Source organism: Heterocephalus glaber, unplaced genomic scaffold (assembly GCF_053883595.1).
Source record: "Heterocephalus glaber isolate CG9 unplaced genomic scaffold, H.glaber_assembly_v1.0 deba00000678, whole genome shotgun sequence".
NCBI lineage: Eukaryota > Metazoa > Chordata > Mammalia > Rodentia > Bathyergidae > Heterocephalus > Heterocephalus glaber.
Genome location: NW_028258157.1, coordinates 1520001 through 2017201, shown reverse-complemented (window position 1 = coordinate 2017201; position 497201 = coordinate 1520001). Strand labels below are relative to the sequence as shown.

General features: G+C 41.4%; 2 protein-coding genes, 1 long non-coding RNA gene and 2 pseudogenes across 7 annotated transcripts; 3 read left to right on the top strand and 2 right to left on the bottom strand.

Moving 5' to 3' along the window:
- The first annotated feature begins 90012 nt into the window (after positions 1-90012).
- Positions 90013-100802, top strand: LOC101716554 (uncharacterized). 3 transcript variants are annotated; one of them, XR_002393060.2, is made up of 4 exons: positions 90013-90365; positions 91775-91988; positions 96972-97071; positions 100589-100802. It is a non-coding gene; the product is annotated as an uncharacterized LOC101716554 (long non-coding RNA). The 3 variants fall into 3 exon arrangements; XR_002393059.2 differs by having other exon boundaries at positions 90013-90393; positions 100589-100801; XR_015449441.1 differs by having other exon boundaries at positions 90014-90205; positions 100589-100798.
- A 42317-nt stretch (positions 100803-143119) lies between these two features.
- On the bottom strand, positions 143120-144148 carry LOC147829182 (dnaJ homolog subfamily B member 4-like). Its single transcript, XM_087206747.1, is given in 3 exon segments — positions 143120-143345; positions 143910-143979; positions 143982-144148. Coding segments are annotated over 3 exon segments (231 nt in total). The 5' UTR covers positions 144118-144148; the 3' UTR covers positions 143120-143320.
- Positions 144149-220278: 76130 nt separating this feature from the next.
- On the bottom strand, positions 220279-221205 carry LOC110348069 (ribosomal protein eL22-like; annotated as a pseudogene).
- Positions 221206-231330: 10125 nt separating this feature from the next.
- Positions 231331-475128, top strand: Sema3e (semaphorin 3E). 3 transcript variants are annotated; one of them, XM_087206757.1, is made up of 17 exons: positions 231331-231462; positions 364454-364614; positions 380841-380900; positions 383248-383367; positions 417167-417260; positions 427158-427277; positions 428307-428455; positions 429325-429439; positions 429812-429881; positions 434398-434542; positions 436578-436800; positions 439243-439334; positions 441636-441677; positions 442647-442810; positions 447114-447181; positions 448586-448725; positions 471284-475128. In XM_087206757.1, exons 1-17 carry the CDS (start codon positions 231360-231362, stop codon positions 471734-471736), a joined length of 2319 nt encoding a protein of 772 aa, XP_087062883.1. In that variant the 5' UTR covers positions 231331-231359; the 3' UTR covers positions 471737-475128. The 3 variants fall into 3 exon arrangements, with proteins under 3 accessions (XP_087062883.1, XP_004839827.2, XP_087062884.1); XM_004839770.4 differs by having other exon boundaries at positions 231332-231462; positions 442644-442810; XM_087206758.1 differs by lacking the exon at positions 231331-231462 and adding an exon at positions 231581-231750 and having other exon boundaries at positions 442644-442810.
- Positions 318992-331042, top strand: LOC147829181 (serine/threonine-protein kinase D3 pseudogene; annotated as a pseudogene).
- Positions 475129-497201: the final 22073 nt, after the last annotated feature.

Below are 497201 nucleotides of genomic sequence, written 5' to 3'. Positions count from 1 at the left end.
CTCTGAGGTCGGGCTAAATGAGACAATGTTTTGAAGTCTACTCCGTCTAAATAGGTGGCGGCTTGTCCAGCCGAGGATGTGCACAGAAATAGTCAGATATGTCACATTATCAAACTAAGGCAGAGGCCGGGGTCCTCACACATGCTTGCTGTGTGGCAGTGGGACTGGATTGGGTGGTGAAGCTGCTGGCCAACACACCTTGTAGTCTGAAGCAAACTCTGTATTTGGTTTATGCATCTCCTCCCCGAGAGGAGTTTCCAATGCCATTTGAGCACTCAGGATGTTGGCTTGTACACTGCATATATTGGCCACCCATGGAGGTAGCATTTCTTGCATGCATTTGAATTCAAGCTCAAATCCGGACACACTATGCCTACAAATTTTCCTCACACCTTTTCCATAGCTTGGCGTGCATTGACATGCTCTGAGCCATATTCCCCTCACATTTCTCTCTGCTACTCCATCTTATTCTTTCTTCAGTGAAGGCCAAGATCTACTTTTATTAATAAAACCCCTCTGCTCCCAAATATCCCACCATCTGCCCCATTTCTCAGCCCTCACTTCTCTGTAGTCTGACCATTCTAGCTTCAGTGACCTCTCATGAAATAATCTCCAACTCTTTCTCTCCCTAAGAATGAGTTCTCACTCCACAATGCTTTCACAGAAGAGCAGTGCCTTTTCCACATACATTTGGGTTTGCCCGCCCTTGCCAGTCCAAGGAGAGCATCTCAAGGGAAGTATCTTCTCTGCCGTGTGCCTGCTGCACCAACTAGAGCACCACCTGGCTTGGGAGTCAGATACATGGGCTTGGACCTGCCACAAACTTCAAAGCGTAAGCTCACAGTCAACCAGACAGTGCTTCTCAAACAGCACAGATGCAAATCATCTCTGGAGCCTGGCAGATGCAGACGCTAATGCAGTAAGTCTGTGTGGGTCTGAGATTCTGTTTTTCTAACAAATTCCCAATTGATGCCAGCATTGCTGTTCCAGAGACCATGCAGCAATGAAAAGAAAGACGACGCCCACACAGAGACCCTTAAATCAGAAACAACAGCAGCAGAAACTCACAGAGAAGCAGGGCACAGTTTTGAGGAGTCTGAGGACTGGAGTTGGGGTGCACACTCCTGCCTTGGAATGCTTGTGACATGGAAGTCACAAGCCTGTATTTCCACATCAACGTACTCTGGGTGTCCAGCCAGTGTCTGACCCTGAATCCAAGATCCAGAACTCTGAATCGACAAATGCATGACTGATGAATCATGAAAATCTATGGGGCTGGTTTTCTTATTACATAAAGAGAATCTGATTTTCTTGATTTGGGCCATGCATTTTGTCTAATATCATGCACTGTATCTGTACATATCTCTAGATATATTGAATGCTGCTCTCTTCCCATCTGCTCCAAGTGAGAGCATCATTCTGATCAGTTGTCTAAATGATTCACTAAGGGCGTCAGACAACTCCTAACTCTCTGGTTTAGACAAGAGTTAATGAAATTGTGCAATCTAATGTACGGTGTCCATTTTTGTAGATCAAGATAAAAGAACCCATGGCGCATGGAGCCCAAAAACCCAGTAACAAGAGTGAAAAAAATTGAAACGATGCATATGTGGATATTAAATTACTCTCACTCATTTCCATCCCTCAGGGTTGAGATATTCAGGAACTGAATACGCTTAACAGAGCTCTGAGGACATTGCCAAGGGCAGAGAGCAGTGTCGGTAATGCTGCAGGCGACAGGGCTGAGCACACACCCACTGAAAGAGCTGCTGCTTCTGGGGCCCGATACCCTTCCTTCGGTTTTGCAGAGAAAGCAGAAATGGTTCTAAGTTTCAGAAAAAAATATTAATAATTTATTGTACATGGAAACTAAGTGGTAGTGTAAGCCAGCTGCTAATGGGAAACCCCGCTTCCAATGGCGATGAGCTTCTGTGCGGAGCACTTGACTTTAAATGGTAGTAGGAAAGCCTAAGATCAGCACCTTCAAGTTTTCAGTAAAAAAAAAAAAAAAAAAAAAAAGAATAAGCTGTTGAAGACCAAAAAACCCAGTGCATTTTTTTACACAACTGCTTGCTCTTAGCTCGTTCTGTTTCCATTAACACGCATGCCTGGGTTTATTACTGTCCTCTGCTTGACCGGTGTTGCCTTAGAACATAGCTGGCTGGGGAGTTCCTTAGGAACCAGCCTCGTCTACACTTGCTCCCGGTGGGTCACCACGGTGCACAGAATCCCATTCTCAAGGTGTTTGCTCGAGTTCGGGGCAGCGGTGCAGCAGGTCAGCAGCCCCTCAGCATAACGCGCTGTGTCCTCTGCCTTCTCGCCCTAAGTCCTCCCGCGTGTAGCTTCGTCAGAGGCGCACTGAGCTGTGCGACACCACTAGAGAAGCCGACAGGAGAACCCGGCTTCTTTCCAGACGCTACAGAAATTTGCTGCAAGGGACACCGCGGCCCAGAGACTGAGTACATTTGGGAGTGGATTCGTTACCAGAGTTCCACGCAGTGACAGTGCTGCGGACTCCTTGGTGAGGCCCTGGTGCAACTCCAAGCGGAGAAGCAGCGGAGCCGCCTGGCAGGGACTTCTGACCCAGGGACTGAGGCGACGGTTGGATGTTGTTTCAAGCCACAAACCTCCAGTAATCTGCTGGAGCAACATAGGAATGTAATAGGTAGGCAACTAATCATAGGCTTTAGATCTATACAAATATGACTCCACACATATTTGCAGAAAGAATGGCAATGGGCCGTTACTAGCAAGTCGATTCTAGCACTCAGAGAGCTCTTCACCGCGGCACGCACACGGACGGAGATCGAGGTTTGCCAACCCGTGAGGCGGCGCTGGCGGTGTGAGAGCGATGCTCAGGGCCTGTGCAGGACCGAGGCCTGGCCCTGCTCCCGGGAAAGGAGCTCGAGAGTGCCCGGGTAACGGACGCTTGGAGCAGTGCGTGCAGCGCTGGGCGGACTGGAGAGGCTGTCTCAGCGTCCTTGGCTAAAAGCTCCTCTGCTGGCCTCACCCCACAGACCTGAGGAAGGGCACAGAAGAACTCCGACCTAGAGGTGCACATTCGCATCAGAGAGACGCTCCCTCAGGAGCAAAAGTGAATTCAACCTGAGAGGAGCTAAGTGCTGAATTTAGAGGCGAAACTTAAAAGCCACATAAACATCTTTCTGGATTTTAATAGAAAGAAAACGACTTAGAATTCATCTTATGATGGAACTAAATAAAAAATAATTATCCTATGAACCCTTACTTACTCACAATATAGTTCTCTGACGCAGGCTTTGGATGACACCACTGGTACAGACCAGGTTCTGTGGGGCCTGAAGCTTACACAACACCATAGGACACCCTCTTACAGAACCAAAATTAGGAACGTAAATTTAAATAAGTGATCATTTATTTAGAAAAAGAAACGAAACCACAACAAATAAACCATTTCTAAAGGTACAAATGGCACAAGTATCATCAAATCCTGCAAACAAATATGATTTCTTTATTGACTCTCTGGCACACTTCTATCATCTGTTTTTGTTACATATTCAGCCACATACTTCTGACTGTCACCCCACTTTAGCAATGATTTTAATAGCCTTTACTCTAGAGAATAGAAAAATACCACCACATTATTAATAGTTTAGAAAATATTGTACCTTCACAACTATCAATTCATCTAATGTAAGCTTTTAGGATTTTTGTCAAATTGAGGGAAGTACACAACAAAATTCTTTTCTACAAAAGCCACAACTTTCCAGGGACTGTAGAAATATTAAATATTTCCTGTCCTCAGTGCAGCAGGGTCTTATGAGTTTTACAGTATTTTCCTGCACATTTTCAAATATGTTAATGTAATTCATTTCTCTTCAATAACTTGAAAGTCATAACCAAAGAATGCAGTCATTACTTTCACTCAAAATGTATCTCCTCCTCTTCAATCATTGCTTTTAATAGATTTTTCTGTTATAATTTCTTGCTGGCCTCAAAATGATTCCTACTAATGCTATTGCACATCGCTTTTTAATATTCATTCTTTATCTGAATTTTCTCTCAGTTTTTCTAACAAATAAATTTTAAGATGACAAAAGAAAGCATCTCTTACCCACGCCCAAGTCATGTTTTCTCACTTGTTACATTAAAATTCCTTACCATCTCCCCTACGTGAAGTTAAAACCACTTTATCAGCTGTAGCATGCAATTTTTGCATTTGGCTTAAGTTCCTCATTCACTTTCAAATCTTTAAAATATTTTACAGCTTTATAATAGGAAGCAGACTTTTTCTTCAGAGAAAAACCCAAGTTGTCAAGTGTGTTTAAGATAAACCAAGGAGAAAACATATAATTGTGGCAAAATACCACAGAAGTATTTTTGGTACCATAGCCGTAGCTTTTTATTCAATGACATTAAGGTTGAGTTGCTCGGGCATGTGTTCTTTGTGCTTAGTGTTGTTTTTTTGTAATGCTTCCAGTTTTAAGTGTAAGATTGTCATATAATGGACTGTGAAGATGAACCCAAGGCAGGTTGCAATTGTACTGTGTCACGTGAAGCTTCATAAAACGGACTTTCTGTTGATGAGCAGTTTAAAACACCTCTCAGAGGGGTTTCCATTATAACAGTAGGACAAGGTAATTGCCTTTGACTGACATTTATTAGATAATACAAAATCTACAGCTAGCAATGATCATTGATTTATAGTTGGTCTATTTACTTATTTGATTTATCATTGCTCTTTGCATTTTTCATACCAATTAATTTAAAAAAATTTTTAATTTACAGTTTTTTATTTTGGTGTTTTCTCAGTGCTTGTAAAAAAGATTAATCATATTAAATAATTAATTCTGTAATGGATATGAAATATCTGTTATATGAAGAATATCTCTTTCAACTTGTCCAGTGGAGGCAAGTATATTTTGCCTAAAGTATATAACTGAAATGTTTCTGAAATGTTCATTATTTCAAACTGGAATTGATTTTTTTTTTTATGTAGTATTTCTTACAAAGTTGGTCCAGTGTGTTTCTGGGTGAATTACTTTCTCCTGAAGGACATGTTGTCTCCTTGAGGTCAGTGGAGGAATAGTCATGTTTGCAAGCACACACCCCACTCACACAAACACACATAGACAGTGTGCTCGGGTTCTGGCCTGCTGTATGGGAAAACAGTGACCTGAAAATTATGTTTCAAAGGGAGAATAGAAGATGCCAAGACACTGCTCCAAAACCCTAAGATTGGTGGAGTGACTCCCCCACAACGAACTGTTCAAGTTTCCCACACCTCAGCCACCACTGGATCTGCCGCTTGATGGCCAAGTAGGAGAACAGGTTGCACAGCCTGGGCTTGTTGCAGAGCCTTCTCTTATTCTAGCTCTAACCCAAACTGCCAGCTTTACCATAATTCATAAATGGGCCAGAGCAGGTCATCTGGGCCAGGAACACATTGCTTCTCAAATCCAAAGAGCCCACTAGACTGTGTGCCTCTGTTCTCCAGGTAAGAGGGGCCAGACGGGGACTGCATCCTTCACCTAGAAGGAGTGAGTATCTGGACTCGCATGCCCCGCATGCACTACTGGATCTCTGGAAATTTCACTGAGGTAGGAAATCTCTACATTTTTGTTGGATTTACTTCCAACGCTCTGACATATAAATTTCCTATGAATAATCCCAGAGTGGTTGCTGCTTCTCATCCACTAGGTCCATTCAGCATGGTGCCATCTTGAGTGTGATGTCCGGGGTGAGTGAGGTGGGGACTGAGACCCCTGTGAGGTCAGAACGACTGAGGGCTGGAGGGCTGGTGGACCCTCAGTGTAAGACGGGACAGCTGCGCTGCTGGCCTCACTGGCTGGATGCAAGCTGCTCTGGTACTTCTCACTAGCAGGTATTTAACCACGGCATTTGCCTGATCAATAGCTGCAGACCAGACACTGCGGGATGTATTCATTTGCTCAGGCAATGCAATCACATCTGGTACAGAAGCTGGAACTGGAATCACTACTTCATTAAACGTCAGATAATCCACTGCCGTTCAGTGAAGAGCTCTGTACACTGTTCACAGCTCCTCTGTCTGCATCAGGGTCAGACAGGGGGCTGAGTGGGGAAGGACGAGCACCCTCATCCCACACCCTGGAGCTCCCCGAGGTGGCTTGCATCCCCCAGGGATGCAGCATGGCCTTTGGCTCCTTCCTCCTGCACTCAGGCAGCTCTACAGATCCGAGAGCCAGAGCAACTTCTTGCCTGGTGTTCCAGGACGCATCCGAGAGCCAGGGAAATGTCCAGGAGCAGAGCTCATAGACTGCTCTGTGAGCTGGAGCCGTGCTGAGGCTGCACTGACCGCTGGACCTTCAGCAGCCTGCCCTTACTGGTGCACCAGAGCCATGCTCTGGGCCTTCTGGAATTAGTATCGATTCACAGCAGGGTCGAGTAAGCCCTCAAAACTCTGAATACTTCCTTTTCCCTGAAGCACAGACACCCTGAGAAAAATCCAGAGGAGCCTCTGGGGAAAGCGGGGAAAGATTCATGGTATAAATGTGGGCTTACACTTTATTTGTGTGGTGCTGGCAGGCCCTCCGTCAAGGGGAGCGGACGTTGCATTCACTCCGGAAGCTCTGAGTCTCTACCTAAGTTGAGGTCTGGGAATTGACTACAGAGCTGTGACCCTCTTTGTGACTGAAATCAGACATCTGTCTACTTGGCCTAAAATTCCTCCTCTCACACAGACCAAGCAAGAGTCTGAGCACCGCTTCTCCATGTCACTTTCGGGGACAGGCTGCCCCGACGCTGGCTTTGGCTCTGCAGCGCCTTACAGAATCCACAAGCACGTCCTCTCCGGCCATTCGGTGACACCACAGGACCCCAGGTCAGTGGCTCCTTCCGCTTGGAAGCCCGGTTCAGGGGCAGTACAGCCACTGTGACCCCACTGCTCTCCACAGTCAGCGGGCACTGAGCTTCGGGGTCCCTGCCCCCCCTCCCAGTTCACTCTGGAAGGCTCTACTGAAGGTCACAGCCCTGCCACCCCTCTCGCCAGGGTGAGTAGCCCAGGCCCTAGTCCCAGCCGCCTCCTTTCACCTACAGACAACTCTCACTTGTGCAGCTGCAAGGGACTCAGAAAAACCAAACGAAGAATGAGAGAGGGCACCGGCGTCAGACTCACGTCCTAACTTCAAAGCTCATTGCAGAGCTGTGGGAATCCGTGCTCTGTGTCCACGGCTGGACACAGAGACCTGTGCAGAGTCATTCAGAATCCAGGAGTAAACCCTCACCTCCAGGTCAGCTGACTTCTAACAAGTGTGCCGGACACCTCACGAGGAGAGAGCACTCCTTTAAATAATGTACTTTTCACACTGGGCTCTCATGTTTGAAAGAACCTGTTAATGTCTTCTTCATGCCATATGTACAAATTAACTTCACATAGTACATGGGCCTACATTTAAGAGCTCTTTTTTTGTCGGTGCCAGGGATGGAACTCAGGACCTTGCACTTGCAAGGCAGGCACAGCACCACTGAGCTAAATCCACAGCCAAAATTCAAGAGTTCTGAAGTGAAAATGTCGGAATAATTTTATTAACTTCGGATTAGGCCAGACTTTATTACACAATTCAATAAAAACCCAAGAGGGAGAGACAATAAATTTTACTTCTATACACCAAAGAACATTATGGAGCAAGTGAAGAGACAACCCAGGAAATGCCAAGAGAAGCATATAAATCATATCTTTCTTTTTGTTTTTTGGTACCAAGGGTTGAACTCGGGACCTCATGCTTGCGAGGCAGGTGGCAGTACCAGTGAGCTAAATCCCTGACCCAATCATATATTTCTTAAGGGACTTATATCCTCTTATAAAAAATGCCTCTAACTGAATAACTAAAAAGTTAAAAACCAGACAAAAGATAGTTTAGATACTTCTTCAAACAAGATATATTAATGGTCATTAAGTATACAATGTGCTCAAAATTATTGGTCATTCCTTATTAGGAAGATGCAGAACACACAGTGAGATGCCACTGGACACACACTAGGACAGCTGTACACAAAAGACAGAAGACAGCTGTGGGAAAATTCTGACACCGCTACTGAGAAGTGAAGCAGAGCAGAGCTTTGGAAAATAGTCCAGCAATTACTCGAAATGGGAAACATGGAGTTTCCATAAGAGCAATGAAACTGGGGTCCAGACAAATCTTCCACATGAATTCTCATAACAGCATTATTCCTTATAGTCACGAAGTAGAACCAGCTCAGTGTCCACCAACCACTGACTGGTCTACTGGAATCTCTTAACCCTACACAGTGAAATGTTATTCACGAGGAAAACGGGAAAGTACTCACACATTCCACAACATGGCTGAACCCCTGAAACATTATACACAGTGAAAGAATCAGCCACAAAAACCCACATATTGTGGGGTTACATTTATGAGAGATGTCTAGAGTTGGCTAATTGATAGAAACAGAGAAATGAGCCTAGGGCTGGGATGGCTGAGAGGATGTGGGGAATCTGCTCATGCATATGAAATTTGGGAGTGATGGAATTTCTAAGATGGAGTGTGCTGACGGTTGCATAAGCTTGAATATACTGTGATCCCCTAGAATTAAACAGTCTAAACGAGTGAACTGGTTTGTTTAAATTGGTGAATTATATCTAACTAAAGCACTTGAAAGAAAGAAGGAAAAAAAACAACAAGTAAATCGAATCATGAAGGCAGTTGCCACTGTAGTTGGTGAGCCCGACCACTCTGGAGAAAAGTGAAATTGGTAGAGAATAAACATATAGCCCTTAAGTGGCTCATTAAAATGTAGCTAGAATTTGCATGAGAAGACCTCATCCCAGGACATAAATATTCTTGCGCACATGTACACGCACATATAAGCACATATTTGAGACAGTAAAATGCCAAAATAATTATGACCAGGAAAGGTAATAAATAACATATGCATAACTAAAAGGAAAAAGTTCCAAATAGATAAGAAGCCATGGAAATTTAAAGACTGAAAAGCATTAGCTTGGTTATTTTAAGAAAAGCATACCCTTTTATAAGGTGATGGATTTTTATAATATAAATAATATAAAAATTAATTATAGTAAGAACATTGTATCTGTAGGTGTTACATGCATGGGTCAATCAAGCTCAGGTTGAAACTATTCTATTCAGAATGTAATTAAAAACTTACCAACTAAGAAAAGCCCAGGTCCTGATGGTTTCACTGCTGAATTCTACAAGACATTTAGAGAGGAACTATTGCCACTACTGTTTAAACTCTTCAATAAAATTGAAAGGGAAGCAATACTCCAGAATTCATTCCAGGAAGCAAGCATCACATTGATCCCCAAAGCAGAGAAAGACCCAACTGAAAAAGAGAACTATAGGCCAATCTCACTAATGAACGTAGATGCAAAAATCCTTAATAAGATACTGGAAAACAGAGTGCAGAAGATCATCAAGAAGATCATACAGCCTGACTAAGTGGGATTCATCCCAGGGATGCAGGGATGGTTCAACATATGCAAATCAATCAATGTAATACACTATACCAATAGAGCCAAGGACAAAAACCATATGATCATCTCAATAGAGGTAGCAAAAGCATTTGACAAAATCCAACATGCATTTATGATAAAAACCCTACAAAAAATTGGAATAGATGGTCTCTACCTCAATCTGATAAAAACCATCTATGAAAAACCAATAGCCAATATCATAGTAAATGGTCAAAAACTGAAATCCTTCACACTAAAATCAGGAACAAGACAAGGATGTCCACTATCACCATTCCTGTTCAATATAGTTTTGGAAACATTAGCCACGGCAATTAGACAAGAGAAAGAAATAAAAGGAATAAAGATAGGTAATGAAGAAGTCAAATTGTCATTACTTGCAGATGATATGATACTCTATATAGAAGATCCCTAGGGCCGGGGATTTAGCTTAGTGGTTTTGTTGCCTGCTGTGCAAGTGCAAGGACCTGAGTTCAATCCCCGGTACCAAAAAAAAAAAAAAAAAGAAAGAAAAAAGAAGACCCCAAGAACTCCACCAAAAGTCTTCTAGACTTAATAACCAAATTGAGTAGAGTAGCTGGATACAAGGTCAACACACAAAAATCAATAGTTTTCCACTACACGAACAACAGACTGATTGAGACAGAAATAGGACAAACAATTCCTTTCACAATAGCATCCAAAAAACTGAAATATCTAGGAATCAACCTATCAAAAGAAATCAAACACCTCTTCTCTGAAAACTACAGAACTCTGAAAAGAGAGACTGAAGACGATATCAGAAAATGAAAAGACATCCCCTGCTCCTGGGTAGGAAGGATCAACATAGTGAAAATGGCCATACTTCCAAAACTGCTATATAGATTCAATGCAATCCCAATTGAAATCCCGGCAGCATACTTCATAGATGTTGAGAAAACAATCCAAAAATTCATTCAGAACAAGAAGAGACCCAGAATAGCAAAAGCAATTCTAGGCAACAGACATGGCAAGGGGTATCACAATCCCCAACTTGAAACTATACTACAAACCTACTGTGATAAAAACAGCATGGTACTGGCAAAGAAACAGACCTGAGGACCAGTGGAACAGATTACAAGATGCAGTAACAACTTCAGACACACTCAGCCATCTCATCTTCAACAAAGGAGCCAAATACCCTCACTGGAGGAAAGATAGCCTCTTTAATAAATGGTGCTGGAAAAATTGGGCTTCAACTTGCCAAAGATCAAAACTAGAGCTATATCTCTCACCATGCACTAAACTAAAATCAAAATGGATTAAAGATCTAAATATTAAAATAGAAATGCTAAATTGGCTGGAACAGAGGTTAGGTAGAACTCTTGAAGATATTGGTGTAGGAAAAGATTTTATGAACAAAACCTCAGTTGCCTGTGAACTAGCACAAACAATCAACAAGTGGGATCTCTTCTTATTAAAAAGCTTCTGCACAGCAAGAGAAACCACCAGCAGTGTGAAGAGACAACCCACAATGTGGGAAAAAATCTTCACCTGCTCTTCCTCAGACAAAGGTCTACTATCTCAAATCCATAAAGAACTTTAAAAAATCAGACCTCCCAAATTTAAAGACACAATACAAAAATTGGCATCTGAAATGAACAGACATTTCTCAGACAAAGAAGTAGAAATAGCAAATAAACATATGAAAAAAAGTTCAACATCACTGGTCATTTGAGAGATGCAAATGAAAACAACGTTGAGATTCCACCTCACCCCAGAAAGAATGGCTGCTATCAAGAAATCAACCAATAACAAATGCTGGTGGGGGTGTGGGGAGAAAGGAACCCTTCTCCATTGTTGGTAGGAGTGTAGACTGGTGCAGCCACTGTGGAAGTCAGTTATGGAGATACCTCTAAGAACTAGGACTGGAAGTCCCATTTGACCCAGCTATTCACCTGCTGGGTATCTTCCCCAAAGAATTAAAACAATCATACCACAGTGATATATGTGCACCCATGTTCATAGCAGCACAGTTTGTGATCGCTAAAACTTGGAAACAGACAAAATGTCCATCAACTGGAGACTGGAAAAAGAAAATGTGTTTTTTTAATAAAATGGAGTACTACTCAGCCATAAAAAATGAGAAATTAGAGACATTTATAGCTAAATGGATGCAAATGAGGCGATATTCTTAAGTGAAATAAATAGGACACACATGTGTAAATAATGAACAGTTTCTCTAATGTGAGAAACTGAAAGTGTAAATAAGGACTAAAAGGTATAATAGATAATGTGAAATAGGAAGAAAAGGGGCAAAGGGGAAGGGAAGTGGGAGGGGTAGGGGAAAGGAAAGAAGGGAATGGAATTAATATGAGAAAGTGAAAAAAAGGAAACAAAGTCTTTGTAAATAGGGAGGAATGGAGGGGTTGAAGGGAGGGCAGGGGAAGGGGGGAAAATAAGAACCAAGAGAGATTATGTAAAGGTGCAAATTTCCAATGATGCATGCTATTATATTGTGTACCTAAAATTTACCAATAAAATAAAATTTTTAAAAAAAATTTCAAGTCAGTGTATTGTTGAGATTTTCTTTTTCTTTTCTTTTTTATTTTTTTTGGTACCAGGGATTGAACTTGGGTCCTTGCGCTTGCAAGGCAAGCGACGGAACCACTGAGCTAAATCCCCGGCCCTTGTTGAGATTTTCTCATGGATGACTCCTTAGTCTAATTTTCCTTCTGGAATATATACTACTCAACAAGCATTTTATTGATTTCAGTTCCGTATGGCACAGAAATCTTCAATGTGCACTTTTATTAATTTTTTGAAAATGATTGCCTTTTTAATATTTTAGTAGTAATAGTACATGGCTTAAACACATTATAGCAGGATTTTCTGGAAATTTTTATGTTCTAGAACTGAAATATAAAACTTTAATATTAGATATATAACTCTAAATAATAATGATAAAATTTTGGTTTGTTTTATCTAAAAATCAGAATGTCTTCTTAATTAATAGAAACTTATTCTATTGTTAGTTGAGGGGGAAAAGTGCCTTTTTTCCATTCCCACCTTCAGCCACATTTGATTGTAAGCAAGTTTACCATTTGGTGTTGGGCAAACTGTAGTAGGCCCCCTTTCACAGTATCTTTCAATTAACATAAGAGCCAAATAATCCAGAATATGTTCCTTTTGGCAAGTGATTACAATTTAAATAGAAAATCCATGAACTAGAGTGTAATACTTTCCATTTTAGAATTGGGTCAAATCTTTTATTAGTGGAATTATGATAGATTTTTGAACCACTAAAAAACCTGACCTTGTAGAAGGTAAGTGTGACAATAAAAAGCATAGATATTAAAGGAGTTCATATGAAGGAATCACAATGTGTATGTGAGAAGATATTATAAGAAAAATTCACTGGAGCTTGGCTTCAGCAAAGAGAGTTTAAAGAGTCATATGGAAGAACTTCTTCATAGATCTGAAAGCCTTCACTTGGGAACATGCCAGAGTCTCCTTTTTGAAGACATAAATGAAAAATAGACTGAATTTTATATTTCAGCCTTAAAATGCACAGTTTAAAATGCACATGGGAAGGAGCAGGGACCTTTCTGCTCTGCAGCCCCTTTAACTGAAAGGTGCGTGGAGTGGCAGCTCCTCCGCAGCCTGCTGCAGCCTCCTGACACCCCGGGGAACATTCTCCTCCCAGGCAAAGCCCACTGAAAGCAAAGAGGCTTGGGAGTTGCCAGCCCATCAAAAGCAGGGCCTGGGCCAGCATTAAGCTAATTATGTGCTGCCACCACTTTCTTACGCATCTTGGGGCTTTGAGCCAGCGCCTCTGGGATTTGATTTTGGAGTGACACAACCAGTTTCTTCAGAGTGTTTACCCCCTAAATGCTGGAGAGGGAAGGCCATCTTCGCAGAGGGGAGTGCACAGTGGATCAAAGGCCTGGGCTCGTGCCAGACAGTTGTGGCATTGCCAGTGTCAGGCCCCGGAGCACCGGCTTTCCTGGACTCCCATTTTCTCACCAACGATGCTGTATCTGGTTGGTTATGACTCACTCTGAGATGATGAAGTCAGTATGCACCTCGGTTTTTCTTTCACAGAACATCAGTAAACATATTTTAAGGAAATTTTTATACAAATCTTTGAAACTTTTGGCAAGGAATTTAGATAGACATCTGGAAAAGAAGCAGTATTGCTCATGCCCATCTAACACAGATTTTTGCTTCATGTCTACTTTTTTAAAAGACCATAGCCAAGTTCTTCTTTGCCAGGACCCTTTCTTGAGCAACAGTGTCTGCATTTCGGGCTACCTTCTCTACCTCAGACAAAGAAGTCAAAGTTTCTCTGTCCCTGCACTGTGTGGTATTGGGCTGTCACATGCAGTAAATCAGCAGCATTTACTGTTGGCAGGAAAATCTAATCTGCACCCAGGAAGTAGAAACATAAACAGAGGCTCATAAGGAAGTTAGTAAGTGCATTTATTCTCCATCTGTTGCTGCTGAGTTTGGCTATAGTTGTCCTTCAGGTTGTTTGTATTCTCTGTCTTCTGCTATGTTCTCTTTGGTAGGGGCTCTGTGGGGCGGGTTTCCTGAGCGGACTCTTTTCCACACTCATTGAGGGCTGCTTGATTAATTGTAGCAGCACTTTAGAAAATTCTGGTGAAAATCTTTCCTGAGTTGAATTTTCAGAAATTGGCTATATAACAAAATAAGGAGTTCTATATTTCAAAGTACTGTGTTTGGAAGGGTTCCCAGAGTAAAGAAAACATTAATAGGCATAAAAGCTACCATATGGATGCTATAAGAAGTATAATGGAAAATGTCCAAATAAAGTAGTGGAAACTTCCAATCAAAAAGTACGAGGCGCAGTAAGGAAATATGCTCTTTCTCGTGTTTCTGCCAAAATGTAAGGACAATACAGCCTATGGTGTGAAGTCAGCAGATGCGGAAACTGCAGAAAAGAAGACTAGTTGCACCCAGTTTAATTTAAAATAATAAAATGTTGTGCTCGCTTTGGCAGCACATATACTAAAATAATAAAATGCTGTCCATATCTTAATTTCATTGCAGTTGTAGTCTATAGTATCTGATCTGGGGGTCTGTCGAGCCCACCCCCGGTTACTCTCATTAGATGGTATTAAACTCCTCATGAATGAATGAAGTACTCAGAGAGGCTTAATCTGAAAAGGAAGATCCTACTGTGTCCTGAAGTCAGTTAATGGGGAATTGTTTTCAAGTCTGTATTATGTAAGTAGATATGTGCAACGCATACATCTGGGAGATAAACCCTAATTACTTCTTTACAGAGTTTTAAAGCTAGTTAAAATGGTAACTGGCTACATGCTCTTTGTCCTCTCTACAGCAATCTTTTCAAGATTTTCAATAATGCTGATCTCTTGTTTGAGATTCTAAAAAATATTTCCCACCTGGATATAAAACTAATTATTTTATGTGATGTTCATAGGCTTCAGGTTAAGAGTATGATGCGTTTTCTGAGGTGTCAAGATTCTTCTGGGGTAGAACATCACACAGTAAACTCCAGCAGATGAAAGACAGAGCATTTCTGGGTCACACTGGCAAGGCTGCTGAGCAGGCTTTCGTGGGTGGGTCTGGCCCTGGTGGAGCTGCTCGGGTAGGAGGAGGCCCATTGGGCTGGTCATGTTGGGTATTTCTGTGAGGCCCCAGCGTGCAGGGTCTCCCCAACTGTCCACTACCCGGCTCCATGGTGACTACGGCTGGTGCAGAGCGGCCCAGAGCATGAACACTTAACAGGAGCAGTGCTTGGGGCGGCACACTTGCTCCTGTGTGTAAGAAAACTGACTGCATCTAGACAGTCTCTCATCTGGGTCCGGACGCACAATTTGCGAAGGAACACGCTTCCTACCGTGAGCACGCAGGCGTAAACTGCGCCATCACTGAGTACGGAGCACACAGGGCATACTGAGCTCCTGACAGAGACTGAGGGACCTGAGAAGAACCAGAAGCTCCAGTGCAGTGGGGAAACGCGGGTGTGAGAGGGACGCGGCCCGAGGTGGACACGAACACCAGCGTCGCTGGCCGTCCACGGCCTCGGGAGCACCCAGGAGGCAGCCTCGTAGATGAGCACAGGCCCAGGAGCTGGGGGTCGGGTCCCCGCCTGGAGCTGCTCCCCCGGGGTGGCCGCCGGTGACTCGGTCTGCAGACACAGCGAGCCCTCGGGGACACAGGTGCGTGCGAGAGCTTCAATTTACACAATGCGGCCTTGCCATTACTCTGGCTCTGTATTAAAGAAATATCTCGGGATAGGCAGGTTTATGGAACAGTAAGCCGTATCATAATTTTTAATTTTAAAATTAAAAGAAATGATTAGATTACATTGATTCCACGAGGCCACATAGAATTAAGCACTGATTATTTAAAAGGGTTATTTATCATCAGAGTCTGAGAGCAGGAGCCGCAGCTCCGGAGCTGCCTCTTCCAGTTTGGGAAAAACACGCAGCCTGCTGATTACCCAGCTGAGACGAGACAGCGGCCGCCGGGCCCTGTGCACGCGGACTCACACTCAGCGTCTCGGGGCGCTGCGCCCCGTCTGTCACTGCAGAGCCACTTGCTCTGCGTGGCGCGTCCAACGCTGCACCCCGAAACCCATGGCACCCCATTCGGGAACTTCAGCAACCCAGGCCCCGCAACCAGCTTCTCCAGCGAAGCCCGCTCGTGTCACTGCTTTCCTCTCACGTTTTCCTCTTGGGCGCTTCTCTGCCCAGCACCTCCCTCCCCCCGGCCCTGTGCGCAGTTGTCCTGAGATTGCCGTGCCCTCCAGGCGGCTGCTACCTCAGGAGGGTCCCCACGGTCTGCCTGAAGAAGTCTCCTGTCCCCCTCTGTGTGCGAGCTCGGACACACCGTGACCCATCTACACAGCCTGTATTCTGCATTCTTCATTCTGTTATAGCTCTGTCTGTAGTTTACCTTTTGGCATGACTATTTTTTCTCTTTCCTCTTTTCCCTTTGAAAAGAAATACTTTGAAATTTTATCACATATATATTGAACTGACATTATTGAAATTAATGCCAAAATTTTTTAAATTACTTTTAATCTTATCTAAATTTTTTACAAACTTGCTTCTTTCTTAAATCTACAAGCTAGAGTATACGGGCAGGGGATTTAGCTCAGTGGTTTCACCTCCTGCTGCCCAAGCTCAAGGACCTGAGTTCAATCTCCGGTACTAAAAAAAAAAAAAAAAAATAGAGCATGTATTGTTATCTTATACAGACAATAAATACTACAATTTGCTTGCACATTGGCTTGTTTCTTTGTCATCATTTTCTTCGTAGATCTCAAGTTTTCTCTTTCAGGTCTTGGTGTCACTTCCTTCCCAGTCTTGATAGAAATTCCTCACTGCTGACGTGGCCGAGCTAAGTCCTTATTTGAGAGTGTCTTTACTTGCTGTGGTTCCAGCTCACTGTTTTATCGTTGCTTGCTTTGTGACTGTCACTGGTCTCGCTGTTGTTTCTGAGGACCCCCTGACATCCGGGCCGCATGTGGCAGGGGACAGGTACTGCAGAGGATTTCCCCTCAGTAGCTGGTACAGGAAATCCGGGATAGATCTAATGTGCTATCTGAGAAAGAGGGACTGAGGGCAAGGCATGGAATTAGCTTTCTTAAAATACAGGAGAGTAGAAGTTGGGGGAAGTTTTCTAACTGCTTTTAAAAATATAAGAAGGACTTTGATTGAAGGTCACTGATGCAGCACGTCATGACTTAGTGCTACCACCACTCGATGAACACTCAGACCTGTATATCACAGTGTTTTTAAACACAAAGCAAGTCGTGTAATTCTTTTCAATAGAAACCTAAAACTAATAGCTCTCTTGATCTTAATACCGTTAATCTTTAAAGTTAACACAAGTTCAAGATTTACTCAAGAGAAAACAGAATTCTAGCTTTGTTTCTATGTCCGTTTGAAATGCTCTCTCCAACTGGTGTAAACTTTTCCAGATCTCTTGCATCTGATCACCTCTGGCCCTGAGATGTGACTCAAAGCTCACCCCAGCCTGGCATTCTGTGCACCCCTGGCCCCAAGATGAGATTTCAGAAGGACTCACACTCCAACGTCATGGGTCTCTCTGCACGTTCACGTCCGTCTCAGCTGGCTTCTCAAATGGTTCTCACACCTGCCTCTGTGTCCTTCCGAGCATCTGCTTTACATAGATGAGTATAAATTCCTGCCCCAAAATTATTTATCTGGTGATCCAGAGACAACAGACAATTAACAAATTAATCTCTAAGTCTCACAATTACAAGAAAAGCATCATTTTTATTGCAAAAATGTAAAAAACAAGAACACACTCCATTTGGGTTTTTGTGCTAGTTTTTCATTTTTGTTTTCATGTTTTTTGGTCAAAACACTTGATTCAGCGAGCTCCACAAAGCATCCTGTATGCTTGTTACTCCTGGTCAACATGAGGTAGGATAGAAGGAACAAAGACAGGTAGGAGAAAAGGAAAATCATAACTTATAAACAAAAACTGCAACTTCAGGACCTAAAACCAATTTAATATTTTTAATCCTTCTCAGGACATGATAAGCCTGGGCCATCCCTTTTACTTTCAAATGGACTCCAGGAGTTATTTTTTTTACACTGGCAAAATGGGGCTTTCCTCTGCAGAAAAGGGCTTTCTTCTGCAGAGCCCTCTGCAGAAAAGGACCACAGCCTTCCATCCCCTCTTTCCACAGACTTAGGTTCTGCAGATTTCCACCCCACAGCCCCCACAAACACACCCAAACCAGCCCACGATGCACACGTCTCCCTTGAGAGCCTGCATGCTATTTCTTGGAGTGTACTTTTAAAATTCTGCCAAATAAATCCCTATATGCCTCTTGCTGACATGTTCTGAAAATTCATCTTTCAGAACTGGAGTCAGTGAACTTATCCTAAGGGTTGGGTGCATTTAGGTGTCCATCTCTACTTTGGGAATCTTCCAGTATTATAGGCAGCTAAATGAGACAGAAATTAATTTTTAATGGGCAGTCAGACAAAGGTGGGCCCTCCAGGAAGTCAGGGCAGAAGATGAGAACACATCCCAACTGTGGCTGGAGGTCCATCTGAAGAAGCCCGGGCCTCAAGTGGAGACACAATGGCCAGGCCTGCAGGCCCCCCTCAGAGATAAACGGGAACTCGAGGTTATACTGTAATTAGTAATACCCAGTCCAGTAAGTCCAGACAGGCATCAGATGCCTAGATGGCTGCTCAGAACATCTGGACCTATCCTTCCATCCCTTCCTGACCCCTTACAAAAAATGCCTTTGTTCTTTCTATATTAAATGTTAGAGATAAGCTAAAGGCAATGATGATCGCTATATATCCTTGCTACGTGCCTTGCTACCCTATTGGAGCAATATCAGCTAAGCAGCTATACTTGTAATCCTTTAAGTTGATGGTAGTTTGACCCATGTTGTGCCCACATTGTGACTTTGCTGTGTAAATTACCCCTGACAAAGGGACTTGGGGGGCCACCCATGCAGAACCCCTCCTGGAAATGCAGGAGCTATTCTTTCTTACTTGTTTCCAATAAAATTCTCCTAACTTCATCTTTTCATTTGGAACTTCATTCCTCAATGTTGTGGGATCACAAACCCGTCACACTGACATCTAAAATGTTTGGAGTTATATTGCTACTGTATCACTAAGACCCGGTCCTGTGACAAGACCATAAGGCTAGACAAAATAAATTTCAAAAAGAAATTTTAAAAATGGATGATCATTTAGCTAGAGTTAAGAATGCCTCCCTTCAGTTTCAAATATTTATAACACATGTAACTTTATTTTAATTTCTGGAGCACAAGATTTATCTGAGTTAAATATCACTAGGTTTTTGTAAAGCAAAAGAGAAATCTATTCTCTACCATCTCCAGGTGAATTATGGCCCTTGACTGTAAATATAAGGTTTCCCATATGTCTGTTTAATAATCCTGCTCCTGCCAATGATGACCAGCCAAAGAATGTCAATGTCTCGCCAGCTTCCAGCCAGCTGCCCTTCCGCAGAAGCCCTCTCTGGAAAACATTCAGCTAGCAGCATGAAGACTGCCATTCTCAGAAACGAGGTTGGAGGCCCCAGAAAGGCTCTTTTTCCAGACACCAAGCTGCCATGTATTCTCAAATTTAACCCTAATCTGAAAAAGGCCTCCCTCTTGATTTGCACATATGATATAAATATTTACATAGCACCAAGACTTGCAGCAAGCCAAGGGTTGCCACAACATGAGTTATCTCCACAGAAAAGGGTGTTCTGCCTTTATAATTTATGTGCATATTTGAGTCATATTTTACTCATGGAAACTGTTCTTCTGAGCTAGACAACTAGGAGTCTGTAAGCGGAGATGCTGGCCTTGGAAACATCATCCGGTATCCTCTGTCATGTCTACTTTCCTCAGTAATGTGGCAGGTACCTTCAGAAATGTAGACACTGTGACAGCAAAATTCATCTTGGGAACTTTCATTTCCTCAACAACAGTAAAACATTTAACTAGGAAAAGCATAGAGTTTTCATTCAAATGGTATGCAAAATATTATTTGATTATATTTTCATTTTTTCATATATAAGATAATTGAAAAAATTTACATTTTAAAAAGCCATTAAAATTAATAGCTAAATAATTTAACTCCCTACCTTAAAATAACCTAATGGTGTTGTAAACTACCATTAGGGAGATTAGAATGGAGCATGAGAAAGGAAGGTCCTAGAGGGTGAACACAGTAAATTTAGTGAAAGTATGTGGGACAGAGCTAAGCTCTCTAGATGAGTCTCAGTTGAAGAGAATTACCCCAATGTTCAATAAACTTGACAGAATGTTCTTTATGAGGTTCAAGATAAATATTTAAATATTATCCTCAGAAAATCCCCAAGAATATTTCTGAATAAGTTTAGTGGGTTACCAAACTCAAGGGAACTAATAAGCTTCAAAGACTCTTGATTAGGAGCAACAGTAGGAATAGTGGTAATGGTAGTGATACTATAGAGGTATTAATAGTACTAATATTTCACACTTATTAAGCAGCTGCTCCTCCAGACGATGAGCACTACACGGGATATGTGGAGCATTTCATCAAAAATCATTAGTCCAGTACGCACAGTGAGGAGGAAAGGCCACGGTCTCCCTGCAGAGCCAGCCTTGGGACATTGAGCAACAGGGCTCAGTGTGCAGTGTCATTGTCCACACCAGGCTGAAGGGAGCATAGATAAGCTGTGGACTAAACTCAAACAGATCACACCCAAAATGTGTTTTTACACTCTTACATTGTTGTGTCAATATTATGCGGGTTGCAGGTAATTAAAAATGGAGAAGTATGAGCAAAAAAGAAGCAGTCTACTCAGACACTAGAAACAAAAATAGTAATTTCAAAGTCATATAAGTCTGTTAAATTTGCTTATCTTGGAAAGCTACTGAACAGAGAGCAATGAAAGAAAAACAGACAAAGCAGGGAACAGGCTCACTGCAGCAAGCAGTGAACAAGGGCAGCACTCTGTGTGAATCACTGCAGCCATAGCCCAACGGGGTTTGCAGGCTCAGCCCAGCCAGTTCTGGCCTCACCCCACCTGGTGTGGGCACTCACTGTCCTGGAGTCTGGGTCTGGGGTTCCAATCCCTGGACATTGCTGTTCACTCCAATAGACATAGCCTACAGCAGGAGCAGAGATCCACTATCTGAACAGCACTAGGGAGATTTCTGGCAACAATTTGAAGAACACAGGAAGTAGCCCACGATAATGGGTGCCAGGCCATGGTGTCAAAACCTGGAGCTATCAAAGGGTGACAAAGAAGCAGAGAGAGCCACTCTGCTGACAGAAACAGGAAGAGAGGGAGGGGCAGAAATGAGAGATGTGTACACTGGGAGAGATGAAATGCAATCCTGGCAGCTCTCCAGTCTGTGAGACCATTTTCCACTCATTCTGTTTCTCAGTCTCTAAAACTGGATTTCTTAAACTGAAAACTCTAGTTAGTATTTGCTTACATGAGTCATGGTTGCTTGCAATTAAAATTTCCTTGATTAGAACAAATAATGGTGTATCAATCTCTATTTTCTATAGGTGATGATTGAAGCTGGCTTATTTTTAAGGAAGAAAGGTTGAGAAATAAAGTCTTGCTCCACGTAAAATTATGTTCTTGTGAATGGACAAACTGAGGGAGAAATGGCTCCCTCTTCTGCCACCTGGGGGAGATGTTCCCTGAACCAGAGCTCACAGCACAGGACCTAAAGACTGAACGAAGTCACAACCTGGCCTGGGCTTCTGGTCAAAAGAATAACCAGACAGGAAGAGATGAGCTAGTTGAGAGGTTTTCAGTGTTCCAATAAGGAAAGGTCATACAAGTTATATATAAAGCATGCAGGCGATTTTGTTAATTCAAAATAGGTCCTGGCCCCCCACGAGCACAGAGGAGGTGAGCCATGTGGGCACCAGAAGCATCGCCCCACCCTGTTGAAATGAGAAGACATGTAAACAAGTTTCAAAACCAGACTTCCACATCACCTGAAGCAACCCCACAGGGAAACAAGATGGAACAATCTGCTACTCAACCACCTAGACTCTCTGAACTGGCAACAAAAGAGGATCTGGGAAAAATGAAATCAGAAATAATTTCTCAGATAACAACAGAGATTGTGCCCATAGTTCAAGACATGATTAATAAATCTAGAGAGGACACAGATAAAAAAATAGAGGAGCTGAGGAACATGATGGAATCCCAACATACAAAACAAATGGAATCTATAAAACACATGCAAACAGATTTCCAGGAGATTAAAATCTCCACTGAAGGCCTATGCAGAGCCAATTCTGAGGACATAATTTCAAATATAGAAGATAAGATTGCAATTAGTGACCAGGAAAAGAAAAATTGCTTTAAAATTGTAAGGGACCACGAGAAATTAATCTAGCAGATGCTAGGTGATGAAAAGAAGAATAACATAAGACTAATTAGAGTCAATGAAGAAACAGGAGAGAGTGCAGATGACATAAAAAAAACTGTTCACAGAAGTGATGACAGAAAATTTCTCAAGCAGGGGAAAAGAACTTGACATACATAAAAGTGAGGCATATAGGACTCCAAATAGCTGTGATCAAAAAAATCTACACACAGGCATATAATAGTTAATATTCCAGAAACCCAACAGAAGAATAAAATTCTATAAGCAGTTAGAGAAAAGAAACAAATCACATACAAAGGAAAGCCCATCAGAATCACAGTAGACTTCTCAGTGCAAACCCTTAAGACAAGAAGAGTTTGGAGTGATGTATTTCAAGCCCTAAAAGAAAACAGCCTCCAACCCAGATTGATGTACCCTGCAAAATTATCTTTCAAAATTGATGGAGAAATAAGATACTTTCATGACAAAGAGCACCTTAGGAACTTCACGAGTACCAAACCAGCACTCCAAAAAATTGTAGACAATATCCTAGGAAAAAACAATGAGGGTCACAACCCCAGGAAGCCCAGCAGAATGAATCCATTTGGGACGACAAAAAATTAAATGCAAAGGGGGAAAATACAAAAAAAGAAAAGGTCATGACAATGATAAGTCAATATGTATCAGTAATAACCATCAATGTTAATGGTCTCAATTCACCAATCAAAAGAAATAGACTGCCAGAAGGGGTCAAGAAGCAAGATCCAACAGTATGCTGCATACAAGAAACATTTAATTCAAAAAGAAATTCATAGTCTGAAAGTTAAAATCTTTGGAAAACAATACTCCATGTGATAGGACCCTCCCCCACCCCCCCAAAAAAGCAGGAGTAGTTATTCTCTTTGCAGATCAAGTGGATTTCAAATGAAAATCTGAAACAATCTGGTCCCAAGAATTTCAGATAAGGGATAGTCACCTTGTATGTACAAAACTATTGTGAGCATGTGTCTTCATTCCTCTCAAGTAAAAACTTAAGAACAGGACTGTTGGTTCTTAACAGTAATACAAAAAATTTCTATATTGTTTTCCAAAATGGTTGTGTCATTCTACATTCACATTAGCAGTATTAGAAAGTTCTAACTGGTTCACACCTAAGCTGACATTTGTTCTTTTAAAACTTTTAACTTCATCTCCCTAATGAGTATATAATTCCATCTTGTTATTGTACTGATTAGTATTTTCCTGATTCTAGTGTTGCACACCTTTCCTTGTGCTGTACTGGCTATTTATCATCTTCTTGTGTCTACTTTTTAATTGGGTTGTTTATTAATGAGCTGTAAGAGTTCTTCATATATTCTGGTCATAGGTTATATGCATTATAAATATGGTCTGTTTAAGGACTACTTTTCGTTTTCTTAACGATGTCATTTAAAGTTCTAAATTTTGATGGCATCTCATTTACCAGGTTTTTTTTTTTATACATCATGTTTTTTATATCCTAGGAAATTCTTGCCTATCCTAAATTCATAAACATTTTCCCTTAAAATTTCTTCTTAAACTTTTATAGTTTTAGTCTTTCATATTTAGGTTCATAGATCCTTTCAAGTTATTTTTATGTTCAGAAATAAAGGGTTGAGGTTAATTTTTTATATATGGATACCAGGTGTTCTAGTGCCATTTGCTGAAAACACTCTCTCTTCCTTGGCTCTTGAATTGAGTTTATGTTCTGTAAAATGTTAGTGTTAAATAATCTTTTAAAACTTGGTGGACCATATATGTGTGGTTCTATTTCTAGATTCTCTGTTTTATTCTAATGATCTGTATGTCTTTCCTTACATCAACACTGTCTTGATTACTGTAGCTTTAGAAGAAGTCTTAAAATTAGGTACTAAACGTCTTCCAACACTGTTTTTTTTTTACTTTTCTAGGTGCTTTGTAATCCTACATAACTTTTAAATTTCAATATCCAGTTCCTCATTCATAGCAAGTATACATAGACCTAAATTTTTATATAAACCTTGGGTTTTCTAATCCTACTAAATTCAGATGCAAGTTCTAGGGGCTCCTAGAGATTTCTTAGTATTTTCTCTGTAGATGATCATTTCATCTACATATAAAGATTTTACTTCTACCTTGCCAATCCTATCTTAATTGTGTCATTTTATTGCCAGACTATTTTGGTTTGGGCCTATGTTTCAAAGTTTAATGGACAGATGAAGAGTAGGCATATCTGCCCTTGTTCCCCCACCTTAAGGAGAAAGCATTGTATCTTCTCCATTCATATAAGGTGTTCTTGCTGGAAGTATGGAGTACATGTCTTTAATCTATTGAGAAGTTTCTCTTCTACTTCTAGGCTCCTGATAGCTTTTACCATGAACAGCTGTGGAATTTAGTCCAGTACTTTTTCTCCAACTACTGACAGGATCATATGGCTTTTTTCTTTCCTCTGTTAAAATGATGACTTATAGGGATGGATCTTCCAATGCTGCCATCCCTATGAGAAAACCACTTTCTACATCCTGCCAGATCTAACTTCTAATAGTTTATCTTGTTAAACAAATTTCTATCTAGTTTCATACTTTTTTCTTCTATTGTCTTTATCCAGTTTTTGGATTAGCCCAATGTTGAGTTCCTAAAATGAGGGGAGAAGTGTTCCTTCTTTTTTCTGCTTTAAATGTTTGATATAATTTATCAGTTAAAATGTATATGAGCCTGCTGTTGCCATATAGGTAGGTTTTCAAGGTAGGAATATACTTTCTTTAATAGGTGCTATTCAAATTTTATATTTCCTCCAGAGTTAGTTTCATTAATTTGTCTTCCAAGGTACTTCATAGAAGTTGTCAAATTTATTTCAAAAAAATATTTTTGTAATATGCTTTCTATATCTTTTTAAATTCTGTAAAATCAGGCTGGGGATTTAGCTCAGTGTTTCCACTGCCTGCCTTACAAGCACAAGGTCCCGTGTTCGATCCCCGGTACCAAAAAAAAAAAAAAAAAAAATCCTATACATTTAAAAAAAAAAAAAGCCTTAAATTCTGTAAAATCTATGGTAATGTCTTCTAGATCTTGATATTGTAATTTTAAAAATGTGTAATTGATATTGTGTAATAGGAAGAAAAGGTCTAAAGGAGAAGGGGTAATGGAAAGGGCAGGGGAAAGGAAAGAAGGGAAATAAAATATGAGAAAAGAAAAAAATGGAAACAAAGTCTTTGCAAATAGGGAAGGGTGGAGGGGGTGAAGGGAGGGCAGGGGAAGGGAAAAAAAATAAGAACCAAGATACTCATATAATGGTACAAGATCCCAATGATGAATTTTATACCATTATTTGTAACTGTATTTTATACCTAAAATGTACCAATAAACTTAATGGAAAAAAAATTGGTCCTGCTTTGTGTCTTTGTTTTCAAAATTGAATAGATTTTTAGATTGATGGCTTTAACTTATTATACTCTCTGTTACAAATAATGATGTTTCCTTCTACGGAAAATTGAATCCAAGACATCCCACCTGAGCTGCACTCCTAGCTTTAGTATTAGTATTAATAATAGCATTAGTATTAGTATTATTGTTTGTATTATTGTGACCGAACCTTGCTAAGTTGCCTTGGCTGGGTTCAAACCTTCAATCCTCTTGCTCAAGCCACTCTGAAAGCTGTGATTACAGGCATGTGGCTCTATACCAGGCTATTTTGATGCTTTTTCTTTTACTTTTCATTATTTTTTACTTATTCAATTAACATTTATATGCCAAATACAGAAGTAGCTTATACTTTGGTGGAAGAATATTGGCCCTGAAGTATAAAAACATATTAAACATTGAAGTAAAGTTTTAAAAGCTTGATAATAACTTGATAACATTTGCTAACTATTATGTTATAGTCAAAATTAGGTTAAGAGTGTTCATAAAAATGTAAAATGTTATTTACTAAATTGAGATGAACAATCTCTATTAATACATTGTGAAATATATTATCCAGTGAACACTGCTAAATAAAATATATATATAATCATTTCATCAAGTACTTAATGAAGCAATTAGGCTCAATTTTGTTAAAAATCCTATCAAACAAAAATATTTAACAAATTATCCTCCTAACAAATTTTTAATATGTTAATCTGAGAAGTATGTAACTTAACATTCTTCATAGAATTATAAATAATATTGTGTAAGTTAAGCACCTAGTATTCCTTTAGCATGAGAGAAATTAAGACATTTTCCAACTCTTCATAAACAACTTGATTCAGTACCATATATATATAGTAAGTACTTAATGAAACTTTCTTTAATAAATAACAAGAACAATCTGAAACTTGTTTTCTATATCTGGCAATATGCAAAGCATCAAAATTAGTTTCCTTTGAAGTTTATAATCATTTTTATCAAGTCTAATTAAATGTAATTTATTCATAAGGACTAATGGATATATATTAGTGATACCAAGGGAGATAATTACTCCAGCTTCTGTCTTTTACTTTCTTTCTTTGTTTTAGGAAAATGATAGTTAATAAAATACCACCATCTACAAGAAGCCAAGTAATTTAATATGAACATAACATTTTGTGCAGTGATGTATGGAAATATTTCATGCATAACGCTGGTAAAATTCTGAACTGAAATAATAAAGAATAAATCTACTTTTCTTTCTCTCTCATGCCAGTTTAAATTAGAAAGGCATGATTATTTTCAGGGAAGAATTAAGCAAACTTATGGTAGGTATCTATTTTACCAAACAAATTATTGAAATCAGTTCAAAAGGGAAATCCTTAATCTTCAGATAGATGAGCCAATCTGGAGAAATAATTAAGATCAAATGCAAACGTTTCACTCTTGTCTGTGAAACATATAGGCTGGGTGTGTGTATCAGGGTAGTTTAAGGGGAGGGCATATAGACAAGTATTAGTTTTAGCACAAGGGGATTTAGATAATTATATTTAGATATAAAAATAATCAGACACAATTAACCAGCAATGTTCTAATACTTCTAAAATACATTGAAATTTCCTAACATTTGCTGTTTCTTAGCAAAAAATATTTTAAACTGTAAGTAAAATCCATGTTTATTATAAATGGGACATTTGTGTTGCACATCCCCCTTCCGTGTTTCCTGTCGTCAGCAACTTGATCTGTAGGAAGTGGATCCCTCCACCTTTCCTGGTGAGTGTCCCAAACCCTGTGTGTCACTCATCAGCATTCTCTCTGTTCTCTGGCACCAAACTCTAGTTAGGCTTGAGGGTAGAATGTGAAAGTTAGGATCTGTGAAATAACTTAAAAGGCATTAAAATCATTAATTGTTTAGTACCGGGGATTGAACTTGGGACCTTGCACTTGTGCAGCAGGTGCCAGAACCACTGAGCTAAATCCCCAGCCAAAATCATTATTTTTAACTTCCTGCAAAGGAAGACTGTTACTGATAAACTTTCCTAAATACACAATGAATGAGTGATAAAATTTTTATGCAAACTATGCTAAAAATAGAAAGGGAGGAAATAGTTTTCTATTCATTGTTGCCAGGAGCATAATAATCATCATAACAGGCTGTGGTCGGAGCTTTGCAAAAATTGAAAATCATTACATGTTATATATGTGTGTGTATACATGTGTGTATATATACTTCATATAGACACATTCATATATGTCACAGTATCCTAGTTATTTCATAAATTTGAAATTAAGTGTCAATCTAAAGGCGATTAGTATAATTTATCACATTAACAATAGGGATGAAAAATATATGATCATCTCCAGAAGCAAAAAAAGCACTGAGTAAAATTCAACTACTATATATACTAAACATTATTAAAAAGTAGGCTTAGAGGAGACCTTCTTTAATCTCCTAAAGGGTATCTACCAGAAAATCTCTAGCTAACTTGATAACCAATAGTAAAATATTCAGTGCTTTCTCTTTAAGTTAAAAAAGACAAGGATATCTGTTCTCATCACCTGTTTTCAATTTTTTAATGATGGTCTGGCCAATGCAATAAAAGAAAAACTAACAAAGCCTGTAAAGAATGAAAGGAAAGAAGTAAAATCATTTTTATAGATGACATAAATATATGTAGAAAATTCAAAATGACCTACAAAAATAGTAGTAAGTGGTTTTTAGAAGGAATACTGAGTGGTTGGCAAACAACTAGACATTTTCTAAAAATATTGTTTACAAAACCATCAAAAATGTGTTCAATGTTATCTAGAGAAATACATGAGATTGTTTCAGAGATATTTTTAAAGAGACACAGATTAATTTTGTCCTCATGAATTCAAAAAATCATTATCATTCCCCCAAATTAATCTATAGCTTTAATTACGAATTCCAGTAAGTAGTCTTCTGGTGATAATCAAACAACTTTCTATAAAACCACATGGGATACAAATAACCTAGATCAAGAAATGCAAACTTACAAAGAAAAGTATGTTCATAGGACTTAGCCAGATTTCAATACATATTATTAAAGCGGCAGTAACTAAGACAGCTGAATACTTATTTGTTCAAGGTTGAGTACTTGTTTTAAGACCAAACACCGCTCCAGTAATGAGGAAGAGTTTTTTTTTCAGTAAATGCTGCTATAATAATTGAATATTCATTAACAATAGAAAAGGAATGTAATCTCTACCTCATAGAATATTTAAAATGAACATGTTAAAAGAAAATACTATTATAGGAAACAGAGGAGGATAGTTACAGGGCTTTGTGGTCTACCAGTAATCACTTACATAAGATATCAAACATACACCTTTGAAAACCATTGACACAAACAACAGCATGAAAAAGAACAACAAAAACTTTGTTGTCCCTATTAATTAAATCACTTTTCAACCTACTCAAAAACATGTGAATTTGGATTATTCTTCAGAAAATAAGTGGGATTTTTTTTTCTCAATTTGGATGATTTTAAACAAACTTCTTGAGGACAAATCTCAACTTTCATTGAGACTGTAGAAACTGTCACGGTATTCTTAAAAGATCTTTATTTTAACACTACAATCTGAAAAACATGGGAAACTTAGATTGTGTAAATGGTAGCCTTTAAATATCCTATTAGATTGTGGTAAACATTCCTTACAGTCATGTACATGTTCTTGGTCTTTGCACACACACATGCACTCTATTTCTACACAGTAGTAAAATTTGAATCTTGGTGTATTTGTAATTTATATAGAAGAGTGGATTAGAAATTAAAGAGAAAATGCAAATTTTTAAATTAATATGTATAGATTTCTCCCAAAAATCTCAAATGATTTTAGCCCAGGGTAACAGAAGCTGATTCAAATGTTATTTTGATAAGGGAATAAATCAGATATTTTAAACATTTCCTTTCACTGACACATCTCAGAATTCGACAGCTAGGCCAGTACTCACCAGAGACCTCAGGTGTTCTCAGTGGGACTCTTAATGGTGCAGCACAGATATTAGGAGGGTGGTGGGGCTGCTTTCCCACATGCACCCCGGCTCCCACAGGTTCCGAGGAGAAAGAGCAGCACGTAGTGGAGAGGAGCGAGGATTCGGGAGGCTCGCAGGACCCACAGACAGCTAAGAAGAGTGACTAATGACTGAGATTCATCACACGTGGGTCGTGGAGAGGTGCTAGAAAACAGGACCAAACTCCCAGGAGCACGAGCTACTACCTACCTAATACGAAGGACTACGCCACCCGTATCGTGATGAGCTCCATGAATTACTGAGCTTGACAACTTCTGAGAATTGCTTTGAAAATTATCATATTGAGCTCTATGTGAAACCAAACTTTTATTGTTTGAAAGTTAATTTTATTCACAAAAATTGACTCCATGCTTTTAGAAATATGATTTTAACATAGATCATATACTTTCAATATCTTTTTAAGAGACTTTCATACTTCATGTGTGACTATAAATCATACGAACTAAAACTTCTGAAATCTCTAGGCATACTCTTTTTAAATAAATACCAAATTTAAATGAAGAATACATTACATCAAAGAAGTGACTGGAGAAAATGTTTTTGCCATTTTTATTGAATAAATTTAGGGGATTTTTTAGAATTCATGATTACTAACTTTCAAACAACTTTCAACAGTTGCCATACTAAGTTTTTAAATTGTTGGCTCTGTTTTGAGAATATCTTCAGAATAAGCAAATGATTTTCCCCCTGTGTTCCACTTCTGTCTGTAAACACACATCAAACTCTGACACAGAACCCGGGCTGGATCCGAATCCCAAGGAAAACAAATATTCCAATAAGGAAAGCAATACATACACACCACATGGCAAATAAGATTGGAGAATGCTTTTCTTGCCTAAAACCAAATTCTGTTTCATTTTTCTCAGAAGTTGGTTTCACTTATATTTATGTGTATACAGCCAACACGCATCACCTCTATGGTACACATTTTATAATTTCGTGATGGTTATTTTTCAAGATAACTTAAATCAAATCACAGTGCTGTCATTGTGGCTATTGAGGTTTAAAACATGAAAATTTCTTGAATTTTCAATGTTTGTATTTAACTGTACAATTAAGCAGTATTAGCTTATGAAAAAATGAGTAGAACAAAAAATTGCCTATTGTTTTCATATCAATTTTATGTTTTGATATGTGGCTTAACCCATCACCTTTATATATACATTTCATATAACATAAAATTGTGGAATGCAAAACAATTCTGCTAGTTTTATAAGACAAATAAACTGCCTTTTAACCTAATCATACCCAACCTCTCTCAAGTGGACCTGAAAATGCAGTATTCCTGATTTACATCTACAATTCACTTAAACAAGCACGTAATGTTCAATCATTTAGTTTTTTCAAGGTTTCTTGATTTTCACTGAAATCCTGGATTACAATAAATTCTCAGAAAAATAATAAATTCAATAAAATGATAAACTTCTTAGTTATAAATACTAAAAGCATATTAGATATTAATAATTGGGTTTTTTTATTCTTTGTGTTTTATATTTCTTGGATTTTTTGATGTTATTAAAGTAATGCTAACTTTGAGTATGAAAATGACTCCAAGCATCATTAGCTGAGATTACTAATCAAAATTAAATGTTCCTTCTAAAACTTTACAAGGAATGTAATACTTCCAAAAGCCTTTAGAAAAATATCTATTTGTATAAGACAGAAAGCTGTTTGTGAAATGGAATTATATATAGTTCAAAACTCGAAGAGTAAGTGATTTATGAGTATAACTAAATTGTCTGTTTGCCGGCATTTATAATCACTAATTTGAGATTTCACCCTAACCTGGTAATAAAAACCCACACATATTTTCTGGAAAAATGAAAAACAACTGTTTCTCTTCTTTTTTACAACAGAAAGTAAATACAATCTGCTTAGAGTACAAATGGGCTCTGTGTAGTTTGATTCTCTTTCCTGTTTGCAGAAAGACCTTCAGATGTCAATGGCTTCTCCTCCAGCTCCAAGGCCTCCTCTCCTGCTCCATCCGCCCCTGCTCACCTGGGCTTTCCTCTCCTTGCTATAAGATGGGAAAGAGGACAATTTTCTAAGCCTCTTCAGCACGACACTCAACTCGCAGGCCTTCAGCTGTCACTCTCAGGCCACAGTGTTACAAGCCCCATGCTCCTGGCCGCGCCCGTCACGAGAGGGCAGCTCTGCAGCAGACACTGGAGACAGAGTCACCTGAACCCTCGGGAATCCCCTGTGCACAAATGTCTCCACTTTACTTTGCTTTACAAAGCGTAGAAAACTTGCTGCTGACTCGTGATGCATGACATTTCACATACTTCAAAGAAGAAACTCATGAGAGGCAGCTGCGTCTGAAGGCATGCTATGCTGGGGCACTGGAGAGGACTGCCTAATAAAGTGTTTAAAGGCCTCGGTATGCTTCACATAAACGTCCAGATTTCCAGCTGCTCTTGTAAAAATCAGAATCTCAGGAGGGCTGAGCCTCTGAATGCATGTAGGCGGCCATATGTGGCTGGCCTGAGTGACAGTTGTCTCTGCTCATGGGCTAAATGCTTATTCCCCAGCCCGGTCGGATTTTAAAGCCCTAACCCCATGCAATGGTATTTATAGGGGAAGCGCTGAGGTGGTAATGGGGGTCAGGAGAGGTTATGAGGCTGGGGCCATCATGATGGAATTAGTGCCCTACAGGAAGAGGAAGACAGGCTCCCTGCGTCCCTTCCTCTCTATCTGACTCTGTCTCTCTCTGTCTCTCTCTCTGACTCTGTGTCTCTCTGTGTCTCTCTCTGCCTGCCTCCCTCCCTCCCTCCCTTCCATGTGCATGCACTGACAAAGAACCATGTGGCAACACAGAGGAGGTGGCTTCTGTGATCTAGGCAGTGGGCCCTCGCCAGGACTGAATTTTATCAGCTCTTTGACCTTGGACTTCCCAGCTTTCAGAACTATAAGAAATGTACTTCTGTGCTTTAAGCCACTGTGACAGTTCAGCTTGACTGGCTTGGCAGCCCCCCCTCCATTGGTGGAGCACAGTAGTGGATGTGGAGATGGGCCATGGAGGTGTAATCTTGGATACCATATCTGGTCCTTCATCCCTTCTTCTCACCCCTTCCTTCCTGGCACTTTTCCCCTCCTCTGCTTCCTGGCCACCATGAACTAAGCACCTTTGCTCCACTGTGTCCTTCCTCCATAATAGTCCTGCCTTAGAGCCTGCTCACCATGGACTGAACCTTCGGAAACCATGAAGCTCTCCTCCTCTAAGTTGTAGGTGAACAGTACTGTGTCCCAACAACACTAAGGCTGACAAATACAGCCACCCAGTCTATGCATTTTTCTGTAGCATCCTGAGGAAACTAAGACACTTTCTAAAACCAAGAAAATCAATAGTGTGACTTTCCATTTTTCTATCACTTACACTGAATATCTGGACATCCTTATACATAGAAGGTTTATTCGTTGTTGCTGCCTGCTTCACCTGGGAGACAGATAGGTTGGCAGTGGTCGGGTGAGGGAGAAGTTAAACTCTTGGTGAGCAGTGTTCTGATAAGCACCGTTCCACATGCTTTCCTTTCCCAACTTCTAGAACTGTGCTCTTCACCTATTTGTTCTTGAAGCCTCTTGCCCATAGGGATTGGCCTTAGACCATCTCCTTGTACTTCTTTTTCCATGAGAAGTGTATCTCTGCAATTCTGAGACACTCTTTTGAAAGTAGCAGTAGGGTTGGGGACATAGATCAGTGGTAGAGAGCTTGCCTAGCTTGTATGAGGTCCTGAGTTCAGTCCCCAGCGTTACACAAAAATAAGTCCATCAAACAATAAATCAATCTAACACCATCACCTGGGGAACATGTATAAAGTGATGTCAAAGTCTAGGGTATATGGGTGCCCTTGGGCCGCCAAAGCAGTTTTTATTGAACAATCTCCCCTTCGGTGGGAAGTGTGGGCACATTTGTGTATTATTGCAATCATCTGGAGGGTAGATTTTTAAATTGCACATATACATATGAGATGAAATGCTGATTATTAGGCAATGTGATTTTAAAATTACACATGATAGAAAGAAAGGAAATAGATTTCCTAACCTTTTCATAATTTACCAGCTGCATCTTTCCCAATAAATTAGCCTTTTATTTTTCAGAGTTCGGATTAGTGTGCTTTTTTCAAGCCTACAACAAGAGAGTAGACAGTTTCAGAGAGAGGATTCTCTTACTGATGTCTTCCAGGCTATAGAAAGCAAGTCTCTGAAAAAACGAACTTAATTATGAGTATGTTGTACTCTTTGTGTATTTATGTACTGGGGATTGAACGCAGGGCCTTTGCACTGAGCTACATTGAGAGCCCTGTCCCTTTTTTTTTTTTTCCAATTAAGATCTCCTTAATTCTCTCAGTTGACTGGGCTGGGCTCAAATTTGTGATCCTCCTGACTCTGTCTCTTAGAGTGCTGGGATTTAAATTGTACTCAGCAGAGTCTTCATTGTCTTGATTTCTATCCTAGAAAAGTCCAAGGGACAATTTTATTTTCCCAGTTACATAAATATATTAGCATCAGTAAGATTATTTTTAACATGTTTCTAATTGACAAACAACTGTATATTTATGGGGTACAATGTGATGTTTTGCTCTGTACACCAGTGATGCAAAAAATAATTATGTCCCTTTTAGTGATTTTTCAAGTTTTACGTAGTAAACTATAATCACTATTTTTTATCTGTAGTATTTCTGTATCAGCATTTGAAGTTTACATTTCTTTAGAATAATTTTTCTTTGCTACATGTACTTTTATTTATAAAATAATTATTGAACAAGCACGGTGTTAGGCAATTATTGATTCAAATATAAATAGATCACAATATTTTACCTAACATTTCACACAATAAGAGTGAAGGGACCCTGTGGTATTTGCCTTTAAAATACTGTACAGTGACAAGCACTGCTGACTGCTACAGGCTGGCGCTCACATGACTCATCAAAGGTCTTGGGAATGTCAAAATGATTACTTCATCCACATGATTTGCATCAGCAAGGGGTTTGCCAGCTGCTGCAGCCACGCTTTGTTGTCATTTGTTTATCTGTTTCTTTCTAGAGACAGCGAGTCCAGGTTGACCTCAGACTACCTATGTAGCCCAAACTGGCCTCAGACTCGCAGGATCCTTGTGCCTCAGCATGCTAGTGTGGGGATGACGAATCATGAGCCACCTCTCCGGGTTTGCAATCACACTTTGAGTAGCATGGACACATGGATATGCTTTAGAAGGATATTTGTGTGTGTGTGTGTGTGTGTGTGTGTGTGTGTGTGTGTGTTACTGGGAAGTAAACCCAGGACGTTCACACTGAGCTACATTATCAGCCCTTTCTAATTTTCATTTTTACACAAATTCTCCCTAGATCGCTAAGTTAACCATTTGCCAGCCCCTGCCCCAGCCTCCCAGAGTGCTGGGATTATAGGCATAGACCATGCCCAGCTCCAGCTGGTAATTTTTATTAAAATACTTTGTGTGTTTTACTTTTTTTCAGTACTGGAGGTTGAACCCAGCCTGTGAGGGCTTCTTTAAGTGTGTGTCCCTGAGGGCCAGATCCTTCTCAAAGGCCTGAGCAAGGGAAGCAAACTCCTTCATGTGCAGGTTGTCCTCTTCCCTCTCCTCATTCTTCCCTGTCCCATACCGGACTCTTACTCTGTGCCCCATCTCAGTCACTGTCTTCCTAACTGAAAGCTTCAGAGTTTTACTAGGCTTTAAAAGTTTTGGGCCAGGGATTTAGCTCAGTGGTTCGCTGCCTGCTGCGCAAGCACAAGGACCCGAGTTTGATCCCCGGTACCAAAACATAAATAAATAAATAAATGAAAGTTTAATAATATCAATGAGAGTGGAAAGGGGGAAAGAGAATGAGAAGAGGAGGGAGGGGAGGGAAGGGGATTTTTAAAAAGCAGAAAGAAGCTGCATCACGTACACATACCCACTCCCCAAGGAGGTTGCAAGATGCATGCACTGCAAACATTTTTTAAAAATCTATGTGAAATAAAAGTTTCCCTAGCCAGAAGTATGACACCCTTGGTGCAACCAAAGAAGGCAATTTGTATACAAAGAGGTAGGATAAGTTTATGGGGTGTGGAGGGAAATTTACCGAACTTCTGTGTGTGGGAAGTGATATTCTATCTATCTATCTATCTATCTATCGTTCTGTTAATCCTTACTTTATTTCCTGGGAAAAATATAGCCCTCAGTTTTCTTAAGAGGACATGGAAAATTACCAATGTGTTGAGGTGAGAGCTAAAGTATAGGTAAATCACCAAGTACCAATTTGCTCGATCATTATTTAAGTGATGACCCAGAGTGAAAAGAAAAAGCTTAAGGAGTGTTATGATGTTGCACTTGATCATTTTTTATCAAGCATCCCAATGGAGCTGAATGTTCTGTACATCACCATTAATGAGCAATGGGTGCATTCAAATTCAGACTTAAACAGCAGCACTTTCAGCAAAGATTGATAGCTGCTATGTAGCCAAGCTGCAGTGTGCACTTCATTGGCTGTAGCACTGGTGCAGGGTGGGTCAGGGAAACCTGACCTTGGAGTCTACACCTGGCCTCATTCCTCTCTGGCACTGTCCCAGCTCTGCTTCCATGAACTAAGCAGCTTCCCGCTGCCACACCCTCCGCCATGATGTTCCTGCCTTGGAGCCAGCTGGCTATGGACCGAACCCCCTGAAACTGTGAGCCAAGTTAACCCTTCCTTCTTTATATTGTGCATGTCAGGTGTTTGACTCAGTGATGAAAAAGCAGACTGACAGAACTGCCTGTTTCCATACACATTCTTTCTCTTTCTGTAACCACACCTCGTCTGCACTTCGCAGCCTCCCCTGAACCTTGTTGTGGTTATGAGACTACAGTGCTGGGCAATAAATTAGACCCCGCCGATGGGGAGTTGATCAGAGAGAATGGAATGGGGTCACTCCGGCAGTGTCACTGTGCTCTTTCCCTGTGTTCAGCTGGTCCCTGCTGTTTCCTGGAAGCCCAGACACAGCCCACAGCGGCTCTCGGAGACAAGACCTCCAGTGACCTCCGGCCATCAGGAAGGCCAGCAAGCACAGGTGTGGAGCCAGCAGAGGGTGAAAATACAGCGATGTTTATTACGGTTTTTCATGTCTCAACTATTTTATCTGCTATGGACATTAAGGAAATTGTCATCGGATACTTACATTTCTGCTTTCTCCGCCTGCTTATAAGCAGGGGTCTGCTTCCCTCCATGCTTACTTGCTTCTATGCTTTTCCTCATAATGAGATCAAGTGTGCTCTTTGTTTAATTTATTCTTTCTGTTTCCTGCAATTTATTGGATATGATTTTGGATCGTCACTGGGACAAATAACTAGGGAAACTTCTTGGTGGACAGAGCTTTGAGATGATATTTACAGCGCCTTCTTTATTTGTAATTGCTTTTTGCCATCAGGGTGGAGCCCGAGACCTCCTGTGTTCTTGGTGAATTCTGTATAAATGCCTTTGTGCGCGGTGAGATGCGGTAGGGAAGAAAGAATCAGGATTAACGCCTCGTGCTCATTTCCCCATGGCTGTGTTCTTAAAGGCAGCTGTCACCGTCCCTTCCTGGTCTGATCTAAAACTCACTCCTCGCTCACACCTTTAAATCTCATCATACAAGGGTAAGGCATCTTGTTTCCTGGCTTCTGAGGCTGCACGTCTCTCGCTCCCTCAGTTTATCTCCCCACTCTGGGGAGCAGCACCGGCTCTGTACACCAGGTGGCATGATGTCCTCCAGCAAGGAAGAGGAGTCCCCGGGACTGGAGTTCAGAGGAAGAAACTGAAGCCCTTCTCAGGGCCGAATTAGTCTTTACATGGGAAGTCATCATGTATACAACACTTTCCTTTGTTATAAATGCACGTTTATCAGGGTACATGTGTGTATGTGTGTGCTAAATTCCAATTGGTATTCATAAATATATTTTGGTTTGGTATATTTCATAAGACATTTAGCATTGGAATTAACTACGTCATTAAATAATTTTTGTACTCATAAAAGTTAGCACTGCTGAGAAGGGACAGAGGTTATAGGCGGTTTCTCTTGGGTGCACGGTTTGAGGAGAGAGTGTCCTGTCTGAAACTCACGACCAGCTTGGTGACAGCCTGGACGTGGTCGTCCTGACCCTCTGCCCCGAATTCCCCAGGGTGCTTGGTATTTCAGTCTCTCTTTGGATGAAGCATCAGCTATTTGCTAAGAGCATGGATGATTTCCTCCCCATCTTTGCTTTAACATTTAGAAACAGAGACTTAAGTGGAATGAAGTACTACCATAATTATGACCGAGATTTTGAAGGCAACATGAAAATTTTACAATAAATTTCAGTTTATGTGAAATTATGATAAAATACTATCTTCTGTGTAACAAAGAAATACATTTTCATCTTTGGAAAGAGTTGCATGTGAAGCAGAATTTCCTCCAAAACAAGAGAAAGACTTTGTCTTTAGCATAAGTATTGAACTGCTAGCTGGTCAGCACTGAAGTGGCCACTGCAAAAATTGCATGATGGAACAGAGAAATAATCAAGAACATGTTTCCTTATTTGGTTTTGTGTCATTTTTTCAGACAGCAGCTTCCACAGGAAGTTTGAATAAGTCAGATATAGGGAAGGACTTCACCTGCATGTAGCATGGAAGTAGCAGAAATAAGGTTACTTCACCCCTAATACTGATAACAACCTCAGATTCTGCTAAAAAGTGATAGCTAAATCAAAATCTCACTCCACCTCATAAAAGGGAAAAAGAAATTTTTAAAAATATTTAATGACAATAGATAGTGAAGTTGAAATGTCTAATATACAAATTATATCTGGAAAATGACAAAATCTTGGGCTTTACCTGCAAAATGAGTTCTAGAAGTTATTCGAAATCCACAATCTAGGCTTCATTCACAGACGCAAACTGCATCATCTAGTTTTTTCATATATTGACTAACATATGGGAATTTTATCTTCCATGAAATCATGCTTTTTATATATTATTGATTATTATAAAAAATATATATGCTTCTCTCTATAATTTATTGATTAGTGGATTATATATTTATTATAATTTATTATAAACAATTTATAAGTCTGTGTAAATATTATAGATAAATTGAATGAAGAGAGGATTATGTAAGTGAATCTAACTGTGATTTTTAGTAAGAAATTAAAATCCAAGGGCGGGGGATTTAGCTCAGTGGTTCCACCAGCTGCTTTGCAAGCGCAAGGTCCTGAGTTTGATCCCCAGTACAAAGAAAAAAGAAAGAAAAAAAGAAAGAAAGAAAGAAAGAAAGAAAGAAAGAAAGAAAGAAAGAAAGAAAGAAAGAAAGTGAAATCCAAGTCATTCAGCTTCAAATCTCACTGGATAAATGGTCAGCATCATGGTGATGGACATGGATTTAGGGAACCACAGCCCAACTGTAGTGTTGATATACAACCTCCAAGCTGTAGCTCGAGGGAAATCAAATAGTGCGCACTACTTAGCCTTGTGGTTCACACACCTCCAAAGGGAGCTTCTGATGAACAGCATACTGAGTAAGTATTAATAGATCAATGAGTATCTACAGAAGTGCTCCTTCTGGAGAGAGGAGACTTTGACTATCATAGCCCTGTTATACATGCCCAGTACCATTCTTACATACACTTGAGAAAATTCTTCTCAACTTGCATTTCTTTCCTTTTCTTCTTCCAGTTCACCAGTAATAGATAAAACTGGAAAAGCTGCTTTATGAGATATATTAAAGAATTTCTCTTGAGTGAAGTATTTAGAAACAACTGAAATTCAGTGGTTTTTAGAAACCTACTACCTTAGGTATCACCACAAATGTAGTATCTCCACATTTTGGTGGAATTATTGTGTACATTATTGGTGTATTTGAACTCACTGTAATGAAATAAAATGTGTGCATTAGTCATTCATTGTTACTAAGCAAATTAACCCAACATTTAGTAGTTTAGAACTGCACCCTCCCTGATCTCGTGATTTCTGTGGCTCAGTAACCCAATGGTGGCTTACCTGGGTCCTTCATAGGTTGTCACAAGACTGTCACAAAGGGCCTGGTTGTCCATTGCAGCAGGCTGAGGCAGCAGACGGTGAGCACCATGAGAGCCTCCTGGGGGCTGCCGTGCAGCAGGACTCCGAGAGGCATCTGCAAGTCCCCAGGAATCATTCTGTGCTCAGGACAGGGATTCTGAGACTTTTAATTAGTAACTCCTTATCTAGTGATTTTAAATTTCACATCGCTGCTCATATTGGTGTAATTTCAGGTGCTTCACAATATAAAGTTTGGGAGAAATAGACACATTTATAGGAGGGAAGTGTGTGAAATCAGCGGCAGGAAAATCTGCCATTGCTTATGCTCAAATCTAGGAAATTAAAGTCAGGAATGACCCTTCTTTGTTACAGATTTTGCTAACCATGTTCCCTGGAAATTGAGTAGACACATTAAATGAACTTATGTCAAAACATGTAAGACAGGGCCGGGGATTTAGCTCAGTGATTCCGGCACCTGGCTTGGAAGCCCAAAGTCCCGAGTTCAATCCCTGGTACAAAAAAAAAAAAAAAAACCCCATGTAAGACTGTAGATATTTGTTCCTCTTCACCATTATTTCTTTAAGGCCTTCCAATTTTGCCTTTTTGGTGTTTGTAGAATTTCTTTTCTTTTTTCCTTTGTAAGTAGGCTTTATAGTAACCAGTTAATTCACAGCCTCTTTTGCTCAATATTTTTAAATCCTAATTTTGGTGACATGCTGGGCTCATTTCTCAGGTCTTAATAATGAAGTTAAAATTAATCATAGAAAGCTTTTAAACCTTATTTTCCCCAAAACAGCTAAGAATAATTTGAGAATGCTTCAGATCTCTAGCCAAGGAAAATAATGTATTTCTATCCTTGGAAATTAAAAACGATGGTTGTAATAAAGTTCTTAAAGATTTCCTAAAGGAAATACCCTAAAGAATTATAAATGTATGGTGAATCTCGTATAAATCATCTCTCATGCCCAAAACTAACAATTTTTTTCTTTTTCTGGACAGCTCTCCCTCTTCACTCATTCCAGTCCCTTCCTTGCCTTCATTTGTTGTATTTTGGTACGGGGATCCAACTCGGGTCCTTATGCCTGAGAAGCAGGTGGCGGCACCACTGAGCTAAATCTCCTGTCCCCTTTCTTCCTTTCCCTTCTTGTTTTGCTTGTTTGTTTTACAAAGTAATAAACATAGTAAGTATTTTCTTCCTGTTTATTGTATCTATTCATGCACATTACTTTTATCATTGTTTTTAATAAAAATGAATTGACTTCCAAATCTTTCTTTGTTTGAAAGTAGCAAAGGGAATTAACTGTTTTTAAGTTAAAGTTTTTTGGGGGTTTTTTGGGGGTTTTTTTTTTGTACCAGGGATCAAACTCGGGTCCTTGCTCTTGTGCAGCAGGCGAGGAAACCACTGAGCTAAATCCCCGGCCCAAGTTAAAGTTATTGAAGTGTTTTATATTTTTTAATAGCTATGCAGAAACAATTATGAAAGTCTTTGCTTTGGAAGAACTCCCAAAGTTCCCGTTAAAAGAAACCATTGGAGGGCTGGGGATTTAGCTCACTGGTGCCACCGCCTGCATTGCAAGTGCAAGGTCCAGAGTTCGATCCCCAGTACTGAAAAGAAAGAAAGAAAGAGAGAGAGAGAGAGAAAGAGAGAGAGAGAGAAAGAAAGAAAGAAAGAAAGAAAGAAAGAAAGAAAGAAAGAAAGACAGACAAAAGAAACCACTGGAAGTTCTGTCGGAGCTGGCAGACTTCCTTGCGTGAGGGTGCAGGCTGAGCTGCTGTGACAGTGCTACGGTGCTCCCTTTGCTGTCCTCTCGTCGCACTGCGCAGCTCTCCTCGCTCTGGCTCGCTCTACCTCATAATTTGATTCACATTCTGTGCGTACTGAGAGCACTGAAGATTTAAATGCAGTTATTAATCTTTTCTGTTTCTTCATTTAATCATCTCATCTCTTGCTTAGTAACATTTACTATTTTTGTTTTGAGTTTATTTGTAGTTTCCTGATTTATTGAGCATTCTATTATCTGTGTATTATCTGTGATTTTTCAGGATAATATATTCTTCACTAGCCCTAGAGCCATTAACCAGTCACCTACTTGTATTATTTTTCCTTTTGCACTGTAATTTTTAGCGTGCCTGTTCAGCACATAAACACACCTGCAGTGTGCAAGCACACACGCGTATGCTGAGTGCATGGCTCGATCGTGCTCCGGTGGACGCAGATGTTAGTGCATGTGGGAGTGTGCACTGCTCACTCTGAGAGTTCACCATGATGGGATCTGTATAACGATCCAGCCCGCCCGGCTCCAGCACACTGTGACTTCACTGTTACATGGCAGCCTCACTGGAGGGAGAGAAGGCCCTGGCCGGGTGGTAGCGCCCAGCCCTGGGTGCCTGTGGCCCACAGACGGACATGTAGGGAGCACTCTGAGGGGGAAGGCCCACCCTGGCCGGCCGTGCATGGCACCAACTCACAGGCTTGTGGCTTGGGTGGAAGAGAAGGGGAAGAAGAAAGAACTTGGTCCACTTTTGAAGGGCCGGTTCAGCCTTTGCTGCTGCCCTCACACATGAGGTGTCCAGGTTCTTTCCCCTTCCCATGCACTCACACCAGTGAGCCTCCAGGAGCTCCAGGCCTTTGACCTCGCACTGGTGCTGCGTCCTTGGCCCCTCGCTCCGTGGCTTCCATCTCCTTGGACAGAGCAGCTGCTGAATCCTCAGCTCTGCAGCGCGCAGAAGGGCAGCGTGGACTCCCCTCCTGCGGGCCTGTGAGCTCCCTAAAACCGCTGCCTGCGGCATCATGCACACATCCTCCAGGGAGCCTGCTCCTCAAGAGTGTACCACTAATACACATCAATGCAAACGTGCACACACAAATGTACATGCACACACACAAGAATTAACTAGAAAGAAGTAACAGAGCTGCACATGTGTCATCCTTTTCAGCGTAGTATCTTCTGGTTTGTCTTACCAATTCTTTTACCAAAGTTCCACATATCACTGTTTCACTAATTGTGCTTTTGCTATACGTTCATTTCCAGGAGAGTAAGTCATGGTGCATGGCTCCTTTTTCAGGCTATTATTTCACTGCATTTGTGCAGGCTCTGTCAGTTCTGAAGGGGGTGAGTCAGTTCCACCTAGGTGATGCAGAACAGAAGAGAATGATTGGTGGGTTTCCGGATGATCCAGGCCCCCGTCCCTCTCCCCAGTGGACTTCTCCCTACATGTCGGTCTTGCTCTTCCTTCTGGTGACAGACTCACTTCAGGTCCTGAGCCTATGCGGCTTCTGAGAGAGCCAGGCTTGGTTCAGCCCTGACAGTCATCCTGCAATAGGAATGTTTTCTCTTCCTTTCATGTAAATGCTCAGGGTCTTATGTTTTCATATAGAAGTTCAATAATTGTCCCAATAACTGTGGCTCGAAGGACATGGCACCTTTTCATTGGCCCAGTTAAGTTTCTGTAACTAAGATTGCTGACACAGTTTAAAGATTGAGACCCACAGTAGAACACACAGGCTAGGGTGGCCTAGCAATGCCAGTCGAGCACTGGTTCCAGAAGAAATGGAGAAGGGATCCGGCAGAACAGCAGGGGATGTCACGCCTCCTACGGCCTAGCTTGCTACTTCATATACGGAAAATCATTCATTAAGTAGCGAATGCTGCCCCCAAAATTGGAATAAGTTGAAAATTCCCACTATACTCACTTCCACAGCTGCACCACGGTAGTCCCTGTTGGGGATTTTCAAGCCCCACCTAAATTTTCTGTTCTGTTGTTTTAGGCAACATTCACTATTTTAATGGAATAATTTTGCATATATGAAATAAGAAGCTGGAAGATAGGAAGCATTTTGCTTCCCCTGACCACCTCTCTATTTGGTGCTCCGAGCAGATTTGTAAAATTTACATATGACCACAGTGCCTCTAGGGTATCAGCAAATCTTTCACTTCTATTGTATATTTGAATACATCCTGAGTTACCTGGAGTGAAGTACCTTAGAGCAATAACATAAACTGAGTTTAAAATTCCACCAAGAAATAATATACAATAAAATCGAGAGCGTTGTGGAGTGCACACCCTTGCCCAAAATATCATATCATGCCTTTGAGTGTGAAGACTTGCAAACTATGTGTCTAATGCCACCACAACCTCCCTGTGATGGAAACGAAGCATGCTCCGCTTCCCGAATGTTGATTTTGAATACTCAAGTAGTAAAGGGGTGTTAAAAGAACCTAGCCAGCAGTGAATCTTGGAGTTTAGATGTCACATAATCCAGCGAAGGTTTAATTTCTGTGGAAGTTAGATGTGATTTTTATTTAAAGTAAGTAATAAATGCAGATTAAACAGAATTAAATTCTAGTTCTAGTTCTACCTTCCACTTGGACTTGTAAAATCTCATTTATCATTATGTTAGTTTTACAAAATGCATTCTAATTTTTCTGTAATAGAGACTAGGATGCATCCAAGCAAAAGTATGAACTAATTTTCACAATAGCTGCAAATTGAGTACTTTTTTGTTTTTTAATTTCTCACTTTTTGCTAGACTTCTCGTTTGTTCACCACACAGCTGTTCTCATTGTCTCACCTGGGAGTGCAGTGACAGTGACAGAGAGGCGACAGTAAGAAAGTGACCGATTAAAGCTACTTCTCACACTTTTAACCTCAATGCTTGTTCTTGTCTGCCCTCTGCACTGTGATTTCCCCACGGATTCGGATCATTCTGAGGGGTTCACAGAAACTCCTTCCCTTCGCTTCTCATCCAGCATCTCAGTTTGTACAGCAGTCAAGGAAATAAAAACTCTTTCCCGCTTGTACAAATGTGCTTCCTGTGGGCAAGGTTTTTAATCACATCCAGGCTGCACAAAAGCCAAGCAGCAAAACACTGAATTTTCCAAAACAGCCATGTTCATATACTTTGAGCTAAATTTACACGGCTGTGGAGAGGCTTGGAAATAGTCTTTAACACAAAAGTGCCACGACACGGACGCAGAAGGATGCAATAACTTTGAGTTGCTGCACAAATGATAAATAAACCAGCAGGTGAAGTGGGCAGGCCCTAGGCAGGGAGGACTTCCTCTGACCTGACCGTCACAGTTCTCCCTGACCCAGACGGTCGCTGATTGTTTATTTTCTAGAGGTGCGCACAGAAAATCAACTGAATTACAGGATCCCTAAGTTCACATCAGGTCTCAACCCTGGTAAATGAGCCTTTAGTGAAGCAAAGATTCTTGATTTTTTTCTTTGGTAAATGATAGTGTGTAGCAAAACTCCCAGTATTTTCCTGATACAATTTTATGATCTAGATTGTTCAGCCAAAGCTCATGTATAAAAAATTATATAAATCCTCTTGTAAAATTGACTATCTTCATATGGCTAATGTCAGTTTCATTTTATATTCTTGACTTGTTCTATTCTGTTTTTTTCTGAAAACAATACGGAAAGAGACATCACTGGGTATGTATACCAAGAAGCTTCATAGAGGAGGTAGGATATTTTCTATTTTGGACAAAAATTTATAAACATGACCCAGGAAAACACACCAAAAATATAGCTTAATTAATGAGTTAATAACATGTTAGTTATTCAAGAACTAAAAGAAATTAGAGGAAAAGACAAAAATGTGGACAAAACCCTTAACTTTATAACCCCTTGGAGAGATCTGTTACCACAAGAACAACTGAATGCATGGCAACCTCTTTAATTTTATCTCTTGAATTTGCTTTATTTAAAGTTCAACATACATTGCATTCATTTTTCTTGAGTATTTAAGAAGAAAATACTATAAAGTATTTTAAGTTCCAGAAGCAGAACGTGTAGAATGCACACAACTTAATGAAATGTAAAAGAGTGCTTTTTAAGACTTTCTCCTTCTTTACCAATAAAAAAAAATCTCCAGATAGCTGAAGATAACCACACCCAAAGAAGCGCGAACTTTCCTTTGATGCTCTCTGGCTCCAAGGAGCTGGACAATCCTGCCTCCTCTCTCGCTGCTCGGTAAGCCAGGAAGTGGAATTCTAACCATGGATTCATTTGTTCATCTGCAAATCAATGGTAGTTTGTACAGGAAAATAAAAATATATGAAACAGCCTCCTAATGGGTACAGGCATTCTATATCAAGTATGCCAATGATATGCTGTAAGTGAAACTTACAATGTGAATTATATCTCAGGAAGGGTGTTTTTAAATGTAGTACAAGGATCAAAGCTCTGCAGACTTAGTCTAAGGACTGTGTTAGTGGAGAGTGACCACACCAAGCCGTGAGAGACTTCATGAGACACCCATCAGTCCAGGCCAGTGATCCCTGTGGTTCATTATTGCTCCGAGAGGTCATTTCTGACCCTAACCCGTGGATTAAACGGATTTGAAATCAATCAACTTATTAATAAGCCACTTCATTCTTAGCTTTGCCCACATGATCCTCTCTGATTGGAAATTTCAATAACAATTTCAAAATTCACAGAGAGAACAAAGAAAGATTGAATTAGGATGCAACTCCAAAATTGTGATTTCTGTCTATCTATTTGATGGTTAGGGGGGTAGGGGTAAGAGATACAAAGTTTCTTCGATTGTATAAGTGAATTCTGAAAATGCACGGAAGTGTGGTAGGAATAATTCCGAGTGGAGGACAAAGACGCTTTTAGTCTTAGTTGCATGACAATTAACGATGTGATGTCACTTGGCTGTTACACTGCAAATCTGCAAAGTCATGAATTTCCTACATGGATCATTTTCAAGCTCGCTTTTTCTATGAAATCCTGTCACAACCATGAAAGTGCTCCTGTCAGACCTGTCTTCAAGAGTGATCTTTCTCCAAGGAGTTTAGCTGGCTGTCAGCCTCCAACTCCTGCACCTTTAGAATTGGCTGTGTGTTTATTTCAGGGCCACTTTCTTCCCCAGGTTGGCCTCACTGTAAGAACTGCGCCATTTGTGCCTGGTGTGGGGTGGTCTCCCTGCGGGTCAGTCTTCCCCCTGAGGCTCAAGATAACCTGGTGGTACTTCCGAGGTAGCACAGGGAGTACTTACACAGTAGAGTTTGAGACTCTTCCACTGAATACTTTTTCTTCCCTCTCTGAACTAATAGCTACCAAATTATTTTTGCACCATGGAGCTTGCAGGCCTCCACTTGCAGGGAGAAGAACCAATCAGTAACTGACAGCTGCAGTCCAGTTGGCAGGGAAACTCTGCCTGCCAGGCTGAGTCTCACAGGGAAGGTGATGCAGCCCTGCTCCTGGCAGCATAGTGCAGACCTTGCCACCCCCCTTGAGGTCTCTGAGCCTCTGTGAGCCTGAACAGCTGGGTGAGATTCTCCCACCCGCCCTTCCCTGGCCTTGCTTTGAGGCAGGACTTGCGTCGTGGTTTCACGGGCTACTTCCTTTCACAAGACTTTCCCGACAGAAAAGCCTGGTATTTTCATCTCATTTTGGTATCTGTCTCTCAGAGGACTCAGGCTTTCACGTTCCACCTATTCCTTCTTCTATTCACCCGTGTCTTTCCCAGATATTTCCCACACCCAAGAGCTTACACTATCTTGGTACCTGCTTTTCAGAGACGTGGAAGTGATATGCCTGGAACTCACCAGGAAGTGAGGTTCTGGGAGTCTGACAGGTCTGGGTTTGAAGCCAGTTCCCAATCCTCCTCCTGGCCGTACCCCTCCCGCACCACCTTCACTGGGCTCTCGGGAGCGTGGTGGGGGACAGGGGAGGGGCTGCGGAACATGCTATCAAAGTGCTTGAACACAACGGTCTTAAGCTATCAAATGCTATTATTTTACAACATCTACATATCTAAAGTAAAGTCCATATAATGTATTTTATGGTACTCCCCCAAATCAGAAATTTTACATTAAACTATTCTGTTTCATGCTGGAAAAAAACAATCCTTTCTGAACTATCACAGTGGTTTTTATTTGAAGAAAATTGATTTTCCTTCTCCAAAACTTCAAATTTCTACAGAGGTTATAGAAGTAGTCTTCTGTCATCATACATCTCTCGACAGTGTCTCCTTGAGAGACGGAAAATAGAATATCGTTTGCTCTATGATGGGCAAAGATGCACCAGAACAACTCGATGTCTTTCTACAGTGCAAACCTAACTGCCTGTGCACCAACTAGAAAGAATGACCATGTGAAACCCACCAATGATAAGATCCCCTCTGCGAGAAAGCAGGGGCCTCCTGTCATAGGACGTAGGTAGGAGTCTTCGTGGTGTGGCTAGAAGCTGTTCCTCTATCAGAGTATCAGTTTTTAGTTTTAAATTAAGTATCAAAAGCACCCAAAGTTTTCACACTATTATGTAAAGATTAATTATAATGAGAAGATAATTAGAAGAAATATAATTTTAAATATTTATTTAACAGTTATTTTTAAAATTATCTTTAAGGAAGAACTTTTTGTATCTTCAAGATTTTGTTTCATAATCTGTTACAAAATTTCTAACAAGATCATAAGCTATACATAAGGGCTAAGAACAAGATTCAGAAAACATGGGGAGTCTTATTGGTGGAATAAAAAGTTATATGAAATAATTGTTTATTTTGTCTACAGGAGAGAATGAAATATTCAATTAAATTTAGTTTCCAATATCAATGACATTTGCTATGTCACGTGACACATGAATTACACACTTCTCTTCCTCTTTTAATTGACAGTTTTCTATTTTATTTAATCTCAGTTCTTTGTTGCATTTTATACCCTCTGAACTATACTTATTGTTTCTGATTTTCCATGGTTGGAATATTAGGCAGATTTGTAAAATTGCACGATATATAACAGGAGGAAGACCAGAGAAGATAAGTTGTCTAGTAAGTGTGAACATCGCTCTTTGGAGATGGCTTTGGATAGCCCCTGCCCCTGTCAGTTGTCTCTGCTGTCCACATTTCAGGGAAGAGCTTGACCATCCTTCTATTCTTACGGGCCAGCCCAGGCCTTCCCTCAACAGCCACTCTGACAAGGAAAGTGAAGGCACTGTCGTTTGCACACCCTTGGTGTGTTGTGTCAGTGTGTGAACACGAGGGTGGTGGGGACTCATGGGGAGCAGGGAGGAGGAGGAAAGAGGAAAGTAAAGAAAGAGCAATGTGCATAGAAATGGTAGAGCAATACCACTGGGACAGCTATGTAAAGAAACAGCCCCCAGTGAGGGCTGCGTTCTAATGTAATCGTTAGAGATCTGAGCAAAATAGGCAGCGTGATTGAGCGCGACACTAACCAGCTCTCAGGATCTGAGCAGCAAGGAGCAGCAAGGAGCAGCGTGAAGTCACAGCAGCATCGCTGTGCGCGAAGCGCCTGCTAGTTTCCGCTGCAGAACCATCCGACAGGCAGACTGCTCCGCCCATTCGCACTGTGAGCATGAGCAGCCCTGTTCACCTGGCTCTGATGCGTCACCTTCCTCCGCCGTTGGAAAGACAGACATGCTTACACCTGTGAGCCACTGCCAGCTCAGAGGGCATTCCAAACACTCGCGGACTGGTTCTTCCCCCAAATACAAGCTGTGCAGGCAGTAACTTTCGTGTGTATCCCCAATCACTATGTCTTTTGTGGAAGTCAATTAGCTACCGAGTGTTTTACATTGGGTTCTGGCTGGGTTAGCAAATTTTGTTCTTATTGTTCATTCTTTCTCTCAATATTTCACCTAGGTCGCCCGGGTGTTTCCCTTTCCCTGCCGACCCCAGCACGGCCACGCCTCTACCATGGTAGTTTTCTGACTGCAGGAGTTGCTTTCTGATCAGAATTGAATCTGCTTCCCCTGCCATCAGTTCGTCACAAACGCACTCTAATTTCTTCTGCCTCTTCGTCTATTACCTCTCCAAATAGACTTTAAATATTTAAAAAGCAGTCATTTATCTGAAATCTTTGTACTTCCCAATTCTTTGAGTCTTTCTTTTGTTGACTCTTGAAAAAGTTTCACAATATAAATTTTCTCAAGTTCTACCATATTTTTTCTGGGCAAACACCGTGTTCTTTGCTTGTGAGCATACGTGTGGTATGTACCGATAAAATAATATTATCATCTTTGATAATGCTTCAAGTCAACACAAACCTTAGGCATGATGGTGAATTATTTGTATGTCAAAATTTTCCAAAGATAAGCATTATATGTACATGAAAATGATTGATCATCTAGATAAAAGCCCAACTGGAAGCATAAAATTGAATGAAGGTATTCAGTCTGCCAGCTGCACACTCTTCATTAATCTTACCCTGAAGTTTTTCAATTTACAGTTGGATTAAGAATGTCAAGAAACATGAGTAACAAAAGACACTAAGTGCTTGTCTTAAAAAATCATCTCTAGTGATTTTTTATTTCCATATTGCTTATTAATCAACCGATATTTATGGAGTACATGACAAAAATTATAAGTGCATGGCTATCACAATGGGAGATATCTTTAAATTGGGATTTACATTACATTCCCCTGTGTATGTTTGTGTGTTTGGCATTAGTCAGTAAATGAATATGTGAGACCTCAAATATTTGAAAAGTGTAGAATAAAAATAAAGTCAGGGATTAAGCATGATGAAGACAGGGTGATTCTGAGAAACGGCTGGGAAAGGACTTTACAATGAGTATGTTCTTGAAGGGAAATTGCATGAGGCAGCCGGGCAACTGTTTAAGAGATGAAGCCGCAGGGAGAGAAGGCCCTGCTTGGAGTGACTGAGGAGGAGCAGTCACCTGGTATTATTCCCGGGTACAGAGGATCAGGGAAAATACACCAGAAGACACAGTTGGAAATGTAGCAAAGGGATTAATTTCAGGGTTTTGCATGACAGATAAAGAATTTCAGGTTACATCTGAGTATGATCAGCTTTTGAAAAGTTGGAGAGAGCCTAGACATTATCTAATTCATGCAGTACGTATAATGGCTATAGAATGTCATAAATACCGCACTGATAAAACAGAGTTTCTACTGTTACAGCCAACTCTGCAGTTATTTAAAGTATTAAATATATGTGCTCAGCTTCAAAACAATCACATGTGTAAGGGAGTCACATCTCAGACTTTGAATCTTAGGAATTGACCCCCAAATCCAAAGAGAGTTAATCGATTAGTGCACATGGCTATTACATCTATTCCATGATGGCGACGCTGAGACTCAGGATTAAGGGAACCAAGAGAGCTCAGAGCAGGCGCACAGGCAGTGGGGTAATCACCTCGGGCCCAGCCAGCCCCAGGTCCGAGTGCACAGGGATGCTAGCCATGCTTTACTAGCATTCTTCTTTTGTTTGCAGCCAAAAAACTCCAAACCGGGTGAAAAACCAATAAAACTCTGGGAGAGAGAATTGGGGACTCCTGGTGTGATTGTTGAAAGAGAAGAAATCTAAGCACTATCATTACCACATTAGCTTCAGAACTGTTCATTTTTTACCTGACAATTGAGTCACCTGGGACTATTTTTAAAAACCCCAGCACCTGGGCTGGCCCACACTGGTGACATCAGGAGCTCTTGGTCGAATGGGGCCCAGGATTGGTACATTTAAGCCTCCCTGAGCTCCCCGGTGGAACCCGGAGCATGTCCAAGATTAAAACCATGCCAGTAGCTTAGTGTCGTCTAGTTTTCTGTCGGGCATTTTCCCTGGCCAGGTATCCACCTGACCACATGTGTTACATGTGTATGTTTATACAGAGCATGCATGTGTGCATGTGTATATGTACATGACGGAGCTCTTATTTGAAGACAGTCGCACCATGGCCTGGAAACATTTTGGGGGATTTTGTTTTAATATGTGCATCTAAGCCTCTCTGTGGCCTGTGACAGTCAAGCATTATCAAGTACTTCTGTTCCAAGTTACTGCAGAGAAGAATCCACTTACAGTTGTTTAAATTCTATAATAGATTTTAAAATCCATCAGCGGCAACTGACTGGAAGTTATTATTAAATAACTGCATTAAAATCAAGATTGTGTATGTTGACTTCATTTATTTTTTATTTAAAAAACCAGCGTAACTTCTCAAAAGTTAGATCTCAGTAACATGAAGCTCTTGCTGGTGTAGTTTCATTCTCGCTCACCTTAGACACTGGGGTTGCCCTCTTCTTGTTTTTAAAGCCTTTGTCGCTGCTCACAGTGAACAGACACGCAAGGCTACGCAGTGTGTCAGGAACACCCACTCTGAGCTTAATTAACCATGCTTTTTCCTCTATCTGTCACTTTTTCCTCTATCTGTAGCTTCTTCTAGGATCTTCAGCAAATTCTAGAAAAAACTTTCCACCTGTCTTTCCTCCTCTTCTATCATTTTTCCTGGCAAAATAATTCCTTTATTCTCTCCGAGCTATTGCACTAATGGTTGTGAATGCAGCCAGAATGAACAGAGTAGTTTCCTTGGGTGTCATAGGACCATAAGGAAGGGGCCACACAACTCAGTTATTTTATTTTCCCCTAGGCAAATGCATGTTCTTTAGTGTGAGGTAGGAAAACAAATCGGCCTTCAATTATCTCTGTGAAAATAAATGACATGGCAGCAGTAATTAGGAACCTTGAATACAGGAATATGGCCTGGTGCATAAGAAGACCTCTGATTGTTTGGTTCCAGACTCAACTGGCTTTAATCTTTAAGCCCTTTCAGAATGCAAGCACAACTTTTAAGCAGTTTCATTCCTTGCCTCTCTCCTCATCCTTCCAGCAAGATTCCAGTGGTGATTTTATGACGCTGTTATCAGATCTGAACTGATTGTGGTAATTATTCTCCTGAGAGATGCCTGGCTTTGATCTTGCAATGACAAAACCTGATCCCATAGAAATGATTTTGAAGCTGATTTGACAACACTCTATTCCTTATCTGCTTGTCTTCAATAGCAGATAGGGCTTATTGTGTGGGTAGGACTTGTGGACATATGATCAATGTTCCTTTTAACAATGTACAAACATCAATAGACCTTATCAGACTTTATTCCCTAAACTTCAAATTCTGTTTCTCTTGGCTTCCTGGTCTTTTTACATTAGTAAGCTATGAAGAGTCTCCAACTGGCTTGATTTTACGGTTGCTATTTCTGACAAATACAGCAAAGCTAAGACCCATTGCCCGAGTTATGTCTTAGTCGTTCTTGTTGGTGTAACTTAGCGTCTCCTCTTCTGTTCACTCCAGTAGCTCCGTGAATATTTTGATGTTTCTATGTTATATGTAGTCCTGAATATCTTAAAGAAATCAACTGTGTACAACTGTTTATGGTTTCCTGGTTATGACAGATTTATTCTAGAGCTCAGGGATTTTATTACTGATTGTTATTGTGGATTAATTATGTGTGGGCTATCCTGATATAATAGTTCAGGGATTATGTATTTTGAGGCAAGAACAATCCACTTGTGAAAACCACGAATTCTCTCACCAGGCCTTCTGTGATCTTCCTCCCTGTCAGGTCGCGTGCCTGGGCACTGTCAAACACCTTAGACCTGGGTTGTTTGATTGAATGCACACAAGTCTACCTGGGGTTCTTAGCCAAATGCAGATTCTGACGGGCTTGGTTGAAGCCTGCAGTTGTCATGTTTCTCTGTCTCCCTAGTGGTACCAAGCTGGTTTTCAAAAGCCTGAGCGTTGAAATGGAAAAGAACCGGAGAAGTGGCTCAGAATCTGGATTCTGGTGCTCCATGCCTCGTTTTCAGTCAGAATCCCCACAGAAATCGAACTCTTTTTTTCATTCCTCTACAAAATCTGATGAGCAGCAAAGTTAGGAACGATGAAACGAATATGGGGCCTTGGCCAGGTCGGTGGCAGTGCCCAGTTGCTAAGGAATTGCTCTGTGGTCTCTTTTCCTCCTGGACCTGGGAAGGAGGGCATCAAATCTCAAGCTCTCCAGAATGAGACTCTGCTTGGAAGCCAGCGCTCAACCTGGAAACAGCTCCGTCAGACACTTTCCTCCCCGAGCGGGGCCGGCCCCTCACTGCGGAGGAGACAGGCTGAGCATGATCAGCCCCGAATCACCGATGTGACCCGGGCCTTGGGAGCAGGCGTGGGCTGGTAGAGCTGCACACAGTGAGGCCCCGCACAATCTCCTACCGCAAGCAAAGACCTCTCATAGTGCAGCACGTAGGCAGCTCCAGAAGGTTCCAAACATCCCTAGTGCTGAGAATTTACTTGATATTTTCCAAATAGCCCCTATCTGTACTGGGATGGATACCTTTATACACATATATTTCCTTTACTTTCTCCTTTAAAATATATTCTGAGGAGGTACTTGATAGAATTATTTAAGCTTCTTATTACACATTCAAATAGAATGACAAAGATTGCACCTATTTATAATTCTAGCAGAAATATATAGAAATGTCTTTTATTTCACCCTTGCTAAATTAAGTCATCGATCTTTTTTAAGCCATCGATTTAAATCATGCCATCAATTTTTAAACATTCCTAATGCAGCAGGAAAAACTGAGTTTTAAAGTGAGTTTCCTTCTGTGGAGGTGGGGACAGCAGGATTAGGATGAGACAGCACAGCACTTACCAGAGACCTGAGTTAGCTCACACTGTGCCTTGACAGTGGACAGCAGTGGGGGTTGTGGCCAGGCTGCACACTCCCAGCCCAGTACTGGAATTAGTACATGAGGGCACTTCTTTTGAGTGATGAAGTTCTCGGGTTCTAGCAGATGGAAGGAAGAGTCCTCTGTGCTGTTTAGACAGGGCACTGATGATCTGCTTCCACCTGTACAAGTCATTTCCTTCTGACTCAATACATCAGGGAGCAACTTTTTCAGGGTTCTTGTTTGTCTTGTTTCAAAAAAAAACACCCTTGAACATTGACGTTTAGAGGAGCAGATTACAAGCTCTACTGAGGCAGCTCATCCGAAAGCTCAGCAACTGCCTCCTCAGAGTCCCCATGCTGTGGGGAGAGCATACATCCCATGTAGCCCAGCTGCTGACGGGTGAGGCGACCCAGCCCTGAGTCCGCAGGAGTCTGTGCCAGCTTCGATGCTCCAAGTGCACTGAGAGCTGCTCAGGAGGGCACACCCAGCATGCATGGTGAACGTCAGATAAACCTCCCTGCCCCATGGAATGACAGCCATCCACCTCTTCCTGAAGATCAGGGCCAGTTACATCAGCAGGAATGTGGAGTCCCTTGACTGCATGCTTCACTTCGGGTCCGGGGTCCTGCAGTGACTGAGTGACAATCTCTGCTTCACTTTTAGCTGCACTCTTACTCTGTACCCTGGTTGGAGCATTTTTCTCCTTTGCGACCCAGGACTTACAGATCAGCATTTCTCAACGTTGGCACTATTCACATCTGGGGCCAGCCTTTTTTGTTTTGTTTTGTTTTGTTTTTGTGTTTTTGGTTTTCTTGACAGAGGCTGCTTGGTTTTTCCAAGATGCATCCCTGGCTTCTCACTGCCAGTTGCTGGTAGCACACTCCAGTTGTGAAAACCAGAAATGTATAGAGACCTTGCTGGACGAGTGGTGGTCATCTCCAAGTGCTATGGGCCCACAGAGCCTGCAGAAGAAAAAAAGGAAGCAAAAATGCTCTAAGTAGGGCCCCGGGAGAGAGGGTGCTTCCCCCCTGGCTTCCAATGCCCGCCCATTTTACCTTTTAGACACAGCGAGCAATGCTATTCACTCATTTCAAACATCTGCTACTTCTTCATGAAGAGTGGTGCCCAGTCTTGGAGATCTGTAACCAGTCCTGCAGTTGTCCTTCAGAAGACTTCCTTCAGCCCTAGTCTATTTGTCTAAAATTTCTGGGAGATTCAAGGGCCAGGAATACTAAGACAGTGCTGGTGGATTCTGGACCTAGTGGGAATGCTGTCAGCTAGACTCTGGCCAGGACTTCATTTACTGCTAAGGCCCGAGTCCCCCCACTTCCCAGTGATTCCACGGTGCTATGGGGACTTAGGTTATCTGAATCAGTGCAGGACTCGTGCCTTCTGTCCCAAATCCCTATTTTCCTCTTCCCGATAGCTAACAAGGGGAGAGGCACAAGTCCCTGTAGAAGGCCAGGGGGAGCAGCGTTGCTGCACACATTTCCAGTTAGAACTGCAAGGTCTCACTTCTCTTTCAGCCAATGGATTCCAGCCCTGGAGCTGTGTTGGGCCTGGAATCCAGGCAAGAGTATGTGTTTACCTGAGAGGCTGCCTTCAGCTTCCTTATCACCCATGCCCACCCCTTTGACTGTGTAGATTAAGCAATATTTGTGTTGGCTCCTGTGCTCTCCTGGGCTTCGACACACTGTTCTATTTTTTCAATATTTGCCCGTGGGTTAGAATCACCCGCTGCCAGCCAGGGCATGCTGCTCATGGCGCTAACTTCTCCCACCTGAATTCTGGCCGGTAAGTGCTGCCGGCAGGTTACCATTAATTACCTCGGCACCCTTACTGCTTTTCAGGAGTTCTGTTTTGAATCAGGATTTTCTATGGTGAGCCTGGCCTAAGAGGGCAGCCACCTCCAAGCTTCGAGATGTATGTTTCACAAACGCCGTGTCCTTTGGGCCCTCATGTGGAACATGGTTGGCTGTAGATTTTTCAGCCATACTCAGTGTGGTTGTTCCATCAAGCTCACCTCCTTGAGCTTTCTCACCTTTCTATACACGCATCTCAAGCCATCACTTCATCTGTACTTCCAAAGGCATCCTAGTAGGATGTGAGCTTTGTCTAATAATACTCCTTCTGGGACGATGAATCACATATTATGGGAGAATTCTTCCTTACCCAACACTGGAGTTTCTACTACAGCCAAACAAGCCTTCTGACTTTTATACGACACCTTAAATTGAAGATCATTTCCCTCCAGCCTTTCAGTTCTTCTTTCTCTAAAACATCAATTCCTCCTAGAAATAACCATCTAATTTAACAATCCTTAAAATCATTGTTTTCTTCCTATGTCTCAAGAGCTTGAGAAATTCTGTGTGGCCATGATTTCCACACAGATCTTGTCCCATTTGCTTCCAGTCAGTTTTCTCAGCTGCATGGCTATAGAGTTTCGAGACTGAGTATTCACTGTCAGGTAACTGGCAAGTGATCCAACCCCCTGCTCTCATTTGAGACTCTGTTTCCTAGAACTACTCATAGTACCTTGACTCTTAGTCCAGTGTCCTGAAAATAAAATTTGAAATGGGATTTGTATATAGGACGGTTATTTGGGGACACATTCCATTGGCACACATATAAAGCCAAGAATTGGACAGAGATAAAAAAGAATGGATAGAGAAATAAATTGCAATACTAATGCAGTTGTAGTACAGCAGGTAACTCCATGGGAGCTCTAGGGCTACAGGAGTGGACACCTCCAAATCATGTGAACAGGGCTGTACTCTGATCACCCTTGCCTCCTCCCCCAACCTGTCCACTCCGCTGGCTGTGCCATGCGGTGAACTGTCCCGTGAAAAGGAACATCAGGTTGGCTGAGGGATAGACACACAACCAAGGGTGATTTCCACACAGGGGTACAGCACAGCCATCCTGGAGGTGGTAAAGATGACAGCCTTGGCCTCAAAGGAAAACCGCCGGCGATACACAGAAGGTCCCCCAGGGTTCCCTTTAGTTTCCTTTGGTCCAACATCATTCCCTCTGATCTGTACTTTTTTTTTTTATTAAATTCTTTTATTGGTACATTGTAGGTATACAACACAATTACATTTCTCATTGGGAACTGTACCTTGACATAATGCATTTTGGTTCTTATTTTTTCCCCATTCCCTGCCCTCCCTTCACCCCCTCCACCCTTCCCTATTTACAAAGACTTTATTTCCAATTTTTCCATTTCTCATCATTTTTCCTTCCCTTCTTTCCTTTCCCCTGCCCCTCCCACTACCCCTACCCCTTTGGACCTTTTCTTCCTATTTTACATTATCGATTATTCATTCTAATCATTGGTACATTTTAGGTATACAATATAATGACATTCATCATTGGAAATTTGCACCTTTACATAATCTCTCTTGGTTATTTTTCACCATTGCCCAGCCCTCCCTTCAATCCCTCCAGTCCTCCCTATTTACAAAGATTTTGTTCCTATTTTTCCATTTTCTCATATTAATCCCATTCCCTTCTATCCTTTCCCCTAGCCCTCCCACTTCCTTCCCCTTTGCCCCTTTTCTTCCTATTTCACATTATCTATTATACATTTAGTCCTTATTTACACTTTCAGTTTCTCACACCAGAGAAACTATTCAGTATTTACACATGTGTGTCCTGTTTATTTCACTTAAGAGTTCTGATCTGTACATTTAAATTAATAAATATTACTTTCATGGATAACACCTTACTAAACAGTGAGGAGGAAGTATTTACATTCCTGTGGCTGGTGAGTAAATTTTTTTAAATTGCAAAGTTAAAATTAAATGAAGATTTTTCTGAAAGTTTCATATGAAGAGAATTTTAGAGCACTAATAAAATGCAGCATCCCCACCCTGTTTAAAACACTGTTTTCCCGACATCTCACCTCTCGTGCAGTTGCCCCTTCTCCTCTGTATCTTTCTTGTCTGCAGCCCTAACCCTTCGTGGAATTTTCCGAAGCTGTTGTGGGCGGAGTTCTCGCCTTGGTCCTCACCTGTTTCCTTGACCATTTTTGGGTACAGCTGGGCTCTCTCCCAGATCCTGCAGCTCGCAGCCCCATTCACTGGTCTACCTCACCGGTCAGCAGACAGCAAACCTCCGCTCCCTGCCCCTGTTCTCCTAGGTGCAAATCCACACCGCCCGCCACACACGCAGACACACTCGGGCTGTGTTTAGTGAAGGCTGTACACACACAGAGAAGCCTTATTCTTTTCTCATCCATACTTTTGTTTAACAGAATTGCCTGCTCTCACCAACATAGGAGCATAAGTGCTGCATTGATACCAACTCACGCACTCACCTAGTACAAGCTGAGGTGGGCGCCACTGCGAGTCCTCCTCATCACTCAGGGAAGAGGGGACAGAGTCGTGGGACACCTGCAGCTCATGGAGCTCACAACCGCCAAAGCCAGGGCTCAGCCCAGAATTTTCTTCACAGAGTCCACACGCTTTACCAGTATGTCAGTGCGAGGGTGAATTACACACCCAAAAATTGTTATATAGTTTTGTTTTTCAAATTCATAACCAAAACAAAAAACATATGCAGGGACTTCAGCTCTGGCGTACCATTCCTCTCTGCATCCTGCACAGCCATCCTCAGCGGCCTAGCTTGTCTCTGCACACCGTGGGCTGCAGCCTGCTGCACAGGGAATCAGCTCGCTGCACACGCCTCAGACAGCAGGACGGGGCAAGCACACCTCTGGGGCTCTGGGCTTCGCCTTGGCGTACACAGCACGACAATGTGTGCAAGTTCCTTTCCTCTCTGGGCCTCCATGTGGGGTACTGGGTTGGGGGGCTAAGAGAGGCCGAACTCAGGGCGAGCATTTGGACAACCAGCTCGTGAATGTCGTCCTTCCTACTTCTAGACGCTCTCCCAGGCAGAAACGCTCACTCCATAGAGCAGTGTTCTTGTAACTCCGGCATCCGACGGCATTGTGGTCATTGGCAGCACCTCAGAAGCTCAGAAAGCAAAGTGAGTGTGTTCTTCCCAGTGGGCGGGCTGTTTCCCTTCCTAAGACTATCGTCATCCAACTGGACTCCTTCTTTTCCAGATTGCAACCAATTCTGCAAATTAGCTATATTCCAAAATCTAGGTTTGAATTGCACTGTATCACAAACATGGTAAAGTTTAAATAAAATCATTTTGTGTCCTATGAACTTTGATTCAAGCCTCCTTTTTATCTCATGTCCCTACTTTTCTTCATTTATGTACACGGTGCTCCTGCTGTATCAAAGGAGTCCTTATCCAGGCACACTTGATACCTCTGGGAAAGGTGGCCTTCGTGCTGCTCTGCTGAGTGACAACTCTTACCCTGGGCTCCACTGAAAGTTTCTTAGCAAGCCTATTCAGTTCTCACATGACAATTGATCATGCTTTCATCTGGCTGGGTATCAGTCAGTGTTTACTAGACAGATAGACATAACACAAGATATACAAATACACGAGAATTTACAAGATTGGCTCACAGTGGCCGCCCACAGAGTCGGATGAGAAAGAGTGCAGAGGGTCTGTCTGAACATTGGAGATGGAAGGATCCAGTCGAAGGTCTAGAGCTCACTACACCGCCCCACGTGAGTCTGTATCAGGAGGCTGATGGGTCTGCTATGGAGGCTGAAGAGTCTATGCTGGAAGTTGAAGAGTCTACGCCGGAAGTTGAAGAGTCTGTGCTGGGAGCACTGGAGATGACGTCCAAGGTGAAGATGAAGAGGGGAGCTCTTCCGAAGACACAGAAGCCAATCTGTCTCTTTTCACTTCCCCTTGACACCATCCAGGCGAGCAGCCCTAGGGTGTGGAATTGCTGAGCCAACATAGCTGAGCTTCTCTTACTCAAGCTGACACCATCAAGCATCACAGGCTGCAAAGGCGCTCGCTTGCAACCTCCCAAGAGTTCCAGTCACCTCCCTTCATATTTTGAAATTGGTTTCGCACATATTTGTGGCACTGTTTAGGGAGGGCTTGCCAAGTGTACCCCTCTACCCTAAGAATACTTTCTGTGATATAAAAAGTTCCTAATAAATATTAATCACAACCTCAAAATATGTACTGAACACTTAATGATTCCTCAAGGACAGCTTGAAAAAGGTAGCAATGGTAGAAATACAGAAGGAAAACAAAAACTTAATATATATGTTGGAAAACTAGTTGGCATTCAACTTCTCCAAACAAATTTGGAAAAAATATATAATATAAAGCAGATACTCAGTTGATGGAAGTAAGCTGGAAAATGTTTTTGCCAAACCATATTTAAGAGTAATCAACTTCTCTAAATTTGAGCATAAGTCTGAAGCATGATCAGGTTAACAAAAAAGAAAAGACCAGTATTATTTTGAGTGAATTGAAAACAGAGTGTGGGGAAATTTGTATTTTTTCTCCTGAAAACAGAAGGACTTTCTTTCTTCTATTAAGTCAATTTTGTGCCAAATCCTTAGCCAATACTTCAGACCTTTACGATTCCTTCTGTCCCCACTGAGCTTAGTATACCTTGTTTGATTCCTGCCTTGCTCCATGCTCTGCTACATGGTTCCTTGGTCACCTGAAATGTTGTGGTAAGGGGCATCAGGCTCATAGTCTCCCTTACATTCATTGCATGTTTCACAAAGCTCGCTGGATTTAAAGACTTGACTGAAGAAATAACTAAGGATAGAATTTCAGTTCTGTGAGCAATACAATCAGTCAGTTTGTGAATTCATTAAGCACTTGTAGAGCAACAAGGGCAGGGTGCAGCAGTGTCATAAAGAAAGAAAACCTCATTGCTGTCCAAATGAGCTCACAAGGAAGCTGGGAAAGCAAACAAATATACACAGGGCTCCAGGAGAAAATTGCAGTATTGTGCAAAATGTTGTGCATTCCTGTAGGTAGAGCTCATCGCCTAATCTATGTTTCAGAAAGTGTGCCTCAGAAAGTGATATTTAAGCCCAGTCTCAAGATACATGCCAGAATTAGCTGCATAAGTAGAGCAATGGACACAGAGGAGAGGTAGATCTGGAAGGAGAGAGGTCTGGGTATTGAGAACAGTGTGTGTGTAAACTCATAAGACAGAAGAATAAAGCACCATAAACAGAACCAAAAATCTATGACAACTGCAACCTGCACCCTAACCCTAACCCTCACCTTAGCTGCAACAGAGACAAAGAAACAATCGGACTCCTCAGGCCAGAAACACTGACATCATTTGATCCAAGTATCTCCACCTCCTGTCTTCTTCCCAAGAATGAATCTGTTGGTGGTCAGTAAAGGCCAGGCTCTCTGCCTGTGCACTGGGTCTCCCTGCATATGAACACTTGACTCCTATAACCGCAAACTTTCTCCTGGCTGAATCATTATTTTATTCCAACTGAATCATTCCCATAAAAATATGAACATATTATGAGATCAAATTTTTTAAAAAGAAAAATCCATTCCCTACTGGTCCATTTCTTTGCCTTATTTCTTGGTATAACTCCAAACAAATCTCACCCAGAAATTTGTTTAGACCCACCTCTGCACTCTCTTCCCAGTTCGCCTCCCTTCAGTGGAATTATACCAGGATTTAAGGGCAGCCAGCACCCTTTCTATGCACCCTCCAGGGGACACCAGAGCAGGCAAAAGCTTACTGCTCACTCCTGCAGTGTCTTGGGCAGATAACAGGGCCGAGTCCCCCATGTCTGACCTTCGTGCATACTGGTCTTTCAGGGACAAAGAGAGGACAGTGGTGAGGATCACAGCAGGAAAACAGCTTTCTTTGAAAATTCTTTCTGATGTTCCTCTTTTAATCTTCAACTTCTAAATCCTTAAAACCCTAGAAATACCTCAAGGCATTTAGTAGTTGTCTAATAGGTTTTTAAACACCTATCCTTAAAGGGAATGGTTGTCTCTCTTTGGAATGTATAATCTGTGGTCTTAGTGTATTAGATAAGCAGAGTTGAGAAAAATCCAATTTGAACAGAAAGTTTCTTGTCCATCTTGTAATGGATCAGACTTTTTCATTTGTAGGATGGAATCAGGCTTCTTGGGAATTATCAGTGCAAAATGTCTCACGAACTCTTCTGCTGTCATTAAATCCCTAGGTTGTTTGTAGCTGAGAAAGGACCACTATACACTAATGTTCAAGTGGGGTAATTTTTTTCTCCTTGCTTAACAAAGTTCCAAATACAGATTTATAGAGAGCAGCTTGCTTGGCCTAATCCAAGGTCTACCCACGTAGACTAGAAACATGCAGATGAGAATATATATAAGACAAAAAAAACTTGTCCTACTAAATCACACAATGGCTTATTTCCAAAAATGTGGCTTAATGCATTTCATATGTATTTTTATTAATAGCAAATCCTGATGTGTGCTGCACTATAATTTACCATTCCTCTGATAATAGAAACATACACAATGAATTATGTAGTAAGATATATAATTTATAGGTGAAAACATATTTACCTTGCATTTTAGAAATCAGCCTTATTTTTAAAACATACTGGTTTGCCACTTTAATAATACAAAATAACTAGAAAAAAATGATTTTATTGGTAACATTCCCCCACAAAAATTACAGAATTTCAGTGTTTGTATAACTTATAAGATGTATTTTCTCAAAATCATTAAATATATATATATATATTACAACATACCACATTAGAAATGTGCTGTATCTGCCCGCTATATTTTTTCAGTAATAGTTTCTGTTAAAGTTTGTCAGATCTTATTATAAGCCTCAGGTATCTTATATCAATAAGAATTAATATTACTGATAGAATTATAGATATGATAGCAGGAGTATCATTGATAGTTTCATTGATTACATAGTTACATTTCTATTATATAATGTAAACCCACTGTTAATTAAAAAGTAACAGAAATTACTATTTACACTTTCCATTGTTAATCAAAGATAAAATGAGCTATTTATAGCTTGACTGCTTATGGTGAATGGGTCATTTTATTTCTATACCAACTTTACAGTCAAAGAGCTACATGTTGTCCTGCCATTACCTTCCAGACACACCCAGAGTGTAATATATCCTACCTGTTCAGGAGTCCAACCATATGATGGACTGCTAGAAGGGAAGTGCCACACACACCTGAGCTGCCATTGCCTTTTCTGGACTAATTCAGAGGAGAATAAGAAGCAACTTAGCGGAGCGTATAGAGGGGGGTGTTAGCGACAGAATAAGCAGGAGCAAATGAGAGGTGAATATGTATGCTGCATCTTATAACACATCTCAACTGCACACTTTGCAATTGACGAGTCAAATATCTATGACCTACATGAGCATCAGGCTCTGTCTCACAGGGCTTTTGACTCGGTTAGATCTTTTTCATTTCAGTTTGAGTCTAGTGAACCTTTCTCTTTATTCTTGGATCATAGTACTGTGAAAATGAAAACATTTACTTTGTATAAAAATCAGTTTAATTAGGTACCATAAGCAGTGTAATAAGACAAGCAAACAAGATCATACCAGATAGTTCCTCCAACCAGGTCAGTACCTAAAAGAAAATGTTGTTAATGCCTAGTAATTCATAAAAAAAGCAATTATCTCCTATATAGATATTAATGTAAGCAAATCAGATCTTTAGGAACGCAAAGTCAATGAACAGAGTTGCGGAGAAAAAGCACTTACTCCCTCCCAGTTACTCATTTTCTAGTTGGTCCTGCAGGAGAGAAACTTTGTTTTGAATTTTTTTAGTTTAGAACACGTGGAGAAAACATGAGATTTTGCAATTTCTAGCTGAACCCTAACCTTTAGGTGTTTGTCTTTGTTTATTCTTGGCAAAATGGAATCCTAGTTTAAAGATATAAAGGCTTAAATGGGCTATTAAAAAAATCCTTGAACTTCAAAGAGCTCTTAAAGCAAACATTTTCACAATTTGAGTAGAAATGAATGAAACCATGTGGGTTAAATTTCCTTAGAGTTACACATGCAGATAGAAATTAAGGAAACATATAAGAGAAGAAGAATTCTAGTTTGCAATCTAATTCTACGTTAATAGTCAGTAATGTCATGTCTTTACTCAATTTGAAACTTAAATATATTGAAAGAGAAACAGTCCATGGCCAATAGATTGGGGGACTCTTACTTTATTGTATCTCAGTGTCACCTAAAATTATGTATAGACTTTATGACTGCACATGACAATATACCATAAAATGCTACTCAGCCAGCTCCAGCCTCTTCTAAGAGCTTACAATAATTTAAAGATATGATGATACCAATTCACTCACTCACCTTAAAATAGAAATTAACAGGCAATAAAATCTTTACAAAAGGCACAGTGCACTAAAGGACTTGTTGTTTATTTCACGGCTGTGCACATAGCTGAAGAAGACCGTCCCAGAACTTGTGATGAGGAATCAGGGTATTGGTGGGAGAACCAGGAGCTCTTTTCTGTCACATCTGGAAGTGAAATCAAAACTTATGTGAGGTTTAGTTTTCAAATGATGAGGACAGTAGTTGGCAAGTTCAAGTCTGCCGGCCATTCCGAGTACCTGGTATCACTAATCAAATTAACCCACTGCTCATTCACTGAGTCTCAGTTATTGCATTGTACAGCTAGCAGAGATTCCCGAAAATGGTAAAGATGGAGAACTGTTTTTAGGAGGCCTCTTATAAAGCATGGAATCTTGGAAAGAAACCAAAACTTAATTGTACTTTTGACTCAGTTCATTTCAGCTCTCCACATGGAGACACAGCAAAGACAATATCAAAAAGAATCAACCATAGCAGAAAACATTTTCAGAAAACTCAGGAAAGTGAGGTAAAAGATGAGTGTGCCCCTTCATGTTACCTTTATTCATGTGTCACGTGTCATGTGTGTACATGTATGTATTACATATGTGTGCACCTAATGTTCTTATTTCTCCTATGGACCCTGTGTTGCACTCATGATGAATCACACAGTTGGCTGTTTTCTAAGTGGTAACCAGGAGTACATTCCAGACTTCTGTCACTTCTGTGACTTCATAGCAATTAAAACTCAGCAAGATGTACTTGTGCCCTTTTAGAAATATAAAACTATTATATAAATTTAAAACCTTCTGCCTCAAATAAAATTGTATATTCATCTTAGTCATCTCAGGCTGCTATGGCCAGTACCATAGGCTAGGTGACTGAAACAGGAAATTCTTCTTTCCCACACTTCTGGAAGCTGGAAATGTCAGGCTGGGTTTTGCTTTCCAGTTTGAGGACTCCCTGCTGTATCCTCAAGTGCCTGTGAGGATGTCATCTCTCTCTGTCTCTTGTAATAAGTACACTAATCCCATTTCTAGGGCATTCATTCTCTCCAGAGGGCCCCCCTCCAAATACTATCATCTAGTGATTGGGCTTCCATAGATGAATCTTAGAGAAACTTAAGCATTCACCCCATACCAGTAAGAGAAGAAGAAAAAAGCTGCTATCGTTCTCCATTACTTTTGTATATACATTTGTATTTAGTCATTTTATACAATATTCATCTTTCCAATGTGAACTTTATGTGACTGTATACTGTATATCATAATTTCACATTGTAAAATTAAACAATTAGGTGTAAGTATAGTTGGGGAGGGGGGACCACAGTCTGACAAAGAACAGTGAGACCACTTTAGCTTAGCAGTTACAAAACTATCTTATCATGCCTAAATTATAAGAACTGTGCCAACAGACATGTAAACAGAGAGAGCAAAGGAAATACTCGAAAGCCCGGAACACAGACTAAGGTGCTTAATGTTGTGCAATATGATGAGTGAGCAATAAACTGGCATCCGTGCTGCTCTTTGTGACTGATGCACATCACAAACAGGTACAGGGCACACGTGGACCTCTTCTGAGCCACTGCTGAGCATTCAGTGGTCTTTCCTGGGCTGGCATGGGTTGAGAGGCCGTGCTGTTGTTGCTTGTCTACCGTTATGCTTAACTTTTTTTTTTTTTGGTACAGGGGATTGAATCTGGGACCTTGCACTTGCGACGCAGGTGGGAACCACTGAGCTACATCCCTGGCCCTGCGTAATGGATTTTTAAAGAGCCTTTCTCTACCTCAAGGAAATGGATATGACTCGGAGAGAATGTTCCAGGAGTACTAACAAGTTTTCACTTCCTCAACGCTGAAACCAAGTTATTTGGGACTGAAAGCTCACTCCAGCGCGAGTGCCATAAAATGATTCCCATTTGAGCTGCTTTCGGTAGTAACACGCACGAACCACTTAGGCGCATTAGTGCCAGTGAAGGGAAAGAGCTAAAAATAACTCAAATCATTGGTGGTGTTGCCAATTCCTACAATGCAAGCACCATAATCACGTGTGTCTCTGCACAAATCTACTTTAAAATTCTTTATAAAGTATTTCCCCTGAGGTGTAAAAAGGCTTCCTTTCTGCTTATCCCATGAGCTAGAGGAAGCTTAACGACTTACTTAGAAGTCTAGAGCTCAAAGAGAGTGCGTATCATATTTTCCTAATGTTTCTAATTGGAGGAGATGAATGATATATGCAGGAAAAGAAAACACCTGTTGATACTGAGGAAGCCTATTGTTCCTGTCGGGTAAATGAACAAAGCTTGCTGTGTGAACAGGCTTGGTGTACCTGGAACACACTGCTGCTTTGTGCATGAGGTGGATAAATCACCCCCTGAAGACACTCTGCAGAGCCATCCGATGGGAGGCGTGGATTCCGGAGTGAACAGATTTGGTTAAAGGCCCATGCCTACTGGCAGTGGTTTAAAAGCAGATAAGTTTGGGAACTTTCTGTATTCTCTTTTAAAATATAGGCAAAATTGAAAGGAAAAGCTAGACCTCACATTGCAATAATCCACTGAGGTATTATCAGTTCCATCTCAGCTGTGACAAACTTTAGAAAGGGCTGGGACAGTTTGGGATAAAATCGCAGGAGACAGAAAATGGATATCTGATGACTTTAGCTGAGGAGATTTGAATGGAATATGACCATTTCTCTTTATGCCTCCTAAGAATAGGATAGCAAGGAATGTTTTCTGGCTCCCGCAGGGAGGGTCACCCAGAAGTAGAAATGAATGTTCTTACAATTGTCGCCGTGCTATCGCACAGCAGATTTCTTGAACACAGTCCTACTATCTAATGGAAAATTGATATCTTTGTCCAACGCCTCCCTCGGGCCCTGGTCACCACCATTCCGCCTCTGAGTTCAACTGTTTTCTACACCCACAGAAGAGTGGTCCTTTGAGCTTGTCTTTTTCTGCCTGATTTTTCACTCACCAGATGCTGTAGAGGTTCATCTTATGATATTGCAAATGGAAGGATTTCCTTCCTGTATAAAAAAGCATACTGATTACCTCAATTTACACTTTCCACAAACATACACATATTTCAGTATATCATGTTGTACATGATAAATGCATGCATTTTTCTTTGCTACTTCAAAAATTAAAAAGAATGGGAAGAGTTGGGAAGAAGCAAGTCTGACCATTTCCTCCACTGCCATTGTAAAACCAAAGAACACTTAACAGGAAAAGAAAGTTAAATGGGGTGGACAAGGAGATGCGACGTTGCTGCAGGTGGGGAGTCACAGCAGGATCAAAGTGACAGTGTTGCTCATCAGGCGGCAGGGGCAGGGAGCTTAATAAAATGCAAGTCACAGGTGTCCCTGGGGGGATATTTACACTCATCCCATCTAGGGTCCTCTACCTTCACATAGGACTCTTTGGGAGGCTCACCTCCACATGACCCCAATGAGGGCCTGAGGCAGCAACAAGAGGAACCAGAGAAAGTAAAAGCGTTGGTGAGTCTGAAGGTGGTAGTCAGGGATACCAAGAAACTCTTTAAAAATATTATCAGAGCAGTGTGAAAAGGGGAAATGTGGTCACACAGGCAGCATGTACTTTGTGCCTCCCTAAATTAGTCCTCTCTAAATGAAATGGGGAGGTGATGACATATTTGTGTGCGTGTATATCAGATGTGTGAGTATCTGAATCTGCGAATCACTACTGGCAACTACAGTGCTACCTAGCATGACTGGAATGATGTATAAAGATATATCAAGCATGTACAAGATACTATAAAACATATACATCTTGTAATACAGACATGTATAAGATGTTGTATAAGCAGAAAGAATTGAGACTTCCTTCTTGTTAGAACCTTATTAGAACAAAAAACCTTGGGCCGGGGATTTAGCTAAGTGGTTTCAGCACCTGCCTTGCAAGCGCAAGGTCCCAAGTTCGATCCCCGGTACCAAAAAAAAAAAAAGAACCAAAAACCTTGTTAGAGGAAAAATATTGTCTAAACTGGGCTCCTGGCTAAGCCAGGTTTTGAGGCATAAGATGGGAAATCATAAATAGGGCCAGAATGGAGGAGGAAAGGGGTTTGGCTAGAGGAAGCTCTAAGAAAAAACATTTGGACAAAAGGAGAGAATTAGAACAATGCAGGTGTCACCTGCTTGAGGGGAAAGACCCTTGCTGAATGAGAGCTGCTCGGGAAGGCTTTCAGGAAGACCTGCTTTGTGCTGTGTGAAGTAAGAGGAGACCCGGCACCCCGATATTCCCAGGAATCTCACAGAGAGATCTACCTTGTCCTTTCGTGGCGTTTTTCATTCCCCATCAGATATGGCCCTGGCTGGATCGCAGGTGTTCCTGTCACCCCACCACCCTGCCACCCACCTTTCATCCTCAGAGGCCTCAGGAGAAAAGGCTCAACTTCAGCATCCTTCGGACAGAGCACCAATGAAATTCGCTCCACGCTTAGTAAAAGGTCTGAATACAGAGGAAAGAAGCTCACTTCACACAATAAAGTGTTCGAATGGGTAACTTAGCATAAATTCGATTAAATAATCATGTAATGCTGAGAAATGAAATCTTTAAAGACTTGTGAAATTTCCCAGTTTCTCAGATTTCTGTTGCAAATAGAATAGTCACGACTCAATCTAGATTTTACAAGGCTTTGGAAAAATTAATCTCAAGCTCCATAATAAAACATCAAACATGAAAACGAATTTAGAAGAGCAAAAGAAAGAAATCAATAATCCTGCAACATTCCTAAGCCAAAACTATTATGTTTAGGTTTTGGATATTAGCTTAGGCAAAATTTCTCAGTTTCAGGAGAATACTAAAGTTTTTGTTGCAAATGAGCATTTGTAGTGTATAAAATGAGTTAGAGAAGTCTAGTAAATTAATAATTTCAATTGGCTCTCTGATTATAATTGGTTCAGTCATTACTAATGGAAATCTTGACTTGAATTCCTTTTGTAAAATCTACTCATTTGTTACATAAAAGTACCTTAACATTTCATCAATTGTTTGTGTGACTTTATTTGGAGAAAATAAATAATTTTGCTTGGAAGGTAAACTTATTAGGTTTTTAAGGGAATAGTAATTTTGCAGAGGTTGCATAGAATCAGATGGATGAAATTTTTGTAAGCCAATCACTGGTTACTGCATAGCTTTGGAGAGAACAGTAACACAAAACTGTTCCGCTTGATCACTACTTTTAAGGGTCCAAATAAAGTTCTGACATCTGAAATAGATAAAATCAGCGAAGACAGAAGAGACTACCATTAGCATTATCACTGTTCACTGAGGAACAATTTTCTTGAGTTCCATGTTTATTCACTAAATTATATTACCATTTGTTATGCCCACAAATTGCATTTGATCATGAGATTAAAACCCTATGCACTTAAGCCACACAAGTAAGGAACACCCTTGCTAAAGCAAAGCAAAACACCCACAGTACATAGCAATGTTGGCTCTCCAGCCCTCTCTGGTCCTTCTGGCTTCCACATTTCTACTCGAAACCTGTGAACAACAGTTAAAACCATGGCTTAAAGTTGGTCTATGTCTTACACTTGGTCTATTTTCTGGTAAAACGTATGTCTCAGAATGATCACAACTGCAAAAATGGACCACACAAGTAAAAGTGGCTGAAAGAGCAGGCTGGGCATCTTCACATAATTCAAAATCAGAATTCAGCACGACTGCAGCTTGTCCCTGGTATTCTGAGATGGACACCAGAGTCAAAGGCACCGTGTGGAGGGAAGAGTTTTCTCCTTCTGCACATTCCTTTCTATTAGAAATAAGCCAACAAACAAATGAGAGAATAAATTCCAGATACCCTTCTAGGCTCTGTCTGTACCAGCTTCCATGTACGTGTGGGAGCTGGACTGAGAGAAAGAAAGTAGCTTATACTTTTCATCAGTCTACTGAGAGGTGGTGTCTGTAAGAAAAAGAAACAAAGTCAGTCAGGATAAAGCTACCTTGATGGCAGACCAGCTATGTCCAGGAGGGAATATTTACCCAAAGCCTCCTCAGCACAATAAATTATCAAATCTTAGACTTTTCCTATCTGCTAGATGAAAAATAGTATCACTACGTGATTTTAATTTGCAGTTCTTTTATAATAAAAAGTTAGCCATTATTACGCTGCTCCTAAGTGGAGACTACTTTTAAATGAGCTTCTGTCAGTTTTATGTGCATGCTATTGAGATGGGGGACTAGAGAAAGGCAAATGGGCAGAGCCATTGGCCGTGACCTGACCACGGAGACCAGTCCCTGCCAGGAACAATAAGAACGTGCTGGCTTCAAGCGGCTGCTGGCATCTAGCTGGCCTGCAGGGGACAGTTTAGATCTGACCTCAGGCCAAGTGAGCTCCTGGTGGGACAGCTGTCTCCAGTGCCTGGCTGGCGTGGGAGAGAAGCAACCTAGAAACAACAGATACAAAACACCCCACTGTCACCCTCACGGTTCCTCCGCGCTTTCTCGGGGGCCCTGGCCACTCTGCAGGGCACATTTCGTTTCTCCCTTTATAAGACAGGGCCCGTAGGTAGGGAGCAGACAGAGAGAAGGCCTCCTTGAGCTCTGTTACAAGTTAATGGAGAGAGACTTACTAAGGGCATCTTCTGCCTCTCTCTGCAGACTGGGCACAAGCAAGCAGAAAGACAAGGTGAAGAAATGAAGCTGGGAGGTGCTGGTACTGTGGTCAGCATAAGCCCCTTAATACTTAAGCTAAACTGCTTGTCCCTAAGCCCCACCCATAATCCCAGCCTCCACCAGACATCAGGAAGGTCAACTGATGGGAAAACATCCAAAGGGAGGGCCAAAGACAGCCAGGGAGCAGTCAGAGTCCAGGATCTAGTGGGGCAAGGAGCTCAATAAAAAGGAGCCAGGGCCGGGGATTTAGCTCAGTGGTTTCACTGCCAGCTGCGCAAGCTCAAGGATCTGAGTTCAATCCTCAGTATCAAAAAAAATTAAAAAATAAAAATAAAAAGGAGCCACAGGGAAGAACCTACAGACATTTCCCTTTGGAATACTCCCTTTTTGTGCAGAGTAGCTCTCTCTCTGTCTCTGTCTCTGTCCCTGTCTCTCCCTTCCCATCCCCACTCCCTCTCTCCCTCTGTTCTCCCTTTCTTCATTTTCAAACAAATCATCTGCTTTTATTTTAAACTCTGCTTCTTCAGTTCTTCTACTGATGTTAGGTTTAGGATTGCTGGGAGCAGTGGCACAGCATGGCACGGCACGGCATGGTGTGCACATCCCCCTAGATGTTACATTACTGTTATCCACAGTAACTGCTTTGTAAAGAGTAACACACGCATTTCACATAGATGCAAGGGCATCTCACCAGAGGAAATCCTGGGTGAAACTATGAAGCATCTGCAATTTGACAGATATTGCCTGATTGTCTATAGCATTTGTAAAAATGTACTCGACTTCTACAAGCACTACCTTAAGGCACTTTTTCACAATAGATTCGTCAGCAAAGTGTTTTGCCAAATATTGGAATTACAGCATAATGTACATAATGAGGCTGGACAGATTTTTGTCTTATTTTCCATGACTAGATTTTGATCTTTTTAATATTTATTTACTAATAGATTTTTAGGAGCTTTTCATGTATGAAATCAGCCCTTTTCAGTAATAGTTATTGCAAATAATTTTTCTCAGTATTTTGTTTGTACATTTGAATTTATTAATGTTATATTTATAAAAATTTCAATTTTCATGTAATAAAATTATATTTTTTATTTTGGTGTATTTATGATGGTTTGGCTATGAAGAAGTCTTTTTGTTATAAAATAAAACAATTTAACTGAATAGTTTCTCTAGTGTGAGAAACTGAAAGTGTAAATAAGGACTAACAGGTATAATAGATAATGTGAAATAGGAAGACAAGGGGAAAAGGGGAAGGGGAAGTGGGAGGGGAAAGGGAAAGGGAAGAAGGGAATGGAATTAATATGAGAAAAGAAAAAAAATGGAAACAAAATCTTTGTAAATAGGGAGGGGTGGAGGGGTTGAAGGGAGGGCAGAGGAAGGGGGAAAAATAAGAACCAGGAGAGATTATGTGAAGGTGCAAATTTCCAATTATACAAAATTTATGAAGTTACAGAATGCTGATAGTAAAAGAAGCTGCAAATCTGTGGGAAGAGATGTAGAGAAATCTGTGCATTCTTCTCAATTTTGCTGTGAACATACAGGTGCTCTAATACATAAGATCTATGTTTTGCAAACTGAGCAAGCATTTCTCTGCAGAAGCAGGAAAATTGCTGCTCCTTGGTAATTACCAGAAATATACAAATCCAGACCATGATTACTCACTATGTCCATTCATACCTAATACCAGGCAGGCACACATGAAGACACTTGACCATTCCATCTGCTGCAGCACTGTGGATCAATGGAGCTCTTCACCACAGTTGGTGGAAGGTTTCTCGGACAACTACATTGAAAGACAACTTGCCACTGCCTTGTAGAGATGAGCATATGCATTTTGCACAACTGAAAAATTTTACTCTTGGGCCAGGGATTTAGCTCAGTGACACCACTCCTGCCTCTCAAGCACAAGGTCCTAAGTTTGATCCCCAGTACCAAACAAACAAACAAAAAGATTCTACTGTTAACCAGATGTGCCAGGATATAGGTACATATATGTTGAAAGAGCTGAAGTAAACTATGTTAGATAAATTGTTGTATATACACAGTGGAGTCTTGTACAGGCTTTATTAAAATTATTGAATAAAAATAATTCAACTACAGCTATCTGTGCCAAAAAAGAAAGTATTAGAGACATAAATTGGAGTAAAGTTGTACTATAAGTAATAAAATAATATTTTAATGAATGCAGAAGCAAACAAAATCTAATAATGTATAAATTGTCTATACATGAACACAGTGACAAAAGCATTTAAACCAAAAAGAAGAGGAAAGGAGGTAGGAGGGAAATGATCAGCCCCAAATTCAGTATAGTGTTGGTGTCTGCGGTAAGATACTGCAGTGGATGGGGTAGGGGAGCCCATACAGGTGGGATGTGAGGTATTAATGGTTTACAGTGGTTCCTAACCAAATCTGGGTGATTCACATTTTATTACTGTTTATTAACTTCTAGGAATGTTACCTATTTTAAAGTAATGTATTTAAAGCTGAGTGGAATTAGTTTTCACCAAAGTATTTGGAGAATTAGTATCTAGAATGTATAAAGATTCATAAGAAATAGACCTCCCAAAATAAGAGACCCAATTAAAAAACGGACAACTGGAATGACTAGACACTTCTCAGAAGAACAAATGGCCTGTAAATACATGAAGAAATGCTCCACATGTCTGGCCATTAGAGAAATGCAAATTAAAACAGCAGTGAGAGTCTGTCTTACACCAGCAAGAATGACCATCTTTAAATAATAACATAAAGGAGCCCTTCTACATTGTTGGTGGGCATGGAAAGCAATACAATCACTGTGGAAACCAGTATGTAGATTCCTCAAAAACTAAAAATAGAAATTTTATTGGACCCAGCTATTTCCCTTGTAGGTATCTTCCCAAAAGAGTTAAAGATATAGTACTACCTTGATAATTGCATACCAGCGTTTATAGCAGCACAGCTTAGAATGCTAAAACTTGGAAGCAGCCCATATGTCCATGAACAGATGAATGCATAAAGCAAATGTGACATTTACACATAATGGAGTACTACTGTGGTATGAAGAATAATAAACTTGAGTCATTTGTAGGAAAAAGGATGCTCCTTGAGATCATAATGTTAAGTGAAATATTTTAGACACACTCTTAAAGATGGCATGGCTTCTCTTACTTGAGAAACCCAAAGTAAATAAATTAAAGAGGGCAATAAAAGATAGACAACAGAAACAGGGAAATAGGTCTTTTGCAAACAGGCAGATGAACAGGAGACGGAGAGGGAGGGGAGGGAGAAGAGAGGAAAGCGGCAAAAAGAATTAAGACGTCTTGTGGACGTGCACTAACTCCCCTCAATGTAGGTGAGCATTCTGCACCGCAAGCACACACCAACACAAGTAAAAATGTTTGAAAAACAGAAAAGAAAGCGTAATGTTAATAATGACTGAAACTACTTGAAGCCTTATAGACATACGTTGTATTGCCGTTTTAATGTTTGTGTATTTTTTAAATTGCCATAATAAAAATTTGAAAAATAACAAATAAAAAAATCAAATATTTGCATTATTATTTTTCTAGAGCCAACAGAGACAGAAATTAAATTCCTTCTGAGAAGCGGCCAGAGCAGTGAGTGCACAGTTCCTCTGAACTGCAGGGAAAGCACTTCTCACTCAAGGAGGGAGAGACGCCTCCCCGTGCCGCGGCCCTTTGGTTCAATTTTTCTCTCAGGGGACACGCCCTGCCTGGTTGGTCCGGGAACTGGGAGTTAGAGCCAGACTGCTTTCTCCAAAAGCTGCCTGACTAGGGTGTGGATTTCAAGCTGAGTGGAATTAGTTTTCACCAAAGAATTCGGAGAATTAATATCGAGAATATATGAAGAATTAAAACAACTTGGAGGAGGTGTTTGCCAAGGCCATACCAGCCTCCTGCCTCCTGTGCGGACACCAGGTGGTAATCGGGAGGGAGGCAGCTGTGGAGCTACAGTCTCTACAGACGTTCCTCATTCTTCCTTCTCAAAGAAACGGTGCTGGTTATAGGAGGAAGTGTTGGACAGCAAGCGCAGCAAACTTCCTTTGACTGAATGACTAGGGTAAGTACTATAGGCTTGCTTAAGCAAAGTAAAAAGTCATGAGGACCCTGTTCATTTGAATTTGTGACACTGCAGACAGCGTACATAAGGCTGCATAAACCCACTCACCCTGGTGTACTTACAAACATACATATATGAAAAATCAGTTAAGTATTAGTAAAGAACAAAATAAAACAACATAAGATAGCAATAGGTTTGGCCACACTTCATATTCAAAATAAAAACCAGGCCTCACTATTAAATATTTTATAATTCCCCAATATTTTTACCATGAGGGATGATAATTGTTTTCCATAAGTATCTTCATTTTTCTCCCAGCTATGAGATTCATGGAAATGTGAATTTGGTCACTCGTCTCTATGTAATTAGGGATAAATGGTCATTTCCATGAGGTTTCAATAGCACTACTATGCAGACAATTACTCTTTAATTAGTACATGTTCCTTATAATAATGCATTCATCTTGGGGAGCTGGTAACATATGCATCATATCTTTATCACTTTAATTCCCTTTCCCCTCCATCCGTCTCTTCCGGGCCCCTTCCCCATCTCCAAAAGGTCAACCTCCTGGTTTCTTACCATCTCTCTTTTTTTGCTCTTTAAATCACTTATCTTTGGGGTTTTTCATATAAGATAAGCCATGTGATATTTAACTTTCTGTGCCTGATTTATTTTATTTAACATTATTGCCTCCAATCTTTCTATTTTCTGATAAATGACTGGAATTTACCTTTCTTTATGCCTGAATATATGGTGCATTATCTGTACACGGGGTCATTATCCATTCATCCTTTAACTCAGGGACTCGAACTCCCACAGCTCCACAGGCTCTGGCCACTTCTGCTGGAACGTACCTCACAGGGTCTTGAACTTAGGGACTCTAGACAATAGCTCCGACTAAATGTGCTGGTCACTTTAAACAGCAGAATCACCAAGGAAAAGCACCAACATGTAACACACGTGACTACTTAGACAGGAGGAAGTCATGGGTGTGCAGAACCCGAGCTGAGCCCCACGCTGCAGTGGGTTGCTTTCCCCGCAGGGTGATTCTCTGTCGGCTGCCATGGAAACATGCAGCAATAACCAGGAAAGCACCTAAACTGATTGACTATAGGCTCACATGAATTGTAACACATATAATTTAAAAATACTAAATCAAGAATGAGGTCAACTACTTATCTGTGTCGGGTCAAACAGACCAAATCTATGTCCTCCAATGGGAATAAGCCTTTACTTATTTGAGAAGTAACAGCTGAGGTTTGTTTGCCTATGACAGGTGCCAGGCCCCTTCCTTTGTGACTTTATGGGTACTGACCCCTCCAGTCCTCAGGGCAGCACAGAATGGCTCCGTATCTGCTCGAGCTTCACATCAGAGGCAGAGGAAATGACGTCCAGGTAACCTCCTCCCTGTCTACCCCACTGAGCACTTCGAGGTGCCGCTCACTTCACTGCCCTTGGGTCCCCATCACCAAGTTCCTGGGCTTCCCCAGGGACTTAATCCAAGGTCATCCTTGTTTTGATATTGTTTTGTCTTTGAATCCTGCTAGAAATGCCAGAATGCTGCCTCTACAAACACAGGGTGGGCTGGATTCTTTCCGTAGAGCACTTTGTCCTGAGCTTGTCCCTGGGAACACATGAGTGGCATCTGGAGTTAATTTATTTATCAGAGATGCTGTTCAGGACATTGTTCTCTACATTACTCAGTGTTTCCAACATAAACAGCTGTGAGTCACTTCTCTCAGGCTGGTTGCCAGGAAGAGCCTGAGTGCTTTGCATAGTTCATTTTTATTTTACAATAATCTGAGTCAGATTAATAACTACACCTTCCAAATGCTTGCCTGGAGGCCCTAGAACTCTCAAGAACCTGTATCCAAAGACCTTAATGTTGTGTCAGGACGTGATCTGATCCATCATTACACGCCTCAGTGTTCTCTTGCTGTTGACTCTGCATTGCACTTGAATTTCTACCTCCTCCCCGTGTATGCGCCATGACCTCAAGACAGCTGTGGGTACCTGAGGGAGGCATGGGGCTGAGAGAACACACCTGTTCTTCCTGGCTGCTATTGTCTGGTGCCTTCTAATGTGTACACTCAGTATCAGAAGGGGCACCCAAATCTGTATGTGGACTTCCACATACACCTCAACCAATACACCTGGACCTGTTCTCGTTTGCTTCTATCCACTTTCAATTAAAATACAGCATATATTTTGCTTCTAAATTTTCTTAATTCTCTGTGTTGTGCTATGGTAATAATTTATAAGGACATTTTTGTAAATTTCTGTTAAGTCTTATAAGCCTATGTGCTTCAGTGACTCTATTTCAATGAACATGCATTCATTCCTACAAACAGTAAATTTAAACTCATGCTTTAAATTTTACTCTTAAGGTTTATGCAGATAACAGGGCCAAAGGAACTTCACTTCCTAAGAGAGAGTAGATGAACAAGTGTGTGTGTTTGTGGAATTCCATGTACAAGATTATGCTCCTGACCAAGGACAGACCTTGCAATGGTCATCTGCCTAGGAAAGAAATCAACACATCAAAATTCTAGGAATTCAAACTCCTCACCATGGAGGAATCTGTCATGCTTGTTAACAGCTGCTAGAAAAGCAATAAAGTTAATTAGTATGGATTATTTAAAAACACCAAGAATTTTTTAAAAACATTAAACAAAAATCAAATGTTTTGTTTAAAAAGGTGATAATACTCTATGAAATTATACATATTAAAACTTTAAAATAATTCTAACGATGTCATTAATAAGCAAGAAAAGAGAATAAACTGCTGTTATGATTCAGATGTAAAAATATCCCCTAACAGTCTCATGTTGGGAGGTGGGGTTCCTGGAAGGTGACTGGGTCACTGCAGCACTCAGTCATCTGCCTGTTAACCCACTGGTAAGTTCATAGCTGCATGTGCTATTCGGTCAAACAGATCAAGTCCACACCCTCTTTCATGAGTAAGCCCTGGGTCTGATCGTAAGGGGAAGTCACTGGGGCATGATGGGAAGGGTGTATTTTCTTTACCCACTCTGCTTGCTCTCTCTATACATGCTGGCTGCCAGGGAATGAGCAGCTCTGACAAGCCCTTCTGCCATCATGTTCCTGCCGTCATGTTCCTGCCTTGTATCCAGCTGATCACAGACTGAACCTACCAAAACCATGAGCCACAATAAACCTCTCCTCCATTAAATTAGGGGTGGCAATGAATATTTTGCCCCTATGACCAGAAAGTGACTAAGTAATTGTTATTTGTCTCACAGGAGGAATGAGTTAAGCAAGTTGTAAAGTGAAACCTAGTTTGGTTTCAGTATAAGTTAACTTTATTTTATTGAGGACGATTGACACGGAGAAGATATGGTCCATGTTGTGGAGGCTTTAAAGGGCAATATATTTATTTATGATAAAAGTCATTTCTGTTTATTCCCTAGCAGAGACCAACATACATTTTGTTCACGTAATTATGGCAGTGAAGTTGAATACAGTTATTGAGTGGATCATGATTTTTTTAACTTTAGAAAGTACATTATTCAGAAAAAAATATATAGTATATATTTATATATGCATATACTAAGATCATATATTTCTAAGTAAAAAATACTTAAGATAAGAGTAAGATCCCTTATTTTTCCCCAAGACCACAAGTCTTACTAAAAGTAAAATACGAATGTAACTCCATTTTTTCCTAGAATGATTAAAATTTTAAGCACATTACTTTTAAGGGCTTTTCCCCAAAACAATGTTCAATATTTAGCTTACATATTTAAACCAAGAACAGTAAGGGAAAATTAAACTTGATTCAGTGTCAGAAGGAAGAAAGTCTAAATTATAATAAACAAGATTGTGCCTCTTAACAGTTCTAACATCTGTAAATGTTGAGCATCCATACACATCAGCTCTTAATGCAACAAGAGAAATAAAATGCTTCTCTGAATTAATTATATTAATGAATTAAACTACATATTTTTCTTTAGGTTTTTATTATGTTTTCTTTTATGTAGCCAACAAACTTTGTTTTGAAGTCAGTGAGGATATTTTTGATGTATGGTTTTCACCTTGGAATGAACTCCTGTAAGATAATATAAAATTCATGATGTTCAAGGCACAGAAAATATCAGGGAAAACCTTGTTCTAGATAACAAAATGAGTTTAGGAAAAAGAACAGGAAACATAAATTCTATGAATGATACTTTAGTTGGGGAAAATAAGTTCGTAACTATCCAGAATCAAAACTCATCTACATAATATATTTAAAAATTTAGTCTTCCTCTAATTATTGAGAGGGCATTCTCTGTCTGATTGTTCCAAAAGGCAGTAGCAAAGCACTTTTTAATGTAGATAACATCTTAACATCTGTGCTAAAAAAACAGTAAGATGGGAATTCTAGCCATGCAGAACTTACATTTTGTAAACAATGGGTAAAAATAACTGTATTTTTCTAAGCTGTGACATAAAATATTAATTTTGTAGATGTGGAAGCATTGGGAACAAAGTAGAATTCACACAAAAAGCATGTACCATCTTAGTCTATCCTTTGGCTTACTGATTGTACAGAAACTTCAAAATCATTAACAGTGATATTTACTTAGTATATGTTGGGCACCTTGAATGCATGGAATTGAGACTAAAGAGTGTTTACAGTTGTTAATGTAAGGTTTACCTCAGTGTTCTCCAATAGAATTTTCTGTGATAAAAAATGCCATCTACTGCAGTCACTTTCCCATAGCTGGAACAAAATGCCTGACAACTACAACTTAAAGAAAAAAGGTTTATTTTGGCTCACAAGCTCATAGGTTTTAGAATGTAGTCTTCTGATTCCAAGGCAGAAACAGCAGGGCCCAGTGGGGGATGCTCTTCCACCAGAAGCCAGAAAGCAGATGAGGAGGTGAAAAGCCAGGGGACAAGGACACACCCTTAAGCTGCACCCTCAGTGACATCTCCTCCACCCGGGCCCTACCTCGTAACAGCACATTCAGCTACGAACTCATCGATGTGTTAATCCTCTGAGGACTGCAGCACCCCATGATTCAGTCCCCTTCCAAAAGCCTCATCTCTGAACACAGGAGACTTTGGCGGACCTCGCAGATCTCAACATAATTCTCTTGTCTGTGCTAACGGTCCCTATCCACACGTGGCTGTGGAGAACTTGAAATGTGGTTGGTGGAACTGAAGAACAAAATTCTATTTCATTTTTTGTTTATAAATTAAAATATAAATAGGCATATGTGTCTGCTATATTGGACACTGCAGTGACACTATGGTTGAAATTAGAGGACAAGATTATTTGAGAAAATAACTCATCACACTCACTGGATCACTTCAGCTTGCATTTTGTAGTTTGTGATAATTAAGAATATATTAGTCGTAAATATGATTATATTCGGTAAGCCCTTACTGTGCACCAGACTAACCCTCTCAAGTGTTTCTAGGGATCCTCAGAGCAGTCCTGTGAGTCAGGTACTGAGATCACCTGCACCTGACAGCCAGGAAGCAGGCACGTGTCTTTCCCTCAAGGTGCTGTGCAAGGTGGCCCAGCTTTGTGGCTGGTGTAATTCCTGTTATGCTGTGTTCAGAGCCCACTCATTCAATGTGTTTTTTCTTTTCTTTTTGGTTTTTTGAGACAAGGTCTTGCTATGTAGTTTGGACTGCATTCAAACTATGTAGCCCAGGCTGGCCCCAAACTCACAGCAATCCTCCTGCCTCAGCCTCCTAGGTGCTGGGATCACAGGCATGTGCCACCACACCCGGCCCCAGACAGTATGTTCTTATCTGAGGCTATTCATCTTTTAAAGTTGCTCTCCAAATATTGCACGTAACTGAACTGACACCCAGTATGTTTTACACTAACCCATGAGATGGGAATGCTGGCAAAAGTGTTTGTGATATAAATCATGTGACACTTTATCCGAGGATGTAGCCCAGCAGCCTTCCTGGCAAGTGCAAGGCCCTGAGGCTGATTCCTGGTACCAAAAAAAAAAAAAGTACAAATAAAACTTTATCAAGTCGATTATATCACAAAAATAGTTTATAGGCATGCCCTGGAAAATGATGTATGTATTTTTGAACATCATCCTTTCCAAGTGTACTGCTGGCTAAAACTCAATTCCTGGATTTATATCATCAAATCCAGCTCATTAGGCCTCTGGGCTATTTCAACAGTGCTGATGATTATAAACAAGGAACAAGCCACTGGCAACTGGTGGACGTGGAAACACTAAATGGACTTCTCAGCGGGCTACAGTGAGGCTGGTTCACAGCAGCCCAAGGTCCCTTCATCAGGCCAGGTGACGGTGCCACACTAGCTTCCCACGTGCTTGTCACCACTGATGACAACAGGCTTACAAACAGGGTTTGCTCATGAACTCATTTCAATCCATCACAAAATGAGACAATTGTCTCATATCCCTGGTAACTTCAATACTTTCTATGAAACTGTTCCACTAAGAAAAATGTAGACATCCGTATCATTTTAAGGGAACACTTCTTGGACATTCCTGTTTTGTGTTAAGCATCGTTAACAGGGAGAGCTAGTTATAGAATAAGAGTGGAGCAGGGCTGGAAGCAAGGGACCAGCACAAAGTCAGGGCAGCCCCAAAGGTATGAGCGCCTGAGCACTTTAGAAACCATGTAGACAGAAGTCGTTAGTAAGGAAGAGCATGAATATTATGAAGCAGTACTCTTCAGAGCTAAAGTCGAGGCTGAAGTTAAGTACATGAATCCAAAGTGCCTGTAGTGAACCAGACTCCGTGTAGACCCAGAGGCTATGGATATGGACGCTGTCACTGCATGTTAGAAAATTAAAGGAACCTGAAATGTCCAAACTTCCATGAAGACTGAAATAATTTTGAGTAAAGAATCGTTAGTATCACTTCTTGGCCTTTTGGCTAAGATCAAGTGAAGAATCGTTAGTAAATAAAAGGTTCATAAATGTCACTACATTGTTATAAATAGAGTAATTTCCAGAACACTGTCAAGGATACTACGGGTTAGTATTTAAACAGTCTGTAAAGCCTTAATTTTAATCCCTGTATTTGCAATATTTCTAGTGACAGGGGTCATTGTAGCTCTCTGACCCTTTTATTTTTCTATCCATCAAATCATCAAAGTGACTCATGTCAGTGAATACTTCTCCAGGGTGTGAAGAGCTATGCTTATTCTTCAAAAAGCTGTGAAAAAAATGTTATTAATATACAGTTTGATGGTGCTAAAGCTTTAAAAATTTTAATTGCTATAATGCATTTAATATTAATATAAACATTAATAGAACAGATACTGTGCTCTATTACTCAAATAGGTATTTCCAGCTATGTTCATTTTATAAACAGTCTGCTAACCTGTTGCTGCATAGATATCTGCAGTTGTCTGGTTAGTTTACAAGAAACCGTCCTAGTTATTCACACATGATGCAAATTATTTGCTTATCAGGACAATAACTTTTTCCAATAGCTTCGATAATATACAGCTTAATGAACACATATAAATATAGATATTTCTCACAGTCAATTGACACTCGATGCTGGCATGTACAACTGAAATGAACTCACATGAAGAATACAAAGGAGTGTAAGACTGAGTCCTATGATCTAGCAGCTAATGCTTAACTGAAGCAGCAAGAAGAATGAACAGAGTGTAACATAATCACATTGTACAGTATAGTCAATATAATACAATAAATGTCTCAATCTACAGAAAATAAATCTATTTCATTACTGATTTTCACAAGCGGAGAAGTGTCTGGCTTCTACACTAGTATTTTTAAATCTTATTATGTTTTACTTATGTGCATTTTGTTGTGGCTATTTCCTGAAATATATTTAACCTGTATTTGGCTTAAATTTTGTATTAAAATTTCATTATGAAAATGATATTATTTGGGGTCTCTTTCAATCATTTAAGCATAGAGGGTGGTGGCAGGGTGAATTCTCTCTCGGCTCTTGGTTCTGGACCCGAACCCTGGGCTGGAGCCCCATGCACCAAGGGCTGGCTCGCCTCTGAGTCCCTTCCCAGACCATTCCTGTCCCAAATCTCCTCCAGTGCAGACACTCATATCCTATTTGTTCTGCTTCTCTGCAGAATCTTAAAAACACAGTACGATAGCCTATGTTTTATAAATTTGAAAAGGTCCCACATGGAACATATACTGAATCTCTCAATTTTTGCACAGCTTGAATGCTTTTAGTTTACTTTCCTTGTGTTTGTATTGGACACTTTATTATTATAGACATTGTATACATACATCTATCATTGCTAACAAGTGTATATATTCGTATATACATCTTATGCTTTTCACACTCCCAAACACTCAAAGCACACATGCTTAGAGAATCAACCTCGCAGTGCCCTTTAGCATAGTACAGATGACCTTCAACCTACAATGATTTCAGCTGCGATTCTTCAATTCTGCAAAGGTCTATAAAGTGCAGTACAGATTCTGTGGTCCTTTCCCTGGGCAGTGACTTTAATATCACTCTCTTCCATGGCCTTCCAGGCAGTGCAGCAGCTGTGCCAGTCAGCCAAGCGGACGAGGGAGAGGAACAGACACTCCCCAGTGTGCCCCGCTGTTAAGCTGAGGAGTTGGTAAAGCAGATGTGCTGCATCTATTTTCAACCTGCGATGGGTTTATGGGGAATATAACCGCGTCATAAGTTGAACAGCACTTCTTTGAAGCATTTTGTTCTTTGCTAAGCAACAGGGCTAAGGAGTTTGAGGCCAGGGGGGAGCAAACCTCTACCAAATGCGAAGATTACGAATACTAGAGTCAGCTGAGTAACACAACATTTTTCTTAGTGAGTGACAGACATCCGGTACTGTGTAGTGCAATCCTCGGCACCCACGATGCTTGCTTTGCTACCGCCCTGTGTTTTCGCTGCCTGCTGTGCGGCTCTTGATGCTGAGCCTCTTCCCTCGGATTCTCGCTCAGCAGTGACTACACACCGCCCCCAATCACTCCGCACTTCCACACTGAAACCCAAGGGCCGTTCCCCGCTGGTCACAGGCTGGCCCCCCTGCGCCTGCGGGTTGGCGACGCGGCGTCCTGAGCGCAGCGAGCCTCACACCGGCGGGAGGCGGGCGGCGGAAGCATGGCCGCCGGACGCAGGCCAGCGTGGGCCTCCGCTCCAGGGCTGCGCCACTGCTACATCCGGGCTCCGAGGAGGTTACTTTCAGAGCAAACTACGGACAAGGCAGAGGCACGTCCGCTCGCTTTTCTTCCGGGGGTAACGTGAACAGCTTTCTGCACCACAGTGCTCGCACAACGGCGCTCGAGACGTCTCCGCCGCGGCCGGGAGCTCCCCTCCCGGGTCCAGAGAAGGCAGAAAACCTGTACAGTCAGCACCGCACAGGACTTCGAAGCACGGTGCAGAGGAACAACCTAGGGAGCAGGGCCGCACAGGGAGACTGCCGCGCTCCCAGGACTGAAACCGCCGCGGCGAGCCCCCAACTGCGCACGCGCTGCCGCCGTCGCGCACCACGCCACGCCTCGCAAGGGCGACCCTCACGGGGCGGAAGTGACGTCAGCTGGGAGGCCGCCCCGGGCCGTACCTTCTTCCGCCCTCTGTGCTTTGGATACACTGTTCCCACTGCAGGTCTGCCGGTTTTAAGTTAATTCAGCAGAATTCATTTCTTACCCACAGGGCTGATCTGGTACTTACTGTGTAACATGATACAGAATATATTGAACCATTTAAATAGAATAAATTATTGTATTTTCCATCTTTCCCTCATTTATTTAATCTCACAAATAATCAGACATATATTATTTCATTTTAATAATTGAATTTTTACATCATATACAATATATTCCATTCGAATTTATAGTATATCTATAGTATATAATAATATATTATATATTATTGTACTATAATGTACACGTTATAAATACATTTAAATGATTGTAAGCATACTTGTTATAATACAAAATATTAAATAATGTAATGCACATATCATATAATGTTATACAATTGCACCAATTGTAATTCATCATGAATGCACTGTTTGTAATATATTTAACATCATCACATCATTACTGCATTAAATGCCCATACTAAGTACTTGCTACATGCTAACCACTGGGTTAAGCTTTATTTTAATGTAATACTCACAAAGACTCTTCTTTAATATTTTCAATTTACAGAGAAAGAAATTGAGGTATATTAATTTTTGCCTATTAAGTGGGGCAAATATAACTCAAACCAAGGTAGCCCTAAGTATACAATGATTTCAGTGGACAAATTAGGATTGTACAGCACTTTATAGCCTTCTGAGAAATACCAAATATTGCACAAATCTGCCCTTTTCAGCACTCTCATAGACTCCCCCAAGAAAACACCTAGAGTGTCTCTAACTCACAGAAGCTCCTGTCTCAGGACACCATCGAGGTGATCATACATTCCGTGCATTTCAAGTTCTGTCCTGTTTCTAATGCCCTCTGGCATCACAGAACAATATCACCTTGGCCACGCCCACGTTGCCGTGGGCACCATCAGTTTATGGAGCTGAAAGACTTCTGTTGTCTATTGAGATCACCGAGGTGTCACATCGCTTAGGTTTGTGGTGACGAAGCTATAAACACATCTAGGTGCTACCAGAGATAGGAAAGACAACGCTATACAATTATGTACCACAGATAATATTTGATAATGATAATAAATGACTTTGTTTTTGAATTTTATGAAACTGCACTCTTTTCACCATTTTAGAGTGTACTCCTTTAGCTGGTAATAAAAACAACTGGTTCCCTGTGCCACAGTATGGCAGTTAAGCCACAGTGGCTCACAGGGCCCCACTAACTGCATCTCTCCCTGTGCCTTTCGCTCTTATGATTTCTTTAGTCTCCAACTCATCATCCTGGCCTGTGAGCAGCCGGCTGCACCGTGCGCGACACAGCTCACCATGCCAGGATGTGCACTGCCTGTCTGTGTGCTGTCCACACGAGAAATCACCAGCTCACGCTGCCCTGCTTCCAGCAGCTCAGGTCATGGGGGAGAACACCAGACAGACGCTAGTGAGACTCAGCGTCATCTTTTCCCATCATATTCCCATGTTCAGTTGATACTAGAGCAGGAAAAGCAAGCTAATTAAAACCAACAAATCAGTTTATTACTCTCATGCCCAAATGACAGCACTGCCTGTCACCAAACGCCACTGCCACATTTAGAGTTAACGGAACTGTCGCATTTGAGGGGATGGTGTGTGGGGCGCAGAACAGGCTGTGGGCTGTGCTCTCGCACACAGGTGCCAGGACAGAAAGTAACCAAGGGGACAAAGGTTGGGACCCATCCTTCCCCTGAGACAAGCTGCGGGCAAAGCCCGGTGGGGTAGGGACCCCAAGGGGTGTCAGCCCTAAGCACCTTGCAACTCTGTGTCTGCCAGTCAGCATGTGTCCAGCAGGGCCAGCTGGCCACAGCTGATGAATGTGTCCAGGACTATTGCAATTCCTTTCTTAGGGGCAGGAATTTTGGCACAAAATTCTCAACTTATTGCAGATTTTCTCATCTTTAATCTTGGCTGCTTCTGCAATTAGATAAGAAAATCTCACATTTTGATAAAAGTAGGGGAGCCCTTCCAAACTCTGCACTTTATCACCCTTCCTAGGTGATGTGCGAAGTGCTTAACTGCTTTTGTTCATTTGCAAAAATAAGGGCCTGGCGTCTTGTGCCTGACCTAAATGGAGCCATTATATTTGAAGCTTATTTCCTATGTTTCCTTTTTTCTAAAACCTCAAAACAGTTCTGGGCAAATGTCCCCCGATGCCAAGAAATCACGAACACAAGTGTCTAACTCATGTAATTAGCTCACAGGCAATATCACTTGAAGAAATGACATGCAAGTTCTATGTGAAAGAATTAAGTAATTTAAATTTAAAAATTCCTAATGAAGACAGTCAGGGCTTCCTAACTTTTAAATGTGTTATGTGTTTAAATCCAACATGAACTGAGATATAAAGATTAAAATTCTCATTGTGCTACTTAAAGACACCAGTAAGACTACATCCTCCATGACAGTAAAGGAAGACTCTTTCCTCCTACTGCTGAAAGGTACCTGTTCATTTACTCGCAAAAATGAAACATCTGTTTTCAACCAGTACTGATAACCTAATAACATTCCAGGAAATAAGGAGAAAAAAAGAAGAAAATATGAAAATCCAGATATAATGTTTTTCTATACTAGGATAATTATTGATGATCATCTCTCTATTACAGTTTATCCAAGAAAATGAAAAATTTCTAAAAGTAAACAGATCTGTCACATACATTAATACAAGTTTAGAAAACTTAAAAGATATAGCATTTGCTACTCATCTGAAACTTTAAAGCTGCTGAAACAAGAATATGTTTCTGTCGCCTGCCTCATTTCATAAGGATTTCAGTCACAGGTAGAGTCAAAGCCCCTGGGTAAAGATATTTCAGATGATCAATATGATAACTACTCCATACATACCAGTAGCAATTGGTAGAACAAAATACAAGAAAAATTTCAGTTTTTTTTTTTTTTAAGTAGAATCTAAATTTTTGTAATTAATCCTATCCTATGTTCCACTCTAAGAAACCTTAGTGATGTCCTGACAGAGCCAATCACACTGTTCCCGGGGGAGAGAGTCCTGGAGCCTTCCTCAGGTCCCCAACTCGACAGCTGTATTGTTCTTCAGAATCTGCAGGGACAATGGCTAGGAAACAATGACCACAGACAACACTCTTCGGTTATGATTTATATGGCTAGAACTGAATAAAATAATAGCTTTTATTTTATTAACTTGCATTAATAAAGCTTTTACTACAATATTTACTTTATTTAAATTTAAACAAATTAATCTCATCAATAAATAAGAAACTATGCATCTGTATAAACATGACATATTGTTAATACAACATTTTTATAGATGGGCTAAAATAGCTTCTTCACAATTGTAAAAATTAGCAAATCTGGAATGAAATTTGACCAAATGCATGGTATTTCTAGCTCCTGTATTTCTGAGTAAATAAGCCCTGAGAGTTATAAAAAGCAAACGTATATAATCACAGAAAATCTAATAAAGCAAAAGATAAATAATAAATAGGATCATGGAGAACTTAGGCAAACTCAGAAACAGCAATAGACAGAACTTCAAAGTGAAAATAACTCAAATATTTGTTAGGATTGATGTTTTGATACACCTCTGATTGTTTGATGTTATAAAATATATTATAGTTCACAGCATACTTTACACTAAGGTAACTGATTTTTATTTAAGAATTCTGATGATGGGAACATCCTTACACTCCACTGTGATTCTCTTTTACTGCTCTCTGTTGCTGAAATATCATGGCCCGCAGGGTCTCCTTTTATCCTATAACAATACCAGGGCAAGAAAGGCAAATATTCTAACAAGAGAAAGAACTGAAACTTTTGTCTACCACCAAGAGAAATGTCTATATGCTGTGAAAATAAATCAAAGTGGTGTTTCAAGTTTTACCCATGTCAATTGAATATGCAGGATTAACAACACATGAAAAAGAGATTTGATAAGAGATTCCACTGCAGTCATGTCTGAGTGATTATGTGTAAAAATTTAAAAGCACCACATAACTTGGGTACTAAATATTCCATAGTGTTAAGATAACATGATAATGTCTACTTTGCCATTAATTTACTTCATGGCCAGCATAGATATGTACAGCTGCATATATGTTCATCTTTTCTTGCCTCTCATATAACTTTTCAAGCTACCTAAGTAAATTTATATGAACACGTAGCAAATATGTCTATGGTATAGAGACATTGCCACCCTGGAGTTTGGCTCGGTGTGTCTTCATCTCAGTGAGAATGTATAGACTGGACGGGCTGTCAGCCTCTCATTGCCAGTGAGAAACTTGCAAAGCTGATACCTTCCCCAGCTACCCAAGCTGAAAACAAGACGTCCAATCAAGGAGCCTAATTCTTAATCCCAACTGTGATCTTAATTTCTAACTTAATTTCCCCTATATCACATGTCTCTTTCTGTAATTCAGCTTCATCAGCTTTTAAAAGGTCATATTAATTTTTCCAATTGCCACTTACAAAGATAATTTTGTCACTTCAAGTCAATAGTGTTTCAATATAAACCTTGAGTGCTGAGCAAAATTTAACGAATGGCATCATTACCTGCAGGAGTTTCTTCTTTGGTATAAAAGGTTTAATCCAAACATATCTATTTAATAATAATAATAATCCTTTATACTCTGTGGCCAGATTTGGTTTTGTTTTTTTTTTCGGTACTGGGGATCAAACTCGGGTCCTTCTGCTTGTGAGGCAGGTCGTGGAACCACTGAGCTAAATCCCCAGCCCTCAGATTTGGTTTTTGATTCAGAATTTTTGAGAGTAGAAAAAGCTAGAGTTCACATGCCATATCTTATGCCACATTTCCTTTGGAGTCATGGGCTGTACTTCACACTTAAACTTACCAGGATCCCTGAATTGACAAATATATTATTTGCTCTACTCAATCACACCTTAAGCGTCTGTTATTTTTAACGCAGTTTGAATTTGAGAATTGCGGGTTTGAAATGTTTACCATCTTTGCACACCACTGGTTTTCTGCTTGTCAAACCCCGTTTAATCTTCAAAATGACATGGACTGCTGGGGTGGCTGCGGGATGAGGAAGGTGAGCCTCGGGGAGGACAGCGGGTTGTGCACTCAGAGCTCCACCCCCCGACTCCGGCCCGGGGGGGTCTCCCTAGCCGGATGCGCTGCTTCGGAAAAGGCCAGCGGCCGGAGCAGCGGCTGCCAGAGACGCTTGGGTGCATGGTCAGCCGAGGGGAGGCGAATCCCGACCTCTCCCCACAGCTACAGAATGCAAGAGACAGCGACCAGGCTCGTGTGAAGGGCTGTCGCTATGACATCACAAGGTGTCTCTCTGCCTCGGTCAGCACAGGTCCGGCCCTGGGGCCCCTGGGCCACGTGCTGCAGTGCGGACTCGCCGTCCTCTGGAAGGGAGGAAGTGCCGTGTTCTATCCTTGCAACACGTCACACTTGTTTCATTACTCAGAAGTTCCACGTGAAACACTTGGCACGTCGGTAATAAGGTGCCTAAGGAGAAGGCCACGTGTGCTAAGAGAAATGTGGAACGAGACTCGGGTGAGCTTGGATCCCACTTACTGGCCGCACACAGTGCGCAGTCGCTCAACCCAGGAGCCCTCTCCTGAACGAGGAAGCAGAACGTTTCCCTTCCCAAGGTCGCGCATCCCAAATTATCCGGCTTCCAGTCCTACTGAGCAACAAAAGGAGACAGATCAACGTAAAGCTCTTCCTCCAGAACATGAAACGTACCTTTTTCTTTCTTAAAAAGTCAAAGCAAGAGACTAGTACTGCAGGCCCAGGGGTCTCTCTCGGGGGGCGGGGGGTGGGGTGGGGTGGTGGCAGGGATGCTCCTGGGCCCTGAGCCGGGGCACGGCTCCTCTGTGGAGTGCTGGGCCGCCTCAGTCCCACCTGGCCGGTCAGATAGGTCTCACGTTCTCCACCTACGGCCGGAGGTGCCCTCAGGACCTGCTCACCAGCCCATATCCGGCGCAGACCAAGGGCACCCAAGGCAGAAAGCACAGCCTTCCACACCTAAACCGGGACTCGACACAGGACGACACCACACTGCCAGGATCAGCTGTCCTTAGGAACCAAGGCCTGTGCAGTGCGGACTGATGAATGAATCCTAGGGGGCTGGAATTATTAGGGGGTAATTCAGCAGCCACGTACCTGAAAACATAACAAGAACACCTAAATGGAAAAAAAAAAAAAAGAAAGAAAGAAAGAAACGAACACCTAAATGGAAAAGACTCCCTTCATCTTTGGGAATGAAATGTGCATGCTGAGATAACATATAGAATGCTTTCCACAGGACTGTACCTGTTTTGGTACTCAGTCAATAATCTTTCATTTCTTCAGGATAGAATTTAAATAAGAAATTCAGTTATTTAAGTATTTTTAGTTTTATGAGAACTCTTTATTTTGCTATTATTTTAAATTAAAATGATAAAATACTGAGTTGTTGGAGTTATTTCCATCACAGCCTTTGAACAAGTCAAAATTAGACCTGTTCTGATTCTAATTCTTTCATCATTGTCACCCCACATTTTGTAACATGCAATTTCTGGAATTATTTGTTATAAGCCATGTTCGTCTTTGAGAACACAGTGGTAGATGTCAGATCCTCACCTGTCTCATCAGACCCAAAAGCTGCCAGACATTGAGTGTTCCTCCTCTTACCAAGCTTATAAGGCACGAGATCAAATAAATGAAGAATGGAGTGAGAACACTAACATTAATCCTGATGTTGGGTATTATGAAAGCTTCATTTTATTCTATTGAAACATTAGTATAAGTAGAATTTCTAATATTTTACAGGTTTATAGGTCACCCTCTAGACTCCCTTACACGTTAATTTGAAAATTGCTGATGAAATGATTCCAAATATTTCTTCATATCTCCTTCTTGTCAATTAATTTTTTTTGCTTAAATTCTTTTATTGATACATTCTAGGTATACAATACACTTATGTTCATCATTGGGATCTTATACCTGTACACGATGTATCTTGGTTCTTATTTTTTCCCCATTCCCTGTGTGCCCTTCACCCCCTCCACCCTTCCTTATTTACATAGACTTTGTTTCCATTTTTCTCTTTTCTCATAACTTTTTTCATCTCCCACTTAGAAGCAGCAGTGAACATTTTATCCGATTCCCCCTTCCAGTCATCTCACAACAACCTTTCAATGATAAATAACCAACTAGAACTCAGACAAGATCTACCCGAGCAAGAGCATCACCCCAGGACTCTGCTTTGTCACTACTTGAATGAAGCTTGCTGTGAAACCAAGTGTGACCTCCAGGACAGACAGCAAAGGCAAGCAGGACAGGAAAAGGGCAGGTGAGGCAAGCACGGGGAAGGCTGTAGTCTGTGGTCCTGTCTGTACTGCTCATGAGAATTATCCCAGGGCCGTGCAAGAATTCTGGTGTCCATGCTCCAGTGCAGACCAAGAAGTCAGAATGTCTGAGTGTGGGGCCAGGTGAGAGTAGGTTGTAGCTCTTCCTGGTGAGTCCGCTGTGCAGCCAAATGAGAGAAGCGCCTTCCCTAGTCATGCAGAAGCCGGCTTGACCCTCATGGGTGTCTTTTCTGTTAGATAGAGTTTGGCAGGGAACTCAGAGCTGAGCTAATGGCAGGACAGTGCATCCATTTCCTTAAAGGATCCCAGGTGGAAGGTAAAAGAAATGATGACAGAGACTTCGGATGAACAGGACTGTGAGGGAATTGGATGGGTGTTGGAGGATCAAAGCAGACCTACTACTGGCTTCTCTGAGGAAACGAAACTGCAAACCAGGACAGAAAGACAGACTGCTCAGCCATCCAAATGACCCGAGCACAGTGAGGAAGTGGCAGTTTAGACATCACACCCAGTTTGTTATTCAGAACCATGGGCTTGTTCGAAACCCACTCACTGCAGAAGCATGAGAGTCAGCATAGCTTGTGGTTCAACTTCACGGCAGAGCAATTAGAGATCCTATAATTGGAATTAAGAAAAGGCACTTTTAAGTTTCAACAGGCATTGTTAAAACTGCTCAACAATACAAACTTCAGAACAGTAAAGACTAATGATTCTATATGAAATAGAATTCCAATACTTCAATAGTGTTTTTAATCCCCCAAGCACAAAGGATATAGATGCTAATTGTTAATAGTAAACCAGAGCTCCCACACACACATTTTACATGATGAATAACTCTAGAAATCAGAGAGAACAGGCCAACAGAAGTACTTCACAATTAAGCAGGAGCACCAGTAAGGGTCTGAAAATGCTGATTTCTACAAAGGGAGAACTGCAGACACAAACTGCAGAATGAGCTAGACCAGCCATGCCCTGGAGGTCGGAGCCCAGCTTCAAAATAATTAATCTAAGCACTTACTTGAATTGCTTTTGGACAAGTGATGTTATTTAAAGTGATTTCTATTTGCTCGTTCCAGGAATGGAACATAATTACAATTTGGGAATATAGGAGGAAAAGCCCTGTTCTGACTGTTACTAAATGATAAAATAATCTAAAATTGCTCATACTTCTGTATGTGTTTGCCTATTGCTTTTCAAATTTTTATTTTTTCCTTTTGCTTTTTAGTCAAAGGGTAGGGAGAGGAAAGCCAAGTTTACTAAGTGACAGTCTACCAGCCATTGAACTGGTGCTTTCTTTAATTCAGAAAACCTTCTGAGATAGCATGCCTTCTATGACACCTGTACAAGTGAGGAAAAGTAAACTCTCATACAGAAAAAGAATTGCCTAAGGTCACAAATAATTGAAGAAAACTAGGCCATCTCTAAATTCCATGTTTTTAATCTGTTTTTACACTTGTGCCTTCGTGGCTCTTTGAAAACTTGTTAGTGACTATCAGAATGTATTTAGCAGAAGTCAATTCAGTGATTATTCATCATGAAAAAAACGAGTTTAACATATATCATTTTAAATATACTCCACAAAATGTTGAAACAGAATTAACAACTTTACATATGATTATACTTCTTGTAATGTAATCCCTACAGCAAAATATAGACTCTAACTAGCTTAATGATTGTCTTAAAAAGATCACAGATTTCCACAGCATAGAAATTCATAATCCATAAGCTTGGCAAAATTCCACACTAAAGATTTATATAAAAAGATGCAACAATCATATTCTTCAAAGAAATAAAAATGATTAAGCAACCAAATAATCCTTCATCTAGTAAAACATCTGGTTTAGAATAAATAGAATAAATATTACAAGTTTCTTGGCAGCTGTAAGCTTTGACAAATCACTCTGAGATCCAAAGAACTCTATGCTAAATATGAGTTCACAAAAAACCCTCTTACTGTAGTCTTCTGGGTTAACATTATTATACGTACTGTTCAAGAATATTGTTCCCAAGTGGAATATCCTTTTTATCAAATTGTAGGCTGTATTCTCCTATGGAGCATATAATTAACTTGTTGAAATTTAAATACTGTAGAGAACATGGAAGCATTACTGATGAAAGATCTCAATGACAGGCAAGTAACAGGACAAAGCTTCCTGTAATTTTATAGTTGAAAAATCTTTCACAAAGTCAGAATTGTAACTGGATGGAGTAAACTGGGAACACTCAGAGGTAGCATTTAAAAGAACATTTATTAACAACTCTGATTTGGACTCCTATTTAAACTATATTATTTTAACTTATAAATAATTAGACATGGGACAAAGTTTGCTCATGAATTAAACTTCAATCATTTTAAGTACTGATTTGAAAAATTATATACTTTAACATTTTATATCATTTATATGTCATTGATATTAACAAACTTTTAAAAACTAAATTTAATCTAAAATATGAACCCTAATAAATTAATTTTTAGCTACAGAATAACATCATTTTCTACTTTATGAAATTATTTAGATTTTTTTTACCCATTGTCAAATTTTAAAACTTGCTGACATCAAATAATAAAATTCAAAATTTAAATGCATTTTATACGTTAAGTAAAAATGTTCCAGACTTAATTGCACAGATGTGGTCCCTACTTTTTAACATCACTCTTTCTAAATCAAAAACACTTGATGTCAGTTTGAATTGTGATGCTCCTGATTGAATAAAACCAAAGAAGATATTGCCATAATTTATTTCAAAATTGTTCTTTACAGCAATTTTATAAGCATGTTATTTTATATATGTTGTGCACCTGTATGAACTTCAATGAGAAAAGACCCACAGTCTCTTTATATAAATTCCAAGGCTGTCTTTAAACAACTACCTAAATGTCGATACCCAACAGGTAAAACTGTTGAGTCTTATGTCTAAAGTTATATTTTCTGATTACCAAGTTGTCAAGATGAAAGAAAATTATCTAATATTTTGTTGAATAATTCAACCAGAAATATGGTAGAGTTCTTTTTATATTTTTGCTTCTTAGGTCTGTTATTACTAGTAAGAATTTTAGAAGTGAATTAAACTCATTTTAAAAACAATTTCTGGGTATAAATATTTGAGAGATCTGTCTAAAGATGATACAAAGAAAAGTGAATATCCATAATTAAAGTTAGCTTTTTTTATATAATGGCATTTTTTAATTGGCCAAATAAGAATTTTTAAAGTTGAATTGGCTGTAAGATTAAAACCCTATCTTCTCAGTTAAACATTGTATTTAATAATGGCTGCCACTTATCGTTCCTGGTGTCAGGAGTGGGATAAAAGGGCAAGTACAATTTTTTAGCTCAAAGCCACAGCCTGGAGTGGGCTCTGATGTCTGTGTTTTGAGACAGGAAGCTGAGATTTAATGAGGTTCTGGCCCGAAATGGGTCTCCCTTGGGCCACCAGTGATGCGCCAGCGAGCTTTGAAATGCTCTCCTTGTTCCTAGTCACATATCTTTAATTTAAGGAGGCTGTCACTTAGAACACAATTGGCAAAATTATCTTCTAATGCCTTTGAAAATTGAGTTCTAAAAATGCCAACTTCTTCAGATACAGAAATAGAATACTGCTGATACCGGGAACATAGCAAAGATCTGAATAATGAGAGAGAAAGAACAGGACTCTGGGAGACTAGACTTGAGCCCAGGATGCAGACAGGGGAGAGAACGACTACTAACATGATCCAGCTGAGGGTTCCCGAAGCTGGGCCCAGCTGTGTCCCTGGGGGAAAGGGCGGTACAGGAAGAATACATATCCAAAAGGCATTTAGGAAGCAAATGTGGTAGAACTTGCTGACTGAATCAATTCAGACAGTGGAAGAGAAGGGACTTGACAATAACTCCCAGGTTGCTTTGAGTTACTGAATGGATGTTTTGTATCACTGATTGCATAACGTGTTTTGTTTAAATATAGCACTCAATATCCATATACTTAAATAGAAACAGGGCATTCATGTAAATCTCACTGGAAAGTTAACAGGCATACAAAAATGTCCAATTTTTCTCAGTTTGGACAATCTATGTTCTCTACACTGCTGCAAGACCAGAGTCACATGTGAAAAGCAACCCTTTTAAACATCACTCGTGGGAAGAGAACACAGCCAGCTCAGGGCTGTCATCAAAGATTATTCTATGTTGCTTCTTGCACTGTGGATGTGAGGCTTTGTGTTTCAGTTTTGGTCTTTAGGGCTTTTGTCTTAGAGTAAATATTTCTGTTAGAACAGAAAGAAGATAAGGATATACATGAAAGAGAGAAAGAGTCAGAGACTGAGACAGACTTTGGACTGATTTACAGGATGGGTGCTCACGATGCTGGGCTGGCAAGTCTCAAATTCTGGCAGAGCTGCTCTTCCCTGAGTGGCTGGGGCTGCACACATGTGGTGCGTCACCCGCTTCACTCAGAATCTGTTGATTTAAGCGCTAATCACATAGAAACAGTCACCTTCTAACCATGTCCGGACCGCCCTGGCCCACACCGGCCACCTGGCCACCGCCACCGTAACCTCCTATCTGACACATTGATGTGCCCTCCCACCAGCCCACTGCGTAGAGCCCTCTGGTTCACTGACATGGATTTGCTCCCACTACAAAGATGAAGCATTAGTTACAGGATAGTTATGCTCCCCTGGGCTTTTGAACAAGCTGAACAAAACCAATAACTTAGTGGGGAGCATTCTTTCTGATCAGAGACTAGAGAGCCAGGTCAGACTTGGGGGAACAAACCCCATGTTCTGTCCTCTGCTGACACAAGGGGCTTTCCAGTGTTCACTGAAGACACAGGAGAATTCTCCTCCCAGCCAGCTACTCACACAAGAATCGTGGGTTATGTACCACACTCAGACCAAGACACAGCTTTGGGAATGTACACAATAACCCTAGTTTTGGGGAGAAAGAAGCAAAAACTAGAAGATTAATTTGGAAATCAATTTTTTTTTTCAGAATTCCAGCCAAGAAAAAATTCTAATTCTTGTTTATGCTATTTCAAAAAGCTAAATCAATGTTCTTAACAAATGGAGATTTAAGAACCTCAATATAAAATGTAAGTAACACTGAAATTTTATCATCAGAATCTATTCTTATATAAAATTTTACCTAACCATTAATAACATTTTAACATGTGTACTATAACTAAAAATTCCAATATTTGTAGTTCTTATTTGGGAAAACTGACATACAGGTAAGGGTGCACATGTTACAAGTTTTAACCAGTGTGTATGATTAGGTAATACAAATAGCTTTAACCCTAGCCCTTCATAGGAAGACATACCACCGCCTCTCCCCCTCGGACTCTGCCTCCACCTTTCTTTGGACAGCCACTGATTTTCCTCCCCATCACAAGTGACTTTACCTTCCCAAAACTACACACAGAATCACAGGACTTGTGTTCCTTTGTGTACAGCTTCCGTCATCCATTCTATTTTGGGGATTTTCGCTATACCTGTTTATTTGTGTGTATGTGTGTTTTGTGTTAAGTTTTTTGGATAAAACAATATATTTACTTTTAATTGTTCAATGACAACAAAATATTTAGGAGTTTACAGCTTAATTGGGGAAACAACAGAAAGCCTAAGCTATCAACTAAATTTGATAAAGTTAAACACAACCTATTATCAGAGCCAAAGAATTGTAAATAATCTACTCAGGCATGGTGGCACATGCCTGTAATCCCAGCACTTGGCAGGCTGAGACAGGAAAGATCATCATAGTTTAAGGCCAGCCTGAGCTACATTGTGAGTTTAAGACCAGCCCAAATTACATAGTGAGACCCTGTCTCAAAAAAAAATTGTAAATAATCAAAGCTAGTAGCTGTATATGTAATATATACTGTAAATAACTAAGGATAATATAAAAAGATACATTGTTTATTATTTTTAGTGACTTCTTTAGGGATCTCTTAAAATCACATTGCACCAAAAATAAATTTTACGGATTCTATCAACTTTTTTAAATTTTTTAAAAGATTACAAAGCAAGCAACTACGAAGCCCACATTATTTGCCTATTTATGAATGAATAATTAGTTTCCCTTCCTCGGATAGTTGATCCCAGGTGAGTTTAATCAGATCCAAGCAGTGTGCTGGGGAGGGTTGCACATCTGAAATGGAGGCTGAGCTGTGTCCCCTGTACCAGTCAGCCTGCTGGGCGCAGAGTGCTCCAGGGCCCACAGGTGGGCAGACCCAGGTAACGGCTGCTCACACGCACACCCGGGTTGGTGCCCAGGTGCATACAGCTCCGACGTCCTCCTCGTCGCTGAGCTTCCACTCCCAGGGAGAAGCCTGGGACAGCCGCAGACAGCAAAGAGCACCCAAAGGAAAACCCAAATGCTGCTTTGAACATAAAAATCACCTGGACACATCAAAACATCAACCACATGGGGAAAATCAGCAATATTGGCTCAGAAATCAAAGCACCCTCATGTGACAGCATCACTAATGTAACGCATCATTATGCTTAGACTTTTCCATGCAGTTCCTGTGGCTGTGTGTACAATCCATGAAATATCATTACTCACTTATTCGTTATCTAGAAATAAATATTTAATATCAACTCCTTGAGAGGCAGCATAGGAGACAAGTGAAATATATTGGAAAAATATCGACAGCTTGCATTTATCAGTGAGCAATTGAGTAAAGCTAATAAATGAATGTTACAGATCATGTAGCATGTGGGGTTGGGTCCTGCCCTAGGCCCCGACAGACCAGGCCAAATCCAAATGGAGTCACTGCTGCTAAATGCCACAGAATTGAGTGGAAGCTGTGAGGGAGAGGTAGATGAGATTTTCCTGTAAACAAAAGATTATCGTCTACCCACATTTGCTCAATAAGAACGCTCCCCCGCCTACCAGGAGTAGCGCGACACTCCTGTAATCCCACCTACCTGGGAGGCTGAGGCAGGAGGATTACAAGTTTGATTGTAACTTGGGCAGTTAGGGTGACCCTGCCTCAAAAATAAAACACAATGAAATAAAAGGGCTGGGACTATAGCTCTGTGACAGAGAACTCCAGGATTCCATCTCCAATGCTAGAGAAAGAAAGAATGAATGAAAAAGAGGGGGAGACAGAGAGAGAGAAGGAGAGCGGGGAGGGAGAGAGGGAAAAGGGAGAGAAGGGAATCAGACCCTGCTTCAACTCTGGAAAAAAGAAACCGAAAGTAACCTTACGTTAACCAAGCCAGCTTTTCTGTATTACTGGCGGCCTTTCTCTATTGCATGTAACCCACTGTTCTATTGTGCAGAGTAAAGTCTGTGTTTGTTCCTGTGGTTGGCTTTTACCTGAGCACTGATAGATGAATTTCTATGATCCTCCAGCCCAACTTCCTCCTTCCCAGTCTGTGCTTGGAATCTAATACCCCACACTGCATACACTGTTTACCTCGAGAGCAGCCAGCTTGAATGGCAGACTGTGTTTCTGTATTTGCTATGTGAGCACTGAAATCCAGGACACTGCTGAGCAAGAGAACTTTAAGGAAAGGATCAGTAGTTTGGTTTCAGAAATGTTTTTATCATGATTTGCCTATGTGAAACACTTCTGGGAGATTAATATCGCTTCTCCCCTGGAATCTCATGTTGGACTCAGCACAGAGATGGTGTTTAAAGCTGTCAGAAACACTCATGAAAGACTTAAAATATGCACGAAGGAAAGAGGTCAAGGACTGAGCCCTTGACCATTAGAGTGAGTAATTCAGCAAAGGAAAGTCAAGAGGGAGACAAGAAATAAGGTACCAATAAGGTGGGAGAAAAATCAAGGCACTGCTGCCCTCCTGGATGTGAAGAAATGAGGAGGCAGTGTGTCCAGGGATGTGCCACCCTGAGCCCAACTTCCAGCAGGACCCACATGGATGAATGGCTTGCCCCTCAGTACTGATTGAGGTGCTAGGCAGAGGTCAGCTGACAGAGGGACAATCTGGAGGGTCCAGTACAGTTTCCCCCATGTCTGCTTTCTCAGCAGCAATGTTCAGATGGCTGAACACAATGGGGACTGTCCACCAGACACGTGCCTCTCCAACGTGCCCTCTAGTGTGCTCAGACTTGCCACTCACAGGCTCAGACTTCCAGGCAGAATGTGTAAAGATAAGAAGTGGAAATTGTGAAGCCAGGAAGTGGAAGTTGCCTGTGCTTATCGTTTGGAGCCAGAAACTGTCAATGTGACCTCTGCCATATACATAATGGGACACAGACACCCCCAACTCTCACGAAGCAGAGTGTAAAAGAACCCATGGCTGCTTTCAATGGGTAGAATATCAAATGTGTCTGATAATTAATGTGAGTATTATTTGAATCTCATACCATGAAAATCATTGGGTTCCTTCTATAAGACGTGTTTCAGTGGAGTAGTGTTGATGAAAACTTGATTAGAGTAGGTTTAAAACAGGATAGGAGAATAAGACAAAAAAATGGGTTCTCCATCAACCTAAGGAGAAAGAACACTTCTGAAAAGAATCTTAAAATGAAGAATTCACTTCTAAAGGGGTTAAATCAGCTCTTTCGGAGAAGTGAACACTAGTCTTGATATCTAAATACAGAACCTTTAAATATTCATTGTTTTCATTCCTTTGCAGCTGTATCGTTGAAGGAGCACACAGAACTGCCTTGCATTTATGAAATATTGGGGCTGCGCTGCCGTTTGGTGTCAGAGTTCATTTCTAGCATGTGCAAGGCCCCGTATTCAATCTCCAGCCCCAGAAAGAGAAAGAAAAGGGAAATATCAACTTTTTAATAAATTAAACATACTTTTTATGTATTCTTCTACATCCCCAATAGAATCTACCTCAAACTGCAAATTAGAGAGTAACAGTGAAAAAACACAAACCATCCTTTTCCTAGACCCACTAGAACAGAAGTAATTTAGGTTTTGTTTTATTATAAAGTGTGTTGATTTTTAAAACATAGCTTTAGAACCTTAATTTGCAGTTTCAAAATAAGTTCAGTTTCTTCAAAAATAAAGACAAAAACAGCCCTCTGGAAAGTAGGTAAAAAGCATCAGTAATAAGTAAGCCATTTGGGAGTAAAAACTACATGACTTCAAAACCACGATGTTTGGACCTAAAATGCCCATTTGTGTATTTCACTTCGTTTAAATATTGAAGTTTGATCAGATACTCGAATTAGAAAAAAACTGCAGCACATCATTATTTTAGTATTGTTTCCAATTTTGTACCACAAATGGTTAGTACTAAATATAAATATCAGTTAAATTCCCAATGGTAACCCTTTAAGGCTAATCAATTTTAATTGAAAAAAAATGTTTCGGGGCCAGGGATTTAGCTCAGTGGTTCCACCACCTGCCTCACAAACACAAGGTTCTGAGTTCAATCCCTGGTACAAAAAAAAAAAAAGTTTTAATTATTTATTTATCATATGTATTTAAATCTCTAAAGAGATTTTATATAACAATATGTTATAGCCGAATAAGGTATAGCTAAGAAATACATTGTGTGGATTTCAGGCACTGTAATTAATTTAGGTGGTAGGAAATTTAAAAATCACCTTTAATTGTAGGCACCCATTTTTTAACTAACTAGTGTTTTTTCTAGCTTTTTTTTTTGTTACTTTCACTTAAATAATTTATGTCTTCAAATCATCAAAGCATCTATTGATTTAATTATTTTATCAATCAGGTTTAAGTGAATTTGAACATTTCATTTATTTTAATATCATAGGGACGCAGTACCAGAGGGATGTGTAAAAAGTCACATAGTCGATTGGAAAGAATTTTGCAAATATTTGTTTCACATTGAAAAATTTTTAGGAAAAGAAATATGTATATTGTGAGTAAAAGCCATTCAGAGAGCAATATAATTTCATAAACAATCACAAATAACTTTTAGTATGTGTCACTTTCACTCACCTAAGCAAGAGAAGTAAAGATTATAATATTTAGAATTCCTGAATGAAAAATGCATGAGTTAACATTAATATTTACTGACAATACTGATATTGGCAAACTATTTTGACATGAGCTAATTATTCACGTCTTCTTTCAGTGTTCCTTTCATCACTTTCTCTCTCACATCTGTCAGCCTTTTTTCCACCTTCAACTTTAATACCACCACAAAGCCTTTCTACCCTCAGCTCTTCTTTTAGTTCATCTGCTCTGAATAGTCCTCCACATAGATTGTATCTTTTTGTATATAAAATGGCCAAGATTCTCTTCAGTTTTTAATTAACATGATCCCCAACTTAGTTAACAATGAAACTGGAAACACAAGTTGGTAATCATATTTACACCAAAGCACTAGTAGTTTGGCTACTAGCATCAGTATTAGCCACCATAGCAGTTAGACAATCCTGTCACCTTTGGATGATGATTTGTCGAGGTCAACATGTGTATTAGTCAGCTTTCCTGTTGCTGGACATGATACACAATACCCACAAGTTAAAAGAGAAAAAGTTTCTGTTGGTTCACATTTTAAGGGGATTCAGTCCTTGGTCTGATGGCTCACATGCGGAAACATCATGGTGGAAGGACATGGTAGATGGAAGCTGCTGAGTTCACGGCACCCAGGAAGCTGAGTAGGAGAATAAGGACAGAAAGGAAGGGGCAAGGGAGCCGGTGTATCACCCAAGGAAGGCACCCGGCCACCATGATCGACCCAGACAAGGCCTGAAGTGCACACTACCATTCCTCTGGTTGTCTCCCTGCCACAGCTGATGCCAATCAGTTATCAGGGAGACAGCCTAACCAATCACCAGGGATGCCCGGTCACCTGAGGGGACAGCAGGGGATGAAGGAATAATATACAAAGAACAAGAAATAGAGAATAATGAACAATAGTTTATTACTTGGGGGGCTGGGAATTGATCCTTGCCTCTCTCCTGGCTGAAGACCTTGGCTCTAAAGACCAGACCTTAGCTCTGTCCTTGCTAAGACCATGAGCTCTGGATCAGTCAGTCTTTATCACTACACAGCATAGCAGGGGGTGTGAAGACAGATGTAGGGAAGAGCAGAACTAATGCACTAATGAGCGAGGCTGTAAAAGGGGAGTAACTGTATACTTTGAAGGACAGGTCACTGTTAACAAGCCACCTGCGCTATGTTGCAGGTCATAGCTAATGAGCCACCTGCATTATCTTAGCTAACGTTTGATCATGGAGAATGGTTGCACAGAGGCATAAGTCCTCAGCTGCAAGGTTCCTTGCTATAGAGACGTCACAGACTCATCAATCATTTAGAACTCGGTTGTGACCTTTAACATAGGGAAGTCTATCTCCAAACACCAGCCGAAAGGTCAATTAGCAATTCACGCTTAGGCCTTGGAGTGACTCATAATCTTAATCAATAGCCAAATTATAAGCCTATCAATAGTATGCAAAGCCTACTCAGTGCAGTTTCAAGGAAGACTCCTGCACCTCTCAAGCCAATCAAGTAGACAATTCAGGCTTATTTGTTTTTCAGTTTGAATATTTGAATGTTAATGTCTGGGAAACAGAGATATCCAGGGAAGACATACTGATTTCAGGGAATGCGACTTCTGTACAGAATAAGTATTCAATATTGCCAAAACTATCATCACTTACAATTCCCCTTCATGAGTTTTGCCTTACCAACATGCCACCTGTACTGTTATTTGGTTAATTTTTAAGCATTAAGTCAGTTTACTAATTGACCTTTATACATTCACTTAGAAATAAAATGTATATCACAATGGTAAATGAAAGCCCGTCATTTGATAGATATAAATATTCACAAAAATAAAATCTGGAATATTAAAATTGAAAATATCCATCCACTGCCTAAAATAGCAAATACACTGAAAAAGGGGATATGGAATTATTTTCTATATTATATGTTGACATGAAGACAACTGGAAAATTTTGGGAAAATTTTCATAAGCTGATTATGGAGGAAAATTCCTTGTCAGAGCGAATCTTCCATTTGAATAAAATTTCCCTCTTTTAGAAACAGATGCCTGAGAGGACTTTCAATCATAAAGAGCCCAAAGCAATGCCAGCATTCAAGGCTTTTAGGAACCATGTCAGCTTCTTGACTGGGGGCTTCGCTGCAGGCTGCAAACTGAAACCCATTGTGACCTGGCCCTGAGAGAGCCCAAGGCCTCCTCCAGTGTCAGGTGCACATCACCAGTGTGCTTCCAGAGCAGGCAGAGGTTGTAGGAACCAGCTCCACTTCCAGGTGTTCCCTCAATGCTGGTGAAATCGCAAAGCATTGCTTGATAATAACGTAGCTTTCAAGATTTTGCTTACTGCTCATAATGCCCTTCCACATCTTCCCTTTTTTGATGGTCTTCGTATAAATTTGGAAGTGGCTCTCTCTTCAAACATCACCCCTTTCAGCCAGTGAATGGGACAGGAAGTTACAGCTGCTTTTAAGGCCTGCTACTGAGAAAAACTCTGAATATTGCTCTGAATATTCCTGGAATTCAGCGAGGAAGACGCTGAGAAGACACTGATGCAGCTGGGGAAGGATGGCTGCGTGGAGGACTTTGCTTGGGTTTGGGACCATTTTCCTCAGAGTGACTGCATGATTTCTGGAAAAAGACATCCAAGGGGTCTCACGACTTCAAAATCCCAAGGAAATTGCAAAGATCAACAAATCTGCAGTAGAGATGACAAAGGACATTAAGCTGGGTGTGCAGGAGGGAGTTGCTTAGCAGCGGACTGGGGAGAAGCAGTTGGAAAGAAATGCACGGTTGAGCAGGGTGCAAGAGACAAGGAGACTGCAGGAGAAGGAGGCAAAGGGCCTGTCGCATGTTCTGCACAGTAACGAGTGGACCAGAAGCTTTTGCAAACCTCAACAAGCATCTTAAGGTTTGAAAACATGGAGCCCATCCTTAATGGTTCTCGATGTTACACAAGAATGTTCATGGCACGTTGACTCCTATCAAGGGCATCTACAATGATCAAAGAAACAAGCCAAGCAAACCTCTGTGGACGGTCTCTGAAATCATGTCCTCACACAGCACCTCAGGGAGAGCTTAGGGATTCCAGAAGAAGGGCGCTGTCACGGGAAAGGACAGCTCCATGTATGGGGCTCCCTCTGAAGAGCATGCAGTGGACAAGACTGGGTGGAAAGCAGTGATATTGGTGGCCTGACCAGTGTTGGCTGAGGCTGTGCTTGTGCCTCAGTTTGACAAAATGAAACGTCATAGCAACCTCCCCCAACAAGACAGGGCCAAGTCTATCTCACCGAACAGAGAGTCATTCCAGAAAATCTAGGACCTTCTTCCCCAGTCAGTGTCAGATCACTGGACAACAATTCAAATAAGAAGAATTCCATAAAGAGGAAAAAAGTAAACACAGTATTGATTCAGCCCAATACTTCTTTCTAAATAGGTGAAAAACATTCTTAGTTTTCACATTACACAGAAGTGGAACTTTGTCTTCATTTCGTGCGTGTGATTTACTTAGACTTTCTCCAGTGAACACTTAGGGTTGTCAAAGGCGAGGGAGTGCAACATATTCTAACTTAGATACAAGGATGCCTCCATATTCTTGCTGTTTCTGTGTGCCTCTTTGTTCTTAGCTTTAAAAATACTGTAACATATTCCTAAGCAATATAATTATAGTAACGTTTGCTTCAACATTCACACCTGCATGGAGCTCCTTGCCACATGTGGTGTGACATCTTCCATGTGTCTGAAGTGCTTGAGTTGCAAGAGGATGAACTCCAGTGTCCAGCGTTCAAGTGGGTGTGGCAGATCTACAAAGCACTCAGTGACCTGCAGGGAAGGCCCAATTGCTCTGGCATGTTAATGATGTACACTGTTTAACTGTGCAGTTATATCAGAATTTGATCTGGTTGATTTTATCCACATTTTGCTAGCCTGTTCATCTCTTTATCTTCACCTCTGGGAAATTAAAGCAAAGGGTTAAACCCAAATCTTGATGTCTGAACATAGTTAGGCGAATCCAAGTCCTCAAGATACTGCTTTTTTTTAAAAAGACTTTCAAATATTTGGGGATGCAATTATTAAATTTTATTACTGTTTCAAAAGATCTCAATCAAATTTGGTTATTTTTTCAGAAGACCTCAACTAACTTCCTTCCTTCCTCTCTTCTTTCCACCTCTTTCTCCTTTTCTCCCTTCCTCCCTTCCTTCCTTCCTGTTTTCCTTTCTTTCCTGTAGGGTAAAAGAACCCCATCTTCTAGCACTTACTATAGAAATAACATTGGCTCCTTCCACACACACTTTGCCTCTTCCCTCTGCATTGGGACAACACAGGTGGAGAGCCATAACTAAATACCAAACTGCTGTCTTGGCCTTCTTGGTCTGTAGAACTGTAAGGGAAATCGAGTTCTGTTCATCATGAATCACCGTGCTCAGCTATTCTGTGATGGTGATATAAATAGACTAGGAGAAAGTGCTGTAACTAAGACCACAGATACTCACTGAGTTGCTTAAACATCAGAAGTGAATCAGCTCAGAGTTCTGGGAGCTGGAAGTCCCACCCACAGGTGTTCCCAGTTTGATTCCATCACAGAGCTGTGGTGAATGTAAAAATTTAAAAATAATGTATTACAATAAAAGACACATCGCCATTAATCTCCCTCAAAATCCTCCCCCTCTCTTTGAAGACACCTGTCTCATCATTCTTGCCATTTTCTGAAGCAGCTCTGAAGGTCTCTTTCATGCGTATCTTCAATGGTTCCATTGTGGCTGCCTCAGTATCCCGAATTGATTCAAAGTTTCCTTTTTGTGGTCATTTTGACGTTGAGCAAAAGTCAAAAGTCTCGCAGTGCCAGATCCAGTGACTGAGGTAGATGAGGATGCACTGGCGTGTTTTTGCAACCCTACCTTTTTGTTGATGTCACTCTATGGGCAGCAGCATTCAATATTTTGTATCACATCTTGTAAAGATACTCAAGAAAGAGGACTTTCAGAATTATTTCAGAAAGTGGCCAGAAAGATGCTACAAGCAAAGGAGAATTCTGAGGGAGTATTAATGGCAATGAGTTTTTTACTATGATAACTTTTCAAATTTAAACACACAGTCTCCGTTGTATACCAGGCCTCTCCCGAGCTCTGCAGGCTGCTGGCAACCTGGCTTTCCTCGGCTTGAGAGGCATGACCCTGACCTTTGCCTTCCTCTCCACAAGCTGGTTGTTTGCCCACGTCTGTGCCGTCAGGTGGGTTCTGTCGTTAGGACAGCAGTCATGCTGAATCCGAGCTTCGTCTCAGACTGAGCACATCCGCACTGACCCTACTTCCACAGGAGGTCACATTTAGAGGTCCTGGTGGTTAGGACTTCAGCATGCGAACTCTGGCAAAGCACAATTCAGCCCAGAATAGGAAACTGGTAAAATGAAACTCTGATAAAACAGAGCTTCAATTACAGTTAGAAAAATAGGCAGCAGCTACAGCAATATTCGGGTAGAAGAATTTATAGAGAAGTTAATTGGATATATAAATATACCCTAAAATTGCCAGTACTTGTCTAATACCTTTATTGTGAATCCCATAAATGAGAAAAGATTTTTATTGCTGGTATACAAGAATTAAAACCATAACCCTATCATGATCTAATGGAATTTTACATGGCTAAAATAATTTTCTTAAAGAAAAGGTTTTTGTAAAAGTTTCTTAAAATCTAACCTCCGCACTGACAGAAATGATAGTAAGTCTCCCTTCTGACCTGAACTTCGTTACGCTGCTTCATTTACCATTATGCTCAGGAGTTATAAGCTTGAATAGAAATGTTCAATTCATAAGCAATGCTTTCAAAATGCCACATTCCTAACCTGAAGTATCCGTTGTTCCTAATCTACACTCTTTTCCTATGTAGATTTGCATAAATCATAGGATGACATATATTGCGGATATTATAAACGCTCTCTTCATTCTTCACTGGTGTTCATCCAAAGCTGACATTATTCTGTGGAAAGCACCTTAACTACAGTACATTAATGGCCACTTTTCTTGTTCTCTTTACCATCTGAGGACTTTCTACATCCCTTCACCCATGCCTGCTCTTGCCTTTCTACCACCTGCCGCTTTCTCTGTTTGCAGCTGAAGCTGTGCTTTGCTACAGCTTCATCTCACCAGTTGCCCAAGTTTTAATGCAATCGTCCTGCTACTTGTCTTGGAATGCATGTGATTTCTTTCTTATAATTATGTTTTCCCAAATTTTAGGATGCACTGTGTTGTATATATTTTTAGACCTTCTGTATGAATTTTTAAAGCGAATATGCAATATGAGAAGTAATATGGGAATGACAGCCATAAAATAATCTAATATCCACTTCTATAAAAATCAGTTATATTTTTCTATACCTACACAAATATAAATCATGTTATAAGCTTATCTTCCTTGCAGGTCTCCCTGTAGTATTAGCACAATCATAGCTGACAACACGGAGTCCCCGGAACACTGATTTGCATCCGTGCCCCCACCCCGGATGAGCTCCTGCTGTTATCAGTGAATCAGAAATCAAGTTAAGCATCTTGACATAATTGGAAGTTTCCAGGTGATCTGAAGAGCCCAATTTCCTGTTACATATGTCAAAGCTGGATGAGGAAAATGCCATGGGAACTGAAAGGTCAAGGGCTAATCCACTCCAACATCATTAAAGATCATATTTAAATTGCTCCAGGAACTTCAAGGTCTTGAAAGCCATCATCAAATTCCTCACCACAACGAGGTGCCTGGAAAGGGACAGCTGTGCTCCACAGCAATGGGGGGCATTCCCTCTTCTGTCCTGCTAAAATGGATATTGGGTTTTTCAAAGTCTGTTTCATCATGCACACACTTATTTTAGACAAATCTAGTTAAATTTGGGGGCAGAAAGTTTTTCTGTGTTATGGAGGGTTTTTTAGCTTAAATGAGTCTAATTGCACTGCATTATAACACTGTATTTGTAAAGCAAACTGTAGTAGCGTGTACAACGTCATCGTGGTAAACAGTGGAGGCTAAGACTTCTCTGTTGATCCTGAGGAAATCACCACCACTGAACACACAGAGCGTCAGGGAAATTATCTTGAAAACTGAGACAACAATGGGAGCATACTTTAAATAAAGCATCCAAATAAGATAACTGCTTTTGCTACTTAATTTTGGTGGTGGAAAGCTATCTATCACAAGGCACTGAATAATAATCTTTAAGACAGGCTACAGGTATGCTATAATCCAAACAGTACCCCACAACCCAGACCTACATCCACAGCACCACAATTAGTCGGTAGGGTAGAGTGCATAAACCATTCTGAGTACTCGTGAGTTTATGGGTTCACTGTGTAGAAATCTGCAGTAAGAAAAGTGGTTTTATAATAGATGCTTTCAGAGAAGCTACCAATGCATCTCAAATCTACAGAGCAACATCCGACCCAGAAGAGAACGGGCCATCCTCCTGAGACGGCTTCATCCTCAGAGGAAGGGCACTCTACAGCCTAGCACCAAGTGTGGCGTGGTGGGAGAGGCTGCTCATCTGAGAAGCCGCTGGCACACTCGTGTGTAAAGTCAGCAAAAATATTTTTGCAAAGATATTTGTTGACTCTCATAAACTGAGAAATACAAACACACTTTCCTAAATATGGGAGGACATGGTGGGAGATTGCAGTCCTACTTCTCGCTCTTTGCCCTAGAAACCCACGAAGGCAACAGTAAATAACATGATGTTGCAATAGTATTCATCATGGTATTTTGAGGGACAAATATTAGAAACAGCAACGATCATTATTGGAGAAACTGAATAAGTTATGCAATATCCATGTTGTGCGGCTATTACATTAATAAGTGAGTTGGACCCATGGCAACTAACCTGCCAAGCAGGGAGTCACTGTGTGTGGAGTGGATGAGAAAGAAGCTAATTACTCCATTCTGTAAAACACACTTGGGGAAAATACTCATCTGTGTCTATATGTGCAATGCAAGTCCAGAGTTATACTTACATTTTAGTTTAAGTGAAATCAAATATAAAAAGACCAAAACATCTGGATTGGCTTAACAGTTTACATTGCTGCCTTGCTGACAGTTTGTTAAGTATTTTAAAGAAGAGAAAGGCAGGAGTAAGTCATTCCCTGTGAGTATGCTGATTTTTAAAAGGGGAAATAAACCCAAGTGCTGAACTAGTAGCAGGTGATTACAAGTGCCTCCCCAAATTCAGTTCTGTGGCTCCCACCTTGAGCAGTGTTTCCTTCTCCTCACTAACGTTCTCCGACCAGAAGCCGAGCAGGGTGTAAGGAGGATGTGCAGAACGGGTCAGCTGCACCCCAGTTCCCACCCCCCTTTAACTCCTGAGACCTCTGACCACCTTAGGAAAATGTCCTTGGGGTCAGAGAATTAGATAATTGCATGGCAACTAGTCAGCACACTTAACTGCAGCACGTCCTTGTGAGCCTATTAACACACGTCATTTCACTGTGTACAACTCCAGACAGAAACTGATCTAGGGTTCTGACATAGGGAGTTATTATCCTGTCATTTTTAGGCTCCGTAAGATAAACTAATATCTAACTCATAGCAACTATGTATTCTATGGCTTTCAATAAAGAAGTAAATAAGCTGGGTGTGGTGGCACACACCTGTAATCTCAGTCTCAGGAGGCTGAGGCAGGAGGATTGCCTCGAGTCTGAGGTCAACCTGGGCTATAGAGTGAGTTCAAGGCCTGCCATAACTACAACGCAAGACCTTGTCTCAAAAAAAACCCCCAAAAAACCAAAAAGAAAAGTAAATGGATGCACATTGAGGCAATACTCTTAAGTGAAATACACAGGACACACATGTGTAAATCCGAATAGATTCTCTAGTGTGAGAAACTAAAAGTGTAAATAAGGACTAAAAGGTATAACAGATAATGTGACATAGGATGAAAAGGGGCAAAGGGGAAGGGGAAGGGGAAGTGGGAGGGGAAGGGGAAAGGAAAGAAGGGAATGGAGTTAATGTGAGAAAAAGAAAAAATGGAAACAAAGTCTTTGTAAATAGGGAGGGATGGAGGGGTTGAAGGGAGGGCAGGGCAAGGGGGAAAAATAAGAACCAAGAGAGACTATGTAAAGGAGCAAATTTCCAATGATGAATGTCATTATATTGTATACCTAAAATATACCAATAATAGGATATACAAAAAAAAAGTAAATAAAAGTCTATGGACTGTATTACATTATTCCCCAAATTCTTGTTGAAGCACTAACCCCATGGGACTGCATTTAGAGAACGGTCCTGTATGGGGTACTTAAGGGTAACTGAGGAAATAAGTGCGGCTCCCTAACAGGGTATTTCTGGTGTCCACATAAACAGAGAGACTCGGGGTCCACACACACTGAGAAAGCCAAGGTGAGGACACACTGAGAAGATGACTGTCCTCACACCACAGCAAGGGCCCCGGAGAAACTGAGCCCTGCCAGACCCCCACCCTAGACTCAGCCTCCAGATCACAAGAAAATAAAGTGCTGCTGACTGAGCCACCCAGTCAGTCGTAATTTGTTATAGCAGCCCTAGCAGGCAAATAGGACACACGGCACACATGTGTGTACACGTGTTTACTAATGTATGGTGAGTAATGTATACTAACACCGTATGCATTTATGTATATACAGCTCTATGTTGCTGTGCAGTTGGTAAACACTCTAGATGCCAACACACACTCGGGAAAGTGTGCGCTTGTAGAACACAGTATCTGACCATTCAGCAGAACGAAGGTCACCCCGTGATGTGAAGGTTGGAGTCCGCCTTGGACTCGGGACACAAAGCTGGTCAGATGAACTGTGCCTAGAATTGGTCATCAGGTTGTAAAAGAGGCCAGCAATGCACAGGTTTTTCTTGCCTTTCTTCCTCTCAGCCCCTCCTGCTTCCCACCCACATCTGGGGTGAGTACAGAGAATGTTTGCTACCAATGACTGCAGATTTATGGCCCTCGAAAAATTGAAGCCAGTACCAGGAGGCCAAGCTGTTTAAGCAGCTGTTCCTACATCATGTTTTATTACCACAGATTAGACTGTGATGATACAAAACCATTTAACACATCCCGGGCCCCCCAAGGAAAGTGGAAACCTGGTTAAGTGTGCATGAATCAGCAACACTAATAAGTGATGAAACTGCTTTGGAAAATCCACCAGGAAGTCCGCATCGGATGGAGTCACAAGAAAAACTCGCACTGAAGGACAGGCTTTGTGACAGATTGTTCTCCTTAAAGAAATGTTTCTAGAAAGTAGTGAGTTTATCTTGAGCAAGAGAACATAGTAATTGGGAAAAGCACCAGAAAGGGAGAATTTAGCCCATGGAAATGCATTTCTCCAGATCTTGCGTGCTCAGAGGGACCTGTATCACTCTCAAGGGACAAAAGTTGGTTTTTGGATGGATCAAAAAATCATAGATTATGAGGCTTTGTGGCCTTTCTGCTGTCCACAGCACACAGAGAGCAGTCAGCACTCGTGCAGTTAAAATTCCATGAGGGGCCACGAAGGAATATGTGCACTAGGAGTTTGTTGACATTGTTGTTTTGAGGGATGAGGGAATGAACCCCAAGTGCTCTACTGTTGAGGTCCATCCTCAGACCTTTTTTATTTATTTGTTTGTTTTCATTTTGAGGCAGGGTCTCACCAAGTTGCCCAGGTTAGCCTGGAACTTGCAATCTTCCTGACTCACCTTGAGTAGCTGAAATTACAGATATCCACCACCATCTCCTGCTGCATACAAGGTTGACAAGTAAATGAAAAAGTGGAGACCTAACATTGCCATACTTAAGCTATAGCAAGGATCTACAGACATTTAGGCCTAAAGGTAAGTAGACAAACCTGCTCTCGGCCCAGCCATACAGAAGGGACTTGGCCCAACCCTCCAGACACCCGTCCACCAGTTTTCCAACCTGGAGATCTCCAAACCTCTTCCTTAATTTTCTTTGACTATCTGGGGCTCACATTCTCTCGTCTCCCATGCCGCCTGAATTTTCCCTTCTTTCTGTTAGTCTCTAGGCACCCCTAAGAGAGCCAAACTGTGGAAGAGTCACTTCGTAAGATTCCACACAGAAGTAATCACATCTCCACATGCACATTAACGCATGTATCAGTAGGTCGGCTTCCCTCCTAATCTGGCCATAGCACACGGGGTCACACAGTTCAGTGGACAGCAAGCCCCAAAGCAGTGCACCTCAAACATCTATACTCTTCCAATCTCCTGTGGCCAGCAGCTGGGGAGCTCTCAACCCTCTGTCACACAGCACTAGGCCCGTGGCTTTTTCCTTTCATCATTCATACTGGCCTCGTGCCCCAGCCTATTCTCAATCATGTACAAAACTCCTTTTGCACAAGAGCACTCAGAACCTTTCTCTGGAACCTTAAAACAAGTGACCTCCTGGTTGACATCACGCGTTACAGTCCCCAAAGCAAAATGACTCGCTACAGCTCTGAGCAATTTTAATACCGCTATAGCTTATGCTTTCAGTTAGTTATCAGCCACACCCCTTCCTTTTCCCAGCCAAGAATCTCATCCTTTGTTCCATCTCAGCAGCTTATTTCCAGTCATAACCCAGGATGCTCCATTGCCACAGGTCTGCCTTTCAATGCTTTTAAGCATCATTCCTCCCAGTGTCTGGCCATCACTAATATCGTCAGCTCGCTGATCCTACTGCACCCTACTTTCCCTCGCCCCAGAAGTGATGCCTCCTCTAGCTTCTTTTACGTTTTTTGTTTGTTTGCTTGTTTGGTTGGTTGGTTGGTTTGGTTGTTTTGAGACATTGCCTTGCTGTGTAATTCAGGCTGAACTTGAACGCACTATGTAGCTCAGGCTGGCCTCAAACTTGTCATGGTCCTCCTGCCCCAGCCTCCCCAGTGCTGGGATTACAGGCGTGCGCCACCAAGCCCAGCCTCTAGCTTCTTAATCTATGGTATATCCCACAGCGATTATTATAATCCTTCCCTTACATAAACCCCTAGTTCACCCCCTTGTGTTCTATCATCTTATCTATCTGGCAAATTCACAAGCCTGGTTAGGCCAGTCTCGTTCTCCGTGGTCTGCACACACAGCAGAGCTTGGCTGCAGGTGAAGACACAATCTGCACTCAGTCACCACACTCTGGACTTGTGATCAACAACCAACCGGAAGAGCGTGCTTTTCCTGCCTGCTAGCTCTGTTTCAAGGTTGTTGTTTGTTCAATTCGTTAATAATTTACTTACATTACACTTCCTTGTGCTACTGCCCCCTCCCATCGCATGTGACAGCCCTGCTTCCTCACTGAGCAATCTGGACCATCATCGGGGGAAGTCCACAGACTCTGTCCTCCTGCACCGTCCACAGCAGGGGTGGCGAACCTTTCAGAGACGAGCGCCCAACTCTGCCCAAACCCACTTATTGTCACAAAGTCCCGACGCTGCAATTAAACCTGAATACTGGGGCCGGGGGTTTAGCTCAGTGGTTCCACCACCTGCCTCAGAAGCGCAAGGTCCCGAGTTCGATCCCCGGTACCAAAAAAAGAAACCTCTGAATACTGAAGTTTTAGTTTAGGAAAAAACAACTCTTACATTAACATCTTTTATCTTAAAAGAAGAACTGCACGCGTCCACGGGTGCCCGCAGTCCCCTGCAGGGTCCGCCCGGACCCCTTAGTCTCTGTGGTGGCAGTGGGTCCTTCCTCTCACGAGGACACGGCGCTGGACTTCTCAGCCGCTTGTTTTTAACATTTCCCTTTCGCCCGGAGCTACTGGATCGTAATTACAGACTCCTCACCATGCAACCGTCATACTGCACTTCCTCCGTCAGGACAAACACGCAAAGCTGTCTGATGTCATCCTACCCAGCAGCTGCAGAGTCCTTTTGTTTCTCCCCTTTAGAAAACGTCCAGATCCACTCTCTCTAATGCATCTCTTAATCCTCGTCCTTCAGTTTATAACCACCACAGGCTTCCGAAACCCCTTCTGTCAGTCACGCTCTCTCCGCCCTACACCCAGCCAAACTCCACTGACTTAGGGTCAGAAGCGCTCCTCACTGCCCATGGCTCCCTTTGTCTGGAGCAATTTCTCCAACTCCCTTTGGACACTCGGTCCTCGGGGCTTCCATTAGCCACTCTTGATCTTTGCTAGCTCTGGCTTCTCTTTAAGGTGAGAATTCTCTGAGTCAGGGGGTCATGGACCTGTAGTTTCCCTTAATTCACTCAAAACGTCTCAAGGCTTTTAAATTACAGAAGGAAGATACATAGATTGATAGACACATAGGTAGATTCTGAACTTTATCATCGTAGATCTTCCATTGATCTTCAAACTTTTCCATTCACCTGTGTATTCAGGTCCCCACTTGAATGTCCAATTGGCATCTTTTAAAGTTGTCTAGAGAGGAACTGAAATTTTTCTTCAGAAATCTGTTTCTCCTCCACTCTTCCTTATCTTCTCAGTAGTCCAAGACAAGCAGAAATTCTCTCTGATTCCTCATTTTCGGTCATACTCTCCTTTTAATTATTTCAAATCTTTTTGTTCTTACTTTGGAAGAAATCCAAAAAGTGCAGATTTCTCAGTAGCCACTGCTACCCTCAGGACTACGATGAACTCGTCTGTCTCCTAGTTTGGCACCATCATCGATGCCCCTCTCTGGTCTTGCTCCCACATCCCCTCCCCACTCCCCGCCCTCGTCACTTTGAAAGGCGTCAGCACCTTAGCAGGCTGAGCTGAGGGCTGAGCACATCGCCCTCCACAAAGACCTGCCGGGCTCAGATTGTTATCCTAGACCTCTGTGCTGCCCCAGGCCTGCCTGTCCCCTGCTGTGCCTCTGGGTCCAGTCTTCATGACTCTCCATCCCTTCTGCTGCTTCCTCACTCGTCCCAGCCCCACTCAGCAACGTCTTTTCCTTCTCTTCCTTTCCCTACGCCTAGAATACAACTCCTCCATCTACTGCTACCCCCAATCCCACTTCCTTCTCCTCTCGGTCCTCCCTCCCTTCTTCCCCTTCCCCTCCAGAATCCACCTACCCCTCCAGGCTCCCCCATGCAGTGTAGAAAGTCCTAGACCTCAAGCACCTTCCTTTCTCCCCTGAATCGCTCATGTTCCTCTCATCTTCTCTATTTTTTTTCTTAGAACTTTTATCCACCTGACACTATGGCAACGAGAATATGTACACGGTGATATACATTCTTCCCCCCATTATGGTCACCCACAATTTTAGAATGAATTCTGCTACTCGAATCGTTAAAGAGTTAAGTTTGTGAACTGAGGTAGCACTATGTTTTTTTTTTTAATTTTTTACTTGCTATCTTCATTACCAGGTACCATTTGTTAGAAGAGATATTTTTGTCTGATTTGTTCTGTATTTATATTCCTTTTGTAAAGCCATGCAATTGGGTGTGTGTGTGTAGGTGTTATATATGTGCATGTACATTTAATTAATTGATTAATGAATACTGATTGAGTGAATGAATGAGTAAAATACTATGAATATGGACCTGCTCCTCCTCCCCAGTTTCCAGAACATATTTTAACAATGATTAGCAAGTAATTATTTAGAACCATCACACATGATTCTTTTATGTAAAGTACTTTTGAACTTACATACTTGTCCCTAGAACTTCCTGGATAACATCTCCTTATGGCCCTTGATTACATCCATGGGCCTTACAGACAAGGAGTTCAGACAGGGCTGGGAGGGAAGGTTTGGCTGTACTCACCCATGTCCAAGCCCTCAAGTGCAAGTCCTGGAGGATGCAGAAATATCTGTAAGCCCTTCCATGCTGGCTGTCCACTGAGCTCAGCTCCTCTCTCTTGCCAGTGCCTCCCTGGAATTTTTTCAACCTGGATTTCTTTGAGCTTCCTCACAGCGTGGTGCTGGCTTCAGCCCAATGAGCAAACCTGGTAGAAGCAGAGTCCTTTCCCAAGCTGACTGCAGAATCACCTGACATGGCTCCCACGGACCGCTGTGGGCATGGTGACAAATGCCCCCGGGCTCCCCTTGTACAGGGAGGGACAGAGACCACACTCCCCCCATGGAAGGACTGTCATGGTTACATTGTAGCAGGAGGATGAGAAATAGTGCAGTCATTTAGGAAAATACAGTTGTCCACACCTACCTGTGTAGACATGGAAAGAAATGTCCTTGTTCTTTGCCTAGCCAATGATGAATTTAACTAAACATTCTTATTTTTCATATTCAAGGTGAGGCTCCAACACATTTGTAACATTAGCCCTGTTCTGACATCAGGAGCAGCATGCGAGTGTGTATGTATGTGTGCCATAATGAAAAGTTTGCCTTTGGTCTTTGTGCTTGGTTCCTGAGACTGAGCTCCTAAATCCCTAGGAATTTCCTGGGTGGGAGGTGAGTTTTGTTCTAAGGAGATGAGCCTGGCAGGCTTCCAGATAGCTTGAGGATGGGACTGATCTGAAAAACCACCTTTATGAGAGGCGCATGATTTTCAGCTTCAAGCCTCACCCGTCCCATGCATCCAGGGAGATAAGAGGGGTTAGAGATTGAGTTGATCATTTATCATTCATAGAAATTCCTCCTTGGGTGATACCTGTGGACTCACTTTCCAACATTCCATGTCTGCAACATCAGCAATAGGTAGACATCCAGTCCCGTGTCTGCAGCTCGAACTTGGAGGCTGCCAATTATTACGAAGGTCTTTCTCAGAATTAAAGCACCCTGACCAGGAAGAGGTTTTCTACGTTAGCCTGCATGATTGAAAGCCACTGAATGGCAGCCCTCACATTTACTTCAAGCAAATTACTTTAACCAGATTAGCATTTTCAGTTCTCTCATCCAAATTTCCTCTGTTCTGGTTTTCCTCCTCCTCTGTCCTCTCTGGCTTTGTCAGTTGGACCCATATTGGACCCAATAATTGGTCACGATTGCTTACATAATAGTCCAACTAGAGGCAGCCATGGGATAGCCTGTGTTATCTGACTTAATCCTTGCAGCAACTTTTATAGGTATACATTACTATAGTAATGTTTAGATGAGAAAGAGGGTATATTTAATCTTCCTACGCTTCTCATAGCAAATGGAAACTAAATTAATCCAGGGCCCTCTTAACATTCTACAAAACCAAGAGCCTCTCTCAGGAGCTAATTCTGCACCTGTCCCCTTCTTTGATAAATAAGGAGTTCCTGCTCCCTGATCTCTTGGGAGACATCAGGATTCGGCTGCTCTCTTGAGCCTATGGTATATGCCTTGCTTTGTTTTAGGACACAGCCATAGTTATTACAAAACTGTTGTGAAGAATATTAGAACAACCTTAATATAGTAATAGAACAGTATGTACTCATTTCCACATCTAGGACCAGAATATCACACAGGATATGATTCTTGGGTGAACTCTGAGCAGGCTCTTTTTACAAATGTTAGGCTCCAAAATAGGGAGTCGTGAAATCATTGCAAGGGCAGGAAGAAATTATCTAGTTAGAACAGCAACAAAAACAACAAAACTCTCAAAATTGCACACACCTACCAAGGCAAGCATTACATGAAAGTCACAAGCATTGATTCAAGTTCTGGGATGGATGTGCAAAAAGTTACAGAGGTGAATGAAATATACTCTTTTCCCTCTATGATCTCGACACTTAATGGTTCAGTAAAATAAGTAAAAATAGAACTATACTGCAAGGCAAAGCGACGCGAGCACTGTGAGAGAGGCCTCAGGAAGTGCTGAGGGAGCTGAGAGAAAGGTCAATGCCAAGCCAGTCCCAGCACACCAACCACACTGCAAAATAACACAGGAAGAAATCTGTTGAGCCCAGGACAGACGTTTCTCCTGGCTGGGGGAGCTGCTCATTGTTCGGGCAGCCTTGGGGAGCAGGACAGCGCTGAGCACAGTGTCTGCCCTGGGCCAACCGTCTTGGTGTCTTCTGCTCCCGCAGGAGTCCGAGGCGACGGGGCGGATGGTAGTTCGGATGGTAGTTGGCTGGGCGGCAGCAACTCCGGTCAGGCAAATTCCGAAGCTTAGCGTTCACATCTCCTCCTGGGATCCAGATTCCACCCCTCAGCGGTGCTTTATGACTGGAATGTATTCAGCTCGCTCACGTGCAGCAGTGCAGGTGTGTCTTGAGCTATCAAAGTAGAAAACAACCCCTGCTCGTAAAATAGGCGGAGGAGTGGTTTTCTTTCTGTTGCATAATGGAAATTCACCTCTGGTCTGGAGCTCCTTAGGACGCTAAGAATTGGGTAACAGCATCAACAAACTGAACTATGCCATTTTGATTTCTAAGTGGAGCTTGTTCTACTCTAGGAGTCTGAATTTTGTGAATATATTTTGTTTTCTGCTCTGATTTTGCATTTTAATCTGGCAACTAATCTGACTTCTGAGAAATATTTCATAAATCTTAGGTATTTACATATTTATTAGATTGAATGAGATTGATATTTAACCAATTTGTGGGACAAAGAATTTTTGCTATAAAATTATAATAAAGGCAGGCTGTATTTGTTTTCCAAGTTATGAAATGAAAGAGTACTTTTAAACTACTAATCATATTACGAGTGATCTTTATTTTGTTTTTCTAAGGAAAGATGAGAGCTTGGGCACTGCAGGCATGCGACTCTGTTGACAGCCTTTTCAGCACGACTCCTAATTCACGGCTCTCAGGGACGGAGAGGACTCAGATGGCAGCTGTGAGGTTTATCCCCCGAAGCCGGTCCCCTTGCAGGGTGAGTCAGTGCTCATGTCTCCGCTCCTCAGATTGGTGCTGAAAGAGTTTGTCTCCCAGCAGAAGGACCGAACTCCGCTGAATCCTGTCACATTTAGCCAGATAGCTAGTAGAAAAGGGAGAGATGAACCCTAAGTACTACAAGGAAAAATACCTACAAAATGACTAAAAATAAGAATTTTTAACTTTAGAAATTACAATATCCTATAGTATACTCTTTTTCTGAGCATGACCATGAAGTTCCGATGTTTATTTCTGAGAGAGGTGATTGTAGGGAATTGACTGTGCTGTCTTTCTTTTTATTACCAAGGAAAGTAAAAAGTACATGTCAGTAAACACATTTGCGGGCCAAACTCAGTGAGCTAATTACAATGGGAAAAATTAGGAAAAAACCGGATTTAATCTGCTTTCCAAGCTCACAAGGATTAAAAGTAATAAAGCCACACGTTATAAACCGCTATAGCCATTGACCTATCCTAAAAGCAATTAGCTCCCACTGTAGTTATGATCCAATATAAGTTAATGGAATGAGGAAGAGGAACGTGACAGGGGTCGGTTCCCAGCTCTCTGTGTAGCTGCTGTCTCTCAGGGCGATGGGCTCAGAGGTGGGTGTGTTGAATGTGCTGTGAGTTTTCCAAAGAAGCTCGATGAAACCAACAGTGGGTTGAGAGGTGTTGTAGGAGACAGTGGATTCTCTGAGTGTCGCTGACTTCACAGCAAAGCGTTTGGCAGAGAATTAAACTTCTTAAGTACGGAAGACACGAAGAGTTCGTCTATAAATCTTCCCTTTGAGTTGCTGTGTCCTTGCCACCAACATATGCTCGTGCTGAGAGAACAGCCTCTATTTTCATAGGGTGCCGACCTTACCCTGGGATGTAACCATTTCCTTTTCCCCAAAGAAATCCCGAATAGCAGGGAGGTCCGGCTCCCAGCTCCAGCGCCTGATCTGCTGTCTCCCTGCAGTGCCCGGTGAGTGACACGGGGCAGATTGTTTCACCTTCGCCCTGCGTCCTCATGTGTATCCTGGGAATAATTGATGGCATACAGAGTACTCTATTGGAGTAGCAACTAGAGGCCAAATGATTAAACACGCAGGAAGTTTTGGACAGGTGCTGGGGCATAATTAGCGGTGGGTGAGCACTCTCTGCTAAATGGGAACACCACGCACATGCGCACGCACATACATACACGCACGCACGTACGTGCACGCACACCCCTCGACATCCCCAAGTGTTCCCTTTGCATCCCTCACTGAGTCTTCTCTGGCGTCTGTCCTTGAGTGGCCCCCGCCCCTCTCCTCTGTCCACAGTGAGATGACACCCGAGACTCCGGCCCTGTGATCACATCATGGCAATCGCCTGTCCCCTGCTCATCTCCTACAGGGGCACAGGCTTCGTCTCCGCTCCGCCGAGCCTGGGTCCCCTGTCTTCGCCTAATATCATCTTCGCAGCCCACACCCATATCTCGCAAACACTGCAACTGTTTCCTCTCACGGAACCAAAGATCTTCTTTCTATAAACCAGTGTCCAGGGAAGTGACTGCGGAATTATAAATAACATTTGTGGTACTAGGCAACATTTACTATCATTAACGTGATGCATTATTTATTTTCATAAACAGCCATCAACGTAAAGTAACTTGATAGCATTAACCAAAAAAACTGAATCTGTGAATAAATGCAAGGGTGTGCTCATTTAGGGCAGTAATTCAGTGTAAGACCCTGGAAATGGTTTTATTTACCTGTTCGCAAAATTTAGTGCAGACAAATCATGATTAGAGTTTTCAGTTAGGTTCCATGTCAAGCGAGGGGCCTGTAGGTAGTGAAGATATGAACAAGTGCTCTTTAGTCGGGACTTTACAAAAGCCAGGAGATCACATAGATACACATGTTTGTACAGGTTTATTCACAGGTACTGTTTGGTGGTGTTTTAATATAAACAGACAGACATCACAGACTCAGGAAGGTATAGTCAGTCACTTTCCATAACAGCTCACTGCGCAAGAATTCAGACATAATGAAAAGTCAGACTACTGGGCCAAATAAATACAAAGAAAGTAATTGGGTTCCTTTCGATGTGGAGATTAACTTTCTTCCTTGTTCCCTTGACTACACACTCTTTGTCTCTCTGTCTGTCTGTCTGTGAGAATAAAACTCGTTACAGAAAACTCAAAATCACCCTCCGTGGCTTCCACAGCCATCCTCAATTCGTGTTAATTTGCGCCTTCTCATAGCTTGAATTTCTACTGGCCTAATAGTCTCTGCATTCACGAGCCGGGCTCTGGGATTTCCTACTCCAGACAACCTGGAAAGCTGCCTGGGCCAGCTTGGGTACTAGCTGGACAGGCAGAGCTGACCGTCACTGGTGTCGGTGGGTACACAGGCTCCCCAAAAGTCTCACAGAGTCTGCAGGGACTGAGTCCCAAGGAGGAATAGGCTCCCTCTTCTCCCACAGGAAGACTGCTCCAAACGCCGGGTGGTGGAGAATTTCTCCCCCTTCGGGCTCCCTCCCATCCGTGTTTTCTTGATCGGAGGCTAAACGCAGGGAGATCAAAGCAAGACACCTAGGGGAGCAGTGGGGCCTGAAGGGCACAGGGGAGGTGCAGAGAGTTGGTGCTTTCTCTCAGGCCTGGCACACCCACACCGGAGCCAGCGGTTCTGAGACCTCGGCCTTGTCTAAGCCTGGGCAGGCTGCAGCCCTGATGGGGTCACCACGGGGAGCCAGGCAGACAGAAAGGCACAGCCCCCGGCCCTGCGCAGGGAAGGGGCGGGGAGAGAAAGGGCGCCCTTCACAGAGCAAGAAGGAAGGGCCAAGCTGTGACTTTTAGGAAGGAGGGAAGAGGTACCGCTGATTTTGGAAGGATTTCGCTGTGCCTCTTTCCATCTGCTTTAGTTAAATCTGGGGGTCACCCTATAAGGAAAAAAATGTAAATACGAAAACCTTTGGGGGAGATTCAAAATGTTTCAGCCTCAGTGACATTTTTTTTTCTTCTTAAATTAGTTTGTTCTCCAACATCACTCGCTATTTCAAAGCTACTTTTTAAAAAGAGGGAGAAAAGCAAGAAATAAATGGGAAAAAACACAGCCTTATTTTTGTCTTCATTGTTTCTCTTCCCAGAAGTAAATTGCTATTTTCAGAAATATTTTCTTATAAGATTTGTGAATCCTTCTGACTTGCATTGAGGGAAGCTTTCATGGCATTCTTTATACTAACAATGATATCGTGTTGTAACTAGATATGGGATTAATTTAGTATTCTAAAATCGTTCAGTTTTGTTCATCCATATTTTGTTGTAGTTCATTGCCTTATCTGAATATATCTATTGTATTTGTTGAAAATCAGAAATTAAGGAAAGAAGAAATACCAAGAATAAATATACTTTTGGAAACTACGACAGATATTAAAGACTAATGGTATAGATTTCTTCCTAATGACAATGTGAGCTTCAAAATTTTAAAAATTTAATTTTATGACATATTTAAAATATTTATAAAACAAGTTAGAAATATTTATGCAATTGATCAGTAAAGCACTTAGCTGAAAATAAAATCTCTTAAAATACAAACATGAAGCCTACTACAACTATTTTCTACTGATATCAAAATAGCATATAAAATAAAGAAATCTAAATAACTTGTCAATTCAATTTAAAAGATGACATGATATTTTAATATAAATCACTCAAAAAGAGTAGTGCCTTACTGGACATAGCATTTGGAAGTTACAACCTTCTACGTAAGTGCCTCTGTAAAACAACACAAAATTCCCCAAAATATTTGTTTCCACTTTATTCTGTTTCCAATCATACTGCGCCAAGCATCTGCTCTTCCTCAGTGACAGAAGGTGATTAGTCCATGGATCGTCATGATTGCTGTGTGGCTGTTGTTCTTTTCCTCTCACTGTATGAGGAACAGAAATCTGGGAATAGCACAGCTTCAAACTTGTAACATCAGTATAACAAATGCAATACAAATGTTTATTGAGAAGCTAGCTTGTGCCAAGAAGAATATTGCATGAATGGGGTCATAAATAGTAGCAATATGTTCTCTGCTTACAAGGGATTAGGCACTAAAATACTATCATATAGGAAATAAGCAGCCAAGGTATGTAGCCTGAAGCAGCTTCTAGATGCAAATGGCTCACCATACAATGACTTTATAGTCGACACATTAGTACAGGTGCCTGTCTGCCTTAACACACACACACACACACACACACACACAGCAGCAGCAGCAGCAGCAGCAAATACAGTGATTCAGCATGGAGTGCACTTAGATACTCTGTGGGTTTTTCCAAATTGCTCCTTGTGTTCAGAATGCACATATATATAATATAATGTATAATTATTAATATATAATTATTGATATATTAATTATATATTTATATGCTGTATATCAATAATATATGATATATATTAATATATTATGTTATTATTTATATATGGGTGGTTTGAAGTAACTTGTGCATCTGAAAGAATAAACTTCTTTTATCTGCACAAATAAGGAAGCCTTGTATGGTTATGGTACAGGAAACCTGTTACCGCTTATGTCCAGTTGTCTCCCCAAAGCCTCATGGGGTGATGGGAGGGGACTTTTCAGCAGTGGCTGGATCTAGAGCTTGTGGTGCTGGAACTGATTAGTGGTGCAGGGCTGGGCTCAAGGGCAGTAGGAGTAAGGGTGTGAGTGCTGCCTGCCCTAAGTAGCCTGGGTAGGGTAAAAGGGGCAGAAAGTTGCTGTTTAAGTCCCTTGTTCCTTTTGCTACCTTGTGGCCTCCATGGACTGTTTCTCCTCTGCAGTGCTCCTCTGCCAAGCCACCCTGCCTTGGAGCCAGCTGACTACGGATCTCTTCAAACTGTGAGCCAAATAGACCTTTTCCCCTTTAACTTTGGGTGTTGAGCATTTTTGTCTCAGCAACACAAAAAGTAACTAAGACAATACCTAACAATTTGTTTTAGTTTATGCAAAAAAAAAGCTAACTTAGACAATTCTCCATGAAAAATAGGTAACACTACTGAAGCTTATAAACATATGTGAAAATATAATTTTCACTCTAACTTTCCATTAAAGGCAAAATTGTTTAATGGGATGTAGCTAAGTAGCTTGAGCTCAGTGTGAGAACTTGGTAAGTGCCAAGGGCTGACACATGTGCCTTATAAGCAAGGGAACCTTGTGAGGGCTGCTTGTATATATGCAAATTTGGGCTGTTGCTAAAAGGACTTTCACCTTCTACTTAAAGTAGAAAAGGCAAGCATTCCTTTTGATTCCTTGGGTTGTCTGGAAAATTACACAGCCTGGACTATGAAAACATTCCTATAGTCATGAAGCCCTTGCCTTACTTTTCCTATTTGATTTCTATAAAGATCTGATTTTTTTTTTTTTTTTTGGTACCAGGGATCAAACTTGGGTCCTCGCACTTGCAAGGCAGGCACCACTAAGCTAAATCCCCAGCAAGATCTGATTTTTTAAAAGTACATGGAAGCACAACTACACATTTATATACATTACAATGCTCAAAATTCTGAAGAAATAACAATTATACTCTATTATTAAGTATGGTTACATAGTAACACATCTCTACAGTTGATTTAAAATACATTAAAATGCTAGCAACAGGGGATCTAAATTAGTTTAACTGCTTTTCAATGTGAACACATATTTGATCCACTTACATTTAAAATGGGTAAGGAAGAGTAATTTACAGAAAATGACCTAGAATTGGCATCCCGGGAAATAAGTTCACAAGAAACATTATCAACTAAATAGGTAACCGAGACCATTCACAGTGTCATTACCTGGGTTTACCTGGCTGAAGGGGGAAGAGATGAGCAGAAGGTGCAAACTTCAGGGGAAAAAAGAAACAGGAGAGAGACAATGTAATGGGGATGTTTTGCTTCCTTTCTTCTTGCAAGATTTCCAAGGATAATATCAGAAAGAGAAATTGAGAAGGCGAAGAAGAAAAGAGGGGCCTTTGGTGCTGAGCTGGGGGAGGCGGACCCAAGTCTGGCCTGGTCCTTGCACCTCCCTCCATGGCGTCTGGGACCTTGCCCTTAGCCATGCACTTCCCTCTCTCCCGGTGCAACTCCCAAATCTGCAACATGCAGCATTTCATTTCTTTTCTATTTAGAATGTGACATATGTTCGTTTAATTATTAATTTAGTAAGTAGTCAATAACAAATTTAGTGAATGAGGCATCGTGGCCACAGTGGTGCAAAAGCATCCTCCCTGCTCTCGTGACTTGAGATCACACAATTGGATGTAGAGCAGAAAGACATCCAAAGTCGTCAGCACCTCCCAAAGGTGACGCTGAAGCTCCGTGAGGTCTGACCCAGCAGCCCAGACCAGTCTCAGCTGCTCAGTGACTTTCCCAAGCACGAAAGGTCACACTGAGCCCTGACGGAGAAGTCCTCATGATGAAGGCAAAAAAGTGACTCTCTCAGAATACTTTGAAGGAGAGAAAGTTAGTTCAGCAAGTTAAAAGAAACTCAATGGCTGGAACAAAAAGAGGAAGAAAGTGGGCATTGTGAAATAACTGCAGAGAAAAACAGCAGGAGAAATCAGGGTTACAGGTGGAAGCATCCTCCAGCAATCATCCAGGGTGCCACATGGGGGTAAGGTGACCCGACAACAATTCTGGGCCCATGTGGGAACTGCATGGGCCAGAGCGGATATAGGTGGACCACAGAGGCAAGCTAGGATCTCATGTGTAGTTTGGGAGGACTTTTGTGACTTGAGTAATGGAGAGACAAGGAAGAGAGTAAATATGTGATACATTTTAGAGCTAAGTTGATGGAATTATGACAAGGGGGCCCAAGAATATTCAGACATAGCAATGTTGAGTTTGATGTACCACAAAAACATCCAAGTAAATACGTTCTGTGGGCATTGGAATGTATGGTGGGAATCCCAGGAAAGGGATTTGGCCCTGAGAGATATTAATTTGTGATAATGTTTCCAGTAGGGTAATTGAAGCCACTAGAGTGAATTAGAACTTTGAGAACAAGAAGAAAAATGAGTGTAAGGGAGAGTCATGATGTTCTTTGTCATTTAAGGGAAAGAAAGAAAGAAGAAAAAAAGAAAGAAAGAAAGAAAGAAAGAAAGAAAGAAAGAAAGAAAGAAAGAAAAGAAAGGAAGAAACCAAGCCTGTGGTTTCATGGAAGATCAAGAAAGAGGCAGCTTAGAGAAGAAAATAATAAAAACAAGATTATAATATTTTTTCCCATTAAGTTTATGGGTACATTTTTCAGTATAAAATACAGTTACATTCATCATTGGGATCTTGTACCTTTACATGAGTATCTTGGTTCTTATTTTTTTCCCCTTCCCTTGCCCTCCCTTCACCCCCTCCACTCTTCCCTATTTGCAAGGACCTTGTTTCCATTTTTTTCCTCTTTTCATATTTTTTACTTTCCCTTTTTTCCCTTCCCCTACCCCTCCTAATTCCCCTGGTCTTTTAGATCTTTTCTTCCTGTTACACAATATCAGTTATACATTTTTTAAATTACAATATTAAGATCTAGGAGACATTACCACAAATTTTACAGAATTTAAAAGGATATAGAAAGCATATTACAAAAAATCTTTCTTGAAATAAATTTGACAACTTCTAAGAAGTACCTTGGAAGACAAATTAATGAAACTAACTCTGGAGGAAATACAAAATTTGAATAGCACCTAATAAAGAAAGTATATTCCTAGCTTGAAAACCTACCTATATGACAACAGCAGGCTCATAAACATTTTAACTGATAAATTATATCAAACAATTAAAGGAGAAAAAAAAGGAATACTTCTCCCCTCATTTTAGGAACTCAATACTGTACTAATCCTAAAACTGGATGAAGATAATAGAAGAAAAATGTATGAACATAGATAGAAATTTGTTTAACAAAACAAACTATTGGAAGTCAGATCTGGCAGGATGTAGAAAGTGGTTTTGTTATAGGGATGACAGCGTTGGGTCAGCATTGGAAGATTCACCCCCAAAAGTCATCATTTTAACAGAGGAAAGGAAAAAGCCATATGATTCTGTCACTAGTTGGAGAAAAAGTATTGGACCAAATTCTACAGCTGTTCATGGTAAAAGCTATCAGGAGACTAGAAGTAGAACAGAAACTTCTCAACAGATCAAAGACATGTACTCCGTACTTCCAGCGAGAATGCCTTATATAAATGGAGAAGATACAATGCTTTGTCCTTAAGGTGGGGAACAAGGGCAAATATGCTTACTCTTTATCTATCCATTAAACTTTGAAAGCTAGGCCTCACCAAAATAGTCTGGCAATAAAATGACACAATTAGGATAGGATTGGCAAGGTAGAAGCAAAATCTTTATATGCAGATGAAATTATCATCTACAGACAAAATACTAAGAAATCTCCAGGAGCCCCTAGAACCTGTACTTGAATTTAGCAGGATTAGAAAACACAAGGTATATATAAAAATTCAGGTCTGTGTATACTTGCTATAAATGAAGAATTGGATATTGAAATTTAAAAGCTATGTAGGAGTACAAAGGACCTAGAAAAGTTAAAAACAAAAACAAAAACAGTGTTGGAAGACATTTAGTACCTAATTTTAAGACTTCTTCTAAAGCTACAGTAATCAAGGCAGTGTTGGTGTAAGGAAAGACATATAGATCATTTGAATAAAACAGAGAATCTAGAACTAGAACCACACATATATGGTCCACTGAGTTTTGAAAGATTATTTAACATTAGCATTTTATAGAATATAAACTCAATTCAAGAGCCAAGGAAGAGATAGTGTTTGCAGCAAACGGCACTAGAACACCTGGTATCCATATATAAAAAATTAACCTCAACCCTTTATTTCCATACATGAAAATAACTTGAAGGGATCTATGAATCTAAATAAGAAAGCCTAAAAGTATAAAACTTTAAGAAGAAATTATAAGGGAAAATAATATTTATGAATTCAGGGTAGGCAAGAACTACCTAGGATACAAAAGACACATGATGTATAAAAGAAAAAAATTGATAAATGGGATTCCACCAAAGTTAGAACTTTAAATGACATCATTAAAATGAAAAGTAGTCCTTAAACAGACCATATTTACAATACATATAACCTATGACCAGAATATATAAAGAATTCTTAGAGCTCATTAATAGACAACCCAATTAAAATGTAGACATAAGAAGATGATAAATAGCCAGTATAGCACAAGGAATGGTGTGCAACTCTAGAATCAGAAAAATACTAATCAGCACAATAATAAGATTGAATTATACAGTCATTAGGGAGATGAAGTTAAAAGTTTTAAAAGCCTTGTCATGACTTTTTCTTTTTGTTGGATTCTCCCCCTTTGTGTTTAATTTGTCATGCCCAGTGGATTCATTCTCCTGGCTTTCCTGGGGTTGTGATCCTCATTGTCTTTTCCTAGGGTATTGTCTAAAATTTTTTGGAGTGCTGGTTTGGTATTCATGAAGTTTCTGAGGTGCTCTTTATCATGAAAGTATCTTATTTCTCCATCAATTTTGAAAGATAGTTTTGCAGGGTACATCCATCTGGGTTGGAGGCTGTTTTCCTTTAGGGCTTGAAATACATCACTCCAAACTCTTCTTGCCTTGAGGGTCTGCACTGAGAAATCGGCTGTGATTCTGATGGGCTTTCCTTTGTATGTGATTTGTTTCTTTTCTCTCACTGCTTGTAGAAATTTGTTCTTCTGTTGGATTTCTGGAATCCTAACTATTATATGCCTATGTGTAGATTTTTTTTGATTAAGGCTAGCTGGACTCCTATATGCCTCACTTATCTGTATGTCAAGTTCTTTTCCCCTCCTTGGGAAGTTTTCTGCCATCACTTCTGTGAACAGTTTTTTTATGTCATCTGCACTCTCTCCTCTTTCTTCACTGACTCCAGTCAGTCTTATATTATTCTTCTTTGCATCGTCTAGCAGCTGCTAGATTGATTTCTCATGTTCCCTTACAGTTTTAAAGCAATTTTTCTTTTCCTGGTCACTAATTGCAATCTTTTCTTCTATATCTGAAATTCTATCCTCAGCTTGGTTCATTCTGCTGCGTCGACTTTTGATGGAGTCTTTAGTCTCTTGGAAATCTGTTTGTATCTGTTTTATGGATTTCATTTGTTTCCTATGTTGGGATTCCATCATGTTCCTCAGATCCTCTATTTTTTTAATCTGTGTCCTCTCTAGATTTATTAATCATGTCTTGCACCATGAGCACAATCTTTGCTGTTATCTGAGTAATTATTTCTGATTTCATTTTTCCCAGATCTTCTTTTGTTGCCAGTTCAGAGAGTCCAGGTGGTTGAGTATCAGATTGTTCCATCTTGTTTCCCTTTGGGGTTGCTGTAGGTGATCTGGAAGTCTGTTTTTGAGACTTGTTTATGTGTCTTCTCATTTCCATGGGAGAGGGTGCTTTTGGCGCCCACAGGGCTCACCTTCTCTGCCCTAGGAGCTTTGGATGGTGGGGGGGGAGCTTCCTTCCAGGTGCTGGGACCAGCTGAGCTTCTCTGCCCTAGGAGCCTGGGGTCACGGGGTTATAATATTGACAAATAGTAACTCAAATTTTTAAATTCTCCACACTGATCAGTGTTGTCCACTTTCCAAATGATAATGCTTTGGTCAGGAACCCAGGCTGGGGACAAAGAACTCTGCCCCCTGCATCATGCAGGAATTCCTGTCTCACTGCCTCTGCCACCAAGCTTACTCTGATGTGCTTGGGTCCTCTTCTTGTGGGGTGTCTTTCCAACCCTAAATGAAAAGTATTGGGATCTGCTTTCCCAAGGGACTGCCACACAAATCCAGCAGAGTACCCTCTTTCACTTGCCTCCTTCTCCTTTGGTCCTCCTATTGGTGACAGGGAGATTCCCTTCCTAGGCATTCAGGATGACTGCACACACACCACCCCTGCACAGAGAGGGCTGGCAGCAGGCTTCTAGTCCTGTGTACCCATCCATGCACAAAGCAGATATGACACACCACACAGGGCCTCCCTCAGCTGGCCAGGGTGTGGGAAGGCAGGCTTGCAGTACCAAAAGGATGAGGCCACCTGATTCCCACAGGAGAATATTGACAGGTTTGAATAATTCAGGCGACTGACAAGGAGGCCCAAGTCCACCACTCAGAGAGAAGCAGGCTCTGAGCTGGTCCCTTGTGTGCAGTGTGTACTTGTGGATCAGCAGGGTTCATCCACAAGAGCACAGTGTGGAAGAGAACTTGTAGTTAAGCCATTCACATCTGTCTTGACTTTCCCTAGATGCCAAGGACGAGGCAATATTTTGCCTTCTCTTTGGCCTTTTCCTTTTTCCATGAAAGCCCAGAGAAGAAATATTTAACTAGAAGGATGTGTTGCTGAATAGCTCCCTGATCTATCACTCCTGTTTTCTTCACTACTTCCCATGACCAGAAAGGGTCCCAACAAGCACCTCATAGCCAGTTTCCAACACAAAAACAAAAGCCTTAGACTCAACTGCATCTTTTCTATGACATGGAAGAACATTCTGAGCCAACCCTCCAGGCTTGGCTGTACACATACCAAAAGAAAGGAGGTTGGTGTAACTCTTCATCCTGGTTTGCCTGTTTGATTGGATTAAGAAACTTGAGCAGATTAGTAAAGGCCACTTTTGAGGGGTCATGGAGTGTGACCTTGAATACTATACACAGTTCCTGGCCCCGTCCTCTCTGGCACTGTCCCCAGCTCAGCTTCCCAGCTCTGCCAGCCCATTCTGCCATGATGCTCCTGTCCTGGTGCCTGCCCACCATGGACTGCAACCTCTGTAACCAGAAGCCGAATCAAACCTCTCCTTCTTGAGTGGTGTGAACTGGGTATTGTGATCATGGGAAAGCTGACCAGTACTGATGGACTCAGAAAATGCAAAGCAGCTTAAAGGCTTTCTGTCTAGCTAAAGAGGTCTAGGTTCCATCAGCCCGGAATTTGTATTGGAGGGAAGACTTGGAAGAGCAGATTTCTGGTAGGAATTAGAGTGTGCCATTTAATATTTACCAACATATTACCCCAGTATGATATTTTATGATCTTGGTTCTGTCAGTAAGTTTTGAATGCCTTGCATATATCTGCAATATATCCTTACTATGAACTGAAAGAACTACTTTCTTGAATCTCGGTAATCTTGGTCTTTCTTTCCCCTGATTTGTTTCCATGATTTGCACATACATGACTGAGTAGGTGCCTTCAGAACAAGATAGTAGAGGAAAAACAGAAACCTCAATGCTGGGAGTGGTAGGAAGTTTGTCAAGGTGCAGATATGGAGAAGAGGAATTCAGCTTTGTGTAGAGTCACATTATGTAGAGAGGAGGTCAGAGAAGGCCAGAGGTTTGAAAATTGTCCCCTGTGGGTGGTAGTAAAAAACACAGGGTCCCAGGAGAGTTTCAGCAGTGCACTCCTAAGACAGCCCGGTGCTCTGGACCAGGAGTGGCTCCCTGAGCCCGGTGTGCTGAGCTGGAGCACAGCTGTGCCTTTATGGATCACTCACACCATCGGGAGCGAGCACCCAGCCTCAGGACCCTCATGGTTTCGGGGTCTCCTTGCTCCTCGATGCCTCATCTCCGTCCCCGTCTGTCTGTGGTTTACCGAAGTAAACTTTTTAATTTGTCAAATGTGTCACCAAACTAGTGCCAGTGTATGTTCTGAGCTTTCCCATGGCATTCCTCTTCTCTGGCTCCACAGTCCAAAGCTCTCCAGCCTCTCCTCCAATTACCATCTCTGCTTGGAAATCAAATCTCCAGTACTAATGCAGATATACTTCCAGAATATTCACTTAAAATAATTCAGATTTGGTACTGATCCCTGAAGCCCAAGAAGGTGTTTTCTTTCTGACACATGTGAAGAATCCTGGTGTTGGTTTAGTTCCCAAATTGAGTTTTTTGTGCTTCCTTGGTCTAAAAGGGAAAGTGTAGCATTTAATTACAAATTTAAAATCAGGAGAGAAACATGCTCCTACTCAGTCTCGAAAATGTGCTCTGCCCATTGGAATATTAAAATAACACTTTCCAAATTTGTTTTCTACTTTGCATTTGTGATATTCGCACAGAACTTCAAACATAATGCATCGCTGAGACCCAGCTTACCAAGGTGCTGCAGCAATTCGCTGACGGTCCCTACAACTCACAAAGGAAAGGAAACAAGTGGGAGTGTCGCTCTGAGCGTTGCTCTGAACGAGTTAACTAAACATCGAGAGTGGGTTAGAAAAGCGATCGCTTTATTTAGTTGAGTAATTGCCCTCTCGAATCCCCTAAGATCGTTACTGTAACATGAACTAGGAGATTTCCACTGAGAGTCATAAATGAGTCAATAAAAGGTCATGTTTTTATACACTAAAAACTCTTGAAAGAACAATATTAATGTTGACTCCTAGGCCATGCCCACTCTGGCCCAGTGAAAGGCATTTCCCTCGAGAGTATGCTGCCTTCTGCGTCTGTATTCTTCGCAGCCTGGAGCATGGGTGACCTTGAAAGTCACTGTCAGTATATTGCGATATAATGGTATTGAAGAGAAGCTGCTGTCAAGTTCATGCTGTGGAAGGAGGCCTTGTTCAGTGCCTGCCTGTTGGTATTGGCCGGTTTAATCATGGAAGGAGAATGTCCCCAAAGTCTGCTGCTGCTGTGATACTGGATTTTGGGTTGTTTTCTTTTAACCTGGCAAAGTGGATATTAACAAGGGAGGGAATTTCTCACTATTCTTAGCAGATAAATTGTTGCATTCAGTTGCATTTGCAAAATTGCTATGCAGTTTACTATTACCAAAGAATAGGAAATTTTATTTCTTAAGAAATATTCTAGAACACTGAATACATTATGACCTCTAATAAAACTAGGTCTGATGGTTTTTATAGTTCCAGAATTCATGTCTCAATTACCTGAACTATAAAATGATGTAAGGGGAAAAAAAAAGAATTGGGACTTGTTATATATATATGCACCAACTTCCCACAATGAATGTAATCATTATGTACTGCAAATATGTACTAATAAAAATATTTTAAAAATAAAAAAATTTGTAAAACATATCACATAAGTTAGGCATTATAAAAATCAGAAGTGAAAATGGATGAAAAATAAAACCTTTCACTTAAAAATATGAAAATAAAAACCCTATTACTTTTCAGTTTTGATATGCATATAATTATATATCCAAAAACTTAATCTGTAGATAGCGATTCTCCTAGAACTGGATTGATGTGATTCTTCTTATTATTTTTCTTAAAAGCTAATAAGTAATTTTACTTATACCAAGTTTTTATTTGCTAGAGTTTTTCTTAGCATATTAGAAAAGCTGAATCACAGAAATGTTTGGTTTATAGCTACTACATTTTAACACTAATCTTTTAGGATTTAGGGCCTAAAGCTAAGTGATTATTTTAGATTTAAGAGGAGGGTACATTTATTGATTTTCGATGTTAGGAAAAAATGTTTACGTGCATGTGTGTGTGCATGTGTGTGAGTGTAGTTAAAAATAATGTCATTGTGACTCTAGGCTCAACATTGGAAAGCCAATGAGAATTTTTATTGATTGACCCTAAAGTAAAAGTGACTGAACTGTTTAAAAAATGCAATACTTAAAACTAGATTATGCCAACCAAGAAAGAACAAAAGCTATTCAACATGAAGAGTCCATAAATTGAAGACATCTTTTCAAAATCCCCTTATAAGACCAAAGGGCCAATTTTTTGCACCAATCTTCAGTAAGTTAGTTCTACAATCAGAATCCTTTGGGAGAAGGAAAATCTCAGTGCCACCGGGATCATTCAGATCCTCTCCATGAGTCACCATTGACAAGGGTTCACAGCTCCTATTCATAATCACAACTAATCAGCAACCCCTCCCCTGTCACTTCGCAGACCCCAGAGTTAAGCTCAGGGTTAAGCAGAAGTAAGGTACAACTAGCAGCCATCCCAGAAGGGTACTCCCATGTTCCCCAAGACCTTGAAGCCTGAGTGTTGTCCGGCATCTGTTTTCATTTTGCCCAATCAGTTACAGTTTAAATGAAAATGTCTTGGAAAGGCCTCATGTGCAGATTGGCAGGGCTTTGGGAGGTGACTGGGTGATTGGAACATGGCAGCCATGCAGCTGACTTGCTACCAGGAAGTGGTACCAGGAAGTGGTACCTGGTCACTGGGCACATAACCCAGAAGGGTTTATCTCCTGCTCTCTTCTCTCTCTGCTTTCTACCAGCCATGACGTGAGCAGGGTTCCTCTGCCTGCCATCCTGCTTCTGCCTTTAAGCCTGGTGAGTGTAAACTGAAAATTACCAGACTGTGACCCTCTTCTCCTTTAACTTGTAGGTTTTGGGTGTCCCAACCATGAGAAGGCGACCAAGTACAGTCAGTTCTTATGGCTACCATTACTTATTCCTAGCAATAAAGTAATAGTACCAAGAAGTCAAAGAATCTACTTATATACAGGTGTTTTCTCCCTAGGAATATTCCCACTGGCAAAATCTAAAGTTACAAAAGAAAAAGCAGTGAAATATTCTTTCCTCCAATGCAAGGAGATTAAGCTACAAGGCAAAGAAAATATTCAGGCAGAATGCTGACAGACTGAGTGAAAAGAAATGAAAATTTATGTCACTAGGAAAAATGGAGAAGTTTCTGCTTTAGGAAATTGGGGGAAATGATGTTATTTCAATGACAATGTGTGAGGAATAGAAAAGGTAGGTCTTTAAAATTAATCTTGCTCAGCAGAGCTCCACTAAGTTATTATATATCGAACATTATTGACTACATTTAACAAAGTATTACCATCAAAGAGAGCAACTCCAGAATAAATAAGCCATATTGCAAGAAGTAAAACGGAATTAAAAGTACTGAAATTCTATGGGCCTTCTGGAATGGGAAAAAAGGAGCTGCTTACCAACTCCGGGGAACTGATGATAGAATTTTAAAGGATTTCACAGCAAACACCCAGTAAAATGTCTCAGATGAACCCAATAAATCAAGGCTAAAGTCAGAAGGGTATGTACAGCCTTCCCATAAACCTTTAAATTAAGAGAGAAGCAAGTTGGTGAACAGCAGAGAAATGAAGAAATTTGGGTATGTGATTACCAGTACACGCAAAATTAGAAAGAAACAAGTCAGCAGTCTGACGACTAGAGAAATTTTATTTCCAGAAAGTCAGAAATTTGAACTACAGGAGCCTTTGACTATTTCAGATTTAAAGCAAATAAACAAATGGTTAATAATAATGAAATTTGAGAACTCAGGACTTCACATCAGCCCTGGACAAACCCTGAGGCTCTGTAGCCCTGGGGAAGGGGTTACTCCAATAAGCTCTTGAGTTAGGGCCAGAGGGAATGAAGGGCGAGCAGGAGTCTATAAATGGAGGCCCCGTGGAGCCGCAGGAAATAAATGAGGACTTGGCAGGGGTACAGCCCACCTCCCTCCCGGGCACGAGGCCGGAAACCTTTGCACTCTGTGTCCTCACTTTTCCCCTTTTTGCATGGGTGTTATTTTTAATATATTTCTATTGGTACGTGTTCATAGTACATAATGAATGTATTCATTGTAAGGACTTGGTACATGTATGTGATATTTCTTAATTCTTTTTCTAAGTTTTAGGAATAATTTTTAAAAGTAGAGCATTTTAATTCCTCTTTGAAAAGTAAACTGCTATGGATCTAGAGATTTTTCTAAGCTGCTTGGTAATCCATCCCTTTTTTTCGTATAAAATGAATGAAAAGACCCTAGGTCAATGAGAAGCATCAAGGACAAATGAACACATGGAGAAATAAAAGGAGTGCAAAACTTCGTTTAACCCCTCCCCTCGCCTCCCTACCCATCCCCAGGCCCATGCATATATTTTATATGTATAATATTCATATATATTTTGTATATATATGAATATATATGTTTGTAGTACATGACCATCACATTCTGCATAGAAGCTTGGTGAACAAACACAAAAAATGAAGGTGGGGAGTGTGAATTGAATACAAATATTTATACTTTCTATGTTCCACCACTGGACATAGTGTGTGTGTGTGTGTGTGTGTGTGCGCGCGCGCATGCGTGCATGTACACTCATACTAAAGAATAAATAGTGAGGGCCTGGGGTTTGGCTCAGTGGTTCCACCGCCTGCCTTGCAAGTTCAGGGTCCTGAGTTCAACCCCCAGTACCAAAAACAACAACAACAAAAGAATAAATAATGCGTATACCCTCTTTCGCCTCTGACTTAACTAGAACATATTTTGGTCATGGACTGATTATTAGCAGATAGGCACACTGTTAATCTAAACTACATTCAGAGTCAAATCGCATCATTAGTGTCATAGGGCTAGGAATTATGAACCCGTATTTATTTTTGTCTTATTTTTACTGAAAATTGAAACAACTTCTGATTAGAATTTTAAATGTTTTGAATTGAACTATAAAAATTAACTTCCACACCCTTCTTAATGCAATATGATGAGATCAAATCATCTATAAACTCTTGCTTTGCCAGCTAGCAAACATCTCTTAGGTCCTGTCAGGATAGAACTGTAAAATAAGCTTATTTGCTAACCTAGAAATGGATTTTACAATAAGGTGTCATTCTTGAGAAACCACAAATGAGGTTGTGCTAACTCTGTTTATTTCCCTGGCAATGGCAGAGAAAATTTCCTTGAGCATTTTATAGGATGACTCAGTGTTCACAACAGCAACACTGGAAGTCAACGTTTTCCTTCACATTTTCCCTCATTTATTTAAGCCCCAAGATACTCTGCCTCCAAAGCCAGTCAGTTTCCTGGGGTGAATCAACAGCCACAAGCTGTGAACCACAGTGGAAGGTGGCTTGCTAAGTCGGGCAGGAGGAGTGATCGAGCCCTAATTCAGTGCCACCCACAAACCAAGGATCACTGCCCGATCTCAGGAATAAGAACGGAAACTGGTCTTGTGTCATACTTGAAGTCTCTTTGCTTTCGCGAATATGTAATATTTGATCTTCATTAAAACAAGGGAGAGGGAAGCCTCCCCCCACCGTCCCCTCAGGGCCATCCCACTGGGGTTCCAGACAGGAGTATTCCATTGGCAGGGAGAGCTGGCTTAGCAGAGCTTGGAGCCAGGCTTTTCTTTCTACACTCGGCGGTCCAAGGTTCACTTTGGCATTGTCTGAGGATTAGGACCGTCCTGCAGCACTCTGAGGACTTGTTACAGGAAGGCAAATCCAGTGAAGACCGGGCTCAGTAAGAAGATGTGACTCATGCTGAGGATGAATCCCTGCACAGACAAGTCTCTGAAGAAGGTGCTCCTGCAGGTGGAAGGTGGTGCCCTTCCAACAGGTGGGAAGAGCAGCAGTGGTGGGCTCCAGTCTGAGGGACGCTGTGGTCCACAGCTGGTTGTCACAGCCTTCGCACAATCCCCTGGTGCCTATTCTGTCCCCATGCGCGGCTAGTCCTTTGTGGTGTCCCAGAACTCATGAGCCCTCTCCCTGAGATTCACACCCTGTCCGTGCACTTCTAGCTAAAGTTTGCAGCTCTCATTACCAATGGGATTCTGGGTGAGAGTCACCGTCTCAAGTCCATACCACCAGTTCAGACTCCTCTGCTTGGCTCCTCTGCTCCACACATGCTCACTCTACAAGGCCACACTGCCACACTCCCTGAAACAAAAATCTGATACCATTCCAGGAGATGCCAGGCTTCTTCACATAGAGTTCTACCTGCCTGGAAATCTCCTGCTCAGCCCCATCCATTAGCACAAATATTATCCGAATAATCTCTCCACATAAATGCTTCTTAAATGTCTTATGACTTCATTTCCCTCTGGATTAGACTGGCCTTTTCCCTGTTTTCTGTAAGGAAATAATCAAATATCCACAAAATCTCATTGTACTCTAATGGAAGAGTTCTTGCCTTTTCCTTTGGTAATCCTGTTTGTATTCTGAACACACTGATTCTAGCATTATCAAATGACATTATCATTTTATTTATGAATATATCATCCCTAAATGAATGAGATGCTATGGTTCTTAAAAACAGAGCAAGCAAAAACCATGAGCTACAACAGCCCACTACAAATAGTTTACCTTTCCACTATCAGTGATGGTGCTTGATCAAACATACACGCATCTTTCAGACTGATACATATTTATCTGAAATTACCCTAGCTTGTATCCTATATGCTACAGTTCTAATTATCCTGGGATGCTATTCACATTGCATTGCTATTATGAAACAGTTGGTGCATAGTGAATGATACAAATAAATTTTTGATGTAAAATATATTCTGCATTATTCCAGACAAGAAAAGAATTCAGTTTCCTCACTGTTCTTCCAGAGCACTATAAATATGAACAAGAGCACAGAATATTGTTTTTCATCAAACAAGGGAAATATAATGATTGTTTTTTGTTTTATGTATTAAAATGTTCAATGTCTGTGCAGAAATAAAAGTCCTAGGGAATACTGTGTTCAGGAATGTTGTAATTATTGGATGACTTTTGCTACTTCCCAGTGAGAACAGAGGGGAAAGCAGATTTGACTTTTCCAGGTCTTTAACAACCCTGGCATTTGGTCTGCATGGGTGGCAGTATTGGAAATCTCTCATGGCAATGCCAAAGTCATTAACCAGGTCAACTAGACTAAAGCTGAGCATGGAAACAATGTCTAGAGAAGCAGCTCAAGCTTTTCACTCACCACTCCTCAGGAAAGAACAGCATTTTCCATGATCAAAACCCAACCCAAAGACCACCACGGTGATAATCCTGCAGAGGAGGAAAAACTTGCAAAACTACATTTGTTAACAGTAATCATCTAATGTTAGGAAAATTGATTACTTTAAAAATAATTTGAGTTATTTTACTTTAAAATGTATATAAAAATGCCCCAGCCTTCTAGAAACAAAAGGAAATATTTTTCTATATTTCAGGAAAAATATCATGGCATAGGATTCTCAGACTTACTGTTTCTTACTGTAAAATTAATGGAAGACAATGTTACTTGATAGAAAGTAATTCATATGTTGTTTTCATTTACAAAATATTCATCTCAAATTTATAATTTTTCAACTTTAAATGTTAGCTAAATATATGCTTGCTGTGCATCTGTAAAGTTTTTAGTTTTTATTTTGCTCTGTTTATCGGTCATGCTGAAGTTTACCTGGCAAGTTGTTTTATGCAAAGTGAGCTCTTAGGATGTTATCTATATAATTTTATGATTTTATGAGTTAAATGTTCATAATGGCTATTAACGTAATTTCTATTTCCTTTAAATATACTGGAAAAAAAACCCTGATGATTTTGTGTCTTGCACTGTGAAGTACCAAGTAATATACAGGAACAACATTACATAATATATGTGTTTCATTAAAATATGTGATTCCAGTATTTTGTGGGCCAGAACATGAATTATATTTCCAACATCACCTCATAAATTTATAAACTGGGACATGTAATACTACCCTAATGCTTTCTTTTCAAAATTAAGAAATCTAACAATATCCTTTTTTTAATGTACATCCTTAGAACTGTGACAATGTAGCCCATCTCAAAATATATTGGGTGTGATTGATTTAAGACATTTAAAAAAATCTAGGTCCTTTTAAAGTAATATTTTGAAAAATCTAAGTAAAATTAGAGAATACCACTCATTCTCCAAAGTGAATTCTAAGTATGAGCAGTCAAAATTTAAAATACTCAGATTCAAAACTCATAGTATGATCTCTTCCACAGAAATACAGATCAATCAAGTGTTTAATATATCACTATTCTACTTTCCCATCAATTACTACATTATTGATAATACATTTTATATTTCAATCATATATGTATTCATATATTTCTATAAATAGAAATGCTCTATATTAAAATGATATTTTAGTGAAATAAATATTAATACTTTAAGGAAAAACTACTTCTAAAAGTGTGATAAATTCATGCCAGATTATCCTATAGAAATATCAACAGTTTAAAATATCTTCACCAGTATCTAAGAGAGGCTATTCTAGCTCCTCAAACAGAATACATAAATTTTTAAATCACTGCAATCTAGGTGAAAAGTCTTTCAGTGTCTCATTAATTTTCCATTGCTTATTTTCTTGTGCATATTTTTCATTTATAGCTGGTTACTTCTTTTTTTGTTGTTATTTCTATCATTTGAAACCTATTAAATGATATGTTTTATATTTGCCCTCCACCCCAACTAATGGAAGGCCAAGGCACAATAAGAAAGAGCACAGAACATGCAGCTGTGGGGCACCAAAACCTCCTTTATACACCACAGCAGCAGGGAGAATGCAAGGTGCTGTCACCCTTCCTTTTCCAGGCCAGTGGAAGACTTTTGTCAGGACGGGAAACTGACCGTCCCTCCAACTGGCAGATTGCCTTGCATGAACCATTGTCTACAGAACCTGAAGAATGTCTCTGCAGGGAATTCCCTTCATTCTTTGAGATTACTTTACCCTGGGTTTTACCATAAATTGAGATGAAGAACACTCCAACTAAGCTATCATTCTTGCTCATGTTCATACTTGGGCAAGCCCTTTGTAGTCTGGCCTAGGCCTCACCTTTTTGAGAAAAGAACTCTTCTTTGAGAAGCCAGCCTTCCTGTCTTAGTTGGTGCACTGGCTTGGGTGCGCTGTGAGAGGGCTCCTGTGACCAAGGCCCGATCACTCAGAGAACTCTTCTCCCGCTCTGTGATTGAGGATGAGCACATGGCACAGTCAAAACTAGCTGGAGCTTACATAAGTCTTTCTCCTGTGGGAGAGTGGATAGCTGGGAAAGTAGTATTGTTCTCTGAAGTTACCAGCAGCTCCCTTGCCACTGTGAGGAAATAGTGTCTGCAAACATCCAAGTGTCTGAAGCCAACTTATGGGAACACTGAACAGAGCAATAAAGAAAGTTCAGATGTTCTCTTATTTACTTTCTTGTCACTGCAACAAAATACCCCACATCCACAACTTGGGGTTTTGGGGGACATTCTGTACTGAAATCTTAACATTCCATCCATGACCCCCAAAAGACTCATGTTCGTTTCATGATGCAAAGTTCATTTTTCCATCTCTAAGCATCACAAACTCTTTAACATTCCAACATTGCTGAAAAGTCCAAAGTTTCCCGAGACTCAAGGCAAACTCAGCTTTGGGTTCCTGTAAAAATAAAAAAACAAAAAAAATAAACACTTTCAGCATACCACTGTGGGGTAAGCACTGCACTGATGAGCACACAACACTGTGAGCCAGTCTTCTTCCAAACTCTCCACCTCCCATCTCATGAGATTTTGGAGGAGATTCTTAATTGAAAGTATAACAGACATCATAGTTTAAACACATGAATCTAGCTATAACTAAGTTTTCCAATTAAATGAACAAGTACATCTTCCTTTTATATAAGTTCATTTATGTTATTTTTATATTAATATGAAGATCGTTCACACTGCAATTATTTATGTCTCTCTGGGGTTTTTTTTGTTTTTTTGTTTTGGTACCAGGGATCGAACTTGGGTCCTTGCTTATTCATGTCTCTTTTTCTCTTGGGTTATGATTTTTTCATCTGTTTTGTTTACAAGTATTCTCTTTACTTTTAAAATAGAAACACTTTTACATACTATTTTTCTTTTTTTTTCTTTAAATGTAAATATATTTAAAAAATTAAAACACCCAAGAAATGCAATCTATACATATGAAAAAGTAAAATATTTATATGCATAACAAGTAGTAGCAACGTTATCCATAAGGAGCAGTTAGTGTTTATTTTCCCCGTATTTCAGTTTAACACCATAGTGGTAGTTTATTCTTTTTAGGGAAATTATATAAGGTTACATATAGCATATTATGAGCAAGTTGTAGAAGAATGTATAATTGGAAAATTAATTTCAAATAACAGTATTTTCTCTAAAGACACATTTATTATTAAACAAACTAGTTTAAACTAGTGGACAACAAAATGAGCCTATAATTTATTAAGTTCAAGATATATAGTCAACTTGCATAAAATTACATATGGTATTTTAAAAACAGCCTATTTCTAAAATATCAGTAATTCAGGCAATCGGGATTTCTACAGGAGATAAACAGCTATTCACTTTTTACAAAGAAAAAGTCTGCATTAAGAACGTTACAACTATATTTTTAAAGTATGCTATCACATTTCTTAATAAGTCCAATGGTGAAACATGTTCTTAGTTTATTCTTCTATTGGTACTGGCCCTGAACTAGCACTTCAGTAGGTGATCAAATCTAATAACCGCATTTCCAAATGGCTTTGGCTTTTATTCTCTTCTAGAAGTTCATATGACATGTATAGTTTAGTTCAGAATTGTTAATTTCCATTACAAATGGGAACTTATACTGACAAGATATAAGAAATAAAGTACTTGGATTGTCTACTACTTTATTCAGAACTTATCTATAGACACCACAAAATCAACTTTTACACATAAGAAAAATACTAAGAATTTCTGATTTGGGAGAAATGAAATAAAATACAGTGAGTGGTTTTTCTCTTCATCTCTATCTGTAAAAATCCCTTTGCCTATTTATTTGACCCATCTCTATTCATGCAATTTAATGAACCCTCAAAAGAATTTACACATCTTTATACAGAATTCACATCTACACGAGTAAACTGTCAGTCCTTTTATATTTTCAGTGCCTTATCAAAATATGGGGCAGGAAGATGTTTCCTAAGAACTTCTTTGGATGATGAAGATATAGTATCTGGGAAGCACACATCAAATTCTATTAGAAGGTCACCATGCTGGTCAGGATTTTTTGGAAATGGCAGCCCATATCCAATGATTCTTCTCCTCATTCCAGGTTTCACAATATCATTTATCGACATAGGTATATTTCTTCTATCCATTGTTGGCACATTAATTGAGCAGCCACACAATGCCTCTTGTAAACTAATTTTAGCAGTATAAATTATATTTGATCCATCTCTTTTGAACTTTGGGTGATCTTTGTCTTTAATAATGAAAACAATATCTGCTGGAATACTATTTGGTGTTTCATCTCCTTCCCTTGGAAAAGTAAATTTGGTGCCTTCTTTCCACACTTTTTTGATCTCAATGGTGAGAATTTTGTCCTCAGATCTGTAACTCCTTCCATCAGGGTTTAATCTTTTTCGAGAAATTTTCATTCATTTGGTGCAACCGCTGTATATTTCCTCCAGTGAGACTCGAAGTTTGTGAATAACAGGGGGGCCTTGTTTAAAATGGGACGGCCCCACAGAATTCCAGTCTCTCAGATACCCTTTCATGCTGAATCCAAAGGCACTGAAGGGATCTCCATCTATTTCCATCTCTTCAGAATCTCTGCCACCACCCATCCGTCCTCCAAAGAAAATTTCAAAGGGTTGGAACCTCCAAAAAATGCTGCAAATGTAGCATGAGGATCACTGTGAAAGCGTACCAGAAGGTACCTCCTTGTCCATCAGTACCTCCTGCTCCTCCTTTCAACCCTTCTTCCCCAAACTGATCATATATTTCTCTCTTTTTGGGATCACTCAATACTGCTTAAGCTTCTGCGACTCTTTAAATTTTTCCTCTGTCTGAGATTTGTTCTTGACCGGATGAAATCTGAGGGCTTGTTTTCGGTAAGCCTTTTTAATATCTTCATCAGAGACTCCTTTCTCAATTCCCAAAATGCTGTAATAGTCTTTCCCCATTTCGAATGCCTTGAAAGGAACTTAAGTTGCTCTCCCTGAGATCAAATGCAGGTCCTTGTGCTTGCACAGCAGGTGGCGAAACCAGGCAAATAGTTTTTTAATGAACCCTAACAGTGGTCAGCTACTAGTGTGGCTGGAAACTGCCAGAAGGGGTCAGTGATTGGAGCCCCTTTTTATATTTAACTTTATTATTATAGTCATGACTTAATATTTTCGTTATACTTTTCTACTGGGTGTGTAAGGCCAAGTTAAAGTGAGACCTGAGTCAATCAAAATTAACCTCTTGCTAGCTGTCAAGGTCAGTTAAGTGTCTTCAGACATTGCTTTGGAGCCCTACAGTCTCAGCTCTTTGTCACCGTCAGCCTTCAGGATGGTCACAGCCTTGCTTGACCATGTTGCTTTTGCACACCCAGCCTTTCTTAACAAGTTTAAATCACAACATTTATATTTATATACCTATTGATGCCGGCTTTTTCTTTCTTTCTTTCTTTCTTTTTTTCTTTTTTTTTTTTTTTTGGTACCAGGGATCAAACTGGGGACCTTGTGCTTTCGAGGCAGGTGGTGGAACCACTGAACTAAATCCTTGGCATGCAGGCTTTTTCTAATGCAACATATTTTTAATATTTCTGAGACACATCTTTGATATCTGTAACTCATCTTTCATCTCCTCTGTGGCTTTCTCATCTTTTCAAAACTGGTCCCATTCCTGGGTTTCTTGCTTTTGTTTTTGTGGGCCTGAGCATAAAATCCGGGGCCTCATTCTTGCATGACAGGTATGAGCTACCACTGAGCTACACTCCAGCTCCCAATCCTAACACAATATTGAAAAGATGGATTAATAAAACGAGTCCGAAGAATTGTACTCAGTCTACTCTGTACTTAAATACCTTAAGTTTCTATAAACTTGAAAAGAGTTTTTATGAGAAGTGGACTTGTATGCTTAAAATATAAAGAAAAGGTGATGATCATGTTAACCTTTCAAAAAACAGGGCCAGGGCTGGAGATTTAGCTCAATGGTTCCAGCACCTGCCTCTAAAGCACAAGGTCCTGAGTTCATTCCATGGTACAAAAAAAAACAGGGCCACCTACTCCACAGACCTTGGTGATGATGATTCAGCATCTCCTCCTAAGTGGCTCTTCTTGGCATATTCTAACAGCTATGGTTTTCTAGTTCTCAAAACTCTACTTTTTTGCTTGTTTGTTTTTGTTTCGAGACAGTGCTTCAACTAGGTAGTTCAGACTGACCTTGAATTCACTATGTAGCCCAGGCTGACTTTGAACTCCCAGCAATCCTCCTGCCTCAGCCTCCAAAGTGCTGGGATTACAGGCATGTGACATACTATTTTTCTTTTAATTATACTTTTAATACTTTTGTCCTAAAGCTTAGATATTTTATGTTTCTATGTAGTTGAATCTAATCTTTATGGCTTCTTTCCTGGAAACTATGGTTTGCAGTCTTTACTTACACACTTCATCCATTATTTTAAAAAATCCTACCTGGAAAATTCTGGCTAAATGGTCCTGTTTTTCTGGATCTCTCTTCTTTTTTTATTGCTTTCTATGTCTTTCAGATGGTACAAACTCATTTTGTTTAATTTTTTACATATTTTGATTTCTTTATTTTTATCTCTTCATAGTTTTCCTTTTTCTTCATTTTTATAGTTTCAGTAGTACGTCAGTAGAATTTTAGCATCATTTTATCATGTTCCTTAAAATAATCTTTGAATTCTTATTATAGCTTTACTAAATATGTAAATTAATTGATATTTCTATTTTCATATTATTGAATTTTGCTATTTGAGAGTATCAGATACCTTATCTGTTCTTTCAATATCTCCAATGATAATTGAGTACTTCACAAAGAAGATATAATATTTCCTTTTCCCAAAGGAACTTGACATAGTATTTTCTTTCTTAAATTATTTTCATCTTTAATTGACACACAATCGTACATATTTATATGACACTGTGGTATTTCAATACACATACATACAATGTACAATGATCTAGTAGGACAATTAGCATTCTGTATCACCTTGACATTTGTTATTTCTTTGTGCTGGAAACATTCAAAATCCTTTCTACCAAAGCTGTTGTGAAATTTCCAAGTAAGATTTGTCAGCTGCAGTTACCTCCTGTGCTACAGACACTGGAAGTTAGTCCCCCTGCCCAGCTGAACCTCTGTACCCATTGCCACCCTCTCTCACTGCCCTTCTGCCCAGCATCATACTATTCTTTGGAAAATTATTTTTCTATCATATTACAATATAGTATATTGTGAATATATTAGAATTTGGCATATTTCATATTATAAAAAAGTTATCTCATACAACTTTTAATAATTATTCTAGTAGATCTTTTGCAATTTATTGGTACAGTTGTTTTTTGTACATTTTAAGAATTTTGTGGGGCCGGGGATTTAGCTCAGTGGTTCTGCCGCCTGCCTCACAAGTGTAAGGACCCGAGTTAGATCCCCGGTATCAAAAAAAAAGAATTTTGTGTATTCCTTTGTAGTACTCACATCAGTTATATGTGTCTTTGAACTGCTTTACATTTCTAGCAAATGGATACACAGTAACTGAGGAGAGTACTTATTGTATTTCTAAAATTAATGGAAAAGCTTCAAGAGTTTCAAGTAGTACCCCGATGCCTGTAAGTGTACACATTTGTGTGCAGCTGTGTATACTCACGCACTGAATCCACCTGGTAGCACCATGTTTGGATTGACAGGGGAAGCCTTGGAGCAGAGCTGTGAGCGTGATTTTCTACAGGGCAGGCACTGAGCAGGAAGCTGTGTGGGTACCTTGACAACTGGAGCAAGCACTGACTGATACTGTCAGACATTCTGACTGGGTAGAGATTATAGTTTTATGTTATAAATGTGGCAAGTCTGTAAGAATAAATGAGCTTATGCTATAGTAACAATATGCTGTGCTAGCAGTATGAAGATACCGATTATTTTAAGCACACTGTCTTTTCCGGTTCACTCTAGATGAACACCCCAAGTTGGTCGTGGTCCTGGTTTTCATCTGCTCCATGATACTGTGATTCCAGCCTGAGTTAGCTGCTGCTGAGAGGGGAAAAACCTGGCAAAGCATTCGGTGGTTCTTACGCCAAAACAAGTCCATAACAGTTCAGATGCTGAACAATCACCTGACCTAGATTAATGCCTATGGGGTTGAGAAACATGATTCCTCCCCAGGAAGGGGTAGAAAATAGCTTCCAATTGAACTTACAGCAACTAATTCATAGTGCATAGGAACAGAAGTGGGACAAACAAAACTTATTGGCAGGTTTGTCTTGCAGACTACCTTTCTGCATTATTTCATGCTCTTCAATTCTAAATTCTAGTTCTAAAATCATGTGGTTAATGGTCTCCATCTCACTGAACCAAGTAATATAGCTGATGATAGCTCTAAACTTTCCAATGTCCTTTGGGAAGCAGAACTGCACAATAGCTTTGGTGGTCTTCCAGAAGACTCACGGAACCATAAATCTTGAGTGATCATTAGATAAAAACTAGAATTAAAATTCTTTCCTGAAAGTCAAGACAAACACACAATCTCATGTTTTTAACCTACAACTATTCTAAATTTGCCTAGGCATCCCTACTACTCGGCTTGGCTTACATGTTATATTCATTTCTAGGTATTATATAGAAGAGATAAATTAATTCTAAAATCAGTTCCCCACATCAAATAATAGTCTTCAAAAATGCCAAGCAATTTCAATAGAATAAATTTCATTGATTTGTCACCTGTCAGCATTCCTTGCTAAATGCTTGCTTTGCCTTGTTGATGTCTTTCTCATCACCTGAAAGCACTCAATGAAGCAGCATAGTTCCCTTAAAGACTACATAAGCCACCGCAATGGACAACAAGTAACACTGCTGTCTCTTTATTTTTTAACAAGTGTAATTGATAAAATTGTATGTAATATTGGACAACTGTGTTATATTTTGGCACATGTACACGTGTGCTATATTTAAATCAGGCTATGCATTTATCATTTCTTTATGTTGAAAACTTCAGAAACACTCTGTCTCTCATCTGTTTGAAATACCTTTGCCATTGTTGTCCATGGCTGTCCTGCCACACTTCCCGGGCCTCCAGCCCTGATTCACCGCTCCATGAGCGTTGCCCCTCACCTGCCCCTGCAGCCTGGTACCCACTATCCTGTTCCCAACTTCTACGAGGTCAGACCCCGTGTGTGAGTGAAGTCATTTGGCACTGCCTTTCTGTGCCGCCTCATTTCGGTCAACACAATATTTCCAGCCCCCTTTATGTTGCCAGACATAACAGGGTTTTATGATTTTTCTGGCCGTACAGTGCTCAGCTGTGTGTGTGTCGCACTTCCATTCTTCAGCTGATTCCGTTCCCACCCAGGTCGCTTCCATCAGCACCCGGCTGCTTTGAGCAATTCTTGAAACCGCGAGGGCTAGCGTCTCTGAGACCAGTCTTGGCTCCGGATTTCCCGAGCCCTGCAGCAGTCCTGTTATTACTCCTCCATGTGTCTGCTAATTTACACTCCCACCACCAGAAGCGTGCAACGTCCCGTCCCTCCGCGTCCTCGCCTGCTGGCGTCGCCGCTAGCCTGTGTGGTCCCGCGGTTGGGGCTCTGGCGGCGCTGTCTCGGACCGTCTGCGTTTCCCTGGTGAGAGGCGGGCTGCCCACTCCTCCGCCTGGCACACGACTTCCTGAGCTGCGGCCTGCTGTGGGCCGGCTGCTCTCAGCCACCCCTCCAGACTGCTTCTTGCACAGCTGCCAGCTGCCTGCTGGCGACAGGAAGCCAAGCACACCTGCAGCAGGTACCGTACCGGGGAGATGCTCCGCCCCCGCGTCTCTCCCTGCTTCCTTCTCAGAGTGTTTGATCCGAGGAAACTCCCTACCAAGGATGCTGCAAAGTAAACTGGCTCAGCCTCGCCTTCAAGAGAACCCAGGCTAAGAGAGCCTGCGAAAATCCCTTCATCACTCTGTTGTCGTAAGTAAGAACAAAATAACAAAAATTGTAAGTATCTGTAAACTAATATTCTCATTTAAAATAAAATTTCCAATCAAATTTTTAAATTATAACATGATTTTCATAGGGAAATGGAAATTATCTTTCTTGCTATGAACTTTCTTCCCTACTGTGATAATTATTAAATATTTTAACTTTGTGTTTTGATTATAGTGATTATATTTTTGACAAATGTAATTTAAATACTGTTTAACTTCATATGTGGACTGTGGTGTTAAATTTGCCCTAATTGGTGATTCCTGCACTGTGGCGTGGAATCCTATTCCTTTGTAATGTTGGCCTATCTGCCCGCGAATGTGCGGTCCATCACCAAGGTGAACCGTGGAGGAACCCAGTCTGAGAAGCACAGTGAGTGTGGGAAGAGCAGAGAGCCCGGTTTTATTCCCTTGGAGGTGTCACTACAAATCTTTTAACACAATTGCTTTGTTAAAGCCCTTAAGTGACAAAGAAGAATTTAATTGTAATTGTATCCAGGTCTTCTCGGTGACAACACTACAGTATATGTAGTAATTTCCCCTAAAGCCTTTGAATATCTCTGTAATTTCTACAAATAATAAAATATTGTGTGTACTTTATTTCATGTGAATCTTAAACCAAAGAGATTACAAAGTGTACTTTTGTCTAGAACGTGTCTCAAATTTTCAGCATTTTATAAATGTCTAAATTGAAGTGAGAACTATAAATACACTATCCTATTTAATTCTCATTCAATTTCCAAAAAATGCCTTATATTCATATATTCTCTTTGTAGTGATTGGCATGTTTGGTTAGGAATTTTCAAAGTAAAATTAATGGGTATTTTTTTCACATTTGTACTGCTTCTGTTAGTATACCACATTCCAAAAAGTGTACAAAAGTGTTTTAAGGCTAAGAATGCAAAAATAGGATATTACACTGTGTGGTGGTGAGGCCAACTGCAAACAAATTAGAGAGAAGGATGAAATCCTGTTACTGGGATTTGAAAGCACTTTTCTATTTATAGAGTATGAAGGACTAACTATTAAAAGTTAAATATTGCTGAATATTTTCTATTTGTCAATGTTCCTTAATAAGGTGCTCATGACAAAAAAAATCAAATGTTTCACCTTTCGGGACTTCCATTTGGTTTCTGAAATATTCAGACTGGAAATAGCTCTGAGCACTTATTTTCAATTGTATTTTCTTGAGGGTGAAGCTAGAAATTGGCCCCATGGCATATGCACTTGCTGCACTGCTGTGAAGTTAAATCATTACTTTGAAGTTTTATGATTGGAGCACACACATCTCCATACCTTAGGAATATGTGTATGTGCATAACAATATCCAAATTTTACACATTTTTCCTAAATCTATTAATTTTATATTTCTCCACAATCTATAAAATATTCATGGTTGTTTTCTGCTTATTATGAGAGTTGACATTTCATCACAATATTTTCTATAACATTCAATGGTCAGATGTATGTTGAAAATATGATTAAATCATTTATAAATTGAGATGACAGGAAGTCGATTCTTTTAATAATTCCGCAGCAAATTACTTTTAGGAAGTGGGAAGTTAATTCATCTAGAAGTGCACAATATACTCCCTGATTCTGCAAATGTTGGATCCCATTCTCTCTCAAACAAGGGAGGAAACATGTGCAGCAGGGTGAAGACTCACTAGCTGAGGGCACTCGGGATTTCCATATCTTGGTTGCACTTTTTCATGAGGAAAATAGGGAGCAATGACGAAAGCTACTTTAGTGATCTACTGTTTCATGTTGCACACGCACCTGGCAAACATCTTTAATCCTGCTCTGGTCTGTTTCCCCCTCTGTAGACTGGAGATAATAATATCAGCATTACTTCATAGAGTTTCCTAATATTAAATGCCTGAGTACATTAATAAGATGCCTGATTCCTATATGAGTTCTAAATTATTAATACCCAGGGACAGAGGGAGGTGTTTCCCTATAACATTCACCAGTGACAAACTGTTTCCATCTATTGTAAATGGGACAGTGAATCCACTCCCCAAATTTAGGTCCAGCAGGGACCTGAAAACGTGACTTATTTGAAAATAGAAGTTTTGCTCAGGGAATGAAAGACACAGATGAGTTAATGCTGCATTACACTCTATTAAATCCACTGGGACTGTTCTTATTAAAGACAGAAGAGGGCTGCAGGAACACAGAGAAGAAAGTATGCAGACCTGGAGGCCGCAATTAGAGCCCAGGAATGCTGTCTTCAACGCTGGCCTGGCCGAGGAAGCCAGGAGAGATACGGAACCGGAACTGTTTCTCTCTTAGAGCCTTCCGCAGGAACCCGCCTCACCAGCCCCTGACTATGGGTTTGTGGCCTCCTGAACTGTGAGATGAAATATTTCCACTTTTCCAAGCCACCCAGTATGTGGAGATTTGGTATAGTGGCTCTAGGAAACTGCTATAATACCTTCCCTCATTTGCTAGATGGGACAAACCTCTGAACTGAGGATCATTACCAGGGGATCTGTGTTAATTCGGTGGTGGTTGAATTGGACGTGTACAGGTATGAGAAGATCAAGTCCTTGACACCTCTAAGGCCTGTAAAGATGGAAGCTCGGTGTTAAGAGTCACCTTCAAAGCAGTAATCCTCTCCCTTGAAGCCCTGAGCTTCTCAGCCACGAGGGTTATAACCGCCGCTGCTCAGGGCTCTGGGCCCCGATACCTGTCGCATTCGGGGAAGTTGTTCCCCCTGATCTCCGTCCACTTAGAGAAAGTTCCAATGAAGCTAAACAGAAACCCACTGATTTTTTTTTATGCTATTAATTTAAAAAGTGGAAGCTCTTAACAAGATATTTTCTTGAATCACATGTGATAAGCCTCAATTAAGAAATAGTCAGGGCTGAGGATTTAGCTCAGTGGTTCCACCACCTGCCTCGAAAGCGCAAGGTCCAAAATTTGATCCCCGATACCAAAAAATAAAAAAAGAAAGAAATAATCAGTTAACACATTGATTATTTACAATATTTTTTGTACTTGCTATTGAAGCACCAAAGCTACTTCTATATGTTCAGAAAGTAGAAAGATTTTCATCTAAATCAATACCCAGAAGAGTCTAGGTATAGCATTTCCCCCAATAGAGATATAAAAATTAACTGATTCTGGATCACAAATGTGAATCCAAAGCTAAACGTGCAATCTATTATTTCTTCCAGCATTTTGTATCTTTTCATAAATGTGAAGGTTGAACAATTCAGATCTTTTTACAATTACAGTTTTAACACCCATAATATTCTAAGTACTACATAAGACTTTTCAATTAAGAAAAGTCTAAAACTCCATCCTACAATGGATTTAATTAGCAAGATTTCTGAGTGGTTATTGCATTTAGTGGGAAATTAGTGCTGTAGAATTGGAGCACATTAGAGCTATGTCAATTAAGTTTTCATCTCAATTATAGCGTGGTAAAAAAGGGAATTCAAACTCATTTGGAGAGCTGTATCTTAATAAGAGGGACTTGAATTTATTTTAGAGATCACTTGATGTCTTTTCATGTGTTACAACTGCTCAAAGATTGCATTTGGTCTCTTATTCAATAAATAATCCAGTCGCTTGCATGACTGTAATATTCTTTGATAACTATATAAGGAAAATTCTTGAATAACAGTTTTAGTGCCAAATTATGATATTGAATCATTTGAATAAATAACTAGAACAAATAACTGGTGTGAGACTCTTAATCATCAATGCTCTCTTTCAGAAAATTTTCTGGTATACAAATCAATCCTAAATAGAGGAAAATAACAGTGAGATGAACTATGGGAGCTGATGCCTGCTAACCAAAACAAAATGTGCCCTAAAGAAGCCTTACATTATAAAATACACCCTATCAGAACCTAAATAGAAAAGAAAATAAACATTTTCAATAAAATGTGATCTTTTTATCTCATAATTTTAGGTTGCATTGTGCACACACGGGGGCCATCTCCATGTGGAAATCTTCCCTAAAGCAGGTAGAAATCCAGGCTCACTGACCACAGGAGCAGAGCCAGTGTGAGGTTAGCCACACACCCGGCCCAGTAAACCTGAGTGTCTCGGGGATGCAGATGCGCACAAACTTCACAAAACAAGCACAGTCTCCATGGAAGCACCATGATGTTGCTTCCACAACAGTGAAACATGGGGAAAAAAAGGCCTAATATCAATAATAGGATATTAAAAGATTGGGGATTTAGACTAATAAATTCTTCACAGGTTAGAGACTGCTTGATCTGCCTAGCATTGCCTTCTTTTCTTACTCACAGAAGCTCTTTGACTAAGAAGATCCTCAAATTGGGAGCAGATCTGTGAACTTAACTCCAGTAGCTGGTTGAAGTGGAGGTGGAATTTTGCCTGTGACAGCTCCAGATAATGAACTTGACCACAGTTCAAGATGAATGAATTATGAGACTGAACATGTATATTACTATCTATTTCTGAGACGTTGGTGTCTGATGAGTTCAATTTAAACACATGCATTCAGGTTCTCCAGTCTAATACTTAAGGTATTTTAGTAAAACAGAGCAAAAGGCACAAGCTTCAGCCAGAGTCCTGCCATTCTATTGGTAAGTGTGTGCAAATCCCAGGGAGAAGCTGTGAGGCCCAGACCGGCCCAGCTGCAGGTGGATCCCATCCAGGGGTCCCCCCAACCCCAGAGGCTCCTGTACACCCACCCAAGCCAAAGATCAGCCCAGAAAAGAGCTGCGCAGGAGCACAAGATGCAGCCAGAGGCCCATCATACCATCGCCCACAGCCAAGGACCCACCTGGAAAAGAGCTACACAGGCCCAAAAGCAATACCCAGGGGCTCGCCCCCATACCATTGATAAGTGCGTGGATCCTAGCCAAAGCCTGTGCAGACAATAGAAACTGGGGTGCACAGCCCTCAGCCAAAGGCCCTCCCAAACATAGGGGCCCAAGTGAGAGGCACACCTAGATACCATCCCAAGTGTGCACAGGCCCCAGCCAGAAGCCCACCTAGACAACAGGTCAGCTCAGGGATCCAGGAGGCCACCTTTCTGAACCCAGGAATTGGTGTACTGGTGAGCAGCAGAGTAAAGGCTGCTCAGTGGCTTGATGGGAATTCAAGACAACTGGATGAGCAAAAAGTCGCCTCAACAAATGCACAGCAGGCTGTATCTGCTGAAATGAGAAGACACATAAACAAGTCTCAAAACAACACTTCCAGATCACCCAAGGAAACCCCAAAGGGCAACAAGATGGAACAATCTTATACTCAACCACCTGGACTCCCTGAACTGGCAACAAAAGAGGACCTGGAAAAAATGAAATCAGAAATAATTTCTCAGATAAGAGCAGAGATTGTGTCCATAATACAAGACATGATTAATAAATCCAGAGCAGACACAGATAAAAAAATAGAGGAGCTGAGGAACATGATGGAATCCTAACATAGGAAACAAATGGAAGACATAAAACACATAGAAACAGATTTCCAGGAGATTAAAACTCCATTGAAAGTTTATGCAACAGAATGAGCCAATGTGAAGACAGAATGTCAGGTATAGAAGATAGGATTGCAATTAGTGAACAGGAAAAGAAAAATTTCTTAAAAATAGAAATTGACCACAAGAAATCAATCCAGCAGCTGCTAGATGATGCAAAGAAGAATAACATAAGACTGCTTGGAGTCAATGAAGAAACAGGAGAGAGTGCAGATGACATAAAAAAAAAACTGTTCATAGAAGTGATGGCAGAAAACTTCCCAAACAGGGCAAAAGAACTTGACATACAGATAAGTGAGGCATATAGGACTCCAACTAGCCTTGATCAAAAAAAAATCTACACATAGGCATATAATAGTTAAGATTCCAGAAACCTATCTGAAGAACAAAGTTCTACAAGCAGTTAGAGAAAAGGAACAAATCATAGGAAAGCTCATCAGAATCACAGCAGACTTCTCAATGTAAACCCAGAGGGAAAGAAGAGCTTGGAGTGATGTATTTTAAGCCCTAAAGGAAAACAGCCTCCAACCCAGATTATGTACCCTGCAAAACTATCTTTCAAAACTGATGGAGAAATAAGATACTGTCATGATAAAGAGCACCTTAGGAACTTCATGAATACCAAACCAGCACGCCAAAAAATTTTAGACGATATCCTAGGAAAGGACAACAAGGATCACAACCCCAGGAAAACCTGCAGAATAAATCCATTGGGCATGACAACATATGAAATGCAAGGGAGGAGAATCCAACAAAAATAAAAACTCATAACAAGGATAAGTCAGTACGTATTATAACCATCTATGTTAATGGTCTCAATTCACCAGTCAAAAGAAATAGACTGGCAGAATGGGTCAAGAAGCAAAATCCAACAATGGGCTGCATACAAGAAACACACTTAATACAAAATAAAACTCATAGACTGAAAGTTCAAGGGTGGAAAACAATACTCCATCCAACAGGAACCCAGAAATAAGCAGGAGTAGCTGGCTATCCTCTTTGCAGATCAAGTAGATTTGAAACCAAAACTGATTAAGAGACAAAGAAGGACACTGTATCCTTATAAAGGGAACAATCTAAGAGGAAGAAATGACAATCATTAATATATATGCACCAAACACTAGTGCACCCAACTATATAAAACAAATACTAATGGACATGAAAAATCATATAAGCACTAATACAGTAGTAGTGGGGGAGCTCAATACCCCACTGTCACAAATAGATAGATCAACTAGACAAAACATAAGCATCAAAATGCTAGAACTCAATCAAACTCTTGAACAAATGAACTTAACAGATGTTTACAGAGTTTTCCACCCCACAAAATCAGAATACACATTCTTTTCAGCTGCACATGGGTCATTCTTTAAAATAGACCAATACTTGCTCATAGAATGTGTTTAAGTAAGTGCAAAGGAATTGAAGTTATCCCCTGTATATTATCAAACCATGGTGTGGTGAAATTGGAGATCAATAGCAAAAGAAACTGCAAAAACTTCATAAACACATGGAAATTAAACAACACACTTCTGAATAACCAATGGGCCACAGAGGAAATTAAAGAAGAAATTAGACAGTTCCTCAAATTAAATGATAATGCCTATACAACATATCAGAACCTATGGGACACAATGAAAGCAGACTTATGAGGGAAATTCATAGCGGTGAATATTCACATTAGGAAAACAGAGCAAGCTCAATTATTCAACCTGATGCTGAACCTCAAGCTTCTAGAAAAAGAAGAGCAGGACAAACCCAAAGCTCATACAAGGGAGGAAATTATAAAGATGAGGGCAGAAATCAATGCAATGGAGACTAAGAAAACAATACAAAAATCAATGAAGCCAAGAATTGGTTCTTTGAAAGAATAAACAAAATTGACAAACTCTTAGCCAACCTTACCAGAAAAAGGAAAGAAAAGGCCCAAATTCATGCAATTAGGAATGAAAAGGATGAAATTACAACAGACCCAGCAGAAATCCAGAGGCTCATCAATACCAACTTTGAGAACCTCTATGCCAATAAAATGGTAAATAGAGAAGAAATGGACAGATTCCTAGATACGTGTGAATTACCAAAGTTGAACAAAGATGACCTAAAAATTCTAAAGGAGCCAATATCAACCAATGAAATTGAAAATGTAATTAAAAACTTACCAACTAATGGGCCAGGGATTTTGCTCAGTGGTTTCACTACCTGCTGCGCAAGCACAAGGAGCCAAGTTCGATCCCTGGTACAAAAAAAAAAGAAAAGCTTACCAACTAAGAAAAGCCCAGGTCCTGATGCCTTCTCTGCTGAATTCTACAAGACATTTAGAGAGGAACTACAGCCACTACTTTTCACATTCTTCAGTGAAATTGTAAGAGAAACAATACTACCAAATTCAATCCAGGAAAAAAGCATCACCTTGATCCCCAAAGCAGAGAAAGACCCAACTGAAAAAGAGAACTATAGGCCAATCTCACTAATGATCATAGATGCAAAAATCCTTAATAAGATACTGGCAAATAGAATTCAGAAGATCATCAAGAAGATCATACACCCTGACCAAGTGGGATTCATCCCAGGGATACAGGGATGGTTCAACATATGTGAATCAATCAATGTAAAACACTATATTAATAGAGCCAAAGACAACAACCACATGATCATCTCAATAGATGAAGAAAAAGCATTTGACAAAATCCAGTGTGCATTGATAATAAAAACTCTCCAAAAAATTGGAATAGATGGTCTCTATCTCAATCTGATAAAAGCCGTCTATGAAAAACCAATGGCCAATATCATACTAAACTGTCAAAAACTGAAGTCCTTCACACTAAAATCAGTAACAAGAGGCCAGGGATTTAGCTCAGTGGTTCTGTCGCCTGTCTCACAAGCACAAGGACCTGGGTTCGATCCCTGATTCCACACACACACACACAAAAAAACAAAAATCAGAAACGAGACAAGGATGTCCAAAATCACCACTCTTGTACAATATATTTTTGGAAACATTGGCCACAACAATTAGACAAGCAAGAGAAATAAAAGGAATAAAGATAGGAAACGAAGAAGTCAAACTGTCATTATTTGCAGATGACATGATACTCTATATAGAAGGGAGAAAAGGGGCAATCAATTTCTTTCACAATAGTATCCAAAAAATTGAAATACCTAGGAATCAACCTAACAAAAGAAATCAAAGACCTCTACTCTGAAAACTATAGCACTCTGAAAAAAGAGATTGAAGAGGATATCAGAAAATGGAAAGACATCCCTTGCTTCTGGGTAGGAAGAATCAATAGTGAAAATGGTTAGAGAATAGTGAAAATGGCCATACTTCCAAAACTGCTATATACATTCAATGCAATCCCAATTGAAAGCCCAGCAGCATTCTTCATGGACCTGGAGAAAACAATCCAAAAATTCATTTGGAACAAGAAGAGGCCCAGAATAGCAAAAGCAATACTAGGCAATAAAGACAAGGTAGGGGGTATCACAATCCCCAACTTGAAACTATACTACAAACCTACTGTGATAAAAACAGCATGGTCCTGGCAAAGAAACAGATCTGAGGACCAGTGGAACAGATTAGAAGATGCAGAAACAACGCCAGACACACTCAGCCACCTCATCTTTGACAAAGGAGCCAAACACCCTCACTGGAGGAAAGATAGCCTCTTAATAAATAGTGCTGGAAAAATTGGGTTTCAGCTTGCCAAAGATTAAAACTAGACCTATATCTCTCAGCATGCACTAAACTAAAACTGAAATGGATTAAAGATCTAAATATTAAAACAGAAATGCTGAACCAGCTGGAACAAAGGTTAGGTAAAACTCTTGAAGACATTGGTGTAGGAAAAGATTTTATGAACAAAACTTCAGTTGCCCATAAACTAGCACAAACAATCAACAAGTGGGATCTCTTCTTACTAAAAAGCTTCTGCACAGCAAGAGAAACCACCAACAGTGTGAAGAGACAACTCACAATGTGGGAAAAAATTTTCACCAGCTGTTTCTCAGACAGAGGTCTACTATCTCGAATCTATAAAGAACTTTAAAAATCAGGCTTCCCAAAATTAAAGACCCAATCCAAAAGTGGGCATCTGAAATGAACAGACATTTCTCAGACAAAGAAGTAGAAATAGCAAATAAACATATGAAAAAATGTTCAACATCACTGGTCATTCGAGAGATGCAAATGAAAACAACCCTGAGATTCCACCTCACTCCAGAAAGAATGGCTGCTATCAAGAAATCAACCAATAACAAATGCTGGCCAGGCTGTGGGGAAAGAGGAACCCTGCTCCACTGCTGGTGGGAGTATAGACTGGTGCAACCACTGTGGAAATCAGTATGGAGATTCCTCAAAGAACGAGGACTGGTAGTCCCATTTGACCCCACTATTCCACTGCTGGGTATCTTCTCCAAAGAATTAAAAGCATACCACAGTGATATATGCTCACCCAAGTTTATAGCAGCACAATTCGTGATAGCTAAAACTTGGAATTAACCCAATTACCCATTATATGGAAACTGGATAAAGAAAGTGTGGTTTTGTAATAAAATAGAGTATTACTCAGCCACAAAGAATGAGAAATTACAGACATTTATAGCTAAATGGATGCACATTGAGGTGATACTCTTAAGTGAAATAAATAGGACACACATGTGTAAATACTGAATAGTTTCTCTAGTGTGAGAAACTGAAAGTGTAAATAAGGACTAAAAGGTATAATAGATAATGTGAAATAGGAAGAAAAGGGGCAAAGGGGAAGGGGAAGTGGGAGGGGTAGAGGGAAGGAAAGAGGGGAATGGAAATAATATCAGAAAAATTTAAAAATGGAAACAAAGTCTTTGTAAATAGGTAGGGATGGAGGGGTTGAAGGGAGGGCAGAGGAATGGGGAAAAAATAAGAACCAAGGGAGATTATGTAAAGGAGCAAATTTCCAATGATGAATGTCATTATATTGTATACACATAATGTACCAATAAAATTAATTTAAAAAAATAAATAGAGCAAGGAAAACAGACCATGCATACACATTTTAGGAGGCATACATTCCTTTCTATTACATACAACCACCTATTTTTAACAGTTCCCAGAGGAGTTAGCTCTTTTAATATTTTCACATATTTTAATAAAGTATTGCAAAAATTACACCAAAGTCTAAAAGTAACATGGTGTTTATATGAACTTTCAATCTGTATATGATACGGGAGAGAATCTCATGGAATCTGCTGCCCTTCTAGGGCCTTAACATCCCGGAGCACTTGAGGTAGAACTGTAACGGGAATTCGGTCTGGCACGGGATGGCTCACAGTGAAGCTACGATTCTACAACTGCTGGGCACTTAGCACACAGGAAGGTCCACCCTGTCCTTCACCCTCAGGACAGCACCTGGTGTAGAGATCTGGCAGCAGACTTCCAGGCAGTGATCCATTCCGGCCCCTGGCTGGGCTCCACTCCCTCCACCTGCCTTGGGGCAGTGGGTCACCAAGGGGCCCAGCAGTACTTCAGGTTCCCTGGGGCCTGTGTCCTCCCCCGTCCTGTGCCCTCACCCATCCTGTGCCCTGACCCACTCTTAGACAAAGAGCTCCTCCTTTCTCCCTCATTCTGCTGTATGCACCAAACAGTTTGTCCTAGCTCCACCTACACTGATGGGATTCAGTGGTCCATTAGAAAAACTCTTCCTACCCTAAAGACAAAACCCCATCCTTAGCAACAACAAAATGGGTCACCTTCTGTTGAAGATCAAGAAGAGCAGCCAGTAAGAAAATGGCAGAGCTCTGCTCCCTGAAAGCCACAACTGGCTGGCTCCAAGGCAGTTGGCAGGGGGGCAGCAGTTCATGGTGGCAGAAGACAGCAAGAGCAACAAGAGCCCTTAACAGCCTCTTTCTGCTCCTTTTATTTTATCCAGACTCCTGCGACTAGGGCAGTGCCAAGCCAATCACTCACTGTAGTGGCTTAGAAATCACACGCCCTTAATCCCAGCATCACACTCTAGATTCAGCCACTTCCGGAAAAGAAAGCCCCACCTCATCAGCATGCGGCTTTGGGGGACATCTAAACAGAAGCCGTAAGGGTCCCCCTTGCTGAGAATGCAGCTCTTCACCATCACAAGTACAGACAGAAAACCTTCTTACTCCAGCAGACGAGAAAAGCACAAGTTCTCCTCCCCATGCCACACTGTGTTCTGTCTATTTCAGGGACCCATCTATTATGTAAGAAGTCCCTCTTATCCTACACCAAAGTATCTTCTCTATGAGCCAGAGTTGAAATCTCACTCAGCTTCTCGCCACTCAACATCTTTATGGTTTACCCCTGTGAACCAGGCAGAACTCCAACTCACGATCCGTCCAACAGCAGACTTTTTGAGAAACTCAGCAGTGTGGGAAAATCCCACAATGTGATGGAATGACTGCTAGAAAAGTCCATGGCTCCCAGTGTCTGCTGGATCTTCTGTCACACACAGAAATGCATCTGTCAGCTTCTGCTTCCGTTGTCCTCAAAAACTACAAGTATTTCCAACATTCACAGTTCTCCTTCAACACTGATGATTCAAATTCTTCTGATGCAATCGAGCCCCTAAATAGACTAAATGGGAGGAAGCAGTTAGTAAATTTCAAAACCTAATTTTATATTTAAAATCATGTTTGGGAAATGGAAATACAATTTCAACTTATAGCAATCATTACATTTAAGGAAAACAATGAGTCAGTCTCATTAAATTCAGGAACTGAGTTACAATGCTACTATTTAACATGGTATTGGAATTTCCTTAGTATTAACATCAAGAAAATAGCAAATGTATGGATTGGGAGAAATAATACTGTCATGATTCTTGTATAGTTCATCTACATGTAAATGACTCCTCCCAACTTCATAAATAATTAATATGTGTTCCCAAATGTTGACCAATATCAATACCAATTTATCAAAGTTGATGCATGTTTCCTATGCTGGCAACAACAAATGTGAGATTGTGATGGTTGCAAAGATACATTCACAAATTTTCAAACTACTGAGTAGGAATCAATCTAACAGAATATACAGTCTTTACACTGCACACGTTAAAGAGCAGTAAAGTTTAGAGAGGCCATACTTACAGTCAGCAAGAACTTGCGGAGTTTTTAGAAAAATTATGGACAGATGCCCAATGACATGGTGCTGCTCACTCAGAAAGGGCGCGGGGAGAGGCAGGGAGAGAGAATTGGGCTAGGTTATTTGCTGGTAAAGAAAAAATTTTTTTAAATCTCAGTGACTTAAGCCAACACAGATTTATTTTCATACATGCTACATGTCGCTGTTTTCTGGATAGTGTCAAAGGGGTAAGAACAGTGGGATCAGTCATTGGAAGTGAAGGAGAGGATTTTGAGGGAGATTCATGGCAATGTATCTCTACTGTAATAAATTTTTTGTTTATTACATTAAGACTAACTCACAGCCAAGAGTAAAATGTATTTTACATAGATGCAGTGAATCACGTTCAGCAATTATTCTCATGGCACACTGAGATAAAACATTATATAGGAATTTTCCTCACATGTTTGTTGAAAACTGATGCAAAAGTAAAAACTTCTGGCTGGGGATTTAGCTCAGTGGTTCTGGCACCTGCCTCGCAAGTGCAAGGTCCTGAGTTCTATCCCTGGTACAAAAATAAAAGTAAAAACTTCTGCTCAAATTGTCTTCACTATGCTTTAATATTGGACATAGACAATGAGGCTCACCACTTCCTCCCCCTAAAGGAACCAATAGTTCTTGGCACACTAACTGCTTTGAAAATGCGGGCTATTATTGGATTCTTCTTGTTAGGTTTTTATTTCTGTTTAGTTTTGTTGTGTTGTCCTCAAATAAGAGGACAGAGGCCTGAGCGATTCAGCCAGATCGCAGGCAATTTTGGAGAAATGACCCATCTCTGGAACTGCAGCCTAACCTCACTGACCAAGTCAGGGCCCACAACACAAGAGATGTTTACAGCAGACAGAATGTAATTATACAGATGAGAAGCTGGTTTCAGTGCTATAGTTAGAACTGCCGGCTGGAAAAATCTAAGTATAAAAGGACAGAAAACCCGTGAAGATGCTGTGAGCTTGGACATTTATATTTATCACCTTCTGTCTCCCTCCCTTCACCCCTGTACCCACCTCTTCATTTGCATTTCAGTGATTATGGCCTGTAGCTGCCTATATCTGCCTTCAATGTCAATAGAATTTTACCTGTCAATAAAATGGAGCATCTTCGATGTTTAAAAATTGACTGAAAATTTTGAAATGAGATCTTTGTCACCAACAAAAGCCAGAAGAAATCTAGGCACAGGTTAAAAAAAGTATAGAATTTTTCTAGAAATAGAACCTTTTGCTATTTTAAAGGAAGTTAATGCTCCAGTTTTTTAAAAAAAAATCACTATGATGTGCACTAAAATTAGGTGTCTATTAAACTATTACAGAATATCTAATTGTAAACAATATCCTAACTATTTTAATACATAGAAAACTACAACATTAAATTTTAAAAAGAGGCAAAGATTTTGCTAAAAATTACTCTGCTACAGCAAAATATTTAATTCAGCAGAGGACTTTCTTACCTGTATTAGAATTGACAAGGAAGAAATACTTGCTTACTGTACACTGTACACTTCTGAACTGTAACAAAATACCTGAGAAATGCAGTTTACTAAAGAAAGGTTCACTGTGGCTCACAGTTTCAGAGTCTTCTGTCCACGATCCACTGATTCCATTGCTGCTGGGTGTGCGGTGAGGCAGACCCTGTGGTGGGAGCGTGTGGTTCAGTAAAGCTGCTCACTTCATGGTGGTAGGAAGCAGAGAGAGAGAGAGAGGAGCCGAGACCCAGCATCCCCTTTACAGCCTGACTCTGAAGATCTAATATCTTTATCTAATATCCCCATCTGCTAAAGTTTCCACCACCCCTGAAGCACAGTGAGCCCAGTCAGACCCTGGACACAGGAACCTTTGGGGGACACTGAAAATACAAACGATAACTTTTATACAACTAGTTGAACTTAAAATGCTGAACCAGGCATTCAATATTATTGAGTCTGAGAAAAAAAATTTTGTCACTCTATGTATCCCAACAATCCTTATGAAGAATATGTACTTTGCATAAGAGGTTTGAAAAATCAGACTTGGAAACTAGGCTTACTTGTATTTGCTGGGTTGAGTAAGAGAATTTCCCAGAATCATTTACAGTTTAGGGATTTGAGAATGAAGACCTGATTTCTCCCCATAAAAGATCATCCAAATTGTACTTTTATATTTGAAGTCCTCTGCATTATGTGAGGGCCTCAATGTCAACAGACATTTAGTTAGAAAACAAGTCTGCTGGGGATTCAGCTCAGAAGTTCCGGTTCCTGCCTCTCAAGCTCATGGTCCCGAGTTCTATCCCCAGTACCAAAGGAAAAAAGAAAAAAAGAAACCAAGTAAAATCTCCAATGCCCAAATTATCAACCCTCTCTTACATCTAGATACAGGAGAACAAAATAAGAAAGATACATCCAGCTCTCTCACCATGCCTGTTTTTCAGTTTATCTGCTTCCATAGTTTCTAATATTTAATTTTAAAGCCAATATCTACAATGAAATTTTACAAAAAGCATACATGTGTTGAATTATCACAAAGTAAATCTATCTTTGCAAATATTTATCATTTACTCATGATGACAACATAACTTAATCTTCATTAGAGTCTTCCAAATGGCTTGTCTTTCCCAATTTGAAAAGTTTAAAGTTCTGCTCTTTAATTTTGGTTTCACTCAGTATTGCAAAATGTATTTTCATTCACTTAATGTTAGTTTCTTCTTTGGAATGACTTGAAACCACAAAATTTTATTAAGTTTAAATACAATTTTTGATGTATTTTGTCAAATAATAATGTTTCTTTTTATAGTCTAGCTTCTTTTCACTAAAAGTTATAAAAATACACCATGATAAAAATAAAACATAACATGGCACAGGGATGTGGCTCAGTGGCACTGCACCTGCCTGGCAAGTGCAAGGTCCTGAGTTCAATTCCCAGTACTGCAAAAAAAAAAAAACAATACCCAAAAAACCCAAAAAACACAGTGAACATTAAATACAAAAGGTGTGATTCCTTAAATACTGAAAACTATGCTCCAAATGCAGACTAATGAGGAAGAACTATATTGCCCATTATGTCATTTCACGATGCTGTAACAGAATATCAAGCACCTCATAAAGAGCACACGTTTACTTCTGCATTTTGGATGCTGGGCAGGGCAAGGCCCAGGAACCACTATCCACCTCTGTTTTGGGTGCTGCCCTGTTGCTGCCCCCCACAGAAGAGGGCCCTGTCCCTTGGGGGAGCCCGCAGGACCCCAGCACTTGCCCTTGGACACTGTCCTGTGGGAGTTAGCTTCCCAACATGGATTTGGGGGACACCTTCAGATGACCGCAACCACTGTTACTGGTTCCCATTATCCAGGTTTCCATTTTTTATGTGCAAGCTCTTCCCATTATATTACTTTAAATGAAATGATTGCCTTAAGATAGCAGACAGTATTACCCACTTACTAAATGAAATCTATGGCACAATTAAAATAGCATCTAAAAATATAAATTGATTATTGGCAAAGTAACACATTTACCTGAGGTTAACGTTTATAATACAGTGTAAATCAGTGACAAATCTACTGGGATATTGCCTTCTGCTAAATTCCAAGGAGATATGTGATGTTATACCATTAGGAGGAATGATTTTAGGGTTACACCTATGTACGGCTTGGGAATTTCACCCTGATCTCACTCCTCTCTGGCCAGAGTGCTAATAGTGGAACTGATGCCTTTCTTATGAAGGTCTATGAAAGACTGACGTCTCAAGACCTCCAGGACATATTGTTAAGGAGAAAGAGAATCGTGTTCCAGACTGAAGGCGTCTCTGATCCTCACTTCCAAGATGACAAAAAAGAGAAGATGAAAAAATAGAAAGCAGGGAGGGACAGAAGGAGGCAGGGAGAGGGCAGAGAGCAATGGTTGCACCAAAGGGGCTGCAGCCCGGTGCTGGCTGTTTCCTGCGGAACTGAGCCCAGCAGGGAGGTCATCCCTGCACACCCAGCAGAGCACGGGACACTTCTGGCTCCTCCACACGCATGCCTGCAGAGCCGGGGGTGGGGTGCCAGGCCTGCGGCTACCAGCAGTCCGGCCCTCAGCTGAGACACGAGAGCTGAAGAAAACAGTCCTTCGGAAAAGGGTCCGATGGGAATTGCACTGGACGCATTTCGTGTAAAATAGGGAGATAAGAATACATAGCTACGTTTTTTATATGCTTAGACCCCCAAAAGGTAAAGAGTGCAGAGTTTTAGGTGAAAATTAACAGGAGAAAGTGTGGGTCCGAGCGAGGTGAGTGGGGTTTGGGTGGAGGTCGGGTTCCCTGTGCCCCCTTTACTGCTTACTCTCCCTGAAGTGTTTGTTACTCTAGTGCTTCCTGAGGACACGTTACCTAGTGAGCACTGCTCTTCCTTTTGAGAAGATTTGTTCAGGCACACCACCCTTTCAGCAGCAGACCATTTACTCGGCAACACAGCTATAAAATGATCACCCTTGAAGAAAACAGCTGCTAAGCCTTAGATTTCTCTCTTTCCACCATCTAAGATGCTGTAAGGAATTTATTTTATTCACACCGCACCTAGCCTTCTGTATGTAATGTTCCTGTCAGTGTGATTTTCCACTGGACATTAAGTTTTAAACTTTGCGGCTGAATGGTGAAACCTGCTCTCAGCAGGAAAGGCCAGGTGTGGCAGGCTCTGAAGACAGAAAGGCGGAGTCCTCCCTGTCTCATCTCGCTGACTACTTTACCACGCTGCAGCTATGCGATCCAGAACAGAAGTGGAGGGACTCCCACACCCACGGAGTGGCTCCTCTTGCCCCCAGTCGCAAAAGGAGGTTTTTAAAAACTAAATTCATGTATAGTTATTGCTGTAATGGAACCCAAATAACTACCTCCTGCTGCTTTAATACAGAGATCCCATTAGAGTGAATTCATGCTTTCTGATTGAACTGGACTGTGACATTAAAACAAACAAAAATTAAAACAGAAACACAGCAAACTAAAAATGAAGTGTAGACGTTTCTAAATGTTAATCATTGAACTCAGAAAATTGAGTCAATGAGCAGTGTCTCCTTATGTAATTTTGAATGACTGTCGATAAGGTTGAAAAGCATATTGAAATTTTGAACATAGACTTGACCATATAGTCCAGTTTAAAATGTAAAAAGCTATGTAATGAAAATGAACTGTTCATCAACTCTTGAACATTTATATACTCATGTGCTTCTAATTTTTAAACCGTTGAAGGGCTAGTAATCTAGATCTTTACTCTTTATGTTTCTAAGCTGAGAATCGCTCAACCCTAAAATGTTATTTTATGTCCGGAATGAATTTCAGACTGGTAACACCTTGTACACAAAGTGGCCCAACCCTGGGGACAGAAAGAAGCCTGCGGCAGTCTGAGGCTTCGCTCTGGGAGAAGTTTCCAGTTCACTTCCAAGACCCTACTGCAACAACTGCGGAGGACTCCTGCAATCAATGGCTTCCAGTCTCAAATAATACTTCACATTCCTCACTGGGATTTCGCACCTGTGCATGATAATCTTGCATCTTTTATTTTTGTCTGTTTTTCATTTTTCATTTCATCGCCTTTCATTTAAAAACTTTATCTTCAGCCTTTCAGGGCACTTTCATTCTACATAATTATGTCAATGCTTAGGTAAGAGAATAAGACTATTTCTGTAAAGATGAAGCCAGTGGCACATGCCTGTAATTCCAGCACTGGGGAAGCTGAGCAGGAGGATGGCTGTGAGTTCAAGGCCAGCCTGGGCAACACAGTGAGATTCTGTCTCAAAACAAACAAACAAAGAAGAATCATCATTTTTGGCTGGACACTTAACTGCCTAGCTAAAAGAGTATACTTTTCATTCTGTTTTGTAGTGCTTAGGAATACAGATCAATGGTGTAAAGTTTCCAGAAAAATCTCCTTAAAAGGATCAAGTCATTCCCTTCTTCAGATCCTACATCCCACTGCCTGGAACTTGCATGAAAGGGTGCGAGTCCAGCTGCTCTTTTGTGTAGCACTGTCTTGTTTTCTGCTCAATCTGGTTAAATCTAATATACTGACCCCACATTTTTCACAATGACTGTGCTTCACTCGCTATTCTCTAGTGTTATCATTACCTACACTTTTCACTTGCAGAGGTTTTTAGTAAATCATGGCAGAGAAACAAAATTCCAGCATCAAATCTAATCTTAATATCATCCCACAAATGAAGTAGATAAAATTCTAACCCCAAGGAATGAATAACACAGTATTGAAGGACTTAGCTTTATGAAGTGCTTACAAAGTTCTTTCTAGATATATTAAAACTTTTTCATACATAAATGCATGTATAATTTGGGGGGAATCTTGTACTAAACAATGTGCTTCTTAGGGAACATGCACTATATTTCGCTATTTGGCAAAACATCTGACACAGGACTCAAGGTGTTTGTGATAAAAGATTGGGGCATTTAAGCAAATTTCCACAACAAAAAAGACCAAACTGTTGTTTTTCCTTCCATAAGGTCATGTGAAAATGTTCCATCCTGGTTAGGAGAATAATTAAAATGAGAATCCGGGCCTGGGGTGTTGTCCAATCGTGTCCCTCTGAGGAGAGCACTCCACCCTGGAATCTCTCACCTCCTCGAAGGATGCCCAGAGCCTCAGCCCCAGGCCTCCCCTGTGGACTCAGTTTCCTTCTCTAAAGAAGGCCGCCACATGTGATCGGACGTCCCCTTCTGCCTCCGATCTGCTGGGCTCTGTCGGCCTGACCTCCCTCCCTCCCTCTCAGGCTGCAGCTCAGGCTCCTCTGTGCCTGTCTGACCTCAGGGGTGGAGGATGTAGAGCTCGCTCCAGGTCGGGGTCTGAGAAGGCAGCAAAGGGGATGGAGCCTCCTCCAAGTGCCGGGGCTCTGATCTCCCCATGGAGGAGCTGGGCATGCAAAGAACCCAGAGCCACCAGAAAAATTCAGAAAATACTGATGCAAAAGGGATTTCAGACATTTTAGACCCCACTCAGCTCTAAAATACTGCACTGAGCTTGTGTGGTAAAGTACAAGATCTTGGGAGCTTGGTTCTCAACGTTTTGGGCCCTCCACAGAAAATTTCCAAAATTTCCAAATCAAACAAGATCCCTCCATGGCTCCTGCTCCATCAGTCTTGTTCAGAATCCACATAGTAACAGGTGTCAAAGATAGCACGTTCTAAAAGAAATGGTGGGCTACTTGCCATTCGCCTGCCCATCTGGCCCCAAAGAGCGGCTGCAGGCAGCGCCTCTCCCTGCTCCCGCCGAGGATCAGCCGAGGTGATTCTGAGGGCTCCCTGCCATCCACATGCAGTGTGTCTGGGCTCTGTGGAGCGCTCACCCACCGGGGCCCCAGAAGGCGCTGCTTCCCTGCTAACACCCACCCCAAGGCTGCTGCTTGGAGGCTCTGGCATCCCCTGGCTTCCTCTGAGGAAAGAAAAGCTTCTGTGAAGGTTAAAAAAAATACCCCATTGACTTATGCGTCAATAAAACCACGTGCTTTCGTCGTTTAGGTTTATGCTGAGAACTCTGAGCAATGCCACCTCGGTGACTGCAGTGTCTCCTCTAATCCCGCTTTAGAAAACTAAGCTGTCCCGAGCATGAGGTCATATCTGAGGACATTTCATTAACCCAGAAAGAGAGGCTGGGAGAGGCGCAGGCAGAGGGAGGACAGCTCCAGGATGAAGTCCGCCTCGCTCTGAGCTAGCAGGAGCTGCTGTCCGCCCCTCTTCGTGTTGGATCAGGAGACACGGGCTCCGAATGTGGGGATGAGGGGCCACAGCAGGAAGGGGCCGCTCTGGGCTGCCCACCTCTCGCTGGGTTAGTGCAGGTGTCCCTCGGCGAGCGAGGCGCCCCTCCCTGTGAGTTCGGGAACAGCCTCCAACGGATGCCTGCCCCAGGCTCCCAGCTAGATCAAAGGGCCATGCCGGGTTTCAAAGGGAACTGAATTAGTTCCAAGGGCAGTGCTGCCATCAGCGGAGTTGCTTCTTCACTCCCGGCCCATTACATACGCTCTCGGCTCACACTCTGACTTTGCCCAGCATATTGCCCAGAGCAGTATGGTTCTTTCATTATTTGCTTTGAAATCTCCAGCGGGGTGGAGGGGTCAGAACTGGAAGGGACTCTAAAGCCATTCACAGCAACATCTGTAAAATGGAAATTACGCTAATCTACACCCTGGACAGCGGCTCACATACACACCTGACTACAACTCAGAACACTACCTGCCGCCTACCTCCTACCTCACAGGGCTGTCTTGCCGATGTAAAGCACAGTCTGTCTGTAGGTGCCCAGGGAATGTGCTGCACGAGTTTTTGCACATAATACATCAGCATGCAGTCAAGTCCTGCCTGACAGTGTCACCTTGATGCTGCCACTTTAGGTGAGGACGGAAAGGGGCCCTGAACTTCCGAAGAGACTCTGTCCAGCAAGAATTCAGACAGATGCCCAGATCACTGGAAGGGCAGCGGAGCGCATGGCACCTGGCTGTGGTCCTGTGGAATTCCCACGAAGCTGCACTCATGCTCTGCTGGTACCAGGTTCCCTTTTGTAAAGAGGGAAGGAAGATTTACTCTCCAAGCCATAATCCCTGGCTACTTTTCCTCTCTGCATAGCCCTGTCTCGATGCCCGGAGAGCTTCCGGGGCTTCCAGGAGGAGCAAGCTCGAGACCTGTGGGCTGAGTGCGCCTGCAGGGGAGAAGACCGTGAGACTGTGCAGAGGGCCAGGTGGGGGACTCCGCGCTTGGGAGGGGAGTTTGCACAGGTGTGTCGCCCTGGGCAAGCAAGGAGAAGTACTGAGGCGTCTCTCTGAAAAAGGACAGCTGGAAGCAAGGAGGAGAATTAAGGTTTGTGGGAGCAGCTGGTGTTGTCACTCTTGATGCTGTGTACTCTCGGGCTGCACCTGCTGCTCCGTATTTTCCTGTCGCTATTAGTGAAGATGTGGGGACTGGCTCTGGCCACAGGCAAACGCTGGGGCCGCACCGGGTATAGACAGAGGCCTGCTGCTCTCTCTCTCACCATTGCCCGGGGTGCCCCAGGATTCCTCAGCATCTTCTGCAGGCAGCTCAGCCCTAACAGTAGCCAGGCAACTTCGGAATAAAGAATGGCCTGCAGAATCTCGCCTCAGACATGTGAACGTAGAACCAATATGACCCGGAAGTTTGTATTTTTAATGTATTCTCAGGAAATTTTAATGGTTTGCTAAATGTACCCATGGCACCAAATTCATACTGTGTAGCCACCACCTCACCAATAAATTGAAAAGATGAATATGAAGGACAGGTAGAAATAATGGGAACTTCTTAACCTAATTTTAGAGGAAAAAAATACTCATCAAACAAAATGTCACTTTAAAGAACTACTTTGTAATCCCAATTAAAACTACTACAGTTAAAAAGGAATCGGTAGGTGCATAGATTCTCTTAAACATCAGCTGAGCTTCCGGAGCGGAAATACTGCAAAGAAAAGAAAACTCCGGAGAGCAGCTTCCTCCTAACAAAAGAGTCCTGGGCTCTGCAGCCTCTGTTTAACATGGAAAGCACATCAGGTGATGTCAGAGGTAAGAGAACTGCTGTCCTCTAATGGGCCTGGGTGGAAAGACTCAGAGCGTGTCCCATTCATATTTAATCCCACAGGACACGGGCAGCTCCAACAGCCATTTAGCTCAGTGGAAGTAAAACTAAAATTCATTTAGCATCTCAAGCTAATGTGATCCTGAAATCTGGATCTCAGTTTTTAAATCCTATTTAAATTGCTTACTGCATATCTTCTGGCCATTATAAAGTTAACTTTGAAGGCCAATATAAATTTCTAAATATATGCACATATATATATGTGTTATATAGAAAATTGAAGCCTTTACTTCAAAATAATTTCTGCTTCAATTACTGTGTTGCCATTAAACTTGTAAAATTCAGGTTGATAACGTTGCAAAACAAGATCAGCAATTGGTACAATTTGTCGGTATCTATGCTTGCTACGTCCTATGTGAATTCTGTTTCTGATATTCAAAATAAATGCCTTTCAATGTAATTTCTACATGGCTTCATTCATAGACAGTTGCTGCATAAAAATGTGCTTATTTTTGACCATGGCCTTAGAAAGCAATGCCCTTCTATCTGCTCCTCTGTGCACTGTGAACTGGCTCCTATCAATGTCCCTGTCATCTAAACTTGTGGTTGCCAAGTGTGGTCCTCAGGCCAACAGCAGCAGCACCTAGGAAACTTCATGAATGTCTTTAAGAGATGTGACAAAAACCTGGTCAATGTTGCATCCAAGTGCCATGCAGAAAGGCAGGGTAGCAAATCTAGGCAAATTTAGTTTCCTCATCCACCTTATCTGCTGGATATGTCCCCCTGAGACTTCTGGCTCTACCTCAGAGCCCAAATGACCATGAAAGGCAAGCATTCAGGACATAGAGGGCAGCCAGGACACACAGCTAAAGACCCTCGGGAAAGAGGACTCCTGAGCTCCTGCAGAAAGTGGCCAGAGGGATGGGATAAAGGTGCTGAAAGCCAGGGGGAGGATTTGCGGTGGATTCGTGGCAGTGTGTCTCTACCACAAGGCTCTTTCAAACTTAAACATTCCCTGTATTTTTGAGGCACACCTTGGATGTTAATTTTGTCTCTTCTTTGAGCTGTGCATGCTGGACTGCCACACACTTGTCTCATATCCATGAACTCTGCCCCCAAGAACTGTGCTAACCTCCCTGCTGGCTACGGCAACCTCATTAAGTGTTCACCAGGGCTGTCGCTCTGCAGACATCTGTCCTAACGTCCCTGGCAGCTGGTGGCAGACGAATCTTTGCCTCAGTACCATGAGTGTGAGGTGTAACTGCTTTACTGTTTTGTGTATCCTAGTTATTACTGAAGACTAGTATGTTTCATAGATTTATTAGCCATTCAATAATTTGCCAGGGTTAGATTTTCTTTTGTGGCTCTCAGTTTTTGTAGATTTTTGATGTAGTCATTCAGCTTTTATTAATTGTGTGTGTTGAATATAACTTCTTGAAGGGTATGGCTTTTCTGTGAACATTTGAACACTGCCTTTTGTTATAGTAAACTTTTAAAAACACTTTAACCAAAGCCTACAAAATGAAAAGTAGGTAGACATATTCATGTAGCAGTCATCAGTTCAAGAAATCAAAATTATGTCAACCAGAAGAGAATATTGTCACACAGGTACTGTACAACATTTAAATGGTTTTTGCTTTTGGATTTTAAAAAAGTCTTCCTTAACTCTCTATAGAAAAGGGTTCTGTACGTCTTCTGAAAGTCATAAGGTTTTAGTTTTTATATGTAATTTTATATTTTTAACCTACCTGGAATTCATGTATGGCATGTGATAATGATTAGTTTTCCCCATCTGAATTATCGATTGTTTTAACACTAATCTATGATTTTCAACAGACATGGAATGCTACTTCTGCCATATTCACCTTCCCAATTTCATGGATCTCTTTCTAAATTTCCTACTCTCTTTCATTTATTTCTAGTATTTTAATTATTGTAACACTTGGAGGAACCTTATCTGCATGGTGTCCTCTGATCGCATTAGTTATTAAAAGATCTTATTTTTGTCTTTATTATCACATGCATTGTTAAGAATGACTTGCCAATTTCTATGAAAAATTCCATTCCATACTTACAGGCCAATTTATGGAGTGACATCTTCATTCATTGAATATATACCTGGAATCCAGCCAAGTCTATGCAGATTTCTGTGCTAACAGAGGCCCCCCATGCCAGCATGTTATGCTGGGGTGCTGTGGTTTGTGGCTTGGACCAAAATAGCTTCTTGCAAACTGAGGCATAAGCCAGGGGAGCCAGAAGTGCATTCAGACTTTCCTTTTCCCTTTTTCTTTTGACCTTTTAAATTTTTTCCTCTAGTCTCTTTCAATACTGAGCCTCTCTGGCAGGACTAAAAATAGTAGAAAGAAATGTTATCAGGGCACTTCTCAGCATGGAGCTTCCAGTGAGGAGGCTCAGCGGGCAACCCACAGAGCCGGAGGTCAGGCGGGGCTGGTGCTGCCAAGCGTGAGCTTTGGATAGGAAACCTCGGCACTCAGACACAGAAAGAAGCAAATTTGTCCCTTCCCCACCTCAGCAGGGGGATGGAAAGACAAACTCCGGGCCTGGACTTGGGGCGCTGACCCTCTGTTGGCCACATGTGGACGAGGTGGGGCAGTGCTGGACTCCCTGGCTGACTCTGTGCCAGTGCCTCCCGGCCCTGCCCCAGGCAGGGAGGTGGCTGGTGACAAGGACAGTGGGGACCAGACCTCTGCAGGGCTCCCTGTCCAGCTGCCTCTCTGGGCTTCCTCGGTGGAGCCGGCCTGGGAGACACACAGGTCCCTGGCCATGTCCAGCTGCATCTCTGCAGAGAGAGGGACCCAGAGCCCTGGAGCCCAGGGAAGTGCTGGCTGTGTGGCTGAGGCAGGTCCCTCTGGACAGCTCCCCCTGGGGCTGACAGGCTGTGGCCAGCACCAGAAAGCCTGGATGGCCACTGCCAGACAGGACAGGGGCAGCTGGAGGGCGAGCTCAGCCCAGCAGCCTCTCCTCCAGGACACTCGGTGAGGGAAAAGGGACACTGTTGCAGGGCAGGGCTGAGGCCAGCAGCCTCGGGTGCTGCAGGGACTGAGTCCTGCCTGGGCTTCCCCAGACCAGAAGGAGCTCTTCTCTTGGTGGGGAACTGGCGGGCTCATCTCCAGGGGCTCAGGGGGAGGGGACAGTGGCAGGGGAGAAGATGTCACTGCTGGAAGTGCCACTCTGCCACCTGCAGAGACCCCGAGGAGGCAGGAGAGGGACTGCCCCCTCCCCCAGGAGCTCCGGTTAGCACCACAGTGGCTCCTGAGTGAAGAAGCTCACCTTGATGGGAGTGGGAGGCCTCCCTCCTCCCTGGCCTGCACTGACCTTGGGGAGGCTTTATCCTGCCTCTAGGGCCAGACCTCTGTTTCTTAGAGCTTGCACTGTAGAAAATGAGTGCTTATAAGTTCTTTTTCCATTTCTTTGATATGGAATGCTTTCTTAAAGCCTCTCCTGGGTTTTACAGCTCAGCAAGATCTTTCTGAATGAGCCAGGAGCCAAGCCTTTGAAATGCAGTTGTTAGAGCAGAGGACTTGCTCCTTGCCTCTGCTCTCAGTCAGACAGGGACACACCTGTCACCCGAGTTCGATCCCCAGTACCAAAAAAAAAAAAAGAAAAAGGCAATACTCTGGGCAGTCAGACAGGGCTGGGCCCTCCAGGGAGTCAGACCAGAGGCAGAGAATGCATCACAGCCGTGGCTGGAGGCGCATCTGTCCAGGGCCAGGCTTCAGAATAGAGATGGGATGACCAGACCTATGTGCTTCAAGAGGGATAAGTAATAACTTGAAGATTAGAGTATAATTGGTATCATCTGGTCCAATAAAGTCTAGATAGACATCAGCCACCCCAGTGGGTGACCAGGACCCCCTGATCCATCCCTTCCTGAAGATCCTTGTTCTTTTCATGTACACTCGCTATGTGCCTGGCTTCCCTGTTGGATCAGTATTACCTGAGCAGCTACACCTGTACCTTATTGGTTGATCATAAGATTGACCCACATTGTAAACACCTCATGATTTTGCTTTAAAAAACATTCTCAGAAAGGTGGGCTTGTTTAACCCACTTTCGGATCCTCTCCTGTCTCCCAGGAGCTCTCTCTCCATAAAATTTTCCTACTCTTAACCTGTGTTGTTCCTTAGAACAACATTCTTCAATTTCAGGGAACATGAGCTCGGCATACCTGACTTCTAGCGGTTGGGAGTTACATTTTTACCTATATCACAAAGGCTTATTATTTTCCCTACACAGCTTCTTAGAACCCAAATGTCCAAAATATAAGCTTAAGATGAAATGGAAATCTTGTTTTTAGGTAAAATCTTATTCTACTTATCACTTCTGCATTTGATGAATCACAATTATCTACTTCATTTTTTTTTTTTATCTACTTCATTTTTAGTAAAGGAAAGTAATGCCAATGAAAGTTTTAAAAGGTGCAATACATCAAAGCAATACTTCAAAAAGAGCTTTGAAATCACATCTAAAAGCTTGGAAGTCATTGATCTAGTTATGTACTTAGGGAAATAGCTGCATTTTAATTTTCACATTTCGCAAGCTTTTAACTCACTTTATTCAACACCAAGGTAAGGGGTTTGTTCTGTGAATGAAACATAACCACCCCCCCATTCAGTAGGGCTGTGTGTTCATTTTTCCCTTGGCTCTTTCAGTGATTATTAAATTTATAAAGGAACATACTACAACTTAGCTTTCAAAATAGTCTTTCACAGATTCCATACATTTGGAAAATACAACATTACTTTTACAAACGTCGACGAACATGCACATGCACATATCCAATGCGCCACCACACACGGATACAAAGTGTCTTCCCGGCAGTCACAGCAGAAACAATTCAGAGTCGTGCATAACCCTAAAGCAGAAACTTCACTCGAGCCTGAGACCCTGAGGCCCAGCCAGGGGCCTGATCGGCCTCTGCCGCGTGCTGAGAGCAGGCCGCGGGCAGGTGTGAGCAGAAACGCGTGCGGATGTACGGTCACTGCACCAGTGCAGCCCAAGCCGGGCTGCCGGCCTCGCTGTTCCTACACACAAGCAAGCGGGGACAGTGAGACCCACGGGCTCGGAGGCGGGGTCGGGAGGAGCCACGTGAGTCTGCTGGCCTCTCCCGAGACGCGGCCCCTCGGGCACCCCAAAGGGAAGGCCAGAGGCCTGCAGAGCCCCGCGCCTGGGACCCGAGGCCCCGAGGGGACCCGTCCTCCCGGCCCAGGCCGGACCCAAACCTGTGAGCCCGCAAAGCGGTGCCCACCCTTTCAAGCCGCTTCTGTCTCGGGGATGGTTTGATGCCCAGCAGCAGAAAGAGCGGTCGGTAATGACAGGGGCTCACATGGGCATTGCATGAAGGGCGGAGGATGAGGCCCTGCTGCAGTGTGAACCACAGCTGCCACTGTGTTCCGCATAAATTAGATGCCAGCCTAACGATGAAGACACAGTGGGTAGATGTCCATGTAATTCATTTTCCAACGGTGGAAAATTATGCTTTGTCTTATTATTACTATTAGGAATGGCTATAATTCCAAGGTTATCACTTTTCTATTTTGGTAACATCTTATTGGAAAGCGATACTACTTGAGATCAGAAAGCAAGACTATGGTTTATTCTCTTCCTTTGCAAAAACAAGTTACTCTTTATTAATCTGCCAAAATTCTTCCCCATGAAAATTTTATATGAGCCCTCATTATAATTCCCATTGATTATTTATTCTATGTAGTGTAATTTCCCCACTGGATTCTTGCCTTGTGATGCCCCCATTCTCCAACTGTAGCTAATTCTTTCCTTGACCGTTGTTCCATTTTCTTAAATTAGGTGTCATGTGAAACTATGATCTGCTTTCTTATACTTCATACAGATTTACTGTCGTCTGTTTTGCCCTTCATATAGATTGTACTTGGGACTTGCACCGAACTCTAATAGGAAGCAGGCTTAAAATTTAAGAGTCCTCCAGTCTTCTTCTGTTTTCATAGTTTTCCATCCACTTGCTCCTTCAGTTATTTTAATTGATAAATAAAAGTTATATATATTTATGGCACACAAAGTGATATTTTGTTATATACATACATTGTGGAATGATCAAATCAGGCTGACTAGGTAGGCTTCATCCTGGGTAGTCATCATTTCTTTGTGGGAAGAGCATTTAGAATCCTCTCCCCCACCCCTTGTCCACCCGAGATGCGTTTGTGCAGTTTGTCCACCACGCTGGCTTACTTGTTTGCAGGCATTCACTGACCTGCTTGGGTGTCTGTTTGACTCTCAGCATCTGAACCTGACTGACAAGTTACGCAGCACTGAGCTTTCACTGTGTGAAACACAACGTCACACACTAGTGCCTTAGCACAGCCTCTGTCACTGCCTCCTGCGCTCCAATCAGGCGGCCTGGTTCAGGCGGTTCTTCCTATCCTGCGACAGCTCTGCAGCCACACATACTCCTCTTTCACTTACATGTTTTACATGAAATTGGTATTTTACTAGATGCCTAATTTCTAGTTTAACTGCCTTTAACTTTCAATTAGTTGGTGGAGATGGCAAGGAAGCTCTGAGAGTTAGCAGGAGGTGACATTGGTGACAACCATCTGAGTGAACAGAATGACAGAGTAAGCAAAGGCACTGTGGTTGCCAGAGAGGGAAGGATGCTCACAGAAGACTCCTCCTCCCTTGTCTAAAAGTCCTCCATTCGCTGCCAATAGAAAGCAATGCTGGACAAAAACAATAAAAAAGGTCCTATTGCCTTTGAATCTGCGAGTGAGTAAGTCACGAAGAGGGAATTGCTCCTCTGGAATCTCCTCTAAATCCTCCCCCAGAGCACCTTCCTGTGGACTCATCGCTCTCTTGGGGTTTGCGGAAGATTCCACTGTGATGTGGTTGTTGAGAAGGAATCCTTGCTAGGCCAAATGGATCCCACCCTCATGAATCTGCTTTCATCCTGTGTGCCGAGTTCCTGAGGCAGGAAACCTCCTGGGAAAAGGGCCTGCGTGATAAGTTCAAGAAAGGAAAATTAGCACCCTCCTTCACCAGCCCCTCGCTGTCTTGAAGAGAAAAATGACACACAGTTGGTTTTCTGTCACTCTTGGACATCAGTTGAAGCAGAGAACCATTCTGTTCAACGTCACGTTTCATACACCTTTATATTTGAGAATCAACTGCACTAACAGTACTTTCCTATAAATTGACTCGTTTCTTAAAATGAAATACTACTTTAATATTATCCTACCGAACAGCGATTATGAAGTAAAAGTAGGATGTGTTAGCTACTGTTTCCTGATACATGTGAGCACTGCAGCTATTGTTGAAACGAAATAATTGTCCTACCCTGTCTGCAATCACAGCACATGACACCGTGAGTATATGATGTGCTGCAAAACACAAATTAAGATGTTCACAGTTGTTTCAGAATCCAGAACGGAAGTAGATGGTTTTCTTCCCTTGGTGGTACATTCGGTTAGAAAAGCTGTGGAGGGGGTGATGTTTCTAAACGACCATTCACAATGCTGTAAGCTTTGTGGAACAATTTGTCTCGTTCTGGATATGATATTTCCAAAACAGTGTGGATAAAGTAGAGTGTTTGTGTACTCAAAGTAAGAAAAGCTAGACCAGAGCAGGAGGCACAGAGAGTCACACAACTGAAAGCCCTCATATAGAGGTGGGAAGAATACATGCCAGAGAGTTGTACATAGGATGACAACACCGACCTCTAAATTCAAAGATTGCTGTACAATCCATATCCTGATACTTTACTATTGCTGTGGCCCACTGTGAAAATCTGTGATTTTTAGTACACACGTCATTAATATCAGTTGTTTGATATACTTCATAAGAAGACGTTTTCAGAAATTTGTTATGGAACTATTTAAGTATTTATTTAATTTAGAGAAGGGGTCTCATTTTGATGCCCAGAGCTGGCCTTGAATCCAAAATCCTCCTGCTTCAGCTTTCTGAGCAGCTGGAATTACAGGTGTTCACCACTGAAGCCCGCATATTGTGATCAATAAAAATTGTTTTAATAATAATAGTAAGTTCTTAAGTTAGTTTTTCAATACCCAAAGATTTCTTTTATATATATCTAAATATAAATTTATAAGTAAACTCCTTTATATCAACAGATTTTATTTATACTCTATTCTTTTTTCAATTAATCCATTCTTGGCGACAAGCTAACTACTGGGTAATAGAAGAAAAGTTTTGACAACCCAGTAGTAGAATTTTCATGGTTCATTTGATGAATCATTCGAAATCCATGCAAATACATAGTTATATCTGAACTTTCTCATTTAGCAATATGTTATTTAAATGATGTATGATAGAATAAATCCAAAAATTTGTTTTCAAATTCTCATTGATTTTTACCTATACTAATGTGCCTATCTTTCCTGAAACACAGTTCAGTTTCTGTCCTCCTCCAAACTTGTGTTCTGAGATTTACTTGTCAATGAGTTTGGTTTGATATAACCTAAGTATAGTTTTTCACATTTCTATTGGACCACAGAAATAAAGTCTATGAAGAACAGCTCATACCACTTACTTTTTGCATCAGATCAAAAGGATATGAGTTAACTCAAATATATTAAATGTAATATGTGTTTTCTGAAACTTCTGCTTCAAACTAATAAAATTTAAAGTTACAGATACTAACAAACATGTAAACTAATTTAAGCCAGAATGTCCGAATAATGAAAAATTTTTTTTTTTTTTGGTTCCAGGGATCAAACTTGGGTCCTTGCGCTTGTGAGGCAGGTGGCAGAACCACTGAGCTAAATCTCCAGCCCTGAATAATGAAAATTCTTAACAAATGTGGGGTTGTAAAAATTTTAGTTAATCAATAAATATCTTTGTCATTAAATAAGGTAAGCTATTAGATTTAAAGTGTCTTTTTTATAATTTTGAACACTGCCCAATAAATAATTTATTCTTCTAAAAATAAGCACCAAAGTAGATTGTAAAAGTTTATAAAATGTGTTGTTACTAGAATATATTCCATTTTTATCAGATGGAACATGTTGTGAAAGTTGGAAAACTGTTTCTTTTAAGTCAGCTTACCTAGCTAGCATTAATATAAAAGAGGATAAATTTGTAACTGACTTTGAAATATGCTAAGTAATTCATAACAGAGCTGTTAGGCAGTTAGCCTAACATGTGATTCAAATATTTATTCTATACTGAAAATTAATTAAATTTAAAACATCTATAACATGTATCTTAACATCTTTCAAAAGATGTACTTTACAATGTTCTAAAATTGGATTGAGGTGGAATGTACAATTGTATGTGTATGCTTAAAACCATTGTACGATGCACCGTAAATGGATGAATTATAGGGCATGTGAATTATATCCCAATGAAGTTGTTTAACATTTTATCTCACATCTGATATAGCATATAAAACTACCTTTAGCACCTTTACTAGTTCTCATGCCTATGTCTTCTTGTTTATTATCTCCCCTTACACACCTCCTGCCCTCACAGATCTTTAGTAAAAATGATGTGTTTAAAAATCTGTCTTCCCTACCAAAGTTTATGTGAGAATTTGACAAGATAGACTATGATTGTTTTTGCATTCTTAGTGCTTCATCTGGCGAGATTGATGCATAAAAAATTTTTGTTGAACAAATTAACTCCTATAATAGGAAAAACAGAAAAAATCAAATTTTATGTGATAGTTCTAAAAATGGAAATACAAATATATTACAGTATTCAAGCAAACTAATTTTGACCTGAAGAAGTTTCCACAGGTCCTCACATAAGAAGCTACCATCTGTGAGTAAACAAAAGGAAAACCTAACCTAAGGGCGGAACGTGCCTTTGTGCCAAACGGCTGAGCTCAGCCATGATTGGAGCAGAGCCTCTGCCAATCACAGGCAGCCAGCTGCTCAGCCCACGTGCGAATATGGCCAGGGCCTGCATAAGGAATCCAGCTGCCTTCCTCCCTTTCTTCCTGTGTCACTTCCATTTCCTGTGCATCACTTCTGCTTCCTTCATGCCGCTTCCTTTTGTCTGGCATAAATATGGCCTGTACATGTGGCAGGGTGCAGCACTCTGAACCATTTTGGTACAGACTGCTGCGGAATTCTAGAATTGCAAATAAAAGGGAATTAAGATCTGCAAAACTAGATGTGTTGTAATTTTGTCCTTTAACAACCCATACCAACAAAAAGATAAAAGTAAATACTGAATATATACATAGACTTAGGTCCCATGGATTGACAAGTACATATTCCACACTTCGGTGTGGCAGTTTCAATGTACTCTTTGCTTCAAGTTTACCCCAATGTGTGCCAGGTTAGTTTTCTGTGTAATGCCTGCGCTCCTGCAAGGAAAATCTGGGACCAAAATCTGCAGAAATTGAGATTACATTTTAATCCTGCCAATTTAGTTTTGGTTTCCCTCATGAAACCCCACTTTTAGGTTGGTAATGCTATATTATCATGCAAAGTGGAAAAGAATTGTTACACCTGAAGTTCCAAAACAAAGAAAAAGTTCAGTGAATTCTTAAAACAAAGAAAAAAAAGGGTAAAAGTTGAATAAAAATTCCTTTATTTCTCCATACTGAGAGATCAAATATATGATATATGAACTAAGAATGATTTGATATGCTGTTTTGAAGTTATAATAATGTTTCACTGAAATATACCAATGTAACTGATAACATTAAAGTCTTTTGGAAGAAAATACACTTAATTTAAAAATTGGTTCTATTTTTTAATCATTATTTTGACTACCACAATTTTAGAAATTTTCAAAATTTGTTGATTCCATCTTCTAAATTTATGTGTCTTTTTAAAAATCACCTAGATAGTAGACTCTTTTCCAACTGAAAGTCAATCATCTCCTAAATAAGAAATAGAAACAGCTGGTTGTCATGGCACAAGCCTGTAATCAAGAACTCTGGGATGTTAAGGCAGCGGGATCCCAAATTCAAACCTAGTGTGGTTACCTTAGGGCCTTGGAAAGACCCTGTTTCGAAATAAAAAAACAAAGGAAGGGAGAGAGGGAGGAAGGAAGGAAGGGAGGGAAGGGAAAAATGAAATGGAGATTGGAACTTGCTTCAAAATTATTCTGAAAGAGTGGAACCCAGTTATATAGCTGAAAATTAAACAGATTCAGTTATTCTGCAAAATAGTATGCAGAACTTTGCTATATGCATTGAACCTGCTTTTACACGATTAAGATTTATGATTAACTATGACAAAATTATGGCTATTGCTTAGTATGCACTATGATCATAATAAAGAATTACACCTCACAAGTAAACCCTTAACCCAAATGAAAGAAAAAGCTTATTTTCTCAGAGTTCAATTGTAAAAATTTTAAAGATCTAGGTAAAAGAAAATCCACATTGCAAACCTTCACTTGCAGCAGTAATTGCCTAGTGTAGATATGGTAATAGAGTACACCTTCACACATAGCTGTAACATTTGCATGGTGTCAGTGAAGAAAAGCAATGTATTCTTATGAATGTGCTAAAGAAAATGCTATGTCCCTAAAATGTCTACTAGAATTTTAGTTTATTTTTAACAACTAATGATAAAAACTCACTTACTTTTAAAGAAATACATTCCATGTGAAATATTATTACTTAAAATCCCACATTGGATCATTTTCAATAAAAACACAATCCCTAGTTTGTGTAACCTTCTTCCACTTTATCAACAAGTAGGAAATTCTCAGCCAAGGGCTGTGGCTGCCAGGGGTCTTTTGACTCTGAATTGCTAGCAGGTTCTAATTGGCAAAGGAGAAGGCGCTTTGCAGTAAACACCTTTCTCTACGAAGCCAGTGTGGGACTGCCAGAGTCAGGGTCTTTGAACTTTATCTGCTGTTCAACAAATAGGCTTTTCATGGAAACAAAAGCTTAGCTTTATTTCAGCAGGAAACAATATTATCTGCAACTCCCAGTGAGTAGTTTCACTGACTTAGCTGCTGGATTAGTTTTATTAGTCCTACAATAATAATCTAAATGGTTCAAACTTTTAAGCAGTTAAAGTTCTTGTTTGAACAATTACTATCTGCACTGAATGGCAATAGGACCCAAGGTGAAAGTACAGTTTTCTATTTATTATGCAGTGAAAAAGTGCACCCTCCATAGAATTGAAAGGTTCTAATTTCATTGAAAGTTTCTATGACATCAGAACCAAGAGGTTTTAAAAATAAATCTTTAAAACTCTTATATGGAAATGTAAAGCTTTATATTACCTCAATCTAATCTGTATATCATTTGTTTTTAAAGAAGTATTTCCTAGTCTCATATTGAAATTTGTAAATTGTAAATTTTTCAGCAAAAGTTTGTATTCAATTTAACAGTCCATAAACCCAACTTAAAAACTCATTCCCATAGGAAATTAACTATTTTTTTCCACTAGAAACAAGGCAAAAAAACATTAAAATCAATGATAATGAAAACACTTATTAAAATGTACCTATAATGTAGAACAATTTAATCAATATCTCCTTTTTTGCAAACTGTCAAACAATTATTATAGCAATAAATCTCAGAGTTCCTTCAAGGTAATAAGAATATCTCTGTCTAGAGCTACAAACTTTCCCACGTAGCTTAGGGTATGTTGCAAGCAGTAGCTTTTTTTTTTTTTTTAATGTGTAACTTTATTGTCATTCATTAAACACACACATATACAAAAATTAAAATTATTCAAAGAAAAGCACTGCAAGGGAAAAAACTATAATAATATTCAAATATAACAACACTCAACCAAAGCAAAACTGCAAAGTACTTAAACATTTTTTCATATAATTTAAAAAAATATCTCAAGCAGTACAAAGCATGTGATTTGTTTTAGAAAGATTTTCAAAACTAATATTGAACAAATAGTGGTCTGGAAAAAAATTCTAATTAGCTAGTAGACTCCACATAGGCCAAATTTTAAAAATTTCAACTTCAATACTGTCATGTGACATGTGATGGAAATATAATGTGAGAAATATGTTATTAGGCAATTTCACCTGTGTGTATTGCAAAATACCACACAGAGTGCCAACTTCTAAATGCAAACTGAGAAGGTATACGTCAGTCATCTGTGATGGCCCCTTGATATTATTGAAATACGCAGTTAAACACGAGATACATGAGGCTACCACTGGCATAGCAGTGCACTGTTTTACAGTGAACTCTTTTATATAAGTGGGATTATGCTCTAAAGGATGAAAAGCACAGCATGTTATGATACAGCTATGTACAGTACACAGTACTCAACAGTGTGACAAATGACTGTTACCGTTTTAGGTACTTATCATAACAAACAGTAGCTTTTTATAAAGAAACTTTGCTGCCATTTCCTATTAGCTGGGTCTCAACTTGAGCCAAACAACAGAAGTTGGCCCAAGTTTAATTTTTACCAGAGGCAGAGAACTTTGGGGGGAGCAGCCTTTGCCTGCGGATAATAATATGCAGGAAACACTGAAATTCTGAATACACCTTTATAAAATTCATTCCAGGTTTGCAGGTTAGTCCAAGGCTCCCACTGATGTAAAGGGAGAAGAGTTATAAATAAAAGGTTGAAGAATTACAATTACAGACAGGTCAGTGTGAGATCCTTGGAAGTTCAGTGGTGGGGAGAATCGCAGCCTGCTGGCCAGTGGAGATGGCGTGGCTTTGGCATGGGGCCCTCAGGGCACTGCCGCCCCAGCGACCCGGGGTTCCGGGGCCCTTTCAGGGCCCTCACGGGGAAGTCAGTGCAGCTGCACAAGGGCTACACCTGGGGCTCTGAACTGTAAATGACGAATGTGCCACACCTTGGTCCTGAGCACCTTCATTCAAGGTAAATTTATTAAAGAACATCCCACAGGGGCAGAAAGGTAGAAGGGCGTGCGTGCAATTTGCCGGGAGGTGAGTAACGTACAACATACGTGGTTCCCTTGGAGAGGCGTCAGGCCGGCCCCAGCTGTGGTTTGGGTCCGAAAGTGTCATGTGTTGGGGGCTCAGGGGATCTCCAGGGTGCTCTGCTCATCCACTGATGCACTCTCGGCTGTGGTGCCCTAAAGCTGGGGGTGGCTGGAGGGGCCCAGGGGGGTGACAGAGAAGGGTTTATGCTGCCCCTTCCCTCTCTCTCCTCCCCGGCCTCTGCTTCTTGACTGCCAGGAAGTGAGCGGCTTCTCCGCCCCGCCCTTCTGCCCTGCAGTTTCTGCTTGCAGCCAGCTGACCTTGGACAGAACCTTGGGAAACTGAGCCACCTCAGGCGCTCCTCCTTCCAGTCAGGGCATTGGGCATTCTTTCGTAACTAACACAGCCCTCGTGTGAGGACGGGCTGCTGAGGAAGCCGAATTCTGACATTAATGCTGCTCTCTGGCCATGCTGTTCCAGTGTCATCTGGCATATCATGGACCCTGCAGTTCAAAGTTCTTGAAATCATTAAATTGTCCAGTCACCCAGCAGTGCTCAGAGGTAACAAACTCCACATGGCTGATTTTACGTTAGCGGGGACCTGGAAATGCACAGGGGCACGTGTCATGGTGGAGGGCAGAGGCACGTGCGAGGCCCTGCAACGCAGACGTCAAGGCCAGGATCTCCAGCCAGCTGGAGACTGGGCCCAGAAGCTCCTCCCCGTCTCTTGTACCTCTCCTCAGGGTCACAGTCAGTGTCTGTGTCCCTGGGATCCACTGCCATTGAGTCCTGTGGGCTCCTTTTAATTCTTTGGGTGATGGCTGCAGCGCTCTGTTCCTGAGAAAGGACCAACAGCGTGCTTGCTTGTTGGATTTAAGGAAGGGTATTAAAAATACAAAAAAGTACGTAGGTATACCTTAACCATTTAGAAGAGATTTCTGAGCCATGCGTGTAAACATATTTTAGGGACATTTTAATAAGCGATATTTATATTTAATTGATATAATCAGATTATGTCGATTGTACTTGTGCAATTTTATAATTAATCTCTATATAAATATATTTCGTATAAATTATATATTATTGCTTGGATTTTCAGGAAACCAAAGAAAACCTTTTCCTCTAGTATTTTAGGGGACATGTCTTTCTGTTCTCACTGAGCCAAAGGCAGAAAATAATATTATGGATGCTTTAGTCAGGGAAAAGCCAAGATAAAAATACAAAGGGAGAAGATATCATTAAGTATGAATAAAAGAGGAATATGTATACCAGTTTTTTAATATGAGTGATAGGATAGTAATGAAATTCCAATGATCTATTTTATGGCACACTCATAAAGAAATCATACAGCCTTTGTAATAAATAAAGAATAAATTATAAAGAATAATTCTCAAGATAAATTTTAAATTAAAAAAATATATATACTTGTCAGAAATATTTGGTCGATTTTTAAAGCGTTTTACATCATTTGTCTTATTATGTGTACCTTAAAAAAAAAGGTAACCAAGTCTGCTCTCCTGTTTGCAGCTTCTTGTACAATTTATTAACATAGCAAATGCCGTATTCTTCATATTTGAACAAGAATATTTGTGTGTATTTGAAAATAAAAACCATGGTACTATGTAATCTGAAAAGAATACTACCACTGGCAAAAATATTTTAAAAAGAATCTATTTACACCAAGAAACTTGTAGGGCTGAAGAGTTTTTGAAAAGCACAAAATTGACACAGAGCTTTACTAGAGAATTGGACTTATAGGTGGGGCATCAGGAATGGAAGGAGACTTACTTGGAAATTAGACTGTGTACTATTTCATTCTTTTTTAAAAGTATAGGTTTCATTTCTTCAAATACAAAAAAAATTCAAAAATAAATTATGATGCTTTCATGTTTACATTTGTTTACCTATTTATAGCATTTGTATGTATTATTCCTTTAGAAATAAGTCTAAAAATTTAATTATATGATGGCTAATAGCAACAGAGACCTGGCCAGTTCATAAATACAGTGACTAGTCATAGAATGTGAATGCATATAAAAATTGTGGAACCTAATTTGTCCGCATTTTAGCCAAAACTTATTATTATGCATCCTTCTAGTAGCTGTCCAATGAGAGCTCATTGTGATTCACATCTGCATTTCCCTAATGAATAATGATGTCACCCATTTTCTGTGTGCTTTCCGTTAATTTATACTTTTTGTGGATAAATATCTACTCAGATCTTTTCTTAAAATAGGGTAGCCCTTTGAAAAATAGCATGGCATTTCTTCAAATGCAACATAGAGTTATCTTATGACCCAGGCATTCTAGTTCTAGACTTCTAGGTTTGTTTACTCAAAAGAAATTATATCAATAAAAGTTTGTGCATTGAGCTCCACAGTAGCATCATTCATAATATCCTAAAGGTGAAGGCAACCCAAAGTCCATTATTTGATGAATGAGATATGGGATAACCTTACAGCTGAAGATGAATTACTACTCTTACTGTATGTACGGGTAGAGCCAGAGCCGATGTGCTGTTCCAAAGAAGCCAGGCACCAAGACCACAGGTAGATAGTTGGAAGTATCTGAATCCACACAGGCCGAAAATAACTGTGGGGGCAGAGAGAAGAGGAGACCACATCCACTGCTAGTGGGTCAAAGTCTCTTTTGGGGTTGAAAATATTAGAACACTGTGGTCATAGTCACACAACCCTGTAAATATGCTGAAAACTGCTGAATTATATCTTTTAAATGGGCAGATTTTGTGATAAGAGAATTGTATCTCAATAAAGCTGGTTTTTTTTACTAGAGATAGATAGAGTCCATTGTCTAAAATTGCAGACACATCAATAATCTCAGCTACCCAGGAGGGTGAGGCAGGAAGACTGCTCGAGCCTATGGGTTAACAGCCAGCCTGGGCAACAGCAAGAATCTGTCCCCTGAAAACAAAATCTTTGTATTTATGATTCTTTTACTGTGAAAAATTGCTATGGGTACTTCTCAAACAAGCACATGACCAAATCAATTGTGAATCTAAATGTTCCTTCACATGTGGATCTGTGTATACACTCAACACAAGCATGTCTTAGTCCTGCCCATCAAATGATGACTGCAGACAGGCCCAGAGATCCGGAGCTCAAAGCTGAAGTGTCCGTACAATGCGTGAGAGCTGGAAGAGGGTGCTGGGCTACGACTCTGTTCCCAGATGTGTGCAGAGCAGCGGGGGCTGAAGGCTTCAACCGGAAAACCTGACACCCAGTGAAACCCTTGACAGCCCGCAGGAAGCCAGCCAAGCGAGACCCAGTGTACCCAGGGACTGGCCCTCCCTTCCCCACACCTCCACCCAGGATTTCCCCTTGACAGACAGATTGTTATTACTAGATGCTCTCAGCTGCACATAATTGACTGGACCATAAATATATCCCTGCCCCAAACTGCTCCAGATGTTCTCTGCTAGGAAGTAGGAATTTGGATGTAATAGATGGGTGTGAATTGAAGCCAGGGTTGTAAATTCAAGAATTATTTGTCTGCCATTGTCTGTTATCTGTATGTGGAGGCCAAGAAAGCCAGTCTGGGAGGGTGGATTTAAAATAATAATGATACCTAGGACCCAGAGAAGCAGAAATAAGAAACGAAAGCCAAGTATTCCTGGGTTATTCAGAGCTTTCTTATTCCTGCTTTCAGAACTAGAAGCTCTTGAATTTTGGTAGAAACTCCGGTGTCCTTCTAATAAAACTGTCTTTTTGGCTTAAGTGGATAAAAATAAATAAAAAAGAAGGAACAGAAAAGGTGTAAGAGAGGCAGGAATAGGTGGACCAGGTAGAAGCATTGACATGGGCAAGGCCAGGGAAGAGTGATATTTGAGCACCATTCTGTTTACTAGGCTACAATTTCTGCTTTTTTTTGTTCCATTATTTACCTGCTGCAGGACCAAAGTCATATGTGTAAACACTCACTATCAAGCCATACATTCTCACTACAGAAAATCTGACAAAATCATTTCCTGCCTAGTGAATTGTTTGCCATACAGCAAATTCTTAGCATTAATGGATATGATGAGAAATGGGTAAAATTCTTATTTCTTGTAACAGTCCAGACTATTTTATAATGTAATGATAGTGGATATTTTAAATTTTTCTTCTGGAATAATTATGTCACAGTAAATACATTTCTGGGTAGAAAATATAGTAAAAGATAATTAGTAGCAGAATTGAATCCTCTGAATTAAAAATGCAAATACAAGTACATTTAAATTTGACACTTGTTTTATCTTCTAATGTCCAGACCAAATGATAAAATCACTTGATATTCAACTCGTACACATTTAAAAGCCTTAAATTTAAAACTTCAGAAGTGAGGAAAGATAGACACAGTCCACCAAAATACTTAAATTAAACAATGATTTAAAATATTTTAACATGGAAATATGGAGAAGTTGTAAAGATTTCCAGACTTTAATTAGGTGACGTGAAAGAAAAGAAACAGAAAATCACAAATAACTTTCTTACAGTTTGCTCAGCATTGTCTGTAGACTTTTAGCCAAGAATGGAAATCTCCCAGCTTGCTTTACTCATGTGACACTTCGTCAGACCTCTCCTTGCCTGCATTGATCCATATGCGTTTCAGGATTCAACCCTCTCCCCTTATCCTCGAGTAGAATTAGTAAAAGTCGTGAATTCTTCCAGCATTGGCTTAGTCCCCAAACCCTTGCTATCAGAGAGCCTCATGACAGTAGGCACAAATGGCATCATAGCTCCACATTTCCCTCATTTAGCACATTTCAGGGGGAAAAACAGGGTGGCATTTGCATTCTTATGCCAAGTCATCTATGCTTACATATATGATTCACACATAATTTTGAGTAATGTGTTAGAGTAAGGATTACAGATGTCAACCATGTTATGTTTCCAAATGGCTACATTTCATACATTTGAGGAGAGCTTGGAGATGTGTATAGTTTAGTTCTGAACTTTCTATTTCAGATAGCTTATTTGTATCATTACAGGTCTCATTCAAATAATATGAACATCAGTCATTCTTCCAAAAGTAGATCTACTAAAAATTAGTTATGCATTCAGTATATCCATATGACTCTATATATTAGACATGATTATAAATGTTTCTGGAGGTGAGGTTGTAGAACTCTTTCCTGTAAGAGCATTCTATTGAACTCAATGCCTTTTAGGAAAGCAACACAAATTTTAAGTACTAATGGAAAATTTTACATAGAGCAAATTCATTTCTTCTAATTGTCTTCCTACTCTTTATTTTGGGCACCAGGGACTAGTTTTATGGAAGACAACTTTATACTTTCAGGACCCAGTGTGGAGAGATTACGGTTTCAGGATTAGATTCTCAGAAGGTGCTGGAAGGCTGCATCCAGCATGTATAGCTCAAGGGAGGGTTCGAGCTTCTGTGAGCATCTGACATCTGGCTGATCCTCAGAGCCTGGTGTGAGGCCAGACACCAGGGCTGCTTTCAGGACAGATGCAGCTTCTTCCCTGTCTGTCGCCCAACTCCTGCTGTAGGGAACAGTCCAGGTCAGTGGCTGGGAGTTGGGGACCCATCCTACACCCTATATCCTCTGTGCACTTTCAAATGTTAGGGTCCGCATGGACACCAAATGCCCTTGGGAAAACAGTCTTCATCTTGAAGCCTCACTGCAGAGGGCATGGGGATGCCCAGGGGCTGTGGACTGAGCCAGGCAGCTGCAGGGAAAGACGTGAGGATCCCAGGAACCTATAGCAAGAACTGATAGGTCAGCTGTGTGTGGTTCCCTGGATTTGCCAAACCGTGAAGATACTGGCCAAGGATAAACCAAGGCATGACTCAGAAGAGGACTGTGGTTGGACTGGATGACTACACGGAAAGGAAAAGGTCAAGAGAGTTAAGTGTGAATGTGAGAATCAGTAAGCGCTGGTTCAAAATTGAAGCTGGGTGTGGAGGAAAATAAAGGCCAAACAAACGGAAGGAGTAATAATCGATGAGTCAGAGCAGGGTCAATTATTATTGTATTTGGTTCTAATTTGGAGTTTGAAATTTGAGAGCTGATGGCTGGAAAGTGAAATTTGGAAATGAGATCAAGGACGTTTGCTGTGACAGAGGTCTAAGGCAGCATCAGAGGAGAGGAGATGAGGGACAGAACAGCCGTTGACTCTCCCACATTTCAGAGCCCTTGGGGTGCACCGTGAAAGCTTAATGCCAGGGCTAAAGTGGGTGGACTTGCAGGGGCCTCGGTTAATCACCATCTGTTAAATGGGCCGAGGATTACAGCATCTGGCTCCTGGGGTGATTGACAGTTAGGTAAGGTGTCCTTGGATCCATGTCCAGCGCATACTAATACACACTGTGACAAGAGCCATTTTCCTGAAACCACTGAAATCACCCAGAATTAGGGCAGGAGGAATAATGCCGGGGAGAGCTTCGGTCATTCCAGAGTTAAAGTCTCCACAAACCAAGGAACCGAGACAGAGAAGATACTGTGTGTTCTGTGACGGGAAGCAGGGCAGATGGGACAGAGTGATGTCCTGTACCTCGTGGGCGTCAGGACAGAGGAAGGGCATGGTCTGGACCCTGCAAGGCTGACCTGAGGGTCAGCAGGAGCCCAGCAGCAGGCAGAGGACTTGTAAGACCCTGCCCCGTGGGCTGATCCTCCAAATTCCTCTCCTCTTCAGCTGCGCACCACTGACACTGGAGACTTTCAGTCTGAAGTCCACTGCTTCCCGAGTTTACATGTATATGACGCCACCCTGTTCTCTTGGGATCATCTCCGAGAAGCTTTCCTCTGTTCTGATTCCCTCACTGTGCTTTTATTCCCGCTGTCACCAGGCACACGTGGCCTTCACTGCTGTACCCCTGCCCTGAGTGACCACCCTTCCCTGAGCCCCGGCCCACCATGCATTTTCCGTTCTCCGCAGCTCTGCTTCACTCTGTCCTACACCCCTTTCCTGAAGTGTGCCTCAGACTACTTCGTTTCCTCTTCACACTTGAAATGATAATAATAGTTAACGCTTTGTTATTGTTTCAGAAGAAATCTAACTGCTTTGGCCTGGAACTGAAGGTCTCCTACCCAGCGCCAGCCTGAAAACTCTCTCTGAGCTTTGGCTCCCCGTACAAGTTCCATAAGATTCCAGTTCTCAGTTTTGCCCGCCTCTCCTCCCACTTGATGGGAATTTGTCCTTTGTCCTGTGCACTGGCCAATGCCACCCCTTGCTTTCTAAAGGTTTTGCCTAGGCCAGCTGGTTTTCTGGATCTTCTGTGATGTAAATTTTGGGGAATTTTACCAGAAAGGGGCTTGAGGAAGGGGTCTTTACCGTGGGTGGTGCGGGGCTGACTTTCCTGGGATAAGGAGACAATGAGCCAGCTGGGAAAGCACACCCAGTCTCAGCAGGGGAGGAAATCACTGCTTTGAATCCAATGGACGGACGCTGCTTTCTGTGGGGGACTGTCTTGCTCCCTAATAAAACTTTATGACAGTTGGCTGGAGATGGAGTTAATATGTTTAAATCATAGCCATGTAATTAACGTATGTATGGAGAGACTGAAAGAACTACCACAGCGGTGTTTTCCCAGAGGGGATAGTTGGGTCATAAAAGCAGATGACCCGGCTCTGTCCATGAAGGACTCAGCACGGGCCTGGCCCTCTGGGTAACCCCAGTGAACTCTGCGTTCCCGCCATGCTGAAGCCGACAAGGGCTGAGGAAGAGCATGAAGGCCTCTCTGCTACTCAGTGACAAGGCTGCTGTGGAACAGGGAGCCTGCCTCGCTGCTGTCTGGGGAACGGACAGTGACCGGGTACGCATGCCCTTCTTAATCACACCCCAACAGACAAGGGGCTGAGGACTGGGATAACGATCTCCAGCTCTGTCACAGAGCTCCAGCCCCTTCCACCACCACTATCCCAGGCAAGGCAAGGGCTTAGCACAAGGCAAAGCCAAGCGTGGCTTCCGCTGTGTTGCAGAAAGTAACAGAGGCTTCTCCTACCAACTGTGCTCCTACCACGTGGTTTCAAAATCAATACCAAGTGTGGGCCTCGAAGCGTTTACCTTCAGAGAGCTGAAAACTTTGAGTGGCCTTAGGCTTTCTGTACTTATGAACTCAGGTAATGTCTACTGGCAATCTGCTCGTGAGAGAGAAGGAACTCAGGGTGTGCACACTGTTGTCCTCATCCTGCGAACAAGACGTTGGAAGAAATGGTATTAAACTTCAACACTGATTCCCTCCAGAGTCCTCTGCTCCTAGATTTCTAAGAAGAAAATGTTTGAGACCAGGTAAGTACTTTCAGAGGCTTCCTGGTGAGCACAGAAGAATCTAAGACCACAAACAGAAAGTGCCCTGGATGAGACTGGTCAGAGAGGCCCCGGACAGGGGCAGAGTGTGGGGCTGGGCAGGGTCTCTCAGCCTAGACACAGTCGCCCTGACTCACCCACTTGGTCCTACTGACCCTGCTGGACCCTTCTCCCTGCTACGGCTTTGTTAGTGCAAGAGTACGAAACTCTGACTCCTCTTCGGTTAGAGGGATCAAAGTCTGCACTCCATGAAGAGTGACGATTCCATTTAATAAAATTTTTACATAATGCAAGAGCCTCCAAAAATGAAGACTCAAAGACCCAGGGAATATCATCCACTTTGAGGTGCTCAAAGAATATACCATGAAGAAATGGGATTGGTCAAAAAAGAAAAGAAGTATGATTTAATTTTAATAGACTGGGCAAGGAAACCCCGCCAGGCTTGTCTGTTTAGTTCTCCTCCGCCTCTCTGTGGGGCGCCCTTCCTCCCTGATGCAGGACAGGGCCCCACTGGAGTCTGTAAAGGAAAAGAGGAAGCAGAGGGAGACCTGCCTCGGTTTCATGGCTTGCTTGGGGGAAGGGATTCTTCTATGATCTGTCCTGGAGATGAAGAATTCTCATTTTTATGACTCTCTCTGGGGGGAAGAGGAGCAAGAGACATAGGGCAGAAAAAGTAAGGGAAACCTTGCTTCTGAGACCATCCAGTACCCTTTAGTTCAAAGCACAGCCACATCCTGCATAGCAAGGCTTCGGTTAGGAACGGACCACGCACATGCTGCTTCTCCCCTGAGAGCACATGGCCCAGCGACATGAAGGCCCACTCAGTTTGTATAAGCCCATCCTGGGATATTTGCACAATGACAAAATTGCCCAATGAGACTTCCCTGTCCTTCACCAACACATGACTCTGCTTAGCATGAAAACATCATACTTTAGGGTACCGTCCTCTGAGCCCCAGACCAGTGAATTCTACGGTGTTCTTGCAAATCAAAATATGAAGAATAGTGGGGGCAGAGTGGAGCTCAGCAGGAGTGAAGCAGGATTTAGCTGGAAAGATTAAGAGAAAGAAAAAGAACTGAAGCAGCCGTGCCATATGTAACGAACTGAACACTTAATCTTCCTTCAGAACGCAAATTAGATACTGAAAAACTCATATTCCTATGGATTCCTGAATTATTTTTACATGCTAGTCCATAAATAGACTTGGCTATACAAGCTCTGCTTTCATTGGGATTTTACAGGCTTACATGTGGCTCACGTGGTTAAAAACAACCCTTCCCCTGGGAAAAAACACCTCACACCTTTGCCATCTCCTAAGTAGGCTCTGGCCGTGGCTTCTGCGTTGAAGACAGGTGCCCGGGACGCAGCAGTGAATACTGGGTGGGGCGGCTGGGCCTGCTAAACGCTGAAGGAAGTACATTGCCCTTTCTGGGTATCACATCAACTTCTATCATCTGTTTAGACTTCAGTTACTTCACAGGACTAGGGGACCCCGCTGTCATGATGCCTACAAACCAGTGCAGGGAGAAAAGCAATGCGAACGAAGCAGTGAGTGAAAATGACTTCGGGTGCAGCTGAGGCCTGAGGTGGCACAGATGCCCTGTGGGCTCCCGTCTGGCTTGCAGCAGCCTGGTGAATGGCACAGAATTGGGGCCTGGTTGCAGGGCATAGACCTCACTCAGGGGTGGGGACTTCTGGCCAGCCTTGCAGGCTGCTGCCTCCGCTTCTGGCCTTGGGGTCGGGGTAGGTCAGCCGGGAGGGAAAGATGGGGCAGCACGAACAGGACGAACAGGAACCTGTGTCCCTCTCCTGTGACCTCCAACCTTGACTCTTGGGCTGACCTGCTGAGCCACCCCAGGGGGAGCCCTGCAGACAGGGAGCTGGGTTTGAATCTGGCATGAAGACTCAAACTGATCTTTCAAGTATTTCTTTTGGTCCAAGATTGAAATAAAAAATTACTGAAAGACTAACTGTGTCAGGAGTTAGGAAAGTCTATCAGCACCCTAAGTTTCCCAAACTGCATACCTTCATGAACTGTTTTCATTTCATCTAAAATGAATTGTTCCTTCCTCTTTACTTGGAAAATTATGTCCTAATTTGTATATTCAATTTCAAATGCCCCTCATCCAAGAGGGCTTTGTACTTTCCAGAACTCCCTGTCTCCCTGGGCTGCTCTATTACAGCACGGAGACATTTTCTGCTCCATCTTCTCTCCTGGAAGTCGGAGAGCTCTGAGGGCTGAAGCTGTATCCTCTTCCGAGATGAGGATTTTAGAGATGACGGGGACTTCATAAGTTATTTACTCCAAGCCATCACTGTCACAAATGAAGGCACTGAAGCAGAGAAAGACGTATGGGTAGATTAGAAAACAGCACAAAAGCATGGTGGCTACCGTTTGGTCAAATCTGGTAACTCCTGGTAATAAGCATTCCCACGGAGAACGTTGAGGAATAGAGGTCTACAAACATTTGATGATTGTATTAAACTAATGGTGGCTTAATTAAAGTGACTTCTTCATAATAAATATCATATGAGGCCAGGGATTTAGCTCAGTGGTTTCGCCGCCTGCTGCACAAGTGCAAGGACCCGAGTTTGATCCCCAGTACCAAAAAAAAAAAAGGTAATATAATCAAGATGCAATCATTTAAGAAAAATTATATCCCGGTGCAACTTTATATCATTTTGAGAATGACATTAAGATAATCAAAGAACTATATTTATTCACATTTATTTATTGAGTCAAAATCCAGGCTCTAGGAATTTCCTATACATTTCTAACTTAATAAGCGTGAAAGTGTGATAATAAATATCCAGCTTATTACACTTTTTTGAAAAGGTACATATCTCCAGAATATGGGATGGTGTGAAATTTTGCAGCCATATGGAAATTAGTAATTTTACACTGTAGCTGGAAATTATGCTGTTAATCCCAGCTGTGATTTTTCTGCCATGTGTAATTTTAGCTTACAGTCAAGGTGCTAAGGAACTCCTATAACATAAAGGAGTTATTCATTTCATACTATCTACTCTTAATTTTTCACAGTACCTGCATATTTGTCTTTGTTTCCTTTGGAAAAGAATATGTTGAATAATGCTTTGGTAAATAATAGTATAAAACAAAACTTACTTTTATAAAGTTCAACACCTTCAACAAAAATGTGTTCTGATTCAAATTATACATTTCCAACTTGATGTTTTTATTCCATATTATATCCACTGTGTATACTGTGGACATTTGTTTAAGCAGTTCACTTTTGTAGATTGAAGTGGACCCTAGGTAACCAAATGCAGTCTAGGCTCTGAAAGGCTTTCTATAGAGAATGAATGTGTAGCTGAATTCTAACATGTGCACACACACAATATAATGAGTTTCTATAATTTTGTGTTTCCTTGGCATCTACTTTGAGTCTGAGTTGGCCTTTTTCACATAGAAGCAGGCGTGGTGGGTTCTGGTTCTCATCCCCCAGCGCCTCACTGATTGGCTCAGTCTTTTTAGATGGACAGTGTTCTTCAGGAGCTTTAATCATGTGAGAAACTCACAAAGGTAAGTCCTTCGATCAAACTGGGTGCCAGCCCAGGCAGGGGGATCTTTAAAGAATCTCTCCTTTCCTGACATCCTGGGCTGTGGACATGGGCAGCCAGGAGTGACGTGCACCTCGTCTTGGAGTCACGGCTGGGTGGCCAGGAATGGCCACACACGATGCGTGGCCTCACGACGTCTGTGTTCTGTGGGGTTCCTTTGCTTCGAGACCCTCCACGTGGTTCTAGATGTCCAATTACACAGTGGTGTCTCTTCATCTAGCGGACAGTGCTACCACCACTCTAGCCACCTGCCAACACCCCCGGTGTCCTCCTCTCCTGGGACAAGCCATGCACCCTGCCTGCGTCAGCCCACGGACCCCCGAACCCAGGACTGCACAGACTGCAGCACAGGGTGGTAAGTGAGATCCCGTAGAGACTGCACTGCAGGCCCTTTTTCCTTGGCTGTGGGTGGCTGAGTACCCTAGACGCCCAATCCCGTGGCCCCCTGAAGGGACCTGTACCCGACACCTTCTTCTGGTCACTGTCTCACCCGACCCACACTCACTGCTCTTTCACTGGCAAGGCCAGGTAACTGCTGCCAGGACACCGGCAAGAGGAGCGGAGCCGGCACAGTGGGGCCTGCAGGCCTAGGCTGCAGCCAGGATGACAAAGTGCCCAAGAGAGGTGTGTTGTAGACATCCGTGACAAAATCCCCCCTCGCATCAGGGCAGTGCAAGAGCACATAGCCATCCTCCTAAACAAAACCACAAAGCCAGACACACACACAACAGGCAAAAGTATTTTATACGGTTGAGCATCTCCAGAGCCGTGGGCCCTAAGACCTCATGGGAGAATCCATCTCCAGAAGCTGACTCTCAATATGTCATTTTTTGTGTTTCTACAGCACCACAGCCACTGCCATGGGCGAGGGTCCAGAAAGTGTGACTAAGAAGGCAGATTGCTCCAAGATAAGTGAATATTTATTTCAGATTGTAAACTCCCCGTGCCCCTGCTACAAATAATAATTTAGACCTTAAAGACATTGTTTAGATTTATTTTGTTCCTGCTCTCAAGTATTATAATATTGCATATTTCTCTCTCTCCCTCTCTCTCTCTTTTCTTTTTCTATTTTTCTACTAATGAACTTCAAATATGAAGGCATCCCATGAAGGACTGGGTCTTGTGCAAGAATCAGTTACATGTGGTAGGTACCCAGGGAAAAAATAGTTTCTCTTCTGCATTATATAGACATCATAAAATTTCCATAAGGACTTGTTAATATTACATAGAATGTAAACATGTCAACTTTGACCTGATTTTTATTTAAACTTCCCATTTCATTGGTTTTCACAGTTCGCCTGCTGCAGGTCCAGCACAGAAAGAGGTTGAGAATTCAAATAAGAAAGCCATGCATATCTCAGCCTTTTGATTTGTGCTTGGAGGGCAAGGGTATTTTAAACTTGCAGGCAACCAAATCATTTTCTTTACTGAGGGACTGGACTATTTCCACACTGTAACAAAGATTTCAGCCTTTGAACGAGCTATGCTGAACACAAAGCACTACTCATCATCTCTCCTACTCCTAAATGGTTCTTCAAAATGTTTATTTCAGGTACAGAAAGCTTCTTAAATATTTCTGGAACTATTTAAACAAAAATCGTGCACAATACACTTTGGAATGAGTATTACAGACACTGAGCTGTCATTAGAAGTTGCAGACAAGCACAAAGCAAAGGCAAAGGCAAGACAGTGTTGTGGTCAGGGTGTGCAAGGGAATAGATTTAATACAGGACATAATTTTATAATATTCACCCAAAAAGTCAAATGCAGAGGAGTGCAAGAGATCTAGTCGCTCATTAGAGACCCAAAGAGTCTAGCCAAGGGCCTGGATCCCACAGCAATGTCCAGAACAAGCCCAGCTGAAGGCCTAGAGCCCAGGGCAGTGTCCTCCATGAGTCCAGCCAGAGGCCCAGAGCCCACAGCAATAACTCATGCTTATCCACATCAAGGATCTGCACCAGGAAGGCCCAAAGGCCCACGGCAGAAGCCAGAAAACCTGCCCCATTGGGTTGAAGGATTTGTGCCACCAGGCTGAGGGATCCACACTGAAGCCAGGAAGTGATGCTCATGGTGAAGATCAGAGCTTCCCTGAGGAGAACAGCAGCCATTTCCAGGGGCAGCAAGGCCCCGAGCTCCTCCTCCAATGAGAACAGTCAAGTTCATATCAGGAAAACCAGCCACAGCAAACTTCTCCTAGAAAATCAACAGCCCACAATCTTTCCCTCCAGTTCTCTTTTTATGCTGTTCGCAACAACCCTCAGGCAGGTCTTCCATGCCCAACCTCGATGATTCAGTTCAGGTTGGCGTTCTAAATTGACCATTAGTCAATCCACCACACAGAGAGACAGAGACACAGAGACAGAGGCTTTGCACTCAACACCAAGGTTGAGGAATAACTATCAGGAGATAAAGAGCAATCAAGATAAAAAGATCAAAATGACAGACTCAAGCCAACTTCTGGTAGCTTCTCTGTTACACTTACTTTATACCTTTGAGCAGAACTGAATAAATTTAATCCCTTGAGCACGTCTTCTTTCTCTGAAGCTGTTTTACAATTGAAAAATGAAGTATCCTTCAAGATTAGCAATAATCATTTAGAATAATTGGCTTTTGGTGAAAATAAAAACAATTTTGATAGTTTAACGTTCATGAAGTAGTTCCAGTTTACACTGCTGATTATTTTAAAGCATTTATGGTTTTATTTTTAAAAAGCACTCCCTTGTTTTAGTTTTAGCTGGTTCAAACTAAACTATGCAATTCTGCAGCTAGTTTGCTAAATAACCCTGGGAAATCACATAATGGTTCAGTGATTCTGCCTCTCCCAACTATGTAAAGAAGGCAAAATAAGCTACTTAACTTGGAGCGGGAACACAGGCTACCTAACATATTACTGAGATTTATAGGGCGGAAGGTGTTTAATACATTATACATCTTTTATAAAGCAAAGGTACAGTCTGATTTAACAGCATCTCAAATTTCCTACAACTTTCAGAAAAATGTTTTGTTATTGATCAGAAACAATTGTGAGATAAGTTTTGGTTCTTCATGGAAAGAATGCATTTGCTAAATAGTGACCTCAGTAAGGCCCACATAAATGAATTAGTAAGACTAGAACAATACATTATATTAGGCGAGGAACCGCAGAATTAGGTAGTGGAAAATTAGCAAGTCAGGGCAAGAAAGGGGGTGAGGAATAGAGTTCACCCCATCGCCTGTGGTTTTAGCAGGAAATATACAAGACTAAACCAATACCTGAAGGCATGAAAAGTGCAAGAAGTGTCTCTTGTCATGCCTATGGGCTAAGTGGGGTTTTTCAGGCCACGTTTGTGTTGAGATGAACTTATGATGCTCTGAAACTTAATGTAAGGAAAACATGAGTTAAGAGAAATACTGCTCTAATGTGTACCAGAGATTTAATTTCAATCCTCCATTTATTAGCATTTTAATCCTAGGCATGTTATTTAAACATGTCTTAAATTCCTCATTCAAAACAGTGCGTGTTAGCTGGGCAAGGTGGTGCATTCGTGTACTACCAACACTCCGAAGGCTGAGGCCAGAGAACTGCAGTTTAAGCCCAGCCTAGTAACTTATCATTTTATAATCAATCAATCAATCAATCAATCAGGCCTGGGGTGTAGCTCAGTATGAAAGCCCTGAGTCCAAACCCTAGTGCCACAAAACAAAACAAAACGTTGTAAGCACATGTGGCAGTCCACCCTCCTAACAAAGCTGTGGCTCCAGGTGGATGGGGAAGAGCAGGCCCTAGAGTCTATCCCTCCAGCGAGGCTGAGATGGCGTGGCCCAGGGGCAGCACCTCCGCCTTCCTCCTCTGGCCACCTGAAGTGGGCGTCCCTGGCCAGGATGTGCTGGGAGCCCTGGCACGTGCACCCTTGTGCGCCTCGACTTCCCTGAGCACTGTGACCTCAGCTGCACCTCACAGTGCAGGTCCTGTTCTGTTCTGTTTCGTCTCCTTCGTTTCTTGCATGTTGTGGATTTAAGGAAAACTGATTGAAGACACAGACGTGGTGCTTGGTAGAAGGGAATTCAAGGATGGAAACTTTTGCTCACTAATTTCTGGCTAAATATACGTTTCTAGGCTGATATCAACCAAAATTATGAAAACAATTACATGGATTCACTCTATGGTCACAGCCTAGTAGCACTGTCGAGGATTATTTATGGACCAACGGTAGAAGAAACCCGGACCTGGGCCTGTCCCCACCCCAGCTAGGCAGTGATAAATACACCAGGAGTCTCAGGACCCAGTCTTCTGATATGTATTTAATGGCAGCAGTGTTAAAATAAACACTTGTAAGAGTCACTTAGAAGTCCAACATTTCAGTGTGAACTAACATGATGCTTCATCATGACTTTTGTTCATTTTACAAAACATTTGCATTATTCAATTAGAAAATAACCATCTCATTAAGACATACCTTCTCGTCCCCTTTGGTAGAACAGTTGTACTTCTTGGGATTTATCTTAGGGATACTCACGGAGAAATATGAGTCCAAGAGCTCAGAGGAAGATTGTGAACAGCAGCAGGAAGAAGTGAGGGAGGTGAGCAGAGCTGAGGCAAAACCAGTCAAGTAACTAAGAAATCCGTGCAAGCCCCGGAGACAGGCAGCTGCACGGGACACAGCCTTGGGTGCAGCTCCCTGTAGAGGGGATTTCTGGGTCCTCTCTGTCCCCAACAAAGGTTGAACGAAACAAGCATAAAGGGTGGCGAAGTTTCACATTTATTTAAAGGAGGTGGGGAGTAAGGGGAAAACATGCTCTGAAGAGAGCGTTTGGGCTGAATAAGAAGGGAGGGAAAAGTAAGAATATAAATACACCCTGGAGGAGGGGCGGCTTTCGCAAAGGGAGGGGTGTGACAGGGAGCTCTTCCTGCTGACCGTCTGGCTTTCCTGTTTTCCACGTTGCACCCGCGGGAGCTCTCTGGAGAAGTCCACTCGAGCTTCTCAGAGCTGTTCTGTGCATGAGCTCTGGAATCTTTCCCTCCTTTCCCAGCCACATCCTACCCGTAGGACCCAGTTTTGTCCCACCTCATACCCACTTTGTGATTCTCCATTGGTTCAACATTACCTAAGTGGCTGTACTTGGAATCTTTTTTGTTGACTACAGTTTTGTCCCACCTCATGGCTTTGCTCCATAAAAATCCAAGAAGTGGAGTCGCCAGCCACCCGCTTTGGATACCTTCTTTCCATTTCTCAGGGAGAAGCTATCTTTCTCTCAATAAATTCTTCCTACTCTGAACCTCCGTTGTTCCTAGAATTCATTCTTCAATTTTAGAGAACAAGCACTCACATGTTGGATATCTAGCAGATTGTGAGTTATAATATTTCCCCTACATCACTGGTATCTTTAATTAACAGGTCATGCCTGCTTCCCCAGCCAGCTTTGCCATGCACTAGTCTCCTGTCTCATCAATAGATGATGTTCATCAGCATTGCTATGATTTCTTCAATAAAGATAGTTCTTACAAGAATAAGTGTGTGCCATGAAATATGTAGCCTTTGTTAGTAAAATTAATACAGTCATTGAACACATATTTGATACAGTTTAAGTCAAAATTGGATATATAAATAGCATACTATAATGCCAATTTAATATATATATTTAAGTTTATACTTACTCACACAAGTGTTTATTGTACATATTTCAGAGTAACGGTTTATTTTATTTTTAAAACTAGTTCTGAATTTTTGGCATTGACCAAAAAATGACTTTAGACTTAGAATAATTAAATGTAAAATAATAAATCACAATTCATGAATCACGCAATGTTTATAACACTTAGAACAGCCTATAACTGTAGTTTAAAAATCAAAGATTTGAAACAACAAAAATTTAAACACCTAGTCCAACATCTTCATTTTTCATGAAGTGCAGAGATGGCATTATCTCTGGAAGTTCCTATAACACCTTTTTGAGTGTTTCTTATTCCAACTAATCAAATAGATGTTACACGTTTAAATTATTTTGTCCATATAATTACACCCCAATTTTGTGCAACACTGTAATCTAAGCAAACTGGCCCTTTTTCCAAATCTAGAGGTGGCCTTTTAGACAACTCTTTCACCCTCCCCACCAATTGCTCAATTTGTTGTTTCTTTGGTTTTATTTTTCCAATATATATTACAATAATGCCAACATAATGCAATCGCTGAGGTTCTAGGGGGCAGAGTCCCGGCCAGATTTACAGGCAGCCCTCACCCCTCTCCTGTGTGTCTAGCTTCAGCTGGTGGAGGCATCTGAGATAGTGAAGGACTCCCTGCTGTTTCAGGGCCCTCAGGAAAGTGGAGAAGCCACATTCCACCCATTCCTGCTGGAGGGAACCGGCCAAACCTTCCCAGAATCCCTGCTGCCAAACTGTAATTCCCACAGCTCAGACTGCCTGGGTCCTGCTGTACCCCAACTTTCCCCAGGTGTTCTTCCATGCCGGGGCACTACCAAGGTCCCTTTCACCTTCTGCAGATCACAGGCAAGCCCAAGGCACTGTGTTAGATTCGAACAGCTACTTAAGCAAACTAGTACTCCCACCCCACTTAGCATTCCAGAAGTGTCAACCTTTGGAAATTGAGGAAGGAGAAAGGGACAAGAATTGTGACAGAAAGAATAGAATTGTGTCATTTGTAGGAAAATGGATCCCACTTGAGACCATAATGTTACAAGAAATAAGTCAAACAGCAAGTTTAATAGTGCATGTTTTCTCTTATGTAAGAAACTTAAAATGTCAAAGCAAAAACAACAAAGCACAAATGAGCAAAACAAAAGAGAGATGGTAGTTAGGATAGAAGAAACAAAAACTGGGTAGAAAGGAGACAAGGCAATAGAGATTTTAAAAATTGTACTTTTAAGAAGAGCTGCTGTGCCAGGGATTTAGCTCAGTGATGCCGCCGCCTGCCTCACAAGCACAAGGTCCCAAGTTCGAACCCCAGTGCCAAAAAAAGAAAAGAAAAACAGAGCTACAGCTTTAAGATACAAATCCAGTTTATTTCTTTTCTGTCTCTTCTTCGAAAACACAGTAAACCTGGGCACCTTCTTTTCACCTACAAATGGGCTTTCTTTCCCTTTTTACTTGCAAATATCCTCTTTAACCCGTGAATAGACACCTTTTATGCTTTCCCTGGTGAAGGGACCATTATCTCACTATGGGTGGACCACCCACAAGACAAGGAATGCCGTAGATTATCAAATTCCATGCATTCCCACCACCCAAGCCCGTAAAAGAGCCCCAGTTCCTGACTGCTATGTCTCATTTCTCTGAGCACCTGCCCTGCTCTGGAACGAATCCTGTATCTGTCTAATAAACCCTTCCCTTGACTCTTACTGAAGCTCCCTGAAAATATTTTTTTTTGATGGAAGCCCATGAACCCACAAATTATTCTACGAAAAGCGTGGGTTAAATTCTGTATTTCCGCCTTAGGGACCCCCACACACAGATCAGAGATGGTAGGGGAAACAAAAAGGCAGAATTTTTGGAGAAGGGAAAAGGGATTAGGGGGAGAAGAAAGAAGGCAGAGGAAGTAAAACAATGAAAAGGATCAAATGATTATGCACTGCAAAAAAAAGATTAAAAAAGAATTGTGACAAAACAGTATGATTTCCCAGAACTCTTACAGAAAGCCTTCTTTACAAAGACAGCTGCTAACTCCCACTATGCTGAGAATCAGAGAGAATTTTAAATAATTTTCAATTAAACTCAAATAAATTGTTTTCCTGGGAAAACATAAACCTAACAACTATTCCCACCGAATCAATTAAAATCCTAACTTTTTATTGGCTGTGATAAAAATATAAAACATTTTGAAAAATATGACTCCTAAATTCAAGGATTCATATGTCAATACTAAACAAGTTCACATTAGCTGGCTTGAGTTTGGTACATTGGGATGCCCAGTTTTAGTAATGCATGTAAGAGTATTATGCAGTAAAGTAATGACTTGTCATCTTTAAATCTTCAAAAATTATGCCTAAACATATAGATATTTAGCCTTAGAATACAAGCTGGTTTCCTAGTTGTCTTCTTCCTTTGTTAGAAATGCAGAGTCTTTGACACAGCAGCGTAGAGCGTGGGCCATCGAGCACCTGTCTGGACCCAGGCAGGATCAGTCCGGGGTCCTCGGGAGAATCCAGCGGTCCCCGCCGAAGCCTGGGCCTGGCCTGGCTGGGGCCCAGCGCCGCCCCGCATGGAGGACTTCTGTCTCCTCAGGTGGGGCAGCGCTCCAGGGGCATTCGCTGGGGTGGATTTTCTCAAGTACCCGCCCTGCTTCCTCCGGGGTTCTTTCACCCCGCTTTTTCTTTCCTCGTTCAGTTGGCCCAAGCTCTCTCCGCAGAGCACATTTCTCCTTCACTCCTTTTTTGTTTGTTTGTTTTTTGGTGCCGGGGATCGAACTTGGAACCTTGCGCTTGCGAGGCATCCGGCGGCACCACTGAGCTAAGTCCCCGGCCCACCTTCACTCTTCACTTTTATTTTTTTAAATAAACTTTGCTACCATTTTCAGCTCATTTTGTCCAGTTTTTGTTCCAGAGGAGAAGAACCTGGAACCCGACTTCAGAAGGAGATGGGAGAGCCCGAAGCGGGTGACTCGCCTTAGGGAGCACTGTGGAAGGAGCTCCCGGGCCTCACTTAGGAGCGCTGCGCCAGGAGAGGGAGGCGGGCGGCACCCTGCACCTTCCTCAGGCTCCAGGGTGGGACCCGGAAGGCCGCATTCTGAGCTGCAAACCTCGCTGGAAGTCTTGAGATGTTTGACACTCATAATTCTCACCAGTGTGTGGAAGGGATTACATCCTCAGATTTTAAAATATAGTCTTAAAATTAGTGTGAGCAACAGTGGCAGCTGTACAGATTTGGCTGCTTCTAAGACAATGAAAGTCACAGAACCCAACATAATCTCCTCCTCAAAATTATTTTAAGCAGCACAAACAAATGCACAAGCTTACCTTCCCTAAATCATATATATATGCAAAGTATATATAGTTATATATATATATGTATTTTGTTTATTTGTGTTTGATATATATATATAGCAAAATAATTTCCAGATTTATTTAGGAAATATAAATCCGAACAATTACGTATATGTTTGAACATTTTTTTCCTAGTGGTAGAAATCGTAGAGCATGTTTCTACAAGTTTTCCAGTTAGTGTGCACTATTTCTAAGAGTATTATAGTTTAGTTTACTACCAATTAATACCAAATTGCCACAGTACATTAACAGCCTAAAGTTACTTTGCCTCTTAAGTTCGACAACTCTGTTCTGAAACTGCTGAGAACGTGCTGGGCATCACACCTGCTCTCCAGCCTCAGAGAGCGACAAGTCGTCCTTCCGCACAGTGAGGTCAGGGGTGCTCTGGGAGAGGACAACCCTGTTGCTCACTTTCTAAGCTGGCTTCTGGTCCACTGAGGGGGCCTGCACCATTCATCACGAAGAGACCCTCCACCGGAGAGTCCAGCCGAAGGTTCTCACCCTACTTAGTGCTTCTGTTTGGCTTGGTTTCAATTCCTCTCTTGAAAACTCTCCTTCAGATTCTCTGATGATACCCTACTTCACCCCGGGGCTCTTGTGGATCCAAACCTATATGCAACTGTTCTGGGTTCTTGCCTCAGGCCATCTCTGCTCTTGCATTTCCTCCTGCTGTGTTCACAGCCATCTTCACAGCTTCCGTCTTGGGCTGGAGGTAGAGCTTGTGGACAGAGTACTGCCAGTCACACCGTCCGCTAAGTGGCTCCCTCACCCATTCTTACACATGCGTTTTCTCCACTATATGTACTCTTGGGGCCTTCAGCAGAACTGAGTGTATCACCGGGCACTTCATTTGTTTCTCTGTCTCTCTCTCCCTCTCCTCCCACCTCTCTTTTGATAGGGCCTCACTATGTAACCCAGGCTGGCCTCAAACTCACCGTGTTCCTCCTGCCTCAGCCTCCCAAACGCTGGGGTCACAGGCGTGTGCCACCTGCCCAGCTGTTTTCTCTTATTTTTGATGCCAACAAGAATATCACCAGCTGAGCAAGGAAACCAGGACATACAGAGGTGCCTTGGTTCATGAACACTTCTGTTTGCAAACAGCTCAATTTGGAAACAGAAGAGTTGGACAAATTTTGCTTTCATCTGCAAACCACATCAGGTGATAAACATAATCTCCCCCACAGACACAAACTGCAAAACAAATTAGATTTGTAAACTGAGAATTCACTGTACTTCCCTTTCCTTTTTCTCACTTCTAACCTCTAAATAACCACCAAGACTTGTGTATTTTACCTCTTACATGTTTATGCATACATTCTCTTTTCCCAGTCACTATTACCACTTCCCTCAAAATTACATATTCTTTTTCCCAGATTTTTGCAGCAATCTATTATTACCAAATATCTTCTGTGTGCATATAGCTTTCTCCAAGCTGCCGAGATGATTCATGCAACCACAACTGAAAAGTCCTGCCCTCTGCTTACATCATCAGACTTCTTCCCCGTATGTACAGGAAAACACTAAGGCTTTTTGGCCGATTACTCCAGGTCTCCTTGATGCAGGAGATTAGGGTGTGGCAGAACTGGCCGGCAAGGAGCTATGACCTGCTAATTGCACGTGCTCAGGACACAGGCTCAGAACAGCTCCCAGAGCTCTGCACTTGGACTTTGCCTGAGAACCAGAGCAGGTTTTGGACACGACGGCCCGGACCTGGCCTGACGCCAGCCCGAGCAGTGGGAGATCCTGGTGACATTGCACAGTGGGGGCTTTTCTCTTCCTACTGCTACTTGGCCCCAACTTGCTCTGCAGAGCCCGTTTCTTTTCCTACCTCTAATAAAACTTTGCTACCATTTGTGCTTATCATGTCCAATCCTTTGCTCAGGACCAAAAGAACTTAGAAACCAGTTCAAGGAGACACCAGCACCCAAAACCTGCTAACATCCTGATGTTACCCTGCCCTAGATACCGGTCCAGCTTCGCACTTCCCCTCTCTCCTCTCCACTCAGCCCTCCCACCTTTCTGGATGCCCTGTCTTTGCCTCCAGCCTGCCAGCTTTCAGGAAATTCCTCTTCCTCTTGCAACAGGGCTCTGACTTCCTCTTGGAAGAGGTCTCTGATCCACCTCCCTCACCGGCTGCCCTTCCTGTCCCTCCAGGCACTGATAACCTTGGCAATCGATATGCTTTAATATCAGTGACCTGCCATTTTATTTAAGTTAAATGTCTTCGCTTTCTGATTTCCACCTCATACCCCAACTCACTAACATGTTGCACAGTGTTCACTGCACAGAAGTTAGAAGGAAAAGACACTGAGCAGTTTTAGTCTCTTGGAATGTGGACTGGGCCGGACAGGGCCTGTGCCCCCCAGCTCAGCACCTCCAGCTTAGCTTCTTGCTCCTAATGCAACCTTGGGCAAGCAAGCAGACACCCACCCAGCATTACTCACTCATGAGGTGGGTACAAAGTATAATCGATCGCAAATTTGTATAATCCATTAATACAGGGAAATTGCTTAAAATGGTCCATCATCATTATTATAAGTATTATTAGAAAAGGGTATACACACTAAATGTGGGTGGATATAAGCAGTATGCACTTTACACTTATAGAATATAAGTCTTATCTTGAAGATATGATCCAAATGGAACCATAATAGACCAATTCTAAAACCAGATATAAAATTTTCTGTATTGAATCAGAATGCTTTTTAAAGAACGGCAATGTAATAATGACTTTGGATGATAATGAAATAAAGCAGATGAACAATATTAAGTGTTCTTAGTTTACTACTTAGCCACAAATGTGTCCTTGAGAGCTGGAGGTTTGACTCAGTGGTTCCGCCACCTGCCTTGCAAGCACAGGGTCCTGAGTTCAATCCCCAGTACCAAAAAAAAAAAAAAAAGCAAACCCAAAAAACAAATAAAATGTGTCCTTGGGCCTGGGATGTAGCTCAGTGGCTCCCTGTCTGCTTGGCAAGCACAAGGTCCTGAATTCCATTCCTGGTACCAGAAAAAAAAAATTAAATAAAATGCGGCCTTTCTTGCCCATCTTCAATGCATTTTAATGCAACATAATAACAATGCTGAAAGAATATTTTTCTACATATTCTTGAGTTTTCTTAGCCTTAAGTCAAAAATTCAACTTAGCTGAGTGTGGTGGCTCAAGACTGTAACCCCAGGGCTCTGGATGGCTGGGCAGAAACTTGAGTGCAAGTTTGAGCCCAGCCTGGACAATTTAACACCTCAATAAGACCTTGCTTCAAAATAAAAAAGGACTGGATGTGTAGCTCACTGAAAAGGTCTAGGGTCAGTCCCGAGCACCACCGCTACAAAAAACAAAACAAAACAAAAACCCACTTTATGTTGTACCCACCACTAAAAATGTTATTTTTTGCTTTATTCAAAGATAGCACTTACATTCTCCAAGCAAGCCTCCACTTTTACTTTTATTGCTAAAATAAAGTACATATACCTCTCTTTCCTATTACATATTCTTTTCCAGATATTCATATTAGTATAGAAAACCAAAAATAATGTCTTGATGAAAAAGGATTTCACTGTATTTTAATTAAAAGTACAGCTATTTCCCCAGTTCTAAAAAAAATAAAAGTACAACTACTAATGGTGGAGAGATTTATTGTTAATGTAGGAAAACAGGCCTTCTCTTCTTCCAAAGTAGCATCTGTCTGACAGCCTCGGAACCAGCACACTGCTCCTGTCACCTCCTTCCGTTGTACCTCTTTCTTCAAGTCTTCTCCTTCTCCATCCTCCAGCAAAGCCCATCTCATTAGCAACATCTCTCCAGGACTTTCCTGCCTCATAATTCGATAATGACAGTTTAAAAAATCTTCTGAATCTGTATCACAACCCTCAAAACCAATGCACACTTGGGGAGATGCCTCTGCCCTTACAGTGGAAGTAAGGTTAATGGCCTGGGTTTCAGTGGGCTGGGTAGGTCGTAGTTTGGAAAGATGAACTATATGGCACTTTAAACTTAAATATAGGAGTAGGTGAGACTATACCCTACATGTGAGATGGATTTTGTTAATACAAAATGCTGTATTATCATTTCTAATAACCAGGGAGTAAAGAATAAAATTCTTCCCTACACTCTTGACAAAGCACTAATTCATGTTTTAAACTTCACCTTCATACAGAAATATCTCTAGAAAATATGTCATGGGAAAGATGGCAAAGATAGAAAATATACAGTGCTGTTCAAATACGCTTCTATCATCAGTAAGTCAGTTGGAGGGTGAGAAGTGAAGTCATTTTGGAAGAAATAGAATAATAGAACCATAAAATACAAGCACCAATAATAAAGAGCAGTGATTGCCTCAAAAACAAATAGTGGCCATATAAATTCTATATTATGATTAATTAGCATTATAAAATGTTTGGGGGGATATATCTATTTTTAAAAAAAAATCTACTGGATTCCACCAATTCCCTGGTCCCCCCCCCACACACACACACACCACCACCACCAAATAGGGAACTAAACATGCAGATGTTTTCAGAAAACAAAGTCTCCCTCCAGAGAATGACAGGATCAGAGCAAATATCAATGTGCAGTAATCCATCCTGTAGAATTTTATGTGAGCTGGTAGGGCTCAATTTACTTATGAGACAACAAGAAATAAAACAAAATACACTATTTGTATGGCATAAATATTATTTCATTCCTTTATTTAAAATAAATTAGAAAAATACAATTCCTTTGTACCCTATTTTGTAAGAATTAAGCAGTATTTGTAAAATGGGTTCATAACATTGTTAATAAATAGATTAAAATTCAGATTTTAAAACTTCAATTTAAGAAAATTATGAGGAGAATCAAGAATTAATCTTCAAATCTCTATACCAAGGCATTTTCTTTCTTTCTTTTTTTTTGGTACAGGGATCGAACTCCGGTCCTTCTGCTTGCGAGGCAGGGGCCAGAACCACTGAGCTACACCCCGGGCCCTTTATTTTTGCTTTAAATCCTTTCGTAACTCAGTGACTCATGGTCCCGAAGAAGGGCTTTGACTAGGAAAATGGAACAATCTGTTTTCGTCTAGACATTTTCAAATATATTACAAATAGCCAAATTTTATCCTATAACCACTCAAACATTAAGAGTCGAAGGCTTTAATTTGTAGGTAATTAGAGAACCATGTGGTTCTCCACTAAGTAATTTGAAGAACGCTCAGGTCCTGGACACGTAGCACTGAGATGGGACGGGCGGCGAACCTATGGCACACGCGCCGCTGGGGGCTGGCAGAGCCCTCTGTCGCCCCAGCAGCTGAGCTCGGGATGACCGCGCACACAGGGGCCGTGCGTATGCGCGGAAGGGCGCCGTGATGTCACGAGCTGAGACGCAGTAGGCGCCACTCCGCAGAGCTTTCCAGGGGCTGGTCAGCGCCCTTCAAGGATAGATATGGATCTTTTTTTCTTGGACTGGGTGTGAGGTTTAATATATTCATTTTTATTAACACAGGATTTTAGCTTTGTGCTTTCTTACGAAAAATTGAAATTTAATATATAAGATTTAGCAAAGAGATGTTCTAATTAAGAGACTGAGATCCTGTTAATGTCATGCTGTCCCCCAGACATATTTGAATCTGCAGCATCATAGGTAGTTGTCTGTGAGGAATTTATGAAAACAGCAGCAAGGAGATATATATTTGCTTGGATGGCTGTGATTCTAGCAGAAGCCCCCACAAGGTACGAGGGAAATGCACTTTTTCAGAGCAGGCCAAAGGCTGGTGTTCAGTGGAACATCGCCCCTTCTTTTGGCTGCTGGTCAGCAAATTACAGTGTCGGCGGTGTGTGATAAATAAGTGGGTTTATGGGATTGCAGTTTGGGCACTCGGTGTCTAAAAGGTTCGCCATCACTGATCTAGGCCGTATCAGGAACGAGCCCCGTAGAAGCCTTGTAGGGAGTGTCCTACTGAGGTTCTGACTTGAGGAAGCCAGAGTTTATGTTGATAAAATTAATGATCCCTTCAGTGCTGGCTCCAGCAACGGCGCCAGTCGGCCCCTCCCAGCCACCATCATGTTGTCATTCTTCTGCAGCCCAGTTACACTCTGTGATCAGTCACTGCAGCCAGTCTTCTGCATACTCTTTTTTTTTTGGTACCGAGGATCGAAGTCCGGACCTTGTACTTTTGAGGCAGGCGGCGGCACCACTGAGCTAAATCCCCGCCCCTGCATTCTCTTTCAATATGCTTGTCTCTTTCTTTATTCAATAATATTTGCTGGGCACACAACCACGCCTGCTGTCTCTACCACTTTATGTATGTCCGCTAATGAAGCTCTCTTTCTAAGGCACTCAGGCTTGAGTTAGCTGTTTGCCTTATACCTCGTAACCAGCTCATTAGTAGATTCTATCACTTCCAAAGTATGTTCCGAAATCAAACCACTTTCCTTTACTTTCAACCTTGTCTATCTCTAGTCCAAGCACACATCATCTTGTTCCAGAATTACCTTTCCAGTTTCCTAACGGATATCCCGTGTTAATCATTCTCCCCTCTCTACACCCTCCAGTCTGTTCTCACAACAGTCAGAGGGCTCCTTCGAAAACATGTCATAGTATACCCCTCTTCTGCTCAGGACACAATCACCTTTATTCCCATCAAAGTAGAAGCCTCGCCTTCCCTGCCTCGTTACTTCTCAGTTCTCCTTTTCTCTCCCACCCCATTATGCCCAACCATCTCCCTGCTGTTCCTCCTTTATCCTGCAGTACTCCTGGTGCCTCAGAACCCGTGAACGTCCCGAAATGCTACTTCCCCTGGAGTCCAGGGGGAGCTGGGGACGGATGGCTTATTTCCTTCATCTCTCTAGGATCTTGGTTTAATTATCACCTGCTCAGGGAGATCATTACTACCTGCAAACTATAGCTTTTACCACCTCGATAAGCCACTGTCTCTTCTTGGCTTTTTTTCTGAAATGTACTCAATACAATTTATTTTACGCGTTCTTATTTGTCTTTGGCCTTTCCTGAGCATATGAGCTTGATTAGGTCATTTGTCCCTTGTATTCATGGTTGAATTCTCAGTAACTACAGCAGGTGCTTAATATATATGTGTTAAATAGATTATGAATCTTCCACAGTGACTATGCTTTTACTTCCATGAAATTTAAAATACACATGCCGGGAAAGACACACACTTGTCTTGAACAATCACAAGTGGGAAGCAGCGGCGCTGGTGCCGAAGGTCTCAGGTGCACTTGGGCTTCATCATGTAGAAGCTGCCTGACCACAGGGATGACGTGGCACCCACCTCGCAGAGCGGTCACACTGTGTCAGCAGAGAGCAGCCCAGTGGGTACTTCGTAGCATTCCCAGGCAGAGTGAGCAGAGGCTACTCCTGGCCATTGCTCTCCCAGGGGCATTGGGAAATGTGCTGTAGGTCTTTCCTGCTCTGTCTCATTAGTCTTCCTGCACTGAAGGAAGGAATGGGTGGGTTGGGGGCTCCTTTGAGGCCATGTCATGCCAAGGGTGGCCTGGGCACACCTCAGTGTATTCTATTATTGCTCACACTCACCACTACTTATCTGGAATATAAGTGAAATCACATGCATTCTGATAAAAATGGTGGGAACTAAAGGAAAATAAAGAAGTCCTGGAAGTCCTTAGGGAACCCGAAGCCAATCCTGAGGAAGTGGGGATCCCCAGTGTGGGGGGTCCTGCTGGAGGGAACCCCGGGGTCCAGGCCTGCAGTTTCCCTGTGGTGTGCGTGGGCCTGTGAGTCAGGTGGAGTCAGCCCTGAACTTCTCCACCTGTTTCCATTTGCAGAACTCAGAGAAGTTCCATGGTCTCAGTTTGTCACCGCAGTCATTTAAGTTGCGTTTAACACCATGGAACTGACTTCTGCCTTAGAAAAGTAAAACATAATTGTGCCTGTTTTTAGACTTATGAATCAACCTGGAAGCCCTACCCTAAGTTACGGAAAGCAGAAAACTTTAACTCTCCATTTAGAAACCACCCTTGCACAGGGGCTCTTTTGCTCCAAGTGCATTCTACTGTGAAGGAAAGAAGAAAGAGGAAAAAATGAACTCAATAAGAATGACAACTTTCAAAAGGACTTGGGCCACATTTTAGAAGTTGAGGGGAAAGAATTAAAGCTAACTTTCCTTCACAGATACTTCTCTAGGATTTTTAGAATCTGTAAATACATTTAAATGGAAATCAAGTTATTTATTACTGTTTGTGGAAGATTTTTGCAAGGCAATATGTGGTTAAGTAATCAAAGGAGTAGAGATGAGTTAGATCAGACTCTGGCTTATTTCCCAGAAAATATATTTTATGAAGGAAACCAGTGTAATCAGTTTCTTATGCTACCTACTCAGGTGTCCCATGTTTAGTGGGAATTTAAACCAGATATTAAAAAACTACTTAAAATGTAAAGAAATAAGACCAAATACCAATTATAGTTGAATAGTATTCTTGTGTCCGAATAAGAATTTTGAATGCATGAAATATATAATCTTCACAGAGCTAGTAGAAATAAATTGAAAGCAATATCTGTGGATTTGGAGAATTAGAACATATTCAAAAGTTTAAAATGCACCCAATTTTATCTTCCTACATAACATAATCAAGTAATCCATTGATTTAAAGGCTAGACCGTATTAACGAAATGCTAGTCTCTGTGGTAGTATAGAAATGTGCTTCATAGATGTTGAGTGAATAAGTGAATTAGTCGTAAACACAAGACTCAGATACAAACAAAAAAGGCTGAAATTAAGCAACAGGGAGCTAGACCCATAGATCCAAATAGTTAATTGGGACATATAATCGTCTGCCTTAAATTTCTGCCTGTGAAATTGCCTTAAAGGATGCATAGTTTAGGTGGTCATGGATGGAGTTGTTGTTAGAAGAATTAAGGTAATGTGCTCTGAAAACCTGTTCGTTGTCACCATTATAGATGTGGATTCTTTGGTCCATAATGTAGGTTCTCATCGAGTTTCCTGGCACTAGGGTTACCTTGGACTTTGTGGAACCTGTTTGGTTTCACAATTCTGGGCAACACTATCAGCACTTAGTGGCCCCAGAGCCAGGAATGATGGCCTCACACAGGAAAAGGAAAAATTGCTTACAGAACTTTGAAGCATTTTGCTTAATATTCATATACTGCACTTGAAGTGATTATAATTATTAGAATCTCATTCTGTTTTACATATAAAATTTATTTTGCATGTTTTTAAATATACTGGCTTTTCCAGGCATGCAAATGTTGTGTTCATTGAACTATACATTTACTTTTGTCTTCATTTGTTTGTTTGTTTTTGTGATCTCCCAACACCACAAGGTCGCCCCTGTCCCTGGGGCTTAAGGTCTCACCTGGAATGGGCTTACTGGTCTCTTTCTTGGTCCTGTTCCTTACAGCAACATTCTCTGTGAGCATGAAGCAAACAAAACTGAAGTAGCAGAATATTTCTTTTCAGGCCTGTGAAAAGCTGTTCGCAGGCCTTTCCCTGCTTTTGCTAAACCCTACAAGGACAAAGAGACCCCCAAGAAGAAGTAATCCCAAACCCCACCCTTGCTATCTTAGCCTGAGGGGAGAAAGTAATGTGGGAAGATGGAGAATCTGAGCAAACACAGTGGCCCATTCTGTGCATCCGTCGGGGAAACCGCAGCCTAGAGCTACTTCCTAACCACTCTTTCTGCGCTGTAAGTCCGAGAAAGGGAGAAGGACTCAGTAATAGTAAACTAATAATCATTGCAGGGTTTATCCGCACATTTATTACATGTAAGTGGAACATTCATAGAATGGAACATTTTCATATTATGGGAACATGCCATGTTTCATTCTTTTATTTATTTTTTCTTGGTACATTTTAGATATACAATACGATCACATTCATGGTCGGGAATTTGTGCCTTTGGTACATGATCTATCTTGCTTCTTTTTCCCCATTCCCCTCCCCTCCATTCAACCCCTCTCCCCCTCCTTATTTACAAAAGCTTTGTTTCCATCTTTTCCCTTCTATTCTTTGTTTCTTTTCCTTGTCCCTCCTTTCCGTTCCCTCTAGTATATGTCAGGGTAATGAAAATGTTATATGTACTGGAACACTTAGAAAATTTCCACTAAAATTTTTCTGGAGATCAGTGCCCTGTCACCATTTCTTTTATTTTCTGCTCTTCCCTGCTTTTCGCGTGTTCAGAGAGCTTCGCACTGATTTTCAGTAGAAGGGTGAGGCGAGCTGCCCTCCATGTGCCTCCGGGGGTGACGGGTCTTTAGTAACTAGTACGCATCACGTTCGACGTCAGGGAGCTCCCCACAGCCTTGCCACTCTGAGTGTGGTTCGTGACCCCCATGGGCTTCACCTACACTGAAAAATGCAGAGTCTCAGCCCCAGAACCAAGTCTGTGTTTTAATTTGAGAAGCAAAGATTGTGACAAAGAGTGAGCAGGTTTTCTGTAAATAGCCTAATGGTAAATATTGTAGACTTTGAAAACTTTCAGTCTTTGTTTTCATTACACCCCTGAGGCTGTGTACAAGGGCAGTTGTAGATGACATGAAGCAAATGGATGTGTTTGTGTTTCAATAATACTTTTATTTATGAACACGGTGATTATTTTCATGTTACCCAAAATCACTATTTTCCAGTTCCTTTCCACTATGTAAAAGTGTAAAAACCCTCTTAGCTGCCAAGGGCTGCCAGGTTTAGTTATGTGCGGTGCCCTGCAGTACAGCACTGTCATGCTCCACAATGTAAGGACCTGTGGCCGGGAGCGGAACACCCCAACCCCGGACAGCAGGATGGCAAGCAGACGGGATCTAGCTCCAACACCTGGAAGCCATACTAATGACAATAAAAACAATTGCGTAAGGAAAGAAGATTTCCTTCATTATATACGTAAGATACATATGTGCTTTATGGCTATTATAAAGAATATTGAAAAATATAAGGGAGAGGTAAGATTAAATAGATACATACTTTGAGTCTCTTTCCTAAAACATTTTGTGTGCACACAGACATCACTATAGATAAAGTTTTATATTCCAGTTTTCTCACCTAATATTATCTCAGTAGCCTTTTTCAAGTTGTAAAATGGGCTCAAAAGCCTAATTTTAAATGACAGGCTAAGAGTCCCACATAATGATGTGTAATATTTTATTAGCCTCATTACTTTAAAAGCCAGAAGAAAGCACGGGAGGATGAGTCGGGATGACTCACAGAGCTCGCCCACCCTGAACAGAGGCGGTGGCTGCATGATGTGCCTGATTACAGAGCCCAGGATGAATCAGGGGTCCGCCCAAGAGTCAGCCCTGGACAGAAGGGGATATGCACCCCTGAGGAGAAGCCTCCAAAGTGTGTCTCATTGCAGTTAATGGGTGTTTAGCAAGTGTTTCAACAGTAAGTACAGGGTATGAAAGTCTTGCTTTTTCCAGCAACTTGCTGAAATACGAGTAGAAGTTCAAAACAGCCAGGCAGAGGAAAACAGCATCAAACCTTTTTAGTCATAGTCATCCAAGACTTTGGGAAATTATAGGGAAAAAGTGCTGGGATCATACAGAAGTGCTGCTGAGATGCTCATTACGTATATCCTGCATGAAGAAAAATACAAATAAATAATGTGATCCTTCCTATTTAGAAGTAAAAGTTTTTATAGCAGTATGACGAGAAAGATAAAATAGTAAACGTGAAAACAGTGAAATGAATTTTATAATTATGCTAGCTTTCTGCAAAAAGTTCTTATTATTAGGAACATTATTTCTTTCCAAGTTAGAGATGGAAAGAACTGAAAGTTGGAACATTACTTAAATTTTAAGCAGTTTTAAATTGTCTAAATTCCCAAAGTGAAATTTTTATTTAATTAAACATAATATTAATCTAACATGAGTATTTCTTCAAAGTTTTCTTCAAATTTTCTGAATTTGTAGCCGATAGCGCACGTTTGTATGGAAGTCTGTGAATCATATGTTCTTGACTGTGGTGTTCTTCTTGGGGTCTCTACTGTGAGAGCGGCCTCATAATTTAGTAAGAGATCCTTCACTGCCCAGATAAACAAATTTCCTAAAAGGTGTCCAAGATACACTTACAAACAACTTTACAAGAGATTGCCATTTGATTTATGAAAACAGCCACTATTAAGTCACAGATAATCCTAGTCACCACATAGCTAGCCTATCTATAAAAGACAAAAGCAAACTGCCTAGTCTGTAGTCCTGGTTCTGAAGAGACACAATCTAAATGCAGTTGTGAAAAATAAATAAAGTGAATATAAATATCACCTATAAAAGTGAACCCCTTTATAAAGAGCAGATTTTTAATATCCACTCAAGCTTTTAGAAATCATAGGATTTCTTTATTGATGGAACATATATTTTCATATTAAAGATGAAATCTGCAGTGTAGCAGAGTCTGTGGCTGACATTTTGTTGCTCTGGATTTTCTTCTCCTAAGGGGGAAAACATAGTTGGGATAAAAGCAAGCTTTAGAACAGAACATGATGATTTCACAAGAATTTATTTTCAAAATTTCTCTATAATGAGGCCAATATTGATGTTATCATTTTTAAAAATTCTAAGTTCAAACATTTATACCTAATATTTTAATTATCAGTTGTATCTGTTTTATTGAGATATAACTTGATTGCAATAATATATACATATTTAATATATAATTTGATAAGTATTTTTTGTTTTTTATTTTTATTTTTTATTTATTATATCGGTATATTTTAGGTATATAATAGTTACATTCATCATTAGAAATTTGCACCTTTACATAATCTCTCTTGGTTCTTACTTTTTCCCCTTCCCCTGCCCTCCCTTTAACCCCTCCACCCTTCCCTATTTACAAAGACTTTATTTCCATTTTTTCCATTTCTCATCATTTTTCCTTTCCATTCTTTCCTTTCTCCTGCACCTCCTACTACCCCTACCCCTTTGAACCTTTTCTTCCTGTTTTGCATTATTGATTATTCATTTTAATCATTGGTACATTTTAGGTATACAATATAATGACATTCATCATTGGAAATTTGCACCTTCACATAATTTCTCTTGGTTCTTATTTTTAACCCTTGCCCTGCCCTCCCTTCAACCCCTCCATCCCTCCCTATTTACAAAGACTTTGCTTCCATTTTTTCATTTTCTCATATTAATTCCATTCCCTTCTTTCCTTTCCCCTACCCTCCCACTTCCCTTTCCCCTTTGCCCCTTTTCTTCCTATTTCACATTATCTATTATACCTTTTAGTCCTTATTTACACTTTCAGTTTCTCACACTAGAGAAACTATTCAGTATTTACACATGTGTGTCCTATTTATTTCACTTAAGAGTATCGCCTTTATGTGCATTCATTTAGCTATAAATGTCTCTAATTTCTCATTTTTTTATGGCTGAGTATTGACAAGTATTTATAAGTCTATATATTCATAAACCATCTCTATAATCAAGATAGTGAATATATCTGTCCTCCCTAAAATGTGTTTAATTTCTAATAATAGTCACTTCACCTAATCTTAACTTGAAGACTTAGATATGTTTTCATATATTCTTTTTTTTTCTTTCTTTAGTAAATGCTTATTGCATACTGGAATGTTCCTATTACTGAGGGCTGATCAGACTCTCAGCTACCTTTTGGGGAATGATGAGGAATAAAAAGAAAGAGACAGAGAAAATTTTCAGGATACAGAAGGGGGACCCCACCTTCAGCCGACTGACTCAAATAAAACTCTGCACTTGGCCCACTTGTATTAGCCAGTGAGAAACACAGAAGGGGGTAGCATACATTTCATGGAACCCCAATCACAGAGAGTGGGTGGGTAAGGATTAAGTTAACGAGGAACCAGATTTCCTCTACACCCAAATGCCCTTGTATGGACAACTGTCCTCAGCAGATGCTGCCTCCCCTCAGGACACAGCCAGGGGACATGCAGCCTTCAGCATACTTCCTTTTTCCTTAGGCAACATAACACTGACAGGAAGACTATGAGATCCAAGGTACATAGCCTGGTCCCCAGCATTAAATGCCTAGACTTTTGAGGGTAAAGTCATCGAATCAAGAGATATTGATTCAGCCAGAATAAATATCATTTTTCCCAAAGTGTAAATAATTAATATTACTTAAATACCTCATAATGAGTCTGTTTTACAAAAAATCAAATTATTAAAAACACATATTTCTTAGGCCAGGGATTTAGTTCAGTGGTTTTGCCGCCTGTTACACAAGCACAAGGACCTGAGTTTGATCCCTGGTACCAAAAAAAATCAAAAAACAAAACAGGGCCAGGGATTTAGCTCAGTGGTTCTGCCGCCTGCCTTGCAAGCGCAAGGACCTGAGTTTGCGAGTTCGATCCCCTGTACCAAAAAAAAAAAAAACCAGAACTATGCAGTGATACCCTGTCTCAAACAAACAAACAAGCAAACAAACAAAAAACAAAAAAGAAAAGAAAACAAAATAACCATATATTTATTTTTTTTTAAGGCTGCAATGTTTTTTATTCACCAATAACGTCAAAGCCCATTTCTGTATGTTTCTTTCTCACATATACTTCATTTGTTTTATTTATTTTTATTTTTTTTATTTTTTATTTTTGGTACCGGAGATCGAACTCGGGTCCTTGCACTTGGGAGGCAGGCAGCGGAACCACTGAGCTACATCCCCGGCCCATCATTTGTTCTATTGAAAAGCAAAGCCCTGTAAGTGGAAACCTCCTACTCCTCAGAGTGATCCATCTTCTCCTTGACTAATCTGGAAGATCAGAGTTCATAAGTCTCTTTGTCAGATGCAACCACATGAAGCCAATCATGAAGATTATTCTTTTAAAGATATTTCTTGGTAAATATTTATCTCAAAAAGTTAAGAAGATACAATTGCTAAGAAAATAATAGAGAATATAATTAATGATACTTTACAGTATTAAATATTGATTTATTATACTTCATCTGGTCACAAATATCTATAGTGGTATTTTTACCTGGAAAAAGAAAACATGTTCAAGACCAATATTTAAAGTAAAGGGTTATTTGATATTTCAAATACCTTTTAGAGAACTATTTCTCAGAAACAACTGTGAATTTATTCTTTTTTTTTTTTTTTTTGGTACTGGGGATTGAACTCGGGACCTTGCACTTTCGAGGGAGGTGCCGGAACCACTGAGCTAAATCTCCAGCCCAGTGATTTTATTCTTGAAGCATTCAATGTGAACAACATTCCCAAGATTTCCGGTTTTCCCATTGACTTTAACTTTCTCCCTCAAAAACTGCTCAAAATTTCCAGAATCAAAAATTTCATCTTCTACTGGGTGAGTAAGGTTGAAATTAAATTTCCAAATTGACCTCTCAGGCTTCTTGTCTTTCTGTGGGGCCATCTTAGAGGCAGTAGGGCGAACAGAGAGAACCATATATTTCTTTAAGTACAGACTTTATAAAAATGTTCTTTTCTTTTCTTTTCTTTTTTTTCACAGTTAATTCTTCAGCACTTTTTCAAAAGCAGTTTAGACTCCTTTACCTTCTGACCATGGGGAGAATGCACTAAGATGCTTCTTACACTGATTGTGAGCCCTTTGCTGTCTGGTGCTGAGAAGTGGGTTGTCTTTCAGCAAAGGTCAACCATTTCATTAATGGGGACCAAAAGGTGTCAGGTTGCCTGGTACTTATGTCTCTTCAGCAGTACCCAGGACATTCTATATCTTAAGCAATGCCTCTGCAATTATAAAACATTAGGAATGACACAAGAGCTAAGCAATTTAAATCCTAAAAGTCAATTATGCTTTTTATAAGATTATTTTCAAAAGCACCTGATATGAGACTGTTCTTAAGAAAAAAAATATTTTAACTAATTGTTACAGTGGTAGAAATAAGAAACTAACATAACATATTTATAGACCTTGAAATCTTTTCATATCCACAAAATTAAAATAGGAAAACATATATTTGAATATTCTACTGGAAATATGGAAACATTATGAAAAATATGAGAATATTTGTCATAAAAACTTTGAATATAATCATATCAGTCTAAAAATACTTATTCTGCTTAAGCATACTTGTTACTACCTCCATCTTAGAGATGCTATTAGATAATGCTCAGTATGCGTGAAATATGAACACCATCTTGCTACATGATTTTAAAGGAGGATTCAAAACACACCCCTGACTTGGGTGCATCATCATACCTATACCCCCAACACTCTGGGTCCCACTTGGCAATTTAGCAAGGCCCTGTGTCAAGAAGAGGGCCCAAGGGGCTGGATATGTAGTCCAGTGTGGAGGCCCTGGGTTAAATTCCCAGTACTTCAAAACAAACAAACAAACATAAAGAACAACAACAAATAACCCTTCACTTTAAATATTGGTCTGAACATGTTTTTTCTTTTTCCAGGTAAAAATACCACTATAGATATTTGTGGCCAGATGAAGTATAATAAGTCAATATTTAATACTGTAAAGTATCATTAATTATATTCTCTTATTTTCTTAGCAATTGTATCTTTTTAACTTTTTGACTTGTAATAAGAAGCTCTTTCGTGCTGTGAACTATGGATTGTTCACTAAGTTCCTGTCAGCAGCAGAAAGAGCTGGGGTGAAGCCCATGGCTTTAGCGGGTGCCTGGCCGGGTGGAGGCTCACATGAATTATGCAGGGTGGCTCTCAGGGTGAGCGCAGTGGGAGAGATAAAGATTGCCTGCAGGAGCCTGGATCAAGGAGGGTTTCACAGGCTGCTGTGGAGCTCTGGCTTCTGTTCTCTCTGATATGGAGCAGAAACCATCCATGCATCCATGGAAGGGGCCCAAACCTCCTTTACTTCGAGAGAAGATGTACATTTACAGATGGAAGAGTACAGGGCAAGTTAGAAATCAAACATTCTGCTTCTGAGGCGCCAAGGTGAAGCTGCTTACCCCATAGCGATGATGAGAGGGCAGCTGGGCGGTAGATCTGGAGTTGGGGAGGTGTCGAGTGGTTGTCTGTGTGGGTGGAAATTTGGGCTCAGCAGTTCGGTGTCACGAAAGCTGCGACCCTGGTTGTGATCACCAGAAGGTGTCCCAGAGAAGCACTCGTCCCTCCTGGGGACGATTGTGGGTTACTGGGATTTGACCTTGAACCTGTGTGGAAGCCGGTTCATAAATCTCTAAGGTTGTTCTCTTCATAACCGATGCTGGAGTTTGAGGAACACAGGGCAGACAGTCAGAAAAAAAGACAGATGGAAAGTGGGGGAGAAGAGAATGAAACAGAGCCCACAAGCAGGGATAAGAACGGAACGAAGAGAGACTGAAACCCTCCCTGGGCTCTGGCTGCCTCTGCCCTCGGCGACATGGGTGGTGGGCAGAAGCCAGAGCCCTTAGGCCTGGAGCTGAAGGTGCTCCCCTGGCCTAGGGCGTGGAAAGCTGCAGGAAATTCCACAGAAGATGGAGCAATGGCAGGCCTGGTGGTTGCCACATAAACCAACACATAAGCAACTGTGTGTGTGTTGCAAAATCATTGTTGCTTCCCTTCCACACTCAAACTATGCCAAGAATCTTTCTTCAACTCAGCCTAACAGGCAACAGATAAGGAAAGGAATTCAGGAAAAGGTAGTTCAACTTGGCCGACTAGACACAATGTAAATCCGCCACGAGAGGTGACTATAGATGCGATCATAGGTTCAAATCCCATGGCACTCAAAAATTAAGAGGTCACAGCTGAGCATGGGATCCGATGCATGTAATCCCAGTACTCTGGGGAGGCTGAGGCACAAGGATTGCAAGTTCTAGTTCAGCCTGGGAAACTAGTGATTTAGGGAGACCCTGCCTCAAAGTAAAAATTGACGTAGCTCAGTGTGAAGGTCATGGGTTCAAACCCCAGTACACACACACACACACACACACACACACACACACACACAGTTAGAGGTCTGGGACAGGAGAACTTCTAGGAAGCACTCATGAAAGTAGAGGGAGCACCCTTACCCATTCCACCCTAGTCACTCCTGCTTGCAAAGCTGATGTGATGTCGGAGTTTGGACTGTGAGATGGAGACCATGTACCAAGGGTGGACGAACCACAGCTGAGAAGATGTCACTTCAGTATCGATCACCGCTCTTCCCAGCCATTCTGGACTTAACCAGGCTGTGTTCACCTGAAGTCCACTGATCACATTTAAGTCTCCGTCGCTCGCTCTGGGTTTTCTAACACTTGCGCCTGATAAGTGGATTCAGGAGAACAGCAGAGGTGAACAAATGAAGACAGAATCCAGACCGTACTTTGAAGCATTTTACCTATAAATTGGAACTCAGAAGTAGGTCACTTGTCAAAGGGCAAGTGTAGCTCAAGGAAGATTTATTTTTAAGATGAGAAAGTTATGTTTGTCTATGAAGTTAGAGATTATTTGATCCTGTAGAAAAGAACAAAATTATTGCAATGAATTGTGCACTGAATAATGGGAAAAATGGAAAATTCTGGGAGAAATATTCAACTAACTTGACTGGTTCTTCAGAACGGCAAAGGTTTACATTTGGTTTATGTCTATGTCAAGTTTAATATTGTGGTTTGTAAAAACTACACAAAACAGAATTCTGAGAATTTAAGCTAATTTGCATAAATTCTTGATTACCAGAAAAACATGGTATGTCATGTTTTCAAAACTATTGAAAATAATTGATAAACTAGACTTTTATTTTAAAACTCACCTTACTTGGGAAATATTTAATTTGATTTTCACCTTTATTTGTAAAACACCTTGTTGTTTCCCATATCTCAGTCCTGTCTAAAGCTTACCAACTTTACAATAGGAACCCAAGGCACCAACAAGCTTTTCTTATTTAGCTGTTAAAATTTCATTCCGTAGAATTTTTATTGAAATTTCACTTTTATAAGACTTTTTTTTTTTGGTACTGGGGCTCAAACTCAGGTCCTTGAGCTTGCGAGGCAGGCGGCGGAACCACTGAGCTAAATCCCTGGCCCAAAATTTCACTTTTATACCTTTTCTTACAGTCATAGGTGATCTGCCTTGAGATCATTGAACAATATATTGAAATCTCCTGCAATTAATCTTAGGTATAGCTCTGTGCAAATCCACTACATTATCTCAGCAACCGTGGTGCTTTCTTAGCCCCATGCAATACAAAGTAAAGCTTTATGCTCAAAATGTTCTCTCCATTTCAATCTCTGGGGAAAGACATTGTCTTTTTTGTTTCTCTCGTTTGATAAGCAAGTGGAATGAGGTTGGGACTTAGACAATTTGATATTTTCTCTTCATATTTTTGCATTATTTATTTTCTATTACAAACATGATTATGTGAAAACTTATGTAGCAATTACATCATTGTCCCATGGAAACAGTTATAGTAGAAATGCTTTGGGTGAGACGCAGGAGTCCTGAATCTGGCCTGATTAAATGTACACTATCAATTTTTCAATTGGTTTTATTAAATATTAATCAACACGTCTTGACAAGACATTTTCACATTTACTCATTTTTTTCTGACATGTTTATGGCCATCTTTTCAAACTTTTAAGGCGTTTGTTAAGTATTAACAGGACAGAAATTTTAATGTTCTTAAATTTTAAATATTCTATTAAAATATTAAATCCTTTCTCTTAAGCAGCAGAACCCAAACTGTTAGTGATGAAAAGTGGCTGTGTTCAGAACATTCTCACTGCATAAACCTCAGTCTTTATTTTGTTATTCACAGGAAACAAATTGTGAGCACAAACAGTTTTCTAACTACAGCTCCATTGGAAACTGGACATGTAGTACCAGCGCTGGCCTCCACATGGTGCTGGTGTAATGCACTGGGACACAAATCTGCCTTCCTTGGTAACGAAAGACAGCCCTCACAGTGCCCCTCAGAAATAATTTCAGTTATAAAACAGCAGATTCAAATAATAAAGCACCATACCCAAAGTCCTCCCTGTGTAAAATCTGGCTCATGTGTAATAAGAGTTTTGAGAAATCATCTGTGCAAATTATGGTAAGTTAAATAAAGAGTGGCATGAAATAGTAAGTTTAGCCTTCTTGTTTCTCCTTTGGGATCTCAACGTTGAGATCAGTGTCACTTTCTTTTATCCAGGTGTTGTTTTCTCTCTTTCACAGATAGGTGTTTGGAAGATGGCTAGAGAAGGGGACTCTGGGTACAGGCCTTCTGCCAGGTTATTTCTCTGGTCATTATGATGCTTCTGAACCTTTGAAAATTCACTTTCAAAGCCAAAATATGACTTATCTTAAATATTCTGATTTTCTACCATGTTTTTCAACTGTAAAGCTAGTGCTTTTTTTCCACTGAACATGAGACAGGTATATTCACCGACTTGATGGCAGGTGTGTGTAATGTGCAGCATTTCACGTGCATTTGCCAAATGTGTAAGAATTGGAAACACTAAGACATGACTGAACATTTGGCCTTTGTGCTTCGTTCTTTTCCAGTTGACCAATGGATAGTTGCCTTGGCTTTGTCTGGACCCTTCCTCTTCATCTTTCGCAGTGAGCGGTAACTGTTCGCTTTGTTAGATGGGTACATATTGGCCATTTGCACTCTGTCAAGACAAAGTGAGTAACTGAGGAAGTGACCCAAGTCATTCATGGCGTGAAACTTCAGTTTTGACATTTAAATACTTTAAATGTATTGCCTTGTAATGCACTCTCAACAAATATTTATTGGAAAAAATCACTCCATGCTAAGGGGTCTAGGTCTGGTGCTAGCAGTGGAAGTGTAATGGAGATTATAGAAAAGTAAAATTCAAGACTGGAAATAGAGCACAGAAAAGCTTAAAAAGTAATTAATGGAATTATCTCTTTCCTCCCTCCCTTTTCTTTCCTACTTTCCCTCCCTCATTGCTTCCTTTCTAAAAACTAAACAATTCAGCAACTGAATTTTAAAAATTATGCCAGTTATTAACAAGAAGAAAGAACACATAGGTTGATCTTAATGTGTAGTGTGAGATCAAAGAATACAGTGGATGGATAAATTGCAGTTTGTGGCAATTACTATTGGTCTCATACTCAGTCCATTTTTTCAGTGAATAGAGTATAACATTATCTTTGGGCACATTAGTGATAATATTGTTTGAAAATGGTGGAATATTTTGGGTAAAACAATAAAACCATCAGTAACTGTTTGTAAGTGATTCATTACCCTTAACCATTTTCTTGGAAATTTCTTTCTTTTCTTGTAACCTTAACTAGAAATATGCATCTGGGTGTATCTAAAAATAAGAATAGCCATCATTACCTGACAATTTTTCACAAGACATCTATTATCTTAGATAGCTTGAAAAGTTGTCGCTTAATGATTTGCCTCCTGAGTTTAGCTTCAGTCTTGTGCCTGATTACCATCTAGGAAGACTAGTCAGGACCTAGCAGCCTACAATGTCAGTTCTCTGTCACCCAGTACAGCCCAGCCGTAGGACTTTATCTGGTGAGTTTAGTCACTGATCATGACACTTGCTTCAGCTGCCTTGAAAGGTTTTCATTTTAAAACTATGTATGATTCATTGTGAATATGAACTAAAGATAGGTTTCTGTTAGTGCAGTGTTTGGAAGGACCATCATGACGTGTTGCCCAAATAACATGCCCTGAAAGGCAAGCGTGGCTTTTGGAGCTGTCTCAGAGTCTGGGTTCAAAATGGTGGCTGTGCTGCTTCCTGGTGTTTCACCTCAGGCAAGTTCCTAGATTCTGCTGTGTGTCAGTGGCTGATGGAGAGTGAGACTGGATCATATGTGAATATGTGCTGCACCAGGCCTACCACATAGAAAGCAGCAAATTAATAATAATCATTATTTTTTCTGCTAAAATGGAATCAGTGAAGTACAGAACTAGGTGTTGAGAGTACTAGTAATGTATTATGAATAGTTCACCATGGGTAACACCAACAACTTACACACCTATAGTATAGCAGCATACAAACTGGTAAGTTGCAAAGTATTCCGGAAGTTCCTGTTCGATGTGTTTAAATTTGGGACGCTGCTTTTTAAGGCATTCTCTATACCCCAAAAGAAGAGTACAAGGAAACATTCCAGGACCTAAAAATTAAAAGAATTTTCAGAATTATGAACATTCTTGGTAATTTCATTTTATTATCTAAAGAGGATGAGGACTGCACAACTGCTCTTTGATTTAAGTCCATTAAAGCCAGTATCTGGGACAAAGACTTTTCCTTGCTTTATTATCAGGCATCTAAAAGATGAGAATAAACCTAATATAAGTCAAACAGACACAAAGAATTTGAAAATTTTACGAAGAGCAATTTTCCTTAAATGTTATGGGTCTTTCTTGTTCTTTACAGAAGCTGGGCCACCTGGGAGGATATGGTCAGCCGACTGCTCAGTGAGTCCTCTGGCTGATGGCAGAGAGAGGAGGTGAACCTCTTTCAGGCAGGGGCTGGGGTGAGCCTGGCGGTACCAAGTGGTGGATGCCATTTCCTAGGGCTGTTGCCTGCAGTGTAGGCATCGGGAACAATTCAGTTATCTCTTTGTTCTCACCTCTGTGAAACACAGAACGTGGGAAACGGTTAATCCACACACTTGGTTTGTGACATGAGGCGTGTGCACCAAATGCAGGGAAAGAATCGGCGGTGGCAATGGTGCAGCAGCTGCATGGGGACACTTGAGCAGCTCCAGACTGGACATCCCTGAAGAGCAGGGCTCGCTGGAGGAGAGGAGGGATTACAGGGGCTGAAAGTCCACGGCTACTGTAGAGAAATTTTATCTTTAGTTCTAAAAAGATTCAGCATCGTTGCTATTGTGATATTTTGGTTTATTAATGGTTCTAATCAATGTGCTAGAGGTATAGTGGTACGGTATTTACTTAAAAATAGTATCTATGATATAAGTTTTGTGTTCAGTGCCCACATGGGAAGGCTAATGACATATCTGCCTCCATCTAAAAGTGGTCCCAGAAATCACTTCACCCCTACTTCATTCCCATTTCCACGTCTCTCCTCGGCAGCATTATCCCTTCCGCTGGAGTAAGTTTGAGTGGCAGACAGAGAGTCACAGTATCAGTGACTTGTGGATGTCCTGTCTGTCCAAGAGCAAGAGTCCCAAAGCAAGGTACGGAAAGTGTGTGCGTTCAGCCAGGGAGGACACACAACACCATGGTGAAGAAAAACAAACAAAAACAAGCAAACAGACAAGCCACCCACATAGCCTAACAGAACACCATGGTTCCAGCTCATATGAAATCCGCCCGAGTCTGGGCAGCTTTCCAGGAGTTGGTCCCAACACGCTTCAATCTCCTGGTGCCCCATTTCAGGGCTAAGTACTCCTCCTTTGCTTAAGAAAAGACTTGAGACAGAAAAATTTCTTCAGAGAACCATCGCACTGCCTCAGCTCAGATATGACACACATCACTTCTGCTCATATTTCTCTGGCCAGAGCTAGAACAGCTTCAGATGTTACCAAGGGGCTGGGAGTGCATCGTCACATGGCCAGGAAAGAGAGAAAGTTAGAATGTTCTTGAGGGTATCGGCGAGTGCTGTCTCCCAAAGTATGCAGGATCATTTTAGGTGGTGAGGCAATAAACTTTCAGTTTTTGTTTGGTTTTGCATGTGTCTGAGAAACATCAGTAGCTCCGCAAATCTAAGAGATAATGGCTTCATGTCATAAAAATTTAAGTTGAATTTAATTATACTATGCTATTAGAATAAAAATGTTGAACACAGCAAGCAGATATCTGAGGACAGGGTAAACCTGACCTAACAGAATCTCTTGTAAACCTCGAGTGTTAGTGTGCAAAACTTCAGGCCAACTGGGAGCCTGGGTGGGGACGGAGGGATCTGCTCTTCTCTCAAGCGGGACCACCTACGGGGAAGAAGTGCTGTACAGGTCAACCACTCTGCAGCCGACCATTCCAGCACAAGCAGCTCCCGATGACCACCCAGCACCACCGCAGGCCTGAAACTGCTCCTCAGACCGGCGACCCGGGAGACTTGGGAGTGGAGTCATTATAGTTTGCCTGTCCTCCCAGGCGGTTCCATGGGGTCTGACCTTGTTCCAAATGGCAGCCTACTTCCTCTCAAATCCAATCCAATCTACAAATAGATATGTGGCTAGCTCTAGAGCCTTTCAGCCCACACAAACCTTCACTCACTATTGGCAGTAAGTTGGTTTATAAGAAAAGTTTTTCCATTTCCATGTTATCCAGGGGTGTCAAGAAATCTCTTCCGAGTCCCATGATTTTGATGTTCTAATTGATCTATATAGTATTTTTGGCTTGTAAGTGTCAATAGAAGCTCTCTTTCTATAGAAAACCATCTTATGTGGGTAATAACTTCATCTGGTGACCCTGATTCTGAGGGTTTCCTGTTTTAGTTTGCGGTGAGAATGGCTGATTCAATCCCAGAGACCCTTCTTCATTCCAAAGCTAGTGGTGAAAGCTGCCTGAGGGGAGCTGAGCTATGGATAGCTCTAGATATTTAGTTTTACAGTCGTTTTATGGCATCATCTGCATGCTTTCTTCAGGCTAGGGAGGTAGCAGGACACAGAAGATTGACGGGAATATGCAACAACAGCGATGACTGATGACTACACAAAGCACTCCGAGAGATGCACGTGCGTCAGAGAGGCCCGGACCCAACCCTCAGGATGGTGATAGTGAAGCCGGAGGCAAATCTTGGCATTCACAGCACTTACTCCACTGTAGACAGTTAATGGTGTGAGTCTGGGCCTTGATGAAATGGTCGTAAAGCCTCGTGTTGCCTGGATTCCATAATAAAGCTTGGGCAGATGCTGTGGAGTCCTAAGTGGAGTTTCACTTGTGTGGGGGCAGCATCTATAGTAAAACTTAGAGACACCGCATTTACTTTTCCCGGATTCTTGCCACTAGAGAATGCATACAAAAGCCTGTCTTCACTTAGCAGCTACCTCAGTTCTGGAAGAAAGTACAAGAGCATTTCAAAGGTACAGTGTATCAATCGGGTCTGTAGCTCATCAGCCTCGCTTTCAAACTATTCAAAGTTTCTAAATACTTGGTGGTGCTTACGTGTGAAATAATGTTTAGAGTCTGTTAAAGTTTGTAGACTTTGGAGATGTAGTTATTTATAATATCCAGTGACGTTTACATTTTACTAAATGTATTCTGCTTGTGTAAGAACGTATCAGGCTTAGAATAATGTAGGGAATACCCGGCTGCGCTTTTGGTTTAGGATAGAAGGCAAAGCACGGGGGTGACCTGCGTTATCTTTTTCCTATAATCACGTGGCTTTAGACGCATCATTCTCGGAGCGCGTCCTTCGCCAATACCCTTTAACCTGAGGAATTTAAAAAGTGTCAGGCCACTCTTACCCTGCGAGTAACCTTGCAGTGCCAAAGCCAGCATATGCTCGCGTGGCGTTGCTTGGGACCCTGAACACCGCCTTTGCCCCGCCAGCGCTGGGCTCCGGGCGCACAGCGAGTCTGCGGCCGCGCGGGGAAGCGGCGGGGGGGGGGGGGGCGCGGACCCCGCCCCGGCCCCGCCCCGGCCCGGCCCCGCCCGCCCCGGCCGCACCTGGCGCCTCCGCTCCGTTCCGCTCCGTTCCGCTCCGCGCCGCGCCGCGCCGCCGCCGCCCGCCATGGGCCCCGCCGCGCTGCTGCTCTGGGCGCCGCTGCTGCGGCTCTGCGCCCCCGGCCGCGCTGACCACGCGCCCCGGCCCCGCCTGCGCCTGCCGCACCGAGGTAGGCACCGCGCGCCGCCGGCCGAGACGCGAGGAGGGAGGGGAAGGGCCTTAGCGAGGGAGGCGCGGCTCACCGGACGGCAGTGAGCTGCCCCGGAGTCAGTTTCGGGGCGCCCCACGCGGGCCAGAAGGAAGAGCCGCTCGCCGCTCCTTGCAAGCGGGCGCGTAAACGCGGTAAAAGGCGCTCGTCTGTTCTTGAACGCGAATTCGTCCTGCTGCACCGGGGGTGACCCGAGTGTGTAAATGCGTTATTCTGCAGTTCTGCCTCCTAAAGCAACATCGCTTACACGTGAGTGACCCAGTGGGCTTCGCGTCAGGACTGGCAAAAGCCTGTGAGGAGCAGGTGCGATGATCCCCTGCCAGCCAACTGCAAACGCAGCCCCGCTCCAGAGGGCGGCTAACCGAAATTCAGGGAGACCTGTGGGCAGGGTGCGTTGCCACGGGCCGCAGAGAGGTAACAGGCGGCAGCGGGGCCGCCTTCCAGTTGTGAGCTCTCGCATTATTCGCGGCACGGAAGAACAGGGGCTTGTGCTTTCTGGATGCAGGTAGAATAGCCAGCCAAACGTGGAACAGAAGGGACAGCCTAATTTTATGTGATAGCGTTAGTCTTTCTTGCCTCTTTATCGGACAATGGAAAAGGTAATGGTGACCAGAAGTGATTATTTTCAGAATAATTAAAGCGATGGATACTTCTGTGGTTTAATAAATGTCTTACGACACCATCAAGTCGGTGAGATACATTTAAGAAGCACAGTGATAAAACTGTATTTAAATGTAACACCCAGGATTAGCCTGGGTGTTTTGATCTGGGAAGACGTGCTGTATCAGGACGTGTATCAGAATCCTTATCTCTGAGAAGTATGTTCAGTCCACCAAGATGTAAAACTCGGATGCAGTGGGATATGGATAAGTCGGGCTTTCAGAAATAAATGCACTAACTCGATTGTTTTTCCTACGTAAACAAGTGGCAAAACTGCCAGCTTCTGTGAACACTGCTCAGCCGTGCGGCCAGAGCCTCTTCCTCCTGGCGCTGTGGGCAGCGGGTGCCCCGGGGTCCCCGCAGAGCTCGGCATCCAGAGTGCGGCAGAGCTGGCACAGGGGAGGCCACCAGCGGTCCTCTCAGCAGGCGCCTGCTCCCGGCTCTGCTGACGCATCGCCGAGACTGACTGCCTGAGCTGTGCAGCGTGCCAGGAGAGGAGATGCTGGGGTCTGTGTGTGTGTACTGGGCCGGCCCCGCGGGGCCTCCCTCTGGCTTTCCTTAACCTTTTCTTAGCCTCGAGCAGAACAGGCTGGAGCTGCACCATGCTGTGTTTCACACTGAGACAGACACAGTCCCCTGCGAAGAGGAAGCCCATCTTGTGCAGGTCAGCCGGCAGAAGAGCGAGAGCGAGCCAGAGGTACAGCCGGCACCCTGAGACCTGCGCGCCCGTCCCTGTCCCTCAGTGACGGAGAATCCGCGTGTGAGTCAGGCACATGCGTCCCCCCAGGGCCGCTGACCCCTCTGGCCCAGGACCCAGGAGACATTCAGAGGCCTTCCAAAGCCACCACTCACATTCACGTTTATCTGGCCCTGCCTTGAATGATGTCAGAATTTTCATTACTGGGTGAAATTAGACAATTCAGATGTCAAGTGAAGGTGGACTCCTTCCCAGGGAGAAGCACCTCTGTTCCCTGCCCCAGGGCTAACCCCAGGCTCCTCAGAGGCCTCCTGGGCTCCTGCAGTCATTCTTTGCGCGGTAGCAGCTCTGCCCTGTGGGAGAAAGGCTGTGCTCCACCTTTCAGCAGCATTTGAGAACTAAAGTATCTCTGTGAGAAAAAGAAGAAAGTGCAGGTGTCATGCCCAGAATTAATTTATACAAAAATACGTTCAGAAAACTTCTAGACAATCTTCCTTTGCCTCTCTCCTCCATTTCTTGCTGCTTCCAGAAATGACATGTTCTTAAATAGAGCTGGAGAGCAAGGAGCCATTAAAATTAAGAGGAAAAATGGCAGCACAGGAAAAAGACTAGGTAGAGAGGCGGTATGAGGTCTGGAACATCTTTTAGTTCATTTCTCACAGCCCTCCACCTGCAGTTCTTTCTCCTTCTTATCAAACAGCTCACCCCATCCCAGTGTTAAAAAATACATCAACTTAGGGCAAGTGGAGGGCATAAAAAGACAAGCTGTCTCTCCATATATATATATATATATATATATACACACATATATCCATATATACATATACATATATATACATATATATATATCCATCTTTAGGTAGTTTATAGGCACAAGATAAATCAAGTTTACACCTGAAATATAGCAAAGAATTAAAATGGAAAGATGCTGTCCTGCTCTGAAAGAATATTTATTCAAGATTTGCCTTGAAGCCAACTGTATCATGCAAATTGTTAAAAGTTCACGAGTAGTCACGTACTATAGCTAACTTTATCTCAGCTAAAAAGGGTAATATTGTTATGCTTAATATGAAATTATAGTATTTTGCTCCAAGAGTTTTGTTTTTTTTTAACTTGCTGGGATCCTCATGATTGACCAAAGAAAGAGAAGAAAGGAGAAGAGTCCCGTGGATTGAGCTGCTTCCTTCTGTTGGTATCTGTTCTCATCTTATCTTTCACCATTCCGAAGTAATGAGTTTCAGGGAAGGCAAAAATAATCCTCTTGATAGTGGACTTCAAAAAAATAAACACATAAGCAAAGACTTAGGTCACAGAAGAAATCCCATTGTGTGTGTCCTAAGAAGGGAGAATTGAGTCAAGGAAATTCTATCAAGGGAGTTTAGCAGATATGGTAGGAGTCCAAAGTCCCCAGTAGGAAGGATGCAGTAATACAGAGGCCAAGGAGAACGGGCCCTTACACCGAGAAAGTTCTCCCAGGGTGTTTGGTGGCAGTCCAGTGAAAGCATACACGCCCCAGAGTGGAAAGGAGCGTGTCTGCATTTGCGTATCATAACTGTGTGTGTCCAGGTTTGTCATGGCCCTGAGAACTTGGGGTTTTAAGTCAGAGATCTCCACTCCAGCTCCACTCTTCCTAGGTGATAATGCCAATTGTCAGAGCCTTGGTTTCCTCATCTTGAAGAGCAGGGAGAGTAACGGTGCTCTGTGTATTTCACTGAGTTTTTGAGTGGATCAAATGGAACCACAATGTTTATGAATGCACTTTCTAACTTAAATATTTGAGAATGTTGGAAGGAAACATGTTTGAAGAAAAAGCTAGGAATGGCATGAGGTTAGCTCAAATATCAATAAATGCTCGCATAAGGCTCATATAAAACGAAGTTGGTCTTACATAGCATAAAAATGTATGGTTTGTCTTCACAGACTGTACACTCCAAATCCTGCCACCCATACCTTTAGCCTCTAGTTAAAATACCTTAGAAGATCATGACATCATGTGGGCATTTCCTAATAGTCATGGCTAATATCTGTCACTATAAAGTACACATGTATCTGGTTATTACGCATATGCACTTTCCACCACACATCTTAGAGTTCCTTACATGTGTTAGTCAAAGATGACATGGGACTCTGGAAGAGCACTATGCTAAATAAGTATTGAACAACCTTCCTGGGGACTGTGTGATTTATTTTCTATCCACACCAAATAAAAAACTGGGCAGTGACTGAGCCAGGTTTTCCTGACAAGCATTGGTTCCTCAGCAAGTAACTAGGTATTGTCAATAGTGATGTTAGGCACACTTCCCAAGGGGTCAATAAATAAAAACTGGTCATGAGGCATGACTCATAATCATAGTAGTTACCTAAGACCCAGGAGCAAACATCAGCCTCTATGCCTAGAATCCATCAGGGAGTCAGTGAGGAGTGAGGGGTGGGTTTATTAATAAACCGTTTGTGTTTTACAAAAGTACTAAGATGCAAAGAGCTTGTTTACACAAAATATGCTTTCTGAAGAGGAAGTGTGTGTAAGGCTGTTAGTGCTAGTTTTTGAGTTTTTATATTTGCTACAAATACTGCCCATGGAGCACATCAGTGAATTGGGATAAAAGTCCCCAAATGGTTGTGTGAACTATTCAGTTCTTATCAGGATATTGCATAGTACAGGAGGAAACATTTACTCTTCAGTAAGGATATAAATGAGGAGAGAGGTCAGCGTTAGGAAAAGCTAAAGTTGGAATTTATAAATGATCTGGACCAGTTTTGAACTGGAGAATTACTTATGTGGCCACAACCATTTTTAAAACTTTGGTGAATGGAATATTCCATATGTAACATAAATCAATATCTGTTCTTGGTTAATAATATGAAACATTCTTTGACAAATGTACGTTGCCATGTTGTCATTTTGCTCTCCAGGTCAGATTTGCCAGTTAGCCCGAGGGTATTTCACAGAGAGGGCTTCTCTTTTTCCCTGGGGTGGAATCACCATTCTGCACCCACAGTCTGATGACCACATAACAATGCATCTAACCATCAAATTGGCTGCTCCTCGTGGAAACTGTTAACAATGTGTTGAGTCAGTTTAATTCAGCAAAAATATGTTCAGGAGTCACCATTGGGAGTTCACGGTAGGAGAGAGGACCCTGTTCACGCCCTTCTCCTTAACCCCGCTGTGGTTTGGTGGAGGGAGTTAGCCTGCAGCAATCCAGAAGTGGCCCTCGGGAGGCCGGCCGGCCGGTGTCTCTGTATGCACCTCCTCACCATTAGTGCTCTCTAAGTTCACTCTTGGAGACCTCAAAACAAAACAGAAAGAAACAGAGCCCTATTGCTTGTTCCACTTTCTGAATGGTACAGAGGGAAGATCTGGATTATTTTCTTAGTGTCACTAGACAGGGCCACAGTAATGTTAGCAGTTTTTAGCACAACATTTGACCTTTGGATTACTCTATAAATTATGCAAAGATAATGGTTGGTTTTCAAACATGTTTTTCATGGCACATTTTAAAGTAACATTTGAAGCCTAACAGAAACTTATGGGCCTCTTTATTTACTCCTTGGGCTTCAGCAAGCTTTATTCTCTGTGCACATCATAAGGTCAATCATGACAAGACTGGAAATTTCATAAGTGGGATATTTGAGACTTGAAGTGCAAGGATAGGTCAATACCACACTTAGACCAAGTTACAGTCTCCGGTATTGAGAGCACATTTTCCATCAAAGAACGTGGTCATTCCAAGAACAGACGCCTCTTCGTAATTGATAACCAACCTGACCTTCACGTACCCTTGTGGTGGCCAAAGCACTTGATTCCTCATGAACTTCTCAGCCTGTTTGTATTCTGGTGCTTGGTTCGGGGTATTTCCATCTGTGACTGGCACCCCTTTGCCTTGGTAATCTTACCTCCACAATGGTATGGAGAAACGAAGTTCATTGTCTTGCCTGATTTTTAACACTTAGAAGTGTATCTCTACTTTGGTCCCTGGTGACTAAATGCTCGGCCATCACTCCTGTCTGCTCCAGCCTTGACAGTAAACCCTGACAGTAGCTCAGCTCAGGCAGGTGCAACAGGATGCGTCCACACCCTAACTTCAACAGCCTGTACGCTTTGGATGAGGCGTCCTCAGTTGGAACCTGGCTTCTGGCCTTATGGCGTGAACAAGCTACGAATATGAATTTTCGCATCTTTAAAAAGGTATAACATGTAATTTGCAGAACTTTGAAAAGGTTGCAAGAGATAATGCAAATTAATGTGGGAGCATACTTAATCCACAGGAAGCTGTCCATAAATTACTCAATGAGTCAGAGGAAATTCAGAGATAATTAGTCTATGCTGGCTTTCTTTTTTCTTTTAAAAGTGACATGAACTAATTACTAACTTTCAATTTAAAATGAGGGAAGATCCTTAGTCACTGCAGACTTTGACTTGAAAGTAAAGATTTTCTTTTGTGAAAGCCAGTTCCGATTGGAATCGATGGCTAGAAAGAAGAATGATAAGGGGACCTCTACTGTTTTGAGGTTACTATAGGAAAGCTGGGACTTTATCTGCTGGCACCTTGGAGACAGCAGACTAAATCCACAAAATACACCATTACTAACAAGGCTGATTGTGGACCCAGCATTGTCAAGACAATAGGACTGATATTACAGAGCTAGACCGCACTGACCACAGCTGAACTCAGCAGTGTCCTCTTAAGTGGCTATCAGCTCAGCATGTGTTATTTGCTTTGAAAGTGAAAGCAAGCCAGCTCTGCCTCCCCCAGGACAAGCAGGTAAATATCTGGGGGCAGGACGGGGCCTCTGACATGCAGTAGATACTCAGCAGAGGCCCATTGAGTGGACAGATGAAGGAGACAAAATGACTTCGAGCCTGGTTTTCAAAGGGGTCTCGTGGGGATGGAGTGAAGACTGCCTGGGAAACTAAGGAATCCTCACAAGTATTTATGGCTCCTTCACTCAAGTACACATTGGGAAAGACTGGGCTCTCCCTGCGTTCACCTTCTACCCCCAGAGCTGCGATTAGTGAGGCAGCAGGACCTCCTGTCAGCCACACTCTCTCTTCTAAACCTAGTCTTCCTTTAAAGTCTAATAATTAATGCCTATATTTATTTTTAAATTTGTATTTGTATTAGTGTCTGCTTGCAGTGCATAATTATTACATTCATCGAGAGGGGTTAGTATATTGCATAACACATCTCAATTCATTTCCCTTTTCTTCCCTCCCCACCTCCATCACTAGTCCCCTTCCCATTTGCAAAAGAGGTGTGTCCTTGTTTCCTATGATGTATCTTCTACTTTGTTCTTTATTTATACTTTGGGTTTGTGACATAAGAGAAACCATGCAATATTAACCTCCCTGTCGGCTTTATTTCACTTAACATTGTGGTCTCAAAGATCAGATGGCCGAGTGTGCCTGGAGTTGTTTCTATTCTGTTCCATTCATCCACAGGTCTATTTCTGTGCCAGCAACCATGTTGTTGTTGTTTTTGTTCTTTTTTTTTTATCACAGCAGCTTTGTAATATAACATGAAATCCAGCATTGTGATGTCTCCTGTTTTGTTGTTCAAGTTTGCTTTTTTATTCTCAGTCTCTTCTGGTTCCATAGGAAGATTAGGATTGTTTTGTCTAGTTCTGTAAGGAATGCTTTTGGTGTTTTGAGTGAGATTGCATTAATCTGTATCTCAGTTCTGGAAGTATTGCCATTTTGGCAATATTGGCTCTACCTATCCAAGAGCAGGAACAGCTTTCCATTTTCTGATGTATTTGATCTCGTTTTCAGAGCACTTTTAGTTGTGTAAGTCTTTCACTTCCTTTGATAGGTTAATTCCTAAGTGTTTAATTTTTCATAAACCTATTGTGAATGGTAGTTTTATTAATTTCTTTCTAAATGGGTTTATTATTTGTGTACTGGAATGCTACTGATCTTTGTGTGTTGATTTTGTATCTGTGACCTTGCTGAGTTTATTAGTTCTATAAGTCTTTTGGTGGAGATTTTCTTTGGGGGTCTTCTATGTAAATATTCTGCAAATAAGGGTAGTGTGATTTCTTCTCTTCCTACACACATTCCTCTGGTTTTATTTTATTTATTTTTTTGCCTAATTGCTCTTGCTAATGTTTCAAGTACTATGTTTAACAGGAGGAATGATAGTCGACATCCTTGTGTTGTTCCTGATTTTAGATAGAATGTTTTCAGTTTTTCTTCATTTAATACGATGTTGTCAGTAGATTTGTCATAAATGGCTTTTACTTGATTGAGACAAGGTCTTTCTGTACCTATTTTCTTCAGGGTTATTAGCATGAAATGATGTTGGATTTTTCAAAGGCTTTTTCTGAATCTATAGATATGATCATGTGATTTTTGTCCTTGCTTTTATTTGTGTGATTGATTACATTTCTTCATTTGTGTATGTTGAACCATCCCTGCATCCCTGGGATGAAGCCTACTTGGTCATAATGCATGATTTTTTTTAATGATTTGTTGCACTCTCTTTGCAGTGTCTTGTTGAGGATTTAGCACCTATGTTCAGCGATTGTCCTACAGTTTTCTTCATTAGTTGAGTACTTATCCAGTTTTGGAATCCAGGTAATGCTGGCTTCCAGTATGACTTTAGGGACACTCCTTCCCTTTCAATTTCATTAAAGAATTTGAGGAGCATTCATGCTGTCTTCCCCCTAATTCTTGTAGAATTCAGTGGTGAATCCATTGGGTCCTGGGTTTTTCTTAGCAGGTAGGTTTTTTTAAATTACTATTAATTAGTGCACCGACTTCACTGCCTGTTACTGGATTATACAGGGTTTTTATATCTTCTTTGTTTTTTTAGCTCAGTTTTGGTTGATCTTCAAAAGAATCAACAAAATAGAATAAACAAATCCTTTGCCAATCTTACCAGAAAGAAACAAAGAAAGAAAAGAAAAGGAGGATCCTTATCAATGAAAATGGCGAAGTCACAATGGAGACCACGAAAGCCCAGAGGATGTTAGTAATTAGTGTGTTGGGGAATCCAGAAGGCGAGGCCCTGAAGTTGGACGCACTTGCCTTCTCCGTTATTGCCTCTTCCCCAGCCCCTTTCTCCTGTCACGTTGCTCTGTCCGCACGTCTGGTGCTCAGCACCCTCTCCTCTCTCTTTCTTCTCCCTGCCTCTTTTCTGGATAGATATTTCTTATTTTCCTCACATTAAGCAAAAACTGGAAAGAAAGCATACTGTAGCAGAGGATACAGATTTTCAGTCCTTGGTTTATCTTCAGTATTGTTTCATTTTTGTTGTTCAACTTGACGACTACAAAACATGATCTTTACCTTCAATCAAAAATGGTTGAAATCCGTGACCTAGGAAATGACGAGGAACTAAGCGAACAGCATGAACAGCCACCTGAGCATCGCTTCCTCTCCCCGCTCTGCGTTTCCGGCGGAAGCTGCAGCTCACGCCTGCGTGGGGTTGGGGTGAGGGCGCGAGGCTCGGGGGCTGGCCCGAGAAGGCAGAGCCTGCCACCCAGAGCGTGCAGGTCCCCTCCAGTAGTGCTGGAATGTCCCATGGCGGCCTCTCTGCTTGTGTCTGCAGCTGTGTGCTTGCTTTATGTTTGGAGCTTTAACTTGGGGAGAGCAGAAGAAAAGCGGCTGCATTTGCAGGGTAGAGCAGGGTGGCGGCATCGCTGGGAGTGAGCGTCTGTGATGATCTCAGCAGCCACACCGACCCCAGGACCCCGGAGGGAGCGGCAAAGAGAGCGCCATAGAGGCAGGAAGCAGAGGTCAGGTGGGGCCACCAGCTTCCCGTCCTGACCACGCCCTCCCAGGAAATGATGAGCACCCAGGTGCGTGTGCCCATGAGCGTGCGTGCGTGTGCGCATGCCAATGTCCGAGGCTGCATGGACGCAGATGTTCTGGCAGTACCATTCAGGGCTGTCACTACTCCGCGCCACCCCCTCCAGACTCGGATAGTTGGCTAAGGACACAGGAGGTCTCGGGTCCTTTCCGCCCCAGAAGTGTAAAGGTCTTCTGTCCTCACAGGCCTCCCGGGTCTGCTTTCTCGGAATGCTTTTGAAAATTTTATTAAACAGGATGTTGTAGTTGAAAGAGAGTAGACTCAATGATTTTAAGATCCTAAGTTTGAATCTACAGTACATCTTATTGGATGCTGTGTCGTGTTACTGAGGCACTGAGCTTCTGAGACTTAATTTTCTCTAAAAGAGACTAAAGAACATTGTCTTTCTATGTCATATGATTGTTGTAAAAATTGAACTATATGGCAACATAGACGTATGACCCAGAGTGATGATGTTTATGATATTCTTTCTTTGGTACTGGGGATTGAACTTGGGACTTTGCGCTTGTGAGGCAGGCGCCAGAACCACTGAGCTAAATCCCTGGCCTACGTACGATATTCTTTAGTTTATGTAATGTCTTTAAATCTATTTTAAATTCCTTGTGGTCAAGGAATACTTGTGGGGAGAGTAAAACTACTTGTTCAAGTCACCCCTAAGACCTGTCACTAGTGGAGAGATGTTCATTATCTACTGAATTTGAAACAAAAAAAAAGCGAGGTCGGTTTCCACATTTCAGTCAAATGATGGAATTATAAAGGCTGACTTGGCTGATTGTTGGAGTGGTCGGTGAGGACTTGGAGGTGAGGACTCCCCATGTTGCCCAGGCTGCCTTTGAATCCCTGATCATTCGGCCTCACCCTCCCCAGCAGTAGGCACTACAGGCTTGTGTCACCATACCCAGCAAGCTGGGGTCCCTGCTCAGAGTTCTCCCGAAGGAAGGAGTGCGGAATGTCCTTCCAGAGGAGGTGGCAACTCTGTGGTTTTCCTCTGCTCCCCTTCCAAGTTACTGGCAGATGCATCTGAAAATGGGATCAATCTACCACTTCATCCAGTGTGGGTGGTGGACTGGCAGCACCGGGTCCACACCCTGGGGCTCAGGTTGTCTGATGGTACAGACTCCTGGTGACTGTGTCTGAGAAGCACAGGGCTCAGCTGGGAGAGGATGGTGCAGGGGAAAGCCCCACCATTTCCGGATGCTTTTGCCTTTTCCCCTCAAGTCCTCGCCAGGGCAGAGTGTCATCTACTGCAGTGTCCACATGGCAGTGCCAGCCTTGGTGAGCACACTTGGGTTCATAGATCTCTAACTACAACACCTTCTCAGTTACTCTTTCATCAATAAGACAAAACACCTGACACCCAAAGTTAAGGGTGGAAAGGTCTATTTGGCTCACAGTTTGTAGAGGGTTCAGTTCATAGTCAGCTGGCTCCAAGGCTAGGTGGAGCAGTAGAGGGGCATCGAAGAGGAGAAACAGTCCACAGCAGGCAGAAGGTAGCAAACCCACAAGGGTCGACCACAGCTCTTCCTGTCCCTTACATCTTATCCAGACTATATAGGGCAGGCAGCACTCACACCCTTAATCCTGGTGCCCTTGAGCCTAGCGTTGCACCACGAGTTAACCCTAGATTCAGACACCTCTGAAAAAGCCCCACCTGTGACCGCATGAGGCTAGACACAAGCCATAACAAATGCCATCCTCTACATATTTTATTTTATTAAATACAACCAGCCTGTAGTCACTGGCCATTTATGTATGGTGTAAGTTGTGGCCCGTCATGCCCTAAAGGTTCTGAGTTCAGTCTAGACAGCATCTAATATTGGTCAGCTGTGGACAGGTGTCTTGTAAGATTCCAAAGCCCTTTCACATCTTGGGGAAGCTTTTGCTGCACTGCTGATTACAGTGTCACCTATACTTGGTCCCTTTGCTGTGTGCCTGATCTGGCCCTTCAGCATCTAGGGTCTTCTGTGCCTTCTCGGGAAAGATGAGTTCGTCCAGTTATTCCCTCATCCCATGAGTATTTGTGGAGCCTCAGAGTCCTTAGGTACTGAGCTTCGGGCTGGGTTTTTAAGAATCAAAAACAGCTTCATAAATGTGCTGTGGCATCCTGGCTAGGATCCTGGGGTTGTAAAGGGCTATTAGGCAAAACTACAAAGTGGATTGTAGTCAATAATGGTGTATCCATATCGGTTGTTGCCTGTGATGCAGCTACCATAAGGTAAGCTATTTTTAATAGAGGAAACTCGGAAACCTTGTGGACTTCACAGCTGTTTTGTGAATCTGCAGCCATTCTAATATAGTTTTAGATTCTAACTCTGTTCCCATGAAGCTTAAGATGGGTCGAAAATGGAGACAAGTTACAATAAGGCAAAGTTTCTTCTGTACTGACAGTGAGACAGGGTCTGTGGAGGCTTGGAGCTGTCGGGATGAGCCCGGAGGTGGAGCAGGAGCCAGGGAGCAAATCAGCTGTGTGTCTCCCTGGCTTTCGACTCCCTGCAACTCCCGCCCACCCCTGGGACTACACTGCACCTGGCCCGAGCCACGTCCCAGTTCCCACAGGGATCCGACCGCCTGCGCCCTGCAGGGTTCATAACTAAGTACAGAGCATCACACATGCACTTTGCTCGTGCTGAAGTAAATTCCCTTCATTGCTGTATGGAGTGGAGGAATTTTCCTTTTCATTGTGTGAGCAGCATAGGAAATTTCACAGGTAGAATTTTGGAATTTTTGAAAGCAGTTATGTTGTATTTTGTTGTTTGAATTCTTAGAACTGAACTTCAGATACTCAATAATTGTAATTTTGTCTATTGCATTCACTGTATAGAATTTCATTGTTATATATAATAATATTGGTGTTACCGATTTTGATTTTTTGTAATGGATGCCACACACAAATATGTTTCCAACAGAGATGGCAGGAAATGAAATAATGGGGCTTGGGAGCATTTGTAAGGCAAGAAACAGTGAAAATGTTTTTTCTTCCACTCCATCTCTCAACTGCGAGGCTCTGGTTTTGCTTCAGCTGTCCTATTGCAAAAGTTCGGAAGAGAAGTCTGGAAGTGGCTGCAGTGATTCAGAAAGCACCCCTCATTAGTGGAAGATGGGGGTGAGGTGTGGCAGAGGGCGATGTGAAGCCCTTGTGCCATCACCCTGCCCCTGCCGTTCACCCTGCCTTCTCCTTTCTCCAACCCTGACTTCCCCAGCCTGGTGTAAAATGTGATTCACGCACACATGGAGGAAGCAGGAAAGAAGGAAACGTGAGCACTGTGGCAAGCAGAACGCAAAGAAAGAATGGTGAAGAAAGAATAGTAACTTCCTTAACTTAATCTTTGTTTTTTAAAGAATGCACCAAATGACCAAAAGTTAAGAGGTATTTTTTGGGATAATACTAGTTTGTCCCTGTGCAAAGGTTGTTTTACAAATAATTTGACTACATCTATCATTTTATACACATATCCATTGTCAATAATGTAGTGTGAAGAGAAAGCAATGGTTATAAATTTGATGACTATACTTAGTTTATGAAGATGTCTGAACTTATTTCTTAATCCAAAGTCGAGAAAGAACTAATGGAAATTTATCTTATTAGGATTTTATTCTTTTTTTTCATGTACAAGTACAAATTCCCTATGATCAATGCATATCGAAAATGGGCCAATAAATGTTTAGCTTCAAAAAAAAAAGAAGAAAACATAGAATTTTATTATGTCTTTTAGCCATGGGAAAATGTTTTTCCATTCTTAATTTATCAAAAATAATTGTCAATAAAAGGCCAGGGATTTAGCTCAGTGGTTCTGCCACCTGCCTCACAAGCCCAAGGTCTGGAGATTGATCCCCGGTACCAAAAAAAAAAAAAAATTGTCAATGTATTTTATTATCTTTAAGTTATTGCTACTTTTTGTCATTAAACTAATTAAGAACAGTGCATGTTCATAAAACTGTGAACTAATGGATCCAAGGAAAATATCCAAAATGTCAATTGAGAAGACAGCACTTTTTAAAAACATGAATAAAAAATAGAAATAAAGTGGAAATATAAAGCTCTTGATATTTTTAGAAACTAAAGTCAAGCTGTCAGAACAAATATATAGAAATGAGGATCATTTCTATTATTTGGAGCAAGGCAAAAATAATATATTTGAAAGAAAATTTTGGGACAGATAATGGAAAGTAAAAATGATTCCTCTTGAAAACAACTTTATTCTTTTTAGGTTTTTTTTTTTTTTTTTTTTTGGTACCAGGGATCGAACTCGGAACTTTGGGCTTGTAAGGCAGGCGACGGAACCACTGAACTAAATCCTCAACCAACAGCTTTAGTCTTGATGAAAGTGGTGTAGCTACTTTTCTCTAGCTCTAGCAAAATAACAAAACCAACAACAATAACAAAGCAAAGCAAAGATCCAAGAAATTTCAAGCTAGACATTGTAAATGTCACGCGTTACACACTTCTGCTCAGATGAACGGTAACTGGCAAAGGCTTTCAGACTGATGTAGAGCCACAATTGAACTCCCTGTGCATTTAGGGTTCAGACTAACGTAAGTAATCATATATGTCCTTAGAATAACCATGCCAAGCGTATTTAAACTGTAAGTGAAAGGAAACATTTTTTCAACATCAAATATTATACTCAATTATCTGTTATTGCACATTTCTATTAATACAGGAAAGCCGAAATATTTCCTCTTTATTTTATCCAGAAAGAAGAAGAAGATAGGATTTAAAGTTGTGGCATGGATTTCCAAACCACCAAAATTTTGAATTTTATTACTAAACTGTTACATTTTTGAGAAGTGAATATGTATACTTCTACAACAAATAATATTCTTTCATTTCCTTGTAATTCCCCAAAGAAAATTCCCTTGTAATATTTAAATAGCCATAGGAAAAACAAAATATTATAGTTAAGTCAGTTATGCTTCCAATTAAAAGACTGAAATTGTATCTCCATCATTACATTTCTCAGAACAAAGACAAAAGTTACATACTGGGCACTGTCTTTAACAGATTTTTTTGCCAAATGTTTTTTACTTGCTCCAAAATGTGTATGCCCAAACTGAAGTCTGATATATTTTAGGGTTGTAGAAGAATTTTTCATATCTGGAGCAAAGAAGGAGTATTCTCTAGGCCTTAAAAATCAATAACATTGGTCATAAAAATAACGATAAAATTGTAGAGATGTTGTCAGTAAGAAGGTTACACACGGACAAAGCAGGGACTCATTCGATGCCTCATAGAACTGGTACCAAGGTACGCAAAAGAAATAGAATGCTAAGACTTTACTGGATGCAATTGAAATTTGGATATTCTTATGTTTATTAGGCATCTACATTTCTGCAATAATCGACCTCTCATAATCCCGATACAGTGTTCTAGCTTAGAAATAAGCGTCCCTCCTTTCTGTGTGTTAAATTGTATGCACTGGATAGTTTGGACAGGTCTTCAAGCTGTTTTATTTTTGAATGTCCCAAATCATGTTCATGTAAAAGAGACGAATCCCCAATTGCCATTGGCTGAGTTCCGGGCAAGTGGACTTGGGAGCTTGGGAGGGCGCTGGCGCAGGGGCTGCACTTCAGGGCTGAGCCCCAGCCCCGCTGTGCCGGGCCAGCCTGCTGCCAGCCACGGAAGTGGCTTTTGTCGTCCCGCCTGCTTTCTCCTCCTCACCAACGGGTCCAGCTGCTCCTGCAGCCGGTGGCACCCGGCCTCCACGCTGCGCCTTTGGGGCCAGCAGCCGGAGCACAGAGTAGCAGCTGGCATCGGCTTACTTTGGCATCTAAGTAATTTGGGGTGGGCCCATGCCCAAGCAAGCCTATTATTTCACTTAATTTATAGTGTTTCCCTCTGCTGAGCTCTGTGAAAACAGATGAGTGATGTTTTTCTCAGTGTCCTCCTCAGCCGGCTGACTCTTCTGTACCTGAGTGCCGGCTCAGCCCCTTGGTTACTGTGCACATGGCTACTTTCGCTCCAATTTTCAGCATTGCTTAGAAAATAAATGTGGCAGAAACACATTTGTTAGTGTGATCTTGGACGTGTTTCTTAATCTTTCTTTGTGTGAAAAGAGTGGATAATAAGTAGCATTGATATCCTTGCTTGTAACAAGGATTAAAGATTTTTTTTGTTTTATTTTTGTTTTTTTGGCACCAGGGATTGAACTCGGGTCCTTGCGCTTGCGCAGCAGGCGGCGAAACCACTGAGCTAAATCCCCGGCCCTAAAGATGTTTTTAATATAGTTAAACTGCTGCATGGCACATAGTAGTTGTTAGGTAGGTATGTGATAGGAAGAAAGTCAAAGAAAGTGAGGAAGAAGGGGAGGGAGGGAGGGAGGGAGGGAGAGTGAGAGAGAGAGAGAGAGAGAGAGAGAGAGAGAGAGAGAGAGAGAGAGAGAGAGAGAGAGAGAGAGAGAGAGAGAGAGAGAGAGAGAGAGAGAGAGAGAGAGAGAGAGAGAGAGAGAGAGAGCGCTGGGGATTTAGCTCAGTGGCACCGCGTCTGCCTCACAACCACAAGGTCCTGAGTTCGATCCCCGGTATCAACAACAACAACAACAAAACCCAAACAGAATGGGTGGTGGGAGAAAGGGGAGTAACTGCCTAATGGCAAGATAATAATTGCATTTAGGCAATCGAGACCAGTGTTAGGAAGTTAGCACTTGATGTATCTGTTCCAAATGAGGAAAAAATCACTAATTAGAAAAGAGTGTGTTTGGGGATGCTCATGACAGTCGAGTCACCGAATCGGAGACGCGTCCTGGACACAGGGACTGCAGTGCGTACGGAGTCGCTACGTGCTGCGCCTCGCATGTGCCGCGTATGTTCACCTCCCACTGCGACCCTGTGCGTTTCGCGGGAGGGAATCCGCGCCCGGCAGGGCAGTGCCCTCTGGTGAAAAGGGTGTTTACGTCTGCTCACTGCACCACCTTCCACTAGTCCCTCGTAACTCCTCCTGCTGCCCGGGACGTGCCGTGCCGTGCCGTGCCAGCCCCCAACATGTGCGCACCCTCAGGCCACTGAGCTCGGCCCGGGCTCGCTGTCCTCCTCCAGGGATGGGGCTGGGGGCGAGCCAGGCCTGGGCTCCCTGAAGGCTCCGGAGCGGAGGGGACAGCTGCTTGGCCAGCAGGCCTGTGTTCGCTCCCCTGGGACGCCCCTGCCTTCCCGAGGGTCCCCTGCGGGCCGGCCTGCTCTCCTGAGTGTGGTTTCCTGAGGGAAGTGGGGTGACCCCTTCTCCCTCCCATTTGCGTCGTGGCCCTGAGCACCCACCGTCTCCACCCAGGCGCCAGGCTTGCTGCTACCCTGCGTCCCCGCTTAATTTGCTTCCACATTTTTGTCTTTAGGAAACCTAGTTAGAAACGGTAACACTTGGATTGCTTGTAGAAATGCTTGTAAAGTATTTTTTAAAATTCAAAAGACACATATTATGGGCGCCTTCTAAAATGTCAGTATTTGGAAGAAACTTAAGCCACATTTAAGACACTTTTTTATTAGACTATATAAAATTATGCTTTTGGCTTTTATGGAAGATGTAGGAAAATAAATATCATGGCTAGTTTTCTTTATACTGTAATGCTATTTAAATAATTATAGATAATGAAAGATTAATTTGAAATTCTTCAATATGAAGAAACAAAACTGAATCTTTCCTCATAGCTAAAATAAACAAGAGACTTTTAAATGTCTTAACAGTTTTTTATTTAAAAAGAATCTGGAATGGTCACCACAACAGAATGGCAGAATTAAAATACCACCATAGCTGTGCTTGCTTAATTTTGTGATTTTAATTTGCTGTCATTTTGTAGATTTGCCAGTCCCTCTGGGTATTTGTAGCAAGTCCTGTGCTTAAAAAAAAAGACATATGATTTTTCAGGATTTTTTTTATTAACTCTTTGTAAGTAACCAGTAAACTTCAGTAAAATAGTTCTGCACAAAATTTTATATATTAAATTTATTCATCATTTCCTCTGAATTATAAAAGTGCTTGTATTTGACCAAACTTTTTGTGGCCCCTATTCTGTTTTTATTATAGGATTAACTTCACTAAATGTTCTTTTCCTATATTATTAGTTTATGGGCTGTTTATGCTTTGGGCAAATTTTGAGTATAGAGGAAGAAATATTTTAATAACACAATGCATCAGCATCACAGGGTGTATCGCCAGTTACCATAGCGATGTCCATTCTGCAGTTTTCTAGCAAAGACTGCAAAGCGCACTCTGTGGAACCCTAACCTCATCCACGGAAGAAGGCAGCACGAGAAGTCACCCTGCTCTCCGGAAGTCTTACGGGGTGTTTCTAGAATGTCCTTACTGTTATCATCAGTAAGCACAGTTCTGATGAGAGTAATATGAGCCAACACGATCGTGCATTCCTGTTCTTTTGGTGAGGCCATTCTAATCACAGTGTGTGTCCTTGAGCACGTGGTGTGCTGCCCTTATCTAAATTTCTGTAAACTTCTTACCAGAATAGAGTTATAGCTACAGAACGGAAAGAGAAGTCAGCAAACATACTCATCACCAAACTAAGGAAGTCAGCTCTGTTATGAGGTCAGAGAAGACCAAGATCTCATGGTATCTGAGAAACCTACTTCAGCCTCAGCTCTTCCAGATCCTGACTGTGAATCTGAGTTCATTACTTACCCTTCACCAACATCAGTTTGCTCAACTTAGGTGAAACAGCCCTCCTTCACAGAAGCAATCCTGATGGTTATTGAGTTTTCCGTGGAGGTGCATCCGTTGCCTCCCCTCCCTTTCTGACTCTGGCTTTTCCCCACGGCCTTGCAGATGCCAGGTCTTCTGTCATCTGCTGATCGCACCTTCCTGTGCAGGACAGGTGCCGAGCAGAGCACGGTGGGCGCTTGAGGGTGTAGGGAGCTGCATTCCCTCCAGTCTCTTCAGTCAGAGGCGGGAAGAGGAAAGTGCCAGTGGTGAATCTGGGAGTGAGTTTCAGCTGGTGTCCAGTCTTCACTAAGTGTCTGTCGGAGTGACCCTCACCACAGTCTTCCCACCTCTGCATCTCCAGAGTGGGGTGTGTGATCCTGTGAAATCTTGCACACTCGTCACACTTCCTCCTGTGTTTCCTGTCTCCAGGAATGGTCCGTGCATCAACCCACCAGGCCTATCTCAAAGGGTTTCCTGACCACTGGTCTTTATCCCTTTCTCACTGCCTCTCATCGCACTGCCACACCGAGCCCAGCTGTGAGCGAGTCCAGTGCGTCCACTGCCATGCTGCTGCCTGGACTCACTTACAGCTCTCTAAAGTCACTTTTTCCTCCCTCCCTGCCTGCCTCCCTCCCCATCTGCCTTGTTGCACTTGTTTTTGGACTGATATCTTGCCACAGTCCAATCTACTCTTCATATTATTAGCAGAGCAATCATTAAAAATACAAATATTACTCATTTCATGTCCCCAAATAACTCTAATGGAAGAATGCACACTGCTTCTTAGAGGCAACACATACTTCTTGGCATGGTGTGCCCGCCGCTTCATGATCAGTGCTCTGTTTACCTTTCCCCTTCCTCTTTCGTGATGCCCCTCTGCAGCGACACTGGACTCCACGGTGCTCCCGGGAGCCCTGGGGCTCTTCTCGCCTGATGGCTTTGTGTGCTGTGTGCCTCCTGGTCCCTGTGTGCCTCCTGGTCCCCGTGTGCCCGCCCACTTGGTGCACTGCTAATGTCTGCCCTCACAGGGACTCGATTTATATGTGATGCCCTTGCCGGTTATTCTTTGACCTCTGTTGTGCTCTAAGAATACTTTGCAAAATTATTATACTGCATCGCAATTGTCTGTCCGCTTAGTAAGTTTCCAGGAGTAAACTTGTTATGAATAGAGACAAATTTCATTTTTCAGTGCATCACAAGCACTTATTATGATAACTAGAAAAGAGCAAGAACTCAGTGAAACGTGGAACAATGAGCTGCGCAAGGCCAACTTGTGCTTCCAGTTCTGTATGTGAACCCCGAGGAGCCCCACTGACCCCGGAAGGAACTTCCTCCAACATGGGAGAGAAGCAGCTCGCTCTCAGGTCACTCCAAAGTCCTCACCATGAGGCATCCATGTGCTGTTTCATCATTTGTGGCTTGATGTTACTTCTTTTTTTATTCTGAAAAATACTTCTCAAGATCTACACTCTACATAAATTTCAGATTGCCATTTTTGGGCATAAAATCAGCATTTTCGGTGCATGAGACAACCTCTAAAAAGGTTGTCCATCAACCATCAAACAGTGATTTCTACTTTCCTCTTTCATAAAATCACTTAGTTACTAGCATATTCACATCAACAATTCCAGAAATGAAATGGGGGTTATTTGTACTCCATGACTGCACTATGGAAGGATCTTTTAGGGTCTAGTTCCACTGCTTTGGAGTTAACCTCTGCAGGCCAGTAGGAGCCTCGCCAATGAAATGGAAATTTGCTGTTGTCAGAGGAGGATTAAACATAAATGCTATTGCTAAATGAAGACTGTAGAGGAACATAAAGAATTAAAAATATAAAAATAAGGATGAGAAGGTATTAGTATCACAAAAATATATGAAATTTTATAAAATGTATTTTACATCTTGTGTGTTGTATGTAAAACAACAATTCTTAGAGCATCTTTTGAAGTTTTATCTGAATTAATTATTAAAGCTAAGAGAGTCAACAGGTCGACCTGGGGTATTTGAAGATCGTTTCTTGGCAGGGATGGGGTCTGGGAAGGCGCTGGAGGACCTGAAGGAAGGGAGGGCAAGAGGCAGCTTCCCAGGCCCGCACACAAAGGCAGCAAAGAAGCGCAGCCTTAGACTTTTAGGGCCAAGTTGCTCTTTTGATGGAAGCAGGGAATGTCATGAGTGAGTACCTGTTTTTCTAGCTTTTTTGCCTTTTTTTTCATTGTTACGATCTCAGGAGGTGTTGAAATGTGACAAATTGTGTTTTTTTGTAAAAATAAAAATTCAAATGTAGATATTTTGTCTTTGAGTTAGTTATTTCCAAGATGTGTGGCGTTCCTGTTTTACTTAGAATTCACTTGTACAAAAGTAGAAAAAGATTTTTTCCTAAGAGGACAAATGTCAATTGCCCTCCCTAGATCAAGTTTTAAAATAATGCATAGTTATTTTGTGCATCATAATGACTATTCTAGTTTGAAATGGTTTTTGTAGTACATGTACTCCATTTTCTGACAGGTTAAAAAAATAGACTCATACCCACCTAGTTAACAGGAGCTGCTTATGCCCAACTAAACATAATTACTGAAATCAAAAGAACACCCATTGGAAAGGAACACTAACAGGTTGTCTGCTGCATGGTCTAATTGCTTTAAGAGCATATATCTAACCCACAACAACACAAGTACTTAGAGAAGTTTTTTTTTTCTTAGTCAAGTCAATCCATTGTACTAACTTTAAGCAGGTTTCTTCAAAACCTCTTCTGATGAAAAAAGTCCATTTAGTAAATAAAGCCCTCTGGAGAGAGATTCCACCATGGCTCATAGTGTTTAGCTCTGGCTTGTGTTTAACAGAGCTTATTGGAAACAAATTCCTCAAGATATCTAGGGCAACTCTCCCAGTGCCCTCCCTGGAACCCTTCCTGTCCGGCACTGGATGGCTCCTCACTGCAGTTGGAGGTGGACTGTCCCCTCCGGTGGGAATGTGTGGGTCCCTGCCTTCCAGGGTAAAGACATTGGCAGAGCACATACCTAGCGTGACATTATCAAAGCTATTTTTATAAACTTAAAAGCTTCCTGAGGTCTTGATCTATACATTTCCCTTTTAAAACCATTGAAACATCTTCCTGTGCCAGCATCTCCAGCCCCCACATCCCCTGTGGCAGAGCCTGGGCAGCCTGCTTTTCCTCTGGGCCATACTCCAAACTCTGATCTTTTCCTGAAGATTCTGTGATTGCCATTACTTTACTTTGTTTTCAGATCCCCCGATGTCACACCATCTCTGAGAAAGGAGTCTAAAAGACAGCCTCATGTGCAGGAGTGGTTTCCAGAATGTGAATTGTACGAGTGCGATACTTACAGGTTAGATGTTTGGTAGAGTCAGGTCTCAGAGTCACACAATAGTGGAGATGGTTCCAGGCAACACGAGGGACAGACAGGCTAATGTCACGGAAGCCTTGAACAGTGCAGGGTGGGCGCAGGAGCGGATGCTCCGTTCCTGCTGGCTGTGGCTCACAGGTATGAGGAGGGGTGGTGATGGCGCTGTGTCAGCATGAAAGACGGAGTCTTAGACCATTTCACTTCATCCTGTTCATAATGAGTGGTCAGTAAGGTTGTAAACTTGATTCAACCAAAACAGTCTTTTACTTAGCGACGATGGTAGGAAGCTACTTAGCACTGAACAGCTGGAATCATCACTGAAGTCATCAGTCTTTTTGTTCTTCCTTGGGCATCCTTCAGTGCACACCCCGTCCCCTCTGGAAGGCAGCATGGCTTTGTCGCTTGTGCTGGCTGATTAAGTAACGGCTGACTCTCTCAAAGCCACTGTCACCCAGAAGCTGTGAGCTTCGAGGCTAGAGGTGACTTGTCTCGTGTCGTCTCCCTGCCTGGCCATTGCAGATGCCCAGGCCAGGATGGAGGCCCCTCACTCCCAGGCCCTCCAGGACATCAGCCGAGTGACAGGTGAAGGTCTGTTGTCCTAAGCCACCAGGCCCTCGAGTTGCTTGTCCTGCAGTGTAAACACTGTCCTCTTGACAACCCACATCACATGTGTTTGGGAAGAAAACGTTTTTGCTATCAGACATGAATCAGCAAAGTGTTTTCTCTCCGAACAAATACATTATGTTCAGGTGTCACTCTGACGAGCTGATGGTGCCCTGCCAGCCTTCTCTACTCAAACTGTGGCGAAATTCTTCCCTTACAAGGAAAACACAGCATCTGTGCAGTCTGGACAGGAATACCGCTTCTGGCTGGCTGTCCCCAGGGCTGAATCAATCGGAGCTGAATCTGGCTGCCCGTTTATCTCCTGATTTCAGCTTGGGGAGGAATGTGAGGAGGCCAAGCACCTATGTTTGTTGAGTGGCAAACTCTCTCGCTCTCATTTTATACGTTAAAAAGGGCTTGAGTGTGTAGCTCAGTGGTAGAACATGTGCTTAGCATGTGCGAGGCCCTAGGTTTAATCTCCAGCACCAAATAAACCAAAAACACCAAGCCCGGCATGGTGGTGTGCACGCCTGTAACCCTAGCATCTGGGAGGCAGAGGCAGGAGGGTTGCAAGCAGAGGCCAGCCTGGGCAATTTAGTGCCTTAGCAATACTCTATCTGAAAAAAAAGGTTAGTGCCACAAAACGGCAGCAGTGACAACAAAACCAGGTAAAAGGTAGGGTGGCTGTACCTGCAAAGGGTGCAACTGTTAATCCCTTGGAAATTTCAAAGGGAAACAGCAAGTTTTTTCTCCCTTAGTAGCAGCAAGAAAGACAAGGGTGCCGTGGGGTGCCAGACCACGCACCACCTGTAGCCCTGGATGCTTGGGAAGTGGCGCAGGAGCTGAGGCATAGCAGAGCCTGGACATCTGGGCGTGACCTGTCAATCACTGAGAGCTGACAAATCACGGGCTGGAATTACCCCTGCGAGAACGGCCTCCCATGGCCGGAAGTGATGTGAAAAGGAGACCCTGTAGGAAACAGGTGGCCTTGCCCTGGCCACCACTGCCCTCCTGTCCTGGCAGTGGCCAGGCCTGTGTGTCGCAGGGCGCATCTGCTCTGCTCTTTTCAGAGCGCTTCTTGTTGCGCACTTCTTTTTTCTTCTTTTCCCTTTCAATCGTTGTTAAACAGGTCCGTCAGTTGCCCTGTGCAGTTCTTTGCATGCGACAGCAAGAGCCCGGAAAGAAGCCCTGTCCACCACAGCACCTGACTGCACTGCAGAAGGATCTAAGTTCAAGGCCCGCCCTGGAAATTTAGCAAAGGACCGTCTCTGATTAAAATTGGAAAGGACTGGGGCTATAGCTCAGTGGCAGAGCAGGGTCAGTTCCCAGCATGGCCAGAGCAAGACGAGGCAAGACAAGAGCGTGGAGGAAATAAGCCAGTCTTCTGCCTCTGCGCTTGAATCTCCGCTGAGTCAGTGATACTTCTGCAGTTTTGCTTTTCCAGTTTTTATGTATGAATATTATTTTGCAGTTTAAATGCTTTAAAAGATGCTACAACCTTAGAAGTCATTTTGTGTCTCATTTTGGGTTAATGAATACAAAGGAAATACATGTTTTACTCTTTAATAGGGATATGTAGGAGACTGAGGTGAAATAGATATTTCCAGTGGCAGCTGAGAAAGATGTATGTAAAAAAAGAGAATTACGTGGAAAATATTTTAAAGAACTCCCTTTCAAAACTCGTTTACTTTATCCTCAAAAGTGATATCTTTAAATTATTATTATTATTAGTAGTAGTAGTAGTAGTATTGGGGATCAAAATTGGGGCCTTCCACTTGCAAGCCAGGCAGTGGAGCCACTGAGCTAAATCCCCAGCCCTAAATTATTAATTTTTTATATTAACTTTCTGTCTTGATGTTAGGGCTGAAAAATTATGATCAAAACAATTAAAATGTTGTAGAGTGAGTATTAAATGTGGAAAACACTGATAATCTCAATTCAGAAGCATTGTTAATCATATAATATGGATTATTTTTAGACCTAAATACTTGTTCTCATATTAGAATATGACTACCTCTCTATGCAGATGTAAATAAGGCTCCTTTTTAGTCAGTTTTAGATGAACGAGTAAAGAGAGTCCTATCTAAAAACACTGGCCATGTCATACTGTCCTGTGGTTTACAGTGTTCCATGGAAAACAGCGCAGCATTGTTAGGCTATGTGAAGCTGCCACACAGCCTGGTTTACAAAGGAGAACTGATCATTTCTGCACGTGTTTGGGTATCTCTCTGCATGTTATTTTTCATGGTTACAGAGCAGGGGGGGATGGCAGGACAGCTTAGATGGGTTTGCTGGGAGTGCATGCAAGGCAGAAGAGCCATCACAGTCTTCAGGTTATGATGTTAGGTTGCTTTTAATGATTCGAAGAGACGACCATCGTTCGTGTCTGCTCTGTGATGAATGCTTTAGATGCAGCATCTGTGTCTTCAGACCTCTTCCTGTCACTACTCATAAGCTAAAAGAAGATCAATTACCCCAGTGCCACGCTCAGGTGAAGCCATGTAGCTAATCAATGACAACATTGAATTTAAATCCAGTACCTGCCTCTACTTTTTTAATACAACAGGCTGAATTATGAGTTTGGGTTTTGACAGATTGTTTCCGCTTAATGTAGAAAAATGTTTTTTCTAACGGGAGAGAGATTAGCCATTTCATCTTTTTACTTGAAACATTAGCTGCTGTAAATCTTATGTTTTAAGAAGGAAATGATGATCTTATGGTGAAGTCACTCCATGAGCTCCCACGCTCAGATTCCAGAGGAGCTGTCCTCGGAGAGGAGTGCACCCAACCCGGAAATAGATACGAAGGGACCCACTAGCTCATGGTGACCCTGGAGCACTCTGTCCTCTGAAACCCAGTCCGTGGGCTGCACAGACATACAGTTATCAAAGCCTACTCTCACCATTAGAAAGGCAGTGAGCCCTGAGCAGGTATTTTCATTGTTTATTTTTCTCATCACTTCAAATCGCCATCAGATTCTTGCAGTGTGACGTGGGGTATTTTGCCACGTAGGTCTCTAGTCCTGCATCTGTAAAAGGTGCCCATCTTCTTTATAGATTGTTCTTTTGATTAATTTAAATATTATATTTAAAGCTTGTATCATGGGAACTGAAATTTTAAGTGTTTCCTGAGAGCCTGAAAACAGAGTTAAGGAAAAATCATTAATTACTGGGACACACTCTTAGAAAATAATAGACAATACTGCGGTTAAACATTCTCCCCTTGTTAAGCTTATATTCCAGTGGGGAAGAGACCTGGCCTCTCTCTCTCCCTCCCTCTCTCTCTCTCTCTCTCTCTCTCTCTCTCTTGCTCTCTCTCACTCTCTCTCATACTCTAAATAAAGAAAACATTTTCAGGAGGACAGACTGTTTCTGGGTTTCTGCTTTCCACAAGGTGTCAAGGAATGTCCTTGCTAAGTCGACATCTGACTGGGGAACTAAAGGGAATGTGCAGATCCTGGGGACCTGGAAGGTGGGTGGAAGGGCTGGTGAGGCCTCTTCCTAGCTCTTTCACCCTGAGGCCTGCAGATTAATTCAATGCCCAATATTGCTACCTCCTCTAATGACCGCCTCTGTCCTTTATTTGTATCAGGTATTTAATATAAAATGTCCTTGTAGTTTACCTTTAAACTGAGATTTATTATTTTCTAAAACTATTTCTGTCACTCAGTCCACAATACTAAATTTTATTATGTTTATGTTTCATAGATATTAAAAAGCAAAACATGCAGCACCTTATTTAACAATCATTTTGAAGAAAATTTGTTTTCTGGTCAACTTAAGATATTTAATTTATTTCAGATAAGAAGGTAATAAGCAAGTTTAAAGCAAGATTGCTTTTCATGAGTTTTAAATATACCAAGCTTTGATTCATATGAGAAGTTTATTTGATAAATAAAATCTGTCATGTCATTATTAAATTAACCACCAATGACCGCAAATGAAGTATGTAGCTATTTTAAAGTGAAAGGTTAACAGACTAGTATAATTTTGTTAGCTATGTAAAGTAGAAAATTGATGCTTTCCTAAAGGATAAATTATTAACTTACATTTGGAATAATCTATTTTAGTGAAATGCTAGTGTAAATTACGAGGGTCTTAGTTATCTGAAAATCCTCAAAAATTTTAGCTGCTATACAACTCAATCACTTGTCAAACATGAATTCTGAGGAAAACTTGTAAAAGAGTACCCATAATGCATTTAAAGTATAAGCTGTGGTTTTGTACAGTAGCATACATCTTTGTTGTTATTACCTAGGGTTTCTGTCCCTAACAGGGCCATTAGAATCTCATTTTGTAGCACAGGGAACTAACTCTTACAGTTTCAACATAATCTTTTCTAGTATTATTCATGTAGCATTTTTTAAACTTCATAGTTATGACATATGATACAATAAACAGTAATGGTTCCAATATTAGTTTTTAAAAAGGCAAAACTGTATGAGAGGAATAGATTATATATACCATAAAGTTCTTTCTCAGTAGTTACTACTAATTTGTCTCAAGATTTCCTATGCTTTCTCAGTACTTAGAAACTTATCAGTTGATTTTACTTTTACTTCTTGGTGGCCTAGCCCTTGCATTCTTCACAGAAATAGAATTTTATGCTGCAAGGTGTACCACAGTATTATGGTTTATAACCTGATGTCACCCCAAAGCCTCATGCACTCACAGGTGGGGCTTTTGGGAGGAGATTGGATCATGGGGTGTGATACTCATCTGTGGATTAATGCATTGATGGGTTTATAGCTGAAGGTGAGGTTGGGAGGTGAAGCCTGATTGGACCAGGTCCTCACTGGGGGCGTGGCTTGGAAGGGTCTCTCTCTCTCTCTCTCTCTCTCTCTCTCTCTCTCTCTCTCTCTCTCTCTCTCTCTCCCTCCCTCCCTCCCTCCCTCCTCCTCCCTTGATGCCTCTCTGCTTCCTGCTGCCTCCCAAGAGCTCTTTCTCCTCTGCCATGGCTTTCTGCCATGGTAAATCTCTGAAAACTGTGAGCCAGAATAAACTTTTCCCCCTTTAAGTTTTAGGTGTCAGTTTTATGTCTCAGGGGTGGAAAAGTAACTAACACAAAGTTTACTTTTCTCTCACTTATATGTCAAACAGTGAGACGGGATTTTACCAACTGGTAAATTTTACTAACTGGTAATGTGTCTGTAGCCATTTTAAAATTTAATGAATACTATAGATTTTCCAAAAAATTTTCAAACTTTGCATGTATCCTCAAAATGTGGCATCATCCAAATTAAAATAATTTAGGAATACTTGAGACAGCCATGAATGTTGATAGACTTCAAGTTATTGTGACTCTGGACCCATAATGAAAGCTTAGTGATGACCAATTTTAACCTATCGTGTTTTTTTGTTTTTGGTCCCAGGGATGGAACTCAGGATCTTGCGCTTTTGAGGCAGGTGGCAGAACCACTGAGCTAAATCCCCAGCCCTTAACATATTGTCTTGTTGGAATATAGTGTATGGTAGCAACAGAAAGGAGGTATTTATGATAAAGCAAAATTAAGAAAAAAGGCAAAACTGGGGCCAGGGATTTACCTCAGTGGTTCCACTACTTGCCTCCCAAGCGCAAGGTCCCAAGTTCAATCCCGGTATCAAAAAAAAGAAAAAAGGCAAAACAAAATTATACATGTCTTGGCATTTCAATGATATAAAATTTGTGTTCTTTAGACAAAATTGTAAAGACTTGTACAAAAAATGTTTTTAAAGTAGTGGGATTATAGATATTTCTGCCTCCTTTTTATACATTCCTTTAAGGCTATTAACATGATATAGCAGTAGCACATGTGCTGTGGGAAGGAAATAGTTTACAGCCTGCAGTCATCCCTGCCTTGCTCCATGAATGTCTACTCTCACTGTCTTCCTTTACCATCTCTGCAGTGAAGCTGAATCACTGTTTAGAAAATTTCCATCTGACACGCCACACCTGTACCTGAAACTCCTCAGTGGCTTCTCCCTGCCCTGAGGATGAGAACTGTGAGTGTGGTCCCTGAGAAGAGACGGCCTTCCCAGTTTCCCCAGCCCAGGCTCCAGCCCACAGCCTGCTGGGAAAAGGCCTGTCTGCTCTCACAAGTGACTTCACATGTCCCAGCCTCTGTCATCCTTCTCTCTCTCTTCTTAGCTCTCATTCATCATTTAGATTTTATCTCCAAATTCACTCCTCTGGGACTCTCCTACTGCTCCTCCACCTTGACCACCCAAGGGCATTCTGCATTTTTATTTCATAGCTCTTTTTGATGGAATAAACATGACAATGAATGGATAATAAATCCATAGGCCAGTTCGCATTCTGTAGCATGTTAAAATACCACCGTGTTGAGAATATGGAGTTTTCTGTCCTGGCTACAGTGAGGTTGAAGCATTGAGTGGTCCTGCAGGGCACCCCTCACCCTAAGGTTGCCGGGGGAAGGCCAGGCTGCCCTCCGACCCCGCAGTAACAAGGCTGCCAGGGCAGAGCGTGCTCCGTGACAGGAGGGGATGCTTGAGATGCCTTCAGTGTATTTCTTGAGACGTAGGCTGACAGCATGATCCTCTAGCGATTTTGATTTTCATACATTCAGAAAAATAAAAGTGAATTACATTTTAAAGGAGAGTTACATGTATTATTTCTTGTCCCGTGGATATATTCTTGACTGCCTGAATATGTACTTTTTAAAAGTTACGGAAGTACAGTTTTGGGTCATTTCACACTATAGGGCTGAACTGTAACACAAATCCGCTCAGCGGAAGCCAGTCAGCTCTGTGGTCGTGGTGGGAGCGGTGCCGCTGAGTGATTGTGGGGAAGCTCCGTCTTCCACTGAGCTGAGTGGTTCCCGGTCGGAAGTGGCGCCATCCACGTGGATGCAGCGCAGAAGCGAGGGGAGCTGGCGTCCTGCAGTACAGTGGGATGGACGAAGATGACACAGAGAGCCCGGAACTGTGTTATTCTAGTTTCAGTGTCCTGTACTTCTTCGATGCTTCACTAAAGCAAAGCAAATCCTTTTCTGTAATCAATCATCAAAATACATAAATGGAAAAAATATTTTCATTTAAACAATCATATATATTTTTCATTCTCTTACTCATGGATGAGCTGCAAAAAATCTTAAGGTTAATACATCAACCCAGTGCCCACCCTGCTCGGGTTTATCTCCTGTAAATCAAGACTTTAAAAGATTATTAGCATGAAATGCTTCGTAGGCTGTAGTCAATTTCCAGTTTTCATCAACTACATTGGCTGAATTGCTGTTCACTAAGAGGTAATGGGAAACCGAGTTTCCAAATATTAGATATTTGGGATGTTGACAGTTTTCTTGTTTCCATTGTTCTTAATTTAAAACGTTTTTTTTTCTCTTTACGTAGTTAAGGGTTCAGAAAGGTTTCTGTGGACTTCTAGTAAGAGAAAAGCACTTAGTTTTAAAATCAAATCCAAAACATTATTTCATTTCTACTAAAATTTGATTGAAAAGGTGTAATGTCTAAATCCTTTTTTACAAATTATACCACACCTTGTTTGGAATATAGGACTTAAATGGAGTGAAATATCTGAAGAGAGCGGTTTTCTTTGTTGATTATTCTTATTATTACACTAAATTGCTTCACTTTGGGGGGCTCCTTGTGAAGATTTCCTCATTCTATCAGCTTTGCAAATGCACTTTCGTCTAACTTTCCAATCCAGAGTCCCTATCCATTGTTAGGAGTTGTAGTTTTCCAGAGATGTGGCTGTAGTGAGGCTCATCAACAGAACCACACAACTAAGGGTGTTAATTTGTCCACTCTCCTGACCCAGAGAAGTGACTGGCAGGAAGGAAGTGAGCTGGTGGGGTATTCTCTACTCAAACTTAGCTTCATATGGCTTTTCCAACACTTGCAAGAGGAGCAGCAAAGTCCAAAGAAAAGTGTGCAAATGTTTGTGTGAATACTCATTAAAAGTACTGTTATGTTGCAACAGTTCCAAAGATAAAGTGGCCAGGTTTAAAAATAATATTTTGGAAGAATGCATAGGTATACAACATCAAAGAAAATGAACCATTGATGATTCGGAAATATTTTCTTTTGTGAGAAAATTGCTAAGATTTTTGTCTTTTACTCTACAGTTTATATAAAACTATACCAATTTTACTACTAGTGCTTTTTCTTGGGTGTACCTATGTGCAAAACATGTAAAAAATATGGGTTTCTGTAGATCAATTTTTGATCTCAGTTTAACAGTATTTATTGAACATTTTTGTACGATACCCTAGCGAGGCAAAGGTGCACCTAACACGAAGGAAGTTTCAGTGCACAGAGAAGAAGACTGCTTGTAAGGAGGCACAAGGTAGGCAGGCAGGGCAAGTGGGCCTTGGGGTGTCACACACACGGCCATTGTGCAGGGAAAGCGACCTTCCCAGGTGTCTGCACTCAGTGCCTGGCCAGGGCAGCGAGGTGCATCCTTCCCAGCAGGGAGTGGAAGGGCAATAAACACTCACGGTGTGAAAAGGGTTGTAGCTGTAATATTAAGAAAGGTTTTGCGAAGGAAGTGGTCATTCATGTGCTGATGAACAGTGATTTGTAATTTGTGACCACTTCAAAACTACACCGAGTATGACTTACTGTTGTCACATGTCTACTTGATCACATTAATGATAAAAATACTCCATTGTTTCCATATGCTTAGGGATGAAAGCAAAAATGACATGGCCCCTATCCTGAAGCAGAATTAGAGACAAAATCCCCACCCTACAGGCAAGGAAGCCTTGCACTCTGAGTGCATAAGTGGATGATGGGGAGGGGGAGGGGAGGCGGCGCTGAGCTGCAGTGATGATGCTATGCAAACTAGGGCCAGGCACCTGCTGCTAGTGAACCCATGCTGTACGTTCAGGACTGTGGTAACGCCCACCTCCCTGATCAGCGTGACCCTCGAATCTGCTCATCCTTGATTTCATTGCTTCCCTGAGGTCCCTTGGGCCTTCACAGTTTCCTGGGATGAGGACTCAACTTCTCTGGAGAGGCCTCTGTGCAGGCAACTGCACACTCTAGCTGGGTCCAGCCCTTCCTGCATGTGTGGTGGGAACTCGTCTCTTGGTATTCTTTGGGAAACATCACATTAGAGCAATTCCTGCTTACGTTTATTTCTCCAGGCGATGACCCTGTTTGGCTAAAAATATTAATTTCTTTGGTTCATCTTAATAGTGCTGTTTCTAATAATTGATCTTTTCTGATGATGATAACCCCTAGACTGCTCATGTGGAGGTAATTCATCCACTCTTTGAGGTAGACTTTGCAGAATATTTTAATTTCATAGACAGAGAAGGGAGCTAAGGGGGAGCATTTCATTTTGAAGAATGTTTCTGAACAAAGGCTCAGAGCAAGGTGTTCATGGGGTAAGAATGTAAAGTAGCCGTCCACCTGCAGAGGATATTGGGTGGAAGGACCAAGGAGAAAAGGGAGATGGTGAGCTATGTATCTTAGGAGCCTTCACACTAGCCCGTAGTGTACCTATATATTAAACTGTGAGGGACAAGAAAGTGAGTAAGTGCTCTGGAAATCCACGACATTTAAATATGCTTATTATATAGAAAATGCTCATTTTAAAATAAGCTGGTCATTCTTAATTTACTACTGGTTATGCTTAATTTTAAAAACAATTATTTAATTATCTATTATTTAGAAACATACACAGCCACCAACACACTAAGAGGAATGCTACAGACGTACACCATTAAGCCCTGAGCTAACCCTCTCACCCTCACTAGTGTATATCTCTGGTGTGTACATAGTGTTCCTTTGTCTATTCTATTCATCTCATTCAACAGATCTCAGGATTTGATGGGAGGGAGTACTGGGGATTGGACCCAGGGCCAACACACTGAGCTACAGCTCCTGCCTCTGTTTATTTGTTTTTAGTTTAGCTTAGCTTTGTTTTGAGGCAAGGTCTCCCTACACTGCCTGGGGCTGGACCTTGCTGTCCTCCTGCCTCAGCCTCCCAGAGAGCTGGAATCACAGGAGTGCACTGCCACACCTGCAGTTAATTCTCATGATTTTTGAATAGATTCTCTAGTTTTCTGAATGTGGATATTTGTCTATGTATATGCAATGAGCAAAATATATACTGATTGTATTCATATATATATATATATATATATATATACACACACACACACACACACCATTGTATCTAACTTGAATAGGACTACCATTTATAGTAACAAAAATAAATTTTACTGTCATGAAGGACAAGTCATAAAAGTGTTTATGGCTATAAGTCAATTTTGGAGCAAAACTGGATTCTCTTTTTCAAAAGTGTATTCTTGAATTTGAATTCACTGTATAAATGCAGTACTTTGGCATCTGGTAGATTGAAATGATTACATTTCTTCTCTCCTGAGTCTCATACCCACGAGGAAGTTTTGGACTTTTGCTTAACCACAAACTATTTTACCCTCTAGAAAGGAAAAAATAGTTCTGTAGCTTTTGCATGAAAGGGACATTGTGCTGTGTGTAACTTAATGTTTCCTCTAGATTTGCTATTTTAGAAAAGGGTTAGAAGTGGAAAATATTAAGCATTAGTGAGTTACAATGACATCATTTTGTATTTAATTAAAATGTGTCCTTAAGACTGCAGTAAGACTTTCAAAACTACCATTGTATCTAATTTCATTTCTTATTTAAAATAAAAAGTAGTTCTTATTTGACATATGATAAAAAATAAGTCCAAAATGAGTCAAATTTAATTCAGAATAGTTTTATATTTAAATTTTTTCCCCTGGTGAGTTGACCAAGAAACTTCCACAACGTTTTCCACTAATTATTTAACTGACACATACAGTATTGAACGCCGTGTTCTTTAAGGCTTGCGGACACAAAGATGCACGACACACACTTTGTCCTGAGGTGAAAATGAACTGAGAGTCAGCATGCAGCTTGTCCTGCAGTGGGGTGATGAAGGCGCGCTCAGATGCTGCTGATCTGTGCTCACTGCCACCATAGGTGCTCTGGTGGTAAATTATGCGGTCATGAAAGCTGAGGACCTCGTTGAAGCTGAGCTCGTGGTCCCTTTAGAACAAGGTCGGGCTCCCTGCCTTGAAGCTCTGCAATATGTGGAGCAGCATCCTGCAAACATCACCCACACAGTGAGCTCCCGCTAAGAGTCCTCTGGCTGCATAATAGCATCGAGTCAACCCTCATATTTCCTATGTGAACACTGACCCCCATTATTCTACAGGCCAGCAGAGAATGGATGAACAGATTCAAGTTCACTTTGTAAAAGCCACTAGTATTCAGTTCTTTATATGGTTTAACTATTTCAGTGTTTTCTCTCAGTAGGTCATTACTAAAGTGAACAATAGACTGACATGACATCATTTACCATGGTGGGATTTTTATACGCTTTGAGAGGATCTCTGAAACCCTCAATTTTGGTATGGTGACTATGTGAGTCACAGAAAGATAGTAAGGGAGGCTGGCTCCAGGCTCTGCTGCATTTAAGATTTGACGCAGCCCTGAAAGCTGTGGGCTGTTCATCCCCAGGCGGGTGGTCTAACCTGCTTCTGTTCCAGCATTCTCAGCTTCAGAAAAGCCAGCTATCATAGATCCATGGAAAGGAGAAAACTCTCGTCTCTGTGAGAGCCCTTTGGAAGTCATATACACCAGGTTTTAAAGTAACAGTGTACAAATGAAGGTGGTTGCAATGCCTTCTGGTATTCATCTTCCTGAAATGTATCACAAGGACTTAAATCATGCTTTTTATCTAAATTACTTCAAACTCCTCATCTTTCATATAGATTCATAAACTTGCCATTGAGATCATTCTTTATTCCAAAATACGGCATATTGGTTCTATATGAATAAGACTAATGAGAGAGGTCTTTGAATTGTATTTGATATAGATTATATCGACCAGACTTTATAGTACATTCAGTGTGCATTTTTCAAAAGTTTGCATTAGTTTTATTCCAACAATAACCATGAAAGTTGTAGTCATGTTATATTATTTAATATATTCTTAATCTACATTTGGAGAATTCAATACAGGTGAAATAAAATGTAGCATTCGTTGCTTATTGGAAATGGGCAAGAGAATTGGAAACTCGTTAAGGCTAGCCCCATGTTAGGCAGGAGAGTTCTTTGAAGCCATAGTGAGAGGAGGGTGGAGTGAAGGAAGTTGGGTTGACCAGAATACGCCAGGGTAGTAAAATGGAAGGACGTAATAAGCCGAGTGCTAAGCCAGAGAATCAATCTGAGGCAGCCCTACCAAGTCCACAGAGCTGGAAGATTCCAGAGCATTACAGACATTCCTTCTCAGTGGTGATACACTTAACTTGGCAAAGGTAACTTTCAGAGAAGTAAAAGCGTTTGATGTAAAGCCTGAGACCTGTAATGACCAGAGACCTCCATGAGGAAGGCTTGCTTGGGCTTAGGCACGGCTGCAGATTTGGAGGTCCTAGTTCAGTCTGAGCACTGTGCCCATGAGTCTTTTTCCACCTCAGTGTCAGCATGAGATGGGATGTGGAGTGTGTCAGCCAGGAAGACAGGTACGTGGGTGCTGCCCCTAGCAGGTGCTGCACTGGTGGCTCTAGGAGTCAGTAGTAGTTTTCTAGCACGGCCCAGCTGGTCCAGCCGTCAGTCCACAGACTCCCAGAGAGCAGCCTGGTCATGGAGCTGAGTGCTACAGGGTGAGCTGTGGCCAGGGCAAGTCACACAACTGCTGGACGAGCAGCTCAGGGAGACAGCATCCCGATTCCTTGCCCTTAACAAGTCCTTATTTTCATTTATTTAGATCATTTGATCCCCCTGATGTTTCTCTGGGGCTAGGACAATTAGGGAGCAGCCAAAGATCCACATAGGCTCAGATGGAAGCGGAAGGTCCACGGTGAACGACAGGATCAGAGGGCACAGGGCGGGCATGAGGCTCAGAGCTAGGACAATGGTTGGCCGTGAGCAGATGGCTGCCACATCTGGCGAGCAACATCTGCCCAGAGGTTGGACAAGCAGGTGAAGGAAGAGGGCTGGGGAGTCAAGATTCACAGTTGCTCTCGTGCGTTACTAACACTCGCACCCATGCACACAGACAGACAGACGACAGATAGATAGATACAGAAGTGAACTATTCTGTTTCCATTCAGTTATGTGTTTCTTAGATCGTGGCTGTGTTGATATATATCCGTGTCTCCTGTCTTCATCCACTGAGGCAGCTGGAAGAGTTGACACTTCAGTGTCAGTGAGCATATCGAGCACCTGCCATTCTCCACAGAAAGAATCAGGATCTCTAGAGAAGGACTGCAGTGATTGGATCAAAGCAGAGAAAGCATTGATGTGCTCAGAAAGAAAGGAGGGAGGGAGGGAAGAAGGGACAGGAAAGTTGGGTGGGCATGAGGAGGTCATGAGAACCAAGTGAGATAAACCTCTCAAGGGCCGAAGCTGGAAGAATTTGGGGAGCAGAGCAAGTGAAGACATTGTTGACATATTACTGAAAGATGGCTGTAAATACCTCCAGGTCCATATTAACATGAGTAGAAAGCTGAGTGAACAAATACAGAAATGATAGACGTGTAACTCTGCTTTACTCCATAATTTCAATTAAAATGCAGAGGAATTAAGGGAAATAGAAAATCACCCTTAGAACATCACAATGCTGGTTGTTGTAGTAGGTGAGATGCAAAGATTGATACTAAAATTAATGGATAAAAGTTTAGAGAGAAAACAGGACAACTATAAAGGCATAAAATATCCTGTCCTTAGACAAATTAATTACAGGGAAAAACAGTAACTTTCCAGCAGAGAAAGCTGTGGACACTGCACTGACCAGGTGGTCGGCCTAACTTACACCCCGAGACCTCCCTCCTGGGATGCAGAGGGGGAACACATCGTGGTGCCCTGTGCACGCTCCCTGGCGCCAATCTTGTCGCAGAAACGCGAGACAAAGCCAAGTCGGGTAATTGTGCACAAAAGGATAAGTACTTGTTAGTCAAGGTCATGAAACGGAGGAAAGAGTAAACCTGGGCAAGGAGTGGAAGAGGCTAAGAAGTCATAGCAACTACATAAAACTTGGGGACCTGGGTAGAACCTGAGATTCATGAAGAGATATCACAGAATTGTGCTAACTGCTCTTGGTGTTTACCACTCCTGCCAGGATGATTTGGATGCAAGTGATGCAGAAACAGCTTTTGCTGTCTTGGCTGCTTATTTGCAGAAGAAATCTGGACGACAGCAAGGGGATGTGCACCAGGAGGGAGCCTGGACTCTGGGTCCCCTCACTTTGCTGCTCCTTGGAGTCACCCTGTGTCTTCACCCTGGGGATGTGACGGGACAGAAGGGTTCGGCCACACTGCTCAGAGGAGCCTGCGGCTGCTTGTTAAGTTGCGGAGAGCTGTCTGTCCCGAGAGCCCCAGGAGCTCCCTTCTCCACTGGGACAAACCGGGCTGGGCTTTCCTTTCTAAGTGAATCACAGGGACGCGAAGACCATTTAGGCTGTGTATCTCAGCTTGGTTTCTGAAAGTGCCCTTGGCTGCTGCATTTTGACTCCTGTGTCTACCCAGGAGCTGGAGCAGGCTGCGGATGCTGAGCCTTGTGAAGCTGATCGAGTCGGGGGAGAAATACCGAGGGCTTAAGAAGGGCGCACAAGGCCGGGGATTTAGCCCAGTGGTTCCACCACCTGCCGTGCAAGCACAAGGTCCTGAGTACCAAAAACAAAAATCAAAACAAAACAACCCCCCCCCCCCCAAAATTACATGAAAAGAAAAAAAACAAAAAAGAAGGGCACACAAATATTGGGAAGCGATGGCCACGGCCATACTTTCCAAAATAAAAATTATGCAAGTGGTCTGGTTCTAATACATTCATATAGTAGCACGGAACCGAAAGACAGGCTGCCCGAAATCCACACCCCCTAGAAAACCGGGCAGGTTTGTGCGCATCTGCTCTGCTGCAGTGCGCTGGACTCATTCCCGCCCCGTGGCCCCGTGCCTGGCTCATTAGTGCTCTAAATTCCATCACCGATGCTCCGATCCTTTCCACTGCTTTCAGTCAGCATCCTGGAAGGGCTCCGGTGCCTACGTACATTTTGGCACCAGTCCCACCCCTAATTTGATTCCCGCACCTGGAAAAGCTGGTAATTTCATTTGAAGAGTCAGGTGCCCTCATTAAGGAACAAAGCACCCCACCAGCATCCTGCTGGCAGAACAAATTGAATTGTTCTCACATAAGCACTTCACCTTCTTCCACACCAAGGGCTACCCGAGAAGAACAACAACAGTGTCTTTTGACAGAGGGTGAAAATACTCTCTGCTCTCCAGAGAGAAACAGCCTGTAATTGGAATAACCTGGCGAAGTTTTTGGCACAGTTCACCATACGTATGGAACTAGCACCCCACCAGAGCTGCCGTGTGCACACCCACGGAAAGGACACAGCCCCTTGTGGACCTCCAGACATGTGGGATTCTTAACATATGTGGAACAAAATGTCTGACTTACATTTTATCGTTCATAGCTTTTCAAAATTACGCCTGCAGGTAATTGATAGCATTTGCATACCTTCTACTTATATAGTACAGGTTTTGCTGCATATTTCTGCAGTATATTTAAACATATTCAACATTATATGGGTGTTTCTGCCGGGAGGACCCCTAGGACACCTATCTGTAGCTCTGGACTGACCTTTGTCTCTAGACTTGGTGTCTCGCTGATGGTCAGTTTATCCATGTGGATAAAGGTTGGCTCCTCAGACCCAGACTGTCCCAGACTGTTTGGAATGGAATTCGTTACAGTGTAACCCAAACAGGTTCCTCTCCCCAGTCTTCAGTTTCAGGGGCAGCACCGCTGTCTGATGGTGACTTCAGTCTGTAAATCCCAAGGCCATCTGTTAATTCTTCCTGGCTTCTTGTCAGCCACTACGTGCAGTTACTGAGTGCTTTTGATCGAGATCTAAGCATTTTATCTGTGCCGTACAGTCCCACAATGGGACTTTCCTACAGTGGATTGATTATGTATTTCTAGCTGTTCTCCAGACTCAGTAATTCTTTCCCCTTCCCCCCCCCCAGTTTGGAAATAATTACTAATACAGACATCGGAATTTATGATCTTGAAACTCCTACTTCATATTTGGTGAATCACTACTAGCTAAGAAGTTAAATTTAGTAAACAATGTCCTCTGTAATTTAGCCCAAGCACCTTAATAGTCTATGACAGGGAACACTTTTCAGAGCTCGTCTTAACTGACCTCCACATCCTCCCTTTTGAAGACCCCTGCCTCTCATCCTGCAGCAACCTTTCTGGCCTACAACTCTTACCCTCCGACCCACCCGCTTTTACTGCATGGCCCCACCCGCCTTCCTTTTCCCTGCGCCTCTGTGGAAATGGCTCCAAACGTGGCCCTTCGTCTTCAGTGCTTCAGCGAGCTACTTTTCTGAAGCTCAGACCTCAGTATCTACTCCTGAATGCATTTTCCTGGCGAGCAAGTGGAACCAACCACATCCACTCTCCATTCAATATACCCCGCTCTAGTCAGTCATCAACTCTCGATAATTTGAACTCTTAGTATTACTGTGATGTTAGAAAAAGTTCCAAGCCTTCTAGTTTGATGTGAGTAATGGTCTCCAGTAAGGGAAAGACGGAGAAACAATGCAAATTAGGAAACGTTGGTCTAAAATTATATACACTAGAAAAAACACTAAGTTATACAGGATAAGCTCAAGGATACTTGAAAACCTGGCAATAGTTAATGCTTTGTAGAACATAGTACACCAGCCACTGCCCCTAGTACATGCATTGGCGATACACCACGTATGCCCTTCTTCATTTTATTTAGCTGCTATCCATGCTTTGCTTGAAGTATGAGTTTGATATTAAATCATGGTTCTCACTTAGAGATGCAAAATAACTAAGTCCTAATTTTATTCTTTTACATGTAAATGATTTTTTTAAAAAAAAATAAAAGCAATACTAAATATGATATTTCCAAATTTATGGTAAAGATTTTATTGTGCTCTTTATAAACCGTTAGAAGTATGCATAAACATTTCAACCTTGTGCTATGTTAGTATATAACTACTTTAATTGGAAGAGAACATTGCACTTGCAAAGCACAGTTATGGGGCTTTTTGTGTGACAGTATTTACAAGCTAGGTCTAGTGTTATTACTGGAATTAATATAGAAAATATTGATCTGAGCTATGGAATCATAACAGGATTCTCCCTGGGCTCCTGCCCCATTATCTGCCCTTATCAGGTACTGACTCAGCTTGGTTTCTTAAGGTAAGTGGCATAGGCAGGCTGCGCTTATTTGACCATTATGAAAAAAATCAAAATTAAAAAACACGAGTTTTCATGCTTCCTGAAATGCTTTTAAAAGTTAATTTCAATTTCAATCAAGTGAAATTGCTGATATTTGATCATTTTGCCTGCAAATTAGCAGTTGCATATGGTTCACTTATATGTGTTTATCCCATTAAATTTATTCAAAATGTTTTCTCATTTTCTCTGTATAAAATCTGTTCATCAAATAGAAATTGAGAGAACATTTGAATCCAGCTTTACCAGATTGTAACTCAAATTATTTTTGTTAATATTATATATGATAACCATATTCATCCACTCATAAATATTTTTATATTATTCCTTCAAAATTGGAATATGGAACACTGGACAAACTCCTTAAGCAGTATTAGACTAGACTCTAGTAATTTGGCAGGAACGAAACTGCCACACTACAAAAATAGACAATGAGCTCCCCACAGGCAGCAGGTCTCAGGGCGGCCTGTGTTCCAGTAAAGATTTGCATTTGCACAGAAGAATTCAAAAATAAACAGTGCTGATAGTGGGCTTACATTTAGCTTATCTAAATTTTGTCAGTTTTATTTCTACCACCAGTAACATGAACCATTGATTTATATATTCCTTAGAGGATTACTCTTTGTTGACAAATAACTCTAAGATGAAGTTATGGATGGATGATTTACAGAATAAATTACCAAAATTAAAACTTCCTCCTCAAGAACTGGTGGTTGAAGTCCACGTCTCACAAGTGAAAATCTGCTCCACTTTGGCTGAAGTCTACAGAACGTTTCCACAGATGCTTTGTATCATTGGGTTAAGCATCCAGTGCTGAAAATACAGCTAAGGGTGAGTAACCGGGTAGGTCACTGTCGCCAACCCAGGAAGGCAGCAGCTGCAGGGTGACACCGAGGATCCAGGTCCTGCCCCTCTGTCTGTCCCCCGCTCTCGATTCCTTTCAGAGCCCTAAGAGGACTGCAGGCATCACAGGGGTTGACGGTGAGGTCTGGGGAGGTGTTGCGGGGAGAGAGCATCCTCGTCCTATCTCCACTTTCTTTTTTTGAGGAGAAAGAAAAAGTGCCTTTGCTGCCCTTCTGCTTCACTGGACAGGACTAGATCACATCCCCCAGCGAGCGAAGCTGCCACTGGCCAGGCACAGTGCCACCCAAGGGCCAGGACTCACCTGTGCCCTCAGGTTAGGCCTCTGCATCGCAGCAGTGTGTGAGCACCAACCGGCCCATGGGGCTGTGTCGCCCACTGGTCAGAAGGCGGTGAGCAGCCCCTCTGGGCGCCGGCGCCATTTAGGACCAGACTCACCCTCACTGAGGGAAGCAGGGCTGTATAGAATGCTGCCAACGCATCTGCACCTCTCCTGTTTTCTACACTTTTCTTCCATACAGGAGAAGGCCTACGTGGTCCTGAGTAATCCGGAGAGCAGAATAGGGGTAGAAGGGAGGTCACTTTCCCTTTCCCAATTTATGTGTTTCTCGGCGTCTGACTTTTTAGAATGGAAATGGGATATTAATCTTGTCATTTGCAAACAAAAAATACTTTTCCCTAGCTGTGTAGGATATTACAAACATGACTAAATTGAAAAACACTTTCTGCAATTAAAGAACAGATTAGAGCGTAAATGTCAGACCACATGCTATTATGTACTAATCAGGGGAAACCATATCTCACAGCGGGGCAAGTCCATTGTCGAACATGGACTACAGCATCTAATGTATAGGAAACTATGGAGGAGTTAATATACCACTGTCAGGTCCTAGAGCCGCCTCGAAATCAGGCCCTTCTAGGTCATCCAGATGTGAAACAAGCAACACAAGTGACCAGCCACGTGTGGCTGTGGGACCCCTGCCGTGTACCCCAGCCCCGCTGAGAGGTGCTGTGAGTATAAAATGCAGACTCCGTGCCAATAAAAATAAAATATTAGTTGTGTACTGAAGCAAGACTCTGGATTTGATGAGTTAGTAGCAATGTGTTATTAAAATCATTTTCATCTGCTTCTCATCGCCTGTTACTGTAGCCACTGAGAGGTGTAAAGGCGCGGAGCACGTGTAGTTTGCATCTGTTTCACTCTGTTCGTGTCCCGGCCCGGGAGAGGCAGGTCAGGGTCAGCTTGCAAGGGGATGGACCTCCTTGTTCACTGAAGGCCAGGAGCTAGGTGTTGGGAGTGGAGTTCAGTTCACCAAACTCCAATTCTAAATCAGGAACAAGGTCAGTTATTCACAGATAGTTATAATAATTATGTAATTATAAGCTAGATAATTGTGATTACAGATAATTATAATCTAGATAAATAGATTCTAGATAGATTATCACAGGCAGGAAAGAAATTCTTTAGAAGAAAAGAGAGGAAGTTAAAGCAGAGAAGAGTGATGGTTTATTCCAGTCTGAGGAGAGGACACCCCAGTTCTGTCACCTCTGGCTCAACCGTGATGATGAAGGTGGGGAAACCACAGCTGAGTGAGAAAGGAGAGCTGCTGAGAGCCGGGCTGGGGCTCTGCTCAGGACCCCTGCTGGGCAGCCTGAGGCCCCTGGAGGTCACCACTGGGGAGCAGCACTCTGCAGGGGAAAGAGCCCCGGGCCGCTTCAGAAGTAGCCACAGGGGTTTGGGGACCAGATTACCAGAGGCAACTCCAGGGAGAGTGTGGTTAGATTTTCAGTTTTGTTTTGTTCCTGAGTTTCAGTAAGACCTCCACTCACTTCTTCTCCGCTAGTGTGATCCTAGCAAATGTGGGCCGCAGTTTAGAGCACTCAGGAGGAAAATTAAGCCGTGTGGTTAAGAGAGATGGAGAAGGACCCAACCCTTAGACTAAGCCATCAGGAGATGCATCAGTGCTGATGTGTGACGCTTGGCCTTTGCTTTGGGACACTGACAGTGACATGGACTTCGCATTCCTGGTACTCACTAGGGACTCGAAACGTTGGCTGGCATCCTCTCCCTCACAAAGCCCCTGAGGTCCGTCAGGTCTGCATCTGCAGTGAGGAGGTTCGGGCTGCTGTCAGATCCAGGGTCCAAACGCCTGCCTGCCTCAGCATTCAACGACATGGCTTCACAATTCGTGTTTTAAGAAAATAAACATCCTTTAATCTTCTCAAAATTATGAGAAAAAATTTAACATTAAAAATAGGTAGGAACCACTAGTGTAAATGTTAATTTTTACGCCAAGTATAATTAATTGACTTGGGTCCAATGAATCTGGTGGTGAGGGAACCATGTCCACCAACAGACACCCAAGGGGCTCCGCCTGGGCCTGGCCTGGCCGATCTTCACTGCTGGCTGTCAGTGAGGGCAGAATGAATTTTACAGAATTAGGGATATGAGAAAGGACAGATCAGGGGACTGACTGCATGTGTAGTTGTGATGAAACACTATTCGTGGTTGACAGAGAAGCTTAGACCTCTGAGGGATACGGGACACGCAGGCTGTGACTGTGACCAGGATGGCGCTGCATCGCAATCTGAGTCTGTGGCAGAGCACCTGCAGCCGTTCCCGAAGCCGGAGCATAGCCAGGCCGGCCGAGGACCACTGTGGCTACAGCATGTGCAGCCTTAAATCCTACTTAAGCCATCTACATTCGTTTGTAAAGGATCAAACAAAACAGGTTTCTACTAAACGTACAGCGAATCCTTTTTAATTCTATATGATTAATATTTGAACACACACTGTAGAACTATGCAGCTTGAAAAAAGCTGCCAACACCTGTTTGACGGAGGCCACGCTGGGAAGGTACACGTGCTTCCAGGGCCGCGGGCTTGGGCTACTCAGCAGCACCTCCTGGGGCCAGCCACGCTGTTCTACAAGCGCACCAAGTTCATGTCTAGGAAGAAGCAGGTCACTTTGTGCAGATGTACAACTTCTAAGGGCAGTTTGATGAGTTTTAAGTGGACAACTCTTCCATATCATTTTCCTCTGCTTTGGAAAAATAAGGGACACTTACTGTCCATCTGCCATGTGAAATGAACTGTTGATTGACCTTGCAGTGTTCTAAGCTAATGATTCATTTCCATCTCCCAGTTCTTCATATATGTGCTTGGAAAACAAATGGAAAACGAAATTTGCTTTATTTTTCAAGGGGCATTACTGAAAAATCCACAGTGCATTTCTCGTCAGCCTCAAATTACATGCAGTTCTGTTAACTTGAAAGGATTTGTGGATGTATGCAATTTCTTTGCAAGAATTCTTGACCTACTCTTAATATTTGTACTGTTGACATTTGCTTTATGTTATAGTATTGTGCAGAAAATTCTTCAGGTGTTTTGGAAAACCTAGGTCAGTTTTATAGAGGACTGAAAGAGAAAATGAGTTTTAGAACATCATAGATTTAACCCTTCTCAGATGCACATCCACTGTAACCTGTACTTACTGCCTGCAATGTACAAAATGCAGAAATAAGGCTGCTTCATTGAGTACAACCCCGAGGTCTACTATGCTGAAGAAATAAGGGTCCTGTGTGTTTGTCCTTTACTTCCTTTCTCTGTCTTCATGCCTCTCTGAACCTTTAACTTGAATATAGCAATTTCAGCGCTCAGGGAGCCTGGAATCTGTACTTACATTGTTGACGATCAAGACTGTTTCCTTTGCTGGAGCTTGGTGGGTAATGACAGACTATGCTTAAGAAAGCAGGAGCTGTAGGTTTTCATTATAATGTTTAGGCCAAGCAAGTTTACTTAAAACAACCTCGATCATAGTCCCTTCTTCGCTTGCCCGCGGCCTTCAGAGAAAGGATCTCAGTGATGAAAATAGCTCTCGGAAGCCTAGGCTGCTTTAAAGGGGTATCAGCCTGAAATGTCCTAGCAGCATCAGGAGTAGGGAGACCGTCCAGATGCTCCGGAGGCGAGGTCATGGTCTCTTTGTGGCCCCCAAACCCCATTTGGGATGAGATGAGAGCAATGCACATTCTTCCCAGGAAGGGGACCGTGGCGTGCAAGTGCAATGCTCACTGGAAGGCAGGGGTCTCAGGCCCTCCGGGGACTCCCCAGGCCCAGCAACACCAGACTTGACTCTTAACCACCCTGGGTCCAGCTCCCTGTGTCTCATAGGTAATGAAAGTGATTCAGCACGATGGGATTCGTGACGTGGGTGTGTATGTCCACAGCACCCCGGAGATGCTTCACCTCCACTTGCTCACACAGGTGCGATGGTACCCTTCCTCTGGACAGTGTTTGTAAATTGAGCTCGAGTAACCCAACCTCTGCCTCACTTGTCACATGGCTTTCTCCTGTTCTTTCTGTTTCTTGGAAGAGGACATTTGTCACTGGATTTAAGGTGACATCAAGAGACCTTCATTTACATCTGCAAAGGGCCTTTCCCAGTGTAGGTCACCTGCATGTGTTCTGTGAGGGAACGACATTTTCTGGGACACAATTCAAGCCCCGCAGTTACCAGGCCCTGATTGTTCAGCCACTGTGTGTGAAGTGCTGTACAGTAGGGTTACCATTGCTTTTCATTTTCCACAATTCTGGTTTAGCTTCAGCCAGTGACAGAGCTCTCGCTTGTCCTGTATTCTCACTGAGCAAGACTTAATAGGAAGAGACCAGTTAGTCACGGAAAGCAAAACAGAAAGGCTGTCAAGTCCTCTTCAGCTTTCTGAGGCAATGAAATAGAGCATATACGGATACAAAACGCTGAGATACAAATGAGAAAGTTCAAAAAAAAGAGAAATGACTCTGAACAAGAAGGTACCTTCTGCTGGAAGCTCATACTGTCTAATGGAGTAGAAGTCTTCAGATGAGGAAAACTCCAGGCAGCGTACGTTGTTCTCAGATTATTTTAAAAGATGGAATGAGGTAAAAATGTGAACATTTCCATTGATGGTGACAAATATTTCCCAAAGATTTGTGATAAGGAAGATGAATGAGGGATTATACATGTATACTTTGAATTGGCCAATGTGCCTGAGAATATTCATCTCTATTGTCAGTTCCCATAGAAAAGCATGCACCAGAGAGTATATATGTTTTTCAATAATCAAATGGTCATAATAAACCATCTTAAAAGATTTTTAAAAACCCCAAACAAAGTAGAAAGTACATACAGCGAAGAGAATACATGCTGCGTTGAGGAGTCAGAGGGTAAGGACCGGGGCAGGCGCCGCAGCCTTTACCAGTCTGTGGCCTGCCTAGGAGGAGGCAGCACGTGCCTGGGGAGCCTTCTGTCCCTTCTCCACTCACACACGTGTCCGCTGTCTGCCTGCAGGGTGTCCAGTCCACTCGCTCACCCAGTCTTTGTGGGTGCACCGTGCCACAAACTTCGGATGCACCGGTTAAGCCCTGAGGACAAAACAGACACCAGCCCTCTCTCGAGGGTCGCCCGGCCTGTGGGGGAGAAGACAGCCAGGCAAAGCAAGGCGGGGCCCAGGCCTGGGCAGCGAGGGTTGTTCAGGCCCGATGTCTCCGGCCACAGCGGTGGGTGGGCGGCTGGCTCAGGTGTGGAGGTCGGGCCGCCGCGTGCAAGGGCCAGGCAGGGCAGGGCTTGCCGAGGAGAAGCGCACAGAGCCCCGCAGGGTGTGGGGCTCAAGCGGGTCCCCGCCGCAGAAGACGGGGGTCCAGTCCTGCCTGGGGCGTCCCGGGTGGGCCGGGCCAGGAGAGGCCAGGCCGAGGGAAGAGGGGGTATGGCTGTGCAGTGGGAAGCGCTCCAGGCCTCACCATCCGAAGACGTGCGGCCTGCTCTGCCCGGAGGGCACTGGGGGAGGAGACCAGACCGAAGGACTGGGGAAGGGCTCTGAGGATTTCAAATCCTGTCAACACCGGGAATTCATGAAATCGTGCCCGGAATCGCAGATCAGTACAGAGTCCACCAAAAAACATACACATCAGGGAAAGAAAAACTTGTATGAAAATTTTAATACTGATTGATTGAGACATCATGAGATTAGCACAAGTTGCCTTTGGCCTCTACCACCTCAGGAGGTGCTCAGAGCGGTGGCCCTGAGCTTTAGGCCTTTACCAGCCTGGGGAACTGCTGAAGCATGTATATGGTTTTCGTGGGTTCTGTGTGAAGAAAGAGGGATGGAGAGAGAACACTACTTTTCTTTTTTATTTTTTTTAAGACAAGTTCTCAAGGTTAGTTCAGGCTGGCCTCAAACTCACGGCAATCCTCCTGCCTCAGCATCCTGAATGCTTGGATTACAGGCATGTGCCACCACACCTGGGACGCTACATTTTAAAAAAATGCATCTCTATTCAACAGTGTGAATGTAGGAACTGCGACATGTGACTACTCTGGGGAGGCGCTTGAGCAGAGCAGCTTGCTTTGTGTTACACTTTCTGCATGTTTGAAAAGTTCTGAGCTGGTTTCCATGTTTTCTCAGGCAGACCTCGTGGCTGCTTTTCTAATTCAAATATAACACATGTTTCCCCCACCAGTGGCATTTTCTGAAGTTGGTGCTTTAGCTCAGCCATTTTACATATCTGACAGTGAATCATTGGCTTGGCACTAAATTTGCCAGACAGTGAGTTCTGCAGATTCCCCAAGGTCTTCCAGGGAGGTAGGGCAGCAGAGAGCGGGAGACTGGAGTCTTCAAGCGTGTCCGCACCATTTAGGGACTGTGCATCTCGGCCACAGAACTTCCTCCAGGATCCTCAGGCTCCTCATTTGTAAGATGGTTAAATATATCTGTGAGATTAAAATGTCTGTGAAAAAGAACATGTAAAAAACCACATTTACTTTGTAGATAATATTACCAGTTATTCTTAATACTTATTTCCTTTGGTTTAATCCCTCTCTTACCTGGAAAGAAGTTAGGATGTTCTCATATTCAAATTATAGAAAGCTCTACCAACACTGGTTAAAATGAAGGTATTCATTGCCTCATTTACTACAAAGTCTGGGTGGGACAGCCTAAAACCTAGGAGTCGAGTTCCTCTCTGTACACATTAATTGCGCAGGCTCTTCCATGCTAAGAGCCCAAGTTCTTTCGGATTTCCTAACCCTAATCCTGAACTTGCTCATCAAATCCAATTCTCCTACTCACACCATGACAACAGTGTCATGCTTCACCCCCAGCCATTGACACATATGGAAAAAAAGTACAATTTGTCTCTTCTCATCTGTGTTTCTAATGATAAAATCTCACAGAATCCTCCCGAAAAATTTCATCAACCTCTCAGTGTCTAGAATTTTGTCAACTACCAAAATCAAAGGCAGCCCCTGGCAGGACACTGGGGCCATAGTTGTATAGGTGCTGAGCTGGGGATAGCATCTGATGAGGCATCCAACAAATGGGGGGAAGAGGAGAAGAAGATGGAGTTGGATGACAGGGATTCTAGGCAGACGAGAACCAGACGTAGTGCTTGGCAGCCAAAATACCAGCAGCATTGCTCACAGAACTGGAAGAAACACTCCTCACATTCATGTGGAACCAGAAGGGACCCAAAATAGCATAATCAGTCCTGGAGGAGGTGTCACAGTCCTGGATTTCAAGTTACATTACAAAGCTACCGTGATTAACAACAGCAGGGTGCTGGCACAGAAACAGACACAAGGATCAATGCAACAGAATAGAGGATGCAGAAACAGCCTCAGGCACATTCTGCCTTTGATAAAGGTCTATGATAAAGGGACCAAAACAGGTAGTGTTGGAAACCCTGGCTATCCACATGCACAAGATTGAATCTAGATCCCAATCTCTCACCAGGCAGTTAACTAAAACCAGAAGGAACCAAAGATCTGAATGTTATAAGAGAAACAATCTGCTGGAAGATAAACTATGTGAAGCTCTTAAAGACAGAGATGTAGGCAAGGACTTTCTGAGCAGAACTCCAATTGTGCAAGAAATAATATCAAGAATCAAGAAATGAGATGATATCAAATTAAAAAGCTTCTACAGAGCAAAGGAAACAACCAACAGAGAGAAGAGACAATACACAGAATGGAAAAAAATTCCAGCTGGTGTTCAGACAGAGGACTAATATCTAGAATATATAAAGAACTCAAAAAAATTAGACTCTCCCAAAATAAAACAATCAAAAAATGGTCAACTATATGAACAGACACTTCCCAGAAGTACACAACTAGTCAGTAAATACATTAAAAAATGCTCAACTTCTGTAGCCATTGGAGAAATACAAGTTACAACAACACTGAAATTCCACCTTAATTCAGAAACTAGGTATCACAAAGAAGTCAAATAAATGCTGGCAAGACTGTGGGAAAAAGAAACCATTATACACTGTTGGTGGATTGTAAACTACAACAACAACTATAGGAATTAGTGTGGAGATGCCTCAAGAAACTAAAACAGGAAATTCCATTTGATTCAGCTATTCCCTGTCTAGGTATCTTCCCAATAGAGTTAAGGACATTGTATTACAGTGATCCATGTATACCCATGTTTATAGCAGCACAACTTCTAACAGAAAAATCTTGGAAGCAGCCTATATATCCATCAACAAGATGAATGGATTAAAAAAATATGGCATTTACATACAACAGAGTACAGTCTACTATAAAGAAGGATAAACCTGAGTCATTTGTAGAAGAAATGGATGCACCTTGAGACCATGTTGTTAAGTGAAATAAACCAGATGCACAAACTTAAATTGTAAAAACATGGAAGAAAAATAATAGGGAAGAGGGAGATAGAGCTTTTGCAAATAGCAAGGGGACCAAGACAAGGAAGGAGGGGAGGGAAGGGGAAGTAAAGAGAATTGAGATGTGTTCTGCACGTGTACCCACTCCCAGTAATGAATGTAATCGCTATGCACTGCAAACTTGTACTAATACAAATTTTTAGAAAACAGTATCTGTACCAAAACGGTGTTGCCTGGCCCTTGCCTTTCGTTCTTTGGTTGTCATTTCAATACCACTTCTGCGTCAAAGCCAAGCCCTCTATCAACATCTGCTCACATGCAGAACATCAAAGATATCTGTGGAAGGTTTTTTAAAATTAATTTAACAGTGTGCAGTCTTACAAACAAGTTAGGCCTCCCCGAACACTGTATTACTGGATTAAAATTCTGAGAACATTTGTCAGTATTTCTAGTAGGAATAGAATTCTTTGTGTCAAATTCAGAAAAATACTTTTATTCTATTATTAATGTAGTTAGCCCAGGGAAGAATATCATCACGAAAAGTATTGTTCTATTTTTGTTTATAAAACCATGCCTTTATACATATGCACACAATTAAATGAAATACCTTATTTTTGGTTATATTTTAGCATATGCGTGTATGACCATGAATATACAACTGTTAGATATATTTCTTGCATAATTTTGAAGAAAGGCAATACCTTCTCTCCCGGGAAGTTTGTATCTTGCCATCATAACGCAATCTCAGTTTTCTAACGCCGGTGTGTCCATGAGGGGTGATTTATTTGTGGTTAATGTTGGACCTCATTGCCCTGACTGGAAGCTGTGCTCCTAGATCCTTTGACTCAAGGATTCTACTTTTTCCACATTGGACGTTGAGAGCACGTGCCACAGAGGGGGACCCTGACCCTCAGGACCTCTCCCACCAGGGAAACGGGGCGGTGTAGCCCTTCGTGTCTTGAACAGTCTGAAATAGCTGTTCTTTGTCTCAGGAAAACGTCATGTAGCAAGTTTTCAATCCCATTGTTCATTATGAGTACAGACTTTCGATCTTGATTTCATTAAAATCACTATTTTTATTTATATCCACATATTCATACAACTACTGTCTTTAGCTGTCTAATTTACTTCACCAAATACATTCTTATATTTTAATTTTATTGGTACTATATTTTTTTCTTCTTTTTTGTGAGTGAGAAAACTATTTGCTTCTGTTACTGTGGTAGAGAGCGGTGAGCTCAAGGCTTGGAAATGAGGGTGAGCAGGAGTCACGGCTCCTCGTTAGAGCGGCCTTAGACAGGTCAGTGTTCAGGTGTGAACCTCTATTTCTCTTCACAGCACACGAAGAAGAATGATGTCAGTATTTTGCAGTTAAAACAATTACTTTCCGCTGGTGAAATGGTGACAGAATTTCCAATTGCTATGAAGTCTTCCAGCCATTATCGCTAATTGGCAATATAGAGAAAACTTGTACTTGTGAATGAAATAAAAGCATCCTCAATTCATTTCTGCCACCACACAAGGAGCTAATCCCACACAGGGCCTGAGTCCATTTCCTGGTCCTCTGACCCAGGAGCCAGTTAATGACCAATTGGTGAACTAAGAGCAGTTGTCAAACTCCGGGGGATACCATTATTGTAGGGATTTGAAGTTAGGGAACGTTTTAGATTTAAGCTACTGATGTTTGCAAAATTACTTTTTCTTGATGAAAATTCAGTTTATTAAATTTAGAATTTTAAAAGTAGTAGTTTGAAAATTTTACCTTTTTAAAAATGCTATACCAATTAGAAAAACAAACATACCATGAAAACCAAAGTAGGACAGCATTTGCAGTTTAAACCTCAGAGTTTCTACTGCTCATTAGGACTGTGGGCAATGCAGTGGGCTGCGTACAGTGTCTAAAAGGTCTGGAATCTTTATAAGTGGAGGGTCGGGGCTGTAGCTCAGTGGCATAGCGCCTGCCTGGCAGGTGTGAGGTCCTGAGTTTGATCCCTGGTACCAAAAACAAACAACCCCCCAAAAGTGGAATAATACACAGTAAGTAGGAACTTAGAAAATACGTTTTGAGTTTTATTTTAGAAGGCATTTGAGACATTATAGATGTCAGCCATCTCACTTTCATTTACTATATACAATGGCTATAATTTTCTGATTTCTTTTTTGAAATCTAGGACAATAAGTCAGTTTCAGAGTACACATGTACAGAGCTTAATTTATGAAACTTTAAACAATTTGAAATTAACTGAACTCTGTCCTTAGTATCCAAACTCACCATCTAGGAAAGCTATGCAACAATACTGATCTGATATTATCATTTTTGCCATGAAATTTAATATATTAATAGGTATAAGATTTAAAAAATTTCTTGCCATTCATGTCCTCTGAGCAAATATTCACAACATCTAGTGATATATTTAATGGGAAGAAGAGTTGAAGATTAAAATAATACAGCCCAGGCCTTCAAGGGAAAAAGGAGAGGGTAGTATAAACTCACAATTATCATTCAGTGGCATAAATGCTATGATAAAGAGGACGAAGGAAACACAGAAGGGGAATTATCACATTCGGAAGTTAAGGGGGCACCAGGAGATGACGCGTGACCGTGCTTGTGGAATGAGCTGTAATTAGCTAAATTCAGGACAACTACAAAGCCATCAGCTCTCAAATATGACCACAAGATGGTCATTATCCAGACGGAAGGAGAGACACTAAGGAGGGAGAGATGCACATACATGGGCAGAACCTCAGGATTTGATGAGAGGATGAATGTGATTGAGAGAATAAATTTCGTATCGGTACATCTTCATAAAGCGTGGACAAACTTAACTCTTCTTGTGTTAAGAACTATGACGTCAATAGTTATTAACCAAATTTCATTTTAATTTTGAATGACTCAAATCGTAGCATGAACTGATTTCATAAGTTGTGTGACTTTTATCATTCAAAGATTTACAAAACTTCCCAAGCCCTAATGGGTCATAATTTGAAATTTTAAGTTCCCTTTTGTGAAGTCTACATTTATGCAAAATTAGGCATAGATATTTCTATTTTGAAGTCATCTGCTTTTTATTATAGTGAGTCCTTGATTTCTAAGTTTTCTTTTCTTAAGAAATGTTCTTAAAGTTGCTTTGGAATAATTGTGAAAGAAAATGAGTATTTCCTTTTTCATTTTTAATGACTAGTCTAATTCATTTTAAGAACTTGTATGGCTTTAGGGAACTTTTCTGTATTGGTGTCATCTTGTGGTAGTCTGGAGTATGGATCCCATTGTTCACCATACGCAGCAGTGGATCCCGAGGGGCGGGGGGTCCTATAGCCCAGAGCTGTTACCGCAGACTAATGTAAGAGCCCTGAGAAAGCTCCCGAGAGTCCATGAAACAATTCCATGGTTCACAAGGCGTTTTCTTAGGAGAAAGCTGTTGTAGTCATAGCTGGATGCATCAATCCTCTTACAAAATCCTAGAAAGATAGAAATTGTGAGATCATGTCCTTTTCCTTACATGTTCCAACACATATATTTCAAATCCTGAAAGCTATATAGGTTGTACATAGTTCCTCAGAATCAATATATTTTAGGTTACTTGATTTAAAAATTTAAAAAGTGTAATGTCAGAGTTGAAATAAAATTTTATATAAAGATGTTTTTCATATTCTCTTATGGTTTGTTAAAACTGCTGCAAGATTTATACTTATGAAAAAATTGAAAGAATAACCAAATATTGTATTATTTCTAATACTCTAAGTTAAGACGTATTTCTATGTCTTTCTAATAATAGTGTTGTATCTCTCTCCTAGTGACAAATTTCCTCTATTCTTAATTTATGGCCTAATATCTATCTCAGATGTAATCTGCAATTAAAATGAGTAAACAATCTGACACATACATTATTCTCTTTTCTCATTTCATCTAGTTTGTGTACAATAGCTTGGGTATATTAAAGGATGATTAGGATGTAACTTGGTTAGGTAAAGTGTCATGTACCTGTGTGTCATAGTACAATGCTTTCTCCTCCTTATTAAATAAATGCAGCACTGACCAAAAGGCTACTTGCAAGATACATGTGATTTCTGTGACTGCTGGAATGTGTCTTGGACACTGCATTATCTCCTAGTATTTTCAAAGGAACATCCTATTGTTCATATTCTAACAAGTTGAAATAGTAGTGATTATAGGAAAGACAAACTACCCAACAAAAGGAAAGATATACAACATACATTTTAAATTTTTATTCAAAACTTTGATCACACTAGATGTAAAAAATACTTTCCCAGGTCTATTAATTAATGAATGTATTATTTATCCTTCAGTCTTAAGCATTACATAAAATATGTCCTGGTTTTCTTGCTATACACAAGTAGAGAGTGGTGTTTCCCCCCATTTCTCTCTCTCTCTCTCTCTCTCTCATTCAGTCTCTCTCTCCTCTCACATCTATATATCTTTAATCTGTCACCCAAATATTTCTATCATTGTGTAATGGCATAATATTTATATATGAATTTTAATGTAAATTACTGATATTTAAATTAGTATCTATCTCTGGTGTTTTGAATAATAATTAGATGAATAATGGATAATATATAAAAGTAAGATGAATATAAAACTTACATTGCACAGATGAGAAAACATTGAATCCAATTTGTAAATTATGAAATGATACAAAAGAACATGTAACCACTATGAAAATTATTTGGAATTTTAGCAGATATACTGACTATTAACTTTGTATCAGTCCTGCTCTTTCAATATACTATATTTTACACATTCATCTGATATACTGAAAATCACTGGGGTGGCAAATTGACCTAAAAAAGAGACCACTAATTAGGAACTACTTTGTGAGTTTTATCCATGTCATGATCATCTGCTTCTTCCTTTTAAGAAATAGAACCACAATTTTCAGCTAGGCTTACTGCTGCCCATTTTAAAGCCTGCTTCTCTATCTTCCCTTATTCTTAATTTACTGTTTGTTCATTCTCATTATTTACATGTTTGAAACTTTCCAACAAAAGTAGAAAAATATTAACCATCATAATTCAGTTGCTTGATAAGCTAAAGTGTACTCAGATAAATTTGAGAAAATAAATGAACAAGATATGTAGCATAGACAAAAGAAATTTTTAAATTGTTTTGATGATATGTGGACTATGAGAAACAAAGCCTGGATTGACCATCGCCTGCACAATAATTCCTTTTTAAAAAAAATGCATAATTTTATTATCATTCACTAAACACATACATATACAGAAATTAAAATTATTCAAAGAAAAGCAATGCCAGGGAAAAAAACTATAATAATATTCAAATATAACAGCACTCAACCAAAGCAAAACTGAAAAGTACTTAAACGTTTTTCCATATAATTTAAAAAAACATCTCAAGCAATACAAAGGATGTGATTTGTTTTAGAAAGATTTTCAAAACTAATATTGAACAAATAGTGGTCTGGAAAAAAATTCTAATTAGCTAGTAAACTCCACATAGGACAAATTTTTTAAATTTAAATTTCAATACAGTCATGTGACATGTGATGGAAATAAAATCTGAGAAATATGTTATTAGGTAATTTCATCCGTGTGTATCGCAAAGTACCACACAGAGTGTCAACTTCTAAGTGCAAACTGAGAAGGTATACATCAATCATCTATGATGGCCCCTTGATATTATCCAAATACGCAGTTAAACACGAAATACATGAGGCTACCACTGGCATAACAGCGCACTGTTGTACAGTAAACTCTTTTATCTAAGCAGGATTATGCTCTAAAGGATGAAAAGCACAGCATGTTATGATAAGTGCCTAAAACTGTAACAGTCATTTATCACACTATCCAGTACTATGTACTGTACATAGCTGTATGTGCTTTTTCTGCAAACACACCCTTCTCTCCTTTGATCTCGGTGACTCTTTCTTTCCAACCCACTGATGAGCTCGGCCTGCATAATAATTCTTACAGTTCCACTTACTTCTGTGTGTATCTTTCCACAGATTTCTATCCTGTTATATTCACAATGCATGTTCTTTGATAGGAATGTGACATCACGCGCTTGAAAGTCTCTTTTCTTTGTAAATTTATGATTTAATACAATTGAATAAATACATAAATACCTACGCACTATGCCAGCAATGCTATGTAGCACTGTAAACAGTTCCATTTAGCCAATTGTTTACAGGTTTGATGTGGTCATACTCTGAAAGTCACGGCCCGAGTCCCTGGCCTTCCATTAAGGAATTGAAGTGGATATTTCCCCTTACAATGAGGAAGAAAGGTTAAATGTCTTCTATGGTTTTTTTTTTTTTTGGCACCAGGGATCAAACTCGGGTCCTTGCGCTTGTGCAGCAGGCGGTGAAACCACTGAGCTAAATCCCTGACCCAAATGTCTTCTATGTTGATTAGTAAGGAGGTGGAAAAACCAAAGAAAAGCAGTGAGAAGAAAAGTCACAGTTTACAATAATATTAAGTTATTCCTGAGAACAGCTCACATTACACCTTGTTCAGGTAATTAAGACCCCAGGGACTAACAAAAATTGAAACAAATAGTTTTGCATGATATTCTTATACTTTAAAATTTAAAAAATGCTAATAAAATACTATAAAAATGGCAGTAATACTAGTAAAATGGCAGACACATTGGGAAAGAAAAACCTTGTGGCCAATTGGATATGTAGTAAAATTAAGAAACATTTATAAAATGAAAATGTTAGGTTTTACTTTGTCTTTACATGGTACCTGAAGTCTCATAGTCATGTAATCTGCAGGCTGCGGACTTCGGTTTAATTCTCTCTCGTATGCAGCTGATAATATTTCGATCTACTTCTAGCCAGAGAACAATGTTAGGATGCCCACCGTTCCTCCTACAGCTGTCCAGCTGGCAGTAGGAAGGGATAGCTTTGCTGCTATTTCTAGCCTTTTCAGCAAAGATATTTTCCAGAGTAGAAGCAAACTTTTGACAAATCAGACTCACTAAACGAATGCACGTGTCGAAGAGACCTGAAATGGTCCCCGCCACAGAGGCCAACAACTAAACCAACCACTTAGGGCAAAAATAAAAACACTGCTCTCCATTTTTGTTCATCAACTCCTGAATCATTTGGCGTTTGCTGTCTATCGAGCTGCTGTAGGAGTCTGCACCGGACACCCCGGCCTCTCTGGGTCGTGGTTCTGTGGGTGGAAGGGGCTGCGCCGGCTGCTGGGTTTCGAGGCTGGAACCGCGGGGTCCGCCAGTGAGGGCCCACCTTCTGGGAGCGCGCACAGATGGCTCCCTGGGGCTGCAGGCAGCAGGAGCCCAGGAGGTGGACACATGCGCAGTCCGTGGCAGCGTCTGCTCTGCAGTGGGCAGAGAAAAGCCCACGACTGACCTGAGTACGCGTGGATCAGGGTGACCTGAAAGGGAATTATTGTGGCTATTTTGTGAGCAGTTTCCTTCACTCTCCTTTCTTTTGTTTTAATCTTTACGTCTTCCTCTTCTCCTTTCCCTGGAGCATGGCCTCTCTTTATTAACGTGTACGTTTTTGTCGTTGGGGTCTTTTCATTATAATAGGAATTTCCCCGTTAGCCTTATTTCTTTTCTTTCCTTTTTAAATTCACTCTCCCTTTCCTAAATAGAAAAAAAAATAAATTCTGTTTTATTTTTCAACTTCTAGTAAAGGCTTTTCTCTAGAAACACAACATCATTCCCTTTCTATTTATTTGTTTTAAAATCTAGATCTGAGAATAAACTTGAGATGCCCTTCACAGAGAACTCTGGCTGATAAAAATTATCCGTTAAGATTTTTCCGTGTAAATCCTTGAGGATCTGGTTTGCATTTGTATGTGGAAAAGGGCCGGGAGGTGAAACCGAGGTTAATATGTGAAGATCGTACTAAGCCGTGGTCTTAGCATCTGGAGAAGTGCTGGGACCCAGGGAGCCCACAGCTCCGCAATGCCGTTCTACTTTACAAGCCTTTCTGAGAAGACTTAAGTGGTTGTTTCAAAAATGATTAGAGATCTAAAAATTTTTTCTATCCTATAAAATTGTAAAGGATTAAAATATTATCTGATAAAATTACTACTTAAGAAGAGTGCAGTGTATGATATATAAGGAAGTACTTGTATTATTAGGTGAAAAACTAAAAAGATGCCTGAATCAATTATATGTACATTTAAAAAATTTCTGATTCATCAGTCACCTTTGAGATGTAAGGTAAGGAATCTGACACAATAGATATTAAAATTTTAAAACTGCCTAATTTTGAAGACTACTTTTAATTGCAAAGAATGAAGAAAATTACAAGCATATGTTCATTATCTATGCTTTCACAAGAACATCTTTAGCTGTCTATGATTCTTAGAACTGGCCAGTTGCAGAAGAGTGTAATCTGGATCCCACCGACGGTGCATTGTCCCGGTGCCGGGGTTGGTGGGCTGAAGGGAGGCTGGGTCAGGAGAGGTTACCACTGAGAACGCACGGGGAGCAGACGATATGCAAAAGCAGGAACCATCACAGGGGCTGCGCTCTTCAGGAAGGACGCAGACCACATGCTCATCCTGTGATAGGATGGTGCCCAGGACCATTTTACCTCCAGGTTAGAATACCAGACCTGTGTCCTCCTTGCCACAGAGGCAAACGGGTTGGAGCCAGGTCTGTTACCTCTGGGGGAGAGGCCGGGTGGCCCCAGCATCGGGTGGGGAGCACACGAGGCCTTCAGGGGCCAGGTTGAAATCCAGGGCTGCACCTCTATATCACAGCACGGTCCCCCCCAGGGCTCCAAGAGGGACACCCAAGCCCCCCTCGGGATCTGTGGGCCACTCCCCAGCCCACAGTTACTCGGTCCACCTCGAAGGCTCTAGCCCGGCAAGGATCAAGACCTTTTACACCTTAGGACCTTGCTCCACTGGTCACATGTACAGAAGCCCTGTGCTTCCAGGAGGCGATCCAGGGGCTGTCACCATACACCAGGCCTGGTCATGAGCAGTTGAACAGCTGTGGTAAGGCCCCGCACCCTGACAGCCACACTATCAGACTTTCCTTTCACATCACTTAAGGAAAATCAAACATCTGTGTATATAGACTTATGGTGATAGGGTGGTAAGAATTTCAATTTTGTTAAATGCGATAGTCTGTGAATGTGATTTGATTAATATCAGAATAATTTTGAAAAGATGAGTGAATAAAAATGGCAGCGGAACTGTTTCTCAACATACATGTTGTAAGGCCTAAGTCTTTAAATATCTTAACAGAAATGCCTTTACCAATTCTGAGCACTCCCCACAATAAACTGGCTACCCCCAACTGACTAACCGATGACTTGCGTTCGGGGTGCACACACTCCATAATCTGACAGTGTTACCTGTGTCCTTTGAAAATGAGGTAGTTGTGAACATGAAGTTAACTGATCCAGTATCACGCAGATGTGATGTGCAGGACCAGAAGCGAAACGCCCAAGCCCGGTTCAAGAGCACTGTGCCAGTATTTTTCCCAATCTGCTGCTTTGTTTTTTGGCTGGATAATTAACATTAAGAAAGGTTTTTTGGGGGTTTTTTTTGGTACCAGGGATCAAACTCAGGACCTTGTGCTTTCGAGGCAGGTGTGATGCCACTGCACTAAATCCCTGGCCCTAAGTTAGACTTCTATTCATTTGTTGATTATGGTACTGGATATTGAACCCAGTGCTTCATGCATGCTAGGCAAGCACTCTAGCACTGAGCTACATCTGCAACTCTTTTTGTTTTGAGAAGAGATCTGGCTAAATTGCCCAGGCTGAGCTCAAGGAAAAGGCCAACCCGTGTTAGATTGCCTTAGATCTTGTACTGGATGGTGAGACCAGGTCACTCAGGCATAAAAGCAACAACTTTAATAGCAGAGACAGAAAAACGATGGCAAAAAGAAACGCTCTGGGACAGTGCAGTAGGACAGTCCAGGCTGCGTGGTTTGTCTGCAGCAGTTTGTAGGACGCTGCCCTGCCAGGCCCTGCGGCCCTTGGTGACTGCATCCTCGTCCAGCATCACAGTGGAACCGCAGCTGGCAGAGGACAGAGACATGGACGGGGACATGGCCAGTCCCTATCAGCATGGATTCTGCCCCAGTCAGCAGTGGCCACTGCGAACAAACAAGGGAGGCAGCAGGTGCGAGTGCAGAGCGAGCTGGTGTGACTAGGCCCTGGGAGCCACGGCCTGCTGCCTGGGACTCTCCTTCGCCCCTGAAGTGCATTTTGTTTGCTGTTCTTGGTTCGTATGCGATGGTCCAGGGTGTGCAGTGCCTCTGGGCCCCCAGCCTGGGAGGCAGCCTGCACGCATCTCTGCTGCCCTCACTGAGAAGCCTATGTAGGATCCCAAGACTCCTAACCTGGAGGGGCTGTGGCCAGCAGCTGATTGTAAAGGCCAAGAAGCCAGTGTGGTCCTCTGAGACCAGGTCCCTCAGCCGGGGCAGTCATGGACTTCCTGTGGGCAGATGCCCACCCCAGCCATCAGCCTGGCAATCCAGGGAGCAGAGGCAGAGTGTGAGCAGCACAGTGAGACCCCAGAGTCTGCCTTGGCTCAGGACCCGGGCGGAGTCCGTGTTTCAGCTGCTGCAGGCATAGTGGGCACAGTGGCTCCATGAGTGGCAGCAGGAGGTGGGCAGGGCCTGCTCCTCTCACAGCGCCCTCCTCGGGGAGCCACTGCGTGTGTCGGGGTGGAGTCACCCGGTGTCCACCACGAGGCACCACCCTAAGGTCACTTCTAGGCACTGCCACCCTAGTGCCTGGCAACCAGAGGGCAGAGTGGTGCAGCTCTGCCCTCTGAGAAAGGAGTTTCGCGCAGGCTACCCTCTGGTCTCGAAGTGGGACCCTGGTCCCGGGCCAGGCAGCAGGGTATGGCGGGTGTCATGGGGGCATGACTTCAGCTTCCCCCAAAACACCACAGAAAAGGAAGTGTGCCTCTGTGGCCCCAACCCTTCCCGCAAGGCACTCTCAGTTTCAAATTAAGGCTGAGAAAACTTTGCGCCTTTAGATGCTGCTGCTAGAACTGCCTTTTCAATATTTCCTCTGAAAGGTTTCCATGCTAAGTATGCATGTTCTGTTCTAAATAGAACACACAATGTCAGAACGACGAATTACGAACATGCTGGGCTACGCTTTGGCGTGGAGAACGAGCAAGCCATGGACCACACCCTCCACCCTTGAGCCTCCTGGGACTCCCTGGCTGTGGCCTTCTTGAGGGCTTCCCGGGCTCACACCTGTCTGAAGCCTCAGTTTGTAGGTCTTAACTAGTACCCTTTGCCACTTACCTAAGATAAAATGTCTCATTTCTAAGATCAGTTAGTGTTAACTATAAAACCATAGTTCCATGAGCGGCAGGGTGTCCAAATAGAACATCTTTGAGGCATACTGAACATATGAGCTTTTAAAAATCAGTTTTTCATCATTCAGCTACAGGTTAGATTGACATTTGATTTTTAAAATGAATTGGAAATGCTATCAGCTAGTTACTGCAAGAAAATATGAGACTATGAAATAGGGCACTCTTTTTTAGGGGGTGGTTTGAGACAGGGTCAGGCTGGCCTTACACTCACTATGTAGCCCAGGCTGCCCTCGAACTCAAAGCAATCCTCCGGCCTCAGCCTCCTGAGTGCTGGGATTACAGGTGCGTGCCAAGCAAATAGGGCACTCTTACCGGGCAGATTCTTCAAACAACGTCTCTCAAATCATCCCTTATCCTTGTGGATTCGGGGCTGGGAGAAGTGACCTGCCAAGGGAAGAGGTGACAGGAGGGATGTAAGGCAGGCGGGACTGAAACCAGGAAGAGGACATAGACGTGTTTGCAATGGCTTTGCTTTCTGCTGTGAAGTTATTTTAGAGTCAGATTTCTAAGGGAATGAGAGGAAAGATCCATGGGGAATGTTGTATCACACGTATGGAATAGAGGGATGAATTGGTTTTCCTTTGAATAAGCTCCTGGGTTACACTGTAGGAAATCAGCTCACAGGACGTGGATGAGATCAAAATGAGTTTCCACATCCTTCATGGTGTGAAAACAACACTCACATTCGGCGTAGGCTGTATGTCACACAGGTGACCTTGTGCACAGTCTAGGAAATAAAATTTCCATAGCAACCTGTTGGTTTTGTTAATTCTCCAAGAATATCTGTACTTTCAGCAGTCATAATGGATACAAAAGGGCATCCAAACTTCCATGTCGTATGCTATAGTTCACTTAGTTCTAGATTGGTAAATTCCAGTCGATCAAACTGTAGGATGTTGTGTGCCTTAGTTCCAATTTTGTAAAGCTGTACTTTGGAAAGCAGTTTTGTACAATTACAAAGTAAATTTATCCTGATCCATATGTTTGAAACTCTCACTCACTACACCAGATGATATAGTGTGAAAGTTAAAGTGTGATTGGAGAAAAAAACCCAAGCTTAAAACAATCTTCTGAAAAAGTATGCAAAATCAATGAGTAATGGTCACGCAAGTCATTAAAAATGTAGGGTATTTTTTAAAGGATAATTTTTAAGTTAAAATGTCAATTCAGCCATGTGTGGTGGTGCATGCCTGTAATCCCAGCTTTCTGGGAGGCTGAGGCAGGACGATTGCTGTTTTGAGCCTAACCTGGGCAGCTTAGCAACTTAGAGAGACCCTGTCTCAAAATAAAAAATGAGCTGAGGATGTAGCTCAATGTGAAGGCCCTGGGTTCGATCCCCAGTACTGCCAAAGTATCTCATATAACTAATAAAGGAATATATGCCAAAAATTTATTTAACTTATTAGTTAACTTACTTATTAACTAATTTGTTTAACTTATTAATTGGAGAAGTAGTAATAATATAATAAGTTTAAAGAAGAATTTGGAGAATGACACATGCATAGGGAATAAGGAATTTTGCTTGAGTTTGGAAGCAGGTGCAAAACATTTATTTGCATTTGCACACCATCAAGAACGATTACTTGGGTAGCAGTCACTGGGGTCATCGGTGTTGTCCATGAGAACTGGTAGATGAGCTGGAGGAGACACGAACACCCTCCTGAAGATTTTCTTTGGCGTTGTCTTTGGTTCACAGCACAGCGGAGGGAGGAGCGAGGATGCAGAGCCCTGGTGGCCCTGGCCGCTCTGCTGCCCGAGTGGTGTTGGTTACGGCTGGGGTCACAGCAATACTGCCGTCACTCAGGGCTGACCTTCCCATGCAAGGCTCTGGGGTGGCGCCTGTGGGCCCAGCGGATGCAGGCTGGCAGAGCACTGTCCCACCTGAGCACCCCTCAGCCTTTCCAGCCTCAACCCCAGAGAACATTGCTTTTCGTGCTGCCCCCTTCCCAGGAGGTCAGAATCATGTGCTGCGTGGCCTTTCAGACTGACGTCGTGCGTTCAAGTTTCCTCTGTCTTTTCATAGCTCGAGAGCTTCATTTCTTTTTAGTGCTGATTAATTTTGTTGTCTGGATGTACAGCCCTGTTTTCCTTCTGCTCCCTTTGCTCCCCTTCTTCCTTTCTTTCCTCTCCTGTGCCTCCCTGGAGAGCATCTCGGTGGCTTCCAGTTTATGGCAGTGCTGCACAGAGCTGCTGCAAGCACCCGTGTGTGGGTTTTCTGTGGACGAAACATCTGAGCTCCTTAGGCAGAATGCAGGGAGTGCAGCCGGGGCTTGAAAGGTGAGTGTTTAGTTTTGCAAGAAGCACCAGACCGCCCTGCAGAGGCTGCCCCACTCCTCCTCCTGTGGCCCCGGGAGGCTTCCTCTCTCCTCCCCTCAGCACTCGCATGGGCGTCCCGGGCCTCTGGGCACGGGGCAGGCCGGCCTGTGGGGCCTCCCCTGGTCTCCGTGTGCATCTCCCCAGAGGCTCTGCAGTGTCCAGTCCATCTTCTGCTGCTTTGACAGAAAGTCACAAACTGGGTCCTTCGTATGGAGCAGAAAGCCTTTCTCACAGCCTGGAGCCTGGAAGTTCAGTGTCGTGCTGCGGAGCTGGCAGGGCCCTGGCCGGATCCCACCTGAGCAGGGTGCAGGGCACAGGGTGCAGGGCATGGGGCTCAGGGGGCAGGGCACAGGGTGCAGGGGGCACGGCATGGGGAGAGCAAGGCCAGAAGAGAGCTAGCCGGGATCTGGTCGCTCTCCGGAGGACAGCGCCGTCTGCCCAGGTATGGAGTGAGCCCTCGGCCAGGCCACTTCTCCATGGCCTTCCTCTCAGGGCTGCCACCCTGGCACTCACCACAGTGAGTCTGGGGGCTGCAGCAGACTAGCTGACCGCATGAGTGCCGGACCGGCTCAGTCCGTGTGCTTCTGACCCACCTTTACGACTGCGTTTCCTTAGCAGTCTCTCATCCACAGCATCGTTCCGCCCCCCACGAGTCCTGCTCAGGAGGGAAGGACCAGCAGCCTGTTCGCCTGCGCAAAGCCGCAGGAAGGCCCAGAAGGGCCATGAGCTTGATCTTTTGCTAATTCCAATACTCGCACTGCTGCATCAAAACCGATCCAAAGCAGAGCAATACTTTTTTGTGTTTTATTTGTGATTATTATACACCCCCAAACTGGTTTAATTTTCAACTGACCATATGCTGGTCAACGTTCTGCTTTACTTGGAAACTGTGAGCCAAAATGAAGTAGAGTGAATGTCACCTTCAAACGGAGGGTTGAGTGCAACTTACTCATTCAAGGAAAGCAGAGGAGGCCAAGTCTGGTGGCTCAGGTTGGGCTCATCACGTGTTTCTCAGTTTTACTTAGGAAAATAGTTTGCATTTGTTGAAAGCGTGATTTTGAAGTGAAAAGGACATAGTATTCACCACTCTTAGTAACACTAAATCTGAGTTTTAATCTTCCAGTTTTAGATTATTAAGCTAGAAGAGTTATTCTCTCATCTCATTGTGGTTTGTCATCATAGCACTGATTTTCAAGTGTATTTTTTAATACTTGGCTCAGTTCAGAAATATAATCATAATTTAAGAAACCCATCTGGAATACATCTTTGTTAATATTACTTATATTTCCTGGTGTATAATTTGATGACTATACTTTTTGAAAAGTAGATAAATGTATATTTCTATAACTTTCTTTCCCTCCCCAAATGCTACATTTGAAATTTTAAAGGGAAATTACTAAATAAATGCTCTTGGAACAAGACTATATTTATCTTTTGAAACCAAATGCCAGTAGCACAGGGGACCACCAAATTATTCAGTAAAATCTGGGTACCAGTTCTTATAAATGAAGCAATATGAAAAATATGTTGTTTTGAAAAATCAAGGCTGGCATTTTTTTTCACATTCATAATTACCTGAAGTATTACTCATGGCCAAGTGGAATATGTGTGGTGATTTCTTTAAAACGTTGCCTTTTAAAAAATGTGTTTTACTATCCCTAGGCCTCCCCAGCTAGGAGTTGAAATTGTTTACTTCTGTCCACCCACTTCTTCAGGCTGTTAAATTACTGTTATGAAAGTTATTATTAAGAATATGTGTTAGACAGAAAATCAATTGGGAGCTTAATTGAACAAGAGCCTCACTTTTCTCTTATAACCTTAGCACATGGAAAGATGTTTATTCCTCTGAACAATGTTCAAATAAAAAAGTCAGGCTGGGGATGTAGCTCAGCAGTTTTGCCACCTGCTGTGCAAGTGCAAGGACTCAAGTTCCATCCCTGGTACCAAAAAAATTTTTAAAAACCGACATGACTGGGTTTTACAACCTTCTCGAGCATATGCGCAAATACAGAAGTAATTATTTTGGGAGAATATTGTGTGCATTTCAAACAAAATGCTAATGCCCTATTCCTGAATAAAACTGAAGTTTGCCTCACACCTGCCTCCTTAAATAATTCTTGGGTGGAAAAGATGAGAAATAGAGGAATGTTTATTTGATTAGCTGGTTGTTATGCTAATGTCAAGACATACGCTATGAGTAATAAAAATCTCATTCTTCAGGAAAATATGTAGGAAATAGGAATATAATTCTCTTTTATGCCGTTGTCACCATTTTTACTGACAATAAATAGAATTGAACTCATTATTTTAATTTATAAAAACTTTTGAAAGGATTTTCCTGAATAATTTGTCAAATATTTTATCAGTGATTGTTGAAAATAACTTTGTATCCTTTGAGAGTTTTTTGATAGCTTATACTCATAAAATTAATGTGTTTAATATTTTTAAATTAGACATAATAATGACCAGTGAAATGTTTCTAATGTGAATTAGAATTAATTTAAATAGGTATTATTTCATAATAATAGCACTGATTACATTAAACTCTTATTTTTATGTCTTAATTTATTGAAATATTAATCAGCATACTATTATTATTGTATTATAATATACAGATAATGATAACTTTCTTTTCACATCCTACTTATAGATTCATATACATTATTTAAGTTTACCTGCACAATAAAAATTAGTATGGTTAGGGCCTGGAATTTAGCTCAGTGGTTCCGCCACCTGCCTCAAAAGCACAAGGTCTTGAGTTTGATCCCTGGTACTAGTATGGTTAATTTTAATTAAAAACTTCTAATTAAGTAAACAGTATAAATATACTTCTTTCATAAATTTAGTAATAAAAAAACTAATTTTCAAGTAAATATATTGACATAGGTCTTACTGATCTTAAGTATATTTCTTAAATCTACTCAGTAATTTATTTTATTTTTTTAAATTAAGTTTCTTGGTACATTTTAGGTGTACAATACACTTACACTCATCATTGGGATCTTGTACCTTTACATGATACATCTTGGTTCTTATTTTTTCTCCCATTCCCCTGCCCTCCCTGCAACCCCTCCATCCCTCCCTATCTACAAAGACTTTGTTTCCATTTTTTTCCTTTTCTCATACTTTTTCCTTCTCTTCTTTCCTTTCTCCTACCCCTCCCACTTCCCCTACTCCTTTAGACCTTTTCTTCCTATTTCACAGTATCAATTATACATTTTGATCCTTATTTACACTTTAATTTTTTCATACCAGAGAAACTATTCGGTATTTATACATGTGTGTCCTATTCATTTCACTTAATAGTATTGCCTCAGTGTGTATCCACTTAGCTATAAAAGTCTATAATTTCTCATTATTTATGGCTGAGTAGTACTCCATTTTATAGAAAAAACACATTTTCTTTATCCAGTCTCCAGTTGATGGCCATTTGGGCTGTTTCCAAGTTTTAGCTATTACAAACTATGCCACTATAAACATGGGTGTGCATATATCACTGTGGTATGATTCTTTTAATACTTTTGGGAAGATACACAGCAGAGGAATAGCTGGGTCAAATGGAACTTCTAATCTTAGTTCTTTGAGGTATCTCCATACTGATTTCCACAGTGGTTGCACCAGTCTACACTCCCACCAGCAGTGGAGCAGTGTTCCTCTTTCCCCACAGCCCCGTCAGCCTTTGTTATTGATTAATTTCTTGATAGCAGCCATTCTTACTGGGTTTGAGAAATCTGCATTTCTCAAATGACCAGTAATGTTGAACATTTTTTCATATGTTTATTGCTGCTTTTACTTCTTTGTCTGAGAAATGTCTGTTCATTTCAGATCCCCATTTTTGAATTGGGTCTTTATATTTGGGGGTCTGTGTTTTTTTTGTTCTTTATATATATTCTAGATAGTAGACCTTTGTCTGAGGAACAGCTGGTAAAAATTTTTTCCCACATTGTATTGTCTCTTAGCTCTGTTGGTGATTTCTCTTGCAGTGCAGAAGCTTTTTAATAAGATGAAATCCCAGTGGTTGATTCTTTGTGCTAGTTCCTGTGCTACTGAGGTTTTGTTCATAAAGTCTTTTCCTATGTCAATGTCTTCAAGAGTTCTACCTAACTTATATTCCATCAAGTTTACTGTTTCTGTTTTAATATTTATATCATAAATCCACTTTGATTTTAGTTTAGTGCATGGTGAAAGATAGGGGTCTAGTTTTAATCTTTGGCAGGTTGAAATCTAGTTTTTCCAACACCATTGATTAAAGAGGCTATCTTTCCTTCAGTGAAGGTGGTTGACTTCTTTGTCAAAGATGAAGTGGCTGAGTGCATCTGGAGTTGTTTCTGTATCTTCTACTCTATTCTACCGATCCTCAGATCTGTTTCTTTGCCAGCACCATGCTGTTTTTATCACAGTGGCTTTGTAGTATAGTTTCAAGTTGGGGATTGTGATATCCCCCTGCCATGTCTCTGTTGCCTAGAATTGCTTTTGCTATTCTAGGTCTATTCTGGTTCCAAATAAATTTTTGGATTTTTTTCTCTAGATCTGTGAAATATACTGCTGGGATTTTAATTGGAATTGCATTGAATCTGTATAGCAGCTTTGGAAGTATGGCCATTTTCACTATATTGGTTCTTCTTACCCAGAAACAGGGGATGTCTTTCCATTTTCTTATATACTCTTCAATCTCTTTTTTCAGAGTGCTGTAGTTCTCAATGTAGAGGTGTTTTGCTTCCTTCATTAGACTGATTCCTAGATATTTCATTTTTTTGATGCTATTTCTACTCAGTAATTTATAAATTCTGCAAATGGCTTAATTAATTCCTGCTGCCGTAATGAAATGGCCGACAGTGGGCAGTCAGTGCAGGACAGAAAATCTTACTCCTGGTGCTGCGGGCTGGAGTTCTTGACCTGAGGTGCTGAGGGTTCCTTGTCCCTGCTTCCAAGATGGCACCATGAGCACTGCTGGCCAGAGAGGTGAGGGGCAGAAGGGCCAACAAGGGTCCAGTGAGGCTCCCCCAGCTCTTTTCTAAGGCTGTAATCAGTTCATGAGAACTCAGCCCTCAGAACAAGTCACCCATCACCTTTTATTGACCATACAATTTAATACTCTTGCACAGGGCATTAAATCTCAACATGCATTTGAAGAGGGGCACAGACATTTAAACCATAGCAGTAGACTAGTTCATAAGTCAAGTTATAAATGTGCACCAAACAACAGCCTTCCTGGAGTCTTCAGATGATCTTCTATGGCATTATAGGGCTACTTATGCCTGCAGGTTCTTCCAGGATACTCTGTAGGAGAGTTTTATGAGTTTTATCGGAAGAATGATTTCTTACTTAGGCTTAATTTTTTTTTTTTTTACTTAGAAAGTCTACTTTTATTACATTTGTAATGCCCCATTAGTAGTAGAAGAAACAAGGTGAGTAGAATTGTTATGGGGTTTAGGGTGCTAGAGTCTCCCTCTAGAGGTAGTTCCTAAGTTCTTTCTGTCTTAAGCAAAGAATTGGTCAGGACAAATGCAAATAGTAGCAAAATTTTACATTTATTAAAGGCAGGAAAAGAAATAGCCTCTAGAGTGAGCTTAAGTCAAGTAAAAATAATTAAAAAAAAAAAAACAAGTACACTATAGGAGTTTAGAGTGGATGACCATGTTACTCAGTTTTGGGTGCTGGAGTCTCCTTCTGGAGTTGTTTTCTAGATTCTTTCTGTCCTTAGAAAAGAATTGCTCAAGAGAAACACAAACAGTAGCAAAGATTTTTTTTAAAAAAATAGGGAAAGAAATAGGCTCTGCACAGCAAGTTGGGGCCAACTAAGAGTAGGAAAAAAGTACACCCTACAGCATGAGGGCAGGCTACCATGCAAGAGAAAATGCAGTGTAAAAAGCTCAATATGGACCATCCTGTTTGTATCAGCCACACCTCAGGCTGACATCAGGTCTAGGCCATGCTATCAAAAACCTGCTTGAGTTCTCACAAGAAGTCCATGTTCAGGGCACTGGTAACTGTTCTGTGCATGTGTCTTGGTATTTCATATGTCACAGGTCATGCCTACTTCCCCAGCCAGCTGTGCCACCACCTAGTCTCCTCAAAATGGTACTGATACAGGGGGAAGAGATGTAACTCCCAACCTATTAGATATCCAAACCTCAAGTTCATGCTCTCTAAAGTCAAAGAATGAATTTTAGGGACAATGGAGATTAAGAGTAGGAAAAATTTATTGAGAGAAAGAAAGCTTCTAAGAGAAACAGAAGGGGGACCAGAAAATGTGTTGCCCACCCACCCCACTTTTCAAAGATGTTTTGTACAGCAAAGCCATGTAGTGAAGTGGGTACAAAGTGGGACAAAACTGTAGGACATAATGGAAATTTACAAGGTGGGCATGAGGTGGGGCAAAACCATGACCAACCAATAAGATTACAAGTGCAGTCACCCAGGTAATATTGATTAAATGAGGATCAAAGGGGAAAACAAGTCACAAAGAATTTCCCATTTAGAATATCAATCACTGCTATCTATCTCTAGGGGAAGTAGTACTCCTTTTCCTTTTTACAATGCTAACAAGTGAATGTGCCTCAATTGTTCTCTATGTTGGCTCTTTCCTGTGTTGACTCCTGGAGGGCTGGCACCTTAAGGGAGGCCCTGTCCAACTGCCTATAAGATATCTAATTAACTTACCTATTTGCAATATTCCCCCTCTGAAGAAGTACCCCTGACTGCTGTGAGGGGGCACAGGGCGAAGACTGTTCTGGCTGCTTCTGGCTGAAGAAGTCCATAGATGTGATCAGCAGTCAGAGTTACTCTACAGAGAGTCTATCTAAAGGGCTTCAATAGGCACCAGGCATTGTCATCCTGGGTGGCCTTATAGCTTGAACTCTGGAGGAGACAAAACCAAAGAAACAGTTGAGAATACATGGGCCAAATTATAAGGTCAGCAGGACTGCTATGAATATACCCAACAAGGGTTTCCACTGGGAGGAACCAGTAGCAGGCTTAAATTGTTTTTATTGAATTAGATTGTTTTTACAAAAGCCCATCTTTAAAATGTTCTTACTCTTGTTATAAAGTGAATGTTCAGAATTAAAAAGAATCATGCTTCTGAGATTCTGATTCTTTTCTCCTGTGGCAAGATAATTTCTCTTCCATTATTGGATTTGGAAATTGTTGACAGTATACATGCTGAGTTTTGTACCTTGGGTAAGAAACAATGGCTTTGATGCCTTTTTCCCCTTCAAATTTCTGGAATATATTTACATTTCTAGAATGGTCAGAAAGATTGCTCAGTTCTGAGTCCATTTGGAAAGGATTATTGCAGCCTGCAGGGACGAAGGGACTAGGGACACTCATCACCAGTCTGGTCCTGGCTTTTCTCAGTGAATTCTCTCTCATTCTCTCTCCTCGCCCTTTATCTCTCTTTTTCTTTTCCCTTCCTTCCTCCCTCCCTTCCCCCACCCCATTTTTCTCCCTCCTTCCCACCCTTCCTTTCTTTGTAATTTGGTAATTCAGATTTAATGTTACTGTTGGGCATCTTAAAAGGAAGTATGGATTTCAATAAATATTTTTTTACGTCAGTAATCATTACTGTGGCCTTAACAAATGAGAAGACACATGAAACTGTAGGATCTTATGTTAAATTTGTACTATAAAATGGTTCTCATATTTAGTCCTTAATTTCTCTTAAAAAATCTAATTATGAGGGCAAGAAATGTTGCTTAGTGGCAGATCACATGAACGGGTGTGGTCCAGGCTTCAATCTCCAGCACTACCAAAAACAAAAATAAAACCAAGAATAGGGTTAAATTCCTGACACATCTAAATATTTTAGAGTTACATAGTTAAATAGGTAGAAGTGAGATAGTTTTGATATTCAAAATTTTGAAATAAGCCAGGAAATAAAATAATTTAAAACACAGTAGAGAAGCTGCTTGTGCACTCTAGGAGCAGAGGCAAGATCTCAGGTTTGAGCCCAGACTGGGCAACTGAGAACCTGTCTCAGAAGGAGGTAAATAGCAAGGCTGGAGGTGCAGCTCAGTGTGAAGGCCCGGGTTCCCTCCCAGTCCCAAGGGTAGAGGAGGATGGGAGCACAGTTGGGTAAAATCTCGGTAATCTTTAGGTTCGAATGACTTCACAATTCATACTACTGTTCTCTCAAGTCTTATTTAAGTTTCCACCTAGAACAGACCCAATAGTTCAATAATGAGTCACCTGAGATCTATTTTAATTACAGATTGAAACTGACAATTTTGCCTATATGCTGATAAATTTACAAAGATAAAAGAAAAACTTAAAATGTATGGATTTTTGACCAAAAATGATGCCTCAATTTGTTTGACTTCCATTTGAAGTCACTGTCTTTGGGGGGTTAGTGAAGCTCCAAAGTGAACACATTCAGTCTTCAGCCACGTGTGGTCCAGGGCCAGGCGATGGTTCCTGAGGCCAGGGGTGAAGGAGCTTTCTAACAGGAAGAGGAAGAAGGCCTAAAGCCAGCCTCAAGGGAACTGACGGGAGGCATCCTGGTGTGCGCGCGTGTAGAACTGTAATAGTGTGACAGTGTTACAGTGGGACATGGTGCCCTGTGGAGATGGGCCGAGCAGGACCGGGAGTAATTCTGCTGCCTGTCAGGATAGCGGGAAGCCAGCTGAGGCAGGAGTCGGCCGCACAGGCGGTGTGAGCTCCTGAATCGACGGGAGAGTGTGTGTGCATCAGGGCTACGCAAGGGAGCTTGCTCTGTGTGACTCCTGGGTCACCCTTACAAAGCGTTCAGAGACATTGCGACGCACTAAAACAGTAAGTTTAACATACAGCGTCACGTGTGTGAGGCCGCTTAGAGGAGGCAGCACCGGGGTGTGCACTTCTTACTGTTTGGCCGCACAGGGACAGAGCCCAGCCTGACTTCCTGTCCTCTCGCTGAGTTACCTGGCGCACGGTGTCTCCATCGGGGCCTTCTCCTCCCAGGGGAGGCTCCCAGAGCGTGACAAGAGCTTGGGTGGTGACTGGAGCTGCTGCTGGAGTCCAGCGCCCGCACCACACGGTTCACAGGGCGCAAAACAGCACTAACACACACACGCGTGCGCACACACACACACACCATGTCCACCCCAAACGTCAACAGTGCTAAGTTTGAGAAACCCCACACTGAGTTTACTCTTGATCCTGTCTTATAAAAAGTCCAAGGAAACAGAAGCTATGAGTTCCCTGATACTCATTCGTGTATTCCAATGCTTTCTCAGGTGTGAGCTGCGTTCCACTTAGGGACCGCACACACTGTGACTCTGTTACATGACAGGAGATCCAGAACCTTCCCTGTCCCATGACCACAACCCCAGAGCCCCTCTGAGTCTCAGCTCCATTCTGTCCAGCCCATGTCACTACCCTGCATTTTTATTTATCATTCTTATCCTTTTTTAAAAAAATTGAGCATAGATAGCTTAATTTTGATTTGTTTTTCAGTTTATAAATAGTGTCTTCTGTACACTCTTGGGCTGCGTTTTTATTTCACTCAGTATCACATTTGAAGACTCACATTGTTAAGAACAGATGTATTTTATTCTTTTGCAGTGCCACGTAGTACCACACTTGTAAAGTCACCAACCCATCTGTAATGGGAATTGGCCTCTTAGGACTTTTGTTATCAGGAACGTGATGTTACAAACATTATTGTTTGTCCCTGGTGAATGTGAGACACTGTTTCTTTGGAAGTGGGGTTGCTAGCCAGAGGGTCTGTAATGAATGTTCTGATAACCCTCTACTCCCTAAAGGTCACCCCAGCTTACAATGCTGCACCGTGTCTAGAGGTGTCCTTTCACCTACAGGCTTACTGACACTTATATTACCTGATTTCTTTGTTTTGCCAATCTCTTGGGTCCCAAGTAAGATCCCACTGAGGCTTTAGGTTTGCTTTTGTATTATATCTAATGAGGTTGCAACTTTTTAGGTTTACTGGCATTCACATATCCTCTTTTATAAAAGTCTACTCATACTTGTGCGTACTTTTTCTATCTCATTTTTCTGGTTGGTTTGTAAGACCTTTTAATATATTTAGCAGTTCTTTTGTACAATGTCAAGGATTAATTATTCCAGAAATGTTAAAGTTTCTATTTGTCAACTCATCAGAGCTACTTGATAGAGAAATGACTCCTTTAGATAGTAGATAATAAAATAATATATGTATGCAGTACTAACATACTGGAAATGGTAGCTGCTCCTCAATAGAAAGCAAACAAATATTCCCTTCTAAGGCCATGAATTTCCTCTATAAATGAGTAGCATGCCAGATATTAACTTCTTACTTCCGTTTGGAATGTAGTACTCTGTTCACTTTTTGGAAAAAAAGTCACAGTTGTAAAAACCAACAAAGGTGAAGAAGAAAGAGCAACATGTCCAATTCCCCTACGTGGAGAGAATAATTCTAAACTGCTGAGATGAAGCAGTACCGATCATATTTTTCTATGCATATAAGCATCCCTACTGGGCACCACATGCGTATGCAGGAATCCAGACATCTGCCTACTGGAATTGAGTGAAATAACCCCAGTTAGATAAAAGTTTAATGAATTGTTCAAATCAGGGATCTTGGATCACCACAAAATATCATCTGTCTTATGCAATTGTGAGCAAAGGTGATACTGCTTCTCCAAATGATAAGTGACCCACATAGTCAATATCATATGCTTTTAATATTAAGCAGGATTAGATAACTGGAGACATTTGATTTCCTTGGCTCTAAATGTTTCTTCAACATATTTTTGGAGGGATGATTTATGTAACCTCAAACAATGTAAATAAAAATGTGGTCTTTACTTTGTGAATGTAATGGGTACAAGTAAATCTAGTACAGAGAGGGGAAAGGTGTCCAGACATGCCGATGCTAATAATGTGGGTGGTTAAGATTGTTTGTTTTAAAGTAGAAAAGCTCCTTAATTTTGAAAATGAAAACCCTTAAATCTGACTCTTCCCTATTCTCAGCTGAGCTGAGATTAAGAAAGCAATGAATGCAAAGAGAAGGGGGAACAGAAAGGGTTTGATGCTGTAATGGAAACCGAGAGAACATTCATGCTGTTGACTCCAAAGCAGAAGCTGAGGACTTGCCAGGCATTTGCCTGGCATCTAACAGAAGACAAAAAGTGGGCAAGCTCATTTAAAATACTGTTTTACATTTTGTCGTGATATTGGTATGAATGTCCTCTGGATGTAGGGTTGGGGAAAAGTAGGAAGTCAGTGATGTAGGTCAGAGCCAATGCCAACTCAGTGGCAGTTGTTGGAAAAGCTACATAAGAGCATAAATGTTCTTTCATTTTTAACAAGGATAATATAAAGCATATGCAGAAAATGAAAATTAAATCACTTAAGAAGTTGTGTTTGTGTGTCAAGGAAAATAGACAGTGACAACTTTCAAAAATAGAAAATTATCATTAAATTTATGAGATGAACAGTGGAGAAATCCAGCTTCTACCTCAGGCCCCAAGGACAGGGTGTTCCATTCCGCTCTGCTGCAGCCTTTACCCTGTGAGACAGCAGTGCTCGGAGGTTTAGAGAGGATGGAGTAGTGCTATGTCTTGAGAGACTAAATGGGATTAAATGCTATGACACTTTTGGAATTAAAGATATTTACAAATATAAAACTTCTAAATGCGACTGTTTACCATTCAGTGCTAAGCTGAACTTGGTGAGATAATAAATGCGTTGAAGAAAGGGGGGAATTAGAAGTTAGTGTAAGATACAGGAATATTTCCATATGATTTATAAATTAAGTTTCTATTATGATGTGGTAAAGATAAATTTCAGTATCAAAAATTTTATTTGGCAGGAAGAAAAATGTATTCAAATGAGATTTTAGTTTATTTCACACTTCTAAATTCCTGGTGAATGGCCGGGGTTTTGGGTTCCTTGGTCTCAAAGGCTTATGCTGGATTAGACTGCAAGAGAAGATGGCCTGAAAAGCTAAGGCTTTTTCTTGGCTTTTGTTTTCTAAAACCTGAATACAGAGAGGCTATGCTTGCAGGGGCAGTAGAAGCAGTCTAACCTGGGGCTCAGAAGAGTGGCACACTCAGAAGGGTGGGTGAGTCCGGAAGTAATTGAGACTCTACCGACCACAGTCCTGTGGCTCCAATCATTCCTAAAAGGAAAATAAAGGAAATGGAAATAGTATGTTTTGGACTTAGGGACAGTCGATCGGTACGAGGAGTCTCAAGCTCAGTAAGAAAACTAGTGCCCAAGCTTGGCGAACACCAGAGGGTGACACCTGAGGTACTGTGGTTCCTGAAACCACAGCATTTTAGAGATGATTGGTTGGAGCAAGACCAGAGGACTTCCTCATGGAATACTCCATCCAGCTGCAAAAGACCATGAGGATCTTCTGAAGCTCCTTAGCAGAAGAGAAATGAATCAGTGATGCATTAAATTAAATTCACTTCTCTTTAGTAGAGTCACAATCAGCTAGTTTGACTTAGCTAAATAATGAGGTTTTTTTAGTACCCAACAAAAATACTATAATATTAATAACTTCTATAAAAAACATACATCCTAGAAAAATAGCAAAACACAGATATTTATATCTTGACTTTTTTTTAACAAGCAACAAAAACCTTGAAGTAGAGCTCGACAGTGGAGAAAATATAAAGTCATTAAAGATTTAAAATTCCCTACAGAATTCCAGCATCAACATGGATGTGATAAATGATCAAGTTCAGCGGTGTTCTCTCACATATGGGCAAAGGGAGGAAAGGAGAGGGCGGGGGTACCTACAGTGTGTTCGGACAGCAGTGGAGAAAGATGATGCTGGAAGGAAGACAGGAAACAAGAAGCTAAACTCGGGGACGCGCACACCCCACACCCCTTTCCTCACTGTAACCAGACATGGAAGAGCATATTCTACCCAAGGTGGCAAAGTTCAGCTCTCTGGACCTGGCAGCCTCCTCCAGACTGAGAAATGCTACCAGTTTCTCGTGCTTGTGTATTTTATTTTCTGTTGACAGATTGATGATTCCCCCAGCGTCAGAGTGGGTGAGCATTTTCATCTGTCTGCTGTAGGAAGCCAGCTGGGGGCTGGCAGCCTGCCTCATCTGGCGGGGAAGGGGCAGCACGTACCCTCTTGAAATGCTGCGGGTGGAAGGAACTTTGTCTTGGGCCCTGTTGTGTCAGACAGACCTACTAACCACCATCCCTAGCAACAACCAAGAGGGTTGGCCTGCAGCCAGTTTTCAAAGGTTAAACATAAATCTTTAAATATGATTTGGTAAGAATATAATACCATACATTCTTCACTTGGTGTGCTTGAAAACAAAGTGTGTCTAGGCACGGGAGACCATCCCAACAAACCTCCAGAGGTCACCCTTCTATTTACGCCATGTCAGTGGAGAACAAGGGTCCCATTGTGGAGAGAGATGGCATCCATTTGGAAAATGAGAGTTCATGGCATTGTTGCGCAGTGCCTGGCCTCTCTTAAAAAATCTCTCTGCACATGGGGAATCAACAAGGAGAGATTATGGTGCAGTGATTCTGAGAGCAGCCTGAGGAACCGGTCTCCACGTGAGACCTTGTGTGGTGCTAATGTGGGCTGTGATTCCCAGCTGCCTGACAGGAGCAAGCTGAAATGGATCCCAAAAGAGCCCTTCGGAAAGGAAATCATAGTGTTTAGGAGAACTGAGTACTTTAATAAGAATGTCTGGGCCCAGGTAATATTTGTAGTTTTTCCAAACTGTTGGGAATCCATATTAGGAAGTGATTGACATTTTAGAAAAGACAGTTTATGAGCTCATTCTCAGCCTTGCTTGAGTTGCTTATAACTTCAGCTTGTTTTATAACCAGATATTATGTTTGCTTTATTTATTTTCTGTTTATTTTGTCATGCATTTTTTAAAGAAAAACTTTGAGTAAGGTGTATTTACCAATACATTTGTGACCTAGGAAAATTAATTTAACTAGTTTGCTCGGCACTTTGCAGACAAATCAGCCACGTTTTTATTGCGAAGCAGATATATATATATGTGTGTGTATATATATATATATATATATATATATATATATATATACACACACACAAAACTGAAATGTGCACTCTATCGCATATTACTAAGGTTTTCTTCATTGGAATGTGAGACAGGAAGATAAGCAACATGAGATCTTTTGCTTCAGCTCAGTGGGCAACTGAAAAGTTTGAGAGAAATTAATAAAAATTATTTCTCAGTATATATTTAGATATTGGTACAAATCTGACATTGATCCTAAAGTGAAATTCTGAGTAGTTGGAGAAAGAAGAAATGCACATGAGACTTGCTTGAGTGAAACTGTAACACAGAAGCTGCTGGCATCCTTTGCATTGTCTTCTCCATGTTTGCCAGTTCCCACTTCCTTGCTACCAAGATATGGAGTCTGTTCCTCCCTTAGGCAGCCACAAACTCACAGGCTAGCACTAGAGCTTACCCCCACACACATACACACAGCCTCCCAGCTCCCAGTATTCAACTAGCTAAGTGAGCCAATAAAATTATAATTTTTCTGGGTACCATGACTGATAAATCTTGGTACTTTAGTGAGGCACTAAAAGTTCTGCTGTAGTTGACTCTATCAGTTATGCATGGATATTTTTTCCTAAAATTAAAGGACAATAAAAATATGAGCATAATTGTCCCTCTTCCAATCGTAGAGTGCTGATACATTATAATGGTCACCTTAGCAATGCTGTCAGTGTCCCCACGACACGGCTGTAAAGTGCTGTTAACACAGTAACTTCCGGGCAGACTTTGCAGTCAGAATCCCACATAACTGGAAGCTGCATCCACACCTTTGGCTTTGCTTGGCCTGTCTGTCTGTTTTCTCCACTTTTTCTGCCATTTGGTAAAATTTCTCTTGAACAGTTTTAACCAAGAATAGCTAAAATAATCCCAAGGGTGAGTCACACTGAATAAGTGTGAAGAATGATAAGATTAATAGTGGCTCAAAAAGTGTTCACGAAGAAAAGAACAGTAGATCTTTGGGGATTAGGAGAAGGCTGCTATTCTCGAATGGCATGACAGATGTCACTGCTGCCTGGGAGGAGCGACATCAAGAGAACAGAAAGGGGCATCGGTGAAGCCCCACCCCCGGGGTCTTCCTGATTCCAGTGGTTTTGAAGACAAGGGAAGAACATTTGCCACCTTAGCAAGTGAACACAATGGCAGATGTGTTCTCTTTACAGCTAATCCAGGAGGGGTGCACATTGCCAACCCCCTTGCACTGTATGAGGAAGACACAACACAGTCAGGCCACTCCCATGAGCAACAAGAAATAGTTAAGTTGTTGGGTGTAGCAAGATCAATAAATTTTATGTTTCCTATTAATGCACTAATGTATTTATGCTTAATTTTTCAACTGGAAGCATTTATAAGCTGATACTAAAGGTGTAAGGTTTAGCCAGTAGCTCAATCTGAATTCTCTGTGAATTCAGGTAAATATTAAACATATGACTTTTTCAGTATACATCTTCTGTCCAAGTCAAAGAAACTCTTAAACCATGGTTTTAAAAAGATTTAAATAACCAGCACGGTTGTTAAGCTGTGACACAAAGGACCTTACTTAGATGAAATAGAAATATTGTGAAACCACACCGTGAGCCCTATTGGTTCAGTGGTTGAGAAAGCCAACCTCTCAGCTCCGATCCCAAGATGCTCGTCTTGGAATCTCAGCTCTGCCTGTGTGTTGCCAATTTGTCTTCGGGGGAACTAATTAAATCTTCTGTCTCAAGTTTTCCCATTAAAAATAATTAGTATCTACCTTGTTGTTCTGATCCTGGATAAGACAATGCATGGGGAGCTGTGGACACGGTGCACACACAGGCTGGCACATGCGGGTTCGTGCCTGAGGATCGGTGTGGTAGCTGGGGCTTCAGAGCACCGTGCATGGGAGCACACTGCAGCCTCCACACCCGCCGAGCCATCCATGTCCACAGTCATCCGCCGGAGATTTAGAGCTGATTATTATTTATATGTGTAGCTGCTCTCATCAGGAACTATCACTACTTCTAAAAAGGTATTCTTACTTGATATGATATACACGAGCTTAGTTCCACCACTATGGTTCTCAATTATCTTTAATTATGGATTTAAATAAATGGTGAAGCAAGGAAGGAAATAATATAAAGAATTTGCAGACTTCTCTCGTACATATTTTAACGAACCTGTCATTACAGCCCACAGTGTGTTAGTACTTCTACAAGTGCCCATTTCCAAGGTGTCTCATGAAATCTCAGGAAATAATTTAATTGGTACTTTATAAAAATTTTTATTAATACCTTACACACAAAAGAACCTGTTCTATGTAGGTGAAAGAGAGAGTAAAAATTTAAAGATGTTTTCAGGAGGGAAGGATAAATAGAAAATACAAGTCAAAAATTTTTGACCTACCTAAAGTTTAAAGGTCAAGGTAAACCGATAAAAAGTGTGAAATTGAATGGAACAGCATTGTCCTGAAATTGGGTTTTAGCCTGTTTCCTCTTATTTTGTGACCTAGGTAAGTGATGTTCTCAACTCTGGAGTCAACATTATTCAGCACTTCATTCTGTAGGCGTGCACAATCAGAAAAATCAAGTCACTCATCTGGTTAGGAAGGTGGCCACATTTGAGCACTTCCCGCCTCTTTCCATCTATGTCATCTTGTTTGGCTGGGAGGAGCTCACTTTACTGGTCCAGTTCCAGTGGAGCTGTCTTAGCTTGTCAGTTCCCCACCAGCATTTTCTCTTGCATATGTCACCGTAACCTTCTATACCCATTAAGTCACAGACTTCCCATTACAGAAGGACTTCTGAATGCGAAAACTCTCCAAATAAAATTTATGAAGCTGACCTAAGGCAGGTCAGGCAGTTTCAGGAGGAATTTATCCCCAAGAAGATAAAATTTGTTTTAATGTCTTAAGAGGAGATTTCTATGGCTAAGAAAGAGCTCAAGTATATGATGGTATGAATTACACAGACCATTAAGTAAACAAAAGACAACTATTTCAGAGGGGCTGAAGTTATGAAACCATAATATGGCTCCGTTGTCTAAAGCATTCATATTTGACATTTTGTCATCTACATATGGCATAAAAGCCAAATATTGATGGACAATTTTAATACATTGAGAAAAGGGGCCTGTGGTGTGCTGGGCATTGGTTGAGTAGGCTGAGAGGTAGAAATCTGAGAAGACGTTTTTTCTAGGATGGCCAATAAACATAGGAAAAGATGCTCAGCATCACTAGTCATCAGGGAAATGTAAATAAAAGCTATTTCATGTCCTTTTGGATGGCAGGAGTGAAAAAGTTAGAAAAAAAGTGTTGCAGAGGATGTGGGAAATAGGAATTCTTATGCACTGCTGGTGGGGATGTCACATGGTGGCACTGCATTTGGGAAACAGACAGACCGTTTCTTAAATGATTAAGTGCATATAGAGTTTGCCATGGAGTTCCAGAAATTCCATTAGATCCACACTTGAGAGAAACGAAAACACAGAAACTTGTATGCAAATGTGTTACTCATAGCCGTCAAAGGTAGAAGCATCCCAAGTGTTCACAAAGGGATGAGAGGATTAGCAAAGATGGGAGAGCCATGCAGAAAGTACCGACACCAGCTCCTCTTAGGCCAGGACTCAAAAGTATGCCAACCGGAAGAAGGCTGTCACAGAAGTGCACAGGTTATGTGATTCCACTCCTAAGAAACTCCAGAATAGGGAAACTGATAGAAAGTAGTTGAGAAAGAAAGTGAAAACATTAGCGGTTGCTTAGGGCTGGGAGGAGGGGAAGACTTCTGTCTTACAAAGGTGATAGTGAAGGTCCTGGAAATGTTCTAAAATTGACTGCAGAGATCCATCTACTCATCTGTGGCTGCACTGAAAGCCCCTGAGCAGGGGGCTTAAAATGAGTGACTTGTGTGCTGTATGAATTGTGTCTCAAAAAGATGTTTATAGAAAAGAACAATCGAGATACAGGAAAATGACTGTAAGCTTTAGAGATGTGGTGGTAACACTAACACGTTGGAGCTTTAAAAGTGGTTTCCCGTGGGGCGGAGTTCCTCCACCTAGAGACCTTGAGCCCCATCACCGCGTGGGGGAGCTCTGTGCTCCACTCCAGTCTGGTGTGATGCACACACTGAACCCTGCATGTGACACTCAGGGAGAGGGCAGGCAGGCGGGTGGGAGGGCAGGAATGGCCCCCGTGTGTTAGGTGCATACGGAGCTGCTGAAAGGAAACCTAATAATGTGCAGAGCCAATGGAAAAAGAATGAACAATGTAAGACATCACAGACAACAGCAACCTCCAAAAACACAGGTCCCTCTTCCCTGGCCTCTACTCTCAGATGTAGTAGCAGCCTTCCCCCTCACCTTTCAGGAGAGCTAAAAATACTGCTAGGCAGTGTGAAAGGGTCCCTGAGGGCAGGAGGACGCCTCACTTAGAACCAGTGCTCTAGGGATTGGACAGTGCAGTGGCAGAAAGCTCAGTGCAGAGGCATGGCCATTGCTTATGACACACATTGAAGAATTTGCTGAAATATTTGACAGTTCAAAGCAGAAACAGGTATATCTTTGTCAGCTCCTGCTTTTATAACAAGACACCACAGACTGGATGCCTTAAACAGCAGAAATGCATTTTTCACAGTTCTGGCAAATAAGTTCAAGATTGAGATGCCAGCCAATTCAGTGTCCAGTAGGGGCTAGTTTTCAGGCTTGTAAATAGCTGTTGTCTCACTTATTCTTACAGCAGGGAGGGGGCAGAGAGAGAGAATGTTGAATGAGAATCTTCTTATTGGATTAGGAGCCCAATTTGATGATCTTAATTCCTCTCTAAAATCCCTTTCTCAAATATAGTCACATGGCCTGGGGTTGAGGAGTAAACAACTGAATTTAGTTTGTTTTTGGTACCGGGAATCGAATTCGGGACTTTGTGCTTGCAAGGCAGGCTCCGGAACCACTGAGCTAAATCCCTGGCCCAAATAACTGAATTTTGGAGGGATCACTCTTCTTCCAGAAATTTATAGTTCACATCAAATAGAAACCAAATATTGTGCTGTAACTGAAAATCTGTGATAAAATGAACTACAGAGTATTCTTTACCAGGGCACTGGCACTATCACTGTCTCTGGGGATATTGTTCACAATATTAGCAATAATTTGTCTCAATCATTGTTGCTTATGTGCTTGTTTCTATTGGCAATTCTTTCAACATTTTTATTGTAAAGTTTGTGGAGGACTTTAACAAACTATCTCACTATATCTCTTGTTAAAAAGAGAAAACCCCAACAGCACAGGGTAACTTACTCTGGCTCTTAATAGGCATGATTTTTAAAAAGCTGTTTGCCTTTCACTTTTTTGTTTTGCTTTAATTATATTTGAATACAATTTTCATCCTATTTTTCAAGAAATGCAGGAGAAAAGGTCATTTAAGTGAAATGTTCACCTAATAGTTTCTCAAGCACTCTCAGAGGAGACATGAAATATAGTTATGCTATTTTAGTAAATTGTCGTCTGTTATCCAAAGCCTTCACATGTCTCTACTAGTAAAGCATATAGTTTAGTTGATCTAAGACATAGCAAACTAAGATCACCCCATGTAATGCTATGACTCTCCTCCAAGTTCAACCCTTTAAACAGGGATTTCAGTTTAAAAATATTTAGTCATCTCATTTAAAAAAAAGCAATTCTTGGTCAAAGTGATCAAGGCTTTATTTATATTTTTAGCAAATAATCTTAGTTTTACTGTGTACATTCATCAACATATAAAAGAAACAACAGAGTAGTTACTTATGAAAGAATTAACCCCATTTATCAAGTTGACAGGTTGGCTGCTTCACAAAATAAGCAGATTCTCTCACTGGAGTGCAGGGAGGTGAATTCAAATCCAATCATTGGCACCTCTTGGGCTGTTTGATTAATGAGAGCTGCTTGATTTTATTGATCTTTCTGCATTCTTCACATCCCACTCCTGACAAGGGGCCATTTTTTTTGGAAACCACCTTTATTTTCTTTATGTTTAATGGAGATTTGATCATAATGAACATTTGGAAATTTTTTCCATTGAAAATTTTAAAAAGAACTTCTTAGAGGACCTGCATTTTAAAGTTAAATACATTTATCTACTGCATATCTCAAGAAAAGACTTTTCTATTTTTCTAACCTCTTGCTAATAAAATCCACCTGGCAGATAAAATAATTAACTGGGGCCATTTGCCTCAGGTTAGGGTTTTGCAGTGCTCTCAGAATATGAACATAAGCGAAGATGCAGCTTTAGGTCACAAAGTCAGAGCCATCATGGCTTCCGCAATCAGTCCCAAGGTCAGTGGCAGGTTCTTCCATCTTTCGAGTAAGGCTGACTAGAATCTCAATTGTCACAAAAACTCTGTCTATTGAGGTTACCTAACACAAAACAAATTTGACAGCAAGATTAAAAGTATAAATGTCTACTATGTCCGCCTAATCATGGATTAAAATTTACCTGCTTAAAAAAATAGCTTTTTGTTTTATTCATCTCGTGGCCACCTTTAGTTTAGTGGGTTTATGGCTTATTTATGTGCTGTCAAAACCACATACAGTTGATACAGGAAGCGTGGTCGATCCCCAGTACCTTCTATTCCCAGAGCACAGGAAAAGCCAGCTTTCCATACAGCCAAAATGTCCTTTGAACATGGTCCAAAATTAGGAACTGTCCAGCAAAACTCAGCCAGAAGTCTAAAAGTAAAGAACAAGCAGGTACGGTGCACACAGCTGTGATGCCAGCGCCATGGGCAGCCAAAGCCAGGAGATGGGAAATTCTAGCCCAGTCCTGGGCAACGTGGTGACTTAGAGACTCTGTCTCAAAATAAAAACTGAAAACATGGGCTGGAGATGCAGCTCAATGCAGAATCCCTGGGTTCCACCCACAATACTGCAAAATAAAATAAAAGAAAGATGAATTAAAAAATAAGAAAGAGGTTGTAAATTCCAGGAGGGTTACAGTCAAGATTAGGTGAGGGCTACATTACAGTTAGTCAGGGAGCGTCCACTGCAGAAGCCTAGAAATGAATGGGAAAGGAGATGAAGTTGGCTGGTGCTCAGAGAGCTCTGGGTTTGGGGTTTCGGACCCTGCAGGGAACAGAGCTCCACTCCCGAGTGGGAAAGCTGCGTCTCTGCCTGACATAACTGTCTCCAGCCTGGAGTAGCTCTCAGCACTGGCACCCTCACTCCTTTTCCAAACCTCATCCTTCTGCTGCCTCTAATTAGCTTCTTTCTTGGTGCTGGAGATTAAAGCCCGGATCTCTGCACTGAGCTACATCTCCATACCTTTTAATTTTATTTTATGTAATATGGTATTTAATGCATAATGATGTACTAACATAGACATTTAATGTTACTATATATATATATATATATATATATATATTTTGAGACAAGCTCTCTCTAAATTGCTAAATTGCCCAGGCTGAGCTCAAACTGGGGGTCCTGCTGCCTCAGCCTGCCAGAGTGCCTGGCCTACAGACCTGTGCAACCACACCTGGAACTTGAGTTTTTCACAGCACCTGGGATAAAGAAGCAAGAAGCCTATCAGAAAAGCAGCCCTGGACCTAGCAGGAGCTGAGCTGGGCTTCGGAACAGTGGCCCAGGGCTCTGGCAGGAGACAGCTGGGGGAACCAGCCCTGACCTGTCAGGGTTCCAGGAACTCAACATCCTGCTCAGGCCTCATTCTGGAGCAAAGGAACAAAACCCACGAAGTTCCAGACAGAGGCAGCTCCCCCACCTGATTGAATCTCCCTACCAAGGCCGGGAGGGCCTGGAAGCCCCTGTCCTATCTCAGGGAAGGTGGGCTTCCTTCTGGGTTCCTCTCTCCTGCTCCCAGCCTCGCTTATGTTCTTTCCTCCTGGGACACAGAGGTGGATGCAGAGGAACAGAGTTGCTCCCTTCTAGGTGGAAGTGCTGGGCTGCCTGTGTCACGCTTGGCCGGTGGAGGAGGAAAGAGGAGGCAAAGATGCAGAAGTGGCTGTAGAGTAGAGGGCCTTATTGAGGTACGATGTGTGGTTTTACGGAAGGAGAGACCTAGAGATCTGCACAGGCCCAGTGACTCACCTTCAGGATCTTCCTTAGTGAGAATTCCTTACTTTACACACCCCACACTCATTAACAGACAAACACAACTGCGCAAACCAAGGCACAGCCTCATATTCATCTTTTGGTTTTTTAAGCAGCAAATAATTTTATCTTGCTTATATCTTAAACATTTCAAATCATATAAAACCATATGTCCCACTTTAAAAATTTAAGTTGAAGGTTTGAGAGAGTAAGTTAAAGACTGAGCACGGAGAAGAAACCAGGACCAGGGTGGAGGAGCCTGGCCGGGGGGTTCTGGCAGGGAAACACACCACCTCCACTTCTCCCTAGGAAAGGCGACTTCTGGTGTCCCCTGCACTGGGGTCCATTCATGCAGGTCTTCATTCACCCTTTCAGGAACTTCCATCTGATCCCTCTAAGTGCTTCTCCCTAACTAGAATGAGACACACTGGGGTCTGCCATCCTCAAGTGAGGGCGAGAAATGTGCAGTCACTTGGAGAAAGTTCAGGTCCCAGATGCAAGACTTGTGTGTGGGCTTCAGACTGTCTTATATCTCTCAATGTTAATGAAATCCAATTCTACAGAATGTGAGAACCATTTTCTACCTTCATTTTATGTTCTCACCTTCCAAGAAAATAAGCAAGCAAACAATATAACAAGAAAAATACAGATGTGAGATGAAGAATTAGTAAATTCTAAAAAGTTTTCTGATATTTTTCTTAGATGTTATCCTACATTTTTACACCAATATATCTGTCATGTTTCCTTAATTTGCACATGTTTTTACCCAGGAGAAATATCAGCCAGAGACACATGCTAATTTTAAAAAGTCATGTTTGTCATGTGTCAGTTTGAGAATCAAAAGCCAAATGTCCTGTCTCCTGAGAATCCATATATGCAGCAATGAGAGTATTTGCATTGAAATCATTCTCATAGGTGCCAAGATTTGTCTTAAGATGGCTCAGATTAATAAAAGAGAACATAGATAATGCAGTACAATCATCTGTAATGTGTTCAATGATAACAGAAGCAAAATATTTGCCATGTAAAATATGTTGATGTCTTATAATTTATACAGCTGTTCTAAATTGGAAACTAAATTTTAGGTAAGTTAATAAATGACATACAAACATGAAAGAAAGATATTGGTATTTGAAGACATCTATATGAATAGTCCAATGAAGAAGCAAATACACACTACACATATTGATTAAAATAAAGCAGAACTAAGATTTATGAATTTTCCCAAGTTGTTTGATTTTCTTATAATGTAAAGTAAATATTTATACTAGAATAAATGAAATATTAATCTTAGTCAGTTATATGACATTAGGATAAGCTGACATTAAGGCAGGCTGATTTTGATGTCATAAATATATTCTACTGGCAATGTGTGCCAAGATAAAACTTTTGATATATTTGCAAGTGTTACGTTTACTTTCATAAGAAAACCCATGGTAATTTCAGTGAAAAATTAGTATGTTTATATACAGATGTACGACCTTGTGTGTGATATATATATTTTCACAAAACACAACACAGTGGATTCCTGCTGGACTGTGTTGAGCCCGATTTTTTACAAGGAATGTACCTCAGAAATTATTTCATGTGGGACAAATAAAACTTACTCTTGGTTCTTAATGGCTATATGGTGTTCCCTAGTAAGTGTCCACCATGATTTATATTTAACTGTAAATAGTGTCAGTTTTAGAGCTTAGAAACAGAAGCCAGACAGAGAGGGTACACGGGAACGTGTAAAAGCCTAGGGAAACTGTGGGGCATCACTCTGGTGACAGGCAAATAAAATTATTGAGGCTATGAAGCTAAGGCAGAGAAGTTTTGGAAGGAGGCAGATTTGAGCATCAGAAGTGTAGCCCCAAGCTCATTAAGAACCCCAACTTCTAGGTGGATCTGGGCATATTTGGGCTATTGATGCCTTGGTCTGTGTGACATTCCACAGTGTGACCCCTCGTTCTGCTTGACAATGAAACTGACAATGGTACATTATTTATACTGTGTTTTGCAGCACATTATTTGGACCCTGATAAAAACTTTATAGAGTAAGTAAAGCAAATTGCTAATATGATGGGAGAAATGAGAGCTCTAAATTGAAATGAACCACACAGAAAGGGTTCAACCAGAAATGCTCAAGATGAAAATGTCTGTCAGTTGTAATGTGGCCTCTTTATTTTTTTCTGATGAACAAATATTTTGTACGATGCTACTTTCTTCCATGATCATACCATGACATTTTAATTTACCATCGTTTGAAACTTTAGGAAAATATAAAAAAATGTTAATATGAGAATATTTTGATTAATCTCTCTGAAAGAAACATATTTTGGATAATTCTCATTTAGTTTCAGTTTGAAGTAGCAATATTTTCTGTGGAAACTGTAACCTAAACAACTGTCATATTATTGTGATTCCTCTCCACGTAGGATTTAGTAAATAATAAAAACACGTATCTACAGTCAATATCTATTTGTTAAGTGCCACAAGCTTTTTCACTTGCAATGATCAAAATTTCAGCATGGCTCACCTCCTCTGGAGAATTACAAGAGAAAATGCTGAAAGAACAACTTGTATGCCAGAAAGTGTACTGCACCTACATTTAGCGTGATCCAAATGGTTTGGAAACATGGAAAATCAGAACCTTAAAAATTAAAGGACTACAATAACTACATAGGACCTTTTAACGAGACAAAGGGAAACATGAGAGCACTTCGAAGAGTAAAGTATGAACGAGTCACCTTGGCTGCACTTTACTTCTTGCCAGGGTGCATCTTATTTAAATGCTTATTGTGACCATAAATAAACTCGCAGCATTTTTATCCCTGATACTGCTCCATAAGCCTGCATAGTGTGTCTGTCACTAGGGGTTCTCCCCCAATGGAAGTTGGACAATTAGAATTAGTACCGGGGAGCACTGCACATTGAGTTGCCAGAGAGAGAGGGAGAGGGAGAGGCCTGTGAAGCCCCCTGGAGCTGACCTCAGAGGACAGAGAAGAGAGGAAGAGACAAAGACCAGGCAAGGGGAAAGGTCTCAGATGCGGCCCCCAGCCCTGGCCCGAGGGAGGGCAGCTGCGAGGCTGCCAGGACGCTCCAGAGCAGCGCTGCGCTGGGCTTTGGAAGCCAAGGCCAGAGGCTGTGGGTCTCCCCGGGGAGCAGCCTGGCCTGGGCAGAGTGACCCTCTCCTCCTTTTTGGCTGAGACACTTGAGGGAAGTTTTGCCCGCTGAGGTTTGCTGGCGATTCTTTTTTTTTTTTTTGGTATCGGGGATCAAGCTCGGGTCCTTGCGCTTGCGCAGCAGGCAGAGAAACCACTGAGCTAAATCCCCGGCCCAGTTCTTCTTCTTTTTTTTTTTTTTTTTTAATATTTTAAAATTAATTTCATTGGTACATTTTAGGTGTACAGTATACTGACATTCATCATTGGAAATTTGCACCTTTACATAATCTCCCTTGGTTCTTATTTTCCCCCTTCCCCTGCCCTCCCTTCAACCCCTCCACCCCTCTTTTTTTACAAAGACTTTGTTTCCATTTTTTCATTTTCTCATATTAATTCCATTCCCTTCTTTCCTTTCCCCTACCCCTCCCTCTTCCCCTTCCCCTTTGCCCCTTTTCTTCCTATTTCACATTATCTATTATACCTTTTAGTCCTTATTTACACTTTCAGTTTCTCACACCAGAGAAACTATTCGGTATTTACATGTGTGTCCTATTTATTTCACTTAAAAGTATCACCTCAATGTGCATCCATTGAGTTATAAATGCCTCTAGTTTCTCATTCTTTATGGCCGAGTAGTACTCCATTTTAGAAAAAAAAAAAAACCCACATTTTCTTTATCCAGTGTCCAGTTGATGGGCATTTGGGCTGTTTCCAAGTTTTAGCTATTACGAACTGTGCTGCTATGAACATGGGTGCACATATATCGCTGTGGTAGGGTTCTTTTAATTCTTTGGGGAAGATCCCCAGCAGGGGAATAGCTGGGTCAAATGGGACCCCTAGTCCTAGTTCTCTGAGGTATCTCCATACTGCTTTCCACGTGATTGCACCAGTCTGCACTCCCACCTCTGCTGGCAGTTCTGACAACTGTGAGAAAGAATTCCTTTACAGCTGACAGAGGGTGTCCACTGAAGGTTGCAGCACCCTCTGCAAAATGAGGAAAGAAGGAAAGCCAGCCCAGGAGGCAACTTGTTAAGGAAGAAGGGAGCTGAAATCTGTAAAGGAACCCCAGGCAGGAGGGAGGGCATTTTTCACATGGGATGGAAACTTGGTATTTATCCGCTCTGAAGAGAGAAAACTTTGAAGAAATAAATCTTATTATTTTTATGGTCAAGAGATTGACTAGTTACCTTGGTGCCGGCAAAGATCACGCTAAGAAAAGTCATTTCCATATTTGCTTACAAGTGAGGTGTCACTGAACTCAGGTTCAGAAGGAACATTTTGAGCCAAAATACTGGTTTGTGTTCTACTACTGGTTATTTGAGGCCTTTTATACATCCGTCAGTCTTTCTACTGTTCAGCTTTCACACATGCAAAATGGAAGGATGTTGTCACCTACCCACAGCGCTGCTGCAATGAACAGCAAGTTGATACAGGACCAGAGCCCTGTGTCACAGGCCTCCCGAAAGCTGGCTCTCGGCCCAAGGGAGTGTAAATTCCACTCACACAGACAGCATGCCTCAGCACTCTGCTCCCCACATCATTCCCAGGCCGGAGCAGAGACCACTCCTGATAAACATGAGGGAATGAAACCGCAACTCAGATCAGCAGTTGGCTTATCCACACTGAGAAAAGGTGGACAGGACGTGGAGCTTCTGCAGGCCCATGGCCACAGGGCTCTGCCCAGGCCCAGCCTGGGTCTGCCAACAGCTATCTCCCCTTGAGGGCTTTGGCTCCAGATGGAGAGTGGAAAACACCATCAAATGGAACACTGTGGGTGGATGGGGAGGAGAGAGAAAGACAGGGAGACAGGGCCGGCACATGGACCCTTGCATCCCCCTCCCTTCCTGCATACTCGATGCAAGTGGATCTGGGTTTCCAGCCGCAGGGAAGCAGATGTTGATTTCTGCCTTAGGATCCCTGCCTAGTACCACAGATCCACGGATTCGAGCTACTTCCCTGGGGTCTCATCACTCTGTGTAGATCTTCCTGACCCCTTTCTGACTCATAGTAAATCTTAGATCTATTTGCCAGTGTCCAGTGGTGAATAGATGGATCACCTGGAGCTACAGTGCAACCACTACATAACCAAACTTTTTTCACAGTTAAAAACCTTAGAATTCAAAGTCATTTGGGTTCACAAAGTGTTTTATAATTTTGAAAGTAGGATCAAATCTTCATGAGAAATGGAGTCTTCTAAGCATATGCTACTATGTGTATTTTATTTATTAAATATACACGCTTGCTTTGGACAGGCAGCGAATTTTCCATTAGTTGCAAAGTGCACAGTGGCAGCTCTCTTCTCTTCCATACCCTGGCTAACGGCTCCTCGAGCAGTCACTCTTAACAAGGTCGTGGCAGAAGAAACCCACACTGACACAGTGGCTGGACTGCAGTCTCAGTCCGTTTGCTCACAGATTTCTGACATCTGTGAACTGGACTCTGTACTGTGAATGGCGGGACTGCTGAGGTGTTTGGGAAGATGTAGGCACAAACATGAAGAGCACCCTGAGGTACAGTGCATTTGCCAGAAAAGGAGTGGCCTTTCTTTCCTTTTACAAAAGCTGTCACTTTCTAGTCTTTGAAGAGCTGTTCTCCAGGCAGTTATAAATTTCTTTAGTTACTGTGAAAACACTTATGTCACATGCCAGGGATCGCTGTGTGAGTGATTTCAAATGCTCTCCTAGAACGATAACCCTTAATGACTGTAAAATAGGCACCTTGAATACTTTTCATCTCAGACTCTGTCTGCAAGATTTCTGTAGACATAAAACTCTCATTATTTTAAAAGTATTTACTTCACCACTTGAGCATATTTTTCACATATTTAAACCCCTTATGGTGTAGTTTTTTTAAAAGTCTAAAAAACAATACGAAGACAAAGAAAACTAATAAATCATTGCATTTTTGTTGGGGTTTATTATACTTTTTTGTTCTTAAAATATTCTCTGTGAGAAAATGGATTTGTTTAATTTCTTTATTGAAAAAGAACTTGTGCACCTAATCATTTAAAATAGATTTATATGATTACCCATCATATTGTGCAAATGGAGTTTGTAGGTGAAGATGTTTGAAAGATCTAAAGCTTTGGCCGGAAATAGCCTTGCAGTGATGTTCGAAGCCTTCCCCGCCTGGCCTTTTTTGCTAGTTTGCACGACCAAGCGGACACTTCAGATCCAAGGAAATAGTGAGTTGTACTTGGGAAAGAGGATGCAGAATTGTTTGTGCCAGGCTTTGTGGGTTTGCATTAAAAAGGTTGCGATTTGCAGTTAGTAGTTTATTATTTTGGCTGTTTTCCCAGCCCAGGGTTCCCACGGGTTGAGCAAGTCTGTCACAGTTGAGGTCATCAAGTCCAACGCAGCTCCAGACTCTAATAATACTGCATCCCCACCAGAACTTCAGAGAAAGAGATGAGACTGTTGGAGGCTGTGGTTGTGCTTTTAGATTTTTAAGTATATTCATCATCAAAATTTAAGTCTTGAGTTTCTCAAACCAGAAACGTTTAATAGCTCCTTTGCTGCATAATATTATAGACTATTTTTATTTTACTTATATTCCATATATTCATTATGCTAAGCTAGATGGCATAAGTTAGATGAGTATTATGATAAGAATTCTGAAAAATCAACATGGAAAGCATGTACGACGTAAGTTCAGGAGTTAAATCTACGTAAAGGAGCCGTTTATATCACACGCATAGCAAGGGAAAGAGTTGTTTTTGCTTTCAAACCCACGTGCCCCATTACAGCCAACTGAGAGCTTTCTTTTCTTTTTAAATTTGTTTTGTTTCTTTAAAACAATCACTTTTGTAGGAGGGGACCAGGAGGGCTGGAGAGAGGAAGGGGTGGAACCTGCTGCTCCACCATCCTGCTCAGCTCCTGCAGCCTTCTCAGCCCCAGGCCCCAGACCCGGAAGCTAGCGGGCTCGGGGCCTCTCAGGACTGGCCCAGCCTGACTCCTCTGCCTATTTCCCAAAGCATCAATCTTTCTTGATGGACCCATTCATCAAATGAAATATGCGTGTTCTATTTGTAAAAGGTTATTATTTCATCATAGAAAAACTTCACCCCCAAAATGAAAATGAGGACATTTAAAGGGGTGATTTAAGTAGTGGATATTTAAGGTATTCCAACAAATCATTGAACCAAAGAATAAATATTGAATAGATTAATCCCAAACACTGTTTTTCACCCAGGAAGATTTTATCTAGAGAGAAAAAGAACTTTGTTTTCTGAAATGAAGAGTGAGAGACATGAACAGACTTAAAAGAAAACAGGTGAAGATACTAGTAAAAAGCAATGCCAATCATTATTCTCATGAAGATAACTCAATGATGTGAAATCCTTCTCAGATCCATGATTTGGTCCTAAGACAAGACACTTTTTTGGTGGGACTCATTAAGAGAAGTAGCACTGGGCCGGGGATTTAGTTGAGTGGTTCCGGCCCCTGCCTTGCAAGCCCAAGGTCCTGAGTTCGATCCCTGGTACCATAAAAAAGAGAGAGAGAGAAGTAGGACCTTTTGTTCATTCAGACCACAGAGACAGAATTTGTAATCATTGGCATGAATGGCTTAATGAAGGAAATAAACTTCCATCTAAATCCAAAAGCGCAGTCATTTCTGTGCTGCTCTTATTTTGAAAACCACTTTAGAACCATTTAAAAAGAATTGACAGCTATTTTTAATGATTAAAGAAGCCAGATGTCTGCAAATAATTCCCCTCCATCAGCCCAGAAGTCTGTATTACCTGGAACAAGTCCTGCTTGTTCCTGCTTCCAACTTCTCCATGTTCAAGTCCCAAGACCAGATCATCCGCCTGACTCCAACAGCAGCTGCAGCTCACCATCTCTCATCAACTCCAGAGGCTCTGCACATACAGCATCATTTCTACTGCAGATTGGCCTCACATGGACAGTGTCACCACTGAAGCCCAGGAACTATCTTTATCTGCTGTCAAGGACCTTGTGTGCTCCATTGTTTCTCAAAACTTTCCAGAGTGTGGATTCTCTGGCATGTATGACAAAATTCTTCTCTTTCGTCATGACATGAACTCCAAAAACATTTTGCAGCTGATTACTTCAGCAGATGAAATGCATGGAGGAAATCTAGTAGAAGTTGTTCTGTTGGCTTTGGCCACAGTAGAAGACTTCCAGATTCGTCCACATACTCTGCATGTACATTCTAACAAAGCTCCTACTCTTTGTGATTATTGTGGTGAGATGCTCTGGGGATTGGTACATCAGGGGATAAAATGTGAAGGCTGTGGATTAAATTACCATAAAAGATGTGCCTTCAAGATTCCAAATAAGTGTAGTGGAGTAAGAAAGACACGTCTGTCAAATGTATCTCTCCCAGGACCTGGCCTCTCAGTTCCAAGACCTTTCCAGCCTGAATGTGTACCCCTGCTCAGTGAAGAGTCACATATCCACCAAGAACCAAGCAAGAAAATTCCATCTTGGAGTGGTCGCCCAATCTGCATGGAAAAGATGGTAATGTGCAGAGTAAAAGTTCCACACACATTTGCTGTTCACTCTTATGGCTGTCCCACAATATGTCAGTGCTGCAAGCAGCTCCTGAAAGGTCTTTTTCGCCAAGGAATGCAGTGCAAAGATTGCAAATTCAATTGCCATAGACTCTGGGCATCAAAAATACCAAGAGACTGCCTTGGGGAGGTTACTTTCAATGGAGAACCTTCCAGTATGGGAACAGATACAGATATACAATGGACATTGATAATAACAACATGAACACTGATGGTAGTCATAGTTTAGATGACACAGAAGAGCCATCTCCTCCAGAAGATAAAATGTTCTTCCTGGGTCCATCTGATCTCGATGTGGAATGAAATGAAGAAGCTGTGAAAACCATCAGTCCATCAACAAGCAATAATATTCCACTAATGAGGCTTGTACAGTCTGTCAAGCATACAGAGAGTAAGAGCAGCACAATGGTGAAGGGAGGATGGGTGGCCCAGTACCCCAGCAGAGATAATCTGGGAAAAAGGCATTACTGGAGACTTGACAGCAAATGTCATGTCATTGTTTCAAAATGAATCTGGATCAAAGTATTATAAGGAAATTCCACTTTCAGAAATTCTACAAGTATCTTCGCCACGAGATTTCACAAACCTTTCACAAGGCAGCAACCCACACTGTTTTGAAATCATCACTGATGCTATGGTATACTCTGTTGGTGAGAACAATGGGGACAGCTCTCACAATCCTTCTCTTGCTGCCACTGGAGTTGGACTTGATGTAGCACAGAGCTGGGAAAAGGATTCGCCAAGCCCTCATGCCTGTGACCCCTCAAGCAAGTGTTTGCACTTCTCCCAGGCAAGGAAAAGATCACAAAGATTTGTCTACCAGTATCTCCGTATCTAACTGTCAGATCCAGGAGAATGTGGACATCAGTACTGTTCACCAGATCTTTGCAGATGAGGTCCTTGGTTCAGGCCAATTTGGCATTGTGTATGGAGGAAAACATAGAAAGACTAGAAGAGATGTGGCTATTAAAGTAATTGATAAGATGAGATTCCCCACAAAGCAAGAAAGTCAACACCGTAATGAAGTGGCTATTTTACAGCATTTGCACCATCCTGGGATTGTAAATGGAAAAACTACATGGAGACATGTTGGAAATGATTCTGTCTAGTGAGAAAAGTTGGCTTCCAGAACGAATTACTAAGTTTATGGTCACCCAGGTACTTGTTGCTTTGAGGAATCTGCATTTTAAGAATATTGTGCACTGTGACTTAAAGCCAGAAAATGTGCTGCTTGCAACAGCAGCGCCATTTCCTCAGGTGAAGCTGTGTGACTTTGGATTTGCACACATTATTGGTGAGAAGTCATTCCGGAGATCAGTAGTAGGAACTTCAGCATACTTAGCCCCTGAGGTTCTCAGGAGTAAAGGTTACAACTCTTCTGTAGATATGTGGTCAGTGGGAGTCATCATCTGTGTGAGCCTCAGTGGTACATTTCCATTCAATGAGGATAAAGATATAAACGACCAAATCCAAAATGCTGCATTTATGTACCCACCAAATCCATGGAGAGAAATTTCTAGCGAAGCGATTGGCTTGATAAACAACCTGCTTCAAATTAAGCTGAGGAAACGTTACAGTGTTGACAAATCTCTTAGCCATCCCTGGCTACAGGACTATCAGACATGGCTTGACCCTGGAGAAGTTGAAACTCACATCAGAGAACGTTACATTACCTGAAAGTGATGATGCTCGCTGGGAATCCATGCATACACACATAACCTTGTATACCCAAAGCACTTCATCATGGCTCCCAATCCGGATGACATGGAAGAAGATCCTTAATCATCAGTGAACTAACTTCAATAAGGGTTTCATTTTATGGACTAATGTTTTGCTGCATAACTGTTGTTCCTTGTAGGTTGACATCTGCAAGGATGCAAAGACATGAGGAAATATGATAAGGCATTGGTGACACCAATACTGTAGTTCATGAGTAGGTACAGGAAGGGAAACAGTAATAAAAAAACACAAAGGAGTTAAGATGAAGCTTTTTATAAATTTTTGTAGCATAAGCAATAACTGATTTTGTAGTTTTTCCTAATCCTTCACTTTTAAATACAGTAATGTCATTAAATTTATCTTCCTTTTCCTAATTTTACATCACTTTTCTAAAAAGGCAAGCTAGCATCCAGTTATTGCATTTAGCATTAACTGTGAGGCTAACAGTATATGATCTACAAAAGTACTTTTGAATGATTGTCTAACCACCAAGACATTTAAGTTTTTCCTAGATGCATACAAGAGGAGCACTGGACTGTTTTTACCTTTGCTTTGATGTCAGGCAAGACTCTAACACAGTGATTTCTAATCTTTTTTGGAACTGCAGCTTTTGATATGTTCTCTACAGCAGAAGAAAGTAAATTATTGCCTTCTGTGAGTACTCTGTAATAGCTACTGAGGTTGAGGATGCTTGGTATTACAAAACACAGAGTACTGCAGGAACTGTTCCAAGTGCTGAATGGTTACGTGTGCCTTCTCATAGCTCAGCTGTGCTAAACACTCATGTTCCCACTTGAACACCATCTGGATGCCACACTGTACACTGATGGGTGCATACCTAAACTTCAGTTACATAATTTATTTTTCTCTAGATTGAATAATTTGAGGGCAAAAAATATATATTAAAAGGAAAGCCAATGAAGTGTCAGTTCATTCTACTGTCACTCTGTAGTAAAGTGTTATCTTTTTTTTCCCCTTAGCCTATTGGAGGGCTTTACAATATCTGGAATGTTTTTAAATTATTTAATTTTAAGCACTCTGGGGGAGTGGATTACAGGTTGGCATGAAACAGCTTATAAGAGTTGAACTATATTATCAATATACCAAACTAAACAATGATTATGAACTTTTTACATATCAGCTTCAGCATTGAACTATTTTAAAAATATTTACAATACAGGTTGAATATCCCTTGTACGAAATGCTTGGGACTAGAAGTGTTTCAGATTTCAGTGTTTTTTAGGTTTGGGAATATTTACATATATCTGTAACTGAAATGCTCTAAAAATCCCCAACTATTTTGAAAGTGGTGGTGCTTTCAGATTTTCACATTAGAGATGGTCAATCTTTAAGATCTAGGACCATCCACTTACAAGAAATATAGTGGCCTTTTGTTTTGTTTATTCCTCAGTAATCAATATGAGCCTGTTTGTTTTTGTTTTTTCCTACTCCACTCTAAGCAAAAGAAAAAATTTAGAGTCAGATTAGCTCTGTTGACCTGAGCAGAGGTGAGTCTTTAGTTTCTCGATCTATGAAATGAAGATCGTAATTCTTGCCTCCATTTTCCTCAAAGTGTAATCATAGAGATAAGATATGTATGAATATATTTAGTAATAGTATTTCATAATAGTAAAAGTATAGAAGTGTTCATTTGTCCACTGAATTTGGGAGAGCAAAGGAAAAGTATGTTCTTATACGTGAAGAGGCTAAGAAGGCCTTCAGAGATCTTTGAATCTTTTCATCTAGGACTGAAAATATCCTTACAAGAATAATATATTACCCAATGCCTCTGTGTTATACGTTCTTTAATATGTTTTAATTTATCCTCACAAGGTGCCCCATTAGCGCAGTAGGTCGTGCGTCAGTCTCATAATTTATCCTCACAGTAGTCACATTGGAAGTACATTGTGCATCTTAGAGATAAGGAAATTGAGGCTCAGGAGATTAGTTACCAAAGTTCACAGTTAGTGTGAACCCTCGTGGCCATTATGCTACATTATAGATCTATATCTCTAGGAGACATCGCACATATTTCAATTTGTCTTCACATGGCAGTTGCAAAGATTTAACCAAATAAATTTTGAGAATCCTTTTTATAAATGGATTTTCCCTGTGATGGACCATGACTCCTTCGGATTCCTCCAAAGTCTTTATCAACATGCACAAAAATGGAGTAATTTTGAGTCACTAGGCAACCTACTCTACTTTTATTGCATATGGTGAAAATTAACTAGAATTATGTTCATTTGCTAAACTTATATAATCAAACTTTATAAGCCATGAAATTAATTGCACTCTTTTTGTTGAATGACTAAGAATTTTTTTTTTAATTTTGTAAAGGCATTGTCAGATAATTTGGAGTTAAGTAATTACTCCAGATAACAATATGTCTTGAAGTCAAATTGTGTTTGTATAAGAAATAATTGTTTGCTAGAAACATTTGATAATGTACAAAGTCATCTATAATGACACTTCAGTACATTTTTATATTTTTGTTACATTCCACTTTTTGTAAATATTCTCAAAAAATTTGATAATAAGATGTATTTCTGTGTCACCAAAAAAAAAATCAAAAAGTATCATTTTTGTTTTTACTCAATGCTTTTGGCAGAAAATTTAGTTTTAGATAATAGTTGTGCAAGTGTTTCAAAGATAGCTGTCACATGTGATATGACTCACTCCCCCAAATAACTAAGGACTAAAGGTAATCTTTTTTTAATTGGAAACAATTTAAATCTTTGTAACAGTAACTTTTGATAACATATCAATTCTGAGAAAATTTTATTTATAAAAGCTACCTTAGCTCAAGGAGCCATTGGAATTATTAATCTCTGCTCCCAACTGGATGGAACTCTTGCTATTTCAAGGGCGAAATACTTCAACCAAGAAGCTGCCACTACCCTGTGCTTTCCAGAGCTTCCCATCTGGAGGTGCAAGTCCATTTGAGCATAGATTTCCAACGTCTGTGAACGGGAATCTGCACCGTGAATTGCAGAGTTGCTGAGGTGGTTGGGAGATGTAGGCACAAACATCACCTTCTTCATCCCCACAGGGCTTGGAGATGGAGGGTTGTGCTCTTGCTGACCACAGGCACCCAGGCCTGTCCCTACCTGCCCACTCCCGGGGTGGGGCAGAGCTGTCGAAGCAATTAAATTAAAGTTGAGGAAATACCCTAGAAGTAGAGAAAAATAATCTTAAAAATAAGAAAACTTGAGACCAACTCAGAAGTTAAAAAAAATAAGCAATGTAGAAAGAGAAAACCAGGCACAGATGAAAGAAGTCACGTATAAAGTCACTGAAGAAAGTTTCTTAGTACTTAAGTCAATTTATTATCATATTGAAAGGGTGCAGGAAAATGGATGCAATCATACCCCACCAGATCATCATAGTATTTTATCTGTGTCCTCTCTAGATTTATTAATCATGTCTTGCACCATGAGCACAATCTTTGCTGTTATCTGAGTAATTATTTCTGATTTCATTTTTCCCAGATCCTCTTTTGTTGCCAGTTCAGAGAGTCCAGGTGGTTGAGTATCAGATTGTTCCATCTCATTTCCCTTTGGGGTTGCTATAGGTGAACCAGAAGTCTGTTTTTGAGGCTTGTTTACGTGTCTTCTCATTTCCACGGGGCAGGGGGTGCTTTTGACACCCCGTGTGGCTCACCTTCTCTGCCCTAGGAGCTTGGGATGGCGGCCAGGGAGCTTCCTTTCATGATAATATTTTATAGTACTGGGGAAAAACAGAAGATTCCATGAGGTTCCAGAGAAAATAAACTGAATACGTACTTTTCAAGGATTAGAATTGATGTTTTTCATACTTTCAAACTTAGAATCCAGGAGGCAACAGAAAATGCCTTCAAATTTCAGTGGGAAATGGTTTCCAATGGAAATTCTATAGCTAGCCAAAGTATCGACAGCTTAGAGGATGGAATAAACACATTTCACACAAGCAAGTTATCAAAGAGGTGGGCACACTGTCCTGTTCCTTAGAAAATAGTTATTGTGTTCCATCAAAACAGTGCAGTCAGTCACCGCCTGCTGCGCAAGCGCAAGGACCTGAGTTTGATCCCCGGTACCAAAAAAAAACCAACAGCAGTGCAGTCAGCCACAATGGAGCTACATTTGGGGGCAAGGGTGGAGGAGGAGGGAAAGGCCTCTCTGGAGAACGGGAGCTTCTCAGAAAGGAGGAGAGCCCATACGGGGACGTCTCAGGGGTGCAGCTGACAGATTTCCCACCCATGGGGGAGGTGTGCTAGCATATGGAGGAGGCAGGTGGAGACCTGGAGTCCAAGTCCCAGTAGGCAGAGAACTCAGCAGAGCTTTCTACTGAAGAGGGGGCAGGGAGGGAAGAGGAGAAAGAGAATATTGTATCCCAGGATGGAAGAAAGACCTGGAAAGCAGAAAGTTTTTTCCATATTTTGCATAACTTTATTCAATGACAAACTTTTTACAAAGTCAAAATCTTTTAATACCCCCAAGCTTCTAGCTCCGTGCTGTACACAGTGTTTAAATTCATAAAATACCACCTGCTCCAGGAATGCGGTATGGCCCAGCACAAATGTGCTCTTGAATTCCTAGAATTGCTAGCTTTGTGACTCAGGGAACAATTTAGAATTTAGAATTTCCTTTTCCTTTGACTAAATGCACAGGTATGAGGAATCTCTTTATGTTCAGGATTCCAGGTCCACATTCCTAGAGATAGACTTCACTTTTTAAAGAGTTTCATGTTCACTTCTCTGCTATGGAAGATTTGAGAATATCCATTCCTCCAGTGTCCCTCCAGCCCACAAGGTATTAACCAGCTAAGGATTTGTAAACTCCTCTACTGACTTGACTTCTCTCTGAAGAGAAAAGAAAATCAGTATTCAACTTTTGTAAGGCAAAAAATATCATTTTTTTTTACCAAAGCTGTATTCTATTTTTACTAAGGTGATTTTGTTGATTGATATAGTTTATGAAGTATTAGATAATAATATTTTAATTAATATAGAATATAGCACAATCCACTCATTTGATTAAGCGAAGATAATGTTTCTTGATGGATTTAAAGGTTTTTTAAACTAAGAGTGTTGAACTATTTTTTAATTGTATATGTTACCTACTTATTAAAAAATCAGTTTCCAGTTGCTTCTAAGTTTCAAGCAATTGGAATGCAAACAGAAGACAGGGTCTCACCTTAATGATGCAGTAGTCTTAAAATATTATTAAGATATTCGATAAATGATGCTGCTATTTCCTGTGATCTTATGATATGCATTTGAAATCATACATATAATGAGGAAATACCAAAGGAAAATGGACAAAATGAGAAAAGCCTAAAAATATCATAGTTTATGGGAAAATTGTGCAAAAACTAATCCACCAAGGAGATCCTGTGTTTGAACATAGAGGGAGAAGACTGGTGACCAATCAGGAAATCCAGAGTGGGCGGGGTCAAGACGGCAGGGCGCTGAGGGACAGTCAGCCCCGAGGAGAGGGAGATAGTGACAGGAGGGGGCACAGGAGCCCCACAGTCCGGCTGCTGTGTGACCCCGAATGCAGTTTCCGTGGACTGGTGAGAAGGAGAGGAGGGACTATCCGCTCAGAATGGAACATGAGCCCCGCCCTCCGACCTTTCCCACTTTATCCTCTGGCTCCTTCCTTGAATCCTTTCTCCTTCTTGACTTAACTAAGAGCTGGCGCTCTAGGAACACTAGTAAAACCACCTGAGCTCCAGCTCACCTAGACTTAAGGTCAGGTCTGTGCCTCGAGTGAGGGAGGCAGAACCACAGAATGTGGTCTCCACAGAGCAGCAGCCCCAGGGCTGGTTTCCTGGCTCACCCCCACTAACTCTCCCGCTGCCATCTATTCTCCTGGAACTGCCCCCTTCTTATACTGATGTTGCTTTCAGTCCCCACTATTCAAGTCTTTGAAATTGGTGATTTGGAGTTACAGCTTTGCATTTCTATACCTTCCCAACTGTGCTTCCATCAATCCTGGGATTGTTAGAAAAAAGTTGGAAGTCAAGTAAAAAAGACAGAGCATCTTAGGCAGATGGCATAAAGCAAAGTATAAGAGAAAGTTCTGGATGAGACAGTTAACCAAAGGATGAAGGATTAACTACTGAATAATAACAAAAAGAAAACTAGAAGGATGCTATTCTGAAAGAAGGTGCCATTTAACTTCTGTTTTCTCCATTGTATCTTCATAATAATATCAGAGTTGTTATCTCGGTTACCGTCTTAGGTTACATTCCCCAAAGAGCCTGTTGGGATCCTCATGTGTCTCCCCCAGTAGTTGATGTGCTGGAATCTTGGTCTTCAGTTGGCAGTAATAAGAGGTTGGGCCTCGAGGAGGATGAGCATGTCAATGGGGGCACTGCCCTTGGGAGAGATTCATGTAGCTCACTTGGGACCCTGGTCAGCATTCACAAGATTGGACTGTTGTAAAGTGAAGCCACCCCACACACTTGGCCTTTTCTGTATGTGACCATTTCTCCATGTTCAATCCAGCCAAGGGCACCTCACCAAGGCCAAACTGGTGAGGTTGCCTGATGCTGTGGTTTAGACCAGAAGTCTCATGTTCAGAGGTGAGGCTTTGCCAGATGATTGGAGACAATGCGCTTATCAGGGGATTGGTCCACGGAAGAGGTCATAGCTGAGTGTGCTGGTAGGAGGTGAAGAATGGTTGGAGATAGTTTACTGGAGATATGACCTACACGGTACATTCTTGTTTCTGGTTCTTCTCCCTGTCTATGCTTCCTGGCTGACATGGCCTGAGCAGTTTTCTCTGCCATGCCCTTCCATCAAGTCACCTCTGCCATAGAACCAGCCAACCATGGACTGAACCCATTGGAAACTGAGCCAAATAAACCTTTCCTCCTTTAAGTTACAGGTCTTGTGTATTTAGTCCCAGGGATGGGCAAGTAACTAACACATTTTATCTTTGACTTTACCCTCCCAAACTATAAGCTAAATATAAATCTTTTCCTTATAAATACTCAGTTTCAGATATTTTGTTGCAGCCATGACATATAGACTAAACATGACCCTTCCATGAGTGTTGATGTTCAAACGACTTATTATGAAAACAGTTCCAGTGAGACAGGTAAAGTTGGGAGATCAGGACCACGAAGAGAGGGAAAACAAAACTAAGGCTATGACCCACAGGCAAAATCCCATGAGGGTAGCGTCAGCCCAATCCCAGAAGAATCTTTAGGTTTGAAATCACACTGGGTGTGCCTTTACTAAGGGGAGGGGCTTAGCCATTATACCTGTACCTGTCAGGCACGGTCATGAGTTCCCCACACCTCTGCTCTTCTGTTGTGTTCACAGCACAGCCCCAGTAGCTGAGGCCAATGAAAGAAAGGCGGTCATGAACATGCAGTGTCAGAAAAAGAGCCACTAAGTTAGAAGAGCTCATACAGCAACAGTGAAGAAAACGATTTGAGGAGATATAGATGGAGCACTGACAGTTACTGCTTAAGATAGCACTACAGCTTTGGAGAAACCTGAATTATTTCCCACAGTCAACCATGAGACGTCTGTATGATAAGCTCTAGGACACTTCTGAGTAGCACGTCATAAGAGCCACGGAGAATGATCTAAAAGAACTTATGCACCAAGTTCTTGTTTTGCCCAGAGCCTGCATGGCACTGCTGCCTTAGAGGGGACACGGCTCAGCTTTGGCAAAGTTGCCTGCAATAGACTGAACTGTATCCCCTAAAACTGAAGCCCTACATCCCCCAGGTGAACATACATGGAACGAGGACACACTAAGGCCATCTGAGGCCCTTGGAGCAGGGCCCTGATGGGGCCAGTGGAGAGACAGGAGGGCACATCCTCTCTCTGTGCCACAGCGGCTCATTTGACAGGCAGTGAGGGCGTCCTTGCCAGGAAACAAGCCAGCAGCCGGCTCTCATCTTGGGCCTCTCGGCCTCCACAGCTGTGGGAAATAGATTTCTGTTGTTTTAGCCATCAGTCCATGGTGTTTTCGTTCTAACAGCTCAGGTAGACTAATACGGTACTGCACGCCTGTGTTTATCTTCAGGAAAAAAATAAACCTTAAAATAACATTCCAGAAACAATCTTCTGATACTCCCATTTTCTAGCTGATGAAAAATAATGTGGCTTCTTTGTCATCCCATACACTGACGTAAGTTGTGGAGGAATGGAACAGCACGGAGTCTTCACTGGCCTTTCCATGTTAAGCCTAAATGTTGCGGGTCGGTAGCATTTCTGTGCTTCCGAAGCATCCTAGCAGAAACTGGTCTCCACGGCACTACGAGGACTGGGATTTGGGGGGAGAAGTGTTCTTGGGCAAGAACAGCAGAGAGGTCCCTGCTGAACCCCACTGGTGTTTTATGCATCTGTACACAGGATGGACAAATCTCAGAAGTCCAGGGGCTTCTCAGCACAGGGACCAAAGACCCATGAACTGCAATGAAACTGTGATCACAGGCACCTGCAGGGGGGGTGGGGGGTGGAGGTGTCACCATGTGGCTGATGACTCTTCACCCCACAGCCTAATGCCCTGAGCTTTAGAGGCTAAAACAGAGCAAGGCAGATCGGGATTGGAGCCTGCCAGCAAGGCTGGGCACTTCCCAGCGTATTCTCCAGGGAAAGGTGTCTGGAGATGACCAGGGAAAAGCAATTTCAGTTTGTCACTTTGCGGTGACCAGCAAACAAGCCCTAAGTGAGGCATGCAATTGTCTCGGCGTGTTTATGTCTTTATGTGGGCTCAGCAATAACTTCTGTCCCATTTATCCCTGGAAATAGTTTCCATAAAAGCTGCATTTGCATCTGTCTCTTAAATAAAATGTAATCGGCGATCTTGTTCTGATGACGAAGGTAGGTTTTGCTCCTTAGGGTTTTTATCCCAGTGCCACAGCTCTGGCCTTGAGCTTGTTCGCACTGATCCCCTCAGCCTTCTCCCGACTCCCCTTTTCCTGCAGGAGGAGTAGAAGTGGAGGCAGAGGCAGAAAGTGCTGTGGGACTTGGGTAAACCTTTGTGCGCATTGATCATAAAGAGGAAAGAATAAAAGAAAACCAACAGTGATTCTGTTGCCAGACATTTCTCTTGGTACCTGAGAGGCCAGCAGCTCTCTGGCCAGACCCGAAGCTCTGCAGTGGGCTGATACACAGACTTCAGACTGCGACCGAGGCTTAACTAGAAAGAAGTGCTGCGAAGGGCACTCATGGGACATTTCAGTGAATGGGAGCTGGCTCTGGCAGAATGGTTTTGGAGTTTACTCTACAGGGAACAGTGAAATGGGAAAATTATCTAGAGAAAGGTAACATCCTAGCAGCCCCATTAACAAATGACTATGGGGTCTGATTTTTAGGGTAAATCTTCAGACGTGGGTTACTCACTCGTCCATCACTCACACATTTATTGAGCAACTACTGTATAACAAGTTCTGGGATGGAGAGGCTAGTGTAGTGCTTATAAAGACTGGCCAGGTCGGGTAGCCTGGCTCACATTAGATTTCCACACCTACGAATTCATGATCTTGGGTCAGTTACACAAACCCCATGTGTCTTTGTTTCTCCTCTTGTATAAAGTAGCAATAATAAGAAAGTTAGATCTCCCCAGGGTTCTTGGTGGGCTCATTGTGATTGGCACACAGTTGTAGGCCTGCAGTGCCATGCGATAGCTCTTACCATCCTGTCAGTACCAGGATCTATAATGCAGAAATGGGTAAGAAAAAGCCCTCAGGATCCTCACAGTTTCACAGGGTCTAAAGATGAGTAAATGGACAATCAAGACGCAGTGTGATCCTGCTGTCATAGACGTGGCCCCAAGCAGTGGGGCTCAGGGCAGAGCTCACCCGCCTGCAGAGCACAGCAGTACTCCGGCCTGGTGTAAGTCTTCAGGACCACTGAGGAGAAAAGAATATGACTAGGAAGAGACACAGACAGGAGAGACATGGTGCTCCTAGGGAGGTCACACATGTCAGTGGATTTTCTGGGGAACTTGGGGTGATGTCAGGGGACCTTCAGCCTGATGGGACAGATCAGGTGTGCCCGAAGAGGAAGCATTTCTTCAGAGTATTAGGTAAGAAGGGTCTAGGAAGACCCTCAAGGTGCAGTAAGGAAGAATCAGGGTTGGTAAGATGAAGCCCAAACAGGAGAGAAATTCTGAGCCCAAGATCTGCCGTGAGGAGCCTCCTGGCGCCGGGAGCCAGGGAATCAGATGCTGCAGAAATGGTGCACGCGAGCGAGGACATTCTGGACAGGAAGTGTTGTGCGGGGTCTAGACTGACCGGATATGGGCTCCACCCGGAGGGTGGGGGAAATGGAGTGGGAGGCATTTCCCGGTGTATTGCTGCAACTGCATTTTGGAAATAGGAGTTTTTTTTTCTTTTCCTAAACTTTTAGGAGAATGAAGCTTTCGAAGTGGGCCATGGGCTTTGCAGCAGCAGCTCTCCAAGCGACATGACTGTGTCGCAAGCTCTTCCTCTGCCTTTGCAAAGCCAACTTGTTACCCGGAGCACAGAGTGTGCAGAGGCCACGGAGCGGAGTCTTTCATGCTCTGTCTAGCACAAGGCAGCTGCAACAACACATGATTTGGAGCATCAAGGAGACTGCTCCAGCCTTTCACCGCCTGTGCAGATGTTCAATTTAAGTGCATGTGCTCATGGGCCCTGAAAGGAGAAAGGTCGCCTGGTATAGGACCCCTAAAGATGTGTGGATTCTTTCATTTCAGCATCACAGGTTGAATGTATTCCAGGAAGTAAAACATTCCACAGAGTGCACATGTGTCTCCGATGGTGTCACCTTCCTTTTGTATGCAGTATAGAGTGCGTGTTCTATACTGTATGTACACTCAGGACATGCACGCACTCTGTCCATGACTGTACGTCCTTTCTTCTATTATGGAAGGCATTCTTTTTTTTTTTTTGGTACTGGGGATCAAACTCGTGTCCTTGCGCTTGCACAGCAGGTGGTGAAACCACTGAGCTAAATCCCCTGCCCTATGAAAGGTATTCTTAAAGTTTCACTGGAAAGGATCTATTAAAACAAACTGATGTACTCCCAGCTTTTGTGACAGAGCTAAAAATATAATGTGCCAAGTGAAGAAGGAAATATTAAGTCCCTATTAATGCTTCAACGCACTCTTTTTCTCCATTGATGTTGAATATTAAAATTACATGCTGAGTGCTGGGGATTTAGCTCAGTGGTTCCGCAGCCTGCCTCACAGGCATGAGATCCCGAGTTCAATCCCTGGAACCAAAAAAATAAAAATAAATACATAAAATAAAATTACATGCTGAAAATACCAGAACATATTCTTAAATGGTCATAAGTATACACTGTCTACTCTAAGGATTTTGTATTTCCCGTCAAATAGCATTTAAAAAGGTTGTGATTGTCTAAATATCTGTTTAGAAAGAAGTATTTTCTCTGTAAAGAAGAAAATGCGTATTGCTTAAAAGGAGCCGGACCCGACCATGCGTACATTACTGTGCCTGGAAATGAGCGCCGTGCATGGAAGCTCCTCTTAAACTCGCACATAAACTTGCAGCGCAGGAGAGGCAGGCAGTGTGGTGCAGCTGGAGACCACCGGGTCCTGGGTCCTGAGCCTGTCATTCTTCAAGAACTCCATCGATTCCTGTTTTCTCCTGCGACACTCAGGGACTTAAAAGTGCTTTTTGCTAAAAGCACTGACGCTTCCCTCAGGCCCCAAATGCCCACCAGGTAACTCAAAGTAGAACACGCTGGGCCTTCATTTGGTGAAACCCGGCCGAGCCTGCTGGGCTCCGCACACAGCATCCTGCGTGGCTTGCGGAGCATCTAACAGCGCGGGCCTCCGCGCCTGCCTCGCGGCCTCTCAGTGCTGAGGACGGCGGACAAGGGTTCCCGCAGGTCTCCAGCCAGCGCCCTGAGCCTGTGATCGGCTGGGTTCGGGGAAAGCCGGAGCTCAAACGTGGCCAAACCACCGGAGACAGACAGTGATCCCGGGAGCAGCCCCCAGGCCACAAGGAGCTGCCCAACAGGAAGCAGAAGATGGCCAGGGCCCCGGCAGCAGCTGGTCCTCGAGCTCGGCCTCCTGCGGGGTCCTCATCCTAGCGAGCCCCCAGCCCTGCCTCCTGGTGCCTTCTCCTCTTACCTTCCAATTACAGCTTTCTCCTGAGAATCGGATCTGGGCTTTAGCTTTGATCCCCGTTTTCCTAAGGCAGCTGCCCATGCTAGCTGGTAACAGAGGTAGACGGTTTTATGGCTGGTTTGAAACATGTCACATAAATATGTTAACTTAGTAGCCTAAGAGAATCACTGCCAATTGTTTTTTATAGTGACTCAGCATTTGGGGCAAAATCCTATCAAATGCATTTTTTAATTCCATTAAGTTTATTGGTACATTTTAGGTTTACAATACGATCACATTCATCATTGGGAATTTGTACCTGGGCCTGATATATTTTGGTTCTTGCTTTTTCCCCTTCCCCTGCCCTCCCTTCACCCCCTCCACCCCTCTCTATTTACAAAGACTTTGCTCCTGGTTTTTTCTTCTTTTCTCATATTTTTTTCCTTCCCTTCTTTCCTTTCCCCTACCCCTCCCTACTTCTCCTTCCCCTTTGGACCTTTTCTTCCTATTTCACATTATCTATTATACATTTTGGTCCTCATTTACTCTTGCAGTTTCTCACACCAGAGAAACTATTTTGTATTTACACATTTATCCTATTTATTTCACTTAAGAAGATGGCCTCAATGTGCATCCATCTAGCTATAAATGTCTCTAGTTTCTCGTTCTTTATGGCTGAGTAGTATTCCATTTTATAAAAACCCCACATCTTCTTTATCCATTCACCAGTTGATGGGGACTTGGGCTGTTTCCAAGATTTACAAACTTTACTGCTATAAACATGGGTGCACATATATCACTGTGGTATGATGCTTTTAAATATTTTGGGAAGATACCCAGAAGGGGAGCACCTGGGACAAATGGGACCTCTAATTCTAGTTTTTTGAGGTATCTCCATACTGATTTCCACAGTGGTTGCATCAGTCTACACTCCCACCACCAGTGGAGCAGGGTTCCTCTTTCCCCATAGCCCCACCAGCACTTGTTATTGGTTGATTTCATAATAGCAGCCATTCTTTCTGGAGTGAGGTGGTATCTCAGCATTGTTTTCATCTGCATCTCTGGAATGACCAGTGATGTTGAACATTTTTTTGTTTATTTTGCTGTTTCTACTTCTTTGTCTGAGAAATGTCTATTCATTTCAGATGCCCAGTTTTGGATTGGGTCTTTACATTTGGGAGGTCTGATTTGTTAAAGTTCTTTATAGATTCTAGATAGTAGACCTTTGTCTGAGGAAAATGCAGTTTTTTAGTGGTCTAGGGGATGTTACCTTTGCTGAGATGACTGTCTGTCCTAAGGACTCAGATAGTAATTATTTCGGCAGTAAATGGTGAGGATTAAGCAAAGGTATTAACAGTCACAGGCCAGGCAATCAGGCTCTGTTGGCATGGGAAGATGGAATGGGAGAGTCTCTCAATACTCTCCTCCCACAGGGCCAGGAAAGTGGATGAGGGAGGCCTGGGACACAGAAATTAGCTATCCATCTGATAATTCGAATTCGTATTTTGTATAATCTGTAAAACGGAAGTACAACAACTCATGCTTAATTTCCTAAGTAATTTGCACCAGCATTCACCTGGCATATAGTGCACATACGTGTGTATATGTATGTGTATGTATATATATGAACGCCAAGGCATTTGTTGAGCTTTAAAAGTGCTATGCAGAGTAAAATAGCTGTAGGGAGGAGGTTTCCTGAGAGCCCTCTGCTTCCCAGAGGAGGAGAAGGGGAAGGGGCAGGAAAGAGGAAATCGGGGGAGGGGAGGGGAGGGAGGGGCCTGGGGCGGGCGCCGAGGGGCTGAGCTCCCTGCTACCCACTCTGCCCAAGGCCTGCTCGTTTTACTGATCTCCTCTCTGACTGTCAAGGACACACACGTCTCAGTGAAGCTTTACACCCACAGCAGCCACTCCAGGAGGAGAGGATACCACGGGGAAAGAGCCTTTTTCATTTGCACTTGGGGTGCATGTGCACCCTAGGCAGGTGAAGATACATAAGGAAATGTGAGACTGATTATTACTGGAAATGGATTCACTGGTCCACCGCTCCATGTTCTGGCTCGCCTCATTCTCTTTAGAAAAATCTGGGCAGATGCAGGTGAAAACAGCGTATTTCCATCTAATTACTCAGTTTGTTACAGAATGTCTAGGTAATAATGGCCACGCGCATCTAACTCCATTTCCATTTTACTAATCTTTCTCCTTTGTAGCATAATATTAGGGTTTTCTCCTGCAGCTGGGGATTTGCCAATTAAAGAACCTAGATTGTATTTGCATCATTTTTTTTGCCAGACATTAAAATATATAATTTATATTTAAAATAAAGGTTACTGTATAGTGATACTGAACAACAAAATTTTTATTATTTTTCCTCATGTTTAAAAAAACAAAATCTTTAGGAAAATTTTAAAAAATCTATAGAGATTTAGGACCTTGTGATATACTCCTGAGTATACATTTATACTAAAAACCTGGAGGGGGTTCTGACAGCTTGATCAAAGTTTACCATTTATTTGAATGTAAATTTATTTGAATGTAGAATTAGTTTGTTGGTGACATTGTAGAACCTAACTTTTAAACTCTTAAAACATGATGAAGTCATTAACTTTCCAAATTCATTAACTTCTGGAAAAGTTACTAGTAGGTTACTATTTACTTAGTAGGGTCATTTCTCTAGTGCATGAGTGCTATGTTTATGTGTGTATGTTTATTTAATGTATATTTAAACAGGACCCATCAATAACTTGTCCTTTAATGATAACCGATAACCTGAACATGATTTGGTAACTTAATTTTGTAGCAAGGCCATTTTTATTTATAAAGGATGCAGTTAAATGAATATGATTTTAAAATAGGTCTGCAATCTGCCTGGGACAAAACGTGTATTCAGTAATGGTCTTGTCTTATGAAGCGTGTGCTGCTTTTTGCTTCTATCTTGAAACATTGCGGGCCCCTGGGTCGAGCCTGGAAACTGCGCAGAGACTGAGGAGCAGTGGGAAGCGTGATTATGCGGTGCAGGGGATTCGCCCGGGACAGACCTGTGGGGGATTAAAGTGGATGCGCTGGGGAAGAGACCACACTGAGCCTCAGTATCACTTTCTAATTGAGACTGAAAACAGAGGAGCTGCACCGAGGAGCCAGCGACTCCCAGGGAGGACGCAGCTGACTGGACATGAGCCAGGCCGGCTTAACTCAGCGAAGGGGCCAGAACAATCAAACACGCATTCATTAGGACAGAGCCTGTGTGGAGACTTTCAAGTTATAATTGAGGCTGTCTTCCTTTCCATACTTCAAAAACGCAAACTCCTCCTTATCCTTATTTCAAAGTCTATGCACATTATGGTCTAGCTTTTATTCCAGCTTTAGTCTTTATGCAGAACTTGGGAAAAATGCTTTCTATTTGTGATCGGGAAACTTTGAATTCAGAGTATGTTGGTGTTTGTATTTTAAAGTTTAAAAATTATATTCATGGTATTAACATTGTACTATTTTTATAGCCAGAATTACAAGAGGGGCAAATGAATGTCATATCTTCATATCCGAAGTTCAGAAATACGTGTATTCTGACATTTAAAACATTTTCTTGTATGAGTTTAGTGTACTCCTTTTGTAATGAATCCAATTATTTTAAAGCACACTTCTCTTGCACATATAGACATCAGAGAGCTAGTTACTAATTTCGGATTCTATTAAATAAGACTAAGTTTATAATTGCAAAATGAATTGTAATTGTAGAGAAACATGACACGTATGTTAGGCTTGCCATAAGCTCACCCTAATGTTAAACACAACTGTCTGAAACGCGGCGGTCTGGTTCCCTTCCTTCACAGTCGCAGAGCACCTTCTGGGCCCTGGAGCACAGTGCCTGGGGTGGCCGTGCCTCGCCCTAGCTGAGTCTTGTCCATGTGTGCACAGTAAGTTCATGCTGCTGGCCCTCTGCCTGTGCCCCAGGGTTGCTCCGGTTCTTGAAGCCCTTTAGATGGAGTCTAAGGCACACTTTTCACAGAACCTTGGGGTGCCAGCCTGATTGCTCCCCCCCTCCTTCCTTCTCTGCCTGGGAAGTGTGCACTCCACCCTGTCACGCAGTTTCAAGGGGTTACGTGCAAGGGTGAGTTTGGAAAGGTGGACGGAATTAAGCACCTAGACGACCTTTTTGTTTGACCATAAAAATCAAGAGCATAAAACTTCCAGCTGAACTGTCTTTATGGAGCCGAAATGCCTCCTAGTTTCACTTCAGTAATACTTTTTCTTTCACTTCTGCAAGGTAAACAAATGAAATATACAAATGGTGATTTTTTATTTTTTATTTTTGGTACCGGGGATCGAACTCAGGACCTTGCGCTTGCGAGGCAGTCGGCGGAACCACTGAGCTAATCCCCGGCCAAATACAGCATTTTTAATGGCGCTTGATGTCCAAAAATATCTATTTTATTTTTTGTTATAAAATAAACACAGGCGTGACTCTTACAGGAGAAACTCGAGGTATAAATAAAGGCAAAATTAAAGACAGATAGGAAACGGCGACAGATCTTTTACAAGCGGACAGGTGAGCAGGAGATGGGGACCAGTGGAGAAGGAATGCAGCTGCGCTAGGTGCCCGGTCGTTAAGTCCTGAGAATACGGAGACATAAAAAGGAAAATGAAAGGCAATCCGCAGACTGGATTTGCCTCTAGTGCTGGTGTGCCAGCTCTCCACTGCGGTGACCAAACGCTGGGGCAACCGGCTCAGAAGGAGGAAGGCTCCCTGGGCCGGTGTCACAGGCTCGGCCCACGCTCGGCCGCTGTCCCGGCTGCTGGCAGGAGAGCAGGAGGCCGAGCGGGGTCCCCTTCAAGGACGCCCGAGCTCCTCCAGGTGCAGGGCTGGCGCCTGCCACACAGCCCTGCACCCCGGGAATGCTGAGGCTGGGGCCGAGTCTCCCACGTGTGGGCCTCGGAGGGTCGGATCCGGGCCACGCACCGGGCCAGCCAGGTCCAGGCTCGGCCGCGCCGTGAGAAGGTGCTGGCCTTGGCTGGCTTCGCACCTCGGCCTGCGGAGCCCCAGGACCACGACCATGGCCACGCACGGCCCGGGGTGGCCACCAGAGGCTCACTAGGAAATCTGGAGAAGGGCCGGGAGCGGACACAGGCAGAACTGAACACGGGCGTTTGCTGTTGAGTTTAATTCCCTGAAAACTGTCATAAATCGGGGAAAATGAAAAGCTATATTTACAAAAGTTTCTGCCCGCAGAAATACCCGCGTGTAACTGCCGTGCAAGCGTAGGACCCGGCCCAGCACGGAGCAGGGGCCCAGCCCGCCCCGCGCCTGCAGAAGCCTTCTTCATTCCGTCCTCCGTGTCTCCCTCTCTATCTTCGCCACCCAAAATCTTCAGCTCAAGTGGAACCGCACCGCTGGGAATAGTTCTCCTCCGTGGAGAGCGGAGGGGAACGCGCCGGGCCGTGGACGAGCGCGGCCTTCTCAGGTTCCGCGGTTAGAAGCCCGCGTCCACAAGCCCGCGTCCACGTCGTGTTAGTGTCCGGACCCTCTACTGGGCCTATAAAGTACTGTGCTTCCCGTACAGATTGAAGAGAATACCCACATAAGAAATTGTGCCTGTTGCCAGGCATGGTGTGGCACGCCTGTAATCCCAGGACTCTGGGAGGCTAAGCCAGGAGGATGGAAAGTTGGAGCCCAGCCCGAACAATTTAGCAAATTATAAATTTTTTTTTAAAGGCTAGAGATGTAGCTCAGTGTGAAAGTGCTGGATTCAACCCCAAGTGCCACAAAAATTGCCTATTAATATATTCTAATTTCTCCAAAATAAATGTTTATTGCTTTCTTAATTAAATGTGGTGTAGTTCGGGCAGGATTATGTGTCAGGAGTGATCTATGTATTTGTATTTTTAGTGGAAGAGTTGATGGCCATTCGAAATACAGGTAGTGACTCTCAAGAATGTGCTTCTCAGCATTTGTTTCCATTATGGAGATGCTAATATCCTGCCAGCATCAATACACTTTCCCTCCCAGTACCTCTGAGCACTTCAGTTTCCCTTCACGCTATCACCAACTCTGATTTGGCAGTGGCTGGAATATTTGACAAGCTTGGTGTGCACTTCTTTGTAACTGACCTGTGAGCACACTGTGGTTGTGAGAACACAGTGTTTGTGCCTCACTTAAGAGCTGAGTTTTAGCAGAATCATTTTGCAGCAGAGCGGTTCAATTAGAGTTACAGGGGGAGATTTTTTTTAGAGCTCCCAATGCCAGACCAAAATAGCACCTTCTGGTCAAGGAATCCAGGCGTCGGCATTTTTAGGGCTTTCTGAGGATTTCAGTGTGCCACCATCATGGAGAATCACTATTCTAGAAGAAACAGAAACAGAATCAAAGTGAGCATGAAGAAAATTCTCCACACTGAATGCTGAATTTACCACAAAAATAACATTTTGCTACCTGGTGTGGGGGTGGGGCGCAGCAAACGCTTGGCCGTAGTATGTGGACTGGTGATGTCACTCAGACGTGCACCCGTGTGTCGCAGGCTATGTCCGACAGCCTCCTGAGTGGGGGACATATGGAAACTGTCGCCAGCCTGACTGCCTGTTTTGGCAATGCAATAAATGCGCGTGTCAGGACCCCTAGGAGGCTGACCCCTCAGGGTGACCTCATGAAGCTTGCATTTGTGTGCACCTTCACATTCTCCCCCTCTGTCCTCAACACATGCTCACCCCGACCCTGACATTGCCCTTTTATTCCCACTAGAAAGTCACCCCTCCTGTGGGTTCACGCAATGTTATATTCATGCTAGCCCCAGTTAAAGTGTTCAAAGAAAGCTGGCTTATTAGGTGATAAAAGTTTAAGTCGTAATCCTTCCCAGGGCTTCCAAAATTTTAATAGGGTCTCTTGAAAGTCAGAAATATCAAAGTTGTAAAACTTTAATGACAGGAGTAACTGGGGGAGGATTAAATAATTGGGCTCCAGAGGCACTGTCCATTGCACCCTAAATCATCCTCACCCCTGGAGCAGCCCCCCGGAACCCTAAGCTTTTCCTCCTAATATGTCCAGGGAATCCCCTACGACAAGATCGGTAATAACAAATACTTTCTCTTCTTTTGGTTCCACTTAAGGTGCCTCCTTGATTATAAAGTAGAGCAACTACTTTGGAAGTTAATTAATTTTATTTTACACATGGCAATTTGCCACTGATGGATTAAAATTATCTTTACTAGAAAAAGACATGTGCTAATTTCTTGCCACTTTAAAAGCTGAATTTTCTGTAAAGTGCATTATTATAAAATACATACTAAGATGTCACACATACTATCTGTATCAAAGAACATTAAGGCACGAAAGAGGCGAATTTTGCAAATTTTGCAATTATAGTAATCCTCACCGATCAATGATTTAATGTTTTTATGTTGTACAAGGTTCCCAGTATAAGCATTTTAACAGTGTGAAAGCATTTCATAATTTAGGCACGGTAATTTAAAACTATTAATATGAAAAATCAGGAAACACTGAGAGCTGGAACTGATGTTTTATAAAAGTAGCCTGAGACTTGACAACTTTAAATAACTCAGTATCCTATCTCTTAATTTATACTATTTGTAGTGCTAAGAAGTCAAGCCAAAATAATCATGGCTTGATATTATTGACATCAGTTTTAATCTCCACCTTTCTTTTCTGTATGGAGAAGTAAACACTTAGCCAGCACCCGCCTGCTTCCACGTGCTATGCCCAACTTGGCACGGACTAACTGCCCCTCCTCCTGTCCATGTCTTGCGGTCCCATCTCTGTCTTGTCACTTAGCACAGGCATGGCAGAATCGCATCACCCTTGGCACGGTGGCTCCCGGCCAGTGGCATTAGTGTGCGTGCTCCCATGGGTGGGCAGAGGCCCCTTCTTCTAGCAAATGGCAGAAAAAGAAAATCAACCTCCTGCTCCCAATTTTGTACTGCATTTGTCTCTCCAGATAGGGGCAGTGACCTAGCCATAGGGATGCTAGAATTTTTCAGATCCTATTTGACATGATGACGGAAGGCAGGTACCTGGGTACAAGTATCTGCTGGGTGGTAACGCACGAGCTGCTACCTCCAGCCGCAGGAATGACGTTCTCAGGAGCTCAGTTCATCCTCAAAGGATGTGATTGGCAGTACTATCATAAAATTAAAATGCAAAGATCTGATCTTGAATTTCAAGACAGAGCTGGACTGGGGATTTACCTCAGTGGTTCCTCCATCTGCCTCGAAAGTGCAAGGACCCAAGTTTGATCCCCGGTACCAAAAAAAAAAGGACAGAGCTTAGGGCTCATTCTTTTTTTTTTTTTTTTGTATTAAATTCTTTTATTGGTACATTGTAGGTATACAACACAATAACATTTCTCATTGGGAATTGTACCTTTACATAATGCATCTTGGTTCTTATTTTTTCCCCATTCCTAGCCCTCCCTTCACGCCCTCCACCCTTCCCTATTTACAAAGACTTTATTTCCATTTTTTCCATTTCTCATCATTTTTTCCTTTCCCTTCTTTCCTTTCTCCTGTGCCTCCCACTACCCCTACCCCTTTGGACCTTTTATTCCTATTTTACATTATCGATTATTCATTCTAATCATTGGTACATTTTAGGTATACAATATAATGACATTCATCATTGGAAATTTGCACCTTTACATAGTCTCTCTTGGTTCTTGTTTTTCACCCTTGCCCAGCCCTCCCTTCAACCCCTCAAGCCCTCCCTATTTACAAAAATTTTGTTCCTATTTTTCCATTTTCTCATATTAATCCCATTCCCTTCTATCCTTTCCCTTAGCCCTCCCACTTCCTTCCCCTTTGCCCCTTTTCTTCCTATTTCACATGACCTATTATACATTTAGTCCTTATTTACACTTTCAGTTTCTCACACCAGAGAAACTATTTGGTATTTACACATCTGTGTCCTATTTATTTCACTTAAGAGTATTGCCTCAATGTGCATCCACTTAGCTATAAATGTCTCTAATTTCTCATTTTTTATGGCTGAGTAGTACTCCATTTTATAAAAAAAAAAACACATTTTCTTTATCCAGTCTCCAGTTGATGGGCGTTTGGGCTGTTTCCAAGTTTTAGCTACTACAAACTGCACTGCTATGAACATGGGTGCACATATATCACTGTGGTATGATTCTTTTAATTCTTTGGGGAAGATCCCCAGTAGTGGAATAGCGGGGTCAAATGGGATTTCCAGTCCTAGTTCTTTGAGGTATCTCCATACTGATTTCCACAGTGCTTGCACCAGTCTACACTCCCACCAGCAGTGGAGCAGGATTCCTCTTTCCCCACAGCCCCACCAGCATTTGTTATCGGTTGATTTCATGATAGCAGCCATTCTTTCTGGAGTGAAGTGGAATATCAGCGTTGTTTTCATTTGCATCTCTCGAATGACCAGTGACGTTGAACATTTTTTCATGTATTTATTTGCTATTTCTACTTCTTTGTCTGAGAAATGTCTGTTCATTTCAGATGCCCATTTTTGGATTGGGTCTTTAAATTGGGGCTCATTCTTTACATTTGCTCTATGAATAAGTTGCCTGTGTAGAACTAACTTTGAAGTTTATCCAGTGAGTTCTACAATCAACATTTTATTTTACCTGTAACAGTGCTTCCCAAGTTTCCATCCTTTGTTATTTGTTACCCATTCTGTTGTTGTCAGCACATGGAAAGGTGTTTACCTTTGCCAACCTGTCCAAGTAATAATATTTCTGCTTAGGTGACTGCATTATAGTTTATAAAACTTCATTCAAATCTTTCAGTTCTAATTTGAGCATGACCTAAGTTAAGTTCTCCAATTTTTTATATAAGTATGTGATACAGTATGAAATTAGACTGTACAATAGTGGATTTATTTCTTGTCTATTCTTGAAATATATCAAACTTACAGGAAAACAGATCAGCAGGAATAAACTTATTCTTGTTTGTACCCTTAGCAATATACTTTCTGATAGTTTCACAAGAATGCACCAGACACATGGTTATATATTTGACATGAAACCTTTTTCTCTTTAAATTAATAGAATTAATTCTGCAATTCATCCGAGCTAAAAATGTGCAAATAAATTAACTCTGGAGCACATCACTCGAAAACTTGCAGTATATTTTTTCCCACAGTAGAGAGATGGTACAGTTCATGATGTGATATACTTCATGAAGTCACAGGAACCTTAGGGAAGGTCCCATACTGAAAGTATAGTTTCCCTGTCAATGGTTTGTTCCTAGTTAACACTGGCAACAAAACAGGTGTCTTATGCTTTAAATTAGCTTTTATTTTCAAGGGCATTATCTGCCATCACATAATTGAGGTTGATATGTGGAGATGTTTAAATCATGTTGTTCGCATCTGCTCTTTGCATCATCCAACCTCTGTGCTTGCTTTTTTGTCCCTGTTGCTTTGACTGGACTGGACCTGCGCCCCGGTTACCATGTGGCAGCGCTGGGGATGTGAGGCTTGCTGCAGACCAGGGCTGGGCTTCCGATGGAAACACTGCCCGCCTATAGTGCTGCCTGTGGCCATTTATCAGGGGTCATCATTATCAGATAAGCGCATGAGATGTGGGAAAGACCCGCACGTTCTCCTAGGAGCCACCCCATGACTGATCTTAGTCCTTGAAGAAACCACAGCAGATTTGATCCTGACGCTTCTGTCATGGTCACTTCCATTAAGAGAAATGAAGCTTAAGAGACAGAAGTCCCAGTATTCCATTGCTGTGTGACTCCAGAAAGCTGCTGGGTTTCCCCATGAGCCTATGATCTGTCTGTAAAGCACCGAGGGATGTGCGGCGCAAATGAAGCCATGCGGATTGGGTATTTCACACAGTTCCTGCGCCGCACATCATTTCTGTGAACGTGAGCTGCCCTCCCTTCAGGGATTCCAAGGAAAATACAGTGCTCTTTGTAGGTGGTGTGTGCTCGTGACAGGTGATAAACACAGGGTGGTCTGAGAGGGGAAGCCGAACGAACTGAGGACTGCTGGGAAGGGAAAGCAGGAGTCTGTCAGCAGCTTGGTGGCTAGGGCGACATTGTGTGAGAGAAAATCACCACTGAACTATGCACACAGCCTGGCTGTTTTCCTCATCTCCTTTCTCTGAGGGAGCCACACTGAGGAGACCACATCCCGGGGGCCTGTCACCCACATGAGGGGTGCGGGTCATGCAGCAGCATGACTGGCACCGAGGCATGGATTTCGGAGTGAAGGAGTTCTCAGTGCTTGTCTTGCATTTCCAGAGCAGCCAAGTAATGGTGAATAACGCACAGCCTCGGTTTTACATCCAGAAACGTCTCTACCAACAAGACCATTTTCTTTGTCATTGCAAGGTGGCCAGTAGGTTCAATTTCCATTTAACTAACAGGATTTACAAAGGGCATACATTTGTCCTTCCTTCTTCTGGATTGGAGATTTAGTTACAAATGCGCCATTTCTCAAACTATGAGGAGAATGTGATGTTAATATAAAGAAAGTATCCAAATTCTACACAGTAGCCATTTATTAATGGTAGGATTTCAGCCTCCAAAGTATAGATTTTTAAAGGTACCAGTTTAATATGTCAGATTGTGAACTTCTGTATGCCTAGGAGCCATTTTTCTTAGAACATTTTGCAGAATTAAATTATATGAGTTAAGGAAAGGCTTTATTTCACAAGCATGAGATGGAGGATTTTTGCTAGTGATCAAGGCACGAGACGATATAGGCTATTTTAGCTGTGATGCTTTCCCACCTTGTTAAAACATACAGCTGTATAGAAACTGACAACTCTGTTGCCATCCTCACAAAACAGCCACCGAATTAAGCCCTGGAAAACCCATACAAGTCCAAGATTTAATAGCCTTAAATTTCAAAAAGATTAAACAATTTTTGATTGCTTCCCTGGCAGTTGGAATTTAAGACTAGAGTGAAAATAGCTTTGTATAAATTATTTTAGGTTTAGTTCATAAACAAACAGATAATAAAAAATAGGAAAACAAATTTTCTCTTGAAAAGATGAGGTCAGTGTGGAAGGAACAGGAAATCAATCCAGAGTGTTGTTGGTAGGAAATCAAGACCTTAGCTTGGAAGCACAGTAGCCGTCGGCACTGGCCACAGTCAACACAAACGCCCAAGTTTTCCCGTGAGCCGCACACCTCTGTGAGGAGCTCTGTGAGTGACTATGTTCACCTGGCAGAAGGTAATTAAGAAAGGTCTGTGTCTACAAGGGAAAATGTCATTCATTGCCCTTCTCTGGCAGTTGATCAATATCAAAGAAAGGAGAAAAAGCAATATACATCGGCAGCCCATCAGCCACTGTTGAGTTCCAAGTTAGTTCTAGTTAGTTACCATCTTCATTTCACCCTGGGGAAGCTGAGACTCAGGAAGCCTTATTTAATTAAAACCTCTTTGTGTGGTGTGTACAGAATAAATTGCGCATCCTGGTCTAAACTGGGGAGACATAATGTCCCAGATGGAAATGTTGGCTTTCTTTGTTGAATTTGTTTCCTAGAGACAGAGACTATACCAGTAAAGGTAAACAAAAACAGGCTGTGTAGAATTCACACAACACAGGCTACTGAAAGAGTGGGACAGCCTGGGGTAGCGGGCATGGCCTTGGGATTCCCTGGACTGGGGGCCGGAGGCCACTGAGTGGGGGCAGAAAGGAGACTCAAGGCAGCACATGGAGCTCTGAGCTCAGGAGGAGCTGGAGCAGCACAGGGCAGGGTGTGCAGCAGAGTCACACAGACTTTGAGCCATGACTCTAACAGTCTAGGAAGCAGCTAGAGAGTTTTAAGCAGGGGGAGCAACATCGTGGCCCCATATGTATTTTCAAAAAAAAGATCAGTTTGGCTACTGAAAGGTAAAATGACTGATGTTGTCACAGGAGGCCAGGAGAGTAGGAACAGGAGCTAGGTGGTTGTCATAGTGATTTTAAGAATAGATGGTGTGGTATTCACAAATAGAGGAATCAGAACAAATTTTACACTTTTGCTAAGAGATAATGAAAACTTTACTGAGCATGCACAGGAATGGGAGAGGAGTTGATTTGTCAGTGGAAATCAAAGGCTTGTTTTGCACTTGCTGAATCTGAGGAGCATATCAGGCCTTCAGAGAAGACATCATGAATACACTTGACTAAACAAATCCAAACTTGGAGGTCAGGTTGAGAAGTAAAAATTTAAGAGTAATCATACTTTGGAGAACTTCAGATGTCAAATATTTGATCCAGTGTAGAATGACAAAATATTGATTCCAATTTTAGTTAATTTTTTATTGTTGGATTATTAGAGAAAACATGTGTTAGACCAAGTGTCAATAAAGTTTTTGTTACAGAAAAGTACAGAATTTTGACAAAAAACATATAAAAATACTATGTTTTAACAAGTTATGTGCATCACACCCATTATTAAAATGATCATGTGCAAAATAAAGAAATACGTAACAGAAAAAATAAAGAAATACGTAACTCCATAGCATGAGTGAAGTCCACTTAAAAAACAGATTGTAGAGAATATATTAGTCCCATAACTAGCACAATTCTCAGTTGAGATAAAACTGCAATGTATGCATGATTTAAATAAGATCTAATTATAATAATTGCAAAAATGTATGCACGACTTGCTTCACATGTCAGTAAGCAATTTCTATTGGTGTGGTTCAGAGAAAGAAGTAGGAATCATAAAGTGTATGTGTTAATGTGAATGAATGAAGAGACCAGTTATTCACTTACTTTAACCCTAATTCAAAGATAAAAATATGATATAAATTTATAAAACACAAGTATTCTATCATTAAGTTGAAAGTATTACATGAGAGCTTATACTCTGTGAAATGGCAAAATCCAGAAAAACTGGCTTTTAACAATAACCATAAAATGAAACTGATTTACATGACTAACATTGAAGAAGTATGTAAAATCAAACTTTGTTACCACAGACCATTTCATAAGTTGTATGTAAATATTTTGAGAGACAGATGTTTCTATGTTGGTCAAATTCATAACGTGCTAACTACAGTAATACTGAGAACACTTTGTAGAACTTGCAGACCCTCATTTCTCCTCCTGTCCTCTAAGCTTGAATGGCTCATATTATGGAAAAATACTATGGTATTTCATATATATTCTTGGCTTCCTTATCTTTTGCATTACTAGAATATTTAAAATGTCTATTGTAAGACATTTTTTGCTTAGAATTTTGGAATTCTCACAAAGTGTCAAGAAATCAACATCCCATCTCCAATTGCATTGCAGCTTACATGTTGGTTTTGTGTGACATGTTTTTCTCTTGTTCCTTTCTTTTTTGTTTTTGTTTTGTTTTTCTGACTGCAGGGCTTTTAAATGTTTTTCCAGATCATTTAAAAAACAGATGCATGTGTGCAGTACCTAACTTCTACCTTCCCTGTGTGCAGCTGGCACATGTGCTGAACGCATCTCGACTCCTCCTTCATCCCCTTTGCTTCTTCCCTCTCCTCCTCATCCATCTCTCATCCCCCTCTTCTATTTTCTATCAGCAGTGAACACGTATGCACAAGAGTAGGCTTATCCCAAGCTCAGCCTCTGGAAGCTGAGAATGCTCATGCCTGTTTCTAATACATGTGTGTGTGTGTGTGTGTGTGTTTACAAATACATCCATTTTTGGAAAGTGCTAAAACTACTTAATTACCCCAGATAATCAAGAATTACTATTATGAAAGAAGAGACAATTGAGGACAAAAAGTATCAAGTCTATTTATGAGTAAAGAGCTACACTACGTTAAGCATACTTTTCTAGCATAGCTCAAGCACTTATTTCTGCATTTAAGGACCATCTTCCTTTATCTTTCAACCATGACTCAACTGATTTGATGCCAGGGAGGCAAATGTCTTGATACTTGTGAAATTACACATCCTTCTATCTTTGCCCCAGTAATTCCAGTTTTAAACATTTATCTTACAAATGTACTTGGAAATATGTGAATTGACATATAGCCAAGTACGTATGCTTTAGTGCTGTTTTAATCACCAGAGCATGAAGGAATTTAAATGCCTGTTGTAGTGGCCTACGAAGTGGAATACTGCACAACTGTACCTTCTCCAAAGTTGGAGACAGAAGAGCTGCCAAGATATTTCAAGAAGAGCAAGGCATACAGAGGACTTATTTCATTATTCCTTCTGTGCATAAAACCTTGGGAGTGAGTGAAGATCTAGCATATTATTTATTATATGTATGGATGAATCTAAGAGGTGGCCTCACTGAGGCCTGGGGGAGAGCAGTGGATAGGTGGAGCACCCATCCGGGAGGAATTCATTATTATCAACCCATATGTTCCTCTGGGCTTGGACTATAAAGAATATTTTCTTTTAAAAAATATAAGCCAATGTGCCCAATTTTACTAAGTATCTAAGTTTGAAAAATCTTTATAACTAAACTTTTTTTTATCTTTAACAGTTTTTTTAAATTTTTAAAAAAATATATATATTTATTGGTACATTTTAGGTATAAAATACATTTACATTTGTCATTGGGTGTTTGTACCAGAACATGATGCATCTTAGTTCTTATTTTTTCTCCCATTACCTGTGCACCCTTCACCCCCTCCACCCTTTTCTATCTACACAGAGTTTGATTCCATTCTTTTTTCTCATAATTTTTTTCTTTCTCTTCTTCCCTTTCCCCTTTCCCTTCCACCATCACCAAAGCCTTAGACCTTTTCTTATTTCAAATTATCAATTGTTCATTTTAATCATTTTCATCCTTATTTACACTTTCAATTTCTCACACTAGAGAAACTATTCGGTATTTACACATGTGTGTCCTATTTATTTAACTTAAGAGGATGGCCTCAATATGCATCCATTTAGCTATAAATGTCTCTAGTTTCTCATTCTTTATGTCTGAGTAGTACTCCATTTTATAAAAAAAACCCACATCTTCTTTATCCAGTTTCCAGTTGATGGGCATTTGGGCTGTTTCCAAGCTTTAGCTATTATAAACTGTGCCGCTATGAACATGGGTGCACATATATCGCTGTGGTATGATTCTTTTAATTCTTTGGGGAAGATACCCAGCAGGGGAATAGCTGGGTCAAATGGGACCTGTAGTCCTAGTTCTTTGAGGAATCTCCACACTGATTTCCACAGTGGTTGCCCCAGTCTGCACTCCCACCAACAATGGAGAAGGGTTCCTTTCTCCCCACGCCCCTGCCAGCATTTGTTATTTGTTGATTTCTTGATAGCAGCCATTCTTTGTGGGGTGAGGTGGAATCTCAGTGTTGTTTTCATCTGCATCTCTCGAATGACCAGTGATGTTGAACATTTTTTCATATATTTACTTGCTGTTTTCACTTCTTTGTCTGAGAAATGTCTGTTCATTTCAGATGCCCATTTTTGAATTGGGTCTTTGAATTTGGGAGGTCTGATTTTTTTCAATTCTTTATATATTCTTGATAGTAGACCTTTGTTTGAGCTACAGCAGCTAAATATTTCTTCCCACATTGTAGGTTGTCTCTTAGCTCTGTTGGTAATTTCTCTTGCAGTGCAGAAGCTTTTTAATAAGATGAGTTCACAGTTGTTGATTCTTTGTGCTAGCTCCTGTGCTACTGAAGATTTGTTCATAAAGTCTTTTCCTATGCCAATGTCATCAAGAATTCTACCTAACTTATCTTCCAGCAAGTTTTGTGTTTTTGATTAATATTTAGATCTTTAATCCACTTCGATCTTAGTTTAGTGCACAGTGATAGGTATGGGTCTAGTTTTAATTTCTGACAGGTTGAAATACAGTTTCTCCAACACCATTTATTAAATAGGCTATCTTTCCTCCAATGAGGGTGGTTGGCTCCTTTGTCAAAGATGAGGTGACTGAGTATGTCTGGAGTTGTTTCTGCATCTTCTATTCCACTGATCTTTGGGTCTGTTTCTTTGCCAGTACCATGCTGTTTTTATCACAGTAGCTTTGTAGTATAGTTTCAAATTGGGGATTGTGATGCCCCCAGCCATGTCTCTGATGCCTAGAATTGCTTTTGCTATTCTAGGTTTCTTCTGTTTCCAAATGAGTTTTTGGATTGTTTTCTCTAGTTCTGTGAAGTATATTGTTGGAATTTCAATTGGCATTGCATTGAATCTATATAGTAGTTTTGGAAGTATGGCCATTTTCACTATATTGATTCTTCCTACACAGGAACAAGGGATATCTTTCCATTTTCTTATATCCTCTTCAATCTCCTTCTTCAGAGTGCTTTTACAACTAAACTTAATTCTCAGAAATAAAATGAAAGGTATTAAGATCTGATTTGAGTTATTTTTACAGAATTATATTGAAACCCCAAGCTACTACCTATTATACCAACCCCCTCAAAACTTTTAAAAATGTTACCCTTCTTGTGTAAAACTTGATAGCTAATCTTCTTCCACTTAGGCCTTCTGGTTTCTGTTTCTGTAATGTACTTTACTTTGCCGCTGCCATTTGAAGACAAAATGTGTTCACACTTCCTTTCATCCTCTCTTGCCCCTTTCTGGACATTATGTGTGTCAAAAAGTGATTTTTTTTTTTTAAAGTAAACCTGGTAACTTAATGGCTCTTGAAAACTGTGAGTGCCTCTTTGTTGCATTTAGAGGAACACGGCAGTTTACAGAGCCCGGTGGAGCACTGAAGCAGGACCCTGTGTGGGCATGCAGGCTCGAGCATGCATCAGCTCAGGAGGTTCTGTCTTTGCCAGGACTCCAGTGAAATCAGATGCATTAATCATTAAACATCCAGGGGCAATCATAAATAAACCACAAATATATTTTTAATCCATTTGCTTTTAGGATGAATTACTTTATATTCTATGGCTTTCTTCAGTGAAATCCTTTAAAGACATGCACACATACACCTGTGCAGTACGTATATAGACAGTGTCCTGTGCAGCTTCCCCAAAGTGACCTCAGAGACCAATAAGCCAGAATGTTCCATAGGATTCAGAATACTGTAATCTACATAGGATAGGAACATGGAGAATTTTACCAGTTGGAATTATTTTTTTCTCTTTGAAGAAGTAAAAGACTATTTAACATCTGGGCTATTCTTATGTGCATTTGGATTATTTTATTTTCAATGTAAGTGGCTTCCTATTGAAAATCTGAGGGTACTACGATATCTGTTGTACACTTCAGAATGCTCAAGGAATTCACAAAAGGCTAGCCATTGTCTGGCTGAAAAGAATGATGAAAAAAGCTTGGAGCCACCATGTTTACACTTTTAAAAAAGTTAACTGTTTCTGTTTTGCTTTTGTGCCATGCTGGGGATGGAAACCAGGGCCAGGCAAACACTATCACTGAGCTACACCCCAACCTCTAAATCCTTTTTCTGTTTTAGGGGGGTTTTGCCCATCTGTCTCAACATTATTGCAAACCATAATGATCATCAGTCGGACCTGTTGCAAGAAAACTGTTTCATTTTTAAGCACTAAGAAATTGAAGAAAATGTCCAGTGGCTATTTCGATATTTCATTTTTATTAATAATACTTAACTATGCAATTCACAGCTTTCAGTTAAATAAGTAATTGATTCAGAGAAGAACGACCAGTCTAGTTACAATCAGGGTCTTAGGAAGGCCTTACTCGGCCGGTGACACTGGGGTAAGAATTGTACACGGAAGAAGTAAACCTCTCTCTTGGAAATTTATTTTGGTTTGAGAGTTGGATAACGGGTTCTCTCCTCCCCCACAGTACACACGGACGTGTGGAATTTAAATGCACTGTGACAAGGTGTGACAGAGAACTGGCTCTGTAGTACACTGGTGTTGATGAATTTTAAACTCTGTCCCTTGCTGGCTACAGAGAAAGGCCACGAGAGGAAATGACTAAATCCTCAGAGTAAATCTTCATAGACAGCTGATAATTAGCATGTAGCTTAGCTGTAATAATTGGTTCCCTCTTTAGAAAATCTCCGGATGAACTCTAAGTTGGTGCATTTTGGTTTCGTCTCATTTCTTTGTCCTGTCCCTCCACAAGGCATTCATGTTATTTTTAGGGTAGGAAAAATTCAAGATGAGCTCTCTCCTTTTGAAGAGTCAGTGCTGTGCATTATTTGCCTGTGTTTTCCACAGATTACCTAGGATTAAAGTTCTTTTGTCCCCTCTTCCTGTATGTTTCTGTTTCTTTCACCTAAACAGCTTGAAGCAGTGCAAAGGGATAAAGCAGCCAGCCAGTGCTGGGTAAATATGCAAAGGCCATGGGCAGGATGAGAGTAAGACCATTAATATGAGTTCAGTACTGGCTCCAAAGCTAAGGGCAGGTACCAGTCTTCAGGGTGGAGGAAAGTGTCTCATTGCCTCTATTTTACCTTTGGTGGGCTTTGAAATTGTCTCAAATTGGGTAAAAACAATACAATTTTCTCAGAAGTAAGATCTATAACTCTAAAAGTGTCACAAATTGACAAATCAAAGCAGCACAAGACTTTATAAAATACAAACTAAGGGCAAGTAAAATTAAAATTGACATTAACCTGGATTTTCCTGTTAATGTTGCTATTTAATAACTTTGAATGATATCGTTCCAGATTATCAAATATTGGAAAAATTTTCCATTCTACTTTATTATCTGCAAAGATCCATTCAGTCTGACGCATAGTAATGCTTTCATAGGCTAAACTTTTTCGAGCTGCTTCCGGGCACACAGATAGTAGATTATAGTCATCGTTAACAGGGAACAAGATTTTAGTCAGTCAATCTTTTTGATCTTTGCTTCTGTGAGCAGAAGTGGCAGTGACTAAGCTGTGTGTGTTTGCAGTGATGACAGACTGCATCTCACGTGTGGTTTAATACAGAGCTCTGTCAATTGCCAGATCAAATGCTGGCATCAACACGGCCAAATAACCTTCCTCAGCTGTGCACTGAATCTATAAGATCTTGTCCTTTTACACAAAGAGAATGAGAATAGTAGTATTTCTGAGAAGGTTCCACAATGATCAAATGAGATAAGAAGTGTCTACCCGTAGGCATTGTACAATAGAAATCTGCTCAGTGAATGTTGTGATCATCACCTTGAGAGCTAGGCTAAAGGAACAGCATCCAGACATGGGAGGAACTGGACTTGCAGAAAAGGAGGCATTTCTCACTCAATCTCTCTTTTATTCATAAGATATAATTTTGTTTTTAATTAAATAATCCATGTTTACAGAATAAATATTTTAACATATAGATATTAATATATAAGAAAATATTAAGAAGCACTCTTCTTACTTCCATGAAAAAAGAAAACTAAATTTTATAATAACAAAATAATTAGTGAATAACATTTGTTAATTCACTGTGTACCATACCTTAAAGGAATGGCTAAAATGTTACCCCGAGTACAAGTCACAGGCCAAACCAGACTCTCGTACAAAGAAGAAACAAACACGTTATAACACAAAGCCGTCTTTTCAACGAACTAAGAGAAACTAGTAGTCGAAACAAACTGGTAGTAGAAACTATATAAGCTATACTATACTATACAAACTACTACTGTAAACTAATAGTAGAAACAAATTGGCATATATACTGAAATAGTTTTGAAACAACAGAATAGAGAATTTGGGAAATTATTTGAACTTCTACCTACTTCCTATTTTTCTCTTCTATTTTGCTCTTTATTTATATATGTGTACATTTTGACTTTCTCATATAAGAGAAATCATGTGATATATAAGCATGTGTCTGACTTACTTCACTTAGTGTTTTGTCCCCAAGTTGTATCCATTTGCCTAGGAATGCTTCATTTATCTTTATGGCAGAGCAGTGCTCCATCGTGTATGAATACCACTTTCTTTATCCATTCATCTGTTGATAGATATGTACACTGCTTCTAAGCTCTAACTATTACAAATTGTGCTGCTGTATGCTATATATTACATATGCATGTATCCCTGTATTGTGATTACTTTAATCCTTTGGGAAGATTCTTAGAAGAGGGATAGCTGGGTGGAATGGAATCTTTATTTTTAGTTGTTTGAGAAATCTCTACACTAATTTCAATAGTGGCCACAGTAGTTTACATTCCCAGAAAATTTGAATGATATAAAAAAGTTACATTAAGCTGTAGAAAAGTTCTAATAGTAATATTCTATGTATTCTGTGTCTCATTCTCACTAGCAATTAAAACTTGAAAATACTATTTAATTTGATATTTCATGCTAACTTCTTGAAACAATACAATTGAATTCTTTTTCCCTGAGTACCTTATTTAGTGTTTTCTTTGAAGACATATTATTTACAGAACACACGTAATAATTTTCCTTTCTTTAACATAGTTTTTCAACATATTAAAAGAACAATAATTTATTTCTCTGTATTACGTATAAGTACTTTCTTTAGATTTTCTCTAATAATTATATTTCTGCTTCTGTTTTTGAACTTTTGAGTCCTGTTATTTACCAAACTTCACTCTTTTCATCTCACTAATTGATACTATGTTTGGAATATCATTTTTTACACATAAAGCATCTTCAGTTGTCAGACCTGCATATAGATGAAGGAGGGGAGGCTGGGAGCGGAAGTATTTTTATCTCTTTTCCAGCAGCGTGAATGACTTTGACAATGGCTCATTGTAGGGAATATGGCTCAGGTCAATGAATGAGTGAAGTTTCATTTTTGGCAGACACTCTCCGACATATGTTGTATTGAGTATCTGTGAACAGCAGGTCAACTGACCCAGACTGCTAGAGACACAGACTGGAACAAGCGAGTTACTATAGTTCACTCCTGAGTCGGGGCAGACTGGGGTAGGGCCCAAGCTGTTTAGCACACGGCTTCCACATTTAAACACAGACGACGAACTGATCATCAGGCACCCAGTGCCGAGGGGCCAGCACGCCTGGACTGTAAACACTCCTGGGCAGCTTTGCTGTCCTCGGGAATCTGAACCGAGAGGCGCAGGAGCTGTGGTCACGCCAGGGGTGAGAGCCGACGGTCCTGTACAGTTAGGCCAGCACACACGCCCGCTTGAGAGCAGCAGCAGGAGGCTGACAAGAAGTGAAGGCCGGGCATCCCTGGAGGCCAGTCTCTCTGGCCTGCATTAGTTTTCTGATTCCCACACAGCCTGACTTTCTGGCCCTGGATTCTCAGGAGTTTAAGTTAGTCTCTGTTCACCCCAGTCATCAGTGTCCTTGTCCTAGCCCTTGTGTCCCCTTTGGAGGTGAGTCCATTCCACTCCCTGTAAGGACTGTCATTGTAAGAAGAGGCAGGGGACACGGCACCTTATTCTGGTGACACCGAGCATCCACCAGGGTAGTTTTCAGCATCCTCTGCAGATGAGTGACTCAGGAACTTTCTCAGTCCTCTGTCCAGACAGTGCCCCTGAGCAGCTGCTGCAGTGCTGCTACGCTTTGTTTCCCTTGTACTAACTGTTGCTTTGGATTTTAGGAAGCATGAGGTCCATCTGGGAATTAATTCTAGTAGCTTGTCAAATAGTAGGGGATGGCTTAACAGTCACATTTATTCTAACCTACTTACCTTATACTATGTTTCCCTTTATTCTCCCCACCCTAGAAATATATTTATTCAAATGAATATATTTCTGAAAGCAATCTCAGACTCTTTGGAAATAAGCAAGATCAATAATTAAGGAACAATAAAGTTAACATTGAATAAATAATGAAATAATAAATACATTCTTTTTTAGAAGTTCCTATTATAGAGTGGCTGTCTGTTCCATTATTACCCTGTATGTGTAAAGTGCAAACATCTGTGATTAGTACTTCTAACTTTTCCTGACAAAATCAAGCACGATAGAGAATTACAGCCAGTGAGGAAAGACAGTTTAGGACTTAGAGAAAATTAAAATGACGAGATCCCCATGAAAGTGAACGAGAAAATGCAAGCCATTGCCCGTCAGGCTGGGCTGCTGAATCCACGCGCCTTCTCGCGAGACCGGAAGGTTAGGGCTGTTGGCTGTGAGTTCGCCCTCAGTCTCTGCTTAGGGTAAGGGGCACTGAGGGATTCCAGGCACTTTCGGCCTCCCGGCTTGCAGAAATGCTTCAAGAGAACCATACTCCGCTCCTTGGCTTTGCTGTTGCTGTTGTTGTTTCTTTCTCTTTTGTTTTTAGCAGTGTTTGGGGTTGAACCCAGGCCTTGCCCACACCTGCCAGGCAAGCGCTCTAGCACTGAGCTACATACATTTCTGCCCTTCACTGGGGTTTTTTAAGTTTTTGATATCACGTTAGGGATTATTCTGGTAAATACCTTCAGGAATGACAGGAAACTCCTTGACTTGCTTCCCGAGGCCTGTCCTGGTATTCAGCTGTATGCGTCTTAACATTTTTCTGCAGCAATTTCCTTTGAGCCCGTGTGAATGAACCAGGCTTAAGACCCCTGAATCAACAACCCGTCTACCAAAGCAGAGTATCTGACCTGATAATTATTTCAGTATAGGAAAAGTTGCAAGTGAATTGTTTCAATACTTCCATTTAGGCAAACTTAAATCTAGGGAATGTTAGACTTGCTCATTGGCCAAAATTCCCTCTCTTATCAAGCTGCTAGATGACAGACTCAGCACTGTTCTCAGAGCTCTATAAAATCCACCATGTGTTGGTTGTTTTGTTGTTGCTTATTTTTGTAGTGCGTTATCACCTTCATCTGAACGATGCAATTTTGGCGGAGGAGGAAGAATGTTAATGGTGTCAGAGAGGCCTGGAGGTGACCCAGAAAATCAGGGTCAAAGCCCAGCCCAGAACTTGGCCTCCGGGTTCTTAGTCTATAGGACTTTTGACTGTGATATGCATGTCTTTTACTTTGGTTTTCATGTTTTTACATGTAATTTGAGTGATTTTTTTCATTATAATAGTATAATCCTGTAAGATCATCATTAAATTTCTGGGCACTAAAGTTTTAAAATAAAAGATAATGATAAATTAAACTGTTACACCGTGGTAGCTTGTAGTTTTGAAAAAAGTATAAAGGCCTTAGAAATGAATATTTACCAAGTTTGCACTAGTCTAATGTACATCTCCATGATTTCATTTGGCTTTCCTCAAGTTATGTACTCACAGGAATAGGGGCAACTTTGTAATCTCTTAGGATAGACTTGGCTCTGGAGAGGCAGGAGGGGTCAGGAGAGGATTAACAGATCAAAACAAAATAGGACTGATGATTCAATCAATAATTTCTAGAATTAACAAAGAAATAAAATTAACACCTTTAAAATACTAGAAATATAATAAGCTTTGCATAGATTGACAATCGATAATAAGTAGAGGTTGGTGTCTGTCTTGCCATAGGCATAGCGAGGTAATGTACCCAGGATCTCCTTGGTGAGTGAGCGAGGTCATCCTGCCCTGTACCACATTCACTCATGGAGAACTCCTTTGTTGGCCTGCTTCTCATTCCAATGCAAACTTAAAAAAAAAAATAGCATTGGAGTAGATTATTCCATTTGTAATACTTAAAGAGAAGGGCACTCATATTGTGATGCTTTCATAGATGTCTTTTATTTTCCAACAAACTTACTCTCCTAAGCTTCACACTTCAATGTTTTTGACTGCTCTACAGTGTAGAAACTTGTTCATTTTAGCTAACGACCAGTACCTGTTCAAATAGTGACTCCATTGTGCATAAAACTGGGAATTTTCAACAAACTACCAAGGTACCCGGGGAAGCACTTGCAGAGTGAGGGTCCACTTGCAGCCTAGATGCGGAATCATAAATTCATAGATAAGTGTGGTGGCAGTGACAGCTTTGGTGTGTATTTTGCTTACATGGTGGATCTCACAATGTGTTTCTTCTGTATGTGAATCCTTAAGAAGGGCAACAGTATTATTTACCTTAACAAAATTATCAAACGGGAAAGTTTGTCTTCTAGGACTTGAGAACCTCTGCAATCAAAATTCTGCTTTTTTCATCTCCAAATAAAGCAACTATTCTTCTCATCCCATCTCGAAACTTGTGTGCAGGCTCATTAGGTGAATTGTCAGATGGCTGAATATCACAACTTTTTACTCTTAGAAGAGATACTTTAATTTTAGAATATTGTTCATTTTAAACTAAGGATTTAAAGTTAATCCCATTCTATAACTTGGGGCACCAACAATTGCAAAATAGAAATGTAGACAAGTAATAAATATATTTGAAATAGAGAAGCAAAAGAAACTTATATTTGCTTCTTCAGAAACAGAACATGGAAGAGTGGGCAAAATGCTCTAAATCTATCATACTGCCTCTTGCTTACCTCAGTTTTAGCGTCCTGGTCAATAAGATGTCATATTCTCTATCAGATGCACTAGTCACTGACCTATGGAAAGGGAAGTAATCTTCTAATTTATAATTTGTAAGCGGCATCTTCAGGAATTCCTCAATATTCAGGATCTAACCTTAGAAGCTCGATACTACTTCAGTTCTAAAGGCTTTGGTATGTTGTTTTACCACACTTAAGTACTAAACTGCCGTATGCAATTAAATACCTTCAACAAGTAAATATACGCATATGAGAGGTTTGTGGAGTTTTGATGTCTTAAAATAAAGTCACATAGCTAAAACATACAATTCCCAATTCCTGAGTTAGATGTGAATGCATGTACATAAGCCAAAGTTACTATGGCAAAAAACAGACCCCTGCGTGTTTTATCAGTGACACTTGCAGTACAGATGTTTCATTAATACCTCATCTCACAACCTCAAGAGTTTGCAGCGTCATTCAGTTTGATTTTGGATGTGCATTTCAATACCAGTATCAAGAACATAATTTTTCTGAGCTGATGATCATTTCCAGTCAAATAGACAGGCTTTGGGAGTATTTAATGGAGATATGGCCTTATGTTTTACATAGAGAAGCTGTCAATTGGGTTTTCCACAAGCATTACCCATAAAAGATTAGCAAGGATAATTTTTTTTATGTTTAAAAACAATATTTACCTCACATATTCAGTTGGAGTTAAGCTTTTAAGTCCATGAGTTCACACAGTGTTTTGCTTTGTGTGCAGCACAATGTGTCGCCAGTCATACAGCACGGCAAGCCCCTGTGTCTGTGGCCCAGGCCCGCAGAGTCTATCAACGTGGATGGTAAATGTTAAAAACTGTGCTGAGCATGTGGAGCCTTTTTTGTGCCATTATTCCCTACCGGTAGGACATGACAACTATTCCTATGAGTGTATACATTGTGCTCAAACTGCCATTTTCTATAAGTGACTTGAGTATCCTTGGCGTTTGCGAGTGGGGGTGGCAGGAGCCAATTCCTGGTGGATACTGACAGAGGGCTCTGTATTTCTAGTCTTATTCAGTAACAGTGGGGTGACCACAGAAGCATGGGAACGCTGTTGCTGAGGCACCTGCTTTTTCCCATGTGTTTAGTATACCTATCCCTTTGCGTTTCAGAGCTCTTGGATCTGAACAGAACATCAGTATTTCGGAGCCCCCTTGGATCTCTTGATCTCCACTCGATGCTGCTGGATGAATACCAGGAACGGCTCTTCGTGGGGGGCAGGGACCTTCTGTACTCCCTCAGCCTGGAGCGAATCAGCGATGGCTACAGAGAGGTACTGACATCAATTGCACTGTTTCAGGAGGACTCGGGAATTGTGAGGATGTTGCTTGGCTTATTTTTCCATGGTGTCGATCACTTTAAAATTTTGAATGATTCCTTTACTGCGATAAAATGTTCATTAAAAAGGAGATCACTGTGGGAGAAGTTCATAAATCAGCCTGTATGACTCCCAGCATCCTGCTGCTCCCCGGATGCCCAGCGGCTCCTGCCTGGGGCTCCACATTCCTGCTGCTCTCTGGGCTTTGTCACCACACCCTGTCCTGGGCTCCATAGCTCCAGCGTCCGAGCTTAAGAAGATGTGGCACGGTTCTCAGTGCAGCTGCCCCGTGTAGTTCTGCTGGAGACATCACCGTTTCAGACGGGCGCTCCTTAGCCCGGCCGACTGGTGTGTGATGTTGTAACAACCAAGAGCCCAGAATCTCAGCAAGGTTTACTGTGGAAAGAACAAAGCATTTCTAAATACTGCCAGGTCAGATTGTGTAGACCTGTGTCTGTTTTACCCGGAAACATGAAGAAACATTTAAACACATTTTTGGCATTGATGCATGTATGATATAATCTGATTTCTGTGTAGGTGACTTTTATATTATATTCATTAAAATGGGCTCGGGCCATATTTCCTGAAGTCTTTGAAAACAAAACAGTTATGACAAAAAGCAGCAACTCTTGCTCCCTTCCAATTCCTACTCCCTAGAGGAACTAATCTTACAATTGTACAGCATCTTCCGATACTTCTGTGTAATATGCAGGCCTGGGGCCAAGGTGCAGCTCTGTGGCAGAGGATGAATTTAGTGTGCACACTACACTGGGCTCCATCTGACATGGGTGCTGCTGTTGATTGATATCTTTCCTCTTGGGCAATATCTGTTAGCTTCAGGGAGGGTGAGAATTTTAGCTTTGTTTTCCAATTCTAATATATGTGCTGCCGAAGCGAGCACTAGCTTTGTTTTCTTGCAGTAGCACAGTGCAATTATCTGTGCACCACATGTTAGCGAGTCCTTCCAAACACAGATATCCCAGTATTTTTGGTTACATAATAATTGTGCCTGATATTATTGTAATTAGGAAAATAATATTCTCTACCGAGCCACATCATGTAAGTTTATTGCATCTTTTCTTCCCTTCCCTCCTTCTGTCTCTCTCTTTCTGCAATTTTCTTGATTCTCCTCCCTTTTCCAACTTCTTGGATATTTATATTAGCTTCAGTAACTTTTGACCAGCTCGGCTTTTTACACGTCTTTCCATACAGTGCAGTGTCCTCCTGTCCTACTGGAGCAGAGCTTCCTTATCACCCCAGGCTCCCCCCGCGTTCCCCCTGCAGGGAGCCTGAGTTTCCAGGGTCCCCAGTTTTCTGGGTATAGTCTGGCGTTTTCCTGAAGTGTATCTTCTCTTAGATCTTGGAAGGAAGATCCAAAGTCAAACTTTGAGTTTTGTAAGTTTGCAAATTTTTATTCAGATTTCACACATAAATGGATAAATGGATATACTGTAAAATTCCAGGTCAAATAGCTTTGCCTCAGGATTTTGCTAAGTATTTCCCCATTGTTTCTATCTTCACTTTAGCTGTTGAGATACGATGCCATTCTGATTGCAAAGTTTTATAGGTAGCCTGTTTCCTGGGCCCTTACTCTTCACCCTGCGCATCTCGAATCTCCCATTAATCTGGGTGGTTTAGAGCTTTCTGGGGTTTCTTAGCATCAGACTTCTTCATACCTTGTGCCAGACACAAGGGCCCCCTGGTCTCAGCCCTGGAAAATGCTCATGATCTCGCTGACATTTTCCTTTCGACATTCTCCTCTTAACTCTTTCTGGGCTCACAGAAAGCGGACTCTCCCCCGCCGACTGGCTCCTCTGCACATTAAGTGTGCCTGGAGTGTTTCTCCAGATCTCACCAGGCACACGCTTCCCACTCTCGACCCCACACGCCCAGAGTTCTTTTCATGGAACAGCATGCTTGTTGGCTCATCTCACCTGGCAGGAAATCAGATTTCTCCTTTTTAGTGTGTCAACCCAGTCCGCACTTGTCCGTATGTTTTAGAATTCCTAAAATGTTGCTGATATGCCTTTGGCCTGTGTGCATCGTTCTTATTTGTCTTCTGGGGAATTATACCTTTTTAATCCTCTTACTGTCATATTATTGGTTGCAGGATACAGAGTCAAAACAAATCTTGTATTTCACCCTGTCTTCCCTTTCTTTCTAACCCATTAATTTTATTTTGACAATGATTCTCTTCTGACTTCAAACACAAACATACCAATTGCTCTCTCTCTGTGCACTGGTGCATGCACACATGGCCTTCAGTCAGATTCAGTGGGTGATTCTGCCACCCTTTGGATGGATTCTTTCTCATTTCAGCCCTTACTGACTCTCTCTCTCTCTCCCTCTCCCTCTGTCTCTTCCTCCCCCCCCCCCATATAGTCTGAAACTGTTAGTGTGTGAAAGGGATCTGTCATCCCAAAAGAGGAAGAATCTTTATCTTAAGGAAATGGCTCTTCCCCTGCCACCCTTGGGCTGGGATCACGGGAATCTCCTGGAGTCCACATTCAGAGCCAGCCTCTTGGGTGACCTCATGTGCACAAGGTCTCCTCACCACTACCCTGAGCTGCTTCCTGGATGTGCAGCACGGCCCACAGACAGCTGCTTCCAGCTCTGATGAGACCCCCTTCAGAATGGGGGATGTGGAATCACTTACTTAGTCTCACTTATTGCTTTGGCCTAGTCGTACAAAAGCCAAAAGGCAGCTTTCGTGGAGGAGGAAGTGGCCTGTGAAACTCTCAGAGTAGGAGGGATGGAGCTTGAGGAGATGATGCGAGCAGCTCCTCTGGGAATAAGCAGCCTGGTGAGGGAGGGGCCGTAGGGCTTCAGGGTGCAGCTGGTAGGGACCCCAAGGAAAGCACAGTAAAAGCCATTATACCAACGACCTTTCCGCACCCAGGGGATCCTCATCTTGTACAGCCCGTGGCTCACACAGTTGGGGGATTTTCCAGTCAAACTTACAAATGCCAGCATGGCCCAGGCCCACATCAGGGCCCAGGGAAACTTCGCCCTGCTGCATTTCCCGCTCTGTGCCTGTCTCCGAGTGAAAGCAGTGCACCCCATGAAGCAGAGTGGCCCGCTGTCTGCTCCCCATTCCGGCAGGGCTGCAGCGACGCCCACTGCACAGGGCCTGCGCTTCAGGGCGGGGGCTGAGGTCTCCAGCTGCACCAATGCGCTGTGTCCCTCGCCCAGCTCCTGGCCCTCGTGTCTGGGCCTCGCTGTCCTTCCGTAGCACTGGGCGGTGGTTCCAGTCCCCACCTCTCTTGCCTGTGTTCTCCGTCCCCCTGTTGCTCACCGGCCTGGGGACAGTGACTGTGACATTTCCTCTCAGTCAGGGTCCCCAAGCTTCGGGACATTTGGCTGCATCCCTACCCTTACACAAAGCGACCCCGGAACTGTGTCAGTCCTCCTCACATTGTGATGGATCCAAAATGTCTACACACTGTGGGATGTGCCCTGAGAGAGCATCCCCCTGAATCAGTCCAGACTGAGCCCACCTAACTGCAGGCAGGATCCAGGCCTTCTGCTGAACACGCACACACACGCGCGGGCACACACACACACACACACACACACACACACACACTCCCTTCTCCTCAAATCAAGCATCTGGAAAATCAGGCTCCATTTTCTTCATTTCTTAAAAACTGTTTATTTCTTAGTTTTGATATCTTTTAAAATTTGGTGCATAAATGGATATATGTAGCATAAATATGTTGGAAGATACAATGATAAAACAAAAACCTGCAAACCCACCACCCAACCCAACAAAGAGAACATCACCTCAGTCCCTCCCTGGCCCCCAGTCCACCTGCTCTCAGAAGTGCTTACTGCCCTAGACTCTTCATCCTTCCTTTGTGTTTATTCTTCACAATTATTGAATCACATATGAAACTTTTCTTTATATTAATTAGTGTAGGTATTTTTGAGCTATGTAAAAATGATAGATGGTAGTACACTGCAATCTGTGGGATTGCTTTTTCTGTTTTCTGCTTTTTGTTTTATTCAAGATTATTTTTAGATTCAATTGTGTTACTTGTACCTAGAGGTTATTTGCTGTTAACGATAGAACAGTAAAGTCACAGCAGCATGGCTCTGGCTCTGAGGCTCAAATCCTGGCTCTGTATGTGTAACAGTGGGAAAATTCCTTAACCTCTCTGAGTATAAAATTTAGTTAATTTTTGTAAAGGACCCACTAGAGTGATTGACATGCAATACGAACTAAGTACAAGCTCTTATTATTGACTTGGACTTCCGGTTAGTATCTTTCATCACAAACACAGCATGATTCATCCAACTCTTAGGGAGATAAGAGAGGGAATGGCAGGGAAGGCAGGGGATGAGGAAAGGCCTCTCTGGGTTCGCAGTGCTGGAGGGCAGAGACGGCCGCACAAAAGGGCAGCGGACGTGCAGCACTGTGGGCTCAGTAGCCAGCTGCGGTGAGCGGCCACAGGCCAGGCGCAGGGAGAGAACCACCAGCAGAGGTGCGGCCGCCTCTGGCCGAGGATCCAGGCCACAGAAGAGCGACGGCCGGCCCGGCGCTGATCGGCAGGTGGTGTGAGCGAGTCAGCCGTGTGAGGAGAGGATCGTAACACAAGGAATCCTCCGTCCCAGAGCGGGGAGACAGGATGACAGCCCAGACCGTGCAGGAGGAGACAGGGCTGTGTTTACAGGCACCCGAGCCTCAAAGTAGTTACGGTTTCGTTTTTATTACTGTATTTTTGTTTTATTGGATAGGTGGATCTGGAAAGGAAGAAAATCCATCTCAGAGAGGCAGAAGAGTCAAGTAAAACATTCTTCTCACATGGGGGCTAAGAGTGGGCAGAAAGCCACCACCAGGGGAGCCGGCTGTCCCAGGGGCCATCTGGTTTTAATCAGAGCAGGAGGCTGAGGAACAAAGGGAGCCACCCCAGACAGCAGGGGGCTCGCGGGAGGGGTCCCTGGATTTGACAGGGAGCGAGGGGTTGGTCGGGCGGGCGATGGGGCCGGGGGACGCTGAGCTGGGGGAGGCTCAGGCTTCCCTGGAGGCTGCAGTGGGCAGGGAGACGTGGTGATGGATTAACCCTCATGCGCACCGCAGGGACGCGGTAACCCGCAACTTAGCTTCATGTAGAAACCCGAAGCCGTCGGGCAGGCCGGCCCCCACTCTGCCATCGAAGATCCACTGGTTCCCGGACTGTTTCCCTGTCCACCCTCCTTAACCCCGAGGTCCTCCCCTCCTTTCCGAGACCCCAGCCCTTCTGCCCTGGCTGCGAACCCTGCTCTGCCACCTTTCCTGGGTTGGTTACTCACTGCTTTGAGTTTGCCATTTCCTCTCTCTTTCTACCACATCAACAACAAGTACGGTTTTGCATAAGGGGTCTTGAGGTTTTGTCATTCGTGTCCATTTGGTGTTCGGGGAATCCTCTGGATCCTTAAACGTGTCAAGGAAACTTATACGACCACACTATGAAATATGGAAACGAAGCTGTCAAGCTACAAATATCCTGAAATATAGCTCTTGTATTATGAAAGATGACAATTTGTGACATGGATACATGTGGTTTCTCTTCTGGCGTATTAAATAATAAGATCTTGCCACAGTCTCGTAAGTCCCATAATTTCCAATTAATTATGATTGTTGATGATATTTCAAGATAAATGTAAGAAAATATCTTTTAACGTTTTCTTGTAATGAAGCTATAGTAATAGTATTTCTGTGGCGGAAATGATAAATTTCAGTTACAGGTTAGCATGAAGAATGCTGCAATTTTGTCCGATTTCTGAGTTACATTCCATGAGTTCTTTCTTCAGGTCCCAGGTAGGAACTCCTGGAAGGTTAAAAAAAAAAATCTAAAAATTTCTGAGTAAAACTCAATATAAACCTCTCGGTTTAGCGAAGAGAGGTCCTCGTTGGCTACTGCAGCCCATCCTTTTTCAGGGCCCTCTTGCTCCCAGCTGGGCCCTCTGTTTGCTGCGTGTCCTTCCGGGGGTGCTCACACGCCCCCTCTCCGGGCGCTCCTGCAGGGGCTCCTGCCTGCCAGCTCTTGATTTCCTCCTCTAGCTGATTGGCAGGAGGTTATCCTGGCCCTTACCTCCTCCCCGCAGGTGCTTTGTTCTCCTGCTGTGTTGAGAGGTTTCCTCCTCTGTCCGTGGTGCGGGGCGGCGTCCACCCCGAAGACCCAGGCGGAAGAACGCAGGGCGCCTTCACCGTCCCCAGCAGCTCTGCCCTCTTCACTCTGCCCTCCCGCAGATCCCGCTGTGTTTACTGCCAGAAACCTTACAAAGAAGTTGCTCGGATTTCTTTGAAGTTAATTTTGTTTGCCTTCTTGGCGGACCGCTTCCCCCTACCCACCACTTGCCCATGTTCCTCTGGGAAATGTGAAGGATTCTGTTTTGCATGTGGCAGAAATTCCAACCATGGCTGCACTTCAGTGAGCAAACACACTCTTGTAAGTAGTGTGCCTTGCCCGCACCCCCTAGAATAAAGCGAGCAGTAAGGATTGATGCTTGTAAAACCAGCCCCGGCCGAGCCCAGTGTCACATACCTGTAATCCTAGCACTTGGGACACTGAGGTGGGAGGATCCCCGTGAGTTTGAGGCCAGCCTGGGCTACAGAGTGAGCCCAAGGCCAGCCTGAATGACATAGCAAGACCCTGTCTCAAAAACCAAACCAGGGCTGGGGATTTAGCTCAGTGGTTCCGCCACCGTCCTCGGAAGCCCAAGGTCCTGAGTTTGATCCCCGGTACCAAAACAAAATGAAACAAATAAACAAACAACAACAGCAACACAATAAAACCAGCCTTGGTGATTGTAATGTGCACCCAGGTTGTGATTGCTGGACCAGAGTGTGTCCCTGTAGATTCTGTGGAATTCCGACCCTATTATGTGGTGCTGAGGGAACAATTGCTTTATTTATAGTAAACAGAAGTTATATTGATAGGCACACACACAATACTGACTATTCCCCACACAATTTTGAAACAGATAATAACCTAACATTTGAGAAGCATAGTGTATTGTATTTTAGTATTTTTAAGAATTGGCTTTGTTTTATAAATGATGTAATTTGTTGGATTTCAGACAATGTAATAATACAATGAAATTCTGCTCACTAGAAAACCATACTCTCCACTCTAAAACTTCCGGCTCTATAGTTCCCTTTCCTTTGTTTGGGATGAGAGCCCACCCAAACAAGGCCACTTTGCAACTCTCTCAGTCTTTAAAATCCTGATGCATTAGACCTCGGTAAGAGGTCTCCTCGGCAATCTCCTCAGTAAGAAGTATTTCTGATATACACTTTGTTTCCTTTTATTTCTCTAAACCATTGTGGGGCAAGAGGAGCTTTGGCAGAAGTAGATGAAAACATTATCTAGGTGAAAAAACTTCAAGCACCCTCGTGATCACAGTGTGCTGATATCAGGACACTGTGCACAGGTGGTGGGGAAGTGCGGTGAGCATCGCCGTGGACACTTCCCTCACTGCCTGCCGACCCGCGCCCCTGTGTCTGTCTGTAGACAAGTCTTCATGTGGCGGTTCCACGTTCTCTACATAGAATGGGGCTCCACCACGAGGATTCAGGGGTATTCGTGTTTTAAATGTCTTTCAGTTTTCTTCCGTTAGGATAGACCTCATAAAATTTTCCTTCACTTACTATACAACTATTAAATTATGCTTTTGTATTGAGAAAAAACTTCCAATCTGGATAATTTGCAAAGAGATGTATATATATAGTTTTACACCCAGGATCCCAATGTATTTATCCATTTTGAAACATCAAGGTACATCAGAAAAAGAGTAATAGTTTATTATGTAAACATTAGATTTTCTGACTAGCAGACTCACACTTAGCAGGAATAAATTTTACTTTTATCTTGATGAACAGTTATTTGAACTTTGAACTTAGTTGTTAAATTTTTCAAGAGCTAAACAACTAATTCATAGCACACTCCTAATATGGTAGCTACAGCAAAAATTTGTGCAAGGAAAGCCAAACCAACAGCACAAAAGAGGAGTAATTGCAAAATATGCTGGCATTTTTTAGGTTTAATATAGTACTTACACAATTGTTCTATAGTTCAAAACAATTTCCTGAGGCTTTAAAAGATTTTAATAATGTGTAATAGTATTAAAGGTGGTGGTCAGAATAGTATGTTAATCAGAGAGCTATAATTTGTGTTAGTATTGCTCAAAACAGAATCTTCTGGATATGAGACATGGTAGAGTTTTTCCATACAGAACCCAAGAAATTTGAAAACATATTTTATTACTTTGTATATTTTTGAGAAAAAATTATTTCTATAATCATATTTTTCACATTCATATTTACCATAAAGAAGTGTTAGATATGGTGAGTCTGTCTGTGCTTTTTTACTATGGAGAAATTTTGCCTCAATCTTTCTGATCAACATTTAATTTCCAGAATAAGGTACAGGTGACTGACAGTTACATTTCTTTGAACCTTAACATAAAGACCCAGTGTGTTAATTTTATTTTCTGTTACGTCAATATATTTTAATTTACATGCATTATAATAAGGCCTGTTGACAAGTAATAGGATGTAATGGCAGAGGACACAATTCTACACTCATCTTGAGTCAACCGCTTGTGTGAAGAGTCCTGCAGGACCCCTTATTCCACCCCTCTGCTTTTCACTTTCTCAATCCCAAAGAGAGACAGACACCCTGGGCACCTTTCTCTTCGCTCTTCTTAGGGGATTATGTGAGTTAGTAAGTGCCTAGAGCAGTGCCTTCAACAATGAGCAGCAGTGTTGCAATACTTCATAGCGTGATTAATGTTAAGCTAGACGATTCTAATGTGTTGCCATTCCTAGATAAGGTATAGGAGAACCACAGGTTTTAGGGGAGCTACTTAACTAGGTTCCAGAAACATATATGGGGATATGAATTCTGCAGAAGTGAATAAATCAGTCCACACTGTAAATTGTTATACAGGTTCAAGTAAAACAAAAGGAAATCATAAAAATGCTTGAGATGCAGTTCCTGGAGGTAAAATAATTGAAACTAGACTTTGAAGAATGTGGTAGGTGGAAACTGGCATTAGGAGCAGAGCAGGAGGAGGGAAGACCGAAGTGTTACAGCAGCTTGAAATTGTAACTCATGTCCTACGTGCAGCGGGCAGGTGTGGGAATGGAAACACGGACCCCACGGGAATGAGGGATGGAAACATGGCTGGGAACGGCCCACAGGGAATCAGTGCTGCTCACAGGGAGGCACTGGAGGACTGACTACGCCACGCACTTAGAGTTGCAGTTGGGAGCTATGGCTTAGCAGCAGAGCGCTGGGAGATGGAAGGAGGGAGAGCCTGGAGCCACGGAGTGTGCTGCTTCTCCCCTCTGCCTGGCTGCACTTCCTCTAGCGTCTTGAGAAGGCGCCAGCGCTGGCCGCAGCCGTGAAATCTTGTTTCCCTTTCCCATTCCATGAAGACATCAGGAGTAGACAGGTTCATTCACTGAAGCTGCATTCGATGAGAACTCATGGGTACTCCATCTTCAATAATAAACTTCTGCTTCAGAGGACTCTGCTGAACAGTTTTTAAGTTTCTAAATTTTAGCTTGTGTTTCTGAAATGACTCTCGCCCTTGTACTTTTAAGCTAAAATTATAATTCTTCACTTGGATATCTCTAGGTAAGCTAGGCAATTCTCTTAATAAAACTATGTACGTTTTCTCTTTTATTCATCTTTACTGCATCAAAGGTGAAAACTCTGGTATAATACAATTTAATTTTTTGCAAAGTGGGAGAAACACATTAAAATGTAATTTACATATTAATGTGAGGTGCCGTTTCACATGATGATAAGTTGAATAAATTGTGTCTGTAAAAACGGGACATTCATCCAGCCACTACTGTTTGTGGGGTCATAACATCGTTCTAGTTGAAGTGTTCTAGAGAACAAGCCTTTTAAGTACTAATTTTGGGTATAGTCCCAAAGGTTAAACTTCCGATGAAGACTACACAAGAGTGCTGAATCATGGTGAAATGTGAAGGCACAAACAGTGAGGTTGCACTGGGTACAAGGCAAAGGGCTGCCATTACATTAATAAGTCCTTAGGGTTATTTCAACTTGCCACATTCAAAATGAGTGTTCTGATTTCAATGATATTTATAGGTTGTATAATTAGAAAGTACGCTGATGGGCCCTGGTACTGTACAAAGATGTAAAATACAGAAAGAAAAATTAAATATAAACAACCATTTTCATTAGAATAATAAAAGTAGGAAGAAAATATTAAGTGAGATTATAATGTGAATATAGTCATTTAAATATATTCTATGAAGATTGATTATTTTAACTGGTTATTTTACTTCATTTTTAAAATAAAAACCAAAAGTTTAGAGAGTTAAATTCTTCCCTTGTAAATTTGTTTCTGCTCTCATAAATCTAAGTGTTGAAATATCTTGTAATGATAAGCAGTTAAATTCTTAATCCTGGTACAATTAAGAAACTCAATAGAGAGCCCAGAAAAAACTACTTTGGGATTTTATTTGCGTTTTGTCTTATTTGTTCTTTGAGATAAGAATTGTAAATGGCCTGTTAATGTGCCATGAAACACTTAAATTATATTATAGTAGTGTTGTGATAAAATGGTGTGTATTTAACCTTTTGCTTTTTATACTTTTTTGATAGAATTTGGAAATAACATTACACTCTGTTGTTAATTGCCTTTAAAAATGTTGTGTGAAGAGCAAATAGCTTAATTTTATGGGTTTTTGTAAATGCTAAACTCTGGAGCAGAACCAAAAGACACCCTGACTGCCAAAACAAATGAAGAAAATCACTTCCCTTTCAGCTTGGCAGAACATTTATACATGATGGCCTGAAAAAATAACTTTCCATTTCCAGTGAGGCCTTTCTTTGTCACGCTTTACCACCTGAGTTGATGTTTGGCTTCAGTCCTGAGCCTGTTAAACTCTGCTTTTAAAAAAAGATAGCAGCAGCAACAACAACAAAAACATCAAACTCAATCAAGGAACAGAAAGTTAGCAAAATTGTCCCATGGCTCAGATTTTGCTGTCCTGAGCACTCATGATTTAATTTTTTCCTCGCTCCCTCATTTGCCTATAGCGATCTGATCAATATCCTTTTACCTGCCTGAAGGGGGCCTACCAGACTTTGGGAACTGCGATTATTGTCAGCATCCACAGTATTTCTGTCCTGACTAAGCTGGAAATATTTACTGATTCGTTTGACACTCTTTATAGCATTTTCACGCCAGTGAATCTAATCTTTCAAACTTTGCTACTCTGAGTTTCTTTGGTGGATTTTTGACTCTACAAAGAATGTGATAAACATGGCTACACTCCAGTCAGCTCCCAGGGGATACGCGGGCTTCGTGAAGCCCTGGTTGGAGAGGCCTGGGCAGCGCACAGAAATGAGCCACTGCCTTGCCTTCTGAAGTTATAGTCTAACAAGGGCAAAAATTAGGCACACAAATCACTACAGACTTACAGAAAACAAGGACACTGTGGGGATCAAAGGAACAGAAATGCTGTCTACTGCAAATACACCAGGAAAGGCTTTGCTGTGAAATGCTTCACACAGTGTGTCCAGGAGAGTAACTTTGCCGCTTTTAGAGCAGTTGCCATCATTAGCTTTGCTGCCAGGAGTGAGGTATGTTCTGACAATCCTAGAAAAGCCATTTATGGTCTTCACCATCACACAAGGCATTATCTTTTGCTCATGTCAAAACCTGTGAAGAGTCTAAGATTTTGCCTCGTATTTCAGATAAGTTGGCCTGTCACAGTTTCACAGACACTGTCAGAAAACATTAACGTCCAGGCTCAGAGACAAAGGGCTCTCTTACACAGGCACGGCGGGCGGCCAGAGCCTCAGGTCCCCTCAGCCTCCCAGCTCCACAGGCCCAGCTCAGCAGACCCTGCACACCGTGGTCCTTGTGACATTGGGGGTCATCTGCGAGGGGACTGGAAGCAAATGTGTCCAACCTTTGACCACAGGGAGACACTGGTGTTATTATTCTGCTCAGGAAATAAATCTTCCTCATTCCCTGGATAGAGAATCTGTCTTTCTCTTTCCAAACTATTTGAAAAGAGAGTCTGGAAGAAAAGTCATCCAGAGGAGTATAGAAATGCTATAGAGAATTTCCCTGCAAACAGCACATTTACATAGTTCTGGAAATAATCATTACGGAGCAACTTAAGAAAGTATAGGATTTGATGTTCCAGACACATAGCCTAAAGAAGTTACCATTTAAAATAGTAATAAAAACAGATAAGAAAGGATGCTAATATATTTTAAAAAGAAAATTGCTGCAACTTACAAGTATTTTAAGAATCAATGCATTATTCTGAATTACGGATGAAGTGTTCTCTATTCATATTGATGAATGAATTAATCATGAAAATCTTTCCAATGACACATGATCCTAAAATAAATTTGTGTTTTGACTTTCTGCACACATAGGTATAGAAAGTCTCTTTGTATGTATCTACTCTAATGTATGCATTTGAATGATTTACGCATCCCAGGGAAGACGTAATTCCAAACCAACTTTAATCATTAGGTAAAATGATGAGTTTTAGAAATAAATAATCTAAGAAAATCCTTCCTTCAGTGCAGTGTTTACCAAAACAATCACAGACCAGATAAAGTTGCCATCCTGCAGCGATGCTGGGGAGCCCAGGCTGTGGGTCGGGGTTGGTGACCCCCCTAGGGCCCAGCACTGCTCCACCCACCCTGACATGGGCACACCCACCCCGTGTCCCACCCGAGCCACACACCATTCACGGGGACTCCTTGCTAAGACCAAGACCCTCCACTTTGAGATTGTCTGTGTGTGCTTTAGGGTTTTTTTGAAAGCATGTTTTCTTTCATATCCTTAATCTTTCTCCTTGCCCTTTTTTCCTTGCCCTGTAAGATAGAAAACTGGTGTGCCTTCATTTAAAATTTGTACACTGAACTGGGAGCCAGAGAACTCTGATCTGAATACTGTTAGCAAGAGCCACTTGGGGGCTCATTGCAAGTCAGAAGGAGGTTTCGAAGCATGGTGCACTTATTCTTAGGGTAATAACCCAAATCGTGCAATGGTTATCCCGATGACATTGTCACCATTCTTAGGAATTCCCAACATTCCTCAGGTTTCAGAGCTTGGACTCCACTGGGTAGTGTATGAGCTATGTGATGACCTCCTCCACTCTGAAATACAATTGCCTGACATATTTTATGAGACATAACTTTAAGAAAAAATCTCACCTCTTCAACATACCCAGGATTCAAACATAAATGTCAGATTTCAAGAACTAAATGCCTACAGGGGCAAGTCAGGTGAAAGGACAGAAGACTTTACTTGTCACCCCCAGCAACGTCCTGCCGCACAAGCACGCACCTACCCGGAGTGGCTTGTTTTTAGAATTTTTTTGTGATGCCATAAAGCTGGATTTTAACCCAAATTTTCTTATTTTGAATGTTGGCCATTGCTCTAAAATAATCAAACAGTTTACTCACTAAGTAGAGAAGACCTCCAGTCTGCAGTACCTAACATTTAGCTCAATAACCAGAGTGGTTTCCCAAGCTGTCAAGGCACCGAGTCAGATGGGGATGGAAAAAAGGGGAGGACACCTAAGAAACCTCAGAGGAAGGAACTTCCACAGTCAGAAGTCTGATTGTGTCCTAGCGAGGGAGACTGGCAAGAATGAACTTTGACCCAGGGTCCTAGGGGCTGTGCCTGCATCCTTCCCACCAAGGGCCCCAGGACTCTCAAGCACCTTAAGGAGGAAGAGAGTATGTGTCAGAACATTAATAACAGCCCAAGGGCCCACGCTACCTAGCTAGGAAACTTCTACTCTTTCACCAAAATGTTAACTTGATGATAATAATTGCTTACAAAGGGAAGAGAACCAAAGGACGTGTGAGGTTGCCTGGCTTCATTAGTGGTAATAAAGAAAAAATAAAAAGGAGTTTGGTTGGGATCAGCCTCCCTCAAAGACAGACGGAGTCTGTCAGGGTGGAGCTACATAGCCCATGAGGACACCACGTGCTCGAAGGAGACGAGGTCCCCACGGGAGTCTGAGGGAGACATAGGCATGAGCATGGTGGAGCTCTTCTGGGCTGGCAGGAGGGCGATGGATCCTGAAAACGTGGGGCAAAGGATCCACGGTCACTCAGACGATGACATCATTTAGGTCACCAGTGGATCTACTGTTCTGTGGTTCTAGCTACAGATCTAGCTACAGGTTTGCACAAAAAAAAGTGCATATTTTAGAAAAGAAGCTTCCTTGGTAAGGTTGTGATAGGGATGAGCGAGTTAGAACAATAGAGATCTGCCAGGTTCGAGCCCGATTATTAAAGCTGGTGCCCAAGGGATGCTAGTGCCCAGAAAGGTTCCTCAGCCATGGGAAGCTGTTTGATTTCCCCTTTTAAGTCATGCTTTCAGCTGGGGAGGACTCAGGGGAGAGCAAGCGGGATTGTACCGAAGCAGAACCATGCCAGGTTAGTGGGGGCACAAGGAAGTTTCACACACACTAGGTGAGCTACCAAACACCCTGCGACTGCAGCCAGTTTACTACCGAGCAGGATGTGGGGGTTTGGGTGCTTTGTCCAAGCGCAAGCACTTCGTTCAAGCACGGGTACAAACTGGCGTTGAGGCACAAGATGGAGTCAGGTTGGCTATCACAGTTGTGCTAAGGATGATATTAGATGTTTTATTAGATTTTGGATATATTTACAAGCTCAGCACAAACATTCAAAAGCTGATAAAGGCAAGTGAGGACACAGCTGTGGGATCTCTGGTGCAGGCAGGCTGCCATGTTGGGTTCTGCATTCCAGTCTGCTGCTGCAGCACCGTGTTCACAGAAGCCAAACATGTTCACCCCAGCGCCCAGTAATTCCACCCCTGGTTGTCCATACCAATGCTGTTCATACACAGACCCCAAAGGGCCCTGTGGAGCAATTGAAGCTTTTATCCTTGGGAAAGTTGGGGAGAAAATGTGGCAGATTCTCACCCTGGACATCACTAAGCAATTAGAAGCAACAGACTGCCTGGGTCCAGTTCTTCATGAAAAAAGTAAGAAGAGTTACAAAATCCCACACTATTTACATAAACTAGAAATATATGCACAAATCAATCCTATACATGGTATAAGAATATAGTTAAACAAACAAAGTGTTCCCAGTAGCAAGGTGCAATGGTTGCCTCCCAGGAAGATGAAAGTAGGATGCAGAGGTGGAAAGGGAAGGGGATGAATCGGTGAGGGTGATGTCTCAGAGCTCTCAGTGATAAAGACAGTCAGCTGAGGCTCACCACTACCAGAATAAATAATAGCTGAAGTAGGAGAGAGATATTTCAGGACCAATGACCATGAGCAAAGACTAGAGTAGTATAGCAAATTCCATCCTCTGAACATAATTTATAAAGCAAAAGAAAGAAAAACAATAAAGGTATGAATTAGCAGAGTTTCTGGAGCATAATATGAATGGTTCTACAATTTAAGTAAAAAATGAAGAGGGAAAAGGAGGCTGAGAAAAGACAAGGATAAAGAAAACAATGTCTCAAAAGTAAATCAACATTCAAAACTATGTGGAACAATTCTAGATTTATTTCTGTGGTCTCAGCAAAGTGTTAGGCACTGTTGGAGAAGAAAAAGAAGTATAGGGCATATTCTTCATCTTTAAGAAACAAGCGACAAACTTGGAATGTGAGCAAAACTTCCTGAAATGCTGTCGGGAGCTGGCAAATGATGCTTTCCGTAATAACCGAAGTTGTAGCTCTGTGGGTCACCGGGTGGCCCTTCACACGTGGGTCTTCCGGGGGACATTCCGTCCTGCTTCCCCCCAGCCAGTTGTATGGAGCCCACCACAGTCAAGGTGGAGAAGAGGCAGAAGGAACCCGAGGAGGTACCTGCCTGGAGAAACAGACATCGGGTTTGGGGAGACTGGAAGGGAGGTCCCCACGGGCTGCAGCACGGCCCGGCTCTGAGGGTTGGAGCAGGAAGTGAGCCTGCTGGAAGACTGAGAAAAAACAAAGATTGAGCATGAAGTAAAGTTCACAGATAAGTTTCTCGATTATGCAAATGATTATGCGAACAAGAAACAGTCTTATTGTATCTTCCCAGAAAATAGAACAAAATGGAAATGTATTAAATTATAGAAGAAAGTGAACCGGTTTTTCAGTGTGGTTTATTTTTATATGCTGTTGCCATAATCGTCCATTATCTTCTGTTTCAGATCCACTGGCCCAGCTCAGCACTAAAAATAGAAGAATGCATAATGAAAGGGAAAGACGCAGTAAGTATTATTCATTGTGAATTCAACAGATCAATTATATTCTCGCTCAACCACAAAGGACTTTTATTTGTTATTAAAAAGCATATTTGCAGTTTAGTTCAAGAAGGAAAAATATAAATATATACATTTAATCAATATATAATTATATAAAATTAGCTTCGGTGTAGGCTTACCGGGAACTGAGTGCCATGAAGATCTGGGATTTTGTTTTGTTTTAATAATCTTGGATTTATAAATTCCTTAAGCTAAGGCTTATTTCCAGCATAACTGGGAAAAGTTACGGTACTATTTTTTAAATTTGAGACAAATCTAGACGCATCATGAGATTTACCTTCACTTTGATAGTAAAGTAGAAGTAAGTGAAGAAATAAATGGCGAGAGCACACAAAGTCAGAAGAGTGGCAGAGGCAAAGCACTGCCGTGCCCATCTGAGCTGTGCTGGGCTCTCTCCCTCTGGGTGGCAGTGCCCTTCCCCATGGCCTCTGCAAGGTGTGTGGGGTGTGGCTGGCACTGTGCCATCCCTGGTTTCCTGGGGGCAGCAGCCGGAGGACCTGCCAGGCCACGAGTGGTGATGTGCTGGTGACACAGCCCGAAGGAAGGCCTGCGGAGCCGCCTTTGAAAGTGAGCTTACCCTTGTCTACTAAGAAAAAGCCACTTAAATGATTAACACACATTACACCAAGTCGTGTTCCCCAGATCAGAGCTAGGCAATGAGTCAACACGTTCTTGTTGCCTAATTCCAGCCTGGTGCTGACTAATCCAGCGTGCCCTCAGGACCTGTCAGGCTAAGCTCAGCAGAGCCACAGTGTGGCCTCCCTGGGTCACTCGGATATGACAGTGTGTCATCACAGGCAAAGCAGGTGCCACCCAGTGTGAGGACAGAACCTCCACCAGGCCTGCACGATCAGACCCTCCCACTCCAAAGCCACACACACAGGCTACCAGAGTGCAAAGCTGAACACTCAGTTGCCCTGGGCCAGCGACTGAGCAGTGTGCTCCTTAACATGTCAAGGGATATAGCAAGCACGGGTCCCTTCCAGTGAGGTAGCGCCCTCGGGCTCACCTTCCTAACCCTGCTATGGGAGGGACTTTCAGCGCAGAGGTTGCAGTCTGTCCTATACATCATCATATGTGCTGAATATTGCACGTATTCACTTCAAAGCAATAATTGGCATTAAAAGAGTTTAGTATTTCATAATTCATGCCTTTAATTTTATCAGTGCATGTTTACAGTACACAGTGATTACATTCATCACGGGGAGTTGGTGCATGTAAAAAAGCAAAATAAAATATGAGGAAATCATGAGATAGATCTTGTGCAAACAGAAGTGGACCAAATGATGGAGGAAGGGAAGGGGAAGGTGACATATGAAGAGTTAAGGTGTGTCATAATTCATTCTAATGAAATAGCGATACCTAATTTGATAAGAAGATGTTTGCTAGAATTAATTTAGGCACAGTGATTTTGAAGCTATTGTAAATGCTTTCTTCCATTCAGAAAACCAATCATAAATGCACCTAGTGACTAGTGTTTTAAAGTTGTCAAATACATTGTGTATGTATTAGATACTGTACTTAATTACCCGGGCAGTGCAACAATGTGTAAAGTAAAGCTTCTGTCTTCAAGAAGCTTATGTTAAACACCAGTGTCAGGTCAGGGTGGGCTGTAGGCTATTGGAGGTAGAGTTTTATAGAACACAACCATTCAGGGAATCTTTCCTAGGGTCTCTGCTGCTTGCATGCAGCGGTTGCCACAGACACCAGATGGCTCACCAAACAAAATGACCTGTGGGCTGGAATTTCATAGCAATCATAATCTTGCAATAAAATGTTACTTATATTGGGTTTCTTCTAGTCACTTGAAAACTCTGAGATCGCTAAAGCCCTACAGCCTGCCTATGCTTCCTTATGAATAATAAAGCTATTCCTAGTTGTTGATTTTCTGTGCTGATTCACTGTTTACATTGTACTGAAAAACAACAGCATCGGGAATAACTTAATCTCACAGAGGAACATATTGCTATGCAAATCTGTGCTTGAATATGTTTCTGAGCAGGGCTTTGTTTATTCCTCTGTTGGGATCTTGAATACACAAGAAACGATTCCCTCCATTATAAAATGTAACTCACTGTGAACTGAAGTACACCTGAGAGTCACCGGCTCCTCTCCCCAGGCCTTGTCTGCCTCCCATCTGCCCCTCTTGCCCTCTCTACCCGAGGAGACGTGCGGTGAGACAGGGGATTTCCAGTATGAAGGAAACAAACACCGGAAAGGCTCCTCCTAACCATTGGAAGCGCCTAACCAAGGTATCACCCTGACCAGTGTCTTCCCTTCCCTCCCGCTCCAGAGCGAGTGTGCAAATTTCGTGCGTGTTTTGCACCACTACAACAGGACACACCTCCTGACGTGTGGTACCGGGGCCTTCGATCCACTGTGCACCTTCATCCGAGTCGGCTATCATGCGGAGGTAGGACAGCTTTGTTCACTGCTATCAATAAAGTGTCCCCAAAAATGACACAAGTATTTGGGATGTACTGGTGTTGTTTGCTTGAGACACAGAAATGATTTCTGGGCCTTTAAACCCTTGTCAGCTATAAATCTGTGCACCAATCAGTTCTCTGTGTGTTTATTTGGCAATTTTATTCACTTAATTTGTTCACTTAAAAATGTTTATATACGTGGGCCGGGGATTTACCTCAGTGGTTTCACCGCCCGCTGTGCAAGTGCAAGGACCAGAGTTCGATCCTCGGTACCAAAAAAAAAAGAAAAAGAAAAATGTTTATATACGTTAAACTGTTCTGTGCTATATTCCTTTATTTATTAATTTATCCACCAAACAAACTGAATCTATATGAAGAGAGAGAGAGAGATGATTATCATCTAATAGGTTTATTATCATCTAATAAAATACTGCATTGGTATTTTATGTTGGATAGACAGAGACTTTTGACTTAGTGATTTCTTTCTCCCAGCCAGGCGAGGCGGGGCGCACAGGAGGGCTGTGGATTTGGAGACTCAGGGTGAATGCAAGTGGGAGAGGCTGTGTTCCTTTTCCCCTGTGCCTCACAAAGTCTTTCAGTAACGCAGACAGATACTAAGGGAATTCTCACTCATCCCCACTGACTACTCAGGATCAGTCATGGCATCCCTAAAGCTGGCTGAACTCGCAATGCTGTGCTACCTGCACTGAAGCGCTTCCATCACAACTGCCCCAGGAGTCCGTGCAACAATCTTCTAATGTCAGAAATTGTTGCCTGTCACTTAGGTTAGAAAGCACAACCCTAATTCAGAAGGGGCAGAGATAAAATAGAGATCTAGACACCGATAGTCAAGTGCCAAGACCCTTGATATGAACGCCCTCTTTAGAAGAGGGTAGCAGTGCCTGAAAAATCTGTCTAGCAACCGCAAGTAAAGGCCAACATTCATTTTACCACTAAATTATTGTTCCTGATATACTCAATATGCTGCAAGAGTAATTAATAGTATTGACTGACGTACCTAGTAGCCAATGCGCCCAGAGAGGACCCCGAATTGAGGTGTTGCAGCTGCTAGCCTCCTTATAGGTAGGACATTGACTGACACACTTAATCTGCTAATTTACCCCCTGTAATTGTAAATTGCAGTACTGTACACAAATACATCACAATATGTTCGCTGAGTCATTTTAAAGAAATGATGCAGATATGTAATAGAACTTTAGACAGATACGTAGAAGGCGAATCAAGCAAAGTACACATATGTATATCCAAGTAGACATATATACGTATAATCTCATGGCACACATCTGCTAGCAACAAATTCTCTCCATTTTCATGAATTTAAAATGTTCATTTTATCTTCATTTTTAAAAGGTATTTTCTCTGGATGTAGAATTCTGGCTTAATAGATTTAAAAAAAAAATTTCCCTTTATCTTTTGGCCTTTCAAAAAAGCTTTATTGGGGCCAGGGATTTAGCTCAGTGGTTTCTCCGCCTGCTACGCAAGTGCAAAGACCCAAGTTTGATCCCCAGTACCAGAAAAAAAGAAAACAAAAGAAAAAAAGCTTTATTATCTTCTAACCTGTTCTTTTTTTTTGTACTGGGGATTGAACTCGGGACCTTGAGCTTGCAAGGCAGGTGGCAAAGCCACTGAACTAAATCCCCAGCCCCTAACCTGTTCTAATGTAAATTAATGTTTCATTCATATAGATATTATCTTGTTAGTAACTGTTTCATCTCTCAGGATTTCACCTTAATCTTGGCTTTTCAGCAGTTGTTCATATAGTGTGCCTTAGGGACAGTGGGGGAGATTATATCTTTATTTCTTAAATACTGATATTCATAAACTCATGCATTTATGTTTTTCTAACTTTTGGTCATTTCTCCTTTAAATAACATTTCTGACTTCATCCTCTTTTCTTCAAGAATTTATGCATACACATATTTATATACATATATCACATATATATACTTATACACATACATATATATATATATGTTAATTCTCTAGGCCTTGTCTCATAGATCACTAAAACTCAGTTCATTTCTGCTTAAACTTCTGTCTCTGCTTTTCAGGTTTATTGATTTATTTTCAGATATACTAATTTTCTTTTCTGGCCTTTCCATTATGCTATTAGATGCATCCCATTAATGTTCCATGCCAATAGTATAGAACTTTGAGTTCTGGAACTTTCCTTTTTCATAGCATCTATTTCTACACTGAGTGTCCTCCCACATTTTCATTCACTGTGATAATATTTTCCTTTACATCTTCCAACACATTTTTAACAATGTTTCAAAGTCCTTACATGCTGATTCTAACTTCTGGGTCCTCTTAAGGTTGGTTTGGCCTGACTGATTTTTACTTGACTAAGGGTTTTTGTTTCTGTTTCTTTGTATGCATAATAATTTTACAGTATACCAGACATTATAGATCACATGTTCTCAAGATCCTATTATACGATCTTTTGAAGAGGGTTGATTTTTGTTCTTGAAAGTAGTTTACCTGGCTGGACTGAATCTTACAGCTCCCTCGCCATGGAGAGCTTTTCAGCCTCTCTCTGTTCCTGCTCCTGCTCCTACAGCTCCAACATCATACCATAAATTTGGGAGATAATTTATACCCAGGTTTCAGGGAGCCTACTTTGGTTTCTAGATATCTCCCCTCATCTTTCAGCTGAACTAACACTTTCAGTCTTTGGTTTGTGATGTTCAAGTAGTAAGTTGTTGACTTCTACTTGAGTTCTAGCCATTTCTCTCCACATGAAGTAGAAAAACTCTCAGGTCTGTACTTAACTGATCTCTAGTTCCTGCAAACAGCTGTGAAAAGGGATTTTTTAAAGCTTAGCTTAATCACCATCTGTGAAGAATTACTTCAATAGAAGATGCACTATCATTAGAATTGAAACATGTTGTGTAACTCAGCTCAATGTGCATGATGCTGAATATGTCATTTCATAATTATCCAAGTATTAAATATGAATGAAATATCAAGTCATATTAGAATATGTGAATATGATTAAGCCATTCAAATATTAAAGTGGTATTTGCATATGATGAAGTCACTCAGATGTGATTGAAATAATATCTCATATTTATCTAAATATAAAATATATTTTGAGAAAAAATTTATATATATCTTAAGGGGAACTTTGTCCATAAAATAAAATAATAAAGGCAGCAAGAGATTTATTCCCAAAACACCATTGGAGGTTTGATGTAACTTTACACAAGGGTATGAAGAGCTGCAAATCACTATAGGCAAGGAACATACTTTATGTCTTGTGGGCCGGGTGGAAGTGCAGCCTTCAACAGCACGGGCCCGAGGGAACAGAGCAGTTTCCATGAGGACAGAGCCAGTGCTCACGAGTTCCCCAGGTCTAACCGTCATCTCCATGTTACTTGCCAAGCTGAGCGAGGCGCCGGGAAAGGGTGTTACCAGCACAGATGGGCTTCTGAGGCCCCGGAGGAGGATGCTCCTTGGTCGGACTCTCCTCGCCTCATTCCCTCTCTCACCTCTCCTGTCTCCCTCTCCCTTTCTCCAAGCAGCTTGGAAAAAGCCCTTTCCTAGGTGCTCACAGGAAGTCTAGCGAGCAGCAGCGTAAACAGAGAAGAGCAGGCAGTGATTTGGCATAATCTGGTCAGTGCAATTTCAGAGTCCTTCTCCTGAAAGGCGAACAGCGCTAGCACGCTGTCACTAATGCTGCAGAAAGGAAGTGACCAGAGGGCTGGGGTGGAAACCGGAAGAGGGAGCCGGAAGAAGGGCTGTCGCCTGGCGCTGCAAGCCTTGGAGTGTCGCTGGACCTCGCCTTGGGAGAGCCTGCATGCTGCCTGGGTCCTCAGAATGAAGGACGGCAGCCAGCGCCCTCTGGGGTCAGCTGCTTTAGTCTCGTTCTTCATTTTGTCATTCTTAACTTCTACTGATATATAACGTAAACCAAGAAGTACACAGATGTAAATGTGCTGCGGTCTCACTGTTACAAATCGGATGCCATAGCAACTAGCATGCAGACCTAACCATTTCTTTTCTACTTTTGTTTTATTTCCATCTTTTTTCTCCTAAAGTATAAAATCTTACTTGTTTGCTTTTTCCTCTTATACCTTTCTAGTTTACTCTTCTTTTTCAAGATTTTTTTTTCTGTTTCAAAGTCTTTCCTGAGTTCTGTCCTGCTATCTTTGTTTTTCTAACTCTGAGCCATGTTGTTCTTTTACCTTGATATCATTTCCTTAGCTTATTTCAGCTTCTGCTGAAGTACTGCATTACAGTCTGTGCACATTCATTTTCTGAACAGTCTTGGGATAACCTTTTACTTTCTGTGGCAATGTTATTATGCAAGTTATTCTTTTCTTGTAACATTATATTGATTCATCTACGGTATTTTTGTATTTGTCATTTTTACCTACCATTAGTTTCCCTAAACTTTTAGCAGGGAAATGTAGGTCAGAACAGACGTCAAACTTCACATTCCAGAGCTCAGACTTGCTATGTTGTGAGGTGTTCAGTAAGAAGCAGTAAGATGCCTTTTTTGGGGGTACTGGGGATCCAACTTGGGTCCTTGCACTTGCAAGGCAGGCAGCAGAACCACTGAGCTAAATCCCTGGCCCTTTGTGAGGTGTTCAAAATCAAGGTCTCATATAAATATTCTCCTGACTGTGACTCCCTCTCTCAAACCTGGATTTTGCTTTTTCCTAACCACCTTCATGCCTTTCTTGGAGAACTTGTATTTATTCCCAGAAGCCCCTACTCAGAAGAGAGGTGGGGCAGTTAGTTCTGGGAGTCCAGGGCTTCCTCCCTCCTGCAGACCCCCACCAACACCCTCAAATTGCATCTGCAAACTTTCCTAAGGGTTTCGGCTTCTATTCCAAAACTGTGTCACCATCAGTGCTCACTTGTTGGAATTTGAGTCTTTGGTTCTCAGACTCAAGGCTACCTGGCTGCTTCCTTGTCCTTCCTGGAGATGCTCCTGCCTCCCAGCTAGGGCAGGGTCCCCCACATGCTCCCAGGAAGTTGGGGACACACTGCTGCTGTGGGTGTCGGTGCCCACACCTACTTTTGCATATCTAGTTGATCCCTGTTTCCATGAGGCAGGGTAATGAATAACACCTATGCTTTCATTCCTATTCTTGCGGAAGTCTTAATGTAACTTCTAAATAGTTAAAGTATACAAATGTAAAGTCTCACATAAAATACAAGATTCTAAATCACCTCATTTACTGCTGAGAAAAAATGGAAATTATATGGTGGATGTAGAGGTTCAGACAACAAAACACAGAGATTCCAGTTCCAGTGTAGAACATAAATTTCTGGAGAACTGATGGGAGTTGCCGTTTCTGCAGCACTGAAGTGGAGCTCAGTGCTTCACACCCCACTCGGAGGGAGCACCGGCCGCCGAAGGCCCCAGCCTGTTAGCATCTGCAGTGGCTTCCTCGGGTGCCTGGCAAAGGGCCCCAAAGTCCGCCTCTTGCCATTACCTGAGTGGCCCTGGGCCGGATCCAGGTGCTGCTCAGCGAGCTCCACTGGGAGAGGCTGGAAAAGATGCTTCCTGGCTGCAATCTTCTAGAGCCTGGTCAGACTGGAGTTCATGTTGTTTCCCGTCAGTTGCAGGGCTGAAGCTCGAATTTCCTTGATGCTCTCAGCCAGGCTGCTGTCAGCCACGGCACACACAGGGCCTGGGGCGACTCTGGCCAGGAAGGAGCCCCCTGACGGACCGCATCCTGAGAAGGGCTGCTCTGCCTGCTGCTGAGTGACCAACTGCACCCAGGAGAGACTGGCAGTGACCCAAGGGGCCCATGGGGCCCTCGTGCCAGGGTCTGCAGCTGGGAGTGGGAACCTCGGCTGCCGGCGGCATCCTGCCACCTCTGCTGGTGCTCCTCGTGTCTCTTCATGGGAAAGCAAGCCGCATGGGCGGGGGCTCAGAAGATGTTGTGGAGAAAAAAGGCAAAGTCACAGTGAAGGATGTGAAATTAATGTATTGCTTCCTGAGACTGGTCCATAGCTCTTCTCTTGAGAAGAAAATAGCCTTCCTCCTTGCAAGCACCGCAAAGATTGAGGGGTGGGGGGTGCGTCCTCACCTGGATTTGTGTGCCCAGAATGGGAAAACACGTCTGCTGGGAGACGCACACTTTGCAGTACAGACCATAGCCACGGGGTTATTTTCTCAATGAAATCTTTTCTTTCTTTTTTTTTTGGTACTAAGGATCGAACTCGGGACCTTCCGCTTGCGAGGCAGGCACTGGAACCACTGAGCTACATCCCCGGCCCAGTCTTTCAATGAAATCTTAATGTGCATCCGCATCACTTTTTATGTATGCAGACTAAATTAGTCGTGCAAATGTATTTTGCACCAAAGAAATTTTTAAGTGTACTTTATGATTTTCAGCATATGATTTTGGTGTTTCCTCCAGTGTAGAAAGTAATAGCTTAGCTATTTAAGTTTTGATATCATTGGTTTCAAAATCATAAGAGATACATAAAGACCCCTAAGGGGAGTACAAATTTTTTAACAAATACATTAGAAACTGTACCAAAATCATATTCTTATTAATGGAGTAGATATTTGAACATTGTAGGCAGAAAAATGACATATTTTTAGTTGCCCATACAAATATTTTGTGATGTACCTGAAAGAGATTGTTATTTAGATGAAACAGAATTGTTTCCATTTGGAGCCATGTGTTTTAAATGTTATCCCATGGTCCCCCTTAATCAAAGCTGAAAACCGTATTGAAAATAAGAGTACTCAAAATAGCTTGAAACACAAATGTTACAGTGCATGTTTTTTATTAGATATGTTTTTCTCATAGGTATTCAATTAATGTTTGTTTCTTAAAATATTTCTCTTTATAGAGCAAAGATAGCCATTGTTATAATAAAAAAATCAACACTTTCTAAGGTATTAAAAAGTTACTGATATAAATGTGTTCTTTTATACAACTGAGATCAATGTAGCCAGGCGTTTCGTGTTCTTTATATTTTATAAAGGAATATGCATATATTTGTTTGCATATATTAAATAACTTTTCTTTCATGTCAAGTATTGCTTCAAGCCCACAAAACCCTAATGATTTTCAGATTTGTTCTTCCAGTGAGTTTATGCTGGATCCCTGTTTATTTCCATTTGTTTAGCTAAAATCATTAATAGGTTAAAAAGTTCAAGGTACTAATTTAAACAAAATTTGTAAAACTCGTAGAATATCCTTAGCCATTTAAATAGAATAAGTGTATAAACTGTATATTTATATTTGGCAACATTTGTAATTTCAGATGATTTTGGTTAATAAGAATAACTAAATTTGAACTTATTCTGAGTTATTTTTATAAACCACATTAGTCACATGTTGTGAGGGATAAATCTACTCTAATGCCCTGATCCATTTATATGAAAGTGATAGAAATGTTTTGTTGATTTAAAAATTATGATAGTTTTCAACATAATAATTCAGATAAGTGACTAGAAGATAGTGATTATCACATTATGAAATGAGGTTTACATTTATTTTTGTGTCAGTCTATGAGTTTTTATTTTTCAGAGTAAGTGATACATAAATATATTGAAAATGCAATAGAAATTTAAGATGAATAAAAGTGGAGATGATCTAAAATTAATTCTAATTTTTAGTAGGGAGAACATGAATCCATGATATATTAGAGTAAATATTAAAGGTTAAATATGAAAGAGGAAATTATTTACACTAAAGGAGCAGCTATGATATAAAGACAATGTATCACCAGTTCTTTTAATAAGACAGAATTTTTCTGAGGGAGTACAGAAGCATTTCAAATTTCATTATCACCTCATATCAAGATTTATTATTCGTAATTTAGAGTTAAAAGACTTAAATAGTAACCAGTGCTTTGAAAGAAGTTACACTGGGATGGCGGCCGTTTCCCACATTGTTTCTGCTGCGGTTAAACTGGAATCAGGGTATTTTCCGTGCGACTGATGGCAAGCAATGCTACAATCCCTGGGGCACTTCGGGGTGAGCCTCACTTTCCTCAGTCCTTGGCGGACTGCTACTTTTGTGATTTTTTTAAATCCCCAGAGTTATTTAAAAATGTCTCAGAACAGAGAGATTGTTTCTTCGGGCCTTTCTCTGCTGTCAGTTGTACTAGTGAGCACTGGTTTTGGCTCTGGGGGGAGGAAAACAGGATTCTTGTGCTGCTTCTGTCTGAGAATCTTCAGCCTGGAAGGCGGGCACCGCCTCAGGGTCCGGAGGACCCGCTCTGCACCTCTCCGTGTGTGGCCTCCGCCCGCCGCACAGCTGCCCTGGGCAGGTGACTCTGTCGCTGCAGTTTTCCTGTCACCCAGGGCGAGGCTGATGTTGACCCAGAACTGTAACTAATTAAAGAACTGGAGGTGCCGCCACAGGGACCCCTGAGCTCTGCTGGGAGAATTTCTTTTCCCCTTCAAACAGTAGGAACGCAGGGAGGGCACCCATCAAAGGGCAAGTGGAGATGCCCGTGCCGCCTTGTTCACCCACCTCTGTCCTGGCGCTGCTGATTCTGGCTTTGTGCCTCTCCCCAGCCTTGCGCGTGCGCTCCCGCCTGCGTCTGTGTTTGGTTGTGCTGACCGTGTGCCTTCCACTTCCAGGGCTGCCGCATGCCTCCGAGGGGCACTGCACGAGGCCTGGTGTCCAAGGGCAGTGGCCGGGTGGCGCCTGGCGAGGCAGGCACCTCAGGGGACAAGCCTGAGTCACACATGCCTCGTCTACCTCTTGCCTTTGATCAGCATCGCACACTGACAGCCACACGCCCATGCCTGTGTTTGGTGTGGCCAGCGAGTGTCTCTTGTTTGTTTTCTTCCAAAGTGCTTACAGTTTAAAGCCAGTTGGTTGCACAAAGCAAACTGCGATTTCCCCTGGACCCACATGAAAAGCTCAGCAGGGGCCAAGTAGCTGCGCCCGGTCTCACGTGGGCTCACTGCGTATACCCCACGCCACACCGGTGCTCCCAGCCTGTAGGCTGGCATGCGATCCTCAGCCTCAGTGGGGAGGAGAGCCTCCCCGACCTGCAGTGCTTGCCAAGTCTCTGGGCACGCACTGCAGAGTGCACGAAGGGGCATGGGAGCGGGGTAATGGGTTCCTACATGGATGCAGAACTGCTAAGAATCTGTAAGTTCAGGTTCAGATATTGAGTCTTCACCATGGTATATAAACACTTGGGTAAGTTTTTGCTTGGTAAAACCCTTATTTGATTAAACTGGGTTAAAGTGTTTATGTAAAAGAATTTACAAGTTCCCCTCTCCAGTTTCTTTTCTTTAATTATATAAATTCTGCCTACTTTTGGAAAAGCTGGGTAGTAATGTAATGTACGTTTATTTGTTTGACTTTTTTTGTGTTTAAAGTATCAATGAAGTATAACACGAAGAGCAGAAACATTCTTTAGTTACCTTTTATGTTAATATATGAAATGTATGAATAAAGTGTTCAGATTAAGAAGCAATACCTGTGATTAATTTTGAAAAATGGAGCACATCTGTATAAACAGCATCCAGACCAGAAACTGAACTCAGCACCTCAGAGCCCCGCCCCTACCCCACCACCATGTCCCCAAATAACTGCGATTCTGGTTTTTATCACCAAACATTGCTTTTGCTGCATTTAGAATTTCATGTAGAAACAACATGTATTTTTGTAGCTTTTTTGCTCAATACTATGCTAAGATTCCTTTGTGTTGTCAGCCTTTGTTTATGTGTTCTTGCTGTAGAGTATTTCTGTGTATGGATCTACCTTGGTTTATCTGTTCTTTCTCTGACCCCTGGATTTTTTACAGCTGTTGTGCTGTTTTTATTCCAGTCTTAGGAGCATTCTGGTCCATGCTTTTTGGTGATTATTTGCAAATGTATTTGCTTATGGACTCAAGGGTGAAACTGCTGGGTCTTAGAGGAGACAAGTGCTCATCTTTAGTAAATACTACCAAGTGGTTTTCCGGTCAGTGTACCAGCTTCAAGGCCAGCAGCAATGTGTATGTTTTCTCCTTAGCCCATGCTCTGTGGCAACACTTAATACTGCCTGCCTATCTACTGGTCATGCTAATGGATGTGCAGTGGTAGCACACAGGAGGTTTAATTAAGAAAGTCCAGCACACTTTAATATGTTTATTGATTTTTGAGTCACTTGATTGGAAGCCTTCAGTGTGCCATTTAAGGGTGGCTTTGCCTTTGCCAAACTGGTTTGCTGTGGACTGAATGCAAAAATACTGAGTTCAATGTTTAGCATGAAGAAAATCCTCAGTAGGTACTTTATGGTGAAAGGTAACTCTTATCACAATTCTTTCAAAGAAGAAAGTTTAAATAAAAGTAAGACTAAAATTTGAGAGGAATGGTGAAAAACAGCAATAGGATTCCATTTAAGGAGTTGGTGAGGAAGAAAGCAGGAGGAGGGAGATCAAAGCCAGTATTTCCTGATCGTGATATTTAACTTCCTGACAAGCAAGGTGAGACCAGGATGTGTTACAGAGTTCTGGCCAGAAGCTTTGGATTCAGGAATAGAGTTTTCATTTTGTGTCTGAAATTTAACTAGATATGTTATAAGGATTCAATACTGTTGTCTTTATAGAGTTAATAGTATTACATTTATATGTGTATATAAATTAATGAAATATAAAATATAATTACAAAACCTAAATAAATAGTTTTTGAAATCTATTGTTAAAATCATATATAGTGTAGTCTTGCAGTCAGTTAAGGACCTAATAAAAAGTAGTTATTTTATGAACTTTTCCATTTCTGGGCTTTGAGATATAAATGTGATATAATTCTCTATATGAAGGACATCAAGAATATAATGAAGACAATGCAAGGAGAGAGTACTGTGTACAGAATAAATTACTCACAAAGGAAAAAACAGAGACTTTCTACAGATGGACTTTGGACCTGAGGTCAGAAACATGCTTTTATCAAAGTTCCTCCCTCTCATGTTTATAGAAACGAGGCACTTAGAAGATTTCATTCCTTTTTATACTGACTATTGAAATGGTGAATGTTCTCTTGTTGAGACATTAGGCTACTTTAGCTTGGAAATGATGTCAGATAGATTATGCTTTTAATTTTTTTTCTGAAAGTATCTGCAGAAATGTTGAAAAAAATATGTCTTAAGATGTTAAAATTCTCCAGCTCCAAGAATAAATTTGCCATTCATTGAAAATAACTAGAAGAAGGAAACATATTATCCTGGGTGGAATTTCTTATTTTCAAGTCTTTGAAATTTGAGCAATATTAGAAAATTAAGTAATATTTAACTTCTTACCACCAACGTGAATATTATTAGTGCAGTCAGATTAAATCAGCTGTAAATTCAATCATAGACTATGTTGCTAACTCACACACATGATATGGACCAGACGTATGTAGACTTAAATTTTGTGGCCTAACTAAAATATGGGCTTAATTAAAATGAGTTCTTCATTGCAGGATGGCAAGCTGAACTTTGTCAGGTTTTTCACATCTCCAAATGGAAATTAAATCATATTTTAAATGTAAGCAAAGTCTTATTTTGCCCATTTATTGTGTTAACTGAGTTTCCTGGAGACTTTGTCTTGGGTATTTACATAGATGGAATCACTGGGGAGAGAGAGAAATGAAGGAGTTCGGAAGGAAGCTAGGATTCTTGACATGCCACTCATTATGTCCTTTCAAAAAAGAAAACGGAGATCACAGTAACAGCGGAAACCCCAGTAGCATGACAGTATTTACTGGTCTGCTGTTGGGAAGATGTCATTGGCTGGCAGGCATTTGCTTCCTACCTGTCCTCGCTCTCTTTTGTATCTCAAGTGGCACAAAGAGCACACAAACCCCCAATTTTCCTCCCTCTTCCTAATTCCTGTTCTGTTTATCACAGTGAACAAAACTTTGGGGTGCATCTGCCCTTTTATTCAGCAACAGCTTGCTTCTTCTGTCATGAGAATGTGAAATGTGCTTCAGTGTGTCCACCCGTGCTGTCCTCTGACTCCTTTGGCGGACTTAGTGGTCTTACTGATTAAGTCCTCAACACCCAGATTCCGTGTTCTTTCTGGGACAGAATCTGGAGGAATGTTAACAGCTATGATCTCGGCCCAGCTCAACCTCCAAGTTACTGTCTTCCTCACTACTATTCTTGGGGTTCAGCGAGGGTACGTTGAGGTGCTGGGAAGTACAGAGTCTTGAGGCTGGTCAGTGAAATTCCAATTTGGATTCCGCTACCAGCTGTCTGTGTGGGCTTGGTCATTACGTTCTCCTATACACTTCAGTCTCCATGCCTGAGAACTGAAGTCACCATCTTCATGCCTAATTGAGAGTGATGTGGATTCTCTGAGATCCTGGGTGAGAAGCAGGAAGACCCTATGTGCCCTAGGTACTGGAATGGACTAAGTGCGTGTAAGATGTTAACCGTTTTTCATGTTATATCTCTAATGCTGCTTAGGAAATTCTCAACCCTCAAGGTTTAAAATATATTCCAAAAGGCAAATGAAAGCCATACACTATACACTCACAACTCCTCTCTTCTTCACATCTAAATTTAAATATTTCAAGTGACATGTTTGTTTTTTCAGAAAAATAACTCCCTGTTCTCTTTGAGATCATTTACTTCACCTGATTATGTCTTTTAGCTTCTTTATTATTTTAACCCACTGAATATCCTTTCCATTTCTTTCCATTCCTTTTGTTTCCAATGTACAAAATATGTCCTGAAATTCTCCATTCTAAGCAAAACGTATACAACAAAGACAAAGTGTGCCTGAATTCTTCTGGCCTTCAGGTTGCTTTCTGGATCCCTGTCCCAGCCCCTCTGCTGGGTGCCTGGATGAACAGTCAGTGAGGCCACCTGCCTTGATAAAGGCCACACCCTTTATTCTGCACCCCAGGGTATCCTGTCTCTTGGCTGAAAGAGCCCCCCTTACTTTTACCCACAAACTTCTAGTTGCAACGTTGGGAGCTCCTTTAACTCATCGTTTTGTGCTATTTCTCTGCTGCATTTGACAGAATTTGGAATTCTGAAATAGATGTTTTCCTTTTCTAGTTTTTGAGGGGCATCCCCCTCCCTGTAGTTTAAAAATTCCAGATATTATCTTCCCAGACTTTTAACTCTGGTGGCTACAGGAATTCTGTCCTTGTCTGTGGTCTCCTCCACTGAGTGCTTTCCTTAGAGTCTTTATTTTTCTTTGTCTTTATCTGCTCTCTGTTTGCTGACCCCTGCTCTCTATCCAGAGCACTGTATGCATATTGCCTGTGCCCACCAGCAGGAGCACAGGGCCCAGCACTGTCTTCGAGACTGCCTTGTCCTAGGGGACAGCCCATCACGCAGCCGCTGGGACAGCTCATTCTGCGCTGTCCACACTTTGCTCATGTTGAATCTTCACGGTGGGTGGGTGGGGAGGTGCTTGCCCTATGCTGTGCCCGGGACGCTGGAAATCAGCCCACAGACTCAGTCAGACCCACTGCCCCTGCGATGCTTAGCTTGACCTCTTTGGTGTGAAGTTAATTAGTTTTCATTTGGATTTTAATTATACTTCAGTCCAACCTTAATTATGAATCACTATTTCTTTGTGAGTGCCAGAGTGTCTAGGGAAAAGATTGCCAATTCTGTCTCTGGATCTTCATGTTCTGGCAGCAAAAACATTCAGTAAACACACACAATAAGCATAGAATCAGGCTCATTGTTTTTTTAACTGATATGAATCTATAAAATATGTTTATAAATATTACTGAGCATAGGATTTACTTTTTAAATTTAAGACTAGGTGTGAACAAGCATTTATATAATTAAATAATTAAATGCCTTTAAATTTTCAAGTCAATGATTTTTGAAGATCTAAGAAGATCATCCAGATACAAGTATATGTATAAGTATACATAAATATAAACATATACATATATATGATAATCTTTCTAGCTTTCTGGACTTTTTGCTCCTGAATGGTTCCCTCTTCGATATCACTAAGTTACAAGTCACCATGAAGATGTTTACCTTTTGTAGGTTATCTTCTGTGAAATGCTTGATTTGCACCCCAAGAATCTTCCTGTAACCTAGCATTGTCCTGGGCTGATGTCGCCTATGCAAGCAAACCTTGCTGGGATGAACGAAGTGCAGCTGCCTGAGGAGGGTGCAGTCCCTGGTTGTTGCAGGACTCTGCTGTCCCCACCGCGCACTGCACCCTTGTCCTGCGGGAAGGGGGCTCAGCTGGGGACCTCTGCATCCAAAGTCTGTGGATATTGGTCCACGAACTCGGTCCAGTCTGGCCTTATCTGCTGCTGAGCCCCACACCTCTCAGGGCCTGAGTCTGTGATAGTGGGTGGGACTGAATGTGTCTGTCTTCCTTGTTTCTTCTGGCTCAGCCATCGTGCAGTTGTGCTGGAGGTGGGTCTGCCTGGGGCAGCCTCCTGTGCCCTGCCTTCTCCTCTGTCTCCCCCGCCTCTCCTCCATGTCAGGTCTTCGCCACTTTCCGGGCCCAGCTGGTCTGAGTGTGTCTGCACCAGCCCCAGACAAGGCTCAGGGGCAGAGTATAAAACGTCCCAGGGCATTCAAGCGGTTGTCTGCATACAGTTTTTGTCCTCTTCTGTTGCGGTGAGAGTCATGGATGGGTCAGTTTGCTTGTCCATTCCCCCACCGAGGGACGCTGGAGTCTTTTCCAGTCTTTGGTGATTATCTAACATTTAATCTAAAATTTAGGAAGACGAGTTCTAAGATGCCCCGGGGACCCACGTCCTGAATCCACTCCCTTTTACTGGGCAGAACGTGCAACTTGCCTCCGCCCAATAAAATCGGACAAGAGCGGTGGGAGCACTGCTGTGCTGAGGCTTCCGCAGGGAGGGGGCGCGGAATTAGGCCCTAGTTTGTGCTTTGTCATAGACGGCTCTGCGACACGGTCCGGAAGGAAAAGACTTGTTCTGTGGGCGGCTCCTTCCTTCCCCGGCCTCTGGAGGGTCCTTTTTCTCGCCTGCCCAGTGCCCGGGTTGTCTTCAGAGTCAGGTGTCGGCCGGGCACAGCTTTCTCCAGCTGGGAGCCCGAGACAATGCGGGTCAGCACCCCAGCCGCCCGCACTGCGGCTCCCCACCCCTTCCCCACAGGCCTGGGAGCTCAGGCATGGTCGCCCGCGTGCGCCGGGTGCTGAGAGATCTCTCCACTCCGAGTCCCGCGACACGCCAACACCCCAACACCCCGAGTGACCCAAAGTGGCTCTGCTCCCCCAGCTGTGCACTGGGCCTGACCCAGAACACCTTGGTCATCTCCACCTTCCGGAGTCGCAGCACCGTTCCTGGACCTGCTCCCTCCTTCTAAAGTGCCTCCGCAGCCTCGGTGCATTTTTATATTTATTCTTCTAGCATCACCTACTGGCTTACACTAAACAGACCTGTTGAATTTGTTCACTTGTTCTTTGTCCCTTGTTTGGATCCACACTGATATGGATAATAACCTCCCTCCGCCTCTTCAGAATTTCCTCCTTGCTGATTTCGTGTTGAAACAACTAAAACTATTTCCCAAAAGAGAAAAATTACCTCACATACTCTGAGGAGGCAGGTGCTACCATGTGCTAGAGCCCAGGGACATTTAATAGACAGGATGCAGAATCTGGCTTTGTATGACTTGCCAGAGCAGTGCCCCTCACAGAAGCTTAGGTGCTTTTTGCAAACTCTCAGGACTTCACCAGGAGCATCATGAAGGGGACCAGGTATAAATTCATCCCGTATATGACACGCATATGTTAGTATGCAAAATTCTGCAAACCTCCCCCCCAAATGTACAAACTAAAAACTGCTCCCTAGTGTAGTAACTTTAGCTAACACAGGAAAGAAGAAGAGAAAAATAACAAGTAAATGTACCTGCACTAAAGATATTTTGCTAGTACTCTCCCCTTTTCCTTTAGATGATTCAATTGCTGGAGATAATGTAAATTTACATCAGCTCAATACAGGAGAGGAAGAAAGTACAGGAGTCAAGTGGACAATGAGATGGTTAACTGGAAATTTGCTCACCTGATTCCTAGACAAAATGGAGCCTGGTAGATATCGTTTCATCCCAGCAATGCCTAAATAAAAATCAGCTAATCTTGGTGCTAGAGAATGGTTCTCCACCTAAAACCATGGCACTGGAGAATGAAAAGAAATCAAGAAGTATTAAAGTGGAAGTAGAATATAATATAATCTGTTTGACTTCCAAGTAATAGTCAATATATTATGAGGCCTATGAAGTAAGACATGAAAGCCACGAACCAGCATAGAGGGAGCTGGGTACAGTGGCACACAACTATAATCCCAGCTACTGGGGAAACTGAGACAGGAAGACCGCAAGTTCCAGCTCAGCCTGGGCAACTTAGAGGGATTGTATCTAAAAATGAAATAAATAAAACATGGATTGTAGATGTAGCTCGGCAGTAGGGTCCTTGCCTAGCATTCAAGGCCCTGGGTTCGATCCCACTATGATAACAAAGTGGGAGGATTGACATAGCTTCAACAGTGGTTATGCTTAATATTAGAATCACGAAACATCATTATTTTCAGCTTTTATCTGTTCATAGTCTACATTTTCTCTATGACAATGTTGATTTAATTTGTAAGTAATTATACTCTTGCATTCACATACAGTCACACAAGTCATTGCCTTCTCCTTTGTAAAAAGTTCAAAGAGCAGAGATGAAATATTTCTTGAACATTCCCCTTGCAGGACCTTCCCCGGTGAGCACCAGTTTGGGGTGTCTTTCACACCTTTCCCCTGTTTCTGGAAGGACACACTTCAAACCGATAATGCCAGGCGTCTCATGGTGATGTTAGATGTGTGTATCCCACGGGATCCTCGGTAGGATCTGGCCGGGTCTTCTGCAGCATAGTTGCAGCAAGCCTCCGCATCCTCCACATCCCAGAGCTTACTACGGCCCCTTGTGGGTAGGGTTCTTGGGAAGAGGGCATTGATGTATGTCAGCACCTAGAAGGCGGCTTGGTGAGCAAGTGCCTGATGGTCGGCTGTCACTGTGGTCGGCAGTAGCGTGCTTGCTATGCTGTCCCTGTCTCTTTCCTTTCAGTAGTTGGTATCTCAACTTCTCCAGCAACATCAACTATTGCCATCGCATCTTGGTCAAAAATCTGGATCTATCTTTCCTAAACAAGTTCCTACTATTTTCTGTCATTATTTAAAAAGCATCCAACTGGCAAATCACATGTGAAGTTTAGGGTCTCCCTGAAAGCCCATTCTTTTCACTCATTGCGACTGCGCACCTTACTCTTTCACTTTCCACGTGGGCTTTAACCCTCTCAAAGCTTCGCTTTGCCCCACGGCGAATCAGTAGCACTGTCCTTCAGGCTGTGTCTAGAAGCTGTCTTTCCAACCCATTTCATTCTCTCTTCTTTCTACCAGAATCATTACTATCCTCAACATCCACCACTAGCTTCCTTAAACCTTTCTCTAGCTTTTCAGCTGAGCTGGGCCTCTGCTGTCAAATCAACCTTGCCAACCAACAAGTGTCTGCAAACCCAGGACTCACACTAGCACATTGAGAGCAGACATCCGAGTGCCTGCCTCAGGCAGCCAGCGTCCTTCTCCATGCGGCTCTGGCGTTCTTTCTCTGGTCTTTTCCCCCTGCCTACTTGTCTTTTCCCATGCGTGTTTGGCCCCAGGCAATCCAGGTAACTTGCTGCTTCCCTATGCACTCTTTCACCAAAGCCTTGACTAAAATGACTTGTCTCTGTCTAGACCACCTTCTCTTGTGTTCAGGGCCAGATCCTCTGTAAGAAGCCCCCTTTGTCTCTGTTTGAATATGCTTCCTAATATCTTTGGATCTCGGAAACTTGATTTGTAAGTCAAGGGAAACATTACTTGTCCCATTGCAGTGGCAGGGCAATAAGCACATAAGTATTGTGTGCAATGCCCAAGGAATAGAAAATACTCCCAGTATTAAATCTCAGCCAAGTGGCATTTTTCTTTCTTCAGAAAAACATCTCAAAATAGCACTGCCTTTCCTCCAAACCCAACAGAAAGGCTGGAAATCGGTTTCCATCTTCTGCGTCTCTCGTGGCGCTTAACACTTCATCACAGGCCGTGTTCATGTCAAGGCTGTCATTACACTAATTGCGCTTCCTATCTTCAGCCTAGAAAGCAGTTTCTATCTGTGATGCTTTTTGGAGCATCAATGTGCATTTAAAGATCTGTGATGAGCAGTGAAAGAGAACAAGCAGGAAAAAGGGTTCCGTATCTTGTACAGAGCTCTGCAGAAATTATTCACAGAATCCATCAAAATGCTATGTACCCCGGAGAGAAGAACACTTCGAATGGAAAAAATGCTCTGCCTTGGAATGTGTATCTGGTACTACATTTATCCTGCATTTTTTAAAACACTGATCAGAGGAGTCTACTTAGCACACTGGTTACCTGATTATTAGTTAATATATTTCTATTCTGCTTTATGATATACCAAGAGGCATGAGCCTCAGAATAACCATACAATAGAACATAATATGTTAAATATATTAGTGTGTCTCTTTGTCTTTGTGTACAAGCAAACTGTTACAGTTGAATAAAATAAGAAATTGGGAGCAAGCAGAAGGTAAAGAGCTGCCCTCTAACGTCTGCACCCACAAAGCAGCCTCCACTTCAAGTATGGAACTTGACTGACCTAAGACTCCTAAAGTCAGAAAGCATTATTAAATTGGCATCCACTTTGAAAATAATTTTGGAATAATATTCTCTAAGTAGGGATGCAAAAATAAGATGGAACAAGATGGATACATTTTCTTATCTATGAGAAGGTGTCTGGTCCACACGGTGCAGAAGGCGGGCTTATTTCTTCTTTTGCCAGCCATTCCTTTCTTTCCTCTGAGCACAGGACTGGGGTCCTTTGTGATTGTGCATGGCTCAGGCAGCAACGGGAGCACTCATAGGACCAGGGAGTTTTCCAGGGTGCCCCAGTGAAAGGGAGCTGTGGTGGATAACTGAGGAATTGCTCGGGAGAGTCTGCATACTGAAAAGAGCCTAGGACTTCCTTCTCAGGAAAACTACATACTCATGGTTTTATAAAAAGCATCTTTGTTCTACAAAAATAATCTTACAATTTTTTTTTTCGTACCAGGGATCAGACTCATGACTTTGCTCTTGCAAGGCAGGTGCGGCATCACTGAGCTAAATCCCTGGCCCTCCAAAAACAATTTTGATGCTTGCTCCATTCTGTGTGGTCAGAATAACAGCAGAGGATCCCTTCTGAGAGAAGGTAGACAGGATAAGCACCAAAAGGGAAAATCTGATCTTCAAGCTAAGGTGGAGTCAAGATCTTTCTTCTTTGGCTATGTGTACATGTCCAAATAACTACTCCATCCTTCAGCCAAATGTTTGAAAATGCACATAAACATTTATTACCAGTATTGCTAGCATTCCCCTATATGTTTAACATATTAAACAATGAACATTTTTATCATCTTATACAGTTATAAAAGTTATATGGATCAAATATTTATCTAAGAAACAGAGCAATAATGTAACTCAGCTCCTTATTAGATGTATTGTGCCAATTATAGTTCACATGCATAGGAATTATCACAAGTTAAGTACTTGTTTACATCAAGCACATATGTACTGCCATTTCTACAAAATCCACCCTCATTTGCCTTACACAGGAATAGCACGTCTATAACTGTTAAAATGATACCAACCACAGTCACTAAAGTTCTTGGCGTTTTATCAAGAAGCTGAAATTCCAGCATGTAGACTATGATACCAGTTATAATAACACTTTGTTATTGTATGCCTTTTTTACACAAAGACCCACTGTGGCTGTGGTGTAATCTATTTACATAAGGGGATTCCAGGTAAGTTACTTATGTACTCTAGTATATTGTGGGATACTGTTTTTGTTTCAACATGAACTGTAAATTTAAAACTGGTGGGGATTGGCCAGCCAGCTGTGGTAGATTTTCTGTCCCATTAAGTTGGACTTTTTCCAAAATCAAACACAGATGATCAAAAGGTGAGTGATGAATCAAAGTGAGAAGTGATGCTATAATCATAAGACTGCCTGTGTTGACCTTTCTAATATTAAAACATTATATTTATTTTCTTAATCTCAGAACCAGATATTTAATTATACATAGCATTTTCTAGGATGGCCTTGTATGATATTTCCCACAAACACTGCCAGCATCCAACTGTGTGCCTTCTTGGGCATGTTCCACGGCCGCCCTTGTTGATGAAGCACTGGCCCATCTTTGCCCAGGAGCCACCACTAAGTCTTTGTGACATCACCCTGGTACTTCCGAGGGCTTTCCTGCTTTCTCAAATAGAAAACATCCCAAGCCGATTTTGTACTCTATGACTCCAGACCTGAGATTGGTCTTTTCTCTAAGCAGCACTGTTTTGTTTATGTAGGAAGTGCTGTTTGGACACTACAGCCTTGGTACTTCCTACTTCTTGGTTTAATTTGCATTCCCATTTCATACATTATGGTTGAAATTGAGTGTTTTTCATGCTGAGAGTCATGTGGGTTTCTTTCTCTCTGAGCTGCTTTGCTTTTTCACTTTATGAAATTGAACTTGCCTTGATTTGTATGAGTTGATTTATAAGTAGGAAAATGGGGAGCCCTTTGTTTCTTTTTGCTGTGGCTCTACATTTGAGTAAAAATGTTTTGTAGATGTAAAATTTATTTTCTTTAGATATTGAAGTTGTTGGATTTATTAATATTTACTTCGTCTCTTCTAGATTGTGTGCTTTATTTCAAAAGCCATTTTCCAAACCCAAGGATTATACAAAAATGTTATGTTCTTTATTTTTCTATTATTTTATAATTATATTCCTTGTGTTTAAATTGTTGATTAATCTGGAATTGGACTATAGGGCTGCAGGACATGAGGTAGTAATCAAACTTTATTTTTCTCCAGATGGCAATCCAGTTGTCCAAACACCATTTATTGAATAATCCATCATTTATCCATAGTGCTTTGAAATACTATCTGTATTAATGTGCATTCTTATATCAGGTTCTTAAAATACAGAACAAGGTTTTAAAGTTAATTATAGAACAAAACAAACAAGTGAATACTTAGGGAAAAAAACAGAATTATGTACTGTAGGGTTCAATATAAAATATCTGATTGCAAACTCAGATTTAGGAGAAATCAACTTTCTTTCATACATGCTTATATCATGAAATTTCTTGTTCTTACAACAGTTATAGGAGAGAGGAGCACATAAATCTTTTATTTTCTTTTCCTTCCTTTTTTATACAAGTGATGAAATTGCGATTGAAAGAGGTTATAGAATGTGGGGCTAAACTAGAAAGATTATTATCTCTACCTTGGGTTAACTTTGTAAAATATCTTGATTCATATTCCCATTTCTATTTTCACTCTTCTTTATCATCATACTCTTTTTCTTCTTACTGGTTTATGAGAAAAAGTACCAGACAACATTTTCTTTTCTTAACATGATCCATGTTTATGATTCATTTGTATATATAAACACACATATACGTATCATATATACATATAAAAATACATGCACACACGAAAGAACTATCATCAAACATGAGGTCTAACTTTTGACAATAAGTTGTATCACATAGAAATCAATATGCCATTGGGAAGTTGCATATTGATAACTATAGCGTTGATGTTATGATTCCTATTGCAATACCAAACTGTACAGTATCAATACATCAATGCAAAATGTAACATCAGTGTAATGTATACAAAGACAATGTCTAACATAAACTTACCTTTAAAGATAGAATGAATTTAATTGAAAATAAGGATAGAAGAAAAAGGAAAATCATTAATGATTCCAAATTCTGGAAAAAATAACCAAATGGAAAAGGATACAAAAAGATGAAAAAGCAAATGAAGATGTAGCTGTAGTCAGTGTTACCTCCCAGGTTTGTTGTGAGAATTGGAAGAGAAGATACGTGTAAAAACTCCGTAGTTGAAGTAAAGCAATTAAAAACCAAGTGATTATCATTATTGGAGGAAAATATATATTAAAGTTTTAAAACAGTATGTCTAATAATATGTATCTTATCTAATGACATGCATTTTGGAAGGTTAAAGTTTTACTCTAAAATTATACTTCATATTTTAAAGTTATATATTTATGTTTAATAGACATAAAAATGTAATATATACATATATAAAGGAGAAGACAGATACACAATAGAAAGATGTAGTATATAAATTTATAAAAGAAGAAAAATATTTACTTCATAATTTTAAAGGTTATACCAATTAAGATGTTCATGGATATAAAGAATGTTACTTAAACTGTGGTGTTTATAGGACAGTCCACAGAACAAAATAATTTAACTGTCCGTATATCAATAGCAACACCTAATATTCTTCTTATGAGAGAAAAGATATTTTTTATCAATTTAATTGTTTTCTAGGGACCAATTTGCAGTTTTTTGTTAAGCATTGGCTATGCACCATACTCTAGGGAATTGTTGATTTCAGGTTAATTTGGTATTCACTTGAATGAAAGTTCTCAAATGTATTGTTAGAAATTTAAATTCTATTTACATGCATATGAAAAATACATTTTCAAAATATATTTTAATAGATGATTTTTATATAAAAATGTTATGTATAGAAATAGAAAACTCATGGAATATTCAATTTAATTTTTGAAAAATAAGAGGTTAGACTAGGGTCATAATATACTTTTCTAGTGGAACGTATTTAATTGTTCCAACATCTACCTTTAGTAAGTGCTGTAGATTTATGAATACTTTGCAACTACTTCATTTGCTTTTTTATCTTTTTGTATCCTTTTACATTCACTTATTTTTTCCAGAAATTGGAATCATTAATCATTTTCCTTTTTCTTCTATCTCCATTTTCAATTACGTTCATGTTTGGCACTTTTAAAAGTCTCCTCTTAAACTTTCAGCTTTAAAGTTTTAGAATTTTTCAAAATTCTGAAGCATCTCCTGGGAAAAAAATAAAGCACTTGTACTTCAACAAGTGTGTAGATATGTATTTTTATGGAATAGGTATTTTTGTTAGCGTTCAGGGTACAAAGCCTTCTTTAATTGCTAATTTAAAAGAACTTGCTAAAAAATTGAAAAGCATCACGAGGACGGAACTATTTTGACTGCATTGGAGAAACTTTACTTGGGAGCTTGACAGAGGGGAGATGAAGCATGTGGGGTCAGGGAGTCCACCGTGGGGCAGCAGGCAACGCGGGAGGCAGCTGTGGCCCAGGTGTGGCTCCGACAGTGGGTTCACTGAAGGCATGCAGAGAAGCGCAGCACTCCCCAGACCCCCGTGCCCTCTGTGACTGCGGTGGTTTTAAGGAACCTCCTGAAATGCATATTATTTTAAACTTTAACAGACATTCTTCTCCAATACTGATAATCACTAGGTTTTTAATTGCTTTACTTAAACTAGGGGGCTTTTACATGGATTTCCTCTTCCGATTCTCACAACCAACTCGGGAGGTAGCACCGTGATGCCCTTCACAGAGGTATCATCGCATGTATCATTGCAATGGTGTATCCGTGCATGTACATATGCAACTGCACATAGTATACGATGGCCATTTTTCTGATGAAATCATTTTGCTAGGAATAACTGTCAAAAATATTAACAGTACTTGCTTAAAAATTCAATATATGCACTGTTCAAAAATCCAAAGCCTCAAAAAGAAGTAATGAATAGCAAAATTTTTACAAACCATTCTTCTGAATACCAGTACCAAACCTCATGCAAAGATATTTGAGAGAGGTGAAATGATTTCTGAAAAAAATGAAATAAAATAAGGGCTATCCATACTGTATTAGGAAACAACTCTATTGGTGGACATCTATGTTGGATGTCTTTTTGCCTGTTGCAAATAATTTAACAGTGAAAGCTTTGCACATGTTTGTTGGTATCAAATTTTAGAGAGGAACATTTTTTGGTCAGGAGGGATAAGCTCTACTTTAAGTTGATATACAAATTAATCTTCAAAGTCATTGCATTAATTAATGCTCTGAAAAAGCAAATATGTTTGCCTGACTTCCTGTACATACACACACACACACACACACACACACACATTTTATTGTTTCATTTGGTTAATAATGCTTTTAAGATCTTTGACATTTATTGTTATAATGCTTTCCAAAAGGCAATACCATTTTAACCTTCATTAGCAACTTATAACCACATATTTTTAACATTCTTTCACTCATATGCATTATTATACATGTATGTGTAAAATATTTTCCCATTTTGGTAGTCAATAAATAATACTTTACTTGGCTTATTAATACTTGCATTAATAATAATGTCCCCCTTGCAGATATATTCCACCTATATGCTTCATACTCCATTCATCCGTTGCCAGTAAAAAGCCACTCAGATCCTGTTATGTAAAACTGCTCAGCTGGCCTGGTACAAGTGGTTTCTTTCTGACCCACAATACCTAGGGCCTGGCTGCATGACGGAGTCAACTGGAAACCATTCCCCTGTGTGGTAGGTGTCCTAGGGGCGATGGCTTTGGTCTGTACCACGACTCTGTCATATGTGTAGACGTGGCCTGAGTGTCTCACAGCTCGGGGGCTGGGTTCCAAGTGACAGGATCCCCCAAATTTTGCAGCTTCGTGGGGAAGTGAGCAGGCACCTACAGAGAGCATGCGGGACAGGAGATTATCATGACCCTTGATTGAAAATATAACCAGCCACATCATATTTCTCACACTTCATTGAGTTTGGATGTTTTCTCACATTTGCCAGTCACAAGCTCATCATTGCTATAATTGATCAATACCAATGCCAATGTTGTCATTGGTAAATTACCTATCAATACCACTTGCTTGAATTGCTAGGGCTTTTCCTATAACAAAACTGTAACCCTTTGTCATATTATCTTTGAATTTTTTACCATTACCTTTGTAGAGTGTTTTTAACTAAAATTAAGATACATTAATTTTTTCCCATAAAAATGAAATGCTTACATTTTTAACCAGCTTTGGTGATGTTCTTTTTAAATTTCAAGTAAAGAGATACATTTCTATTCAAGATCTTATTTTATTTCTGCCATTGAAGTATTTGGAAGTATCTGCCTAATATATGCTGATTGCTAAAATATAGTTGTTAACTATTGGACTATAGTTAATAAGTTGATTAATAAAAATTTTACTGTAGTGTAATATATACTAATTGGGGTCAGATCTTCATTTTGGCTATTTGTCACACTGTCAATAAGGGCCATTACTTAGCTTAATTGTTATGGGACTTAAAAGGAATAGCATTCATCACGTTTCTAAACTCAGCATTGTGTCAGTGACTGGAACAGAGTAGAGTTCTTAAAGGTTTGCTGTGTTATTTATAAATCTGTCCACAATGCAAGGGAATAATGGTATAAGAGGCGACACAGTTCATGGGAGATGTTTTGGTGGGGAAAGTCTTGGAAAATATCAGGAAAGTCCTATTTAAACAACATGTTCTTATGAATAAGTAGGAGCTTGTGTTATAGGGAAAGGAATCGTGGAATTGCCTTCCCACAAAGGGAGAGTGTCGTTCACGCAAGAGCCATGGGGTGGGTACAAGAAGCATAGACTTTTGGAAGAAGCCCGGTCACACACATGCTGCTGGAGTTTGGATCATGTGTCGGAGCTGCGAAGGATGAAGCCAGTATCTGAGGACAGAAAGTGCTGGAGGCCTCGGGGAAGACTCGCTTGGTTGCTTCTGGGACATGAAGACGAGGTCGTGGGCAGGAAGCTGGGGTGTCCAGTGACAGTAGGCTTTGGGAAACACGGTGAAGTCCGGGAACACGGGACACCAGCGGCTTGAGCCACAGGCAGAGCTGTGAGGTTCCCCGTCAGGAGTGCGGAGGCGCCCCTGGGACCGGGCCCCCAAATGCGGATCTGGAAGTGAGAAGACTGTAGGCTGCTTGCAGACCTCACCGCCCTGACTTCCTCACCCATGAGAAGAAAATAGCGTTTCTGAAAGATATTACTCTGAGGATGAAACAAGATAATATAGGCAAAAGTAATTCTTAAATTCTAAATTATAATACAAATGTAATACTTTTGAGAAACAAACATAAAAAGAAAGCAATTAAAATGTAAAACTATTAAAGTCAAAATATTGACTCACAGTTTTACTTCCTTCTGATTTTTTTTCTGCTTGTTTATTCATTTTGGGGATGATTTGAAATGTTCTTTAGTAAATATTTTTATTGCTTGGCACAAGAAAAAAAAAACGAGTGGTAGTGATTCACAGTCAAAAATAATTTGTGATGCACATTATTAAGTATCTGTTATGTAAAGCATCACAGTGCATATTATGGTAATTTATTCTAGGCACCCACAAATCAAAACTGCATTTTGCTTGTTTTCCATTGTTGACAGAAATGTGTGTAACTAACCTTGTATATTTTACCACTTCTTCTCTAAGCACTAAAAAGAGCTAATACAGTAAATGATGATTTGGGTTTTTTTCTGTATTTATGGTATTTTCATTTTCTTCCAGTATCTTTCAGAATATTCCAGTGACAGTGAGAACAAGCTTACCAGTACTAATTCATGCAGCTAATTTATCAATGAGAACCATTTTATTTCTTTGGCATTGCATTTAACACCTGATATGTAATGACTCAGCCTACTAGAAAAAGCTTGCTGGAGGCTTGCTGGATTCCAAGGACCCCTCTCGAAGTCTAAGAGGAAAACTCCCTTGGCAAGAGATACCATTTATACTTTAGAGATGGTGTTGTGCCGCACACATGTATCTCCTGCACTAATAAACTGGGCATCCTGCTTATTCCTGGGTGCAGGAAGGTCCCTTGGAAAACTCCTCATATCACTCTGCAACAAAGGGTGCAGCCCACATGTGAAGACCAGCAATGCCTTGTAAATGGAAACCACCCGACTCAGGCAGAAACAACAGCTGTTAAAACACAGATAATGGGAATCCAGTGTAAGTTGTGACCAACGTTCTCAATAGGGTTAAACTCCAACATTGCACATTGCCTGAACCATAAACACGATTGCTTCAGGGTCACTGGCAATGTCGCCATGCCTCCAGTTTTCTGGTTGGTGTAGTAGCTGAATTCCAGTTCAAGGAAGAAAATTACATTACTCGCCTTTTAGTATTTTATTGGATTGTGTATACATTAAACATGCATTTTGGATCACAACGAAGTCCCAAACTAATATGAGAAGCTTTACTCTTGAATGTGTAGTTAATTCTGAAGCTAGCTTTACTTCTACAAAGAAAAGTGGTAAAATTTAAATGCTGCCTGCTTTCTCTAATAATATTAGGGTTCTGTAATCCAGGGTATTTTTTTCTTCTTTTTCTACTTTTAAAAACTTAACTCAGTCATTTAAAGTTGCAAAATATTACAATGAGTCCAAGAATGAAGATGAACTGGGTCAGTGTCTTCCTGTCATAAGCAGCTTCCACGGTTAAAGTTCCTGCTCCTAATCCTGGCTCAAAGGGTCAGTCGTTTGTACAAAACTATTCTTCATACTGAAGAGCCCAGTCTGGAAGTCTCAGGACAAACATCAAATTATGAAACAATACCTTTACTTCACCCTTACCCAAAGGCAGTCATGTGAAAAAGGAAAAGTTTTATTAACAAATAAATGAATTCCTCACCCCACCTCCATGTACCCTTCAAGCCCCATGCTATATTAGCAAGATCTCTGTGGATACAATGAATCTTCTTTAAAATTCTTCAGGCTTTCATTTACTTTTTATCGCTCTCTCTCTCTCTCTCTTTTTTTTTTTTTTTTTTGGTACCAGGGATCAAACTCCGGACCTTGTGCTTGTGAGGCAGACAGCAGAACCACTGAGCTACATCCCTGGCCCCTTTAATTTTACTTTTTAATAAACTCTATGAGTCATTAAGTTGTTTTATATTTACCTGAACCTTGATATATTAATGCTGGCAAGACTCTGTAATAAACGGTAAAACTATGTGTAAACACTGCATATCTTCATTGAGTAGGTGGGGAGGTTAAGAACATTAGCTTTCTCTTAGTTGTTTTAGCATCCTGATCAATTTTACTAAAGCCAATAGCTATGAAAGTAGACACAAAATAGAGCCATAATTTTGCTATATATTCATCTCCAAGAAAGCTTGTACAACATAGCAAGTAATGCATCCAGAAGATCTAGTTTCAAATTGACATGACTACCTATAGCTACAACTCATGAGTTGTTCTGGATTCATGGCAAACAAGTGCCATGCAAGAAAGGAGGAAAGAATGACTTGTTTTTGAAAAGGTGACATTTACTCAAACATAAGCAGTTATTACTTTGTGTTAGGTAGTTTATTTAATATAAGACACTCAAAGTTAAAATCCACCTAGCCAGTTTCCTCATAGAATTGCCACAAACTAGTAGGAAAAAGAGACAATTATAATATCAAGTGGTAAATGATGTTAAAGAAGAATTCAAAGGATGCTATAGACACAAAAAGGGATTGAGGATAGACAGACAAACAGGTTATATCGGGGTTCATGGGGATGATGAGGTAGGTCTGAATTTTTGATATTATTTGGGCATTATTATCCTAAACACATTGACAAGCCCAAAAGAGATATTAAAAACCTGAAAGTTTAGAATGGCTGGAACACAGACTGTCGGAGTAGAGCTTGAAAGTCCCATGTGTAAAATTCAAAGGACTTAGACTGGGAGCTATGGAAGGCAATGAAAGCATTCATGCAGAGGAGTAAATGGAGGAAATTCACATTTCAGAAAGAATTGCTCAGCTACGGGGTAGGGGGTCCACCACTGGGACGGGGGCTGCACAGGAGGCTGGCGTCAGGACTGAGGTGATAAATGGGGAAAAGTGAGCTATGTGCTATGGAACAGGCAGTAGTGTAAAGTATTGACGCAAGGAGCAGCAAACTTGGAGAGAAATGCGTATTTTGGATAATTTTATAGGAACAGTAGAGGGAGGAATTTAGGGCTTGCTTTTATTACTGAGCTTCTGATATCAGGCCCATGTAGAACGCAGTGAACATTTGGGGATTTTTGTTTTCTTTTGTTTTCTTTTTTAATAAGTACAGAAATGTGGGAACTTACTGTCTACATGAGACATAGGCGGTGACTTTGTCTTTCTTGTAGCGTTAGGCTAAAAGTTAGGGTGCCTGACTAGCTGTTCAAAGAGATTACAAAAAGACGTAACTAGAGACACATCAATTACTGGCAATTTTAAGGACTAGCTAAAACCACTCACTGTCAGTGATTGTTTTATATATTCTTTAATTTTTATTTTTGAAAGTAAAATATCATTTATTGGCATAGTAATTTTGCTATCCCGGAGAATGCAGATGCATTTGCTTTACTATTTCTTTTTAAAATGGTTTGTAAATGGACGCAGAGCAAGTCCTTAGGGAGTCCCTGGTGTGACACAGGTGTCCACTGTAGCACAGCCGCTGTTCCTGCATAGTTTTCTCCTGCGCTGACCAGTAGCCTGCACTCAAAAAAGGGGAAGATGGTAGCCAGAGGAGGCAAGAGGTCACTAGAGCGGCCAAGGGGAAGGAACCTTTGATTTGTAATTAATAAAAGGGCTGTGGCTCCGGAGGCTGCATGAGATCAGCACATGCTGACATTGCTGAGCGGCCAGCACAGGCTCAAGCGATGTCCTGGGTGAGGCCCTGGGCCGAAGGGTGCGGGTCCTCGATGAAGGTGGGCTTGGGTTACGGGTCTGTGGTTTGGAACTTGCATGGGGTAGAGGGTAACATTCCTGTCGCCTCCTAGAATAGAGTGCGGAAGAAACATGAAGCCAGCCTGGGAGAGATAGGACTTGGGCAGGACACACTGCTCTTTTTGGAGCTGTGTTAGCTTTCTATGGCTGCTACTGACCAACTACCAAAAACATAATGGTTCACAACAATGTCATTTTGTAAAATCTCATAGTTCCCCAGGTGAAAAGTCTCGCTGGCAGCAGAGAGGCCTGCATGACTTTGAGGGGCTGAGGGTGTCCGATTCCTTGTCTTTTCCAAGTTCTGAAAGCCACCGCATCCCATGGCCACAGTCCAGTCCCATCTTCAGACCGACCAGGGGTCTCAAGTTCCTCACTCCGCCTGATGGCTCATCTCTGCTCACCGTTGTGGTGCATCTTCTGCCTTTGAGGACCTCAGTGAGGATACTGAGCCTGCTGGGGGAGTCGGGGCACCCCCTCACACCTGCACACTCCCAGGTCCTGCAATGGTGGGAAGGCCTCTGTGAGGCTCGGTACTCTGCCTGTTATGATAGCTCTGGCTCAATTATGGCAAGGAGGTTTTGGAAACACATTGCAAATTGACTGTGGTCCTAGATTTATTTACCATGAAATAGGAATTTCAGGAGACATGGTGGAAAAGTTTGAGAGAAGCAATGAAATTGGGCCAAAAGTTATATTCATATTATCTCCAATGGAATGGTCTTCCTGAAATTGTTCAGGACACGATTCATTCAGTGGAAATGTTATACTTGTTACCAACAAAAGTTAATGGGCTTTAAATGAGACTTTAAAAATATATGTTCATAAGAGATAAACTTTCTAGGTTTGTTTGGCCTTAACTATAGACAAGTATTTTTTACAATGTCATAAAGCATTGATTTTGTAACTGAAAGATAATTTTATTTCTTACCTATTCTTATATTGATGTTTTACTTAACTGCTATAAGCTGTCAGTTAAATACACTCTAAGCTTGTGACTGCAGGTGATGTGCTCAGATACAAGGTCTTCCTTCCACACACCTGTGATAGGTAGCTGAGCAGTGGTTGGAAAGCTCTTCCTCGTGTCAGCTAATGAGACTCAAGACAGGGCTTCAGGGGAGGAGACTGCTCTTGGGGACACACTTCCGATCTCAGGGCACTGGAGTGAGAAATGCAACTTTTGTAAAAAATCATATAGCTCTTCTTATAAAAATTGGTCAGTGTACCATCATTAAAATTTAATTTAGTCACTCAAAAAGAAAAGAAAAGCAGAGATGTAACATTACTGTTTTAAAAGGCATGACAAGATTCTCGTAAGGAATGTGTATATGTATAGCACCCTATTAAACTCCTGCTGAAAGAAAGGATGGACTCTGACTAAGGAAAGAAACTACTGTGGACCTTCCTTCCCATACTATGTGGCAACATTGCAATGACACAACCTATGTTTTTATCTAGCAATTGTCCAAGATTTGGGACGGGGCAAGGACTACCTGTGCAAAGTGATAAGACAGGGGAATTGTTGAATTCGTGTGATCCAAGTGACTTTTTTGTTATTTTGGTACAATATTACTGAGTGCACATTGTAACAGCCCTGCAATCTAATGATATCGTCTCTCTTTTTTCTATTTGTTGCCTCACTGAAATATTGTTAACTTTGTGTCACTGTGTATGGATGAAGTGAATGCACCCTGTGAAGATCTGGATGTTTCTTCTCCATGTGTTTCTTCTTTATGCAAGAAAGAAGAGCAGAAGTGAATAAAGCAGAGATATCCAAAGAGCTTATCTTTAAAATAATCATTTAGTAGGGAGAAAAATTAGGAGCCACAGTACACATTAATGGGTAACATTAAAATGACACATTTGTCTACCTTTAAGATATTAAAAGATAGGGACTTTATTATAATAGAGAGGTAAAAAGCAGACAAAAGGTTTAAGGTCTTTATTATTTTTAAAGAGCATTCTTGGCCTAGGTGTAGCTACTGGTCAGATAAACCAGAGAGCTGTGAAGTCCTGTACAGAAAGAGGAGAATCATGCCGTGCAGTTCTGATGTTCCTGCTGGCGGCCCTCTAAGTGTGTGTGCGTGTCCCACATTCCGTGCTCATGTATGCTTGTCAAGTTTGAGGCTTCATAAGTGCATGTCTTTTCAAATATTCAAATAATTGTACATATTGCATAGACTTGTGTTCATAAATAAGTAAAAATTTCTGGGTGATTTTGGGTTCCACTTAGCTATTTCCAAATGTTAGGATTTCAGGTTTCCTGGTGAATCTGGTTTCCTGTTGGTTTAATCACCTCTCTCTAAAGTGTAACACACCCATCTATCAGACACATTCTGAAATCGATACATGAACAGTGACCTCAGGAGCCCAGGTTACGACATCTACTTATGAAAAATTATCACTTTGCTAACAACTGTGACTATGTTTCCCTCACTCACACTCCGGGAGTCTCCAGACTGTAGAACTCTGTCGGTTTGCATTTTCTGTTTGTTTCACTACTTGACAGTTTCAATCTAAACAAATGCATTGCACTCCCTTAAATAAATAAACAATTAATGGTTTTAGTCCTTGGTTTCAATTGTGGTATCTCAAGGACTGAAGTACTGTATTCCATTAGATAAAGTAACCTTGCCAGTAACTAGAGAAGAAAAGTTGAGTATCGTGGAATTTTTAAGCTGTAGAAAACCTTGATTTAAAAGAGTTTAGTATCTCTTCATGAGCTTTCAGTGACCATGACATTTGACAGTATGGAACAAATATAAAATGTATACTCTGTCTATGACTTTTATCAAATATTTTACAAAGTAGCAGTGACTCAAGAGGTGAACAGGCAGTAGATTCCTAAGCTCGGTCACTCCCTCCCCATCTAACGCCCTGGGCTTGCGCTTCCCCTGTAGGTGACATCATCCATCCTGAGAGTTTCCCAGGCGGACGCAGATCCCTTCTCATTTGGATGAAACTGTGCTCTTCCTTTGCAAATTGCCACTTGGAAATGAACAGAGGCGTTTGTGAGATCACCGCCATTCATGCTTTCTCCTGCTTTGCGTAGAGTAGCTGAGGAGAAAAATTCAGCCACACCTGTGAGATGAGGGCCTCATCAGGGCTACGGCCATGCATCAAATCCAAGGCCAGGCCCCGGAGGGTCACAGCGGACAGCAGAAGTCGGCGTTTACTGGAAGGTTTTGAGGTGGCAGCATCAGGGTGGAGATTTGGGAAAATCAGAGAGAGGAAGAGGAAAGCCAGTGGATAAGGATGGGAGGCTCAGCCACGACAAGTGGTGCGCAGAAGTGAGGGTGAGCAACACAGCTAAGAGCACCCCGAGGCGGGTGCCGTCCCGGCCGGTCACCCAGCCTCGGGGTGCGGGCTCCCGGGCACACCTCGGGCACCTGTGTCGCCAATGGTCCACTGCAGACGAGGTGTTCTTCTACAGATCTTCAATAGGGATATTCACCATGACTTCCCTAAATAAGTTTCTTGCACTTATTGGAGGTTAATCATTTAAAAAATCTACTAATGGAAATTCTCAATGCTGGGAACATTCAGAAAAAAATCTGTGGTTGTATCCTTGAAATAGAAGCCAATCAGGTAATATTTTAGGGAACTATTTATATTTCATGTCTTATTCTTATGAAGCTATATATTAAGGAATAAAATGTAATAGAGTACATAGCATGGCATTTGATCCATATATCCCAGTAATAATTTATTAATCATTCCTTAAATTATCAAACATCGAATGCTTATACAAAGAATATATGATAAACACAAACCATTGAAAATAAATATTCTGGATTATTGGTAGTAAATTTTATCATTATTACTTTCCAAACTATTCAAGACAATCACGTAGACATTTCTGGTATATAACCACAATGCTGTTTTTAATCACCGAATCACCTTTTTAGGAATACTTTTTCATCAGGTTTCAACTTCTTTGGGATATTTAACTGGCAAGTCTCATAATAACCAAGTGACAAAGACTGCTAATTTCTTTCGTGTCATCACCTGCAGACTTTCAAGGGTGAGATCGTCCTTAGAGGTCTGCAAAGCCTTCACGCTTGTTTATAAAACCCAGTTAGTTCCTAAGTCACTTGATGTTACTAGTACAGTATTCTGTTTAGAGCATTTGTTTTCTACGATGTATCAAAGCAATGGAGTTTGTATTCAAGCTGGGGCACTGACCACTGCTTTCTGGTTTTCTTCCCAGGAGCACTTGTTTCAACTGGAGTCTCACAGATGGGAGCGAGGAAGGGGCAGATGCCCCTTTGACCCCAGCTCCTCCTTCGTCTCCACCTTGATTGGTAATTATGTTCACTTCAGGCGTCCGTGGCAGTCAAGATGATTTTGAAATGTATTTTTCAACCTCAGTACATTCTTTGGCGTTCCTTATAGACGTTGCTTTGCCATATCTCTTTACTGTGCCAGGAATAACATTAAATTTCGAGCCACATTAGCTTGGGCAATTTGACTCAAATGCATATTTCATCTCGGGGAAAAAAACTGAACTAATATCTGATATGAGACGTTTTACACAGTTCCATTTACTGTTTACAAAACGCAGTTACATGGCTACAAAAGTTTAGTTGGAGGAACTAAACTGTTTTAATATAGAGTATGAACATGTGGCAATTCTTTACCTTTCAATTAGCCTGTGACTTAGGGCATTTCATTGCCTTCCTTTGGGTTCCTTTTTCTTTTATTCACTCAATTCAGCAGAAATACATTTTGATTGAGAAGGCCAAAATTATTTATCTAGAATCTTGTTAATGTAAAATATAATATAGACTCTGAACTGCTCAAGCTCTCGCTAAATGTCCACATTGGAATAATAGAAGAAGATAATAATACTAATCTAGATTTTAGTTCCATTCAATATGAGACCAGGAAACCAAGAACTTCACCTAAAATACAATACAGTACTTATTTTTCCTTTCTCTGTATTATTTTGGGTTGAAAAGGCTCACGTTTCCAGGACAGTGACAGTGTGGACAGGTGGGAGTGTTAAGTATAAGATTCCAGGAAGCAATCCAGCCCCACCCAGAGATGCTAACAAGGATGGTTTTCCCTCCTTAACTTCCCCGAAGTGTTGTTCTGAAGGATACAGGGGTGGTGCGGATTTGCATGGGGCTGTTCTTATATTGGCAAAATATTATTTTAATGATATCAATAGTATTATTAATACTACTTTGACTTTGCAGAAAGTGAGACAGCATAGAATGCGACAGGGAGAGTCCCTACTCAAAATAAGCTGACAATAAGCTAACGATTAAACAAAACACGCTGTGCTTGACGCAGAGCTGATCAGACTGCCATGCCACAGCGTGTGCCTGAGTCTGTCCCTGGGTTACTCCGGACAGTGGCTTCCCTGGGCCTCCCACCACAATGCTGTCCATCTGATCTTGGTACTCAGGCTCGAAAGAGTAAAGTTTCATACAAATATAGGTTTATGAAGAAAAAGAAAGCTCTCGTGTTAGCTCCATTATAGGGAAGTTGGATTTCAGCTTCACAATTTGAAAGGGCTATAAGATGAGAACTTGACATAGTGATTATGTCTCGAATAAAGAGATGTGAGATTTTTAAAGAACAAAAAATTTAAAGAAAATTATTTTAAAATATTGAATTTCCTTATGAATGTGTGTGTGTGTGTGTGTGTGTGTGTGTGTGTGAAAGACACACAGAGCATGAACAGAATATGAAGAAGGGAGACTCTATTAGCCTATGTGTGCAGTACCTGGAAACTGTGTTCGCCTAGGTATGGTACATATTCAGACCACAGCTTCACCCTCCCCTGCCTGCCCTGCCTTCTGCCTCTCTGCTCACCCCTTCCCATCTCCACAAAGTCTTCCTCCCTGTTTCCTGCCATCTACCTTCTATTTTCTTTTTAAATTATCTATACTTTGGGTTTCTCATATGAGAAAAAACTATGATATTTAACCTCCTTTTCTGATTCATTTAACTTAGCATTATGGTCTTGAGCTGCACCCATTTTCCTGGACATGGCTCAAACATATCCTTCTTGATGATGGAGTAGTGGTTTGGACCTGACAAGCATTAAAACCTTAGACATGTCATGCTGAGTTAGTGTCAGGCCCATGAATACTACAATTCCAAAGTTAACAGGATGTGAATTAAAATGTAGCTATTTGATAAACTCATACACACTTTCGTGTGTGTGTGTGTGTGTGTGTGTGTGCGCGCGTGTGTGTGATACTGGGGATCGAACTCAGGACCTTGCACTCACCAGGCAGGCATGGTGCCACTGAGCTACATCCCCAGCCCCATACAGTCCTGTTTACTCTTCAGTGGTTTCTGCAACTTCATAGATACAAAATTTGTATATATCTAAAAACAGCATTTTCAACTTTCTTTTGGTGTTTAGTCTCTTGCAGTGAATAGGATTTCTATAAATACTGACTGAAGGGAGAACTCACCAAGAAATCTAAACAAAAATAAATAAATTGTAACATATTCCTCATATGAATTGAAGCATGTTGGAAGTAGAAAATGACATCGTATATACTGCTTCTGTAAGCATAATCTGAGGAGTATAGGAGGAAAAGATCACTCGTCTTTAACATTTTGTATAAAAGGTGAAAAATAACTTCTACAGCTACCCTGCCACTCAACATGCAGTCTTCCTGGAGCTTGTTTGTTCACGAAGCCAGGAACCTAAAACTGAAATTTTTCAGAGAGGAAATATTACTGGAGGTGCATTTCCAAGTGTGTCTCATTGAACTTCCAAATTGAATTACGCTGTGCTGAAATGTGAAGTCCTCGCCATCTGGGTGGCTGTTTCGTTTATGCAGAAGAGAAATCAAATCAAAGGAGCGCTCCAAGCTAAACACAAAAGTTATAGACTAATCCCTCCAAAGAGAAGAAATAAAAATATAATTCTTCACATTTATCCACTCCCTTTCATCCCAAAGTACCTTGGAGAGATCACTCGGGTGCTGTGGAGAGGAGGCAGGCTCTGCAATGGAAACCTGATAACCTATGTGAGCCAGGAGCTCTTTAAAAGAGGGGAAGTATGGGCTCAGGATTTAGCTCAGTGGTTCTGCCTCCTGCTTCACAAGCGCAAGGTCCAGAGTTCGATCCCCAGTACAAACAATAAAGGGGGAAGGAATAACAATTCACCTGATTGAAAAAGCAGATGGAATGCGGGGTGCAAGGATGGAGCTACCTGAGCCAGGACTCGGCGAGCTGCATGCAGGGAAAGAAGGCGTTAGCGTGCATTTTAGGACCACGTGTGCTGATGGTAAAAGCAAAACTCCCGAGAGAGAGAGAGAGAGAGAGAGAGAGAGAGAGAGAGAGAGAGAGAGAGAGAGGAGGGAGAAGGAAGAGAGAGAGAGACCACGTCCGTGCTGACTGCGCACCACATGGGTGTGACACCCACCGTGCAGCGTGTGCCTTACCGTTAACACACTTAGACCAGACCGGGAATGAGGCCGACAAAACTACAAAGCCTCAGAGGAGAATAAAGCGTTTATTGATCAGAATCTCCTATGTAATTTCATAACTTGACATAAAACTTTCAGTTAACTTAAATTCGGTTGACTTAAGATTGCTGGAAGGAAAAGATTATTGAAATATCCAGCAAACATTATGTGCTGTCTGGTACATGAAAGACCACTGAAAAGCACAATTTTATTAAATTTAAAATTCATTTAGAAATGAAATGTTGAGAACTTATAACAACTTTATACAAAATAAGACCTACGAAACAGAACAAGCCCTTTACTCGGCCGTGCTCTGCATGTTCAGAAGCCAATAAAAACAAAACCACGTATTAATTAGGGTGGCTTTTCCATGCCACTTTGTGGGGACAGCTTCCCTTTGTGGCATTCCCATAAGCTCATAAATCAGGGGCAGTATTTCTGGGCATTTAGCCCTTTACTCCCCCAGTGCACTTACTGGTATTGTATTTAGCCGTCTAAGTAACACAAAGCATTGCAACTTGGTTTTAAAGGTTTGCTGAAGCAATTTTCAATAAAGTGAATTGATGCATTATTAATTACCTATGCTTTTCAAATTATTGAAGATACATAGCACTAACCTTGCTGAGTAAAATAGAAAGTAAATTATCATTAGGTGAGTGGACACATTAAAATCTAGGAGATACTTTCTGTGTCTCATATATCATCTTGGCCAGGCAGGAATCATGTTAGCTGTCTTTTCCTCAGCTGTGTTTCATGCAATATTCTAAGCTGACAATAACGCCAGTAACTTGAAAGTCCCTCATATGTTCTCTTCTCAATCCTATGGCCAGGGTTTTTATCATTTCATTTTATACCTCAATTGTGTTACCAGTTCCAAGGGTAAGACAGCCCTAGCACCTGAAGTAGTTAAACTACACTAAAGTGCACAGTGTTAGCGTATGGGAGAAAATCACTGATTCGTCATGTACCTTTTGACAATTTGATTTGTTTCTGTTTTGGGGACATTTTTAGGGCTACTTTTCAAGTTAAAGACTTACTAAATTTTATTTCAACAACTAGCTAGCAGTAAGATATTTTAAAGTTACTGAAGTATTTTTTCTACATTTTTGTCCTCTTTCACTTTTCTTCAGAAATACAGTTACAAAGTTACAGCCACTAAAAGTTTCTTTTTGAACTTTTTAAAAATAAGAACTTTATGAATATACTCCTCATTACCAATTCTAGAATTAAAGATGTATGTTGATGAAAAGGAGTTATATGTATAGGGAACACAAAAGTGATCATTTCAAATTCTTAATAACATTAAAACACTTTCAAATACATGGTTCCTTTAAATTAATTAAATATTCAGAATTATAAATGAATATTCCTGGCACAAAAAACGACTTAATAAATATTAGGAAAATAAATGAAAAATCCAAATGAAGGTAAAATATGTATCTTTATAATCTTTTCATCATAGTAATTTAATGAGCTGGTTCATTTCTCAACCTCACCCCAACTATAGAGCTCCCTGGACTCCCAGCTCTCTGCTTACCAGGTTCTGTCCCTAAGGAGGGGCTGTAGTTTGTTCCCCAAGGTGCTGCTCTCTTAAGTTGGCACAGTTCCCACTACTCACATGTTTACCTGGCTTCTGACCACGGCTGCTGGTCTCCAGGGAGCTCCTGGAGCACTTTGCTTAAAGTTAAAGAAAAACAGAGGAAGAAGCTTGGAGAGGATAAGAAAGAAGAGAAGGGCAGGAGGAGGAGACAGGAAGAGGAGAAGAGATTTCAAAGGAGGAGAAGGAGACAGAGAAAGAAGGAAAAAGAAGAAATAAGAAGAAAGAGAAGGACAGGAGAAGAAACAGAGAAGAGTGACAAGCTCTTCAAGTCCTCGTCCATATTCTGTTGTTAAGATGCTTCTTTGGCCTGATGGCATCAGTGGAGCTCCTGTGCCACTAACAAAGCTCAGAGTACAGAGCTGGGAGCCAGGAAGGCAGAGGAGCACATTCGGAACGCGTTTCTCTTCCTCCTGTCCCGGAGTCCACGTTCCTAACACTGGGTCATCCTTACCTCCCGGGTGCATCTTATTTTTCTTTGCATTTATGCAAGTCAGAACAATTCTGCAACACAGTCCATTCAAAGTACAATCACGTTCCAAAAGCTTTGAGCAGTTCGGTTTTAAAGTGAAGCAGTTAAATCAGCCTTTAGCCTCATACTATTTATTCCATGAGGCAAATGTGTTTGCATGAGTTTGTACGGTGGGATGGGCGTTCAAAACAGAAACAGGACAAGTGCTTGAGTCACCTGGGCTAAGAGGCCATGCATAACTTACTGCAAGCTTTCTCGCTGAGTAATTAAGTCTGTATCCCAACATGGCAAATAAAATTTGGGAAATAAATCCATGACAGAAACTCTTGATTAGCGTCAGAAAATATTAAGCCAATGTCATATGTTTAGTGAATTTCAATTAGAGTTTATATTGTAAAAAAAGTTATATAGAAAATTATCTGAATTACATACTTTGCCTTAGAATTACTTATAAGTACTCACAAACATTACATTTGCATATTGCTCAGAATCAAATGATTATTTTCTTTCATATAAGCAGTTTATATGCTTATATGCACATTCTTTTAATCTACATAAAGTCCTTTGGGGATGAAGCTACTGGGGCCAAATGCTAGAAAAAATATAGATCCAGAATTTATGATTTCAACTTATTAAATGACATAATGTCCCTTAGGAACAAAAATTCAAGAACTCTGTTATTCATGTGAATACCTGATACCTTTCTTTTGGTATTTTCTCCCTGAAGCAATAATCTTATCCTGAGAGTTTTATATTATATTTCAGAGATCTTTTAACACCACAAAAGAGCTCTAAGTAGATTTGTGAATTCACTTGCCATGCACTGATTCAGTGCTGTCCACCATGCTTGTTCTGTATCGCAGACACCAGGCGGTGGTCAGGCCGGGCGGGCGGGAGGGAGGGGTCACCTCAACACAGTGGGGCCGGGAGGGGGCAAGGGTGGAGGTGCCAGGACCACCAAGCCACCCAGAGCGTGGTCCGAGCCGAGTGGGTGAGCAGGGGCAGCTGTGTGGGCTGGAGTGAGAGGAGGAGAGGTACACGGGATTCCAGGCAGGACAGCGGGGAGGGCAGGAGCGCACAGGCTCAAGAAAGCCCTGTGGGTCTCCCTGATTCTATGCACAATCGGTGCCTTGGTACATCAAAGAGTTCTGGTGTGGTCCAGTCGCAGATTTTGACCTGGGCACTTGGTTTTCCTAGATTTCCAGTGCAGAATTAATTCCACTATTGTTGTATCTGTATAGAGAAATTATTACTGAGCATGACAATGATAAATGAAAGGCAAAGCATCCTCCAAATTTTTGTTTAATTTTTAAATTATAATCAAACTTGGTGATCTAAAATTAATGTAACATCAGTTATCATCAGATGACACTGTAACAGTGAAAATCATATATGGCATAAAAATCACCAAGTATGATTGCACACACCAGTAAATCCAGCAGTCCAGGAGGCTGAGGCAGGAGGATCACAAGTTTGAATGAGATCCTAGCTCAAAATAAATAGTAAAACGGGCTGGAAATGTAGCTTAGTTGGAAGGCCTTGGGTTTAATCCACACTACAATCAATCAACCAACCAAATAAAAACCAGGTCACATATATTCAGCATATCAGCAGAGATTAGAGAGCAATCTAGTCTATGGCTTAGATAGAACATTAATGAAATATCATATCTACCTAGACATTGAAAACTAAATCCTTGGGCAAATGTGCTCTTGTCACCAAAACGCTGAAACATATTATATTCCTTATATGAAACCGTTTTTTAATTCATGAAAACGTGGCTTCTCCAGATGTTATTTTTGTACTGTGTAGAATGCCAAAATATTGATTCTCGTGTTGTGACTAGGTATCATTTGCACCTAAACCTTCGTTCTATTTGTTATTTTTCATTAATGTATTATCTTTCCTCCTGTTTTTCTCAGGAAAGTTTTTTTGTGAACCCTAACAACGGTCTGTCATCATGCAGGTTATTCTTCCTCACAATGATAAGATCTGAAAGGAGAATCTTTACTCCAGAAGAAATGCTAACATTTCAACAGAAACATTTGGTTCAGTTTACATGGCCCATAGTTTTTAGCACCTAACTTCTTTGAAGTTTAAATCCTACAGTTCATATTGTGTTATTTGAAATGTTCACCAACTATTTTCTTTTATCTGAGTGCAAAAAGGGAAATTGAATAAAATTGGGACTGTATCGTCTTTTGTGCAGATACGTGGATATTTCATTAATGTTCTATCCAGCCTGGATAGATTGTTTTCTGTAATTCATGCCTGCCCTCTAGTGGCTGAAAGGAGTATTTTTAGTTAATTTTACAACGTTGATTAAAACTGTTCTAAATGGACATAGAGGCAATAAAATTGATGTTTGATAATATAAAGATTATATTTCATCATAATAAGAGTTCTAAAATATTTTAAGAAATAAAACTACATTGCATATCAAAAACTTAATAGAAAATTCATATTTTTGAGAAATTTTCTCTTCATACAAATTATGCATTAAACATTCAGCCCATCCCACACTAGAAAAATAAATTACGTTTTGAGTGATTTTATAAGGTAGAATTCATGCTTTCAATGAAAAATGTAATTCATCTGTAATACATAAAAACAAAAATACTTTAGATGAATCCTCTGTGGTGTTTGAATAGTCAGGTACATCTTTCACGGTCAGCTTGGCTGTTTGTGTGACAGAGCTGGTGATTCTGTGTCTTTGAACCCAGCAAGGCTGTCCTCACCCCTGCTCAATGCTGGGCAGCACCAGCACCTCTGGTCTCCCCCACTCTGTCCGTTTATCAAGAATTTCTGGTAGAGACAGCACTGATTGTATTTCCTACACAGGATGCTGATCTTTTTATTACCAAAGCACAGGATATGCTTCGATAAGAGTTCTGGTGTAACTTTTCTCCACCAAACTGTCTGTCCCGAAGTCTAGACTTTGTATCTTTTTATAGTTTTTATTTTCTTTATTACCTCTCACCATTGTTGAGTAACCTATATCTCTCTTTTAAATGTGTGGTGTTGAAAATTCTGAAATACAAATGGCTGATCGAGGAGCACAGTGCATGTCTGTGTCATACTCGTGTACTCCCTGATATAGAGGTTGTTCCACATCTGCTTTTCTGTCTTTTCTGTCTCTCATATAAAAATATAGTTCAGCAATGAATTCCTTTGTGGGAAACCAAGATTCAATTCATTTATACCCTAGATTTTACACATCCACAGTGGGTTTTGGGAACAGAAAAAATCCTTTTTAGAATTGCTTGTCTTTTTAAAATGAAATATAACATTGCAGTAATAGTCTAAAATATATTTCTTTAAATCTCTGAATTTAATTTGTATCTTATTAATCTAGTTCTAAATCTGAGATAACCAAAGCAATCATCACTTAAAAAAAAAGGATAGCTAACCCAAGTTGAAAATAAATTTCCATATACAATGCCTTCTGCATAACTCAGTCGATTACTTTTCCCAAACTTTAAATCAATCATGTAGACATATTTTATCTTTTGAATTCTTTAAAAGTTCTAAAGGTCTTACTTTAGGGAAGAAACCTTCATAAATTTTTAAATAAGTTTTTAAAACCTAATAAACTCAAGGTATCTTAAATTCTGTTTATGCATTTGGTCAAATGTTTATCCATATGTAAATCATCATAATTCTTAAATTTATCATATAACTCAATGTGTGGAATCAGAAATAAAATTAATTTGAATTGTGTAAAGCACCTTAAATATCATGTGCATGTGTGTACTCGTTTTTCAGAGTTCAGAAAATACGGTCTGGTGCTGTGCAGTCACCGTCTCCATGTTCACCCTAAACCCAGATCCAGGGTGCTTATTTAGGAAATGATCCCCCAGGCCACTGTCCCCTGAGATTGCGGAGCCCCGCTTGGGAACAGGGACCACCCACCATCCACACCCAGGACAGGGCCTGGGCTCTGCTGTGGACACAGGACCCCAGACCCTGTGCCTTCTGGTGCTGTCTTCCTGGGGCTCAGGCTCTCCCTTAGGTTTTCCGCTACTGGGAAAAGATGTTTCCCTGCCCTGTTAATCACTCCCAACCCCTCTGACCTCAAAGACTCGGCAAGTTCTGCAGACCATGCGCATGCTGCAGATCCTCATCTGGTTTTAAGTCTCTGGGGCCACCCCACGAGGGGAGAGGTCACCCAACTCTCTGGGGCCTTCTTTGTCCCCTGCCAGACTGAGCAGCAGGGCCAGGTCAGCTGCAGCATGACAGATTCATGGCTGCCAGGCTAGCAGCGCATAGCCAGAGCAATCTCTCCTACAGGAAGGCCCGAGTGCACACACAGATGCCACACCTGCAATACCAAGAAGGCCGAGAGCTGTAAAGTAGGATGAAGCCCTGTATTGACCCAAATCAGATCTAAGTATTTGCAAGCTACTCTCTAAGTGCATTACTCTTGGTGAAGCAATTGAGTACTTTCTCCTTTTTCTAGTCATGAAAAAAGAAATCAAGAGGGAAAGCCAGTTTCCCTGGCTCACACAGCTGACAAGTGGCCTCCACAGGACTCAAGGCCTGGCTGTCTCAGGTGTACCTGTGCCCCTGACAGCAGGTGCCAATGTCCTGGGGTCACCTGTGTTGAAAGCCACATGTGCTCCCTGTGTGGTGGTTCATACCTCGCCTCAGGTGGGCTAGGGCCTGACGTGCTCTCTTGGGTTTGTGTGTGCAGGTGCCGACCTCTTCACCGGCCTCTACGGGGACTACTGGGGTCGAGACGCTGCCCTCAGCCGCAGCCTGGGCCACCTGGGCCACATGCGCACCGAGCCAGATGATGAGCGGCTGCTGAAAGGTGGGGCCAGGCGATGGGAGGGAGAGGGGGTTGCCGCTGTGTGGATGTCGGGGGTCTTCCTGGCTGTATAAGCTGGGCTCCAAACACAGCTGCTGTGCCTGTCACTTCACATCAAAACGCAGGGGCTCAGGCATAGAACCGGCATCGCCGTGCTTAGGTTTCTAATGAAGAAAAGGAAACAAGTGCATGAAAAATGTTTTTAAGACCCATCATCCAATGAGTTTCATGTGTGTGTATCAATTGGTGTGATTTTTAAAGATTTCATTGCTTTAGTGCAATCATATTGCATTTTATTGATGGATAAAATTCTAGGAATTGACAAATACAAGTGCCGCAGAATTCCTTGTAAGGCATAATTTATTTCTGTCACACTGGCATTTCGAGGACCTAAGACACCATTTTATGGTGAGCATTTATAAGCACAAAAGTGAATAATGCTCTAAAGAGCACATTATCATTAAAATACTCTACATACCACATCAGTCGAAGGTCAATAGACTGTAAACACAAAACTCTGCCGTGGTAAGGTTAAAATGACCCCAGGAGCTGGACTAGTGGAGGCCTTACACTCCGAGAGCTGGAGTCTCAGCCTCTGGCTGCTCCTCTGTCCCACCCTCCAGCACACACCGCACTGAAGTGCACACAACACTGAGATGCACACCTCCCTGAAGTGCACACCATACTAAAGTGTACACCACACTGGAAGTGCACACCGCGCTGGAAAGCACAGCACACTGAAGGGCACAGGATGCTGAAGCGCACACCTCACTGAAGTGCACCTTGCACTGGAATGCACACCACCCTGAAGCACACACTCCAGTGAAGCACCAGGACTGCGCAACAAGCTTATGCACCGCTGTCTCCCTGCTCCCTTACTTTCCAGTTACACCCCTAGCTCACTGTCTCCAAGAGGCCTGGTGGTCACAGGTGAGATGCAGCTGCCCGGCCCCTACCCCGGGGAACAACCTGGGCCTCCGTGGGCACTCGCACTCCTCCTCCATCCCCCTCAGCTTCTCCCTCTGCCCGCAGACCCCAAGTTCGTGGGCGCCTACATGATCCCAGACAACGAGGACCGCGAGGACGACAAGGTCTACTTCTTCTTCACCGAGCGCGCGCAGGAGGCCGAGGCGGAGCGCGGCACGCAGGCCCTTTTCGCCCGCGTGGGGCGGCTGTGCGTGGTGAGCACCGGCAGGCAGCGCGGCACCCACTCATGCTCTGAGCCGGCTCTGCGGTCTGCCGGCCAGGCCGCTAACAGGCAGCTTGCCTTAGTCTGTTTCTTGAATAACCCAGTTCGCTTCTATAGGAAAAATATCATTTGTTATGTATTCAAACAGGTTTCTTGGTAGCAAACCAATTGAAGTGGCAGAAGGAGTTCAGAGGATGGTAATACAAATGTCAAGGTTCCATGGCACTTGGGAAGATATTTTCGAATCAATGCCCCAGGTCCCTCTCTGCATGAATACACATGTACCTATTGTGTGCGTGGCCAGTTGTATAAATATAACATGGATATTTGTATGTGTATTTCAAGCTTTCTCTACTAAAGGAGGAGAAAGGAATGGACGCTTACCGATTGCTGAGACAGGCAGTTTGTTTTTCAACAAGATAATAAGCGAGTTATCCAGGCATGGTGATGCACAGCTGTAATCCCAGCACTCTGGGAGGCTGAGGCAGAAGGCTCACCAGAAGGCTCTGGGTTACATCCCCAGTACCACAGAAAAAAGAAAAAAATTAACTAAAGCTACTGTATCCTAAAAGGCATAACATTGGGAGAGACTGCTATATTAATATGGTGTAATACCTAGAAGATATATTTAATGCACCCTGGTAAAAGTACACTGAGAAGCCAGAATGTCCCCATCTAAAAAAAGTTTTGTTTTTTCTTTTAAGTACAGGGACATCCATCTATTGTAGTGTTCCAGGGTCATGCTCAGTCTCCCTCCTTACAGCTTAAAAAGCAGTGAGATCTGGCAGGTAGAGGCCCAAGCATAGCCAGTGTGCTCTTGGCCAGGGTCCTTGTGACTCATGGCCCATGTTGTGCCCACAGAACGACGCGGGTGGGCAGAGGATCCTGGTGAACAAGTGGGCCACCTTCCTGAAAGCCAGGCTGGTGTGCTCCGTGCCCGGCGGGAACGGGATCGACACGCACTTCGATGAATTAGGTAATGCTAATGGAGAACTGAATTTTCCTCTGTAGCACACAGGGAACACTGCTTCCACGGAGTCTGACCTCTCACAAACCTGGGGCAAGTTTCTGTTCCTTTTGCTTCCTCCTGCCAGCTGATGGGACCAGAGAAGTTGCAGGAACAAGCCCGACCCTCTCAGCTCAGCTCCTGGGTCCTCCCTGGCTCGGCTGTCACCCCCAGGCAGCAATGCCACACCCGGTTATGAGTCAGCCATGCTTGCTAGATGCTTACGGGAACACTCGTTTTAAAGTCTATTATAAATTCTAATTTGCTTCATGTGCATATATTTTCTTTGCATGCAAAGAGGGCTAAAATTATGAAATGATGGAATGGCCTTTAATCTTTCAGAGGATGTTTTTTTGCTGCATACCAGAGAAGATAAGAACCCGGTGATATTTGGACTGTTTAACACTACCAGGTGAGAATTTATTCAGTCAATAAAAACAGCATAAAAAATGATTTCATGGTACTCCCCTTTCATGGTGTACATATAAGATATGATCAAAATACATGGTGAATTTTAAATTAAAATGAAACTATTACGGTAAAAGACTTGTTGCTATTAATCTCCCTCAGAATATTCCCCAGTTTCAAACCCCTTATCCTGTGCTTGCCACTCCCTGCCAGGGCTCCAGAGTCCTCTCCCCTGAGTGTCTTTAGTTGTGCTGTCCTGGCTGCCTCAATGTCCTGAATCATTTCAAAACATTCACCCTTCAAGCTCATTTTGACTTTGCCCAAGAGCCGGACATCACATGGTGCCAGCGCCAGTGAGTAAGCTGGCTGAGGACTTTGCATCGCTGACCCTGCCTTTCTGCTGGATGGGGCTCAGCAGCAGCACTCACCATATTTTTTTTAATCACACTTCATAAAGATACACACAAAAGAGGACTCCAGAGCTGCTTCAGAAGCCGCCAGAAACAGTGGGATAATGTGTTCAAAATGAGGGGGAGGATCCTGAGGGAGATTAATGGCAGTGTGTCTTTTACTGTGGTGATTTTAAAAATGTAAACATTCCATGCGCAAGCACAAGGACCAGAGTTCAATCCCCGGTACCAAAAAAAAAAAAAGTAAACATTCATCATATACTATTTTAAGAAAAAATAAGATTTCATAACAAAGTAATAAGAGAATAATGATAGTTAATACACTGTGTATCATTCTCTTCAAAGTAGCTACTCAGAGTATAAGACACAGACAAAAAAGTTTCTTGCAAAGAAGAAGCACGCCTTGTAACTCAGAAATGCTACAGGCCCCACGGTCGCTCTCCTTTTCTGTCCTCTGGAGCCCCCAGGACTGAAACTGCACTTTTATTTTCAAAGCCACCATCACAGCCTGGATCCTCATGTGCAGAACCCCAGACTTGTCCTGTGCTCAATGTCCAACTCCCTTCCCTCTCTAACCTATGAGGAAATAGACCTAAGATCGTAGCTCCATGCTGGAGTCCTTACTTAGCGAGTGATACTCCCTAGGCCAGGCTCCCGAGTTAGTTCTCTACTCTCTGACCTACTCATTTCTGGACTTTTCTCCCTCTGATTTTTCCACTGCTCTACTTCTGACAAGAAAATACCTTGAGGGATTCCAGGGTTTGCTTTGCCAGCTTCCCTTGCTGTATTTTATTTATTTACTTCTCTTGCTTGAAGTTACTTTGTCTTCCAATGCGGGTTTGTAACAGCTTCCCAGAACTCGGCAAGGTCCCTGTGAGGAACATTCCTGGAGTCGGTGCCCAGGAAGAGGCTTCCCCTTTACCCTGGGCATCCGCTCCTGGGCAGCGCACGGTGGACACTCCTTCAGGACCTCCTGTCTTCTCAGTATGCTGCTCACCTGGAGGGCTCATTGTCTGTTATTTTCCCCTTGACATTTTCTGTTTTGTATGCAGGAGCAATGATGTTAGGTAAAATATTTCATGTGTGTTGATATATGAATAAAAAAGACTACAGAACTGGTTTTGGCTGAAAATGTAGATATACAATTGCCAGGGTATCTCACCCAATGTGCAAATTGGGGTGAGAAATGAAGAATGTATCTCGGTCCCTGGCAGGGGCTGAATGGCGTTGCTCAGCTTCCGGACTGGTATTGACCAGAGAGTATTAGAGGCTTCCGGGGCATTTCCATTCAGCTGGTGTTTGGTTTTTCAGTAGGTGACATCTGTTTGCAAAACATAGTAAGTCCTTCAGACAAGTATCTTGTTTTTGTAGAGAGAGATCTTTTCTCCAACAGAGTAACATGGAAATAATTCTTCTTGTTGATTATTCCTTGATGCAAATTAGAAATGGTTAATGTGTGTTGTTATGACAGTCTTGGAAAATTCCTTATTTTTTTCCTTAATCTTCTCCATTATATCAGTGAGTAATTTACACATATCGCGATAATTCAGAGATTTTACATGATAAATGCAAGCTATGGGATAGTCAGTATATTTTTCTATGGGTTAGTGCGTTCCATTTATATACTGTTCTTCTAAATGATGGCTCACTGGATCTTTCTAAGAAATCAAAGACAAAACATGGTTTTCTTCCACAATTTCCATTTTGTCTGTGCAATTTACATACAAGTCTGAGGAAAGAAACCTAGCAGCTGTTACCTGACACTGGCTGGTGTCGCAGAATGTTGATCAAAGGTGCGTTGTCACTCTCCTTGAGAGATGATCCCAGCTCTCTGTGCCCCAGATGTTTCCAATTGCTTCAAGTTGTGTTATAAAATCTGTGAACAATGCTCTAAGACAGTAACATAACCACTGCTCTACAGGTGTCTCAGGGAACAGGAAATACTGTATTGGCCCAGAATTTTACATTTTCCAAAACTCATCCACAAATATTACTCATTTTAATTTTCATAATACAGAAGCTTGGAAAATGTTTTAATTCATATTATGCCAAATTAAGACATATGGTCAGATATCTTAATTAATCTTTTAAAAACAAGCTTTTTCAGAATCTGATGGCAAATACACCCAATAAAACTTGCCATAGTCAAGTTTCTTGGTCTTTATCCTCAGCAAGTAGAAAATTTTGTATCATTGTAATTGATATTAATTCTGAAGATGAGGAAACTGAGTTTTCTATGATTTAGATCATTCTCTCTGGTTTATTGTGTTCATGCGAGGTGTCTTTCCACCATCGCACTGTTTTCAGAGACCTGAAGGAAAGAGTTCAAAAGTGAAAACCCAACCTAAAAAAATGAAACAAAGCCCTAAATTTTGATGAGATTTAAAATAATATATGCTGAGATAGCTAATAAAATTTGAATACAATTTTTTAGCAATGACAGCATGATGACGGAAAGAATACTACTTTGAGGAGAGAACAACATTTTTAAAAATTCTTGTACCTTAAAATGAGTAATGCATTGGGTCTTTAAATTTGGGAGGTCTGATCTTTTTAAGTTCTTTATAGATTCTGGATAGTAGACCTTTGTCTGAGGAACACCAGATGAAGATTTTTTTCCCACATTGAGGGTTGTCTCTTCACACTGCTGGTGGTTTCTCTTCCTGTGCAGAAGCTTTTTTAATAAGAAGAGATCCCCCTTGTTGATTGTTTGTGCTAGTTCATGGGCCACTGAGGTTTTGTTCATAAAATCTTTTCCTACACCAATATTTTCAGGAGTTTTACCTAACCTCTCTTCCAGCTGGTTCATGGTTTCTGTTTTAATATTTAGATCTTTAATCCATTTTGATTTTAGACCCAATCCAAAAATGGGCATCTGAAATGAACAGACATTTCTCAGACAAAGAAGTAAAAATATGAAAAAATGTTCAACATCACTGGTCATTGGAGAGATGCAAATGAAAACAATGCTGAAATTCCACCTCACCCCAGACAGAATGGCTGCTCTCATGAAATCAACCAAAAACCAATGCTGGCGGGGCTGTGGGGAAAGAGGAACCCTGCTCCACTGCTGGTGGGAGTGTAGACTGGTGCAACCACTGTGGAAATCAGTATGGAGATACCTCAAAGAACTAGAATTAGAGGTGCCATTTGACCCAGCTATTCCCCTGCTGAGGATCTTCCCAGAAGAATTAAAAGAAACCACAGTGATATATATGCACCCATGTTCATAGCAGCACGATTTGTAATAGCTAAAACTTGGAAGCAGCCCAAGTGCCCATCAACTGGAGACTGGATAAAGAAAATGTAGTTTTTTAATAAAATGTAGTACTACTCAGCCATAAAAAATGAGAAATTAGAGACATTTATAGCTAAATGGATGCACATTGAGCCAATACTCTTAAGTGAAATAAATAGGACACACATGTGTAAATACCAAATAGTTTCTCTAGTGTGAGAAACTGAAAGTGTAAATAAGGACTAAAAGGTATAATAGATAATGTGAAATAGAAAGAAAAGGGGCAAAGGGGAAGTGGGAGGGTAAGGGAAAGGAAAGAAGGGAATGGAATTAATATGAGAAAAGGAAAAAATGGAAACAAAGTCTTTGTAAATATGGAGGGATGAAGGGGTTGAAGGGAGGGCAGGGGAAGGGGGAAAAATAAGAACCAAGAGAGATTATGTAATGGTGCAATTTCCATTGATGAATGTCATTATATTGTATACATAAAATGTACCAATAAAATTAAATTTAAAAATATGAGTAATCCAACTTTAGAATGAACACTTTTTTACTACTAAGAATTGATCTTCCTTAATTAAAAGCATAAAAATGCAGCATTGTGATTTAACAATAATAAAGTGACACAACCAATTTTAATCATTTGAACAGTGTCATTTCCAAGTCTAATAAATAGCAAATTAAAGAAATGGTAAGCTTTGGCATTTCAGTACTTAAAAATTTTGCAATAGCTATTATTTCTAGATTATTCTAAGCTTAAAGGAATTGCAAGTTTATACCCCAAAGAGTGTATTCTAATATTTGAATTGGAGTATGGGACCACTGACCTGTCAGTTCCCCAATGGTGATGATCCGCTCCTGTCATTTTTCAGCAACATCTTCAGAGGACATGCTATCTGTGTCTATCACATGTCCAGCATCCGGGCAGCCTTCAATGGGCCATATGCACACAGGGAAGGTCCTGAGTATCACTGGTCACTCTACGAAGGGAAAGTCCCCTACCCAAGGCCTGGTTCCGTAAGTTTAACCATTTAACACAGTATTCTTCTTTTGGAAAGCCCTTTATGATGATTTCAGTCACCGTCTCACATGCTTTACCACACTTTGCAATGAAACAATTAAGGAATTCTGTATCTAAAAGTATGCTTAGGTGGTTAAGAAATATCATGTCTCCTATCAAGTTATATGTTTGTTATTCTAATGAATATAATCTATGATATATACATTTTATCAGCATTCTGAATTATGTGTTATCATTTCTATTTTTGACTAGCTCCAACTCAAAGTTTTCTTTTTAAGGTACTGGAAACCACAGAATTGCCCAATAAAATGGGCATCATGCATTTTCCTCTCGGCATCTTGCGAAGCATTAGTATCATCTGGAATTGCAAGAAAATATTACACAGATTGTATATTCTTGTGTCTCACTCAGACTCTAAGTCCCCTAGAGCATACTTTCTCCTTATTGTCATTTTAGCAAATCTAAAAGAAGCTTTTTCTCCATCTTCTTAGAATATTTAGCACCTTTTAAAATATCTTTCCCAGACAATTAGAGAGGAGAAATATGTGCCCATACAAAAGTGTATGTAAGGTACAGGAAGTTCTACACCCACCCCTGAGATGTGGACACGCATTCTCCTTAACCAGCCATGTAGACTTCTGTGCTGTTTCATTGTGCACATGTCTGAAAGTGATGTGATGATGATAGTTTTATATCATGGGTCCCGTGTGCAAGTAGTTTTCAAAAATGTGGAATTTTTATGTTCTGTGTGGGTCAGTGGAGAGCAAACACTTATCTTGTCATGGAAGTCAACATCCGCACTTTTAAGAGCAGCTGGTAAAATCTCATCACTACTCTGATGCCACAATTACTTGCAAGCCAAGTAGAAACCATTTTTTGCAAAGCCAAAACCCAAAGTGGAAACAAACCTTCCTTCCATTAACAAGTGTAAGGCTCTACCTTTACAATCACTCCCTCCCACTGGCTTAAAATTATTACTTCCAGTAAGACATAAAGTATATTTTATTTCACTCAATTGATTGAAACTGTAATTTAAATAGAACCCACTCCTGTGGCCTCGCTGGAAATGCTGCTTGGAAACACATGGTCTAGAGAGATCGAAGAGAGGGAGTGGCTGCACAGCTGCTGCCAACCTGGAGAAAACGTCTCCAACTGGTCCATGAAGTCGCTCAGTGAATAGTTTGTGCCAAACTCAGAGATATAGGCTGATTTTTTTATAAAAAGAAAATATTATAAATGCCCTCTTTGCAGAATCTGATTATCAAATTACATGTCTAAAATAGAGAGTTTTAAAATCAAGATAGTCATTGCAGTTGCCGTTGTTTCTGGAGAAAACATGAGCAGTGAGGGAGCATTTATCCACAAGCATCCGTGAGCAGAGCTAGAGGTGTTCCATGGGGCAGCTCGAGGTGCTGGCGCTGAGTGAAGAATTCAGACATGTTGCAAATATTGCCAGTTTCCGCAGTTTATTGTATCTAATCCCCATGAAAATGGAATACAGATTCACACAGATTGTAGTAGAACAACACAGAGCGGCGTCTCTGAGGAGTTTATGGCCATCAGATTGAGCTGGGCCTCATCACTAAGATTCTCCAGTGAGCCGCCTGGACCTGTCAGCGGTCGTGTTGCTGTTCTGCACAGGTGTGAACCCTCATTCTGAGAGAAGACTTAGCATAACAAAGAGCCTGTCTCCCTGAGTCATAGATTTCTTACTTTCAAAATTTAGTTCACAATGTAAAAAATTTTAGGAAACAGAAAACAGCTTGAACATTTATAGCACATATTATCAGTGCCTCCAAACTGTCCTGGTATTAGCTCTATTTCACTTTTCAAGATGTTGTCTAACATTTTTAATGCTGCCTGTTTCAATTGTTTAGCCTCCCTCTGTAACTTTTGATGCTATTTCTGCACTGAAGAATGTGTGGCCATGGCATATGCCTAAGGGTATAGTTGGTTAATTGAGCTCCTTCTGTTTCTCTAATTGCCTTATGGCTGATGGGTTACCCTCTGGCATTTCTAATCACGTTTCAGTGTGCCAGCAAGGTGAACGGAGGAAGGTATGGGACCACCAAGGACTACCCCGACGACACCATTCGGTTTGCAAGGAGCCATCCACTAATGTATCATCCCATCAAACCCGCCCATAAAAAGCCAGTATTGGTGAAGACAGATGGAAAATACAACCTGAAACAGATAGCAGTGGACCGAGTGGAAGCCGAGGATGGCCAGTATGATGTCTTATTCATCGGGACAGGTACAGAAACCGGGAAGTACTGAGGCACTCCAATCACCCTGAAGAGAATAACTCCAATTGTGTTTATAAAAGCCCCTCTCAACACATCTGGTTACCTGTTACACTGTTAGCACATGGCTAATCCAAAATATGAAAGTAAACTGAAGTAGAGCCCTGGTGTGTCACAGCAGTGAGAAGCCATGTCTGTTGTCTGGGACTAGTTATATTATTACCACTTACGTTGGCAAAAGTGTCACGGTTTGGCTCTAAGACACACTAACCAAGTCAGAGAAAGGATGGGGGATGGTTACAGCCCATAATTCCTGACACACGGTTCATGCCTAATACATTTGAGTACACGAGATAAGTGAAGAACTGAATAGTTGATTTCGTGGACAGTGGGTTCCGCAATGAGCTCTCATCCTAGAGCTCTCCCAGCAAGCCCCAGCCCCATTACTACCTTCGGCTGCCCATAATCTTACAAAGAACTTGGGACAATAATTTCACATAAATCTGTGATCACAGCAGTGCTTGTCAAGCTGTATCAGAATAAATCATTTCTACAAGCAGCTGCATACGTAATGCTGTATACTTGCTTCAACATTTAGAAAAGAACTTCGCCTTTCAGAGTAATATGGAGCAGGTTCTGCAAAGCACTTTAAAATTCTCTAGTCCTTTGCTACACAATTACTTACTTCTTTAAAATGATTAATTCTTTCTTATGCAGCATAGTAATCACTGTGACAACTGGTCTTAAAAGAGTAACCAGTAAGCATTCCACCCTGTGTAACTTTGAGCACGGGCATGTCCCCAGGTTGGGAAGCAGGGTGCATTGCTAACATTGGTCCATGGGTTCCCCAATAATAGTTCAAAAATAAAAAGGAAAGATTTAAGCAAGGAAATATTAATCTCATTTCCAGAAATTGATCTCTGCTAAGGCTATATTTTATCTATTTACTTGAGAACTTTAATATTAATAATGTGCTCTGGGTTCACGATATCAAACAACAGACTTCTTTAGGTAACTTAAAATTATTTGGCCATGAGTTCACTCACAGTGACTTCCAACAGAGTTTGCAAAGAGGATGAGGAGCCACACGCAAGACTCATATGATAAAGTTCATGAAAGTATGCTATTTCTAAATCCTTGGGAAGGCAGGGGACTTGTGTAACATTACAATAAACACTTTCTTGTCAAGTTAACCAAAGCTATTTGAGAGAATTCCAGAAATGTCAGTATATGTTTGTGCTGTCCTATGCACGTATTTACCTGAAAGTTAGCATTCTACTGAAACTCAGGTTTCAGAACCAAACAACGTGTTTGCTAAATGTGTGATAAGTATGTTGAAAAATCCCATAAGTAATAATGATCTCTCCAAATGTTAATTAGACATAGGCTTTAAATGTAATATATGTATAGTTATGATTGCAAATTCATTCATTGCAATTAATATTTGACTTACAACTTTGCTTTTTTGCGCAACATATTAATTATTAACTATTTAATATGTGCTTGCTTCTCAAAATGATGGTAATTTTGTTCCTTTTAGTTAGTGGAAAATACAAGTAATTATTATTAGTTTAATTATAATCTAGTTTTATTAAACCAACCACAAGATTTGATAATTTTTCAATATACTGCTCAAATACCATACAATTCCTTGACCAACACTTCCAAAGTACTTATTTTTTATGAATTGTTATTTCTAGCATTGCATCAAAATATTTGCATAGGTACATTAATGTCTTTAAATTTATCTTTGAAAGGAACAAACTCAGAATATTATGAATAATAAAAGCAAGTTGTTCATTTAAAATATAAATGCAAACTTACAAAGTAATGGATAGTTATAGAAGCTAAATTGTACAGGGGGACTCACACTTGTTTCTCAAGGGTGTAGAGTTGAATTTTTAAAAATTATTAAAGGTGTATATTGTGCTAGTTTGTATCTCAGAATAGAGCACTTGTCCAGTAGGCATGGGGCCCTGAGTTAAATTCCAGTGCTGCAGAAATGAACAACAAATAAACAAAAACTGCATATATGATTTCCACAGTGTGTGGCTTTGTATGATCCTCAAGTTCATAAACATAATTTCTCACTAAGAAAGTTGAATTTTGTAAAAAATTTTCTTGTATCATATATCAGAGAAATTTCAATATTGTCTTCTGTCATATTTCATAATTTCAAAGGACATTTTTGACTTCTGAATTTACAGTTGAATTTCTGAACCAAATTATGTGAATATAGCTTTTGATGTTTTGGCAAGGCATATAATTATTTTTTCTAATGAAAAATATGAATAAATACTTAATCATATGATCTTGCACTGGCGGTTGTTAAGAATTTTATGCATCGAGATTTTATATTTTATTTGTATTCACAGTCTCTATGTAGTTTTAAATTATTTGAAAGCCAGATTGTGGTACAGCTTCTAGTTTATCTCCTCATTTAATTCTCACAGATGCTGGAATTGTGCTCAAACTCATCACAATTTACAACCAAGAAACAGAATCTATGGAAGAAGTAATTCTAGAAGAACTTCAAATATTCAAGGTACTTTTATTTAAAAATATAGCCCAAATGTATGTGCTATAGACAACTACAACTGAGAACTAAATAGGAAAGGTGTTAAGTCAGACTCTTTTCTTTCCTAACAGCGGCATCGTGAATTTGCAAATTGAAGGGAAGAATGACTTAAATCCTAGTAACTCATGTGATTGTTAGAGACCTTTCAATTGAACAGGCCTGTTGTATCCTGAGATGATTTCAGTGTACAAACATTTACTAAAAAGAATAGCACTTACACACACATGAATTCTGGATTCACTATTGCACAGTCACGTTTCACAAATGTAGTATCCATCCAACAAAAACAACACATTTTCACATTTGTATATTGTGGCAGGATAATCACATGGCTTTTAACTGTAGTATTAACTACACAACCAGTTTACTATAGAAGAGAAGTAGAGAACCCGGGAATACTAAGTGGATAAAACAGGCATGAATGAGACGATGCGTGTGTCATACATTTTATGTGACTGTCAGCTCCAGGGCCTCACTATTGCTGGAGTGATGTTTCTTAAGTCTCCATGAATCCTGCAGGGCTCCTGAGGGAAAACAGGGTCAAGTTCCTGCAGATTTCTGATGACAACACTTTCAAGTGGTCAAGACATCACCTCATTTTATGTGTGTTTCTGGTTCAAGACTGATTAAGTTGGAGCTCACCGTCAGTGGCTCACCTCTCATTCAGCCCCAGAAGGAGTCCAGGGGATTAAAAACATGTTCTTTATGACCATGCGTTGCCATCCTTCTGAGTTTAGAAACACTAAACAGCACCCCAGCCTGTTCTTTCAGGCTGTTTTAATCATCCAAGCACCAACAAAAAGTACAAGGTTTTATGAGCTAAATAGTTCCCACAGAGGACACTGGGCTACAGAAAGCCACCCTGACTGCTGCCCAGGGCATAGGCTGCAGCCTGGACACAGAGCCATTCTGCACGTGTGTGCCCAAGGGTGAGAAGTACAGCAGTGTGCACATGCACGCCCAGATCACTTTAAACAAGGATGTGAATTTGCAAAAATAGTCTATGAATTGTGAAGACCGGCCCTCTAGACACAGATGCAGTGGATACATGTGTCTGTCTCAGGGATCAGGTGCATCTGCCCAGGAGCGCAGATTCCCCAGAGCCATACCCCAAGGTACTCCTCTTCCTATCACAGGCAGGGCAGCTTTCTGTTTCCGTGTTTTTGACTCTGGGGCTTCTGTGTAAGATTCCATTTCCCGTCAGTGGCCAAAGCTCCCTTTGAATGGTACCCACCACTCTGACTTTTTAAACCCTTTGGCAACAATGCTACTTGAATAAATGAAAGAGCCAAGCATGGAGACCCAGGCCTGAAATCCCAGCACTCTGAGAGGCTGAGGCAGGAGGATCACAAGTTTGAGCCCAGAGCTTCCAATTTAGGGGCTTAGTGAGGCCAGATCTCAAAAAATATAATAATAATAATAATAATAATAATAACAATAATAATAATAAGGAGCTGGGGATATAGCTCAGTGAGAAGATCTTGGGTTTTACCCCTAGTGCTGGAAATAAGAGAAAAAGATGTATGAATGTACAAAGGATTCTCTAACTTAAAACATATTTCTCAAAATGCTTACACAGAAAATCAAATTTTCTCCTTTAGAATGTTTTTTTCAAAGGTGGTTAGCCTGACTGCAGTCTACCTACCTAGTGCTTCTGCACTGGCAGAATTGATCTTAGTTCCTTTTGCTCTTTAAAGCTGTGGTTCTCTTAGCCAGCGTTGCTACAATGATGCACCAACTTTGGACACTATGGCAGGTGTCGTCCTTCCTCTGTGTCCATCCATGGAAATGCAGTTGCTCCTGTTCACCCCATGCTCACACCAGTATCATTAAGTTAGTATCATTCAGATCATGGTTTCTCAGCAATAGCATCCACTCTAAGGCATTGTTATATTACTTCCAATGGCTTGAGTACTCTACAAGAAAGAACATTCTGACTTTATTATTTTATTATATGTGAGTTTCCAAAGCACAAGTAACAGTCAAATACAAACACAACAATGACACTCCAGAGACAAATGGTAATCTCATTAGGCCACCCACCGTGTTTCCTATCTCCATATCTTCCACTCTGTTAGGAAGAAATGTTTAAATTATAGTTTAATTTAATTGGATTTACATGTTGATTTACCAAAGCTGAAAGCTGTAAGCTTCTAGGGATAGAACCACTTGTATACCTAATTAGATTTCAGGTAATTTACAATCATATGCAGGTAGATATTAGTATATATTCTTTAAAAAGGAAACTATTTCATTTTGAAATTTCAGGATCCAGTTCCTATTATTTCTATGGAGATTTCTTCAAAGAGAGTAAGTTGTGTATATTTGTGTATGTATGTATATGTGTGTTCTATATGTTACCAATGGATATAAGAACATTAGTAAATATTTCTGTATATAATCAAGTTATAGTTTTATTTTTATTGTTATTTTATTTTACTGTGCTGATAAAGCTTAACATGAGAGCTAATATTTTAATGAATGTTTTAAAGTGTACAATACACTATTATTGACTCTAGGTACAGTTTTATACAGCAGATCTTACATTTAATATATGTCTTCTTTTTCTATTTTTATAGAAAGGAAGATGAGCATAGAATCATGATCTAGAATGAATCATGACCTAGATGAGCATAGAATCACTTCTAGAATCATGACAAGACTCTATTCTCTAGTTATTTTTCACTAATACTTCTAAAAATAATTGTAACAACAATTTCTCAGGAGTATACAGTGGATCTCATCTTCGCTGGGATCAGATTTTGGGTAAACTTATCCCAAAACAATTATTGTACATATATTGCCTCAAATTTGTTTATCAATAACTTTTCATGTTTGACAGATGGGAACGTATGATATTAAAAGTTCTGCTATTACTGTTTTCATTTGGTTACACTACAGTTTATTTCATGACATTCCACACATATATGTATATCTACTAAGTGTTTACATCAATATGTAGAAGACTAGTCACCTAGTCTCGTAATTGATGTTTCTATACACCTTTAAGGAAGACCCGGAGTGTTAGAAAATAGAAGCGTCTGCCTAGATCACGAATAAAAGAACAGTTTCTGAGCTCTTGAATTCTGTAACTCTATGAAAGTGAGTCAGGCTTTGGAAACCCAGTCTCAGTGCTCCATCGTCTACCCTGAGCTGCGCCTGTGATCTAAGTGCATATTCACCCAGGTGATTGTGCGCAAAGGCGCAGATACGGGCGGATCCGCGCAGCGGACGCCCCGCCCTGCTTGCTAGCGGCCTTCCGTCCGCTTCCCGCAGCAGCAGCTGTACGTCGGGTCCCCCTCCGCGGTGGCTCAGGTCCGGCTCCATCAGTGTGACGTCTACGGCCGCGCCTGCGCAGACTGCTGCCTGGCGCGGGACCCCTACTGCGCCTGGGACGGGGTCTCCTGCTCGCGCTACTTCCCCACGGGCACTCAGGCCAAGAGGTGAGTTTCCGCTGCTCCGGAGCTCTCTGACGCTCTGCTTTGCTCTTCTTCCTTTTGTACCCATTCCATGGAAATAGCGATTATTTTTTATTTAAATGCACTAGCAGTCATAGCTGCATCACAATAGAAGTTCTGAAAATCGGAGGCTCCCTGAAAGTAGCTTTCATGCACCCTGTGCACAACGCCCTCACGCTGACCAGGCCGTCGGATTTCGTGCTTCCAAATGGGTTCGAATGTGCTCTTCCCTTTCCTGACATTTTTGCTGCAAGACGTGAGACTAGTGTCGATCAACTCAGAATGTGGAGAAGGCGAGCTACCACACTTGAGGATTCAGACTTGAAAAGAAAAGAAATAAATAAGCTAATACATCCTGCAGTTTCCCCCATGCCTTCTCTACCAGCTGGGCTTCATTTATTCCATTTTGAAAGTGAAGATTTTAACTCCTAGGCAAATGCATGACCTGTATAATTAATGAAATGTGTGATTTAATTCAACACAAATGAAGGTCCTCAAAGACCCCCAAACGCCAGTGTCTACAGTTCGTTGAGGTCATTGCCATTTGTCAGAGAAGGTAAACCCAAGAGCTTCAGCTGAAGAAAATGCCTTGGAGAATAAGGATATTTCTCTACCCAACCATACGAAGTTGGGCACACTTTGAGGAAACAAATAATGGAAAATATTTTATTTCTTATGGAATAAGCAGATTTTTCTCATGATAAAGTGACCAAAGACAGAATAATACAAAACAGAAATATAGAGAAATCTCTCTACTGAAAAATAATTCACATTAGTTTTTAGTTATTCCTACTGTTTCACTTTGGATAACTTTAAATCTTTTTCACAATCTAATTTAACCTAATTTAGTACAATTATTTTTATAGGACCACACACACAGTAGAATCTCACTAAAAACACCATTAATTCAAAACTTGTTAATTTGGCCTGATCTAAGTTAAAGGAAGGATATAATATGACAATAAGGAAATGAATCTTTGAGAGGAGATTTCTGAGGTAAATAATCTACCAACTGTATGGAAGAATTAAGCAGATTAATTGATTTTATACAAATGCTTGTTGATATTTGGAAACCATTCTTGAATAGTATAACCATATTTGAAAATATTGATTTGTGATTTTTTCATCCACTAAGCCAATTTCTGTACCAGAACAGGAGTGTGAAGAACATTACTACTGCTGCGTGCTAGGGTAGTGTGCAGTGCTACCACAAACTAGGTGGAAAATGGAATTGCAGTAATGATGGCAGTAGCTCACTGCTGGGTGTGGAGGCCCTGGAGTGCAGGCAGGGTCCACAACCCTGTGTCAGCTCAACCCACCTCTGCACCCAGTCTTGGCGGTAGAGCTATAAGGAGGTTGTAGTTCAAGGGAATTAATTGTACAGAGGCATAGAATGTTCAAGGGAAAACGTGCAGTTACGTGACTTGGAAGTAAAGTTACAGGATCCTAGGATGAAAAGGTGATTTTTAATAAAAGTTTGATTGCAAATATTTTAATTGTTATTAAAATAGATTTTAATTGATGCATAAAATGTAAAACTTGTACATGTTTACAGGCCACCACGTGATGTTTCAACACGTGTATGTTGTGCAAGATTAAACTAGGGGAGTCATATTTATCTTCTTATGCACTTATCATTTCTATAAAGAGATGTGGAGATGACAAGCTATCATATTCAAAACATTCAAACATTCAAAAATCACTTTTTCTTGATATTTGAAATATACAGTTCCTAATGTTTATCTGCAGTCACACTAGGGAGGGAATTTTACTAAGCAATAAAACCAATCATTTTATTAAGAGAGCAACAATAAACGTAAGCCTTGCACCAAATGCTTAAGAATAACAAATGCAATACTATTAGGCATGCAGTAGTGGTGCCAGATTTCAACAGAGAAGTTTGTGTAGCTAAGTGCTTCTTGGTATATGATACATCTTTGAAGAATACACAAGGCTGGTAATATTTTAAAGGGGAGTAGAAGAAAAGTTCCTTGGAGGAGTTAAGTGAATGGTAGGCAGAGGGCATGCCTGGAAGGAGGGGGTGCCGGCATTCACAGATGCATGGGCTCTGCTGGGGGTGGGTAGTGGTGCCAGATTCTTCTGAGCTGTCACCCACCCGGAGCACGGCTGTCTGGAGAAGTCCCAGCGCATGGAGGGAAAATAGTTCAATTTTATAGCAGATCATTTTTGCTTCAGACCTGAACACAAGCCAAAACTGAAAACTAGTCATTAAAACAAATACTTTTCTGCTCACAGAGTGAAAATGAGCCAGCATGGGAGAAGCACTGATTCTCAATCCAGGACTCTTGTTTAAAATGATCTTCCAAAACACACTATCGTTCATACACCAGGTCTTCCTCCCGCCTTGCTGTTGTATTTTGTCTATTTCCAGCATTCTCTTTCTAAGAGATGAGAGGCGTAAGAAAAATATGCAACCTTGAGAAAAAAGGCATTTTCCTCAACCTTTCTCCAACTCCAGAACTTCGTTTATTTTTTTTCCTCAGCCTGAAATAGAAGACACTTGTATTGGGATAGGAAAAATGAACAAATATTTTGCTGGAGGATAGGATGTTATTTGTTTTTAAATGCAGGTTTCCAATGATTTTAAACAAATGTTTTCACTCTTTACTTACTGCTTAGCATTATAAGTTTATTGTTCCTTTTATTTTCAAGTCACTACATCATAATCTTGATAAAGCATCATCTCTGCAAACTAGAAGCCATTTCTCATTTGTTTTCTCTGCTACATTATTCGTTGTTGTTCAGCAAACTTTAGGTCCTCAACACCAAAGCAAAGAACAACAGCAATTGAGTTCTAGTCTGACTCTGCTATCCGCTGTATGTGCCAGTATAAAGTAACCTAGCAGCATAAAACTTTCTATTTTTGCTTGTTACTTTTTTCCAAATTTGATGTTCAGTCTAGCTCCATAGACTGGAGCACTTTTAATCTTGACTTTGTAAAACCCCATGTCTTCAGGTAAAGGTTTCTAAGTAGTGACCTTTTCAAAACAAAACAAGAAGATAAAGGAATAAACATGAGAAAAGGAAAAAAAATGGAAACAAAGTCTTTGAAAATGGGGAAAGGTGGAGGGGGTGAAGGAAGGGTAGGGGAATGTGGAAAAAATAAGAACCAAGATAGATTATGTAAAGGTACAAATTCCCAATGATGAAGGTCATCATATTATATCCCTAAAATGAACCTATAAAATTAATAAATTTTTAAAAAACACCAGATGTTTTCTGTAGTTCATAACCCTAAAGTTGACTGGAGATGTGTGTCTTCCCTGTCTCTTCCTATTACGAAATGGGTGAGAAAGACGAGAAAAAGACTGCAAAGCTCCCATGAGAAGCACTTTGTCTCGTGAAATGATGTTCCGTCGTCACTTTATAGGAAAGCCCGAGAGACCAGAAATGACAAAAGGAAACCACAGTAGACCTCAGGTGTCAGCCAATTTCATTTTATAAATCAGAACGCAAAGAGCCAGAAAGGGGAGCCATAGGCAGTGTTCATGGTGGCCTCGGTATTTGAATGTTAATTTTTGTTTCACTTTTTTGAATCCATCAATGCATAGAGTGAGAGCAAATGGAAGGAGAAAACTAGAATTTCTTAAGCCCCAACAGATGCAGGACATCCCTTTAAACATGATGAATGCAGTAGCACATTATATAGACGTACGGACTTTCTGAATATTATATCTAAATAGATAATTAAGCTCAATATATTATTAATTTATCTTTTTTAGACTATATTTGTGCTAATTGATCATCATGGTACTAGAGTAAAATACCTGGATTCAAATGGTTTTCCACATCCCTTTATTGTGTATAAAAATTTTATGTCATTTTGTACTCAAACAGGTTTTCTGCCTCAAACTCTATTCTCATTTGCACACAAATAAGAACCTTGCAGCCTAAGACACTCCAGTCAAACCAAAAGTTTTCTTGTTGAATCAAATTTTTCACAAAATTTACAGTCACATTTATTAGATTATTATTTGAGAATTCAGAATCCAGTCATATCAAGATTTTTTAATTTTAATTTAATTTTTTTTTTTTTTGGTACTGGGGATCGAACTCTGGTCCTTGTGCTTTAGTCATATCAAGATTTAAAGAACAACTATTGAAGAACATTGAGTAGAAAAGTGGAAACTGACACTTAGATTCTCCATTTGTTTCTCCTGCTAATCAGCTTTTTTCAAGCAGAATCCTAGTTGAATCTTTAATGTGGTTGTCTGTTTTTTAAAATCCAGAAACCTGAAATCTAAACATCTAAATGCGTCTTTTCCAGGCGGTTCCGTCGACAAGACATTCGGCATGGAAATGCAGCGCAGCAGTGTGTGGGGCAGCAGTTTGCTGGTAATGCATGGGAAATTGATGGCCACGAGCAAGGGTTGCTTTGGAGATTAACTGATCTCTAAAACACAAGGAGTCATTTTCTTCCAGATGTGGATACTAGGACAATGTTACCTAAAGTATTTGCTTTCTCCTTCCATATAGTTAAAGTATTATGATTTGTTATGGAAGGTTTACATAAGTAGCAAACTCAGCTTCATATACTGCCTTCAAGGGCAGTGGTGGATCCCAATGCAGGGGAACGCTGGAATAAGAGCACAGCGTCCATCAGATGGCTGCTGGCACAATCCCAAGCAGGCTTGCCATCGCTTCCCTGATTTTTATTAAGTGCGAATAATGTGCAGATTCACCTATGGAAATATAGATTCAAATGGAGAACTTTTCCTTCATTCCTGGAGGAAGTCATACCTAGGTCTGGAGGTGGTGGCCTGCAGTGGGTGGTGAGTGCTCTGATGGGTTATGAATGAGAAGAAATTTCAGCTTTGAGCAAATGTGAGGGAATGGAACAAGATGGGAAAGCCACTGTCTGGCCCTTCCAGCATGAAAGGTGCTGACCAGGACGTGTGTCCTGTCACCGGGTTCACCAGGAAGAGACAGGAGGAAGGGCACCGTGAGGCATCCCAGGGTGGTATCCCCGACTCAGAATTAATGTGTTAGGCTCAGGGGACTCAATATTCAGGGCAGAACTCACCTCTCTGGAAATACCAGCAAGAATAAGGATAGTCTTTATTTAAAGAATTAAGGATCAATTTGAAGGTAATGAGAACTCAGGTATAAGGAACAAATCCTGTGATCTAGTTGATGAATTCATCTTGATTAAAACAACAAAAAATCTACTTACTTTTACTCTCCACTGCAAGTAGGCGTGCCTAGCTCTCCACAATTTGAGTTTAAGTCTGGTGAGTCTTGCTGGTGTGAGACACAGAGTGTAAGCAAGAAGCTCTGGTTCAGCTCCATGCTCTCTGATGACGTAGCCTTACATCTGGGTACTACTCACCCTTGTCCTATGTGGGGCCAGTCACGTAGAATTCTGACTTCTACTTTGTCTGTTGCTGTGATTTTGGTCTTCAGCTCTGCTTGAACCTTCAAGGCTCACATTCTCTGCCTGACTCATCAGTGCAAGTTACCACTGATTTGCCATGGCCTTAACATCGATGAGCCTTTGTACTCCCCTGGGCCTCCCATCTACTGTCCCCCAAGCCCCTGTCAATTCCTTTCATCCAGCTCCATAGCCTTCTTGCCATTTTAATGCCTTTAATTTCTCTAAATGCTTTGCATGTAAATTAGCAGTAACAACTTAGTTATTCACATGCCCCAGGGGTCTTAATAGAGAATGTGGTAAAAAAAATATATTTATCTATCGGTAAAATCAAAGTCCCAGGGCTGATGTTCACATTCCTGTTGTAGGAGATGCTTTGGATAAAACCGAAGAGCACCTAGTTTATGGCATCGAGAACAACAGTACCCTGCTGGAATGCACCCCACGGTCTTTACAAGCCAAGGTCATCTGGCTAGTACAGAAAGGACATGACACAAGGAAAGAAGAGGTAACGTACAGCTGCACATTCATACCAGCGTGACTTGCCGGTCATGTGTGATGACTAAATAGGTGATGATTCAGGGTGCCTTAAAATAGGGCTCTTGTGCTATAATCATCTTATTTTTAAAGGTTGGCTTTGTTTATTATGTGTGATTTACATGCCTATACAAATTTAAGTGCATATACCTATAGATTTTATATACATATATTTATATGTATACAAGTAAATTTATGTGAATATATATATCATTGGGTTTAGATTCTGGAAATTCAGATTTCATTTAGGAAGTACTTACAGCTTCATGTTCTTATTGTCATGTCAAAATCATAGTCTTTAATTGTATAAACCAAGGCAGTGTTCCAGAGAAATAGCAAACTTAGTTCCACTAAAACATGCAGGTAATAGAATTAAAACAACAGCACCATGAACATCAAAAGAGTAGTATAAAATTATGTAGTATACATGGCTGCATTTCCACCTCTCTGGTAGGCAAAGGCAGGAGGATCACAAGTTCAAGCCCAGCCTCACCAACTTACCAAAACCCTGTCTCAAAATAAAAAAGTGGCTAAGGATAGAGCTCAGTGCAAAGGTCGTGAGTTCAGTCCTTAGTAATGTAAAAAGAGAGAGAGAGAGTAGTAGATGTATTAGTCAGCCTTGCCACCATTGAACACAGTATCAAATACCTAAAACTTAGAGGAGGAAAGGTCTGATTGGGCCTACAGTTATGGGGGATTCAGTCCAGTCAGCTGCCTCCATGACAGAGGATGTGGCAGTACAAATATGCTCAGTTCATGGCAGCCACGAAGCAGAGCAGGGGAACAGTGCCAGAGAGAAAGGGGTGAGGGACCCGATGAAGAATCCAAAGTCATACATCCATGATTCACCCAGACACATCTAGAAGTATGTTCCACCAATCCCTAGTGCATCCCAGTACCAATCAAGTTGACACTCCATCCTAACTGACAAAGCCCACCACTGGTCAACTCCATACCCAAACATATCTCCTTAAACCATACTTCATCTCCTAATGACAATAGCAAGTTCATAATTCTACCTTACACAATACATCTATCCAGGGTACTGCTGGAAATGCAATAATCCCTTCCCCAGTGTCTCAATAATTCCAACATTTTTCAAAAATCCAATTTCAAGTGTCTTCTAAGATTCAAGGTAAATTCTTAGCTGGAAAACTCTGTAAAAATCAAAAACAAGTTACATAATTTCAAAATAAAATGTCACTAGGTAAATGTTCCTATTCCAAAAGAGAAGAGTAGGTAGATAGAAAAGAATTTGACCAAAAAAGAGGGGGAAACAACAGGACAAATATTAAGCTTGTGCTCCATATCCTACATCCAGATCACATGGTGGTAAAATACAAGTTCAGTAATGCTTGGGTGACCCATCCCCAGTCTTGCCAGTTTCAGCCCACATAGCCTCTCTTTTGGGCTGCCTTCACTGACAGCCTGAAGCTTTCCTCAGTTGACTTTTCACATTCCTGGCATCCCCATATTCCTGGTGTCTCCACTTCATCTTTGGCTTCATCCCCACAGCTTCACATTCACACACTGCCTTCTCAGTGGCCTCTCGCCTGCTCCTCCCAGGTCTTCCTCAGTAACCTTGAGTGGAAGCCACCTATATGTCAGTATCATGTAGAAAATGCCAAGATCTGCTGTCAGTGAGAGCAGTAGGCAGGCTCCTTTGGTGCATGTTTGTCGTGACTTCGGAGTGCCTGCATAATTGGGCATGGTGAAATGAATCCTGGGTAACCAATTCCCCAGAAGACCCTTCTCAAGCCAGATTTCCAGGACTCTCTTCTCAAAGGAAAGTTTGATACTTAAGCCTGAGATAAGTGAAGTCTTGCTGATTCTTGAGATGCCCTCAAGGCATCTTTCTTCTTGTCTGTACAAAGTACTTGGTTTCTTTCTAATGATGCTAATCTCAACAGCCATACTTCCTTGGTTCCATTTTTACACATAGTTCCTTCTGGGTCAAAATTAAGTTTTTCAAATTTTTCTGCTCTACATTTTGCCTCTGATTCTCCCTATAGCTTGCTAAAAGCAATCAGCAGTACTCATGCCACAGCCTGAATGTTAAGCTATATTGAAATTTCCTGTGCCAGGTGAATTAGTCCTCCACCTTTACTCTCAGTCTCATAACATGGGCAAAATGTAGACAAATTCTCTGTCACAATGTAGCACATATGGCTGTCAATGGAGTCTTTGCTCCCAACTGAAACCTCTTGAGCCTGGCCTTTACTGTCCACATTCCTAACAGCATTCTGGTCTTCTTTGCTCTGACCAGAATCACCCTCAAGCTCAGTTTACAGTATTTTAAGGCTTCTCCAGCCAGCATCTCCAAACCCTTCCAAACTTCTCCCTCAAACCACTTTCAAAGGCTTCTAAACTGTATGGTCAAGAAAAGTCACAGCAACGATCCCACATCTGAGGTACCAATTTTCTATATTAGTCAGTTTTCCTATCACTGGACACAATACACAACACACACAACTTAAAGGTTTAATTTGTCTCACATTCTAGAGTATTCAGTCCATGGGGGCAGCTCCAAGGCATAAATGTCATGACAGAAGGGCATGGCAGAACACAGCTGCTTAGTTCATGGGGACAGGGAAGCAGAGCAGGGAAACAGTGCCAAAGAAGAAGAGGTGAGGAACCAGACATAGACTCCAAAGGTATGCCTCTATGACCTACCCAGACACACCTAGAAGTGTGCTCCACTAATCATCTAGGCAGATCCCAAATCCAATTAAACAGACACCCCACCCCACCAGCCACAGTAAAAGTTTTAAATCTTACATGATACATGAACACAAGGGTTCTCATCTACTGGGAACAAAAACAAATCATCAGCTCTTTCATTCCTTAAGCAGCTTTAGTGATGGAAAGTCTATTTCTGAAATCCTCTAAATGATGAGAGAGAAATGACTTTTCATGGAATCATTGGGAGGCAGTTGTGGATAAAAGAATGTGTGTGAGGGAGCTGTGTACAGGGATAGATCCAGGTATAAAGCAACTAAAGGAGATAGATCAATGACAGTGATGTGGGGTCCGAACTTAGTCTTCACAAAAATGGAAGTATAAGTAGCAAGTAGAAGAATATCTGCTTGTATCAGAGAGAGATAGATCTTGATGAATATTAAAGAGATAGATTCTGGCAAAAAGAAGGTTTAATAGGTGCATATGCACCAGACAGTGAAGCAGTGGAAATTTCTACTTCATTTTGACATGCAAGATTAAATATTTGTTATTAGAAGCCAGAATTACTGATTCCAAAAAAGTTGTTCCTTTATAGCCTTAAGTGAAACTAAAAATCCAAAAGGTGCTAGTCTGCAGTAACACAGCACATTCCAGGTAATGGTTGAATTTGCAAACTTCAGTTCCTCAGATAAGCACTGGAGAGAGGCCCTTCTCTCAACCTGTGAGAGATAATGTAGAAATTCAATCAGGAGAGAAAAATTCTTCTAAGATTTTATGACATCAAAAGAATAAACACACACCCAAATATGTTATAGCATATTTCACTCACTTAAATTGTTCATTTCACAAATGTGGGGTGAAAAAGCTTTGCAAATTCCATTGTAACTCACTTGGCTGGAGAGGACCTGGGAATATTCCATAATTCCTCCAGTTAAATGGCTTCGTAAGACAGAGAAGTAGTTCTTTCATCAATGGTTTCCTACACTCAGTATGTTCTGTTTCTACTTTGGAACTCACCATAATCTGCCTCATTTGGAAATCCTTACCAAATCATTTTGACATGCTGGATCCATCAATGTTCAAATGTACGCTTCTTTCTCATATAGCTGATATACTCTATTCTCCCTTCCCATAATTTGTAGTCCCTATTCTCAACTACATTTGAATTTCTCTCACTGATATGCTTGCTGATATTTGAAACTTTGAATTTATTCTCTGCATAAAAGTTATGCCATAATCAGATATTTCATGGTTTCTATAGACAGCAATATATGAAGTGAGGTATTCACAATCAAATGCAAAACAAAACACAAAATTCCTGACTTCATCAAAGGTTGAATGAATATATTATATACTTGAAGTAAAAGATCTTTGCCAGAGAGTCTTAAGTTTTATTTAAGGATGATTTTGCAGTTATTATCACTTCTGTGTCTTGTTTCCTGTGAGACATACATAAGGAAATAACATCATTGAATCGAGACCACTGCACAGAATGGTCCAATTTGCCTGTCTCGGTATTATCTCCTATGGCAGTGCTATTCAGAGAACCACTGACAAATCCCATCCAGCCTCATCACTGATGCTGCAAACCATAAAATCATTGGTTTATTGGACCACAGAGTAGGTGCATCTTCCTTTTACTGAATGAATTTCTTTGATTCTGGAACTTCTACTTGTTTCAAGCTTCTACTCTATGCCTATGAACTCTGGAATTACCCAGAAATAACATGTGCAGGTGGATCAAAATTTTGCTCAAATTAATCTTCAGAAATTGTACAACTGAATGATTCAAAAATATCTAAAACTCAGATATCTTTTTTTGACTCTGAATTGGAGCAGTTTTCTCAAATGTTCACTTTATGATTTTTTCCTTCCTCAAATAAAATCTATGAAATACAATCTTTATACATTTTATTAATTCCATAAATATTTATTGAAAGTCTGTTTTCTATATATTTCATAAGGGAAGATTTTTCCTTGACTTGATTATCAAGTTAGCAATGCTGCTATAATTAGTTCCTATAAATATACGAACTATAAATTAAATGAATATAAATGATAAGGTTTTATAAATAGCACCAGTTACTTTGATATTGTAGAGCAAAGAGACTTAAGGCAATGACTTTGATAGAGGAGCCTGTTTTCAATATGTAGCTGTTGCACACAGGAACTATGGAAAGTGCTTTGCTTGTTATTCCAAGATCTCAAAGCTGAATTTTAGGCACAGTTATCCCCATCTTAACAATGACAATTAAACTTCAGAGAGTTTTGTTTTCTTTCGCGTATCAGGGATTGAACTCAGGGCCTCACGCTTGCCATACAGGCATGACACCACTGAGCCACATCCCTGACCCTAGACTTCAGAGAGGAGAGCTGTAGCTCACACTCAAAGTCAGTGACAGGCCTGGGACTTGCACACAGGTACTCCTCCTGTTTCCAAAGCCCTTCCAATTTATGTTCATTCAGAGTCTAAAAAAATGCTACATGCATTTTATAGAGTATACTGTTTATTCTACAATATTTCAGTTTATAAATGTGAAGTGTGTCACAACATGTTTAATAACTGTTCTGGTTACTCACAGCTAGTAGAATAAATTCAGATCCAGGTTTCTGTGTTCTTTGTACTAGACCACAAAACCTTCCAAAATTAGAATTGCAAATGCAGTTGCAGAAGCTTTGGGTCATGGAACAAGTGGAAAACCATTTCTACGAGAAGTCCTGAAATTGGACTTCTGAAAAGTCCTCTGGATGCCAGCTTGGTCCTTATGTCTATTGTCTTCATCATTCTTTAAGGGGCCATAGTGTTGCAGATTTGCTGGAAAAAGCACAGGTCCTCACATTTAGATGTCAGAGGACCTGCCCACACTGGGAACAGTTCCCAGAATAAGACCTGAAACCATGGCCTTATACGTCATGGGGTTCTTTCCTCAAAGAGCCTTTCAAGCTTACTCTGGTTGTTTGTAGAAGGCTTCCACATCACAGTACACAGGCTGTATTGTTTGAGCCTATGGAGATTTAAAACTCAGAGTGCTCTGCCAATTTTTCTGAATTTTTAACTTCAAGAATGTTTGGTTGATCCCTAAAACTGATTTATTAAATAACTATTAATCCTGCTTGCATAAGCTATATTCTGGAGAACACAGAAAGATGATAATAATCAATAAAATCAATGTTCCTTGTGTCTGGTAATAGTAAAGAGAAAAATACAAGATAGATTAGTTGCACAGAGAGGTTGCAATTGCAAAGAAACGGCATAGAGGGCCTCACTAAGAATGCCACCAAGAACAAGCCGTGTGATGGTATGGAAGGTCTTTGTAGACACTGGCAAGAGTAGGTCTGAACGGTTCTTGAGGAGCACATGTGTGTGTTTAAAGACCATCAGAGAGGAGGGCAGAATGGCCACAGCAAAATGAGAGCAAATCAGAGGCAAAGTCAAAAGTCAGCTCCTGCAAGCTGTGCAGGCCAGTAGGAGGGGGTTCCGTTAGTTCTGAGTTAAATAGGAAGCTCCGGGGTTGTACTCAGCAGAGCTGTGACATGATTCAGCTTTTCAGTAATCTGTGTGGTTATTGCATTAAACTATGTGGTATAGGAGGACAAGAATGAGGAGTCAGGGGCAGAGTATTAAAGGATAAACCTTTATGTTTGAAGACATAACACTGGCACTTAATGTGCTGTGTCTTTTCAAGACTGAACAACGTGCATGCGATTACTTCATACACGAAGGGGCACAGTGCTGGGCATATACTCTCCAGTATTAATGAGAATTAGGAAGGCTGTTTAAAATATCTCCTGGAATACTTTTTCAGTCTTCTATTCTAAGTGTCTGTAATTGAGTATTTGCAGCTAGTGAATATCCACTTGAAGCCAACTATAATCAATGATAAGTAACTCTTAATCTTAGCCCACATGAAGCTTTGAGTCTTATACTGAAGGTGGAAATGTGAAAAAAGAGTCATAATACATTTTCTTCATTTTGATTCTTTTGCAACTAAGGGAAAAGAAAATCAGCTCAACGAATAGGTGTGTGTGGAGATGGCATGATGAGTGCTCAGGAAGGCTGGTGGTAAAGGTGCCATTTAAGACATGTCTTCAAGGACAAGTGGAAGGACCTAACAGAGAGAACAGAGAAGCATGTATCAGGGAGAGGAGAAACAATATGTGAAGTGCAAATCCATAATGGAAATGAGAATGCAAAAATGCATAGACAGGTGAAGGAATCCACTTCAGCTATAAGCCAGTGTGAGCACTTTACATGAGCTGTGAGATCAGTTTCTCTAGACTGGCACGTGGACTTGGGAGATAAGCGGGAAGTCAAGAAGACTATTTAGGAAGGCCCTTCACCAGTTGGAGGAGCACATCAACTGAAGAGAGGTAGCTGGGAGAAGGCAGATTTTCATTTTTATGAGATGGCATTAATGGATTTAATATTTGATGTAAAAGAAGCAAGAGGCAGGATTCACGTTTTCTTTGTTCAGTATCCATGTGGCTGAGAGTAGAGTAGCAATCCAAATACTGCAGGGTGAGGGAAGCATGATAGGGAGAAAGACAGCGGGTTTATTTTTGGCCAGGTTGACTTGGAAGCTCCTGTGTAGCATCCAGAAGCAGAAGGACAGAAAGGCAAGCAGGTCTGGAGAGATCTCAGCGAAGAGGTACTGGTTAAACTTAAGGAAATGATGAAGAATACAGCAAAAAAAATAAATGAAATGACACTTGGCATATGCCATTCAACACTAAGCATTTTACATGCGTTAGTACTTTCAGTCCTTACAATAGTTCCAGGATGTAGGCATTTTTATTGTCCCCTCTATAGCTAAAGAAACTGAAGCTCAGGGGATTCAGTTACTGCACATCTTTCCAGCTGTGACGTCTGGCTCCAGTTGAGCACAGTCTTACTTCAGTTTCTGGCTGGTGGCCCCAGTGCCCTGTTGCCTCACTTAGCATAGCTTGACCTGGAGAATGAGTAATTAAGAACCAGGGACCTGGTGCTGTAAACAAGGAAATCCTCTACATTTAAGGAGATAACAAACTCTGAAAGATGAAGTAAAACAGAGTCAGAAGAAGTAATGATTATAGTTAGCATTTGTTTAGTGCTTACATGTGTCCTGTTCTGTAAGGACTTTATGCATCATAGCTTATTTATTTATTTATTTATTTTTTCTTATTTAGGGAATTTTTTTTTAGTTCTTTTATTGGTACATTTTAGGTATATAATTCATTTACATTTATTATTGGGTGTTTGTACCTGTGCATGATGTATCTTGGTTCTTATTTTTTTTTCTCCATTACCTGTGCACCCTTCACCCCCTCCGCCCTTCCCTATTTACATAGATTTCATTTCCATTTTTTTTTCTTTTCTCATAGTTTTTCCTTTCCCTCTTTTCCTTTCCCCTTCCCCTCCTTTCACTCCTTTGTCTTTGGACCTTTTTTCCTATTTCACATTATCAATTATTCATTTTAATCATTTTAACCCTTGTTTACACTATCAGTTTCTCACACTAGTGAAACTATTTGGTATTTACACATGTGTGTCCTATTTATTTCACTTAAGAGGATGGCCTCGATATGCATCCATTTAGCTATAAATGACTAGTTTTTCATTCTTTATGGCTGAGTAGTACTCCATTTTATTAAAAAAACCCCACATTTTCTTTATCCATTTTCCAGTTGATGGGCACTTGGGCTGCTTCCAAGCTTTAGCTATTACAAACTGTGCCGCTATGAACATGGGTGCACATATATCACTGTGGTATGATTCTTTTAATTCTTTTGGGAAGATACCCAGCAGGGGAATAGCTGGGTCAAATGGGACCTCTAGTCCTAGTTCTTTGAGGTATCACCATACTGATTTCCACAGTGGTTGCACCATTCTGCACTCCCACCAGCAATGGAGAAGGGTTCCTTTCTCCCCACAACCCTGCCAGCATTTGTTATTTGTTGATTTCTTGATAGCCATTCTTTGTGGGTTGAGGTGGAACCTCAGTGTTGTTTTCATCTGTGTCTCTCGAATGACGAGTGATGTTGAACATTTTTTCATATATTTGTTTGCCACTTTTACTTCCTTGTCTGAGAAATGTCTGTTCATTTCAGGTGCCCATTTTTGAATTGGGTCTTTGAATTGGGGGGGGGTCTGATTTTTTTCAATTCTTTATATATTCTAGATAGTAGTCCTTTGTCTGAGGTACAGCTGCTAAAATTTTTTCCCATATTGTAGGTTGTCTGTTAGCTCTGTTGGTGGTTTCTTTTGCAGTGCAGAAGCTTTTTAATAAGATGAGATTCCAGTTGTTGATTCGTTCTGCTAGCTCCCGTGCTGCTGAGGTTTTGTTCATGAAGTCTTTTCCTATGCCAATGTCTTCAAGAGTTCTACCTAACTTATCTTCCAGCAAGTTTAGTGTTTCTGTCTTAATATTTATATCTTTAATCCACTTTGATCTTAGTTTAGTGCATGGTGATAGGTATGGGTCTAGTTTCAATCTTTGGCAGGTTGAAATCCAGTTTTTCCAATGCCATTTATTAAATAGGCTATCTTTTGTGTAATGATAGTGGTTGGCTCCTTTGTCAAAGATGAGGTGGCTGAGCATGTCTGGAGTTGTTTCTGCATCTTCTAATCTATTCCACTGATCCTCAGGTCTGTTAATTTGCCAGTACCATGCTGTTTTTATCACAGTAGCTTTGCAGTATAGTTTCAAGCTGAGGATTGTGATACCCCCAGCCATGTTTCTGTTGCTTAGAATTGCTTTAGCTATTCTAGGTCTCCTATGGTTCCAAATGAATTTTTGGATTGTTTTCTCTAGTTCTGTGAAATATATTGTTGGAATTTCAATTGGCATTGCATTGAATCTATATAGTAGTTTTGGAAGTATGGCCATTTTCACTATATTGGTTCTTCCTACCCAGAAGCAAGGGACGTCTTTCCATTTTCTTGTATCCTCTTTGATTTCTTTTTTCAGAGTGCTGTAGTTTTCAGTGTAGAGGTCTTTTGCTTCCTTTGTTAGATTGATTCCTAGATATTTCATTTTTTTGGATGTTATTGTAAAAGGAATTGTTTCCCTAATTTCTCTCTCAGTGAGTCTGTTATTTGTGTACAAGAAGGCTATTGTTTTTTGAGTGTTGATCTTGTATCCAGCTGCTCTACTGAATCTGTCAATTAAGTCTAGAAGTCTTTTGGTGGAGTTTTGTGTGTCTTCTATGTAAAGTATTATATCATCAGCAAATAATGACAGTTTAACTTCTTCTTTTCCTATCTTTATAGCTTTTATTTCTTTCTCTTTTCTAATTGCTGTGGCTAATGTTTCCAGAACTATATCAAACAGGAGTGGTGATAGTGAGCATCCTTGTTTTGTTCCTGATTTTAGCATGAAAGTTTTCACTTTTTGACCATTTAGTATGATGTTAGCTGTTGGTTTTTCATAGATAGCCTTAATCAGGTTAAGATGAAGACCTTCTATTCCAATTTTCTGTAGGGTTTTTGTCATGAATGAGTGCTGGATTTTGTCAAATGCTTTTTCTGCATCTATTGAGACGATCATATGGTTTTTGTCCTTGGCTCTATTAATATGGTGTATTACATTTATTGATTTACAAATGTTGAACCATCCTTACATCCCTGGGATAAATCCAACTTGGTCAGGGTGTATGATCGTCTTGATGACCGTCTGTATTCTGTTTGCCAGTATCTTGTTGAGGATTTTTGTATCTATGTTCATTAGGGAGATTGGCCTGTAGTTCTCTTTTTGGGTTGGGTCTTTCCTGGTTTTGGAATCAAAGTAACACTTGCTTCCAGGAATGAATTTGGAAGTATTGGTTACCTTTCAATTTCTTTGATGAGTTTAAAGAGTAATGACATTAGTTCTTCTTTAAATGTCTTGTAAAATTCAGGAGTGAAGCCATCTGGACCTGGGCTTTTCTTTGTTGGTAAATATTTTATTACATTTTCAATTTCACTCATTGTAATTGGGGTATTTAGAATTTCTATATCTTCTTCATTTAACCTTGGCAATTCGTATGTATCTAGGAATCTGCCCATTTCTTCTGTGTTATCCATTTTATTGGAGTAGAGGTTCTTGAAGTAGGTATTGATGATCCTTTGGATTTTTGTTGCATCTGTTGTGACTTCACCTTTTTCATTCTTAATTGCATGTATTTGTGTCTTTTCTTTCCTTTTTTTTTGATAAGGTTGGTTAAAGGTTTATCTATTTTATTTATTCTTTCAAAAAACCAACTCTTTGATTCATTAATTTTTTGTGTCATTCTCTTAGTCTCCATTGCATTGATTTCTGCCCTAATCTTTTTAATTTGCTCTCTTGTACGAGCTTTGGATTCTTTATGCTCTTCTTTTTCTAGGAGCTTGAGGTTCTGTATTAGGTTACTTATCTGAGTTTTCTCTGTTTTCCTAATATGGGCATTCACTGCTATGAATTTCCCGCATAGAACTGCTTTCATTGTGTCCTATAGATTCCTGTATGTTGTACTGCCATTTTCATTTACTTGTAGAAACTGTTTGATTTCTTATTTAATTACTTCTGTGACCCATTGGTTGTTCAAGAGGATGTTATTCAGTTTCCATGTATTTGTTGGGGTTTTACAGTTTCTTATGTTTTTGATCTCCAATTTTATTGCATTATGGTCTGATAATATACAGGGGGTAACTTCAATTCTTTTACATTTACTTAGACGTTTCCTATGAGCTAGCATGTGGTCTATTCTGGAGAATGACCCGTGTGCAGCCAAAAAGAATGTGTATTCTGATTTTGTGAGGTGGAACACTCTGTAAACATCTATTAAGTCCATTTGTTCAATAGCTTGGTTCAGTTCTAGAATTTCATTGTTAACTTTTTGTCTAGATGATCGGTCTATTTGTGGGGTATTGAGGTCCCCCACTACAATTGTGTTAGTGTTTATTTGGTTTTTCATGTCTATTAATATTTGTTTTGTATAGTTGGGGGCATTTGTATTTGGTGCATATATATTTAGGATTGTCATCTCTTCCTCTTGGATTGTTCCCTTCACAAGGATGTAGTGACCATCTTTGTCTCTCTGGATTAGTTTTGGTTTGAAATCTACTGTGTCTGCAAATAAGATTGCTACCCCTGCTTTCTTCTGGGTTCCTGTGGTGTGGAGAACTGTTTTCCGTCCTTTTACTTTCAGTCTATGAGTTTCTTTTTGAGTTAGGTGTGTTTCTTGTATACAGCATATTGTTGCATTTTCCTTTTTAATCCATTTTGCCAGTCTGTTTCTTTTGATTGGTGAATTGAGGCCATTAACATTGATGGTTATAATTGATAGATATTGATTTATCCTTGTTATGATGTTTTACTTTTGTTGGCTCTTTTATTTCTTATTTTCCCCCCTTTCCCTTTAGTGTCTTGACTTGTCTGGTGGCTTCCCTCTGTTGGGCCTCATGGAGTTGTGACCTTCATTGCTTTTTTCTAGGATATTGTTTAGAATTGCTTGTAGTGCTGGTTTGGTGTTCATGAAATTTCTCAGGTGTTCTTTGTCATGGAAGTAGCTAATTTCCCCACGCAGGATACAACAGTCTAGGTTGGAAGTTATTTTCTTTTAGGGCTTGAAATACATCACTCCAGGCTCTCCTTCATTTGAGGGTTTGTGTTGTGAAGTCTGCTGTGATTCTGATGGGCTTTCCTTTGTAGATGATTTGTTTCTTTTCTCTAACTGCTTGTAGGATTTTGTTCTTCTGTTGGGTTTCTGGGATCTTGACTGTTATATGTCTAGATGTAGATTTTTTTGATCATGGCTAGTTGGAGTTCTATATGCCTCACTTATCTGTATGTCTAATTCTCTACCTCTGTCTGGGAAGTTTTGCACTATTACTTCTGTGAACAGTTTTTTAATGTCAATTGTGCTTTCTCCTGTTTTTTCATGGACTCCTATCAGTCTTATGTTATTCTCCTTTGCATCATCTAGCAGTTATTGGATTGATTTCTCATGGTCCCTTACTATTTTTAAGAAATCTCTATTTTCATGGTTTCTAACTGCAATCCTGTCTTCTATATCTGATATTCTATCTTCAGATTCCCTTAATCTGCTGAGGATACTTTCAATGAAGTTTTTGATCTCCTGAATATCTGTTTGAATCTGTTTCATGGATTCCATTTCTTTCTTATGTTGGGTGATCATGGTTTCCATTTCTTTCTTATGCTGGGTATTCATGGCTTCCAGCATGTTTCTGAGCTCATCTATTTTTTTTATCTGTTTCTGTTCTAGATCCTCTAATCATGTCTTTCACTCTGCTCACCATCTCTGCAGCTATCTGGGAGATTATTTCTGCTTTGAATTTTTCTAGAGCCTCATTCATCTGTTTTGTTACTTCCTGTGCTATCAGTTCAGGGCATCCAGCTGGTTGGTTATGGGATTTTTCCATCTCATTTCCCCCAGGATTTGCCCTTGGTGGGATGGAAGTCTGAGTTTGTGCCTTGCTTAAACGTCTTCTCATTTTTGTTTTTGGTACTGTCCTTGGTTTGACTCCTGGGTTGATAGTTTGAAATTGCTTATTGTAGGTATCTTTGTTGCTTGTAATTAGAACCCTTATGGAATAATTGCTTCTCAGAGGTGTCTTCCAGATATAGCTGGTCTTTAAGTTTTGAGTCTCTAATGACTCTAAGGCCATCTCATTTTCCTTATACTAGGAAGGTTCATTGACTAGATCAGTACCAACACCTTAGTCCAAGTGATGCAATCAGCAACACCATTGCATCAAGTACATCTTTGAAAATGACATTTTGTGGTAGTTATTAATCTATCACCTTTAGCTGTGTGAATTAAATCAAGATCGAGGACCAACCCAACATACAGTGAATAAACTCTTCAATATAACAACTTTACCCTTTAGGATGGGGAGTTAGAAGGGTTGGGGAGGGAGGGACAGATGGGAAGAAGGATAGGGGAAGGTTAGCAGTGTGGCCAGAGGACACAGGTGAGAAGGAAAAAGAGAATAATAGGAAAATGAAGAAGAACTCTGAATGAGGACCAAAACAGGGACAAAAAGGGAAGATGAACAATGTGGGAGAGCAAGAGAGTGAGTGTAAGAGAGAGAGAAAGGAAAGAGAAAAGAAAGAAGAAAAGAAAGAAAAAAAAAGAGAAAAACAAATATTTGCAAAGAGTAGGAAAAAATTAAAGATAAGAGGTGTAAGAGAAAAGAGAAAAGTAACCAAAATAATAAAACTAACTTTGGGAATAAAAAATAACCATGAAGATGAAGGGCCTCTTTCAGGGTCTGTCTCTGCTGTCACAATAGACAACGTGGGTTGCAGTGTGCAGATATAAGTCAATGAGTCTCACCAAGCTAGTCACAGACCCATGAGATTCAGGCAGATTTCTGGCTGCAAGTCCCAAGTTGAGCTCCCCGTCCTCCTGTAGGGTTGAACTCTGCAGAGTTGTATTGCAGGTTCCAGCTGCCCTTCCTTCCCCTGAAGATAGTCCCAGTCCTGATGGGAGGTGAAGATGACTCCAACTTACCCAGTACAGTGGTCTGGTGGTCCGGTGTCCTCTGCATCTTTGTAGTGTGGAACCAGGTGGCTGTACAGAGGAGCGGGGGAGGGAGGGGGGTGTCCATTGGATTGCCGCCGGGGTGCGGGCTGATTCAGCATGTCCCTTGCAACTCGCGACCTTGGTACCGCGTCTGCAGACCTGCCTGTCTGCAGCGGGCTGATTTGGCGCATTCCACGTGACTCATCATCATAACTCATTTAAAATGTAGAATGTTTCCCTGAGAAAAATAGTGTTGCAGTGTGCATTGTGGAAATGAGGATAGAATAACCAACAGTGCCTTCAGAGTAGACAGCTTCGAAAGAATGTACTCAGAAAAAAGTCAGGAGATTGTAACATAAGAGAACCAAAGAAAGAGGAATGGGATAAGATAAGGCACCAAACAGTGTCCCATGGAGAAATGTAGATGCGAGAATCCGACCTCGAGCAAGGAGTTCAGTGGCGTGGGAACGATGGAAACCGCCCAGCCTTGGGCCAGGTGCTTGTGCATCTGTGTTGGAGGAACCGCAGTGCGGCCTGGCCTGTGATACAGAAAGCTTCAGATAAGAGAGGTGGGGGTGATGATGGAAGAAGGCAGAGTGATGAATCTTATTTTTTTGTTTTTTAGAGAGAGGGTGACTTGGCTACATTTATGGGTAGGGAAGTAACCACAGAAAAGAATATGTGCAGGCAGTTGGCGAAGCAAGGTGAAGGGCATGTGAGAGAAAAGGGAATCGCGGACAAAAGCTAAAGGATGCCTTCTAAAAGAGGTGCCCGTTCTCTGAAGGAACTGGGAGAAAGGAACTTAAAAGAGTTTATTTAAGGAGGTGGGGTAATTATACCCACAGAATCCAAGATTAACCATTCCAAATATCCTCTATCGTTAATTAAATTTGGTGGCTGTGTATACTTTTATATATAGTTTCCATTTGAAATTCCAGTCTAAATCTTCCTTACATGAAAAGTATAAAACCATTACTTTATAATTTTAGAAAAGAAACTTCCTCATCCATAACCAAAGCACCACTATAGCCTTATCTATTAACTCTCAATTCCTAGAATTTCATATACTCAAATTCACAAGCCTCAGTAATAATTGCAAAAATTCAATCCCAACATCTTTAAGGAAAGGAATTCATTCTTGTTGAGGTATTTAGTTGTAGAATTGAAATATTTCTTTATCTCTAAAATGTATAATACTAAAACTGAGTAAATGTGGCAAATATTGGGCATTCATTATTTTTTTCAAGTTTATTGATACATTTTAGGTATACAGTACAGTTACATTCATCATTGGGATCTTGTACCTTTATGTGATGTATCTTGGTTCTTACTTTTTCCCTGTTCTCCTGCCCTCCCTTCACCCCCTCGGCATTCATTATTTACTGAGACTTAAGTGTTATTAATTCATTGTGTCTAATTTTGTTATCATCATAAAGAAAACCATAGTTTCTTCAAACTACTCAAAAGATTAGTAAGCAATTCCCCACCTGATGGAAAGGGTTGAATATTCTGAGCTTAGAATGTATCATTGTTAACCTTCACAAAGGCTCCTGGGATCTGACAATGATTTAAAAGCAGACCTCCCCAGGGCTGAATCTGGACCTCTGACTCCTTAGGAAATAAGATTTTATTTGAAAATTACCAGACCAATTCTTCACCCAGTGTCTATGGCTATTTTCCTGTGGGAATGAGAAAAGGGAGTAATTGCAAAGAGGCCAAGTGACTCACACACCCAAATGCTCACAATGCAGAAGGGACTTTGACCCCTGATGTACAGGCTCAAAGGAAACTCTGACACATTGAAGCCTTATTAAGTGAGTATGACTAAAAGTACCACTATATTTTGGTGGAAAACCATCTATCAACTAAATGAAGCTATTGTTTTGTACTGAGTACAAAAAATTCATAGTATGAGTTTCAGTGGAGTCAAACTGAGCAACTTGTTGAAGTACATTATTTTGAACTTTGCTCTTTAGCCTTTCATTGAGAAAATCATAGTATACTCTAATAACACTGTGACAAAGTTTGGCTCTAGGGTAAAACTTAAATCTCATGCGGGGGAATTTGAGATCAACCTTAAGATATAAAAAATAATTTTATGCCTATTCCAATTGGTATATGGCATATAAGCAAGAGGTTGGTCCATAAGCCAACCTGCTTACTTAGCATCTATATCCTTTATCAGACATGGAAGAATTACTTTCCCCTTGATACTTACTGACCTTTCTACTGTTGATTCTCTGTTTAAGGGAAAATATGTTTGTGTATCTCTAAAATAAGGTACCTCACATTAAAATCCCCTACTGAATGCATTGTGTAGACATTAAGGAAGGCACAGGTGTTTGCGTTTAGGATGGGAAAGCCAAACAAAGGGTAAATTGCTATCCAAGTTCCAATGCTTCAATTGAAATTCATTCTCAGTCATTTTTGTCCAATGACAAAATCTGTCGCTTCTCAGCTCTGCATTCAGGCCACCTACTAAATGGTGTAAACTCAGCGAAGTCCACTGAGTAGTGTTGAGAAATTTAATAGGCACGGTTAATTATCAGTCAGCAGCCGCTTCCCCCACTCACACCACAGCGTTTCTGGGGTAAATGTGTACAGACTAAGTTAAAATCCAATTGTATTAATTTTATTGCATTTCATGGCTTCTATAAAAACAAAACAAAGAAAAAAAAAGTGCGCAAATTACCTTTTTGCTATTGATCACCCAAACTTGGGCGCTGCTGAAGGAACATCTCGTGGCGTCTCCGTGGCAGCGAGACTCACTTTCCTGAGTTTCTCCAGCACCGGCCCCTACAGGACGTGTGAGGGTCAGTGACAGTCGCAGTGTACATCGGTGTCTTTCTGCAATGTACTGAAACATGGGGTTCTGTTCCACATGAATATTATTTCATTGTTTCTCTTGTTTTCATAACATAAAGTGCATGAACTCTTGCCTCATTTGAAACATCTGTTTAGTCCTTTTGATGTTTTTTAGTCTATTAAAAATGCTCGTCTCTTCTACACTACCAATTCTTTACAATAGATAACTATTCAAAATTTAAATTTTTAGCCTTGAAAAGAATATTTTTACATTACCATATGTCCTAAATATAGTTTTTAAGATTCTGGAGTAATTAATTTCATTTTAACCCCTTGATGGTGACAAAAGAGTTCATGTATTATAAATGAAGAATATTATTCTAAGAAGAGAGTTTTAAATATCTCTCTTCTGTTAATTTTCCAACAGAATGCAGAGTGTTTTTGAAAATTAAATGTATCTTCCTGAATCTATGGGATCAGATACAGATCTATTTCTGATGCCTCTCAGACCACTTTGATTTTGATTGAACTCATGGGCAGTGGACAGTAAATAGTCAAAATCATGATTCCATTCACCTTTTCATCACCCTTGTTCTAAGGTAGATTAGAGTAGCCTGTGTTGGTCTGCACACAGGCGCGCTCTCTGCACCCTACCCTGAACGGGCACTGTGGGGAGCTGCATTCCTTTAGCTGTCTGGCATCTCTGTCCTTCTAGGAGAACATGCACCAGAGCTTTTCCCCAGGCCTCAGTGCCAGGAAAGATGGGCTTGTCCTAAAAAGTAATTTTAAAAGTCTATTTTAGAGTGATTTTCAATCTTAGAATTTTTCGTGCTTTTTCTTTCCTGTAGTCATTGGAAAATTTAGTGTTGAATGTGTATTTCAATTATAGCAGTTGTACAATGCCTTATGGTATGAAATTTTGTGTTTGAACATTGTATTTACTTTAATTCTTTCTCATCTGAATTTCCCTTCATTCTGATATTTTTACCTGTGGAGATTTTTAATAACACATTCCACTTACATTTATTTTGATCAGTGTTTCTGAAATCCTGTGATCCTGTAATTATAGTGTATTACAGCTTAAGCAGGCTTAAGACACAAACTTAATTTATTTGTTGCCAAACCAAGCTAGTCATTACAAAAAACTTTTTAAAAAACTTTCTTGGTTTTGGTTGTTTTTGACTTCCAACATATAATTTAGTTAATCACTCTACTTAGTTTGTGGCATGTTGTCAGGATAGAGACACACAAATCTCTTGTTCCACCTTCTTTTTCCTGGATCACCTTTCTCTACTTTTCTACATGCATGGAAATGTGCCCATCTATTCTGTATCTTCCTTCTTCCTGCTTTTAAACTCAGCACTACGAGTCCTCCCTCTTCCTGTGTCTCATTGGCTCTCACTGCTCATCCATATCCCATAGCCTGCATACAGCACTCTTAGCTTGTCATTCCCAGAAGAGCGAGCACTGTTGTCCTCCAGTCCTCCCATCCCACCCTGTGAGCCTCGCTGCAGGTCACCCCTTGTAGATGGAGCTCGAGTGACTGCAGACCTCAGCCTTCCTGTTCAAGAGCATTACCACCCCAGCTCTGCACTCTGGAATCCGGGCGGGTGGGTTCCTGTCTCCCTGTGTCCTCCCCAACATCTGGGGTTATTCCCTTCTCTAATGTCTGTCTTCCTTCTAAGGCACAGTGGTGTCTTTTTAAAATTTATACCTCCAGAGGCCAGGGATTTAGCTCAGTGGTTTCACCGCCTGCTGCACAAGCGCAAGGACCCGAGTTTGATCCCCGGTACCAAAAATAATAAAAAAAGTAATTGGTGCCTCCAAAATTTGCATGTGAACTTGAGCACTTGCTGAGCATTTGGGTACTTACTAAACTTAATACTTATTTGAATTGCCCATTTATGTACTTTTCCATTTTTTCTCCTTTATTTCTCTTTATGTTCACTTCAAATTCTTTACATCTTTTAGATATTAATCCATTTTTAATATAAATGTCACACATTTCCTTGAGTATGTTTGATATTTTGAATATTACATGTTTTACCTTGAGTTCGTATGATTTTTTAGCATCTTCTTGTATCAAAAATAAGTTTCCTTTTCCAAATAGTTTTCCACACAGTTTGGACTGTCCTAAAATAAGCTATTAAACAGTTCACACTGTCTCTACTAGATAACCATGTCTATTATACATCAGGGTCTTATAAGAAAGTGTTTTTAGTAAAAAATGTTTATTTTATGCTATCATGTTAGACATATTTTCTGCAGGTCAATCATTCTATGTACTGAAGACTGGATACATAAACCAACAAAAATAAATATGTAATTGTTGGTTATTATTTCTTTACTAAATTTATTTCAATATTAATTATATTTGGAATTAAACATCCCAAGGCCTATGTCTATCTGTTTCCTAAGAAAAGTGTGCAGCCCTATGTTAGTACACATGGAAATGGCTGCTCTTTGCTAACCAGCTACCAGATGTGCAGAGTTCTTTGTTCAATTACTTTTTTATTTGACATTATGGAGCATATTGAATCAATCTTTATAACTAAGAATATTAAAATCATTTTTAGTAAGAAATTCTGCATTTATAGAGATGGCCCATAAGAGTATTTGATAGAAATGATATATTACATACCAGCCTCTTGACCAAGGAAATCTGGGCTGCAGACACAGTAAAAGCACAGCTGGCTGAAAACAATTCTGTAATCAAGACTGGATGTTGGAGGTACCCACATTAACTAGAGTGGAAAGACTAAATCATGGAAGGATGTCAAATACAAATTTCTAAGTCATTTTTTATTTTTAGGTATGCATGGTCTATGGAAGACACATTTACCTTTCAAGGTGGTTTAAACTACATCATGTATGGCCCTCCAAACTGACGGTTAAATAACTCTTATTCCTGACTTTGTAACGTGAGTTCACCACACCAGGGAAGACCAGAATTCTGAGGCAGGCAGTAACTCCTGCATGCCGGGGGGTGCTGGGGGCAGCCCCATGCTGGCTGTCAGGACTCCACACCCCGTGTTGTGGCCTTGTGTGCATTTCACATCCGTATAAAACAGTGTTTCTCAGAATGGAACTTTGGCTTGTGAAAGAGTGGCCAATTTTCATTCTAGACATAAACACACATGCACACACACAATTCCGTGTGTGAAGATTTGCATTCATTCGTTTTTGTTTTGTTTCTTCCTAAATTGCTGCTCTGTGCCAGAAGCCAGGCCAGATGACTTCCCTGTTTTTCCTGTTTAACTCACTCACAGGAGACTTAGAGAGAGACAGGGAAGGGAGGGCCATTGTCACTGAGGAGGGTGGGTACGATTCTTTCAGGTGAAAGTGACTCCTAGAAGCACCATAGCACACCTGTGCCTCACGAGCACACGGATGTTCACATACATTTTCCTTTGTGTTCTGAGCATTTTATTCATATGAATAACTGAAAGAAGAAAGGGAAGGGATTTGCCCTTAAGGAGTATATTATATGGTTATAGAGATGAAAGTTTCAAGAAAAACAGTTTAAAAATGAATTACAGTTTGTGTGCTACACACGTGAGTGTTGCTGAGTTACAAAAGGAAGGAACAGGTCTCTACGAGCTGCAGGGGAAGTGGTTATGAAGAAAGTGAGTGTTTAAGCCAGAAGGAATTTTTTTAATGTATGTAGAGTGTAGAAAAGGATTCACTAAGAAAGGGAAAGAAAGAACAAGACCAGAATGAGACCTTGCAGAGGGATACAATAGCAACGCAGGGAATGGCTGCAGGAGTAACTGGGAAGGGGAGGTGCGATTCTAGAAATATGCTGTTGCCCTTCTCCTACCGTTAAATGTCAGGTGTCTTCTCGGCATGATAAATGACACACATGAAAATCTCCATTATATATTAACAAGAATGAAATGCTGCACACATTCTTATGCTTATAGTTTTTATTCAAATACAAAGTAAGTTTATTCAAAGAAAAATAAGTTTATAAATAAAACATAAACCAACCTATACATCATTAAAGTGCTTATCTACCTTGAGAAATTTTTTCACGTAGTTGTCTTCATGAATATAAATGGGGTGCAGACTGCTGTGTATGGGCATGTGTGTGTGTGTGTGTGTGCATGTGTAAAACATACTGCCCCCAGCACTGCACCTCGTGTGGTGACTCAGTGCACTCAACATTCATCCAGTGACATCACACTTCTGCATGTATTGCCACATACACTTGCATTTGGTTTCCATTTGGCTGGAATGTGTCATTAACATGTTAAACCCATCTTTGTTCTTCTTCACATCTGGGAAACATTAAGCCTCTGAAAATGGTTCAGAATTCATGATAAACACAAATACTAAGGCTTAGGTTGATCTTTCATATGATCCCAAATACAGCTTATTAATTTATATTGAATTCTGTGATAACAAGCTCTCTGACTTCAGAGGTTCTTACAGAAAATTCATTCATCTTCAGGAATGCAGTTATTGGACAGTCCTGGCTGGAGAAATGCTGTATTAAGCTATTTGTGGTCTAGATTTCGAGCTGAGGGACTTGGTTAACTCAGCAATTCTCATCTGCTTGGGGAAAAGGTGGAGATCTCAGTAAGTTCACTATTCAGAGCAGATACACAAAGTGAGCTTTAAAGGGAGAAGTGGAACAAATGTTTGTTGACAGGAAAGGCAAAGGTGGCACAGAAAGTTAATGGTGGACTGTTAATACATCTCCGAACACTATGCAGCACGTGTGGTGGTGACAGCCAGCAGGTGTGCTGCTGGTGCGGGGAGGGATTCTTCCCCCACAGGGTCTGAGGGAGTCTGATGAGAGAGACCATCGCAGTCATCCTTAGGAAAGCCCCTGGGGGCAGAGGGGAGAGCAGAGTTCCTGAAGCAGAATGACTGGGTTTGCACCAAAAGGGAGAGAGAAGGAAGTCTTGGGGAGTCTGCTGCAAAGCTGGGAGATGGTCCTGAGGGATGAGAGTGTGACACAGCGCCAAAATAATGAAGAGAAAGACGCCTCTGTCAGCGCCATCACCAAGGAAACATTGAAAAAAGTTTGTGGTGCCCGGGATGTGCAGACGTAATGACAGAATTGGTGACTAACAGTTCAGGAGAATTGAGATGCGATCCTCAGAGGCAGGAAGCTAAGAAATGGCGGCGGGTGAAAATCACTGCAATTACAGGTGTTTTCTGGTGAAGGGAAAACACGTGTTTTAATTCATTTTTACTAATAGAAACTAATAGAACACAATTAGACATACCATCTTAGAGATGTTAGTTGAAATAAGGAAGTAGAGGTGTTATCAGTTGGAAATAAAGGGTGAGATCAGTGGAGATGGAGAATTGTGCCCTAGAGGAGAAGGGAAATCTGCAGGGAACCTGGGAAGGAATGAGGAGGACCAACAGGACAGTGTAGTGGCATCTGCGCGCGCGCGCACACACACACACACACACACACACACACGGGCCTGCACCCTTCGCAGTGTGGACAGGACTCAGGACGTGTGTGCACAGGGTGCCTGCGGGCGGACGGGCCCTGGCGGGGTCCTCCCGGGCAGCTCACCGCACTGCGCGCTTTCTTGCAGGTGCGGACGGACGACAGGGTGCTGAAGTTGGACCTGGGGCTGCTCTTCCTCCGGCTGCGCAGCTCAGACGCCGGGACCTACTTCTGCCAGGCCGTGGAGCACGGCTTCGTGCACACGGTGCGCAGCCTGGTGCTGGACGTGCTGGAGGAGCGCGGCGTGCACGTGATGTTCGGCAGGGACCCCCGCGAGGCTGGGCCCCACAGGGCGCGCTGCCCGGCCCCCAGCAGCCTGGCGCCCGCCGCCCGGCCCTGGTACAAGGAGTTCCTGCAGCTCCTCGGGTACAGCAACTTCCAGCGGGTGGAGGAGTACTGCGAGAAGGTGTGGTGCGGCAAGAGGAAGACAAGGAAGCTCAGGGTGTCGGCGTCCAAGTGGAAGCTCCCCGGGACCCCAGACAAGAGGCCGCGCGCCCCGCCCGAGCGCTACCGCCTGCCCCGGCACGCGAGGGCCTCCTGAGCCGCTGCCCCGCGCAGGAGAGCCTGAACGGCGGGGGACAAGCTATTCTGCACACTCAGGAGACCGGACACACCTCTCCTACTGTTAACTGGTTTTTAAACAAGCACACTGCTTCCTAGTTTCACATTTTATTTATCAGAGAAATGGCCATAGCCGTAGTTTGGAGCTTGAGCTCTTTCCATGGAAATTGTCATTTTAGCCTCAGAAGACTTAAGATTATTAGAATGTTGAAGGAAACAGAGAATGTGCAATCATGGAAAATATAAAAATAAGTGTTTAAGGTTTCTAAGTTTTTGCTTTCCACCATGACCAGCAGCTCTTTTAACACTCTAATTGGACTTTCTGTCCTCTGTATGATATGAATTATTGTGCTAAAGTTGTCTAAGTCCAGGAATCTCAAAAGCAGGTGTGTTGCGATTGCTGTGAACGAGGAGAGAACATCATGGGCCCTTTCATGAAACGGTCCCCCACCTTGTGTGGAATCTTCCTGTTTTACAAGAGAATGCATTCTTTAAATTTCACCCCAGTGTGGAAAGAAGGAAATTGATTCCTCAGAAAGATGTCAAAGATGTCCACACCCAGAGTATGGATAGTTAGAATTCTCACTGAAAGATTTTTGCTGCCCTCTTGTGACCATAAAAGTAAGGAAAGATTTGAAAGCAGCGTATGAGTAAATAAATATAGCTAGCCCTTTTCCAGAAAGAGCCAACTGAAATGATAAATGTTAATCTTATGTCATGCTTTTAGATGGAGATAATGTTTATAGATAATTCTTTACTTTCCAAGTCAAAAATGATATCACAATACTGAAACTCCATTAAAACTTAAACTTTGAAGCTTTCTAAAAAATCATCCTTGAAAGTTTAAAGATATTCTGGAAATATAATTTATTTGTGAAAAATGTTAAAACATTTTGTTCTCAGATATCAAATTGTCTTCTGTGTTATATGACCCAGAGGGAATTGTTTCACGAGTTCAATTAACTACTGAGATATTCAGAGCATTTTCACTTTTGTCTTAGAAACATTGCCAAAGTTTACATTTTTGAGAATGTTTATTTCTCAGAGGCTTTTTTTTCCTATTTTAAATATTTAGCAGTTACCTTTCTGAAATATAAATTTGCAAGACATTTGCATTTAAACAAAAGCAAAAGCAAGTGCATTACACATAAAACAATTATGCATATTTATTTACATGTTTAATGTATATATTTATCTTAGCTTTCAGAGTTATAGGCTATATAACTAAGAAGCTAAACTGTTGATACTTGGTTCTTGCTGACAGCCTTATTCTAAAATTAGTAAGTGCATAAATATCTCTGAGGAAGTTGAAGAAGTGCTTTGGACAGTTCTGCAGGTTTCAGATCTACTGGGTACAAACACGTGGGAAATGGACAGGCACTGAAAAGCCCAGCTGCTGTTTGCCTCAGGTCCACAGGACACCACTGCTGCCACCAAGACTAACTGGAAACAGCTGGTCCTGAGAGTTATCTTCTTAAACTGCATTTCAGTAAAAACCTGCCCAGTTTGGGAAACTGGAAGCATAGGCACAGATCACAGGCCTTTTACCAAAGTTTATATCCAAGATACTCAGAAGGTGATCAAGTAAGTCAATAAAGGACAATTTGTTGACAATATTCTTTCATTAATACATGAGAAGGAAAAACAGGACCTTCTACTTGTGAATTCTAATAAATGAATAAGGCAGATTTGGCATAAGTAGCTATCATTTTAATCTCAATACACACAGGAGCAATTGATGACAGTGATGCTGCATGTGAACTAAATAAGGCTTTTATTTAATGACGTGTTAAGAACTAATGCATATACACTATTCAACTAAAGTAAAATTACTGTTAACCAGAATATACACATTTTATGTAAAATCTAAAGGCAATTCTTGGAAAATAAATTTAGTCTCAAGTGTAAAAATGCTCAATTTGAAAAAAATTTGATAAAATTTGGAGGGCTCAGGTCCAAAGTTAGGGAGAATACTAAATTACACAGGGGTACATATATTCATGTATCGTGTACCTGGCTACTTGCCTATTTACAGTAGTAGCTGGAGAATGGGAGAGTAGAGTGAGGATGAAGAGGACAGAGCAGAGAGAGAGGTTTTCAAAGATGTGTCCGGTGTCCCACTGAATTCCCCCCCCCCGCCCGCCCCCCCGCACATTCGCGCCCACGCCGCTCCAGGAGCACGAAGCTGATAGAGAATCTCAACCTCCCAGCCCAGTTCCAAAAGGACATTGTCACATGGAAGTCCCCCCTTCTTTAGCCAGAGAGGCCTCCAGACTAAAACGGAGCTCCTCCTCACCACAAGCGGAGGCGCCCTCCTCCCTCAGTGCTGCTCACTGCTGAGCTAGAGAGCGAGATTGCTTTGGGGACTTTCAATCTCAAAGGCATTTCCTTCGTGATGCGGCAGGCCCTTCCCATCTCTAACTTTCCACATTGCCATCTTTTTCTTTTGTGCTCGTTACCGAATGTTTCAGGTGCAAACCTATCAACTTGGAGAAACAGGGATTCAAAATAGAAAAGAACACTCACAAATCTAGGAAAAATGCAAATAGAAAGTCACTGCCTGTTTAGTAAAAGGCCATTCCGTAGCTATGTTAGAGCTTTATCTTCCTTTCTAAAAACAATTAAATCATTAGGAAGTTTTCACTGTTTAATATTTGCTGTAGGGTGTGTGTAGGGTTTTGTAAATCTTCATAGTGATTATGAATATCTGTAAAATTTGTACAGTACAGTAAATCTTTTGGAGTGTTAATGTTAAGCATGAAAGCAACACAGCAGCTGTTGTCCTTAAAAATGAACTGTCCTTTAACCTGTCAAATAAAAAAGGGTTTCGTGTTGTGGAGATACCTGAGATCCCGGGAGAAAGTGCTACACTTGTCATAACACTAAGGGGTCCATTTATTTTTCTCACAGCAGAGCACCACACTGAGTTACATTTTAAAAGAAGTGCTTATTTTTCAGGCCAACAATTGCTGCCTTTGAATCGACAGAAACAACAGGTTTTTCACAAACACTCGGTCATAGCAGCGTTATTTAAGCTGGTATTTTTTTCCCTTGGGAAGATAGCTTTATGTATTGCCTTTCATTACAATCTGAATGTGTTCCATTTGTGTTTAAATGGCTTAGTTATAAGCTACAGCACTATGCTAGGGTATTTTTGTCTCTATGGTATCCTGACACTTGCTCTGTGGGGTCCAAATGATTTCCTTTCCCTGATCTCAGCTGTGAGACATACTCACGTCTAGTGGCAATGCTTCTGGGACTGATGACAAACTGGATCTACCACGCCATGCCACACAGTTTGTCTGTACCATTATGGACAATTTCTTTTGGTTTGAATCATATGAAAGAGAAATAAATATTCATCAAACACTTCATGCTGTCTGAAGAATATTTTCTATGATTTTTACTCATTGAATTCAGGTTTTCTATGGCTAGCATAAATACAAGCATGCAATGTCAAACTTGCAGGAATTTTTTAAAAGTTAGAAAAGCACTCAGTTTTCTTTCTTGAAAATTTCTTGCACATTTCCTAAGAGGACGACTTGTAGCAGTTGGGTTTATTTAGGCTACACCATGTTTCTAGGACCAGCAGCCTTTGAAGGAATTTCCTTCAAAGTGTCACCATTCTGCGAAGAGATTTGGAGCATGAATGCTTCAGAGCGGCTATGATAAAACCTCTGTGATTTCTGCAGGTCTCAGGTTCTAGTTTCATGTACCGATCTGCTGGTTTTTGTGAGCCATGGGGAGGCCATGTAAATGAGGTCTGGTACTGACCGAGCCTCTCCTGAAGAGATTTCTCTCAGAGGCGAATCTTATTCCCTGAGCAAAGAGTCAAACCACTAGAAAGGACACATTTGGCCCAGCCCTGCGATGGTGTCTCTGAGAGCTCTGTGAGGTAACAATGACATTTGTGGTGACTGCGTATCCATGCTTTACGCCCACTCATGCATAGCATAGTGCATGATAAAGCCTTTGAAACAGCTTTTTAGACACAGGATCTTAGTAAGAGGGAAGATAAACCACTGTGGAGGCTGGAAATCTCTATTACTACAGTGAACAGACATTGCTCCCGGTGTTCCTTGTTTATTGATTGGCAGTGCTGGGGACCCCAGCCTTAACAGGCCAGCGTGCATGGTCTACACTCAGCAGGGACAGGGCATCCTGTTCCTCAGACTCCACACTGAGGCACGACCCAGCCCAGGGTCCCTGCAACCGAGACTGGGAGACAGGGAAGGTGCAGTGCATGCAAGCTCCTGGGCCTCAGAGCACACAGCACAGAGGGTGGAGGGAGGGGGCGCTGTGGCCCTCAACCCACACAACATGAGGAGGGACTATGAGCGCCAGGCCGCCCGTGACCCCACTGGGGCAGGTCCAGACCCACCAGGCCCTTGGCTTCCAGCCCGCACCCTGCATCTTTTACCCCACACCTTGAGGTGGAGGCCAGTGAGGAAGAACGCACATCCTCCAAGGATCCTGCAAGAGTCTTGGTCCAAAGCCCAGGGCCACAGGAGCCCCCAGGAGCCTCAAGACCAACCTGGCACCAGGTGGGCCACACCCGAGCCTCAGCTCATTTCCTGCCTTGGGGTGGACCAGGGTTCCCGGACCCTGCCAGAGAGAGACTGCCGGCTATGTGTGAGACTCAGGTTCACCCAGATCAGTGCTGGCCTCGGTGGCCTGAACGTCTCTACCCTACCTTCCACAGCACTGCTATCACCAGGTCGGGGAAGGGACTACAGGCACAGAGGAATCCCCAGCTGTGCAGGGTTGCAGGAAGGACAGGCGCACACAGAGCCAGACTGAAGCACCGGATGCCCTGTCCTTCAGTGCCAGAGGACAACACACCACAGCAGGAAGCATTGAGAGCATTCAGAGCCCTGACCTCACTGGCACTGGAATAAGGAGCTGGAAACAGACCAGGCAGTGCTCAACATGGGGATGCTCCTGGGGCGTATATAAAACACCTAATTCAAGAAGTGGAGCTCTTAGCTTGAGCTCCAGTCAGTGAGCTGAAATGGAAAACAAACAAAACAAAACAAAGAAGTATGTCAAAGCAGAGAAACATGAAAGATATGCAAGCAATGTTTAAGACCAAACAAATTCTTGAGATGAAAACTCCTTTCAGCAAAATTAGAAACATGAAGTCATCAACAGCAGGAAAGACAAACACACAAAGAAATGGTGATGTCAAGGACAGATTATTTGAAAATACACAATTGAAGGTGGAAAAAAAGGAGAGCAATTTATTTTTTTTTTGACGAACACATTACTGTTTTTTAATATAATGATAATTGCATGACATCAAGATTTCATACATGGTAAAATGATTAAAAGTTTCCAAATGTATGTACTTGCTGCATGTTAAGGTCAAAATATAAGTTAAGGATTTGGTTTTTTTCTTTTTGTTTTTTTTTTGTTTTGAATTTATATTAAATGTTTTTTTTAAAGGCTGCAACATGAAAAAAGAAGAACACAACATGGATTACATTATGATGACCAAGGCAGTGTTCTACATGACATAAATAAAAATGAAACAAATGTATACAGTAAATATCCCAGTGCTGAATACAGTACTTGAAATTTAACCCAAGCTGCATATGCATAAAATGATCTGACTACAGGATTATGCAAAATAAATTATTTTGGAACACCAGAATGTCAACCATTCTGATTATAAAGTGGCTTATTCCCCTAACGAGTATTTTGAGACAATTTCTGTATGACATGAAAAGAACTGACATAACACTTAAATACTACAAAAATAGTTGAAAACATATTTGTAATGCAGTTCTCTATAAAATATACAGTTAATCTTATTACTTAAAAAATTAAAAAGCTAAAGACCACCCTGAATAATGATGAAAACCTCAACAAAGAAAAATGCTCATCATTTGGATATCACTGGCAGGAAACTGATAAGATTTGGTTGAGGGCAACAAGGAAGGTATCTAATGAGTCATTCATGTAAAATTCATTCAAAAATGTTCATAAAGTTGTAAATTTCTGCTTGTAACATCTTAAAATATTATACCATGAACATACTTTCTACTGTTTAACTGGAGGACAAAAGAATATCATGAAGAAAGTGTTTCTCAAAATAAGATTCAAAAGTCCAAAAGAGTTCTAATGTGGGCTCAGTAATGAACATGGTAAACAAACACCCTGGGTGATTATTCTACACTCTGAAATGCCCTACAGAAAAGAGCAACACTTAAAAGCAAGATCCTAAACATATTTCTGACATGTTAGAATTCTCTATAAGTTTATGTTGTTAATACTGCTTTTTGTTTTAAAACAAGTTCCAGGCATTAAGAGAAACGTACGTGCCTCGCAAGTGAACAGGAGAATGTCTATAAACATTTTCCTTTGATGTTTTCATTAGTTTAAAACTAAATTATATAAAGAAAAGACAATGCATGAGTACAAGCTTTGGAAAAGTAATATTTCTCATGAAACGGGGCATCTAAAAATGGTTAAAAGATAATTTCCTAAATGTTTACAAATTCCAAATCATCCTGAATTTAAAACTAGATCATTAACTAAAATTAGAACGCTATATATCATCCTGTTTTAGTATCATTTTTATGCCAAGGATGTGAAAGGTAGTCATCATCATCTAAATGTAAATAAGTTATAGTAGTACAATCTTAGTTTAATTTAATTTTAGTTAATGCTCTAGTTTTAAATTTAGAACAATTCAAAATTTATAAACATTCAATAAATTATCCTGCAGTCTCTTTCAGATGCCCCATTTCATGAGAACCATTACCCCTCCAAAGCCTGTAGTCATATATTGTATTTTCTTCATATAAAAAAGATACAAGTATATGTGTTTTTATTCACAATTGTTGGTATGTTTTGTATTTTCCTGAAGAGTATATAAACTGACCCCAAAAGGTGGTCAGTTTCAAAAGTGTGGTTGGAGAGAAACTAGCATAGATAGGCAAGATATTTTACTGAAAAGACAAATTGTTTTCTTGTATCATAAGTAAAAAGAAAAAATATTAGGCATTATATCCCACTCAACAAATGGAATGTACATACAAGTGTGGTTAACAAGGGATTGCCTCATTGTTATTTAAATCAGTTCATAAAAATCTAATCTATGAACAAAAAATTCCATATTCTCTACTATAGACTATAAGAATCAAGTATTACATCTAAATATAGCTTCAAAACAATAAATTAAAATTAGCTTCCAGACATCTCCGAAATGGTTAATTCTATCTAGGCTGGTAACATGTTTTTCCAAGCATTAAATGGACACATAAGCAAAATGCATAGTTCAAAAATGGGGATCAGACCCCTTCTTCTTCATACATCATAAGATGATTGATATACTCAAAACCCGCAAATTCATATCCATCAAGCTCCCTCATGATGTCATTATCATCTGGAGTGAGCCAGACAGGTTCATTAGTAAATTCGGGATCAAAGTTGCCCAAACCAAATCCCTCAGGGATATTTGGTTTAAATGGAGGCACCACCTGCTTTTGCTCCATCATGTCCCAGTCCACATTTTGAAAGAATGGATGCTCCTGAACATCAGCAAAGCCCCTGTGAGGATGACAACCCAGTTGTTCTTTTGGGTCCTTGTTAAGAAAACCCTCTAGAACACTTGCAGCTTGTACAGACAGAAAACGAGGTATGACAACGTCTCTTTCCAAAATTACTTGCAAGACATGCTCTATTGAGTTTCCATAAGGGTTATCAGAGCTCTCATTAAGATGGAATGGAGACTCTTCGATCATCATGATATATATCATGACTCTGAGATTCCACCAGTCCACACTGAAACTGTAATCTTCCCCTCTTATAAGTTCTGGAGCCATGAAACTAGGAGTGCCACAGAAAGTGTGGGTTGTGTCTCCTGGCTATAAGCCTTCCTTACACGAGCAAAAATTGATGAGTTTAATGTGCCCTTCTGAATCCAGTGTAATACATTTTCTAATTTTAAAATTCTGTAAAGTATTCCTTGCCAATGAAGGTAGTTGACTGCTAAACTGATTTCTGTGGAGTAAAACCTGGCATGTTCTTCAGGAAGCATGCTTTGTTGCTGCACATGAAACAGTAGATCTCCCCCACTGACATAGTCTAGAACAAGGAATAGTCTGCTTTCTGTCTGGAAGCAAGCATGCAGTCCAACTAGAAAAGGACAAATGAATGCCTGGTCTAGAATACGCTTCTCTCTCTGTATCCAATCAACGTTGACATGCTCTTTTTTCACTGTTTTCATTGCATACATACGATCTGATTTTTTCAGTTGGACAAACAGTACTTTCCCATAACTTCCTCTGCCAATCACTCAGAGCAAGTCAAAGTTCTCAAGACCTAAACCAGATGAAGCTTTGCCACTTTCCCTGGTGTTCCCTGCCTCGTTCTCTTCATCAACTTGTCCTAAAGCCTCATGAGTTGAAAGGTTATGTGGGTTCGCTGTGTGTGCAGGGTCTGAGGCCATGGATGATGGATCAGCTGGCATCGTGGGCTCTGATGGTGAAGAATGCTTCCCACATTCAACTGTGAGAAGTTTGTGGCACTTCTTGTGAACTGAGAGTTTGCAGTTAATGCTCTTATACACCTGGCAGCCAAGTCCCCCTACACGGTCTGTGCAGACAGCACAGTGAGCTCGCCTGCTGAAGCATTTGGCCTGAAAAGTGTGGCCATTTTCATAATACAGCTTTCTCCAGTGGCCTGCAGCTCTGTGGTGGATGGATTTCTCTCCTCCTGGACAAAGCACTTTAGGATGTTCTGGTATACAAGGCGATGAATGAATTAAGAGCTCAGAATCTTTCTTTAGCTCAGAAAGCCTAATGGCCACTTCTAACTCCAACTGAGGTGACACAGTATACGGGTCTCCTTCCTCCTCTACCCAGTGTGTGGTGAAAAGCTGTTTATTGTCCAAACACCACACATCTTGATCTTTATCACACAGGCCTTCAGAGGGGATGGAATTCTCAAGAGATCTTGTCATGATGTCTCTTCCCCAAATCAGGGCATATCAGGTAGAGGTGTGGGTGGTGGAGGTGCCTGGGAAGAAGGGACCATAGGTGGATTGGCTGCCCAGGGAAACAGGCAGGCAGGGCTTGGAGAATGAGTGCAGCCTGACTGCCTGCAGAGATCACACTGGCTGGAATTCTGCAAGGCTCTCTGTGAAGTTGTTTTTCTAATAGTGGCGGCCAGGCCTGGGTGGACGTATACCAGGCTTTTCAGTGTCTCTCGGGGGCCAGTGGCTGTGACTTCGGTCTCCCTCCCTAGACTTTGACTCTCTAGGTTTTTTGTGCCCGGCTCTGGGGAGGCCTGCCCAGAGCTACGGGGTGTTTCTGGGCCTGGTGATACTTGTCCCATGCTCTTCCAAGTTTCTGTGCCATTGGCGTTTGGTTTTAGGGAGCCTTCACTGGGGTACCTTGATTTGGGTAGGTCACTAGTGGTCACTCCCAGGGAGACTGTCCCTGGAGTGTCTGTGACAGTTGTGCGGCTGCTGTAGCAAGGCCTGTGGTGTCTGGATGGAGTCAGCCATCTTCTTAGTCTTTCACAGATACTTTCTCTACCTGGGGTCCTGAGGCTGCGGCCTCTCAAAGTGGAGAAGCAGCTCAGCATGTTTGCTGTTGACCATCTCCGGCCAAGTGAGCTTGGGAGACAGCTGTTACTAGACTGTGACACCCATTAACAAGGGTTCCAAATTCTGTTTGGAGATGTTGCCAAGGAAGTGAGCTCATGTCTTGGAGTTCCATAACCTGAGTCTCCTTGTAATAGAAAGGCCTATAGCCCTGTAGGGATCGAGACCCCTAGGCAGGGAGAGATGAGCCCTTCCACAAAGGAGTTCAGATGGCTGGCAGAACAGGTTTAACCACCCATAAAACGCTGACAGTCTGCTGAGGTTGCACCTCTTCTGCATGCTGTGCCCTGCAAAGCTTGGTTTGCTAAGATCAAAAGGAAAAAGAACCTTGGCCCTAAGATGTAAATGGCCCCTGAAAAGACCCTTCCCTGTTGTCCCTAGTAATGAGCTAAGTTAATCATTAACCAATCAAGCAGGGGTGCCCTCAGCCCAGAGGCAGGGTAGGTCCCCAACTATAAAGCCAGCATCTTGAGCCCCCCCCTACAATGGTGGCTCCATTTCAGGCACCCCTGTCCATCTCTCTGAGAGAAGGCAGCTGTACTCTTGCATGCTTGCTGAATAGAAGTACAGTTTGCTTCTATGCTTTTGGTCTCTATCTGATTCTTCCACAACCTTCTGCGTCCTTGGAGAGTCAGGCCCGGGACTGCGGGGCCTCTCCCCCCAGCCATTTTTCCTTCATACTAAATAAATCAGTGGCCACTTCTTTTGTTATTTTTATCTAAATATCTATGAATATTTTTATCTATTTATCATCTGTCTGTTAGTTTTTCACTTTTGCATTACTGGGGCTTGTACTCTGCATCTCCTCAGTGAACTATATCCTCAGACATTTTACTTCAGATACCCACTAAGGGTCTCCCTAACTCACTAAATTGGTCAGGCTGGCCTCCACCATGTGACCTTCTTACCTCAGCTGTCCGGAGTGCTGGGACTGCAGTCACACACCATCCTGCCTGATTCAGTGTGCAATTACAGTGGTCTGGTGTGCCTTTATTGCTGAGATTTTCTTCACTTTTCCAGTGGGCTTCCCTTTTCATCAAGGAGCCGGAGAGAGGCCCTCTTTCTGTTGCTCACTTCTGCTCTATCTTCTGGAGCTCAGAACAATGTCCTTTATGGCCCCCTGCACCTCTGAGCTGTGGATCCCAATACTGTCTCAGCGCAGCCACCGGGGTGGGGGAGAGTGGTGCTGCTGGCACCCACGCAGCTCACCTCCTCGGCCCTAGGGGTGCTCTGCTCCTCCAGTTTTTTGCTGTTTTACACTGTGAAGTGCATCTGAGGATTTTATGTGGCTATGGTGTCCCTGGGCCTACTCCAGAAAGTTGTATAACAAATTTCTTCTACGTGAGGGTCAACCTGATACCAGCAATGTCGAGCTATTGAAATCTTGATTTCAGGATCTGCAAAGAGGTGAACCTGAAGAAGATAGCTTGTACAGGAAAGTCCCCTTCAGAGCACTGCTTGTTTACCCTTCATGACTGTGTGGCCAGCTGGGAGCAGCAGTGTTTATCAGGAAGAGAGTATCAGGTCACATGTTGCCAGCAAATTGTTAACTGCTTCCAGATGTGGTGGAGGATCCTTGTAATCCCAGCACCAGGAGACTGAGGATATGCATTTGAAGTCAGCCTCAGCTACATACTGTGTTCAAGGCCAGCCTGAACTACATAGCAAGATCCTGTGCCTGGGGCTGGTGTGGCTTCTGAACCTCCATCACAGGGGCTCTCTGATGGCCAAGAGGAGGCAGCACAGCTCCTTGTCCTCCCCTCACTCCCAGATCCTGATGTTGTCACAGAAATCAGCATCCTGGTTCAATTATCACTGCATAACAAACCATCTCAGAATAAAAAGACTTCAAATATCTTCAATATTAGCAACCATGAATCTGGTTGCATCGTGGCTTCTTCAGCTGACCTTGCCTGCATCATTCTTGGAGCAATATTCCATTAATGGACATTCTCAGTAGCATCCCTTGAAAGAACATCTATAAGACACTGATGGATACCATCACTCTGTGCATGATGAGAGGCACAAATCTTTCTTGCTGAGATCAGAAATATGGCAAAGATTTCTCTTCTCACAAGTTTTCTTCAGTATCACAGCAGAAGTTGTAGCTGTGCCTCAGAGCCAAGCCCAGCAGCTGCTGGACACAGAGGCCTGAGCACCTGTGTGTGGTGCAGGAGTGCCATGGACTACCCGCTGCAGCCAGTGTGTTCATCAGTGGGCCTGTACCTTCCGGTGCATGGCTGGCATTCGCTGCCTCCTCTCAGCCATGACTCCAGTCCCTGAAGGTCAAGAACAAAAAGCTGGAAGAGGGTGTAGAGCCCAGAGGCCCCGGTGGTGGTAAAGAAATTACCCAGACAGAGGGTGCTGGATGAGCTCAAGCGCTACGACCACGGCTTCTGTCTGCTTCCTCCTATTGCCAGCATTGGCTCAGTTTCACCATTTGTGCTCCAAAAAGGCCTTGGTTGCCCTCCTCTGGGTTCATTTTGCTACCCTACCCGTGGAAGCCAGGGATAGAGCATTTACCATACTCTTCTGGTACTTTATGGATTTTCTTCCCCAAATACAGAGTGACCTTGCGGTTCGGCAGCGTGTCCTGGGGCAGGACCTGTGGGAGCTCCAGTCTGCTGCACACCTCCTTGCCCTCTTCAGGTGCCTCCACCCTGCCACTCCCTCGGGGCCACCCTTGGAGCCTGCAGCCACCTCCTCCCAGCATGGCGAGCAGCGAAGAAGCAGCCCGGGGGCTCCCAGATGGCTCCATGCTGCAGACCTGGCCTGCAGGCTTGGGGGAGCACCTGCCCAGAGGGCTGCCTCCTCGGCCCTGATGTGGTCCTTTGTCCCAGTGCCTGGGTCCCAGTGCCAGGCACAGCCCTTGAGACCACTGCCTCCTTGCCCCACTCCACCCGGCCGGCCACCAAGGAGAGCAATTTAAAAAGCTTCTAAGAACTTGAAGATATAGAGCAAGTATTCAGGTTATTAAGGTTCAAGAGCTTTGGAATGTCAAAAGGATAGAATTTATGCAAAGAAATGATAACCCAAACCTAAAGAAGGATACAGATCATTACTTCAGAACCTATCATCACCAAATAAGTTTAACTCAACCGAATTTATCCCAAGACCTCGTACAGTCAAAGTCCCACAGGTAGAAGATGAGAAGGTTTTCACAGCTTCGATAAACAACACAGAGTGGTATCCCACCTCACCCAAAAGTGGAGGACTTATCAGCAGAAATCTTACAACCAGGCAAGAGTGGAATGAAATTTTCACAGTGCTAGACTGAGACTTTCAAGCAAAAATATTATACCCAGCAAAGTTATCCTATAAAAATGAAAGCTGATTAAGGACACTTTTATTATTAATTTCCCTGATATAATTTAGCAGGGACACTTGAGATAAACAAAAGTTGAGAGAATGTATCTCCACCAGTCATGTTCTATAAAGAAAGCTGAATTGTTATTCAAAATGAAGGAAAGAGACATTAAAGAGTAAGAGGAAAACATAAAAAGGTGTAAAATTCACTGGTAAGAATAATCATACAAATTCAGAATGCTCTACTATCATAAGTGTGATATATAAGCCATTTATATATTATATGAAAACTAAAAAAGCAAAATATAGAGTTTTTGTATTAATATATTTTTCTTCTTTTCATGTTATTTACAATCACGTTAAATTTCTATGACTTCAAAACAGCTTGTTATAATCAAAAGATTTTTTGTAAGCCTCAAAGTAAACACAAAGCAAAATCCACAACAACCATGTCAACAGTAGTAGGCAAAGATTCAAACAAAGTACTAGAGTAACTTACTTAACCATAGGGAAGACAATAAGAGAGGAAGAAAAAAGTGGAGCTACTTCAAAACTAGAACACAAGAATATAGAATAATGGCTAACATAAGACCTTGGCTTTCTGTAGTTACCTGGAACATAAATGGATTAAATTCTCACATTAGAAGTCATAGAGTGACTGAATGGATAAAAACAACTCAATTATATGTTGTTTATATTTCATCTCTGTGGACACTCATAGACATAAAGTATACAATAAGACATTCCATGCAAATTAAATCCAAAAGAAAGAATGATAGCCATAGTTCTGTCAGCGAAAATAAGTTTTAGATTAAAAGCAGTAAGAGACAAGAACTATCGTCATATGATAGAGCTGTCAATTCAGCAAAATAATATAACAATTTAAAATATATATGCATCCAATATTAGGGTACCCAAATATATAAAGCAAATATTAAAAAACCTAAAGAGAGAGGTGCACTCCAAAATAGCAATAATTAAGGACTTCAACACCCTACTGGTAGTAATAGAAAGATCATGGAGGCAGAAAATCAGCAGAGAAACAGAAGAGTTAAACTATAGCCCAGACCAAATGGACCTCAGAGACATCACCACAACTTCTAGAGATGACCTACAGAATGAGAAAAAAAGTTGTAGTGTCTACATTGAACAAGGGATGATATCCAGCAAATATAAGGAACTCCAAAGCAAAACAGAACAAAAACAAAACCTGATTTAAAAATAGTCAGTCAATCTAAATAGATATTTCTCAAAAGAAGACACACAAATGATCGACAAATGAGCGCATAAATGCTCAACATCATTAATCATTAGGGAAATGCAAACCAAAACCAAGGTGAGTCAACTCCTTACCCTAGGAAAAAAGATTGTTATCAAAAGTGAAATATATGGACATGCCGGTGAGGATGTGGATTAAAGGAGCCCTTGTACTTTGCTGGTGAGAATGTGAATTTTCCATCCATCATGGAAAACCAGAGGAGAGTTTCTCAAAAACCTAAACACAGATATCACACGGTCCAACAGTTCCACTATTGGGGATGTATTCAAAGGAGATGAAACCAGTACTGAGTGTTAAAATAACACATGCACCCCATGCTCCTCTTAGCCCTATTCGCAATAACCAGGAAGTGGAAACAGCCTCCGTCCATCAAGGGATGAGTAAGAAAAACGTGAGGCACATACAAACTGAAATACTGTTCAACCATCACACATCGGGTCTTCTCATTGCAGCAAGTGGATGGAGTGGAGGAGCTCATTCCTTCAAGTGGAATAAGGGGCACAAAGACGAGTACTGCACGAGCTCTCTCACGGTGCCATCGGCGAAGTTGGTCTCGCAGAAGTGGATATTCAAAGTCAATGGTTGACAGAGGCCAGGAAATGTGGAGCCATGGGGAAGCACTGACCAATGGGTGCAAAGACATCATTGGGCAGGAACAGCACCTCTGGGCACTACTGCAAAGTACAGTGGCTGCATAACAGTAACAGACTGTGAATTTCTGGCAGCCAGAAAAGAGGATTTGGCCTGCTTTCAACATAAAGAAGTTGGAGGAGATAAATATGTGTAGTGTGATTTAAATATCACATAATGTATACATGTATCCAGCATTACATGGTACCACATTAACAATACATTTTTATGATTTTATGAATTAAAGAACAAATTAAAGCCAGGCATGGTAGCTCATCCTGCAATCCCAGAATCTTAGAGGCTGAGGCAAGAGATCAATGTTACAGCTTAGCCTGAGAAACTATATGAGACCTGTCTCAAAGTAAAAAATTTTTAAAAGGGCTGGCAATGTTATTCAGTGTGAAGGCCCTAGGTTCAATCCTCAGTACTAGAAAAATAAATAAATTATTTTTAAAAGGTATCTGAAGCACTGTATCAGGCTCTGCACAAAGTGTGTAAATGTTAATCATTTTATTAGTCCTGCAGACAAATACGAATTGGATTATATTTACTTTAGAATATGTTTGCATTGTCCATTTGAAAAATTGAAAACCATCATTTTAATTTACAAAACATGAAGTACAACAAGAGGACAGTTTGCAAAGTGTTTTTCAAATATTTGTCTTGTTGTCAAAAGTATTTCCAATTGCGAATCTCATGACAGCCATCCAGGAAGGCATTAAAAATCTGTGCTTCAATTCAGGGGAGCTGCAGTGGTATAGCTATGGAAAATGATCCATGAAAAGAGAACATAGTTTAGCAAAATACAAGAACAAAGATTATCACCTCTACCCACCAGAAATGGAAGAGAAATGAGAAGCTCTGATTGGGCCTAAAGCCACAGGTCTAGGCAGGTGTCCTCAGGAGGTCAGAGTAGCAGGAACCCCCGACCCTGCACAGCGAGAATATTCGATGCACGCCAATAGACATTAGAGCTGGTCTCATCCTGGGGGTGTCACAAAGCAGGAAGTCTTGGTACCTCCTGCTGCCTGGTCTTCCAACATATAGAAGCTTTGTGGACAGCCATGACAGGCTGGGACACAGGCTCATTTTAGCTCTCAGGGCTGATTCCATCCTTTGCTCCCTTTGCTTCTGGCCACGTCCTGGTTGTTGGAATGCACAGCCCCAAATCATCTTAGCACTGGAGCCTTGGAGCCAAGAGCATCCAAAGATCCTTTTTAATGACACTGGGGTGGGGTGAGGACATGGATGAAAGGAAAACTCGTAGCTGGGCTCTGTGCACTGAATCTTGCTGCTCTGTCCCTTTCCCCGAATCCTTATGTTGAGACCTTACACCTCTTCAGTGAGATAGTGTTTGGAGATAGAAATTTTGGAAGATAATTAGGATTCAAGGAGGCTACGAAGGGTGGGGAACTCACAGTAGGTGTAGCCAACTTGGGGGGGGGGAGAAAGAGAGAGAGAGAGAGAGAGAGACTGAGAGAGAGAGAGGTTGCTTCTTTGCCACACAAAGGACGCAGACAGAATGATGTCTGCAAACCAGGAAGAGGATCTGCCCCAAGAATCAGCGGCATCTTGATATTGTCCTTGGAGGTTTCATCATTCACAATTTACATTATGTCCTTAGTAAAAAGTTTTGAAGACTTCTAGGAAGATTGTGAGTGAGAAGCTCAAAGCTGCTAGGTTGTTTAAGCCCCCGGGCTGTAGTATTTTGTTGTAACTACCCAAAAAATACCCAGTGAAAGCAGAGAAGAAGGCTGAGATATTGAGAATAAACAGAAACACTCAAAATGAGCCTGTAAAAATAATCTATCAAAATGTTTAAATAATTTAGAAAGGGCTATGGATTCAGCTCAGGGCCTAGGCCTTGGTTTCAATTTCCAGTACTGAAATGAGAGAGAAAGAGGGAGAGATCTAAAGTGAAATAAATAGCGATATCTGCGGAAAGTGATGAAAAATGCTCCTTCGGGTGTGAAGACTGCTGACTTGTAGCAATCACAAGTAGGGTGTTGGGAAAGGATCTCCTGATGTGCAGAATCTTCCTTCTCTGGGAGTCAAAAGGGAGTCAAGTTATAAACTCACATTTCCATGCTCCCTCCTCATAATGGGAGAGAGCTAGTTACAAGGACAATCGTTCTTAGAGATGATTTTTTGAACATTTTCATAAACATAATAGAATTATTCTCAGTTTCCATAGGTCAGAAGTCTGGAAGGAACATGTTATGCTTAGATCTGGGGTGTCCCCAAAGTCCTAATGTGTGTGGAAGGTGACTGTCATCAGCAGATTCACAGCTGACGCTGCTGTGAGATGAGCCCTGGTTAGGCACTGTCCCTGGGGTGTGGCCTGGAAGCATGCAGCTCCCTCCCCAGCTGCTCCCTTCCCTCTCTGTCTCCTGGCTATCGGGGTCCAAGCTGCTTTCCTTCAGGGCAGCCCTTCCATAATGCTGGTTCTGCATTTGTGTCCACAAACCATGGACTGAAACTTCTGAAACTGTGAGCCAAAGGAAATTTCCCCTCCTTTAAGTTGTGGGTGTTGGATATTGTGTAGCAAAAATGAGAACATGTTTTCAGTGGAGTTCATGCTCTGGATCTCAAAGACTGTGTGTGAATGGGAAGGACTCTTAAGAAGAATCCATTTCAGGGTCCCTCAGGCTGCAGGCAGAAGAATACTCCTTGGCTTTCCGGGGCTGAGATCCCTTCTCCCTTCAACACCAGTGATGGAGAACTGAGCTCTTCTGATGCTGGAACTCTCTGGCCTCTGAGCATCCCTCTCTCTACCTCCATCTGGAGAAATTGCTCTGATCTTCGGGGCTTCTGGGGTTAGACTGTGCCCATCCAGATAATTCAGGATAATCTCCCTGTTTCAAAGTTTGTTACATCAATTATAATTGCGAAAACCCTTTTGCCATATGGCATAACATATTCAAGCTTTTCTAGATTAACATGTGAACATCCCCCTTTCCCCAAAGACCCATGTCCTTTCCAAATACAAAATGCATTTACCCCATCTCAAGGTCACCACAGGTCTCATCCTATTACAGAATCAGCTCAAATGTCCCAAATCCTGTGATCTAAATCTCCTAGGCCAGGTGCTGATGAAGCACTGGATGTGATTCATCATTCATACTCCTGGAGCACATTCCTATCTGTCCGTGGACCTGGCCAACTTACCAACAAGAGAACTCTTTCAACACATGAAGATGAGACAGGCATGAGGTAATAATTTACAGATGTCCCAGATTAAACAGGAGAAAGCTGTAGGTGAAATAGAGCCCTTGTTTCCTCTCAGCTTCACAATTAGTGAGGCTACCTCCCTGAGGGCCATAGGATGGCTCCATGACCCTCTTGGTTTTGGCCTCTGAGTCTACATTTGACCTGTCCTCCCTGAGAGCTTCCAGAGGGATTCTGAAAATACATAAAAAATCAAAGACATAGATTTTTCTAGAAAAATTACGTGCACAATTTTTCACAATTCCCAACTTTTAAAACAACTTTTCCTGTTAAAACCAGGATTATATGTGTCATCAAAAAAGACATTGAATGAGTTATTCTGAATATAAAATTCTACTAGAGTATTAAAGCTCCAAGTACGTGGTATACAGTGTTTGGTAAAAGGCTCATGGACAGGTAGTGTCAAGGGAGTATTGGGGGTCAATAATAAAAGTGTAAGTAAAATGCTAAAAGTAATAAATGTTTAATATTTATGAGCAGCTTTTATTCCAGATAGTCAATATATTCCAAGCACTACCTGATGCAACATGAGAAAACAAAATAAAATCTCTTTGAGGTAGATATCTTTATGTAGGAAAGAGGAGACAGGAGTCATTCACAGATCCCAAATGCACAGAGAAGGCTGAATGATAATATTCATACAAAAACCAAAGCCACGGACCTGGGACCAGCGGAGCGTGCGGGCTGCTCTGTAGGTGAATGTGGAATCGTCTCTGCTTTCCCTGTCTTTTACTTCAGGCCTCCATTGTCCTCTCCTAAATGCCCGCCCATAGGCTCCTCGCTTCACATCCATCCTTATCCTGCAGCCAAAGTCATCTTTGTCAAGCACAAATCGTACCCTGTCCTACCTCTACTTAAAGCCATCCAGTGGCTTCTATGCTATTGATATAAAATCCAAAACACTTGGCTCCTGTTCTCTGCTGACTTCACTCTGAGTTGTGTAGTTCTTTATCCCCCCACCCTCCGTACTCCATGTACTGTACTTATTTCTATTTGTCCTTGTCTGTGGGTCTCACCGAAACCCTTAGCCCTGCAGGGATTTTCTTGGTTGCTTTTTATACCTGCAGACTTTCCTAATCTTACCCCAAATGGATAAGGCACCAGGACTACTAGGTGGCCCCATAACTGTCTCTAGTCATCCTTCTCATAGCCCTTCTAGCAATGTGGGAAGAGTGCTGATTTAAACTTTGTGAAAGTTTCTCACAGGCAGAAACTAAACCTTTCTCACCCTTGTCCCTGGATCTAGTTCTAGTAAGTACTCATGGACAGGAAATAACTAATTATGTCATAAATGAATGAATTCATTAGGCCATCATTATTCTGAAGTGATTCATGAATACCTTGAAACTGTATCCTAATTGTGTTATGAAGCAAGGTCTGTAGTTTTTATAATTATCAAAAGAATTATCCACCCAGAGTTTAAGAACTATGCTACTGTTGTCCATCATTAATCTATAGATTAACCAATGATGTTAAATGACTTTCTAAAGGAAAATTGAAGATGCAGAATAGGAAGAAAATCCAAATCATGGAATGTTGCATGTTCTTATAAAAGACACAATGTTTCTCCTATCAAATGAAATTTAGCATAAAGTATAGGTGTGGGTAAAGTATTAGAGTAGAACTACAATCAATAAAAATTCACATTCTTTGAAGTAGTCTCTATGATCTCTCGACTCACTGTCCCTCAAACCTTAGGTAAAGGAAACCTTGCTGCCTGGACAAGTGAGATAATGTGTGGACCAACAAATCAGTCAGAGGATAAAGACTTTTAGACTCCAGCAACAAAATGCCAACAGGAAGTCCTAAAATCAAGTGGATATTTATCCCCTGCATAAGTAGAAACCCACAGGAAGGCAGTCCCTGGGCTGGCTAATTCCACAGCAGAACGACACTGTCCACAGCCGGGGTGATTCCAGCTCTCCCTCTGCTGCCTGGACGGTGACTGTGTCCTCCAGCAGAGGTTCTAGGTATCTGATTCTTACACAAAGGGCTGCAAGAAACATCACCCAAGGGAAAACATCTGTTCATCCCCAACTCCATCCACGCTAATGCCCCCAGAAGACGTCCACATGCAGACTGGATCAGCACCTGCATCCAGAGACCTGGGCAAGGTAACTTCTAACCCTGTAATGGCAGACACCTCAAGTTCCTCCTGCATCTTTGTAAACAATTCCTCTCTCCAGTCCCCAAACCCCTGCCTAGGCTACTACTCATCGGTTTCCTGACACTCTCAAACGTTTGCTCTTTGTGGAGTTGTAGATAAATAGAAGCCTAAATGACACCCTCTCTTTTCGTAGTTTCTATTTTCAAATTCTTCTAAATTTTCCATGTCTCCATATTTTATTCCTTTAATTGTTGAATAGTAATCCACTCTAATGGGCAAAGAAAATTTTGTAGTCATTTTCAGTTTTTGTCTATTACAAAAAAGTTTCCTTGAACATTTACATGCAAGTCTGAGGATAGATGTATGCATTTATTTCTCTTAGTTAATACTTAGGAGAGGTATTTCATGATTGTGTAGTTGATGGGTGTTTAACTTTTAACAAAGTTGTCAAATTGTTTTCAAGAGTGATTATATGATTTCACTTCTCACTGGAAATGTAGACGAATTCCATTTCTTCTTATCCTCATCAGCATCTGGTGCGTTCAGTCTTGTCAATTTTAGACATTTTGTTAGTTGTAGAGCTGCCTCTTGCTGTGCTTTTTAAATTTCTATTTCTCTAATGACTAATGAAGTTAGCATCTTGTAATGTTTTCTTTGGAAATGTGACTATTTAAATCTCTTACATGTCTCAATTGGGTTGCTTTCTGTCTTATTATAAAATTGTGAGAGTTTTATATATTTTAAATAGAAGGCCTTAGATATGGGTTGTAAAGATTTTTTCTCAATCTTTGGGTGTTTTTCTTCATTTTGGTAACAATATCTTTTGAACAGAAAACTTTGTATGTGTCCAGTTTGTTGACATTTCAAGATTTTTTTGAATTGAAGGTAATTTTGCTAAACACAAAGTTGTTTAGATTTTCCACAATATTTCCTATTATATATTTTATAGTTTCAGCTCTTATAATTAATTTGTTGTGTCCAAATATTCATTTCTTTGCAAGTGACTATTCAATTATTCCAGGAGCATCTGTTATAAAGCTTCTCCCACTGAAATTGCCTTGGCATCTTTTGATAGAGATAAAGAGCTACAGAAAATTTAGGTTGCCTGAGTCAGGCTAACCTCCCAGACTAAATGGTAAATTCCTGCCCTAAAATGTGAAGCATTCTGTACTCCAAAAGCTTCTTCTCCGGGCTTTAAAATTCTGTCAAATAATGATGCCTTTGATTTATCACAGAAGGATCTGTAACATGCTGATGACTTGTAGTGCTGACAAGAACACATCAGATAACAGCCGTCAGGAATTCCCAGACATTTTTGCTTGAGTGAGGGCGGAGGAGGGAAATAGACTACAGAAAGGCACTCTATTTAGCTTTTCAGAACAGGACAGTTAAAGAGAAAGTCTGGCCTTGGTTGGGAGGTTTGAAGTAACAAAGTAGAACTGTGTCCCTAGACATAATAAAAAAAAAAAGAGGAGAGGCCAGAGATGGAGCTCAGTTGCACCGCACCTGCCTGGCAAGCGCAAGGTCCTGAGTTCGATCCCTGGTACGAAAAAAAAAAAAAAAAAGGCTCCTGTGGGCTGCAGCGTAATCCCACAGTGGTAGGTATCGCTGTTTCCTTAAGGATGCTACAGTTTTGAGTTATCAAACCAGTTTGCCAACAATGCAGCTTGTACTTTTGGGCCTGAATCTGAGAGGTTTTTATATTATCTTAAACTGTCACCTAAATCCCAGACTCAGTTACATGCAAAATAACCTAATCATGGGTATATTTGACCATAGTTTTATGTTCTGAAACTTGAAGTACAGATTTGGCTCTCTGTACCTTGTTATCTAGATGATTATAATGACGAAGATGTACTCAACAGAAGCTAGTCCTTAAAATCATGCATAAATGGAAGTTCACTGTATCATTTTTACTCTATCAGAAGTGATATTGCAGACACATCCTGGGTAGCAATCTGAAAATTAGGTTGGAGTTTATTTTTAAATGTGAGAATGTCTCATTTCTTCAGCTAATTAATTCCATCTAAAGAAAACACACATAGGAACACTGTGAATTTATTTATTCCGGGTTGTGGTGTCTGTATGCAGATTGCTGTCAAAGCATTTCTAAACAGGAGACCTAAAAACTGCAGTCATGTGGCCACATTTTATCATGGGGCTCGCAGAAACAGGAAAAATATAGCAGTACATTTTCAGAGAATTTCCACAAATGACAGACAGTGACACTGTACAGATAGCACAGATCTCATGCCCCATAGACCTCTTGAGGAGGCATGAGTAGGTGTTATATTTGATTTGCTGCAAGTTTCTCTCTGGACTATGGACTGGCCCAATTCAGGTTTTTAGTTTGATTCTCTTGCCTTCTGACACTCTGTTTCCAACTCTTGAGAGATAGATAATTGATAGAATTTTTAATTAAAGGAACTTCTTTAAATTGTATCACTAATGTTCTTATTTTTCTCCAAAAGCCCTTCTCTTTGCATAGAATGAAGATAAAACTTCAGCATGATTTTCATATGCTACCACCATGCGCCTCTTGTATGTTTTATGCTACATACCAACGGAAAAGTCACCACATTTTCTAGCCTTTTTTCTTTCTTTAATCTTTCTACCCTCATCTCCTGTCCTATGATAAAATGGAGATTTAAATCCATCAGGTTACAACTTTTATGGGCAGAGAAAATCCGGGTTCTTTGCTTTCCTTATCAACACTTGGATCTTTTTCACAAAAAAAGCTTCCAGGATCTGGCTCTCAGGAAAAACACTTTTCATTGCTTTTGATTGTATTTAGTGTGATGGAAAGACCCTGAATGCCCTTTCTGGCTGTCCTCAGTCCTGTGGACACTAGTGGTTGCTCTCAGATGCTGCAGGCTCCCTGGGAGGACCCTGCAGGGTCTGAGGGAAGAACCTTTTGCGATCTCATCTGTGGATCCTTGTGAAAGCCCTGTCCTCGTGTCCCGTCATGCCCTGTGCAGCTCAGGTGAGTAACAGTGCCATTAAAACATCTCATTGGCCTCAACGTCCTCGTGACTCAACACCAGGATCCCTGGTGCTGAGTTACTCTGCGATCTGGCTTCGCTGCTCACGAAGGGCTCAGCCCAAAGGCTAGTGATGCTTGTAGTACCCCTGGCCCCTTCCAGAAGATTCCTGCTCTGCGTCCTTGACTCCTTTCATGTCTTCTCACAGTCAATGCAAGAACTTCTGATAATGTTCTTCATCTCCTGGAGAACTGTGCCCTGTGTGACAAGGTGAATGTCAGATCTCTGTCCACCCGACACCTCGTGTCCTGCTAGGTTTCCTTAATGATATCCAGGTCCCAGTAAATGTATGGATAATGTACAAGGCAAGCATTTCCAATCCTTCCCTCTAGGATGTGGGATCTTTCACCCCAGAGGCTTCTTCTAACTACTCTTCTTTCCAGGAGTGGGGGCTTTAAAGAAACAGAGAGAAAAAGGCTTCCAGTCCGTGATTTTACCTACATGTAAGTTGATAAGACCGTTTGTTATTATCACAGATGCTGGCAGAGGAAGCTAGGCTGCTAGATGAGAGAGAGGCTCTTGGCACATCATGTAGTGTGAGTATCATGTGACGTTGAGTCCTGCCTCCACCTGAGGTGCCCGTGGAGGACACAGAATGTCCTAGGTGAATGCTGAGCGCTCAGTGCTGTAGACGCATAGCTGAGGAGTTGATCTTGGGGAACCTGCTGCCGTCGTACTGTTTTAGTTATTTTTCTCAATGCTGAGACAATATACCTGACACCCAAAGTTAAAGAGGGAAAGGGTTGTTTAACTCACAGGTCATGGAGGTTTCAGTGCCTAATCGGGTGGCTCCAAGGCAGGGTGACAGAGGAGCAACAGTTCATGGAGGCCACAAAGCAGCAAAGCAACAAGAGGCCCTAACAGCATCATTCTGCCGCTTCAGTGTTACCCAGACTCCTTAGGGCAGGCAGCCCTCACTCCCTAATGTTAGTGCCCCAGGCCTAGCATTGTACCACCAGTCATCCCACTCTAGATCCAGCCGCCTCTTTAAAAATCCCACCTCCAGCTGCAGGAGGCTGTGAGGAGACTCTAAACACAAGCCGTAATGCCCTAACTTCACATGGAACTGCGGGTGACTTTGAATAGCCGAAGCCATTTTGAGCAACAAGTACAAAGCTGGAGACATTAAATTTTCTGATTCAAAATATATACTTCTGAAAAATTGTATTTTTACTGGTACATATTTGCAGTACACAACAATTACATTCCTTGTGGGGATTTGGTACATGTAACAATCTCAACTCCTATTTTTATCACTTTTCTGTCTCCTCCCTTCACATCCCTCAATTTCTGGGCCCTCTTCCTTTTTTCAAAATGTACTCTAAAGCTATAGTAATCAAAATAATATGATTCTGGCATAAAAAAACATATAGGCCAATGAAGGGCTGAGAAATACATGCTCAACTGATATTTTAAAAGGATCCTAAGAATACACATGGGGAAAGGACAGTCTCTTCAATAAACGGTGACTGGAAGCGGACAGCCCAAAGGACAAATAGAACTCCCAATTTACACAATACACAAACATTTAACTCAAATGAGTTGAAGCTTTTAACATAAGACCTTAAACTGTACAGTGTCTAGAAGGAAACACAAAGGAAAACCTTCACATTTATCTTGGCCATGATGTCTTGGGTATGATACCAAAAGCACAGGCAACAAAAGCAAAAATAGACACATGGGACTATGTCAAACTAAACATCTGTTTCACACAAAGGATCCATCAGCAGAGTGAAAAGAAAACACTCAGAATGAGAACAATATTGATACAGTGTGGGTCTCAGAAGAGATTAATGTCCAAACTATAGCAGGAACTCCTAAAAATACAGTAGCAAAAGTCAGTCTCATTAAAAATCGGCACAGGACTTGCACAGGCATTTCCCAAAGGAGACCCACGAATGGTAGGTATGAGAGACATAAGAAAAGACACCTGAAAGGTAATCATCAGAGAAACGCAAATCAAACCCACAATGGTGACATCTCACATCTGAGGTGCAGAAAAATTCAAAGTAGAGCTCCGTGAGACTCAGCATGGACACATCTGCAGGAGAAAGGAACAAAGCACTGTTAACCACAGCCAAGGCAGAAGCAAGCGAATGCCCGTGGGTGGATGGCCGATGTGAGTGCCGAGAGAACAGAGCAGACATGCACATCCTAGAGAATTAGTCAGGCTGCAAGAGAAGGCAATCCTGTCTGGGACAACACCGGTGAGCCTGGAGCACGTGGGTTGTGTGAAATAAG

Bases quoted from the DNA above. Each gene is read 5' to 3' on its own strand.
- Sema3e (XM_004839770.4), top strand. From the start codon at position 231,360: ATGGGCCCCGCCGCGCTGCTGCTCTGGGCGCCGCTGCTGCGGCTCTGC. The intron at 364,615-380,840 runs GTACTGACATCA...CTTCTGTTTCAG, and splicing joins TCAGCGATGGCTACAGAGAG to ATCCACTGGCCCAGCTCAGC. The intron at 442,811-447,113 runs GTGAGTTTCCGC...CGTCTTTTCCAG, and splicing joins ACGGGCACTCAGGCCAAGAG to GCGGTTCCGTCGACAAGACA.